Source organism: Microcaecilia unicolor, chromosome 11 (genome assembly GCF_901765095.1).
Source record: "Microcaecilia unicolor chromosome 11, aMicUni1.1, whole genome shotgun sequence".
Lineage (NCBI taxonomy): Eukaryota > Metazoa > Chordata > Amphibia > Gymnophiona > Siphonopidae > Microcaecilia > Microcaecilia unicolor.
In genome coordinates this window covers 200,531,700-201,108,415 of record NC_044041.1, presented here as the reverse complement: position 1 = coordinate 201,108,415, position 576,716 = coordinate 200,531,700, and the positions used below count along the sequence as shown (strand labels likewise).

General features: G+C 44.2%; 1 protein-coding gene across 1 annotated transcript; it reads right to left on the bottom strand.

The window, feature by feature from the left end:
- Positions 1-270,488: 270,488 nt before the first annotated feature.
- On the bottom strand, positions 270,489-563,298 carry GRIK3 (glutamate ionotropic receptor kainate type subunit 3). The gene is made up of 16 exons (XM_030220007.1): positions 563,184-563,298; positions 404,960-405,136; positions 401,070-401,327; positions 399,494-399,675; positions 392,808-392,861; positions 378,560-378,730; positions 373,449-373,592; positions 369,524-369,631; positions 353,914-354,027; positions 345,314-345,517; positions 308,413-308,636; positions 296,022-296,140; positions 286,591-286,808; positions 272,648-272,870; positions 272,189-272,439; positions 270,489-270,803 (listed from the first exon to the last, which is right to left on the bottom strand). The coding sequence occupies exons 1-16, from the start codon at positions 563,296-563,298 to the stop codon at positions 270,609-270,611; spliced, it is 2,757 nt and encodes a 918-aa protein (XP_030075867.1). The 3' UTR covers positions 270,489-270,608.
- Positions 563,299-576,716: the final 13,418 nt, after the last annotated feature.

Here is a 576,716-nt window from a genome sequence, read left to right as displayed (position 1 = left end):
GATGCTTGTTGTCTAAATGGAATTTACTTGTTACTATAAGATTATATACATTTAGGGGGAGATTCTATAGATGGTGCCCAAAGAATCGGCAGTGCAAGCCTAGAACAGAAAGCTGGGAGGCTGTTACTCTGACTTCTGATGCAGTGCAAGTCTAGAACAGAAAGCTGGGAGGCTGTTACTCTGACTTCTGATGCAGTGCAAGTCTAGAACGGGAAGCTGGGAGGCTGATTCTCTGCTTTTTGATGCAGTGCAAGCCTAGAACAGGAAGCTGGGAGGCTGATTCTCTGCCTTCTGATGCAGTGCAAGCCTAGAACAGGAAGCTGGGAGGCTGATTCTCTGCCTTCTGATGCAGTGCAAGCCTAGAACAGGTAATTAGGAGTCTGTTATTCTGACCTCTGATGCAGTACAAAGCAGGAAATTATGTCTGTTACTCTTCAAAGGCAGTTTAAATAAAATGAAAATCTTGATGCTGTGCATCTGTGACTTTTCTAATAAAGGTAAAGGAAATGCTGGTAGAACAGATGGAGAGTTAATAATGTAACATATAGAAGAGAAGAAGCAATGGAAAAAAAAAAAAAAGAAAAAAAGAAGGTAAATCAGGGGAAAGTGTAACTGAGAAGGAATGAGGGACTTCTCATTCTTGCACTTTATTAAAACACTATCCGATAATATTTTCTTTTATGCTACACTAATTTCTCTGAGGGCAGTTTTGAGAATGACCAAGTCAGCTAATGAGTGAGTTACCTGGCTAGATTAAAGAGTCTGACAATTGCCATGTGCCACAGTTACAGTACTATAGTCCAGGAAATCTACACTGCCCCCAGATTGATTGACTGCACTTTTTTGTCCTTTAGATTGTAAGCTCCTTTGAGCAGGGACTGTCCTTCTTTGTTAGATTGTACAGCGCTGCGTAACCCTAGTAGCGCTCTAGAAATGTTAAGTAGTAGTGGTAGTATTACATATAGCAGTGATTTAACCAGAGCTGAGATTGTGATGTCATAATTCCTCATTCCACCAATGCCTAAGAGCCAACCTCATCAGTGATGTCACAATGGCTCGACTGTCCTATACTTGGCCCACTTCCCCCCTTAGTGTGAAGAGTTTCAGTCTCTGGTATCCAGAGCTGAGATTGTGATGTCATAATGCCTCATTCCACCAATGCCTAAGAGCCAACCTCATCAGTGATGTCACAATGGCTTGATTGTCCTATATTTGTCTCACTCTTATCTATTAGATTGTAAGCTCCTTTGAGCAGGGACTGTACTTCTTTGTTAGATTGTACAGCGCTGCGTAACCCTGGTAGCGCTTTAGAAATGTTAAATAGTAGTAGTAGTATATTTTAGTAGCTCAAAAAGTTGGCATTATTGGAGGTGGAGAGTAAGCTAGGTGCATACATACATAGTAACATAGTAGATGACGGCAGAAAAAGACCTGCATGGTCCATCCAGTCTGCCCAAGACAAACTCATATGTGTATACCTTACCTTGAATTTGTACCTGTCCTTTTCAGGGCACAGACCATATAAGTCTGCCCAGCAGTATTTCCCGCCTCCCAACCACCAGTCCCGCCTCCCATCACCGGCTCTGGTACAGACCGTATAAGTCTGCCCTCCCCTATCCTCGCCTCCCAACCACCACCCCCTCTTCCCCCCACCTGCTCCGCCACCCAATTTCAGCTAAGCTTCTGAGGATCCCTTCCTTCTGCACAGGATTCCTCTATGCATATCCCACGCATGTTTGAACTCCGTTACCGTTTTCATCTCCACCACCTCCCGCGGGAGGGCATTCCAAGCGTCCACCACCCTCTCTCCGTGAAAAAATACTTCCTGACATCTTTCCTGAGTCTGCCCCCCTTCAATCTCATTTCATGTCCTCTCGTTCTACCGCCTTCCCATCTCCGGAAAAGATTCGTTTGCGGATTAATACCTTTCAAATATTTGAACGTCTGTATCATATCACCCCTGTTCCTCCTTTCCTCCAGGGTGTACATGTTCAGGTCAGCAAGCCTCTCTTCATACGTCTTGGAACGTAAATCCCATACCATCCTCGTAGCTTTTCTTTGCACCGCTTCCATTTTTTTAACATACGATTTCTGGATAAACACACCTGTAGTGCCTGGCATTGTGAAAGACTGGATTTTGCTCACACTTTTTTCAGTAGTAGCTCATGGTGAGGTACACTGGGTATTTCTCTGTCTCTGGAGAGCTCACTATCTGCTTTGTACCTGAGGCAATGAAGGGTTAAGGGACTTGCCCAAGATTGCAGGGGATTTGAACTGACCACCTCTGGATGTCAAACCTGATGCTCTAACCACTAGGCCACCCCTCCAGCATGTGTGTTACAAGATGAGCTTCCTTGAGCCGGTGCTGGAGAGAATGGACACACCTATAAGTTGCCTTCTCTGTCTTTGAAGGGACGATACACATCCCATAATTGACTATGAGAAATGCATTTCTTCTTTCTTCTATGACCGTTGGAAATGTACATAGTAATGGTTGCCCCTGATGCAGGCGTTAGCCGAAATGTGGCCGTATCGGGCTTTTTATACATCAAGCGAATATTCTCCACTCCAGTAAAGACATCTGTCCCCAGGTATATTAGAAGCTTTGGGGAATTTTCAGAGAGAAAATCCTTGAGTAATTTGTTTGAAAATTTGCTTAAGTAACACTGCTGCAAAAAGGACCTCTGATCAGTGGCGTTCCTAGCATGGATGACACCCGGGGCGGATCGCCGATGCGCCCCCCCCCCCGGGTGCAGCGCACCCCCTCCTGCAAAATGACACCTCCCCCGGGTGCACGCCTGTCGGCTCCAAGTTCGCTAACTTCACTCGTTCGCTGCAGCTCCCTCTGCCCCGGAACAGGAAGTGTTCCGGGGCAGAGGGAGCTGCAGCGAACGAGCAAAGTTAGCGAACTCGGAGCCGACAGGTGCGTGCCGTGGCACCCCCCAGCGGCGTGCACCCGGGGCGGACCACCCCCACCCCCTTGGTACGCCACTGCTGATTATAGGGCTACACCTTAAGTGGGAACAACCAATGAATCTTAAACCCAACGTTTTCCCACTAGAAATTTACTGGAACCAGTGGCGTGGCCAAGGGTGGGCCTGGCACACCTATGATGTAGCCGGCAGGGATCCCCAAGCCCCACCAGCTGAAAACTCCCAACAGCTGCCCCTCCTGCGTACCTTGTAAACAGCAGCAAGAAGCAACTGATACATACTGCTCGCACCGGCCCCACAGCCTTCTCTCTGATGTATTCCCATCTATGTGGAAACAGGAAGTTGCATCAGGGAAGGCTGTGGGGCCAACGTGAGCTGTGTGTATTAGTTGCTTCTCGCTGCCAGTGAGGGGGAGGGAGGATGTTTGAGTGACCATATGGCATGCAGGCGAGAGAGAGAGAGAGAGAGACCAAATCACTTGTGGGACAGGGCAGAGTTCTTCTGTCCACCGTTCTTGGGCCCAGGCCCACCCAAAATTGGGTGTCTGGCTACGCCCCTGACTGGAACCCTGAAAACCTCAGGGGTGATCCTTGAAGTATAGCTTCATGGAACTTCCTCTACTCATACTTACCTTAGGCAGAGTTGAAGTTCCATGAAGCTATACTTCAAATCAATATAAATTTAAGGAATTGATGAAGATACAATTCATAGTAACATAGTAGATGATGGCAGAAAAAGACCTGCACTGTCCATCCAGTCTGCCCAACAAGATAAACTCACATGTGCTACTTTTTGTGTATACCTTACCTTGATTTGTACCTGTCCTTTTCAGGGCACAGACCGTACAAGTCTGCCCAGCACTATCCCCGCCTCCCAACCACCAGCCCCGCCTCCCACCACCGGCTCTGGCACAGACCGTATAAGTCTGCCCAGCACCATCTCCGTCTCCCGCCACCGGCTTTGGCACCCAATCTCATCTAAGCTCCTCAGGATCCATTCCTTAGGAATTCATGGGGAAAGTTAAAATTTAAAATAGTAAAGGACTGTCTGTTAATTGGCATTTGAACCCTTTGACAACCAGTGACAAGGTGGATGCTATAAACCCTTGCATTTAAGTCATTTCTTTATGCAAGGAGCACGGCTGAGGTTTTCAGGGTTCCAGTAAATTCCTAGTGGGAAAACGTTGGGTTTAAGGCAAACAGGATCTCTACATAGCGCTCTTTGGCAGCTTTCTGAGAATTGTCCCTTTCAGTCTACTTACAAAGATAGGTTTTTTTTTTTTTTGCCTTTTCGTTTATAAAGTAATTTATAGTCAGTGAGCAAATTTCCCTGACTGATCAGACAGCTGTTAGCCAGATATGCTTTCCAAGCAGAAAAAGAGGGGCTGACATCCAATGAGAATGACAATCGAAGCCCCAGGATGCAATAAAAAAAAGAAAAAAAGCAAGAACAAGGAATCCACCGTGCAAGCAGAGAACAGTGACTGGCACCTTGAGCGAATCACGGTGTCACTAGTACATAAAACCGAAAATTACTTTTGGATGCGTTTGTCAGGCAGCAGATACAGATTGCATGATGTTCTTAAAATGTTGCCTTTTGAGTGCCCCCCCCCCCCCCCATTTATGCAAGTCCAGTGAGGTGCTGGAAATTAATTTCCAGTTTTCAATTGTAGCTTGCTCTGTCAAGTAAGTAAATTCAGTTCTGTGGCCAGAGTCAGACTGCGTCACCCACTGTCTGCTTTAAGGTGGGGATCTGATTTTTCCCTCTTTCTGTAAGGCTTTTCTATGTCCTATTCTTTTTGAAATTGAATGTTAGTGTTTCAGGGATGCTCTGCTAATTTAGAGGCCCTTCCACAAAGGCACACTGAAAAATGGCCTGCAGTAGTGTAGATGTGTGTTTTGGGCAAGGGCAGAATTATTTTTCAGCCAGGGGCGTAGCTAGGTGGGGCCACGGGGGCATAGGCCCCCGCAGATTTAGCCCTGGCCCCCCTGCTTTCACCCCCCCCCTCCTGCTGCCGCCATCAGGTACCTTTGCTGGCGGGGGTCCCCAACCCCCGCCAGCTGAAGTCCTCTTCAGCGCCGCTCTCCAGCGTAGGAACGTGCAGGACGTCAGGACTCACAGAAACAGAATCCAGATCAGCGAACGCACTGGACTCGGAAACCGGCGCTGAAGGGGGAGGGTTGGCGGTGGCGGGAGGGGGGTCAAAAGGGACAGGAGAGGGGCAGCGGCGCCGGGGGGAGTCAAAAGTGGCAGGGGGTGTTCGGCGGCGGCGCCGAGGGTGGGGGCTCACCTTGGGCTCTGGACCCACCTCCCGCTGAAGTCTGGCTACGCCCCTGTTTTCAGCGCACCTGTAAAAAAAATGCCTGTTTAAACATTTTTGCCGAAAATGGACGTGTGGCAAAATGAAAATTGCTGCGTGTCCATGTTGGGTCTGAGACCTCACCACCAGCCATTGATCTAGCGGTAAAGTCTCACGCGGTAACCGGGTGGAAATGACCTGTACACGTCAAATGCCTCTTGCTGCACGTTCAATCCGCACGCGCGAAAATATAAATTATTTTTCGGACATGCGTACGGGATGCATGCCAAAAATGAAATTGCCAGAAGAGCTTCATGGTAGCCTGGCGGTAACTCCATTTTTGCACGCATTGGGCATGCATAGGCGCTTAAGCGGCTTAGTAAAAACAACCCCTAAAAGAAAATGGGCTGCTGATGAATATACAGCATCTGATGCTTCTACACCAGAGCAAATACACTCTTATTCCAAAGATGCCTTTTAACTTCACTTCTAGATTTCACTTCTAGATGCTGGCAACAACAATTCATTCACTTAGGGACCCTTTTCCTAAGCCACGTAAGCGTAGGTTGCATGCCATTTATAGAATAGCACTTAGAGTTGATTTCCATGCCAAACTTTGGGTGTAAGGATTTCCACCAACCGAAATTAGGTGCAAATCCCCAATATTCAGTAATACTGTGCATAACTTTCACGAACGCTCCTGAGCTGCGCATGCCCCCATGGCCAAGCCCCCTTTTCAGTTGCATGCTAACAAATTTGCACAAGGATCTGTACTGCTATGGATTTACAGCCTGTTTCACTGACACAGACTACTCAATAATTACTGTGGATTCTTTTGGATTCGTATTAGGTAAATGAGACTTTTATTAGAGGTGCTAAAATCTACAATGATTAAGATATATACAATGGTTAAGACATATACAATGATTAGCTATATAACTAAAAAGAAACAATACCTATCTATAAACAATCATTACATCACTGGTCTTTACATCTAAGCAATGCTAAGACTTCCTAGACCAGGAAAAGAAGCAATAATACACTATATACAATCATCACTGGTCCTTACATCATCCAGGCTCTTATCATCAGCTGGGAGGGGGGGGGGGGCTGTTCACAGCGAAAGCCAGGAGTTTCTTTGACCAGGAAACATGGTTCTCTGCGCAGTTCGTACGTTACTCACAGATGAGCTCCCAATTTCACTGAAAGAGACTCCCCTTTTTATACGGCTTAGAACTCATGTTCAGAGCTAAGGAAAATTACAAGAATGTACATGAGGATGCAGTCACATGCTTCTGGCCCAAGTAAACAAACCACTGGCCAGGTGGCTCATCTCCTGAACACCGAGCATATCCTGTTTCCCTCCTGCACACCCTGAATTGGTCAGAGAAGTGCCTTATCTTCCACATTCCAACTTGTATTTACAAGGAAAGTTACTTTCGGTCAAAGACAGAAGATTTCAGAGTGTATTATCGGACAAAGCAGGGTTGAAAAGTAATCCTTTACTTTTTTTTTTTTTAATTAGATTTTTAAAAATACAGCAAAAACAGAAAAATAGTAGAACAGAATAAAGTACACAAAGCTGAGTCCAAGACCGTAGTCATTTCAAATGTTTTACTGAGAAACCAGCATATACTATATTCTCAGAATCCAAATTGCGAGATTAACAACTCATGAAGTAAAGTGTGAAATGATTTCTCCTCAAAAAAGCATTTCAATGATCTAAGCTGACGAAGCACAAAAAAACTTTTAATCTTTTTTTTTTACAACAGACGATACCTGTGCATCAAACGTGAATCAATTAAGACTCACAAATATTTAAATACAGCCATGGGAGTCATCATTTCCCCAAACAATTATAGTTTCAAAGACATGGGGGGGGGGGGGGGGGGTAGCCGCCCTGTCAATCAACAAGTCACTGTCTTTGCAACATTTAAATGGTTTGTGCCTCTTCAGTGTCAGCATCGATGTCTGCATATGAAAATCAATAAAACCATAATCCAGATCAGTGACTGCGATAACCTTTTCTCGCTTATGTGAGACCAGAGGGTCAGGATCAGACCGCAGTGATCAGTGGCTTTGAATTGGCTGACAGCCATAGGCTCAGTATTGGGGAGACAATTATCATAATTTGTTCTAATAACCGGGATTGTTGGAAGAGCTGGGATTTCTCGTAGTTTTATACGTATTTGAGATGATGAATTGATTGTAGAGTGCACGTTTTGTTTGAATTGTAAAATCATCTTCAGGCTAGTGGTGGAAGGTGGCATATCAGATTCAATAAATAAAATGATCTGAGGACAAGTGCTATTTGTGAAGTTTAATTCTTAGAAATATGAATGTTACTACCTGGTGCAAAGCATTTAAAACATCAAGGGCTGATGATTTGGGACAGTAGGCAGCTTCTTGTCTTGAAAAGTTCCTGGAGGAAAAGTCCACAAACTATTATTAGCTAGGAAGACTTGGGAAAGCCATTGCTTATCCCTGTAAAGAAACTATCTTCAACAAGCTTGTCAAAGCTCAACAGAATCGTGTTTCGCATCATGCGTCTGCAGTCAACGCCCCTGAAGACGCATGATGCGAAACACGATTGCGTTGGGCTTTGACAAGCTTTGTTGAAGATATTAGAAACTGAACATTGGAGAGGATTTAATTCCATCGTAGAAGAAGAGTTTGTGTAAATAAATAAACTATATTGGGGATTTGCACCTACCCAGAGCTGCTCCAAAGCCTCGTAACTCCTTCTGGTTGTGAGCCAGCAAACACAATTCGTGCCTTGGATAGCAATGCATGCTCACACTTCACCCTTCAGCAACATTTCGCATCACTAACAGTGTTGACTGTCCGAGATCTGTCTCTGTTGGGAGAGAGTCACAATGAGTCTATTGAAGAGTGACAAATGTACAACCTACATATTACAGACTTGAAGGCTGCGGCCTTGTTGGCTGTTGGTTTCACACGTTGTGAAACTTCCCTACAGCTAGAATGCATTAACCAACGTTTCAGGTAGGCCATCAATAACCCAGCACAGCTGCTGAGAGAAGAACTTGAATGTTTATAAATGGCATAGACCATTAACTTCAAATACTTCAGAGGCAGTTTGGGTAGAAAAGTCATCCGTTATTCCGACTGTCAGCGTTGCTGGATACAAATCTTAGGAATGCCAAAACATGATGCAAATAAACGAGAGTTTATAGGTCAAATGAACTTATCCGACCGCTTTTTATCGTGTAAATTCAACGTTCTGACATTTAAATTACTGTAGACACCAATGTGCTCACGGATTATATGGCCATTTGGAGTCTGAATACGTAGTAAAGGTAGAACTGAGTGATGGATTGACTTAATGAGGCCTAATACAACCTTTACAGGAGGGTTTATTATATTCTGTGTGACCTGAGTTTCAAGCGTAAAGGAGTCTCCTATGGATTGGGAACAGGGCATGTGGAGGCTTCAGCAGGCCTTAAATGATTTTTAATGTGTGATATGAAAAAGTGTATATTTTTTTAGGCCATAATTGGTGGCAGAGAGGATCAGGTCTCCTGGCATGCTGAGCCTTGTTGAGTTTCTGTCTCATATTAAAGATTCTTTAACATGTGTCAAAGCCTCAGGATAGATGTGTTAGAAACAGGGCTGCCATCAAGAGCTCAGAGGAAGGAAGGACAAAAATCAGACATTTTATCTTCTTTCCGGCTAGCTGCCAATAACCATAAAATGTATCTAGAGCATGTTATGGTTGTGGTGATGTCATCAAGGAACAAAGTGCAGGGCTTTGAGTCCTGAGAGGAGGGTAGGAGGGAGGGGGGTATTAGAGAGGGCGGGGATCGGGGGGGGGGGGGGGGTTAGCCACAAAGAGTAGTTATGCGGGTCCCGGCACTGAATAATGCCGACACCCACATAACCCTGAGCTCCTGCCCTGCGCCACCCTGACCTGCTCGCTTTGGGTCTGCGGGGATATTCACCGACACCTTTCCGGTGAAGTACCCCTGAATATCTCCAGTTTGGTGGAGGGAAGCGCCTTAAGTGGGGATCTTCCTGCCCAGTTAAATCGCTTTCACAATCAGCTGGAATATGCTTATGTTAGATGGATACGTTTAGAATACTAGTGTATAATAACATTATACATGCGTTACATGCATACATGTTTAAAATATCTACGACCATCTAAACTTCAGGAGATCATTAAACACCTACCTATTCAGAAAAGCATTCCCCACTGACCTAACCTACATGTCCAACTCTGCAACACCCCAAAACCATAGACTGTATTGGTCATTATATATTACTTCCTATCTTCGATCCCTAGGCACCTGAATATACTAACCTACTCGACCCCAATATCAAATTGTATTTGTTTCCATACCGGTCTTGACGATCGCCTTTACGGTATGATGTAAGCCACATTGAGCCTGCAAATAAGTGGGAAAATGTGGGATACAAATGCAACAAATAAATAAAAATAAAAACATTATATGTTACACGGATACACATTTAGAATACTAGGGTATAATACCATTATGTTTATGTTACATCAATACACATTTAGAGGGGCATTTTCGATATGCCCTCTAAGTCCAGCTTTTCCAGAGGCTTTTTAAATGTCAGTTTCTATTTCCATCGCCTCACCTTCCTCAGGGAGTAGTTCTCAAACCACATGGGCTTTTCTCCGACTTCATCTGGAGCATTTCGGGTCACGTGACATCCTTCAGCTTGAAGCTGGAACATATTCACTGCTGAAAATGACATCATTCCCATTACCAATGGTGCTGCTTAATTTAGGAAGGCTGAAAAGATGGTCTCATTCTGTGATAGGCGGGGGAGGGGGGGAGGATACGATAAATATCTTGCAATAAAATGAGACATCCGCTTCCATGGGCTGGGGAACTTGTTCTTTCTCCTTTTTTCCCCCCAGTTCTAGGTGTTATGAGTTTTAAAGACTTCCCCCTTCTCAGGAAGTTCCCTCCTCATTGGGGCGACCTCTGTTGGCTGCAAATTACTGGCTTTCTTGGGTTATCCTTATTCCAGAGAGTAATAGGAGGGTATTGAGCTTGAGGTGAAAGTGCCCTTACAAAACCTCTCCCCACCCCCCTCACTATCTCGGATCCTGGATTTGTCTTTCCCATTTTCAGGGCACAGACCATAGAAGTCTGCCCGGCACTGGCCTTGTTCTCCTGCTACTGAAGCTGAATTTGTCCAGGCCATAAACCAGGGCTGGCTTTGCTTCTTCCATCTAATCACTGCTAAGCTTCTTTGTTTCCATGTCTTTGTGTTTATCCCATGCATTTTTTAATAACGTTGCCGTTTTTATCTTCACCACCTACCACGGCAGAGCATTCCAGGTATTTACCACCTTCTCCGTGAAAAAGTACTTCCTGACATTATTCCTGAGTTGGCCCCCCTTCATCCTCAATTCATGTCCTCTGGTTCTACCACCTTCCCGTCTCTGGAAAAAGTTTGTTTGTAGCAGGGGCGTAGCCAGACTTCGGCGGGAGGGTGGTCCAGAGCCCAAGGTGAGGGGGCACATTTTAGCCCCCCAGGCACCGCTGACCCCTACCGCCATTGCCGACTTTGCCCCCCCCCCCCGCCATTGCCGACCCTCTCGACACCCCCTCCTGCCGCCAACCCGCCGTCGCCTACCTTTGCTGGCAGGGGGCCCTAACCCCCGCCAGCCGAGGTCCTCTTCTTCTCGCAAAAGGCTTCCTTCTGTTTCTGACGTCCTGCACGTTGTACATGCAGGACGTCAGAAACAGAAGGAAGCCTTTTGCGAGAAGAAGAGGACCCGCCAGCAAAGGCAGGCGACGGCGGGTTGGCGGCGGGGGGGGGGGTCGAGCGGGTCGTCGGCAGGGGGTCCAGGGCCAAATCTACGGGGGCTCAGGCCCCCCCTGGCCTCACATAGCTACGCCACTGGTTTGTAGATTAAAACCTTTCAAATATTTGAATGTCTGTATCATATAACCCCGTCTCTCCTTTAATTTGGGTAAAGTACAAAGTCATTTTGAGTCCAGTTTGGGTCTTATAAGGCATGGATTGGATGGTTTGGTTGGCTTGGGAAGGGTCTTTATGAAGAGATGTTTGTATTGTTTTTGGCCTATATTTACTATTTGGATTATATGGACTACTGGGATGGGAGAGTGGGGTTACGTAATGTGTGTGTGTGTGTGTGTGGGGGGGGGGGGTTAATTATAAATCACTTTGGGTTGATTAATAGAGATGACATATGTATACAAATTAGAATACAGCAAAAAATAAAAAATAAAGAAATAAATCAAATAACTGGCAAATGCACAAATTCTGCTTTCTACTTCTACTACTACTTAGCATTTCTATAGCGCTGCCAGGGTTACGCAGCGCTGTACAAGTTTAACATGGGGAAGGACCGTCCCTGCTCAAAAGAGCTTACAATCTAAAGGTTACAAACTATGTAGTCAGTGTAGGTATCATGAGTGGGGAAGGTGGTTAGGCGCCAAAAGAAAGGGAGAAGAGATGGGCTTTGAGTAAGGACTTGAAGATGGGCAGGGAGGGCACATGACGTATGGGCTCGGGAAGGCTGTTCCAGGCATATGGTGATAAGAGGCAGAAGGGGCGGAGTCTGGAGTTAGCGGTGGTGGAGAAGGGTACGGATAGGAGTGATTTGTCCTGAGAGCGGAGGTTACGGGTGGGAACATAGGGGGAGAGGAGGGTAGAGAGGTAATGGGGGGCTGCAGATTGAGTGCACTTGAAGGTCTGTAGGAGAAGCTTGAACTATATACGGTAGCGGATCGGGAGCCAGTGAAGCGACTTGAGGAGAGGGGTGATATGAGAGTATCGGTAGATAAGACGTGCGCCGGAATTTTAGACAGATTGAAGGGGGGATAGGTGACTAAGCGGGAGGCCAGCGAGGAGAAGGTTGCAATAGTCAAGACGAGAGGTAACGAGCGAGTGGACGAAGGTTCGGGTGGTCTGTTCGGAGAGGAATGGGCGAATTTTGCTAATATTATAGAGGAAGAAGCGACAGGACTTAGCTGTCTGCTGGATATGGGCAGAGAAGGAGAGGGAGGAGTCGAAGATGACTCCGAGATTGCGGGCTGAAGCGACGGGGAGGATGAGGGCGTTGTCAACAGAGACGGAAAGTGGGGGAAGAGGAGAAGAGGGTTTGGGTGGAAAGACAAGGAGCTCAGTCTTTGCCATGTTCAGTTTCAGATGTCGGTTGGACATCCAGGCAGCGATGTCTGAAAGGCAGGCCGAAACTTTGGCCTGGGTTTCGACCGTGATGTCGGGAGTGGAGAGATAAAGCTGGGTGTCATCAGCATAGAGATGGTACTGGAAACCATGTGATGAGATAGATAGATGTGATAGATGCGCCTTCCTGTGCCTTTCAGAATCTGTAGGACAAATACAGCAGAATCAACAAAGGGAAAACCCAGTGGGGTCTGTGACACTGTGCCGAGAAGGAAACCTTAGGATAGATTATTTTTAATTTTATTATGTTTTTGTGAGTGTACCTAGGATACATTACGTTTATGTACGCTTCATTGTAGATCGCCAAGGATTTTAGATATAAACCTGGAAAATAAATAAATTAACTGGCCGGATGATAGATGCGCTTTAGCTAATCAATCATCATATCCTGTGATTCTAAGAACTTCAGAGGCCTGAGCTGTCGACATTCCTCTCTATAACCACCGATTGGAAAGAATCGAACTGCACCTATGGCCTAGAAGAGTTTTGCCGTAGAAGGGGCAACGTGCTTATGAGAGAGGGCCCAGAAGACATGTTACGAGAGAGGACATACAAGCAAAGCTAAGAGCTAAGACAGCAACAGACACAAATCAATACCTAATCAAGGTTAATCAATTGTCTTATTTTCAGGCAGAGGGCGCAGGGTAAATTTTGAAGTTAGCATTTGACAGCTGTTTTCGGCTGCGACACGCTTGGAAAAACAACATTGGAATATTAACTACTGAGATCCACTATAGCACTGATTCGTTGAACATATGGCATTTAACTAATGCATTTTCACTCATTTCAACAAGTCTTGTGTTATTTTTGGGGTCACGTGACATCCTTCAGCATGAAGCTGGAACATATTCACTGCTGAAAATGACATCATTCCCATTACCAATGGTGCTGCTGAATTTAGGAAGGCTGAAAAGATGGTCTCATTCTGTGATAGGCGGGGGAGGGGGGGAGGATACGATAAATATCCTGCAATAAAATGAGACATCCAGAGAGACAAGGCGAGAAGTTCTGACTTTCTGTCAGTGAAGACAGCACCGTTCTGTCAACTACTTTCACTGACGTGGTGCATAAACTGGTACTTCGTAGAGATGTTGTTAATATCACTAGGGGAAAATAATGAGCGGAGTGGAAGGGGTAGATGTGAAGCGTCTGTTTACGCTTTCCAAAAATACTAGGACTAGGGGGCTTGTGATGAAGCTACAATGTAGTAACTTTAAAACAAATCAGAGAAACTTTTTCTTCACTCAACGTGTAATTAAACTCTGGAATTCGTTGCCAGAGAATGTGGTAAAGGCGGTTAGCTTAGCGGAGTTTAAAAAGGATTTGGACGGCTTCCTAAAGGAAAAGTCCATAGACCGTTATTAAATGGCCTTGGGGAAAATCCACTATTTCTGGGATAAGCAGTATAAAATGTTTTGTACTTTTTTGGGATCTTGCCAGGTATTTGTGACCTGGATTGGCCACTGTTGGAAACAGGATGCTGGGCTCGATGGACCTTTGGTCTTTCCCAGTATGGCAATACGTATGTACCTATGAGACTAGCTCCAGCCAAACTATTTCACATTTGTGACTCTCAGACCAGACTTGAATGTGTTCTCCAAAGGCTGCATTTACTACATTCTTGTTTCTCAAAATAATAGACTCTGTAATTATCTCACGCTTAATTGAACATCTTTCTAGCTCAGGACAAATTAAAAACTAATGACCTATTTAACAAGAATTCATTGCTTTAACATGTCAGATCAATGACTTATCATAACTCTTTAAACAGAAAAGAAGAAAGGTTAAAAGGTCCCAAGGGAAGGCTAAAGAAATAGGTTTAGAGGCTGCTACAGCTCCGATATCAACTTTGGCAGTCCAGTAACACCTACCACACATGACTTTCTATCTGATTTTTACATAAGTAGCAACATAAACCTTCCCTTCAAAAATAAATCTGATGGAATATTGCCACGTTGGTCTGACTGCAAATATTCTTGACCCTACAGTGCTAACAACAGGTTGTAATCAATGACAGAGCATGGTGATTTAACCAAATAAATCTGCATATATATTTATTTTATTTGTACCCCGCGCTTTTTCCCACTCATGGCAGGCTCAATGCAGCAGGCGATGGAGGGTTAAGTGACTTGCCCAGAGTCACAAGGAGCTGCCTGTGCCTGAAGTGGGAATTGAACTCAGTTCCCCAGGACCAAAGTCCACCACCCTAACCACTAGGCCACTCCTCCACTGTTGCTACTATTTGAGATTCTACATGGAATGTTGCTATTCCACTAGAAGTCGGCCCTTGCAGATCACCAATATGGCCGCGCAGGCTTCTGCTTCTGTGAGTCTGATGTCCTGCACGTACGTACAGGACGTCAGACTCACAGAAACAGAAGCCTGCGCAGCCTTCTACATGGAATGTTGCTAGTTGAATAGCAACATTCCATGTAGAATCTCCAATCGTAGCAACATTCCATGTAGAATCTCCAATAGTATCTATTTTATTTTTGTTACATTTGTACCCTGCGCTTTCCCACTCATGGCAGGTTCAATGCGGCTTACATGGGGCAATGGAGGGTTAAGTGACTTGCCCAGAGTCACAAGGAGCTGCCTGTGCCTGAAGTGGGAATCAAACTCAGTTCCTCAGGACCAAAGTCCACCACCCTAACCACTAGGCCACTCCTCCACTGTTGCTACTATTTGAGATTCTACATGGAATGTTGCTATTCCACTAGAAGTCGGCCCTTGCAGATCACCAATGTGGCCGCGCAGGCTTCTGCGAGTCTGACGTCCTGCACGTAGTGCAGGACGTCAGACTCACAGAAACAGAAGCCTGCGCAGCCTTCTACATGGAATGTTGCTAGTGGAATAGCAACATTCCATGTAGAATCTCCAGTAGTATCTATTTTATTTTTGTTACATTTGTACCCTGTGCTTTCCCACTCATGGCAGGCTCAATACGGCTTACATGGGGCAATGGAGGGTTAAGTGACTTGCCCAGAGTCACAAGGAGCTGCCTGTGCCTGAAGTGGGAATTGAACTCAGTTCCTCAGGACCAAAGTCCACCACCCTAACCACTAGGCCACTCCTCCACTATGTATGATACACTGCTACACTGTCAATAAAGGGACTGGATTCCATCAGGGGGTCCTGCAGATTTCTATCTGTAAATAATTGCATTCCTGGTACCGCAGGCTTTTGCTAAAATACCTTCTGGAAATTTTGGTGAATGTATTTTCCAGGGTGACAATGGGTCTGATCAGCTAAGGTCTTTCTTTCATTACATAAGTATTGCCACACTGGGACAGACCAAAGGTCCATCAAGCCCAGCATCCTGTGTCCAACGGTGGCCAATCCAGGTCACAAGTACCCGGCAGAAACCCAATTAGTAGCAACATTCCATGCTACCAATCTCAGGACAAGCAGTGGCTTCCCCATGTCTGTCTCAATAGAAGACTATGGACTTTTCCTCCAGGAACTTGTCCAAACCTTTTTAAAACCCAGATATGCTAACCGCTGTTACTACATCCTCCGGCAGTGAGTCCCAGATCTTAAATATTCATTGACAGAAAAAAAAATATTTCCTCCTATTTGATTTAGAATAATCACATGCATACTCCAGGTTCAAAGCAACGATTGCCAAACCACTTGCAGGGAGGCAACTGTTCCGTAAAGCTGGGGTGAGAAAGAAAAAAGCTTCACGATGCGTTGATTCATATCATGCAAAGAGGGGCCTGGCAGAACTAGTCTATGATCATTTAGGGCTCCTTTGACTAAACTGCACTAAAAATTGGCCTTAGTGTGCCCTAACGCTAAGGCCATTTTTAGTGCAGCCGGGAAATGGCCAATTTTTTCATTTTCCAAATTAATGGCCATGCACTAATGCTATCTGTAGTTTCTCGGTATCCAGGAAGCTCAAAAAAGACTAATTCATCAGTCTACATTTCAAAATCTGTTTCTTTAGTTTTTTTTATCCTTATATAATTTATTCAAATATGTTTTTAGTGACCTCAGTGATGTTCATCGCCAGCAAAACACAAGTCTTTTACGACGATGTAGGCAACATCAACGTCTTCATTGGTTCACTCAAAAGTATTACTCGACTTTTATAAAGGACTCTTAACGGATAAATTAACTTATCTTATTAGATCCTTTTTCAGTCGGACCCAGGGGTTCTATTGTCCGACATGCATGTTTCGCTCGAAAGCGAGCTGTCTCAAGGGCACTCCCCCTGAAATCCTTTTAGCGCCAGATCTGCAATATTACTTCTATTTACATTATTACGTTACAAGATTACATTAATGCATGGGCTTATCTCCTGCAGTCTAAATATCTGGGCCAGTAACATCTACTCTTATGCTCTTATCCAAATTGCGAAACCAGAATTGACTAATCCGGAGTCGGTGTAATGTCCGTAGTTCTCCAACAACATGTAGGACTATACCAGTGTCTACAAATCAGAATCATTTGTCGAAATGATTCTAATATCTTTCAGGTCTATTTCATGTCTACTTCTTGGAGAGGACAGAATAGGGCATAAGGTTACGTTGCTGAAAAGATTTGACTCCATAAAATGTCTTTTTATCTGGCTAAAAAAACTCGTTTGCTTTCACGCAAGCTTGTAGCAGTCTTTGACACCTTCTGAAGGGCCCTAATACAATCATCCTTGGTGCAATCAGTGCAGATGAGAGACGGAAATGTACAATTCCCAAGGGACATAACCTAATCAGCATAGGTAATGCAATCATCACTGACTTCACAGGAGTTTGGCATAAGAAAACACAGCCCAAAACCTCTTGCAGATGCAAAAGTTACTACTACTACTACTTAACATTTCTAAAGCGCTACTAGGGTTACGCAGCGCTGTACAATTTAACATAGAAGGACAGTCCCTGCTCAAAGGAGCTTACAATCTAATAGATAAGAGTGAGACAAATATAGGACAATCAAGCCATTGTGACATCACTGATGAGGTTGGCTCTTAGGCATTGGTGGAATGAGGCATTATGACATCACAATCTCAGCTCTGGTTAAATCACTGCTATATGTAATACTACTACTACTACTTAACATTTCTAGAGCGCTACTAGGGTTATGCAGCGCTGTACAATTTAACATAGAAGGACAGTCCCTGCTCAAAGAGCTTACAATCTAAAGGACACGTGAACAGTCAGTCTGATAGGGGCAGTCAAATTGGGGCAGTCTGGATTTCCTGAAAGAGTTAGGTGCCGAACGCGGCATTGAAGAGGTGGGCTTTAAGCAAAGACTTGAAGATGGGCAGGGGGGGGGCTTGGCGTAAGGGCTCGGGAAGGTTGTTCCAAGCATAGGGCGAGGCGAGGCAGAATGAGCGGAGCCTGGAGTTGGCGGTGGTGGAGAAGGGTAATGAGAGGAGGGATTTGTCCTGTGAACGGAGGTTTCGGGCGGGAACGTAAGGGGAGATGAGGGTAGAGAGGTAGTGAGGGGCAGCAGACTGAGTGCATTTGTAGGTAAGAAGGAGAAGCTTGAATTGAATGCGGTATCTGATCGGAAGCCAGTGAAGTGACCTGAGGAGAGGGGTGATATGAGTATATCGGTTCTGGTGGAATATGGGACGTGCAGCAGAGTTCTGAACAGATTGAAGGGGGGATAGGTGGCTAAGTAGGAGACCAGTTATCACACCTCCGTGGTACAGATACAGTGGTCACTTTGCTGAAACATATATAAAATGCAAGTTCTTAGAGCGCCCAGTGAACCAGATGGTTTCCTTTCGCTTTCCTTTCCTTTCTCATTGCAATGCATTTTGAAACTGGGTTCAAAACCAGCTCTTCTCGCATTTTATGATCGTTGGTGGGAGGGTCATTTTTACAATTATAAACTGGTCTGGAACCAATTTCCACTATTACTGAACAAAAGGTTAAAGAGAGGGTTGCATTAGTTGAGGGGAGGGGGCGACTCATTCTGGTTTGCTAAATTCACGGAAAGAATCAGGGCTTCAATGTACTCATCCTTCCAATTGCTTCACGGCAATCTCTAATAGGGGCTTTATTTTTGAATTGTGAGCAAACGAAATGCTCAATATTCAATGATTTGTACACTTATCTTTTTCTTTGGCTACGTTTGTACCTGGTCGTGTTTACATGCATGATTAAAGATTTGGGTCATTCAGAGAGAACATTGAAGGAATATTGAGCATCTGTCATCGGTACAGTAGAGCAGTGGAAAACAGTTTTCCCTTCTCATTCTCTCTCCTGCCCCCCCCCCCCAAAAAAAAATATCATTTTACCAATATGCATTATTCTATAGCTTAGTAATTTTTCTCTAGAGGCAAATTACACTGACATGGCTACTGATTCTTTGATTTTCTCCTCAGTCTTGTCAATTGTAGCTCGGTATAAAGTAAACAAGTCAGTGATTGAAGTTCAAACTATCTTAAGCCTGAATGAGGATGTAATATCATCTTCATAGGGAAGAAAACAATATGTTTCTGAAAGACTGAGATAACCAATAATACTGGAAGCAGATCTTTTTCTTCCTTATTCCCTAAATGCTATTCTCAGTGAAGGTCTTGGAGTGATAACATCTTAGCATCAACACAGTTGACCTTCCAAAATGAAACCAATGTGTTTTGTATCGTTTTTTCCTGGGAGTCTGTTGAATTAGCAAAGTTTTTGTGGGGAGGGAGGCTCACTGTTTTCTATACCAGACCCAGTGGCGTTCTTGGGGGGGGCAGTGGGGGCGGTCCACCCTGGGTGCACGATGCTGGGGGGGGGGGGGTGCCCCGCGCGCCTGTCCGTCGTTCCATGCTCCCTCTGCCCCAGAACAGGTTGTTCCGGGGCAGAGGGAGCATGGAACGAACGACGGACAGGCACGCACGGCGCACCCCCCCCCCCAGCGTCATGCACCCAGGTGGAGGGTTCCTTCGCGGGGCGGTGGGGGTGTCCTTTCGCCGGGGGGGGGGTCGCACTGCATCCGGGGGGGCGCTGCACCCGGAGGGCGGGGCGCATCAGCGATCCGCCCCGGGTGTCAGCCCCCCTAGGAACGCCACTGACCAGACCTCCAGCCAGCAGCAAGTTAGCTGTAAATGAGTGGTGTGGAACGGGTAGTTACAAAGACCAGGGGACACTCAATGAAATAACATGGAAATACTTTTAAAACAAATAGGAGGAACTATTTTTTCACTCAAAGAATAGTTAAGCTCTGGAACTTCGCTGAGAGTGAAACAACTAACAGTTCAAAGTCACAATAACCAGCACTGAAAATCCCACTTAAAGGTTTAGAATTCTTTCACATTCAAAAATAATAAACTGGAACTTCCACTTATCTAAGAATTATTTGCAGTCCTTCATCGATAAGTATGTGCAAAAAGCTGTTAACAGACGCCCCCGCATCACCATATCACTCAGCCAAAATGTCCATCTTCTTAAAAATATCCTCTGAATGTTATCATATGTGGACTCAAAAGCCACAAAGTTCGACAACTGAAAAGCCATAGAAGCTCAAAACCCAACGTGGTCCACCTTTCGCTAAAAGTGCGTCATCAGGAGTTGAGACTACAAAGTTACAGTCAAAGCAGTTTGCAAATTGAGTTAAGTCACTTGTCTAGAATCACCAGGAGCTACAGTGGGAATTGAACCTGGTTTCCCAAGTTCTCAAGCTATTGCACTAACCATTAGACTACTCCTCCACCTGAAAATCGGGACAATCTGCAACCCTCTAGGACTGAACTTGGACAACCTGGTTTACATGCTCTCGCAGGTGCTTATAAATTACCCTGGCATGTGCACAGTAGGAAGACACAGTGTCTAATTGTATGAGACACACATGTAAGCATTCCCAGGACGGAGAAGAATCCCAAGGGTTGGAGTGGAGGAGTGGCCTAGTGGTTAGGGTGGTGGACTTTGGTCCTGGGGAACTGAGGAACTGAATTCGATTCCCACTTCAGGCACAGGCAGCTCATTGTGACTCTGGGCAAGTCACTTAACCCTCCATTGCCCCATGTAAGCCGCATTGAGCCTGCCATGAGTGGGAAAGCGCAGGGTACAAATGTAACAAAAATAAAATAGATACTATTGGAGATTCTACATGGAATGTTGCTACTATTGGAGATTCTACATGGAATGTTGCTATTCCACTAGCAACATTCCATGTAGAAGGCTGCGCAGGCTTCTGTTTCTGTGAGTCTGACGTCCTGCACGTCAGACTCACAGAAGCAGAAGCCTGCGCGGCCACATTGGTGATCTGCAAGGGCCGACTTCTACATGGAATGTTGCTAGTGGAATAGCAACATTCCATGTAGAATGTCAAATAGTAGCAACAGTGGAGGAGTGGCCTAGTGGTTAGGGTGGTGGACTTTGGTCCTGGGGAACTGAGGAACTGAATTCGATTCCCACTTCAGGCACAGGCAGCTCCTTGTGACTCTGGGCAAGTCACTTAACCCTCCATTGCCCCATGTAAGCCGCATTGAGCCTGCCATGAGTGGGAAAGCACAGGGTACAAATGTAACAAAAATAAAATAGATACTATTGGAGATTCTACATGGAATGTTGCTACTATTGGAGATTCTACATGGAATGTTGCTATTCCACTTGTAGAAGGCTGCGCAGGCTTCTGTTTCTGTGAGTCTGACGTCCTACAGGTACGTGCAGGACGTCAGACTCACAGAAGCAGAAGCCTGCACGGCCACATTGGTGATCTGCAAGGGCCGACTTCTACATGGAATGTTGCTAGTGGAATAGCAACATTCCATGTAGAATCTCAAATAGTAGCTACAGTGGAGGAGTGGCCTAGTGGTTAGAGTAGTGGACTTTGGTCCTGAGGAACTGAGTTCAAATCTCACTTCGGGCACAGGCAGCTCCTTGTGATTCTGGGCAAGTCACTTAACCCTCCCATTGCCCCATGTAAGCCGCATTGAGCCTGCCATGAGTGGGAAAGCGCAGGGTACAAATGTAATAAAAATAATCAGTAAAACACTGCTCTATGCACTAAAATCACTTGTAAAATTGTTCCATTAATGGCCGATTCAGCGACTGCAGACAGCTATCAAATGCATCTTGCTGGTTTGTGTTTTGCTTCCTGATGAATAGAATTAAACAAGGATTAACTCCGTGGTTTGATTTCAGTGCTAAAGAACGATCAACACAACCGGTCAGTTAAAATAGGAAGAGCTTAGACCCAGGGCTGGAAGGAGTCTATCAGGAGCAGATTCTGTTTGTTTTAATATCAATTGAAGACATGAAAACGAGAATGATAACACGAAGACCAAAATAGATGAGAATGTAAGAGAAATAACGGAAACACTATTAGAAAAACATTGCAGTGTGTCTCAGCTAGGCTTATCATGCTCAGATAGATTCAAAATTGACTTTTCCTTCATTGCATACACTCAGCTGCACACGCTGTTAGAATTCTATTATTTCTCAGCTCGGCTCTTTCGTACGCAGAAAGGCGGCTGGATTAGAACAAGTTTGACATATGTGAATGGCAAAAAAAAACCCCCATTGTTGAGGCTCTTAACCCTTCTGCCGCATAGACATCTATTCGGTTCTTTATCACCACATCCGCCCTACTGATGAAACAACTCCAACGCATATATTGCAAATAAAATCACCGTTTGTCTGTTCTACAGACTGCAGATATAAATGGGATATGGGAAATAATCTCTTCACTCGAGGGGAGCCAATGTGATGTACTAATTCCTTTTAAAGAAATTAATCTAGTGCTTCGGTAAAATAAATCCAGGGCACAAGTAAGACTTACCTGCTTGCTAGATATTATTGGGGAGCAGCTGCCGATTACCAATTTATGCTAATTATCTGGACCTTAGTTGGCATCTTTTCAAGGACCTGGACACTGACTGAGTTATATTCATGTCTGTCAAGAGTAGACTCTACTGGCTTCACAATGCAACCATTTATTTTTACCTTGCGTCTCGGTAGATAACCAGTCTTTTTCAGTGGCATTAACTTGTTATCACCGCTAAAAATGCCCAGTTAACGTAAAAAATAAAGCCCAGCTTAGTGGCCAAAAAGACTGCATAAAAAGCAGGCCTATCTTTGCCTGCTAAGCCATGGCCGGTAAAAACTGAATATCAACTTAACCGGTGTTGAAAATCTCAGCTATTCAATGCCAGTCACTGGAAGCCTGGCATTGAATATCCGGGTTGAACGGCGGCAGCAGGCAGTCAAAGTGCTGTCTGCTGCCAGCTAAATATCGGGCATTAAGTTTATAGAATAGTAGAGTATCCTGCTTATTTTCAAAGGAGAAGGTGGGCCATCTTCCGACACAAATTAGGAGATGGCCGTCGTTCTCCTAAAATCAGCCAAATTGGTATAATCGAAAGCCAATTTTGGCCGGCTTCAACTGCTTTCCGTCACAGGGCTGTCCAAAGTTAAAGTGGGCGTGTCGGCAGGGTACTGAAGGCGGGACGGGGCGTGGTTACGAGATGGCCGGCTTCGGCTGATAATGGAAAAAAGAAGGCTGGCTCTGACGAGCACTTGGCCGGCTTTACTTGGTCCATTTATTTTTAGGACCAAGCCTCAAAAAAGTGCCCCGACTGATCAGATGACCACCGGAGGTAATCGGGGATCACCTCCCCTTACTCCCCCAGTGGTCACCAACCCTCTCCCACCCTAAAATAAAAATAAACATTTTTTGCCAGCCTCAAATGTCATACTATTCTTCTTTACCATGTATATATGCACATGGTGTATATATATACCATGATCTTATATGTTATGTTCCATGTATGATACCATGTATGTATGCACCTTAAAGTAATACCATATGCAGGGCTTTTTTTGAGGGGGTACTTGGGGGTACTGAGTACCGGCACCTTTTCCATTGCCTGCTAAAATTGACCCATGGTCCCCAAGTTTTAATGAAAGAGCTCATGCTCTACACAACAATTCTGCCTTGTCATAGATTCTGTGTCTGGTTGCAGGGGGCCTGGCTCTTGTGGGGTGGGTCCCTCAGTGATCACCCCACTCCTGAAGGGTGGCCTGGCATTTGAGTACCGGCACCTTTTTTGCTAGAAAAACTGCACTGACCATATGCAATTCTGTTACCCGGAAATGGCAACCGCCATTACGGCAAATGTAAGCCACATTGAGCCTGCAAATTGGTGGGAAAATGTGGGATACAAATGCATACAAATAAATAAATAAATAAAATACCCAGCTCCATCACAGCACTAAGCAGGTCCCTGGAGCAGTTTTTAGTGGGTACTGCAGTGTATTTCAGGCAAGCGGACCCAGGCCCATCCCCCCCTACCTGTTACACTTGAGGTGGTAAATGGGAGCCCTCCAAAATCCACCCGAAACCCACTGTACCCACATGTAGGTGCCCCCTGTTACCCTTTAAGGGCTATGGTAGTGTTGTACAGTTGTGGGTAGTGGGTTTGAGGGGCTCAGCACACAAGGTAAGGGAGCTCTGCACCTGGGATCAATTTGTGAAGTCCACTGCAGTGCCCCCTAGGGTGCCCAGTTGGTGTCCTGGCATGTGAGGGGGACCACTGCACTATAAATGCTGGCTCCTTCCACGACCAAATGGCTTGGATTTGGCCGGGTTTGAGATGGCCGCCATTAGTTTTCATTATTGGCAAAAACCAATGGCGGCCATCTCTAACGCCGGTGATCTCTAAGTGCGGCCGAAATGTTGAGATTTGGCTAGCCCCGATCGTATTATCGAAAAGAAAGATGGCCGGCCATCCTGTTTCAATAATACAGTCGGGTATGCCGCTATACGGGGCTGGCCTTAGAGATGACCGCCCATATAGATGGCCGGCCCTGTTCGATTATGCCCCTCTAAGTCATCTACACAAGTAACTTCAAATTAGTGCCAATTACTGCTTGTGGACACCAATTATTGGTACTTAATGCCGGTTCAGTGTCAATTAGCTAATTTAATTACATGCGTTAAGGGGGAGATTCTATATGGCGCCTAAAAATATCAGCACGGAAAAAAAGTGCCAACTAAGCATATTCTATAAGCAGCGTCAAGATGTAGGCATGGTATATAGAATATGCTTAGTTGATATTACAGCGCCTAAAGCCTACGCGCCTCCATTTACACCAATGAAAACATCCATAGAATGCTCACTTCACCGCCCATAACCGTGCCCCTTTTTGCCTGCGTACATTAGACTTTAGACACAGTGCAACATAGAGTACACTTAGGGAGTTGTGCATGTAAATTCTAATTATTGCCAATTAGTGTTCATTATTGCTTAAGCGCTGTTAACAATACTAATTGGCTTGTTAAGCCAATTAAGTTACGCACGTTGTTACAGAATACACTTAGATTTTAGTGTGGATCTCTAGGCGTGCTATATAGAATCCAGGGGTAAATGACCCTTGTATGCCCTACTGAACTCTTAGGGGTCCTTTTATTAAGACATGCTTGCGTTTTTAGTGCGTGCTAAAATTAGGCGCATGCTAAACACTAGAGATACCCATAGGAATACATTGGCATCTCTAGTGTTTAGCGCATGCCTATTTTTAGCGTATGTTAAAAATGCTAGCGCGTCTTAGTAAAAGGACCCCTCAATTTTTAGCACTCTTTATAGAATTTGGGGGACAGTGAACGCTCTCCTCAAAGAGTGCACGCTATAAGCACATTGTGCCTGCTCTTGATGACATTCGTTTGGAAAAAACATCCCTCCAGAATACTCTCACCTTTATCCCTTCGCAACCTCTTCAGTATTTCTCCGTTACAGCTGACTCTCTCCACAGAGATGCTACAAATCACTCGTTCATTAATGGGCTGAAACGTACTCTCTGAGTTAAAGAAACCACAACGTGGATGAGAACAAGACTCGGACAAGAAATGAAGGCAGGCAAAATTACCACGGCGCCAAGACATGGCAAATGATAAACGGGGAGAGTTAGAATCAAATCAGTCGAGGGTGGTAATGATGTGGGAATAAAAGCAAAGAGATATTAACACAATTGAGCAAACACGAATAAATCATGCATTGTACTGAAGTAAAGGGACTCTGTCGGCAATAGCTATTTACTCAATCAACTTTCCAGTGCTCAAGGCAAACCTCAGTTAGGCCTACAAGAATGATTTACATTTTTAAAAAATTTTTTATATAATTTGTTACAGAAAAACAGAGAAGGTACAAACTCAGGTAAAATTAAAAATGAAGAAGTGGCCTAAGCATCTAAGGAGATCTTAAAAATAAGTAAAGACAAAAAAAACAACAACAGTAAGAGCCTAGCACATCATAAATCTTGGGTGGAGGAGTGGCCTAGTGGTTAGAGCACCAGGCCTTGACATCCAGCAGTGCCGCATTCAAATCCCACTGCTGCTCCTTGTGATCTTGGGCAAGTCACTTAACCCTCTATTGCCTCAGGTACAAAATTAGATTGGGAGCCCTCCAGCGACAGGGAAATACCCAATACACTTGAATGTAACTCACCTTGAGCTACTACCGAAAAAGGTGAAAGCAAAATCTAAATAAATAAATATATGGAATGTTGCTGCTATTGAAGATTCTACATGGAATGTTGCCACTGTGTGAGATTCCGGAATGTTGCTACTTATTTGAGATTCTAGATGGCATGTTGCTAGTGGAGGAGTGGCCTTATTGGTTAGAGCACTGGTCTTGCAATCCAGAGGTGGCCAGTTCAAATCCCGCTGCTGCTCCTTGTGATCTTGGGCAAGTCACTTAACCCTCCATTGCCTCAGGTACAAAATTAGATTGGGAGCCCTCCTGGGACAGAGAAATATCCAGTGTACCTGAATGTAACTCACCTTGAGCTACTACCGAAAAAGATGAAAGCAAAATCTAAATAAATAAATATATGGAATGTTGCTACTATTGAAGATTCTACATGGAATGTTGCCACTTTGTGAGATTCTGGAATGTTGCTACTTATTTGAGATTCTAGATGGAATGTTGCTAGTGGAGGAGTGGCCTTATTGGTTAGAGCACTGGTCTTGCAATCCAGAGGTGGCCAGTTCAAATCCCACTGCTGGTCCTTGTGATCTTGGGCAAGTCACTTAAACCTCCATTGCCTCAGGTACAAACTTAGATTGTGAGCCCTCCTGGGACAAAGAATTATCCAGTGTGCCTGAATGTAACTCACCTTGAGATTCTACATGGAATGTTGCTACTATAGGAGATTCTACATGGAATGTTAATGTTGCTATTCCACTAGTAACATTCCATATAGAAGCCTGCCCTTGCAGATCAGCAATGCGGCTGCACAGGCTTCTGTTTCTGTGAGTCTGACGTCCTGTACGTGCAGGACGTCAGACTCACAGAAGCCTGTGCGGCCGCGTTGCTGATCTGCAAGGGCAGGCTTCTATATGGAATGTTACTAGTGGAGGAGTGACCTAGTGGTTAGTGCAGTGGAACATAGAATGTTGCTACTATTTGAGATTCTACACTGAATGTTGCTAGTGGAGGAGTGGCCTATTGGTTAGAGCACTGGTCTTGCAATCCAGAGGTGGCCAGTTCAAATCCCACTGCTGCTCCTTGTGAGCTTGGGCAAGTTACTTAACCCTCCATTGCCTCAGGTACAAACTTAGATTGTGAGCCCTCCCGGGACAGAGAACTATCCAGAGTACCTGAATGTAACTCACCTTGAGCTACTACCGAAAAAGGTGAAAACAAAATCTGTGTGCTCCTTTTACAAAGTGGCGGTAAGCCCAATGTGCTTGCTATACAGGAAGTACCACTGGGCTACCGCAGGAGCCTGGCAGTACTTCCCACCACTAGCACACAGTCGTTTCCGGTGCTACAAAAATGTATGTATTTTTGTAGAACGTAGATATATTAATCAGTTGTTTTTTAATTGATTTTAGTTCCCTTATTAATACGTGTGTTATTTTCTGTGCTTTTGTTTATGTTGATTTTTAAATTTAATTTGTAGACTCCTGAAGAAGGTGCTCCGGCACTGAAACATGGCTGTGTTGAGTCATTTTTTTGAATCTATCAGTAAAACATTTTCTCATACGTCTTCCTTTCTGTTTGGAAAGAGCCTACCTTCCCCACTTCTTTTCTACGTACTTTACTTTTTCCGTGGGGATCTACTGCACCTCCGCACTTGGTGTGGTCTCTCTCCTCCTTTATTTTTGTAGCGCCTGATTGTACCCGGTGGTAATCAGGCAGCGTCCTCACTGCCCGGTTACCGTCAGGTTAACACGGGAGCTCTTACCGGTAAAGGCCCCCCTTCCGAAATGGCCAAGAGGCAAGTGCTTCACTTGCCACATGGCCATTTCCTGCAGGAAGGCGAGACATCCCTCTTACCAGCTGTGGTAAAAGGAGGTCTTGGTGCGCTTGCAAAACACGCGGCGACGCCAGAAAGCGTCTCTAAATAAAGAACCCCCTAGATTAAACTATGATACCAACTAAATACTAATTCCACTGTAAATCTTCTTGAGGTCCAAGAAGGCTCTAAGTTGCACTGGAACACAGTAAACATACCTAATTGCTAAATAAACATTTTGCAGGGGTATTTTCCTAATTCCTTAGGGGCCCTTTTACCAAATTGTGGTAAAAGGGGCCCTGCAGTTGCATCAAATCCACGCACCAATGTCTTTTTTTACCACAGCAGGTTTAAAAAAAGAAAGAAAGAAAATGGCTGTACGGTATGTACAAATTGCCAGCCATGCAGCCATTTCCTGGGGGAAGTCTTACTGCCTCCTATTTAGGGATCCTGTGCCAACCCGGTGGTAAAAATTAAAAAAATATTTCTGGTTGTGCCATAAATGGTGTGTGGTGGTGGTGGGGGACACTACGGCTGGCTCTTATGATGGGCCAGTGGTAGTGTGAGATTGGCACACCCCAATGTCACTGTAGCTCTATCATGGCATTGTAAGAGGGCCCCTATGGGGCGATAGTAAATCAACCTTACCAGCAAGATCGGAGACTTATTGGGTAGATTTTGAGACCGTGTTAACAAGCCTCTGTAGGAGCCCACCAAATACTATCCAGGGCCATCACTGTGGGAGCTGATGAATTCAAAAGTCTCTCTCTTAGCACTTGATGCACTGGCCCTGTCCCCCTTAGATCCAGCTTCTGTCAGGAGCAGGAGAGAGACAGACCCCAGTGCTGGGCCCCTCTTAGAGAACGGGCCCGAGGGAACTTTTCCCCTTCCCCCTTTTTCGGTGGCCCTGGTGTCCCCCCATAGTTTTGTTTAGGGTTGTAATTGTCACTCTATACAGTTTACCACCAGTCATTCATCTTTTGTTTTAGGTGGAAAGAAATGGTTTATATCATAAGTATATTATAACGTCCTTATGATATCATAAGGAAGTTATAATGCCTTTGTATCGGTCCATGGTGCGACCACACCTCAAATGTTGTGTTCAATTGTGGTTGCCACGTCTCAAAAAAGATATAGTGGAATTAGAAAAGGTAGAGAGAAGGGCGACGAAAATGTTAAAGAGGATGAGACAACTTCCCTATGAGGAAAGACTGAAGCATCTAGGGCTCTTCAGCTTAGAGAAAAGACTACTGAGGGGAGATATGATGAGGTCTATGAAATAATGAGTGGAGTGAAACGGGTAGACGTGAATCGCTTGTTTACTCTTTCCAAAAATACTAGGACTAGGGGGCATGCGATGAAGCTACAAAGTAGTAAATTTAATATGAATCAGAGAAAATGTTTCTTCACTCACTGTATAATTAAACTCTGGAATTCGTTGCCAGAGAATGTGGTAAAGGCGGTTAGCTTAGTGGGGTTTAAAAAAGGTTTGGACAGCTTCCTAAAGGAAAAGTGTATATAGACCATTATTAAATTGACTTAGGGAAAATCCACTGCTATTTCTGGGATAAGCGGCATAAAATATATTGAACTTTTTGGGGATCTTGCTCGGTATTTGTGACCTGGATTGGCCACTGTTGTTAACAGGATGCTGGGCTTGATGGACCTTCAGTCTGTCCCAGTATGGCAACACTTATGTATTTATAATGTGCACATCATATCCGATTATGCTATTACTTTTCTTGTGAACTGCATAAGAACCCGAATTATAGCTACGCCATGCAAGGTTCCACGTTAGGAGTTACGGACCAAGAAAGGGATCTAGGTGTCGTCATCGATAATACACTGAACCCTTCTGCTCAGTGTGCTTCTGCGGCTCGGAAAGCGAATAGAATGTTGGGTATTATTAGGAAAGGTATGGAAAACAGGTGTGAGGATGTTATAATGCCGTTGTATCGCTCCATGGTGCGACCGCACCTTGAGTATTGTGTTCAATTCTGGTCGCCGCATCTCAAGAAAGATATAGTAGAATTGGAAAAGGTGCAGCGAAGGGCGACTAAAATGATAGCGGCGATGGGATGACTTCCCTATGAAGAAAGACTAAGGAGGCTAGGGCTATTCAGCTTGGAGAAGAGACGGCTGAGGGGAGACATGATAGAGGTATATAAAATAATGAGTGGAGTGGAACAGATGGATGTGAAGCGTCTGTTCACACTTTCCAAAAATACTAGGACTAGGGGGCATGCGATGAAACTACAGTGTAGTAAATTAAAAACATATCGGAGAAAAAATTTCTTCACCCAACGCGTAATTAAACTCTGGAATTCGTTGCCGGAGAACATGATAAAGGCGGTTAGCTTGGCAGAGTTTTAAAAGGGGTTAGACAGTTTCCTAAAGGACAAGTCCATAAACCACTACTAAATGGACTTGGCAAAAATCCACAATTCCAGGAATAACACGTATAGAATGTTTGTACGTTTGGGAAGCTTGCCAGGTGCCCTTGGCCTGGATTGGCTGCTGTCGTGGACAGGATGCTGGGCTCGATGGACCCTCGGTCTTTTCCCAGTGTGGCATTACTTATGTACTTATGTCCTCTACTTGGCTCACTTTTATTACATAGAGCAGTGATTTAACCTATTGTGATGTCATAGTGGCTCATTCCACCAATAAGAGCCAACCTCATTAGTGATGTCACAATGGCTTGATTGTATAGAATGTTTGTATGTTTGGGAAGCTTGCCAGGTGCCCTTGGCCTGGATTGGCCGCTGTCATGGACAGGATGCTGGGCTCGATGGACCCTTGGTCTTTTCCCAGTGTGGCATTACTTATGTACTTATGCACTTAAGTGAAACACTATTGAATCAGACACTATTATGCATAATTTTAAAACGCCGCCTTAAAACGAATCAGCTGCAACTGTCTTCTGAAAGATGAGTACAAGTTCACCACAAGGCGTCCAAATTAGTTACTCCACCACCCATCACACGGCCATATTCAAGCATCAGTGTCAGTTTCTTACCAGGGTGAAGGCCTCATGTTATTCCCTTTAGCCAAAAGAAGAAGGCTCAACCATTACTGTTAGGCAAAAAAAAAAAAAAAGCAGATTACTATCATATCATAGCAGATGCTGCAGATAAAAACCATTTGGCCCACCCAAAGGGTTAATAATTTATGATCTAATAAAGACACTTCAGCAAATTAGTTCTACCAAGTTAATAAGGTTTATGGAGCTGGCCGACTCGAAGTGTTTGAGGAAATGTGCAACTTTGACACGCTGCCTATGTCTGTCATTTCTGTTTTAATATTTACTCCTCTGATTTCATTTTGCCACGGTCTATTACGATTCATAGAATTGTGTTGGCAAATTTTATGCATCAAAATGCTTTGATTTATAGAGTTCTGGAGTTCGTCTCCTTCTGTATTGTCATAAACGTAGTTGTTGATGCTCATCTTATGACATTAATATGCCTCATTTAATTATGCACTTTTCCTGAGGCACTTTTTTCCACTGAAGCACAATTTGGATGTTCTGATGAGATTACAAATTGCCAGCTTTTGAAGTAGCTTGTTTTGCTTTTCTCCTGGTGCCGTAAATGTCAGCGTTTCTTTCATGATAACACGGCTATTTTCCTTGCTTGGATATGGATAGTTTGGGATTTCTCCTCTTTCACTGGTACCTTGGCCCTGGGAGCACCACCTAGTGTACGGGTACAATGTCTTACCGCCATCTGACGCATGTTTCCATTTCATACTGACAAACCTAGAAATACAATGAAATCTAGTTATTTAACATTAAACACTCTTTAAAATTCATTAATTGCCACAGTGAAGTTCAAAGCAATGTATATAAACACTATAAATTGATACAAAAATATACAATAAGTAATATATTATAAAAAAAAAATAATGCAATAATAATCCATATATAAACAATCATTATATATCAGTAAAATATAATAATACTCAAATCCGTATGTCCTAATAATCCATGTAGCAATCTTAATACATCAAAAAAATACAAGAAAAATGTCAGGCCTAAACGGATTATAAACATTTTAAAAGGTCCTTGTTGTTATAAGAAAGGCCTAAAAGCACTTATCAGTACTGTCCTAACCTTGACTAGAAGAATGTCCTTACAATGAAGGACTCGTGGAGGGGCATAATCGAACGGCACCGGCCATCTATTTGGGCAGCCATCTCTAAGGCCGGCGCCGTAAATAGGTGTCCCGAACCGTATTATCAAAACAAGATGGCCGCATCGGTTTTCGCCGATAATAGAAACCGATGCCGGCCATCTCAAACCCGGCCAAATCCAAGGCATTTGGTCGTGGGAGGGGCCAGCATTCGTAGTGCACTGGTCCCCCTCACATGCCAGGACACCAACCGGGCACCCTAGGGGGCACTGCAGTGGACTTCAAAAATTGCTCCCAGGTGCATAGCTCCCTTACCTTCGGTGCTGAGCTCCCCAAATCCCACCAAAAACCCACTCCTCACAACTGTACACCACTACCATAGACCTAAGGGGTGAAGGGGGCACCTACATGTGGGTACAGTGGGTTTTGGGGGGGGGGGGGTTGAAGGCTCAACACCTACCACCACAAGTGTAACAGGTAGGGGGGATGGACCTGGGTTCGCCTGGCTGAAGTGCACTGCACCCACTAAAACTGCTCCAGGGACCTGCATACTGCCGGGATGGACCTGAGTATGACATTTCAGGCTGGCAAAAAAAGTTTTTAAAGATATTTTTTGTTCAGGGTGGGAGGGGGTTAGTGACCACTGGGGGAGTCTGGTGATCATCTGGTCAGTTCGGGCTCCTTTTTGAAGCTTGGTTTTAAGAAAAAAACGGACCAAGTAAAGTCACCCAAGTGCTCCTCAGGGACGCCATTCTTTTTTCCATTATTGCTCGAGGATGCCCATCTGGCATACCCCAGTCCCACCTTCGCTACGCCTCCGACATGCCCTTGGGAACTTTGGTCATCCCCGCGATGGGAAGCAGTTGGGGACGCCCAAAATCGGCTTTTGACTATGCCGATTCTCCCGATCTGTGTCGAAAGATGGGCGCCCTTCTCTTTCGAAAATAAGCCCGATAGTATGCCAATTCAGAACTACCGCCCGGCTACCGTGTGACCCGGGTGGTAAGTTCATTTTCTACGCGTGCCGGAAAATATATTTTATTTTCTGGCGTGTGGTGCTAACTGGGTGGTAATCTGCATCGTTCGTGTGCTGATGATTACCGCCTGGTTAATGCGTGAGACCTTACCGCTAAATGAATGGGTGGCAGTAAGAGGTCTCAGGCCCAAAATGGGCATGCACCAATTTTCATTTTGCTGCACGCCCATTTTCGGCCCCCCAAAAAAGAGGCCATTTTTTTGCAGGTGCAGTGAAAAATGGACCTGTGTGCGCCCAATACACGCTTCTACACTAGAGCAGGCCACTTTTCGGCACACCTTAGTAAAAGGACCCCTGAATCTAGCCCTATGTGTGTATGGGCAGGTCCTGCATTCGACCTCCCTCGGTCCCAGCACTGCAGTTGGGAGGGAGAGACATTGCCCCCTATGTCTCCACCCATGTCTTCAGCTTAATAATTGTAACACTGTAAAGTAATTATTTCTTTAAATAAATATAGGTCGTTTCCCCTGTTTCTCTGCATAATATATCTCTAGAAATATGCAACTAATTAACTTTCTCCAGATAATATTCTAAATCATTTGTAAGGTATATTACCGAGTCTAAGACATGGTTATGTTTCACAGTACTGGTGCTTTTGAATGCTGATTAGATATAATACATAAAACATGCGTTCTATTTTCATTTTCACGCATGAAAGGTAAACAAGCATTTCTATGCTTCATGAGATCAGAACAGAGCCCAAGTACTACCAAGCAAGGCTTCGGCAGCTGTAGCGCCAGACAGAAGCTGGAAGATTTGCCAAAGTGCTATTTTCTTGTGCATCTATTAAACGGAGATTTTCAAAGCCTCCACGCTTCTAAAGGTACAATTAGTTGGCATCAAATGTGTCCCAGGTGTTCACAAATCCCTGCATCAATTGCTTTAATTGTGTTCCCTCGTTTCTGTGGGTTTATACGTTAGAGAGCAAGAATGAAGAGAAAAACAAAACTACATTATTGCTACATAGAAGTAAGACAAAGTACTACTACTTATCATTTCTATAGCGCTACTAGATGTACGCAGGGCTGTACACTTGAACATGAAGAGACAGTCCCTGCTCGACAGAGCTTACAATCTAATTAGGCCAGACAAACAGGACAAATAAGGGATAAGGACAAAGAGTAGCAAGATTCCGAAATCCCAAAGAGTAGCAAGATTCCGGAATCCCAAAGAGTAGCAAGCCTCCAGAATCCCAAAGACTACTACTAGTTATAATTTCTATAGCACTACTAGACGTATGCAGCGCTGTACACTTGAACATGAAGAAACAGTCCCTACTCGACAGAGCTTACAATCTAATTAGGACAAACAGGACAAACAAGAGATAAGGGAATATTAAAGTGAGGATGATAAAATAAGGGTTCTGAACAAGTGAATAAGGGTTAGGAGTTAAAAGTACCGGAAAGGGAGGTGTAGCTTTAGGTATCTTCCGATTTAACTAAAGATGAAGCAGGACTCATCACACTGTTGACCACATAATCTTTTCCTTCTCATCCGCAAATCTATTTGTTCTGTTCGTTTAGACCTGTCAGATCCAATGGGTCAATTATGTGCAACTGACGGTATTCTATAAGCTTAGCACATAAGTGCCTGAGACTCCCCTGACCTACCCATATAGGACTTAGGCGTTAAGTTTATGCCCCTCCCATGTTAACTCCCCCAGCACAGTTACATGCTATAGAACATAGGTGGTAAGTTTAAGCCCCTCCCATGTTAAGGCCCCCAGTGCAGTTAAACGCTATAGAACATAGGTGGTAAGTTTAAGCCCCCAGTGCAGTTAAACTCTATAGAACATAGGTGGTAGCGGTTAAGCCCCTCCCATGTTAATGCCCCCAGTGCAGTTAAATGCTACAGGTGGTAATTTTATGCCCCTCACATGTTGATGCCCTTTGCAGTTACGCCTCTCCCATGTTACACAATATAGGACTTAGGCGTTAAGTTTATGCCTCTCCCATGTTAATGCTCCCAGCGCAGTTACATGCTATAGAACTTAGGTGTTACGGGCCAGATTCTATATAAGGCACCTAAAACATCCATATGGTCAACATTTCCACCTAAGTGTATTCTATAAGTGGCACCTAGATTTAGGTGTGGTATATAGAATACGCTTAATTGATATCCCAGCGCCTAAAACTATGCGCCTCCATTTCCACCAATGAAAACATGGCATAAATCCCTGTGTGTACACTTACGTGCACTGGGACATATTCTATAACTAGTCACATAAATTTGGGAGCACCCCTTTCCCCGCCCATAGCCACTCCCCTTTTGAACTGCACGCATGAGAATTTAGGTTCAATACAGAATACGCTTAGCGAGTTATAAGTGTAAATTCTAATTATTGCTAATTTACTGATCATTAATGCTTGTTAAGTGCTGTTGAAAATGCTGATTAGCTGGTCAAACCAATTAAGTTATGTGCAATGTTATAGAATGCACCTGAATTTTGGCATGGATCTCGAGATGCGCTAGTTAGAATCTGAAAGTAAGTTTATACTATAGTTCCTAAGTGCAGTTTCATGCAGAACTGGAAATTGGTGGAAACTGATAGCACTTAAGGGTCTTTAGAAGGAGCTGAAGCCAATTACTGCTCACTTAAACTATTAAAGTAGGTGCTTTTCTCAATCTTGAGCACGCAAGTCTCCACGATAGTTGTAAAATTGTGCACCCGAGTTTATAGAATTAGAGTGTTAGTGGAATGAATATCTCCACTAACCCCCTAATTCTATCAAAGTTGCCAAAATTTGTGCACACAATTGAATTGAACAAGCTAATTAATGCCAATAATTGGCTTTTTAACATGCAATTAATGGCAGTAATTGCATTTAATTGGCATTTGCGCATGTAAATTTAGGTGTGGGGTCCACGCCTAAAATTTACGTATGATCGAAAGGGGCAGGAAAATGGGAGGGTCATGGGATTAACTGGAGGCGTTTTTAAAATTAACATGCGTTGTTTGTAGAATAACGTGGATGTGTACCTAATGTAGGCACATATATTTGCACCACATTTCAGCTGGCGTAAATGGCTGCTCCTAAAGTTAGGCGCGATTCCTGGGCGTAAGCGCTTTTCTATAAACCGTGCCTAACTTTAAGCGCGGCTTATAGAATAGCGCTTTTTTTCGGCACCGTATATACATAGAATGTAGCCCTAACTGAGTAAATCCCGGAACCACCCTCACTCTGCTTCTGGACCACCTGGCACTAACCTGAGAGTATTTGCAGTGCCACTGGAAATCTGGGGACAGCCCGCTCACCTCGATTTAACCAGAGAGGAGCCTTTCCAGCCTGGGTAAATCATTCTGAATATCTATCGCATGGTACGTATTTTATGCCTAATTTGTACAGGCAGCATATGCGATTTTGTTAAATAGCCTTCCTGAAAGCTCACACACAAAGTTACACCCACTGAGAAGCAGAAGCTGGTTTGTGTATCTGTGAAAAATCCATGCAAATGTGTGTGGTTTATAAATAAAATGAGCACATAAGGATCTGCTTCCACCCTGTTCCATGCATTCTCCACACCCAAGACAGAAGTAGACCCATCGGATCATTTTTCAGTGACTTTGAAAAGTTTTATGTTTGGAAAATAGTAGAAAAAGTCTATGTTCTGCGTTCACACAGAAACATAGTAGATGATGGCAGGTAAGACTGATAATGGCCCTTCTGTTCTGCTCAGTAAGTTTTTTTTAGGGTCATAGCTGCCACTCCATGGCTTATTTGATACGTGCCTATGAAAAGCACATATTAGTCTCAACTGGAAATAATGAAAATTGAAATAGAATGTGTTTTTATAGGGTTTATAAAGTCCTTTGCTTAACCAGGAAAACAATTGATTTTGATGCCAAGTTTAAATAAGGAACACGCAATCACCGAATTACAGAGAAAAGAAAGCAGAACCGAATGTGAAGGAAAAGCTTAACAGAAACTATTTTCCCATTTAAGTTCATTTGCTCCATTTCATGTGTTCCAGATGGTGTTCTAATAGCTATTCAGTAAAGCAAATCAGAGAGAGAAAAGCACAAAACATTAAATCCATTACTCTCCAGATACACAATTAGAGGTTTCTCTTTGCCAACCCCCCTTCCCCCAACCTGTATGTGGGCTTTGTTTCTGAAAACTTCTCGAGATTTGTGGCCAGAGGAAATAGCTGGCGGGCTGAAGTGGTGACCTCCATTTCCCCCAGAAACAACCTATTCCCCTATTGTCTTCAGGAGATGCCAACTATTGATCTTCTGCTTCCTCTCTGGCTCTCACTGTATCTTACCTTGTCATTTATTTATTTATTGCATTTGTATCCCACATTTTCCCACCTTTTTGCGGGCTCAGTGTGGCTTACAATACATTATGAATAATGGAAATACAATTTGTTACAATTCAGGTTATGGATTACATTGTGAAAGTTAAACGAGGCAAAATCAAGATCGTTAAGGAATAAATCAATTGAAAAGAACATTGAGACATTGGAAGGAGACAACAGGAAATTAAGGGGCGCTATGTGAAGCATATGGCATACATTTTTCTGTGAGTAGAGGTATGGGTGTGGTGAGATTAGGGGTTGAGAGTTCATAAGTGGATGTATTGATGTATTACTGAACAGTGAGTGTGAGCTTTATGTGTTTTGGTTCTTTCCGTAGGTTTTATCAAAAAGATGTGTCTTCAGTGATTTACGGAAGTTGGTTTGTTCGTAGATCGTTTTCAGGTTCCGCGGCAGTTTGTTCCAGAACTGCGTGCTCATGTAAGTAAAGATTGATGCGTGCAGCATCTTGTATTTCAGGCCCTTGCAGTTAGGGAAGTGGAGGTTGAGGAAAGTTCGAGATGATCTTTTAGCGTTTCTGGGTGGTAAGTCGATTAAGTCAGACATGTAGGCTGGGGCTTCGCCGTGAATGATTTTGTGGACTAATGTGCATACTTTGAAAGTGATGTGTTCCTTGAGTGGGAGCCAGTGTAACTTCTCTCGTAAGGGTTTTGCGCTTTCATATTTTGGTGTTCCGAAGATAAGTCTGGCTGCTGTATTCTGGGCATTTTTCTGCCCAAAAGAATTGCAAAATTAGGAAGACTTTGGCTATATCTGTGCAATTTATAGTAACACTAGTAAAAAAAAGCCCGTTTCTCACTGAAATGAAACGGGCGCTAGCAAGGTAATGACCTTCTGCCATTAATGTTTTTAAGGGCTCTCCACTTGCTTCCTCCTTTGATGTCTGTATCTTGGAGTTCATTTTCAGAGAGTGGAGAGAGAGATACACGTGGAGGGGCATAATCGAATGGCGCCGGCCATCTATATGGCTGGCGCCGCAAAGAGCGGTCCCGAACCGTATTATTGAAAAAGATGGCTGGCCATCTTTCGTTTTGATAATACGGTTGGAGCCGACCAAATGTCAGAGATGGCCGGGTTTGAGATAGCCGGCATCGGTTTTTGCCGATAATGGAAACCAATGCCAGCCAAGGCATTTCGTCGTGGGAATACGGTTGGGGCCGGCCAAATGTCAGAGATGGCTGGGTTTGAGATGGCCGGCATCGGTTTTCACCGGGCCATCTTTCATTTCGATAATACGGTTGGGGCCGGCCAAATGTCAGAGATGGCCGGGTTTGAGATGGCTGGCATCGGTTTTCGCCGATAATGGAAACCAAGGCCAGCCATCTCAAACCCGGCCAAATCGAAGGCATTTGGTCATGGTAGGGGTCAGCATTTTTAGTGCACTGTCCGTACCTCAGAGTTCAACTTTCTTGAAAGTGAGAGTCCTGTCTGGCGGTTTGTGTGCTTCCCACTACCGTGGTTCTCTGTTCTCTGGTCGTGGCGTTACTATGCAGCCTTCCCTTCCCTCCGAGAGCGGGGCAGTGAGAGCGAGTGTGATTGCCTGTGGTTGGTCCCTTCTCCTACTGACGTTGCGTTTGTTTCCCTGGCAACTATACAGAGTTCCCTCGAGGGCGGGGCGATTATGAACCCTACAAACACTACACGGCTTCACTGTCACACCGCCACGGAGTCAGCATCAGAACGTTGGAAGTGCGAATTATTATATTAGATAGTAAATGGCGGCAGATAAAGACCTGTACAGTCCATCTAGTCTGCCCAACAAGATAAACTCATTTTACATAGTATGTGATACTTTATACCCGAGTTTGATTTGTCCTGGTCATTCTCAGGGCACAGACCGTAGAAGTCTGCCCAGCACTCTTCTTGTAGTAAAAGTCCTGAAGCTAACGTCAAAGCCCCTTAAAATTTACACTCCAGCCCATCCCTATCCAGTCACAATCAGGGAATAGACCACAGAAGTCTGCCCAGCACTGGTTTAGCTTCCCAATTACCGACGTTGCCACCCAATCTCCACTAAGACTCCGTGGATCCATTCCTTCTAAACAGGATTCCTTTGAGTTTATCCCACTCATGTTTGAATTCCATAACCGTTTTCATCTCCACCACCTCCCGCAAGGCAACGTTCATTAGAAATGGTGGTAGAGGCCCCATCGAAAGTTTTCACAAAAAGATATTTGCTTTTGAAGCTGGTCTTGAAAGGATTTTTACTATTAGTTATAGAACTGGGGAAACTGTTTTGAAAGCTTTTGACCTTCTGTAAGTTTTGCAGACTTTTTTCATTCATGACACCCAGGAAGACAAATGTTGACTGGAATGGTGAACGAGACAACCACTTGGTCGCAGATGTGAGCTGTTAACAGCTTTGTTGCTCTCGGTGACACAATTTTATTTTCCGAAAGTAATTTATCAAGCATCTTTCAGAAGCCTCTAATAGCCCCGGGTCTACTGTATAAAAGCCCAGAGGTATAGCATAAGTTAATCTTTTTGTAAGTTTACAATTATCGTTCTTAAAATTAAAAGCCCTTTGAAAATGGAATTAGAAAACCCAAGAGTGTCTTCTCTGATCCTTGTAACCTGGTGCTAAAAGTGACTGGGAACGAAGAAGAATGGCCAAGAGATTATAAGAACATCTTTTTAATAACTATTGTCAGTGAAATATGTTTCCCCCAATATTTGAATAAAGTAGGTGACCCAAGAAATGTTCCTGTTGATGGTTATTCTTGCTTTTCACTCCATTTCACTCATTGCTTTTATGACTTGCTTGATTATTAAATGATCTTCAAGCATGGTAGAACAGTCTAATAATTATAGTACAGTTATCCATCCTTTGAGAGGGTCATTTTATAAGCATGTAGAACAGCTTTTTATGTGTTCCAGTAGACACTTACAAAACTACCCCAGCTTAATGTAAAATTAGGTGCCGGGGCTTGTTAGTACTTGTGTTTAGGTCATATAGCCTAGGTGTTTCCAGGGCAGCCTTTTCAGTTTTATAAAAGATAGGCAGAGTTGTGTGAAATAGAAAGGGACATTTGTGCAAGGTGTAAATGCCTGCGGCTCCTCTCCAGGGGGTAGGTTTATGAAGGTCCTGGGACCTATACGTTGTCATTAGGAAACAGGTGCAAAATCTACACTTCAGTGCCTTCCCTGTCTATCCATCCAGGTTTAACATAATTAGGGATATGAAGCATGAACAATTTCATTTCATATTGTTTCCTGTGTTGCTTATGGAGATTTTTTTATTTTGTTCAGTAATATTGTTAAGAGCACACACTTTTTGAGGTAGAACTCTTCGAACACATGTGTACTCTTCTGGAAGACGGTGCATTCTTTTGAAAGAGTGTCACAGCCCACAACATTGACAGATAGCCTCTAGAAGGCACAGCAGGGCCTAGTTCAGTCTTCTTTACCTGCTGTTAAAATTGTCTGTAGTACCTGAAGATTGGAGAGTGGTCAATGTAACGCCAATTTTTAAAAAGGCTTCCAGGTCCCTGCATCTGCGCCGCAGTATGGTTAAGTGATACCCCGGTCTAATATTTGTATTGGGCAAAACCTGAGGAAGCCTGTAAGAAGGCGAAACGATATGGGCCCCGTTGTTTATCTAACCAGAGGGGTTATTGCGTTACTTCAGTGAAAGCTAAGTGTTGCTTTGAAGTTTTTACTGTCGTTTATTCAGACTGCAATATTCAGCAAAAAGAATGAATGTTTTGATACAAACTATATAAATGATTTTTTGGGATATAAGCAAATTAATATGGGTATAAGTTAAGCCCTATGAATGAGATAGGACCGCAGACACTATAATCTCATGCAGATACTGGAGTCTTGCAGGTCAGACCTTGGTTAATCCTCGGTCTCTGAGGGTTATACCCAAAGACCTAAGAATTGTAAATTATTTTACCCTTTGGGTTTATATTCTGCTGTTCACCAGTATTGTGGATTACGAAAGCAAGGGGAACAGCTCATACTGTTCTGTTACATTTACTAAGTCTTGCCTTACCAATTTGCTTCATTTTTTTTGAAGGCGTGAATAAACGTGGATAAAGGTGAGTTGGTTGTATCTAGATTTTCAGAAAGCTTTTGACAAAAGTTCTTTATGACAAACTCCTGAGAAAATTAAAGAGTCCCTTGTATAGGATGGAATGTTCTGTTGTAGAAAAGGAATTGGTTATTGGGCAGGAAACAGAGGATAGGGTTAAATGGCCATTTTTCTCAATGGAGGAGGGTGAATAGTGGAGTGTCGCAGGGATCTGTATTGGGACCAGTGCTGTTTAACATTTTTATAAATGATATGCAAATCGGAATGACAAGGGAGGAGATTAAATTCCCAGATGACACAAAACTATTCAAAGTTGCTAAAACACAAGTGGACTGTGAAAAATTGCAGGAAGACCTTAGGAAATTGGAAGACTGGGTATCCAAATGGCAGATGAAATTTTAATGTGGACAAATGCACAGTGGTGCACATTGGGAAGAATAATCCAAATCATAGTTACCTGTTGCTAGGGTCCACCTTAGAAGTCAGCACCAAAGAAAAGGTTCTAGGTGTCATTGAAGACAATACACTGGAATGTTCTGCCCAGTGTGCATCAGTGGCCAAAAAAAAAAGCAAACAGGATACTAGGAATTATTAGGAAAGGGATAGTAAATAAGACCAAGAATACTATAATACCTCTGTATTGCTCCATTGTATGACCTCACCTTGAGTACTATGTTCAATTCTAGCTGCCGTATCTCGAAAAAGATATAGTGGAGTTAGAAAAGGTTCAAAGAAGAGCAACCAAAATGAGAAAGGGGATGGAACATCTCCCATATGAGGAAAGGCTAAAGAGGTTAGGGCTCTTCAGCTTTGAAAAGAGATTGCTGAGGGGAGATATGATTGAGGTCTACAAAAAAATCCTGAGTGGTGTAGAACGGGTAGAATTGAATCGATATTTTTACTCTTTCAAAAAGTACAAAGACTAGGGGACACTCAAAACAATTTACGCATCCAGCTTCTCCTACGTAAGCACACAACTATGGAATGGACTCCCAAAAGCTGTAAAAATAATCCATGACCATCTAAACTTCAGAAAATCACTAAAAACCAACCTCTTCAAAAAGGCTTATCCCACCGATCCAACGTAAATCCCCACATCCAGCAATACAGCACAACCAATGATCATGCTGGACAATACACAATCTTCACTCCCTCCGACCCTCATGATGCATGACACAGAACTACCTCACTCGACCACAACATAACCTTGTATATGTTATCAACTGACTGGCAAACGCCTTTACGGTATTATGTAAGCCACATTGAGCCTGCAAATAGGTGGGAAAATGTGGGGTACAAACAAATAAAAAAATAGACCCAACGTGGCCACGTTTTGCCAAAATGGCTGCATCAGGGGTTTGACATAACACTAAGGGCCCGTTTACTGAGCTGCGATAGAGGCGCTAACCATTAGCGATCGCTAACCGTGTAGGTGCCCACAATATTTCTATGGGTACCTACACAGCGCGTGCTAATTTTGCGCACATGCTAAAAATGCTATCACACCTTAGTAAACAGGGCCCTAACAAAATTAAACATACAGAGCAAAATGAATAAAACTCATACAAAACGAAAAAACTCACCATTATAAACACACCAGAATACACTCTTCCTGTCTCTGACAGCCTGAAAATTCTCGGAGTCACAATCGACCGAAACCTGACGCTAGAAAGCCAAGCGAAAATTACAACAAAGAAAGTGTTCCACTCAATGTGGAAACTCAAACGAGTAAAACCTTTCTTCCCGAGGGAAATATTCCAAAGCTTGGTACAATCAATGGTGCTAAGTCACCTAGAGGCTCATTTTCAAAGCACTTAGCCTCCCAAAGTTCCATAGAAACCTATGGAACTTAGCCTCCCAAAGTGCTTTGAAAATATGCCTCCTAGACTACTGCAATGCAATATATGCTGGATGCAAAGAACAAATTACTAAGAAACTCCAAACTGCCCAAAACGCAGCAGCCAGACTCATATTTGGAAAAACGAGATATGAAAGCGCCAAACCCCTACTTGAAAAACTACATGGGCTCCCAATCAAAGAACGAATTGCGTACAAAATCTGCACCCTGCTTCACAAAATCATTCACGGCGAGGCCCCGATCTACATGGCAGACCTCATAGACTTACCAACCAGAAACGCAACAAGATCATCACGCACATTTCTTAATCTACACTACCCAAGTTGCAAGGGACTAAAATATAAATCAACATATGCATCCAGCTTCTCCTACATAAGCACGCAACTATGGAACACACTACCAAACATCATGAAAACAATGCACGACCTAACAATCTCTCGGAAATGATTAAAAACCAATCTGTTCGAAAAGGCATACCATAACGACTCAACCTAAACACCAGAACCACATAACACAACGAAACTCATACAAGAACTGGACAATACTTAACCCTTCCTCCTTGACTACCCAATGTACTCTATCACTTATGATCCTTAATGCAATTACCACTCTGTATTTCTCATTCTGGAATTGGTGAACGCCATCACGGTATTATGTAAACCACATTGAGCCTGCAAATAGGTGGGAAAATGTGGGATACAAATGCAACAAATAAATAAATAAATAAAACAATGGCAACAAATAAATAAGCAATTTCATTCATATAAACATGCAAAAAAACCCAAACAAACAAAAATATAAAGACTTTAAGACTTACACCATAAATAAGTGCAATCAATACTCGATGACATATGGTCATAAAAATCAAATAATAAAATTAGTATGAAAACCAATTACTTGAACCAACGTGATAAAATCAAAGTGTGAAGTAGGTGTAGAGATATACCAAATATGAGTCACAAATACATGTGAGAACATAGTGTACATGTCTTGTGTTCATAGTAAAACATAATATGAGTGATGGAGTGAGACAAATAATTTCTGGATCTCATAGGGGTCCTTTTAGTAAGGCGTGCCAAAAAATGACCTGCGCTACTGTAGGTTCATAATTTGGACACGCGTGGATCCATTTTTCAGTGTGCCTTTTTTTTTTTTTTAGCTAAAAATGGACGTGCGGCAAAATAAAAATTGGCGTGCGTCCATTTTGGGTCTGAGACTTTATCGCCACCCATTGACTTAGCGGTAAGGTCTCATGTGTTAACTGGGTGGTAATCGTCAGCACATGCGCACTGCCGATCACTGCCCGGTTAGCGAAGCGTGCCAGAAAATAAAAAAAAATGTACAGTATGCATATCGGAAGCGCGTAAAAATGTGAATTATCACCCGGGGCACGCTGTAGCCAGGTGGTAGTTCTAATTTGACGCTCATTGTAAGTGCCTTAGTAAAAGGGCCCCTGATCAGGGCCATCACCCTACATGTCAAAAGGTTCTTGTAAATTTGTGCCTGGATATATACACACATAGAAATTAGGCATGCTGAAAAATAATAGCTACTTTTATTCAGACTGCTGTGAGAGAATCCTTTGTAAAGGTTTGGATGGCTTCCTAAAGGAAAAGTCCATAGACCGTTATTAAGTGGACTTGGGGAAAATCCACTACTTCTGGGATAAGCAGTATAAAATGTTTTGTACTTTTTTTGGGATCTTGCCAGGTATTTGTGATCTGGATTGGCCACTGTTGGAAACAGGATGCTGGGCTTGATGGACCTTTGGTCTGTCCCAGTATGGCAATAATTATGTACTTGGGATTCTGAGTGGAATCTTGCTACTCGTTGGGGTTCTACATGGAATGTTGCTACACTTTGAAATTCTGCGTGGAATCTTGTTATTCTTTAGAATTCTAGAATCTTGCTACTCTTTGGGGTTCTACATGGAATGTTGCTACTCTTTGGGTTTCTGCCAGGTATTTGTGACCTGGATTGGCCACTGTTGGAAACAGGATGCTGGGCTCGATGGACCTTTGGTCTGTCCCAGTATGGCAATAATTATGTACTTGGGATTCTGAATGGAATCTTGCTACTCGTTGGGGTTCTACATGGAATGTTGCTACACTTTGAAATTCTGCGTGGAATCATGTTATTCTTTAGAATTCTAGAATCTTGCTACTCTTTGGGGTTCTACATGGAATGTTGCTACACTTTGAAATTCTGCGTGGAATCCTGTTATTCTTTAGAATTCTAGAATCTTGCTACTCTTTGAGGTTCTACTTGGAATGTTGCTATTCTTTGTTTTTCTGCCAGGTATTTGTGATCTGGATTGGCCACTGTTGGAAACAGGATGCTGGGCTTGATGGACCTTTGGTCTTTCCCAGTATGGCAGTACTTATGTACATTGCAAATTTTGTACGTCCTTGTTTGGAAGTTGTTTTTTGTCCTAGATGCTGGACTGCGCCCATGTCAGTTGTGCCATTTACATGTATATGGTGGATTTTTGCAAACTTTTACTTCCAGGAGAAGCTTACTAGGAATCAACCAGCCTCCAGAAACCTCAAAGGGAGGTGGTGCTGAAGGCTTGACAAGCAAAAAAATGCTTTATATAAATTACCCCCATAGATCTTAAGCCCACTGGGGAGAGGGAAAGACCTGAATGTATCACCTCACGCTACCAATGAAAAGGTGTGAACTAAATCAAAATGCAAAATAAAACAAAAAATGTGAATCTGGAAGATTGTTGCAGGAGAAGAGTGAAGAATTCACAGCAAAGAGTAATCTGAAGGGAAATATCTGCGAATGTATTCTCTCAGGGTGTACTACTGAAGGGAAAACCGTAGACATACTGGTAGCGATGTCTCTTTTCTGCCAGGGCCCTTCGGGAACATTGTAAAGACGTAAAAGTGCCTAGCTCATTGGAAAAAAAAAACAAGTATTTCATGTGTGCACACTCTTGTAACCCATGATGCACCAGGGCAGGTCACCAGGAAGTGGTGTGGGTGCTGCGAAAGTACTCAAAGCTTGGCTTTTTTCTTTCCCACCCCACCAAAAGAAATAGAATCTATTGGTGATTTCCCAACCCCATCTTTAAAGAAAGGGGTTCCCTGGCAAAATGGAGATGGGGAAAGAGGGAGATGCAATGCATTTCTTGTCTCCCTGCTTGCAGCCATAAAAGCTGCAATTCTGAAGACGAGACAGCAATTTCCAACCTGTGATGTCCCTCCAGAGCCAGAGAAGAGAGAGGAATTTCATTGTAAAATATTCATAGACAGCTGTTGTATAGTGTTTATCTCAGTGTTATTTAAATGTTGCAACTCTTCTATAATTAAAGCATTTATGTTTCAGATGCTTAACAGGGTGTTTTTAATGCTTCTGTCTTGTAAATGGTGTTTATTTATGCCTCACCAATTAGGGAGGGGGGGGGGGGGGGGACAGAGCTGACTCTGTTTGGAGACATCGGCACCCACTGTGCACTTAGTGTGACCTCTAGTGGTAGTACCACGAGAATACCGTTGGGAGTGCAGGCGGCTGTCATGTGACCCCTGCACAACCAATGGTTTCTTAAGGTAAGCTCAGTGGGGGTCTATGGGGGGGAGGAGGTGAGGAGTCTTGGGGGCAGTGGCGTAGCTACGTGGGGCCCCCACAGATTTGGCCCTGGACACCCCTGCCGATGACCTTCTCGGCTCCCCCTCCCACCGCCAACCCACCGTCACCTACCTTTGCTGGCAGGGGACCCCAACCCCCGCCAGCCGAGGTCCTCTTCTTCCGGCACAAGGCTTTGTTCTGTTTCTGAGTCTGAGCCTTACAGATCAAAGTGCAGGACGTCGGACTCAGAAACAGAACGAAGCTTTGCGCTGGAAGAAGAGGACCTCGGCTGGCAGGGGTTGGGGGTCCCCCGCCAGCAAAGGTAGGCAACAGCAGCGGCGGGGAAGGGTTGGCGGCGGGAGGAGGTGTTGAGAGGGTCATTGGTGGGGGGGGGTCAAAGTTGGTGGTGGCGGCAGCGGGGGGAGTCGGCAATGGCGGGTGGGTCGGCGGCACCAGGGGGGGGCTAAAATGTGCCCCTCACCGCGGGCTCTGGATCCCCCCTCCTGCTGAAGTCTGGCTACGCCCCTGCTTGGGGGTCAACGGGGTGGTAGGTCTGAGGGGGTTGGAGATATCTTTGGAAGGGGAGTTGGCTATGTGGCTTGTTCTCAGCACGTCCTTTAAAAATGGTGCCTAGGAGCATCGAGCCATGTGTTGGTTGCCCAATGCACCCAGGGCAAAAAAACTAACACCAGTTTGGAGCTGGATTTATTTTTCCAGGAACAACTCAGTTTATGAATTTCAACAAAGCAGTACAATTCAATTTACATAACGATAGGTCTATTTTTCATGCATTTGCCTACTTTGCATCTCATTATAATGGGTCCCAGGAGGCAGCAGAAGGTATACAGCACATAGAATAGGATAAGTAGACCAATGACGTGATAAAGACTGCGTTAGGAGCCAATCAAAGCACCGATGTACTGACATCTGTGACCAATGCCAAGCAAAGAAAAGTGGAGCAAAATCAACCTCTCTCAGATGGTGTTCTCAACAAAGTCTTTATTCAAATCGATAAACAAAAACGACCAGACACGAGTCGTGTTTCGGCCCTACCAGCCTGCATCAGGGGTCTATAACAGATAAACAAATAAATAAATAAAAAATAAATACATAAATTCTTCCCGAGGGAAATATTTCGTAACCTGATACAGTCAATGGTATTAAGCCATGCAGACTACTGTAATGGAATCTATGCGGCACGCAAAGATCAAATCATAAAGAAACTTCAGACCACCCAAAACACAGCAGCCAGGCTTATATTTGGAAAAACGCGTTTTGACAGCGCCAAACCACTCCAAGAAAAACTACATTGGCTACCAATTAAAGAACGTATCACTTTCAAAATCTGCACAACTGTTCATAAAATTATTTACGGCGAGGCACCGGGATACATGACAGACCTTATCAACCTGCCAACCAGAAACACTACAAAATCTGCACGATCATATCAAAACCTCCACTACCCAAGCAGCAAAGGACTCAAATACAAATCCACCTATGCATCCAGTTTTTCCTACTTAAGTGCACAACTGTGGAACGCACTGCCAAAAGCAGTAAAAACTACGCTTGACTGCCTTAATTTCCGGAAAGTACTAAAGACAGAACTGTTCAGAAGAGCATACCCCACCGACCCAACATAAAATACCGGACACTTGCGACACAAGGTAACCAAAGACCGTAATGGACATTACCTGACTCTTCCTCCCCTCTCCCTCTCTAAGTTCCTTCAGTTGTACATACCTCACATGTACCTCATTTTACCACAATTCACTTTGTAGTAGAATCCAAACCATGTATTTGTTGAGACCGAAATCGGCTAACGCCGATAACAGCTATATGTAAACCACATTGAGATTGCAAAAAGGTGGGAAAATGTGGGATACAAATGCAACAAACAAATAAATAAATAAAAATATAATAACATTACCACAAAATATAAATCCAAAAAAATTATTAAAACAGAAAATGATAAAAACAATAATAAAATCATTCACGTGAAAAACCATACCTAGGAATTTTGTGAAACAGTATATTTTCCTAGACTCACAAAAACAGAAGCCTGCGCGGCCGCGTTGCTGATCTGCAAGGGCAGGCTTCTACATTACTACTACTTATCACTTCTATAGCGCTACAAGTCATACGCAGCGCTGTACACCATACATGAAAAGACAGTCCCTGCTCAAAGAGCTCACAATCTAAATAGGACAGGCAAACAGACAGAACAACTAAGAGGTAAGGGAATTAAAGAGGTGGGGATAAAAGGGTACAGGCAAGTGAGTAGTGGTTAGGAGTCAAAAGCAGTGGTAAAGAGGTGGGCTTTGTCTGGACCTGAAAACGGCCAAGGACGGGGCTAGACGCACAGGCTTGGGAAGTCTATTCCAGGCGTGAGGTGCAGCGAGATAAAAGGAACGGAGTCTGGAATTAGCAGTAGAGGAGAAGGAGACAGATAAGAGAGCTTTATCTACAGAACGGAGTACCCAAGGGGGGGGTATAGGGAGAGACAAGAGTGGAGAGGTACTGGGGATCGATAGAGTGAATGCACTAGTTAGTTAGTTAGTTAGTTAGTTAGTTAGTTAGTTAGTTAGATGCCGTGTTCTAAGTGGTAATATTCAGTAGAGATAACCGGCTATCTCACGCTGAATAGTAACATTTAGGAGTCATTTTACTAAGGTGCGCTAAAAAATGGCCTGCGGTAGTGTAGGCGCGTGTTTTGGCCGTGCGCAGAATCATTTTTCAGTGCACCTGAAAAAAATGCCTTTTTTTTTTGGCCGAAAATGGACGTGCGGCAAAATGAAAATTAGTGTGGCTATTAAAAACAATTTCCGCATGAGAACTTATCGCAACCCATTTTGCAAGGGTTTATGTCGTAATCCCGTGCTAACCAGTTAGTGCATGGTAATTGAGTTGCGCTCAGTAGTGCAGGAATACCCACTCTCCACCCCCTGACATGCCCCCTCAAAAAAAAAAAAAATTTAACATGCAGTTAGGGCACACTGATTTGTGTGTTACCAAAGGACCCTTGAGCGCATCCTGCACTATGCAAATTTAAGCTGTGTTAGGCTTAGTAAAAGGGACCCTTAGACAAGTATAATTGGCAAAAAGACGGCAGTAATGCATCCTCAAATCCAACCTTAGTGTTAAAATCCTGACAGCAGCGAGGCCACCAAACCTCATGTTATCAGCATTGTGTTGGCTGCAGTTGCCATAGCAGAGTCTGTCCAACCTCATTGAACAGCAAAGGAAGGTGTGACAGCTCTAGGGATTGTGAATGAACCTTTGTTTTTTTTGTTTTTTTTTTTTGGGGGGGGGGGGGCTGCAATCTCTGATTTAGCTGAACCTGACACACTTAGGATGAATAGGTGGCTGATTGTACCATACTGCATGCTAACTCTCGCCAGTCACTTTAGAACTGTATCAATTGTGTCAGTCTCTAAGCTTTCATCTGTAAGTTTTAGCAGGTTTTCGCTTCACACTTTTCTCTCCCTGTCCACTTGACATCAACGCCTTTGAAAGCTGTCAGAACAGAACGGTTATCCGTGGAGCTATTTATCAACATAACACGTCTGAACTGGTGGTACAGAATTACATGTACAGTTGAATGTAAAACAGAAATTTGATAGACAACAAATATCTTTAGGCATTAAGGTAGCCTGTACATGCCTTCTCTTCGCGTTTCTTGCTCCTGGAAGGAACTCAAGAATTTCCTAGTCTCTAAGAACCCTCCCCCCACTTTTACAAAGCTGCACAGCAATGCCGACACAACCTATTCACCTTTGCACACCCAACGGGCGTCAATTCAGGGTTACCACCCGGCTACCGCGTGGCTCGTGCGGTAATTTCATTTTTGACACGCGTCCGCCACTTTATTTTCTGGTGCGCAGTGAAAATTGAGCGGTAACTCTGACTTGACACGTGTAGACTATTACCGCACGGTTAACACAAGAGACCTTACCACTAAGTCAATGGCTGGCGGTAAGGTCTCAGACCCAAAATGGATGCGCGGCAATTTTTATTTTGCTGCATGTCCATTTTCGGCAAAAATGTAAAGAAGGCATTTTTTGCAGGCGCACTGAAAAATGGATTTGCGCTTGCCCAAAACCCATGCCTACACTACCGCAAGCCATTTTTCAGCACTCCTTCGTAAAAGGATCCCTAAGTATCTTGTTATGGAATGAAGAGGATAATGTCTGGGCAGAGTTAGAGTAGACCATGGGTTGTAATATCCAGGGCTTTTTTTTTGAGGGGGTACTTGGAGGTACTGACTACCGGCATCTTTTCCACTGTCTGCTAAAATTGACCCATGGAACCCAAGTTTTAATGATAGAGCTCAGGTTCTACACACCAGTTCTATCTTGTCATAGATTCTGTGACTGGTTGCAGGGGGCCTGGCTATGATGGGGTGGGTCCCTCAGTGATCACCCCACTCCTGAAGGGTGGCCTAGCATTTGAGTACCAGCACCTTTTCTGCTAGAAAAACCTGACAGTGGCCATGTTTCAGCAATAATGTCTGCATCAGGGGTCATACATACATTCACGAGGGCTAATAGGCAAATAAGATCTCAATGACAGCACAAGTGGTAAAATGAGAGTGAATCTCCAAGTATACAATGTGCTAGTTTCACAGGAATCCACACCAATTATAGATTAAAACACACCAAGGTGAGCACCAACATCTGTGTATATGTAACAATATCTTGACTTCAAAGTTTCACAGCAATTTGCACTGGTTGTAAATTAAATCACATTAGATTGGACACCGACATCTACAGTGGGGGAAATAAGTATTTGATCCCTTGCTGATTTTGTAAGTTTGCCCACTGACAAAGACATGAGCAGCCCATAATTGAAGGGTAGGTTATTGGTAACAGTGAGAGATAGCACATCACAAATTAAATCCGGAAAATCACATTGTGGAAAGTATATGAATTTATTTGCATTCTGCAGAGGGAAATAAGTATTTGATCCCCCACCAACCAGTAAGAGATCTGGCCCCTACAGACCAGGTAGATGCTCCAAATCAACTCGTTACCTGCATGACAGACAGCTGTCGGCAATGGTCACCTGTATGAAAGACACCTGTCCACAGACTCAGTGAATCAGTCAGACTCTAACCTCTACAAAATGGCCAAGAGCAAGGAGCTGTCTAAGGATGTCAGGGACAAGATCATACACCTGCACAAGGCTGGAATGGGCTACAAAACCATCAGTAAGACGCTGGGCGAGAAGGAGACAACTGTTGGTGCCATAGTAAGAAAATGGAAGAAGTACAAAATGACTGTCAATCGACAAAGATCTGGGGCTCCACGCAAAATCTCACCTCGTGGGGTATCCTTGATCATGAGGAAGGTTAGAAATCAGCCTACAACTACAAGGGGGGAACTTGTCAATGATCTCAAGGCAGCTGGGACCACTGTCACCACGAAAACCATTGGTAACACATTACGACATAATGGATTGCAATCCTGCAGTGCCCGCAAGGTCCCCCTGCTCCGGAAGGCACATGTGACGGCCCGTCTGAAGTTTGCCAGTGAACACCTGGATGATGCCGAGAGTGATTGGGAGAAGGTGCTGTGGTCAGATGAGACCAAAATTGAGCTCTTTGGCATGAACTCAACTCGCCGTGTTTGGAGGAAGAGAAATGCTGCCTATGACCCAAAGAACACCGTCCCCACTGTCAAGCATGGAGGTGGAAATGTTATGTTTTGGGGGTGTTTCTCTGCTAAGGGCACAGGACTACTTCACCGCATCAATGGGAGAATGGATGGGGCCATGTACCGTACAATTCTGAGTGACAACCTCCTTCCCTCCGCCAGGGCCTTAAAAATGGGTCGTGGCTGGGTCTTCCAGCACGACAATGACCCAAAACATACAGCCAAGGCAACAAAGGAGTGGCTCAGGAAGAAGCACATTAGGGTCATGGAGTGGCCTAGCCAGTCACCAGACCTTAATCCCATTGAAAACTTATGGAGGGAGCTGAAGCTGCGAGTTGCCAAGCGACAGCCCAGAACTCTTAATGATTTAGAGATGATCTGCAAAGAGGAGTGGACCAAAATTCCTCCTGACATGTGTGCAAACCTCATCATCAACTACAGAAGACGTCTGACCGCTGTGCTTGCCAACAAGGGTTTTGCCACCAAGTATTAGGTCTTGTTTGCCAGAGGGATTAAATACTTATTTCCCTCTGCAGAATGCAAATAAATTCATATACTTTCCACAATGTGATTTTCCGGATTTAATTTGTGATGTGCTATCTCTCACTGTTACCAATAACCTACCCTTCAATTATGGGCTGCTCATGTCTTTGTCAGTGGGCAAACTTACAAAATCAGCAAGGGATCAAATACTTATTTCCCCCACTGTATATGCATGTAACAAGTCTTGATGTTAAAGGCTGAGGTCAATACAAGCCAATGAGAAAACAAGGACCGTGACTTCCACATTGCATACTTGCAGGCTTATTCTCGAAAGAGAAGGGCGCCCATCTTTCGACACAAATCGGAAGATGGGCGTCCTTCTCCCAGGGTCGCCCAAATCGGCATAATTGAAAGCCGATTTTGGGCATCCTCAACTGCTTTCCGTCGTGGGAAGGACCAAAGTTCACGGGGGCATGTCGGAAGCGTAGCGAAGGCGGGACTGGGGCATGCTTAACACATGGGCGACCTTGGCCGATAATGGAAAAAAGAAGGGCGTCCCTGACGAGCACTTGGCCGACTTTACTTGGTCCATTTTTGCTTGCGACCAAGCCTCAAAAAGGTGCCCGAACTGATCAGATGACCACCGGAGGGAATTGGGGATGACCTCCCCTTACTTCCCCAGTGGTCACTAACCCCCTCCCACCCTAAAAAAAAATATATATATATTTTTTGCCAGCCTCAAATGTCATACCCAGCTCCCTGACAGCAGTATGCATATCCCTGGAGCAGTTTTAGTGGGTGCAGTGCACTTCAGGCAGGCGGACCCAGGCCCATCCCTCCTACCTGTTACACTTGTGCTGGTAAGTGTGAGCCCTTCAAAACCCACCACAAATCCACTGTACCCACATCTAGGTGCCCCCCTTCATCCCTAAGGGCTATGGTAGTGGTGTACATTTGTGGGGAGTGGGTTTGGGGGGGGGGTTGGGATGCTCAGCACCCAATGTAAGGGAGCTATGCAGCTGGGAGCAATTTCTGAAGTCCACTGCAGTGCCCCCTAGGGTGCCCGGTTGGTGTCCTGGCATGTGAGGGGGACCAGTGCACTATGAATGCTGGCTCCTCCCACGAACAAATGGCTTGGATTTGGTCGTTTCTGAGATGGGCGTCCTCGGTTTCCATTATCGCTGAAAACCGGGGACGACCATCTCTAAGGTCGATCTAAATGTTGAGATTTGGGTGTGCCCGACCTTATTATCGAAACCAAAGATGGCTGCCCATCTTGTTTCGATAATACGGGTTTCCTCGCCCCTTCGCGAGGACGCCCTCAGGAAAACTTGGGCGCCCCATTCGATTATGCCCCTCCACGTGATTCACTCTAATTTTACTACTTGTTCCGTCATTGAGATGTTATTTGCCTATTGGCTCGTGTATGTACGTATGACCCATGATGCAGGCATTATTGACGAAACATGGCTGCTATTGGGTCTTGTATTACCAATAATGCAGATGACACTGATTTGATCTCCACTTCTTCACTTTTTTTTTGTCTTTCTTGCTTATGGCAGTGATTTGTTCTCTTTTTATTTTCTTTATATCATCCATCTGCTGCCATTAAATACGAACTAAAAGATTTAATGTGTTTCCAGGAGAATACTTGCCTTTGTTCTTTTCTGAAGCTGCAAGTTTCTCTGCTTCTGGAATGTTCTAAGCTGGTTGGAACCAGTCAAAGACAGTTGGAGAAGATACGTTCTTCTACAAGCTGGCTACACTGACTCTTCTAGCTAGAAGACGCCCCATGAGAAAGTTCCTATCCTAGGAGGAAATGTCTTTAGGCTGCTTCTCTAAGACGATGGTTTTGCTGTCTAGAAGAAGAACATTAGCAATGTTCATAGTAAAGCTATGAATTGTATGCCAGAAGGATTATAATAACGGATAAGACTTATTAAAAACATGAAGTAGTTTGTCTCTTTGATGGCATCCTTCTAGCCAACGTCTGTGGTTGGCTCCTTCATCTGTGCGGTACATCTTTTCAGGCGTATTCCCACAGTCTCAACAACATTTTGTACTGACGGTCTATGGAGCTAGATGATAAGAAACCTCACAAAACTTTTTATTTCAAATCCTTTGTCATATCTTTAAGTTTTTGGAAGCAAAAAATACCTTGATCCTCTATGGAGCAACTTCTCTGTGAAGCACTGTGTTCATCGCTGGCACTGCAAGGGCAATGGACTTTTTCAGTATGCGGCACCTTCCCCCTGCTAAAGGTGAATCTATAACACTTTGGAACTTCTAAGATACTGGAGTCATCCATCTAATGTATTAATTTCTCCACAGGCCATCACTGAAAACATGACAATGCTCAAGAGAACGGATGGATAAATGCACAATATTGACTTTCTTAGTTCCTGGCACTGATTATTGATGAAGTTCCCAGAGTCCACTCATTTGTAATAAGCAGGGAAGTCACCAGTAATTTCTAGGTTGGATATAGAAATGTCCACATCAGTTTTCATTCTGTTCTTGTAAGGAACATTATTGATGCTGATCAAACGGTAATTCAATGAACATTTGTTGGAGATAAACCAAGGAGATATATGTTTTATTGGACCCAGATGGTTGTTACAATTGCCAAATGTTCCTTTTAGATTCGTGACATCTCCAAATTCAGCTTACCAGCACATCAAAGTTAATATAAATCATAACGTGGCCCTTAATTAGCTTCGCATTTTAATACATTTAATATAAATACCATCTGCCTTTTCATTTGAATTTTGATGATCTTTCTCTGGTTTTGAAACTTAGACTTAGTCTAAAGTGATTGCAGTGACACATTCACATCTGGGATCAGTTTTTCACCTTCGGTTGGTACTGCTTACGTTTATCAACAAATTGCTCAACACCCCGCTTCCCTTTTCACATAAAGACAAGCACAGTTTTCAGCACTGCGTATTATCAAGTAGCACTATAGAAATGATAAGTAGCAGTAGTAGTAGTCTTTGGGATTCCGGAATCTTGCTACTCTTCGGGATTCTGCACAGAATCTTGCCACTCTTTGTCCTTATCCCTTATTTGTCCTGTTTGTCTGTCCTGATTAGATTGTAAGCTCTGTGGAGCAGGGACTGTTTCTTCATGTTCGAGTGTACAGCACTGCGTACGTCTAGTAGTGCTATAGAAATTATGAGTAGTAGTAGTCTTTGGGATTCCGGAATCTTGCTACTCTTTGGGATTCTGCACAGAATTTTGCTACTCTTTGTCCTTATCCCTTATTTGTCCTGTTTGTCTTGATTAGATTGTAAGCTCTGTCGAGCAGGGACTGTCTCTTCATGTTCAAGTGTACAGTGCTGCATAGGTCTAGTAGCACTATAGAAATGATAAGTAGTAGTAGTAGTAGTCTTTGGGATTCCGGAATCTTGCTACTCTTTGGGATTCTAGAATCTTGCTACTCTTTGTCCTTATCCCTTATTTGTCCTGTTCTAATTAGATTGTAAGCTCTGTCGAGCAGGGACTGTCTCTTCATGTTCAAGTGTACAGTGCTGCGTACATCTAGCAGTGCTATAGAAATGATAAGTAGTAGTAGTAGTAAGTCAACAGGTGGTGTTAAGGTCTCGGGCCGAAAAAGGACATGCGCTGATTTTAATTTTGCCGCATGTCCATTTTCGGTCACAAACTTTTTCCAGGCATGCTGAAAAATTGACCTGCGCGAGTCCAATACACGCGCCTACACCAGCGCAGGCCACTTTTAGGTGTGCCTTAGTAAAAGGGCCCCTCAATTAGGGGAATGGCTGGTTAGCAGTCATTTCAGCAGCACCGTCCAGTTAAATCACTTTGGTGCCCTTTTACTAAGCCATGTAAGCATCTACGCACGCCCGATACATGCCCCAGATCACACCCTTCCTATCTCAGACAGCTTGAAAATCCTTGGCGTTACAATGGACCATAACAACACTAGAGAGCAGGGCCGCCGAGAGACTGGGCTGGGCCTGGCTGCCACCCCCCCCCCCCCAAGGTCGCCGTCACCGCTCCCCCCTCACTCCTCCCTCCGAGGTTGCGGCCGCCGCTTTCCCCTCCACTCACCTCCCTCCGTCCACCACCGGGCCGGGCCCCCTGCATTAAAATCACAGCGCCTCTCACCTCCGTGTGAAAGCGCTGCAGGCAGCAGGGCAGCAGATCGCCTCCCTTCGGCCCTCCTTCCCTCCTTGTGTCCCCGCCCTCGTCTGACGGGTAGGACTGTGGCGCTGGGCCCCCCTTGGAGGCCCGGGCCTGAGGAATTTTATCCCTCCTGCCCCCCCTCTCAGCAGCTATGCTACAGAGCCAAGTGGCATCGACAACAAAGAAAATTTTCTACTCAATGTGGAAACTCAAATGTGTGAAGCAATTCTTCCTGAGGGAATCATTTCGCAACCTGATACAATCAACGGTACTAAGCCACTTAGATTACTGCAATGGAATTTATGCGGGATGTAAAGAACAAACCTTAAAGAAACTTCAGACCGCGCAAAACACGGCAGTTAGGCTTATATTTGGTAAAACACGATTTGAAAGCGAAAAACTACACTGGCTCCCAATCAAAGAACGCATCGCCTTCAAGATCTGCACCCTAGTTCACAAAATCATCTACGGAGAAGCCCTGAGTTACATGAAAGACTTGATTGACTTACTAATTAGAAATGTATCCGAATCAACATGATCTTATCTAAATCTGCACTACCCAAGCTGCAAAGGACTTATGTTTAAATCTTATTTATTGGTTGACATGTACAATGAATATGTGTTTGTCAATAAAAGTACATTACAATGAATATCGTCCAGTGGTATACATTCAGCATAATAACTTACAAAATTGCTTTTATTTTTCTTCCCCCAAGATCCCCACCCTCCCTCCCTCCCTCCTTCTGGTATCCTGTAAGTTCTTCTCGGCCAAAATCATTGTGCATTGACATCAAAACCACATGTACAAAATGTTTAGCCCGTGCTACCTGTGTGGTTCTTTCTCTTCTTTCCAATAACTGATCAATCCCTCTCTCCACCCTTGTCTTTGTGCTCCCTGAAATTCAACAATAAGTAAGGCTTGGGTCTCTCACCTATTTCAAATAAAAGTGAAGCAGGCCACGACATCTTATCTGTCCAAGTTGTCCATATGTGTGACAAAGGCTGTACCATGGTTCTACTCATCAAGGAATTCTCCTTTTCTAGCAATCTCGTCTCCAGTTACCCTGCTTGGCGCAAGACAGGAGATGGGGCCGGGCAGAAATCAGAAAGTAAGCAACAAGCTTCTCGCTCTAGGCGGAAGGGTGGCCCACAGTGCTTCCCATTGTGCCTTAAACCTGATGCCCGCTGCACTGTCCAAATCTGTTACTCCACACCTATCAATTCTCATTTGTTTCACTAACTGTGAGCGCCACACCTGTAGCGGTGGCGCTTCTTCCGCTCTCCAAAATTGTAATATGGATGTTATCCCAAAGTATATTGCTATCTTTGCGAACGCCCTGAAGCCTTCTGGGGGGTCTGAAGTATAACTAAAGATATTAAATAGAATTTTAGGTTCCCATATAAGAGTACAGTGCCACATTTGTGCTATCCCCCCTATAATTTGTCTCCAGAACCGTCTAATATAGGGGCACCTCCAAAACATATGTCCAAGAGAGGCCGCACTCTGATTACATTTAGGGCATGCCCCTGTTGTGTCGAACCCCGCTTTTTGCGCCCGGTGAGGGGAGATATGGGTTCTAAGTAACCATCTATACAGCCGCTCCCTTTGTGGAATAGAGAGCCGCTGCCTATATATAGATTTCAAATATGAGCTATATGTTTCCTCAGTAAGTGTACACCCTAAGTCTTTTGACCATTCTTGCGCTAGTCGCCTAAAGTCTATCTCTTCTGTGGTATCTTTAAGTTGTTGGTGGTGGAATTTTAGAGGTACCTTGAGCTGTGCTCCCAGGGTAAACTCTTCCGAAAGAACCTCCACTACATCTTCCGTGAGGTCTGTCCACTCTAGGGAAGTTATATAGTGATACAGCTGGTAATATGCAAATTGATGTGTGGAAGGAATTCTGTATCGGGACTGGAGCTCCTGGTATGTGAGTATGTGTCCCTCTTCCGTAACAACATGCGCCAGGTATATGATCCCCTGTCTTGCCCACCTGCTAAATATACTGGCCTCCTGTCCTGGGGGGAAAGCTGGGTTATCACATATTGACATCCAGGGGGTTGTTCGGGGGGAGAAACGGTGACGCCTACACACCCACCTCCAAGTTTCCCTAAGGGATTTCAGTAATGGATGCCTCTGAAATGCTGCAGTAGGCAACGGTGTTCCAGAGTGGAGTAGGTGACTAAAGTGAGTTCCTTTAAACATAGAGGTCTCCACTGGGGTGACGGAGAAATCCGATGTCCCCCGATACCAATCATTTATGTGCCTCATTGAACTCGCCACAGCCAACAATTTTATATTTAAAAGTCCCATACCGCCCCCCTCTCTCGGGGTTGCTATCTGGTTATATGGTATTCTAGGTTTCTTCCCCTGCCACAAATATGTTTGTATTAAACGCTGCAATTGTTTTTCATCTTTATGTTTCAGGAAAAGGGGTAATTGCTGGAAAATATAAAGCCATCTGGGAGCTATCATCATATTGAATAATGCTATTCTACCCCAAACAGAGAGTGGCAGTTCTCTCCAAATCAACAGCTTGCTCTTAGTCATCTCCATCAATGGGGCAATGTTCTCTCTATACAAGGAGGTTCCTGTATTGGTAATATACACCCCCAAATACTTCATTTTTGTTACCTCCCATCTAAGAAGAGTTTCCCCCTCCCATTGCTGATCGGCTTCAGTGCCCATAGACATCGCGCAGGACTTAGAGAGATTAAGGCTAAACCCGGACAACTTCCCATATTCCTTTATCAGTGTCAGGGCTGCTTGGAGGGACTCCTTTGGCCTGGTCAGCACTAGAAGGACGTCATCTGCGTAAGCCAGTGCACGGGTCTCCTGTTCTCCCACGTGCACTCCTCTGATTCTGGGGTCATAATTTAAAAGACGTAACAATGGTTCTAGGGTGATATCGAACAGGAGTGGTGATAAGGGGCAGCCCTGTCTCGTTCCCCTACCTATCTGGAATCTTGACGAGAGCCCCCCGTTTGCTGTTATATGTGCTTCCATACCAGTGTATAAGGCCCCTATTGCCTGTTTTACCCCAGGAGGGATCCCAATCCACTCTAACACTTGAAATAGAAAGTCCCACCCTACCCTGTCAAAAGCCTTGGTAGCATCTAGACTTATCAAAACTCCGGGGATCTTCTCTGTTCGACATTTTGCCATTGCAAGCAAAACTCTCCTGATATGTAACACTGAGTGCCTATTGGGAAGAAATCCCACCTGTGCTGGCCCGATCACACTGGGTATACACTTGTTAAGTCGTGTGGCCAAGATCTTCGCTAGGAGTTTGATATCTACGTTAATTAATGATATAGGCCTGTAAGACTCTGGCTCTTCAGCAGCCTTTCCAGGTTTCAACAGTAATGATATGCAAGCAGTGTTTTCATGTAATGGGAACCTCCCTTCTTGGATTATCGCTTGGTGATATTCAAAAAGTGGCCGTATCAATTGGGGTTGCAGTATTTTATAAAATTCCCCGGAATATCCATCCATCCCTGGTGCCGAATATGACTTTAACCCTTTTATAGCTACAGATAGCTCTTTGGGCAGGATGGGAGCCCCTAAACATGCTATATCGGAATCTTCAAGTTTTGGCATTTGGGCTTTTCTAAGAAATTCTTTTATATGTGTTTCCCTTATTGCCTGCTCAGCGGTGTATAGTTGTGCAAAATGCTCCTGAAATATTTGAAGGATCTTATCTGGGCTATTGGTGAGGTTACCTCTCTTGTCTTTCAGAACCGATATAGTTCTTCCTCCCCCCCTTTTCCGGACCACCCGGGCCAACATGCTCCCCACTCTGTTTCCAAATCTATGGAACCTGTATTTCATGAAAGTCCTGTTTTTTACTGCTCTTTCATGTAACAGTGAATTTACGGCTGCCTGAATGGACTGATATGCTTCCCTGTTCACTGTGTTTTGCCTCTCCATGTATCGACGTCTGGCCTTCTGTAGTTGCCTATTCAGATGTAGAAGTCTTATTGCATTCTTTTTCCGTTTATTCGCTACATAGGCAATTAGATCCCCTCGGAGTACCGCCTTACCAGTACACCAGAACAGTTGTGGATTGGATTTATGTTCACTGTTAAATAACTCATATTCTTCCCACTTTTTAACCAGGTATTTTTGGAAAGATTTATCTTTTATTAAATGATTGGGGAATCTCCATTGCTTGTGCAATTGAAAATTTTTTGGTGCCCCTAATTCCAGCCAGACTGGGCTATGGTCAGAAATCAATATCTCTTCTATCTTTGCTTCTCGGACACACTGAAATAGAGCTGGTGAGATAAACATATAATCTAGTCGGCCCCATGTCCCATGCGCTCTAGACTGATGTGTGTATTCTCTTGAATCTGGGTGCAAATTTCGCCATGCATCTATCACAGAGAGAGAGTTACTGAATTCTTTCAATACTCGTGTCCCTTTCCTGCCCTCCACACCCTTGCGTCCCTCCCCCGAGTGATCAATTGTAGGGTCCATTAGCATATTCATGTCGCCTGCAACTATCAAGTGTTTATTTTCATATGGAAGCAGGCGCCTTACCAATTCAGGGAAGAAGGAACTCTCGGGTGGTGTGGGCGCATAGACATTTAACAAATATAATTCTCTCCCCTGTACCCACATTTTCACCAAGATAAATCTTCCATTGGGATCTTGTAAAACTGTCTCTACTGTGCAGGCGAGCTGCCGGTGAATGCAGATTGCCACTCCTCCCTTCCGCCCATCCGGTGACGCATAGATTACCTGGCCTACCCATCCCTGCTTGAGTTTTTCATGTTCTACATCTGTTAGTTTCGTTTCTTGCAAGCAAGCAATGTCTACATTGAGACGCTTTAAGTGTGCTAGGATCTTTTTCCTCTTAATAGGAGATGATATGCCCCCTACATTCCAGGTGACTAACTTACAATGTGTTATCTCTTAAGTATGCTAACTCTACAACAGCATGCCTTAAAATTCCAGCCCCTGGGTCCCAGCCCCTGCCCAGTAGCTGTATATATTGTATCTTCTTTTTAGTACCATTATTTTGACTTAGACATCTTGCCCATATTTTTTCCATTTGTGTGGCCTGTGAGAGAGTCCTGTTCTTTGTAATCCCCCAACCCTCCCTCCCTATGTGTTGTATCCCACTAATACCCCAGTTCCCCCCATCCTTTAACCTTCTCATATTGAGAATCCCTTCCCTCTATCTTAAGTTCTCTACTTCCTACGTTGTAAGCCCGCTATGTCTCTCGTCCCCTTCAACCCTTCCACCCCCCCATCTCAGCTAGGATTCCCCCCCCCCTGACGATATAATTGTACCTATCTTGCTATTTCAACTGAGGAACCTCCTAAACAGCCAACAATACAATTGTAATTTTTAACATAACAACTTTTTTGTCAAAGACAACTTAACTTGCATGATTGCATCTTCGTCATAGTGAGGAAGCTGCAAACAGAGCACCATCTTCTGCTCCTCTCTGCATTCTTATGGTTGTTGGATCATGGTGGTACTTCATTTGGTGCATTTAGTTCAGAATCTACAAACTGCTGAGCCTCTGTAACAGAGTGGAATGAGCGCCATCGATTTCCATGTTGGATCTTCAGAACAGCCGGGTAGATCAGCATGAATCTTGCTTTCCTGCTGACCAACGATGTGCAGAGAGGGTGGAACCGGCGTCTTTGTTCCTGCACCCCAGCAGAGAAATCTTGAAAAATTTTTATCGGGGCGTCTTCATATCTCAAAGTTTCTCTTTTCAGTCTAAAGCCCCTCATGATTTCCTCCTTGTGCAGAAAATTATGGATTTTAATTATCACCAGTCTGGGTCTTTGTTGCCCTTGTTGCCATCGACCGAGCCTATGGGCCCGTTCTATACATAGTTCTCCATAGCTGTCTGACAGGGCTAACTCTCTCTTAAGCCAGTTTTCCAACAGGTGCCCAAGTGATTTTTCAGGAATTGTTTCAGGCAGTCCAACAATTCGAAGGTTGCACCTCCTTGCTCTGTTCTCCATGTCCTCAATCTTGTCTTGCTGTGCTTTGAGTTGTTCCATCATGCGTGTGATATCTTGGACATTCTGCACTCTCATGTCTTCCGCCGTCGAAATTCTGTTTTCCGCCTCTCCCACTCTCCGCACCGTGTCGGCCATGGTGGCTTCCAGGCTGCTCATTTGTCGCTCCAACAAGTCAAATCTTGGATTCAGTGCTGCGCTGACCGCCATAGTAATCTGCGCTAGTTGTTTTTCAGAGAAATCTCCCAACTTTTCAAGTTTTCCTTCAGTCATCTTGTCCCCTGAAGGTGGAGGGGAATTTTTCCCTTTGTCGTATTTAATCCCACTTCTAGTTGTTCCGGTTGGTTTGGGTTTCAAATATTGCTCCATGCAGAATATGCTTCAATCTATCACTGATCCCTGCGCGCTTAATTTCGTGGAGGTAACTTTTTTATCCGGTGGTATTATAGTTATATGCACAGCCAAGCTTTAATGCTCTTATATAAATGATCATTTAAGATATGATGATTCATTGAGTTAGCTCCTCATGTTGTTTCTGTCCTCAGAACCAGTTCCATCTGGATATCTCCATTCAATTATTGCTCAAGTTGTGTCCGTTATTTGATTTGTCTGCAGTTCTCCTTGTTAGTGTATAATAATTGTGTCAACTCTGTTTAGTGGCTGCCATAAACCGGTTACCCTTGGTTATGTTGAATTGCTGCTGTTGTTTAATGCCGGTATGCTGATTTTCTATGGGCCGGCGTCGCCACTTCTTAACAGTCAAGGATTGTGGAACAAGCTTTTTATTGAATGCCCACGCTGCAGTAAGCTGTGCTAGTCATACTCTAAATTAAGGATGAATGTTCTTGTCCTTTTGCATTATTTTTTCCCCTGTGGGCTCTCGATGTTTCAATTGCCCGGTTCTGCATCTACTCGCCAGAGGGGGAGTGGGGGCAGGGAAATATAAGCGTTATCAGTTTCTCCCGCTCCCTTTACGCTGATGTGTTCCCAATCTCCCCGATACCTTGCTTCCTCGTTCTTACACTACTCGCTGATCTTCCGCGCAGGTGTTTCCAGACATTCTTTCAATCAGTACTCTGGTCGCCATTTTGTTTCGGACCGCGTGCTCCGCTCCCGGCGTTTTCCACGCTTTATGTAGTGCGTTGGGAGGTCTGCGGTGTTGTCCTCCAGTTCTGGGAGGTTTCGGACATCGCCAGAATGCTGTTTGGAGGGTCCAAAGATTGGGGGAACAAAGAGTCCTATAGCGGGTATTGCGGAGCTCCTCTAGACCGCGGCCATCTTGCTGCGCGGCTCCGCCGGAAGTCCTCGCTGCAAAGGACTTAAATACAAAACAACTTACGCATCTAGGTTTTCCTACATAAGCACACAACTGTGGAACGCATTACCAAAAGCCTTGAAAACGACGTACGACCACCTAAACTTCCGGAAATCACTAAAAACCAACCTGGTTAAAAAGGCATACCCTACCGATCCAACATAAATGCCTGATCTCTGCAACACAACCAAACTAAAGCACGTAATGGACATAACACAACTCTTCCGTTCTCCGATTCCCTAATGTGGCTGTGCCACATGAACTTGATCTTACCACAACATCCCCCTGTATTTGTTCACACCGGAGCCTGCAAAGGCCTCTCCGGTACTATGTAAGCCACATTGAGCCTACAAATAGGTGGGAAAATGTGGGATACAAATGTAACAAATAAAAAAATAAAAAAGTCATTTTTGGCGTGCATCCGACATGCGTGGCCGAAAAATTTATTTTTGGACGCGCGCAAAGTGGCGTTTGACGCGCATAGGCCATTACCGCCCAGTTACCGCGTGAGATTTTACCACTAGGTCAATGGCTGGCGGTAAGGTCGCAGACCCAAAATGGACCCGCGGCAATTTTGATTTTGCCGCATGTCTATTTTTGGCAAAAATTTTAAAAGGCCTTTTTTTTTTTTACAGGCGCGCTGAAAAATGGATCGGCGCCTGCACTACCGCAAGCCATTTTTCAGTGCACCTTAGTAAAAGGACCCCTTTGAATACTGAGCTGCCTATAAACTCCACAGCGCCCTCTTTGTGCCGTGTTGCTTAATGCAGTTGCTGCCAATCTTGTAGTTTTCACTTGTGTCAGGGCTTCTTCAGCACACAGACCCTTTCGTAAAATGATTTTCCTCAGACTTCTGCCATTAATTTCATTTGGTGACTGAATATCTGTGCATCTTTATTCCTTTGCAAGGAGGAAGCAAGCTTAAACTTGCCAATCATTTTATTGCGGTGTGGATCCCATCAGCAGCATGTGAGAGAATAGGGGAGAAAATTACTCATTTGTACAGCATCATTTTGTTCTTTCATGTCATTACAAGATGGAGAATGAAAAAGCCTTCATGATGAAGGTAAGCAAGCTCAATTCCTTTTTGCTAACTTCATATTTTTATTAGCAATTTTTCCAATATACATTGAATTAAGTAATATAAATGCAATAATAGAAATCATCACTAAAACATAAAAAAATAAAACCCACTTCATTTGGCCAGAGCTGACAAAGAACAAAAAAAACATACAAAAGAAAAAAATAGGTAAAGACAAGAGCATTACAACTCTTAGAATCCCTGATTCTTGCCCTGGAGAAATTTCTGAAGCTGCAGATTTGCAAACTGAGCAATCAATAGAAATCAAACAAAATAAAACATGGAAAAAAAAATAAGATGATACCTTTTTTTTATTGGACATAACTTAATACATTTCTTGATTAGCTTTCGAAGGTTACCCTTCTTCGTCAGATGGGAAATAAGCAAATGTGCTAGCTGACAGTGTATATAAGTGAAAACATTCAAGCATTACTATGACAGTAAAATAGATACTATTGGAGATTCTACATGGAATGTTGCTACTATTGGACATTCTACATGGAATGTTGCTATTCCACTAGCAACATTCCATGTAGAAGGCTGCGCAGGCTTCTGTTTCTGTGAGTCTGACGTCCTGCACGTACGTACGTGCAGGACGTCAGACTCACAGAAGCAGAAGCCTGCGCGGCCACATTGGTGATCTACAAGGGCTGACTTCTACATGGAATGTTGCTAGTGGAATAGCAACATTCCATGTAGAATCTATAGAAATCAAACAAAATAAAACATGGAAAAGAAAATAAGATGATACCTTTTTTATTGGACATAACTTAATACATTTCTTGATTAGCTTTCGAAGGTTGCCCTTCTTCGTCAGATGGGAAATAAGCAAATGTGCTAGCTGACAGTGTATATAAGTGAAAACATTCAAGCATTACTATGACAGTCTGACAGGGTGGGAGGATGGGGGTGGGTAGGAGGTATGCATGGGGACATCAAAGCATATCATTGATATTCTAACAGGATGGGTGTGGATAGGTGAGGGGTGGGGTGATCAACAGAGACATACAGCTTTATGGTTTATAATGGGCTAGGAACCCCAGGTCCTTGTTAAGTCCTTTCTGTTGGGTGTTAAAATATTCAATCATTCTGACTTCAAAGGTCTTACGTTCTTGTATGGTTTTAAAGTTACCTTTCAGGATTCTCACTGTGAAGTCACTGGTACAGTGTCCTGGTCCTGTAAAATGTTGACCAACAGGCGTGGGAACCCTGCTGGCACCAGTATTGTTCATATGATGTCTATGTAAATTGAATCTTGTCTTAAGCATCTGGCCTGTTTCTCCAATATAGCATCCTTCCTTACATTTACCACTAGGTAAATGTAACTGAGCAAGAAAGGTTACCTTCAAAAGCTAAGCAAAATATGTATTTAGTTAGGCCAATAAAAAGGTATCATCTTTTTTTTTTCTTTTCTATGTTTTGATTTGTTTCCATTTATTATCTTGAAGCTGCTGAGAATCCGAGAAAATATTTCCTTCAAATTCTATAAATGGCACCCAAGACACAAAAAAATAGTAAATATAATTTTTGATCCTCACGCTATTTTAGCAGGAGCTATGAAAACAAATTAAACTTAAAACTAAAACAGAGATGCTAAAGCTTTAATTCAAAGATATAGTCCAGATTGGAGAGGAACATATCCCTCCCTTTGCTCAAGTTTTCTACTTGCTTCCTAAAAATTTGCAAATAAAAGAAACTCAGCCTTTGGATGTTACAGCGCTATTAGAAACATCGGACATAGACTCAATTATCTCAGCTACTTTGGTAGCGACAGTAGCGCTGATGCCAGATAAGATTTGGATACTGAAAATGTGATAAACCATTTAAAGGATTAAAGATTTCAATCAACCCTGACGTCTCGAGGGAGACACAGGTTCGACGTAAAAGATTTCTTCAGAAAAAACAAGAAACGATTAACATGGGAGCAACTTTCTTCCTTAAATTCCCATGTAAGTGTTTAGTTACCTACCAGTCAGAGAAATTTGTTTTTTTTTGATCCCTCCCAGCTTGAGACATTTATTACATCGAGAAAGGCTGTCGAAGTTGAAGTTTCGGCAGTAATTAGCTCTTGATTTATTTTTGTAATAGGATCAAACGCACGATATGTTAAACTCTTCCTAAAGGATTGTTAAGTTTTCAACATTTGATATTTTGAACTCCAATTGTGGACTATTAACTGGCAAATAATTTAAATTTTGTGTTGTGATATTTTCTTTGAATTGATGTAAATTCTGATTTAGCCAGTTTTCTCATCAAGTTTAATGCTTGTAATAATTGTAAAAAAATAAATTAAATAAAACTAAAACTAAAACAACAACAACAAAAAAAAAAGTGTACTAGATCCAAGCCAAAAACAGGATCTTCGGTTTCTGCCGAAACCGAATTTGTGACTGAAAGTGGCTGCTCGGTTCTGGCAGAAACTGAAGCCGAAAACAAAAATAGTCTCCTCCAACAGCCCCCATTCCCTCCCACCTCATCAAAAAAGCCCCCTCCCGGACCCACCTTACAGCTGCAGTCCCCTCCTGGACCAATCCCTCCGGAGGCAGCCCCCCTCCTGGACCCCTCCCCCAATACCAGCGCCCTTCCTGAACTCATATCAAATATAGAACAACTGATCACAAAATAAAAAAAAAAAAGAAAAGAAATATGTAGATAGAATTAAACTGAAAGCACAACACCAGAGAAATAGAGAAACACTTCCCTTTGTACTGTGCAAAACATAAAGACAGCAGATGTGAGAGATGGTGTTAGGAGGGGTGCAACCTAGGTAATTGTCCTTTGCCCCTTCCAGATAGAGCCCCTAGCGTGCCTGAACCTGAGGAAAGGCTAAAGTGGCTAGAGCTCTTCAGCTTGGAGGAAAGACGGCTGAGGGGAGATATGATAGAGGTGTGTAAAATAATGAGTGGAGTGGAACGGGTAGACGTGAATCGCTTGTTTACCCTTTCCAAAAATACTAGGACTAGGGGGCACACAATGAAGCTACAAAGTTGTAAATTTAAAACAAATCGGAGAAAATATTTCTTCAGTCAACATGTAATTAAACTCTGGAATTCGTTGCCAGAGAATGTGGTAAAAGCAGTTAGCTTAGCGGGATCTAAAAAAAAGGTTTGAATAACTTCCTAAAAGAAAAGTCCATAAGCCATTATTAAGATGGACTTGGGGAAAATCCACTGCTTATTTCTAGGATAAGCGGCATAAAATGTAATGTATTGTTTTGGGATTTGCCAGGTACTTGTAACCTGGATTGGCCACTGTTGGAAACAAGATGCTGGGCTTGATGGACCTTTGGTCTGTCCCAGTATGGCAATACTTATGTACTTGGGGTTCTACATGGAATGTTGCTACACTTTGAAGTTCTGCATGGAATCTTGTTATTCTTTAGAATTCTAGAATCTTGCTACTCTTTGGGGTTCTACATGGAATGTTGCTACTCTTTGGGTTTCTGCCAGGTACTTGTGACCTGGATTGGCCACTGTTGGAAACAGGATGCTGGGCTTGATGGACCTTCGGTCTGTCCCAGTATGGCAATGCTTATGTTCTTATCCCCCTCAGCAGCAGCCCTCCTCCTGGGACTACCATAGTCATTGATGAGTAGTGGGCAAAGGAGTGTCCCCACTTATTCCTGGACATGGCTGACGCCATGTCAAATGGCTTTCAAGACTGCTGATGGAGGTTCCAGAAGCCAAATAAGATTGGAACTGGCATGGGCCAGGAGTTCATCCTCAGTTGCTCCTGACCATGCTGGTTCCAATCTCTAAATGGCTGTTGAGACTTACTATGCCAGTTTTGAGAGACTGCCGCCGGAAGTCCCAGAAACCATTTGGACCTGGAGCTGACCGTAAGCAGGATCAAGTGGGGACACTCGCACCCACTACTCACCAACAACAAGGTAGGTCAGGTGCACATAGTTCTGGGTCCAGCCAAAAAAAGCACCAAAATAAGGACAAACACGGATTTCAGGCCAGTTTCGGAACCAAAACTGAAATTCAGTCCGCCTCTAAAGTTTATCCATGCACACCATTTTTGCAAACCAAAGAACTGCACAGCTCACTTGATGAAATGCTTTGAGTTTCTCTCTGCTCCTATAGGAATACTAGATACAATGTATCAATAGAGTAAAGGCAAAGGATTCAGAGCTTCCAAAGTTAAATAAAGGACACAGTTTCAAAAGCCACTAAGCAAGCTGGAAAGTGTTTCTCCTTAATGTTTGATGCAGTTGTGTTAGGGACGTTTCTCCATTTGGTTCTCTGAGAACATTTTGCCAAAGCTTTCCTCGACGTTTGCTTCATTCATAATGTAAGGCCAAACGTTTGTGGCATGATTTCATTCACTCTCCTCCTTAAACCAACGAAGCATAATTTGGAGCTCACTGATGTGTATGAGGTGGCTGTAAGTGTCAGTGTTATGGGTCACACCCTCAGTAGAACAGGGCCATGAGAAAGACCATGAGGAACCAATTTAATGAAGAGAAAGAAAACTGATATGTCAGTAGTTATCACCTCAACTCTATGACTATATAAATATCTTTTGGAGACTATCAGGGGCATTTTCAAAAGAGAAGGGCGCCCATCTTCCGACACAAATTGGGAGATGGGCGTCCTTCTCTCAGGGTCGGCCAAATCGGCATAATCGAAAGCCGATTTTGGGCATCCTCAACTGCTCACCGTCGCGGGGACAACCAAAGTTCACGGGGGCATGTCGGCACCGTGGTGAAGGCGGGACTGGGGCGTGATTAAGAGATGGGCATCCTCAGCCGATATTGGAAAAAAGAAGGGCGTCCCTGACGAACATTTGGTCAACTTTACTTGGTCCATTTTTTTCACGACCAAGCCTCAAAAAGGTGCCCGAACTGACCAGATAACCACTGGAGGGAATTGGGGATGACCTCCCCTTACTCCCCCAGTGGTCACCAACCCCCTCCCACCCTAAAACATTTTTTTTAATTTTTTTTTGCCAGCCTCAAATGTCATACCCAGCTCCATAACAGCAGTATGCAGGTCCCTGGAGCAGTTTTAGTGGGTGCAGTGCACTTCAGGCAGGCGGACCCAGGCCCATCCCCCCCCACCTGTTCCACTTGTGGTGGTAAATGTGAGCCCTTCAAAACCCACCCGAAACCCATGTACCCACATGTAGGTGCCCCCCTTCACCCCTTAGGGCTATGATAGTGGTGTACAGTTGTGGTGAGTGGGTTTTGAGGGGGGGGGGTTGGGGTGCTCAGCACAAAAGGTAAGGGAGCTATGCACCTGGGAGCAATTTGTGAAGTCCACTGCAGTGCCCCCTAGGGTGCTCGGTTGGTGTCCTGGCATGTGAGGGGGACCAGTGCACTACGAATGCTGGCTCCCTTCCATGACCAAATGTCTTGGATTTGGTCGTTTTTGAGATGGGCGTCTTTGGTTTCCATTATTGTTGAAAATCGGGGATGACCATCTCAACATTTAGGTCGACGATCTCTAAGGTCGACCTAAATGTTGAGATTTGGGCGTCCCTGACTGTATTATCAAAATGAAAGATGGACGCCCATCTTGTTTCAATAAAACGGGTTTCCCCACCCCTTTGCCGGGACGTCCTTAGAGATGGGCGCCCTTAGAGATGGTCGTCCCCATTCGATTATGCCCCTTGATACATCAGGGAGCAGCCGTATGCTCTGTTAACAAACCTCTAACATTGACATCGTGGGTTAACAAATGATGTCACTGATAGATTATGATGACATTAGTCCAGCAAATCTAAGGAGACTCTAAGAAGACTTCTCAAGGGAAGAATCATTTGAAGTGTTAAGCTGTTATTGGAAGTCAGCACCAAGTCTAGGAAATATTTAAAATATGAAGCAATTCATTTCTCATCCTTCCACTGCCCAAATGTTATGGTTCATAGAGTCCGTGAACACTTACTATGCTTGTAATGTATTGTGTGAGCTGTGGAGGACGTTTTAGGCAATCAGGAGCATGATCTCAACCCAATGGACGTGTGGCAGAAGAGAACACCAGGCAATCGCTCACGTATTGAATTTCTGTCCAGACTGGCCCATTCCTAGTGGTATCACAACCATCCATATGGCTTCATCTGAAGCCCTGGAATGGATTAAAGATCTTGGGATTAAACCATAATTTACTGCTTTCTCCAGCCATACAAGAAGAGGGATAAAGAATTGAGTAAAATTACAATTTGTTGTCTGCTACCTTTAAAGGATCTCAGTCTGCTTCACTGATTAACGTTCCAGGAGTTTTGAAGGTTTTAACAAAACGCAATGCTCTAACTGTGGCACAAAGGGATAGTTTGTGGAGGGAGTTCATGCCTGGGGGGGAGGGGCATGCTTCTGATGGAGTGAGTCAGTGAGTGGATGGGAGAGTGATGAGTGGCAATGACCTGAGTGGGGGATTATGATTGGTGGGAAGGGGCACTATGAGTGATGGATGGAGGGTTATGATTGGTGTAGGGGTCTCATTAACTAAATCAATGGATGGGTATTATAACAGGGCAGAGTAAATGGGGGGGGGGAGGGGGGATTATGAGTTCCAGGAACATTGAGGGAATGCATACATGGATTTGGGGACTCAGAAAGTTGCAGTGGTGTACCAATACGATCTTTAATAGTGAAGTGCTGCAGGGTTGTGTTTCTGCCAGGTACTTTTGATCTGGATTGGCCACTGCTGGAAGCAGGATACTGGGCTGGATGGACCAATTGGTCTGACCCAGTTCGGCTATTCTTATGTCCTTATGTTATGCAGATTCTAAACCTTGTAAAATGCTCAGACCAGGCAAAAATGTATCGTGGTTCTTCGTTCTTGTGTGCATTCAAAACTCTGTTCCTGAGTGATTGGTGCAGTTCAGCCATATTGCATGTCTTAACTCTTGTCACTGGACTTTCTAATAAGCTCTCAGCGCAGTTCAATTTCCTGCTATCGGTTAAATCTGTGGTCTCTGCAATGCAATGCTAACAGTACAGAAGCACCTTTCATACTGAAAATGAGGAGACGGCTGTGCATCACATATGTTCAATTGTTTTCAAGATTGAGGTTTAGATCTGTGGGATGAAATCAACTTAACTCAGATACCGGAAATTAGCAACAATCACCCTTTACATGCTTAGCATTATAAAAAAACAAAAAAAAAAAACAAGCTTTTACAGCTCTTTGAAAACTTGCAAGTGTTACTTACATCCGTCTGTGAGCTCCAAGATCCTGCATAAGAATATAGGTGACAATATAGCATTTGAAAGTGACACCATTCCTTCAAAGCTCTGCTATGAGGCACAAAATCGCACATATTTCTAACAAATATAAAAACAACAGATAAGAAAGAAAATGCATATTTTTTTGGCCGGCCCATCCACAAGACAAGACTAGGCAATCGCCTAGGCCAGCAGCTTCTCAGGGGCAGCAAAGAGCAGCTGCAGTCAAGGCAGAACAATACATCCCGGCAGCCCCCCCGCCCCCCAAACTCAAAGAACCATCAATGTACATAAGTACATAAGTAATGCCACACTGGGAAATGACCAAGGTTCCATCGAGCCCAACATCCTGTCCCCAACAGCGGCCAATCCAGGCCAAGGGCACCTGGCGAGCTTCCCAAACATACAAACATTCTATACATGTTATTCCTGGAATTGTGGATTTTTCCCAAGTCCATTTAGTAGCAATTTATGGACTTGTCCTTTAGGAAACCGTCTAGCCCCTTTTTAAACTCTGCTAAGCTAACCGCCTTCACCACGTTCTCCGGCAACGAATTCCAGAGTTTAATTATGCTTTGGGTGAAGAAACATTTTCTCCGATTTGTTTTAAATTTACTACACTGTAGTTTCATCGCATGCCCCCTAGTCCTAGTATTTTTGGAAAGCGTGAACAGATGCAAATATTTCCCTGAGGGAAGGATGGACAATTTTCAAGTAGCCCATTTATCTGTGGGAAAATGACGTTTGCAAATTGTTCACATTATTTGTGTGTATGTGTGATATAGATATATATACATATTTATACATGCACAAGAACACAAGCGCAAATATACACATATAAACACGCATACCCCAACACAAGTATATACACACACATGTGAAAACAGACACAAACCCACATGAACACATGTGCACACTCACACATGCACACAATCGCACACACACATATCTACATCAACACATGTGCACACAGACACGCACACAAACACACACCAGCACAGTGACACACATACACACAATCCTACTTCTAAGCCTTTTTGCACATCACAATTTACACACTCGATTGCAAATGTTTTCAGGAAATGCCTCATAATGAAATACTGAAAGAAATTAGACATCGTTCTTAAATTCCCACATCTGGGAGTCAGAAGAATTAATAGGTTTTTTTCACCATTTAAAACATATCCCAGTGGCAACTTATCTTTTTTGCTTTCGGCCATTTACAAGCTTTTAACGAGAATTTGCTTTGATGGCAATCAACATGCAGTTGGAAATGAATCTTCACCAATTGTATTAAAGTCTGCTACACACAGATCTGTTGGTAATATCGGCTGCTTTTGGCTTACTGGATGATATATGTGCCTGAAAGATGCTGGTTTTACCTCCTAGAAAACTTCTGGACCATCAATTCTTGCATTACCTTCTTGCATGAGGAGGTAAATACCTAGGGCCTGATATTCAAAAGATTTATGTTCCTAACTTTGAGAGTTATGCTCATAAATTGGCCTGTTTGAAAATTCACTAGGGCTGACTGTGTAAACGATTACTCAAAATATTAGAAAACTCCTAAATTTTGGAGCATGAAAAGTGGGTGGCAATAGGGGTGGATTTAGGGCAGGGAAAAAAGGTTCTGAGCTTAGTACTGATTTTCAGAACTAGGATCATACATTAGGCTCTTAAATTTATGCACATGAATGGAAGTTTTAAATTTATAAGCATATGGGTTAACATTATGCTGTGGTGGTGACTGCCATTGATTAATTTCAACCCAGATATTCAGTGTCAGACAGTACCTGGAAGGTATAGGGTATGGTTGATATTAGAACATAAGAACATAAGAATAGCCATACTGGGGCAGACCGATGGTCCATGTAGCCCAGCATCCTATTTCTAACAGTGGCCAATCCAGGTCACAAGTACCTTACAGAATCCCAAAGAGTAGCAACATTCCGGAATCCCAAAGAGTAGCAACATTCTATGCTACCAATCCCAGGGACAGCAGTGGCCTTCCCCATTTCTAACACAATAGCAGACTGTGCACTTTTCCTGCAGGAGCTTGTTCAAGCCATTTTTAAACCGAGAAACACTAACTGCTGTTATCACATCCTCTGGTAACGAGTCCCAGAGCTAAACTATTCATCGACTGAAAAAAAATATTTCCTCCTATTTGTTTAAAAAGCATTACCACGTAGCTTCATTGAACGTCCCTCATTGTTAGTACTTTTTGAAAGATTAAACAATGGATTTACGTTTACCCATTGTACACCACTCAGGGTTTTGTAGACCTCCATCATTTCCCCCCCTCAGCCGTTTCTTTTCCAGTGCCATGTCTACGTAGTTAACTGGGCAAAGATAAGACTGGTCCTACTTGGCTGCTTAGCTGTGGGGTCAGTGGCATTGAATATTTCTAGTGCTCACATATACTACTACTACTTATCATTTCTATAGCGCTACTAGACGTACGCAACGCTGTACATTGAACATGTAAGAGACAGCCCCTGCTTGACAGAGCTTACAATCTAATCAGGACAGACAAACAGGATAAACAAGGGATAAGGACAAAGAGTAGAAAGATTCCGGAATCCCAAAGAGTAGCAAGATTCTAGAATCCCAGAGTACTACTACTACTACTTATTTCTATAGCGCTACTAAACATACGCAGCGCTGTACATTGAACATGTGAAAGACAGTCCCTGTTCTACAGAGTTTATAGTCTAATCAGGACAGACAAACAAGACAAATAAGGGATAAGGACAAAGAGTAATAAGATTACAAAATCCCAGAGAGTAGCAAGATTCCAGAATCTCAAAGAGTAGGGAGATTCCAGAATCCCAAAGAGTAGCAAGATCAGTGGCGTTCCTAGGGTGGCTGACATCCAGGGCAGATCGCCCCCCCCCACCCCCGGCGAAAGGACACCTCCCCTCAGCGAAAGGACACCCCCCCAGGTGCGTTTTTACCTGCTGGGGGGGGGGGGCCGCGCGCCTGTCAGCTTCGCAAGTTCCATGCTCCCTCTGCCCCGGAACAGGAAGTAACTTGTTCCGGGGCAGAGGGAGCACGGAACGAGTGGAGCCGACAGGCGCGCGGCACCCCCCCCCCCAGCGGCGTGCACCTGGGGTGGACCGCCCCCACCGCCCCCCTTTGGTATGCCACTGAGCAAGATTCCAGAATCTCAAAGAGTAGGAAGATTCCAGAATCCCAAAGACTACATCTTCTACTACTACTTATCTTTTCTATAGCGCTACTAGACGTTTTTTGAGGAGTGGTGTAACTATGGCATGTTTGAAGGCATCAGGAACAGTTGCAGTGGAAAGTGAAAGATTGAGGATATGTCAGATAGAACGGATGACAGTAGGAGAGAGAGTGCTAAGTAGATGGGTGGGAATAGGATCAGAGGAACAGGTAGCCAGTTTCGAGGAGGAAAGAAAACGTGCAGGTTTCCTCATCAATGATATCAGAAAAGGTGGCAGGGGTTGACAGAATGGACTGGGGGAAGGAGAGGTGGAGGTGAGTTGGTTGAGAACTCAAGGTTAATCTTCCAGCTCTGCCCAGAGTCCACCCCCCAGACTGTCCCAGTAGACTGCTAGCAGTAGAGTCTGGGCACAGCCCGAATGATGAATATTGAGTTCTTAGGCTTTTAAGTTTGACTGAAAATAGGGCACAGAAGTAGGAGCGTAAATATAGGAGCCAAGCTGTTTTGGAATATCAGTCTCCCAAAGTTCATTTAAGAAAAGCTACCAAGATTTGACTGACCCTGCAAGGAGTTATCTCCTCCAGCTTTATTAACTGTCTCAATGAGAACTTTCTCAAGAAATGAGTCCCAATCTAGAGCGGAGGCTGAGTCCTTCCTGCTTGATGGCAACCTGTCTGCTGGGCAGTCAATGGAGTATCTCCCACTGGCTCAGCAGCAGAAGTTTCCAAAGGAGCAGGGACTGTCTTTTAGGGGTCTGTGCAGAGCGCAGTGTCTGGAACATTTGGAATATACTATAAAAATGGCCATGATGGTGATGATGCTTTAAAACTGCAGTTCCTTCTTTTCACCACTAGTGGCAACACATTACACCATCACTGAGGGGTCCTTTTACTAAGGTGCGCTGAAAAATGGCCTGCGGTAGTGTAGATGTATGTTTTCGGCGCTCGCAGAATTATTTTTCAGTGTACCTACAAAAAATGCCTTTTTAAAATATTTGTCGAAAATCTACATGCAGCAAATGAAAATTGCCACGCAGCCATTTTGGGTCTGAGACCTTACCGCCAGCCATTGATCTAGTGGTAAAGTCTCATGCAAATACTGGGCGGTAATGACCTACGCATCACAAATGTCACTTGGAGCGCGTCCGATACGCACAGCAGAAAATACAAGTTATTTTTTGGCCGTGCGTATCGGATAAGTACATAAGTATTGCCGTACTGGGAAAGACCAAAGGTCCATCGAGCCCAGCATCCTGTTTCCAACAGTGGCCAATCCAGGTCACAAATACCCGGCAAGATCCCAAAAAAGTACAGAACATGTTATACTGCTTATCCCAGAAATAGTGGATTTTCCCCAGTCCATTTAATAACGGTCTATGGACTTTTCCTTTAGGAAGCCGTCCAAACCTTTTTAAAACTCCGCTAAGCTAACCGCTTTTACCACATTCTCTGGCAACAAATTCCAGAGTTTAATTACATGTTGAGTGAAGAAAAATGTTCTCTGATTCATTTTAAATTTACTACATTGTAGCTTCATCGCATGCCCCCTAGTCCTAGTATTTTTGGAAAGCGTGAACAGACGCTTCACATCTACCCGTTCAACTCCACTCATTATTTTATAGACCTCTATCATGTCTCCCCTCAGCCGTCTCTTCTCCAAGCTGAAGAGCCCTAGCCGCTTTAGCCTTTCCTCATAGGGAAGTCATCCCATCCCCTTTATCATTTTCGTCGCCCTTCTCTGCACCTTTTCTAATTCCACTATATCTTTTTTGAGATGCGGTGACCAGAATTGAACACAATATTCGAGGTGCGGTCGCACCATGGAGCGATACAAAGGCATTATAACATCCTCATTTTTGTTTTCCATTCCTTTCCTAATTATACCTAGGATGTGCGCCAAAAATGAAATTACCACAAGAGCCATGCGGTAGCTGTGCGATAGCTTCATTTTCGCACGCGTCGGGCGCACAGACATTTACGCAGCTTAGTAAAAGGACCCCTGAATGCACTGTTGGACATATTTAAGTCATACCTTTGTTTTGCGTTCCATCAATCTAGCCTCTTGATCTCACTTTTTTTTTTAAATTTACCCACTTTTCTGTGCCACTCAGAATACCTTGTAAAAGAGAATTCTAGCTACTAAATTGACTTATGACATCTATAACTAGTTCCCAAAACCGTTTCAGGACGCCTGGCTTTGCTGTAATTGCTTCCCCAATTTATATAAATTCCCTCATTGATCTAGGCTTAATAGCAAACATTATTTGCTAGTCAGCGTGTGACCTCAGACACTCCTTTTTCATTAATTACCTTCTCAGGCTTTATGCTTCTCTTTGCATTAAAGATGTCATACATTAGAGTTACTGACCGAACGTTTTAAATGTAAACATTTAAACACATAATACAGAGGTACATCTTTTTAAACACAGAGCTCGAACAACATCCTGTAGTGTCTTTGACTGAGTAGCCTAATGGTTAGACCAGCAGGCTGAGACCCCAAGGAGCCAGGGTTCAAAACCCACTGACATCGGCCGTGAAGAAGTCACTTAACTCTCCTATGCCTCAGGTACAAATTTAGGGATCCCTTTACTAAAATAAGAATAAATCAAACATAAGCAATAGACAATTACAGCAGTAAAAATATTCACATAACAATACAAAGTATGGCATGGTATACTACTTACAATGTCAACACAATACATAACAGCGTAGGGTACAAGGAAAGATGGAACATATTGCCAGAGCAAGTGGTAAAAGCAGTTAATGTAGCTGGGTTTAAAAAAGGTTTGGAGAAATTCCTGGAGGAAAAGTCTATAAACCGTTATTAAGGTAGACCTGGGGAAAGACGTAGCTTATCCTTGGGATTAAGTAGTAGGAAATCTTCCCCCTTTTTGGGACTCTACCAGGATCTTGTGACCTGGATTGGCCTCTGTTGGAAACAAGTTACTGGTCTGACCCAGTAGTGCAACTCTTGGGTTCTTTTGCATGTTAAATCAAGTTAGCGTACACTAAATGTTTTTAAGCTGCACTAGCAAAGGGAAAATGCACTAACCGTTGCACGGTCTTTACTACCCAATGCCTTGCCGCACTACTGCTACTTTGAAATCATTAGATGGAGTCACCCCATGGTCTCTTTACCGGTAGCACAGCTACTTTGGATTTCTGCACCCCCAAATGCGTGGTTCACTCCAAAATGCATGCCTTTTCACCCTTGACTTAAATTAAATTCTGATTGACTGTACAAAAACTCAGGGAACAATATAAGTACATAAGTACATAAGCACCGCCACACTGGGAAAAGACCAAGGGTCCATCAAACCCAGCATCCCGTCTCCGACAGTGGCCGATTCAGGCCTCAAGAACCTGGCAAAATCCCCAAAACAAAACAAAAATTTCAATTAATAACGTCCAATGGACTTTTCCTTCAAGGAATCTGTCCAAACCCCTTTTAAACTCAGCAAGGCCAACTGCTGTCACTACATTTCTCCGGCAATGAGTTCCAGAGTCTAACTACAGGCTGAGTAAAGAAAAACTTTCTCCTATTTGTTTTAAATCTACCATATTCTAGCTTCATCTTGTGTCCCCTGGTTTTGTTGTTGTTTGAAAGTGTAAACAAATACTTCACATCTGTCCGCTCTACTCCGCTCATTATCTTGTAGACGTCTATCATATCACCCCTCAGCTGCCTCTTCTCCAAGCTGAAGAGCCCTAACCTTATCAGTGGCGTTCCTAGGGGGGCTGACACCCGGGGTGGATCGCTGACGCGCCCTGCCCCCCAGGTGCAGCGCCCCCCCTGATGCAGCGTGACCCCCCCCGGTGAAAGGACACCCCCCCAGTGAAAGAACACCCCCCCTGGGTGCACGCCGCTGGGGGGGTGCCGCGCGCGCCTGTCCTTAGTTTGTTCCATGCTCCCTCTGCCCCGGAACAGGAACCTGTTCCGGGGCAGAGGGAGCATGGAACGAATGAAGGACAGGTGCGTGCGCGGCACCCCCCCCCCTAGCGGCGTGTACCCGGGGGGGACAGCACCCACTGCCCCCCCTAGGAACGCCACTGAACCTTATCATAAGCAGAGGGTGCCAGCAGTGCAACTGAAAGTAGCCAAATGCTCTCCTTAGAGTTCCTGTGTCAACTCCTTTCCATTAATCTGGAACTGTGACACTTTGCTGGTTTTATTGATTTCCCAGCAGGCCATTCATCAATGGTCTAGTCTCATTACGAGCCGCTGCAGGCAGTGCACCGAAATGAAAATGGGTGGGGGGGCGGGGGGGTTGGTTTATCTCTGGAATACAGCCGTGTCCGTAATCAGTGGTAGCTGATGAAGGAACAAAAGCTGAACTTTCTATGATGAACGGCAACTTCTTCAAAGAGAGCGTTCAAGGCACGACGCTTTCTGAAGTGGAGAGCAAGCCTCAGAGATAGAGATTGCGTGTTTTATTTTCATTGTTATTATTATGAGGGTTTTTTTTTTTCCAAATTTGGAACTCAGGAGTTTATTAATTTGAACATCCAGATATTAAAACGTAACAGGTCACAAGCAGTGAACAGCTCAACGAGGCATGATTATACTTACGATCTAATGTGATCTTTTGTGTTTCAAGGTCTACCAGCAGCTTTAAGGTTAATACCTGATCATAGACTTTTTGTAAAAATCTAAAATCTTACTTATTTTCTTTGTAAACTGTCTCATTGTAGGGTATTGTAATGCATAATTAGTGGAATTAGAAAAAGTATAGAGAAGGGCGATGAAAATGATAAAGGGGATGGGACGACTTCCCTATAGGAAAGGCTGAAATGGCTTGGGTTCTTCAGCTTGGAGAAAAGATGGCTTAGGGGAGGTATATAAAATACTGAGTGGAGTGGAACGGGTAGACGTGAATCGCTTGTTTACCCTTTCCAAAAATACTAGGACTATGGGGCACGCAATGAAGCCAGAAAGTAGTAAATTTAAAACGAATCAGAGAAAATATTTCTTCACTCAATGTGTAATTAAACTCTGGAATTCGTTGCCAGAGGGTGTGGCAAAAGCAGTTAGCTTAGCAGGGTTTAAAAAAAAGGTTTGGATAGCTTCCTAAAAGAACAGTCTATAAACCATTATTAAAACCATGGACTTAGGAAAATCCACTGCTTATTGCTGGGATAAGCAGCAAAAAGACGTATTGTACTGTTTTGGGTTTTTACCATGTACTTGTAACCTGATTGGTCACTGTTGGAAACAGGATACTGGGCTTGATGGACCTTTGCTCTGTCCCAGCATGGCAACACTTATGTACTTATAATGTGTACATCGTATCCGATGGTGATATTACTGTTGTCATGAACTGTTTTGAAGCTTTGTTAAAGCGGTATAGAAGACGCAGAAGAGAATAGAATAAGATTTCTCTTCCTTGTGTTTTCCCGTTATTACAGTCTGTGGTAAATTACCTGGCCTTTGTTGGGACTGATTGTATGATCTCCATTACTATGAAGACGTCAGTACATTGTAACTGTGTGTATCCATATTATCTAACTCATTCTCTATACCGCCATGATGGCATACTGCTGTCAGAGAGCTGGGTATGAAATTTCAGGCTGGCATAGAGGCTGGCAAAAAAAAAATTTCTTTTTTTTTTTTTTGGGTGGGAGGGGGTTAGTGACCACTTGATCTCTTGTTCTCGGTAACTGACAATAAGTTCTCATGATTGTACGCTCTTTGAGCAGGGCCTGTCCTTTTATGTTAAATTGTACAGCGCTGCGTAACCCTAGTAGCGCTTTAGAAATGTTAAGTAGTAGTAGTAGTAGTAGTATTACATATAGCAGTGATTTAACCAGAGCTGAGATTGTGATGTCATAATGCCTCATTCCACCAATGCCTAAGAGCCAACCTCATCAGTGATGTCACAATGGCTCGACTGTCCTATACTTGGCCCACTTCCCCCCTTAGTGTGAAGAGTTTCAGTCTCTGGTATCCAGAGCTGAGATTGTGATGTCATAATGCCTCATTCCACCAATGCCTAAGAGCCAACCTCATCAGTGATGTCACAATGGCTTGATTGTCCTATATTTGTCTCACTCTTATCTATTAGATTGTAAGCTCTTTGAGCAGGGACTGTCTCTCTTTGTTAAATTGTACAGCGCTGCGTAACCCTAGTAGCGCTCTAGAAATGTTAAGTAGTAAGTAGTATGAACAAGGTCCTCTGGTTATTAAAACTTTGGAGTCACCTTGCATTGTTTTTTGTTTTTTTTTTTGTTATCCTTCCAACCTGTCTTCATGTGACATATTCGAACCTCTTCCTTGCACCACTGTCTTAGTGAATTATAATCAGGCTTTAGAGTTAGTTTTCTGCCGGAGCTGTGAAATTATTCATGTGCAGAATTCACAAAATGTGAAGCTTGGCAGGTAAAGCAAAGTGGAACCAAACAAACGCTCCAGCTACTTGCCACTCTGTTTTAAATAACTTTAATTTGGTTAATTATATTCCACATTTACAGGGCTTGAGTAAACAAGGCAGACTGCAATATTTTTCTCTGTGTGCAAATTTCCAATTCCAGTAGGCACGTATATTAATAGAACTGCATTAAAAAAATAGAACATCAAAATCTGTCCGTGCTAAGCGTGCAGCTTGCTCAGGTGTAAGACTCGCTGGCTTTTGGAAACAGAACCTGAGGGTAGGGAGGTCAGGGGATCTGAGCTTTGTTCCAGTTTTGCCCTGGAATGTATCCTAACTGAACAGGTGCCAGCAGCAGAGGGGAGGGGGGGGGGGGTACACTGTTTTATTGTCCAACCTGGAACAGTTTTCACTTTGAAGCAGGATCATATATATCTGAGCTCCGAGGTTGGAAGGTGAATGAAGACAGACACAGTGGCGTTCCTAGGGGGGGCGGTGGGTGCGGTCCGCCCCGGGTGCACGCCGCTGGGGGGGGGGGGGGGGTGCCACGCTTGCCTGTCCTCCGTTGTTCCATGCTTCTTCTCTGCCCCGGAACAGGTTACTTCCTGTTCCGGGGCAGAGAAGAAGCATGGAACAACGGAGGACAGGCGCGCGCGGCACTCCCCCCAGCGGTGTGCACCCGGCGGGGGGTGGGGTTCCTTCGTGGGGGTGTCCTTTCGCCGGGGGGGGGGGCACTGCACCCGGGGGGCGGGGCGCATCGGCGATCTGCCCCAGGTGCCAGCCCCCCCCCCCAGGAACGCCACTGGACAGATGGACAGACCAACTGTGGCAAGCAGGATACTTATAGTAAGTGACGGCAGGTAAGGACCCGAATGGTCCATCCAGTCTGCCCAACAGCCACATTCATTCTCAATTCTAGATTAAATCAACAATGAACGTGGTATTATTTATTTGCTCATGGTCTTTCTTTGCTGTTTCTGGGACGTAGACCGTAGAAGTCTGCCCGGCTCTGTCCTCGTGTTCCAAATTACCGACATTTCCGTTGAAGCTCTCTCTAGCCCATCCTAAACTGGATTGCTATCTGCGGGACTCAGATCGTACAAGCCAGCCAAGCACCGATCTTAGTTGATACAGCTAGAGTTGGCATCTGAGCACCACTTGACATGCCAACACTTATGCAACCCTTTAAGTTTTGATGACCAAATCCATGAGCACAGTAGCAGGCAAGCAAAGTAGCTGGCCCCATCCACTCCTTGGCTGACCTCATCTTTTCTAATAGTTTTTTTTCCCTCCTTTCTCTCCACTGTCTCTCTGCTTGCTTCATTTGCCTCTTTGTTTCTCTTTAGTCATAACTTTCTCTTTCTCTTCTCCGTCAAACCTCCCTTTTGGTTGTGTTGTTCTTTAGGGTTTTCCTTTGAAGAGGTTTCCTGTAGGACAAACCTCCCCTGCACTGTTGCAAGAGCATTTTTTCACCCCCCCCCCCCCCACACTAATTCATCTTTTCTGAAGGCCACATCTGCAGCTGGTTGGGTCCAGGGGGAACCTGGTGCTCAGCCAAAAGAGAAAAATCACAGACTCCGTGCTTTTTAATCGTGTTGAATTTCAGAGCCAACTTTCTTGGTATTTGATATCCTCTAGGCTTCATGCAGCAGACTGATTGTCCCCCCCCCCCCCCCACACACACACACACACCTTTCCCTGTCCCTATTCTTTTCCTATGAGGAAATTAAAGTAATAAAATTCAAGACAAATCTTTGGGAGTCCTTGGAAACTCTTGGGGGGTCAATATGCAAAGCGACTTAAAATGAGCAGGAGAGACTCTTGCCTGTTTAAATCACTTGTGCCCACCCAGCTGCCAGCATTAAGCAGTACTTAACAGGACAGTATCACTCACTGGTCATGTCCCCAATGGGCATCATGAGTGGTACAGGAGGCGGAGACAACCGAAGTCCCTACGTATACCAGCAAGAGAGAGTCCGAGCAGTAGGGTAGATAGGCTTTTCCAGAAAACCAAGGTTCAACAAGGTGATCTTTATTGAAACAACTTAAAAGACTCTTTCGTACAGGAAGCAGAGCCAGGAATTATGCAGGTGCTGCTGGTAATAATCAGTGCTGGTACTTGAATATTGAACTGGGCATGTTTGACTGCGTAAAACACAATCCTAATTTTGCTTGGCTATCTATGTGGTTGCCAGAGCTGAATTTTGGCTAGCAGCTGCATAACTTCAGGGACCATCCAGCACAAGGTATGATGTCCTCCCCTCCTTCCCACTCCATCAGCAAGGCCCCACCCTCCCAACAAGTAAGCAACCCCCTCTACCCCCTGACAAGTAAGCAATCCCCTCCCCTGACAAGTAACCCTACCCTCCCAACAATTATCCCATTTCCTCCTGCTCCCTGACAAGTAAACACCCCCTTCCTCTCACTCCCAACAAGCAACCACTCCACCTCCCACACCCCCAGTCAGAATAAGCCCCTTCCGGGCCTGCTTGAATGCCATGGTGGTCTAGTGGGGTGATAGGGGCAGGTGCAAACGCCACTCGTTCCTACACCTAGCAGCTCCATGCTAATAACGACCATCGTGAAGCTATGCTAAACCAGCTACTTTTACTTTAGGAGAGGGAGCAAGCGATGTGGAGAAGATGTCAAGCTAAACTTATAAATACAAGATCTCTATGATAGATTTCAAATGCAAATGTTCTTATTAGAACATTATGCAAGACTTAATGTGAATTTTGAATACCTGAAATGTTACTGAGAGCCATCATTTGTCAAAGATGGAGAGAAGTCATCTGGTAACTCATCTTACCAAAGCAAGAACTCTATACCTTTCTTATATGGACTTCCATCTTGTTTTGATAATACGGGTTGCCCTGCCCCTTTACAGGGCCGTCCTTAGAGATGGGCGCCCCCGTTTGATTATCCCCCTCTCTGTCACCCACGAACCTTAATGCAATATAACACTGTATTTCTCATTCCGGAGATGGCGATCGCCATTACGGAACAATGTAAGCCACATTGAGCCTGCAAATAGGTGGGAAAATGTGGGATACAAATGCAACAAATAAATAAATATAACCAAACTACATTTCTGTTAGTAATCTTCTGCCAGTGTTTGTTCCTCCTTCACCTGTCATCGTGCACAAAGGAAATGCGTTGTGATTCTGGAGGTTTATGGGTGTGGTTTTTTTTTTGGGGGGGGGGGGGGGAGGCGTGTGACATGGGAAGAGAAATAAGCCTGATCTTCCTCAGTTAGGTTGGATCTTACAATATCTGAAACTAGAAACAACAACAACAGCAACAAAACATGCTTAGGTGGGTTAGTATGTTGGAAATACGGAGAGAATATATTCATAGAACATCATGCCTCGTGTTCGTAAATCGACTCGCCTCACTTTACCAGGTGCAGATTGTGAGAGAAGGGATTTGGAGGTTTGACACCCCTGATTTTGCTGCCTGATGGATTGCGAGGGATAAATAATCAATAATAATGCATAAAGAAAAACAAAATGTCACACCTGTCTTTTTTGTACAGAATTTACAGCCATGTGTACAGCAAGGATGATTATTTCCCTTCACCTAGATTCCTCTCTGCTTTGGGCAAGTCTCGAAAGAAGCAGGAAGCATTTAGCAGAGCAGGAAACTGACAAAATACATGGGTGGGGGTGGGGGTGGGGGTGAGGGGGAATCAAGTGAGACAAGGGGAGATGCTTAGTCACCAGCTGGAAAGGGGACAGGAGGGAGAGATGCTGAAAGTGGAGGAGTGGCCTAGTGGTTAGGGTGGTGGACTTTGGTCCTGGGGAACTGAGGAACTGAGTTCGATTCCTGGCACAGGCAGCTCCTTGTGACTCTGGGCAAGTCACTTAACTCTCCATTCCCTGCCGCATTGAGCCTGCCATGAGTGGGAAAGCGCGGGGTACAAATAAAAAAAACTATTTTTGTGGTTGTGGGGGTGGGAGGGGGAACAGATGGTAAATGCTGGACTATTTGTGAGGGGGGAGAAGGTATAATGCTGGACTATGAGTGGGAGGGGAAGAAGGTCAAATGCTGGACCATGGGGGTGATTGTGTCTGATGACCTTAAAGCTTCCAAACAGGTAGAAAAAGCGATGGTCAAAGCCAGAAGGATGCTTGGGTGCATAAAGAGAGGCATGACCAGCAGGAAAAAGGAGGTGATAGTGCCGTTGGATAAGTCTCTGGTGAGGCCTCATTTGGAGTACTGCGTGCAGTTCTGGAGACCGCACCTACGGAAAGATATAAACAGGATGGAGTCGGTCCAGAGGGCGGCCACGAAATTAGTAAGCGGTCTTGAATGCAAAAATTATAGGGACAGGCTTATGAACCTCAACATGTATACGCTGGAAGAGAGGAGGGAGAGAGGAGACATGATAGAAACGTTTAAATATCTCAAGGGCATTTATGTACAGGAAGAGAGCCTTTTTCAAATGAAGGAGAGCTCTGGAATGAGGGGGCATATGACAAAGTTAAGAGGGAATAGGCTTAGGAGTAACCTAAGGAAATATTATTTCACAGAAAGGGTGGTGGAAGCGTGGAATGGCCTCCCGGTGGAGGTGGTGGAGTCCAGGACTGTTCCAGAATTTAAAAAGGCATGGGATAAGCATGTGGGATCGCTTAGGAACAGGTAGAAGTGGGGGTTACAGAGGATGGGCAGACTGGAAGGGTTATATGGCCTTTATCTGCCGTCATGTTTCCATGTTTCTATGTGTGGAGGTGGGGGTGAAGGGGGAAAGAAGGTAAAATGCTGGACCACGTTTGGGGGTGGGAGGGGGGAAGAAGGTAAAATGCTGGAACATGTGTGGGGGTGGGGGGGGGAAGAAGGTAAAATGCAGGACCATGTGTGGGGGTGGGAGGGAGAGGGGGGAAGAAGGTAAAATGCTGGACCATGTGTGGGGGTGGGAGGGGGAGGGGGAAGAAGGTAAAATGCTGGACCATGTGTGGGGGTGGGAGGGGGGGAAGAAGGTAAAATGCTGGACCATGTGTGGGAGTGGGAGGGGGGGAAGAAGCTAAAATGCTGGACCATATGTGGGGGTGGGAGGGGGAGGGGGGAAGAAGGTAAAATGCTGGACCATGTGTAGGGCTGTGCCTTGACAATTTTAGCACCATGGATGAAAGGTTGAAAATCTCTGTGCTAACTCCTGCAGAGTTTCTCCTACATCCTGTTTCACCCAGGGATGTGCTGTCATTTTAAAACAGCTGGAAAACATCAACAACACAGTAAAATAATGAAATATGATATTTAAAAATGATTTAACTGGGCAGGAGAGGCTCATACAGGAGCAGAAGTCAACCAGAGGAATATCTACTCTGATGCTGTGATCTGGGGATGAACTGGAAGATGTTCACTGCCAGAGATACCAAGGCATGTTGGACCTCATATAACGCTGTCCTAACTATTCCCAGTTATCTATCCGGGTTCGGCATTGAATACTGGCCGTATCCGAATAACTTCCAGACACCATCAGTACCGGTACCTGGAAAGTGGCCGACACTGAATATCGGGGTCTAATTTAGCCGGTGACAGTCGGCGTTTAAGGAAACACGACCGCCGTTGGCTGAATCCTACTACTATTGTTTTTGTTGTTGCGGTTCTTTTAGCGCATGCAAAAGCGATGGTGCCCCCTACTGGCCAGATATGAACATTTTAAAACAGAAATAGCGCTCGCTAAGAATGAAGGAAAACAAATGAAGCAGAGGAAAGAATCAAAACAAAATAAACGAAGAAAACAAACAAGAGAAAATGAAATGAAAATATTTGCCATGTGCATCCCCAGTTTCTCCCTACGATTTTAAGTATATTAATGTCTGTGCCACATGATTCTACAATGAAAGATGTGTCCTAGTGAGGGAGGCAGTGCTATGTGTAATTACTTTACAAAGAAATCATTAATCATTCTCTCTATCTGTTGCACTACCTGAATATTAAAATGCAACGGTGCCGCTGTATTCTTTTGCAGTCAGTAATGGATTTAACAGTTTGGTCCTGAGTCATGTTATTTTCCTCATTAGCTGTGATGGACTGTGCACCTGTTCTCTGTAGCGACCATGTCAATGTTGCTATTGGAGTCTAGTGCTGGACAGGTATATATGAGAGGTGATCAGGGGGAGGAGGGTTTAAGCTTTAAGCCAGCATCAAACAGTTGAACTTTTAGACAGGACTTTGCTGCGTCAAGGGCGGGGAGCAGGGCGCTTCTACTCAGGAAGGCAGCTGCAAGCTGGCATGGGAAAGACCATTTCATAATCAGGTTCCTGAGGTTAGACATCCCTTTGCGGAATGTTAGCTGTGCACAGATCTCATGCCTCAGTTTAGGGAACCAGATTTACATCTGCGCGCAGCTAGCATTCCGCAAAGGGTGTTCTGTGCAGAATACTAATTTAGCGCCAATCTTCCTAACTTTGGGGGCTATTTACTGAATCCCCCCCCCCCCCAATAACTGCTACTTCATGCACCTATATACAGACAAAGGGTCTGTACAGAGAACAGGTGCACAGTCCATCACAGCTAATGAGGAAAATAACATGACTCAGGACCAAACTGTTAAATCCATTACTGACTGCAAAAGAATACAGCGGCCCTCTAGGGTGCCCGGTTGGTGTCCTGGCATGTGAGGGGGACCAGTGCACTACAAATGCTGGCTCCTCCCACGACCAAATGGCTTGGATTTGGTCGTTTCTTAGATGGGCGTCCTCGGTTTCCATTATTGCTGAAAACCGGGGACGACCATCTCTAAGGTCGACCTAAATGTTAAGATTTGGGCGTCCCCGACCGTATTATCGAAACGAAAGATGGACGCCCATCTTGTTTCGATAATATGGGGTTCCCCGCCCCTTCCCGAGGACGTCCTGCAAGGACGCCCTCAGGAAAACTTGGGCGCCCCATTCGATTATGCCCCTCCACATGTGGCAGGTTAATCAGGCACTGGTCTGAATATCAGCAGGTGCCCGGTTAACTTCAGGGTCAGTGGGCATCCCTAGAAATTCAATGCTAGGAGCCATCCATGTCCTGGGATTGAATGTCCGGGGTTAGTTTATCCCAAAGCTGGAAGCAACTTACCAGCCACTTACCACTGTGGGCTGAATAAAGACCCCCCAATATTCTGTTTGTTACATGCATAAGGGGAGTCATGCTCATGTCCCGCCTATGCTCCGTTCACATGTACACCCCCCACTATAGCAGTTAGGACACTGTTACACATACCCCCAATTCTACATTTGAGGGTGCAGCCCAGATCCATGTGTAAACTAATTAATGAGTTGTTAACAATAAGTGGTGTTAATTGGCCCTGATTTGGAATTACGCATGGATCTGGGCTGTACCCTATTCTATAAAATGTGTCATAGGAAGGGCATGGGCAGGTGGGGGATTCCAGGAATTTAGGCACGAGGTTATAGAATCGTGCTAATTTTACACCTAAGTTGGGTGCCGGGATTAGACCCAGCACATATCACACCTTTGCTTTTGAAATAAGAAAGCAATGTCTGAAAAAAACAAACAAACCAGACGCAGGGTTTCAGAGATATTAATCAAGCCTTTTTATAATGCTTCTCAGCCAATCAAAACGTTCCCTCTAGCAACTTTCCAATTGCTCTGGATTGCTGCAGCGTTCATTAAGAATGATTGCATTCTTCCAGCAAATGCTGAAATGGACCATGAAGAGTAGATACACAGGAAAACATTAAGCAGAGTAATGTGGCTGGCACTGATACCATTCACATATGTTCCTCGGTTACATGTATAATTTCAGGTTTATTTTGTCTTGATATACCGCTCATAAGAAGAACTTTTGCAGCGATTTACAATTACAATATTTACTTGAATATAATACTTGAAGGAGAAAAAATAAAGAAGCAGAAAGGAACTACATCACTAGACAGGACAGAAGAAGGGCGAGCGTTTCTGTGGAGCAGGCACGCCCACCCACCCACCACAGGGGTGTAGCTATGGGGGGCCTGGTCCCCGCAAATTACATCCGGGCCTCTGGTTTGGCTGGCAGGGGTCCCCAACCCCCACCAGCCGAAGCCTTCAGCGCGGTCTCTGGTGCAGCCGCATTTGCTGCCTACCCCCTGCTCTTCTTTCTTCTTGCTCCTCCTGTGCATGCTGACGCTCAGCAGTCTCCGGTGCAGCTGCGTTCGCAGCCTGCCCCCTGCTCTGGAGGAAGAAGAAAGAAGGGGGCTTGTGAGGGGGCGAGGCGAAGCGGTGCTTGGGAGGCGAAGTGGCGAGGCATGGCAGCGGGAGGGGAGGCACTCAAAATGTGCCCCCAACCTCGGGCTCTGGCCCACTCCCACCGTGAGGTTTGGCTACGCCCCTGGCCCACCATGCACTGGAGATCCATTTCAAGTTGAAATTCGCAGGGGGGTGTTAAGTTAGGAACAGAATCTGTAAATACAAATGTTTTAAGGCTGGATTTGCATTTCTCCAGGGAGAGTTCCTGATGCAAGTGTGATGGTAGAGAATTCCATAGGGAAGGGCCAACAATACTGTGAAAAGTTTAGATTTGAGAAAGTCATAATAGATATGTTGGAAGGAGGTAGTACAAGGCTATTCGATTGGAAGGATCGGAGGGTTCAAGATGACATGTAGGGGATTAAGAAGTGAAAGAGGTACAGAGGCGAGCCTGAGTGTAACTTACTCTATGCACAAGTGTCAACTTTAAAGGATATTCTCTAATTAGAAAACAAATGGGTATGAAAAACGAAACTTAAAGGGATGCATATATGCTCAGAAGTTTAGCCGAGATTGGGTGGCAGAGCTGGTGGGGGGAGGCAGGGCAAGACTTCTACGGTCTGTGCCCTGAAAATGGCAGATACAAATCAAGGTAAGGTATACACAAAAAGTAGCACATATGAGTTATATTGTTGGGCAGACTGGATGGACCGTGCAGGTCTTTTTCTGCTGTCATCTACTATGTTACTATGTATGTCAAGTGTTGCTTAGATGGCAACTCTGGCTGTAAAAACTAAGGCCGGTGATGGGCTGGTTTGTATGGTCTGAGCCCCGCATATAGTGATCCGGTTTAGGATGGGCTGGAGAGAGCTTCGACGGAAACCCAAGTAATTTGGAAGGTGAGCACGGTGCCAGGCAGACTTTTATGGTCTGTGCCCCGCAAATGACATGACAGATTCCGATAGGCTGGAGTGGGTTTTGACGACAACTTCAGTAACTGGAACATAAGGGCAGAGCCGGGAGGACTTCTACGGTCTATGTCCCAGATACACCAAAGAAAGACCACGATCAATTGTATAATCTCACGTTCATTGTTTTTAATCTTGAATTGATAATCAGCGAGACTGTTGGGCAGACTGGATGGACCATTCAGGTCTTTATCTGCTGTCACTCACTATGTGTATTTATTATTTATTTGGATTTATTAACTGCCTTTATGAACACATTTATCCTTATGGTAGATTCTGTGGACTATTCATAGCCAGTGTTCTTCATGTAGGAGAGGGTGGCATGATCGTATTTTCTTGATCCTGACATAATTTTATGCAGAGAATGAATAGAAGTTATTCAAAACTGGGTGGCAGGATATTTGGGGGGCCCAGGGGACAGCAATGTTCTATGTAGAACAGCAACCCAAACTAGCCGTACTGTAGTGTCTATATTGAAAATAGGGGGGGAAAGTCTCAACTGTTGCGGCAACACCTCAAAACAATCAGTTGCATGCAAAAAAAAGTCATCATCGACTAAAAAAACCCCCAACAATTTTTTAATATTTAAAATTTTTAAAATATTTTTGTTATTACTCTTTAGTCCGTCAATGCACTATTTGCTTTAAATAGCAATCTTTCATAGAGTGCACGAATACACTTATCTTGCAAGCTCCAGCTTGCATGTTGATTCCAACGGTCCCGTTTCGGTATTCTTCCTCAGGGCACCATACCGCAAGACGTTTACGGATCGCTAATGCGTCATGCTGGAGAATTCATCAACCACCGATGATGACTTTTTTTTTGCATGCAACTGATTGTTTTGAGGTGTTGCCGCAACAGTTGAGACTTCCCCCCCCCCCCCTATTTTCAATATAGACACTACAGTACTGCTAGTCTGGGTTGTTGAGACATCGATATTAGCAAGCAGTATTTTGTGATCTGTGTACTGTATTTTGACTATGTAGAACAGCAACAATCAACGGCTTTGTATGTAACTTCTAAGTATAGGTTAGACAGCAAAGCCATCAGGGCCTAATATGTGCAGCTTATTAAATGGACCCCCTGATTACCATGTGCCTGCTGGTTTATGCGAGACTTCCCCTCCTAAAATATATATATATTTAAAATCAGTAACGCACACAAAGAGGCAACGTACCGCAAAATGCTTTAGCGCATTTCTGTGGTAGCCTGCTTGTACGCACTAACCACGTGTTGTGATAAGTATGAGGCTGTCCTATCCGGGTTAGGCCACTAGAGGGCGCTAGTAGGAGAATAGATGGAGGTCACTAGGACTGGGGAGAGCCCTGGGATGTCCACAGGTGTAGGAGGTTATGGGCTGGGTCCTGTGTAGCTAATTAACCACTTTATACCCCACCTGAGTTGTGAAAGGAAGAGAAGCACGGTTGCCAGATTGGGCGGTTTTCCGCAACCCGCTGCGGGAAACTTTTGCCTGCGGTGGGTTGCAGTTTTTTGGGCTCGTTTTGTTTTTTCTGTGCGGGTTTTGGGGCGGTTTTTCGGCCGGCGGGGGGTGGGGCTAATGGCGTCAGAGTCGGGGTTTGCTGACGTATTGGGCGGGGTTTGCTGATGTATTAGGCGGGGCGGTGGGGGCGGGGCTGATGACGGCGGGAGCGGAGGTGATGACGGAAGGGGCGGGGGTGATGACGGAAGGGGCGGGGTTGATGGCGGGGGTGGGGTGATGACGGAAGGGACGGGTTGATGACGGAAGGGGTAGGGTGTGTGTGGTTTTTGGGCGGGTTTTTCACGGTTTTGTGTGGGAATTTTTTTTTTATCTGGCAACCCTGAAGAGAAGTGAGCTGGCAGCAGAAGAAGAGAGATCCCCCTGGAAGATACTGGCTAACCCTATGGACTTGTGGTGGACAGTGTGTCCAAAGGAGACAAGCAGGCTGAAAATCCTGGGGTAAGAAGTCCCTAAAGCATTAGTGTTGGACTGTGTGTCCCAAGTACTGGTAAAGAACTGTGTGTTCAAAAGGGAGGACTGTGTGTCCAAAGTACTGAGAGAAGCAGGCTGCAAAGCCTGGGGTTGGGAGTCCCCAAAGTATTGGTGTAGTACTGAGCCCCTGTATCTGTGTGGGGAGGCTCAGTGGGAAGACCTATGAAAGCATAAAGTATTAAGCTAGAAGAAGTGTGCCCAGGGGCTGGAATAAAGAGTTGCCTGAGAAATATGCCGTTGGTGAGACCTGTTTAATTTGCTTAGTGAGAACCAGGTCACCCTGAGCGAGAAGGGGTAGCACACTAATCTGCATATGATCTGCATATTGAGAACCAGGTCACCCTGAGTGAGAAGGGGGATATCACAGTGTTAAGGGCTTAACTTTACCCTTTAGTAGCAGAAAACCTACGGCAAACTTTCCAGTCCAACCCATGGTCAAATGATCCACTTTGCGAAAGTTCTTTGCACCTGTATATCTGGGAACGAACTCCTTCAGCTTGTGATTTGCCTCTGTCCTGCTATTTTATTTCCATCTGTTCTGTTTACTCAGTTCTGGCCTTAGGTCTGAGCGCCCGGTATTAACCCATCTGAGACTTTCTTCCTTTTTTTTTTTTTTTAAATTTTATTATTATTATGCATCCCATTGCAATGAAAACAAACCCTAAAGCTACAGTAAAGTTAATAGACTCATTAACACCCCATTGTGTCCCCCATTCATTAAGAATAAATCAAATTCCTTTCTTTTGCAGTACTATTTTTAATTGCTTCAATTAAGTCAGTTTCCTTTTCTCTACTGTTATTTTCTAACACTTCAACAGACAGTTTTATTTATTTTTACAGGGGGATTTTGCAGAGACTGATTTTTTTTATAGGTTGAAGGCTTTGATAGACCGTATTGTCCTTTTTTTTTTTTTGCCCCCAGTTCTTCCGTCTACTTGTTTCCTTTAAGAACAAGATCAAAGAGCGAAACCTGCTATTAAAACACTCATTAATAACGCAAAGATGTGACGGAGTTCGTGAGTTGACATCAAAGATTGCATTAGCACATAAGCACCGCCATACCGGGAAAACACCAAGGGTCCATCAAGCCCAGCATCCTGTCTCCGACAGCGGCCAATCCAGGCTTTAAGAACCCAGCAAACCACCCCCCCCAAAAAAAAAAAATTAATAATGTTCAAAGGACTTTTCCTTCAAGAATCTGTCCAAACCCCCCCTTAAACTCCGTAAGGCCAACTGCTGTCACTACATTCTCCGGCAACGAGTTCCAGAGTCCAACTACACGCTGAGTAAAGAAAGACTTTCTCCTGTTTGTTTTAAATCTACCATATTCTAGCTTCATCTTGTGTCCTTTGGTTCTATTATTGTTAAACAAGCGCTTCACATCTGTCCGCTCTACTCCGCTCATTATCTTGTAGACTTCTATCATATCACCCCTCAGCCGCCTTTTCTCCAAGCTGAAGAGCCCTAACCTTCTTAGCCTTTCCTCATAGGGAAGTCGTTCCATTCCTTATTATCATTTTCATCACCCTTCTCTGCACCTTCTCCAATTGCATTATATCTTTTTTTGAGATGCGCGACCAGAATTGGACACAATATTCGAGGTGCATTCGCACCATGGAATGATACAACGGTATTATAACATCCTCGTGTTTGTTTTCCATCCCTTTCCTAATAATACTCAACATTCTGTGCGCTTTCTTAGCCGCCGCAGCACACTGAGCAGAAGTTTTCAACGTCTTATCAACGATGACTCCCAGATCCCTTTCTAGGTCACGCGGAACCTTGCATGACATAGCTGTAATTCGGGTTCCTCTTATCCACATGGATCACTTTGCACTTGTCAATTTACATATTTAACAGAAAGCCATACACAAGACACAGGACTTCAGATTTGCATGCTGCATGTAGAAATATTCAGTCTGCATCTTTACAGTTACTTCCATGACATTACTTAAATTTTATTAATCTGCCTCTGAACTAGAGAAACAAGTCAAGGGATCAGGGGTGCGCATTGAAAATGTTATTTTTTTTCCTTTTTATTCCCACCTCTCCTGCCCGAGTCACTGGCAACCAGAGAAATTCCCAGACAAAAAAAAAAAAAATTAAACTAATTATAAGGGTAGAGCCCAGTTCCTGCCTGCGGTTTCAGCTCCCTACTGGGGTGACCAGATCTCTTTCGCCACCACTCTCTTTAGCAATTATAAACTGTCGCAGCTTATCTGGTTCAAAAAATACATAGTATACTGTATTTAAGGAAATTATACATCTACAGGCAAATTTCAATTTAAATGTACCCCCTAGAGCGAGAACCCGGGGCCTAAGTCCCAAAAATTCTCTTCTCCTTCTCTGAGTATTTTTACTGAGATCGGGAAAAATTTGTATTTTTGATCCAAAAAACTGGGCAGCCATATGTTTGAAGTAAAGTCTGAAGACATGGTTTCTATCAGTCTCGAAAACAAAGGTAGCAAGAAGGGTCGTACGCTCAGTTACAACTTCTAAAGATGATGTTTCTAAGAATTGTGTTACATTCATTTCCGGAGTCTCTATTTGAGCTACATTGGCTCCTGTAACATAGAAAGCCTTCACAATAGGAGGCATGGCTTCTTTCGGAATACCAAGTACTTCGAGGAAATATTTTTTCAGCATTTCTGTAGGTGATGTTAGGGGAGTCTTGGGAAAATTCAAAAATCTCAGGTTGTTACGCCTGAGTTGATTATCAAAAAATTCAATTTTCCTTCGAGTCAAATCTTTTTCAACAACCATATTAGCAACAGCTGTCTGTAAATTCTTTATTTCTTGCAAATTTGACTCACTTTTTACTTCTTGTTCCTGAGCCTTTGATTCCATCGTTCGACGAAAGTCCTTTAGGTCCTTAACTTCAGTATTGAAGGAATTTGTTAATTGTAGCAGTGACGAATTAATGGTCTGGATCACCTCCCAGAGGGCCTCCAAAGTTACCGCTGCGGGTTTACTCCCTACTCCGAGCTCCTTGAGCGGGGTCTCCTGGGTGAGAGAGGTCGAGGAATCAAAACCTCCTGCCCCCTCTTCTGTTGACACTCCTCCCGGAGTCGAAAAACCGATGGGGCCGCCGCTAACCTCAGCAAGGGTCGTCTGAAGTTCTCCCATCGCTCCTAGCTTCCCGCTCGGTCTCGGCGGCGCAGCTTGCAGGGGCGGACTCAAAGAAGTCGCCTCAACGCTAAGGTCCCCCTGTTGTCCTGGGGACCCAACCAAGGCAGGAACTTGGGCGCCCGGAGCACAAAGGCCAAATGACTCAAGAGTCGGCTGTCGGAGCGCTGGATTACCGCCGGGGCTCGCAGCGGCTTTTGCCCCGACTTTCCCCTCTCTCTTCACCATTATCATAGGTGAAAAAAAGGTAAGCGCTACTGAAGCAGAGACTGTCGTTCGGGAGCTTGTTTGACTCACACCCTCACATGGTCGCCATCTTGATCCCCCCATGGGGCTTTGGGTTGGGGGTCCTTGACATGGAGATCTGGGTAGGCGATATTTCCTTGGGGATCCAGAGTGCTTTGACTGGGGGGGGGGGGGGGGGGGGAGAGGGATGCACATGTGACCTTTTATTTGTTTACACTGGCCCCTTTAAGATGGCAGGAGCAGGTACAGGAATGGGAACAGAACCAGGCTCTTAAAAAAAAAAAACAGACCGAAGACGTCCAGTATTTGAAATATAATTTATTGAATGAAGACTCTACAAGGTACCCTGTTTCGGCACTCGAAGTGCCTTCTTCAGGAGTCCATGTAGATATAAAAAAATATACAAACATATTAGCACAATACAATAATTAAAATAAATAAAATAATAAAAGGTAAAAAATAAAATAAAATAATCAACTTCAACTTAGGCCATTAAAAGTATGTAAACAGTATAAAAGTTTACACAAAATTATAAAGAATCTCTGGGACGTTAAATACACTAAGTAATAGAGGGCGAACTAAAAAAAACACTGTAAAAAAAATGAACTGAAGAGTAAAAAGTAAGACGTCCTAAAATAGTGGTATAACTAACCTGGATACGTTGTCTTGGAAGGTTAGTGGAGAAAGCGCACAGGATAGAATCTCTTGTGAGTGGAGGTGAGAGCGGAGGGCTGAAGGGAAGAAAACGGGACAGTACGTCTTCGGTCTGCTTTTTATGAAGAGCCTGTTTCTGTTCCACTCCTGTACCTGCTCCTGAGATTTTTCGTGGACATCGTTGTTTCTTTTCCACTTTGATGGTTTTTGTCGCCCCTTTAAGATACCCCCAGGGGAGTAATTGTGGTACTGAGATACCTCAGGTAAGCGACTCCCAGATTACATTAAGCTGCGGTGAAATATCACATTTTAACCCCAGGGTGTGCAATATTTCTATACCACGAAAAGAAATGTCTTTCGGATTGCTTAAAAATGAATGTGTGCTCTGAATAAGTCACAACTAATGACATGCTAATTGAAGACTTGCCAAAGTATTGGGTTGCTGAGGTTGCTGCTGTCTGACACAATGTAATTCAGCCGGGACCTCTGCTGCATTTGCTTGTGGTTTGGTGACTGCCAGTTAATGCAAGTTAATGCAAAGTGTCACAGAACACTGTGTGGTGTTTGGTGTTAAATGATCCGTGCCACATATCCATTGCTATTACAGATCGTATCTTTTGTATTTTGCTATTCAATAAACGAGGCAGCTTACAGCAGCAGTCGGCAGACGGATTCCCCTATCTGGCATCTTTGAATTAAATCCTATATAGCAATAGTACATATAATAAGACATTTTTCTTTCTGTAATCCATAGTCTCAAGATAGTTTGAAATGAAAGCGGCCTTTTAAATATATGTATTTCCATAAAGCCATTTCTGCATGTAAAAAAGCTTCCATTGTGAACCTCTCCTGTTCCCCTAATCTTGGGATCCATCATTCTGGGGGAACGCTGTGCTGTGAAGACACCTGCAGGTGTCAAAGGAACAATTCTCTGGAATTCGTTGCCAGAGAATGTGGTAAAGGCGGTTAGCTTAGAGGGTTTAAAAAAGGTCTGGAAGGCTTCCTAGAGGAAAAGTCCATAGACCATTATTAAATTGACTTGGGGAAAATCCACTGCTTATTTCTGGGATAGGCAGCATAAAATGTTTTGTACTTTTTGGGGATCTTGCCAGGTATTTGCGACCTGGATTGGCTACTGTTGGAAACAGGATGCTGGGCTTGATGGCCCTTTGGTCTGTACCAGTATGGCAATACTTATGTACTTGGGATTCTGAATGGAATGTTGCTACTCTTTGGGGTTCTACATGGAATGTTGCTACACTTTGAAATTCTGCATGGAATCTTGTTATTCTTTAGAATTCTAGAATCTTGCTACTCTTTGGGGTTCTACATGGAATGTTGCTATTCTTTGTTTTTCTGCCAGGTACTTGTGACCTGGATTGGCTACTGTTGGAAACAGGATGCTGGGCTTGATGGCCCTTTGGTCTGTACCAGTATGGCAATACTTATGTACTTGGGATTCTGAATGGAATGTTGCTACTCTTTGGGGTTCTACATGGAATGTTGCTACTCTTTGGGGTTCTACATGGAATGTTGCTACACTTTGAAATTCTGCATGGAATCTTGTTATTCTTTAGAATTCTAGAATCTTGCTACTCTTTGGGGTTCTGCATGGAATGTTGCTATTCTTTGTTTTTCTGCCAGGTACTTGTGACCTGGATTGGCCACTGTTGGAAACAGGATGCTGGCTTGATGGACCTTTGTCTGTCCCAGTGTGGCAATACTTATGTACTTATGTACTTGGGATTCTGAATGGAATCTTGCTACTCTTTGGGGTTCTACTTGGAATCTTGCTACTCTTTGGGGTTCTACATGGAATGTTGCTACTCTTTGGGGTTCTACATGGAATGTTGCTATTCTTTGTTTTTCTGCCAGGTACTTGTGACCTGGATTGGCCACTGTTGGAAACAGGATGCTGGGCTTGAGGGACCTTTGGTCTGTCCCAGTGTGGCAATACTTATGTACTTATTTACTTGGGATCTGAATGGAATCTTGCTTCTCTTGGGGTTCTAAATGGAATGTTGCTATTCTTTGTTTTTTCTGCCAGGTGCTTGTGACCTGGATTGGCCACTGTTGGAAACAGGATGCTGGGCTCGATGGACCTTTGGTCTGTCCCAGTATGGCAATACTTATGTACTTGGGATTCCGAATGGAATCTTGCTACTCTTTGGGGTTCTACATGGAATGTTGCTATTCTTTGTTTTTCTGCCAGGTACTTGTGACCTGGATTGGCCACTGTTGGAAACAGGATGCTGGGCTTGAGGGACCTTTGGTCTGTCCCAGTGTGGCAATACTTATGTACTTATTACTTGGGATTCTGAATGGAATCTTGCTTCTCTTTGGGGTCTAAATGGAATGTTGCTATTCTTTGTTTTTCTGCCAGGTGCTTGTGACCTGGATTGGCCACTGTTGGAACAGGATGCTGGGCTTGATGGACCTTTGGTCTTTCCCAGCATGCAATACTTATGTACTTATGTAACAGCAACAAAAAAATGCATATACATGTTAAGGTTTCTTCAGATTAACACGAGAAACGATCATCAGTGTGGCTTGTTACAGAATACTCCAAGTTTTCAAACACGTCGAGAGATGTACTTGAAATGAAGCCTTAATTTACTTTCACAAGAAACATTTTCAAGGTCTTGGAAAGATTCACATTTCTAGGATCATGTTCTAATAATGTTTTATTCCAACATTAACAAGCTGCCACTTCAACATGAAACTTCGTTAATTGCAATTAGGTTTGCTTAAAGTGCTGTCTTTATCTTTTTGCACTAAACGGCAATTGGCATTAATACAGCTAAAGGACATTCTGAGACAAAACAGAAGAAAAATGTCATTTTTCTGAAACTTGGGTGTTCTGCTCATTTACTGAACTTGAATGGAACGTACCGTTCTGCCAGAAAGAGCATGGATGAAAATGGCTTTGAACTACTTCCTGAGAAAAGGGCAATTTTATAACAGGAAACCTGGTTTAGGAGGGCAATTAGGTGCCTATTTAGGTGTTATTTAAGTACAGAAATAATGCCACACTGGGAAAAGACCAAAGGTCCATCGAGCCAGCATCCTGCCCACGACAGCAGCCAATCCAGGCCAAGGGCATCTGGCAGCTTCCCAAACGTACAAACATTCTATACAATCAAGCCATTGTGACATCACTAATGAGGTTGGCTCTTATTGGTGGAATGAGCCACTATGACATCACAATAGGTTAAATCACTGCTCTATGTAATAAAAGTGAGCCAAGTAGAGGACATAGTACATAAGTAATGCCACACTGGGAAAGACCAAGGGTCCATCGAGCCCAGCATCCTGTCCATGACAGCGGCCAATCCAGGCCAAGGGCACCTGGCGAGCTTCCCAAACGTACAAACATCTATACAATCAAGCCCTTGTGACATCACTAATGAGGTTGGCTCTTATTGGTGGAATGAGCCACTATGACATCACAATAGGTTAAATCACTGCTCTATGTAATAAAAGTGAGCCAAGTAGAGGACATAAGTACATAAGTAATGCCACACTGGGAAAAGACCAAGGGTCCATCGAGCCCAGCATCCTGTCCACGACAGCGAGGCCAATCCAGGCCAAGGGCACCTGGCGAGCTTCCCAACGTACAAACATTCTATACATGTTATTCCTGGATTTTTCCCAAGTCCATTTAGTAGTGTAAGTGCTTTTATATTGGGTGTGTCTGTGACCACTGGCAGGGGCGAGTGGGCATTGCTTCTTATTCCACTTCCAATCAGTGGACCACCATGGCTTAAGGAGTGGAAGGGGTTTCTGCCACAGGAAGGTGGGGGTGTAAGAAGGAGGCCTGGCATGGGCGTAGGAGAGAACTGTTCAGAATTATTAGGTATGCTAAAGTCAATGAAAATTATCCTTCCCTAGACACAGTCAAGGAGTTTGTCCAATATTTGGGGTGCTCAACCACCCACAGCGCCCAAAGAGTTGGCTGCTATGGGCATGGGGGTGGAACGGGAAAGAGGCCTAGCTGTTGGGGGGGGGGGGGGGGGGGGGGGAGAATGACATGGGAAACAGGCCCAGAAATTTTTCATTTGTGTCATCTTCCATGACAACACAAGGGGCGGGAAAACCCTGAACAAAACAGGAACCCCTCCCAAATGACGTGAGAAAGGACATACATGGACCTTTTCTTCGCAGTCATTCCTACTGAAAATCTGCCTGCGTTTAAAGTGCAGCCGCTTACATCAGCCGTAGAGCTGCTTGAAATGTTCATCCTTACATCGCAATCTTTTGAGAATTACCCCCATGTCCAGAGACAGAAAGAATGGAAAGAAAAGGCAGCCAGTGAAGAGGAGGAGACTGTCAGGGAAAGGGCCCTGATGGGAGGATGTGAAAAAAGGTCAATAGGAGGCATACATTGAACAACAGTTTGGACTGATTTTGTGAGGGACTAATTCAATAATAGTTATTAGCCAAGAAAGCTTGGGAAATTGCCATCTTGTCATAAAAAACAACCATAAGTACATAAGTATTGCCATACTGGGAAAGACCAAAGGTCCATCGAGCCCAGCATCCTGTTTCCAACAGTGGCCAATCCAGGTCATCCAGTCACCACCATTTCAAGTTAAAGTTCATTAGACACCTCAGACGTTTAAACTCAGAAATGAATTTTTGTACCGTACCTACAAGCACTAATCTATCATCATTTAAATTACGTAACTCTCCATATCTAGGCCTTCCCAATTACATGTTTGATCCTTGCAGAATGCAGGTGTTTGTCCGATTCTTGGTTTATCATGGAATGATCACGTTACCCCTGTACTCAAGATCTTCATTGGCTTCCTGTACAAATTTAAGTTTTAAGTTTAATACACATGCCTCAAATAATGAAGCTCCACTTGCTACTGCTACTTCTCTAGGGGCCCCTTCTACCATGCTGCAGTAAAGGGGGGGGGGGGTCGAGGTGGTGTCGACGTGCATGTTTACAGTGGGTAAAAGGCATTTTGTTTTAAAGGGTCTCGACACCAAGGTTGATTGAAGTGACTTTATTGCCACCAATTATAAATGTGACCCGACACGGGACCGTGTTTCGACAGCTCTACCGTCTGCCTCAGGGGTCAAACACTTCTAGGAAGTATCTCAATGAATGGGTCCATCAATAAAACAGAATTGGATATAATATCATTGTAATATCGTTGTAATGCAGTCCATAAGATTATCTACGGTGAAGTCCCAGGTTACATGATTGACCTGATCAATCTCCCAATCAGAAATAGTACCAGCTCATCACGGTCTTACCTGAACCTCCACTACCCGAATTGCAAAGGAGTAAAATACAAGACTACCCATGCGTCCAACTTCTCTTACATAAGCATGCGTCTGTGGAACGCACTGCCACATATGGTGAAAACAACTTACGATCACCTAAAATTCAGAAAATTATTAAAGACTCACCTATTCGGAAAGGCATATCCGAATGACCCAACTTAGGTGACTCAACCCTGCAACACTTCACTATCAAAGATCATACTGGACAATAACAAACCCTTCTACCTCTAACCCAACTTGACTAAATCATCTTTCCCATCCCACTATAACATCTTTTGTACTTATCCCCTACCGGACTTGGCGAATGCCTTTATGGTATTATGTAAGCCACATTGAGCCTGCAAATATGTGGGAAAATGTGGGATACAAATGTAACAAATAAATAAATAAATAATTGCAATGGACGCTATGAAAAGCCCGCCAAAAGTAAAAAAGCAGACGGTAGAACCGTCGAAACACACTTATATTTGGTGCCAATAAAATCACTTCCATCAACCTTGGCTGTCGAGATTTTTTGGTCCACCCCTACTTCTTGGCCTTGTCTGTTGATATACGCGTAGGGGTTTTTTTTACCCTGACCTGTTGGCTACTGTTCTGACGTTTCATTTTAATGGACGTGTGGCAAGTTAACCACTTGCCACATGGCCATGTCCTGGGAAAGCGATCACCACCAGGGCTTCGGTATTAACCTGCTGGTAACCAGGCAGTGCACAGAGCTGCCCAATTACCACCAGGTAAACCCCCAGTGCAGAAAATAATTTTAAAAACCCAGTGCACCAAAAATAGGGCACAGAGCTGCAGTAGCCTGGGGGTAGTGCCTGATTGGCGTGTGCCAGTGCCATGGTAGCTATACCACGGCATTGTAAAAGGGTGCCTAAGAATCTACCGTCCAACCGGCTGCTTACACTCTGTTGATAAAACGCTACTTGACGTTCCCTCATTTAGAGAATCAGGTTGGATGTTACCGCTCTGTGAGTCTTTTACATTGACCTATGATGCGTTAGCTCAGGAAACAGCTTAAGGCTCTTTTGTCATAAACTTTAATGCGTTTGCTTATTGTTTTACTTCTGTTCTCAGTCTAAAAGTCGCTACCTCCTTTTCTCAAAACTGCTGCTGATGGAGAGTGAGTGAGTTTTGGAAAATTGCTCTTCCGATATTTTATGTATGTTTTATTTTATCCCACCTAATGGGAGGGTAGAGCAGGCTATCAATAAATAAATCAATAAATTGCCAACATTTACTGCCAGTTACATAAGAAGTGGCCTGCGATGCCAAATGAAAGGCTGACCCTAATCACCATCTTAACTTCTGGGACCTAACACCTCCATTAGGATCTACTGGCTGCGGCCTAGTGATCTGGGTTGACCACTGCTGTACATAGGAGACACTGGGCTGAACTTAGTGAACTTTGGCGGTTTGGCAGAGAATAAATCCCTCAATTAAAAAATAAACAAAAAAAACCTTATGCTCTTGTGTTAGAGGGAACGAACCAGGGCGTCTCATTTTCTAAACAGGACCTGGTAGGACTGTAAGATTTAACTGACTTGAGGTAATATTTGGCAGGAAACTAATTTGCCACTGCCTCGGAAGAAAAACAAAAATCCATGTAACGATGTCAGATTTGACATTTCAATCTTGTCCACAACAGACCAAAAGCAAAACAACTTCTGGAGCCTTTCTTTTAAAATCTTGAGTAGAGAGGTGTGGTAGCCGTGTTAGTCCACTTTTAAAGGTAATCAATAGAAATCAAACATGGAAAAGAAAATAAGATGATACCTTTTTTATTGGACATAACTTAATACATTTCTGTTCTGACTCACTCCTCACTGAGGGGTCCTTTTACTAAGGCACGCTGAAAAATGGCTTGCGGTAGTGTAGGCGCGGGTTTTGGGTGCGCGCCGGTCCATTTTTTAGCACACCTGCAAAAAAAAAAGGGCCTTCAAAAAACATTTTTTGACGAAAATGGACTTGCGGCAAAATCAAAATTGCCGCGCGTCCATTTTGGGTCTGAGACCTTACCGCCAGCCGCTGACCTAGCGGTAAAGACCTACGCGCCTCAAAATGCCACTTGGCGCGCATCCGTTACGTGTGCCCGAAAATAAAAAAAATATTTATCGGACGCGCGCCAAAAATGAAATTACCGCAAGAGCCATGCGATAGTCGGGCGGTAACTCCATTTTAGCGCGCGTTGGGCGTGCGTTGACGCTTACGCGGCTTTGTAAAAGGTCCCCTGAAATAGCAGATACTGGAACTTATGTGTGTGTGTTTCAAAATAGTTTACCATGTCAAGTGAAAGTGATTAATTTACAATATAGGCAGACCATGAGAGCTCTTTCCTGTGACTCTGTGAAAGGATTCTGACCTTATACTGTATCTTTGGCATGCTAGTCCATTATTATGCATTCATTTGACAGAATAAATGCTAGTTTACTGAATGCAGCCTTCAAAAGTAAAAAGAGGGGGAAAAAAAAGAGACAATTACAGTGAAGTAACAGTGCTATAGCTACTGACCTTAAGGTTTCATCCTACTGCGAGCATTTTATTTCTCTAAATTCTTGTATAGTGCAGAAGAAGGAACCTAGTGTTTTTCACTGGATTAAGTCAGACACACAGAGGAGGATGTTTACTAAAGCAGCTAGTGTGGATGGTCAGAGTGTGACCCCCACGCTAATGGCTACTGCACCTTAAAGCCAGTCAGCAGGGTAAAAATCCCACACTAGCTGCTTAGTCCTGGCTGACAGGATATTACTGATAGGATGGCTGCACAATGGCAGTTCAAGAGGTGTCAGGTCAGAACAACTGCCAATCTCCTCCCCCCAGGGGCAGTACCCCTAACAAGAGACCCCACAGACAGTAATCCCCCAAGAGACCCCTGGACAATAGCCCACAAACCCCAGGCAGTAACCCCTCAGGAGATCTCCCCTAGACAATAATCCCCCAAGAAACCCCTGGATAATAACCCCTAACCCCCTCAGAGATTAACCCGCCCAAGAGACCCCCAAGAGTAATCCCCCAAGAGACCCTCTGGATAACCCCAACCCCCCAGACAGTAACCCCCCAAGAGACCCCTGGACAACAACCCCCAACCCGCACCAGAGATAAACCCACCCAAGAGACCCCCGACAGTAATCCCCCAAGAGACCCTCTGGATAATAACCCCAACCCCCAGACAGTAACCCCCCCCCCCAAGAGACCCCTGGACAATAACCCCCAACCCCCCCAGAGATTAACCCATCCAAGAGACCCCCCCGACAGTAATCCTCCAAGAGACCCTCTGAATAATAACCACAACCCCCCCAGAAAGTAACCCCCAAGAGACTTCCCCCAGATAATAATCCCCCAAGAGACCCCTGGACAATAACCCCCAACTGCCCCCACTTATTAACCCACCCAAGAGACCCCCCCCAGACAGTAATCCCTCAAGAGACCCTCTGGATAATAACCCCAACCCCCCAGACAGTAACCCCCCCAAGAGACTTCCCCCAGATAATAATCCCCCAAGAGACCCCTGAACAATAAACCCCAACCCCCCCCCCCCCCCCCACAGATTAACCCACCCAAGAGACCCCCCCAGACAGTAATCCCCCAAGAAACCCTCTGGATAATAACCTCCAACACCCCAGACAGTAACCCCCCAAGAGACCTCCCCCTGACAATAATCCCCCAAGAGACCCCTGGACAACAACTCCCAACCCCCTAGACATTAACCCCCCCCCCAAGAGACCCCTGGACAACAACCCCCAACCCCCCAAAGATTAACCCATCCAAGAGACCCCCAGATAGTAATCCCTCAAGAAACCCCCTAGACATTAACCTCCAACACCCCAGACAGTAACCCCCCCCAAGTGACCTCCCCCACTTATTAACCCACCCAAGAGACCCCCCCAGACAGTAATCCCTCAAGAGACCCTCTGGATAATAACCCCAACCCCCCAGATAGTAACCCCCCCAAGAGACTTCCCCCAGATAATAATCCCCCAAGAGACCCCTGATAAATAACCCCCCCCCCACAGATTAACCCACCCAAGAGACCCCCCCAGACAGTAATCCCCCAAGAGACCCTCTGGATAATAACCTCAACCCCCCCCCCCAGACAGTAACCCCCCAAGAGACTTTCCCCAGATAGTAATCCCCCAAGAAAACCCCTAGACATTAACCTCCAACACCCCAGACAGTAACCCCCCCAAGAGACCTCCCCCTGACAGTAACCCCCCAAGAGACCCCTGGACAACAACCCCCAGCCCCCCAGAGATTAACCCATCCAAGAGACCCCCAGATAGTAACCCCCCAAGAAACCCCCTAGACATTAACCTACAGCACCCCAGACAGTAACCCCCCAAGAGACCCCTGGACAATAACCCCCAACCCCCCCACAGATTAATCCACCCAAGAGACCCCCCCTAGATAGTAATCCTCCAAGAGACCCTCTGGATAATAACCCCAACACCCCAGACAGTAACCCCCCAAGAGACTACTAAACAGTAACCCCAACTCCCCCAATAATACTCCCCTCAATAGACCCCTGAACAGTAACCCCCCCCCCCCCCAACAGATCCCCCAATCAAAGGCACTGTGGCTCAGTAATCCACAACCATCCCCCCCCCACAACTCCTTTATAGAATAGCACTGAGCCCGTTTCCTGAATGTAGCCCATAATCTATACGTACGTACAGAACAAATATGGGTGCCTATAAGGCGTATTTTCAAAGCACTTAGACTTTCAAAGCTCCATGGTAACCTATGGAACTTCGTAAGTCTAAGTACTTTGAAAATGAGCCCCTAAATCAATCATTTATATGTATATGTGGCCCCACTACTGGAATGCCCTCATCCTGCCCCTTTTGCTCTATGTGTAGAACTTTGTGGGCAATTCTACAGCTGGACACCCCATTCAAATGTCCTGAGGATGTGCAGTGAGAGCCTCTTCCATCATGGCTTCTGGGTGCCCAGATTTTGTTATAGAATACGAACCTAACCTGGAATTGGCACATAAAACATTTAGATGTCCACAGTAACATCAGCCATAGACCTGGCATTGCTGCGGGTTGAAAGTGGGGCAGAGATGCATACAATTTTGAGTATTCTAGAAGTCATGCGCATAAGTTGGAGCCCCGCCCATGTAGAGGATACCTTGCATTTATGTATTATGTAAATTAGCGCTGAGTCACCCTGACGGCAGTGTCGTATGTAAGATTCAATAAATGGTCCCTAAAAAATCAGCTCTGAAAAAAAACACCCACGTATTCTATAAGCCACGCCTAAAGTTCAGCCTGGTTTATAGAACATAAGAGTAGCCATACTGGGTCAGACAAATGGTCCATATAGCCCAGAATCCTGTTTTCCAAACAGTGGCCAAGCCAGGTCACAAGTACCTGGCTGGCAGAAACCCAAATTGTAACATTCCATGCTACCAATGGCGCCTATGTTTGGGAAGGAAAAGTAGGGATGCACGAAGAACCTACCAATCCAAGCAAAGAGTACTGGAGAGGCAGGCACTCTGTGCCGCAACACGGGTCTGTGTCTCATTTGCTTGCACGTTTACTAATATTCACCAAAAAAATATGTTCAGCACTACTATACGTCTCTTTGGTTGGATTGATAGGCTACTCGTGCATCCCAACTTTTTCCTGCTTGGATTTCACATGTAGGGTTATTTTTCCTTTTTTGCTGTACCTAACTAAGGGACCCTTTTATTAAGTGGTTGCAAGCCCACCACAGTCTTACCATGCGCCAATCTGGGGCTACCGCCGGCACCCGCGTTGGGCCACTGGTAGCTCCACTCCCAGCGCATGGCCTTTCCGGCATTAGCGGAAATGTTCAAAACATATTTCCGCAGAGGTTTACCCGGCGTAAATCGGGCAGTGCCGCGAGCTATTCAGTTACCACCAGGTTTAGTGTGGGAGTCCTTACCGCCATCTCAGTGGGTGGCGGTGCTTCCCCTCCCCCCCCCCAACATGGCCACATGGTAAGAGCAATCTTACAGAACAACAAAAAGAGAGTCCAAATCTCCCGCAAAAAAAATGCCAAACGCACAAAACAACAAAAAAAGCGGAAGAAACCCAAAAAGACCAGACTAAAACCACAGATGGCAAGAGCAGCAAAAAAGTTTTATTGGGACCCTAAACAGTCCGTGTTTCGGCCGAAAAGGCCTTCTTCAGGGGTCTTCAAATTGACGTATACAGATGTTCCTCCAAAATTCTCACGGAGTGAAAAGACATGACCTTAGTCCAAAGTTAATTCCTCATTATAGATATCCTGAACATCCTCACAGAGCTGCTCCCAAAGCAAACCTTAGTGCTGGTTCTCAGTTTTCCTGAAGCTTTTCAAGAGATGTTTGGACTAAGTTCATGTCTTTTCACTCCATGAGATGCAGTAAAAGGGGCCTCAATGCGTGGCAAAAACGGCCCCTGCCACTAGGGCAGGCCCTTTTTACTGTAGCTTAGTAAAAGGACCCCTTAGGCAGTGGCGCACCAAGGGGGGGGGGGCGGTCCGCCCTGGGTGGATTCTGCTGGGGGGGGGGGGGGGGGGAGGTGCTGCGTGCCTGTCGGCTCCGCTGGTTCCCTGCTCTCTCTGCCCCGGAACAGGTTACTTCGTGTTCCGGGTTAGAGGGAGCAGGGAGCCAGCGGAGCCAACAGGCGCACGGCTGCTCCTAGCAGCCAAGAAGCACCCGGGGGGGGGGGGGGTTGATGCGCTGGGGGGGTGTCATGCTCCACCCTGGGGGGACGGACGCTGCTGCTCCCGGGGGGGGGGGGCCTTAGGACCCATTTACCGAATCTAATCCTATATATATATATATATATAAGGCTGTTGAATACTGAAAAAAAGCAATTTCACATTTATCACCGTGCCAAACGTAAAACGGCTGTTTTAATATTGACCCCTTTGTTCCCAGAAAGCCGTTCCTGTCGTCATAAAGGGCTCAAGGTTTCTGTCTCTGAATAACTTTCCACAACCAAGATCTCCAGGAGACACACTTTTGTGGCAAACAGAATGAATGGTTACAGCTTCCCTCCCTCCTTCCCTCCCCCCCTCCCCCCCCCCCAGTAAAAATCTTTCAGGCTGAAATATTTTGTCTTTTGATCTCAGGGATTTTCAAAAGGAGATGACAGGTGAAGGGAAGGAAGTTGGCTGATGAATTCATATTGGAAGGATAGAGAAGAGATTTGGATGCAAAAGGCACAGAAAGAATTCTTCACATTTCTATGCCGTAAAACACGCAACTGTTTCACAAGTCTCTAAGCTTAACTGTCTTATGAGATTTTGCACCTTTTTCTGCCTTACTTAACACTTGAAGCTCACATTTTTAAGCTAATTTAATTTAAGCTTGCACATGTGGACAGGCATCTTTGATATGATGTCTAAGGTTAACTTTGGATGTTTTGCTCAAAACGTCCAAAATTCAATTGGGGGGTATAGCCATTTTCAAAACAGAAAAATGTCTATCTTTTTTCCCCGAAAATGGCTATATGCTAGATGTTTTTGTGCTCTATGCATTTATTTTTTTGGTCCATTTTTGAAATAAAAAAGTCCAAGTGAAAAACGCACAAAATCAAGTCATTGGGATGTAGGAGGAGCCAGAATTCTTAGTAGACTGGCCACACAGACATCCCAGGAGAGCAATGGGGCACCCTAGGGGACGCTGCGGTGGACTTCAGATAGGTACACATCTCACCGTTGCTCCCTTATCTTATCTGTTGGGGCCCCCCAAACCCACCCAAAACCTAATACCCCCAACTGTACACCAGTACAATAGCTCTTATGGGTGATGGGGGCACCTACATGAGGGGTACAGTGGGTTTCTGGTGAGTTTTAGAGGGCTCACAGTTTCCACTGGTTTGAATATCGGCCAGTGCTTAGTTAACTTCCCGACTGTCACACTAACTCGAATATTCAAGACCGGAGGCCAGACAAGTTCCAGCATTGAATATCCGGGATTATTTCAGGCCACGTAAGTATCACCATAATAGGGTAGACTGAAGGTTTTTCAAGCGTAGTATCCTGTTTCCAGAGCTGGCCAATCCAGGTCACAAGTACCTGGCAGGATCCCCAAAGAGTAAAACAGATTTTAAGCTATTTTTCCCCAGGAATAAGCTGTGGATTTTCCCCAACTCCATCTTAATAACGGCTTATGGACTTTTCAATTAGGAACTTGTCCAAACCTTTTTTAAACCGTGCTATGAGAACTGCTGGTCTAACGTGTGATCAATTTTAGGGGAAAGGGGACTTGATATATTGCCTTTCTGTGGTTGCAATCAAAGCTGTTTATGTATTATATACAGGTCCTTATTTTCTACCTGGGGCACAAGGGACTGCAGTGGTAATTGAACCCTGTTCCCCAGGTTCTCAGGCTGTTGACCTAAACATTAAGCTTCTCCTCCACTGTGACTCCACAAATGTATGTAATTCATACATGACATTTATAGAGAGAGGGAGGGAGAGAGGGAGGGAGGGCCTGGAAATCGGAAGGGAAGAAAGGGGGCCGTGAGACTTGGAGGGGACAGAGGGAGAGAGCGAGGGAGGGAGGGAGAGAGGGATAACCTGCTAGCGTCCGTTTCATTTCATACCGAAACGGGCCTTTTTTACTAGTATATATATATATATATTGCTTTTGCAATACTTGATAGGTATAACACAGGATTATTGCTGATTACTCAAACCCAAGTAGCTCTGAGTCATTTCATCTACAAATGGAATTGAGTTGTCCATCACACCGGGGTTTCAACCAGATGTTCTAGACAATAAAGCTTTTCCCTGTCAGCCGTTTGTAGCATTAATACTACTAATATATAGATAATATCACCCAGTGGCCAATAGTGTTCATGTTAGCTGCTCCTAGGAGATGAAAAGTCTGAACAAAACATGGCGGGACTTGAACCTTTGAACCTCAACTCTCTACAGATGTCACAGCTGTGTTGTGCGTCTTCATCAAACTCTTAGGCTGCCCCCCTTCCTCCCCCCCCCCCAAACTATTTTCAAATAAGCTTCTGAGCCTCCAGGGCATTATCATGTTTACACCCCTATCCATAAAAATGTTTCAACTAGTATTTGAATAATTGGCAACTGAGCTACAATAGCTGAACAGACGACAATTCACTGTTCTCCCAAGTAAGGCAGCTGTTTTCACGGAGTCCAACAGGGGCTTCCAAAATACAACTCCATAGGCTTTTAATGTGTGTAGCTCACCAGGCACTGGAAGCTATTTAAAAAAAAATGGAATCACGCAACTTAAGTGCCCGCAGTGTTTTCTCCAAAACAACAAACCCTCCCAGCACATGTGATTGCATAAGATCATTTAGGACCGGGAACTGCTTATAATAATACAATTTATTCCTTATAGCTTGAGGGCAAGCTAAGATCTAAATGAAGCATCCCTTCCATCAGAACCCTAAAGAAACAAGATAATAGCCTGGAAAGAAAACCATTTGTAATGTTACTATAATTCGCATGATTCATTAAACAGAAATGGAAAATGATAACATTTCTCTCTGCAAAATATCCTTATGGAATTACATACTGGGACCATTCAGTTGAACGATTTTATTGACTAAGCACCTTGTAGGGCTGATATGTGATCCCAAGACCATCTATATTTTTTGTTTAGCTGAAATTAGAGTGGTTTATTTTATTTTAATTTAGTTTTATGGTTGTGTCAATGGATTTCGGCTGTTGTCTATAAAGGTCCTCAGGTCTGGTGTAGCGATTCTCGGATACCACATGTCAGTGGTGGGGACACCAGACACTAAAAATCTGGGATTCTGTGGGGTGAGACAACCCCTGCTGCCTCTAATAATAATTGATCCTACTCGTGTAGGGCAAGTCTATAATTGATGCCTAACGATAGATGCCAATTGCACATGAAAGTTACACAAAGCTCTCTTGAGCAGGGACTGTCCTTCCCCATGTTTTAACTTGTACAGCGCTGCGTAACCCTTGTAGCGCTATAGAAATGCTAAGTAGTAGTACTAAAGTGTGTGATTGATGCCACTTAATTGGCAATTATGGTGGAAAACCCGTCATCGAAAAACTACACTGGCTCCCAATCAAAGAACGCATCGCCTTCAAAATCTGCACCCTGGTTCACAAAATCATCTATGGAGAAGCCCCGAGTTACATGAAAGACTTGATTGACTTACCAATTAGAAATACATCCGAATCAACATGATCTTATCTAAATCTGCACTACCCAAGCTGCAAAGGACTTAAATACAAAACAACTTACGCATTGAGTTTTTCCTACATAAGCACACAACTGTTGAACGCATTACCAAAAGCCTTGAAAACGACGTATGACCACCTAAACTTCTGGAAATCACTAAAAACCAACCTGTTTAAAAAGGCGTACCCTACCGACCCAACTTAAATGCCTAATCTCTGCAACACAACCAAACTAAAGCATGTAATCGACATAACACAACTCTTCCATTCTCCGATTCCCTAATGTGGCTGTGCCACATGAACTTGATCTTGCCACAACATCACCCTGTATTTGTTCACACCGGAGCCTACAAAGCCCTCTCCGGTACTATGTAAGCCACATTGAGCCTACAAATAGGTGGGGAAATGTGGGATACAAATGTAACAAATATCACTTTGTATTCATTCATACCATGTATTTGTTCAGACTGTAATCGGCTAACGCTGTGAACGGTTATATGTAAGCCACATTGAGCCTGCAAAAGGTGGGAAAATGTGGGATACAAATCTAACAAATATATGGAAACTTAAAAATCAGCGCCGTAAAACTACGCGGTTAGCGTGATTCTATAAACTACGCCAAATGTTAGGTGTAGTTTATATTATACTCTCATGCAGCGTTCTTGCACCTAAAATTTAGGCGCACCAGGGCCCCTTTTACAAAGAGGCAGTAAGCCCAACGCGGGCTTACCGTTTGCTAAAAAAGGACTGCTGCCGGGCTACTGCAGCAGCCCGGCGGTAGTTCCCACCCCCAGCAGGCCATCGTACTCGGCGGTAATTGGGCAGTGCCACGCACTGCCTGGTTACTGTTGGGTTAGCGCGGGAACCCTTCCCGCCACCTCAGGGCTCCCCCTCAAAATGCCATTTCCTGAAGAAAAGAAAGGCCTACATTTTACCCAGCAACGACCCCCTTTCGCCACAGCTTAGTAAAAAGGGGCCCCATTTGAGCCACCTAAAACCAGGTTTAAATACTTGCGCCTAAGTTAGGCGCAGATCAGGTGTATTCTATAATAGTGTGCATAGCTGTTTTTGAAATGCGCATAACCCATCCATTCCACGTCTATAGCCACACCCCCTTTTTGACTGAGCGTGTTAGAATTTACGCACACCGTGTTAGAGAATACGTCTAGAAAGTTGTCCAGGTAAATTCTAGTTCAAGTCAGCTAGTGTCGCTAATTGGTTGTTAAGTACCAATTATCAGCGCTGATTGGCTTGTTGATCAATTACGTTATGCACGCAATTTGGCCATGTGGGCCAAATTAGCACGCAAAACTTAAGGTGCCATATACAGAATTTGGGGGTTAGAGCATAAGTTCTAGGCGCTGTTCATGCGGCTTACATGGGGCAATGGAGGGTTAAGTGACTTGCCCAGAGTCACAAGGAGCTGCCTGTGCCGGGAATCGAACTCAGTGCCTCAGTTCCCCAGGACCAAAGTCCACCACCCTAACCACTAGGCCACTCCTCCACTGTTGCTACTATTTGAGATTCTACACGGAATGTTGCTATTCCACTAGCAACATTCCATGTAGAAGTCAGTCCTTGCAGATCACCAATGTGGCCGCGCAGCCTGTGCAGCCTTCTACATGGAATGTTGCTAGTGGAATAGCAACATTCCATGTAGAATCTCCAATAGTAGCAACATTCCATGTAGAATCTCCAACAGTAGCAAGTATCTATTTTATTTTTGTTACATTTGTAGCCTGCGCTTTCCCACTCATGGCAGGCTCAATGCGGCTTACATGGGGCAATGGAGGGTTAAGTGACATGCCCAGAGTCACAAGGAGCTGCCTGTGCCTGAAGTGGGAATCAAACTCAGTTCCTCAAGACCAAAGTCCACCACCCTAACCACTAGGCCACTCCTCCACTGTTGCTACTATTTGAGATTCTACATGGAATGTTGCTATTCCACTAGCAACATTCCATGTAGATGTCGGCCCTTGCAGATCACCAATGTGGCCGTGCAGGCTTCTGCTTCTGTGTGTCTGACGTCCTGCACGTACGTGCAGGACGTCAGACTCACAGAAACAGAAGCCTGCGCAGCCTTCTACATGGAATGTTGCTAATGGAATAGCAACATTCCATGTAGAATCTCCAATAGTAGCAACATTCCATGTAGAATCTCCAATAGTATCTATTTTATATTTGTTACATTTGTACCCTGCGCTTTCCCACTCATGGCAGGCTCAATGCGGCTTACATGGGGCAATGGAGGGTTAAGTGACTTGCCCAGAGTCACAAGGAGCTGCCTGTGCCGGGAACTGGACTCAGTTCCTCAGTTTCCCAGGACCAAAGTCCACCACCCTAACCACTAGGCCACTCCTCCACTCTCCGAGCGCGAATCAGTCTCCAATCACTAGACCACACCCTCTTCCTGACAATATAACCCAGTCTGCTTCTTTATTGGTTTCATTCTGCTACAATGCAAAAGACGATTTATTTCTCATCTTTCTTTCTCCTTCTTTCCTAAAATGCAGGCAGTTTTCTCTTTCACCTCGACCCCTGTTTGTAACCATCTGCCAAGCACAGTTAGCCTCTTGCATGAATGGTGGCATTGATGTAGGTTTTGATGTTAATGCAATCTGCATTGCATTTAAATCACCTTATTACAATAATTTTGCATCATAATCAGCACAGTCAAACAGTACTGCAAAAATGCGCATGGGGAAAGACTGCATTCCCGGTTAACATGAACGTGTTACCCAGGGCTTTTTTTGAGGGGGTACTTGGAGGTACTGAGTACCGGCACCTTTTCCATTGTCTTCTAAAATTGACCCATGGTCCCCTAGTTTTAATGAAAGAGCTCAGGCTCTACACACCAATTCTGCCTTGTCACAGATTCTGTGGACTGGTTGCAGGGGGCTTGCAATTGTGGGGTGGGTCCCTTAGTGATCACCCCACCCTGAAGGGTGGCCTGGCATTAGAGAACCGGCACCTTTTTTGCTAGAAAAAAATGCACTGGTGTTACTACTACTACTACTATTTAGCATTTCTATAGCGCTACAAGGCGTACGCAGCGCTGCACAAACATAGAAGAAAGACAGTCCCTGCTCAAAGAGCTTACAATCTAATAGACAAAAAAATAAAGTAAGCAAATCAAATCAATTAATGTGTACAGGAAGGAGGAGAGGAGGGTAGGTGGAGGCGAGTGGTTAAAAGTGGTTACGAGTCAAAAGCAATGTCAAAGAGGTGGGCTTTCAGTCTAGATTTAAAGGTGGCCAAGGATGGGGCAAGACGTAGGGGCTCAGGAAGTTTATTCCAGGCGTAGGGTGCAGCGAGACAGAAGGCGCGAAGTCTGGAGTTGGCAGTAGTGGAGAAGGGAACAGATAAGAAGGATTTATCCATGGAGCGGAGTGCACAGGAAGGGGTTTAGGGAAGGACGAGTGTGGAGAGATACTGGAGAGCAGCAGAGTGAGTACATTTATAGGTTAGTAGAAGAAGTTTGAACAGGTGTTACCCTAATGACACTTGAACATGCTTTGAGTTCAAAGGCTAAAGTTTAACCTGTTAATACCTGGTTTAGCATTAACCTTGTTCCGCCAATAGGCCCAGGGGTGTGCTGGTAAATTTTTAACAAGGGACTCTCTCTCTCTCTGGGCGTAGCCAGCCCTGCAATTTGGGGGGCCGGGGTGGATTGGGGGAGGCAACGCATGCCTCTCTCCCCCCCCCTCGTGCAAGCATGATAGGCATACTTTTGCTGGCAGAAAATAAATGGCTGCTACCAACTCCCCCCCGCTGCTTGTTTTTGGTTCTGAGCAACATACTGGGACTTCTCGCACAAGCAGGAGAAGGTCCCAGCCTGCTGCTCAGAGCTACAAACAAGGAGCGGGGAGCAGTGGCAGTTTATTTGCTTGGCTGGCAGGGCTCAGCATCCCCACCAGCAAAGTAAAAGAGAATTCAGGAGGGGGGCTGAGCCCACATTTTGGGAGCCAGTTGTTAAAGTAGCCATGGAGGGCCCTACTTTAACAACCGGCTCCCAAAATTCTTAAAAACTTAACAACCGGCTCTTGTGAGCCTGTGAGAGCCTGCTCCAGCACACCACTGGTTGGACGGCTTCCTGGAGGAAAAAGCCATAGAATGTTATTGAATGGATGAGGGAATAATACAGTATTTCTAGGATGGGCGGGACAAATTGCTTGTTCTTTTGGCCGCTGTCGGTGACAGGGTGCTGGGCTCGATGGACCCTTGGTCTGTCCCAGCATGGCGATGCTTATCAGATATTGGTGCAATGTAACCATGGGAGGGGGCCTACTTTAACAACCACCAGCTCCCAAAGTTCCTGCGAGCCTGCTCTTGCACACCACTGAATAGGCCCCACAAAATTATAAACTGGAAAAAATCAGGACCAAGGATTCAAAAAGTTAAGAACAATTTTTCTTATTCTTTTTGATATTTCCGTCCTGGCCTGATTAATATTTTGTGCAGGATAAGCTGCAGCCGAGCATGGCATGTGCTCCTCAGCTTGGCAAAGTGTCATTGTTCCATGGGTAAAGGCCAGCGATATGCCCCCTCCCTCCTGTTATTCAGCCTGGGGAGTCAACCAATGCAAAGCTGCTGACCACTGTGGGCAGATATTCAATGCCAGGCCTAATCTAGCCAGCTGCCATAAGAGATCCGTGTACTGGCCAATATTCAACTTAGGAGAAGCTTTCTCCTGCTTAGTGGACTAAAAATCACCATTAACCGGGTAACACGGTAACATAGTAGATGACAGCAGATAAAGACCTGTACGGTCCATCCAGTTTGCCCAACAAGATAAACTCATAAGCCCTGATGTTCAGACCGTGGGAGATAATTCCTAGTATCCTGTTTGCTTTTTTGGTCGCCACCACACACTGGGCAGAAGATATCAGTGTATTGTCTACAATCATACCTGGATATTTTTCTTGGGTGCTGATCCCTAAGGTGGACCCTAGCGTCAGGTAATTGTGACTTAGGTTATTCTTCTCAATGTGCATCACTTTGCAGCTATCCACATTAAATTTAATCTACCATTTGAATGCCCAGCCTTCCAGTTTCTTAAGGTCTTCCTGCGAATTTTTCACAGTCCGCATGTGTTTTAGCAATTTCAAATTCACAGATGGCACAAAACTATTCAATCTCCTCACTCGTCGTTCTGATTTCCAGATCATTTATAAATAGGTTAAATAGCACTGGTCCCAGTACAGATCCCTGCGGTACTCCACTATTCACCCTCCTCCATTGAGGAAAAATAGCCATTTAACCCCACCCTCTGTTTTCTGTCCAATAACCAATTCCTAATCTACAATAGAACCTTGCCTCCTATCTCATGACTCTTTAATATTCTCAGGAGTCTCTCACAAGGAACTTGTCAAAAGCTTTCTGAAAATCTAGATACACTACATCAACCGGCTCACCTTTATTAACTTGTTTATTCACGTCTTCAAAGAGATGAAGCAAATTGGTGAGGCAAGATTTCCCTTGGTTGAATCCATGCTGTCTCTGTCACATTACCTACATGTTCTGTAATTTTATTCTTTATAATAGTTTCCACTATTTTACCTGGCACTGACGTTACTACTACTACTAACGAACATTTCTAAAGCGCTACTAGGGTTACGCAGCGCTGTACAATTTAAACATAGAAGGACAGTCCCTGCTCAAAGAGCTTACAATCTAAAAGACAAGAGAACAATCTAAAGACAAGTGAACAATCTAGAGGACGAGTGAACAGTTAATCTGATAGGGTGGATAGATTGGGGCATTTTATATTTCTCGAGCGGTTAGGCGCCGAAGGCGGCATTGAAGACGTGAGGCTTACCAGTCTGTAATTTCCTGGATCACTACCTCCAGAAAGAACTCTATCTAAAGTTTTTAAATATATAAATAAATATATAGATAGATATAGCTCATCAGGACTGTAAACTTCATCCAGTACCAGAAGCTTATCATCGGTCTTTTTCTTTCTATAATTATCTATCTTGAATTTTAGTAATAATAGAACACTTATACTACTACTACTTAACATTTCTAGAGCGCTACTAGGGTTACGCAGCGCTGTACAGTTTAACAAAGAAGGAGATTACAATCTAATGGGCGAAATGTCAAGTAGGGGCAGTCCAGATTTCCTGAATAGAGGTATGATGGTTAGGTGCCGAAGGCGACATTGAAGAGGTGGGCTTTGAGCAAGGCTTTGAAGATGGGCAGGGAGGGGGCCTGGCGTATGGGCTCAGGGAGTTTATTCCAGGCATGGGGTGAGGCCAGGCAGAAAGGGCGGAGCCTGGAGTTGGCGGTGGTGGAGAAGGGTACTGACAGGAGGGATTTGTCTTGAGAACGGAGGTTACGGGTAGGAATGTAAGGGGAGATGAGGGTAGAGAGGTAGGGAGGGGCTGTAGATCGAGTGCATTTGTAGGTTAAAAGGAGAAGCTTGAACTGGATGAAGAATTTCTTCTCAAAAACATAGAGAATAAACTTCTGGCGTAGTGGTATGTTTCACCATCGGCTGCGTCAGGAAAGAAATTTCTGTGAAAACAATAACTTGCCATGAGCATTGCTTCCTCCAAAAACTTCATTTAACCAAACGTCCACAAAAAACCTTAAGATATACGTATGTAAAATCAGTACTCTTAGGCTCTTCATTGGACAGCATCACGTTTATAACAGTCAGCTATCCTATCATGACTGATGGTTTCTCATGATTGTCATCCAATCCAGCTCCTCATTTCAGGCTTCTTTTACAATGCCGCGTCTAGCGATTCCTGCATGATAAATGAGAGGAAGACGAGAGGGAACCACAAAAGTGGAGGAACACTCAATCCCTACGTGAGAAACAGTCAAGCAAAAGAAGGAGTAGGATGGGCTAGCTCTTTCCAAAAACCAAGGGAGACGATGTGCAGTTTTAAGTCTTTATTAAAGAGTCATCAAACGACTTGACACAGCTGCTGTGTTTTGACGCCTAAGCGCCCGCCTTAGGAGTCTTCGTGATGCCTCTAAGATATTGTACTAAAGAGTAAGGCTTTTATACAAAAAGACAAAGCTCGGAAAACAAATATCATAATCCCAATGTCGATAGCGATACTTCTAAAAGGCTGACGATTTGACTAAAACTTCAGCCTTTTAGAAGTATCGCTATTGACATTTGGATTACGATATTTGTTTTCCGAGCTTTGCCTTTTTGTACAAAAGCCTTATTTTAGTACAATATCTCAAAGGCATCACAAAGGCAAATAAGAAGAAGCCCATTCAATTCCTATGGACTTCCTCTCATTTGCTGTGCGGGAATTGCTAGAGTGGTTTGGTAAAAGAGGCCCTTGGGTATGATTGTATCCAGTTCAAATATCCATCATGGTTCCTTATAATTCTATATACGTTCAATTTTTTGAGCAAGAAATGTTAATGTCAAATTATTTTCACAGGAATTTCTTTCCTGATGTAGCTGATGGTGAAACCCAAGCGCTTTGTCAGAAGTTTATTCTCTGGATGTGCTGGGGTGGGGGAAGAAAGGTGAGAAAGTGTTGGAGGGATTGGGGGGGAAGTGTTGGAGGGGGGATTAGATTGTAAACTCTTTGAGCAGGGACTGTCTTTCTTCTATGTTTGTGCAGCGCTGCGTACGCCTTGTAGCGCTATAGAAATGCTAAATAATAGTAGTAGTAGTAGGATTGGGAGGTGGTACAACTGCAGCTCAAGTTTTTCATTTTTTAAAACTTTGGGCAGCGACTGTGCTACCATAGATTTTAGTTCCCTTAATGCTCGGTGACCCCTTCCCGAGGAAATCCTGTTCACGGGTTTTCTTATGCAGTTGTCCTTGCTGGGTGGATTTCTTTAGGACCTATTCATTGTCCCTTTGCCCGTTCAACTTGAATGCTTTTCCTTGTCTTCTGCGTGACTGGTCTATAAACAAGCTCCTGCCAGGGATTCAGCCCAAGGCTGTGAAGGATTTCAGCTGTCATCAACAGCTCCTTAACACAGATGATCTGCCATGATCAGACTCATTTAAGAGGTTGCTTTTGAGAGTAGTGATGTCATGAGCAAGTCAGTTGGTGTTGTGTCTACTCAAGGGAAGTTACCCTTCTCTCTTCTCCCCCCTCCCCCCAGCCTGCTGCTGGATGCTCCAGTTTTACCTGTCATTGCTGGGTCAGCAAATCCTTGCAAGCAATAGGACAACACACTGCAATGACAGATTTCATAGTTACGCTTGTTGACAGGCCCAGATGGCAACAAAAGGAGCAGAAACATTTCCTTGCCTGTTCTGGCTCATCCACTTCTTAGCTGCTGTTTGAAATCCATAAGCAGGACAGACAGAAGTGATAATTTGTTTAAAATAGTTCTTTGCAGAGGGACTTGTTCAAAGTGATTATTTTAATTGCTCACTTCTTTATGCTAATTTTATTGAAATATTCAATGTTTTAAAACGTTTGCAGGCCATTTGCACTCTGCAATTCTCCCTCTGGCTCTCCAGCCACATATATTTTTGCTTTTAATCTCCAGTGCCTCCAGCCAAGCTTTATAGTGGCTGAGGATTGTTGCCAGAGACAAGGACACCAGGGGTGGCAGAGGTGGACAGGGGACTCCCTTTCCAATGCAGGGGCGTAGCCAGACACCCGATTTTGGGTGGGCCTGGGCCTAAGATGGGTGGGCAGAAGAACCCCACCCAGTCCTATAGGTGATTTGGTCTCTCCTTCTCTCGCCTGCATGCCATATGGTCTCAAACATCCCCCTCTCCCGCATACCTTTTAAATAGCAGATTTTCACTGGCAGCGAGAAGCAACTAAGACACACTGGTCATGTTGGCCCTACAGCCTTCCCACTGCTGCAACTTCCTGTTTCCGCATAGGTGGGAATACATCAGAGGGAAGGCTATGGGCCCAGTGTGAGCAGTACGTATCAGTCACTGCTTGCTGCAGGTGAAGATCTGCTATTTACAAGGTATGAAGGGACAGTTGTTGGGAGTTTTCAGCTAGTGGGGCTTCGTAATCCCTGCCAACCACATCATAGATGTGCTGCTACTGGGTGGGCCTGAGTCCAAAGTGGGCGGGCCTAGGCCCACCTAGGCCTACCCTTGGCTACGCCACTGTCCAATAAGGCTGAGAGTATACTGCTAATGATGGTGTAGTGATATGGTGCACCAGCGCCCCCAGTGAGTGCCCATTTTAACCACCCCTTGAGTAGGGTCAGCCCAACCACTGGGCAGAACTAGGTTGTCACCTAGGGCAACAGCTTCTAGGAGGCAGCAAAGAGCAGCTCATAGTGTTTAGTAAGAGTGTGCCCTCTTTCCGAAATAGCACGTCCTCTTCGCAAAGTCAGCATTCAGAGCCGAGTTCTACCTCTGATGTTTTTTGATCTTGTGCAAGTCACTTCTTCTTTATAAGAACATGAGAATAGCCATACTGGTCATTCTGATGGTCCATCAAACCCAGTATCCTGTTTCCAACAGTGGCCAGTCCAGGTCACAAGCACCTGGCAAAATCCCAAATAGTAGCAAGATTCTGGAATCTCAAAGAGTAACAAGATTCCAGAATCCCAGAGAGTAACAAGATTCCAGAATCCCAGAGAATAACTAGATTCCAGAATCCCAAAGAGTAACAAGATTCCGGAATCCCAGAGAGTAACAAGATTCCAGAATCCCAGAGAGTAAAAGATTCCATTCTACTGATCCCAGGGACAGCAGTGGCTTTCCCCATTTCTATATCAATAGCAGACTAGGTAGTAAATTAGACTATAAACTCTCTGCAGCAGGGACCTGCCTACTGGACCTGATCTGTAATTCATCTTGCGTACGGGTTTCAAAAGATGAGTAATTAAATGCAAAGCAGAGGAATCAAACAGAGGTCATCCACGTAGCCCAGGAACTTTAGATTTAATATAAACCGTTGAACCTTTTGACATTAATTCTCCGAGATGACTTTCCCCTGGATATAAGGGGCTATGTTCAGATACCTGACCTAAAGATTAATAAACACTGCATTGTAAGGAAGGACGAAGACATGTTTCTAATTATGCTAATCTAAACAGAAAAGAAAAAATACCCTCTACATTCTTAGTTCCTAAGCAATGATAGTCTTCACACTCGACTGGAGGAAATGTAATACATTATACATGTTTTCATATCAGTGAAAATTTCTATTGGCAATGTGATAATACAGCCTGTTCTAGCACAGTGAACTATGTTCTACTTTTGATTTCCGAATTTCCCATTCAAAGGGCCTGCTGAACATTTCTATGAAATTCAAGAAGGTGGTCAAATGATGAATGACGACAATTTCTACTTAGATTTAACGATGGGCCAAGATTAGACAAACTGATTTTTTTCTCAATTGGTATCATTTTCATTAAAATAAGGGTAATTCATAAGGGAGGTGTTTCATCCCCTTTATCTTCTTGTGGTCCTTCTTGGAATCTTTTCTAGTTCCATTCTATCCTTTTTGAGATGGGCAGCCAGAACTCCACATATTACTCAAGATGCAGCTGCACCAGGGACCTATGTAAAGGTATTATGATATTCTCAGTCATGTTCTCCATTTCTTTCTCAATCATCCCTGTAATCACTAATTGATCCTCTTGGAGGTGAAAGATAAACATTGTGAAGCTCATAGGGAGTCCATAGTTGCCGTAAATACAAATACCCTGCCTCCAAGACTAGTGAAAGACAGAACATTATCCAGTTCCATTTCTTCACAGATAAGAACAGTTGATTTTCTAGAAAAGTTGCACATCTAAATGTCTGACTAGCTCACAAATTTGTGCACACAACGTACAGAATAAGTTTAGTTGCGTATGCAACTTAATAGAATAATTAGATTCTAATTGGCCTTAACAACCAATTATTGGCTATAATTGGTGTTAATTTGTGTAATTGGCAGTTGCAAGCATTACTGCCCTTCGTTGATATTCTATAAGACATATGCAACTGCAAAGGGGGGGGGGGGGGGGCGAGAACATGGGTGGGTCAGGATGTGTCAGGCAGTTACTTGTGTAGGTTCTAGAATACCAGTATTTACGTGCCTAACTGCCTACGGTTAGGTACGTAAATGCGGACTTAAAACTAATATTCTATAACGTTATAGAACCTGCACTTACCACACATTATCTTGACGTCTCACTTTCGGTGGTCTATTGAGAATTACCCCAAATATGCCAGACTCAGTACATGGCACTGGGGAATATCTGAACTAAACAGTATTTTACGAAGGGTGCTCTGGGCTGCGTGCTCTTTAGAGAATAGCGTTGCTACCAACTTTGGGCATGAGGTCATATGCCTGCTGAAACCTGGTGTAAAGCCTGGTGCATAAGTTGAGGGCACAACGCTGACATTCTGTAACACTGAGCCCAAATCCCCTTTTTGGGCTGCATACGAGACACTTGGGTGCACGGCGTTATAGGGTAGCATATAAGCAGATACACATGTAAGTCCAAATTAGTGCCAATTAATGTCAATAATTATTAATGGCTCGTTAATTAATTGATGAGTGCATCTTTTCACGGAGAGAGTGGTAGATACATGGAATGCACTCTCGTGGGAGGTGGTGGAGACGAAAATGATGAAGGAATTCAAAAATGCATGGGATAAATACAAAGGAATCATAAGTACATACGTATTTCCATACTGGGACAGACCGAAGGTCCATCGAGCCCAGCATCCTGTCTCCAACAGTGGCCAATCCAGGTCACAAGTACCTGGCAGAATCCCAAAGAGTAACAACATTCCATGTAGAACCGCAAAGTGTAGCAAGATTCTAGAATTCTAAAGAATAACAAGATTCCATGCAGAATCACAAAGAGTAGCAACATTCCATGTAGAACCCCAAAGAGTAGCAAGATTCCATTCAGAATCCCAAGTACATAAGTATTGCCACACTGGGACAGACCGAAGGTCCATCAAGCCCAGCATCCTGTTTCCAACAGTGGCCAATCCAGGTCACAAGTACTTGGCAGAACCCCAAAGAGTAACAACATTCCATGTAGAACCGCAAAGAGTAGCAAGATTCTAGAATTCTAAAGAATAACAAGATTCCATGCAGAATTTCAAAGTGTAGCAACATTCCATGTAGAACCCCAAAGGGTAGCAGAATTCTAGAATTCTAAAGAATAACAAGATTCCATGCAGAATCACAAAGAGTAGCAACATTCCATGTAGAACCCCAAAGAGTAGCAAGATTCCATTCAGAATCCCAAGTACATAAGTATTGCCACACTGGGACAGACCGAAGGTCCATCAAGCCCAGCATCCTGTTTCCAACAGTGGCCAATCCAGGTCACAAGTACCTGGCAAGATCACAAAACAGTTCAATCCTGTTTAGAAGGGATGGATCCAAAGAACCTTAGTGGAGATTAGGAAGCAACGCCGGTAATTGGGAAGCAAAGCCAGTACTGGGCAAACTTCTACGGTCTGTGCTCTGATCGAGATCGGACAGCTTCAGTTTCAGAAACTGGAAAACAAGGCCAGTGCTGGGCAGCCTGATCTTGGCTGAATAGATTTGGATGGGCTGGAGTGGAGCTTTTCAGGGGCTTTGACGTTAACTTCGGAAATTTTAGGACAGTGCTGGGCAGATTTCTACAGTCTGTGGCCTGAAAATGGCAAGGAGAAATCAAGACCAGATAATGAGTTTATCTTGTTGGGCAGACTGGCTGGACTGTGAAGGTCTTTATCTGCCATCATCTACTATATTAAATTTGGTGACCTATATAGAATCTTGTGGATACTATATACTACGTCAATGATTTTTTATTCTAATGTAAGCTGCTTTGCACTTAGTTGTATTGGAATGCAATATATAAATTTAATAAACACATTTAAAAAATAAATACATACAGTTTATGATACGATAGCACAGGAAGTATTAAGAATTAACAAGATAAAGACTGGCATTCTTTATAAAGAGCAATGGCAGCAAAGGCATGAAAACAAAATGCAAATAGCTCTCAGACTGGATCGGAGTGTTGGGATTCTGTTCACTTCCTGCCTTAGATACTGCAGAACTGATGGCCCCTCTTTAGTAAATATAGAGGCGCAAATATTCACACTGGGAAAGGAGCAAACCCACATGGAACATTTGTTAAAACAGCTGTTAGCTAAATCTGAAGTATGAACAGTTTTTGACAATGTTCCTCACGAGAGATGACAAAGTCCCTCATGAAAGGTTTCTGGGGAAATTAAAAAGTCATGGAATAGAAACCCGATGTCCTAATGTGGACCTGGGATCTGATTAGAAGATAGGAACAGCGAGAAATGTGGATCCCACCCCTAAATTTATGCGCATATGATCTAATTAAATTTAACTAGTGCCAGTAATTGCTTGTTTAAAAGCCAATTATTGATGCTAATTATTTTATTTATTAGGATTTATTTACCAGCTTTTTGAAGGAATTCACTCAAAGCGATGTACAGTAAGCATAAATCAAACATAAGCAATAGACAATTACAGCAGTAAAAATATTCAAATAACAATACAAAGTATGGCATAGGATACTAACAATGTCAACACAATACGTAAGAGAACATTTTAATAGACAGCATAGGGTATAAGCAAAGATGGAACTTATAGATAGGTAAGAGAGTAAGAGGAGTTAGAAAGTAAGGTGACTAATTTAAAGAAAGCTGCACATGAGGTCATAGAGATGGTTAAATATTATCTCAGCTAGAATAGGAGTGGATAAACATGTCCTGTTGCAGTCTGTGCAGCCCGTGTCACTCCTTGTTAGGGTTACCATATGTCCGGATTTACCCGGACATGTCCTCTTTTTGATGACACATCCGGGCAAACGGGCGGGTTTTGCCAATCTGCCCGTTTGTCCGGATTTCTGGACAAACGGGCAGATTGCTAGCCTCCCCTCCCCTTACTTACTACTGCCCTGGTGGTCTAGTGACCTCTTCCGCCTTCGGGGCAGGAAAGAGCCCCCTCTTTCCTGCCTGGAGCGCTGCCCTGCATGCATCCTTCCTGTTGGTGATCTCGGCGCCGATTCAAAATGGCCGCCGAGAATTGAAGTCTCGTGAGACTCCAGGCAGGAAAGTGGGGGCTCTTTCCTGCCCCAAAGAGGTCACTAGACCACCAGGGCAGTAGTAAGGTAAGGGGAGGGGGGTGACGGGGAGGGGGGTGACGGGGTGTGTGATAGGGGGAGGGGAAACTTGACAGGGGCGGGGCAAGGGTGTGAAAGGGGGCGGAGCATGTGTCCTCCTTTTGGGGGGACAAAATATGGTAACCCTGCTCCTTGTGTGTGTGAGTGAGACTAACAAGTTAGTTACTTCTTCCATTAAAGGCCTGGTTGAAGAACCAAGCTTTCACCTGCTTCCTGAAGTAGAGATAGTCTTGTGTTAAAAAGAGCCTCTCAGGGAGTGTATTCCAGAGTGTGGGAATTGATATTGAAAGTGATTTAATCACCTCTGTGGATTCAAAGCCAATGGGAATTGCAAGGCGAAACTCTTGCACTAAGTGGAAAAAATGCACTGGCGTATAGGGTGTAATAAGAGGAGACAAAGCAACATAGCAACATAGTAGATGACAGCAGATGAAGACCTGTAGAGTCCATCCAGTCTGCCCAACAAGATAAACTCATTACACATGGTATGTGATACTTCATATGTATACCTGGTCTTGATGTGTCCTTGCCATTTTCAGGGCTTAGACCGCAGAAGTCTGCCCAGCACTGTCCTTGTTCTCCAACTTCTGAAGCTGAATCTATCCAGCCAGGATCAGAGCACGGATTGTAAAGGTTTGTCCAGTACTAGCTTTGCTTCCTAATTACCGATGTGGCTTTCTAATCTCTGCTAAGCTTCTTTCAAATTGAGCCTTCAAAACAGGATTCCTTTGTGTTTACCCCATGCATTTTTGAATTCTGTTACCATTTTCATCTCCACCACCTCCCGCGGGAGGGAATTCCACATATCCACCACCCTCTCCGTGAAAAAGTACTTCCTGACAGTATTCCTGAGTCTGCCCCCTTTCAACCTCAATTCATGTCCTTTAGTCTCTGGAAAAGGCTTGTTTGCAGATTAATACCTTTCAAATATTTGAACATCTGTATGTATGGATGTTGGTTAAGAGTCTTAGGAGCCAATATTAATATCTTAAGCTGGATTCTAAAGGCAACAGGAAGCCAACAGCACTGGATCAGGAAAGGGGTAACATGATCACATTTCCTTGCATGGAACTGTAAGTAAATAGGAGTATTTTGAACAGTCTGTAAACCCTTAAGCCAGTGGCGTAGCCACAGGTGGGCCTGGGTGGGCCTCGGCCCACCCAGTTAGGGATCAGGCTCACCCAACAGTAGCACATGTTTAGCGGTAGCTGTTGGGGACCCCAAGCTCTGCCAGCTGAAGACTTGCCACTGATGGTAACAAAAACACTGCTCTCCATGATACTGCCACCCGCACATGCTCAGTTTTCAGCGCATGCCTGCTGCAGACTGCCAAGGTGGAGAGAAGCAGTTTCCCGCCAGCTGAGATATTATTTTGGTGTGTGTGTTTGGGTGGGGGAAGAACACTTGGTGCCCACCCACTTCTTGCCTGGGCCCACCCAAAATCTGCTGCCTTGCTACACCCCTGCCTTAAACTGATAGCTTGGAAGCCCCACATAAGTGGCATTTGAGGAATCAAGTCTGGTAATAATTAAAGCACGTACTAAGGTTAAATAAGCAGAATCATCTAGAAAAGACTGCAGGATACGAAGACGATGTAAGGTCATAAAACAAAGTCAAAACCGTACAAAACATTTCTTTACCTATTAACTTTCATAAAACTAATGCAGGCATGCTAAAATGTGAAACGTTAGGCCTTAGAGGCCTAGTTCGGTCCTTAGAGCTGAAAATCAGTGCTAGAATCTGAACTTTTCTTCCCTGCTCTTATGCCATCCACTTTTAGGCTCTTAGAGGTGGGTGTTTAGTGAAACCAGGAACAAAAATTTAGGAACTCAGCCCTAGTATATTTTCAAAAAGCACAGAGGCAAGGGGTGGAAGCAAAACCAAGTCCGAATGACCAGCCCAAACTTTTTCAGTGCTCTTACCTCCTGCTCGGGCTGGTCATTTGGACTTGATTTTGCTTCCACCTGCTATGCTTTCTTCTTCTCTGTGGAAGGTGTGGACTCCCCTCCCAATTCAAGAGCCTCATAAACCCTTTGAAAATTGACCCTTTGATCTTTAGTCTCCAATTCATGGTGTCCCAACCAAAGTTATATTTTCACCATACACCTAGAGATCATCACTTTCAATTTGCACACAACCATCCATCCAAATATTCAACCTCTCCAACCCTTCTGATCATTCAACTCCCAGCCATATATAAAGATTAATATCTCCTACATCAATTAAATGGTCATTCCCTATTTCTGAAAAATCTTTGACAATAGTGCTAAATAAATATTAGAAAGAAGCAAAAGGCAAGTTTCCCTATGGAGCATCATGTTCAGCTGAACAGAGCGTAGAACACGCGGGTGTAAATGTCTACGGAATCAACTTCAAATTATGTACATTTATCTTTCAAATCCTAAATGGCACAGCTCCAGACTATATGGTACCATTAATAAACTTACCTCAAAGAAACACTAAATACGAGGCAAGAAACTATCTCAGACTACACCCCCCAAATCGCAAAAAAAGTGATCTACAAAACTGTCCACGTTGCAGACTTCACTTACCCAGGAACCAAACGGTGGAACTCCTTACCACCCAAAAGTAAAAATATACAGGAACTAGCCGTTAAGCCCATAAAAACGGGCGAGATTTCCAGCAACCCTCCTCGCCGCCGCTCCCTCCCCCCTCCGTGCCGGGCCCCCTGCACTGCCCTGACAGCGCCTTTCACCTCCGTGTGAAAGCACTGCAGGCAGTAGCACATCGCTCTGCTGCTGCCTGCAGCGCTTCCACACAGAGGTGAGAGGCGCTGTCAGGTCAGTGCAGGGGGCCCGATGCGGAGAAGGGCAGGAGCGGCGGTGGGGATGGGGGGGGAGGGTGGATGTTGGTGCGCGCGATGTTCGTTTCCAGGCGGCAGCGTCCGACAGTGACTGCGGCTCCGTTTCCCTCTCTGTTCCGCCCTCTGACATCATCACGTCTTGACGCGAGGGCGGGACAGAGAGGGAAGTCTCTACTGCGCATTTGCAGGTGAGTCGGTCACTTGCCGTTTATATGTTTGATATACTAGATTCCGCAAAATCCTCAAACAAACTCTCCCAAAGAACGGCCATTGGTTATTACTCTATTTATCATTAACTTTCTCTTTGCTTCATGTACAATTTCTCATTCATAATAGATTTTCTAAATGTTATCCATAGCTATCCCAGTATGGTTATGATACTGTATTGTAAAATTGGATTCTTACAACAAATTACTTTCTTATGTATTATTCTTTGTTATGTATCCTATACTGTTTATTGTAAGCCACATTGAACTCAAACTTGTTTGGGATAATATGGAATATAAATGTCACAAATAAATATATACAGGTAGTTTTCTTGGGAACATTCCCAGCTTCCCCTATGAGAAGATGTTCAAAATCCATGGGTTGCAAATACTGTTAGATTTTGAGTGTCCATGTTGTTTTGAAAATTGCCCCTATAACGAACTGGAAGTCTTGTACTAGCTGGATTAGAAAAGAATTCTTTAATCCTAGTACTGCTTTAAATGCTTTTGTAAGAAGATCAAATTATGTTGCCAGAACTATTTGTGCTGCATTTAAGAAAGAAAAAAAAAAAAGCACACACAAAATGTAATCTACAGAAACATAAAAACCAAATAGCTGAAAATGTTCAGGTAGAAAATTCTTTGTACTTGCTGAGTTTGCAATTCACTCGTCCTCCCTCCGCCCCACCTCCGTTAAATGCTTCTGAATAAAATTACATTGCCTATTTCTAGGACTGTTGGTTTTAAGATTGCTATGAAAAAAGAAAAAACAATCACTTTAAATCACAGCTGGATCACATCCACTTTGTTTCCTCAACAGAAATGGCAACTGAAGTAAAGCAATGCACATTGCTCTCAAATGTTGGAAGTCTACAGTTGTCCGTCTGGCCTGCCCCGAAATAAAACCAACTCCTTCCTTCTAGGTTTTGCCTAGGCTCTGATCCAAACTAAGACTGTTGGACCTTAGCCATGCTTTTGGGCATTTTTGGGTTTTAAACCTCAGTTCTTGCTCTTGAAATTCACAAAAGGACCTTAGCGTAGTCACTAAGGGATTCTTTTGCCAAGCTGCATGAAAAAAAGGCTCTGTGCTATTTATTTTCTTTATTTAGATTTTGCTCACACCGTTTCCAGTAGTAGCTCATAAGTACATAAGTAATGCCATACTGGGAAAAGACCAAGGGTCCATCGAGCCCAGCATCCTGTCCACGACAGCGGCCAATCCAGGCCAAGGGCACCTGGCAAGCTTCCCAAACGTACAAACATTCTATACAATCAAGCCATTGTGACATCACTAATGAGGTTGGCTCTTATTGGTGGAATGAGCCACTATGACATCACAATAGGTTAAATCACTGCTCTATGTAATAAAAGTGAGCCAAGTAGAGGACATAAGTACATAAGTAATGCCACACTGGGAAAAGTCCAAGGGTCCATCGAGCCCAGCATCCTGTCCACCACAGCGGCCAATCCAGGCCAAGGGCACCTGGCGAGCTTCCCAAACGTACAAACATTCAAGGTGAGTTACATTCAGATACTCTGGATATTTCTCTGTCCCAGGAGGGCTCACAATCTAAGTTTGTACCTGAGGCAATGGAGGGGTTAAGTGACTTGCCCAAGATCACAAGGAGCAGCAGTGGGATTTGAACTGGCCACCTCTAGATTGCAAGACTGGTGCTCTAACCACTAGGCCACTCCTCCACGGCGGGGACTGTTTTTCCTGCACGCCGGGGCCCTTTTTACCACAGCGGGTAAAAAAGAACTCTTACTGCATGGCCTTGTGGCTGGGAGCCCATTGAGGTGGCGATAAGGGCTCCCGCGCCAACCCGGCAGTAATAGGGCAGTGCGTGGTGTTGCCAGTTTACCATCGGGTTATTGGTGCACAAGCCTTTTCTGGGTTTTTCTTTTTCCCCCAGAAATGGCATGCACTTGGGGCGGGGCTACCTCCGGCGGTCGCATTGGGCCGGCAGTAGTTCCGGAACAGTGAGCGGTAAGCCCACGTTGGGCTTACCGCCGCCCTGTAAAAGTGTCCCTAAATGTTAAGCTTCTTAGCATGTAGCGCACACTAAGCTTTAGCATAAGAGCCCCCAAATTTGGTAATATTTATGCTGTGGTACGTCAAAATACAGGATCCTAAAAGGCGCCGAAAACCTGGGTGCTAAGCTAGTATTTTATAATGACAGAGTTGCACAACAAACCTGTTACAGGATACTGGTGTAAGTCCGCAGATATGCACCAAATTTGAGGCGCAACAACCCTTCCATATCTCCAGCTGGCGTAAATGGTGGCGCCTGAAAGCAGCAGTTGGGTGCGTAAGTGTAACTATTCTATAAAGTGTGCCCAGGAATAGTCGGAATGCCCCTGACATGCCCAGGCCCCTCCCATGTTAACACCCCATTTGCACTAGCGCATGAAAGAAGTTAGGTGCGCTGTTTATGGAGTAGAGTGTAAGAGGGCGTTTTTCAGACTGCGGAAGTTAGCCCTGCTGTCTCCCGTGGTCACTGCTAAACCCGGATATTCAATGCCAGTGGCATTGAATAACCGGTTTATTTTCGGCTGGTTTATTTATTTATTTGTTAAATTTGTATCCCACATTTTCCCACCTATTTGCAGGCTCAATGTGGCTTACATAGTGCCGGAAAGGCGTTCGCCAACTCCGATGTGAACAAATACAAGGTGATGCTGTGGTGAAATAAGGTTCATGTAGAACAGACACACTCGGGAATCGTAGAGCGGAAGAGTTATGTTATGTCCATTACGTGCTTTGGTTTCATTGTGTTGCAGACTTCAGACATTTAAGTTGGATCGGTAGGGTAGGCCTTTTTAAACAGGTTGGTTTTTAGTGATTTCCGGAAGCTTAGGTGGTCATACGTTGTTTTCACGGCTTTTGGTAGTGCGTTCCACAGTTGTGTGCTTATTTAGGAAAAACTGGATGCATACATTGATTTATATTTAAGTCCTTTGCGGCTTGGGTAGTAGAGATTTAGATATGTTCGTGTTGATCCGGATGTGTTTCTGGTTGGTAGGTCTATGAGGCTTGTCATGTATCCCGGGGCTTCGCCAAAGATAATTTTATGAACCAGGGTGCAGATTTTGAAAGCGATACGTTCTTTGATTGGGAGCCAGTGCAGTTTTTCACGGAGGGGTTTTGCACTTTCAAATATGAGCCTGGCTGCCGTGTTTTGGGCGATCTGAAGTTTCTTTAAGGTTAAAAGAAAGTCCGGCTATGTTGACATTCAGTCTTATCCGGTTAGCTTTCTAACCTGCCAAAGATATTCCACGTATTCACGTGGCCAAATCTAGCCACTAAAGTGGGACTGAAAATTGGCAGCTAGCCGGTTATGTCGGCCAATATACTGTCTTCTGCTAGCCGGTGATATTCAGCATTAGATAGCCGGCTATCCCCAGCTGAATATCGCCGGATAGCCGGTTATGGGGCATTTAACCGGCCAAGTGCCGATCCTGGCTGGTTAAATGCTTTTGAATATCGGGAGAAGTCTTTTATGCACATGACTGCAACTTAGTACCAATTAGTATTGTTAATGCTAATTATTGGTCTCTAACACCAATTATATGCCAGTTTAGTGCCAATTAGTTTATGTTATGAGCATAATTGGCACACCTAACTTTGAGGACAATTTCTAGAATTTGGGGACAGTAGAAATGTGAGGAAGAATTGTTCGGAAATGTCCACGTAGCAGGACTGTTTCAGAGTACACGGCTTGCATGAACCCCAGAAGGGAGATGCCTGCTCAAGGAATCTGATTTTCCTGAGCTGATAGAAAATTGACAGAGGCAGGTGGCACCTTATAGGCTAATCAATCTCTTGAGTCTTGAGCTTTTCAGGACCAGAGATCTAGGGGGATGGGGTGTGGGAGCAGCCATGTTGGCAACCTGTGTTGGCTTCCTTTAAAAATATGAGGACGCTCCATGAAACTAACAACAAGCGGACTGAAAACGAAGCAGTGCAATCTGTTACTGGACGACCTGGTCAAACCAAAAGAAGTTCCTGGAGGAAAAGCACATGAAAATATTAGCCAAATTGACTGGGGAAAGTCATTGCTTATGCTTATCATGATCTACCTTTTTGGGATCTGCTGTCTACATGTGATCCAGTCTGGCCACTAGTGGACACAGGATCACATGTAGACTCAATGGACCGCGATTTCACTCAGCAAGACTCATCTTAGGCTCTTATGCGCCAAATGTTTTTGGATTCTCGTAGAGATAAACATGACAACCCCCAGTCATCACTAGAAACAAAACTTCTGAAGAAGAAACATTTGAAATTGCAGGACCGTACACCGCTTTTGGACACATCACACAATGGTCAAATTTTAATTCATCTTTGTGCCGTTAATCTGAAAGATTACGTTGATAATTCAGTCCGAAGGGCAGTATTTTTCACTGCATGAGTCTACTTCAATTGTCTTTGAAACATGTTCAGAGAGGATAATGAAGAACGACAAGATAACATGGTAGATGATGGCACAGAACAACTGAAATGACCCACCTAATGTGCCCATTAGATGATTAAGGCTGTAACTGCAGCTTAGTGCAGGCTACTCACCCAGGCAATATGGATGTGTCTGAGACTTTGTGGCTATAGGGGTTTCTGAGCAGCAGTTTGTGGCTTGGAGAGTAATTTTACCTTCAAAGAAATATCCAGGAATATACTAGATTCTGCAAAATCCTCAAGTCGTTCCTATTCAAACAAACCCTCACAAAGAACAACCATATCGCAAACAATTAATTATTACCTGAATTGGTTATTACTCTATATACCATTAACTTTCTCTTTGCTTCATGTACAATTTCTCATTCATAATAGATTTGCTAAATGTTAATATCCATAATTATCCCAGTATGTTTATGATACTGTATTGTAAAATTGGATTCTTACAACAAATTAATTACTTATGCATTATTCTTTGTTATGTATCCTATACTGTCTTGTGAAAGGTGGTATATAAATAAATCAATAAACACAGTGACAAAAAGACGTGCACTCGTACTTCACTTTAGTTTAGCTGTATTTTGGGCGGAGTTCGGATGGAGTGAGATCAGGCTCCAAATGAAGGCTCCCAAAACCATAGTAACATAGTAGATGACGGCAGAAAAAGACCTGCACGGTCCATCCAGTCTGCCCAACAAGATAAACTCATATGTGTATACCTGACCTTGATTTGTACCTGCCTTTTTCAGGGCACAGACCGTACAAGTCTGCCCAGCAGTATTTCCCGCCTCCCAACCACCAGTCCCGCCTCCCATCACCGGCTCTGGCACGGACCGTATAAGTCTGCCCAGCACTATTCCCCGCCTCCCAACCACCAGTCCCGCCTCCCACCACTGGATCTGGCACAGACCGTATAAGTCTGCCCACCACTATCTTCGCCTCCCAACCACCAACCCCTCTTCCCCCACCTGCTCCGCCACCCAATTTCGGCTAAGCTTCTGAGGATCCATTCCTGCTGCACAGGATTCCTTTATGAATCTGCAGCCTAAATTCGCCACTCAGTTTCAGCTGAAATCAACCCCCACTCCTCTCCTCCCATGACTAGACAGAGCCTTTCTTCCCCCTCCCCCCCCCCGGACTAGACAGAGGTCTCCTCCCAAACCCACTCATGAGTCCCTTCCCCGGGCCTACCCTTAACTCTGAAGTTCCAGTGGCAGCCATTCTGAGGGCGGAAGGAGTGACTGGGGATCGCTCCCGCCCCAGTTAGGCCACTAGATCACCAGGGTTTTAAGGTAGGCCCAAGAGGGGGAGGAAGCTCCTGTGTGGGGAGGGGGGGAGGTAAGGATGGCTCTTCCTGTTCAGGGAGGGAGAAATGGAGGGATGAATATGGATCCTCCAGGGAGAACGGGAGAGACACAGCCCGACATTTTGGTTTCAGCTGAAAATGTACTGTTATGTTTGGCGGAAACTGAAACGAGGTGGAATATGGATTTTGAGCCGGTTTCGCTGCTGAAACTGAAATAATTTGGTTGGCCTCTAGTTTTAAGCAGGTGTAAATATCTGTGACCTCATTTTAATTGTGATTTCTGCCAAATTTGTGCTGCCACTTTATTAACAGAAATAGATGCCTTATGTGGATTTATAAAACAGGCTTATCAATAGAAATAAAACAAAATAAACCCTGGAAAAGAAAATAAGATGATACCTTTTTTATTGGACATCACTTAATACATTTCTTGATTAGCTTTCAAAGGTTGCCCTTCTTCGTCAGATTGGAAATAAGCAAATGTTGGTGGATGACAGTATATATAAGTGAAACATCAAAGCATTTCCGTGACAGTCTAACAGGATGGGGGTGGATAGGTGAGAGACGGGAAGAGTCCGGTGGATGAGATATGCATGGAGACAGGAGGGTGACAAAGCAGTACAATTTTATGGTTTATAATGGGCTAGAAAACCCAGATCTTTGTTAAAACAAGCTAGAAATAGCTGCCTTTTTGTCCTCTCAGCTCTGGTGATCTCTTGGAAAATTATGCTTTCGGTGTGCTCAGGATAGGGCTCAACAGAATGGAAAATATACTTTCCAGTCCATTAAGCATAGCCTCTTGTCTGCAAACTTTGGAAGGGTGCAAAAACCTTACCTACAGAAGGAAATGTCAGCAGGACAGTGATAAGCATTCTTCCACTGGCTGGAATAGCCCTTACTTTGCAGGATGAGAAAACAAAAGCGCAGTCGGTCTATGACGATTTGTTGCGCGCTGGGACACGCAGAAGAGAGACCTAGGCCAGGTCACAGCGTTTTGCCTCATTAGGAACAGCTGTGCTGGATGGGTCAAGGGCTTCTTAAGCACCGATACATAAAAACAGCTGGTAATTCAGTCAAGTTAACCTTATTTCACAGACCTGCGACTAGGTCAATGAAGCAAATTAATTAGAAAGTGCTTCAAATGGTTGTAAAATAATGAATGAAAAGAATACAGCCGTTAAGTACGGAGTCGCAGACCCTGGTACTTACATTTCTTTGGTCTGCTTCTAATTAAGCCATATCCGCCAAGGGCTGGATTATACAATGCCACACTTTTTAATTAAGCAGCATCTTCGGTGGCGATGATGGATGGAGCTAATTCATCTAAATTCTAATTTCAAGCGAGATGTTTTCATTTCAAGTTAGACACCTAATTACTTGGCCTGAGCCCAGAGTATTTGTCGGGGTTTTTTTTTTTTTTTGAAAGAGATTGTTTTCCGCATTGCTTTTCGGTAAAATGCTAATACCATTGTAGAGCTGCAAACTTCTGTTATTCTATGGGAAAAAAAAAAAAAAAGAAAGAAAATCCATTGGCATATCCAGTAATTATTGGGCTGGTGCATCCAGCTTGTTGACACATCTGGAGCGCTTAAATTATTTGCACCTCGATTCATTTTTCAATTTGCAATTCATTTTCTCCCAATTTGAACACCACATACATATAAACTGAAGTCTGTTGTTTTAATACTGTTGAGAAAACTGTCTCCATATTAATCCAACTGTATATTCTAAAGTCTGCTGGGATTAAATGGGTTAAAGACCTTCTAAATTACCTACTCGTTCTTACTGATGAGCTGTGAATACTTCCCTGCATTTGTGTAGGGCATGTAATGCCTAGAGACAGGTGAGTGATGTAGATCAGATTACACTAGTTTCCAGGTTCAGACCAAGGATCCCTGATGCCATAAGTGAACCTGCCTCCTTCAAGGGTGGCTCAAAATCCTAATCTAAAATAATACCCAGACTCTTCACTAAGTACAAAAACTGAGATTGAGTCCACTAGGGAAAGGGGAAAGGGATTTGGACTTATATACCGCCTTTCTGTGGTTTTTCCAACTACATTCAAAGCGGTTTACATATATTCAGGTCCTTATTTGTACCTGGGACAATGGAGGGTTAAGTGACTTGCCCAGAGTCACAAGGAGCTGCAGTGGGAATCGAACCCAGTTCCCCGGGATCAGAGGCCGCTGCACTAACCACTAGGCTACTCCTCCACTCATTCCACCAATAAGAGCCAACCTCATCAGTGATGTCACAATGGTTTGATTGCCCGATACTTGGCTCACTTCTGATATTGTGATAAGGGAAAGGGAAATGATATACCGCCTTTCTGAGGTTTTTGCAACTACATTCAAAGCGGTTTACATATATTCAGGTACTTATTTTGTACCAGGGGCAATGGAGGGTTAAGTGACTTGCCCAGAGTCACAAGGAGCTGCAGTGGGAATCGAACCCAGTTCCCCGGGATCAGAGTCCGCTGCACTAACCACTAGGCGGTGCATCACCTTACCTTACTCTAGTGAACACCAGCATCTCATAAAGATAACATAAGAGCATAAGGATAGCCATACCGAATCAGACCAATGGTCCATCTAGCCCAGTATCCTGCTTCCAACAGTGGCCAATCCAGGTCACAAGTGCCTTGCAGAAACCCAATGAGTAGCAACATTCCAGAATCCCAAAGAGTAATTAGATCTCAGAATTCCAGAATAGTAGCAAGATTCTGGAATCCCAAAGAGTAGCAACATTCCATGCTACCCATCTCGGGGGCAAGCAGAAGGCATTAGATGAAGTTAAGAGGAAACAGGCTTAGGAAGAATCAAAAGAAAATAGTATTTATTTGTTGCATTTGTATCCCACCTATTTGCAGGCTCAATGTGGCTTACATTATGCCATAATGGCGATCGCCATTACCGGAATGAGAAATACAGAGTGGTATTGCATTAAAGTTCATAAGTGACAGAGTAATTTAAGCAGTCAGGTATAGAGAGTTCATTTCCGGAATGAGAAATAAAGTGGTACTGCGTTAAAGTTCATTTCACGGAAAGGCTGGTGGATGCGTGAAATGGCCTCCTGGTGGAGGTCGTGCAGATGGGAACTGTGTCAGAATTTAAGAAAGCGTGTGACAGGCATGTGGGATCCCTTAGAAAAGGAAACGTTTGTGCTTGCTGAGAAAGGGTAGATTGGATGGGCCATTTGGCTCTTATCTGCTGTCATGTTTCTATGTTAATTAGCATTAACATCAATTATAGCCAATAATTGTTAACATCAATTAGCTGCTAATTATTCAGATAAGTTATGATAATATGATGATGGGATGTCACAAATTAATCTAATGTTCCACATAGAATAAAGTGAAACATTATAACATTTCCTAAATAAGAAAACCTTCAACTGCCTACAACGTAGCTTGCAATTGTTTTCAGCTCTTACGCTTAAAGGTAAGGTGTTCCAAAATTTAGCTGCTTGAAAACCTAAAGATGATGTAAGAACAGATTTCTATTGAATATTTTGGACGGAAAGTCAAAGCTAGATGTTCAGTTGAACGGGTCATTCTGTTTTTAGACCCGTAACTCAGGGGCGTAGCCGGACAACAGATTTTGGGTGGGCCTAGACGAGAAGTGGGTGGGCAAACAAGTGTTCTCCCCTTCACCCACTACAAAAACAAAAATCTCAGCTGGCGGGGAAAACGCTTCTTTCTACCTTAGCAGTCTGCAGCAGGCACGCGCTGAAAACTGAGCATGCGCAGGTGCTGGTATCATGGAGAATAGCTTTTTCATTACCATCAGGGGGAAGTCTTCAGCTGGCGGAGCTTGGGATCCCCACCTGCTACCGCTAATACGTGTTCTACTGTTGAGTGGGCCTGATCCCTAATTGGGTGGGCCCCGGCCCACCCAGGCCCACCTGTGGCTACGCCACTGCCGTAACTGACACTTTTCTATAACCTGGGTGTTTTTCTTTGCCTGCTAAGCGTAAAATTGTGCCTGCAAGTTTATTGGGGGGGCTTGGGGGGGGGGGGAAGAGAAGCTCTGTCTAGTCGAGGGGGGAAGGGAGTGGATGCTGTTTGGGGCCAGACCAGTTGCAGTTTTCTACACCACAAAGCAGGTATAATTGTACCTGGGTAGTTTTGCCAGAGTCATTTTCAAAGTGAGCTTATTCACGTAAATTTGCTTTGGAACTTGGTATACAAAATTAATCCTTAGTTTTGTGATGCTACACACCTAAGACACGATGGAGGTGTCTTCTAGTCCAGCAGATAAAAGTTTGATAACACCTTCTTGCTTACAAGGTTCACAAATTTCCTCTCCAGCACAGCGTCTATCGTAGCCTTTTCCTGCACATGGCACCAGCAGAAAGCGTCTTTCCTGCGCATTTGCAAAGTCTGAGTCTGCTGTAAACCTTTGAGGGTCAGTATTCAAAGCTGTGGGTGGCATCATTGACATCAGTACATAAGTATTGCCACACTGGGACAGACCAAAAGTCCATCAAGCCCAGCATCCCGTTTCCAACAGTGACCAATCCAGGTCACAAATACCTGGCAAGATCCCAAAAAAGTTCTACACATTTTATGCTGCTTATCCCAGAAATAAGCAGTGGATTTTCCCCCAAGTCAATTTAATAATGGTCTATGGACTTTTCCTTTAGGAAGCCGTCCAAACCTTTTTTAAACCCCGCTAAGCTAACTGCCTTCACCACATTCTCTGGCAATGAATGACTACCTGGATAAGTAGTGCTCACTGGGCCCAGTCAGTGATGTTCAGTGAATTAGCCAGATAATGCCGCTGAATGTCATGTGTGATCGCCTCGACACTATCCGAGTGGCACAGCTGAGGCGGATAAAGCAAAAAAAAAAAAAAAGGAGGTAAAAACCCTCACGATACCGTGAGATAGAGAACCAAACAAAAGTGAGGAAAAAGACGCTTTATTGTATAAAAACGACCCGACACGTTGGTAACTGAATACACGTTATTTTAGAAGAGAGGAGGCTCTTTTGTGGCAACGCCATTTCAAATCAGTTGGTAACTGAACATATGCTATTCTAGAAGAGAGGAGATTGTTCAAGACCCCTGAGGTAGGCCTTAGGGCTGAAACATGGCCGTGTCGGGTCGTTTTTACTACTACTACTACTACTATTTAGCATTTCTATAGTGCTACAAGGCGTACGCAGCACTGCACAAACATAGAAGAAAGACAGTCCCTGCTCAAATACAATAAAGCGTCTTTTGGTATCCTAACTTGGTTTTTCCTTTTTTTTTTTTGGTTCTACAGCTGAGGCGGAGCCAGAAATAATCCATGTACCACTGATATTCAGTGCCGGATAACCATCTGGGCAAGTTAGGACAGCAAAATAACCTTCGGCAGCCACTGAATATCCAGTCCCAGGTATTGCCCGGCGCTTAATTTCTGGTTATAAACTACCCTCAAACAGCCAGTATTTTAACACATGCTGACCATGGTGAGTTAAATATACCCCTTGGGATTCCCAGGGACAGTGGAAGGGAGCATAACCAGGGATACAGGAGCTGTAGCCTGGAGTGCTGCAAGCAGGTCAGGTTTCAGGTTATCCATCATGAACATGCATGAGATAGATTTGCATACAATAGAGACAGTATCCATTACAGATCTCTGTCATACATATGCCATTAGGGATATCCGGATAACCTGGCCTGTCTGCAGCACTCCAGGCCTGAACTCCTGCATCCCTGGCATAGAGCATCTGAAGTACAAGCCAGAGAAATAATTCGGAAACAGCAGAAGGAGCAGCTGAAATCCCTCCCCCCCCCCCCAACCCCACACACACTTTCTGCCAAGTGAGTGGCATTTAATATGTTTCTCTGCATTGCACCATCTGCCCCACCCTAAGTGTGGCCCTGGGAAGAGTGTTGATACTGGCCGTGGGTTCAATCGCTCACAATAATCTTGAAAAAGGAGGGCACAATACTTGGGATTTTTTTCAGGTTTTACAATCATTCTAACCAAATTCATTAATCAATTTGTACTTGGCATTATTAACAAAAAAAAAAAATCACCCTTATTGTACCTGAATAGTGACAAATCATAACGTAGGATTAAGGCCTTGGAACGACAGATCAGCTGTTAATGTGGATTAATGCATCTTAACGATGTTTGCAAAGAGGTAATTAAGATCTGTAGCAAACCTCACTGCTTGTCACTCGGTGACGTGCTACTAATTCCTAATCAAGTGACTCCTGCCAGCTAGTTTTCAGCAAATTATTTAAGAAAGGGCTCACAGGAGCCCCCCTTTCAACAGGTCAACTGTTGTCAGGGGGCAATTCATGGTATGTAGGCCTTGGGTTGGATCCAGGATGATGCCCAGGGGACCTTATAAATACAACAAAAGTTCATTTCCCCTAAACCTTACAATCCAAGTGGGTATATGAGGCAATGGGATTTATCTAAAGTCTTGTCAGTAGGGCAAAGTGGGGTCTGAACCCTGGTTTCCCATTTCTCTAACCAGTGCCATTTCTTCATCAGTCATCAAAAAGCTGGATCATCCTGTACAGATGTTAGCACATCAGCACTGCCATACTGGGAAAAGACCAAGGGCCCATCAAGCCCAGCATCCTGTCTCCGACAGCGGCCAATCCAGGCTTATAGAACCCGGCAACTCCCCCTCCCCCCCAGAAATTTTTTTTTTTTTATAATGTTCAATGGACTTTTCCTTCAGGAATCTGTCCAAAACCCCCCTTAAACTCCGTAAGGCCAGCCGCTGCCACCACATTCTCCGGCAATGAGTTCCAGAGTCCAACTGAGTAAAGAAAAACTTTCTCCTGTTTGTTTTAAATCTACCATATTCTAGCTTCATCTTGTGTCCCCTGGTTCTATTATTGTTGCCTGCTTCAGTGCCTTCTGCCAGCTCCCTTGGGTCAGACCTTATACCAAGTGTCTTCATTTGGATGATAGGCTACGTAGGAATTTGTTAGCATTGTTTTACAGCTGAATTATTAACAGCTGGTACTGGCCATAATGTTTTGGTCTTCAGGGTCAGTCGTGTGACACACTTGGGCCTGCCACTGGCAGAGTGCCAAGAGCCAGCAATCAAGGTTTTCCTTATCTCAGAGGTGTCCTCGAATCTGCTGCCCATTCTCCTACCAGCAGCCATGTTGCGGTTTCAATTGCACAAGGCAGGCAAGCTCTGTGGGACTTCCAAGGGATCTGCCTGCCCAGCGTGATTCATGCCACCAGCCCAACCCCAACTGGAGAAATGTGGACAGCAGACTCCCACGTACCTTAGAAGAGACATTGACCAAAGCACCAAGTGGCTCCAGTCCCAACGCAATCTTTAATTGAAATCGCTGAATCATTTCATTTGCACCTCCTTAGCCCAAGCAGGTGAATAATCACAGCGCCCTTGTGCCAGCTCAGCTCTCCACACTCCCCTCTTAAAAGTAGATGCAGTTGTGTTCCCAAGCGTTGTAAGTGTGGAAACATGGCCTTTTTGTTCAACATCAAATGGATCATCAACCAGATAATCAGACAGCTGGACGCTTTAATTTCTAAATGTCAATTCCATTTTTAAGTCAACAGGCAGAAACCTCCAGAGAAATTAAGGAATCCAGATGTCTGATTGTTTGCTATGGAATCATAATAGGCTGTGTCCCCAGAGATCCCTGCAATGGGTTCTGGATGGCACCCCTGCACCCGGCTTTCCAACGCATTAACTTTTATAAACAGGGAGACAATTGGTGTCGACAAAAAGGACGAGCAAATTAAAGTGTAGAATAACTAAGCTGAAGTGTTAGGGAAAAAAAGTTTAGCAGATTAGAAACTGTTTTCCCAGGCTTGGATCTGCGACTTTCTAATATGTTCGAGCAGTCAGAATATTGCCGGCACTGTGTTCCATCAATGCAGTGTTGGCAAAGGTGAATACAGACAGCTCTGCCACTGTCTTACATAGTAACATAGTAACATAGTAACATAGTAGATGACGGCAGAAAAAGACCTGCACGGTCCATCTAGTCTGCCCATGATAAACTCATATGTGTATACCTTACCTTGATTTGTACCTGTCTTTTTCAGGGCACAGATTGTATAAGTCTGTCCAGCAGTATTTCCCGCCTCCCAACCACCAGTCCCGCCTCCCATCACCGGCTCCGGCACAGACCCCGTATAGGTCTGCCCTCCCCTATCCTAGCCTCTCTACCACCAACCCCCTCTTCCCCCCCCGCCACTCAATTTCAGCTAAGCTTCTGTGGATCCATTCCTTCTGCACAGGATTCCTTTATGCCTATCCCACGCATGTTTGAATTCCGTTACCGTTTTCATGTCCTCCACCTCCCGCGGGAGGGCATTCCAAGCGTTCACCACCCTCACCGTGAAGAAATACTTCCTGACATTTTTCTTGAGTCTGCCCCCCCTTCAATCTCATTTCATGTCCTCTCGTTCTACCGCCTTCCCATCTCCGGAAAAGATTCGTTTGCGGATTAATACCTTTCAAATATTTGAACGTCTGTATCATATCACCCCTGTTCCTCCTTTCCTCCAGAGTATACATGTTCAGGTCAGCAAGTCTCTCTTCATACGTCTTGTAACGCAATTCCCATACCATTCTCGTAGCTTTTCTTTGCACCGCTTCCATTTTTTTAACATCCTTCGCAAGATACGGCCTCCAAAACTGAACACAATACTCCAGGTGGGGCCTCACCAACGTCTTATACAGGGGCATTAAAACCTCCTTTCTTCTGCTGGTCACACCTCTCTCTATACAGCCTAGCAACCTTCTCGCTACGGCCACCGCCTTGTCGCACTGTTTCATCGCCTTCAGGTCCTCAGATACTATCAGATGTTTCTCTTATCTGGTTCGGTGCTGTGTACAGTTATAGAGTGTGATAGTGTACGAAATGTGAACAATGGGGAAGCTCTGTCACAAATTGATGTTATCTTACCAGCTTGATGCAATACTAGGAGGACACTTTACTAAAGCACGTTAAAAAGTTAGTGCGAGTTGTGTTAACTTCACTAATTCCTAACCCCCCCCCCCCCTCCCCTCTTTACATTGAGGTCTAAGGAAGCCATGTTATGTTAATTATAGGAGGAAGAAATTTTGTACCTATTTTCCTATTTGTAAGTATTATTACTTAATGGCTGTATTACACTTTGCAGTATTATAATATCTGTATAAGTATATAAAAATTTAATAAAAATTATAAATTACAAAAAAAAAAAAAGTTAGTGCGGGAATTAGCACACATACATGCTAAGAGTTGACGTAGCGGTTTGGCTCGTAAGCACATGCAGTTCATGCATAGCAAACGCAGAATGGGGTGAGGAATGGGCAGGGAGAAAATAATTTAAGTATGAAGCCCATCTTGATAGGGGGTGTTAGGTACATCTGCGTTTATGCACAATAACAGGGAAATTCTATAAATTGGCATGAAGATGTAGGTTGCCACGACGGAGCATGCTTAGTGACGATTCTATAATGGTTTCTGGGCACACTGAAGTAATTGGAAAACAGTAGTGCAAAGCTGCTATGGTGTGCTACAAGTTTGGATGACAGGGGCATTTTCGAAAGAGAAGGGCGCCCATCTTCCGACACAAATCGGGAGATGGGCGTCCTTCTCTCAGGGTCGCCCAAATCAGCATAATCGAAAACCGATTTTGGGCGCCCTCAACTGCAGTCCATCGCAGGGACGACCAAAGTTCACAGGGGTGTGTCGGAGGCGTAGCGAAGGCGGGACTGGGGCGTGCTTAAGAGATGGGCGTCCTCGGCCGATAATGGAAAAAAGAAGGGCGTCCCTGATGAGCATTTGGTCGACTTTACTTGGTCCATTTTTTAAATTATTTATTTATTTGTTACATTTGTACCCCACATTTTCCCACCTATTTGCAGGCTCAATGTGGCTTACACAGTACCGGAAAGGTAAACGCCAAGTCAGGTTGAAAACAAATACAAGGTTATGTTGTAGTCGAATAAGATAGGTGCGTTTCAGGCACCATGAAGGTTGAGGAGAGGGAAGATTGTAAATTGTCCAGCCTCAAAAAGGTGCCCAAACTGACCAGATGACCACCAGAGGGAATCGGGGATAACCTCCCCTTACTCCCCCAGTGGTCACCAACCCCCTCCCACCCTCAAAAAAAAATTTTTTTTAATTGTTTGCCTCTATGCCAGCCTCAAATGTCATACCCAGCTCTATGACAGCAGTATGCAGGTCCCTGGAGCAGTTTTAGTGGGTACTGCAGTGCACTTCAGGAAGGCAGACACAGGCCCATCCCCCTTACCTGTTACACTTGTGCTGGTAAATGTGAGCATTTCAAGACCCATCCGAAACCCACTGTACCCACATGTAGGTGCCCCCATTCACCCCTTAGGGCTATGGTAGTGGTGTACAGTTGTGGGGAGTGGGTTTGGGGAGGGTTTGGGGGGGGGGCTCAGCAATGAAGGTAAGGGAGCTATGCACCTGGGAGCAAATTTGTGAAGTCCACTGCAGTGCCCCCTAGGATGCCCGGTTGGTGTCCTGGCATGTGAGGGGGACCAATGCACTATGAATGCAGGCTCCTCCCACGACCAAATGCCTTGGATTTGGTCATTTTTGAGATGGGTGTCCTTGGTTTCCATTATCACTGAAAACCAGGGACGGCCATCTCTAAGGTGTCCCTGACTATTATTGAAATGAAAGATGGACGCCCATCTTGTTTCGATAATAGCGGTTTCTCCACCCCTTCACGGGGCCGTCCTGCGGGGACACCCTCAGGAAAACTTGGGCGCCCCATTCGATTATGCCCCTCCACTTATCGCATGTCTGTGGCTGGTGTAAGTTGGTATTATGTATGTGCAAAATGTAACGTGTGCAATTGATAGACTTCTGTAAATTAGATGTTTTGCTTGGTGTCACATATAGACGTCCGTTTCTCATATATTTCAGAACAGGATCTGCCAACGTACAGCATGAGAAATGGATGCTGGAGTGTTGGCTGACTGAAGCCGCTGTCGAAGCCCTTTCCAGCCCATCCTAAACTGGATTGCCATATATAGGACGTAGACCGTACAAGTCCGCCTGGCTTCGGCCGTAGTTCTTTCACAGCCGGAGTCGCCATCCAAGTGCCACTTGACAAATCCACACACATGCTGTCATTTAAGTTTTGTGTTTTTATTTATACCATCCATTTTCTAATTATTTATTTATTTGTTACATTTGTATCCCACATTTTCCCACCTTTAGTTTTGTGGTGTTGCAGAGGTTAGGCATTTATGTTGGATCAGTAGGGTATGCCTTTTTAAACTGGTGAGTTTTTAGTGTTCTCTGGAAGTGTAGGTGGTCATACATAGTTTTCAAGGCTTTTGGTTATCAATAGAAATCAAACAAAATAAAACATGGAAAAGAAAATAAGATGATACCTTTTTTATTGGACATAACTTAATACATTTCTTGATTAGCTTTCGAAGGTTGCCCTTCTTCCTCAGATCGGAAATAAGCAAATGAGGTAGCAGATAGTATATATAAGTGAAACATCCAAGCATTACTTTGACAGTCTGACAGGGTGGGAGGGTAGGGGTATGCATGGGTACATCAAAGCATTTCATTGAATGATTGAATATTTTGACACCCAACAGACAGGGCTTAACAAGGATCTGGGGTTTCTAGCCCATTATAAAGCATAAAATTGTATTTCTCTGTTTATCACCCTCCTCTCACCTACCCACACCCATCCTGTTAGAATATCAATGAAATGCTTTGATGTCCCCATGCATACCCCCACCCTCCCACTCTGTCAGACTGTCAAAGTAATGCTTGGATGTTTCACTTATATATACTATCTGCTACCACATTTGATTATTTCCGATCTGACAAAGAAGGGCAACCTTCGAAAGCTAATCAAGAAATGTATTAAGTTATGTCCAATAAAAAAGGTATCATCTTATTTTCTTTTCCATGTTTTATTTTGTTTGATTTCTATTGATAACCTTTAAGAGTGGACTAACACGGCTACCACACCTCTCTACTCAAGGCTTTTGGCAATGAGTTCCACAGTTGTGTGCTTATAGAGATCCTCGGTGTTCATCCCACACCTTTTTGAATTCCATCACCATTTTCGTCTCTACCACTTCCCTCGGGAGGTCATTCCAGGCATCAACCAACCCTCTCCGTGAAAAAGAATTTCCTGACATTAGTCTACCACCCCTCAGGTCATGTCCTCTAGTCTTACCGTTTCCCCATCTCTGGAAAAGCTTTGTTTGTAAATTAATGCCTTTCAAATATTTAAACTTCTGTATCATACCGACGTTTAAATATTTGAAAGGTATTAATATACAAACAAATCTTTTCCAGAGAAGTGGAACCTACCATCAAATAACTATGATTTGGATTATTCTTCCCAATATGCATCACTTTGCCTTTGTCCACATGAAATCTCACCTGCCATTTGGATGCCCAGTCTTCCAACTTCCTAAGGTCTTCCTGCAAATTTTCACAATGGATGGCACATCAGCACACAATCCCCATGAGGTTGTGTATGGGATGGACAGTCACTGTGTTGTAATAGAATCTCTGCTCTCCTTTCTGCAGTTCACACTGTAACTGGAGATGAGAATCTTGAAGAGCAGGTATTTGCTAGCGAGTGAAACAATTAGGGTTACAGATCAATAGTCAAAGAACCTAAATTATAGCAAACCGTGGCAATTAAAGTTGCAGAAGAATATTATCAATTATCAGTTTGTGAAGCTCATAGTTCCCTAAAAGCAGACACCAAGTTGACCTGAGAATTCAGGGTTCTTTCAGTCTTGTGTTCCTCATTCCAAGCATCAGTGTCTAAATCAAACAAACTATTGACCTGAAAGTATTGCTTAACTATGCAAAGGAAATACATCAATACAAGAAGGGCTTAGGGTCGCATGTTAACTTGCCAATTTGAAGGCAGGCTGGATTTAAAAGATGGAAAAGGTTAATGCGGGGGATACAGCTGGAGTTTAGAACCTTTAGGGAATGACGGCAAAGAATAAGGGAAATCGCTTATGACTAACGATGCCCTTTGAAAAAGGTTAAATCTGCTGGAAGCTGTACCACGTGGCTTTTCAGAACGAGTAAAGGGCCCGAAGGAAATCAGAGCTCAGCGAGATCTGCTGATGTGGGACAACAAAAGTTTTGCTAAATCCAGGGAGTGAGAATAACAGTGAAACCTGCATGGGGAGAGCTACATCATGCAAACTCATCAGTCCTGAATGAGACCCAGAAAGGAAACACTGGCCATGCTTTTAATGAAGAATGTTATTGTAAATGGACTCTGCCAATCCTTACTATGGAAGACTTTCTGTCTGAATATGCTACCAAACTGCTTCATCCACTTTTTTTTTTAACCTCCTGCTTAGACTACTGCAACCTACTCCTTGCAAGTCTCCCATGGAACCATCTTTCACCATTACATCCATCAAATGATGTTAGTTACCATATAGCTCATCTCCTTAAGTCATTTCGTTAGTTTCCCATTCTCTTCAATGTACAATTTAAACTTCTATTAGTCACCTGTAAGTGCCTTCATTCTGCTCCTTATTAGTAATCTCTCTCCCTACGCTCTTTCTTATGAACACCATTCATCTAGCTGTCGCTCTTAGTTGCATTTTTTTTCTCTGTTGTTAACTCCCATGTCTCTACTGCGCTGTTTGCCTGGAACAGGCCTTCTCAGTCTGTGCATCTCCTTGTCTGGCCATATTCAAATCCAGACTAAAACCTCACCTTTTCAAGGTTGCGTTCATATTGACCATGTCTTCTCCTCTATAATATATTCGCCTAGAATCCCTTGTTTGTCACGTATGATAGTCTTGACTAGAATGTAAGCTCTGGGCAGCAGGGACGGTCTCTATGAGTGTCTGTACAGTACTATGTACGCCCGTAGTGTAGTAGTAGTAAGAAAATCCCATTATTTCCAGTTTGATCCCTAGAGATGAGATGACTTGCCCAGTAGGAGTTGGAGGAGCTACAGACAGTCTGTGTAGCAAGGGGAATCTTTGACATGTTCCAGGGCTTCTCTTCCCTCCCCAAGTTTCAAAAAAAATCACTAGATATTCTTGATAAAAGCACTTACATCAACATTTCCCTTCGTTTTTGTTGCCTTATTATAGAAATTTTGATTGGATACAATTATTACCTAGGCCTCTCTCAACGATGCATTCTTCTCCAGAGTAACAAATGAACCTTTGCTCAGTTAGGTACATGAGAAGCTAATTGCAGCGTTTGTCAAGCTACCGTATTATCTTGGTCACTCAGCCTTGCACTGGAAGGCAAAACAAAAGAACATGTGACGTCGTCGCCAAGCCGGAATTTGTACATTTTTTTCAGCTTCATTTAATCGCACAGCTGCCCAAGCAGCTAAATGGTTGCAGTTAATGAACATGTGCCGAAGCTGATGGTTCCTGAATTAAATTGCTTGGTAGCAAGCAAAGCAAAACGAGGCAGGAAAACAAGCCGAATGCTTTTCAAGTGATAAATGATTGGCACGGATTATAGGGCCGTTAGACGTTCAAAAATGCAACACGCGCTTATTACCAGTAAGCAAACAAAAGGGGTTGAAGCGGCTGTCCAGTCATCGCATTGCACAGCATCTGTTTACGCTTTCCAAAAATACTAGGACAAGGGGGGCATGCGATGAGGCTGCAGTGTGGTAAATTTAAAACGAATCGGAGGAAATTTGTCTTCACTCGACGCGTAGTTAAACTCTGGAATTCGCTGCCGGAAAAGGTGGTTAAGGCGGTTGACTTAGCGGACTTCCAAAAAAGGGTTGGACGCAGGGGTGTGCTGGCAAATTTTTAACAACAGGCTCTTTCTCCGGACGTAGCCAGCTCTGCAGTTGGAAGGGCCAGGGGTGGCCTGGGGGGGGGGGGGGGGGGGAGCAACACTTGCCTCTCTCTCCTCCCTCCCTTCGTGCGGGCACGCTAGGTATACCTTTGCTGGCAGCCAATAAATGGACTGCCACCACTCCCAAGGTCTTGCTCTGAGCAGCATGCTGAAACTTCTCACACATGCTGGAGACGTCCCAGCCTGCTGCTCAGAGCTAGAAACAAGGATCGGGGAGCAGCAGCAGTCTATTTACTTGGCTGGCAGGGCTCAGCATCCCCGCCACCAAAATAAAAGAGAATTCAGCACTGGTTGGACGGCTTCCTGGAGGAAAAAGCCATAGAATGTTATTGAATGGACGAGGGAATAATACAGTATTTCTAGGATGGCAGGACAAATTGCTTGTTCTTTTGGCCGCTGTCGGTGACAGGGTGCTGGGCTCGATGGACCCTTGGTCTGTCCCAGCATGGCGATGCTTATCAGATATTGGTGCAAAAGATGGATGCAAATAGTACTACATTTTGTAAGTTCGATGGCTTCCATTCAGTCAAATGTCCCAATTCACTTTACAGGAGTAACCATGTTTTGTCTAAGGCTGAGTTCAAGGCTTGATGTGTCGACATAATTCTTTGTTCTGTGCCCAAGATTATAACCAAGAACCTCTAGGGGGAAATCGGGAGAATTTATCATTTTAAAATCTAACTGCGCTGTCCACACCAAAGTGCTGTTTCCGCAGTTTTCTTATTTGATTCTTTAGATTAAACTATAATATTATAAAACCATGAGAAAGAAAAAGGGATGTTTGCAACACAGTAACAGTAAAATCCAGTCTTTCAACCTCAACAGATTCGGTTCAAGGATAAAGAAGTTACTCTGCCATTCTGGATAATGGTACCAGCTGCACAGGAGAAACTGGAGACCGGGTCAACTCTACCCAATGAATATGCTTGGCCCTGTTTTTTGGCTGATGTTGATTTATAAAAATACACATAACCCTATAATAAGTCTCTACAAATGGTCTCATATTTCTCGCAGGCCATGTCTGATGTGGGATTTGCTCCGGCCCATTTCAGAGGCCCCTTTACTAAGGTGCGTAGGCGCCTATGCAAGTCCAACTGGCACTACCGGCTGGCTACTGCATGCCCCGGATGGTAATTCTATTTTTGACGCATACCCAAAACACATGGCACAAAATATTTTCTATTTTCTACCGTGTGGCGCTTACCTGGCAGTAATTGGCAGTTTACGCGTGCTGGCTGCTTACCGCCTGGTTAGCACATGAGACCTTACCGCTAAGTCAATGGGTGGCGGTGAGGTCTCAGTCTGAAAATGGATTTGCGCTGGTTTTAGTTTTGCCACATGTCCAATTTCCGGCACAAAAAAAAAATGCCCTTTTTCCAGGCGTGCGTCCAAAGCACGCACCTACACCAGCCCAGGCCACTTTTAGGTGTGCCTTAGTAAAAGGGCCCCTCAATCCCTTGTAAGGGGTCACCTTTAGAAGGGATTTGGGGAGAGATGAGATTCAGGTGGGAGGGAGGTAGGTAATCTGGGGAGGGGATTAATACGCTTGCAAAGAAGATCAAAAAGGATTGTACAGTGGTATAAAGCGTTCAAGAACCTCTGACCTGTGATAGTTAAGGTCCAAATCTCCAGCAAAGAGCCTTCTCCTGTGTAATCCTCTTTGCTGGAGTCAGCGCCCTTGGCGATCTTTCGCGTTACAGCGGAATCTATGCAAGTTATCTTGATTGTCCTTAAGGCATCTGCGCCTCAACATCTGTACGCCATTATATCTACGATTTGACCCCTGAGGCAGGTGCCTTGCTGGCGCCGAAACACGGCCCGTGTCGGGTCTTTGGCTAATAAAGTACTCCTGTTGTCCTAGTCTTGAAGACCCAGTGTTGCTTTTTTCTTTTGGTTTCTCTGACCGTATACTGTATTACCCTCTCTGTCTGTATTGTATTGCACAAGATTGACCTACATTGTGGAATAAAAGGAATTGTTCTGTTTTTGAAGGCTCTTGGTACGTTTTGTGCTTTTGACCTAACTTTGGCTGCCATTTACTGAATGTGATGCTACGTTTGGCTGGTTTAACGAGATGCTGAGCTGTGAGTAATGTTTTGTTGCATAAGAGCTGTCCTTTATTGTGTCGGTTGATCAAGAGATTCTTATAGCAGTGGTCCTTTTTTTTTTTCTTTCTTTCTTTATGTCTGCTTTAACTTTGGCAAACCAGAATTCCCACCCTTGTCATCACTTACTTAGGAGAATGTCTAAAAGTCTATGGAACAATCCATTGTTGTGGTGTAATATCAGTTTGGCTATATGATTGGCCAAGTAGAGTAGAATGCAGTTCAGTACAAATCAAACTCGGGTATACATATAAAGAATCACATACCATGTAAAATGAGTTTATCTTGTTGGGCAGATTGGATGGACCGTACAGGTCTTTATCTGCTGTCATTTACTATGTTACTGTGCTGAGTTCTGTGCACTGCTGGGGCTGTTTAAAAATGAAAAGCACAGCCTTATAGGGATAGTGCTGGGCAGACTTATACGGTCTGTGCCCTGAAGAGCACAGGTACAAATCAAAGTAGGGTATACACAAAAAGTAGCACATATGAGTTATCTTGTTGGGCAGACTGGATGGACCGTGCAGGTCTTTTTCTGCCGTCATCTACTATGTTACTATGTTACTATGTTACGTAACTGCACCCTGGAAATGAGAAGGCAGAGGGATATTATATCAACAAACTGAAAGACTTCTTTATAGGAGAAGCCTTTTGTTGCTGGTTTGACACTAACTTCCCCCCCCCCCCCCACCCCCCTATAAGGCAAATCTTTGTTCATCAATGTAAAACCCCCATCAAACAGCCCAATTATTGTTCTTCGTTGACGATGGAGGGATTTCTCTTCAGAAAACGAACGCATTAGAAAAGCTGAAAATGATCCAGGGATGCTGATTTGCTTCCCATAGGCAGCTGATAAATTGCCAATAGTGCAGGAAAGCCTCTTGCTGTTCAAGCTTAATGATCACTTGAGAAGTGGCGTCTGTATTTTGTGTGGTTCAAGGGGCACAGCTCGCGGTAGAAGAAGAAGAATTACAGGCAAGCACACATGAAAACAGCACAAAGGTTATATTTCACTTTCATGACAAGACCACGGGATCGTTGTTCAGGCTAAGATTGAGTTTACTGATGTGGCCTGCATCAGACCATAACCCACTACAGACCCAGCTTCATTATGGTCTAGTTCAGATATTTGACAGGTTGTGTTCATAGGTTCCAGTACAGATGGTGTTAACTAACCCAGGGCTTTAGAGGAGTAATTTTATAACAGTACACCTAGGTTAAGCGTGTATGCAATTCTGTAAAATACTGATGAAACTCCAGCAGCCCACCACCTAAATTCAAGGTGCGCATGTGAACATTTCATGAAATATCAGTGTAAATTTCAGCTTTGCTCACGTTCCACCCTTGAACATGCTTACTGTCACCATGCACACTTTTATTCCATGTATCTAAAACAATAGCCCATCCAGACCGCTACCCAACAATATGACAGCTATCCAGCAACAAGGAATGATTCGCAAAATGGAAAATAAACGAAGCAGATCGTTGAAAGACAAAATGTATTTTATTATATATATGTAAAATGTAAAAACAGCCCGACACTTGCCGTGTTTCGCCCAACAGGGCTGCTTCAGGGGGTGTACAGAAGATCACCTTGATTATATCTTGAAAAAAACAGCTCAATCAGAAATGCCAAAAATGAATATTGACATGAAGTCAATCCGATAGCCTCATATCTCTGAAAGCGGCCTGTGTCGGGCTGTTTTTACAAATATATATTTTATATATATATATAATAAAATACATTTTGTCTTTCAACGATCTGCTTCGTTTATTTTCCGTCTTGGAGTTTGCAGATCGTCTGCCTTTGTGATTCGCAAAATGAAATGTCGAAGAGTAGATCCAAAAGGATAAACACAACCAATGTCCTTCTGGATAGAAATCTCATCACTGTATCCGACAATGCTATGGGCACCATTTCAACGCCCTGCATCCTCCAAAACCCTAACTAATAAGGATTCAACATTATAATTTGATTTTAATTTGAATGGGTTTGAGTGTTAACATATCAATTGTCATCATGTTTCTACCAGCAATTGACAAGAGGCTTCGGCTTTAGTTGGCACGTATACTTTTTGCATGACACTCAAGCACTTACAGGTAACCGTCCTTTGAAGAAGGATATCCGTTTTTCAGGAAACATTTGAAAACACATTTATTTGCACAGATTTTTACTTTGAATGCATAGTCAGATGGTTGGTGTGGGACACCCAATGTCTTTGTTGTGCTAATTGTGTTTTTATGATGATTTTATAGTCTTTAACGTTTATGTATGTGACGATTGTATATAATTAGGTCTGCCTAGTTTTTCGGTGGATAAGAAATGGTATAAATAAATAAAGCATCCCCAGTAACCTTCGTACACCACTTTGTAAAGTTGTCTTTCATGAACAAAGTAATACAGGTGAGACTGAAAGTTGCCAGACTTGAGAAAGCCATTACACTCACTAGCAATGTCAGCACGTGAGTTGTTGCCCTTGGTAAGGGACATTCGTGCCCATGGTGACATAGACATACCGATGTCCTTCACAAGATTAAAAGCCTGTCTGTACGATGGCAAAGCAGCAAAAGATGCATGTGGTGAGGAGTGATTTATCTTGCTTCTCATGTGTCTCATAACTTATGGCATAACCCTTCCTTTCTAAACGTACTCTAAGGGAGGAAACTTCACGAGGCATTGAGAAAGAGAGATTTGTGCAGTCCTGGTAACACATTTCTCATAAAAGGTATCTCTGTCTACATTGTAACAGAGTAAGTGACGACAGATAAAGACCTCAACGGACCATCCAGTCTGCCCAACAGTCACATTCATTATCATTTCAAGATTAAATCAATATTGAACGTGATATTATATACTTGATCATGGTCTTTCTTTGGTGTCTCTGGGACATAGACTGTAGAAGTCCGCCTGGCTCTGTCCTTATGTTCCAGCTACTGGAGTTGCTGCCAAAGCTCACTCCAGCCTATCCGAATCCATCTTGTCATTTGCGGGACAGAAACTGTAAAAGTCTGCCCAGCACCATCCTCATGTTGCAAATTTCTGGAGTTTCCTTCGAAGTTCTTTCCAACCCATCATAAATCGGATTGCCATTTGCAGGACTCAGACTACTACTACTACTACTATTTAGCATTTCTATAGCGCTACAAGGCATACTCAGACCGTTTAAGGCAGCCCAGCACCAGCCTCAGTTTTTACAGCCAGAGTTGTCATCTAAGCATCACTTGACATGAAAAAAACACATATGCAACCCTTTAAGTTTTGATTTTTATAGCATTCATTTTCTAATTAGAGATCCCCTGCGTTAATCCCATGCCTTTTTGAATTCCGCCGCAGTTTCTTTTTCCATCACCTTCCTCGGGAGGACATTCCAGGCATCAACCACCCTCTATGTGAAACAGATAGAGATCCAGCATTTCTCAGAATTAAAAGGAAAAAGGTGTTGAGATTGAATACAATTTTTAAAAAGCCGCCTGCTTGCCATTGGTGGATCACCAACAAAGAGGTGAACAAAAAGGGTTCAGCTCTTTGGGTCTCCCTTCATGAGCCCTGTTGGATCTGGACATTTCTCTCTCTTGGTATTGGAAGGGGAACTGGGACTTGATTAACTGCCTTTCTGAGGTTCTTGCAACTACATTCAAAGCGGTTTACATATATTCAGGTACTTATTTTGTACCAGGGGCAATGGAGGGTTACGTGACTTGCCCAGAGTCACAAGGAGCTGCAGTGGGAAATCAAACTCAGTTCCCCAGGATCAGAGTCCGCTGCACTTACCACTAGGCTACTCCTCCACTCATTCCACCAATAAGAGCCAACCTCATCAGTGATGTCACAATGGCTTGATTGCCCTATACAGTTCCCCAGGATCAAAGTCCGCTGCACTGACCACTAGGCTACTCCTCCACTCAAGGTTGGTTTGGTTGGGTTTTGTTGTTCCAGCAGGAAATATTTGAAGTGTATCATTATTAATAGATTATTTTTATCCTTATTATTTGGTTACATTTCTTGGGGCAATTTCTTATCTATCCAGAAAGCTGATGGATACTTTTACTCACAGGCTTTGCAGTAGAAAGCATGAACTGCCTTTCCCTTTGAAAATTGCACCTGCTTTTTCAGGCGGCTAAATTATCCATACAAACTAACACCAGTTGTGTTTGTTACCCCCTCCAACTTCAGGAATGAATGAATCTGCAGAACATGAGAAGTGTGTGGGGTGTTTCACAATGCACATACTTTTCACTACATGGAGAGACAGCAATTTTCAAAAGTCATTTGCCCTCTGTAGGTGAAATTTAAAAAACAAAAAAACATTTCTACACGTACACACAGAAATCACTTTTCATAAAATTGCCTGAGGTATAAAAACATTCAAACTTCTGCAAAAACACCGTGAATATGCATTAGTTCATCCAACCTACTCAGACAGAGCATAGATGGAGTTGCGCTCCGCACTTCGTCAACGCATACCACCTTCATCCACTGAAGCCATTGCTCCGCCCTCGATCTTTGACGCCATTGCTCCGCCCTCGACGTCATCACGTTTGACGCGAGGGTGGGGCCCAGACACAGTGATTTCAGTGGCTTCACCACCACGAACCCTTCGAACCCGAAGGAAGTGCCCACAGGAAGTGACAGTGACGTCAGTGTCCTCAGAACGTTGAGGGTGAGTTTTATTATATAGGATATTTCTCTGCATACAAAGGGGCCAATATTGTGAGGGGACAGGCTTTTAACCAAATATTTAGTGTCACATAAGTACCTGAGCAGACTTCCACTGCACTATCTGGTTAGTGCCAGGATGGCCCAGGAGGCGGAGTCAGGGTGGAGCCGGGACTTCCTGTTAGTGGGTGATTTTCAGTCCACTCACCAGATACCTTCTTGGATAACGTTAAGACAACAAAAAGGTTGCTCTTTAAGGACTGACCTGCGTACTGGCTGGCAACGGCTGATAAACACAAGGATTGACTCGGGCTGCACGTACTGCAGCGGGACATGTTTAGGGTTACCATATTTTGTCCCCCAAAAAGGACACATGCCCTGCCCCCTTTCACGCCCTCGCTCCGCCCCCTGTCACATTTTCCCCTCCCCCCTGTCACACACCCCGTCACTCCCCCTCCCCGTACCTTACTACTGCCCTGGAGGTCTAGTGACCTCTTCGGGGCAGGAAAAAGCCCCCTCTATCCTGCCCGGAGCGCTGCCCTGCATGCATCCTTCCTGTTCGTGATCTCGGTGCTGATTCAAAATGGCTGCCGAGAGTTGAAGCTTCGCGAGGTCGCTTCAACTCTCGGCGGCCATTTTGAATCGGCACCGAGATCACGAACAGGAAGGATGCATGCAGGGCAGTGCTCCTGGCAGGAAAGAGGGAGCTCTTTCCTGCCCCGAAGGCGGAAGAGGTCACTAGACCACCAGGGCAGTAGTAAGCAAGGGGAGGGGAGGCTAGCAATCTGCCCGTTTGTCCGGATTTCTGGACAAACGGGCAGATTGGCAAAACCCGCCTGGTTGCCCGGACATGCTCTCAAAAAGAGGACATGTCCGGGTAAATCTGGACATATGGTAACCCTAAACATGTTTATCCACTCCTACCCTAGCTGAGATAATATTTAACCATCTCTCTGACCTCACGTGCAACTTTCTTCAAATCAATCACCTTACTTTCTAATTCTTCCTACTTTCTTACTCATCTATATGTTACAACTTTGCCTTACCCTTCACTACCACTTATAATGTTCTAGTACATATTGTGTTGTCATTGCAAGTAGTATACCATGCCATACTTTGTACTGTTGTCCGAATATTTTTACTGCTCTAATTGCCTCCTGCTCATGTTTGATCTATTCTTACTGTACACCGCCTTGAGTGAATTCCTTCAAAGAGGCGGTAAATAAATCTTAATAGATAAAATAAATAAACCAGATAAGCAATACCGGTGCTCGGATTAGACCCGACATTGAATATCCAGGTTATTTTTAAGCCTGCAGAATCAGCGCTGCCAGATTTGCACATCGCCACGGGCTCCATATCTCCTCCCAAATCAACTGGCAAATTTGTGTGCGCCTCGGAGCAGGTGTAAATGCACGAGGGCCTTTCCGTGGGGTGATTTTATAAAAGAGAGAGCAGAGCACATTCCCCTTCTCTCTCTATTTGCATTTATACAGACATTCTGCATCGCCAGTTGCAACATCAGGAAAATAATAACATTTCTCGGCCTCCGAACTTGCTGTCTGGAAGGCTCTTCTATTAAATTGCTGTGCTCCAGGCATATGTTCCCTTTTAAAACCGGTATAAAAACTTGTTCACATTCACTGGTATAAGTTAGGCAGCTTGTTATAAACGCAACCTCCAAGTGCTTGTCTTCTTTATACATGGAATTGTGAACCGCGGTCTTTGGATCTGTTCGTTTTTGACTGGAAAAGCAGTATATAGCCCATGTAAGCCGCATTGAGCCTGCCATGAGTGGGAAAGCGCAGGGTACAAATGTAACAGAAATAAAATAGATACTATTGGAGATTCTACATGGAATGTTGCTACTATTGGAGATTCTACATGGAATGTTGCTATTCCACTAGCAACATTCCATGTAGAAGGCTGCGCAGGCTTCTGTTTCTGTGAGTCTGACGTCCTGCACGTACATTGGTGATCTGCAAGGGCCGACTTCTACATGGAATGTTGCTAGTGGAATAGCAACATTCCATGTAGAATCTCAAATAGTAGCAACAGTGGAGGAGTGGCCTAGTGGTTAGGGTGGTGGACTTTGGTCCTGGGGAACTGAGGAACTGAGTTGGATTCCCACTTCAGGCACAGGCAGCTCCTTGTGACTCTGGGCAAGTCACTTAACCCTCCATTGCCCCATGTAAGCCGCATTGAGCCTGCCATGAGTGGGAAAGCGCAGGGGACAAATGTAACAAAAAAATAAGTATATAGTCTATTAGGTAGACAGATAAAAGATGAGGGTTTCAGGTTCTTTCAAGCATTGATTTGGAGAGAGCATCATTGTGTAATATTTATAAATAAATCAGCATCTCAAAAAGGGAGCATTTGCTCTTTTGTCACCTGGCAAGGTTTATACCTACCCTGCTGATCACTGCAAGGAAAGGGAACGTTTTCTCTGTTCCACCCCCTTGCAAGATTAATCACTCAGAAGGTCTTAGTTTGGGGTCAGACAAGCGTCCTTGAGGATTCACCAGTTCTGATCAATTGAGAGAGATCGATGTGACATACTACGTTGTGCATCGATTCAAAGGGAACAGGGTCTGTAAAGATCCAGGTGGCATGGACCCCCGGCTTGTAAGGCAGCTTAGAGAGGTGCATCCGAAAACACCAGGAGGGGTATTAATTTCAAGCCTAGGAATTTGATAGACTTGAGTCTTAACCTGGCACTAAATATTTGTCTCTGATATTTTATTTTCACACAGTCTGCTTATGTTTTTATTTATTTGCTTATCTCTCTATATAAAATGCACCTCCAACGTTCTAATGAAGCCTCAGTTACTCAACGTTCTAAAAGTGAAGGGGGTGAGATCGCTTTGTGTCTGCCCCGCCCACGCGTCAAATGTGATGACGTCGAGGGCGGAGCAATGACACTCAACCAATCGCATCGCTCCACCCTCAACGTCATCAAGTGTGACGCGAGGGACGAGCACACATCGAACACACACGTTGCTAGGGACTTTTGGAGGCTTCAAAACAAGTACGCAGCTTCTCCTCGCCACCCCCCCCCGAAGGTCGCCTATTCAATTCTCCACCCCCCCCCCCCCCACAGTTCGACGCTTCCACTCTCCAAACGCCCACGACCGAGGTCGCTGCTTCCCCCATCCCCCCCAAAGGTCGCCTCTTTCAAACACAACCCCCCCCCCGAGTTCGCAGCTTCCTCTCTCAAGCCCCCCCCCCCCCCGAGGTTGCCGTTTCACAAATCCACCCTCCCCTCTCAAAGATCGCCGCTAATCTTAACAACAACAACAACAAAAAAACGAAACACAGACAGCCTTCAGCCATTGGCTGTCTGCGCTGCAGCCACTCATCTCTCACTGGCCCTGGAGCACAGGAACACGAACTTCAAAACAACTTCCTGATACCTGCGCTCCTACGGAGACAGAAAGAGGAGAGAGGAGCAGCAGCACAGCACACAAATCAATGCATGAATGCTGCATGCACTGCCTGGGAGGCAGCACAGAAAAGAGGGAGGAGGGCTTGGGATGAAGAGGGGGGCTTGGGGGAGGGACAGCAGACTGGAATGTCTACGGTGAACACAGGGGGAGGAAGAGGAGCACAGAACGGGAAGGGGAATGCGCCACCATACACAGAAACACACACACTCTTTCAAACACACACACTCTCTCCCTCAATCACTCACACACAAAGTCTACATATATCAAACGCACACTCACATTCTTACACACACACTCATTCTCACACAGACAGCCTCACTCTGTCACACACACTCACACATTCACTCAGTCTCTCTCACACACACACTCTCACGATGAAAACCATGCTAGCGCCCGTTTCATTGGTCTCAGAAACGGGCCTTTTTTACTAGTTTATTGACAAATGGTTAATCTACATCTTCCTAGGTCACATCAGTTAGTTGCCCTTCAGCAAAAATCATCAGTTGTGTTCATTTTCTCTACTCACATATCAGGACAAAAGCTTTTTTCTTTAATAAAGTCTAAATGGCTTCCTGGTTTTTAAGACTGGGGGCAAGATGCATCAACCAAACGTAGAAAAATGTAAAACGTGAAAGTGCTTACCGAATTTGAAAAAAACGAAGAATGCACTATAAACACACCTCAGAAATGTTCAGTACGGTATTCGAAAGTCGGATGCATGAATACTTTCGGTGAAGTGTCAGTACGTAAAAAAAAGTGCCTATGGACGTCCTTTAAAGACGGCCTTCGCCCCCCCCCCCCACCCACCCGAGGTCGTCGCTGCTCCCAGCTCCCCCCTGTGTGTGTGTGTGGGGGGGAGGGGGTGGATATGGGGCAAGTCTCTGTTGCAGCTTGAGAATGCTGGGTTTAACTCTGTATTAACAGAGTAACGGTACAGAATTCTTCCAGAGAAATCCTTAGTGATGGGGAAGGTGATTGCTGTGGGCCAACAGGAAATTCATCATTATAATGGAACCCAAAGCCCCCCCCCCCCCCCAAGCAGTTTAGATGCTACTTTCAAATGATATTAAAACACACTTCAGCATATGGCTGATAGCCGGGTTTTATTTTCTGGATCTTCATTAATGGAGAGATTTACATAAGACCATTGTTTTTATCTGTCAACTTTCTTCTGACCCTGCTGTTCACAGTAGCTAAAGCTGTATGATACACACAAACTGTCTTCTCAACTCCACCAGCTGAGCTGGATTAAGAACATAGAGGGGAGTAAATGAGTTACAGAATAATACTCAAGGTATTGCTTCCTGAGGCAGACTAGCTTAACCCCCTGCAAAGTCAGTGCAAAAAGAAAAAAAAACAACCCCAAAACAAAAACAGTCCAGGTGCCTCTTGTCCTGTCTTGAGCTTTACAGAAAGGGGGGAGGGGGAGAAGAGACCCGGGCTGTGCTTGACAAAGGCTGGGAAGGAGAATAGAGCAGAAGAGGTGGGCAACTGAGGCCCAAGGGCCAAATGCGGCCAGCCACTGAATTTTATGTGGCCAGTGAGACCATGGGAAGTATACACAGAAAATGTCATTAACCAGAATTTTGCCGATTTTAAATGCTGTATTTTGCAAATATTTCCGAATAGCCACTCTAGCAGTTTGTTTCCATCGTTTTTAGTTATATTTTTTTTAACATAGTAGATGTCGGCAGATACAGACCTGTATGGTCCATCCAGTCTGCCCAACAAGATGAACTCATTACATATGGTGTGCACACCTGTTCTCGATTTATCCTTGCCATTTTTAAGGCACAGACCGTAGAAGCCTGCCCGGCCCTGGCCTTGTTCTAAAATGTCTGAAGTTGTTGTCAAAGACCCGGAAAAGCTCCACTCCGGCCCAACCAAATCTAATTCAGCCTCCATTAGGGCAGTGGTGTAGCGAGGGGGGCTGCCACCTGGGGCGGGACGGTTCGCCATTGCACCCCCCCCCCCGGGTGCAGCATGATGACATACCCCTCCCCCTCGGCACATCGACAGCCCCCCCCCGACCCAGTGCCCACCCTCCTCCGTCCAACCAGCTCCCCCTACCTTTAAAAAAATATCGGAATCCTCGCGCCTGCACGTAAAAGAAATGTGCAGCGTCTCATCGGGCCTTCCCTCGCTCTGTCTGTCCCGCCCTCCACTGACGCAACTTCCTATTTCTGCAAGGGCGGGACAGACAGAGCGAGAGAAGGCCCGATGAGATGCCGCACATTTCTTTTACGTGCAGGTGCGAGGATTCCGATATTTTTTTAAAGGTAGGGGGAGCTGGTTGGACGGAGGAGGGTGGGCACTGGGGGGGGGGGTGTCGATGCGCCGAGGGGGGGTGCTGGCAGGGAGCACCCCCCCCCGAGCTGACACCCGGGGCGAACCGCCTCTCCCGCCCCCCCCCCCTTGCTATGCCACTGCATCAGGGCACAGTCCGTACAAGTCAGCTCAGCGCTGGCTTTCCTACCTAATCTCCCCTAATCTTCCTTGGATCCGAGCTTTCTAAACAGGATCCTTTTACGTTTGTCCCACGCAATTTTGAATTCCGTTACCGTTTTCATCTCTACCTCTTCCCGTGGAAAGGCATTCCAGGTATCCGCCACCCTCTCGGTGAAACTTCCTGACATTATTCCTGAGTCTGCCCTCTTTCAACTTCAATTCATGCCCTCTAGCTCTACCATCTTCCCATCTCTGGCAAGGGTTTGTTTGCAAATTAATACCTTTCAAATAGTTGAACCCCTGTTTCTCCTTTCCTCCAGGGTATAGATGTTTAGGTCAGCAAATCTCCCCATGTTCGTCTAGCTACGTAAACCTGCTACCATTTTTGTCACTTTTCTCGGAACTGCTTTAAGTCTTTTTACATCCTTAGCAAGAAAAGGCCTCCAAAACTTAACACAGTACCCCAAGTGGGGCCTCACCAATGACTTGTACAGGGGCATCAACACCTCCTTTCTTCTGCCGGTTATACCCCTTTCTAAGCAGCCTAGCAGCCTTCTGTCCACAGCCACCACTTTGTAGCACTGTTTCCTCACCTTGAGATCTTCAGTCACTACCACCCCAAGGCCCCTCTCCTGAGTTGAGCTTACCGTTCTCTCCCCTCCTATCCAGTACATCTCTTTTGCGTTTCTGCACTTCTTGGTATTCATATTAAATTTTAACTGCCAGACCCTTGACCATTCTTCTAGCATTTGGAGATCCCTTCCCTTCAGGGTATCCACTCTATTGGCTATCTTCGTGTCATCCGCAAAAATGCAAACTTTTCCTTCTAACCCTTCAGCAATGTCTCGCACAAATAGATCAAACAGAATTGGCCCCAGCACAGACCCCCGAGGCACTTCACTACTCACCTTCCTTTCCTCAGAGCCCATTCCATTTACCACCACCCTCTGCTGCCTGTCGGTCAACCAGTTTCCACTCCAGTTCATCATTTTGGGTCCTAAGTTCAGCCTTCTCAGCTTATTCACGAGTCTTCAGTGAGGGACCATATCAACGGGTTTGCTGAAATCCAAGTAGATTACATCTATCACACGTCCTTCATCCAGCTCTTTGGTAACCCAGTCAAAGAAGTCAATCAGACTCATTTGGCGGGATTTTCCTTTGGTAAAGCCATCTTGCCTTGGATCTTGTAACCCGTTGTCTTCTAGAAAGTCAATTACGCCTCAAGACCTTTTTATTTGGAAAAGCTTACGCTCAAATCCCGCCTAGCGTCTCTAACTTCTGACCTGTCTCTGTCGCGGCGTCATATTGATCACCACAAGTCTTTCTCCTTTTCCCGTCTTTGCTTTTACCCTTTCTCTCTTACACTTCTAAGAAATTGATTGTTTGTTTGCTGACTTGATGTTTGTTTTTACAGACTGTTGTAAGCCACATTGAGCCTGCCCGTGGGTGGGAAATTGTGGGATATAAATGTTATAAATAAAATAATTCTTTCCTTTAGTAGCAATTTCATTATTTTTCCTACCACCACCGTGTGGCTCTCTCCAGCCTGTAGTTTTCCCATTTCTTCCCCGTCTCCACTTTTTTGGAGAGGGATCACATCAGCTTGTCTCCAATCCCACCGAACCTCTCCCATCTCTAAAATCTATTCAATAAATCCTTAAGAGATCCCACCAGGACTTCTCCGAGCTCCCTCAGTATCCTGGGATGTATCCCATCCGGCCCCATAGCATTGTCCACTTTCAGATTTTCAAGCCGGTTATAAACATTTTCTTCCGTGAACAGCGCAATATCCACTCCATTCCCAGATATACACTCGGCCGTGGTCTTTTCCAGGATTTTCTTCAGTGAACTCCGAAGAGAAGTATTTGTTTGGCACGTTCACTTTATCCACTGCCTCCGTTGCATGCAAATCTCTCTCATGAACTGGAAAAGGTGCAGCGAAGGGCGACTAAAATGATAGCGGGGATGGGACGACTTCCCTATGAAGAAAGACTAAGGAGGCTAGGGCTATACAGCTTGGAGAAGAGACGGCTGAGGGGAGACATGATAGAGGTATATAAAATAATGAGTGGAGTGGAACAGGTGGATGTGAAGCGTCTGTTCACGCTTTCCAAAAATACTAGGACTAGGGGGCATGCGATGAAACTACAGTGTAGTAAATTTAAAACAAATCGGAGAAAATTTTTCTTCACCCAACGTGTAATTAAACTCTGGAATTCGTTGCCGGAGAAAGTGGTGAAGGTGGTTAGCTTAGCAGAGTTTAAAAAGGGGTTGGACGGATTCCTAAAGGACAAGTCCATAAACCGCTACTAAACGGACTTGGAAAAATCCACAATTCCAGGAATAACATGTATAGAATGTTTGTACGTTTGGGAAGCTCGCCAGGTGCCCTTGGCCTGGATTGGCCGCTGTCATGGACAGGATGCTGGGCTCAATGGACCCTTGGTCTTTTCCCAGTATGGCATTACTTATGTACTTATGTACATTGTGGGTATCCTGAAAACCTGACTGGCTGGGGTGCCTCCAGGACCAGCTTTGGGAACCACTGGGTTAGAGCAAGGATCCTCAGCCCGGTCCTCAGTAGGCACCCAGCCAGTCAGGTTTTCAGGATACTCACAATAAATATGCATTAGAGAGATTGACATCGAATGGAGGTAAAGCATGCAAATTTCTCTCATGCATATTCATTGCGGATATCCTGATAACCAGACAGGCTGGGTGTGTCTCAAGGGCTGGATTGAGAACCGCTGGGTTTGAGTCATGTATTGGGTGCCAGGAAACTTGGATTCAGTTCATGCTTTTCCGTTAATGCTCCTATTGCATTGGAGATCTGGTGTAAGCTCCCTGAGGATGGAACTCTTAAAAACCGCATTGAGCTTGCTTTAAAGCACCCTGATTTAGGATTCCGTACAAACCTCAAAATAAATAATGGAACTCTGGATCTTTGTGGTTATAAAATAATTCAAGAAGGGGCACCCTGGCAGCCCTCCCTCCCCCTAGGTTGTTGAAGACTGAAAAGAATTCCTGTTATTCACAACTATCTGCATTACAGATGAACTCAGCACAACGTACCTACCTTGAAATTGCATTAATTAGAGTATGCATTGCTCAAGAGATGCTTAAAATATACTGATGTTGTGTGCAAATGAGATTCGGATCCTTGCATTGCATGGGGTAGATTTAATTATTATAAATTATAGAATGTTGTTGGAACAAGGCATCTCTCTGGCTCACTCTTTAACATGAGACAGGCTCACGGTGGGAGGAGGGAGGAGGGATTGAAGAGGTTGGGGAGAGGGGAGAGTAATCTCCAGGCTCCCTACTGGAGAAATACATTCAATTACCTTCAGTTCGCGTTACAAATATCGGAGACATCTGCTTTCACTTGAAGTCGATAGTGTAGAAGGATTTACAAAGACATAAAGGGAGTATTTTCATAACAAAGTGCCTAAAAAAATGTTCAAAATAGCTCCTATTTTAAGCATACTTTATTAAGGCAACATACTGAGGCCCTGTTTACTAAGGTGCGCTAACGATTTTTTTGTGCGCGCTAACGCTAGAGACACCCATATATTCCTACGGGTGTCTCTAGCATTAGCGCATGCTAAAAATGCTAGCGGGGCCCTGAGCTTGATATTCAGTGTGGTTTAAGTGGGCAGGAGAGGTTTCTGTAAAGCTGACAACTGGATCCACATTCGTAGGACAGGGTTGATCCAGGCCTTGGCTTACCCCGTTGCATGCAGGGACTTGAACTTCTGATTTCCCCATTGCATTCCACAAAAAAAAAAAAAGACTACAAATCCCAGCATGCACTGGTGTAAACCCAGGACTGGATCCAGTTGGCAGCCTGCCCACTTAAATCACGCTGACCGCCTATATTTAATCCACTTAATTGGACACTCTTTCAATTGCCGGGACACCTCGTTAACACAAAAACACACTCCCAGCAATATATATTCTTAATGGAAGAGCTTCAGTATGTCATTATGTAATCATAATTTTTATATGGACCCTCAGAAAATTTCTAAAAAAAAGGGGGGCCACACAAGGTGTGGAGGTGCACTTAATCCCCACGAAACGAACATAGTGTAAAAAGAGGAGGCGAGTGGGGGAAGATAGGCTCTTTCCAATCAATGGGGGAGAATGTGAAAGGGGGCCATAGGTAGTGAGAGAGTTAGGGAGTGAGTGAGCAGGCAAGTTGGACAAGCTGGTGGGGTGGAGCAAGCTAGTGCAGATGGACTGGATTGAGCAGGGGAAGCTGGATCAGGCTGACTGGAGCAAGCAGGATTGGGCGGGCTGGAACAGCAGGAGCAGAAGGAATGCATTGTAGATGGAAGGGATTGTGTGTCCTCCGTGATTGGTTTGTTTTGGAGTATTAACCATTCAAGCACTTGATATACTTTTGGAAGATTCCTGAAGAAGGTGCTACGGTGCCGAAACACGGCTGTGTGTGAGTCAACTTGTTATAATAAACATTACTTGATATTTAATTGTACGTCTCCCCCATTGATTGGAAAGAGCCTATCTTCCCCCACTCCTCTCCTCTTTTTACCCTCAGAAAATTTGGCATGATTAAAACATAACACGTCTTTAGAGCAGTGGCCGCTCACTCGTTATCACTCCAAGCATTTTATAGAAATATTTTTTTGCAATACTTTCAAATATAATCTTTTTAAAATTCTTTCATGATACTTAGCGTTCATGTTGTTAATAATAAGAACATTAATAGCAGCCATACTGGGTCAGACCAATAGTCCATCTAGCCCAGTATCCTGCTTCCAACAGTGGCCAATCCAGGTCTCAAGTACCTGGCAGAATCTCAATTAGTAGTAGCATTCCATGCTACCAACCCTAGGGCAAGCAGTGGCCACCCCCATGCCCATCTCAATAAAGGTCTTTGGACTTTTCCTCCAGGAACTTTTCCAAACCTTTTTTTAAACCCAGAAACGGTAACTGCTGATACCACATCCTCCGGCAGCGACTTCCAGACCTTCACTATTCATTCAGTGAAAAAATATTTCCTCCTATTTGTTTTAAAAGTATTTCCATGTAATTTTAACAAGTGACCTCTGGTCTTTGTACTTTTCGAAAGAGTGAAAAATTGATTCACTTTTATCCGTTGTACATCATTCAGCATTTCTTAGCATTTCACTACCCAAGATCCTTATGTAATACTAAATGTATATTCTCTTATATATTTCCACTATGTATTGTAAGCCACATTGAGCCTGCAAAGAGGTGGGAAAATGTGGGATACAAATGCAATAAATAAATAGACCTCAATCATATCCCCCCCCCCCCCCCAAGCCATCTCTTTTCCAAGCTGAAGAGTCCTAACCTCTTCAGCCTTTCCTCATATGGGAGGAGTTCCATCCCCTTTATCATTTGAATCACTCTTCTTTGAACCTTTTCTAATTCCACTATATCTTTTTTGAGATACGGCGACCAGAATTGAATGCAATACTCAAGATGAGGTCGCACCATGAAGCAATACAGAGGCATTATAATATTTTTGGTCTTATTTTGCATCACTTTCCTTACAATTCCTAGCATCTTGTTTGCTTTTTTGACTGCCATCGCACACTGGGGAGTAGATTTCTGCGTATTGTCTAGAATGACACCTAGGTCTTTTCTTGAGTGCTGACTCCTAAGGTGGACCCTAGAATGAGATAACTACAATTTGGATTGTTCTTCCCAATGTGCATCATTTTGCATTTGTGTACATTAAATTTCATCTGCTATTTCGATGCCCAGTTTTCAAGGAGTCCTTTTATCAAGCTGTGGTAAAAAGAGCCCTGCGCTAGCGGTGGGGGCAATTTTTACCGCACGCCAGGACCCTTTTAGAAACATAGAAACATGACGGCAGATAAATGTATTTATTTATTTATTTGTTGCGTTTGTATCCCACATTTTCCCACCTATTTGCAGACTCAATGTGGTTTACATAATACCGTAATGGCGTTCGCCAACTCAGGTAAAGAAACAAATACAAAGTGATGTTATGGTCGAATAAGGGTCATGTGATTACAGATACATTGGGGAATTGTAGAGAGGAAGAGTTATGTAGTGTCCATTACGAGCTTTGGCTTTGTTGTGTTGCAGGATTCAGGCTTTCAAGTTGGGTCGGTAGGGTATGCCCTTTTGAACAGGTTGGTTTTTAGTGATTTATGGAAGTTTAGGTGGTCGTACGTTGTTTTCACGGCTTTTGGTAATGCGTTCCACAGTTGTGTGCTTATGTAGGAGAAGCTGGATGCATAAGTTGATTTGTATTTGAGTCCTTTGCAGCTTGGGTAGTGGAGGTTAAGGTATGTTCGTGCTGATCCGCTTATATTTCTGGTTGGTAGGTCTATCCTCTGTAACCCCTAATTCTTCCTGTTCCTAAGTGATCCCACATGCTTATCCCATGCCTTTTTTAATTCTGGAACAGTCCTCGACTCCACCACCTCCACCGGGAGGCCATTCCACGCCTCCACCGCCCTTTCTGTGAAATAATACTTCCTTAGGTTACTCCTAAGCCTATTCCCTCTTAACTTTGTCGTAAGCCCCCTCATTCCAGAGCTCTCCTTCATTTGAAAAAGGCTCTCTTCCTGTACATAAATGCCCTTGAGATATTTAAACGTTTCTATCATGTCTCCTCTCTCCCTCCTCTCTTCCAGTGTCTACATGTTGAGGTTCATAAGCTTGTCCCTATAAATTTTGCATTCAAGACCACTTACTAATTTCATAGCCGCCCTCTGGACCGATTCCATCCTGTTTATATCTTTCCGTAGGTGCAGTTTCCAGAACTGCACGCACTACTCCAAATGAAGCCTCACCAGAGACTTATACAACGGCACTATCACCTCCTTTTTCCTGCTGGTCATGCCTCTCTTTATGCACCCAATCATCCTTCTGGCTTTGGCCGTCGCTTTTTCTACCTGTTTGAAAGCTTTAAGGTCGTCAGACACAATCACCCCCAGGTCCCACTCTTCCTTCATACACTGAAGCACTTCACCCCCTATACTGTACCATTCCCTCAAATTTTTGCGACCCAAGTGCATGACCCTGCATTTTTTGGGATTAAACCTTAGTTGCCAAATATCGGTCCATTCCTCCAGCTTTGCTTTTTACTGCAGTGGGTATAAAGCCCCCAGACAAACAAGGTCATGTGATAAGAGAACTCTTACCGCATGGCCATGCAGTGAGGAGCCCTTACCTCCACCCGATGCCCGATTACTGCCTGGTTACCGCCATGCAAATCATTTCTGGGGGTTTTCTTTTGCCCCAGAGATGGTGCACGCTTGGGGTGGAAGTACTGCTGGCAGCTGCATTGGGCCAGCGGTAGTCCCAATTTAGCGTTCGGTAAGCCACCGACGCCTTGTAAAAGACCCCCTCCCAGTTTCCTAAGGTCTTCCTGCAATTTTTCACAATCGCATGCGTTTTGCCAACTCTGAATAGTTTTATGTCATCTGCAAATTTAACCACATCACTCTTCGTTCCGTTTTTCAGATCATTCATGAATATAAACAGCACCGGTCCGAGTACAGATCCCTATGGCACTCCACTATTTACCCTTCTCCATTGAGAGAAATGGCCATTTAACCCTACCCTAATCCACAGAAGGTCATTGCCTGCTATCCCATGACTTTTTAATTTTCTCAAGAGTAGTGAATGGCAAAACTGCAGCAATTTGCTGTCTGTAAGAATGCTGCAGTTCTGATGTTCGGACCTGTACCCTGATGAAGAATGCCAAAAAAGATATAGTGGAATTAGAAAAGGTACAGAGAAGGGCGAAGAAAATGATAAAGAAGATGGGATGACTTCCCTATGAGGAAAGGCTGAAGCGGCTGGGGCTCTTCAGCTTGGAGAAAAGATGGCTAAAGGGAGACATGAAAGAGGTCTATAAAGTAATGAGTGGAGTGGAATGGGTAGACGTGAATCGTTTGTTTACTCTTTCCAAAAATACTAGAACTAGGTGGCATGCGATGAAGCTATAAAGTGGTACATTTAAAATGAATCATAGAAAATGTTTCTTCACTCAACGTGTAATTAAACTCTGGCATTCGTTGCCAGAGAATGTGGTAAAGGTGGTTAGCTTAGTGGGGTTTAAAAAAAGGTCTGGACGGCTTCCTAAAGAAAAAGTCCACCCAGGGCAGATTGCAGCGTCATCGTCCCCCCCCCCCCAGCCCAGCACATCACCTCACCCCCCCCCCCCCCCTTGCACTGCTCTTACCTCTCAGGGTGCTGGGAGAAGCCGAGAGGCTGTCGGCTCTGCTGGTATCCCCCTGCCCCGGAACAAGAAGTAACTCCCACCACCCCGCCCTCAGTACGCCACTGCACAGTACTCAAGATAAGGTCTCACCATGGAGCAATACAGAGGTATTATAATATTCTTGGTCTTATTTTTTTATTCCTTTCCTAATAATTTCTAACATTCCGTTTGCTTTTTTGGTCACTGCCACACACTGAGCAGGAGTAAAAGTATCTAGCTCCTGGAAAAGAAAAAAAAATCCTTTTCCCATCTCTCCTCTACCTGTTTTTAAATTGTCTTTTTCTTGTAAAGTGGAAGAGATATTGGGAAGAACACGACACCACTTCTTACACCAGGAGTTCATCAGTCAGATATAATCCTCCTAATGCTGGGCTTTTCCATTTGTTATTTGTGACAGATATTTCACCGGGCTCCTTTCTCCTCGGGCTTTGTTTTTTGAGAAGAGTGAAATTGCAAGCAAGTTCTCTCTCAGACTGAATATAAAAACGGTTACTTTATTGAGGGGCCCTTTTACAAAGCGCCAGTAGGGACTACAGCGCAAGTAGCGTACGCCAAAATCGACACTATTGCCCGGTTAGTCCGCCTACCCAGCGGTAATTTCGAAGTTGGTGCACCGTCTCCCACGGTAGGGGGGGGGGGGGGAGGAGGGTGTTTCTACTACTACTACTATTTAGCATTTCTATAGCGCTACAAGGCATACGCAGCGCTGCACAAACATAGAAGAAAGACAGTCCCTGCTCAAAGAGCTATGTAATAAAAGTGAGCCAAGTATAGGACAATCAAGCCATTGTGACATCACTGATGAGGTTGGCTCTTATTGGTGGCCTGAGGCATTATGACATCACAATATTAGCTCTGGTTACAAGAGACTACTACTACTACTATTTAGCATTTCTATAGCGCTACAAGGCGTACGCAGCGCTGCACAAACATAGAAGAAAGACAGTCCCTACTCAAAGAGCTTACAATCTAAAAGACAAAAAATAAATAAAGTAAGCAAATCAAATCAATTAATGTGAACGGGAAGGAAGAGAAGAGGGTAGGTGGAGGCGAGTGGTTACAAGTGGTTACGAGTCAAAAGCAATGTTAAAGAGGTGGGCTTTCAGTCTAGATTTAAAGGTGGCCAAGGATGGGGCAAGACGTAGGGGCTCAGGAAGTTTATTCCAGGCGTAGGGTGCAGCGAGACAGAAGGCGTGAAGTCTGGAGTTGGCAGTAGTGGAGAAGGGAACAGATAAGAAGGATTTATCCATGGAGCGGAGTGCACGGGAAGGGGTGTAGGGAAGGACGAGTGTGGAGAGATACTGGGGAGCAGCAGAGTGAGTACATTTATAGGTTAGTAGAAGAAGTTTGAACAGGATGCGAAAATGGATAGGGAGCCAGTGAAGGGTCTTGAGGAGAGGGGTAGTATGAGTAAAGCGACCCTGGCGGATGATGAGACGGGCAGCAGAGTTTTGAACCGACTGGAGAGGGGAGAGGTGACTGAGTGGGAGGCCAGCAAGAAGCAGATTGCAGTAGTCTAAACGAGAGGTGACAAGGGTGTGGATGAGGGTTTTGGTAGAGTGCTCGGAAAGAAAGGGGCGGATTTTACAGATGTTGTAAAGAAAGAAACGACAGGTCTTGGCGATCTGCTGGATATGAGCAGAGAAGGAGAGAGAAGAGTCAAAGATGACCCCAAGGTTTCGAGCTGAGGAGACAGGGAGAATGAGAGAGCCATCAACAGAAATAGAAAATGGGGGGAGCGGGGAGGTGGGTTTGGGGGGGAAAATGAGAAGCTCGGTTTTGGTCATATTTAATTTCAGGTGGCGTTGAGACATCCAGACAGCAATGTCAGACAAGCACGCTGAAACTTTGGTTTGGATGCAAGGTGAGATATCAGGGGTAGAAAGGTAGATTTGGGAGTCATCAGCATAGAGATGGTAGGAAAAGCCATGGGATAAGATTAATGAACCAAGGGAAGAAGTGTAGATAGAAAAGAGGAGGGGACCAAGAACAGAACCCTGAGGTACGCCGACAGGCAGAGGGATAGAAGTAGAAGAGGAGCCACCAGAGTGAACACTAAAGGTGCGGAGGGAGAGGTAGGAAGAGAACCAGGAAAGGACAGAGCCCTGGAATCCAAGTGAGGACAGGGTATCGAGAAGTATGCTGTGATCGACAGTGTCAAAAGCAGCGGAAAGATCAAGAAGAATGAGGATGGAATATTGACCTCTGGATTTAGCCAGTAATAGGTCATTGGAGACTTTAGTAAGCGCAGTTTCGGTTGAGTGGAGAGGGCGAAAACCAGATTGTAGTGGGTCAAGAATAGCATGTGAGGAGAGAAAATCAAGGCAGCGGCGGTGAACAGCACACTCAAGTAATTTGGAGAGAAAAGGAAGGAGGGAGATCGGTCGGTAATTAGAGGGACAAGTAGGGTCGAGTGAAGGCTTCTTAAGGAGAGGTGTGACCACAGCATGTTTAAAGGCAGCAGGGACAGTCACAGTGGAAAGTGAGAGGTTGAGAATATGACAGTAGCACATGAGCCCTTATTGCTAGGTCAACTGGTGGTGGAAAGAGCTGAGGCAGTAAATAGCCATGCACAACTTTTAATTCTGTACTTAATTAGACCAATCCCCAATATATATATGGATTTCTTTATTTTTCTTTGAATGTTGTTCACATCCTTATTCACAGTCCATGTTATTCTATTATATTACTGTATTCGTTTTTAGAATGCCTCAGTGATGTGTGTCGTCCACCACCCTTGCAGGCTTTATGTGGCGACCCATATGAACATCAACCTCTTCATCAGCCCTATTTTAGGCTACTTAAACAATACTTTATATTTTATAGACTCTTTGAACACTTATCTTATCTGTCGGACTCGGGGGTATCACTGTCCGACACGCATGTTTCGCTTGCAACGGCAAGCTGTCTCAAGGACCTACCCCTACGAAAGAAAAATAGTAAATCAAACTCTATCTCTCCTAGATGAACATCCTCACCTCACACCCAAAAGAGACATACTACCCTATTATTTTCATAACTGCTTACCCAGTAGTCTTCTTAGCGCCAGCTCCACCATAGTATTACTTAGTGAAGATGGCGGCGGCGTGTTTCAGAATTTTATTTCCACGCTTACTCAATGACGTCAATAGCCCCGCCCCCTCAGAGTCTCCTCGGCTTCCCTTTATTAAATCAAAGACCTCCAATCTAACTCTGCATTTAGGCCTTTAGGTGTAACTGTTCTAGCACACGGCCACTTAATTTCCCCCTTTGAAAAAGTCTTTTTTCCAGCCGCAGTAAAAAATGACCCAGCGTATGCCAAAAACACGCACCCACAATACCGCAGGCCACTGTTTACCGTGGCTTAGTAAAAGGACCCCTGAATGCACAAACTCAGCAGTATTCTCTTTGTAACAAACAGGCTGAGGCTGAACAATTCCACCGTTAAAAATCCCTATAACTAAAATCAATGAATTAAGGAAATAGGATTTTCTGCCTGAACAATATCAATATTCCTAAGAGCATCAGTCTTCCAGTTGCATTGACAGCCTTTTAAGTAGCAGTAGGGCACTGTGGCTCATCAGGAAGGGGGGGGCATGAAAAGAAATAAATCCATTAAAGCAGTAATCTTCACCCCCAGTCCTTCAGCGCTGCCAATGGGTAAGGTTTTCAGGATATCCCTAATGAATATGCATGACAGAAATTTGCATACAATGGGACTAGTAGGCATGCGAATCTCGAGATGAAAACGGTAATGGAATTCAAACATGCGTGGGATAAACACAAAGGAATCCTGTTTAGAAGGAATGGTTCCACGGAATCTTAGCGGAGATTGGGTGGTGACACCAGTACGAAACAAAACTGGAGCTGAGCAGACTTCTGCGGTTTATGCCCTGATCGTGACTGAATAGATAGGGATGGGCTGGAGTATGAATTTTAAGGGGCTTCGACGTTAGCTTCAGAACTTAGTACAAGAACAGTGCTGGGCAGACTTCTACGGTCTGTGCCCTGAGAAAGGCAAGGACAAATCAAACTTGGGTATACATATAAAGTATCACATATTATGTAAGTTAGTTTATCTTGTTGGGCAGACTGGATGGACCGTTACAGGTCTTTCTCTGCCGTCATCTACTATGTTACTCTTTGGTGTTCTACGTGGAATGTTGCTACTAATTGGGATTCCAGAATCTTGTAACTCTTTAGGATTCCAGAATCTTCAGAACTTTTAGTACAAGAGACTTCTACGGTCTGTGCCCTGAGAATGGCAAAGACAAATCAAACTCAGGTATAAAGTATCGCATACCATGTAAGTGAGCTTATCTTGTTGGGCAGACTGGATGGACCGTTACAGGTCTTTATCTGCCGTCATTTGCTATGTTACTATTAGGGATATGCTGAAAACTTGAACTGCCAGGGGGCCCTCAAAGACTGAGATTGAAATCCAAGGCGTCAAAGTGTAAATAAATTGGAAGGGACTGATATTTCTTTGTTCCTGGGTCATCTTTTTTTCATTTTTGGCAAAATTCAGAGAACGCATACACTCAAAAGCAATGGTTTGTTCGTTCACGATCTTAGAACCCATTTTAAAAAACCCTAGAAATATCAGAAAAGTGCACAGGGGTGTGATGAAAATTGACAGAATCCCTTACGGTCTTAATTGGATCCTGTGTCCAGCCAATAAACTGTGCCCAACTGTACATATTTGATAGAAGAACAAGGGATAAGTAGTCTAGTACAGTAGTAGATGGAATGGATGTGATGTATGGGGGATGGCTAAATGGGACCGGGGTTCTCAGCTTCCTGTACCCATCATTTCTCAGGCTCCCTCTTTCCCCTAACAGCTGTATATTATTTTAAAAAAACAGAGCAATGATGATACAGTTTAAACTGCCTGGCACATCACCTCGAAAAAGGCTTGTCTAAACTGTTTAAGTACTTAGAGGAGCAATTAATTAAAAAAATGGTTTCTGTCAGGCAATTAAAGGACAATGCAGATAATTACAGCTTTCTACGGAATATAAAATATAATGTTTTCTCCATATCTCGCTGGATGATAAAAAGATTAGATTTAATTGCCATACACCTTTGACCGATCATGAGGAACTCACTGTTCAGTGGCTCATGGACCAGTGTCGTGTACAGATAAATAATTCACTGTTTTGAGTCTAGTTGTCTGAGGCTCCAGCAGTTGAAGCTTTTCCATAGTAGTTGCGTGTTTAAACAGGTAGCTGAATTTTGGATGGTTGGGCCATGCCCAGTGGTGTGCTGGAGCAGGCTCTCACAGGCTCGCAAGAGCCGGTTGTTACGTTTTAAGAATTTTGGGAGCCGGTTGTTAAAGTAGGGCCCTCCATGGCTACTTTAACAACTGGCTCCCAAAATGTGGGCTTGGGCCCCCTGCTGAATTCTCTTTTACTTTACTGGTGGGGATGCTGAGCCCTGCCAGCCAAGTAAATAGACTACTGCTGCTCCCTGCTCCTTGTTTCCAGCTCTGAGCAGCAGGCTGGGACTTCTCCAGCATGTGAGAGAAGTTCCAGCATGCTGCTCAGAGCAAGACGTTGGGAGTGGTGGCAGTCCATTTATTGGCTACCAGCAAAGGTATGCCTAGCGTGCCCGCACGAAGGGAGGGAGAGAGGAGAGAGAGGCAAGTGTTGCTCCCCCACCCCACCCTGGCCACCTGTGGCTCTTCCAAATGCAGAGCTGGCCACCTCCAGAGAAAGAGCCTGTTGTTAAAAATTTACCAGCACACCCCTGGCCATGCCTGTGTAGTATTCATGTGTTCCGGTTCAGGATTTCTCTCTATGCTTTTCTGTGTAGGAACTGCATTTTTTTCCTGCACTGAAGGTCGGGGGAAACAGCATATTCCCTCCTCAGAAAAAGCTCTGGGAGGGAAAGCCCAAACTCAGTTTAGAGCTGCTGGTTCGTCACGCCAATGTGATGGAAAATAGATCAAGGGACCACAGTTGATAAAGATAATGAAATGGCTGAAAACCAATAAGCACATAAAGAGATTTTGAACAGAACTTATGGATTTAAGTGCAGCCCTAAAGCTGAATGTCTGCTGTAGTGAAACACAGATGCTGAAGGAAATCCGAGGATGGGAGAAGCAGGTGGATTTTTTAGGTGGACTAAAGGGAAAGGGAAATGGGACTTGATAACCGCCTTTGTGAGGTTTTTGCAACTACATTCAAAGCGGTTTACATATATTCAGGTACTTATTTTGTACCAGGGGCAATGGAGGGTTAAGTGACTTGCCCAGAGTCACAGGGAGCTGCAGTGGGAATAGAACTCAGTTCCCCAGGATCAAAGTCCACTGTACTAACCACTAGCCTACTCCTCTACTAGCAGCATTCCATGTAGAAGCCTGCCCTTGCAGATCACCAATGCGGCCGCGCAGGCTTCTGTTTCTGTAAGTCTGACGTCCTGCACGTACATGCAGGACGTCAGACTTACAGAAACAGAAGCCTGCGCGGTCACGTTGCTGATCTGCAAGGGCAGGCTTCTACATGGAATGTTGCTAGTGGAATAGCAACATTCCATGTAGAACCTCAAATAGAGAAAGGGAACTGGGACTTGATATACTGCCTTTCTGAGGTTTTTGCAACTATATTCAAAGCGGTTTACATATATTCTGGTACTTATTTTGTACCAGGGGCAATGGAGGGTTAAGTGACTTTCCCAGAGTCACAAGGAGCTGCAGTGGGAATTGAACCCAGTTCCCCAGGATCAGAGTCCACTGCACTAACCACTAGGCTACTCCTCCACTCATTCCACCAATAAGAGCCAACCTCATCAGTGATGTCACAATGGCTTGATTGCCCAATACAGTTCCCCAGGATCAAAGTCTGCAACACTAACCACTAGGCTACTCCTCCACTCATTCCACCAATAAGAGCCAACCTCATCAGTGATGTCACAATGGCTTGATTGCCTGATACACTTCTGATATTGTGATGGGGAAAGGGAAATGGGACTTGATAACCGCCTTTGTGAGGTTTTTGCAACTACATTCAAAGCGGTTTACATATATTCAGGTACTTATTTTGTACCAGGGGCAATGGAGGGTTAAGTGACTTGCCCAGAGTCACAGGGAGCTGCAGTGGGAATAGAACTCAGTTCCCCAGGATCAAAGTCCACTGTACTAACCACTAGCCTACTCCTCTACTAGCAGCATTCCATGTAGAAGCACTCCCTTGCAGATCACCAATGCGGCCGCGCAGGCTTCTGTTTCTGTAAGTCTGACGTCCTGCACGTACATGCAGGACGTCAGACTTACAGAAACAGAAGCCTGCGCGGTCACGTTGCTGATCTGCAAGGGCAGGCTTCTACATGGAATGTTGCTAGTGGAATAGCAACATTCCATGTAGAACCTCAAATAGAGAAAGGGAACTGGGACTTGATATACTGCCTTTCTGAGGTTTTTGCAACTATATTCAAAGCGGTTTACATATATTCTGGTACTTTTTTTGTACCAGGGGCAATGGAGGGTTAAGTGACTTTCCCAGAGTCACAAGGAGCTGCAGTGGGAATCGAACTCAGTTCCCCAGAATCAAAGTCCACTGCACTAACCACTAGGCGGCTTCTCCTCCACTAAAGGAATGGGAGCTGGCTGATTGGGTTTCAAATCCTGCTTGTGCATCTGATGCTCGGTGTGACAGTCTTCGAGTCACGATGGCCCCTTATTTTAGATGATTTACACAAGTAAATACTGGTATGCACATGTATATATCACAAGCACATGTAACACTCAATTTTAGAAATCTGGTTATTACAGATGTATAACTGCACTAGGTATGGATTGCAAGGGGTTGGGGTTTGGGATGGGCTTAGGAAGAACCAAAATCTACATGTTCACTCCCTGTTTCAGAAAAACAAGTCCCAATATATCGATGATAGAAGAGAAAGGACTAGTAGTCTCTGCAGTGAAAAAAGATCCAGAAAGAAACAAAAACTCAAGAGACCAGCTTGGGTATAAAGGGGGTTGATATTTAAGTCAATTTAAAAGGCCAGAAACAGCTCCCCACCATTTAAATTGTTTTGTCTGGGGCTAACTGTGCTTATTCTTCACCACTTAACTAGCCAGTGCATCTGTGGCAGGCAAAGGGGAAAAATCGATCCTCCTATGGTTGATCATGGGCAATCCACAGTTATTCAAAAATGGTCCCGACTGTCTTTGGCACCACTATCCCGAATAAAACGAATTCCAAGTGCACCTGTTATACATGATGGGATCCAGAAGGAGATGTTGTCTGGAATAATGCAAGTGTTGAAACAAGTTTTAGCAGAGAATCTGAGAACTGGATAAAACCTAACTCTCTCTACCTGACTACCAAGGTCTCCTCTACCACGAATGTACTTTAATACAATACCATCCTACCTCTTATTCCGAATATGAACTCCTTATACTTGACTGCCAATCTACTATGTTAATCAAGTTCCCTAATGTGATACCACTTGTATCTCTCACTCCGGAAATAGCGATCGCCATGACGGAACAATGTAAGCCACATTGAGCCTGCAAATCGGTGGGAAAATGTGGGCTACAAATGCAATAAATAAATAAACATTTCCAACATACCCTGGCAGAGACAGGGACAACACAACATCTTTGTAGTTGGAGGGCAAAACCCCCCCTAAATATCTGGCCCCACCCCTAAGGTCTCTAGTTGATGGTGCTTTTGGGCAAAATATTGGTAGGGTCATGGTCCCTATGGTCCACCCCATTCTGCTGCCTGTGGGCAGAGCAGGGGTGGACTGAGGGCAGTTTGGGCACCCAGGCACTGAAGGTGGTCTAGGTCCCCCACCTGCTGCCTGACACCCCCCTACCACTGTGCTGCTGCCTCCCTACCGCCGCAGCCAATGACCCCACTGCCCCGGTTCTACCTGAAGGGCCCTGGTGGTCTAGTGGTCTCTGCGGGGCTGGGAGCATGTTATTTCCTGCCTGCTACGCTGCCGCTATTCTCCCGCCTGCTGGCACTGCTATGTTTTCAAATGGTGGCCAAGACTTCCTGCAGCTGGTCTCAACAATCTCGTGAGACTTCCGTAGGGAGTCACCACCACCATTTTTTAAGCACGGCAGTGCCAGGCAGGGGGAATAGCGGCAGCACAATGGGCAGGAAAGAACATGTCGTCCCCTCCCCCACCGAAGCCACTAGATCACCGGTGGCGCGCCTTTAAAGGTAGGACCGGGGAGGGCTGCAGTGTGGGTCCCCTAGAGCCTCTGGGCCCTCGGGCACTGCCTGGTTACCTGGTCAGTCCGCCACCGGGGCAGAGGGGTGAGGTTCATACCTGTCATGGTCTGTGCAAAAGCAATCCATGTGGAGATGCTGTAAACAAGTCAAAAATTCAGAGGTTGCTTGGTTGTTGAAAGGTGGTATATCACATTTTAATAGAGAAATACTACGCACCATTCTTAATAAAAGCTTACATGTCCCCTTAGATTCCTGACAAGTTCTCACTGCTGTGGCAGGCCTGCTTAAACTCGGCTTATTTTTCTTTTCACTTTTTTGGGGGGAGGGTGGGGGGGAGGGGCATAGTAATTGAAAAGCATGCCTCAATTTATTTTGCAGTTCTAGCTAAGTATTTTTAAATTTGTTGGGTAAACAACTTAAATAAGGAGCCAGCTGTTCTACTCAAGAGGTAGAGATCTGTTTTCATTGGAACCAGACAGAAGGAAAATGAACAGAGCCATTGTTTTAATTTTTTTTGTTTAATTAGGATGACTACTGCTGCGATGCTCAACCTCCTCCCCCACCCAAAAAAAAAAAAAAAGAAAAGGTTTTACTCTCTTACCTGATTCCCCCCATCAGATCCTTTTTCAAACTAATTTCTATTCACAGAGCAAGAGTAATCCCCAGTGACTCGTCCCTCCGCCAGCGTGTTCGCGGTAATAGTCTCATCAGGCTATGGCCAGCGTCATTATTTATTTTGGCTGAACAAGAAAATGGCACCAGATAGAAATCTGTATGGTAAGAAGAGGGGGGGGGGGGGGGTTCATTTTATTTGTTTCTTGTATTTTGTGGCTAGTAAACTGGTGTTGGCGGGCGCCTGGAAACAACCAACTGTTCCGGGATTGAGACAAGTCTTGCAGAAATTGGACTACATACACTTAATGTCTAAGCTGACAGCACTCCGCACTGGCAATATCGCATCCTCTCACCGTATTCGGGAGCCTTTTGTACAATGGACATCTGGACCTGAACGCCACAACTTCCTTCAGTAAACGAGACATTCTAGCATTTATTTTCCATAGGGGGATATCGTTGGAAGGGGAGGAGGGGGCTAAGAGGAGATATGGCTTTGCATTGCGCTTGGGTCCTGTCAGTCGCCCGGGGTCTGGGTTTCGGATAGGGCCCAAAGTAGCGCCCTAGGGAAAGTTGTGGGAGGGGGGAGTGGGGTGGGGTTGGGGGGGGGGGGGTAAAAGATAAAAATAAGTTGGCGGCAGTTAGTTGGCTTGAGGACTTATATGTACTCTAAATTATGTTCATTTGGCTATCTTACAATTGTTGTATCAATCGTGTGTTGTCAATAATAATAATTTAAAAAAAAAGAAATATAAAAAAAGCACAAATATTAAAAAAAAAAAAACAAGAAAAACAAAATGAAAACAACATAATGATGAAAATATCTGTGCACAGCCCTAGGGAAGGAAGGAAGTGCTAAGCACTCTACTGAGATATAGGATGGCCTGTCCATTTGCAATGTCAACACATACCCCCATAGTGGAAACTCAAAAGAGTTAAACCTTTCTTTCCAAGACCCATCTTCTGTACCCTGGTACAGTCAATGGTTCTAAGTCACCTGGACTGCTGCAACGCACTATACGCTGGCTGCAAAAAACAGACTATCAAGAAACTTCAAACAGCCCAGAATACCGCAGCCAGACTCATATTCGGCAAAACAAAATGTGAAAGTGCGAAACCTCTACAAGAAAAACTCCACTGGCTCCCAATCAAAGAGCGTATCGCATTCAAGATCTGAACGATTGTTCATAAATCATCCATGGAGATGCCCTGAGCTACATGCTAGACCTCATGGACCTGCCTCCCAGAAATGCTAAAAGATCAGCCCGCAAATTCCTTAATCTGCACTTCCCCAACTGCAAAGAACTAAAATACAAGCTATCACACGCGACCAGCTTCTCCTACATGAGTACACAGCTATGGAATGCACTACCAACTGACTTGAAAACAATCAACGACATAACGAACTTCCGTAAATCTTTGAAAACCTATTTCTTCAACAAGGCCTACAATGAGAATCAATAGCTAATTATAACACTTCACCACTTCACCCTATTCCGATATTTATCTTCTGTAACTTTGCTTAGGCCTTTTTCTTCATCCAGAATCTTCTGTAACACCAATTGTATCTATCTCCTGGAATGGTGATGCCATAATTAGGTGCTTGTAAGCCACATTGAGCCTGCAAATAGGTGGAAAATGTGGGGTACAAATGCAATAAACAAACAACAAAAACAACATGGCCTTGTATGTCATTAAATGAAACCAGTCAGAAAAACATGACCAGGGGCATGAATTGAAGTTGAAATGGGGGCAGACTCAGGATTGTCAGGAAGTATTTTTTTTCACTGAGAGAGTGGTAGATGCCTGAATTGCCCTCCTGCAGGAGGTGGTGGAGATGAAAACGGTAACGAAATTCAAAAATGTGTGGGACAAACAACAAAGGAATCCTATTTCGAGGATGGGATCCAAAGGAGCTTAGGGGAGATTAGGTAGGAAAGCCAGTTCTGGGCTGACGTCTACAGTCTGTGCCCTGATGGAGGCTGAATTAGATTTGGATGGGCCGGAGTGGAGCGTTTCGAGGGCTTTGACAGAACTTCAGAAATTTTAGAACAGGCCAGTGCCGGGAAGACTTCTAAGGTCTATGCCCTAAATATGGCAAGGATAATCAAGAACAGATTACATATGATGTATCACATGCCATATTTAATGAGTTTATCTTGTTGGTCAGACTGGATGGACTGTAAGGTCTTTATCTGCCGTCAATTTACTATGGTTACTCTTTGGGGTTCTACATGGAATGTTGCTACTCTTTAGGATTCCAGAATCTTCAGAACTTTTAGTACAGGATAAATCAAGAACAGGTATACATATAAAGTATCACATACCATGTAAAATGAGTTTATCTTGTTGGGCAGACTGGATGGACCGTACAGGTCTTTATCTGCTGTCACTTACTACGTTACTATGTTAGAATTTATACTTTTTGTTTGCTGGAACAGTGTGCAGTATTTGCAAAGAGGACAACTCTTAAGGACACTGTCCCTGGAACAAACATGAAGACTTACCAAAAGAAAACAAACGATGCTGCAAATGAGAGAGGGGGGGGGGGGGGGTAGGGGGAGTGCCCAGCCCTGAGGTACTTCTTGTATTCTCAGCCACAAGAGGGCGCTGAAGCACTGGCCCTAGGCAGGGATATGGTGCAAGCATGGAAAATGCTATGGGGAAGGGTTTTTGGATTTATTTCATACCTTCTTCAGTTGTGGCTCAAAGACCAGTTACATTCAGGCGCCCAGGTATTTTCCTGCCCCTAATGTAATCTAAGGGTCCAACATTTAGTCAGCAGTGCAGGGGGTTAGCCATGGTGGGTCTGGGATAGAGTTACCATATTTGCGGAGACAAAAAAGAGGACACACACAAAAAAAATGGTTGCTACCTTTGCTAAAGAAATATTTAACCGTAGTCTTTAGTTAATGAACACAATCAAACAGTGACTTACTTACAGTACAGCAGTAGACAATCTACTTCAAAAACTTCAGGATCTGAGTTTGACCAAGTCTGAGCCCAAGCGTATTTACCAGAAGATCGAATATCCCTCAACAACTTGGCTGGCTTCTGAGATACCTGTGAAAGCCTTTGCATGACCTATGCTTAAAATTGTCCTGCACAAACCAAATTCCTTTGACAGATTCACCAGCAGGGGAGCAGAGAGGGATCTTTAGTACCCTACTACTACTACTACTTAACATTTCTAGAGCGCTACTAGGGTTACGCAGCGCTGTACAAATTAATAACTAAGGACGGGTCCCTGCTCAGAAGAGCTTACAATCTAAAGGACGAAATGTCAAGTTGGGGTAGCCTAGATTTCCTGAGTAGAGGTGTTGTGATTATTATTTTATTTATGTATTGCATTTGTATCCCACATTATCCCACCTCTTCGCAGGCTCAATGTGGCTTACAATTATTCATCTTGGGTACTGGAAATAGAAGTGAATATACGTTAGGTTTACAGAGGGTTTGTGTACATGGTGGTGACATGATGGTGTTAAAGCAAAGACATTATAAGACAGTACTAGAAGTTCAAAAGATTATACAGTTACACATGTTGATCTTTGTGATATATCTTGTCGAAGAGATAGGTTTTCAGTTGTTTACGGAAATTGGTCAGTTCATAGACCGTTTTCAAGTTACGTGGCAGCTCATAGGCCACAGATGGCTTCTTTCATTAAGTGCATAGGGGTCTTGGTCATAGCCACATAAAAGAAAAAGAGGCCATTTCCCTAAAAATCCTGGAGGACATATCTGAAGAAGTCCAGAAATAGGGATATATGGTAGCCCTAGTCTGGGAGGGCCTGGACCGTCCACTTTCAGTTTCAGGCTCACCTCAGCAGTGGTGGTTACCGTTTGTGAAGCTGGCAGGGATCCTTAAACCTCAGCCGCTGAAGACAGCATCAGCCTGAACCTTGAGCCATGAGGCCACCATGGCTGTCAGCCACAGATGCCAACACCCCACACATGCTCAGTTCATATGAAAGAACCGAGCATGTGCCAATGGCCGGATGTGCTACTCCTGACTGTTCTGAAGACCCACGGGTTAAGACTAATGCCATCAACTGCCAGGCTCAAGGATCCCTGCCAGCCAAGATATCCAATTTTTGAGCTTGGTGGTGGAGGGTAAGGGGTGAGCAGGAGTGGAGAGGAAATGTGTCGTGCCCATCCCAAAATGCCTTCTGGCTACACCATTGCAGTGGCACTTAGTGATTTTTAAAACTGCTTGGAACTGAATTTGACCCTGATAGTCAATGCCAAGGCACACCACTGAATAATTATACATTGTCTGAGTACCAGACCCTGAACAAGTTAGGAGTAGTACGTGTGAGGTTCTACTCACCCAAATGTTATTCGGGACACTGGCACTGAAGATTTGCAGTGCCTGGAAAACGTCAGAATCTGCTCTCTAGGGTCAGTCAAGAAGGAGCCCCTCCGGCTGGAATGAGGTTCTTCATACCCTAGCTGCCATTTGTCAGACTTCTGCTCCTCCTTTCCTTTCTTGATCCCATGTGACCTCAGGGTGAATCCCTGTCCTCAGGCTTTCTGGGATATGTAGTCCTTTCTTCTATTGAATGTTTCTTTCCTGTTTTTCCCTTTCTAGCCCTCCTCTTTTCCCCAGCACAATTTATATAGAGAGTATACAAAATAGAAGGCAGATTCCACTAGCAAAATGGTTTTATTCTTGCTAATTCCTCAGAAGTGGAAGGCTGTTCATCATAACCTATTGAATTCTGGAAACATTTACCTGTTTGGTTTCTGAGAATAAATCTTTTACCTAGCTGACATGCCCCTAAGTATTCTGTTTTTACTTACACATCCTATGTAGTAATGATACCATATTTCAATCTTTACAAAATAACATGTAAAAATGTATTAGTAAATTTAAACCCAGTCCCCAAATAATGGAACAAAATATTGCAACGTTTATAATATCATTTGCAAAACTGCTTTGGTAGAAAGGCAAGGAGTGGCCTAGTGGTTAGAGCACCAGTCTTGCAATCCAGAGGTAGCAGGTTCAAAATCCCACTGCCTACACCTTGTGATCTTGGGCAAGTCCCCAGAGTAACTGACTGTAACTCACCTTGAGCTACTAGAAAACTCTAAATAAAAGTAATAAAAACACACACAAGAAAGAATTTCAACATAAAATGCATCAAATTTGTAAAGCAACATATGACTAGGAAACTGACTTTTCCCATACAAAACAGGTTTATCCTTTTTGCAAGTCTTGAACAAAAGGAATTTGGAGGCACAATTTGTTACGCCTCATCGGGGGACCTCCAGAACCCTTGAGCGGTCAAATTGAGAAGCCTCAATGTGTAAGTCTTGCTCTTTCCCAACAATGTCTCAGTTTGCTTTAGTCACGATTTCACTGGTGCAGATGCAGAAAGCAAGCATAGAATTGGCTGCAGGGGTTCCGCAGGCTAAGCGCAGGTTGTACATGCTGAACAATGCAGAGAGAAATTGTGCACAGATGTTAGCTCATGCGGTACGACACAGGGTAAGCTGTATTTAAAATTCTGCTAATGAGCAAATCAGGTATTCCGTGCATGCAGAGTATGCTGCCCACTTTTGACACATGCACAAGGCGAGATTTTTCCGGTGAAGGTCTAGGGTAGCATCCGAAGGTTTTGGGGAGTGAGGATTTCTTGTCAATCTTTCACATTTAAGTACTGGTCTTGCCTTCTTTTTGCAAGCAGAAGGAAGCCCGTGCAAGTTTAAAGGCAGATGGTAAGTAACAAACATACCGTATGCGCATGTCTGATCAAAACTGAAGTGAAAGCACAAATTGCATCTCCAAACTTTTGTGCAAACAATTTGGGCAAGGCTCATATTTAGGTGCAGAACCAGCACCGATGTGTGCTGACATTTTATTTTTGCCTTGACATCGTGCACGAGAAAGCCGCAAAAACTTGTGCACGTGTGTCGGTATACTCCCCCCCCCCCCCCCACACACAAACACATTTGTCGCTGGTTTTTCCGCACATAACGTTTTCATGCAATTAGCTTCTCAAGTGCTGCAGTTTTAGGGTTACCATAAGTCTGGATTTACCCAAACATGTCCTGTAGTGGAGGAGTAGCCTAGCGGGTTAATGAAGCGGACTTTGATCCTGCGGACTGGGTTCAATTCCCACTGTGGCTCCTTGTGACTCTTGGGCAAGTCACTTAACCCTCCATTGCCTCAGGTACCAAAACTAAGAGTGTGTGGCCCTCTAGGGACAGAGAAAGTACCTGCACTTATGTGTACAGCGCTGCGTAAGTCTAGTAGCACTATAGAAATGACTAGTACTTTTTGAGGGCGGGTTTTTGCCAATCTGCCCATTTGTCCGGATTTCTGGACAAATGGGCAGACTGGTGGTGGGCCATCCTATAGGACAGCCCGCCATCCTGACCGTTTGTCCAGAAATCTGGACAAACGGGCAGATTGCTAGCCTCCCCTCCCCTTACTTACTACTGCCCTGGTGGTCTAGGACCTCTTCCGCCTTCGGGGCAGGAAAGAGGCCCCTCTTTCCTGGCCGGAGTGCTGCCCTGCATGCATACTTCTTGTTCGTGATCTCAGTGCCAATTCAAAATGGCTGCTGAAATTGAAGTGACCTCGCGAGACTTCAACTTCGGCGGCCATTTTGAATCAGCGCCTGAGATCACCAACAGGAAGGATGCATGCAGGGCAGTGCTCCGGGCAGGAAAAGGGGGCTCTTTCCTGCCCCGAAGAGGTCACAAGACCACCAGGGCAGTAGTAAAGTAAGGAGGGGAAGGGGAGTGACGGGGTGTGTGACAGGGGGGAGGGGAAAACGTGACAGGGGGCGGAGCCGAGGGCATCAAAGGGGGTGGAGCGAGGGCGTGAAAAGGGGGGGCAGGGGCATGTGTCCTCCTTTTTGGGGGACAAAATATGGTAACCCTATGCAGTTTTATACTCGTGGTAGAAGCCACACCCTGAGGACTTACCCGTGGCTCCACCGTAAGCCTTTCAGCATCGGTCCCCACTGTGCGTTAGCAGGTGACATTACTGTCGGTGCAGGTTCAGAGGTGGCCATTTTGATCTTCTGCAGTGGCGTAGCCACAGGTGGGGCTGGGTGGGCCAAGGGCCACCCAGTTAGGGCTCAGGCCCACCCAGCAGTAGCACACATTTAGCTTGGCCAGACTTCCCCCTGATGGTAACAAAAACACTTCTCTCCACAATAGTTTTCAGTGCATGCTTGCTCCAGACTGCCAAGGTGCAGAGAAACATTTTTCCACCAGCTGAGATACTTTTTTGGTGTGTGTGTGGTGGGGGGGGGGGGGGGGGGGGGGAGGAGGAGGCGAGATCACTTGGTGTCCACCCACTTCTTGCCTAGGCCTACCCAAAATCTGCTGTCTGGCTACGCCCCTGATCTTTAGCATGTTTTGTTGACAGAAAAGGAAAAAGCGTCACGTTCTCTGATGACAGCTGAGCTGGATATGAGTAAAATGTCAGCCGCCAAAAAAAAAGATGAACTCTGTCTAAGAATGAGGAGAGTGAGTGTCATGAAGTAATCATCAGGGAACAGCTAGTGATTAACCCATAAATCTGGAACACAGCACAGATGAGGGAAAAACTGGAGAGTACAAAGGAGATGGGTCTGTAGCTGAAGACAATACTTTGTGCTCGGTTGTCTGTTAAAAGTCATATGAGCGCATCATGGATGATTAAAAAAATCAAAACAGAAGAGCAGTGGCGTAGCAAGGTCGGCTGCCACCCAGGGCGGATCGCCGCTGCACACCCCCCCCCCCCCCCCCCGAGTGCAGCGGCGTCTGTCCCCCCAGGGTGCAGCATGACACCCCCCTGGCACAATGATATCCCCCTCCCGGGCGCATCAAGCCCCCCCCCCGGCGCAATGACACTCCCCTCCCCGGGTGCATTCTTGGTTGTTGGAGGGTGCAGAGAGCAGCCGCGCGCCTGTCGGCTCCACTGGCTCCCTGCCCCTGTGCCCTGGAACAGGAAGTAACCTGTTCCGGGGCAGAGGGAGCAGGGAACCAGTGGAGCCGACAGGCGCGCGGATGCTCTCTGCACCCTCCAGCAGCGTGCACCCGGGGCAGACCGCCCCCACCGCCCCGCCTTTGCTACGCCACTGCAGAAGAGTGAAAATACTCATAGCCCTCTCACTGCTCATCAGATAAAGATTATTTAAGGTCATTTTATCTTCCTCCCTTCCCGGTTATCCGATCCTTCTCTGCCATTTAGGGTTTTACTAGGCAGGTTTGCTTTTCTATTTTGTTTGAGGGGAGGAGGATGTCAGGATTTCTGTTTCATTGATTTTCTTTAAATTAGGATTCATTTCATCACATGGGTGTGGGCAGTGTTCTTCCAAAATGTCACCCATAATGTTTAAATATTTTGACTGGTATTTTAAAGAAAAGGAGGGTTGGAAAATCAGAATTGAGAGTTCCAGCTTGGAGGTCGAAAAGCCTGTTCCAAGATACCCGAACACACATTTAGCGCCCTTTTACTAAAGAGTTGGCGTATGCCAATGGTTTTGCCTTGCGCCAATCTGGAACCACTGCCAGGTCACGCCCCAGAGCGTGCCTGCCATTTCTAGCGCTACAAAAAAATATTTTCTATTTTTGTAGCGCTGGTGCTTACTCGAGCCCTTACCACCACCTCAATGGGTGGTGACAAGTGCCCCCTCCCCCTGAAATGGCCACGTGGCAAGTCTGCATGGCCATTTCCTTTTGAGAAAAAAAGACAGCCTTTTACCCGCTGTGGTAGAAGGGGGGGTCATCAGCATGTGTCAAAAGCACGCGCTGATGCTAGCGCATGCCGCCTTTTACAGCAGCTTAGTAAAAGGACCCCTTAACGCAGTGGTTACATGTGGGAGGAGAATCTGTTTTAGATGGGGGCGTAGTATCAACATGGGCTGCCGTTAAGATGTGTTATTTACTGGTAACCCGTTATTAGTAACTAGGCCTCATTGCTTAAATTGGGACCTGTGCTAAAATTGCACAACTTAGTGGTAAAATAACACATCTCAACATTAGCCGGCACTGGTAACTTCCCCCCTTAGCAGGGCCGCCGAGAGACTGGGCCGGGCCACCCCTGCCCGCCCTCGCCGCCCCGCCCCCCCCCCCCCCCCGAGGTCACCGCCACTGCCGCTCCCGCCTCCACCTCCCCAAAGTTGCCACCGCTCCCCCTGAGATTGCCGCAGCTACTGCTCCCCCTCCACATCCTCAGAGGCCGCCGCCACTCCCCCCTCCACCCCCCCCCAGAGGCCACCACCACCGCTCCCCCCTCCGTCCGCCACCGGGCCGGGTCCCCTGCATTGAAATCGCAGTCTCACCTCCCTGAAAGCAGCGCTGCAGGCAGCAGAACACCTCCCTTCGGCCCTCCTTGTGTCCTGCCCTCGCGGAAGTTATGTCAGACGAGGGCGGGACACAGGGAGAGAAAGAGGGCCGAAAGGAGGCGTTCTGCTGCCTGCTGGGCTGCTTTCACGGAGGTGAGACTGAGATTTCAATGCAGGGGGCAGACGGTCGACGACGGAGGGCAGGTGGGACTGCGGCACCGGGCCCCCCTTGGAGGCCCAGGCCCGGGGAATTTTGTCCCCTCTGCCCCCCTCTTGGCGGCTATGCCCCTTAGTGTGAAGAGTTTCAGTCTCTGGTAAATTTATCTTTATAGACATACAGACTGTGGCAGAATACGGTCAGCTATCTGTAGACGTAAGGCACAACCTTTGCCCCAACTCATCTGTACCTGGATAATGCCAGGGTGGTCTATATAGTGCATCTGAACATTCACAGATAAAGTGCTTCTCCTTATAATGGCTACCAGTGTATGGATATAGGCTTTTGAATGCTGGGGCCATGGTGTTTTCAGCTTATGGTCACCCTGATGTCAACAAGTGCAGAATAAAGACATGCCGTGCTCTCCATTCCATGTTCTCTGTGCAGTAACACAGCAGATACAAATATGATTTTAACCATCAATTGAAGTATAAATCACAGGGTAATCCTATATATGAACATTGCCACAGAATGACTATTACCAACACAGCATAAGAGAATATAACAGGCAAAAGTCATAAGTAAAGGGAGAACCCCCCCCCCCCCCCTCCCTCAGAAGAACAGAGTCATGCAAACTTCCTATGCTGCTTCTGTGCTTTCAATCACCGGGATAAGCTGTGAATAGTGTCAGAGTAGAGATGAAATATTAATTGGAACCTTTGACACCTTTAAGCGTAAAGTGGCTACAGCAGTTAATGGTTGGGATGTGCGGGGGGCTCAGAAGGGCACTGCCTTTTCACGGCAACAAAGATATCCTGGAAGCTTGAATGGCAGCTGTCAAAAGTGCAGCTGAAATCAGTCTATCTACTTAATTTGGCTCAAGAGATGTGAAATTCCTGGGTGACATTTACTGTGTCTCTGAAGGTGGGGGAGGTTACATTTTTCTGAGGCCACAGTTTTCTGAAGTGCCACAGAATATGCATTCAATTGCCTTCTCCCCCCTGAGAGAGCCGGGGCTGGCTCTCTTGATACCTGGGAGGGGAGCAGACACATCAAAAAGGTCATTGGCAGATACTGAGGAAAATGTGGCATTTCAGCAAAGAGATCTGACTGGGCTGGCAGAAGCTGTGGTCTTTAATATTAACTAATTGCTAACAGTCTCACATGAGTATTCGGTAAAACATACAACCAGCAGATGGGCAAGTGAGAACAGGCTTGGGCTGTGTTTCTGCTTTTCAGAACATGAAAGGAGACACTAGCATTGAATTTCAGCAACATTAAATTTTAATCGTCACAGATTAAGCAAGTGTGGAGAAAATGAAAATCTCCTTTATTGAGCAATGAAAGGAAAGAAAAAAAAGCAAAAACCATTGGATATTTTGAGATTTATTCAGAGAGGCTTTTTCCCATTTCTGTGCTGGTGGAGCAAAATGTTTATTGAATCATGAGTTCTGTTATGTGTATTGGATACATTTTATTTATTTATTTGTTACATTTGTATCCCATATTTTCCCAACTCTTTGTAGGCTCAATGTGACTTACATAGCTCCGGAGAGGTGGTTACAAACTTCGATGTTAACAGATACAAAGTGAATAGTTTGTTTATTTATTTATTGCATTTGTATCCCACATTTTCCCACCTCTTTGCAGGCTCAATGTGGGCTTACAATACTCATGAATAATGGAAATGTAAAAGAGAATATACATTAGTATAACAAACATAAGGATCTTGGGTACTATGATAGTGATGAAACATGATAGTAGAGTAACAAGCAAATGTCGTAAGACAATTCTGGATACATGTGTAGGGATTCACATTTGTTGATCTTTGTGGTATGCCTGTTAAAGAGATGAGTCTTCAGTAGTTTGTGGGAAGTTAGTTAATTCGTAGATCGTTTTCAAGCTGCGTGGCAGCTCGTTCCAGAATCGTGTGCTCAAGTAGGAAAAGGTTGACGCGTGCGTTAGTTTGTATTTTATGACCTTTACAGTTGGGGAAGTGAAGATGGAGCTAGCGTGGTTCACCCACACTAGAGACCCGCGTCGTTTGGAATGTTATTGTCGTTTTGTTTCTGTGGGGTATGCCTTTCTAAAAAGGTGAGTTTGAGGTTCCTTCGAAAGTTGATATGATTGATCATGGTTTTCAGTTCTTTTGGTAGTGCGTTGCACAGTTGCGTGCTTATGTAGGAAAAACTAGCTGCGTATGTTGATTTGTACGTCAGTCCTTTGCATCTCGGGAAGTGGAGGTTTAAGTATGTTCTTGCTGATTCGAATGAGTTTCTCCTAGGTAGGTCGATCAGGCCAATCATGTGCATGTCATCAAAACGCTTCTCCAGCCTTATCATGGTGAAGAGTTGACATTTATTCTGGAGAGCACGAGACGAGATGGTTTTTATTTGAGTAAACTGCTGTGATGTGTCGAAGTGAATGGCGGTATATAAGTTATAAATCTAGACTAAAGAGAGCACCAACCTGAGTTGAACACACCTGGTGAACTTTTCCTAGGGGTTAGAGAAGAAAATGGATTCAGCTTAATTTTGAATCGTTTGAAATATGTAATGTAGAGGTTTCACATTATTCATACGTTGAGTGGCGCTATCAGAGCATTTCGTTAAAGCACACACTCACTTTTATGCACCAATTATGCGTGTATTTCATAAGAATAGTGGTGCATATGTGCGTTTACTGTATGTGTGCACATGTGCACATATATGCAAAAATTCCATCTATACGCTGTAAACACACGCATAACTTGCATCATGCATATTTTGCAAGTAGGAGTCTGGGCAGAGCATTGATGGGTCTCGCTATTACATGTGTAAATTTCATCCTACTTCTGAAAGGGTTAATCCATGATATTCTCCAGGTTTAGGAGCTCCTACTATATCTTAACTTTCATGAGAACAAATGAGGACCCAGGCTTTGGGATGCTACTGAGAATCACAGAATTTATCTTGACATCCAGAGGTGGCAGATTCAGATCCCACTGCTGCCCCTTGTGATCTTGGGCAAGTCACTTAACCCTCCATTGCCTCAGGTACAAACTCAGGGAAACCACTGCTGTGCCATTTTCAGCGTTCCGCAAAATTTGTTTGTACTGTTTGGAGCGTGATGCTAACCCAGCGGTAAACGGACGTCACCATGCGCTGCCCAGTTACCGCAGGAGCCCTTACCGCCACCTCAGTGGGAGGCAGTAAGTGCTTCCCACTGCATGGCCATGCAGTCAGAGTTATTTTATCACATGGCCATTTTTTGGAGCATTTTACCCGCTGTGGTATAGAGGGCCCTGGAATGTGGGGAAAACAGCCCTCGCTGCTACCACAGGGCTCTTTCCCCCACAGCTTAGTAAAAGAAACCCTTACATAAGTACATAAGTATTGCCATACTGGGACAGACCAAAGGTCCATCGAGCCCAGCATCCTGTTTCCAACAGTGGTCAATCCAGGTCACAAATACCTGGCAAGATCCCCCCAAAAGTACAAAACATTTTATGCTGCTTATCCCAGAAATAACCAGTGGATTTCCCCCAAGTCCATTTTAATAATGGTCTATGGACTTTTCTTTTAGGAAGCCGTCCAAACCTTTTTTAAACTCTGCTAAGCTAACCGCCTTTACCACATTTTCTGGCAACGAATTCCAGAGTTGAATTACACATTGAGTGAAGAAATATTTTCTCCGATTCATTTTAAATTTAGATTGTGAGCTCTCTACGGACAGGGAAATACCCAGCGTACCTGAAGGTAACTCACCTTGACCGACTACTGAAAAAGTGTGAGCAAAATCCAAATGGATCTGTGTTCAAAATCAAGGTGGCTTACTATGCAACTTCAGCAACCATTTGCTTCCAAAGAACCTGGCGGTGCCGGAAGAGCAGCATAAAAGTTATCCAGAAATCATCTGTGAGATCTAAAGAAACCTTTTAATAGACTAAGATAGTAAATAGCAGCAGATAAAGACTAGCGTTGGTCCATTTAGTCTGCCCAGTCAGGTTACCGTAGTTGGTAGCATTAGGAGATCAGGGTAATTTTGTACAGACACCGAAAGTTAGGTATCAAGATGCAGTGCAATAAGGGACCCATTGACAGTGGCCCGTGCTAGTATGAGTGCATGAAATTGGTGTGCGCTTCGCCATTTTTTTACTGTGGTGGGTAAAAGGCCTTTTTTTTTTTAATGGGGGCAGTAAATGGCCATGTGCAAAAATTAAAAGTAGTGCCTGGCTATTTACTGCCATAGCCGCTGAAAGGGGGGACAGGAGGGACAAAATTCCCTGGACCCGGGCCCACCGCAATCCCACCCGCCCTCCGTTGTCGACCGTCTGCCCCCTGCATTGAAATCGCAGTCTCACTTCCGTGAAAGCAGTGCTGCAGGAAGCAGAATGCCTCCCTTCGGCCCTCCTTCCCTCCCTGTGTCCTGCTCTCGTCTGACGTAACTTCCGCCAGGGCGGGACACAGGGAGGGAAGGAGTGCCGAAGGGAGGAGTTCTGCTGCCTGCAGCGCTGCTTTCACGGAGTTGAGATTGCAAGTTCAATGCAGGGGGCCTGACCCGGTGGCGGATGGAGGGGGGGGGAGCAGTGGCAGTGGGCGACTCGGGGGGGTGGTGGAGGGGGGAGCAGCGGTGGCAACCTCAGGGGGGTGGAGGGTGGAGCAGTGGCGATCTCGGAGGGGGAGCAGTGGCGACCTCAGGGGGGGGGGGGGGGGAGCAGCGGCGCGACCTCGGGGGGGGGGGGGGGTGGAGGGGGTAGCAGTGGCTGTGGCGATTCTCGGGGGGAAGCAGTGGCTGTGGTAATCTCGGGGGGGAAGCAGTGGCGACCTCGGGGGGGTGGAGGGGGGAGCAGCGGCGGCGACCTCGGGGGGGGTGGAGGGGGGAGCAGTGGCTGTGGCGATCTCGGGGGGGAAGCAGTGGCGACCTCGGGGGGGTGGAGGGGGGAGCAGTGGCTGTGGCGATCTCGGAGGGGGAGCAGTGGTGACCTCGGGAGGGGGTGGCTGGGGGAACGGCGGCGGCAACCTCAGGGGGGAGGGGCGGCGAGTGCGGCAGGGGCCTTGCCCCGGGCCTGGCCCAGTCTCTCGGCGGCCCTGTTTACTGCCTGAGCCCTTCCTGCCTATGGCATCATTGACATTCAAATTTATATTTGAAAAGGGTTTGAGTTCAGCACTCTTCATGCTTTGAGGGTGAGAAAAGGCACAGAGAGAAGAAAGAAGTCTTTGAAGCTGAACATCCTCATCAGCAATTATCAATAAAGTAGCATCAAGGATCGCATAGTAGGGCGTGTAGAGAGGGACTTCAGGAAATGATTCAGACCCTCAGGAAACTCATGATAACAGAGTTACAAATGACGGATTCTGCTCTACAACAATCAAGCCAACTGAACAAGAGCAATGGAAAGAATTTCTTTCAGTAATTGTCATGATATGAAACCCTCTGTCACCTCAGAATCAGTGACGGTTTTCCACCACAGCGATTCCACAACTGGGTGAAGCCCAATTAAAAATTTAAACAGTTCAGTGATAATTAGCATTTCCTCTCCTTTTGCTTACAGGGAGACAGACATATTTTGCCAGCTTCAGATCACTTAAGGATACAGCACTTAGCAGGGTAGGTAATTTAAATGATGTTTAACCAGTTGGAGCCAAAGCCTTTTCCTCTCCAAGGGCAGAGCTGCACATTCCCTTACAATGTCACCACCCAGTGCATCCTGGGCAAGAGGAGATGACCCTTTTGCTTCTCTACCCTTTATTTTTTTTTATTTAGAATATGTCTTTTTTTCAGAATTTTGATCTGGAGAAGATACATTAAGGAGGTAATATTATTAATACTTGGACTAGATTCAGTAAATGACACCCAAAAACAGCACCAAAAAAAATCTACGCGGACCGCTGTTCTATAAAAGGTGATCAGAATTGGCGCTGTTTATCGAATAGTACTTAGGGCCAATTTCTGCCCCAAACTTGGGGTATGAGAAGTTACACCAACTGAAACCTGGATGTCTTTGACCTGCTCATGTCCCTCCCATGACCACACACCCTTTTGTGTTGCTTACTATAAGATTTGCACGTGGTATTTTATAAAATAGCGCTTTGCAAGATGCCAATTAATGCCAATAATTGATTGTTAGCATCCAATTATTAGCACTGATTGGCTCGTTCGCCAAGTTAGTTATACGCATCTCAGGGTAGCATGTCATTTTGCACACAGATATTTGAGTGCCATTTATACATTCTATATATCAAATCTCAATTTTCATGTGGAAATCAAAGCATATTCTATAAAGTACACTTTAATTTAGGTGTACATTATAGAATACGGCTCACTTTTATTACATTGATAACTTCCCCCCTTAGTGTGAAGAGTTTGTCTTCGGTAACCAGAGCCGATTTTCTGATGTCATAATGCCTCATTCCACCAATAAGAGCCAACCTCATCAGTGATGTCACAATGGCTTGATTGTCGGCTCATTTTTAATACATATAGCAATGAACTTCCCTCCTTAGTGTGAAGAGTTTCAGTCTTCGGTAACCAAAGCTGATATTGTGATGTCATAATGCCTCATTCCACCAATAAGAGCCAACCTCATCAGTGATGTCACAATGGCTTGATTGTCGGCTCATTTTTAATACATATAGCAATGAACTTCCCTCCTTAGTGTGAAGAGTTTCAGTCTTCGGTAACCAAAGCTGATATTGTGATGTCATAATGCCTCATTCCACCAATAAGAGCCAACCTCATCAGTGATGTCACCATGACTTCATTGTCCTATACTTGGCTCACTTTTAATACATATGATATAGCAATGAACTTCCCTCCTTAGTGTGAAGAGTTTCAGTCTCTGGTAACCAGAGCTGATATTATGATGTCATAATGCCTCAGTCTGAATTCTGTTACTTATTTTCAGACTCCAGAGCAGGGAGGGGCTGAACCCGGGGCACAGCCAAAGCAGTGACTCCTTAATCCAGCCCTTCCTCTGTTGCTTCCGCCCCTGGCCTGTCCATCCCCAGCATCACAACTCCACTTTTCTTTTGTCTACAAAGAAAGCCTTGCAGGGGTCTAGCAGTGTGGGTCATATAAGACTTTTCTTGAGTTTAGCCAGCTACATTACAGGCCTCAACCTTCAAACAGATTTTCAACCTGCAATGTTGAGACTGAACATTTGCATAAACATTGCCAGCTGTTTCCTCACTGAAAATTCACCTTTATATACTTAATCCCTGTGTCCTTTTAGGATTCCAGTTAAATGGAAATTTATTCTTACACACATATAATTAATCCTAATGTTCTTTTAGGATTCCGGTTACATGGAAAGGTGCCATTTCAGATGGCCATTCTGACTGCACAAAGATGACATCATCTGAAAGATGGGAGAGATTCCATATTAGCACTGAAATCATAATGAACTATCTCACCCACCCTCCCGAGGCTCATCCATCCACCCCATCCCCCTGCAGCTGTACTTTAAAATGACACAGCAGCAACACATCTGCAATTCCTAGATGTTTTATAATAAAAGAGTTACAAAAATGCAGTGAGCAGTTTCTTTTTACTTGCCATGCCCAGCTGTGTTTTTCTTGCACTAAAGGTTCACATAGTGACACCCTCAACAGCTGTGTTATTTATGTGCTGAAGGACTGGCAACCTGCACCTTCTGAATTTAAAAGTCCCAGCGGCCTTCTTAATATGCCAATAGCAGGTAAAGAGTTTAATCTTGCAGCAGCTCCTAGGCATTAGGACAGCAGGCTTCCCATCCCATCCCCTCCCCCTCCCACCTCCTCCCCTTCCTCCTACTCCCCCTCCCCTTCCCTCTCCTCCTCCCACTCCATCTCCTCTTCTCTCTCCTTCTCCCACCTCCTCCCCATCCCCTCCCCTTCCCTCTCCTCCTCCCCTCCCCTCCCCTCCTCCCCCTCCCCTTCCCCCTCCTCCTCCCCTCCCCCCAGGGCCCCCCCCTACAGCAGGCTCTGAGGTCCCATCCTAAGGTTGTGGTGTCTGCCAACAGAGCACTGACAGGAGTGGACTATTTGTGAAGTCAACCCCTGCAATACAGAGCAATCTCACATAAGGGGGTGCATTCATCCAAAAAAGGGGGGTCGGCTGACCGGTCCTTTCCTCCACAAGCCATGGGAAGTATTTTCCGCTGTCCACCCTGTCTTGCCCTTGCTCTACTTTGGTGACTGCCAGTTATGCTCTCGTTAAGGAATTCTTTCCCCTGCGCTTCCAGGAGTATCTGCTAATGTCTGTCTTTACAAGAATTTATATCAGATTAAACAATTTATTCATCTCATTATGTATTTCTCCAGCAATAATAAATGTGTGTACGGAATGCCCCCAGGGAGAAGTCGCAGGTCGCAATAATGCTGTATAGAAAAGTTCTTCATTACCACCAGCCGTGTTCAAAATAATAAGCCTCAGTGGGTAATTTAGAAAGGCAGTAGAGCAAAAAGGATTGGATATGCAGCATGGAGAACTTTACAGACCCCTCCCCCCCCCCCCCCCCCCCCCCTGCAAAGTTCAGACAGCTCCTTTCCCTCCTTCTAGTGCTTTTTTTTTTTTTTTAATATCTTTATTTATACATTTCACATATACAGTACCAAGAATACCTCTTGTACAATCAAGGAGAACTGTAAGAACATTGTTACACAAAGAAAAATCTCCATCAACATACTCTCCCGCCTCCCCTGTTAGTCCACAACTAAGGCCAGAGACCAAGCCACTATTCTGGGAAAAGTAAAACCAAAATTAACCCACTCACAAAAAGGCACTGAAGGGAGTCATGGAAGGCCATTATAACTGAGGTGGAGATGTAACCACCGCCCCAGGTGCCGGAGAAGAAGTCCCCCTGCCCCCCCGGGAATCCAGGAATGCTTTTAATTGAACCGGTTCAAAAAACACATATTTTACAGCATTCAACTTCACCACACATTTACAGGGATAATTGAGCCAAAAAAGGCCCCCCAACTGAAACACAGTGGGGCGCAACTTAAGAAAAGCTTGTCGCCTCCTCTGCGTTACCTTGGTCACATCAGGATACATCCGTACTTGTACATTCAAAAACTTTTCTTTCCGATATTTAAAGAATAACTTCAGAATCCTATCTCTATCTATCTGTGTAACAAAAGTCACTATGAGGGTAGCTCGCTCCCCTTGCCCCTCTTCCCCCTCCAACTCCCGAATAAAGTCCAAGGTGTCAAACCGCCCAGCAGACTCCTCGCTAGCAGCCCGCTCTCCTTGAACCCCTCTCTTAAAAGGCTGTAAGTAATAAATCTGCGAGATAGGCGGGCATGCCGGCTCAGACACCTTCAACACCTCAAAGAGGTATTTTTTAAAAGTCATTATCGGTGCAGTCAACTGTTGTTTAGGAAAATTGATCACTCGCAGAGTATTAGCCCTCTGCCGATTTTCAAGCGCCTCAATCTTCCTGTGCAACCATTTATTATCAGTAATCATAGTAGTCTGTACTGCCTGAACCGATTTAATAGCCAGATCATGGGCCTCCGCTCTTTCTCCCACAGTCTTTATTTGCAAGCCCAATTGAGTAACAGTCTCGGTTGGAAGCTGAGAGGCCTGTGACAACTTCTAGTGCTTTTTCAACACACCTTGCTCTGGTTCCTTGAGATCAGCCATGAGATAGGGAACCTGACTGTGCAACATCTGCCCTGGCGCGCTATGGAATTGCGGACGGGGGGAGGGGAAGTTTTCAGAAAGGTATCATGAAATGCACTCTTCCGAGAAACATTGCACATAAGCATCTGCTTTGTAAAACGGGGTAGGTTTACCTGGACTTCCAGGGGTTATCCTGATGGCCCTGGTTCTGATGAATAAATCTCCTCCATGACCTGCAGATCCAGCAATCTGAGGGAGCGGAATCTTTCCTCCTGGTTTTCTCCCCTTAAAAAGCTACCGGGCTGCAAATGCTGAATAGCAACCTTTTTATAGGGGAGAATCCAGCAGAGAGGCATAAGATTATATTCTTGTGTTTGTTTTAAAATCAGAGAACGGTGCAATTTTTTTTCTAGCAGAACACAAGTAAACAATAATAGTTATTTTATGGATTATGGTTCTAAATACTTCCAATAATTATTTAGTACATATCTTAAACTGAATTGTACATAAAAGATGTGGGTGGGCTTTCTGATAAGTGCTATTTAGCATGCAAAACAACACACAGTCGTGGAGTTATTTCCAAAGAAACACCGCATGTGGTCTACTTCGTTAACTCTTCCAGCACTGGAATGTTCCATTGCTATTTAGCAAATATTCTGAGAATGCAAAAATGCAAAAGCATGGTAAATACTTCTGCAAACTGCTTAGGAAATCATCTCTTAGAAATGCATTTTGATACTGCAACTGCTTCATAGCTATTAGATATCTCTTTTATCGCATCTGCAGTGGTGAGTTGGTTTTCTTATCTCGTGCCTTCGCCTTCTTATTAGAAAGCTTGCTGCATGGGGAGCGGATATTATACACTCTGTACAAGTGGCTGAAAAGCTACAGATCTTTGCTGGAATCCCCATTGATGCCTCCTGGAACAGTACTTAACAAGGATCTGGGTTTTCTAGCCCATTATAAACCATAAAGTTGTATTTCTCTGTTTATCACTCTCCTCTCACCTACCCACACCCATCCTGTTAGACTATCAATGAAATTAAATGCTTTGATGTACCCAGGCATACCTCCTACCCACCCCCACCTTGCTAGACTGTCATTGGAATGCTTCGATGCTTCACTTATATATACTATCACCTAACACATTTGCTTATTTCCGATCTGACAAAGGAGGGCAACCTTCAAAAGCTAATCAAGAAATGTATTAAGTTATGTGGAGGAGTGGCCTAGTGGTTAGGGTGGTGGACTTTGGTCCTGGGGAACTGGGTTTGATTCCCACTTCAGGCACAGGCAGCTCCTTGTGACTCTGGGCAAGTCACTTAACCCTCCATTGCCCCATGTAAGCCGCATTGAGCCTGGCATGAGTGGGAAAGTGCAGGGTACAAATGTAACAAAAATAAAATAGATACTATTGGAGATTCTACATGGAATGTTGTTACTATTGGAGATTCTACATGGAATGTTGCTACTATTGGACATTCTACATGGAATGTTCCTATTCCACTAGCAACATTCCATGTAGAAGCCTGCGCGGCCACATTGGTGATCTGCAAGGGCCGACTTCTACATGGAATGTTGCTAGTGAGACTCTGGGCAACTCACTTAACCCTCCATTGTCGCATTGAGCCTGCCATGAGTGGGAAAGCACGGGGTACAAATGTAATAAAAAAAAGGTATCATCTTATTTTCTTTTCCATGTTTTATTTTGTTTGACTTCTATTGAGAATCCTGGAACAGTGAAAGCCTTGTAGCTCACACTCAAGTCCTTGGGCGGTTGCAAAAAGGTGTGACAATTTACAAACTATCCAAGAGTGGTAGAAACATCGTATCGGAGTTGGAATCGCTGGAGTTCAATCCACACACAGACCAACCTCTATCTTTGTCAGAACAGTCCTTCGGAATGGAGGGATACAGAAAAAGGGCATCCACGCTCACCTGCTTTAGTTTGGTCACAGGCCTCTGCTGGTGGTGTTAGGTGTAGGGAGGGGCATCAGGGCCATAAGTACATAAGTATTGCCACACTGGGACAGGCCAAAGGTCCATCAAGTCCAGCCGTGGCCAATCCAGGTCACAAATACCTGGCAAGGTCCTGAAAAAAGTTCAATACATTTAGCAGTGGATTTTCCCCAAGTCAATTTAATAATGGTCTATGGACTTTTCTTTTAGGAAACCGTCCAGGCCTTTTTTAAACCCCGCTAAGCTAACCGCCTTTACCACATTCTCTGGCAACAATGATACCATCATCACCAGAAAGGCTGTAGGGAAAATGAAAGTGCCCCCCCCCTCCCCCGTCAGGTAGAATGTGAGACAGTTCCCTGATCTTTCACGTCAATTTTAAGGATTATATTTTGGTTGCAATAAATGTATAATTGGGTATTATCTGCTCCATTTTGATAAGAACATAACTGTCATAATGTAAATGTCTCATTATTTTCACTCCGCAAACTCTATTTAGATTAGCAGTGTGGCAATTTCTGCTCTTTGCACAGTTGTACTTAAATCAAACCTTTCTTCTTATTGCACGGTCAAGGGTGATGGTGTCCTGTGATCAAGAGAACAACATGGGTTGGTATTATGAAGGGGACGTCTCCTGAGCCCTGATGTATCACCTTTGTACCTAGCAGAAGAACCTATTACCATGGAAACTTGTCTAAGGATAGGACTTATGCAATGCCTGACATCCTGCTGGCTCTGTTGACCTCAGGTGAGCTTTCAGGTTGTTACAGCCTGCAGATACTGTTCCAGTAGCCAGTCCCTGAAGAAGACAGCAGTGGTACAGGCAGACCCAGGGGTGATGAGTGGGCAGAAAGAAGGAGGTGCCCCCCTGACCTTCAGATATCTATGGGGAAGGGGTAAAAATCGTGATCTGTCAGTGCTTTCTACAATCCATTCATCGTCCCGGGTCATAGAAAGGAATGTTTTCCTCCATCTCCGAGTCCTATAGAGCAGGGATTCTCAACCAAGTCCCATTGGGTTTTCAGGATATCCACAATGAATATGCATGACATAGATTGGCATGCACTTCCTCCTTGGTATGCAAACTTATCTCATACATATTCATTGTGGATATCCTGAAATCCTGATGGGACTTGATGTGCCCCGAAGACTTGGGGGTCCTTTTATTAAGATGTGGGGGAAAGGGCCCTGTGGTAGCAGCAGAGGCCATTTTTCCTGCATGCCAGAGCCCTTTTTACTGCAGCTGGTAACCCCCCCCCAAATGGCCACGTGATAACACTTACCGTGTGGCCATGTGGTGGCGAGCACTTACCACCACCCATTGAGGTTGTGGTAAGGGCTCCTGTGGCAACCCAGTGGTAACTGGGCAGTGCGTAGCATTGCCCGATTACTGCCTGGTTAGCGCTGCGCTAAGGAAAAATATTTCTCAGCGTTCCAGCCGGAACTGTCGCCAGCGGCCATGTTGGGCCAGCGGTACTTCCAGATTACCGCCACTTAGTAAAAGATCCCCTAGGTGAGAAGGTCTGCTATAGAGGTTCTGACCCAATAAACCCCCAGATTAAGGACAGGCTTTCTGTTTACAGTTACCCATTCATACGTTTTGAGGAAATAGTAATTACCCTGTGTATGGTTCAGACACTTCAAAGCTATTTAATACATGTCTTGAAGTTAATTGTAAATAATATTGAAGCAAAATGATGTGGGTGGGTGGGTATTATAATAAATGCACGGGATCCACAGTTCGCAGTTTGGATCAGCGCTTTTCCTCTTAAATCTGGGGCAGTTGAATGGAAAACTTTGGAGAGATATTTATTATATGGCCAAAATTATCCATTCAAGAAGGTGGGAACTGGGGTGGATTGGGAATGGTACCATTTAGGGTCCTTCTTCTAAGCTGCTGTAAACACTAATGCATGCTACTGCATCAAAAAGGGCTTATTGTGGGGTTACCTCAGATATGTTCAATTCTGGTCGCCGCATCTCAAGAAGGATATAGTAGAATTGGAAAAGGTGCAGCGAAGGGCGACTAAAATGATAGCGGGGATGGGACGACTTCCCTATGAAGAAAGACTAAGGAGGCTAGGGCTATACAGCTTGGAGAAGAGATGGCTGAGGGGAGACATGATAGAGGTATATAAAATAATGAGTGGAGTGGAACAGGTGGATGTGAAGCGTCTGTTCACGCTTTCCAAAAATACTAGGACTAGGGGGCATGCGATGAAACTACAGTGTAGTATATTTAAAACGAATCGGAGGAAATGTTTCTTCACCCAATGCATAATTAAACTCTGGAATTCGTTGCCGGAGAACGTGGTGAAGGCGGTTAGCTTGGCAGAGTTTAAAAGGGGGCTAGACGGTTTCCTAAAGGACAAGTCCATAAACCGCTACTAAATGGACTTGGGAAAAATCCACAATTCCAGGAATAACATGTATAGAACGTTTGTACGTTTGGGATCTTGCCAGGTGCCCTTGGCCTGGATTGGCCGCTGTCACGGACGGGATGCTGGGCTCGATTGACCCTTGGTCTTTTCCCAGTGTGGCATTACTTATGTACTTATGTACTTATCCCATAGTAACATTTGCATGTATGCACTACCTACACTCTAAAAAATGCCATTTATTTTTAGCACTGGGGGCGGGTCTGGGGCGGAGAGTGGGTGTGTCCAGTGCTAATTGGCCAGCACAGCTACATTGCTTTGCTAACCTGATTATCTTATGCTTAGGATGCTCAGGGGCCCTTTTAATAAGCTGCGTAAGTGTCTACGCACACCCAACACATGCCAAAATGGAGTTACCGCACTGCTACCGCGTGGCTCTTGTGGTAATTTCATTTTTGCCATGCATCCGATATGCGCAGCCAAAAATTTTTATTTTTTGATGCACGTATCGGATGCGTGCCAAGTGGCATTTGGCATGCGTTGGTCATTACTTCCCGGTTACCGTGTGAGAATTTACCTCTAGGTCAATGGCTGGCGGTAAGGTTGCAGACCCAAAATGGACGCGCGGCAATTTTGATTTTGCCGCACGTCTATTTTCAGCAGGTGCGCTGAAAAGTGGATTGGCGCGCACCCAGAACCCATGCCTACATTTGCACAAAGCATTTTTCAGCGCACCTTAGTAAAAGGACCCCTCAGTTACTATGCTTCACTCCTTTAATCACCTGCAAACAACCTTCCAATAACAGTTTAGTTCAAACTTCTTAGAATTCTCATTGAATGTCCTTCAGTGACAAAGCAGCAAGAAAACCTTTAACTTTAGAGGACATTCCAAGTCAAGTTTTCTAAAACAAATAGTAAGAATCTATCAGTGATTCTTTTGTAGAAGTTGATATGTTGTGGTTTTGAGTAGAGACATCAATATTTTTTTTTTGAAAGTGCCCCCATACAGAGAAGGCTGCCTCCCTTTAAAAAAAAAACAACAACCTGGATTTAGGGAGGTGGCCTAAAGATCCTTTCCAATGCCTCATGCTGAACCTCCAAAGTTTTCCTTAGGAAGAAAAGAATATCTCCCCCCCCCCCCCCCCCCAATGCAATTTACACTGAAAAGTCCTCAGGCCAGGCATGTAAATGGAGCCAGCATTCTGAAAGTAGCAGAGAGGATTTGCTTCTTGATTGAAAGACTCTGCATATTTCCCATGTATGTGAGACAAATCAGTCCTGCTTGGAAAATGAAAAAAAAAAAATATATATATATATATAAAATAAATTTCAATCTGTTACTGTTCAGTGTTGCTGGTCATGACCTGTTTTATTTATTTAGTCACTCATCATGAAACCAAGACGCCAAGCTATTTATGCTAATGAAAAGTAATAGGTGATAAATTTTGAATTACTCTTTCACAGGAACATACTAATTGGAGGATGCCGACTATTTACAAGGTTGTGTCTATGTAATACCATCTTTGAACCCAATTTTGCACTCTCCTGTCTTCCTCTGCCTTATAAATGTGTGTAAATCACTTTTCAAGGCATATATTTCACAACCAATTCTCCAATCCCCATAATTTGCTTTTCAGGCTTTTTTTTTTTAATTTTGGCTCCTTGATTCTGAAATCTGGCCCTCATCTCCTCTCCCCCTCCCCCAATTATGCTTCAGGATATCCACAAAGAATATTAGCCAGGAATGTCTGCAAGCATAGGTTGGTTGGTACTTTTTGTTCCCTGAGAAACCAGACCTATAACCAGTGTGGTTACTGGTAATGGTGCATTTCTTGCAAATGTGCAGCTCCGTCCAGCCCTTTAAGTTGTGCACTGAAATTTTTTTTTTATTTTCTTTCAAATCTCACTTTGTTTTCTTTTTCTTTCTTTTTTTGTTTTCATTTTTTTAAAAATTTTAAAACCTTTTACTGAGGGGCCCTTTTATAAAGCAGTGGTAGGGTATCACGCGTGTACCGCATGCCAAATCGACGCTACCGCCCAGTTAGCGTGCCAACCCAGCAGTAATTTTGAAGTTGGCACGTGCTGTTTCCCATGGTAGAAAATATTTTTCCATTTTCTACCACAGGGGTGTTCCCGGAAGTATTCGGCAGCATAGCCACATTGGTGAGTACTGCATGACTACTGTTAAGACGTTAAAAACTTCTGCTCAGTGTGCTGCGGCTGCTAAGAAAGCGCACAGAATGTTGGGTATTATGAAGAAAGGGAAGGAAAACAAACACAAGGATGTTATAATGCTGTTGTATCGCTCCTTGGTGCAACCGCACCTCGAATATTGTGTCCAATTCTGGTCGCCGCATCTCAAAAAAGATATAAAGGAATTGGAGAAGGTGCAGAGAACGGCGATGAAAATGATAAAGGGAATGGAATGACTTCCCTATGAGGAAAGGCTGAGAAGGTTAGGGCTCTTCAGCTTGGAGAAAAGGCGGCTGAGGGGTGATATGATAGAAGTCTACGAGATAATGAGCGGAGTAGAGCGGACAGATGTGAAGCGTTTGTTTACACTTTCAAACAATAATAGAACCAGGGGACACAAGATGAAGATAGAATATGGTAGATTTAAAACAAATAGGAGAAAGTTTTTCTTTACTCAGCGTGTAGTTGGACTCTGGAACTCGTTGCCGGAGAATGTAGTGACAGCAGCTGGCCTTATGGAGTTTAAAGGGAGTTTGGACAGATTCCTGAGGGAAAAGTCCATTGAATATTATTAAAAATTATTTTTTTAAAGGGTTTTGCCGGGTTCTTGGGGCCTGGATTGGCCGCTGTCAGAGACAGGATGCTGGGCTTGATGGACCCTTGGTCTTTTCCCAGTATGGCGGTGCTTATGTTCTTATGTACTGTGCATGAGCCCTTACCGCTAAGTCAATGGGTGGCGGGAAGGGCTCAGATAGTAAATAGCCATGCACGTCTTTTAAGTTTAGCACATGACCGTTTACTGCCCTCATTAAAGAAAACCTTTTTTCCCAGCCATGGTAAAAAAAAATGGACCAGCGCGCGCCAAAAACACATGCCTACATTACCGCAAGCCACTTTTTACTGCGCCTTAGTAAAAGGGCTCCTGAATGCAAAAAGAGAAAAAATTAGCAAAATGATTGTTTTTGAAGGGGGGGGGGATAGTTTAAATAAAAGAACAAATGTTGCTCTATGTTGTTTTCAAATGGCAGCTATTTTTCAATTCAAAAAACAGAGGAAACCAATACAGAAAACAAAAAACAGGGAAGATGACCAAAGAATAAAATAAAGAGGACGACACTTCAGTTAAAAATCAAATGAAACAATTTAATGAAATACAAAAAAATGTTCGTTGAGTAAGACTCGACACAGCTGTGTTTCGGCCTATCTGGCCTGCATCAGGAGGTCTTTTTGTCATCCGAAAGGTCACTTTTTTGATCTTTCCACTGTATGATGTGAAGGAGTGGCCTAGTGGTTAGGGTGGTGGACTTTGGTCCTGGGGAAATGAGGAACTGAGTTCGATTCCCACTGCAGGCACAGGCAGCTCCTTGTGACTCTGGCCAAGTCACTTAACCCTCCAGTGCCCCATGTAAGCCGCATTGAGCCTGCCATGAGTGGGAAAGTGCAGGGTACAAATGTAACAAAAATAAAATAGATACTATTAGAGATTCTACATGGAATGTTGCTACTATTGGAGATTCTACAAGGAATGTTGCTATTCCACTAGCAACATTCCATGTAGAAGGCTGCGCAGGCTTCTGTTTCTGTGAGTCTGACGTCCTGCACATACGTGCAGGACGTCAGACTCACAGAAGCAGAAGCCTGTGCGGCCACATTGGTGATCTGCAAGGGCCGACTTCGCTAGTGGAATAGCAACATTCCATGTAGAATCTCAAATAGTAGCAACAGTGGAGGAGTGGCCTAGTGGTTAGGGTGGTGGACTTTGGTCCTGAGGAACTGAGTTCGATTCCCACTTCAGGCACAGGCAGCTCCTTGTGACTCTGGGCAAGTCACCTAACCCTCCATTGCCTCAGGTACAAATAAGTACCTGTATACAATATGTAAGCTGCATTGAGCCTGCCATGAGTGGGAAAGCGCAGGGTACAAATGTAACAAAAATAAATGTTTCTTTGTCTTTTTGTAGTTATGCTGTAACGACGCTGAATAGCAACTTCTTGTAATTTCTCTTATACGGCGTCTACCCGTGAGTGTTAGCCTGGATTCGAGAAAGTAACGCAGCTGTGTCGAGTCTTACTCTCCGAACATTTTTTTGTATTTCATTAAATTGTTTCATTTGATTTTTAACTGAAGTGTCATCCTCTTTATTTTATTTTTTGGTCATCTTCACTGTTTTTTGTTTTCAAATGGCAGCGCCAGGCTTTTGCGCTATATACTGACCTTCAACGTTATGCTCTACGTTGGTCAGGAGAATGGCAAGAGATCTGCCTGAGCCCTATAATAAAATCATAAAAGATTACTGCTGCCACTCTTCTGGACTTTGCGCACAGCGTTTTCAGTAGTAGCTCAAGGTGAGTTACATTCAGGTGTAATAAGTATTTCCCCGTCTTCACAGGGCTCAATATTCATCCAGCTAAATAAGGCTCCAATATGAAATACTGGGTCATGTCCGTATATCAGCATTGAATATCGTCATCTGACTGGACTCGTGCAGGTCGCTGGGTCTTATGTAGGTCCTGCCAGTATTCAACTGGGACCAGTATAAGCGGAGTGTGGATATCTCCCCCTCCTACCTGTCCTACTACTACTTATCATTTCTATAGCGCTACTAGACGTACGCAGCGCTGAAGAAGAGACAGTCCCTGCTTGACAGAGCTTACAATCTAATCAGGACAGACAAACAGGACAAATAAGGGATAAGGACCAAGAGTAGCAAGATTCCGGAATCCCAAAGAATAGCAAGATTCTGTGCAGAATCCCAAAGAGTGGCAAGATTCCGGAATCCCAAAGAGTAGCAAGATTCCGGAATCCCAAAGACTACTACTATTTATCATTTCTATAGCACTACTAGACGTACGCAGCGCTGTACACTTGAACATGAAGAGACAGTCCCTGCTTGACAAGAGCTTACAATCTAATTAGGACAGACAAACAGGACAAACAAAGGAATATTAAAGTGAGGATGATAAAATAAGGGTTCTGAACAAGTGAATAAGGGTTAGGAGTTAAAAGCAGCATCAAAAAGGTGGGCTTTTAGTTTAGATTTGAAGACGGCCAGAGATGGAGCTTGACGTACCGGCTCAGGAAGTCTATTCCAGGCATATGGTGCAGCAAGATAAAAGGAACGGAGTCTGGAGTTAGCAGTGGAGGAGAAGGGTGCAGATAAGAGAGATTTACCCAGTGAATAACTGATCATCCCCAGCATAATCACAGACTCCCTTCCCCCAACACAGTATCTGATCCTTTCCCCTCCAGCACAATTGCAGACCCCTCCCCCCAATTAGAAAGGGTTTTAGTTAGTCCTTGGTGGCTCAGTGGAATGATGGGGCCAGGAGTGAACCCTACTCACTCCTGCCCTGAGTGACTCCATTGTGTACTCTCATCGTGCACATCCCAGCCTGGTTGTCAGGATTTTCACAATGAATAAGCATGAGATCTATTTGCATTCACTGCTTCATTTGCATTTATTGTGGAAATCCTGACAACCAAGCTGGGTTGCGGACCTCGAGGACTGGATTTGAGGAGCCTGCAAATAGACTGGACTAATTAAATCATTTGTGTGATAAACCAATAGAATGCTCTTTAATAGATGCAGGGGGCACGGGCTAGCAGTGGTCTCTCAGCCATAAATGAAATAAATAAAAGGAAATTGCAGGAAGAAGATAGCCGTGCTGATGGTATTTGGCGTTCTTGAAAGGGTACATAATCCAAACTGTGAATCAGAGCAATGGTGGAAAGACAGAGAATGTCAACTGGCAAGAAAACGGAGAAGAAGATATACGCACATAGACCACATTCCCCATGATTTCCATTATCTCTGTCAACATGTTGATAAACTGTTATCACTAAATTACTCTCAACCTAATACAGGCTCTAAATCAAGTTACTCTACTGTGGAATGCATTACTGTCCATCAAGCCACCTGCCCAACAAGAAAAGACAGCTATCTTCCTTACAGTACGGTCAGCCTCTGCTATCTGTTAGCTTCACTATAACTCCTTGTAATAGAATCGGAGTCACAAAACATGACAAAGGCTCGAAAAGACAACACAGACACAGATGCCGAGCTAAAATAACAGAGCATCATGTTGTTTGAGGACAGGCTACGGAAGACAGCTTGCAATCAAGCCTGGCTAGTAGACGTACGTACCAACATGTCATTCCCAACCTCTTGATCAATTAAGGCAACTCATTCAAAATATGACTTATCAAGGGTGGGGGGGGGGGGGGTTCTAGTCAGAGATGCTGAAGAAGCGTGTTCCATAGCTGAGGACCAGCTACATGAAGAAGTTTTTTTCTTAATAGCATCTGAACACACCTGGCTGTAGGGGAGGTACAGTGAGACGATTACGTTGTGATGAACGGAGAGGCTGAGAAGGAAGGTAAAGCATCAAGCATTGTGATAGATATGTGGGAACACCTGCAGTCTGAATTGTAAAGACCAGAAGTATTTTGTAAGTACAAGATGATATTGGAAACCAGTGTTCTACTTGGAAAAGAGGTGTAAGATGATCACATTTCGGGGAACCTTTAGCTATGCATAAAACTAAATTCTGTACCATCTGGAGACGGCATGTCTCTTATGCCCAAGATCCTAATATGACAGTTGCAATAGTCCATTCGAGATGTTATCGAAGAACGAATGAGAATCCTGAAAGCAGAAAAGGAGAGGAAGCAGAGGATTGGGTAAATCTCTTCCTAAATATACTGAATTCCTGAAGAAATTAGCAATCCTGCTGTGATCTTTCCTGCTCCCAGGTGGTTGCCTTGCTCTGGAACTGTGGGGGGTAATTTCATAACATGGCGTCTAAGTTAATAGAGCAGGAAGGTGCCTCTTTTATTGCCTCTGTCTTTTTATAATACACTAGCACAAATCCTGCAGAAACTGTGCCTGGATTGAAAGCACAGATATTATACCTGCTCGAGAACTGGTTTGCATGTATGCACAGATTTATGAAATACGTGTATAAATCGTGACTCCGCCCCTGCTGTCCAGACACATCCCCTGAGCACGCTTACTTACAAATACACATCGGTTTGCACAGTGCATGTTTTTAAGGGTGACCTAAGTATATAAGAGGCCTTTTAGTTGCACAAATCAGCATTTTAGGTGTGAAAAAGGTTTATGAAATTACCCTTTGAGTGGGTAGGAGCACAGTGCACTGAAAAGAGCTCATTCGCTTTCATTTTCCTCTCACCTCTCAGCACTGGCTGTCCTGCAGACCATGTAAAGAAATAATGGAAAATGTCTTTTTAAGCTGCTAAAGTACTTGTAACAAAGTAATGAGGTATAGTAACACGGTCTCAGTAATTTTCTCTCTTAATTGATCATTGCAACCTCTATGAAGTTCACACTGGTTTTTTGTGCATTTATTTCGGGTTCCTGACAACATAGGTAAAGGTAGAAAATCTCGGATAAACAACAAACTTTACTGATTAATATAATTGAGTAGTTGCCTTACCTACATATAAACTTTAAGGGCCTGATAGTGAAAGCGGCTGCTTATCGCTGCCAAATTACGCAGTTGGTTTTAAGACAACAAAAATTTTCAATGAGAAACTGTCAGTGTCATTTCTCTTTGAAAATTAGCAGTTGCAAAGTTTCATTAAAACTACTTGTGTATGTTGCATGCACACATGCACTTTGTGTGTCTGTGTGTGCACGCATACATATGTGCATGTGTATATGTGTCTGCATGTGTGTGTATATATGTGCACATGGTCATGTGTGTGCATATATAATGTGTGTATCTATATGTATGTGTATGTTTGCATGCACATGTATGTGTGTGTCTGTCTGTATGTGTGTATACATGTGTGCCTGCATGTGTGTATGTATGGGTATACATGTATGCATGGGCATGATATGATATGTATGTATATGCATGTTTATATATATGTGTGTGTCTATGTGTGCATTCACATATATGTGTGTGTTCACGTATATGTGTGTGTGTTGGTGCATGTGCACATGTGTGTGTATATATGTTTGCATGCACATGTATATGTGTGTGCCTGCATGTGTGTTTGCGTCTGTATATATGCATATGCGTTTATATGTATGTGTGTGTCTGCATGCGTGTTTGTGTCTGTATATATGCATATGCATTTACATGTATGTGTGTGTACATATATGTGTTTGCACATGTGTGACTTGAAGCTATTTCGTTTGAGAGCAGCCTCTTGCTAGTTTCTAGTGCTGGGGAAACATTGGGCAGCGCCTGCTGGTTGTTTGTTTAGTCCCTGATGCAGCCCTTTTAGGACAAAACATGGCCAAGTTGGGCAATTAAAGGAAATTGTTTGCTGTTTTGATGACTTTGAAATAAATATATATATTTTGCTCTTTTTTCTGTTGTTCTGGATCTTGCTGATCATTTGCCTGTTTGTTTTTTGGGACCATGCATGTTTGTGTATATATTTGTATGTTCATGAGTGTATATGTGTGTTTGGTTTGCATATGTGTATACATTTGTGTGTTCATGCATGTGTGTGTATGCATGTGTAGATTTGTATGTTCATGATATCTGCATGTGTGTAAATATTTGTGTGTCTGTGTGTATACATGTGTGTTCATATGTGTGTGTGTGCATGCATATGTATGTGCATGTGTGTGTCAGGGGGAGTGGAACCCATGTTTGTAAATCAATTCAAAGTGTGACGTTTTCTGTCCCCGACCCAAACACACCCCTGGGACCACCTCTTGCTAATGCATTATGAACCCAGTCTTCCTGTAAACATTATTTTAAGAGGGTAATTTTTGGTCAGGTCATTGTATCCAAGTGAGAAGTTTAGAAAAATTGAAACATAACATTTGATAATGACACATCCCAGCTGTCCTTTCTGGAGGTAACTTTAATAAAACTCTTTCTGTGAGTAAAACAGCCTTTTCTTTTCTAGAAATAGGGCTGGGCTATAACCCAGGAAAAGATTCTGTGCCAACAATGTCTTAGAGCCAGTGGAATCTTTCCTGGATGCAGAGGTGAGGCAGGTTTGGGGCTTCACCAGAAATACAATAAAAATGGAACATATGCGTTTAAAATTTGCCGGGACATTTATGCGAGGCCTCAGATCAGGTAGAATGGTCTGTGGCTAATTTTAGGAGGATAATTTTACAAACGGTACTTACGCGTTTAAGTTCCCTCATAAGACATGCGTAATTTTCACATACATTTCCTGCACAAAGCAGATGCCCTGTTTTAAAATTATTCTCCGTGAGGCAACAGCCACAGACCCCGAGCTCTTAACTGCATGTCTGACTGAGGTCCACACAGTCCACTTCAGCCCAGAATCCTACCACTCGAATTAATGAGAGCATTTATCATTGTGCTTTCGAACTCACCAGGCTGCATCTTGAAGACAGTCAATTACTAGACACAAGACTGTATATCCACGAGGATATCAGGAGCTCTGTGAATCCCCTGCTTCAGACTGAGGTAAAGTTAATGCCTGTTGCTATTTCCATATATGTAATGTATTCTGACGCTGATTCAACATGATGGACGGATTGTAAAGAAGACAACAGTCGCTCTAACTTTCAGACACTTTTGTGAAATCAGATTTGCATTAGCCATAGGTACATTAACGTGCACAGATGTTCTGGTACATATTCATTATTCTTACAGGGGATAAAACAGTCAGAGGGAAGGGGCCCGTCACGCTTACTAATTTGCTTTTATGACTGACCTATATAAGCTTTGGTCCCACAAACACGGACCCCCTGATCCTTCATAGGTCACCCACAGTTCGGTGTGAATTGCAGATCTGTGTAGGAACTAATTGACTGAAGAGCTGAAAACAATCAATTATTGGCATGAACAAGATCTAATTGGCAGTCATTAGTAGTTACGTGAATCTGCCCTATGCCCCAGTTCTATAACCTGCGTGTAACTTATCGTTTATTAGTTTAATGTACTGCCTGCCTTGCAAGCAAATCGAGGCAGTTTACAAATGAATAAAATTTATAAAAACCGAAAAGATTGCTATTTGCATATACGAAAGAGCAAACACACAGAACATGTGTCCCATTACTACAGAGATTTAGTCAGTCATCATTCAAATAGAGCATAGAGTCACATCGGGCAATCCATATCTTTCACGCAACTGCAAAGGGGGCGTAGCCAGGAGAGAGGTATCTGCAGGTCAGAGATGTTCCCAGGATTTTAAGTGTTCGGTTAGAGACAACCCGACACGGCCGTGTTTCGGCATCAAAGCCTGCATCAGGGGTCAAACAAATCAAGGCACCATTTTGAAACCACCCATCAACAGTGAAGTGTAGACAAAATGGTGCCTTGATTTGTTTGACCCCTGATGCAGGCTTTGATGCCGAAACACGGCCGTGTCGGGTCGTCATTTTATCAGTAATAAAGGTTTTTTGGATTTCCTCTTCAACTCGTCCTCACTTTTTGTGTCCACTGCTTTTGCTATATGTGAGGATTCTCCTCTCTGCTTTTTGTTTTCTTGTTTGAACCCCAAACAATAGCCAGATTCTAGAATCCTAAAGAGTAACAAGATTCCATGCAGAATCTCAAAGAGTAGTGACATTCCATGTAGAACCCAACCAATAGCAAGATTCTGGAATCCTAAAGACAAGGTTCCATGTACAATCTCAGAGTAGCAACATTCCATACTACAAATCCCAGGGCAAGCAGTTGCTTCCCATGTCTGTCTCAATAGCAGACTATGGACCTTTCTTCCAGGAATCTGCTCAAACCTCTTTTAAACCCAGATACGCTAACCGCTGTTACCACATCCTCCGACAAAGAGTTCCAGAGCTTAACTATTCATCGAGTAAAAATATTTCCTCCCTTTTCGTTTTAAAAGTATTTCCATGTAACTTCCTCGCGTGTCCCCCCTAGTCTTTGCACTTTGGGAGTGAGTAAAGAAATCAATTTGTGTTGTGTTCTTGTGTGTATCATTCCAGTACCTGACTTTCGGCAGCCTTTACTGAATTCTCCTGAGAACGGAAATCAGGTCATAGGGTGGTGTTTCTTTTCCATCCGTGATTCTAAGATCAGGCGTGAATTTGTTGTGTGCTTCAAAACTAGGACAGCAGGTCTCTTGTCTGTGTCCTCCAAGGAAGCATAAAATAACTGAAATATTGTCTGCAAGCGTCGTCTGCATTTCATGGTTTCTGGCACTCATGAATTGGCTCTCTCCATCATGCTCCACTCAATCAACCATTCAACCAGCGCCCCCTTGTACGCTAAAATTAGCTGCCATACCATTTTAAAGCACTCCGTCAGCTGACAAATTTCAGGCAAGGCATTAGTAATTAGGAACTCCGCTCTCATCAAGGAAAGTAATTAGCGAGAATGCATGCAGTTTACAAAAGCCAGTTCAATTAACGAGAATAACAAGCTTTTTACAGCAACAAAGGAAGGACTAAGTAGACCTCAGTGAGTAAATAAAGCTGTAATCAGTGTGATTAATTTAAAATCCCAGGAAGGGATGGATTAGATTGATGTTCTGAAAGTCTAATGCATCCCAGAGGACAGAAGAAGAAACCATTTTACTGATGAGGGAACCGGGTCTCATTAATTGTGAACAACTAGGAGAAATGTACAACTGACAAATGCTTTCCCCAGAAATAGATTGCCATTTACGTAAACGTGAGTTTATTTCGTTTCATTTTTTTAATGACCAGTAATAAACGGGACGAGTCTGCATTCTTAGTAGTATAAGTGAGCCCAGAGTTAGGCAGGTTCTTCACCTGTTTCAAACTGTGGAGTGAAGCTAAGGGGCATGGAAATGGTGCACCATTTGCAAGTAGAATTTTAAGAACTGATGTTGCACATGGGAGTCATAAACGTTCCTCGAAACAAGCCCCTTCGGGTCACCATTCAATGCCACCCCCTGGATAGGAGATAATCAAATGATGTCTACTATTTTTAAGTGGCTGTAATATCCGTACGGCACAGGGCAGCTTGCATACATTTGCATCTCGTTATTTTGCTCAGTTTTTGAAAGGTTAGCTCTAAAATCACATCTTCAGAACAACATACGAATGGAAAGTGATATAGGAGCTCATTTTCAAAGGCGGAAAATGTCCAAAAAGTGGCATACATCTGCATTTAAAACGTCCAAATTGGTATTCGTCCAAGTTGGTATTTTCAAAACCAATTTTTAGACCTTTTTCTGTGAAGTCCATCAGAACTGCATTCAAATCATAAGGGGGCGTGTCAGGGGGGTGTGTTAAGGGCAGGATCTGGGCATTTTTAACACTTGGACATTTTTGTTTTGAAAATGGACCAAAAAAACAAAATGTCCAAAGCACAAAACCTTGTGGAGGCGTGGCCTAGTGGTTAGGGTGGTGGACTTTGGTCCTGAGGAACTGCGTTCAATTCCCCGCACAGGCAGCTCCTTGTGACTCTGGGCAAGTCACTTAACCCTCCATTGCCTGCTATGAGTGGGAAAGTGCAGGGTACAAATGGTACAAATGTAACAAAAATAAAATAGATGCTATTGGAGATTCTACATGGAATGTTGCTGCTATTGGACATTCTACATGGAATGTTTCTATTCCACTAGCAACATTCCATGTAGAAGCCTGCGCGGCCACATTGGTGATCTGCAAGGGCCGACTTCCAATAGTAGCAACAGTGGAGGAGTGGCCTAGTGGTTAGGGTGGTGGACTTTGGTCCTGAGGAACTGCGTTCGATTCCCCGCACAGGCAGCTCCTTGTGACTCTGGGCAAGTCACTTAACCCTCCATTGCCTGCTATGAGTGGGAAAGTGCAGGGTACAAATGGTACAAATGTAACAAAAATAAAATAGATGCTATTGGAGATTCTACATGGAATGTTGCTGCTATTGGACATTCTACATGGAATGTTGCTACTATTGGACATTCTACATGGAATGTTGCTATTCCACTAGCAACATTCCATGTAGAAGGCTGCGCAGGCTTCTGTTTCTGTGAGTCTGACGTCCTGCACGTACGTGCAGGGCGTCAGACTCACAGAAGCAGAAACCTGCGCGGCCACATTGGTGATCTGCAAGGGCCGACTTCCAATAGTAGCAACAGTGGAGGAGTGGCCTAGTGGTTAGGGTGGTGGACTTTGGTCCTGGGGAACTGAGGAACTGAGTTCGATTCCCACTTCAGGCACAGGCAGCTCCTTGTGACTCTGGGCAAGTCACTTAACCCTCCATTGCCTGCTGCATTGAGCCTGCCATGAGTGGGAAAGCACGGGGTACAAATGTAACAAAAATAAAATAAATATTTTCGAAAACAAGAGAAAGACATTTTTCTTTCTTTGAAAATGAACTTCTTTCTTATTCAGATTTTGCATGTTTTTTTGCAAAACATCTAAAGTCAGACTTAGACGTCATATCGAAAATGCCCCTCATACTGTGTCAACCCAGAGATCCATCGAGCCTAATATCCTATTTCTGACAGTGGCCAATCCAGGTTACAAGTACCTGTTTAAGTGCTAGCATTCAAAGCTTAATTCCACCCCCCTGGAATGCCTACTTCAGTGGTTCCCAAACCTGGTCTTGGAGGCACCCCGGCCGGCCAGGGTTTCAGGATATCCACAATGAATATTCATGAGAGAGATTTGCATGCACTATCACCACTGCATACAAATTTCTCTCATAAATATTCATTGTGGGTATCCTGAAAACCTGACTGGCTGGGGTGCCTCCAGGACCAGGCTTGGGGAACACTGGCCTACTTTATACACAAACAAAATAGGATAACTCCCAGAATATACTTTTATTCATGTATATCGATGTCAGGCAGCCCCAGTTCTTGAGGATTATACACAGATCAGGTTTTCAGGAGACCTTAATGAATATGCATGAAACAGATTTGCAGGTCCACTACCTCCATTGTATGCCACCTCTCTCATGATATCTTGAAAACCTGGCCTGTTTGCAGCCCTCAAGGACTTGGAGTGCCCACACTGGTACATTTTCCACAACGGACTTTCCTTGAGTAAAACTGCACTTCACACTGGAGAAATACTTTCTAAAATTGCCCTCCAGACATTTGACGTTGTCTTAATACTCTTCCCTGTCATTAAGCAGACATGAAGAAGAGCCTGGCTAAACTGGGAGTTGACTGAGATGAGCCATTAATCTGTTTTATGAGCTGTTCCTAGGTTCTGGGACTTGCTTCACATTTGTATCATGCCCAAATGGTCATCAGTGCTCCATTTCTCCCACATCATCAAGTCTGTTTGGCAACACTCACTAGATAAACACTCGAATGTATGACTAAAGATTTCTGAATTTAAAAGCAAAAGAATGGTGACTCCAGCCCATAAGGGCCAGGGACCAGGAATAATTGTAAAGTGGTTAGCATTATCCTATATAATAAAACTCACCCTCAACGTTCTGAGGACACTGATGTCACTGTCAGTTCCTCTGGGCACTTCCTTCCGGTTCGAGGGGTTCGTGGTGGTGAAGCCACCGAAATCACTGTGTTGGGGCCCCGCCCTCGCGTCAAACGTGATGACGTCGAGGGCGGAGCAATGGCGTCAGTGGCTTCACAACCAACGACTCAGCACATTGAAGGTGGCGTTGGCGTGCGTTCACGAGGTCCGCAACAATAGCGGTCAGTGCCTTCACAACGCCGAAGGGATGAGCAGGGAGGGGGGGGGGGTTCGGGAGGAAAACCTTGCTAGCGCCCGTTTCATTTGCGCCTGAAACGGGCATGTTTTACTAGTAAACCATAAAATTCTACTGCTTTGTCACCCTCTTATCTCCATGCATATCTCCCTGTCCCTCATCCATCGGGCCCTCCCTGTCCCTCACCTAACCCACCCCCATCCTGTTAGACTGTCACTGAAATGCTTTGATGTTTCACTTATATATACTGTCATCTACCAACATTTGCTTATTTCCGATCTGAGGAAGAAGAGCGACCTTCGAAGGCTAATCAAGAAATGTATTAAGTTATGTCCAATAAAAAAGGTATCATCTTATTTTCTTTTCCATGTTTTATTTTGTTTGATTTCTATAGATTCTACATGGAATGTTGCTATTCCACTAGGAACATTCCATGTAGAAGTCGGCCCTTGTAGATCACCAATGTGGCCGCGCAGGCTTCTGCTTCTGTGAGTCTGTACGTGCAGGACGTCAGACTCACAGAAACAGAAGCCTGCGCAGGAATGTTGCTAGTGGAATAGCAACATTCCATGTAGAATGTCCAATAGTAGCAACATTCCATGTAGAATCTCCAATAGTAGCAACATTCCATGTAGAATCTCCAATAGTATCTATTTTACTGTCATAGTAATGCTTGAATGTTTTCACTTATATACACTGTCAGCTAGCACATTTGCTTATTTCCGATCTGAGGAAGAAGGGCAACCTTCGAAAGCTAATCAAGAAATGTATTAAGTTATGTCCAATAAAAAAGGTATCATCTGATTTTCTTTTCCGGGCTTTATTTTATTCTATTTCTATTGATCGCCTTTAAAAGTGGACTAAAACGGCTGCCACATCTCTCTACCCAGATCATAGGTTGAAATTAAATCCTGGAAAGTACTAGGGTGTTTTCTTTCCTCAAACGATGGAGTAAGTTCTCTCCACTCTCATCATGATAGCTGGATCTCAGCTTCGCATGACCACCTCTGCGAAGGGTTTAGTCCCACAACTTGATCCTCAGTTAACTTTAAAAATCAGATGTTTCAAACCTAGTGCAACATATATTTTTTTCAGACATCTATTTAACACACGTGTTCTTGTGCATGCTTTCATTATTAATCATTTAGACTATTGTAATTCTCTTCTTAAGGGTGTTAGATCTTCTGAAATTAGGAGACTGCAATTAGTGCAAAATATGGCTGTTAAACTTTACAAACTCTAAAATATTTGATCATGTAACACTTTTACTTTATCATAGAACCATAAGCACCGCTATACTGGGAAAAGACCAAGGGTCCATCAAGCCCAGCATCCCGTCTCCGACAGCGGCCAATCCAGACCTCAAGAACCCGACAATCCCCCCCCCATTTTTTAAAAATAATGTTCAATGGAATTTTCCTTCCGGAATCTGTCCAAACCCCCCTCAAACTCCGTAAGGCCAGCTGCTGTCACTACATTCTCCGGCAACGAGTTCCAGAGTCCAACGACATGCAGGAACACTAAAAGATCAGCACGCACATTGCTGAACCTCCACTACCCCAGCTGCAAAGGACTAAAATATAAATTAACACATGCATCCAGCTTCTCCTACATAAGCACGCAGCTATGGAATGCACTACCACTCGCCGTGAAAACAATGCGCGACTTAACTAACTTTCGGAGATCACTGAAGACCAACCTGTTCAATAAGGCATACCACAATGATCCATCCTAAATACCAGACAACGAAACGCAAACCAGAACTGGATAAAAGCTAACTCTCTATACTCGACTACCAAAGCCTGCTCTACCACGAATGAACTTTAACGCAATACCTCTTTATCTCTCATTCCGAATATGAACTCTTTACACTTGACTGCTTATCAACTCTGTCAATCATGAACTTTAATGTAATACCACTTGTATCTCTTACTCTGAAAACGGCGATCGCCATGACGGAATAATGTAAACCAGATTGAGCCTGCAAATAGGTGGGAAAATGTGGGATACAAATGCAACAAACAAACAAACAAACAAACAAACATAAATAAATAAGTAAGTAAATAAATATATAAGATCCTGCTGTTGGTCCACAAGGTTTATCACTCAAGTTTTCCACAATATTTATCTATATTATTGATTCCCTGTGTTCCCGTTAGAGCATTGTATTCCGTAGAACAGCATCGATTAGAGGTGACATCTTTTTATGTCGCCTCTCTGGAAACAATTAGGTCTCGGATTTTTAGAGTAACGGCTCCTACACTTTGGATTGTTCTTCCTCTTAATCTGAGATTGGAGCACTCCTTGGAGGTACTTAAAAAGAATTCAAAAACATTCCTTTTCCAGGATGTCTTTGGCCTAAGTTAATTATTTTAGGTTTTTATTTTTTTTTTGTTGTTCGCATTTCTGGCTTAGGAATGAGATAAGTGAGTAGTCATGGCTTGTTCTGCTAGTTTCCTATCAGTTGTTGCATTTCTGTGTAATTTGTATCATTTTAATGCATTAATTAATTAATACCGCAGGCAGACTCATATTTGTAAAAACTAAATATGAAAGTGCAAAACCCTTAAGAGAGAAACTTCACTGGCTCCCACTCAAGGAACGCATTGTGTTTAAGATCTGCACGATTGTACACAAAATCATTCACGCAGAAGCCCCAGTCTACATGCTCAACCTCGTGGACCTGCCTCCCAGAAACGCCAAAAGATCAGCCCGCAAATTTCTCAACCTGCACTTTCCCAGCTGTAAAGGACTGAAATACAAGCTGGCACACGCCACCACCTTCTCCTACATCAGCACGCAGTTATGGAATGCATTACCCACAGCCCTGAAAACCATTGACGAAATAACTAACTTTTGCAAATCTCTGAAGACACATCTCTTCAACAAAGCCTACAAAGAGAACCCATAACCTTACAAACTACCTCACCACTCAACTATTAATGTTCACCTTCTATACTATCCTGCCTACAACCTTCTTCTCTCTTCCCATACTTAATCTTTGTATATTACTAATCATATCTGATATCCTGTAATGACTATGACATGACATAACAAAACTCTGCAAGCCACATTGAGCCTGCAAATAGGTGGGAAAATGTGGGATACAAATGCAATAAATAAATAAATAAATATTTGCTTTCATGAATAGACATTATTGTAAACTGCTTTCAAATTCCACTAATTGGACAGTATATTAAATGATGACTAAACTAAAGAACAAACGGCACTAAAATACATCTGAAAATATCAAGCTGTATTAGGAAAGGAACAGTGCAATTAAAATGGCCATTTGTGTTCTCAAAATGTGAGCTCATTCCTCCTGAAGCGCAGCTTTTCCTGCACCTGGACAGAAAATGTGCTGGTTGGTTTCATGGTCTCAAGTTGCCTTTACTAGGTAAAGCTGATTGACCAATGTGCTAATTACCTGGACGATTCCCAAAACCCCCAAGCACTACTCCCAGCACTCGCATGCCCCCCCTATAACCCTTTCCTACCCTCTATATATTCCCTCAGATACAATGAATAGGTTTTTTTTTTTTTTTTTTTTTTTTTTTCCTTCTCCCCTTTAATTTAAACTTGCTGCCCACATTATACCTGACAGCTTCACACAGCACAAATACAGAAAGCGCTATCCTCACTGTCCCAAAGCCACAAACAGATAATGGGTAATAGCTTGCTGATACCACACCAATTTCAACACTGCTCCCTCTGCTTGCTGCAATCCAAATGGCGCTGTGTTTCCCTTCACAGCCCTTCTTCACCCCTCCTCCCTACCCGCCCCTTTTCCCATCACCCTTCAATCTCTTAATCTCCCTATCCCCTCCCACTCATCCCTCCCTCTCCTCCCCACCCCAGATTCTTCCTGAGCCTTCAGCCCGGTTGTAATCGGCTCCCCTTTAAGGGTGAGCCTTTCCATTTACCTGGACGATTTGAAATCTTAGGGGCCCTTTTTCAAAGGCTCTACTCACATACGGTATGCATTAAAATGAGACCACTGCCAGACTAGCATGCCCCCTGACGGTAATTTTGGATTTGGTGTGCTCCCATAAGACCGGAACAAATTATTTTGCTATTTCCTACTACGTGTGGCGTTTCAGGTGCTAATCGGCGGTTTGCTTGCGCTGATTGGTCACCGCATGTGTAGCGTCTGATCCCTTACTGCTAGATCAATGGGTGGCATTAAGGGCTCAGGCTGTAAATTGGTGAACGCTGGTTTCAATTTTACTGTAGGCCCTTATCCCGGCCTATTGAAAAAAAGCCCCTTTTCCCAGATGTGGTAAAAACTGGCCCGGCACATGGCAAAAACACACGCCCACACTACCGCAGGCCACGTTTTGCCATGGCTTAGTAAAAAGACCCCTTACAGGCAGATGATCAAAAGCAAATGCCGGTGCTAGAGGCAGTTAGCGCCATATTAGCACCGGTGTTTGCTACCGCCCCATGATCAGAGCCCTCGAGCGCGTGAAACAACATGCTTGAGAGCTCTTAGTGCAAGTAGCATGCAAATGCATGCTAATCAGCGCTTGACGCATTCATCCCCAATGATCAGCGTTCAGTGCGCCAAAGATTGGTTCGCTGGCCATGACAAACCCTACGCCAGCTCCGAGCTGGCATTAGGGTTTGCAGATCATTGGGGAGGAATGGTTAGCCCTCTCCAGCATGCATTTGCATGCTGACAGGCCCCCATTCCCCCCTACAGCAAACCTGCCAGTGAGGGCAGTTGAGGACACCCAAAATTTGGACGTTTCTGTGACGGGGCAGTTGAGGACGTCCAAATTTTGGACGTTTCGGCAATGGGCAGTTAAGGACGTCCAAAATTGGATGTTTCTATGAGATAGACGTCTTTCTCATAGAAATATCCAATTTTGGACGTCCTTAACTGCCCATTGCAGAAAAGTCCAAATTTTGGACGTCCTGAACTGCCCCGTCGCTATACCTCCAACACCCCCTTGAAGTTTGGCCGTCCCTGCAACAGGGCAGTTGAGGACGTCCATCTTCCGATTTAAAGATGGGCGTCCTTCTCTTTTCATTGGTCTCCAGCCCAGACCTGTCAAACAAGTGCGGGAGGATTGTGCTGAGCGCATGCTCAGGCACAATTCTTTCGCACTTCTACCCCATAATCAGAGATAATTGCGCTGCTTAAATTTGCATGCATTATCTCTGATCATAGGTCTAATAGCGCCCCGCGCTGTTCCAGCGCTATTTTAGAGCGCTGTTTGGAACAGCGCGGGGCTTTTGATCATCTGCCTGTTAGCGACATAAGTAAAAACTGCTAAATAGTGGTAGGAGCCAAATCATTATTATTCCCCCTCCCCCCCCCCCCCCCCGTTACTCAAACAAGGATTACATCCAAAGTTGTTCTCTTAATTTGCCAAGACAAGGTTGAAGATTTAATTAATTTATTAGAGAATGTTCTCTGATGCATTTTGAATGTTCAGCAGAGTTGAACATCAAATACTGGGTATTGCTATTTCCTCCCGCAATTACCTTTAATCACAGGGCTAGCACCTAGGTTTATCTGCAAGAAATAATTTCTATTAAAGTTTAATGGGTTTTGTAGGAAGGCTCTGATAGAAGCTTTGCTGTTAAGCAGTAGGGTGTCTGTCTGATTAAACTCCGACAGAGTGCAGAAGGTTTGGTCATTCTGAAATCCAGCAGACGGAACCGCTCTAATCACCGTCCATTTGTTTAATAAAGGGCCAGATTCTGTTCCTAAACCTATCGTGCCACTCTTCATGTAGCTCATAGTTTCTTTAGGTCAACAGAAGCTGGGAATAAATATACATAATCAAATATTCCAACGTCCTGTAGGAGAAACACTATGTATGAATGGGTAGACATCAAGGGCCCAATTTTCAAAGGATTGATGCCCTAACTTTGAGAGCTATGGTCATAAATTGGACCCCTTTGAAAATGTACTACAGCTGAGGGCATAACTTTATACTAAAAATGTCATTAAACTCCTAAATTTAGGAGCAGAAAAGTGGGCGGTCACAGGGGTGGATTTAGGGCAGATAAAAGAAGTTAGGAGCTGGGCACTGATTTTTAGCACTAGGCTCATGAATTAATTAGGCAATGTGAGGCCTAAATTTACAAGCAAAACTTTTAAGCTCCTAAATTAAGATGAATTTTCAGATGAGAAGTTAAGCTCTTAAGTATGGCTGAAAATAGGGCACAAATTTAGCAGCCTAATTTAGGAGCTCTGTTTTTTGGGGTTTCTTTTTAAATATTGGGCCTCTACTGTTTAACAAGGATGGCAAACATCTATGCTCATAATGGGTTTTAGTTTCCAAAAGCTAGTCAACCTTTATTTGTAGGTACTCTGTGTCTGATTTTGAACCACAGTATGCAAATTCCCTTGGATCTTATATAACACGTGGTAACATAGTAGATGATGGCAGAAAAAGACCTGCACGGTCCATCCAGTCTGCCCAACAACATAAACTCATATGTGCTACTTTTTGTGTATACCTTACCTTGATTTGTATCTCTCCTTTTCAGGGCACAGATCGTAGAAGTCTGCCCAGCACTAGTCCCACCTCCCAACCACAAGCCCCCCCCCCCCCCCCCCCCACTGGCTCTGCCACCCAATCTCGGCTAAGCTTCTGAGGATCCATTCCTTCTGAACAGGATTCCTTTATGTTTATCCCACGCATGTTTGAATTCCGTTACCGTTTTCATCTCCACCACCTCCCGCGGGAGGGCATTCCAAGTATCCACCACACTCTCTCCGTGCAGATGATAACATACCTCAAAAGGATTCAGATTGGACATTGAGAAAATCCAACCTGTCTGTGACCCCTGGAAACAGGAGTGAATTTCTCCTTCTGTGGAACATTAAAGAGCTATCGATTCAGACAGCAGAGAGGAGATCTAATACACGGGATATTCTCAGTGAAGATTCATGACACATGCCACTCCCAGGGCCACTGACAGACAGAGCCAGGCCCGGGGCAGGACCGCCACAGCCGTCCCCACCCCACCCCACCCACTCAGGCCACTGCCTCCTCCTGCTTCCCCCCACTTGGGCCTGTGCCGCTTCCTGCTCCCCACCCCCCCCAACTCAGGCAGCTGTCACCTCCTTACCTTCCTGCATCTTCTCCTCCCAGAATGTCAGCGGGATTGGAACGATGGCTTCCCTGCTTCGCAACCTGCATCACTAACCACTAAGTGGCGACATTCAGCCAGCAGTGGGCAGTGTTTGAATATGGATTTTCAATGTCTGTCAACCCCTATTCGGGCACCAGCGCTGAATCATCCAGGTACTTGATGGCCTGCGTGGACTTACCCAGGTCTTGTTGATATTCAGAGGCAGAATCCAGATAATTATCTGGTTAATTTGGGACAACCATTTTTTGCAATCCCAAGTTAACTGGATGGTTATCCAGTACCACTGGCGAATATTGGAAGTGCCAAGGTAACTCTCGTCTCCATTCTAATTCTGCCCCTGGAAAACTCCATCACTAACTGGACAGTATCACGGCAGCTAGACAGGATATTCAGTGAATATCCCGTGATAGCCCGATCAGTGCTAGTTAACCAGGTTGGAACGCCTCATACCCAGTTTAATTGGCACAAAATATCAACCCCATTGCTTTCAGAAACAGATAGTGGAGAGAAAAAAAGGATAAAGGCAAAGTATTTCAATTCTGCTTTTTTTTTTTAAGCCAGTCAGCCCCTCTAATTTAATGATTTCTTTCATCCAAATATATGAGTGAACATTGATGTGGAACCTTTGCATAAACTATAATGAGGTGCTTGAGGGCTCAGTAAAAAAAAGCCTATCCTCTCTCTAAATAAATGCTGAGCTCTAAGGAGTTGGAACACAGTACATATGACAAATTGCAGGAGGGGAGGCTGTTTCAACCCAACTCCTTCTCTGGAGCAAGCTGAGCCCGTGGTTCCATCAGACTGACATAAGTATTGCCATACTGGGAAAAACCAAAGGTCCATCAAGCCCAGCATCCTATTTCCAACAGTGGCCAGATCCCAAAAAAGTACAAAACATTTTATACTGCATATCCCAGAAATAGTGGATTTTCCCCAAGTCCATTTAATAATGGTCTATGGACTTTTCCTTTAGGAAGCCGTCCAAACCTTTTTTAAACTCCGCTAAGCTAACCGTCTTTACCACATTCTCTGGCAACAAATGCCAGAGTTTAATTACACGTTGAGTGAAGAAACATTTTCTCTGATTTGTTTTAAATTTACTACATTGTAGCTTCATCGCATGCACTCTAGTCCTAGTATTTTTGGAAAGCGTAAACAGACGCTTCACATCTACCCGTTCACTCATTATTTTATAGACCCCTACCATATCTCCCCTCAGCCGCCTTTTCTCCAGGCTGAAGAGCCCTAGCCGCTTTAGCCTTTCCTCATAGGGAAGTCGTCCTTTAACATTTTCGTCGCCCTTCTCTGCACCTTTTCTAATTCATGGCAACAAGAAAAATTACACCCGTGCTTTTTTACCACTCTGTGTGAGTCAGATCTACCGTCTCATTCTGCTTTTAAAACTTTTCACAACCTGCTCTGATCTGACCCCTGGGGAACAGCAAGAATAATAAGGGAGGTATTTATTCCACACTAGGAGGTCATGCTTGTATCCATATCAAGACTTATGAGTGGAAGTTTTATTCTTTGCATGTTGAGAACTTGCATAGAGGGGGAATTCTCTACAATGACGAATCACAGTAAGCAAAAGTAGAGACTAACCAAAGACGATTCACCACAGGAGACTTGGATCCAACAGTCTTTATTGTAAAAAAGGACCAGACATGGGCCGTGTTTCGACGCCTACAAGCGCCTACATCAGAGGTCAAACAAAATACTCCAGATGGTAACACGGAGATAAAGCTCTGCTGGTATGTTGAGCTGTCACCTTTCTAGACTGTTCCTTCAGTCGTTGCAAGTTTCTGTTCATTTGTTTTTAGCGTTACACGTCTAGAAAGGTGACAGCTCAACATACCAGCAGAGCTTTATCTCCGTGTTACCATCCGGAGTATTTTGTTTGACCCCTGATGTAGGCGCTTGTAGGCGTCGAAACACAGCCCATGTCGGGTCCTTTTTTACTAATAACAATAAAGACTGTTGGATCCAAGTCTCCTGTGGTGAATCGTCTTTGGTTAGGTTAGTCTCTGCTTTTGCTTACTGAGAACTTGCATAGATTCATTCTGCACCTCCTTTTCTGTTCTTGTTTTTTGTTTGTTTTCATTTGTCTGAAGTGTGAACCCGTAGGCCTTCTCTTCCTTCCTGGAAAGATGTGAGTCGAAGACCCAAAGAAGTGATTTAATCAGCTGGGAGCCATTTCTGGACGGTTAAATCACTTTGAATATCGACCCGGTTATGTTTTACGATTTATGGTATATTGAGATCATGATATACCACCTTTACTAGCACAGATTAAAGCAGTTTACAGTGTCAGACCAAATATAAATGAAGTTAGGAAAGGAACACAGTTCTTTGTGCAGGAAAGTACACTCACTCCGAACAAAACAAGAGGCAAGTCAAACCAGGAGAGAAAATCCAGCCAGCGCCTCTCGTATGACTGCTTCAATCCAAGAAAAGGTGAGTCTTATGGATTTAAATTTCAGAATGGACAAGAAGACAGTTGGAAGAGTGTTCCAGTTGGCTATAGCAATAGAAAAAAAAAAAGGCACAGTATCTGGTAGGTACCAGGTGAGCGTGGGATGGGAGCCCGAGAAGACCGGTGGGCAAGAGGCTCCACAAGAGACAATTAGTGAAGTGAAAAAGGTGGGGGCAATTTAGCACTCAGGGGCCCTTTTACCAAGGTGCGGAAGGGCTAATGCCAAATCGGTAATGCCGCTGGGTTAGCGTGTGCCCCCTGTGGTAATTCTGGCACATGACGAATTCTGTGGTAGAAAACAATTTTCTATTTTCTACCACGGGGGACTTTCCTGGTGGTAATCAGCAGTTGACGCATGCTGCATGGTTACCGCACATGTAGGGTGAGCCCTTACCGCTAGGTAAATGGGTGGAAGTAAGGGCTCAGGCAGTAAATAGGCACATGCTAGTTTTAATTTCAGCGCATGCCAATTTCCCAGCCCATTAAAAAAAAGACCTTTTTTCCCAGCCATGGCAAAAATGGCCCAGCATACGCCCAAACCACGCACCCACACTACCACAAGCCAGTTTTTACTGCGGCTTAATAAAAGGACCCCACAGTGGTTTGTAAGAGTTTGTAGAGAATGCGGTTATAGACCAAAAGCTAATAGGAACGGATATACAAGGGAGTAATATGATCATTCTTGTAAGTGTGGGGTAACACTTGAAGAGCAGAACCCCACACTACCAGAACCCTCATCCACACTCTTATCACCTCTCGCTTAGATTATTGCAACTTGCTTCTCATAGGTCTCCCACTTAGCCATCTCTCTCCTCTTCAATCTGTTCAAAATTCTGCTGCATGACTAATATTCCACCAGTGTCGTTATGCTGATAAGTACATAAGTAATGCCATTCTGGGAAAAGACCAAAGGCCCATCAAGCCCAGCATCCTGTCCCCGACAGCGGCCAATCCAGGTCAAGGGCACCTGCTCATATTAGTCCTCTCCTCAAGTCACTTCACTGGCTTCCTATCCGTTTCCGCATACAGTTCAAACTCCTCATATTGACCTATAAGTGCATTCACTCTGCAGCTCCTCAGTACCTCTCCACTCTCATCTCTCCCTCCCAGGGAACTCCGTTCACTGGGTAAATCTCTCTTATCTGCACCCTTCTGCTCCATTGCTAACTCCAGACTCCGTTCCTTTTATCTCGCTGCACCATATGCCTGGAATAGACTTCCTGAGCCAGTACGTCAAGCTCCATCTCTGGCCGTCTGCAAATCTAAGCTAAAAGCCCACCTTTTTGATGCTGCTTTTAACTCCTAACCCTTATTCGCTTGTTCAGAACCCTTATTTTATCATCCTCACTTTAATATTCCCGTATCTCTTGTTTGTCTGTCCTAATTAGATTGTAAGCTCTGTCGATCAGGGACTGTCTCTTCATGTTCAAGTGTACAGCGCTGTGTACGTCTAGTAGCGCTATAGAAATGGTAAGTAGTAGTAGTAGTGTTTGGGATTCTAGAATCTTGCTACTCTTTGTGATTCCGGAATCTTTCTACTCTTTGTGATTCCGGAATCTTGCTACTCTTTGGGATTCTGGAATCTTGCTACTCTTTGTCCTTATCCCTTATTTGTCCTGTTTGTCTGTCCTAATTAGATTTTAAGCTCTGTGGAGCAGGGACAGTCTCTTCATGTTCAAGTGTACAGCACTGCATATGTCTAGTAGCGCTGTAGAAATGATAAGTAATAGTAGTAGTGTTTGGGATTCCGGAATCTTGCTACTCTTTGGGATTCTGCACAGAATTTTGCTACTCTTTGGGATTTTGCATGGAATCTTGTCACACTTTGGGATTCTGGAATCTTGCTACTCTTTGTCCTTATCCCTTATTTGTCCTGTTTGTCTGTCCTAATTAGATTGTAAGCTCTGTGAAGTACAGACTGTCTCTTTGTGTTCAGTGTACAGCACTGCGTACGTCTAGTAGCGCTTTAGAAATTATAAGTAGTAGAAGTAAGTAGTAAGAGCAGTGATCTGTGCACAGAGGTGGGTTTAGAGACACAGAAAGTGTCATCAGATTCCTTGGTTCGAAGCACAAGCAGGAAGAATCATCTACAAAACATAAACAGGAACCATGAACCAATAATGTTCTTTATTGAAAGCACCAGAAATAAAGATTCGACACGGGCTCTGTTTCGGCAGCCACAGCAGCCTGCTTCAGGGGTCCTAATAAAACTCTTTAACAGCTAGAGCTGTTGGATATGATGTCTGGTGAAGCAATGCAAATCAATGTATCAACACTGTCCACAGCAGGTATTATCGATTAGAGCTTCCTGTGTTGTGTATGACAAAAACGAAAAGTAACCTTCAAACTTGTCTCTCAGGTTACCGCCGACAGCAGCAATGGGTTTTCAATAAAGATACATCTCCCACCTTTTCTAACTAAAATCTGGACAATAAGTATGTTCTCAATGAAATGAATTGACTATACACCGTATTTGGTCTTGAAGAAGCCAACCAGATGATCAATGTGGAATAATGAATTAGATGAGTAATATCTGGGGATAATCAGGTTAATACCATGTTTTCTTTTTTCTGTTTACTGTTTAATTGATCTCCTTGTCTTATTTCACTCTCCCTATTTTTCTTCACTTTGTGGTCTACGAAAGAGAAAGATTGTATATAATCCATATATCTAGTTGGGATTGTTTTCTTCTTATATTGTATTAATGTGCAGTCATCTCTGTATTACTGTTTGCAAGTGACCCTTGTAAAATGAAAAATTATAAATAAATGATTAAAAAAAAAAAAAAAAAAGATACATCTCCCTGATGGTCCTCATTGCATCATCCTCTACTTCTCCTTGGTTCATCTCCCATTTGAACCTGCCTCCTGTGCTGACACAAGTCTTACGTGATCTATGGATGTTCCCATCCTCCATAACTCTATACCCGTGCATACTGGAATGTTCCCATTGCTTTTAATCCTACTGCTTCTGCTGAACATTTGCTGCGGGTTCCCACCACTTTGTCTATGAAGAGATATTTTCTCATACAAATCTTCCTTGCTGTAGCTTCAGATGAGCCTCAGCCTTGTCCCCGAACTTTCCATTCTCTATAAAATGTGTCTTCTCATACTTTAATGAAGCCTGCTAGTGATATCTTCCCCCTCCGTCCGCCACCGGGCCGGGCCCCCTGCATTGAAATCGCAGTCTCACCTACACAAAACGTAATTCTTTATTTCCTAATTGTTCATACTAATTTTATCATGATTTGAAGTTTAATATTCCTGATTGTTCAAGCTAATTTATCACGAATGAATTTTAATCCAATACCTTTCATTCCTTATTATAAGATGAACTTTCCTTACCTGAATACCTAATCCGTTCTGTCTCCTCTACCTTAACTGTGTATTTCTCTTTTCCGGAACTGGTAATCACCATTACGGAACTATGTAAGCCACATTGAGCCTGCAAATAAGTGGGAAAATGTGGGATACAAATGTTACAAATTTGAATGTCTGCAGGGGCTGACTGACCATTCGGGCAACTGGGCAATGCCCGAGGGACCAGAAAGTCTCCCGTCACTGCACACCACAGCCCCCGAGCCTCAGTGAGCCCTCCGCGGTCCCACCTTGAAGAGCCCTGGTGATCTAGTAAACCTCTGGAGGGGCAGAAGAGAATCCCACTCTTTCCTGCCCACTGCCACTATTCTGTCTGGCACTGCTGTGTTTTAAAAATGGCTGCTGAGACTCCCTGCGGCAGTCTTGTGAGACTGTCGAGATCTGCGAGACTACCACGGGAAGTCTCGGCATCCATTTTGAAAACACAGCGGCACCAGGCAGAATAGCGATAGTGGGCAGGAAAGAGTGGGATTCTCTCCTGCCCCTCCAGAGGTCACTAGACCACCAGGGCTCTTCAAGGTGTGACTGGGGAGGGCCCACTGAGGCTCGAAGGACTGTGGTGTGCAGGAAGGGGGCGGCAGCTGCAGTGGTAGAAGGGGCTGTAGTGTGTGGGAGGTGGGCGGCTGCAGTGTAGGTGTGTGTGGTGGGGGCAGTGACGTGGCAGTGACAGTGAGGCCTAATGACCTTTACTGCTCTGGGGCCCAGATCACCGTCAGTCTGCCCCTGAATGTCCGTATCATGTTGCACTTTACCCTTGGGAGAGATAGGCCTAGCAATTTGGAAAAAGGATTGAACGTCCCTGTAAAAGAAACTAGGTTCCATGAGACGGCAAGAGCTGCAGCAATGAATTCAGCCCTCTTGCCCGCCAGGAGACCGTAACGTTTAGAACGAAAGACTGTGACTATTTTAAACTAGGACATCACATGAGTATTTACTGACTGACACATTAATGACAATTAACATGATCCCTGACTATCTAACCAATCAGAATTCTCCATTCCACCAGCACTGTTATACGTGGCAAATTTGGGTAATTTATACCCTGTGGAACTCTTTTGCTCTCTTTGCCATGTCCAATCTTTCATGCAATAAACTTAATGGACTTTTCCATCTTTGAACAGCTGAATTCTCTCCCAGCAGCTGCTCTGGGTTATTGATGATCTAATTAGGATGCCGCCTCAGGCATACCACCAGGCTTTTTTACATTTTTTTTTTTCCTTTTACATATTTCAAAGTGTGCACCAGGGCAGCATTTTAAGTCAGCCACCCTAAAATACAAACTTGGCAGCGCTTTGCTTGAAATTGGACCATGCTAACAGGTGCCTGTGAACAGGAAGCCAGAGAGCTAAAGGAAGTGACATCACTTGCAAAAACATTGACACGAAAAGAGGGTTACCTAGGAATCCTTGCCAGCTCTTGATTCTAAATCATTTTCTTGCCTTGCATTTTTTACAAGATCTGTATTTTTTCCACATTGTTTCTGAACTACTACTACTACTACTACTACTTAACATTTCTAAAGCGCTACTAGGGTTACACAGTGCTGTACAATTTAACATAGAGGGACAGTCCCTGCTCAAAGAGCTTACAATCTAAAAGACAAGTGAACAGTCAGTCCGATAGGGGCAGTCAAATTGGGGCAGTCTGGATTTCCTGAACGGTAAGAGTTAGGTGCCGAACGCAGCATTGAAGAGGTGGGCTTTAAGCAAAGACTTGAAGATGGGCAGGGAGGGGGCTTGGCGTAGGGGCTCAGGAAGGTTGTTCCAAGCAAAGGGTGAGGCGAGGCAGAATGAGCGGAGCCTGGAGTTGGCGGTGGTGGAGAAGGGTACTGAGAGGGGGGATTTGTCCTGTGAACGGAGGTTTCGGGCGGGAACGTAAGGGGAGATGAAGGTAGAGAGGTAGTGAGGGGCAGCAGACTGAGTGCATTTGTAGGTAAGAAGGAGAAGCTTGAACTGAATGCGGTATCTGATTGGAAGCCAGTGAAGTGACTTGAGGAGAGGGGAGATATGAGTATATCAGTTCTGGCGGAATATAAGACGTTGGGCAGAGCTGATTCCTATTATTACAGAGAAACAGATTGATGCAATAGAAGGTAGATTAGAAAGTGGAGTGGTAGCATCAGTCACCCACCCATGGGCTGCTGACAATTCATGAAGTGCAGACCCTCTGGCATACCTCTTGCATCAATGTCTCCCAGTCCATGTGCAGAAGCCAGCCACAGGTAATGAATAACAAATAGGTCACCACAGACCACAGGGTTGCAAAGTTTGGAAATCTGCATATGCATTACGATTATACTTCCACAGACCAGAGAACTAATGTCCCCCTCTCTTCTCCTGGAATTGTCCACATGACTTTTTTTTTTAACAGTCTGTTCAAAACGCCAACTTGCAGAACAGCAGTCACTGAACTTTGACACTGTGTAGGAATTCTAGCTAGGAAAGTGGATACTTTTTGAATGGTATTTAAAAAGTCTCTATTCTTTTACAAAAAGCTTGCCGAAATGAAACCCTTTGTAAACACGTGGAAGGTATCTTTATAAAAGACAGAGAGGGATCAAGAGTACACCAACCAAAACAAACCAAGAAAAGCACACAAGGGCCTTCAAGCAAAATATTCACCTACATGACTTTCACACATACAGGGGCATTTTCGAAATGGAAGGGCGCCCATCTTCCGACACAAATCGGGAGACGGGCGTCTTTCTCTCAGGGTCGCCCAAATCGGCATAATCGAAAGCCAATTTTGGGCGCCCTCAACTACAGTCCGACGCGGGGACGACCAAAGTTCACAGGGGCGTGTCGGCGGCGTAGTGAAGGCGGGACTGGGGCATGATTAAGAGATGGGCGTCCTCGGCCGATAATGGAAAAAAGAAGGGTGCCCCTGATGAGCATTTGGTCGACTTTACTTGGTCCATTTTTTTCATGACCAAGCCTCAAAAACGTGCCCAAACTGACCAGATGACCACCGGAGGGAATCAGGGATGACCTCCCCTTACTCCTCCAGTGGTCACCAATCCCCTCCCACCCGAAAAAAATATAAAAAATGTTTTTGCCAGCCTCTATGCCAGCCTCAAATGTCATACCCAGCTCCATGACAGCAGTATGCAGGTCCCTGGACCAGTTTTAGTGGGTGCAGTGCACTTCAGGCAGGTGGACCCAGGCCCATCCCCCCCTACCTGTTACACTTGTGGTGGTAAATGTGAGCCCTTCAAACCCCACCAGAAACCCACTGTACCCACATGTAGGTGCCCCCCTTCACCCCTTAGGGCTATGGTAGTGGTGTACAGTTGTGGGGAGTGGGCTTTTTTTAGGGGGTTGGGGTGCTCAGCACCAAAGGTAAGGGAGCTATGCACCTGGGAGCAATTTGTGAAGTCCACTGCAGTGCCCCCTAAGGTGCCCAGTTGGTGTCCTGGCATGTCAGGGGGACCAGTGCACTACAAATGCTGGCTTCTCCCACGACCAAATGCCTTGGATTTGGTCATTTTTGAGAAGGGCGTCCTCAGTTTCCATTATGGCTGAAAACCGGGGACGACTATCTCTAAGGACGACCTAAAGACGACCATCTCTAAGGTCGACCTAAATGTTGGGATTTGGGTGTCCCAGACCATATTATTGAAACGAAAGATGGACGCCCATCTTGTTTCGATAATACGGGTTTTCTCGCCCCTTCGCTGGGACATCCTTAGAGATGGGCGTCCCCGTTCGATTATGCCCCTCACAGTCAACCTGTTATAAAGTTTCCTTGGTTTGGCGGTACTTTACAACTGATGGCGTTCATCAAGCAGTTGCATTTTTAATACAGCTGCTGGTATTTTCTGCACTCGTGCAGATTATCTATATGAAGAGTTAACTTCTGCATTGTTTTAGTAAGGGTTTGTCTACAATCATTAAGGAAATTTGGACGTTTCTATTGACCCTTGACGCAAGTGGACTCTCGCTGAAATACTGCCCGTGTCAGGTCAGTTTTGAATTATCAACCTGACACGGGCAGCGTTTCAGCAAGAGTTCACCTGCGTCAAGTCTGGTTCCTAAAGTTAGGGGCGGGAACTGACACTAAACCTGATTCTATAAAGGGCACATGCTCTATAGAGAAACGTGCATAGCGCCAATTTTTTCTGGCAGTGAATTTGTAGTTACCAGACTGCGGACGTCTTGTGACGTGAACAGTATATTATCCAGCAGCATTCTGTTTGATGATACTGACAACATTAGCAGACTCCTGAGGCAGGCCGAGAGGGCTGAAACACCTCCGTGTCGAGTCTTTGTGTTGGACAATAAACTTCTAGACATTTGGAGCATTATCAGCATGTCTTTTTGAGTCACCTTCTCTGTTTTCTGTGTCTTGAAGTCTGCGAGGGCTTTGGTTCTTCTGTATGTGTGTATCAATGAATTTTGAGCACCATTCACCGAATCCAGTCCTAAATGTTTAAATAGTAATATCGTAACATAGTAGCATAGTAAATGACGGCAGATAAAAACCTGTACGGTCCATCCAGTCTGCCCAACAAGATAAACTCATTTTACATGGTATGCGGTACTTTATATGTATAGTCAGTTTGATTTGTCCTTGCTATTTTCAGGGCACAGACCGTAGATGTCTGACCAGCACTGTTTTGCTTCCCAATTACCAGTGTTGCCACCCAATCGCCGTTAAGATTCCGTGGATCCGTTCCTTCTATACAGGATTCCTTTGTGTTTATCCCACGCATGTTTGAATTCTGTTACCGTTTTCATCTCCACCACCTCCCGCGGGAGGGCATTCCACGTATCCGCCACCCTCTCCGTGAAAAAATACTTCCTGACATTACTCCTGAGTCTGCCTCCCTTCAACCTCAATTCATGTCCTCTAGTTCTACCGCCTTCCCGTCTCCGGAAAAGGTTTGTTTGCGGATTAATACCTTTCAAATATTTGAACGTCTGTATCATGTCACCCCTGTTTCTCCTTTCCTCCAAGGTATACATGTTCGGGTTGGCAAGTCTCTCGTACGGTTTGCAACGCAAATCCCATACCATTTTTGTAGCTTCTCTTTGCACTGCTTCCAGTCTTTTTACAATAGTTGTAACACCTGCTAGAAAACGGGCAAATACATAGCAAAAAGTCCTGCCAGTCACAGCTTAGAAACCAGTGGAAGTTTTCTGAATAAATCCACAAACAACCAGCAGCAGCCTCCGCGTTGGACTCCAGCTTCAGGACAGAACGGAAACAAGCTCACAAAGGTTCCAGGCTGGAGACCTGGTGTGACCCAACAGAAAATCACAGCTGATAGAAAGGCTTGTGCAGTCCACTGCTTTCATCAGAGAAACAATAACAGTAAAAAGATTCAAAGTGCATGAAAAACCTTAACAGAAACGGTAACCCCATCAGCAAGAGCAGAAAGTTGAATTTAAGCAAGATTTGTAGATTAGATTAGCCATGTCTAGGTTTATAGTTAAACTGGAACTCATGGGGAGCCTTTAATACCGCTCCAGATAGGACCTTGCAGCTATCAGCATATATTAGTGTGGCAGGAGAAGGGAAAAGGAAATGCATTTACTGTTCTTTATTTGCAATTGATAATCTTAAGTGGAAAAGTCTGATCATAAATTTTCCACAGAAGCTTCCTTTCCGACCACCATCTCACATTTCAAAGGGGAATGGCTTAATAAGTTGGTGCTATGGGAGGGAAGATGTTGCTGGAACACCAGTAAAAATGCAAAGCAGATCCCTTTTAAAAATGACAGATGTCTTTTAAGCACCTTAATTACGCATTTTATAGTACTTTCCGCCAACAGAATTACTTGCTTAGGATGGAAAATGCTGCTGCATGGCTGGAGCATTTGCAATAAAAAGACAGTATGTGCGAATACGTGAATCTAAGATACTGCGCTGTGGTTCCAACCCATCCCAAGTCCGATTCACGGAAATGGGTGATTTTTCAGATAGGATAAATAGTGTGACAGAATTATATTCCGGAGATGACACGAAATAAAAAAAGAATGGAATTAACCGTCAAGGAATCCGTTCATTATTGTTACATTAGCCCAAGGATTATAGCCCGACAGGGTGTTATTTTGAAAGTAGACTAAAGTTTTAGGGGGTGTTTTACTAAGGTGTGCTCACGTTTTTAGCATGCGCTAAATGTTAGAGATGCCCGTAGGAATACATTGGCGTCTCTAACGTTTAGCACGCGCTAAAAACATGAGCGCTAAAAACGTGACCCCCTAAGTCTCATTTCCAGGACCTATTTATGTAAGTACATAAGTATTGCCATACTGGGAAAGACCAAATGTCTATCAAGCCCAGCATCCTGTTTCCAGCAGTGGCCAATCCAGGTCACAAGATCCCCAAAATGTACAAAACATTTTATCCTGCTTCTCCCAGAAATAGTGGATTTTCCCCAAGTCCATTTAATAACGGTCTATGGACTTTTCCTTTAGGAAGCCGTCCAAACCTTTTTTAAACTCTGCTAAGCTAACCGTCTTTACCACATTCTCTGGCAACAAATTCCAGGGTTTAATTACTCGTTGAGTGAAGAAAACTTTTCTCCGATTCGTTTTAAATTTAGTACATTGTAGCTTCATCGCATGCCCCCTAGTCCTAGTATTTTTGGAAAGCGTAAATAGGACAAAGGGGCCCTTTTACTAAGCCGCGGTTGGGCCACCACATGGGTAGCATGCGCCAAATCAACCCTACCGCTGTGGTAGTGTGGGTGCCTGGCGGTAGATCCAAATTTGGCATGTGCATTTTTCAAAGGTGGAAAATAATTTTCAATTATTTACCGTGGGGGTGTTCCCGGTGGTAATCGGCAGCGTGGCCACATTGCCTCGCATTACCTGATTACTGCACGAGTAGCATGTGAGCCCTTACCGCCTTCTAAATAGGTGGCAGTAAATAGCCGCACGCTAATTAATTAATTTATTTGTTACATTTATATCCCACATTTTCCCACCTATTTGCAGGCTCAATAATAACATAGTAACATAGTAAATGACGGCACGTAAAGATCTGAACGGTCCATCCAGTCTGCCCAACAAGATAAACTCATTTACATGGTATGTGATACTTTATATGTATACCTGAGTTTGATTTGTCCCTGCCATTCTCAGGGCACAGACCGTAGAAGTCTCCCCAGCACTGTTCTTGTACTAAAAGTTCTGAAGCTAACGTCGAAGCCACTTAAAATTTACACTCAAGCCCATTCCTATCTATTCAGTCACAATCAGGGCGTAGACCGCAGAAGTCTGCCCAGCACCGGTTTCGCCACCCAATTTCCAGCGTCGCCACCCAATTTCCGCTAAGATTCCGTGGATCCATTCCTTCTATCGCTTTCAAAATCTGCACCATGGTCCACAAAATCATCTGCGGCGCAGCCCCGGGATACATGACAGACCTCATAGACCTACCAATAAGAAACACAGTCAGATCAACACGAACATACCTCAACCTCTACTACCCAAGCTGCAAAGGACTCAAATACAAATCAACCTACGCATCCAGCTTCTCCTACATAAGCACACAAATGTGGAACACATTACCAAAAGCCGTGAAAATCAACTATGGCCTCCTGAACTTCCGGAAAGCACTAAAAATCAACCTGTTCAAAAAGGCATGCCCATCCGACCCAACCTAAGTGCCCAAACCTCGCAACACAACGCAACTCTTCCCCTCTACGATTCCCCAATGTGCCTACAACACATGACCCTTATTCTACAACTCTCTGTATTTGTTTCACTACTGGAAATGGCGATTGCCTCTACGGTATTATGTAAGCCACATTGAGCCTGCAAATAGGTGGGAAAATGTGGGATACAAATGCAACAAATAAATAAATAAAATAAAAAATCCATTACATTTATTCTCCCAATGACTCCCTTAGTGATCCTATGTACTTGTCCCAAGCTTTCTTGAATTCAGATACAACTTTCTTCTTTCTCCATCACCTCCACTGGGAGACCATTCCACAAATTCGCCACCCTTTCTGTGAAGAAGTATTTCCTCAGGTTACTTCTATGACTGTCCTTCAACCTATGCCCCCTTGTTCCGCAGCTTCCGTTCAATTGAAAGAGACTGGCCTCCTCTGCATTTATGCCGCATAGGCATTTAAATTTTTCTACCATATCTTATCTCTCCCACTTTCCTTCTAAAGTATCCATATTGAGATCTTTAAATCTGTCCCCATATGCTTTATGATGAATACCACTGACCGTTTCAGTAGCCGCCCTCTGGACCGACTCCATCCTGTTCATATCTTTTTGAAGGTCTGGTCTCCAGACTTGTTCACAATATTCTAAATGTGGTCTCACCAGGGTCTGATACAGGGCAGATTTAGGGTGGGCCCGAGATCAAAGTGGTGGGCCAAAACTTTTATGTCTCCCCCTCCTGCTCTCCCTCCTGTACCCAATGTCATATTAAATCAGACTTCTTGTGAAATTCATTTCTCAGAAAAGAGAAAATACAGCTCATGAAATTCAAAAGCAACTTATGTGCTTGGCACTGACAGTGGACTCCGAGCACTTTTCTTAAAAAAAACAAAACAAAACAAAATCGCAGCCACTTAAAGGATAACTTTGCTAACGTTGATTTGGGGGTGTTCTGGGGACGAGGCTAAAATATTGAAAGAGTGCCCCTTTCCATTTAACATAGGATTTCCAGTCTGAATGCGCAAATGTCAGAAATGACTTTAAATGGTAACTTGTTTGTTTGAAATTAAGAAAGCACTTTCAAGACTCAGGGTTGAACATCCTTATAAAGTTATACGCATAAAAATATGCGTTCATTCTATTCAATTTGATATACTGGCAACAATCCAAACACATACAACAGTTCACATCATTAACCAAACATCATACAACATAATAAACTGACTATGCTCTCCCTTCCACACAAAAATCACAAACAATCTGAATATTGACCTGGTAAGTTCAATCTTATCAGACCTGATGCCTTGTGCCATTGCGCCTGGTGTTACAGGGTGAACTTCCTGCAAGATAATGATTTTCCTTTCTAGGATCAAAGACTGTGCCCAGGTTAACTATTCATTAGATGAGTAAGATTGGCAGCTCTGAGGTTCCGCATCTTCTCACTGGATGGTGACACTGTGAAAAGCAAGGTTAATCACTGCTTGACATGATATGATCCCGCCCACTCGCATGTTACACTGACAGTTTAATAAAATGACAAAATGATTGACATAAACATAAGCAACAGTCTGGTGACATTAAAACAGGAGGAAACCTCTGGGGGAAACTTGTCTGCATGATCCGCAGGCACTATATTTAATATAGAAACAGCATAGCCAAATGTAAACAAATATACAGTCATCACTAGAGGTTAACATAAGTACATAAGTATTGCCACACTGGGACAGATTAAAGGTCCATCAAGCCCAGCATCCTGTTTCCTGTTGGAATGTAATTGTATTTTACATGCATTGCCTGTCACCTATTATTTCTCTGTGATTACTCTGTGACCTCTGATGTGAATTACTTAGAGAGGTCACACAGCTATGCAACTTCCTGTGTGGGGGCAGATGCAGCACATGCAGCACATGGAGCACATGGAGCTCATGATCTCTCCTAACCTGAGAGGATCTATGGTGGTGTGAGCATCCATTACCATCTAAGCACATGGAAGGAGCTGATAATACAAATGTATAGTAATATGTATATATAAGCCTGTCTGATTATAATCTAACTGCAAACTGTGAGTAAACAGATGTTTTGTTACTTCAACTTTAAAGTGACTCAGCAGTGAATCATTCAGGGGTGAATGAGAGAGAGATGAAGAAAGAAATTAACATTTCTAAAGCTGAAGCTGTGTGTACTAAGATCTGCTAATTATTTACTACAAATAATCCAACAAAAGGGTTATGGGCTCAGGAATTGAAAAAGAAGAGAAATATTACCAGGCAGAAAAAAAGGCCACATTTTTCTCTTAAGTTTTAAAGGAAAGATTCAGTCTGTCTCTCTCTCTCCCCACACAGCAGACAGAAGGCTAAGAAAATGGCTGAGGGAAGAAATTCACCATTTTTCTATTCTCTCAAGGTGCCTAAATTAACTGAGTTTAATTATCAGCAGTGGGAACTAAGATTCATATGTCTCCTTCGAGCAAAAGGATTGAATATATGCTTAGACCAAGACAGAACAGCTGAAAATATGGCTGAATGGGACAATGCAAACTATTATGTGAAGTGCATGCTTTTGGAAGCTCTCTCAGAGAAACAAGCCATATTAGTGGAGGGAAAAGATACACCAAAGGACATTTTATATAAACTGAGAACTATGTATGCAACTACATATGCAAAGCAGCAACCAATTTGGTTGGCAGAGTTGAATGAAACCAAATTAAGGGATAAAAGTAAATGTAATGATCACATTATGCATCTTATGTCTTCATTTCAAAAGCTAGAACTTTCAGGAATTCCCATGTGTGATGCATTGAAAAGAGCATTTCTTTTTACCTCACTATCAAAGAAGTTTGATGTTTTTAGGTCTGTAAATGAGGCCATTGAAGGGCAATCTTTTGAACAGGCAACATCAAAACTAAGGCAGGAATGCATAATAAATGATTCTGAGGAGATGTGTTCTCAAAGTCAGTCAGAGAGAAATGAAACAAATTTCTTGGCAAAGAACAGAGGAAGGCGGAGCTATGGGAAAACTCCACCCAAGGGCAAGCTGATTTGCTATTCATGTGGAAAGGAGGGACATGTATCTAAATGGTGTAAGGAAACACAAAACACTCCCTCTAGCTCACCTAAGCAAATGGAACTAAAGAATTTTCAAACCAGGAAATGTATGAAGGACAAAGATAAACACAAGGGCTTTCTAATGGCAGAAAAATCTTTGACTATGGTAAATAATAATTCAAATGAAAGTACTTGGATTTTGGATTCAGGGAGTACATGCCATTTAACCAATTGTAAGGATTTCTTTCAGGAAATGTGTCCAGAAGAAGGTATTCTTAAAACTGCAAACGCAGGGACTGCTAAGATCCAAGCAAAAGGTATTGGATTCTTAAAATGCAAAGTGTCTAATGAAGTTAAAGAAATTCCTGTAAGTGATGTCTTGTATATTCCCCAAGCAGTTTGTAATATGCTTAGTGTATCTACATTAGATAAGAAGGGATTTGCGATTCATTTTGAAAACAGTAAGTGCACAATCTCTAAAAATGATGAAGTGTATGCTGAAGCTTTTATGCATAATGATGTTTATAAACTGAGCATTTCAGGTGAAGCCTCACATATGGCGCAAGTAAGGAAGAATGATGGTAAATGTAGTCTGGAAATCTGGCACCGCCGCCTGGGACATCGTGATTTTAAGGTGATCCAGGATCTTTACAGTAAGCAACTAGCCACAGGCATTCAGATAAGTGCAGATGCTGGTAATATGGAGAAATGCATAGACTGTGTTACTCAAAAAGGTGTAAGACCCTCATTTCCTGCATACACAGGAAATAGGAGTAATAAAGTACTGGACTTAATACACAGTGACTTATGTGGACCGTTTAATATCCCATCATTGGGAAATAACAGATTTGTGCTAATATTCTTGGATGATTTCTCTAGATATTGTGTGGCCTATTTGCTGAAAGAAAAAAGTCAAGTCACAGACATGCTGAAGAAATACGTAGCCATGGTGAGCAATAAATTTGAAAGAAAACCAAAGGTTCTTCAGACCGACAATGGTGGTGAGTTCACTTCGCAAAGCATGCGCACATTTCTAGAACAAGAAGGCATTCAACATATCACAACAGTAGCTTATACACCAGAGCAAAATTCTGTTGCAGAGAGAAAATTTAGGTCACTTGTGGAAATGACCAGATGTATGCTGTCAGATAGCAATCTCCCTAAAAGACTATGGGGGGAAGCCATTCTCACAGCAGTGTACCTACAAAACAGAATGCCAACTAAGGGCGCTGAGCGCACACCACATGAGACATGGCATGGTAGGAAGCCAAACCTGTCACACATAAGAACATTTGGAAGTACAGCATATGCTCATGAACCAAAGCAAAGAAGGCATAAGCTGGATTCCACAACAGAAAGGGGCATTTTAGTTGGCTATGCTCCAGGACACAAAGGATATAGAATTTTGAATCTGAAAACTGGCATTGTTGGCATAAGACATGTTACATATTTTGATGAAAACAAGAGGGTTGATAAAGGCTGGATTATCCCAGATGAGCCTTATCATCCAGAATATGAAACTAGAACCATAATAGACATGCCAGTGTATATAAATGCCATACCAAGGCAGATGTCTGAAAGCAACTCATCTGTATCTAACGAGGAACAGACAGAGGAAGCAGACACAGAAAGGATCATTGAAGAAGACAGTACAGTTGGAGAAGGGGAATCAATTGGAGAAGAACTCTCAGATTTAGAGGATGCGGAAAGGTCAGACCAACCTGTTGTCAGACGCTCATCCAGGGAAAACAAAGGTGTTCCACCCCCAAGACTGTCTTACCTAACAAAGTCAGCAGAAGCTCAAGAGCCCTTAACATGGGATGAGATTGAGAAAATGCCAGCAGAAGAAGCTGCTGAATGGCATAAAGCTGCACAAGAAGAAATTGATGCATTGGATAAAAATAATACTTGGATTCTTACAAAATTACCTCCTGGCAAGAAAGCTATAGGATGCAAATGGGTATTCAAGTTAAAAAGGAATGCACAAGGAAAAGTGGAAAGGTATAAAGCCAGATTAGTGGCAAAGGGATATCTTCAAAAATATGGAGAAGATTTTGATGAAGTGTTTGCACCTGTAGTGAAACACACGACAATTAGAACACTTCTGAGCATTGCAGTCTCAAAAGGCATGCAAGTCAACCACATTGATGTGAAAACAGCGTTTCTTCACGGAGATATAACTGAAGACTTGTACATGGAACAGCCAACAGGTTTCATAAATACAAAACAAAGACAGCTAGTGTGTAAATTAAACAAAGGTCTTTATGGATTAAAGCAAAGTGCAAAATGTTGGAATGACAAATTGCATGAAATATTGACAAATTTAGGATTTAAGCAAGGTGAAGCAGATAAATGTTTGTACACTAGGTGCAGAAATGGACAATATGCATACATTTTAGCTTTTGTTGATGATCTGCTCATTGCAAGCAAAAGTGAGCAAGAGTACAAGGACATTGTAAAGTGTTTAAACCTCAATGTTGAGATAAAAGAACTGGGTAATGTGTCATACTATCTTGGTATAGAAATTGAGAAACAAAATGATGGTTCTTATCTTCTAAGCCAGAAGCAGAAAATAAATGAGCTTATTGAAAGTTTAGGTATGCAAGATGCCCAAGTTGTAAGCACTCCCATGATCACTGATTTTCTGAAAGATGAAACAGTAAGAGAACCTTTACCAGATAACATCCAATATAGATCAGCCATAGGTAAGCTTTTATATCTAGCTACCACATACAGGGCTGATATAGCAAATGCAGTAGGAATTTTGAGCAGAAGGGTCAGCTCACCTACCAAATCAGATTGGACTGCAGTTAAAAGGATGGTAAGGTATTTAAAGGGTACCATTGATTGTAAATTAAAGATTTCAGCCAATAGTAATCCAAAACTAATATGTTACTGTGATTCAGATTGGGCAGGGGATCATTCTGATTATAAATCCACAAGTGGATATGTGTTTATGTATGGAAATGTACAAATTTCATGGGCCAGTCATAAACAAAGTATTGTGAGTTTGTCTTCTACAGAAGCTGAATACGTGGCCGTATCGGAAGCGTGCAGAGAACTGATGTGGATTGAAAAACTTTTGCTGGATTTTGGAATAGCTGAACAGAGACCAATCCAGATAATGGAAGATAATCAGAGCTGCATCCGACTGTCACAGAATGACAAGGTTCAGTCACGCACCAAGCACATCGCAACGAAATACCACAACGTGCGAGAGTTGGCGAAAGAAGGGGTCATCAGTCTACACTATTGTCACACCAGTGAGATGACAGCTGACATCATGACCAAACCGTTACCCAGAGAACATTTTGTGAATCTGCGTATAAAGCTTGGACTTTGTATGAATAAATAATTGCATGACAGTTATGCATGAGAAGGGGTTTGTTGGAATGTAATTGTATTTTACATGCATTGCCTGTCACCTATTATTTCTCTGTGATTACTCTGTGACCTCTGATGTGAATTACTTAGAGAGGTCACACAGCTATGCAACTTCCTGTGTGGGGGCAGATGCAGCACATGCAGCACATGGAGCACATGGAGCTCATGATCTCTCCTAACCTGAGAGGATCTATGGTGGTGTGAGCATCCATTACCATCTAAGCACATGGAAGGAGCTGATAATACAAATGTATAGTAATATGTATATATAAGCCTGTCTGATTATAATCTAACTGCAAACTGTGAGTAAACAGATGTTTTGTTACTTCAACTTTAAAGTGACTCAGCAGTGAATCATTCAGGGGTGAATGAGAGAGAGATGAAGAAAGAAATTAACATTTCTAAAGCTGAAGCTGTGTGTACTAAGATCTGCTAATTATTTACTACAAATAATCCAACATTTCCAACAGTGGTCAATCCAGGTCACAAATACCTGGCAAGATCCTGAAAAAGTTCAATACATTTTATGCTGCTTATCTCAGAAATAAGCAGTGGATTTTCCCCAAGTCATTTTAATAATGGTTTATGGACGTTTCCTTTAGGAAACTGTCCAAACCTTTTTTTTAAACCCCGGTAAGCTAACTTTACCACATTCTCTGGTAACAAATTCCAGAGTTTAATTACATGTTGAGTGAAGAAAATTTTTCTCTGATTTGTTTTAAATTTACTACTTTGTAGGTTGTCATTAAAGATCGCAAAACTGAGCCACAATCATGCACAGGGCATTATTGAAGGTGGCTCTTAACCTTATCCTGGAGAGACAGCTATTTGATCTGGTTTTCAAAAGTTCCACAGTGAACATTCTACCTAACCTATCCATTGTTTATTGTTCATTTGTATATTTAATATACCACAATTCAGAAACATGTTGAAGTGGGTTTCAACTTAAAATTTAATTAATGAAAGGGAAATGGGACTTGATATACTGCCTTTCTGAGGTTTTTGCAACTACATTCAAAGCGGTTTACATATATTCAGGTACTTATTTTGTACCAGGGGCAATGAAGGGTTAAGTGACTTGCCCAGAGTCACAAGGAGCTGCAGTGGGAATCAAACTCAGTTCCCCAGGATCAAAATCCACTGCACCAATAAGAGCCAACCTCATCAGTGTTGTCACAATGGCTTGATTGCCCGATAATTGGCTCACTTCTGATATTGTGATGTCATAAGGGAAAGGGAAATGATATACCGCCTTTCTGAGGTTTTTGCAACTACATTCAAAGCGGTTTACATATTATATACAGGTACTTATTTGTACCTGGGGCAATGGAGGGTTAAGTAACTTGCCCAGAGTCACAAGGAGCTGCAGTGGGTATTGCATCCAGTTCCCCAGGATCAAAGTCCACTGCACTAACCACTAGGCCACTCCTCCACTCCAAGACAAAGAAAATGGAAAGAGAAGCGAGTGCTGAATGTCCCAGAGACAACAAACTAGAGACAGCCTTTATCAAATGCCTTGCTAAAGAAATAAGGGGCCCTTTAACTAAGCTGGGTAAGCGTCTACGCACGCCAAAATGGAGTTTAGTGCCTGGCTACCACGTGGTTCTTGCGGTAATTTCATTTTTGGCGCGCGTCCGATACACACATCTGAAAAATTTATTTTCGGACGCGCGTATCAGACGCACGCCAATCTTGAAATCTGACTTAAATCTTGGCAAAGCCGTAATGTGCTAGTACTGCTAACGGGCATGTTTCTGTATGAAGGGGATTGTGATCGGGGACATAGGAGGTTGCGAATGGGGGTAGGTGGATGCTTCCATAGTACCAGTAAGCTCCGGCTGTGGCTTCTGGCTGGGGTTATTTCACCATCGTTTTACGGCCATAACGCGACTTGCGGTGTGCACCCAGTGTTCACCACAAGTCGCTTTATGGTTTTTACATATTAATGAGCTGCTTTACATGCATTTGCATGTTTTGCATCTCATCACTATGTAACCTGAGGAGACCTAAATATCATTGTATTTAGGGCAAGAAAAAGTGTGCTAGAATTTTATAAGTCATGTTAAGGGGCTAAGAACACAGGTAGTTTGATAATTTCTCCTCTTAGCTGGCTAGGAGCCTCTTCTTCCCAGTTAAATGATTTTGAATATAAGGTCTTATAAAATTACTTCTAAACTGGCCACATCCACTTATGCGGCCGCTTCTAAAATTGCCCTCATAATTTGCTAGAATTTTTCTGTTGTTCATACTGAAAATAACCCTAAAAACAAACAAAAAAAACACTTAGCAAACTATCAGGCTTATTTTCAAAAGTGATCGCTGGCGATCTTCTCACATAAATCGGGAGATGGCCGGCGATCTCTCAAAAGCGGCGAAATCGGTATAATCGAAAGCGGCTTTTTTGACACCATCGCCGCTTTCCCGTCGCCACGCTGGCAAAAGTTCAAGGGGGTGTGTCGGCGGCGTAGCGAAGGTGGGACATGGGCGGGCATGGGCATGGCTACCAGATGGCCGGCTTTCGCGGATAATAGAAAAAAAAAGCGGCGTTAAGCAGTATTTCACCGGGTTTACTTGGTCCTTTTATTTTCACGAGCAAGCCTCAAAAAGTTGCCCCAACTCACCAGATGACCACCAGAGGGAATGGGGGATGACCTCCCCGTACTCCCCCAGTGGTCACCAACCCCCTCCCACACTAAAAAAATAAAAATAAAAACCTTTTTTTACCAGCCTGTATGCCAGCCTCAAATGTCATACCCAGCTCCCTGACAGCAGTATGCAAGTCCCTGGAGCAGGTTTTAACGGGTGCAGTGGACTTCAGGCAGGCAGACCAAGGTCCATCCCCCCCTACCTATTACACTTGTGGTGCTAAGTGTTGAGCCCTCCAAACCCCCCCAAAACCCACTGTACCCACATGTAGGTGCCCCCCTTCATCCATAAGGGCTATGGTAATGGTGTAGAGTTGTGGGGAGTGGGTTTGGGGGGATTTGGGGGGCTCAGCACCCAAGGGAAGGGAGTTATGCACCTGGGAGCTATTAGTGTATTTTTTGAACATTTTTAGAAGTGCCCCCTAGGGTGCCCGGTTGCTGTCCTGGCATGTCAGGGGGACCAGTGCACTACAAATGCTGGCTCCTCCCACGACCAAATGCCTTGCATTTCGCTGGGTTTGAGATGGCCGGCAGTTTTTTCCATTATCGCTGAAAAACAAAACCAGCAAACTCTGACATTTGGCCGGGCTAAACCGTATTATCGAAAAAAAAAGATGGCTGGCCATCTTTTTTGATAATATGGTTCCGGCCAGCTGTTGCGCCGCCGGCGATCTATTTCGCCGGCGACGTTCGATTATGGCCCTCCACGTCAATTTCTGTTGGTTTCATTCTCTTCCTTCACTTTTTTACACTAATCTTGATATTTTTTGTCCCAAAATGTCTAATTTTACAAAAGAATTTGGGCTCTTCACCACACCTCTTGTCAATATGTTCTCCTCCTTCTTTCCTTCCTTGCTTCCTTCCTCTCAAGTTGCAGGAATGGCTTACATACCCTCCCCCCCCCCCCCCCCCCCACCACTGGTATCAGCAGGCCAGGCAGCCACACTCTCAGGAGGTCATGGCTTCTCTTTCACTCCAGCCAGTTTGCCACTTCTCATGTCAGGTGGTTTCAGGGGGAACTTTCATTGTACTTTTCCTCCCCCATCGCCATAGGTGATAGCAGTGGGGAGATATAAGCCCATGGCTTTCATTTCGATCTCAGTCCACACAGCTTATTTTGGGCTGGAAGGGTTGTTTTGAAAATTACATTAATACAGTCTCAGACTCTCAAAGGGTCAGGACATCTCAAGGCTGCGGATGATGGGGAGTGGGTGCTTGCTTTGGCTCGGGTGGGTAGGTGGGAACAGGGGACAGAGTGCTTAGGTTGAGTTGGATTGGGTTGGGGGAGCAAGTGCTTGGCAGGAACTTTTTCATTCATCGTCTTGGATGGGATGGCAAATGTGCATAGGCTAGGTCTCTACTGTATGAAAAATCCATTTCATACATATTCATTGTAGATATGAGAAAACCCAGACTTGTTGGTGTATTTTCAGGACATGGTGAAGAACCGTTGACTGATTGGATGAACTGGGAGCAACTGGTCCATGTAGAAACTTTGGAAGCTTCTCTTTCTCTCTCTGCTAAAGGTCACCAACTTCAACATTCACTTGGGTAATATTATTACTATGAAGGTTCTATCCAGAACACTGCCGGTTGTACCTGTGAGGAAATTGTGAGCTGAGGGGTCAAAAATTGATCCCCCTACCAGGGTTCTCCCATTCCTAATTTAATCTTTTATGAAGCTAATGAAGGGTTAATGGATTTTCATTTGTTATGTACAATCAAGTTTGATTTCTTTCCCCCTTCAACTGCCTTACAAGTTATAGATCAACAAGCTCTCCTTAATCAGCACAGCTTGGAATCAATCAGACATTCCATTCATCTCCTGCCTGGAGAAGGGTTTTCTCAGCATGAAATCCATTGCCCTCAATGGATACGCTGGGAACGGCTGGTACAAAAGGATTGATGAAAAAATCAATGAAGCTAATCGCGTAATGCAATGAATGAAGGCTCTTCTAATTGAATTACAGTAAACGGAATCAATACATGGACAAGTGTACATGTTAAATAAGGCAAAGAGGCTACTATAGCTACAGTGTGTTATCTGAAGTCCCACTGGGAAACCTTCAGCAGATGTCTAGCAAACCATGCATGAGAGGTAAGAGAAGAGCATTGGAGAAGTCTCTCATCTGGGTTTGAGTCCCTTGTCTACCTCAGTCCATTGGGTTTTCAGGTCATCCTTAATGAATACGGATGATAAGTTAGAGCAGCCCTTTGACAACAGTCTTCCATGGCCCTCAAACAGGCCTTTGTGCCCCTTTCAAGTAAAGTTTTCAGGATTTGGGAAAATCCATTGCTTATATCTAGGATAAGCAGCATAAAGTCTATTTTACTGTTCTGGGATCTTGCCAGGTACTTGTGATCTGAACTGGACACTGTTGAAAATAGGATACCGGGCTTGATGGACCTTCGGTCTGTCCCAGTATGGCAATGCTTATGTTCTTCTGTAAAATTAAAAAAAAAAATAATAATTTAAAAACATTGGTAAATCAATGGCTATTAAATTAGCTTGCTCGTTCCTGGCAGTTGATTGATTCCTTTGCAGTCTTCCTATGTGATCAGCATTGCCTTAAAACATCACAAGTTTGTTCCTATGTTTAATGCGCAGCCAGAGTTTGAGCCAAACATTTTTGGAAAGAAAGTGTGCGTTATAATCGAGACTTATCAGTAGGCATTGGTCTTCCTCATACCTTAGAGGGAACATTGTATGCAATTGCTATCCCCCTACCCCCTAATTTTATAAGCTTGGGCACACAATTTTACGAGTTTCATGTGCAAGTTACAGAATAGCGTCAGTTATTTTAATAATTAACTGCTCTTTAGCATTAACAAATGATTGGCTATAATTAGCACTGATTAGCACTTACGCATGTAACTGCCCTTAGCTGGGATTCTACAAATTGTGCACATAAATTTCTATATATGACGCCTTAAAAATCGGCAATGTAAAACCATGCGGTTAGCGCGATTCTATAAACTATACCTAAAGTTAGGCGTAATTTATAGGCTATAGTCACATGCCGTTCTTGCGCCTAAAATTTAGGCGCACCCATTTAGGCCACCTAAAACCAGGCTTAAATACCTGCGCCTAAGTTAGGCGCAGATCGGGTGTATTCCGTAATAGTGCGCATAGTTTTTTTGAAATGCCCATGACCCATCCGTTCTGTGCCCATGGGCACACACCCTTTTTGACTGTGTGCATTAGAATTTACATGCACAGCATTATAGAATATGCCTAGAAAGTTGTGCGCGTAAATTGTAATTAAAGCCAATTTGTGCCACTAATTGGTTGTTAAGTACCAATTATCAGAGCTGATTAGCTTGTTAGTCAATTAGGTTGTGCCTGCAATTTGGTCATGAAGCCTAATTAGCGCGCACAACTTAAGGCACCATATATAGAATTTGGGGGACAATCCATAGCGCACAACTTCAAGGGGGGGCATGGCAGGGGCGTAGCCAGACTACAGATTTTGAGTGGGCCTAGGCAAGAAGTGGGTGGGCACCAAGTGTTCTCCCCCCCAAAAAAAAAAAAATCTCAGCAGGTGGGAAAACGCTTCTTTCCACCTTTTCAGTCTGCAGCAGGCATGTGCAGAAAAGCAGAGCATGAGCAGGTGCTGGTATCATGGAGAGTACTGTTTTCGTTACCATCAAGGGGAAGTCTTCAGCTGGCTGAGCTTGGGATCCCCTACCAGCTACCACCAAATGTGTGCTACTGTTGGGTGGGCCTGAGCCCAAAGCTGGTGGACCCTGGCCCACCCAGGCCCACCTGTGGCTACGCCACTGGGGCATGGGTGGCTCAGAGATGTGCCTCAAACTTTGGTGCACTAGAATATTCACAGTTAGACATAAGCTTAAGACTAGCCTTTCAGCTAGCTTAAGTGCTCATTACTAAAGTTACTCTTTCTATGTATGCTCAACTTCTCTGCTTATTTATCTGTAATCTACACAAGTCCATATGATCAGACAGTCATAATAGGATCATCAGATCAACGTATCCACCTCTTAATTGGCTGATATATTTCTTCATGAGTCATAAGCATTTCCAAACTTCTTCTTAAGCATAATTCATTCTATTCCATATACAACAAACTTGTTCAAGAGGTAACACTTAGCTTTTTCAGCTATATTCCATAATATGCGATGGAGACTCAGTCTCCACCGCCATCAATTTGGAACTACCACCCAGCTACCATGAGCCCCGGGCGGTAATTCAATTTTTTATGCACGTCCAATAGGCGTGGCATAAAATATTTTTTATTTTCTTCTGTGTGGCGCTAACCGTGCAGTAACTGGCAGTGTACGTGCTCTGACGATTACCACCCAGTTAATGCGTGAGACCCTACCATTACGTCAATGGATGGCGGTAAGGTCTCAGGCGGTAAGGTCAATGGATGTGTGCCAATTTTTATTTTTTGTCGCATGTCCATTTTTGGCCCCCCCCAAAAGACCTTCTTTTGCAGGTGTGCTGAAAAATGGACCTGCGCGTGTCCAATACATGCGTCTATACCAGTGCAGGCCATTTTTCAGCGCAGCGTAGTAAAAGGACCCCATAGAATTCACACTTAGCACACGCTATCCCAGCGCCTAACTGTAGGTGGCCTGTACAGAATTACCCCCTATCAGACTGTAACCCATACACAAGTGGAGCCAAACCCAACTAATACATTCATTCGACATAATCAGGATTGAGTATTGCATATAAAGACTCCTTTATTCAGCATTATGTTGGTCTAAAATGACACTGTATTATGGAAAAGGAAAAATGATGATTTTAGAAAGGGAAATGTGTGTGATCCTTACCTTATATTCGGTTTGGAGATCATTGTGGGAGTCAAACAGTAATTAAATTTTCCCTCTGTAGCTCTTCGTAAACTGCATCTTGAAAAGGTGAGGGAAGCTCTGTACACTTAAGGAAGGGGATCTGCTCATCTATTTACCATCCTGGTTTGATGTCAGATGAGATTCGTAAGGCTTTAGGCTTGTGGTAGATGAAGCTACTCACATGACCTTTCTGTGGGTTACCACTTATGGGAGACTAAAGGGGACCCACATTTTACACTATTAGCTATATCTTTGACTCAACCAGGCTGTTCTTTAAGACACCATGACCACTGGCAATGGATTATTTGGTGAAGGCAGTTCGTCTTCCCTCCTGTCATTGAGATCTTGTAAACTGAGATCTTGATTGACTGTGTCTTTTTCTATTTTCTCCATTTTTTAAAAATTGGTTTTTTTTATATAGTACACTGTCTAGACTTGACCCCACATTAGGTGATATAGCAAATTATTTATAAACAATAAACAACAGAATTCATTTCTGGATTTGAAGAAGTGGAGGAGCGTGCGTAATCATATCCATGGTTAGGTTGATATCGATTGTATCTCAGAGTTGGAGGAGCATCTCCCTTACCGGATTGTCTTCAATTATTGCCATAAATACTATGTAAGCCACGAAAACCGCGAATGTAAGCTATCTACAGTTATTAAGACATCCTTTTACTAAGCCACGGAAGCTTCTACGTGCACCCAACGTCTTCCAAAATGGAGTTACCACCCGGCTACCATGTGGCTCTTGCGGTAATTTCATTTTTGGTGTGCATCCGATATGCGGGTCTGAAAAACAATTTTTATTTTCAGATGCATATATTGGACACGCACCAAGTGGCATTTGATGTGCCTAGGTCATTACTGCCCAGTTACCACGTGAGACTTTACCACTAGATCAATGGCTGGTGGCAGGGGTGCAGATACGTGGGGCCACAGGGGCATGGGCCCCCCAGATTTGGCCCTAGCCCCCGCCGACCCTTTCGACCCCCCTTCCCGCCACCAACCCTCCCCCGCCGCCGCCATCGGGTACGTTCAACGTGCAGGACGTCAGGATGACTCACACAGAAGAAACAGAATCCTAGGCTTCCACATCAACTGCAGCAACGCACCAGGCCTGGAGACTGGCTGAGGACTTTGGCCGGTAGAGGTTGGGGACTCCCGCCAGCACAGGTACCCGATGGTGGTGGCGGGGGACTCGGGGGAGGGTTGGTGGCGGGGGAAGGGGGGTCAAAATGGGAGGGGTGCCAGGGGTCAAAGGTGGTGAGGGGGTCTCGGGCTCTGGCCCCCCTCCTGCCGAAGTCTGACTACGCCCCTGGCTGGCGGTAAGGTTTCAGACCCAAAATGGACGCGTGGCAATTTTCATTTTGTCGAATGTACATTTTTGGCAAAAATTTTTAAAAAGGCATTTTTTTACAGGTGTGCTGAAAAATGACTCTGCGCTTGCCCAAAACACATGTCAACGCTACCGCAGGCCCTTTTTCAGCGCGCCTTTGTAAAAGGGTCCCTGAGTTCTGTTTTCAGGGCAATATTTCTGTTCCACCCAATATTCAGCCTGCAGTGGTCAATAGCTTTAAGCCCACTAGGCTGAACCTAACCTGGGTATTCAGTGCCAGGGCATGACCAGGCATCAGCATTGAATATCCAAGTCAGCCACTGTCCCAGAAATGGTTTCTTTCTTTCTTTGACATTTGTATCCCACACTTTCCCCAGCTTGTTTGGTTTCAATGTGGCTAACAATGGAATCAGAGGAGAGTATTCGGTAGGATTCAAGTAAACTAAACATCTGTTCTTCGATCAAGGCGGGAGAAGGAGAGGTACGAAACGAGAGATTCAGTGAAGGTAGTAGGACGCAAGTATGCACATAGATTAGTATATTTCAATAAACATTATTCCAACCATGATGCACTCAGACTGTGCCCACAGCAGTGTCTATATTAAATTTATGTGCTATCATTTATTTATTTATTTATTTATTGCATTTGTATCCCACATTTTCCCACCTTTTTGCGGGCTCAGTGTGGCTTACAATATATTATGAATAGTGGAAATACAATTTGTTAAAAAAATTCAGGTTATGGATTACATTAGGGAGAGTTGACGAAAAGAAATCAAAATCATAAGGAATCAATCAATTGGGAAGAACAATGGGACAGTAGGAGGAGAGAAACAGGAAATTAGAGGCATTATATGAAGCATGTGGTGTACATTTTTTCTGTGAGTAGAGGTGCGAGTGTGGTGAGATTAAGGGTTAAGGGTTCATAAGTGGATGTATTAATGTGTTTCTGAACAGTGAGTGTGAACTTTATGTGTTTTGGTTCTTTCTGTAAATTTTCTCAAAAAGATGGGTCTTCAATGCCTTGCGGAAGTTGGTTTGTTCATGGATCGTTTTCAGGTTCCGTGGCAATTTGTTCCAGTACTGCGTGCTCATGTAAGGAAAGGTCGTTGCGTGTAACATCTTGTATTTCAGGCCCTTACAGTTAGGGAAGTGGCGGTTAAGGAAAGTTCGGGATGATCTCTTAGCGTTTCTGAGTGGTAAGTCTATTAAATCAGACGTGTAGGCTGGGGCTTCTCCGTGAATGATTTTGTGGACTAATGTGCATACTTTGAAAGTAATGCGTTCTTTGACTAACCTAACCTAACATAGTAACGATAGTAACATAGTAGATGACGGCAGAAAAAGACCTGCACAGTGCATCCAGTGCCCAACAAGATAAACTCATGTGTGCTACTTTTTGTGTATACCTTACCTTGATTTGTATCTGCCATTTTCAGGGCACAGACCGTATAAGTCTGCCCAGCACTAGCCCCGCCTCCCACCACCGGCTCTGCCACCCAATCTCGGTTAAGCTTCTGACGCAGTCATAATAGCACATAAATTTAATATGGACACTGCTGTGGGCACAGTCTGGGTGCATCATGGTTGGTTCAGAAGGAATGGATCCTCAGAACTTCTGAGGATCCATTCCTTCTGAACCAACCATGATGCACCCAGACTGTGCCCACAGCAGTGTCCATATTAAATTTACGTTCCATCATGACTAACCTAATTTTATAAAATCCATTTCATATGCATGTATTGGCCACAATGTGCTAAAATAACTTGAAATAATTGCCCAATTAAGGTTTTGGTAAGGTAAAAAGCAAAACATATGCAGATGAACCCTGCTTCTAATGTAACACCCCTCACGAGCATCCCTGGATTTGGGGGGGGGGGGAGGGAGGAGCTGACCAGATAGGAATCCCCATGGCCTGTTTTGCCAGTCCTCTCTATAATGTGGCACCTGGGTGAATCCACCTAAAAGGCTATTAATAGGCAAGAAGAAAGGACACATGTAATTCAGTGGCAGCTCTTCATCCCTGCAGTCATTGGCTATTATGCAGTTCAGCAAACGAGACAGTTTCCTGCATCTCCCTCCCCTCATCCTCCCCCTTTCATGTCGGGCCATGAAAAATGGTGCTTTGTAAACTCCATCTTGGGATAATTGCTTGCTAGCCCTGCCAATCCAATTTCTTAAAATGTCAAAACATTTCTGCTAAGCCAGAAAATAGCTGCAGAAAAATCACACAGTTCGTAGGACGTGAGGGTTGTCTCAACAACACCTGGAGTCTCTGCATTAATCCCGCTTAGCTAATGCTCAGATACAATTTGCTCTCCTGTCTATAGGAATTCTTAGTGGGGGCACAGGGCGAGGCGTAGCCTTGGGAATTGAGCTGTTATAATCCAGGCGCAACCCCCTGCGGTTGGTTGTCACACTAGGTGCCATTTTAAAACAAAGCAAAACCTCACCCTGACAAAATAATGTGACATCATTTTCTATAAACATTCTTATTGCTCTGTGACATTGCAACTCTTCCTATTCTCCGATACCGTGATCATGAATTACCCACTGGATAGTGCAATTTTTCATAATTTTGTGTTTAGTGCTGTTCGTGGAAAATCCTGAAAGCATAGCATAGAGATGAACAAATTTCTGGAAGGCTAGAGCATCGTGTGTTCACACTGCAAATAGCCTAAATCATATCACATACTGCAGCGGGACATGTTTATCCACTCCTACCCTAGCTGCGATAATATTTAACCATCTCTCTGACCTCATGCGCACCTTTCTTTAAATTAGTCACCTTACTTTCTAACTCCTCTTACTCTCTTACCTATCTATATGTTCCATCTTTGCTTTACTCTTCACTGTCAATTAAAATGTTCTATTACGTATTGTGTTGACATTGTAAGTAGTCTACTATGCCATACTTTGTATCGTTAATTGAATATTTTTACTCCTGTAATTGCCTATTGCTCATGTTTGTTCAATTCTTATTGTACACCACTTTGAGTGAATTCCTTCAAAAAGGCAGTAAATATATCCTTAAAAAAATAAAAAAATAAAAAAATAAATTACATAAATATTGTTGTATGTATTTCCCTCTTGCTACAACAACAAAAACTCAGCAAGGTCTTTAGAGAAGAATTTGAGTCAAACATAATGAGCATGTTTAACTGGCTGTTCTTCAGATGGGGGGGGGGGGTGTATTTTACCTTAGATACCCCTGTAAATGCATCATTAGATACAATTCATTTAAATATGTATTCCTTGAGCCCCCACAGTTGACATCATCTGTTGCCTCCAAGCGGGTTGAGATAGCTCAAGCATAAGTCAATGTTTGTCCTTAGTTTAGGTATATATTCCTGAAACGTTGACGTTTTTCATTCTCCTTTGTTTGTAATCTTGGAATCCATTATAATGTGGACTTGAGTATTTTTAATGCGATATATAAAATGTTTCTTTATATTGTATAAAGTAGATAGATACTATTCCCGATCAAGCAGTGGCGTAGCCAAGGGTGGGCTCAGGTGGGCCCAGGCCCACCCAGTAGCAGCACACCTATGATTTGGCAGGCAGGGGTCGCCAAGCCCCACCAGTCGAAAACTCTCATACCTTGTAAATAGCAGATCTTTGCCTGCACCGAGAAGCGACTGATACATACTGTGCACTGGCCCCACAGCTGTCCCTCTGATGTATTCCCACCTATGCAGAAACAGGAACTTGCATCAGAGGGAAGACTATGGGGCCAACATGAGCAGTGTGTATTAGTTGCTGCTTGCTCTGGTGAAAATCTGCTATTTAAAAGGTATGCGGGGGATGGGGGATGTTTGAGAGACCATGAGGCATATTTTCAAAGCATTTTGGGAGGCTAAGTTCCATAGGTTTCTATGGAACTTTGGGAGGCTAAGTGCTTTGAAAATGAGCCTCCATATGGCATGCAGGCAAGAGAGGGAGAGACCAACTCACTGTGGGATAGGGCGGAGTTCTTCTGCCCACCCATCATGGGCCCAGGCCCACCCAAAATTGAGTGTCTGGCTACGCCCCTGCGATTAAGTGGTTAACTCTTGTGAATATAATGAGCGTGTTTGATTCGATTTGGGTGAAAGTCAAAGCAGGAGGATTTAAGCATGGTGTCAGTTTGCAAAATTTATACCTGAGACCAGAAGGATTCCCCTCTAGCCCCCCTTTCCCAGTTATCCTTGGAAAAAGAAAGCCTGAAGGAGATTCGGAGAGTCTCTATCAGGAGATAGGTGAGTGGTTTTGTCTGCGGCTGTTTCTCTTTCTTAAAATAGAAAAAAGGTTCATAAATTTGTTGCAGTTGTCCAGGTCTTGCCACGCCTGAGTAAGTAGAACCAACATTTCAGCCACCGTGCTGTGGCGTTCTTCAGGGTGTGCTGTGAGGTCTGCACTGCAGCTTGTCTTTATATATATATATATAGGGGTTCTGAAACCTGATTGGCTGAGGTTTGAGGTGGGTGGTGCCCTCAGGAAGGCAGGAAAGTTTGTTGGTCACAAATTTGAATTTTGGAGGGAAAGTTCATTGTTCACAAGTTTGAAATTTGATCAGTTTGACCAACTGAAGCCAAAAGCCAAAATTCAAATTCTGTGACCAATAGACTTTGCTGCTGAAATCTCAGCATGATGGCTGAAATGTTGGTTCCACTTAGACACGGCAAGACCCAGAAAGCCACAAAAAGCAGGATGGCAACCGTGGAAGCTTAAGAGAACAAGGTTCATAAAGACCCTTTTTTGGGGAGGGGGTTGTGAACAGATTTTAAAAGCCTAGGGTTGTGAATTTGTTAGTGTGCTTTTGGCTTGTTCATGTGCCTTTAAAGGTATAGAGACTTTTTTAGGGGTTCTGCATGCCAAAAAGTGGCCATCGGGAGATGGGTGTCCTTCTTGCAAGGTCGCCCAAATCGGCATAATCGAAACCCGATTTATTGCATCCTCAACTGCTTTCCGTCGCGGGGATCACCAAAGTTCATGGGGGCATGTCGGCAGGGTAGCAAAGGCGGGACTGGGGCGTGATTAGGAGATGGTCTTACTCAGCCGATAATAGAAAAAAGAAAGCCGGCCCTGACGAGCACTTGGCCGACTTTACTTGGTCCATTTTTTTCATGACCAAGCCTCAAAAAGGTGCCCCAACTGACCAGATGACCACCGGAGGGAATCGGGGATGACCTTCCCTTACTCCCCCAGTGGTCACTAACCCCCTTCCCACCATAAAAAAAACAAGTTTAAAAATACTTTTTTGCCAGCCTCAAATGCCATACTCAGGTCCATCGCAGCAGTATACAGGTCCCTGGAGCAGTTGTAGTGGATACAGTGTACTTCAGGCAGGCGGATCTGGGGGGGGGGGGGGGTCTCAGCACCCAAGGTAAGGGAGCTATGCACCTGGGAGCAATTTCTGAAGTCCACTGCAGTGCCCCCTAGGGTGCCCAGTTGGTATCCTGGCATGTGAGGGGGACCAGTGCACTACAAATGCTGGCTGCTCCCACAAGGGCTTGGATTTGGACATTTTTGAGATAGACGTCTTTGGTTTCCATTATCACTGAAAACCGAGGACGACCATCTCTAAGGTGTACCTAAATGTCAAGATTTGGGCGTCCCCAACCATATTATCGAAACAAAAGATGGTCGTCCATCTTGTTTCGATAATACGCATTGCCCCGCCCCTTCACCGGAACATCCTTAGAGATGGACGCCCTTAGAGATGGTTGTCCCCATTCGATTATGCCCCTCTTAGAGTTTAGCGCATCCTAATCATTAATGCACGCTAAAAATGCTAATGCACCCTTAGTGCTGCTTAGTAAACAGTGGCCTAATTTGGGGGAAAGAGGTAACCAACCTACTTTCCATTTTAACTCACCTTCGGCAGCATCTGAGTTTTGAAACAGAGAGGTGGTAAACGTCTTGTGAAAATCAGAAAAGAGGACAAATGTTTTCTAGAAATACTTTTTTTTATTTAAAACTTTAAAACCATAGTATCCCATACAGCAAACTGTGCACTTTGATATTTCACAGTGTGTTAAAAAGGAAATAAATCAGCAATTTGTGTTGTCTTTATTTACATCCGCCTGGTATGATCAGCGAGTAACACAGTTACTATGAAACCAAAACTGTTATAAAATGTTTACAAAAAACTATATTTATAGAAATTCTGCATGTCCACAAAGGGATAACCCTGATTGGCACAGAGACCAGGTTTCGAGAAATGTGTCAAGGTACATACATACCAAGGATACACTACCAAAACAATGCACACAATTGTAGATTGTCCAAAAGAACCCATGAGAGCCAAAAAAAAAAAAAATCATTCGATGGGTCCCAAAGCGAGAAGATCCTTGACAAAGTGAAAACATCTACGAACCATACGGTCAACCCATTCTTGTTTCTTTGCATTTGTGAATACAGTGAATTAAATAACGAAGGGCTCCAGTTGATGAGATATTGAAAATCCTGGATTTGGCTTGGATTCTGTTGTTTTTTTTCTTCTGTTTGTCAGCATTTGGGAATGCCAAAAATTCAATTTCCTACCCTTAGCTGCTGGAATAATAACAACGGGCAAGACACGATAACAATTAAAAAAAAAGTAAGAGATTAATATGTAGGCAACTCTACATAAGAAAGTAGCTAAAGACTTTACAGAACGCAAGAGTTTATGGACAAGGATTCTGGTGACGCAAAAATCCAAGATGCTGCTATATCAGTTTCCAAGTTTATTTACCATTTGAAATACTGCCAATCGGAAGGACCAGCAAGATGGTTTACAATACATAAGCATATATCATATGCACATTTGCTAATATTTTTTAAAACATTCTATCGTCCCTCTTTCTATTTTTGTTTCTCTTTTCCTTGCTGTCCGTGTTTCTGTTTTGGTCATTGCGAATGTACATAAGTACATAAGTAGTGCCATACTGGGAAAGACCAAAGGTCCATCTAGCCCAGTATTCTGTTTCCAGCAGTGGCCAATCCAGGTCACAAGTACCTGGCAGAAACCCAAATAGCAAGATTCATGCTACTGATCCCCCCATGTCCATCTCAATAACAGACTATGGACTTTTCCTCCAGGAACTCATCCAAACCTTTTTTTAAACCCAGATAGTACATAAGTACATAAGTAGTGCCATACTGGGAAAGACCAAAGGTCCATCTAGCCCAGCATCCTGTCACCGACAGTGGCCAATCCAGGTCAAGGGCACCTGGCACGCTCCCCAAACGTAAAAACATTCCAGACAAGTTATACCTAAAAATGCGGAATTTTTCCAAGTCCATTTAATAGCGGTCTATGGACTTGTCCTTTAGGAATCTATCTAACCCCTTTTTAAACTCCGTCAAGCTAACCGCCCGTACCACGTTCTCCGGCAACGAATTCCAGAGTCTAATTACACGTTGGGTGAAGAAAAATTTTCTCCGATTCGTTTTAAATTTACCACACTGTAGCTTCAACTCATGCCCTCTAGTCCTAGTATTTTTGGATAGCGTGAACAGTCGCTTCACATCCACCCGATGTGTTGTGTTGTGTTTTGTTGCTGCTGATCTAAAAGAAAACCACTTGAAGAAGGGATCTGAATATCTCCCTGGACGCAGCAGATTTTGGTGTTAAGTCTTTGTTTTAATCTCGGGGAACAAAAAGGAGGCAGGAATCTGCAGCGCTTGGATCAGCAGAAAGAAACAGCGGACCAGCAAACAAAGAAGCTTACAAAGGCTTTACGTGCACAACGGGAGATACTTTGTCCGATGTGGCCATGTTTCGCCTACACAAGGCTGCACCAGGGGCAATGACTAGAGGGGGATGAGCAAAACAACATGTCTCGTTAGAACTAGCAGGAACTGGCAAATAGTCACAAAATTCATCCGTCTCTAGCTTTGCCCCTGATGCAGCCTTGTGTAGGCGAAACATGGCCACATTGGACGCAGTATTTCCTATTGTGCAATAAAAACCTTTTCAAGCTGCTTCTCTGTCTTTCTTTTAATCTCATAAGAATTCTCATACTGGGTCAGACCAATGGTCCATCTAGCCCAGTATCCTGATTCGAACAGTGGCCAATCCAGGTCACAAGTACCTGGCAGAAACCCAATTAGTAGCAACATTCCATGTTACCAATCCCACTGTGGCTTCCCCATGCCTGTCTCAATAGCACACTATGGACTTTTCCTCCAGAAACTTGTCCAAACATTTTTTAAACCCAGATCCACTAACTGCTATTACCACATCCTTTGACAACGAGTTCCAGAGCTTAACTATTCGTTGAGTGAAAAAAAAATATTTCCCTCTATTTGATTTAAAAGTATTTCATGTAACTTCATTGAGTGTCCCCTAGTTTTTGTATTTTTTGAAAGAGTAAAAAGTTGATTCAGTTCTCGTTCTACACCAGTCAGGATTTCATAGATCTCAATCATGTCTCCCCTCAGCCATCTTCTTTCCGAGCTGTAGAGCCCTAACCTCTTTAGCCTTTCCTCATATAAGAGGAGATACATCCCTTTTATCATTTTGGTCGCTCTTCTTTGAACCTTTTCTAATTCTGCTATATATTTTTTGAGATGCGGAGACCAGAACTGAGCACAATATTCAAGGTGAGGTTGCACCATGGAGCAGTAGATGAATGTTTATGGGGTACAACTGCAGGGATGGCTGCTTGGACTCTGCATGTGGACAGTTTCTACCTATGTGCCCAGGATCACGTTCAGGCTGGCTTCAGAGGGATATGGGGCCTAGGATGAACCAACTGCTGCAGGGCCCTGGAAAAAGGACATATACAGTTCCACTCTCAAGCTTACCAGAAGTGATAGTGCTCAGGTTGGGATTACCTTGGTAGCATCAGACTCCCTAAATGTAGGGCTTGGAGTAGTCATCTCAATTCATCTCACCGTTAAGAATAGTCCTGATAGTGGGGTCCTTTTACTAAGCCATGTAGACGCCTACGCACGCCCAATGCACGCCAATTTGGAGTTACCATATGGCCCTTGCGGTAATTTTATTTTTGACGCGTGTAGCGCAAAATATTATTTTCTGTTGCGTGTAGCGGACTCATGTCAAGTGGCTTTCTACGCAGATAGGTCATTACTGCCCAGTTAACATGGGAGACCTTACCACTAAGTCACTGGCTGGCAGAAGGTCTCAGACCCAAAATGGATGCACATCAATTTTGATTTTGCCGTATGTCCATTTTTGGCAAAAAAAAAAAGGCATTTTTTTACAGGCGCGCTGAAAAATGGATCTGCGCGCACCCGAAACCTGCGCAAACACTAGTGCAGGCCATTCTTCAGTGCACCTTAAGAAAAAGGATCCCGTGAATGTGTGCTATCTAATTCCCAAGAGCATTCAGCTAAATCACATGTCCTCTTCATGGGAAGGGGCTAATGGAGGAGAGGAGGAAGGACGAAAGGAGAGACAAAAAGACTCAGCGGCCACGAGATTGAAAAATTCTTAAAACCCAGGGTACAATAAATCAATGAACCTGTTCTGATTGGCAGTTCTTGGGCACAGAGGGGGCCTTATTTATCTGCTCAGGCTTAATTGGAACAGCTCGGTCAACTTTTTCTGGTGGGTAAACATTCCTACATGTGGGCAAAACTTTCCAATCAGAAAGGTTTTATGCTGAGGCTCAGAAAAATCTGCCGAGATTTGCACAGAATTGAATTTCTCATGCATTCATAAACACCACATTACTGGTAGAGCAAAAAATCATCACCTCCTATAGCACAACCACAGAAAGCAGCAATATCTTCAGGTTTCTGAAATATCAAACCCTTGCGTGCACAACCTGATTGTACATTTATATCCACTGAGAACTGATGCTGGACTTTGACAGACATTGAGCCGCTCTTCCCCTCTTCTTCGGAAGTGCATGCATGGCTTTACCAAAGAATTATCAAAATGCAAACTGAAATTAGCATTTTGCAAAAATCAAAGCAGAGAAAACAAGCGGCATTTGAGAGAAACAATTTGAGGTGATAAAAGAGCAACATTTCCTAAGGTATATCTTAGAAATACAGAGATAACTGGTAAATTAGAAGACTTACAGCATCTTCTTTTAAGTTTGTCTCTAGGAGGGTCTTTTACTAAGGGACGCTCACGTTTTTGGCGTGCCCTAAAATTGTGGGCACGCTAAATGCATTCCTATGGGTGTCTCTAACGTTTAGGGCACCCTAAAAACGTGAGCACGCCTTAGTTAAAGACACCCTAGGTGTTCTTCCTCCCCCCCCCCCCCCCCCCCCCCCCCCCCGTGGTCTATCCCAGGTCCACAGACACACACTGAGAACCAGTGCAACAGGGCAAAACCAGGATTGGATCAGCTTCTCCCTAATTACTTGGAACTTGCCAGCAATCTTGACATGCAACCGTATCTTGAAGACGAACACGAAAAGTATCTTCCCATTTTGTGCATATTAAAATTAGGTCTGAATTTTGCACAAACATATCAGATAATTTACTTTCATGCCAAACATAACCTTAAATTTTATCAGGTTTTGCAATTACAAAACAGTAGGGGCAAGAAAAGAGAGTTGTTTTTAAAGACATATTTGGAAGCCAAATCCCCCAGGGCCAATTAGGCTCATAAAGCTTTGCGAGGGCTCAATGCTGATGAACACTTCTGAAGTTCTGTGAAGCACAGGAGGAATGTTTTCCAAGTTACTGAAAAAGTGCACAATGCAAGACAGAGGAACCACCAGGATGGAATCACTTGTGCAAAAAATATTTGTGACTCCCCTGTCTTAACACCTTCACTGGTAACCACCAACAGCGGGAAGAGGAAAATACATATCAGCTAATATTTAAAACCATTTAACCAGCCAGAAAGCCGCAGTTTGCCGGCTATCTTGTGATATTCAGTGGGAGATAGCCGGCTATCGCTTGCTGAATATTGCCGGTTAGCGGCTAGCTGATTATTTCACATGATATAACTAGCTATCCGCCAATATTCAGCACACCGCTGGCTAAGTTTGATGGACAAATTAGGCAGCCGAAATAATTGGCTTATCTTTGGCTGGTTTCAACTTAACTGGCCAGTGCTTAGCCGGTTAAATTTAAACCAGTCAACAAACACCCGAATATTCAGTGCTGGCCACCGGAAACGGCCCGGCATTGAATAGCCGAGCTGACCGCTGACCGTGGGAAGCAGCCTGGCTACGTCTTCCTGTCTGAATATCAGGGCCCGTAGATTTTAAATAGGACTTTATCATCACCCATTATTTAATTTCTCAATTATATTTTCCAAACCATAATCAACCCCTTAATGGGAGAAATAAGAGCGTTCAAAATAGTCAGAGGGATCCCTAAAAGCTACAGGGGACTCAACATCTCAACTTTGTGCCTTCAAACACATGGGGTAAAAATATTATATGCTTCTCAAAGGATAAGACTTATTTCTCACATTATGATTTGGGGTTGAAATGGAGTATTACAAATGAGAAATGAAATAATGAGTGAGAAAGATACTTAGGGGGCCCTTTTACTAAGCTGCGTGGGTGCCTACACGTGTTCGATGCGTGCCAATTTGGAACTACCATCCGAGTACCATGTGACTTGGGTGGTGATTCCATTTTTTTACATGTGTCCGCTACGCACGCCAGAAAATATTTTTTCTATTTTCCAACGCGCGGCACTAACCGGGTGGTAATCAGCAGTGTATGTGCGCTGACGATTAGCGCCTGGTTAACGCGGGAGAACTTGCCGCTGAGTCAATGGGTGGCAGTAAGGTCTCAGACCCGAAACAGACGCGTGCCAGTTTTCATTTTGCCGCACGTCCATTTTGCAGCCCCCCCCCCCAAAAAAAGAGGCCTTTTTTACAGGGGCGCTGAAAAATGGAATCTGTGTGCGTAGAAAACACGTGCCTAGGCTAGCGCAGGCCATTTTTCAGTACACCTTAGTAAAAGGACCCCTTAATATGTATTTTGGTGGAAACCCCATGGTAAAGGGTCATGGATTTCTGTGGTACAATCAAAGCGGTTTACATTTATTTATTTGTTGCATTTGTACCCCACATTTTCCCACCTATTTGCAGGCTCAATGTGGCTTACATAGTACCGTGAAGGCGTTCACCAACTCCGGTAGAGAAACAAATACATAGTGATGTTGTAGTCTAATAAGGTTCTTAGTTACAGAAACATCGGGAATCGTAGAGAAGAAGAGATATATAGTGTTCATTACGAGCTTGGGTTACGTTGTGTTGCAGGGTTTAGGTACTTAAGTTGGGTCGGTAGGGTATGCCTTTTCGAACAGGTGGGTCTTTAGTGATTTCCGGAAGTTAAGATGGTCGTACGTTGTTTTCACAGCTTTTGGTAATGCATTCCACAATCGTGTACTTATGACCCCTTACTGTCACCTATTTTGTACTAGTCAGGGCTCAGGTGCTAATTAGTGAGCACCCAGCAAAGCCCATGCACTAACAGGTTAGCACAGAAACGCCCCCTTGCTTAAAAATAAAAACTATTTTGTTGTGCATGGGTACCACACACACGTTTCAAGCTGTGGTGAGTATGCGTTAGAGCTTACCACACCTTAGTAACAGGGATCCCAAAAGAGTTGTGAGTGCAGGAATCACTTATGCATCCGTATCGACAAATTAAATCATGTACAATTGATTTGCACGTGCATTTCACACAGAAAACACAATATGTGAAAAATCACAATAAGAAAATTGCAAAAAAAAAAAAAAAAAAATTCACTTTAAATGAAGATCAACCAAACTTGATTTTGGCCAAAACATTTCTGCACTGGTGCACCGTGACACACCGTGAGCACGTGATGCAGATCTCACTTGTGCACGAGGTTCTGCTGTGAGAATATGAGGTTTCTGACACCAACAGAGAGGCATCGGTCAACGTGGCCGTGTTTTGGGTGGAAGGGAGCAACTCTTCTAACTTGCTGTTCAATCGGATCTAAGACTTCTGCCCACAATTGTGGATGGAAATTGCCCCCTTTCTTCACAAGACCTTCCCTATTGTACAGAGTAACCTGTCTCTCCCACCATACCAGTGGCGTACCAAGGGGGGGCGGTCCACCCCGGGTGCACGCCGCTGGGGGGGGGTGCCGCGCGCCTGTCAGCTCTTCGTTTTCATCCTCCCTCTGCCCCGGAACAGGTTACTTCCTGTTCCTGGACAGAGAGAGCATGGAAACGAAGAGCCGACAGGCGCATGGCACCCCCCCCCCAGCGGCGTGCACCCGGGGGGGTTCTTTCGCCGGGGGGTCGCGCTGCACCCGGGGGTTTATTTCGCATTGGGGGGGTCACGCTGTTCCGGGGGGGGGGGGGGGGTGCTGCACCTGGGGGGGCGGGGCGCATCGGCGATCTGCCCCGGGTGTCAGCGCCCCTAGGAACGCCACTGCACCATACTAAGAGGCCCTTTCATAAAGCTTCAGCAAAACGTGGCCTTAGCGCGCACTTACACGGGGTTTTCCATTTTCTGAATTAAAGGCCATGCGCTAAGGTTGCCATTAGAGCGCTGCCATTAACAGAAGTTAGCGTATGAGCTTTTACCGCCAAGTATTTTGTGGGCAGTCAGGGCTCACACGCTAATCAGTACACGGCAATGTGTCTGCGCTAACTGATTAGCGCGGAAACCCCCGCTCTCTGCCCGCAGTCATGCCCCCTCGGACACATGCGCACCTTACCGTGGGGCGCCTCATGGTACTCCATTTTAAGCTGTAGTAAACACGCTTTAGAACTTACTGCAACTTGGTAACCGGATTTTTAAGTGAAATTCCATTAAAAAATGCCATTACAGCTTTTTTCCTTGCCTACACAAATATTATGGCACAAAGAGGAAGTGACATAGTTGGCTGGAACCAGTGCAACCATCAAACAGGAAGGCTTATGTCTTCAGCTACCATCCTACGCAGCACTTCATTCGGATTGTTCAACTAATGAATTCTTGAAAAGGATTATTTAATTAATCACACAGTAGGGCGACGGTGAATTAACTCCCGAATGAACCTCTTAAACTCACTTGTGTAACATCCTTAATTACTAGTGTAATTTTGGACATGAGGGAAGAAAGGCTATAACCTTGTCACGATTGGGTTTTTATCTAGACGCAGTTTAGAAATACAGGCCTTTATTTAAAATGTCAGTTAAAGTCTGCTGCTTTAGAAGTTGGAATAACGGAATAATTGCATTGGTTTACGGGAGAGTGTAGGAATCAGAGCAGGTTACAGCTGACGTTGACACGTTTCTACTGGTAAACAACAGAGAGCAGTGGCATAGCTAGGGGGTGGTGCCAGGGGTGCGGCCGCTCCCCCAAATGGACTTCCGCCAATGTTGGCGCCTATTTTTTACTCAACATGTTGCATTTCCGCCATTGGAAGACCACTCTCACACCGCTCTCGCTTCCCCCCGTGCCTTCAACCTGGCTCCGCTTCTGACAAAGAGAGAAGGTTCGAATCAGAGCTGGATGTAAGGAGTGGCTACACTGTTCGATACTAACTGTGTGCCTCGAAAATTGAACGATGTGTTGGAAGGCGACATCATGGAGACTTCTCATATCCTGTTGGGAGAGTTGCAGCCTAGTTGCAGACATGGCTTCCTTTTTCACCTTTGAACATTTCAGACAGTTTTAGCTGTAATCTATGACTAGTCTGCAACACACCAGAAAGCAAATTTTAATACACAAAAGTTTCTTATTTAACTGGTTTATGACAGGGAAAAAGCATTCCTACTTGGAATCTACCTCTATAAAGCAGACAGGTCTTTGGTAATTCTTATTGAATTGGTCTGTGGCAGGATCCCACTGACAGAACTTTCACGAAATATCCAATGTTTGTTCTGGAAGGACAAATGAATGTTAAAAGTAGCCTGACATAGACATAAAAGCAACACGCACATTGCTTTTCCACCACCAACGTTGTTAGAATTGGTATCACTTACTTCTTGGAAATGCATATGTAACCTTCTGTCGGGGGCTGAAGTCTAGGGCCTGGCCTGATCTGTGCAGTTCTTGTAAAGGAAGGGCTAAATTGACCTTTATTCAGGCTAATGAGGGTTAACAGGCCTACAGCCCATGAATACCCTTCCCTTTTGACAATTCCAAAGGGGTTTGTGTATAAGATGACAGTTTCTCCTCCTCTAGTTGCTATGGGCCTGCAATTTCCTGGAACAGTTCATCATTCCAGCTCCCGTTAAAGATCATTTTGACCCTTCCCAGCCTGCTGTCTGATTCAGACAGATCTTGCCTTCTTGTTATGCCATTTTCATGTCTCACATGAGCCTTTTTATTGACAACAAGAAGCCAACACAGCACTGAGGTAAAAAGGTCATGGTAAACCGCTCAGCAGCAAGCAGCTCGGACAATCTGGTTTTACTTCAGACTTCGGATAAATGTGCTGTATATGAAAATTCAGAATCAATGCTCATAGTCATGGTGAAAGACTCAACACCTGTATTAACAAAATGTTTTGTTTTATTGCCATGCTCAAAGAAACCCTAGTCTTTGTTTAGGCAACTCAATATCCACTGAGGCCTAGGTCATCTCGGTTCTCTTTGTCTCCATATGTTCAACGTGTAAACAACAGACTCCAGGATTTAGCTTGCTTGGACTTCAAGTGGCCTCCTGTAAGTGCCTAAACCTTGATATTTGAAAAAATAAAATCTCAAACCAAACTAAAAAAAAAAAAATGTATCAGATTGTAGGTCCATGTGATAATTGTTATTCTCCAGATGATCAATGAGCGATATTGAAGGCCTTGCTCTTGAAATACAACCAAACCAGCTTCCCCTTTGTTGCACATTAGTAGGCATCCATCCTGTACTCAACCAGGTCTACGGAAACACAGGCGTTAATCCAGTGTTACAGGTCATATTGTCCTTCCCTGGTAGCCTCCTGTCATTAAAGGTGTGCATGTTAATTACTGCATCCGTTTTCACCATGACCGGGGCCTGGAGTTTGTGTTTGATCCGTCGCTGGCAGGTGAGCGATAAGCGCAGTTCGTCAGCCATAGTGCTACAGAAGGATCGCTAAAGGAAACAAGACATAAGAACGCCATTACTTGTAATATTCAACAACTGTTTCTCAACAAGTTGCATGTGGTCACCAGCAAAGGACAATATCATACACCCGACTGCTTGGAAACAAAACAGGAAATGTCGTTTATTAATTTTTAAACAAAACCAAAGATAAATACATTTTCTTTCTGTGCTTCGTTTTAGTATGTAAGGTGTGGCTCTTGCTCAACTAATCAATCCTCCCAAGCCATTCCCCAGCCACTGAACCCTGCAGCCTCTTAGCCTATTTGTGGGATCTTCACAGAGCATAAGCAATCTCCTGTCACTCTGCCAGCTGATGCACTAACCCAAAATGGAGATCTGTTTTGACTGCACTGAAAGCAGTGATCGTCCTCTGCTATGCTTCTTTCAATGTAGAAGAAAGGTTCTAGTATGAAGTGCCATACATGCAACCAGAAAAATAGCTGTGTGTGTGAGTGCACATTTGCATATATGTGTGTGTATGTATACATGTATGTTTGTGTGTGCATGTGTGTATATGTGCAAGTGTATATATGTATGTTTATGTGTGTGCATGTGTGTATGAACATGTGCATTCATGTGTGTGTGCATGTGCATTCATGTGTGTGTGCATGTACATGTTTGTGTATGTGTGTATATTGCATGCTTGTAAATGTGTATGTGTGTGTATATGTGTGTGTATGTGTATGTGCGCATATGTATTTGTGTGCATTTGTGTGCATACACATCTGCATGTGTTCATGTGTATGCATGTACATGTGTGTGCACATGTATTTGCATGTTTGTGTATGTGTGTGCACGTTGCATAAGTGTATATGTATGTATGCATGGGTATGCATGTGTGTGCACATGTACATGTGTATGTGCATGTAAGTATGTGTGTATACATGTGGTCATATGTGTGCATGTGCATTCATGTGTGTATGCATTTGTGTGCATGTACATACATGTGTGTGCATATTGCATGTGTGTATGTACATGTATGTGTTGTATATGCATGTGTGCATACACATGTGCATATATATATGTGTGCATAGGTATATGTTTATGTGTGTGCATGTGCATTGTGTGTATATGTATGTGCTCATATGTGTGCACACCACATGTGTACTTGTGTGTATGTGCATGTCTGTTTGTGTGTGCATATGTGTACATAATATGAACATGGAAGTGTGTGTATGCGTCCATGTGTGTGAATGTGTAGTCATGTGAGTGTGCATGTACATGTATGTGTGTGCACATTCATGTGTGCATGTTTGTGCATGTGTGTGCACATTGTATTTGTGTATATCTGTGTGTATATGTGTGTGCATATGTGTGTGTGGGTGTGTTTAGAGAAAGAGAGAAAGGATATCTTTTGAAATGATAACACTTGCCTGTTGACGCTCCGCTGTTTTCCGAAGCTTATACATAAATTCTCCAATGGCCACAACCACCGAAAGAACCAGACCTCCAGCTAACACGATGAAAATCCCTCCGACATTTTGGATCCCCAGAGCACTGGCCTCTTTGCTCTCTTCCTCAGGGCAGCCGCCCCCACGCCACCATTTTTCCTTCATGATGTGCAGCTTGTCCTCCTCCTGCAGCTGAAGAATAGCTAATGTGATCCTATCGCGATAGGGCGAGCCTGGAGGGTGAAGCGCAGTTAAGCAGATTTAGCCTATCATGCTCTAGTTCTACATCAGTCATGAAATAGCTTCACATTTTGCCACATCAAGTTGAGTGTGCAAAGTATGTCACAGACCTTCTAAAATAATTAATTTGGTTCCCTATGCGGCAATGATACGAAATGGCTTAGCTGCAAACTGTGTACAGACTGCGGTTTTGTCACTCACCCATAGGCGTTCCAATTCCGTAACCTTTAGAATCAATTAGCCCTCCAATCTGGGTCAGGTTGCAGTTCCGCTGTATAATATATTCAATAGTGGTCGACTCCATTAACAGAGCGTAATCAGCACTCAGGACTCGCTGTATCCCTTCCTCTTTGTTTTTAACAATTGCCAATGGTTTGCTGCTCATGAAAGCCCACATTTTTTCAAACGTGGAAATCTTGGATTTCTGAAACAGAAACAGGGACAAGGGAGACGTTAGAGAGTGATTTTGAGGCGTGTCAACCTCTGCCTACGAGCACTGAGCGTGGACCTAGAAGGGATCACAGGTAGCAAACGCAAGACCGGGCAAAGATCACGCTTGAATGACACAGTAAGGGCTGTAGGTAGGGATGTGAAGCCCAAACTTTTGTTTCATTTCCCAGGTCACTTACAGGAATTTTTCTTTTGATTCAGTTTTTTTTTTTTAAATGTGTTTTGGGGAAATATTGGGTCCTGATATTTAAAATGATTTCAACAGTCAGGATGGGCTCCTGGCTGTTTAAGTCACCTGTCCAGGGCTAACTGGGTATTTTCAGCAACACTTAACTGAAAATGCCCAGTTATCTTGCAATGTGAAACTAGATATTTTGGGGACGGTCTGGGGCACAGTCAAAACTTGACCGGTTAAGTGTCAAAATTCATCCAAGGTAACTGCATAACTAGGACCATATAAAACATGATTCTTCATCGACGGTTAAGCACTGAATATTGCTCTTAACTGCCTATGTATTTGCCGCTCCCGTATACTCAGAAATTCAAAGCTGGAGCTCAGGCATGGCCAGGCATTGAATGTCCAGAGATAACTCAGGTTGTGGTTAGCAAATTGCTGATCACTGCCGACTGAATATCGGGTCCATTGTTATGCCTGTGCACTTTTTCCCGATAACTGTGCACATATGCAAATAGTGTGCACATGTATGCAATATCAGGGCAGAGTTGCACATTCTCCACAAATTGCATGTCTTATTTCCCAGTAACACACACTATTCGCAAATGGTGCACTTGACCTTGATTTGTCCTTGCCATTTTCAGGGCACACACTGTAGAGGTCTGCCCGGTGCTGGCCTTGCTCCCCAATTACTGAAGTTGTCATCAAAGCCCCACTCCAGCCAATCCAAATCTGTCCAGTCACATTTGGGGCACAGACCACAGACGTCTGCCCGGCACTGGCCTTGTGCCACGCCCCTCACTTTCTCCTGGGCCTGGATTCCTCCAGTGGTGCTTGCTGCTTCATCTGGTGGGTGCGGGTGCGCGCTTTTCCTGTGGTGGCCTGCTGGCACACATCGGCTCTCTGCTGATGCCCTTGCCCGTGCTGCTTCCTCCCTCCATTCGGCACGTCGCTCGGCATGTCGCTCGGCTTGCCGACGGATGCGGGGAGGGCATTCTCTGCACACCAGTCTCTTTGCTCCACCCCCTGCTCCCTACGGATTGGCCGGGTGTCCTGGCTCTCTTCTTTAGCTACCTATGGGGCTCTCCCTTGCTCCCTCTCTGCTTTGTCTATTGGAGGTTCTCCTGGTATCCCTCAACCAATGGCAACTCGTCCTCTCAGCTGTTTCATGTTATGGACTGATTCCAGCACTATTTCTGGGGAAGCTTTCTCTGCCTCTGGGCTTCGGCTTCTACTCCGGTAGGTGATTGTTTGTGCTGCATTTATTTTCTGTCTCTTGCCTATTTGTTGCTGATCCTGCGTGTTCCCCGATTACTTTCTGCCTGCCGCCTGACTCTGACTACTGCTTGAACCCAGTTACTCTCTGCCTGACTCTGGATTATTCTCTGTCTGCTGCCCGCGGCCACCTCTGACCCCTGCCTGCATCCAGAAGTCGGCCGCCCGCACCTGGGGGCTCAACCCTCAGGGAACGGCAGTCACCACAGGTGAAACCTCGGGGTTGCTTGGCTGCCCAGCAGAGCGCAGGTGCGAGCCTTCGTCTCTGTGCTCCGCCCGGCACAAGGACTCACGAACGCGACACCTTGCCATCTGAGCACCACTAAGTAAGTTTGGTTCCAGTCTTACCATACAGGATAAATACAAAGGAGTCCTGTATGGAAGAGCTAGCGGTGATTAGATGGCTACACCAGCATTTAAGAAGCAAAGCCAGTCCTTGGCAGACTTCTACGTTCTGTGCCCCAATTGTGGCTGGAGAGATTTGGATGGGCTGGAGTGGGTTTCGATGACAACTTCAGTATCTGTAGAAAAAGGCCAGTGCCGGGCAAACTTCTATGGTTTGTGCCCTGAAAATGGCAAAGACAAATCAAGATCAAGTAGTATCACATCATACCTTGTTGGGCAGACTGGATGGAGTGAACAGGTCTTTATCTGCCATCATCTACTATGTTACTGTGGTCAGTGTGCACTCACTCTTATCGGAAGAATGTGCACTATTGTGACACTGGAAAGAAAACTCAAATTTTTCCTGTCATTTTGGGCGTAGCCACGGGTGGGCCTGGACGGGCCCAGGCCCAGCCACTTTTGCTCCAGGCCCACCCAGCCTCTTCTGCAACTTCCTGCATCCCACCTTTGTGGAAAACAGGAAGTTGCAGAGTAGGCAGGACGTGCCTGAGAAGAGGCTCTGACGACGCGCGCTGGCAGAAGGCTGGCTATGGGAATCGCCGTTGTTGGAGGGAGAACAGCGCTTCAGGTCAGTAAAAATGACCAGAACTGACCACATGCAGGGGGCTGTCATGGGGGGGGGGGGGGGAGCGGATGGAGAGAAAATGCGAGGCCTGTGCCCACCCAGTCCACATCCAGGCCCATCTAAAAATTAAACTCTGGCTACGCTACTGATGTAAAGTGAAGACACATCCTTAGTTGCAGGTCGAAATGCTGGGTCTTCAATAGAGAAAGTTCTTTCCTCTGGGTCAATAATGGAATACTAACCCCCCTACCCCCACCCCTGGACTGTCGAACCTCAGAAATATTATCCGAGCTGGCTTATATGGTAAATGCGGTACAGGCACTGAATATCTAGAACATTGGCGACTGCCGAAGGTTATCTGGCTCCAGTTGATAGTTGATAGTTTGCTGGGCAGACTTATACGGTCTGTGCCAGAGCCGGTGGTTGGGAAGCGGGGCTAGTGCTGGGCAGACTTACACAGTCTGTGCCCTGAAGAGCACAGGTACAAATCAAAGTAGGGTATACACAAAAGTAGCACACATGAGTTGTCTTGTTGGGCAGACTGGATGGATCGTGCAGGTCTTTTTCTGCCGTCATCTACTATGTTACTATGTTATTCAGATTTATCACCTGCTTTATCTGTCTTTAGGAAGAGATTTACTCAAGGAAATGAACAGCGGGTCTAGTTTGATGTAAAAGTCTTTCACTGCATTAACAGGCATGACAAATGTCAGCGTAAAACACAGTTAAAACTTGGAGGTAAGCAACTTAAATCCTAGTAATGGCAATAATATAACATAGTATCAGCACTAATATGAGATGTATCATAGAACAGCCAAGTAGAACGTTCGCGTAACAGAAATCTGCTACATTGTCTACGTAATGCGACTGAAACATTGTAAGATCTATCTGAATAATGAAAATCTTTACATGAAGACAGAATCCCATCCTTTCAATATGTAAGTAACCAGAGTGCTCGAAAGGTTGCACAGATACCTTTCCACTTTATTTCCATGATTAGCTGGATGCATGAAGTATCCATGACTTTGCCTCGGGCAGACCCATCTGCTCTCTTCCAGACTTCTGCATTTTACATCATTAATGCAAGAGTCTTCTGTGAGAGTCTGGTACTTGTAGGAGAAAATACATTTCTCCTGTTTTGAGTTGTGGGAGGTATTTTGTGCAGTATCCGAGTCCTGGATAGGAAGGGTCATAGGGGACAACGCTACAGAATCTATTCCTGACAGGGAAAATAAAAAGCCGCTTGCTTAAAAAATAAACTTCCCATGAATTTAAAGCTTGATAGGTGATTGCACTATAAATTTAAGAAAATGTATTGTAGACATGTATTTATTAACATACATTTGGTTCATCAGCATTAATAATTTTAGTGCAAGCAAAATCATCTTAATGCATATTAACCTATAAATTTAACACAAGTTCATTTGGTTACTGCACATTAAAATGTTCCAGTGCATGTTTTTATAATGTTTATTAAACTAAATAAACCTAAAATAAATAAATAATTATTTTCAATGCACATCCCTAAAATATCATCATAGAACCAACAGGAGATCAGTAAGATGATTAATTCATGGGGACATAATATCACAGGTTTGCATGTAATACGTGGCCAGAACATGTCACCTTGGATGCTACTGTGTTAGTACAGAAACACAGTAGATAAGGGCTACAAGGACCTGTAAGAAGCCTTTGTAAATAAATCTCTCGCTCGCGAGAGGATTGTGAAAAATTACAGAAGGACCTTACGAGACTGGGAGACTGGGCGGCTAAATAGCAGAGGACGTTCAATGTGAACAAGTGCAAGGTGATGCATGTGGGAAAAAAGAACCCGAATTATAGCTACATCATGCAAGGTTCCACATTAGGAGTTACAGACCAAGAAAGGGATCTGGGTGTCGTCATTGATAATACACTGAAACCTTCTGCTCAGTGTGCTGCTGTGGCCAGGAAAGCGAATAGAATGTTGGGTATTATTAGGAAAGGTATAGAAAAGAGGTGTGAGAATATTATAATGCCGTTATATCGCTCCATGGTATGTGTATAAAGTTAGGTTAGCGTATTCAGCAATCTCTGAATATCCACAAATACCTTATCTGTATATCTTCATGCAGGTCACTGGATGCTGAATATTTTTATTGCTAATGGAGGTCTAGAATTGGGAAATGATTTACTTTGTTTCTGGTTCCCTGGGTTGGAGGTGAAGGGTTGGGTTCACAACCATCGTTGTAACTATTCAGACCCAGATGCACAAAGGTCCCTGTAAAGAATTGCTCTGTATTTCTACCTCGGTAAAATTTACCAATTTGGAAATACAGAGGGATTCCCAAAGTGAATCATAAGCAAATGAGCTGCTCGCAAAAGCAGCAAGCAGCTGAATGGAAGGGAAGCCAGTTGGTCAACTGAGCATGCGCAGAACAGTCAATCGTTAAGTGCGGCTGCTCTGCACATGCTCCGAGCAGCGTTTGTATACGGCTTTCATACATTCCTGCTCTCTGTATCCATCTCCTGAATTGACATCACATACTTCCGGGTTCGTCACAAGCAGAAGTGACCAACTACACGAAGTTTCTCGGGTTCAGAATGTTGGAGGTGCATTCTATTAAATAGGATTGGTCAGTTCCTTGAAGCACAGCCAGAGCTCAGTGTCCTGCAAAGTAATGCTCAGACACCAGAGAGAGGGGGGGGGGGGGGCGTGACACCAGAGAGAGGGAGGGAGGGGGGGCCTGACACCAGAGAGTGGGAGGGAGGGAGGGGGGCCTGACACCAGAGAGGGGGGAGGTATCTCTGTCACACACACACACTCTCTCTCTCACACAGTCAATGTCTTTCTCTCTCTCACTCTCACACACTGTCTCTCACACACTCTATGTCTCACTCTGTATCACATTCACTCTCTATGTGTCACACAGTCACTCACACACTCTCTTGGCCTCATACACTCAGTCTCACAGAGAGTCTGTGTCTCACACACACCCACTCTCTCTTGCACACACTGTATCTGTGTGAAACTCACACTCTTTCTCTCACGCTGTGTCTCACATATGCACTTGCACACACTCTCATTCTCATACACACTCTCTCTCACAGACACATACTCGTACATTCACACTCTCTCTCACACACACAGTCACTCTCACATACTCTCTCTCAAACATACACACTCCGAGGAAAGCCTTGCTAGCGCCCGTTTCATTTGTGTCAGAAACGGGCCTTTTTTTACTAGTCCTGAATAAGTGCAATCAACGATGGCTTGGAAGTGAATATTCAAAAGGCAGAGTATCATATCTCCCCTCTAAGAGCTCACACTGAACTAAATCTCCAACCGTCCGTGGCAGGAAACGGTTCAGCTGTCATTTGGAGAATTCCTGCAGCTGAAGCCTACGGCCTGCCATGATCAAAATGACATTCAGTGTCCCTGATCGACAGCGCAACAGATGTATTGATGTGGGCAGACTGCCCGGCAACGCAGCACTGGAATGATGTTCCTTACAAAAAAAAAAAAAGTCAGTCAGCCCCAATGTGAACCTGTCAGGCCTAACAGCAGCTGTGAAATGAAATCTTATCTTACCTCACTATCTATCTTTATAGTGCGGCCAGTGGGTGAGAAGATTGAGAGGCTCTTCCTTCCAAAATGTGATCCTTCCTATTCTTGCTGGAGCCCTTGCTATAACCATACCCAGTGTTCATCCTGTATCTATACCCTTCTGGAACTCTGGAACTCTTTGCCGGAGGATGTGGTAACAGCGGTTACTGTATCTGGGTTTAAACAAAAAGGTTTGGACAAATTCCTGGGGGAAAACATTGAGGCAGACATGGGAAGCAACTGCTTGCCCTGGGATTTGTACCATGGAATGTTGCTGCTCTTTAGGGTTCCAGAATCTTGCTACTCTTTGATTCTTCATGGAATCTTGCTATTCGTAATGATTCCGGAATCTTGCTACTCTTTGGGGTTCTGGAATGTTGCCACGATTTGGGTTTCTTCCAGGTGACCTGGCTTGGCCACTGTTTGGAAAACAGGATACTGGGCAAGATGGACCACTGGTCTGACCCAGTATGACTACTCTTAGGTTCTTCTGAAACAACATCCACAAGGCCAATAATAATTTAGACTTACAGAGCATTCCACATTTTTACCGTCATAATCTGCTGTGCACTTAACAAACGGGCTGCAAGTGAAGGTTCAAGAAAGCTTTCAGAAGGCAAAATGGACCAGGATCAAATATTATTTCTCCATTACAGAACAGCTGCCTAAAAACTGTACCAGTAAATAATATCAAGACAGTCTTCTGACCAGACAAACCAGGTTCCCGACTTGGACAGGTGGATAACTGGGCAGGTAACAAAGTGAATGAAGTAACACAGTAGATGACGGCAGATAAAGAACTGTACAGTCCATCCAGCCTACCCAACAAGAGAAACTTGTAGCATAAGGTATGATGTGATACTACATATATATAGTTAATTTTGATCTGTCCTTGCCAATTTCAGGGCACAGACCGCATAGAAGTCTGCCCGACACTAGCCTCATTCTCCAACTATTGAAGCTGTCACTGAAGCCCCACTCCAGCCCATCCAAACCTTTCCAGCCATGATTGGGGCACAGGCTGTAGAAGTCTGACTGGCACTTACATAAGTACATAAGTATTGCCATACTGGGAAAGACCAAAGGTCCATCGAGCCCAGCATCCTGTTTCCAACAGTGGCCAATCCAGATCACAAATACCTGGCAAGATCCCAAAAAAGTACAAAACATTTTATACTGCTTACCCCAGAAATAGTGGATTTTTCCCCAAGTCCATTTAATAACGGTCTATGGACTTTTCCTTTAGGAAGCCGTCCAAACCTTTTTTAAACTCCGCTAAGCTAACTGCCTTTACCACATTCTCTGGCAACAAATTCCAGAGTTGAGTGAAGAAATTACACGTTGAGTGAAGAAACATTTTCTCCAATTCCTTTTAACTTTACTACATTGCAGCTTCATCGCATGCCCCCTAGTCCTAGTATTTTTTGAGATGCGGTAGCCATGATCAGGGCACAGACCGTAGAAGTCTGCCCAGGACTGGCTTTGTTTTCCAAATTACTGGTGTTGCCATCTCATCACTGCTAAGCTTGTTTGGTTCCATGCCTTATATACAGGATTCCTTTGTGTTTATCCGTTCTCATTTCCACCACCTCCTGCAGGAGGGCACTCCAAGGATCTACCAGCCCCCTCAGTGAAAAAGTACTTCCTGATGTTATTCCCGAGTCGGCCGCCCTTCAACCTCAATTCATGCCCTGTAGTTCTGCCACCTTCCGTCCTCTGGAAAGGGTTTGTTTGTATATGAATACCTTTTAAATATCTGAATGTCTGTATCATATTATCCCGTCTCTCCTTCCCTCCAGGACATACATCTTTGGGTCATCAAGTCTCTCCTCATACATCTTGTGATGCAAACCCCATATCATTTTTATCGCTTGTCTCTGAACCGCTTCAAGTCTTTTTATGTCCTTAGCAAGATGCAGCCTCCAAAGCTGAACACAATACTCCGAGCGGGGCCTGGCGTCCTTCTGGCCGTGGCCACCTCCTTGTCGCATTGCTTCATCGCCAGGCTGTACGCCGGTTAAAAAGAAGCTGCAAATGAGTTAATTTCCATACAGATTTCCTTCTTGTATTTTTCAAGTGAAGTTCATTTTTCAAAGCCTTGTTCCCAACTTTCTAATTAATCGTATCTTCTATGAAAAGCAAACATATAAAGCTTGTTGCCTTGTCAATGAATGCACATTTCCCCTAGTCTTTTGTACAACTTATTTAATTTACAGAAGCAAAGGAATGAAGTTTGGCTTTTCTCAGCTTGGGAGTTTAATTAAATAGCTTGCCATCACATCTAGCTTTGTAAGGCTAAAGCAATTCACATGCATAATTCAGCGTGTTAAAATATGGGGAACAGAAGCCAATAAAGCAAGTGAGCAGGTCTGGTTTGTGTGTTTTTTATCTTGAACATTTGTCTGCTTTTTTATTCCTTTGGCACTTGTCATGGGAAATGCCTTGTGTCAGATTTGAAATATTAATACAGGGGAAGGAATCAAAAAAAAAATAGGAATGTTCTGTCATTTCAAACGAGATAACATTTCCTATGTCATTTTGCACTGTTGAAAAACAAAACTGACACATGTGGAGGAGCAGAATTGTGCTTTGCTTTTCGTTTTAGCCTGCCCTATTTGTGTACAGCCTAGATCAAAACATTTTAGCGCACTGTTTGCAAATGAAACACACTCAAATATTTTAAATCTGAATTAAACAAACAAAAAGAATAAATACAATAAAAGATTGACGCACAGACTTCTAATGAAAAATTGTGAGGGCAGACAAAAGTATTCATTTTGATGGGCTGCAGAGCTTCCATATCGGTCTGGGGAAAAAGTGTTTTCCAAGTAGTGAGAGCTGTGAACATTAAAAAGCAGTTCTAGAACTGAACATGTCCAATTTGCATGTAAGTGCACAGAAAAGTGTCACCTAAGTGCACTATTTTATTAGGGCACAATCATAGGCGGTCGGTGGCCCAACTGTTTGGGGAGGCTAAAGGGGGCGGGGTTAGGGGGTGGGGCTTAAATCCATAATTGTCTGATAACACGCAGAAAAAATAAATAAATAAAAATAAAAGTCACAATTAATACCTTTTATTAAATTTAGATATTAGTTATGTATCATATGTCAAAGAATAAAGTGGTTGCTCAAACCATATACTAACCACAATCGCTCAACTGCAAAACACTATGCACAACTTTGTCCAAAAACACACTCAGAACCTTACTGTACCATAAATATTACACTGGGCAGAACCTAATACACCAATATACCACCCAAACAGACCATATCACAGACAGTCAACAATATGAAACAAAGGATCATATCATCACAATTCTCATGTAGAGCCACAAAACACCCTAATTCATGTTTAATGTGGGATAAAATGCCATAAATAAGTAAATAAATATAAACTTTTAATGTTGAGCACCTGATTCTCAAAGTGGACATATTCCAAACACTATAATGAAAATAAAATGATCTTTTCTACCTTTGTTGTTTCGTGACTTTTTCTGATCATGCTGGCCCAGTATCCGTTCTGCTGCTATCTGTCCTCAGTGCAGGTCAGGAAGTCATCCTCGTTAAATATCTCCCTGGCAACCCAGGACACCTCCAGCCAACCCCCCCTGCTTTCCCAGCAGTAAGGTAAACAAACCATAAACCAATTTCTACAACTGCTAGAGGGCTTTCACTGCAGCTCCTGCTGTGAGGATGGAGGTAAATCAACAATTTAATCCCCTCAGAGCAGCTGGACTCCACAGTTGATCCATTCTGCTGCAGCAGGGGGGAGGCTTAGCCTCTCCAAGCCTCTTATACCGGGGCGCGTATGGGCACAATTAAGTCCTGTCGCATGTAACTGCAAGGGGACACAAACCGTGAAGGTGATGCAATAAAGTGATGATGCTGTATGTGGTCTAGAAGGTTTATTGAACGACAATAATGACTCTATGGTCAACACAACAACTCAACATGGCCGTGTTTCGGCCCATCGGCCTGCCTCAGGAGTCTTCCTGTGTTGTATAGATGAGTAGATGGATGTCGCTTGCCGTGTATGTTTCAAGCTAAATCACTATGGAGATGCTTCAGCAACTGGTTCTGAATTCGAATAGTTGTGTTGACCGTAGAGTTGTTATTGTTGTTCAATAAACCTTCTAGACCATATACAGCATCATCGCTTTATTGAGTCACCTTTGCTGTTTCCTTTGTGGTATTTTCTTGGCAAGGGTTCTTGTTCTTCTGTACCCTTGTTGACTGCAAGGGGGCATACACACAGGCGGAGCATGGGCACAGCTGATACTTACAAACTCATAAGTACATAAGTACATAAGTAATGCCACACTGGGAAAAGACCAAGGGTCCATCGAGCCCAGCATCCTGTCCACGACAGCAGCCAATCCAGGCCAAGGGCACCTGGCAAGCTTCCCAAACGTACAAACATTCTATACATGTTATTCTTGGAATTGTGGATTTTTCCCAAGTCTATTTAGTAGTGGTTTATGGACTTGTCCTTTAGGAACTGTCTAACCCCTTTTTAAACTCTGTCAAGCTAACCGCCTTCACCACGTTCTCCGGCAACGAATTTCAGAGTTTAATTATGCGTTGGGTGAAGAAAAGATTTCTCCGTTTTGTTTTAAATTTACTACACTGAAGTTTCATCGCATGCCCCCTAGTCCTAGTATTTTTGGAAAGCGTGAACAGACGCTTCACATCCACCTGTTCCACTCCACTCATTATTTTATATACCTCTATCATGTCTCCCCTCAGCCGTCTCTTCTCCAAGCTGAAAAGCCTTAGCCTCCTCAGTCTTTCTTCATAGGGAAGTCGTCCCATCCCCGCTATCATTTTAGTCGCCCTTCGCAGCTTACCGAATACTTTGCATGCCTCACATAGCTGTGCCCGTTTACACCTGTCATTGACCTTGCGTACATGGGAGTCAGAGGCGTAGAGTAGGTGGGGTGCCAGGGGAGTGACCACTCCCTCAAATGGACTTCAGACAGCACCGGTGCCTATCTTTCAGGTGGTTCATGACACCTGCGCAGTGCACGCCCATGCCTCTCTCCTCCCTTGCGTCACAACCTTTCTGATGGGAATGCATACATTAGGTACACCAGGATGGCTTTATGCTAATATTCTATACAGAATCCAGGTGCCCAGAAGTCATTATAGAATTAGCACTGTCCACACAACACTGGAGAGCCGAGGCAGCCTTACTGTCTTCAAGTTATGTCTTTACAGTGCATTTTCATGCATAACGAAGAGTTTTGCATGCAGAAATGGGTATTTTGAAAACTACCCACATGCATACTTGGAAGGTGTGTGTGTGTGGAAAGGAGGGCATGCTGGGGAAGGAACTTATGAATTTTGAAAAGTATCCATGTAAGCTTTCCTGGAAAAAGCGGGGGCAGATCTGGGCAGGTATTTTTCCTTTTGAAGATTGATGTAAAATCTATGGGTAAAGAGCACCTGAAGATTTCACATATACACATCTTGAAAGCTGCCTTCTTAACGAAGGGGAAACATTTTCATTCAAAACTGTCAAGTGACCTTAAATTTTTGGCCTCTTTGAGTCATCTGCATACTCTGAAGTTAAGATTCATTTATAAATGTTTCATGCAAAATTTCTTCAAAGTCTACACCTTGGCCAGTTTGGGGGAAAAAAAGCAAATTTGCTCAAATTGAAGAGCAGCAGCTTAAGAAATTACAAGAAAAATATTAAAGCCACTCTGTGAAAAAGAAAAGAAAAGGCAGGAAGTTCAACTGCTGTAAAATAATCCAATCCATTGTTCAGAAATCTCATCAAATAGTTCAACTTAGTTTCAAAAATGATTGCGAGCTGAAAGAGACCTCAGACACTGAAGCAATAATTTTGAGGAGTGCATTAATTGACTTTGGGGTTCTCTTACTCAGTGAGGTTCCTAGGGGCGCTGACACCTGGGGCGGATCGCCAATGCGCCCCGCCCCCGGGTGCAGCACCCCCCCCGGAACAGCGTGACCCACCCGGCGAAAAAAAACCCCGGGTGCAGCGCGACCCCCGGCGAAAGAACTTCCCCGGGTGCACGCCGCTGGGGGGGGGGGGGAGGGTGCCGCGCACCTGTCGGCTCTTCGTTTCCATGCTCCCTCTGCCCCGGAACAGGAAGTAACCTGTTCCGGGGTAGAGGGAGCATTAAAACGAAGAGCCGACAGGCGCATGGCACCCCCCCAGAGGTGTGCACCCGGGGCGGACCGCCCCCACCGCCCCCCCCTTGGTATGCCACTGCTCTTACTAAAGCTCAGTGTATGTTAACATAAGCATGTGCTAATTCCCAATTGGCTCATAGGTATAAATTGGATGCGCAGTATTTAGTGCATGCCAATCTATTAGCACACGCTAAACTTTAGTAAAAGGACCCTTTTTTTTAACATATGCATTTCACTATTCCTCTTCGAGAAAAGTTGCACTGGCTCCCAATCAAAGAACGGATCGCCTTCAAAATCTGCACCTTAGTCCACAAAATCATATACAGCATAGTCCCAGGATACATCACAGACCTTATAGATCTGCCAAAAAGAAACGAAGTCAAATCATCAAGATGCTACCTAAACCTACACTACCCAAATTGCAAAGGACTGAAATACAAAACAACTTACGCATCCGGCTTCTCCTACTTAAGCGCAAAACTATGGAATGTCCTTCCAAAAGCTGTGAAAACAATCCACGACCACCTGAACTTCAGGAAATCACTAAAAACCAACCTCTTCAAAACGGCCTACCCCAACGACCCCACGTAAACCTCTTCACCCAGCAACACAGCAAGACTACATCCGTACTGGACAACACGCAATCTTCATCCCTTGCGACCCTCCACTTATAACTCATATGATCACTAGACAACCTTGTATCTGTTGTCAACCGACTGGGCAAACACCTTGATGGTACTATGTAAACCACACTGAGCCTGCAAATAGGTGGGAAAATGTGGGGTACAAATGCAATCAATCAATCAAACAAACAATCAATCAATCAATCAATAAATGAATGAATGAATGTATGTTTTGCTCATATGCCTGAAGACAAAAAGAAGAGTGAATGAAGTGCCTAAATCAATTGGGCTTTTATGATTTTCTTGTACTGAATGGTAATTATTACATAAGAACAGCCATACTGGGTCAGAGTAATGCCCAATCTCTTGTTTCCAACAGTGGCCAATCCAGGTTTGCCTGCCTCGAGTCCTGTGTGTGGAATGGCAAGCATTTCCAAAAAAAGGCTACCCTGGAGGATCTGGATGTCAGCTTTCTACCTAAAAGCCTGCATTTGGCTTCCAGAACCTCCCTCCCACATTTTCCTATGTCATTGGTACCCACATGTACCAAGACAGCTGGTTCTTCTCAGCACTATCTAAAACCCTACCTAGGTGATTCACGAGATTCACCACCTTTGCACCACACAGACAAGTGACCAGATGCTCCTCAAGTCACCAGCCACGCAACTATCTACATGCCGAACGATTGAATCACCAACTACAACAGCTGTCTTAACCCTTTCATCCCGGGCAGAAGTTCCTGGAGACACATCCTTCACAGGAGAGGTTATTGCATCCCCGGTGAGTAGGTCCTGGCTACAGGATTACGTCCTACTTCACCAGGGTCAGTCTAGTCGGCGCAATTTGCTTTCCCTTGCATTGCCAAAGGTCCAACGTGTAAAATGTCAAAACTCAAGCAGCTCTCACCTTGAAGAAGGTCATAGTGGCTCCATTTAATATAGTTCCATATTCTGTTTTTGTTTGCTTGGCGAGGTCGTCTGCTGAATCGATTGGAGATTCCATTCTCTCCACTGTTAGGAAGGCAGCGAGGTTGGCAGTGTATGAAGAAATAATGATAAGTGTGAAAAACCACCAGATTCCACCAATAATCCTGGTAGACAGGGCTTTGGGCATCAGTTCAGATCCTACAGGGGAAAAAAAAATGAGAAATGGCAATGAACAATGGTTTCTGTAGAATGGCAGTTTGACATGTACATGCTGCTTTTTGCACGTGACCATACTCGTAAAACAATGCTTCCTAAGCCATTACCCTCTACAACCCCGGGGTATGCGATTGCTCACTTAGACCTGGACAGACTGATGCAGTGTGTGATTCTGTAAGTCCGATGAAGGTCACAGGAAGGCAGAGTAGTTGCAGATTTGAATGTTCATGCTAGCCATTCTTTTAACCAGCATTCTCTCTAAAGCGGGCGGGAATCCTCCGCCTGCATTCTTATCATCATAGGTGGAGCTGCATTCTCACGGTTTCAATGGAGCAGCAGAGACAGGTTTTGTGGGACTCCTAAAGGTCCTTCCTGAGCCACCCCTGGTAATAAAAGCACAGGTGGTCCACACCGGCACATCTTAGATGGAAGACTGTACCTGACTGATCAGTAGAGCACGCCCAATCTCTTAGTACTACTACTACTACTACAAATCATTTCTATAGCGCTACCAGTCGTACGCAGCGCTTCACAATTGAACATGAAGAAAAGACAGTCCCTGCTCAAAAGAGCTTACAATCTAAATCAGGACAGACAGACAGGACCAATAAGGGACAAGGGTAGGACAGACAGATAGGACACATAGGAATGATTCTAAATGGAATGTTGCTACTATTGGAGATTCTGTTGCTACTATTAGAGATTCTACATGGAATGTTAATGTTGCTATTCCGCTAGCAGCATTCCATGTAGAAGCCTGCCCTTGCAGATCAGCAACGCGGCCGCGCAGGTTTCTGTTTCTGTGAGTCTGACGTCCTCACAGAAACAGAAGCCTACACGGCCGCGTTGCTGATCTGCAAGAGCAGGCTTCTACTACTACTATAAACCATTTCTATAGCGCTACCAGTCGTACGCAGCGCTTCACAATTGAACATGAAGAAAAGACAGTCCCTGCTCAAAAGAGCTTACAATCTAAATCAGGACAGACAGAGAGGACAAATAAGGGATAAGGGTAGGACAGACAGATAGGACACGTAGGGAAAAGGGACTACTGAAGAGAGGAAGACAAGATAAAGGTTACGAGCAGGTGACAAGTTAGGAATTAAAAGCAGCATCAAACAGGTCGGCCTTTAGCCCAGATTTGAAGGCGGCCAGGGTGAGAAGATTAGAAGGTATCTGATAATTCAATATGACCCTGGTATCTTGCTAGAGGGAAGCTTTGGAAGGAGGGCTCTGGTATTGATAAGGCATTGGGGATCCTGTTATTGTGTTCACGTTTTCTGAGTACAGATGGCTGACATAACATTTGTAAGTTTAAATGTTAAGAGGTCAAGTAGTCTTAATATTCCTATGAAATGACAACTGATGTATAGAGAGTTGCTCCGCTTGCAGGCATATATTGCCTTAGCTCAGGAAACGCATTTAAAGCCAGCACACAAGTCACTCTGTAAGCATAACAAATATCCCTATCAATATTTTGCTTCCAACAAAGATGGTGTTAAAACTAGAGGGGTTCTTATTGCCCTTAACGGGTCACGGTCTTGGGAGGTGGATAAAGTCATTAGAGATAAGGAGGGCCGATTTTTGTTGTTAATTATCTCTTTAGGTACCCAAAAATATACTTTATTGAATGTGTATGGGCCTAATGCCAACCATAGAGATTTTTTTTCATCAGCTAGATCAAATATTATTAAAATATAAGGTGGGCCACTTACTAATTGGGGGAAACTTTAATTTGACTCTTAACCCCCACTTAGATAATTCCACCACAAAGGTACCCATAGACCCTTTTAAAACTACTATTAATCAATTCAAACATGCGTGGGATAAACATAAAGGAATCCTGCTCAGAAGGAATGGATCCTAAGGAGCTTAGACGAGATTGGGTGGCAAAGCCGGTGGCGGGAGACGGAGATGGTGCTGGGCAGACTTATACGGTCTGTGCCAGAGCCGATGGTGGGAGGCGGGACTGGTGGTTTGGAGGCGGGGATAGTGCTGGGCAGACTTATACGGTCTGTGGCAGAACCGGTGGTGGGAGGCGGGGCTGGTGGTTGGGAGGCGGGGATAGTGCTGGGCAGACTTATACAGTCTGTGCCAGAGCCGGTGGTGGGAGGCGGGGCTGGTGGTTGGGAGGCGGGGATAGTGCTGGGCAGACTTATACAGTCTGTGCCCGGAAAAGGACAGGTACAAATCAAGGTAAGGTATACACAAAAAGTAGCACATGTGAGTTTATCTTGTTGGGCAGACTGGATGGACCGCGCAGGTCTTTTTCTGCCGTCATCTACTATGTTACTAGACATACGCAGCGCTGTACACATTATATGCAGGTACTTTTCCTGCCCCTAGAGGGCTCACAATCTAAGCGCCCCTTTTAAAAAAGCACGCTAATGTCGCCCATATATTCCTATGGGCGTCTCTAATGTTTAGCGGATGCTAATCACATTAGCACACCTTAGGGTTTTTTTTTTTTGTACCTGGGGCAATGAAGGGTTAAGTGACTGGCCCAAGGTCACAAGGAGCTGCAGTGGGCATTGAACCCAGATTGCCGGGATCAAAGCCCACTGCGCTAACCATGAGGCTACTCCTCTGAGCATCTTAGTTTCCATTTATGTTTCATCAGTATTTATCTGCCCAGCCGCCACCAAATTCCTCTAAGGTTAACATCATTACCAGAGGCAGACATTATAAATTGGTCAGAGACCAGGACTGTTAATAATTTACAGAAACATTTTAATGTTTCAGAAAATTTAATTAGCTGTAAGTTTAGCTGTCTGGTATTATTTCAACTTTGAGGGAAACACATTATTTTAAAATCTTAAACATATGGCCCAGTTCAGACTAGCAATTAAAGAATATAACACACCAGTTCACTTTGATCTGTGCAAGAGAAACAGTGCAGGTTATTAAGATACACTGAATTGTTGTCAGTCATCACATCTGAATTGAAATTTCATTCTCATGCATCCTGAGCCCCTGGGGATTTTGCTCTTTAGGACTCCAAACACACATTGAATGACAGTATCCCCAGAGCACCTTATCTTTCCAGTAATTGCTTCTGGGATTCTGTCTATTACTTTTGAAAAGTGCTAAGTTCCAGGGCCAGTGCTTTCATAGAAAGTGATCTTTGGATGGTGCATTTTCAGCCACTTACAGAAGTATTTTATAAGGAAAACTAGGCACCTGCTGTACTTTATCAAAAAATAGGCATGTTTTTGACACCTGGAGGCATATTTTCAAAGCACTTAGACTTACAACGTTCCATAGGTTACTATCCTGCTTATTTTCGAAGGAGAAGGGCACCCATCTTCCAACACAAATTGGGAGATGGGCTTCCTTCTCCTAAGCCCGCCCAAATCGGCATAATCGAAAGGCGATTTTGGGCGTCCTCAACTGCTTTCCGTCGCAGGGATGACCAAAGTTCAATGGGCCATGGTGGCAATGTACCGAAGGCGGGACGGGGGGGATTAAGAGATGGGCGTCCTTGGCCGATAATGGAAAAAAGAAGGACATCCCTGATGAACAATTGGCCGACTTTACTTGGTCCATTCGTTTTTACGACCAAGCATCAAAAAGGTGCCCGAACTGACCAGATGACCACCGGAGGGAATCGGGGATCACCTCCCCCGACTCCCCCAGTGGTCACTAACCCCCTTCCCACCCTCAAAAAAAACAACTTTAAAAACTTTTTTTGCCAGCCTCAAATGCCATACTCAGGTGCATCGCCAGCAGTATACAGGTACCTGGAGCAGTTGTAGTGGGTGCAGTGTACTTCATGTATGCGGACCCAGGCCCACCCCCCCTACCTGTTACACTTGTGGTGGTAAATGTGAGCCCTCCAAAACCCACCACAAACCCACTGTACCCACATCTAGATGCACCCCTTCATCCCTAAGGGCTATGGTAGTGGTGTACAGTTGTGGGGAGTGGATTTTGGGGGGGGAGGGGTTGGGGGGCTCAGCACACAAGGTGAGTTATGCACCTGGGAGCAATTTTTGAAGTCCACTGCAGTGCCCCCTAGGGTGCCTGGTTGGGGTCCTGGCATGTGAGGGGGACCAGTACACTAGAATGCTGGCTCCTTCCACAACCAAATGGCTTGTATTTGGTTGTTTTTCAGATAGCCGTCCTCGGTTTCCATTATCAGCGAAAACCGAGGTCGGCCATCTCAACATTTAGGTCGACCTAAATGTTGAGATTTGGGCATCCCTGACCGTATTATCGAAACGAAAGATGGATGCCCATCTTGTTTCGATAATACGGGATGCCCCGCCCCTTTGCCGGGACATCCTTAGAGATGGGCGCCCAGTTCGATTATGCCCCTCTATGTACCTTTGTAAGTCTAAGTGCTTTGAAAATGAGCCCCCTGGTTATAAAATTCCCACCATGTATATGAATTACACATGTACATGCCAACCGGTAAAAAGCAATTATAAATTATAACTCAAAACGGATAAGAAATCCATTTAATTTACTACATGAATTTTCAGTGGCGGCCCTGCTATGAAAAATTGACTAGAGAGATAGACACAGATGACTCTTATTTTAGAACAGTGATGTCCAAATTATGGCTCAGAACTCCAAATGGGGGTCTCATCCTCAACTGACGGGGTCCCAGAAACAGGGCTGTTCTTTCTCCCTCCGGTTGTCCTCTGTGACTGATGCCTAGTAGTGGTTCTGTGAGCCAGCGACATTTACAGACCTTGCCTCCCCTTCCTGTTAGACTGGAAACCCCTTCCTCTGAGCAATAACTTATAACAGCGGTCCCTGAGCTGAGGACCCTTCCTCTTCATAACTGGCATTAAGGGTATTGGGTCATTTATCTATTGAAACGAGGAGCAACACATCCTTATATCATCTAAAATACTGTAACACAGATAGGAGAGGGAACATCTTCAACCAACTCTCAAAGCCCCAAATCCTGAAATATTAAAAAGTTGCTCTCATAAGAGCAATATGGTTATGCTCATAAAGGCAGTACAAGCAATGCCATTTCTCCTAAATGCTTTTCCTCAGTTGTAATTAAAAAAACAACTTATTTAAGCTTCCGGTTGTTTAATAATTCAGAATTTCTAGCTCTGTGGAGATGGTTCTAAGTTTTTTCTTTCCTACCGGGATCGTTCATCTGATATGTTGTGTATATTCACATCAGGCATGTACAGTATTTCAGTGGTCAGTACCAGGGGCTTAGCCAGACTTCGGCGGGAGAGGGGTCCAGAGCCCGAGGTGAGGGGGCACATTTTAGCCCCCCCCTTACCACCACCGACCCCCACTGCCGCCGCCACCAACAACTTTGACCCCTCCCTGTCGACGACCCTCTCGACCCCCCCTTCCACCGCCAACCCTCCCCCGCTGTCGCCTATCTTTGCTGGCAGGGGACCCCAACCCCTGCCAGCTGAGGTCCTCTTCTTCCGGCGCAAGGCTTCGAACTGTTTCTGTGAGTCTGACGTTCTGCACATTGTACGTGCAGGACGTCAGACTCACAGAAACAGAACGAAGCTTTGCGCTGGAAGAAGAGGACCTCGGCTGATGGGGGTTGGGGTCCCCCGCCAGCAAAGGTAGCGGACGGCGGCAGGTGGGGGTTGGTGGCGGGAGGGGGGTCGAGAGGGTCATTGGCAGGGAGGTCCAGGGCTAAATCCACATAGCTACACCACTGGTCAGTACAATATGAATTGGCAATGATACAGCATACTTTCTAGAACGTTCTCTTGGGTCAAGGCTGTGCTAGGCGATAGCTGCATATCGTTAGTGAGATAAGCACCAATGTGCCCTAGGAAGCTATGTCCTAAAATACAGCACAGGCACTGGCAGTAATTCTAAGTCTGGCATGCGCCAAATCCCATAGTAGAAAATATTTTTCTATTTTCTACCACGGGGGGTGTTCCTGACAGTAATCGGCAGCATGGCCATGTTGGCACATACCTGCATGGTTACCGCGCGGGTAGTGCATGAGCCCTTACTGCTAAGTCAACGGCTGGTGGTAAGGGCACAGGCCGTAAGTAGGCGCTCACTAGTTTTAATTTTTGCATACGCCCACTTTCTGGACCAATAAAAATGGCCTTTTCCCCCAGACGCTTTAAAAAGTGGCTCAGCGCTTGTCCAAATGACGTGCCCACACTACCGCAGGCCACTTTTTACCATGGCTTTGTAAAAGGCCTCGTCAGTGTCAGATACAAGGTTGGAATTCCTGGGTAAACATTACGTTTGCCTGGAGAGGTGAGAGATTTATTCCAGGTTGAAGACTTTGGCAATGTCACCAAAATTACAGAAGAAACTCTCTTTGGTTTGGGGTTAATCTAATTCACTGATGTGGTGAATTCTATCTACATTGCCATGCGTCAATGTGTACAGATAAGGCACTCCATGGCAGTGGGTGGGGGTGGGGGGAAGGAGAGGGGATGAATAATAATAATAATGATTAACCAGGTTTTATATACCATCATGCGGAGGAGTAGCCTAGTGGTTAGTGCAGTGGACTTTGATCCTGGGGAACTGTATAGGGCAATCAAGCCATTGTGACATCACTGATGAGGTTGGCTCTTATTGGTGGAATGAGTGGAGGAGTAGCCTAGTGGTTAGTGCAGTGGACTTTGATCCTGGGGAACTGAGTTTGATTCCCACTGCAGCTCCTTCTGACTCTGGGCAAGTCACTTAACCCTCCATTGCCCCTGGTACAAAATAAGTACCTGAATATATGTAAACCGCTTTGAATGTAGTTGCAAAAACCTCAGAAAGGCGGTATATCAAGTCCCATTTCCCTTTCCCCTTCCCTTTCTGTGTGTAAATCGAAGCGTATTCTATAACAATGTGTGTAACTTAATTAGCTAACCAGTGCTGTTAATTGGATAAGGCTAATTGGATAAACAGCATTAATTAGCGTTAAGATTTACATGCATAACTCACTAAGCTTATTCTGTAACATGGTCATGTAAATTCTAAGTTGCGTTGTTGAAAAGGGGGTGTGGCCATGGGCAGGGCGCGGTCATTTCTAAAATCTATGCGTGTTGCTATAGAATTACACCCGCTCTGCGTCTATTTTAGTCATCAGGATTTATGGCAAATAAAACATGGCATAAATAGCTGTGACTAAATTTGGTTGCGTGGAGAGGTGTTCGGCATAATTCCATATACCGCACAGAAATTTAAGCCTATTCTATAAAATTTAGGCGTACTATAGTCAATACACCTAGGTGTATTTTTTTTCCCACGTGAAATTTTCAGGCACCATTTATAGAAGCTAGCCAATGGATCCTCAGAAGCTTAACCGAGATTGGGTGGCAGAGCCTGTGGTGGGAGGCGGGGCTGATGGTTGGGAGGCGGGGCTAGTGCTGGGCAAGACTTCTACAGTCTGTGCCCTGAAAATGGCAGATACAAATCAAGGTAAGGTAGACACAAAAAGTAGCACATACGAGTTTATCTTGTTGGGCAGACTGGATGGACCGTGCAGGTCTTTTTCTGCAGTCATCTATTATGTTATGTTATGTATGTTATGTTATTATAGCTAATGAAAGAGTTTACTGCACAATGCAAATGCATCATAATCTAAGATAGATTGTTATTGTATTTTTTTTCTTTCCAGAAACTAATTTTAGATTATGGCACCCTGCTTTCTAATAAGATTAGCTCCTCAAAGCCTCACCCAGTCCTGCTTTCCATTGCTATTTCCTGTTTCCACCAGTAGGACAATTTTGGACGATAAAATTCCACATGATTCTAATTTTTTGTTGTTGTTGTTGTTACATTTGTACCCCACGCTTTCCCACTCATGGCAGGCTCAATGCGGCTTACATGGGGCAATGGAGGGTTAAGTGACTTGCCCAGAGTCACAAGGAGCTGCCTGTGCCTGAAGTGGGAATCAAACTCAGTTCCCCAGGACCAAAGTCCACCACCCTAACCACTAGGCCACTCCTCCACTGTTGCTACTATTTGAGATTCTACATGGAATGTTGCTATTCCACTAGCAACATTCCATGTAGAAGTCGGCCCTTGCAGATCACCAATGTGGCCGCGCAGGCTTCTAAATGGAATGTTGCTAGTGGAATAGCAACATTCCATGTAGAATCTCCAATAGTATCAATAGGGGCAATGGAGGGTTAAGTGACTTGCCCAGAGTCACAAGGAGCTGCCTGTGCCTGAAGTGGGAATTGAACTCAGTTCCTCAGGACCAAAGTCCACCACCCTAACCACTAGGCCACTCCTCCACTCCATTATTTATTTATATTTATTTATTACATTTGTACCCCGCTCTTTCCCGCTCAACGCAGGCTCAATGCGGCGTACACAGTAGCAAGAGAATACAATCTGTAGTATCAGAATCAACAAAGGAGGTATGTGATAGGACAAATGAGCAAGGACTAAATGGGATAAAAGAGGTATGAGAGAAAGGATAGGGATAGGTAAGAAGGTGGAGCGATAAAGGAGAAGTCAATGATATCATGCTCTCACTCGGTTTTGACAATGATGATACTGTTGCATTGTGATTGTTTACAATAAAAAGATAACTTTGGGTACAGTATATCGGGTCAAACAGACCCAGCTGCATTTAGATATTGCACTTAAAATAACGAGAATTTTGTATTCGATAGGAAAACTTTGTAGAAATACTCGTTTCCTACATTGTATCTCCCTCCTTACAGTATATTCCATTTACAAGAAAACCTTTTTCAGTGTCCTGAGTTTTGTTTTCAGAACACTGCAATTACAGTGCAGAAAAGCCTTTTTTGTCAGGTCTAAGGGATGCGCCTGTAACAGCTGTCAATTGCTCTTGATGGTGCACTTATAACCCCCTTCTGCTATACAAGATGCACAGCATCCTACAACCCAGCCAACAAACAGTAGCCTTGCAGATGAAATAATGCTTCACAGCACTGGCGGATACCCTGAGCCGTTAACTGGCACAGTAGAGAGCTTTCAAAACACCTGCATCATAAGAAAATAAAAGTTCCTTTGTGTTGACAAGCACTTCTGTAATCGTTTTGAGACAAAAACTCCAATTTCAAGATCCAATGCACCCTCTTGACAGCAGTCAACGGCAGAGTTGCCCTCTCTGGTGCTCCACTGCCATGTGACAGCAACATTTTCTTCCTGTAATATTTGCTTCTCTGACAAGTGAGGTAACGCTTTATCTTGTTTCTGTCAAATGCAAACAAAGCTTTCGTTGGAAAGAGAGAGAGAGAGAGAGAGAGAGAAAGATGAAGGTACCTTGTTGCATGAGTGCTCCCACCGCAAACCAGAAGCTGTTCAAGAGGGTGAAGCTGTTTTCCACAATGTCGGATCCTGGGTTGCACGGGTGGGCATCGTACCACTCGTAAGGACTGAACCTGGTGTTGAAAACAAAACAAAAATGTAAAAGCAGCCCGGGATGGCATGGGATTAATTCTTTCATGTCTGATCTTTGCTCGATAAGCGTGCCTAAACTTCCTAGGCACCTCCGAAAACTCAGCAGGATAAATCAGATCCATACAGATAGAACAAGATAGAATTAGCCATTGACCGACACTACTGGTTGAAAGCAAGAGGGTTCAAGAGCTATCATCCACAGTGACCTGCTGTGTGCACCACATGTGCAAGTCCATGTGGAAAACATATTCCTACATGTAATACAGAGCCAACGTTCAACATTGTGAATCATCCTGGCTTTTCTTTCTTGCTTTTTCTAGCTCCTCACTTCATGGCCCCTCATCGTTTTAATGGTCATTCATGGTTTTAGCCAACAGTCACTCATCTGCCTCATCACCTCTCACAATCCCTAAGGTTTCAATCTGGGCTCTCAGTCCCTATTTGCCTTCTTGGCCAAGGATGACTAGAAGTTAGTGGTCTCCCTCACCAGGAAGGTCTTTAAAGACCACCAGTAGCGGTGGGGTTTTTAAAATAAGAATAAAACTTGTATGCTCAACTATCTATTGACTAGACGAGTAGGTTTTTAAAACATTACACCTTTGTTATAACAATCAATAAAACTTAAATTTAAAAAAAAAAAACAAAAAAACAAAAAACATTACCGATGAAACAGAACAAGAAGTATTATAAGGTTTTCCAGAGGAAGGCAATGATAATAAATTGCGTTTGCTCAGACCCTTCAGCCCAATGAGATCCCAAAGCTACCTTGGAAACGTTCAAGCAGACACCATTGGGATAGAAAGTCTGGCTAGTACGGTCTGTTGTTGGGCCTACAGTCTCAGTTTCTAATCTTCATTTTGTGATTTGTTCAACCACTGGGCACAAAGAAAGAACGAGGCTGGTTATAAGCGGGTAAAAAGCATGCACAATCTTTCCTAGTTGTGGGCTTCCACTGTGAAAATTACTCCAGAAAAAACAAGGTGCCTTAATATAATATTTATGCCTGTTCATTGGGACATTGCAACATAACAAAACCGAAGAACGTAGTGGACATAGCTCAACTCTTCCGCTGTACGATTCCCTAACGTGGCTGTGCCACATGAACTCTATCCTACCACAACATCACTTTGTATTTGTTCACACCGGAGCCTGCAAATGTCTCTCCGACACTATGTAAGCCACATTGAGCCTGCAAATAGGTGGGAAAATGTGGGATACAAATGTAACAAATAAATAAATAAAATACTAAAGGCCCTGTTACTAAAGCTTAGCACGAAATGCTAAGAAGCCCGTAGGTATAAAATGAGCTTCTTAGCATTTAGCGAGTGCTAATTCCGTTAGCAAAGACTAAGCTTTAGTAAAAGGGTTCCTCATTTTCTAGATGAAATTACATGCAGATTCTGCAATTTTCAAAGCATTTGTGTAAATGCAAACTCAAACCCCAACTCCACTTCAGGAATGTATCTGCTTGGTCTGGGTAAACTTACACGTAGAGGACAAAATTTTATATATGGCAACTAAAAAAATCGGCACTATACAATGGTCGGACTACAAAGGGCCTGCACCAGCTCCAGTTGATTCAGAATGCAGCAGTAGCAGCAAGACTCATAGAAGGTTGCAAGCGACGTGACCACCTCACACCATTTTTGCAAAAACTTCACTGGCTACCAGTACAATACAGGGCTAAATTTAAAACACTGTTTGTTCTTCAAGGCCCTTAAAGGAAATGGCCCAGAGTACTTGAAGACTAGGATGACCCTCTACATACCTCCAAGGACACTAAGGTCCTCCCAAGGGGTATCCATAACCACACCCTCTTCAAAAGAGATTAGTGATACCCACAAGCGTGTTTTTTCTGGAGTAGCCCCCACACTCTGGAATGCACTCCCCGAAAGGCTCCACTTAACCCAAGACTGCCTCTACTTCAGGAAGCAGGTGAAAGCTTGGCCTTTAATGGAAGACGTAACTAACTTGTTAGTCTCACAATTACACAAGGAATGGCACGGGCTGCACATACTGCAGCAGGACATGTTTATCCACTCCTACCGTAGCTGAGATAATATTAAGCATCTCTCTGACCTCATGTGCAACTTTCTTCAAATCAGTCACCTTACTTTCTAACTCTTCCAACTTTCTTACCCATCTGTATGTTACAACTTTGCCTTACCCTTCACTATCAGTTATAATGTTCTAGTACATATTGTGTTGTCATTGTAAATAGTATACCATGCTATACTTTGCATTGTTAGTTGAATATTTTTACTGCTGTAACTGCCTATTGCTCATGTTTGATCTATTCTTACTGTACACCGCCGTGAGTGAATTCCTTCAAAAAGGCGGTAAATAAAGCCAAATGAATAAATAAATAAATAATAAAAAAATCAGTGCCAACTTAGCATATTCTATAATCGGCACCTAGATTTAGGCGCTGATTATAGAATATACTTAGTTGAGTTGGGGGGGGGGGGGGGAGACATGTGCACTTCATATGAATACTTCTACCAGTGTCAAACTCCTCTGTAGAATCTCGAATATTGATATCAACAATTGACTGCAGATAATCCAACTTTTTAAGTTGAAAGACCAAAATTCCAAATCCAGAATCGGAATTAAGGTTAGGAGGAAAAGGTCTCAAAATGCCCAGGCCAGGGGCGTAGCCAGACCTTGCCGGGAGAGGGGCCAGAGCCCGAGGTGGGGGGGGCACTGTTTAGCCACCCCCCCCAGCCGCCACATTGGACCCCTCCTGCTGACGACCCACTTGAACCCCCCTCCCGCCACCAACCCTCCCTCGCCGTTGCTGCTAGCCCCACTGTTGCATCAGATACCTTATTTGCTGGCGGGGGTCCCCGAACCCCCGCCAGCCGAAGAAAGTCTTCTTCAGTGCTGGAGTAGCGCCTTCGTTCAACGAAGTTCCTGGTGTGATCAACTGTTTCTGACGCCTTACATCCTGCACCGTGCATGTAGCCCCGTGCAGGACATAAGGTGTCAGAAACAGTTGATCACACCAGGAACTTTGTTGAACGAAGGCGCTATTCTGGTGCTGAAGAAGACTCTCTTCGGCTGGCGGGGTTTGGGGACCCCCGCCAGCAAACAAGGTATGTGATGCGGCGGCAGGCGGCGATGGCGGGGGAGGGTTGGTGGCGGGAGGGGGGGTTCAAGGGGATCGTCGGCAGGGGGCCAGGGCCAAATCTATGGGGGCCCAGGCCCCACATTGCTACGACACTGGCCCAGGCACCAGCACAGGCACACTCTAGGCAGTTCATATGAATAGACAACCAGGACAGGGAAGACAAAGCATTGAGGCAGATAAATTACTGGTTAGACTGAGGGTAAAACATATTTACTTCTGAGTAAGTTACATGGAACTGGTCTCATTTACCAGTTATACAGCAAGTGAGTCCTAAAATGGCGTTCATGACTAGGTAGTCAGTCACCATAGCTGTTAAAGGCTTGGGAGAAGAGTCACGCTTATCACAAGTCTCCTGAAATAGAGGTGGTCTTGGGCTGGATGGACAATTTACAAGCACATAACACGCTGCAGTACCTGTGGAAAGGATTTCAGAATTTATCCTCAAACTGACCTTGCTCAAGGTTATTCCAACACAAAGGAAGGGCAATAGTTTTGAACTGCAGGCTTCTAGGAAACATCATCGCTGACAGCTCACTGTCAAAAAGCCAAGGCAACCCTGATCTGATTTTAAGGATACCTGTTATAAATATCCATGAAATATATTTGCATATATTTGGTTCATGGCTTAATTTGCATACCCTGGAAACAGTGAGCACTTTTTTCTTATTCTTTCAAAAGAAAGTATACTTTTTCCCATGATAATGCATCCATTCGAACTATTATGCCTGTGCAAACCAATCAGGGTACTGTTAAGACGTGTTATTTTACTGTTAATCCCAATTATTAGTAACTAGGTTTCATTGCGTAAAATGCACTCTTTCTGAAGGCATGCACCCTTTCAAAACAGCACACTGAACGACTTTGCTCTCATGGCAACGACATAGCCAAATAAAAATAAATAAAAGGAACATTCCCAGAAATGACATGGGAAAAGACCCGAAATGAAAATGTTCTTGTTTCTCATCCCTAGAATCATGGGGGTGGGTTGGGGGATGTTGGGCTGGTCAAACATCTACATGTGTATTCCCAATTTCATAAAGGGAATTCACATGTATGACCCAGTGAATCAATGTCAAGATTTACAGCTGCTCCTTTCCACCTGTAGGGGTCCTTTTACTAAGGTGCGCTGAAAAATGTCCTGCGGTAGTGTAGATGCGTGTTTTCGGTGCATGCAGAATAATTTTTCAGCGCACCTGCAAAAAAAATGCCTCTTTTTTTTTTGACAAAAATGGACGTGCGGCAAAAAACCTCTATCCACCCTTTAAGTTGAACCGGATGCCATAACAGTGAAGTGAGGAAGACTGTTTATTATTAGTTGCAATGTTATTTTGAGATGCTAATTGAAGTTTTGGTATCTAACAGCGTGATTTGCCACAGACCCTGAGGAAGATCCGAAACTCTGGCCATAGTCGGCCGCTGTGAGCGGATACACTGGGCATCGTGCTAAGATACATTTTGCTACATTTTTTGATTTAAGAAATGAATTAAAGGGCGGACGGAGGTTTTTTTTTTTTTAATTTAAATATATTTATTGACAACATCAATGGTAAACAACTCAACATGCTCTATTTACCCAACATACAAGCAATAAGATAACATGCTGAAACCATATAACGTGTATATGTCCCATCCCTCCCCCTACCATCCAACCCAATCCACCTCCCCCCCCCCCCCACTACTTCTAAACCCAATAACTCAGTATGCCTGGGTTGCCCACATTCTACAAAACTTGGAAATGTATCCAGGGACTAGGCTAAGAGTATAAGCCCGACCCCTCCCTCTCCCTACTCCTCATCCATAAACATGTACTTTTTCCCATCCATATCATCCTTAACATGCATTGACAAGCAAACTTCGTCCCCTTGGGCTAAGAATTTGAATATATGGCATCCATATCCCGAGGAATGTCTTCCTACGCTTAGGCGATGATTTCGAATCTCTAGCCTCCCAAGAAGCTAAAAGGTGCACCTGATTACGCCAAATGCCAGTAGGCGGGCGCCTCCGGAGAGGTCCAATATTGCAGTATACACTTTCGAGCCACCAGACTCAGCTTTCTACATAACAGAGTTGCAGGAGCGCTCAATGAAGCAAAAGCCCTTGGTTGGTCTAGCAAAAACTGTCCCTCTGTTCCCTGAACTTTATGCCCTAACCTGATCAGAAACCCTCGAACCCGCTGCCAAAACGCTCGCACCTGTGGGCACTGCCACAATGCATGAAAGAAGGTGCCTGGACCCCCCCCCCCCCACATTTAGAACAGGTAGAACTAACCTGCCCTAACATATGAGCCCGTTGTGCCGTGGACATGTATCCCCGAAGGACTATTCTGTACCCACACTCTCTCAACCGCTCATGGACGGAGGTTTTTTTTGCCAATGGTGAATAGTCAAGACTTTAACATGTAATATGCAGCTGAAAAATTAAAAAAAATAGTCATGTATATATCGAAGAGGACTTTAATATTGTTGTGTCCTCTCTAACTCATATAACTTATTACTTGATGTCATCATTTCTCTTGCTCTGAAGTCGCCAGCTGCATTCATGACATCATAATCATTTGGAACAATAGATTGTGATGTCATAGGCAAAGAGTTACAACTTTGATCAATCAATGGTGCACTAAGATAGATTTTTTTCCTTGGAGATACTTGAGGAAAAGCCCCTCTAACATACCTGTCCCACCGTGAGTAGGTGACATCGCTGCTTGAAATGATTCTTCTAAATGACCATCTTGTTATACTGTCACCGTCAGGGACCAGCGCTGTAAAGCTTAATTGTATGGGACTCGTGCAGCCTAAACCTCATCCAGGGCAGTGATGCTTTCCGAAAATGCTAATATTTGTAAACACAATTATTCACACCTTCTTTTTCTCATAGAGATTTAATTTTAAAAACCCCACATAATTGGCATAATAAATGCCTGTGGAGCGGACACGTTAATTAGTGCCATCTCTCTTTGTCGCCCCTAAAATCCCTTCACAATAGCTTCTCAACTATTCTTTCTTAGAACAAGTCCTCCAGTGTAATTAAACTATAAAACATTACAGGGAGCTCTATCATAGAAGCATGCGATTTGGGTGGAAATAAAAAAAAGCGTGGGGAACCAAGGGACCGACCTGCTCAAGGATTCTCTCCCCCCCCCCCCCCCCCCCCCCCCCCCCCCCCCGCAGCAGTGCAGCACAAAATGGGATTGCAGAGTATCGGCGTGCCTTATCGATTCACAACAAGGCCCACACATTTCTGAAAACAAAATCACTCCTTGCAATTCATTTTGCCTTTTGCCTGCCTTTTTAGAGAAGATCTGAACATTTTAAGATTTGGGTGCCCCATCTGGCTGCATCTAATTGGCGAGGGCAATGTTCACATTTCCTCAGATAAGTCTACTGCTGGACCAGCTCAGAAAGCATTTGGGATGAAAGAGTGGTTAGCTCATTTGGATGTATGGAAAAAAAACGGTTAATAAAAACAAACAGAAAATAAAAATAGAACAGAATACCTTTTTATTAGACATGTTTTGAGTAGCTTTGAGGAACTAACACCCCTGTTCTTCAGGTCAGAACTGTTTTTATAAATAATATAACCAGAAAGAGATTGGGAGTTTCACAGAATATCATCAAACATATAAACGGCGAGTGACCGAACTCACTCGCAAATGCGCAGTAAAGACCCTCTCTGTCCCGCCCCCGCGTCAATACGTGATGACGAGGGCGGGACAGAGAAGGTCTCTACTGCGCAAGGGGAGGGACGAAACCGCCGTCGCTACCACTTCCCCCCCCCCCCAAGGTCGCCGCCACCACTCCCCCTACCCGGAGTTGCCGCCGCCACCCACCCTCCACCCGGGCCGGGCTCTCGCTCCGCTATAGAAACAGCGTCAACGCAGCACACAGCTCAGCTGAGCTGCCGTCAGCCTTCCTTCCCTGCCTGTGGGCGAGGGCGGGACACAGGCAGAGAAGAAGGACGGCAGCTCATCTGAGCTGTGTGCTGCGTTCCCGCGCTGTTTCAACAGCGAAGCGAGGGCCCGGCCCGGGTGGAGGGGTGGCGGCGACTCCGGGGGAGGGGGCCGTAGCGGTGACCTCAGAGCGCCAGCGGCGAGGGGGCCTTGCAGCGGCAAGAAGGGGCCTTTCAAACCCCCCCTCCCCCGTCCTATACTAGCCCATTTTTTACGGGCTCAATGGCTAGTATCATATATTGATCAGACAAAGTAAACAGTAAAATGGAAGCGCCAATCTGTCCTCTTCAACCACACCGAGACAAGAGACATGACACATATCACCCCTGGCACCTAATGCTTACGCAGTCAAGAGCAGATAGATTCTCTCTTTTTCTGTCATTTTCAAACGTGAAAAATAATAAAGCAAAGTCTTCCTCTGTTGCTTAGTGAAACGAGAAAGACATACTATTGTTAATCCCCAAATAGAATAATAAATATTTTTTTTTTACTGCAGTGGTTATATCGATACTAGTAAAAAAAGCCCCGTTTCTGATGCAAATGAAACGGGGGGCTAGCAAGGTTTTCTTCTGTGTGCATGTGGGAGTGTGTGTGTCCCTGCCCTCTGCCCTCTCTCCCTTCCCCTGTGCTCTCTGTCCCCTCCCCCCTCGGAGTCGAGTCCTTCAGTGTTAAGTTTCCTGCTGTGCTGTGTTTGTGTTACAGAGATAGTGAGGGCTTCTGCCCTCTCTCCCTTCCCCCCTCTGAGTCCTTCACTGTTACAGAGAGAGCGATTTGATTTCCTGCTTTGCTGTGTTTTCCTTCACTGTTTGTGTTACAGAGAGAGCGAGGGCGGGGCAGACACTCATGGGGAAACCGGATATCTCTCCCCCTTCACACTTCCGGCTGGAGGCTTCATTTAGAACATTGGTGGTGCCTTTTATATATAGAGATATTGCATTCGAAAGTTTCCTTCAATAGCAATGTCCCAAACATTTTAAAAAGCAATCAAATGGGATTGAAAACTTATGAGTCATAATGAGCTGCGATGGTCAACTTCTTTCTAAGAAAGTCAGCTGCCTCAGATAAAAAAAAATTACAGATATCAAGGGGGTAAAGTTATCAATATGAGAGCTACCGTTAAGATGAGTTACTTTACCACTAAGGGGGAAAAGTTATCAAGACATGTTAATTTACTGTTCACCCCAATTATTAGTAACAGGGTCTCACTGCATAAAATTTGAGTTAATGACAAGGTTATTGTATGTTACCATCAAGATATTATTTTTTCACTAACTCATGCTATTTTAGCTCAGGTCCCGTTTTATGCAATGACACCTAGTCAGTGGCATACCAAGGGTGGGGCAGTGGGGGCGATATGCCCCGGGTGCACGCTGCAATGGGGTGCAGGGAGCAGCCGTGTGGCTGTTAGCTCTACCGGTTCCCTGCTCCCTCTGACGTTACTTCCTGTTCCAGGGCAGGGAACTGGTGGAGGCGACAGCCGCGTGACTTTTCCCTGCACCCCAGGAGGTGATGCACTGAGGGGGTTGGAGGTTATGAGTCGGGGGGGGGGGGGGAAGGTGGAGGTGATGTGCTGGGGAGTAAAGGTGATGCACCGGGGGAGTGATGAGCTGGGGGGTGTATCGCGGTGATCCACCCCTGGTGGCAGCCGGCATAGGAATGCTACTGGACCTAGTTACTAATAACTGGGAATAACGGTAAATAACACATCTTAACAGTAACCCATGATAACTCCCCCCTTGGAAAAAAATGTCTTTAGAGCTCCAAATCACTGCTATATGTAATAAAAGTGAGCCCAGTATAGGACAATCAAGCCATTGTGACATCACTGATGAGGTTGGCTCTTATTGGTGGAATGAGGCATTATGACATCACAATATCAGCTCTGGATACAAACTCTTCACACTAAAGGACCCATTTTATATAATAAAACCTAGTTACTAATAATTGGGGTTAAGAGTAAAATAACACATCTTAACCTGCACTAATAACTGTCTTACTTAGTGGTAAAATAACACACCTTAATGGTAGCACCAGGGGCGTAGCTACGTGGGGCCATGGGGGCCTGGGCCCACGTAGATTTGGCCCTGGACACCCCGGCCGACGACCCTCTCGACCCCCCCTCCCACCGCCGTCAACCCACCGTCAACCCCTACCCCTGCCAGCCGAGGTCCTCGTCTTCCTTCGTTCTGTTTCTGAGTCTGACGTCCTGCACGTACAACGTGCAGGACGTCAGACTCAGAAAGAATGAAGGAAGAAGGGGACCTCCACCAGCAAAGGTAGCAGACGACGACGGCGGGTTGACGGTGGGAGGGGGGTCGGCGGCGCCGGGGGGGGGGGGCTAAAACGTGCCCCCTCACCTCGGGCTCTGGACTCCCCTCCCGCCAAAGTCTGGCTATGCCCCTAGGTAGCACACATAGATTACTCCCCCCCACCCCCTAAATTTCAAAAATTTATCAGCCCATGAAGAAAAAAATAAACACAGAATGTTTTGAAATGCTTTTATTCAATTGGATGGGGACACAGAGTCAGTCAGGTCTGTGACAGTTTACCTTGGGTAGTTTTCCTTTTTTTGCATAAAGGATTTTAATTGTGGCCACCCTGTTAGTCCACTTGCACAGGGGATACCATTCTATTAGACTAAATTTAATTAATACATCTGTGACAAGCTTTCAAGAGTTATCCTCTCTTCATCAGGTCAGCGACTCCTGTAACAGTTTTCTCCATCTCTTGCATCTGATTTCCTAAAAAGCATTTCATGGAGTACTTAATGCTTAAAACATTATCTATCCCCTCCCTCCAGAAAAATCTATTGCAACGTAATTTGATATTTATTTACTCTCTGGAGGGGAAAGCTGTCTTGACAGAAGACATTTCAGTTTGTACCTCTTTATATGCCAGGAAGAGTTCCAATCTCTCTGCCCCCAGCCTTCTAAGGCTGCAAACAAACTTCAGCCCTTTGACACCCATATGGTAACACACACAATTAAAATGGAGAGTCTGCCCTGGGGCTTCAGAGTTTACAACTCTGGCACCTCAAAGAAGAGGATGGGAGCCAGCCACTTGCTTTGTTTTAAAGCATTTTACTGCCCCCGGGGGCAAATCCGATGGATTTAGCAGCATATTTATAAGTAATGAAGTCTGAATTAAGAAAACTGAAATAGAGAAAATTCATGCCTGGCTGTGTCATTAAAACACCCCAGAGATGGCTTCAAGTGGCACTGACCTACGATGATGGCTCCCTGCAGCCTCTGGTGGGTAGTTATGAACTCTCGCTCTTTGAATTAAGGCTTTACTATCTGTACTGGGAGTCCCTTTGGAGAACAGGCCAAAAAATAAAGGAACTTTGAGACATTACAACTGTCACGGCCATATATTTTCATGACCTGAAGATGCTATAAATACATATCTGTTTTGCTGCTGTATATATTTCTTTCTCTGTGTCTTCTCCAGGCTCTGTAAGGACAATTTTAATAAGACCTTAATTACACTGTGTAAAATTGAGGCCTGAGGGTTAACGTCTATGTATAGCTACTTCTGTGACTTACAGCTCTCAGGTGGGCATTTCACCTGCAAAAATACAGTCTCTGCCCACCCTTCATCATTTATTTATTTATTTTATTTGTTACATTTGTATCCCACATTTTCCCACCTATTTGCAGGCTCAATGTGGCTTACATAGTACCGTATCGGCGTTCGCCAATTCCGGTATGAACAAATACAAGGTGATATTGTGGTAGAATAAGGTTCATGTGTGATAGACACATTAGGGGATCTTAGAGAGGAAGAGTTTGGATATGTCCATTACGAGCTTTGGTTCCGTTGTTTTAGGGTGAAAGTTGATTACAATGCTTAGCCTGTGTTTTACTAGATGACATCATAAAATTTCCTCACATCATTTAGGGCTCCTTTTTACTAAGCTGCGGTAAAAGGGGACCTGCGCCAGCATTGGCGGCCATTTTTGGCAAGCGCTGAGGCCCTTTTTACCTCAGCATGTAAAAAGCCCCCCCCCCCCCCCAAAAGAAATGGACTTACCGCGTGGCCATTTTGGGGAGAGCACTTGCCACTACCCACTGAGGTGGTGGTAAGGGCTCCCACAATAACCTGACGCAGAATGGCCTTTACAGAATTCATGCGTAGCGTGGATCATCCCAGTGCCTACCATTGGGCGTCGTTTATTGAATTCCCCCCAAAAGGTGTATTTTGTGTGGACTTGAAACAAATCTGTGCAAATTAATGTTTATTTTTATTTATTTATTTGTTACATTTGTATCCCACATTTTCCCACCTGTTTGCAGGCTCAATGTGGCTTACTTAGTACCGTATCGGCGTTCGCCAATTCCGATATGAACAAATACAAGGTGATATTGTGGTACAAGAAGGTTCATATGTGACAGACACATTAGGGGATCTTAGAGAGGAAGAGTTAAGTTAAGAGTTAAGAGTTAAGTTAAGAGTTAAGTTGAGTTAAGAGTTAAGTTGTGCTTCAGCAACAGCAGTAATAACACTGGGGTTTAATTCAAGGATGTTTTAAGTGGGCAGGTGGAGGTATATTATCACCTCACTGTAGATCCTGAGGTACCTCTAGTCTATTTTCCAACTGGGATTTTCAGAATCTGAGCTGGTGATTGATCTGCAGGTTCCATATTACTGCTACCTATCTTGGTCCCTCGTTCATATCCCTCTGTCCTGCCACCCAACATAAAAACTCAGGGGTTATTTTACAAAGCTGCGGTAAAAGGGGGCCTGCACCAGTGTTGGCGTGCGTTTTCGATGCGTGCCAAGGCCCCCTTTTACTGCAGCAGGTAAAAGGCAGGATCCCCTTTTCTTAAAGAAATGACCATCTCAGGGAAGAGTACTTACCTCTACCCATTGAGGTGGTAGTAAGGGCTCCCGCACTGACCTAGCGCTAACCGGATTACTGCTGGGTACACACCGGCGCTGCTGCTCTGCACATACTTGACCGGCCGATTCTCCGACAGTTTTACGATGGAATAGAGAATTTAAGTGAGCTACAACGAGTAGCTCATTTGCATTCCCTTTCCTTGATGCATAGCCGTTCCCTACCGATTCGCTATGGAATTCGGTACGGAGCGGCTCTAACGATGACTTTAGTGTATCTTGGCCTGAGACAGATAGAGAGACAAGTTCATCTTCACTGGAGCAACAAGCAGCCTTACCTGGCAATGACGAATAACACACAACTGACCCCCAGGTAGGCGAGTAATATGTACATCCAGATGTCAGGGGACAGAGGGTTCAGGAAGGAAAAGACTCCCGGGTTGGTGCCATTTGGCTTTCTGTAGAGGATGCCGATGCCCAGGGTCATGAAGGGTTTGGAAAAATCTATGGCTTTCTCTCGAATGTGGGTGATGGTCAAGGGTGCAACAGCAAGATCAGCTTTCTGAATGAGACAAGAAAAGGCAAGAATGATATTAAAGACAATTTCAAAGAGAAACAGGATGGGTGACACACATACAGTTTGAGAAAAGTCAGTGTGTGTCCTACACTGTCATTTCTGGCTGGTTAAATCGCATTGGAATATTTAAAATCGCTTTCCATGGGATTCCATTCTGCCTAATTATTCAGTTAACAGACATGTAGCACATCAGGAAAATTTTGGAATTCAGAATTCAGTATTGGGTTGGTTTAAGTCTTTCAATTTTGACAAAGCGTTGTTATCGAGTACAGTGTGGTAATGATTTTTCCGATTGGTTTCCCGCAGGGGTCTGCTTTATCTGCTACACTCTTTAATATATATCTGGTTCCACTCTGCCCTGTGTTGTTCTGTTTAGGAGTAGAATTTTGAATACATGCAGATGATATTCAGTTTTATTTTCTGTTGAAAGGTACAGTAAATATTTCTTTAAACTTCTTGAGTCTCCAGATGATCAAGAGTTGGATGAGAGCAAATAGATTTCAGTTGAATCTTGTAAAGACACAAATTTTATTTTTGTCAGACAGGCCAGTGTCAGCCTCATTTCCCATCTTCTATCTGTTGATGTTGAAATTATAATTGTTTCAAAATGTCGAAGGTGTTATGCAGTCTGATTGTGGAGTCGAGGACTGTGTCAGAATTTAAAAAGGCAAGGGATAAGCACGTGGGATTGCTTAGGAAAAGGAAGAGTTAGGGGTTACAGAGGATGGGCCATTTGGCCTTTATCTGTCATCATGTTTCTATCTGCCTTATTTTCGAAAGAGAAAGATGCCCATATTTCGACCCAAATCGGGAGATGGGCGTCTTTCTCCCGTGGGCGCCCAAATCGGTATAATCGAAAAACGATTTTGGGCATCTTCAACTGCAATCTGTCGCGGAAACGGCCAAAGTTGATGGGGCGTGTCAGAGGTGTGGTGAAGGCGGGACTGGGGCGTGTTTATCAGCCGAGGAGAGATGGGCGTCCTCGGCCAATAATCGAAAAAAGAAAGGTGTTTTAGCGCGAATTTGGGTCACTTTTTTTGGACCCTTTTTTTTTCACGAACAAGTCCCAAAAAAGTGCCCTAAATGACCAGATGACCACTGGAGGGAATCAGGGATGATCACCCCTGACTCCCCCAGTGGTCACTAACCCCCTCCCACCCAAAAAAAACAACCTTTAAAAACTTTTTTTTCCAGCCTGTATGCCAGCCTCAAATGTCATACCCAGCTCCATCACAGCAGTATGCAGGTCCCTGGAGCAGTTGTTAGTGGGTACAGTGCACTTCAGGCAGGCGGACCCAGGCCCATGCCCCCCTACCTCTTACACTTGTGGTGGTAAATGGGAGCCCTCCAAACTGCCCCCAAAACCCAGTGTACCCACATCTAGGTGCCCCCCTTCAGCCATAATTGCTATGGTAATGGTGTAGAGTTGTGGGAAGTGGGTTTTGGGGGGCTCAGCACTCAAGGGAAGGGAGCTATGGACTTCAGAGGTAGTTAACTTTGTTTTTTTTAATTGTTACAAGTGCCCCCTAGAGTGCCCGGTTGGTGTCCTGGCATGTGAGGGGGACCAGTGCACTACGAATCCTGGCCCCTCCCACGACCCAATGCCTTGGATTTGTTCGTTTTTGAGCTGGGCGCCTGCGGTTTCCATTATCGCTGAAAAACGATACCGCCCAGCTCGAATCCGCACAAATCCGATGCATTTGGCTGGCACAAACCGTATTATCGGAAAAAAGATGGAAGCCCATTTTTTTCCAAAATACGGTTTGTCCCGCCCCTTCACGTACCCGTTCTCGGAGATAGACGCCCATGGAGATGGGCGTTCGCGTTTGATTATGCCCCTCCACGTATGACTGTTGGTGTCCGGAACGATTGACCCTCTAGTGCACTTGTTCTTCCCTATCGAACAACGGAGTTCTTTTTCGTACTTTCTTGTCTTTTTTTCGTTTGATGTAATGTAAACTGCTTTAATATATATATAGTTAGTTAGTTAGTTAGTTAGAACCAGTATATTAAATTAATTTAAACCTCATGTTACTAACATTATTCAAAAATATTTTTCCAGCTGAAGCTAATTAGACAGTTAAAAGATTTTTTTTTATCTTCTAAAAACATTTGAACAATATTACAAGCTTTGGTGTTATCAATTTTTGATTACTGTAATGCATTTAGGCCTTGTTCTGTCCTCCGACAGCCTCGCACTAGTTTATAACGTGATCCTAAAATGTGTGTAATGCCTTTACTGTTATTCTCAGTTCCAAGGACTATCATTGCTGCAGTTTCTCACTGGAAAAATACATGAGCAATGCACTGTGGGTAATGTAGTTCACAGGCAGTGCAACCACACTTGTTTGGCTATGTAAGAACTGTTACCACTGGTTGTGAGGCTGGTCACACCTTCCCTCTCTCTCCCTCTCTCTCTGCCAAGCTTGGCTCCTTTGTCTTCCTGTTCAGTCTTACTATCTGTCCTCAGAGGTCAGCCAGGTATGACCTTTCCCTCCTATCTCTAGGACTACCCCTTGCTATCCGATGGCAGGCTTTGTCCCCGTTGGTCTCTATCTGCTCCTCCCTGTGTGAAGCCCCACCACTTCTTTGTCCTTTCAGCCACACGGGGCTTCTTTCACCATTATAGCCAGGGACATGGAGCTAACACCATCTGGCTCCACACAGCTCTGTCCTGCTGAGCACGCCCTGTAAAGAACCTGGTTTTTACCCTGCGAATATCTTCTTCCAAATGAGATATCGCACATTCCAGTCACCCAGCTTTGGACTATTTCTACCTGTTCAACTACCTTCCCCTCCCCCTGTAATACAACTACCTGTCTTCAGATCTCCACCTCCCACAACCTCCAGATTAAGAAGTCTCTGTATCCTGAACATCTATCTGTGAGTAAATTATCTGTGATTTATTCAATAAAAGACTTCATAAAATAATAGAGACTTCAGGTGATTGCTGTGCCAGGGTTATACTCCATGATATTGGGGCTTCTAATTACCAAGCTCCAAGAGTCATGACAGGCCTTCCAAAAACCTAATAGCACGCTCAACAGAAAGCTCAAAATGCTGCGGCAAGGTTGTTTACTGGTCTTCCACGGTTGAATCATGTTACTCCAGCTTTGAAAGAGCTGCATTGGCTCCCGATACATTTTCAAGTCTAGTTTAAGGTGCTCTCATTGATTTATAAAACAATGAATAATGAAGCCCTGTTGGCATAAATCATAACCTGAGATCTTCTGAGAAATTATTGTTGGACGTTCCTACATTTAGACAGATTAGACTTGATATTTATTGTTCATAAATTGCTCAGGTTGAGGGAGCACGACTCTGGAACATATTACCGAATGAGCTGCAAAGCGTTAATTCAATGCTACAGTTTAGAAAACAGCTGAAAGCACAATTCTTCACTCAGGCGTGGTTTGCTTATTTAGGGCCCCTTTGACCAAAGGGGGCCTGCACTGGCATCGACGCGTGCTTTTGACGCTTGCCGAGGCCCCCTTTTACTGCGGGTAAAAGGTAGGTCTTTCTTTTTTTAAAAGAAATGGCGGCTGTGCGATAAGTGAAGCACTTGCCTTGCGGCCATTTCAGGGGGACCCCTTACCGCAACCCACTGAGGTGGTGGTAAGGGCTCCCAAGCTAACTTGGCGGTAACCGGATTACTACTGGATATGACGGTGCACTGGAGGTGTGAACTACCACCAGGGCCGCCGAGAGACTGGGCCGGGCCCGGGGCAAGGCCGCCCCCAGGGCCACCCCCCCCAAGGTTGCCGCCGCCGCTCCCCCCCTCTGTCTGCCATCGGGCTGGGCCCCTGCATTGAAATCACAGCGCCTCTCACCTCCGTGTGAAAGTGCTGCAGGCAGCAGATCGCCTCCCTTCGGGCCTCCTTCCCTCCTTGTGTCCTGCCCTTGCGGAAGTTACGTCAGACGAGGGCGGGACACAGGGAGGGAAGGAGGCCCGAAGGAAAGCGATCTGCTGCCCTGCTGCCTGCAGCGCTTTCACACGGAAGTGAGAGGTGCTGTGATTTCAATGCAGGGGGCCCGGCCCGGTGGCAGACGGTCGACGACGGAGGGTGGGTGGAACTGCGGCGCAGGGCCCCCCTTGGAGGCCCGGGCCCGGGGAATTTTGTCCCCCCTGCCTCCCCCCCCTCTCGCTGGCCCTGCCTACCACTGGGCTGCTGTGGTAGTCCGGCGGTCGATCCTTTTTAGCAAGCGGTAAGCCCGCTTTGAGCTTACTGCCGCTTCGTAAAAGGGAGCCGTACTGTTTTGCTGGCTGGTGTATTTTAAAAGTAACATAACAGACTCAATGGTTTTGTTTGTTTGGATTTTATGCATGCCTAGAGTTGTAAGTTAGTGCAGTTAATAAATGTTTTAATTAATTAAATAAATTAATGAACAGAAATAAAATGTCATCATTATATTATGGCTTGTTCTATCAGCTGAATAATAATTTAATATTCTTATCATTCTGTTATCAAGCGTAAACATTTTCATCCTTTCTCTGCTGCTTCCTCTATGTGATCAACAAATCTTCAGATCATTTTCTTGGCTAATGCTAAGTCGTATTGTTTGTGATACATGGATTGGCGGTCAAAAAAAGGCCAAATGTATTTCAAAATGAAAATTACTCTCTACTGCATGCAATTATATCTAATTATCTGTCATTGTATAATCAGTTGATTTCACAAACAGTTTGGATTCCACACTCTATAGTTGAGAAAAGACCCATGATGGTAGCTCCATTATCTTAATTTGCAAAATGACTATCACCCATAAGACCCGGTTGCTCCTTTTTTTTGGAACAGGGAGCATGGCACTCCGGGAGAAAGATTTCATACTGTTACCATGGCATTGTGCATAAAGTTCCTATGTCGAGCACACAGTTATATATTTCAGAGGGAACCCTGTGGAAATTTTGGAATTCTACAGCAGGGCACCAACAATTAAGCACTTCTATAAAGGAAAGGAGGCACGAGTCCTCCAACTGCATTGTTGCCACTAGGGGGCAGTGCTTCAGCATTATGTTTTCAATCTCTAGAGACAGGCAGGTTCCCTAAAGTCCCGCAGAACTTGCCTGTCCCTTGCTATTGAAAATGTGATAGTGAAACAGCATCGCCCACTTGCACCAGTAGTGTACCAAGGGCGGGGCGGTGGTCTGCCCCGGGTGCAGGCAGCAAGGGGGAGTGCTGTCGGTTCTGCCGGTCCCCTGCCCCCTCTAATGTTACTTCCTGTTCTGGGGCATGGGACCGGCAGATCCGACAGCCGTGCACTCCCTTGCTGGGAGGAAAGGTCAGGTGATGTGCTTCGGGGGAGGGGTGGCATGCCTTGGAGGGTGAGGCACCAGGGGGTGCAGTGGTGACCTACCCCAGGTGGCAAACAAGGTAGGAACGCCACTGACTGGCAGAACTATAGGTGGAGGGAACAGTGCTGTTTCACTATCGCATTTTCAATAGTGAGGGACAGACAAACTGCAGGACTCCAGGGAGCCTGCCTGACTCTAGAGATTGAAAACTGTATTTGAGCATCTATAGGTAACCAATGGAAGGGTGTATATCAGTTTTATGAGCAGACAATATCAAACGAGCTGCCATGTTCTGAAAAGGCTGCAACTTCTTTAGCAGACATTTTGGGCATCTTAAATACATTAATTTTGCAGTTACCTAACAGAAACCATAAACGGCTCTGCACCACCATCCTAAAAGCTGGAAAATTCAAATAATCTCTGATTTTTCTTAAGATATGCATGAACCCCACTCATGCTCTGACCCTGTGAACACCCTCTTGCAAATATGCACTATTCAATATACACAAAGGTGTACATAACAGAGCTTTGGAACATTAGCATGCGAATGCGGATGTACATACACGATCATATATGCTAATATTTTATGCATTTAAGCATGTAACGTGTGTGTGTGTGAATATTACTTCCTATGTTATAGAATTGCTCCCTTAAACTGGGTCAGAAGAGGTATTGTGGGACCAGTTTTCAAAAGGGTGTGACAGGGCAGCAGAGGATAAACAATTCTCATATGAGGAAAGGTTAAAAAGGTTAAGGCTCTCCAGCTTGGAGAGGAGATGGCTGGGGGGGGAGGGGGGGTGGATATGAGAGAGGTCTATAAAATCATGAGTGGAGTGGAAAGTCCATAAGCTGTTCTTAAAGTGGACCATGGAGGAAGACGCTGCCTATCCCTGGGGGTAATTAGGACGGAAACCATCTACCTTTGGGGTTCCTGGCCATGAACTTGTGACCTGGATTGGCCACTTTGAAACAGGACACGTCTTAAGTTCTTACTAGGCCCAAATGAGATGCATTTTCATATCAAGGAGCCAGTGACTATTTCAGGCTTTTGGCAACATTTTTTGATGGCTGATGAAATTATGCATTAGCATGGGATTGAAATGCATATCAATTTCTTAATGCTTTGCATGCTACGCTGAATCAGGAGAGGATGCCAAGTACCAAAGCTGGCATGTCACCAGTAGGCTCTAGCATGTCATGCATTCAAATTTCTGGTAAAATAGCAACCAAGAATGCTGCGGGGAAGAAGTAGAAAATGATCTGGAAAAATGAAAGACATACAGAGATTTTACTATGCCTTTGTATCGCTCCATGGTGCGACCGCACCTCGAATATTGTGTTCAATTCTGGTCGCCTCACCTCAAAAAAGATATAGTGGAATTAGAAAAGGTGCAGAGAAGGGCAACGAAAATGATCAAGGGGGTGGGACGACTTCCCTATGAGGAAAGGCTAGGGCTCTTCAGCTTGGAGAAAAGGTGGCTGAGGGGATTGTAAGCTCTTTGAGCAGGGACTGTCTCTCTATGTCAAATGTTCAGCGCTGCGTGCGTCTGGTAGCGCTATATAAATGCTATTAGTAGTAGTAGTAGGTCTATAAAATAATGAGTGAACGGGTAGATGTGAAGTGTCTGTTTACGCTTTCAAAAAATACTAGGACTAGGGGGCATGCGATGAAGCTACAATGTAGTAAATTTAAAACGAATCGGAGAAAAATTTTCTTCACTCAACGTTTAATTAAACTCTGGAATTCGTGGCCAGGGAATGTGGTAAAGGCGGTTAGCTTAGCAGAGTTTAAAAAAGGTTTGGACGGCTTCCTAAAGGAAAAGTCCACAGACCGTTATTAAATGGGCTTGGGGGAAACCCACTATTTCTGGGATAAGCAGTATAAAATGTTTTGTACATTTTTGGGATCTTGCCAGGTATTTGTGACCTGGATTGGCCACTGTTGGAAACAGGATGCTGGGCTTGATGGACCTTTGGTCTTTTCCAGTGTGACAATACTTATGTATATTCACAGAATTGCTATGGGCAAATGCTGGTTCAAATACTTTCCAATCAATGTTGGCAGACGGGGTTCCCCAAAAGACACTGCCATCATTTCCAGGTGTCCCATGTCTAATAATGGTCTAATACAAATGGAGCTATTTAATTTCTGTTGTCAACATTTCTCTCCCTTTAACTATTACCCAGCTTTGAAGCTACCAACTGCATCCATGACATTACAATCATTTGCACAGCACTGGATGGCAGTGCCACAGGCAAAGGGGTTACAAGTTCTCTTAGGCTGGCGTCATGATCGTTGTGGCTGTCCGAGTCTCGTTGAATCTGAATAAGTGGAACCGATGTTTCAGCCACCGTTCTATGCAGTGTGTATTTCCTAGTAAAAAAGGTGCCGGTACTCAAATGCTAGGCCACTCTTCAGGGGTGGGATAATCACTGAGGGACCCATCCCACAATAGCCAAGCCCCCTGCAACCGGTCACAGAATGTATGACAAGGCAGAATTGGTGTGTAGAGCCTCAGCTCTTTCATTAAAACTTGGGGTCCATGGGTCAATTTTAGCAGACAACGGAAAAGGTGCCGGTACTCAGTACCCCCAAGTACCCCCCCTCAAAAAAAGCCCTGGTTCTATGGCTTTCTTCAGGGTATGCTATGAGGTCTCCAACTTGTTTTATACACAGTGGGTTCTCAAACCTGAATGGCTGGGGTTTGAGGTGGGTGGTTTCCTCAGGCAGGCAGGAGATTTCAGATGGAAATCGAGGCATTACAAGAGATACAAGTTCAATCAATGGACACCAAAGGATTCTGAGAAGACCAAAATCCAGCAGTGGTGGGAACATTTCTGCTGGAAAAGTAACAGGGTGGAAGAACCACGCCAATGGGATGCAACCACAAGCTAGGCACCATGTTTTCCTTGAAGAAACTTTGACACCACCAATCAACCTTTAGGGTCCCAATCTATCTTCACTGGTCTCCTCACATTTCTGTGGCTACTTTTCATCTCTTACCATCCCAAAGACAGCTGACAACAAAACAACCCTCTGGTCTCACAGGTACAAAGTACAGCCATTAACAAAGCAACATTAATCTTTTTGTTTTAATTAGCATAATTCACAGTCTGGCTATTTAGCAGGCATTTGATGCTTTGATATTTAACAAAAGTAATTGCTTTGGAAACCTTAATACCAAACAGCAACTTCTATATCGCCAATGTGCAGTGTGCTCGTAGAATTCACCACATACAATCCAACAATCTTACACCAGATATCTGATAACACCACTGGGCTCCTATTTTATGCTCTGTGCTTCTGTAAAAGATTAAAGGTCATGGCTTAGCCTGGCTGTGTTCCTTGCCTTCATATCCCATCTTATTTTTCTGAAATGGTTTTGCTCACACTGGATGGTAAAGATTACTCTTCATGAGGTGATAGATACATTTTTATTTATTTTTTATTAACATTTGTACCCCGCGCTTTCCCACTCATAGCAGGTTCAATGCAGCTTACATATTACATACAGGTACTTATTTGTACCTGGGGCAATGGAGGGTTAAGTGACTTGCCCAGAGTCACAAGGAGCTGCCTGTGCCTGAAGTGGGAATCGAACTCAGTTCCTCAGTTCCCCAGGACCAAAGTCCACCACCCTAACCACTAGACCACTCCTCCACTGTTGCTACTATTTGAGATTCTACATGGAATGTTGCTATTCCACTAGCAACATTCCATGTAGAAGTCGGCCCTTGCAGATCACCAGTGTGGCCGCGCAGGCTTCTGCTTCTGTGAGTCTGACGTCCTGCACGTACGTGCAGGACGTCAGACTCACAGAAACAGAAGCCTGTGCAGCCTTCTACATGGAATGTTGCTAGTGGAATAGCAACATTCCATGTAGAATCTCCAATAGTAGCAACATTCCATGTAGAATCTCCAATAGTATCTATTTTATTTTTGTTACATTTGTACCCTGCGCTTTCCCACTCATGGCAGGCTCAATGTGGCTTACATGGGGCAATGGAGGGTTAAGTGACTTGCCCAGAGTCACAAGGAGCTGCCTGTGCCTGCAGTGGGAATTGAACCCAGTTCCCCAGGACCAAAGTCCACCACTCTAACCACTAGGCCACTCCTCCACTCAATTCATTCCATTACAAAATAACCAAGGTTAGTCAAAATTGTAGGTTTGGATTCATTGGGGGCCACTGCCTCGTGCTGCTTTATAGTGTTAGCACATGAAAAATTAACAAAGACCAGGAGAGAATGAATAAACCCAGTGTCCTCCATATCTGTGTAATCATCGCTGTTTCTGGCGTAGATGACTTGATGGGGGTTTTCTCCGTTCTGAGGGCAATCCCATGAAATTGCGCCAATAGACTTTTGCTTTCTCTGTCAGGTCAGCCTGTTGCTTTCATGCCCCTGACCTCCACAGTGGGTAACTGATCTCTTATACATAGCCTGGACCTTTCTGAAGGAGGAATTTCCACTCGTGTGCAAAATTTCCTCTCTCGCTGTTCCACTGGGACTCTGGTCTCCTTTTACAAAGCTACACTACCAATTAGCAGTGTTCTGAACGCGAAGAAGCCCGTTTTATTCCCATGGGATTCTTCGCATTCAGAGCAGACCCCAGCAATAGGACACGGGATCATGGAGGTCATACACAAGCATTCATTCTTGCCTCAAAACTTAGGCTACCCTGGCAGCAAGTGCAAAAGAAATCACACTGGTTCTTAACTCTAGGGCCGCCGAGAGAGGGGGGGGGGGGGGGCAGGTGGGCAAAATTCCCCAGGACCGAGCCTCCAAGGGGGGCCCAGCCCCGGAGGTCTCTCTCTTTCTCCTGAGTCCAGGGGCGTAGCCAGACAACAGATTTTGGGTGGGCCTAGATAAGAAGTGGGTGGGCACCAAATGTTCTCCCCCCACCACCACCAAAAAAATATCTCAGCTGGCAGGAAAATGCTTCTTTCCACCTTGGCAGTCTGCAGCAGGCATGCGCTGAAAACTGAGCATGCGCAGGTGCCGTTTTTGTGGAGAGTAGAATTTTGTTACGATCAGGGGAAAGTATTCAGCTGGCAGAGCTTGGGATCTCCACCAGCTACCGCTAAACATGTGCTACTGTTGGGTGGGCCTGAGCGCTAAGTGGGTGGGCCCTGGCCCACCCAGGCCCACCTGTGGCTACGCCACTGCTTCTGACAGGACCCAGGTGATAGCGTCCTAAACAGGAGCAGGAGAGCGAAAACTCCAGCGCCTGGCCACCTTGGAGGCTGGGAAGGACCTGGAGGAGCAGACACTGCAGGTCTTCCTCCAGCGTTGCTCTTCCCTCTGCCCATCGCTTGCTGAGTAGCTGCTTTTCCTCTCAGGCCGCACCTCCTCAGTTTTGAAACCGAGCGTGTGCTGAGAGAGAAAGCAGCCTCAGGGGCAGGCAATGGGCAGAGTGAAGAGTCAGAGCTGGAGGAAGACCTCTTCTGCCGGCGGGGCCTCAGGATCCCTAGCAGCCAAGGTTGCGGTGATCTAGAGGGGGGGGCAGCAGTGGCGGCAGCAGCGATCCTGAGGGGACGGCAGCGGCGATGATCATGGGGGGGGGGGGGTGGCGACCCTGCCCCGGGCCTGGCTCAGTCACTCAGCAGCCTTGCATAACTCTCCCCCCAAACTCACCCCTCCCCCCACACACACACATGGAAGTCAAGGCTTCAAATATCTGAAGAAAATCTTTGTCAGCCTACTTTGGACCTGGGAAATGTATAAGCAAACTGAGGACCACACGCTGTGCTACTCATGAGGACCTCGAGGAGATCTTTTCTTATTATTACTGCGCCTCACTTACAGGCGGTTTCAAGGCAGGTCACTGTAGACATTAAGAAGGAAGAAATAATATCGGAGCAGCATGAGGTCCCACATTCATTTTCCTTCCCTACAGTTTGTTTCCTGACCAAGCTAATAGCTTTGCCAGGCGGAGGCCAGGCTTCTTCAAGAGCTCCTGGATGCTTGGAGGGTCTCAGGATTGCTAAACACCTCAAGCTCCATTAAAGATGTAAATGAACCTCTACCTGAACGGCAACCCGATCTTTTTTTTTGTCTAATTGCAGAAAAAGAGTGGCTTTTAGTAGCCTGATTTCATTAGAATGCACAGTGGAAGCCCCATTACCGAGCCTCAACCTCACCGAAAGAGAAACAGGTTCAAAGTGCCCGAGGGCCTTGGTTTCATGGTACCTGTCTTTTCCTTCTCAGAGGAAGAGGAGTTGTTGCCAGAATGTTCTTTTACTGTAAAAATGCAAGAGCCTGACAGAGTGGCAGAACTCTGCTTTGATAACTGAAGGTGTTTATTATTAGTAACTAGTAAAAAAAGGCCCGTTTCGTTAAGAAATGAAACGGGTGCTAGCAAGGCTATAGAGACAGAGTGTGTATATGTATGTGTGTCTGTGTGTGTGTGACAGAGAGAAAGTGTGTGTGTGTGTCTCTATGTGAAAAAGAGTGTGCACAGGTAGGGTGAAAATGAAGAGATAGCAGTGAAATTTTACATAGGACAGCTGAACCGTTTGAGGCGTGTTTGTGTGTCTGTGTGAGAGAGTGTGTATATGTGTGTGGGTGCGTGTGTGTGAAAGTGAGTGTGAAAGGGTAAGGTCAAAATGAAGAGACAGCATTATAATTGTACATAGCACAGCACAAACATTTGAGGCAGTTTTTGCCTTATCTCCCCTGCCACCGTCTCCATACCCAACGATTCATTCCTTGTCTTCCATCCCCTCTGTGTCCCGTGTGTATGTGTGTGTGTGAGAGAGAGAGAGGTGCTAGCAGTCCCTGTGGTAGTGGCAGGTCAGTTGCTCATTATAGCCAGTTAAGAGTGAGAGTGTGTGTGTATGTGCTGGTTTTTTTCCTTCCCTCATATGCCCTCCGTGTCCGAGATCTATATGGTCCTTTTATCGTTGCTGTTAACGTCGCGTAGCAACTGTTGCTGCTGGTTTTCATTGTTCCGCGATGTGTCTTATGTCACGTTCTGTCGCTTAGTAACGGGTTCGCGATACGATTGGTTGTCATTGGTCCGCCCTCGACGTCATGACGTTTGACCCCAGGGGGGCGGGGCCAGCACTCATGGGCGAATTCCGGGTTTCACCACCATGCATTTAGAACGTTGGGACTTGTGGAGGCTTCAGAACGTTGGAGGTGCGTTTTATATAGAGAGATGTTTCTTGTTCACTTTCGTGGTCCATCACGTCTCCTTCCGATGTCTATGTGGATAATTTTTATAAGAAGATGCCTAGTTTTAGACAGAAGGGTTTTTGTTTTGAGGGGGTACTTGGGGGTACTGAGCACCGGCACCTTTTCCATTGTCTGCTAAAATCGACCCATGGTCCCAAGTTTCAACGAAAGAGCTCAGGCTCTACACACCAATTCTGCCTTGTCATAGATTCTGTGACTGGTTGCAGGGGGGCCTGGCTATTGTGGGGTGGGTCCCTCAGTGATCACCCCACCCCTTGAGGGGTTTTGTGGTTGCTGGACATTATCTTCAATATTTTATACAGAGCATGAAATTTGGGCATGATCCTGAGTTGAACGCACAAGTAAATTAGTTAGTTAGTTCATTTTGCTGCACGTCCATTTTCAGCAAAAACTTTTAAAATGCCGTTTTTACAGGTGCGCTGAAAAATGATTCTGTGCTCGCCCAAAACCCGCGCCTGCACTACCGCAGGCCATTTCTCAGTGCACCTTAGTAAAAGGACCCCTCAATCTCAGGTTGCAATGTGCTGGGAATAACCTGGCAACCTTATTCAAACTCTCTTTTCCTATAACTGATCTTTCCATGTAACATTTTAAAAACAATCCTTGATGCTCAGCTTACCAGCGGCAAATATATAGTCATAATTAACCCTCCTTCTCCTCCCACTACTTGTTTTTCTCCAAATGTAAGTTTAGACGGTCTGCCAGACACAAGCAGAATATATACCTTTAAGGGAAGGGAAATGGGACTTGATATATGGCCTTTCTGTGGTATTTTGCAACTACATTCAAAGCGGTTTACATATATTCAGGTACTTATTTTGTACCAGGGGCAATGGAGGGTTAAGTGACTTGCCCAGAGTCACAAGGAACTGCAGTGGGAATGGAACCCAGTTCCCCAGGATCAAAGTCCACTGCACTAACCACTAGGCTACTCCTCTACTAGCAACATTCCATGTAGAAGCCTGCCCTTGCAGATCAGCAATGCGGCCGCGCAGGCTTCTACATGGAATGTTGCTAGTGTGGAATAGCAACATTCCATGTAGAATCTCCAATAGTAGCAACAGAATCTCATTAGTAGCAACATTCCATGTAGAATCTCAACTAAGGAAAGGGAAATGGGACAATATTCCGCCTTTCTGTGGTTTTTGTACAGCGGTTTACATAGTATATACAGGTACTTACGTTCCCGCCCGAAACCTCCGCTCACAGGACAAATCCCTCCTCTCAGTACCCTTCTCTACCACCGCCAACTCCAGGCTCCGGCCATTCTGCCTCGCCTCACCCTATGCTTGGAATAAACTTCCTGAGCCCTTACGTCAAGCCCCCCCCTACCCATCTTCAAATCTTTGCTCAAAGCCCACCTCTTCAATGTTGCTTTCGGCACCTAACCTCTATACCTTTCAGGAAATCTAGACTGCCCCAATTTGATCACCCCTACTTGACTAACTGTACATTTGTCCTTTAGATTGTAAGCTCTTTGAGTAGGGACTGCCCTTCTACGTTGACTTGTACAGCGCTGCATAACCTTAGTAGTGCTTTAGAAATGTTAAATAGTAGTAGTAGTAGTAGTACGTATTTTGTACCAGGGGCAATGGAGGGTTAAGTGACTTGCCCAGAGTCACAAGGAGCTGCAGTGGGAATTGAACCCAGTTCCCCAGGATCAAAGTCCGCTGCACTAACCACTAGGCTACTCCTCTCTAGAAGACACACAAATCCTGCTATGGCAAAACCATTTTCAGCAGAAGGGAAGCAGACACTATGGGCTAACCGAGATGGAAAAAGATTGAGCTGGGCTTAGCTTAGTCTAATGCATCTACTGAAGCAAAACGGTATTTTGGTTCGATTTTCCCTGTACCTCTAACAAAGAAAGCATGCATTCTAAGGCGTTATGAATAGATAAGGTTATTTTACCTAATGATCAGCAGTAAATCACAGGATAAAATTTAGGCTATTTGCCATATGGAGGTGGCCATTTAAAGCTCCCCGGGGATGGATTCAAGCCTCTGAATTTCTAAGCCAACTGCAGAGCAATTCTGAGTAGTTGATCTGAAGTCAGCTGTAAAAGTCAATTTATTGTAAAGATGTTTGGCACTTGAAATATTTTCATGTACATTTGTTTGAAAAAAAAAAAAAAAAGAAAAAGGAAAATGTGCATGGTAAAATTTTAGCAAAATAAACCATTCGTTCAGATACTTGTGTGGTTGAGGTGCCTCTTTATAACAGAGATGTGCTGTCATTTTTAACAGGGAGAATCTCGAGAACATTTCCAGCTGAAATGACACAAAAGCAAGAAATATTTTGCATTATGCATTTTTGTGCATAACATGGAGCAAAAGAAGTTGAAAAGTGAAGACTTAGGGGGATCTTTTTCTAACCATTGGAACATGCAGCAGAGCCCATAGGAATAAAATGGTTTCTGTGTTAGATAAACGTGGGTTAATCCTTAATAAAAGACTCCCCTCGGTGTCTGCCAAAATGGCATTTTTCCCCTTCCTCCCTTTGAAAACTCTGTTCAGAGACTGGGTGTGACAAAACATGGTAAATTGTGAATCATTAGGGTGACGGGGCTGTATTAGGTGTGTGTGTATGTATATAGGTATGTGAGTGAGCGTGTGTGTGTGTTTGTGTATGATAAAAGAGATGGGATGACTTCCCTATAAGGAAAGAATAAAATGGATAGGGCTCTTCAGCTTGAAGAAAAGATGGTTGAGGGGAGATATGTACCTTATCTACCATAATATCACCTTGTATTCATTCATACTATGTATTTGTTCAGACCGGAATCGGCTAACACCGCCAACGGTAATACGTAAGCCACATTGAGCCTGCAAAAGGTGGGAAAATGTGGGATGCAAATGCAACAAATAATAATAATAATAATAATAATATGATAGAGGTCTATAAAATAATGAGTGGAATGGAATGGGTAGACGTGAATCGCTTGTTTACTCTTTACAAAAATACTAGGACTAGGGGGCACGCGAAGAAGCTACAAATTAACACTTTTTTGAAAGAAATCGGAGAAAATATTTTTTCACTCAACATGCAATTAAACTCTGGAATTCGTTGTCAGAGAATATAGTAAAAGCAGTTAGTATAGCGGGGTTTTAAAAAAGGTTTAGATAGCTTCCTAAAAGAAAAGTCCATAAGCCATTATTAAAATGGACTTGGGGAAAATCCACTGCTTATTTCTGGGATAAGCAGCATTAAATGTTTTGTACTTTTTGAGGATCTTGCCAGGTATTTGTGACCTGGATTGGCCACTGTTGGAAACAGGATGCTGGGCTTGATTGACCTTTGGTCTGTCCCACTTAAGGGGTCCTTTTACTAAGGTGCGCTGAAAAATGGCTTCCGGTAGTGCAGGCGTGGGTTTTGGCCGCGTGCCAATCCATTTTTCAGTGCACCTATGAAAAAAGCCCTTTTTAAAACATTTTTGCAGAAAATGGACGTGCGGCAAAATTAAAATTGCTATGCGTCCATTTTGGGTCTGAGACCTTACCGCTAGCCATTGACCTAGCAGTAAAGTCTCAGGCGGTAACCGGGCGGTAATGACCTACGCGCGCCAAATGCCACTTGGCAAGCGTAGGTGACGCATGCCAGGAAAATAAAAAATATTTTACGGGTGCACGTAGTGGACACACGCCAAAAATAAAATTACCGCAAGGGCCACGTGGTAACTCCATTTTGGTATGCATTGGATGCACGTAGACTCTTACGCAGATTAGTAAAAGGGCCCCTCATATTCTTATGTGTCTTTGGGTGTGTATGTCTAAATGTGTGTGTGTGTGTTGGTATTTGTGTGTATGCATCTTTGCACATATGTTTAGGTGTCTGTTGCGTGTGTCTGTCTGTCTGTGCCAGGGGTGTGCTGGTAAATTTTTAACAACAGGCTCTTTCTCCGGACATAGCCAGCTCTGCAGCTGGAAGGGCCAGGGGTGGCCGGGGGGTGGTGTGGGGGAGCAACACTTGCGTCTCTCTCCTCCCTCCCTTCGTGTGGGCACGCTAGGCATACCTTTGCTGGCAGCCAATAAATGGACTGCCACCACTCCCAACGTCTTGATCTGAGCAGCATGCTGGAACTTCTCACACATGCTTGAGAAGTCCCAGCCTGCTGCCCAGAGCAGGAAACAAGGAGCAGGGAGCAGCAGCAGTCTATTTACTTGGCTGGCAGGGCTCAGCATCCCCACCAGCAAAGTAAAAGAGAATTCAGCAGGGGGCCCAAGCCCACATTTTGGGAGCCAGTTGTTAAAGTAGCCATGGAGGGCCCTACTTTAACAACCGGCTCCCAAAATTCTTAAAAACTTAACAACCGGCTCTTGCGAGCCTGTGAGAGCCTGCTCCAGCACACCACTGGTCTGTGCCTATACATACAGACAGAGGATGCCTCCCCCTCAAAAATTGTCAACAAAAGGAAAAACAGGACAAAGTGAAATATTTTATAAAACACACACCCTTAGTTTTTACTACTGAATTTTTGGGTCACACCAGAAGGGAAATGGGACTCCGTTCTGTAAATGGTTTCCAAATTTTGGTGCCAATGCAAATTAGCATTAAACTGCATGTTTTGTCTCCAAAATACACGATTTCCATTCCCTACTGATACCAGTGGAAGAGACAGAAAAGCCTTTTGCCTAAACTACTTTAGTACCTGGCAACAAGGTTGCTAACATTGGCCAGCTGAGGATGGAAAACACAATAGTGAAACACAGAGAAGCTTATGCACTGTGCCAGTATTAATTTCACCTGCGAATTACGATCACAGAACTCAGCTTGCGATTCCCGTTTCTCAGTTAAAATGCTTATGGCGCTCACTCAACTATTCAAGTCTTCCAAATTTTAATTTGTCTATTTTTTGTCCTTGACTTAAAGCTTTTTTTCCCCCCACATACAAACTCCTTTTCACATGTCATCAATTGAGCAAGGATTTTTTTTCCATTTGATTTAAAATGTTTATTTATTTAAAGCATTAGCATAATGCTAAGTCACAAAAGTAACAGTATATATATATATATATATATATATATATATATATATATGTATATATATATATATATATATAACATAGAGAATTAAATACAACAAGCATCATAACAGAACAATTTCAAGGAATGACACGGAAGGCTTACACAAGCAAATACGCTTTCAGCCGCCATCGGAACAACATCAGATCCTCGGTCATCCAAATCTCTTCAGGCAGTGAATTCCAAATGCAGAAACAGTTAAAGAAAAAGTCCAAGACCATACCCTCCATCTCACCCAACTTTTTCACGATACGTGGAAACTTAAACGTGTAAAACACTACTTCCCAAGAGATGTATTTGCCACCATGATCCAAACCATTGTCCTCACCCATGAGGAGTACTGCAACGGCATCAACGCAGGGTGCAAAGACCAAATCTTAAAGAAGTTACAAACGGCACAAAACACAGCAGGACTCATACTAGGAAAAAAAAAATGATACGAAAGTGCTAAATCCACTTCTCCAAAAACTACACCAGCTACCAATCAAAGCACGTATATCTTCAGCCTTGCACCAGCTACATGACTGACCTAATAGACCAACCAATCCTCAACGCAACTAACTCAGCGAGATCTTGCCTTACCCTCCACTTCCTTAGGTGCAAAGACCTCAAATACAAATCAGCATACGTCTGCACCAAACTCTGGAATACATTACCAAAAGACCTAAAATTCATGGACAGCTACCTGTTCTTTCGAAAACATCTGAAAGCCCATTTATTCAGAAAATTCCTTCCTGTTGAACTAACCTAACCACGCAGGTCTCCGGAAAACACTACATGAATATGATAATGGACAGAAATGACCTAGGCCTTTGATACTCCGAACACTCAATGTGTTTACTTGTGGCAAATATAAAACACTATAATTTGTCCGATACAAGACAACTGTAAACCTCACTGTTCTATACAAACTGTAAACCAACTTATACTGAACTCCTGTAGGCCACATTGAACCAACCTACAGGCGGGAAAATGTGGGATACAAATGCAGAAGTAAGTAAATAAATAAATCTCCCCTCACACACACACACACACACACACACACTGATGGCAATACTTATGTATGCTGTGAACATTGGAGGATTGGCTGAGAAAACCTATATATTAGGACTAGAGGCAAAAGACAGCTGAAAGACAAACCCTATTCATTTAAACAAAACAAAATAGCAACAATAACTTAAAAGGAATCCAAAATTCAAGAGGAAACCAATGGAGCTCTTCTAGAAATGGAGAAATGTGATCAAACCTCAATTTATTTACCACAACAACCATATTCTGAACTGCCTGTAGCACCACCACAGCAGACCTGGGCAGATAAGTACATATAAGTACATAAGTAATGCCACACTGGGAAAAGACCAAGGGTCCATCGAGCCCAACATCCTGTCCACGACAGCGGCCAATCCAGGCCAAGGGCACCTGGCAAGATCCCAAACGTACAAACATTCTATACATGTTATTCCTGGAATTGTGGATTTTTTCCCAAGTCCATTTAGTAGCGGTTTATGGACTTGTCCTGTAGGAAACCGTCTAACCCCCTTTTAAACTCTGCCAAGCTAACCGCCTTCATCACGTTCATAAATTATACTGCAATAATCATAACAAGGAAATATCAGTCAAATACCATTCTAATATCGTCCAGTTCTAAAAATGGACATAAGCTACCCACAGAGTCTTCCTAAACTGGTGACACACAAACTACCATCCAAAGTTATCCCTAGGATGTTAATTTCAGTACACGCAAGCACTTCAATGCCCACTAACTGAATTGTAGCAGGGGTCTCATAATCTGCATCATGACAGATGACTAATGCCACCATTTTCTGTATATTTAGAGACAGACCAAACCTAGAAACTACAACCCCCCCCCCCTCCAAAAAAAAAAAAAACAAAAACAAAAATAAACAACACAGTAAAAGACACTGGAAAACCACCATGCATCTGAATTCAAGGAAGCAAAGGAAAAGCACATAGGTTCTAAGAGAGAGGAGGAATAGCAGATAGAAACATAGAAACATGACGGCAGATAAAGGCCATATGACCCATCCAGTCTGCCCATCCTCTGTAACCCCTAACTCTTCCTTTTCCTAAGCGATTCCACATGCTTATCCCATGCCTTTTAAAATTCTGGAACAGTCCTCGACTCCACCACCTCCACCGGGAGGCCATTCCACACTTCCACCACACTTTCTGTGAAATAATATTTTCTTAGATTACTCCTAAGCCTATTCCCTCTTAACTTCATCATACGCCCCCTCGTTCCAGAACTTTCCTTCAGTGGAAAACGGCTCTCTTCCTGTATATTAATGTCCTTGAGATATTTAAACGTCTCCTCTCTCCCTCCTCTCTTCCATCGTATACATGTTGAGGTTCATAAGCCTGTCCCTATAATTTTTGCGTTCAAGACCGCTCACTAATTTTGTAGCCGCCCTCTGGACCGACTCCATCTTGTTTATATCTTTCCATAGGTGCGGTCTCTCCAGAACTGCACGCAGTACTCCAAATGGGGCCTCACTAGAGACTTATACAACGGCACTATCACCTCCTTTTTCCTGCTGGTTGTCAAGACTCTCAAGACTTGTTACTGTAAAGTCTTGATATCTTGGAGTATAACCTTGGCACACCAGCACACACCTGACGTCTCTATTATTTTTCTGAAGTTTCTCTATTGAATAAATCACAGATAATTTACTCACAGTCAGATGTTCAGAAGTATTGCTCCAGGGCACAGAGACTCCGTAATTCTGAGAGCTGTAGCAGTGGTTGGAGGTAGAAGTCTGAAGAGAAGCAGCTTTATTGCAGAGGTGAGAAATAGCTGAACAGATAGAAGTATCTCAGAGCTGGGTGACTGGAGTGTGCGATATCTCATTAGAGAGGAGATATTTTCAAGGTAAAAAACCAAGTTCGTTCCAGGGAGTTTGAAGCAGGACAGTGCTGCCTGAAGCAAGATGGAGAATGCCTGATGGCGAGAGGGGCAGGGAGGTCAAGAAGGCTCACACAGGCCCAGGGAGGAGGAGGTAAAGACCATTGGGGACAGAGCCTGCCATCGGGTAGCAAGGGGTGGTCCTAGGGGGCAGCCTTCAATTGGAGGGAAAGGTCATACCTGGCTGACCTCTCAGGACAGAGATAGTAAGAATGACCAGGAAATGATAGCAGGTAGACAAAGGAGCCAAGCTTGGCTGAGAAAGAGAGGAGGTCTGGGCTGCAGCACAAACCAATGATAACAGTCCTGGTACAGACAAGCAAGTGTGGCTGCATTGCCTGTGAGCTACATTACACAAAATGCATTGCTCACGTATCTTTGCAGAGAGAACTGCAGCAATGAAAATTTTTAGAAGTGAGAATAACAGTAAAAGCATTAAACACATTTCTGGATCACATTATGAACTAGTGCGAGGCTGTCAGAGGACAGAACACTGGTCATGCCTCTCTTTATGCACCCAAGCATCCTTCTGGCTTCGACCGTCACTTTTTCTATCTGTTTGGAAGCTTTAAGGTCATCAGACACAATCACCCCCAAATCCCGCTCTTCCTTCGTACACTGAAGCACTTTACCCCCTATGGGCAGTCTGGACAGATCATGTGGGGGATAATTCTCTATAGATTGTATAAATTTAGGCAGCAGGAAGATGTGTGTGAAGCCTGAATTCTATAATGGCATTTGTATGTACAACTGTCATTATAGAATATTTTATTTATTTATTTAACACATTTATACCCCACATTTTCCCATTAGTTGTAGGCTCAATGTGGCTTACACAGTAACATCGGTAGGCTACAGTTCAGTATAATATCATTAAACAATGTCATAGCAAAAAAAAAAAATAATCGTAAACGTATCATCTAAGACAGCAAAGATAAGAAAAGATGATGGGAAAACATTAGGGTCATAAATTTTGCTGAACAGATAAGAGAGAAACTAAGTAACGTCTGGATGGCACGCCTTCTTGAACAGGGTGGTCTTCAATCCTTTCCTGAAGTTTAGATGATTCTGAGTTGATTCTAAGAGTTTAGGCAGTGCATTCCATAGCTGAGTTCCTACGAAGGAGAAGCTTGATGCGTAAGTAGGTTTGTATTTGAGGCCATTGCAATCTGGATAATGTAAAATTAAATAGGATCGGGAAAGACTGGAACTATTTCTGGGTGGTAGATCAATTAGGTTTAACATGTATCCAGGAACATTTTTCTTTACAAATGCCTTTATTGTCAAAAGCTGAAAATGCACGAGCTCAGAACACCATGGAGAGTGAACAAACAGACAAAGCTCTACAACCTAATCAAGCATGCACCCCAGTTCCCCCCCCCCCCATTATCGCATTTTGGGTAGATGCAGCGACGAAAGGGAGAACCCCAAAAACCCACTCCCTTCCACCCCACCCCACAAAGCAAAACCCACAGAACTTAATGAATTTCTAACACAGGTTACACATTAATCAAGGAACAATCATCATTCAAGGGAGCCCACACCTTCCGGAATTCCGGAATGCAGCCTCGCCTGACAGCTGCAACTTCTTCGCCCTTGCGCACAAGGCAAACTCCAGTCCACCAGGCATTCAAGGACAAAACAGAGCTGTCCTTCCACTCAGACAGAATATACTGTATGGCCAATCCCATTAGCACATCAAACAGTTGGGTTCCACCCCTTGGCAACAAGCATGGTAAAGCTGCTGACCTCAAGAAGTAAGCTAGTCCTGGAGGTGGAGTATATCCTGGAACCTTGCCCACATCAAATCCCCAAAACTCATTATATTACTACACCCATACATGTGGTAAAAAGTGCCCACCTCGTTCTGCAAGACCAACACAAATAAGACCCAGTATCGTGGTCTTTCTCTCACCTGCTCCAGTCTGCCGGGACTGGTTACTGATAGGAGCAGCAGGGAGACAGACCCCAGGGCCCAGTGCTGGGCCACCCCTCAGAGGCCAGGTCTAGGGAATTTTGCCTCCCCTTCCCCTCTCTCGGCGGCCCTGGTAGCTACCATGGATCAAGCCTAGCCACCCAATGATAGGGGCTGCCTTTTGCCTTCTCCTCTCCATCCCGCCTGTCACCTCACTCTCTGTTTTCCTGACAACTCTCTTCCCCCCCTCCCCCCACCACCAGGTGTCTGGCACATGACCTGGTATCAGCCTATGGTGTCTCTCCCCCCCCCCCTTCCCGCAGCTAAGTCATCCAGAGTCCTGGCAGCTGACCGGCTTAAGCAACAGTCTAAACTTGTCTGCCTGTAACCAGCTCCAATGGAGCCTTTCCACTGCTGTCTTGTCTTCTGTCATGTCACTTCTTGTGGGTGGAAGCAGCATAAGAAAGCCCCTAGCAGGGCCGGATTCAGGCAGAAGGGTTTACACTGCTGCCTCTGCCAGTCAGCTGCTGAGGATCCGGAGGAGTGGGGGGGGGGGGAGGCTACAGGGTGATGTGGGGGATGGCAGCAGAGAAACACTAGACCCAAGGAGGGAGGGAAGGAGAGATGTGGGACCCAGAAAGGGGTGGGGGAAAAAGAAAGAAGTGCTGGACTTATGGGGGGGGGGGGAGGGAGAGCAAAAAACAAATCCTGGACCTGCATGAGGATAGGGGGTGGAATGGGGAGGGAGAGCTAGGGGAGAAGAGATGCTGGACTCATGAGAGAGATAGGGGAGAAGAGATGCTGGACTCATGGGAAATGGAGGGAAGACAGAGAAACAGAGACCAGGACCAAAAAGGGGAGGGTGAGAGATGCTGGCCCTAGGGTGATGAGGGGCATGGAAGGAGCAAAGGGACAGGGAACACAGAGGGGCAATGCTGGACAGGGGTGGGGGGAAGGATAAGGACATGGAGGGGAGATGCTGGATAGGATAGATAAGGGATGCTGAGAGAAGGTGGATGGTGGACAAACAGAAGAAATGTCAGAAATGACAAAATGACAGAAGACCCTGAAATGAATTAAGAAAAAACAAGAAAAGAGACATAAGGACAAGAGCAATACTCAGACAACAAAGGTGGACAAATGAATTTCTTTCTGAATATATTAATTGGAATATCTCAGCATTGGGAAATGTGCATTTCTGATACCTCTTGTATTTCAGTTTCTATTACTATGACAGGTTTTCTATATAGGTGTAGAATGTGTTTGTTTTTGCAAGGTTTGTTTACTGGAGCTCTGAAGGAGTTTACCTTGCCCCCTCCCATCCTGCCGCCCCACCCTCCCACCCACCAGCATCCCCACTACCTTAGGAGAAAGATAGTATTATAGGGAGCCCATCTTAACTTTTCCGCTCGGGGGGCACATTCAGTCCTAGCTACACCGCTGACCCTCAGGCTGTCCAGAAAGCCCCGGCCAGCATCACTTATCTGGAAAAGAGTTTTTTTTTAATATCAGACTAACAAAATGCAATGCACACAGACATTCAGTACAATCTCATAAGCTTTTTCTCCTCTATTGAACTAAAACTGAATACAGGGGAAGGGGACAAACTTCTCAGATATTTTATGCCTGAAGTTTATGTCTATTATATATTACTGCGTTCTAGTGTTAAGGGGGACTCAGAACTGCATTGTGATACAATTGTGCAGAGTATTTGTTAAAATACTCAAATTCCAGGCATGCATTTTGGCTCCCATCCCACTAATTAGAGAAAAAGAAAGCGAGAGAAAGAGAGAGCAAGGAACAGCTGTATTTAATTTTCATCGAATCTCTATAATTCTTTGTCTAAACCCAAGTGTTCCTGTACAATTATTAACTTTTTAAATGTAATGCTTCTGTATTGCCCTGATTTTACTAGGTTTCTCATATTTTAAGTGCTCTCATGCAAAAAACCCAGGCTGCATTCCAAAGCGTAGCTTCTGCTCCCTGGTCTGGTGGGGGCTGTGAATGGTGCAGAAGCAATCTTCACAGCCCCAGGGTTGAGGGGGGCGGAGTGGGGGGGGGGGGGGAAGAGAAAGACTTCCAGGCATTTTAGTCCCTTTCTGCCTTTCAAATTAATACTATTATGATAGGGTGTCACCAGCAAAGCAGTCCACCGGGAAGCAGGCCAAAGGTCAAGGTCACATCTTGTGCATTCATAAACACGTCCAAGATCACTAATGGAGCCTCATGACCATCGAGCGAGTAATACGTATTTGCTATGATTCCACAACTGGGCATGTGCAATCTGTTTCCACATACAGTTCAAACTCCTCTTATTGACTTACAAGTGCTTTCACTCTGCAGCTCCTCAGTACCTCTCCACTCTCATCTCTCCCTACATTCCTCCCCGGGAACTCCGTTCACTGGGTAAATCTCTCTTATCTGCAACCTTCTCCTCCACCGCTAACGCCAGACTGCGTTCCTTTTATCTTGCTTCACCATATGCCTGGAATAGACTCCCTGAGCTGGCACGTCAAGCTTCATCTCTGGCCGTCTTCAAATCTAGGCTAAAAAGCCCACCTTTTTAATGCTGCTACTCCTAACCCTTATTCACTTGTTCATTACCCATATTTTATCATCTCACCTTAGTAATTCCCTTATCTCTTATCTGTCCTAATTAGATTGTAAGCTCTGTGGAGCAGGGACTGTCTCTTCATGTTCAAGTGTACAGCACTGCGTATGTCTAGTAGCGTGATAGACATGATAAGTAATAGTAGTAGTCTTTGGGATTCCGGAATCTTGCTACTCTTCAGGATTCTGCACAGAATTTTGCTACTCTTTGGGATTCTAGAATCTTGCTACTCTTTGTCCTTATCCCTTATTTGTCCTGTTTGTCTGTCCTAATTAGATTGTAAGCTCTGTTGAGCAAGGACTGTTTCTTCATGTTCACGTGTACAGCGCTATAGAAATGATAAGTAGTAGTAGGTGCTCATTATGGGGCCCTTTTGCTAAACTGTAGTTAAAAGGGCCCTGCACTAGCGGAGGGGGCTGTTTTTGCCGCACGCTGTAGCCCTTTTTAATGCATTGGGTAAAAAAAAGGCTGAAAATAGCCATGGCCATGTGGTAGGATTGCTCTTACCGCATGGACATGACGCCCCCACCCACTGAGGTGGTGGTAAGGGCTCCTGCCAGAGGAGTAGTTAGGTGGGTCACCAGGTGAGCGGTCACTCCCCCAAACAGACTTCCACTGGTGCTGGCATCTGTTTTTCATGTGATCTGTCCGGTTTAAAATACACGCCAGAGCCATCGGCAGTCCGCTACCTGCTCCCCCGTGCCCTCTACCCGGCTACGCTTCTGTTTCCTGTGCTAACCCAGCAATAACTGGATAGCACGATGGTAACTTCCGTGCCTTAATTTCCCTAGCCGGTGAAATGGCGTGTGCTAGCTAGCTTTGCGCCCTGTTATCTGTATAGCGCCCTGCTAAAAACGCTGGATGTCACCAGCAGCTACTATACATTAACACAATTGATTAAACAGCCCCTGTAACAAATAAGTGGAGTGGAGGAGTGGCCTAGTGGTTAGAGTGGTGGACTTTGGTCCTGGGGAACTGAGGAACTGAGTTGGATTCCCACTTCAGGCACAGGCAGCTCCTTGTGACTCTGGGCAAGTCACTTAACCCTCCATTGCCCCACGTAAACTGCATTGAGCCTGCCATGAGTGGGAAAGCGCAGGGTACAAATGTAACAACAACATGGAATGTTGCTACTATTGGAGATTCTAGATGGAACGTTAATGTTGCTATTCCACTAGCAACATTCCATGTAGAAGCCTGCCCTTGCAGATCAGCAACGCGGCCGCGCAGGCTTCTGTTTCTGTGAGTCTGACGTCCTGCACGTACATGCAGGACGTCAGACTCACAGAAACAGAAGCCTGCGCGGCCACATTTATTTTATTGCATTTGTATCCCACATTTTCCCACCTATTTGCGGGCTCAGTGTGGCTTACAATACGTTGTGAAAGTAGAAATACAATTGGTCATAATATGATTATGGGTGCGTTGTGAAGAGTTGTGTGAAGATAAGGTCAAAGTCAAAATATCATCTAAGAATAAAGCAATGGAATGTGACAATGGGGAAATGATAGGGCGATGGGACAATAACAAAAGGACTTTAGGGTGTAACAGTTTTGTCTGTGAGTGTGGTTTTGAGTGTGGTGATAGTATGGGGAAGAGAATTCAGAAGAGAGTGAATTGGTGTTTTTCTATAGTGTGTGAGAAGTCATTTGTTTTGGTCCTTGCAGTAGATGTTCTCAAAGAGATGAGTCTTCAATAGTTTGCGGAAGTCGGTTAGTTCGTAGGTCGTCTTCAGGCTGCGTGGTAGTGTGTTCCAGAACTGCGTGCTCATATGGGAGAAGGTTGATGCATGCAGTGCTTTGTATTTTATGCCTTTGCACTTAGGGAAGTGGAGGTTGAGGAAGGTTCGGGATGATATTTTGGCGTTTCTAGGTGGCAGGTCTATTAAGTCAGACATGTATGTAGGGGCTTCACATTGAGTGGCCTAGTGGTTAGAGTGGTGGACTTTGGTCCTGGGGAACTGGGTTCGATTCCCACTGAAGGCACAGGCAGGTCCTTGTGACTCTGGGCAAGTCACTTAACCCTACATTGCCCCATGTAAACTGCATTGAGCCTGCCATGAGTGGGAAAGCGCAGGGTACAAATGTAACAACAACATGGAATGTTACTACTATTGGAGATTCTAGATGGAATGTTAATGTTGCTATTCCACTAGCAACATTCCATGTAGAAGCCTGCCCTTGCAGATCAGCAACGCGGCCGCGCAGGCTTCTGTTTCTGTGAGTCTGACGTCCTCCAGACTCACAGAAACAGAAGCCTGCGCGGCCACATTGAGTGGCCTAGTGGTTAGAGTGGTGGACTTTGGTCCTGGGGAACTGGGGTCAATTCCCACTGCAGGCACAGGCAGCTCCTTGTGACTCTGGGCAAGTCACTTAACCCTCCATTGCCCCAGGTACAAATAAGTACCTGTATACAATATGTAAGCTGCATTGAACCTGCTATGAGTGGGAAAAGCACGGGGTACAAATGTAACTAAAATAAATAAGCAACTGCTTAGAAGCTGAATTTCCCAGTATTGCACTTCCCAGTAATGGCTTCTCTTAAATGGCTGAGGTAGCGACAACATTATTCCAGCTCTTTCATTCCCTGGTTACAGCAGTGCAGGGCAAAATAAATCACACTTACACACTTGTATAACACAGATAAACTACATTCAAATGGCTTTATTAATCAAGAGTGTAGGGCAAATCGAAAGCATTAATATACAACTTTTGCAATACGTTATTTTTCTGCCATTTTGCCCTTCCGGACCAGTGACCCAACTAACCCCAAGCCATGAAGGAAACTGAATCAGCCCTGAATTATAAACTCCTGGCTCTAGCAGTTCAGGGCTCTGTTGCTATGGTTTGCTACCCATAACGAGAGATTAAATGTGCCAAAACCAACTCAAGATTCACCTCGAGATCAGATTTGGAAAATGCAAGTTATTAAACCTAAAATCCCCTCGATGTCTCCAAGTTAGCTCATAGCTTGACCCCTATCTAAGAATGGTCAAGTAGGCAAACCTTTAAAAAGCCAGGGTAAAAAGGGGGAAGAGTCGCTGGGAAAAGACAGTGAAGGGGAATTTGCATGCAACAGCAGGGACCAGTGAAGGAAAGGCGAGAGACTGAGAGCCAGGTGTACCTGTTTCTTGAAAACTAGGGATGGGCTGTCATTTGCAATGACAGAAAATGTCAAGTAACATATCCGTGTCATTAATAAATGAAAATGAGCGGAATAAAAGCATGACATTTTGTGCTTTATTCACTTGCCAATAATAGTATGCACTGTTTGCAAATAGTGCACTCTTGGAAAATAGTGCACACTCTCCTGAAAAAGTGCACATCCTTTCCTGATACTGTGCACAAGTGAAAACCATCTGCACATGCATGAACCATCAGGAAAGAGTGCAAGCTATTTGCAAATAGTGCACTCTTTGAAAATAGTGCACACTCTCCTGAAAAAGTGCACATCCTTTCCTGATACTGTGCACAAGTGAAAACCATCTGCACATGCATGAACCATCAGGAAAGAGTGCAAGCTATTTGCAAATAGTGCACTCTTTGAAAATAGTGCACACTCTCCTGAAAAAGTGCACATCCTTTCCTGATACTGTGCACAAGTGAAAACCATCTGCACATGCATGAACCATCAGGAAAGAGTGCAAGCTATTTGCAAATAGTGCACTCTTTGAAAATAGTGCACACTCTCCTGAAAAAGTGCACATCCTTTCCTGATACTGTGCACAAGTGAAAACCATCTGCACATGCATGAACCATCAGGAAAGAGTGCAAGCTATTTGCAAATAGTGCACTCTTTGAAAATAGTGCACACTCTCCTGAAAAAGTGCACATCCTTTCCTGATACTGTGCACAAGTGAAAACCATCTGCACATGCATGAACCATCAGGAAAGAGTGCAAGCTATTTGCACATAGTGCACACTCGGAAAATACTATGCCCTCTTTGCAAAGAGTGTACACTCTTAATGGCATTGCTCCTGAACTGAAAATGAAGTCTAACCAAGACAAAACAAAATGAGCAATGCTACAGATGACATGGGAAAGAAAACAAAATGAAAATCTGGGGGCTGTCCATCCCTACTAAAAATACCTCTCCCCCCCCACCCCCATATTCAATAGACGGTGGCGAGTTGTTTGCTGACTGCTGCATGTGTTATTCACAGATATTCAACGTCTGGCTCTGTCTGGGCTTCGGCATTGAATATCCATTTGATATTATAGCTACCTGCTTTGAACTGCAAGGTGTAAAAGGGATATAAGACCAGATGAGCTGGCTAAGTAAATATTCAGCTCCTCGCTGCATAAGTCAAACTACCTAAAGATAGGACTGATATTTATTCAGCCTGATTTAAGCGGTTTATTTATGTGGTGAGGGGGCTGAATATTAGCACTGAACCCAACTCCACCCCTGCTACGCCCATGAATTAGCGGCTTTTGAATTTGGCATGGCGTTAACCAGTCATTTTTAGCAGAGATAACCAGAGTTAAGTGCCGCAGAAAATGACCAGGTAGCTGCGAATAAACTGGTTGGTGGTTATTTCTAGCCGGTTAAATTGTTTTGAACATTGGCTGGGAGATTTCCCATTGAACAAGCACAACCACCATCCAGAAATGGTTATGTACAAGAGTTTTCAAGACCACATATATACGATATATGCTAGCAATGGCAAAGAATTCAGCTTTAACTAGGACCAAGATGGTTACAGACCTGTGCTGTTTCTAAACATGAAAGTTTGTCTTGTGTGCTTCACCAGACAGGACTGTTCAGCCAGTACACATCGTGCCTCGTTTCCATAATACCCTGGGAGGTCCAGTAGCAATGCGAACTAATTGCCACTTTAACGAGCTTTGTCACAAAACCTCTATAGCAGTTCATGTTTAAAAGAGTTAGACAGAAGCCATTGTCTTTACAGGCAACAAGGGGCCCTTGCCCGTGTTAATTCACGTTTTATGCCAGCAGCGCACTCACAAGTTATTTTGAGACCAATTTACAGTTCACGCATGTCACCAGTAGACAGAAGGGCTGATCTAAGGCCACTATCAGTTTCTCTAGTTCATTTTCACCTTGCGTCATGCCACTTTGGGGCTGGGCAGTCCGATTACGTTTGGCGTCAGCACAGTGTTCTATAGGCATGAAACCAATAATTGGGTCCAGCATAGTAACTGCATGTACGTGCAGGACGTCAGACTCACAGAAACAGAAGCCTGCGCGGCCGCATTGGTGATCTGCAAGGGCAGGCTTCTACATGGAACATTGCTAGTGGAGGAGTAGCCTAGTGGTTAGTGCAGCGGACTCTGATCCTGGGGAACTGGGTTCAATTCCCACTGCAGCTCCTTGTGACTCTGGGCAAGTCACTTAACCCTCCATTGCCCCTGGTACAAAATAAGTACCTGAATATATGTAAACCGCTTTGAATGTAGTTGCAAAAACCTCAGAAAGGCGGTATATCAAGTCCCATTTCCCTTTCCCCCTTTCCCTTATGACATCACAATATCAGAAGTGAGCCAAGTATCAGGCAATCAAGCCATTGTGACATCACTGATGAGGTTGGCTCTTATTGGTGGAATGAGTGGAGGAGTAGCCTAGTGGTTAGTGCAGTGGACTTTGATCCTGGGGAACTGGGTTCAATTCCCACTGCAGCTCCTTGTGACTCTGGGCAAGTCACTTAACCCTCCATTGCCCCTGGTACAAAATAAGTACCTGAATATATGTAAACCGCTTTGAATGTAGTTGCAAAAACCTCAGAAAGGTGGTATATCAAGTCCCATTTCCCTTTTCTCCCTCATGGCTCAGCCCCCTTGCTACAAAAACCTGAGGCTAGTTGCTAGTGCCGACCAATGCGGCTCTATTTAAAAAAAAAAAAATTGTTTCTTACAGAAATGGCTGTTCCTGCAGGACCTACCTGTCTTTACATGGTGTCTTTATACATATTTTACAAAATCCTCAGGGAACTGTGCACGTCCCAGCAGCGTGGAAGCCTTGATGAATGCTGCTGCTCAGGAGTTTCAAATCTGTGCTAAATTTATTCCCCATTGCTATTTGATTGGCTATGAAATCAGAATGAAAGAAAAAAAGTAACTAATTCAGCATACTTGTTTTCATTTCCCCCACTTGCCTGGTAATCAGATAACACAATTGTTTCCGAATGTAAGAGCGTTAATTTTTCTAACCTTTACCGAACTTCCTGTGGTGTATACGGTTGATTATTAATCATTGTTAGGCATTCCCTCCCTTGCACTCTCTGATCACCGTATAGAAAAAAAGCCCCTTCATATGAAGACAAATAACTAGGGCCTGGATCTTTTTTGGGAGCTGTGATCGAATGAGACTTTCAAATTAAGGACAACACGAAACGGGGAAAGCAGCTGCAGATGATGAGTGACAGGAAAATATAGTGGGGGAGAAAGGAAAAAAAATGGAAAGTTTTACAGCTATTATCAGACATCAAGGAATGGTGATTGGACTCCACTGTATTTAATATCCACAGGCAAGTCATGGGAATTGCAGGCCTTCGGTATTTTTTTTGAAGGGCACACGGTATTTATAAGCAACCATCAAAGCATTTCCAATGACCTTCTGGAGAATGGGGAGGTGGGTAACGCTGGGTCTCAGCGTCTCAGGTTTCTGTCACAGTGGTTTTGTAGAAAGGGCCATTGCACAGGAAGCCTTATTCATGTTTATTACTAGACTTTATATACCTCCCTTTGTCATAACATCAGGGCGGTTTAAAAATTACGAATCATAATAGAAAACAAAACCAGCCCGAAGAATGAAAACAAAAATAAAACAGAACTTGGCCTTGCTGAGTTTAAAGGGGGTCTGGACAGATTCCTGAAGGAAAAGTCCATTGATCGTTATTAAATTTGGGGTTTTTTGCCAGGTTCTTGAGGCCTGGATTGGCCGCTGTCGGAGACGGAGTGCAGGGCTTGATGGACCTTTGGTCTGTTCCCAGTGTGGCAGTGCTTATGTACTTACGTAATTTTCTCCCCATGTTCTGCATCTGCAGGAAAAGTTTTTATTGGAACCTGGCTACCCTGGACCTCAGCACACAAGCACGCTGCCTTGAGAGTGACCAAATCCTCTTACTTTGGGAAAACATGGGGTCTCCTGGAACAAAGTAGTGTCAACTCGCATGGATGATGAAATGTGAGCACTGAAAATGGAAAATCAACCAGGAAAAAGTAGAGGCTGATCAAAGGACGATTCCACCACTGGAGATGTTATGGAGAAATACTTTATTGATGCAAATGTTAAAGGGACCCGACATGGTCCGTGTTATGGTGAATTGCCTACATCAGGGGTCACATGGATAATTTTATTGCATTTCAGCAGGTGTCGAGAGTCTGTAATGCAGTCAGGCTGATCGGAAGTCACACGCAAGTAGGGTTGTCATATGTCCGGATTTACCTGGACATGTCCTCTTTTTGAGGGCATGTCCAGGCAACCGGGCGGGTTTTGCCAATCTGCCCGTTTGTCTGGATTTCTGGACAAACGGGCAGATTGCTAGCCTCCCCTCCCCTTACTTACTACTGCCCTGGTGGTCTAGTGACTTCTTCCGCCTTCGGGGCAGGAAAGAGCCCCCTCTTTCCTGCCTGGAGCGCTGCCCTGCATGCTTCCTTCCTGTTGCTGATCCTCGGTGCCGATTCAAAATGGTCGCCAAGAGTTGAAGTGACCTCGTGAGACTTCAACACTAGACCACCAGGGCAGTAGTAAGGTAAGGGGAGGGGGTAATGGAGAGGGGGGGCAACGGGGTATGTGATAGGGGGGAGGGGAAAATGTGACAGGGGCAGAGCGATGGTGTGAAAGGGGGTGGTGTGGGTGTGAAAGGGGACAGGGTGGGGTGTGTGGTGGGGCTGGACATGTGTCCTCCTTTTGGGGGACAAAATATGGTAACCCTACACGCAAGTAAACCGCCACTGGTAGGCTCTGTGGGGTCTGCTGTGTGACTTCTGATCAGCCCAACTGCATTACAGACTCCTGTCTTGACACCCGCTGAAATGCGATGAATTATCCATGTGACCCCTGATGTAGGCGATACACTGAAACACGGATCGTGTCGGGTCCCTTAACATTTGCATCAATAAAGCATTTCTCCATTACATCTCCAGTGGTGGAATCATCCTTTGATCAGCCTCTACGTTTTCCTGGTTGGTCTTTCTGATGTAGAGATTTCGTCCTGTTTGTGTTCTGACCACTGAAAATGAAAGCCATCACTCCTCAGTATTGTCAACCTGCTATTCAACGTATGTCCAACTGGACCATGCTGAGAAAAGAACATGAAATTTAACGGCATGATCCCAACCACTGTTGTCATATGATTGTGTTGTGAAAAAGAGCTGGCTGTCCATAAATGTGCTGATTCAAACTCGCTGGGTCATGGTGACTGGAATGTAACAGGGGAAACGATGGTGTTTAAAAGGTGACAATGCCTGGATTCCTACAAAGATTTGAAGTGCTGGGAGATTCCTAGCTAGAATGACATGGACTCAAGTCAAGCGTTATGCTTGCAGGCTTTACCAATTATCTTCCAGCTGGGCTCCTTACAAACAGCCCTCTGAAAGCTTACCGCAAGACAACTGTTCAGCAGTTAAAAGATACCAGTGCACAGCATATTAAAATCAATGGTAATGAGGCTATTAGCTATTCTACCCTGATGCCCAGAGCTGCACATAAGACTTCAAGAGGAGCCCAATGCAGGGACTTGAATGCCAGGTCTGAGGAGGGTTAGTTCGTTCTTCTGCAGTAGCATCTGTGAGGATTTAATGCACATTTATTCTGTTTGCTGTAAGCATAATAGTACCCATAACTTATTTTGTGGTCTCCATGAAGAGACCAGGTAAAAAAAAAAAAAAAAAAAAGACAGAATGTGCACAGATCTCAGCAGAAAAGACCTGTTTTTGCACAAGTGCTGGAATGTTATTCTATGAATAAATATTGGCATTATTTTATGCACAGAAAGTTTTGTGATCTTAATATTCGGGTACAGAGTAACATTCCAACACATGTGTAGATGTTTGCCAAACACTTTTTGTATTTATTGATCAGACATGCCCATTGTACTAGCAGTCCTTAGTGCAGAAAGGAAAAGGGAAATGGGACTTGATCTACCATATTTCTGAGGTTCTTGCAACTACATTCAAAGCGGTTTACATATATTCAGTTACTTATTTTGTACCAGGGGCAATGGAGAGTTAAGTGACTTGCCCGGAGTCACAAGGAGCTGCAGTGGGAACTGAACTCAGTTCCCCAGCATCAAAGTCCGCTGCACTAACCACTAGGCTACTCCTGCACTAGCAACATTCCATGTAGAAGCCTGCCCTTGCAGATCAGCAATGCGGCCACACAGGCTTCTGTTTCTGTGAGTCTGATGTCCAGCACGTACGTGCAGGACGTCAGACTCACAGAAACAGAAGCCTGCGCGGCTGCATTGCTGATCTGCAAGGGCAGGCTTCTACATGGAATGTGCTAGTGGAATAGCAACATTCCATGTAGAATCTCCAATAGTAGCAACATTCCATGTAGAATCTACAAATAGTTTTCAATATTCCATGTAGAATCTCAAATAGGGAAAGGGAACTGGGACTTGATATACCGCCTTTCTGAGGTTTTTGCAACTACATTCAAAGCGGTTTACATATATTCAGGTACTTATTTTGTACCAGGGGCAATGGAGGGTTAAGTGACTTGGCCAGAGTCACAAGGAGCTGCAGTGGGAATCGAACTCAGTTCCCCAGGATCAAAGTCCATTGCACTAACCACTAGGCTACTCCTCCACTCATTCCACCAATAAGAGCCAACCTCATCAGTGATGTCACAATGGCTTGACTGCCCGATTCTTGGCTCACTTCTGATATTGTGATGTCATAAGGGAAAGGGGGAAAGGGAACTGGGACTTGATATACTGCCTTTCTGAGGTTTCTGCAACTACATTCAAAGCGGTTTACATATATTCAGGTACTTATTTTGTACCAGGGGCAATGGAGGGTTAAGTGACTTGCCCAGAGTCACAAGGAGCTGCAGTGCACATTGAACGCAGCCACTGCGCTAACCACTAGGCTACTCCTCCACTCCAACAGAATCTTGTGCATGTGCATCTGGTGTGCTCTCCCTGTGAGCATCAAATTTGCATATAATTAGCTTACTGTGGAGGACTAGCATAGCGGTTAGTGCAGTGGACTTTAAGCCATTGTGACATCACTGATGAGGTTGGCTCTTATTGGTGGAATGAGTGGAGGAGTAGCCTAGTGGTTAGTGCAATGGACTTTAAGCCATTGTGACATCACTGATGAGGTTGGCTCTTATTGGTAGAATGAGTGGAGGAGTAGCCTAGTGGTTAGTGCAGTGGACTTTGATCCTGGGGAACTGAGTTCGATTCCCACTGCAGCTCCTTGTGAATCTGGGCAAGTCAGGTAACCCTCCATTGCCCCAGGTACAAATAAGCACCTGTATATACTATGCAAGCTGTTTTGCATGTAGTTGCAAAAACCACAGAAAGTGCCTTTCCCTTCCCTACTGCATCAGCAAGCAAAAATTAGGTGTTAATATTTGCATTAGAAGCCATCAGTGTAAGGCTCAACCCAATATTTGGGACACAACTAGCCAATCAGGATTTCAGGATCATTTAAAGTACAATGGTTTCATTTAGTCTTACAGTTGCAAGCTGCAATATCATGTTTAAAAACAATTGTACAGTTCTGATAGCACCCACTTAGAATGCACCTGGTCCAGACGGTTTTCCACTTAAGCTTCCAGCTCATGAAACCATGGCAGCTAGAAGTTAAAAGTCTCTTCTTTTCAATACTTTTTCTTGTGTAAAGACACGATTGTTTGGATTTGAAAAAAAATGGAAATGTAGACTGTTCAGCCCATAGTACAAGATAAGAAGAGTCTTTTTTAAGATTAAGGGGTCCACTCTGACTCAGGAAAAGTGACTAGCGGGTGCCACAAGGGTCTGTGTCACCAAGCAGGGAAAGAGTACCTGTTTGCAGCTGACACAAAAAATTTGCAACAGAGCAGACACGCCAGTGGGTGTAGATAAGAGAAAAGTTGACTTTAAGAAAAAAAAATTGGAAGAATGGTCAAGGGTTTGGCAACTGTACTTTGATCCAAAAATATATATTTGGGTGCTGTAATCCCGGGGCCAAATACCATTTTGAAGGGAAAGACCTGGCAGTCAGCAAACTGGAAAGAGACCTGGGAGTCATCCTCAATGCGGGGACTACCAATGCCTTTCTCCAGACCAAGCACACTACAGCTGTTTTCACAGTTTGAATCACTTGAGGGTTCATAGTCTGTGATACTGCCAACCTCACTCAGTTCAAACAAGGACACAGTTGAAACACACCGAGTGCGGAGGAAAGTGTCAGCAGTCCTTCATGTGCCATACAGGGAATATCATCTTCTCTGTTGACCTCAAGGCGGCCAGAAAGGGGTTAAAACTCAGCTGGCTAGCATACAGTTAAATTTATCCTGATAAGCTAATTGGATAAATTTATCCAGATATTCAATGGACTTAATTGTATAAGTTTGATCACTGAATATAAGGGGATAAATGTATCCAGCTAAACATGTCAAGTAAGACCTATGACAACACAATCAGGAGGTACAAAATTAAGGGGACCCAGCAGATGCTCCATTAAATATAGCAGGCAACAATATCTGACACAGCATCAGCAGAGTTTGAAAATAACCGTGACTTACATGGTCAATGAGCTCTCTAACCATGCCATTCCATTGTCCCTTCTCATCCTGAGAGCCGTATTTCCCATCTTCCACCAGTCGTATTTCATAACTAAATCCAAGGATGCGTTCCAGTTCCTTCAGGAGATCAATGCAATAACCTTCAAAGCGGTCACTACCAGAAAGAGGCTTGTCAGACTTCCGAAGCATGACGTAGGGTTCTTCCTGGAAATGCAAAGAACCATGAGGGTTGGGTTCTCAATTGCTCCTCAAGAAAAATCTGATTAAAAAGTCAACACTGTATAAGAAGGAGGCCAGAATCTGAAACAAAAATTGCCATAGAATAAGAATTTATAACCGTAATAATGATTTCTACAAGCTATTCCTCTGGAATATTGCCGGAATCCCAATAGGAAAATTTCCAATAAAATGGCCAACTTGGCAACGCAGACATATTTGGTATTTGGGCCAACTTTTGAAAAACAATAAATAAATACATTTAAAATATTCCATGCCTTACCTATTGGAATTTGGTCTTCCAGACTCACATTTTTATGCATGATATCAACTTAAGTGAGGGTTGTCCAACGTATGATTGTACAAGAGGGGATATCCACATAATCAGTAGTATATTAAATGAGTTAGGCTCAGTCTGTGTTAGTTTGGTGTTTGGTGTCTTTCACTAGGTGATAATTAAGGAGGAAAAGAGTTTTTCAATTCATTAGTTTTCCTCATGTATAAGGAATTTTTACGTTTGATGTTTTTTTCTCTTTTTCTCCTTAGCGGAACCAGTGATAGTAATGGACTCCTGATAGGGATGGTTTCAATACATTTATATTTTCCCTATGTGGAGCTTGGAGGTTCCAATTTGAGTAATTGATCACTATAGATTTCTGAGTTGGAATCTTCATTATATCACTGGGAGACACCCGCAAACTAATTTTTCCGTTTTCAAACTTCCTAGATGGGTGGAATGTTTATTCATTCAGTTTGATTTTCCCTGTTTTGTGATAAGAGTGTTATCAACTTAGACAAGCAATTCATCAAAACCACATTAATATTTCCAATTTAACTAAAGTCTGGACTTTAGAATCAACAGTCTATAGAATACTAGCATCTTCTAAAGTGGCTTCATTGTTTTTGCAACTTATATAGCGCGGGGTACAAATGTAATAAATAAATAAATAATCAAATGTCCTGTATTGGTGTTCAGGAGATATGGGAATATGAACTGGGAGAATCACTGCCTGAACTACAATGGCCACAATTTTGGCTGAAAGCTCCTCGTCCTTCCTTATCAGTGTCCTTGACACAATCTTCATATTTTCTGTATCATCGCTCACTCAGGACACTAATTAAATCCCATAACATCAGTAAAGCATCTACAGACCCATGTTGGTCTTGCTCGAAACAGAAAGGAACCTTTTTTGCATGTGCTCTATGAATGCGCTAATATTCCATGTCTTCTGGACTGATATTTGGAAGAAAATAACTTCTATACCTAACATCAATGTTGATATTTCTTTCAAATTAGTGAGATGGAAATCATTTGTTCTAGCAATATCATTACCTGATAACGATGGCCATCTTTTTGACTTTCTTGTCTCTGTAGCGTTAAAATTAATTAGCAATCGCTGGAAAGATAATTCCTCTCTTACTGTAACAATCTGATGGAATTCAATTAGCCTTTTTAGAAAATATGAACATGTACTTGAACTAAAATATCCATTTCAAAGTAATTTTCTGAAAAAAATGGAAGAAACTAGATGACTTTGTATTATCGACTTTATAGCAATTTAAGGTAGAAAGCATAAGTACTTTGTCATTTCTCATCTTATTTCTTATTGTTATGTTGAAGTACATGTTCAGTTGGAAGCGGTGAGCCTTCTTTTTCGTTGGCAGTGATGTTATCCCCAGATGTTCAATGTTGGGCAGAATTGAATATGAAGGTTTATGCAGCCAGATGTGGTTAAGAAAGATATTCAGCACTTAGTGACCTTTTACCAAGCTGCAGCAAAAGAGGGTTTGCGCTGGCGTTGATGTGTGTTTTTCATGCGCGCCGAGGCCCCCTCTTACCTCTGCGGGTAAAAGGGAAGTCTCTCTTTCCTGCAGGAAATGGCCGCTCGGCAAGTAAATCACTTGCCGTGCGGCCATTTTTTGGGGGGGAGCCCTTACCCGCCACCCATTGAGGTGGCAGTAAGGGCTCCCATGCTAACCGGGCAGATTACCGCCGGGTACACTCTGGTGCTACAAAAATAATTATATTTTTGTAGCGCCGGATATGATGGCGCGCTAGGGGTGGGAAGTACCACTAGGCTGCTGCGGTAGCCCAGCGGTACTTCATGTTTAGCGAGCGGTAAGCCTATATTGGGCTTACCACCGCTTAGTAAAAGGGGCCATTGACCAGCTAACTGACACTGCATTAAGGAAGGACTGACTTTTATAAGGTCCGAAATGGCCACTTAACTTACGCGGTTAATTGCTGAATATTGGCACTTAACCGCATTAGGGGTCCTTTTACTAAGCTGCGGTAAAAAGGTGGCCAGTGCTAGCATCAGCGCATGTTTTTGACGTGCGCTGAGGACCCCTATTACCGCAGCAGGTAAAAGCCTGTCTTTTTCTGAAGAAAAAAATGATGGCCGTGCAGTAAGTGAAACACTTACCGCGCAGTCATTTTGGGGGCAGCCCTTACGCCACCTATTGAGATGGCAGTAAAGGCTGTCGCACTAACCCGGCAGTAACCGATTACCATCAGTTAAGTTCCAGTGCTAGAAAAATAGGACATATATTTTCAGCACTGGAAATGGCATGCTAGGGGTGGGAACGACCGCCGGGCTCCTGTGGTAGGTTCCAGATTGGCATGGCGTAAGCTTACCACCACTTAGTAAAAGGAACCCTTCCCACAAAACAGCCGCCTTTCACTTTAGAAGTATGTAGTGATACGTAGCGGCACTAACCAGTTCATAGTTGGTGAATATCAGTTTCTAGCCTCGCACAAATGAGTTTATCTTGTTGGGCAGACTGGATGGACCGTAAGGTCTTTATCTGCCGTCATTTACTATGTTACTCTTCGGGGTTCTACATGGAATGTTGCTACTAATTAGGATTCCAGAATCTTCAGAACTTTTAGTACAAGAACAGTGCTGGGCAGACTTCTACGGTCTATGCCCTGATCGTGACTGAATAGATATGGATGGACTTGAGTGTAAATTTTAAGGGGCTTTGACGTTAGCTTCAGAACTTTTAGTGCAAGAAGAGTGCTGGACAGACTTCTACGGTCTGTGCCCTGAAAATGGCAAGTACAAATCAAACTCGGGTATAAAGTATCACATACCATGTAAAATGAGTTTATCTTGTTGGGCAGACTGGATGGACCGTAAGGTCTTTATCTGCCGTCATTTACTATGTTACTCTTCGGGGTTCTACATGGAATGTTGCTACTAATTGGGATTCCAGAATCTTCAGAACTTTTAGTACAAGAACAGTGCTGGCCAGACTTCTACGGTCTGTGCCCCGAGAATGGCAAGGACAAATCAAACTCAGATATACATATAAAGTAACACATACCATGTAAAATGAGTTTATCTTGTTGGGCAGACTGGATGGACCATACAGGTCTTTATCTGCCGTCATTTACTATGTTACTATATTACAAGCCATTTAACTGGACAGAATACATTTCTGGCCGATATTGACCCTGCCATGTTTTGTTCTGTTTTATTGTTCATTAACAGCATCAATAAAAACATTTGAACTTGGGTATGACGCTGCAATTACTCTGCTCTAACTGGATAAAACACTGTTAATACAATACCATTTACCACCTCCTAAATAGGTCCTGCGTTAACTATCTGCAGATGCCAAGCGCTAATGGAATCATTAACACACAACCTGCAATAATAGTGGAGACGCCCCCAAAAGATGCAGGCATAAAATTTGCAGTTCAAACGTGGTAAAACCCTGCATTGTGCCGCAGTAAATGCAAATTGTTAGTAAAATTAAAAAGGATTTATAGTTCACAATTGTTTTTCATACCTCCCCCCTACTAGATGGGACCCTTCTGCCAGGGGAAAAATTCCAAGCAACCAACTTTATTGAAAAATTAACAGTTTTATTAAGGCAGAAGTCTGATGCTGGAAAACATCTGAAAATTTACGGGTAATGAAATAAATGTATTGGCTATTTAGGATATCAAAGCGTTATTAATTTCCAACAAGCGGCACAGACGCAGTGCGAACACATTTGAAAGCTGAAGCACAGCACATTAAAACGTTTCCAGCCTCGCCAATGCATCTTGAGGTCTGAAACATTTCCTAAGGGGAAATTCCGAGCTCTGCGAGCTACTTATTCACTGACTATTTCACAATTTATTGCTCAAAATGGCCAGACAACCAATTCACAGTTTGCTAATCAATTTCTCAGCCAAGGTGCCCTCAATTCCACAGCTTCACGGCTCTGCCAGAGCTTTTCTGAGCAGTGGGATAAAGAAAACTTGGTCGCAGACAAGTCATGTCAGTATTAGCGAAAAAACAAAAAAACAAAAACCAGCAACAGCAGAAGGAGAAAATAATAGCCATTCCTTTCAAGTAATCTCTCCGGCTTATCATTTGCACGACTATAAAAACCTAACCCAGGGGCACCAGTTACTCATGAAATGATAGTCACATTTTAATTTTCTCACTGTTAAATGACTCCTTCAAGCTCCAGAGCTGACATAGGGACCAAATGATTCCAAGTAAGTAAAGGAATGGAGTGACCTGGTTTGGTAGCTGAAAACTTAAAGGCCAGGAAGCAGGGGCGTATCTGAAAGTCGGCGGTAGCGGGGGCCGAAGCCAGAGTGAGGGGGCACATTATAACCCCCCCCCGCCGCCGCCGCCATTTCCGACCTCCCCCCCCTGCCGCCGTGGGTACCTTTGCTGGTGGGGGACCCCAACCCCCACCAGCCGAGGTCCGCTTCCTCCTGCCGCTGCGAGGTTTTTTAAGTTCTTCATCGGGATTCGTCCTCCGTCACTCTGTGCCGCTGTTCAAAGAAGCTGCTAGCTGAATGCAGTTTCGGACTGAGTCTGACGTCGCTGCTGCACGTTGTACGTGCAGGACGTCAGACTCATGTACAACGTGCAGCAGCGACGTCAGACTCAGTCCGAAACTGCATTCAGCTAGCAGCTTCTTTGAACAGCAGCACAGAGTGACGGAGGACGAATCCCGATGAAGAACTTAAAAAACCTCGCAGCGGCAGGAGGAAGCGGACCTCGGCTGGTGGGGGTTGGGGTCCCCCACCAGCAAAGGTACCCACGGCGGCAGTAGGGGGGTCCAGGGCGAAATCTGCGGGGGCCCAGGCCCCTGTGGCCCCACGCAGATACGCCTCTGCCAGGAAGGTAACTTAAAAAAAAGCCTATTTCCCTCACCCACAAATGGCTCAGTGGCTTCTGAGCAAACTACTTAACTTCCTTTGGCATGATGAAGCCTTCAGGGACAATTCATGAATTAGGGGCAACAGAACACCTTTTTGTTTGGGAGAGTAAAAAAAGGAGGAAGCTCTGTCCCTGTCCCCCACCCCCATCCCTCTGGAGCCCTTTTACTAAGCCGCGTAAGTGTCTACGTGCACCCAACACGCGCCAAAATGGTAACCGGGCAGTAATGACCTACGCACGCCAGATGCCACTTGGCACGCATCCAATACACGCATCTGAAAATGAAATATACCGCTGCTGCATGGCTCTTGCGGTATATTTCATTTTTGGCGCGCATCCGATACGAGTGTCTGAAAAATAATTTTAATTTTCAGATGCACGTATTGGATGCGTGCCAAGTGGCATTTGACGTGCATAGGTCATTACCGCCCGGTTACCATGTGAGACTTTACCGCCAAAACATGGGCCTATACTACCGCAGGCCATTTTTCAGCGCATCTTAGTAAAAGGACCCCTCTGTTTGCTAATGCTGTGTGGGGTTAAAAATTTGGTAGGCTCATGGCCCCCTGTGGCTCACCCCATTCTGTAGTCTTAGACAGGGCCGCCGAGAAGCAAGGCCGCCCCGCCTCCGCCCCCTGCTGCTGCCGCCCCCCATTGCTCCCCCTGCTGCTGCCACCCCCTGTCACTCCCCCCGCCGCTGCTGCCCCCCCGTTGCACCCCCGCCGCTGCAGTCCCCGGTCTCACCTGCCTGCCTCCACGGCTCCGGGCCCCCTGCATTCAAAGCGGCAGTCGCAGATTGCCTCTCTTGAGTCGCAGATTGCCTCTCTTCTGGCCTTTCCTCCCTTTGTCCCGCCCTTATCTGATGTAACTTCCGGTTTCTGTGAGAGCGGGACACAGGGAGGGAAGGCCCGAAGGGAGGCGATCTGTGACTGCCACTTCGAATGCAGGGGGCCCGGAGCCGAGGGAGCAAGCAGGTGAGACCGGGAACTGCAGCGCCGGTGGCCTGACCCCGGCGCCGGGCCCCCCTTGGAGGTCTGGGCCCGGGGAATTTTGCCCCCCCCTCTCGGCAGCCCTGGTTTAAGAAATGAACATTTGTGTAATATGGACTGTGTGGACAGCTGTAAAGAAATCCAATAACACACACCAAGAAATTCCCAATGCCAGGACAGAATCAAATTAAAAACAAACAACCAAGAAAACAAAATTAATGGTTTAACACAAACCTGGCAGTGTTACTATGCTGATTCAACATTCGACTCTCCTTTCTGCTCTACTGAACAAAGTGTTTCCTAGTGTGCTGGAGCTAGATCTGGAACGCCTGCAGCAGGTCTGGCTCTGATCCCTTAGCCAGATGATTGCCAAGCGAAAATTTGGACAATACCAACCTGCATCATCTTCTAGCTCAAACGATGCCAGATGTGTCGGGTCAAATCCACCCTACCTCCACCAAAAAAATCAACACGCACCACAGCTGTGCCAGAAAACGTGCCAGGGAACCAAAGAAGGGGGAAAAAAACCCCATCCATGAGTGGAATCAACGAGGAGAAAACAAAAGTGGAGCACACAATCCACTGGTGGAACCAGAAAGGACTGTAAATAATAAGTGCAAGATGACCCGACACAGCTGTGTTTCGGTACAAGCAGTGCCTGCATCAGGGGTCAGATAGACACTGGCTGAGTAATTGTGAGAGGGAACCGTGGTTGAGAATCCCTCAGTTCACAGAAGGACATCACGGTTTACTAAGCCGCGTTATGGACGCGTTAGCGTTTTTAATGCTCGTTAGCCATGTACGCGTGTTGTGTACGCGCCTACAATATCCCTATAAGTGCCTACACAGTTAGTGCGTGTGCTGATTGTAGGCACGTTAAAAATGTTAACACGCCTTAGTAAACAGGGATGTTAGTCTGCTGTTATGTGATGTCATATGCTGACTGTTTTCCCCGCTTTGTGTTACAGAGTCCAGCTGATTGTTCACGGTTTCCCTGCCTCGATAGTAGCGGCAGTCAAGATCTTCATTAAAATTGCAGAAGTCACGTCTTCAAAGATGCCTGGAATAAACTTCCTGAGCTGGTACGCCAAGCCTCATCTCTGGCCATCTTCAAATCTAGGCTAAAAACCCACCTCTTCGATGCTGCTTTTAACACCTAAACCTTCAACTGTCCCCTATCCCTGATATGTCCTGTCTGTCCTAATCCTTATCCCTTACTTGTCCTGTCTGTCATAATTAGATTGTAAGCTCTATTGAGCAGGGACTGTCTCTCCATGTTCAAGTGTGAAGCGCTGCGTACGTCCGGTAGCGCTATAGAAATGATAAGTAGTAGTAGTAGCACTTTCTGTCCCATAGGTGTCTTTCTACTGGGCTTCTGTGGGCTCTGCTGTGACTGTGGATGCAACAAATATCCCTCATGTTTCAACCCCACCCTCTTTTCTTTTCGAATTGTGCTTATACCCTCTTTCCCTTTGTACCATGTCCAGTCTTTGTAAACTTATGTTTTTTGATTAATCTTTGTTTAATTAAGATTGTAAGCCGGTTCCTCCCATAGGTGGGATAGAAAGTTGTAAATACACTTGAAACTTGATATCAGCTTTATCCGTTTTAGAAAATACAAATCAAAAATGCTGCATCTAAGACACAGAATATCAACCAGTGTCTATTTGACCCCCGTCAGAGGCACTGCTTGTGCTGAAACACAGCTGTGTCAGGTCATCTTGCAGATATGATGATATGATGCTGGTAATAAAGTCTTCTCTTGTTCCACCAGTGGATTGTTTTCACCTTGTTGATTCCACCCATGGAGTGTTTTTTCCCCTTCTTTGGTTCTCTGGCATGATTTCTGGCACATCTGTGGATTTGACCCGACACATCTGGCATCACTTGAGCTAGAAGATGAATTGTTCTCCAAATTTTAATTTGGCAATCATCTGGCTAAGGGATCAGAGTCAGACCTATAGGGCTACAGACTGAATACTATCCTGGAGGGTAGTAGAGTATTACTAGATTTGATATCCCTAATAAATTATTTAAAAGGAGCGGAGAATGTGAAGGTAACAGAGGACAGAAGGATAAAGCTAGTCCATAATGCCTGCAAAACTAGATTGGGCAGCCAGGAATGAATTAATCTGGTCATAATGAACCCTTTGGAATTCATCTATTTCTTATTAGTCCAGATGTATGCCATTAAAACGACAAAGGGAAGAGCCAACCATACCAGAACAGTGGTGACAATCAAAGACCTGTTCATTAAAGAGTCGCTGACATTGGGACCTCTTGCTTTTGAGACTTCTGTAATGTTCAGTCCATCAGAAGGGTTCCATGTTCCAACCTGAAATGGAAGAAGAGTCACAAGACTTTCAATTTCCATAGTATTCATGTACCACTACAAGACTGTTTACACTTGAGAACACAAGTCATGCCAAAGGTTCAACAGGCCTAGCATCATGCCTCTGTGTTCTGAAACAGCAATATAAAAGTTTATGTCAGCCATTTTAGAAATTTCATAGTGAGCCAAACATTTAGGTACCCATCCAGCTTATTTTTGAAGGAGATCACTGGTCATCTTCCGACACAAATCGGGAGATAGCCGGCCATCTCCTGAAGCTGGCGAAATCGGTATAATGGAAAGCCGATTTTGGCCGGCTCCAACTGCTTTCCGTTGCGGAGCTGGCCAAAGTTAAAGGGGGCATTTCGGAAAGGGTATGGGAGGCGGGACGGGGGCATTGTTAAGACATGGCCGGCTTAAGCTGACAATGGAAGAAAGAAGTACCAAACGTAATTCTGGGTATTCTCAAAGAAACGGTTTCAAATTATAAAATTAATAAATATAACAGAAACCTTCAAAATTAATTTAAACATAAATTATAACTCTCATTATTCATGTATAATATTTTTCTGGAATAAAATCCAATGATTCATTGGATTTTATTCCAGAAAAATATTATACATGAATAATGAGAGTTATAATTTATGTTTAAATTAATTTTGAAGGTTTCTGTTATATTTATTAATGGAAGAAAGAAGGCCAGCTCTGAGGAGCATTTCGCCGGCTTCACTTGGTCCATTTTTTTTTTAGGACCAAGTCTCAAAAAAGTGCCCCAATTGATCAGATGACCACCGGAGGGAATCGGGGACCACCTCCCTTTACTCCCCCAGTGCTCACCAACCCCCTCCCACCCAAAAAAACCCAACAACTTTTTTGCCAGCCTCTATGCCAGCCTGAAATGTCATACCCAGCTCCCTGACAGCAGTATGCAAGTCCCTGGAACAGTATTTAGTGGGTGCAGTGCACTTGAGGCAGGTGGACCCAGGCCCATCCCCCCCCTTCCTGTTACACTTCTGATGGTAAATGGGAGCCCTCCAAATCCCCCCCAAAACCTACTGTACCCATATGTAGGTACCCCCCTTCACTCATAAGGACTATGGTAATTGTGGGGAGTGGGTTTTGGGGGGGGGGACTTGGGGGGCTCAGCATCCAAGGTAAGGGAACTATGCACCTGGGAGCTATTTTTATTTATTTTTTAAATTTTTAAAAGTGCCCCCTAGGGTGCCCGGTTGGTGTCCTGGCATGTCAGGGGGACCAGTGCACTAGGAATGCTGACCCCTCCCACGACCACGGGCATCTGAAACCCGGCCATCTCTGACATTTGGCTGGCCCCAGCCGTATTATCGAAACAAAAGATGGCCGGCCATCTTTTTCGATAATACGGTTCGGGACCGCCTTTTGCGGCGCCGACCATATAGATGGCCGCCGCCGTTCGATTATGCCCTTCCATGTTGACCAGTTAATATTTTAGACGTTTATGTTCGAAAAAGGATGCTTCTGCCACATGAAACTGGTGCAAAAATGTCAATTTCTCCGTGTATTTTACAACACGCTCTTGGGGACCCTTTTACGAAAGGCTCAACATAGGTGCCATCAGTAGTTCCACCCCCAGTGCGCACCGTTTCTGGTGCTAGTGGAAATATTTTAAAAATATTTCCACAGGGGGTTACCAGGTGGTAATCGGGCAGCGTCGTGTGCTGCCAGTTACTGCCGGAGCCCTTACCGTCACATCAATAGGTGATGGTAAGTGCTCCCTCTGAAATGGCTACACAGCAAGCGTGAACTTACGGCATTGGCCATTTCTTTTTTTTCATTTTTTCTACCTGCTGCGGGAAAAGGGGCCCTGGCGTGCAGCAAAAACGTTCACTGACGCTAGCGCAGGGCCCCTTTTACCGCAACTTAGTAAAACTGTCTCTTTGTTGGCAGATCCTCTTCTAAAGTATTATTATTACATGACATTTATATCCCACACATACCGTCCAAGTTCAGTATGGCTTACATAGTTAAGAATAACTGGTCAGACCCCAGGAATAATACAAATCATTAAAGATGCAGCAAATTATATACTAAAGGAGGAACAGGGGTGATATGATACAGACGTTCAAATATTTGAAAGGTATTAATCCGCAAACGAATCTTTTCCGGAGATGGGAAGGCGGTAGAACGAGAGGACATGAAATGAGATTGAAGGGGGGCAGACTCAGGAAAGATGTCAGGAAGTATTTTTTCACGGAGAGGGTGGTGGACGCTTGGAATGCCCTCCCGTGGGAGGTGGTGGAGATGAAAACGGTAACAGAGTTCAAACATGCGTGGGATAGGCATAAAGGAATCCTGTGCAGAAGGAATGGATCCACAGAAGCTTAGCTGAAATTGGGTGGCAGGGGGAAGAGGGGTTGGTGGTTGAGAGGCTAGGATAGGGGAGGGCAGGCTTATACGGGGTCTGTGCCAGAGCCGGTGATGGGAGGCGGGACTGGTGGTTGGGAGGCGGGAAATACTGCTGGACAGACTTATACGGTCTGTGCCCTGAAAAAGACAGGTACAAATCAAGGTAAGGTAGACACATATGAGTTTATCGTGGGCAGACTGGATGGACCGTGCAGGTCTTTTTCTGCCGTCATCTACTATGTTACTATCCAGCTTATAATTGACAAAGAAAAACGCCTATATTGCGACCCAAATCGGGAGATAGACGTTTATCTCACAAAAACGAATAAAGCGGTATAATCGAAAGACGAATTTGGACGTTTTCAACTGCACTCCGTCGCGGATGCGGACAAAGTTGATGGGGGCGTGTCGAAGGCGTGGTGAAGGCGGAACTGGGGCGTGGTTATCGGGCGATCAGAGATGGGCACCTTTCACCGATAATGGAAGAAAAATATGCGTTTTTAGCGAGAATTTAGGGCACTTTTCCTGGACCCTGTTTTTTCACGAATAAGGCCCCAAAAAGTGCCCTAAATGACCAGATTACCACCAGAGGGAATCGGGGATGACCTCCTCTGACTCCCCCAGTGGTCACTAACCCCCTCCCACCACAAAACATGATGTTTCACAACTTTTTATTTTCACCCTCAAATGTCATACCCACCTCCCTGGCAGCAGTATGCAGGTCCCTGGAGCAGTTGTTAGGGGGTGCAGTGGACTTCAGGCAGGTGGACCCAGGCCCATCCCCCCTACCTGTTACAATTGTGCTGCTTAATGCTTAGTCGTCCAACCCCCCCAAACCCACTGTACCCACATGTAGGTGCCCCCCTTCACCCCTTAGGGCTATGGTAATAGTGTAGACTTGTGGGCAGTGGATTTTGAGGGGGATTTGGGGGGCTCAACACACAAGGGAAGGGTGCTATGCACCTGGGAGCTCTTTTACCTTTTTTTTGTTTTTGTAAAAGTGCCCCCTAGGGTGCCCGGTTGGTGTCCTGGCATGTGAGGGGGACCAGTGCACTACGAATCCTGGCCCCTCCCACGAACAAATGCCTTGGATTTATTCGTTTTTGAGCTGGGCGCTTTCATTTTCCATTATCGCTGAAAAACAAAAACGTCCAGCTCACAAATTGTCGAATAAAACATGGACGTCTATTTTTTTTCTAAAATACGGTTCGGTCCGCCCCTTCACGGACCCGTTCTCGGAGATAAACGCCCATGGAGATAGACGTTTTTGTTCAATTATGCCCCTCTATGTAAATTAATGATTTACATCCCCCCAAATTTTCCTAAACAAGAAGGTCTTCAGTAATTTACGAAATATGACGTGCGCTATTTTGATCTCTCAATACTAGCAGAGCTTGAGACATCCCAACCTGGAAGTCTCAGTTCTAATTAGTTCATTCTTTCTAAAATCCACTTAAGATTCCAGTGTGCTCCAGGCTGCTGAAATTCTGTTTTCCATCAAAATATATCAAATTCAAAACAAGCTTTCGACTTTGACCTAAGTCGTCAGTTAGTCAATGCTTTCACAGCTAACTTCAACGAGATTATAGCACAAAATTTTGACACTTTATTATGTTTTTATAATATTCAGCAACTTTGCTTCTCAAGGTATAGGGATTCTCATATTCAACCTTTATCTGTCAATCCTAAGCTGTTGCATTTGCGTTACACTTTTTACCGCTGTAATTATATATTGCTTAAGTCCTGCTTATTCTTGCTGTACACCAACTTGGGCGAATTTCTTCAAAAAGGTGGTACATAAATCCTAATCAATCAATAAATGGCATCATTTCCTGCAGCTTTTGTCTATCAGCGCTTTGATGAAACTTCCTACAATGATAACAGTTGCCTCGTAATTTAGGTCAGAGCTCCAGACCCAGTTTCAGACAACTTCGGAGTTCAGACGTATGAATATTTCATCAACAAAACTGAGAGCATGATAGTGAAAAGGTGAATAAGCTCTCCCGGGTAATGCCATTTTAATCCTTAGAACATCCGTACTTTTTTTATTGACACTCAACAAATAGAAGTTTGTAAGAGCAACGCTGAACACATTTTCAGATTCAATCACATTCGGGCATATCATTACCCCAGATTAGCTGCCGGCAGAAGCTCGAGGCTTGAGCAGGTTAAAGTCTTCGTTGACAAAACAAACAGACTGAAACAAAATTGGGCTACAAATCTCTTGTGTTGACTAAAGATTAAAAAGGAATGAGAACATCCTCTCTGAGTATGCAAAGGATTTATCAGCTTCCTGTGGGCTTACGGTGGATAATATTACAGTGTAAGGGTTCAACAGTGATGTGTGTACACGAGTATCATCTTATGAGGAGATTAAGGACAGTAGAACGATGCCATCTTTGTAACCAGCAGCTTGGCATTGCATTAGTAAAATATTATGTATTAACAAGAACTGGAGAGGAGGAAGGAATGGTGCTTCGAAACAGACCAGAGACACTAGACGTCAACCAATAATCTTTACTGGAGGATGAAATGGATCAATATTCAAAAGTACTTATATCTTTAGCCAATGAAAATTCTTACAAAATGCCATGCCACTATTCGGAGAGTGCCCTGGCAGAGCTAGGGCTGGGTGTAGGCATTGCGCTGTCATAAACTAAACCACTTAGCTATATGAATAGAGGCTGAATATCGTCACCGACTGCCAACTGTAGCCAGTGTTAAACCCAGAAATTCAATGCCGAGCCACGTCTGGGCTCTGGCATTGAATTTCCAGGTTTCAAAAGTTGGCTAACACACGGGGTCCTGTTTTCTAAGCCTCATTTTTCTGCCGTCATCTACTATGTTACTATTATAGGAGTGTTGGTGTTTTTAATGCACGTTAAGCATGTACACGCAATAACAGTGTACATGCATACAATACCCTTATAGGCACCTATACAGTTAACGCACGCACTAACTGTAGGCATGTTAAAAATGCTAACGCATCTTAACAGGGCCCCATAGCCTGTTAAGCGCGATATTCAGTACTTAACCGACTATGTGTTACCACATAAAGATAGGACTGACTTTTACGTGGTCTTAAGTATGTGGTTAATCTGGCCAGTTAAGGGAGTTTTTTTACAAAAGCATCAATAAGCTCAATGTGGGCTTACCGAACGCTAAATCAGGACTACCGCGGGCCCAATGTAGCCGCCGGTGGTAGTTCTGACCCGAGTTTATGCCATTTCTGGGGTTAACCCCCCCCCCCTCTCAGAAATGACTTGTGCATAGTAACCCAATGGTAATCGGGCATTGCCACATTCTGCCCAGTTACCGCCGGGTTAGGGCTCTCTTGCTGCGTGGCCATGTTTGTCTGGGGGCTTTTTACCCGCTGTGGTAAAAAGGGCCCTGGCGCATGGGAAAAACATCCTCTATGGTTAACATGGGGCCCTTTTTCCCGCAGCTAGGTAAAAGGACTCCGGCGCATTTGCTGACCTGTTTCTGTGAGTCCTGACATCCTGCGTGCACACATGCAGAACATCAGGAGTCAGGACTCACAGACAGCGAACACGCCGGAGACCAGCGCTGAAGAAGACTTCGGCTGGCGGGGGTTGGGTACCTGGCGGTGGCGGGGGAGGGTTGGCGGAGGCGGCAGGAGGGGGCGTCAAAATTAGAGGGGGCCGGGTCAAAAGTAGAGGGGGCCAGGGCTAAATCTGTGGGGGCCCATGCCCCCGTGGCCCCACCTAGCTACACCCCTGGGTTGAGGTGTTTCAAAGCAAGGTCACCAAAAGGGTTAATGGTCTCAACTAGAAGCCATGTACAAAGAAACTGGAATAGTTATAGGTGTACACTCTAGAAGAGAGAAGAGAAAGGGAAGATATGATACAGACTTTCATTTATCTACCAGGCTTAAATAAAGCACTAGAAGGAAGCCTTTTCTGCAGAATGAAAAGTTCAAGGAGGGGGAGTGATTTTATGAAGCTGAAGGGAGGGAGGCTCAAAAGGAAAGTGGGAAATTATCTTTCACTTTGGAGAGTCATGGGATCGGAGGTAGGGTATTAATATGGATTAAGAGCTGGTTGAAAGATAGGAAGCAGAGAGTAGGATTGAATGGTCAGTATTCTCAATGGAGAAGGGTGGTTAGTGGGGTCCCGCAGGGGTCTATGCTGGGACCGCTGCTTTTAACATATTTATAAATGATCTAGAGATGGGAGTAACTAGTGAGGTAATTAAATTCACAGATGACACAAAGTTATTCAGGGTCGTCAAGTCGCGGGAGGAGTGTGAAAGATTACAGGAGGACCTCGAGAGACTGGGGGATTGGGCGTCCAAGTGGCAGATGAAGTTCAGTGTTGACAAGTGCAAAGTGATGCATGTGGGTAAGAGGAACCCGAATTACAGCTATGTCATGCAACGTTCCGCGTTAGGAGTCACAGACCTAGAAAGGGATCTGGGAGGCATCGTTGATAAGACGTTGAAAACTTCTGCTCAGTGTGCTGCGGCGGCTAAGAAAGCGCACAGAATGTTGGGTATTATTAAGAAAGGGAAGGAAAACAAACACAAGGATGTTATAATGCCGTTGCATTGCTCCTTGGTGCGACCGCACCTCGAATATTGTGTCCAATTCTGTCGCCGCATCTCAAAAAAGATATAAAGGAATTGGAGAAGGTGCACAGAAGGGCAACGAAAATGATAAAAGGGATAGAACGACTTCCCTATGAGGAAAGGCTGAGAAGGTTAGGGCTCTTCAGCTTGGAGAAAAGGCGGCTGAGGGGTGATATGATAGAAGTCTACAAGATAATGAGCGGAGTAGAGCGGACAGATGTGAAGCGCTTGTTTAACAATAATAGAACCAAAGGACACAAGATGAAGCTAGAATATGGTAGATCTAAAACAAATAGGAGAAAGTTTTTCTTTACTCAGCGTGTAGTTGGACTCTGGAACTCGTTGCCGGAGAATGTAGTGACAGCAGTTGGCCTTACGGAGTTTAAGGGGGGTTTGGACAGATTCCTGAAGGAAAAGTCCATTGAACATTATTAAAAAATTATTATTATTATTTTTTTTTTTTGGGGGGGGGGGGGGTTGCCGGGTTCTTGAAGCCTGCATTGGCCGCTGTCGGAGACAGGATGCTGGGCTTGATGGACCCTTGGTCTTTTCCCAGTATGGCGGTGCTTATGAGTGCTGGACACCTCGTCAGACTTCCTGTGAAGATTGTAGGTATAAAATAGTGTCAGAATTTAAAATACACATGGGACAGATATAAAGGGTCCTTAGTCGTGAAGGAACGGAGATGACCACAATCAAGTAAGACCTGTGACAACCAAGATAGGCTGAGTAGGTCAAGCAGTCATTTGCTGCCACCTGCTAAGTTTCTCGATTTAATCATGACAAATGTACTTTTAAATAAAGATGTAGTTTTAAACATTTGATACTTTTTCTGAAGCCAGAGCATTTTCACTTTGGAGTGCGTGTTAGTACTCTGTAAGCAAGGTCAGTACATATTTAGCTTTGCGTCAGTCAATGTATTAAGAGGGCAGTTGGCAACAGTGTGATCCTAACAGTAAGTAGTTTAGCTCTCATCACTGTGTCAGCCTAGATTACGAGCAGAGTGACACAGAGACAGAATGGAGTCTTCTGGTCTGCACGGGTCCAATTTTTTCATAGCATGACTGGAAAACTGCAAGCAGCAATCTGTCTGTGATCTGTAATCACGGTTTAGAGAATTTATAGTTGAAATACCAAGAAAAGGAAAGTTTTTGCTGTGTTGGAAACCCCTATCACCCCTTCCCCCGCCCCCCCCCCCCACACACACACTCTTCACGTCATTTTCACAGGGATCTGATAGGCAATGAAAGCCTTCTTAATTTCTGTTGTTTGAAAACCGTGAAGCCAGTGCATATCACCAGTAAAAGCCTGGGAAGTAGAACAGGGATTCTCAATAAGAGACTTGCACGGGAACAGGGTTCGCGGAAATCCCGCGGAACCTGTGGGGTTCCCACAGGGACGGAAGCAGTTCTGCAGGGTTCCCGTGGGGATGGAAGCCGTTCCTGTGAGGTTCCCATGGAAGTGTGCGCCGCAATTGTGCCAGCCTCTCACTTACCAAAATACATGTGCACACCAGGGTGCTCCAAGTTCCAACTTCTGTTCCTCCCTTGCCTGCAGTGCTGTGGCTCGAACCCAGAGAGAAACTGAGAGAGCCGACTGGAATGTACCATTAAATTCTTGCGGGGATAGGTGGGGACAGGCTAAATTCTTGCGGGGACGGGTGGGTCAGGCGGAGACAGGCAAGATTTCTGTCCCCATACAATTCTCTATTGTCAATCTACTGGTGGTAAATAGCAGTTGGCGCGTGCTGCTTGCTTACCGCATGGGTAGCACGTGAGACCTTACTGCTATCTGGATTACTGCAACTCACTGTACGCAGGCTGCAAAGAGCAAATCCTGAGGAAACTTCAAACAGCCCAGAATACAGCAGCCAGACTTATCTTCGGACTACCAAAATATGAAAGTGCAAAACCCTTGCGAAAGAAGCTACACTGGCTCCCACTCAAGGAACGCGTCACTTTTAAAGTATGCACATTAGTCCACAAAATCATTCACGGCGAAGCCCCAGCCTACATGTCTGAATTAATAGACTTACCACCCAAAAACGCTAAAAGATCATCCCGAACTTTCCTCAACCTCCACTTCCCTAACTGCAAGGGCCTGAAATACAAGACCTTTTCTTACATGAGCACGCAGTACTGGAACAAACTGCCGTGGAACCTGAAAACGATCTATGAACAAACCAACTTCCGCAAGTCATTGAAGACACATCTTTTGGAGAAAATTTACGGAAAGAACCAAAACACATAAAGCTCACACTCACTGTTCAGTAATACATTAATACATCCATTTATGAACTCTCAACCCTTAATCTCACCACACTCATACCTCTACTCACAGAATAATGTACACCACATACTTCATATAGCCTCTAATTTCCTGTTCTCTCCTTCCACTGTCTCATTGTTCTTCTCAATTGATTGAATCCTTAATGATTTTGATTTCATCTCATCAACTCTTCACAATGTAATCGATAACCTGAATTGTAACAAATTGTATTTCCACTATTCATAATGTATTGTAAGCCACACTGAGCCCGCAAAAAGGTGGGAAAATGTGAGATACAAATGCAATAAATAAATAAATAAATAAATAGGTCAATGGGTGGCAGTAAGGTCTCAGGCCAAAAATGGACACGCGCTGGTTTCAATTTTAGCACACTTCCATTTTTCGGCCCCATCTCCTAGATGTGGTAAACAATGGCCCAGCGTGTGCCCAAAAGACTCGCTCGCACTACCGCAGGCCACATTTTACTGCAGCTTAGTAAAATGGACCTCTATATGCCGAAACTCACAGTGTAGCATCATCTACATAACTCAGCAGGGACCAAAAAGCAAGGCCATGTGAGACAAATACAGAAGCTCACTGGTAGGGCCAGTCCTTTTCTCACCAGAGACCTGTGGGGGGAGATAATATTTCTTTCCACTGTCCACTAGTAGAGGAGTGTGGTAGCCGTATTAGTCCACTCTTAAGGTTATCAATAGAAATCAAACAAAATAAAACAAGGAAAAGAAAATAAGATGATACCTTTTTTTATTGGACATAACTTAATACATTTCTTGATTAGCTTTCGAAGGTTGCCCTTCTTCCTCAGATCGGAAATAAGCAAATGTGCTAGCTGACAGTGTATATAAGTGAAAACATTCAAGCATTACTATGACAGTCTGACAGGGTGGGAGGATGGGGTGGGTCGGAGGTATGCATGGGGACATCAAAGCATATCATTGATATTCTAACAGGATGGGTGTGGATAGGTGAGGGGTGGGGTGATCAACAGAGACATACAGCTTTATGGTTATAATGGGCTAGGAATCCCAGATCCTTGTTAAGTCCTTTCTGTTGGGTGTTAAAATATTCAATCATTCTGACTTCAAAGGTCTTACGTTCTTGTATGGTTTTAAAGTTACCTTTCATCTCCTTGGTTATCAATAGAAATCAAACAAAAGAAAACATGGAAAAGAAAATAAGATGATACCTTTTTTTATTGGACATAACTTAATACATTTCTTGATTAGCTTTCAAAGGTTGCCCTTCTTCCTCAGATCGGAAATAAGCAAATGTGCTAGCTGACAGTGTATATAAGTGAAAACATTCAAGCATTACTATGACAGTCTGACAGGGTTGGGAGGATGGGGGTGGGTAGGAGGTATGCATGGGGACATCAAAGCATATCATTGATATTCTAACAGGATGGGTGTGGATAGGTGAGGGGAGGGTGATCAACAGAGATGCTATATTGGAGAAACAGGCCAGATGCTTAAGACAAGATTCAATTTACATAGACATCACATGAACAATACTGGTGCCAGTAGGGCTCCCACCCCTGTTGGTCAGCATTTTACAGGACCAGGACACTGTACCAGTGACTTCACAGTGAGAATCCTGAAAGGTAACTTTAAAACCATACAAGAACGTAAGACCTTTGAAGTCAGAATGATTGAATATTTTAACACCCAACAGAAAGGACTTAACAAGGATCTGGGGTTCCTAGCCCATTATAAACCATAAAGCTGTATTCTCTGTTGATCACCCCACCCCTCACCTATCCACACCCATCCTGTTAGAATATCAATGATATACTTTGATGTCCCCATGCATACCTCCTATCCACCCCCATCCTCCCACCCTGTCAGACTGTCATAGTAATGCTTGAATGTTTTCATTTATATACACTGTCAGCTAGCACATTTGCTTATTTCCGATCTGACGAAGAAGGGCAACCTTCGAAAGCTAATCAAGAAATGTATTAAGTTATGTCCAATAAAAAAAGGTATCATCTTATTTTCTTTTCCATGTTTTATTTTGTTTGATTTCTATAGATTCTACATGGAATGTTGCTATTCCACTAGCAACATTCCATGTAGAAGTCGGCCCTTGTAGATCACCAATGTGGCCGCGCAGGCTTCTGCTTCTGTGAGTCTGACGTCCTGCACGTACGTGCAGGACGTCAGCCTCACAGAAACAGAAGCCTGCGCAGGAATGTTGCTAGTGGAATAGCAACATTCCATGTAGAATGTCCAATAGTAGCAACATTCTATGTAGAATCTCCAATAGTATCTATTTTACTGTCATAGTAATGCTTGGATGTTTTCACTTATATACACTGTCAGCTAGCACATTTGCTTATTTCCCATCTGAGGAAGAAGGGCGACCTTCGAAAGCTAATCAAGAAATGTATTAAGTTATGTCCAATAAAAAAGGTATCATCTTATTTTCTTTTCCAGGTTTTATTTTGTTTGATTTCTATTGATAACCACTGTCCACTAATAATGCTTCTATTTATAACACCTATGCATATTGTGAACCTTCCCAAATCTTTTCTTATACTGACTGGCTACCTTAAGTCACCATCAGAACTGGGTCAACTGGGTGACCACACTTCTCTATGGGCTGGAGATAGCTCTGATGTGTTTCAATGTTTCAAGTGGTGGCCAGTGGAAATTTGTCCATACTTCCGTAATGCATTAGGGGTGTTCACAAGATCTGAAGGACATTTTTGAAGTTTAAAATCAAATATTGATATCTTACTCCCATGGGGAGGTTTTCAGAACCTTCAGTGGATCTTAATTTGAATCAAGTTGGGCAGGAAAGGGAATTTTATCCTTTATTCTACCATTCCTGGAAAACAACAAGGCAAATGATCCGCAAAATCCAACGTGGAAAACAAACCAGCAGATCAGTATAGTATCTAAAAAGACTTTATTGAAGATACCGTATATGAAACAAATGCCTGACACAGGCCGTGTTTCGCCCAATAATAGGGCTGCATCAGGGGATATATATATATTTGTTGTTCATTATAGCCCCTTCAATCAAGTCTTTTTAGATACTATACTGATCTGCTGGTTTGTTCTACCATTCCAGCACATATCCTCAGAAATATTTGCTTACTTATGTATTCAAATTTCATTCTCCACCAATCACAGTGTCCTTAGCAGATCACAGTTACAACATTGACTGTTGATTTAGTTAAAATGTACTTGGTACCAATTTTAACCTGTACCACATACCACTCCTTCCCAATCCGAAGATTAATTCCTTTAACTTCAAGCCACCTTTTAAATGCAGAGAATATTGTTGTTGTTGTTGTTGGGTTGTTTTTTTTTTGCTTATTATTGTGGTGTGTTTTTTCTTATGTTTAACTTGAGATGTACTATACTCTCAAAAAGTGATAACTTATAGCCATTACCTTTTATACTTTTTAAATTGAAAATTCAATCAAATTCTTTAATCATGGGGAAGCCTCCCTGAAAAGAAACGATTACATTTTTGTGACTATTTAAAAGGTTAACCCCAAGTCTAATTTCAAGTGGTAATGGATTCCAGAGCCAGAACCCTGCAACTGGACAGGCACGACCTTGACTACTTGCTCTGACTATCGCTTGTAAAGAAGGCACCTCCAACAAGACTTGATTTTGTGAATGAAGAACTCTGTTAGAACAATAACAGGTCAATGGAGATGACATGAGCACGATATTAAAGCTTAAATTTTGCCACCAGAGTCCAATGCAAGGCAATTAAAGAAGGAGAGATATATTCTCAAGATTTGACGCCAGTTAGAAGGTGAGGAGCCAGGTGGGTCAACAGTAATGTTCTATGTTTAATTTCTTTTATTGGTGTTCAGTACAGACATACACAAGAGCTCACAACATAGCAACAGACAGCAATAAGAAGCAAAACCAGAGCTCAGCCTAACAAGTAACAAGGTTAACGCTCAGTTATGATAAGAGACAAAGAGAAGAGGGAAGGGGAGCTGGGGGATATACAACAACGTTTGCACACGAGGTACACCAAATTTGTACATATCACTGCAGAGCACTAAAAGGAGATGCAAATGGTAGCCATTTTTCTCTATAAGAAGCAAAGCAGGAAGATTTCTTAGCAAGATGTAATTCGTATTTATACATTTGAAGCAGCAGGTTCCACCATTCCTGGTAGGTAACTTGTTGCAAAGCCTTCCAAAGGGAGAAGATTGCCTTCAACGCTAAGGATACCATGGTGTTAACCAGAGCCCCTTCACTAGGAGTCAGCAAACTGTGGAAGCATTGGTCTCTGGGTATCACAAATTTATAAGAGATTATGCCAGGGAGATGAAAGTAGTAGTAGATGACGGCAGAAAAAGACCTGCACGGTCCACCCAGTCTGCCCAACAAGATAAACTCACATGTGCCATTTTTTGTGTATACCTTACCTTGATTTGTACCTGTCTTTTTCAGGGCACAGACTGTATAAGTCTGCCCAGCACTATCCCCGCCTCCCAACCACCAGCCCCGCCTCCCACCACCGGCTCTGGCACAGACCGTATAAGTCTGCCCAGCACTATCCCCGCCTCCCAACCACCGGCTCTGGCACAGACCGTATAAGTCTGCCCAGCACTATCCCCGCCTCCCAACCACCAGCCCCTCCTCCCACCACCAGCTCTGGCACAGACCGTATAAGTCTGCCCAGCACTATCTCCGCCTCCCACCACCGGCTAAGCTTCTGGGGATCCCTTCCTTCTGAGCAGGATTCCTTTATGTTTATCCCACGCATGTTTGAATTCCGTTACCGTTTTCCTCTCCACCACCTCCCACGGGAGGGATGTCTACCAGTTGCCTCAGGTTCACCACATTAGAACAAGATGCTTTAATACAGTATGGAAGCCATCCAGTGGCAAATAAGATTTTAACTTGCATAGCAACCACATTTTGAAAAGGTTCCTTTGATCACACACCAGATGATCAATAATAAAAAAAAAAAGTTAGAACCAAGCAATACACCCAATTAATGAACTTCTTGACAAATTATTTATTTATTTTATTTTTGTTACATTTGTACCCCGCGCTTTCCCACTCATGGCAGGCTCAATGCGGCTTTACATGGGGCAATGGAGGGTTAAGTGACTTGCCCAGAGTCACAAGGAGCTGCCTGTGCCTGAAGTGGGAATCGAACTCAGTTCCTCAGGACCAAAGTCCACCACCCTAACCACTAGGCCACTCCTCCTACTATTTGAGATTCTACATGGAATGTTGCTATTCCACTAGCAACATTCCATGTAGAAGTCGGCCCTTGCAGATCACCAATGTGGCCGCGCAGGCTTCTGCTTCTGTGAGTCTGACAGGACGTCAGACTCACAGAAACAGAAGCCTGCGCAGGAATGTTGCTAGTGGAATAGCAACATTCCATGTAGAATCTCCAATAGTATCTATTTTATTTTTGTTACATTTTTACTCTGCGCTTTCCCACTCATGGCAGGCTCAATGCGGCTTACATGGGGCAATGGACTTGCCCAGAGTCACAAGGAGCTGCCTGTGCCTGAAGTGGGAATCGAACCCAGTTCCTCAGTTCCCCAGGACCAAAGTTCACCACCCCTAACCACTAGGCTACTCCTCCACTAGCAACATTCCATGTAGAAGCCTGCCCTTGCAGATCAGCAATGCGGCCGCGCAGGCTTCTGTTTCTGTGAGTCTGATGTGCAGGACGTCAGACTCACAGAAGCAGAAGCCTGCGTGGCTGATCTGCAAGGGCAGGCTTCTACATGGAATGTTGCTAGTGGAATAGCAACATTAACATTCCATGTAGAATCTCCAATAGTAGCAACATTCCATGTTGTTGTTACATTTGTACCCCGCACTTTCCCACTCATGGCAGGCTCAATGCGGCTTACATATTATAAACAGGTAGTTATTTGTACCTGGGGCAATGGAGGGTTAAGTGACTTGTCCAGAGTCACAAGGAGCTGCCTGTGCCTGAAGTGGGAATCGAACTCAGTTCCTCAGTTCCCCAGGACCTAACCACTAGGCCACTCCTCCACTCCATTAGGAAACAGCATTCCAGTTTCATCCAACGCAATGACTATGCTTATAACTGAACAGTTGAACGTGATATGATTTAGAACATTCTTTAATACATATTAAGCAAAGTCACTGCGCCTATAGGGATCAATGACTACCGGTTTTTCATAAACATAATTAGTTACGATTTTAAAATAATGAACCAACAGCCACTGTTTTATTAAGGCAGATAGCAGAAGACAGTACTTGCCAACCTTTTCTATTCCGTCCTCCTTCAGGCTAATGAGATCCAAATCAAAATCGGTTCTTAATCCACTTGTTTTGTTGAAAACAATGCGTCCTGTTAGTCCATCCCATTGGGCCTGCGGGAAGTACAGAACACGAAGGCAATTATTATGCATCATAAATCATAGTTCTGTACAACTGTACAAAGCTTCATTTTAATTACTTCTCTGGCTGATGCTTTTTCCCAGAGGACTGTGGTTATTAATTAATCACCCCGTCGTAGCTCATACTGCAGAACAAGGTGGCATCTTCCATAAATTCTGGGTTAGTCTTCGCCCTGAGTTGGTGTTTGCCCTTTTTTTTCCCCCTGTAAAGTCTCATTCTGAGGCTTGTCTGAACATGCAGGCCAAAGAGACCACTCATTCTTGTGTCCATCAACAGCAAGAACTCATTCTTGTGTCCATCAACAGCAAGAATTCCTGTTGCCTGAGATTTTAATTCTTTTTTTGGGGGAGGGGAGGGTGGATCTGGGGTTCTTAGATCTTTTTTTTTTTTTACAGGCAACATGGATGGAATATGGTATAAAATCCTCTGTAGCACTTATTTCATAATTTTCTCAAATTTTAGAATAGATTTCCTAGTCAGGAAATCTAGACTGCCCCAACTTGACATTTCGTCCTTTAGATTGTAAGCTCCTTTGAGCAGGGACTGTCCTTCTTTGTTAAACTGTACAGCGCTGCGTATCCCTAGTAGCGCTCTAGAAATGTTAAGTAGTAGTAGTAGGTAGAACAATTTCACCGACAACATGTCTAAGAGGTAGAGATTGCATCATTATTACAAACCCCAAGACATTCATGGCCGATTGTTGAAGGTGCAACAGGACTGTTGGCTGCATGACCAGGGGGCTTTCAGTTGGGGTCAGAAGAGTGGCTTGGACTTTAATCCCAGTGGGGTGTATGACTAAGGAGACCTACAGGAAGAGGTAGACTAGGAGAGAACCAGCAAAGAGTTTAAAGGCGCTGAGCAGGCACAAGCTCAGTCTTCGTTCTCTGCCCACCATCGGCACGTCAGACCATCTCACTCACATCAGAAGATAAAGGTACTGCTTTCAGGCAGCCGTGGTCCAGATTGTGAAAAGGATTCAAGAGGGTCATAGGTGTGGTTGGGACTTCAAATCATGGAAACTGAGGGTTCAGCCAGGTCTGCATGTGGTTACATTCTTTTTACTAAACTATTATCAGTAAAATTCCAATAAAAGTTGTCAAGTTCATTTCTGATGCTGTAGGGCTTAGGCATTCCACTTATGCATCCTTATAGAAGGGTTGGGCACTTTGGGGCAATTCTTTCAGGTGCTTCAATGCTGCAAAGTAGGTGCTAATTCTATAATGGCAGCTGGGCACCCAGATTACATTATAGAATACTAGGAAAAAAGGTCCGTTTCTGACACAAATGAAACAGGTGCTAGCAAGCTTTTTCTTGGAGTGCGTGTGTTTTACAGAGTATGTGTGATAGAGAGAGAGTGAATGTGTGTGTGTGTGACAGAAAGAGTGAGACTGGGTGCGAGAATGTGTGTGTGTGTATGAGAATGAGACTGTGTGCCAGGGGCCACCCCTCCCTCCCTTCTTCCCAGGGGGGCCCCTGGCACACACTCTCATTCTCACACACCCCCCCCGCCCCCCTCCCTCCCAGTTCCAGGGTTTTTCCCCTCCCTCCCCCTCCCAGTTGCAGGGTCGGCCCTCTCCCCCTCCCTCCCAGTTTCAGGGTCACCCCCCTCCCTCCAAGTTCCAGGATCCGCCCCCCCTCCAAATTTCAGGGTCCGCCCCTCTCCCTCCCTCCCACCCACCCTCCCAGTTCCAGTCGTTGCCCCCCCTCTCCAGCTACCCTGCGATGTTTAACTGCAAAATTAGGGAGCTGTGTATAGTGTAATAAAACGCACCTGCAACGTTGTGAAGCTGACTCCGTGGCTTCACTGAAGTGAAGGGTTCGTAAGGTTTCGTCAGATTTGTCAGTCTGTCACCATCTCTCTCGGCCCCGCCCTCGCACCTCTGATAGGTCCACCGCCCTCGACATCATCACGTTTTGACGCGAGGGCGGGGCCGAGAGAGATGGTGACAGACTGACGAATCTGACGAACCTTACGAACCCTTCACTTCAGTGAAGCCACGGAGTCAGCTTCACAACGTTGCAGGTGCTTTTTATTATAGTAGAGACTAGAGTAACCCAGTATCGGCCTTTTTCCTGCTGGTCATCCCTCTTTATATGCACCCAAGCATCCTTCTGGCTTTGACCATCGCTCACATAAGGCTTATGCTGCCGCTCCTGTACCATTTTAATGGTCTGCTTTGGAGCTGTTTCTTACTCTATTGACGTTCTTACAAAGGTAAAACAGACTGACAAAACATCAGAGCTTTGAAATGTCACCCACTCAGTGGGGCTAACCCATATCATTCAGTAGTGGAAGAAACCAGCCCCAGTTCTGCATTCTGTTTACTGCTTAGCTCTTTAATGCTGAAACATGGTCATTTATGATCAACAAACCAAACAGATGGGATCTAGTGAGAAGGCAAACAGTGTGAAAGTCTCAGTTATATACACTGACTTATTTCACTCCATGAATACTGCAATGTGCATTAGCAAAACCGCATTCTCCTGCTGCTGGAAATTCAAAGTGTTATGAGACCGAAGGGACTGGCAGAGAGAAGAGATCAGATAACTGTGCTATTTACCTCTGAGATTCATCCCCGCTCTGTTATAGAATGAGCCAGTGATTAGAGCCTCAGGGCAGGTCTGTCTGCTGGCAAGAGCCAAGATTTAATCAGACTGCCTCTAGATACTGGTCACTTTGACTAGTGATTATTATTCTACAAGGCCAGTTTGCTAATATGTCCCAGCTGAAATTTGGTTTTAATTTTAGAAAATCAATAGAAATAAAACAAAATAAAGCATGGAAAAGAAAATAAGTTGATTATTATTATTTATTGCATTTGTATCCCACATTTTCCCACCTATTTGCAGGCTCAATGTGGCTTACAGAGTTGTGTTATGACAGAGTCATTCCAGGATATCAGATACAATTAGTAATGTACAAAGATTAAGTAAGGGAGGAGAGAAGGAAGGTGTTAGGCAGGATAGTTTGGAAGGTGTGTTTTTTTATTAGCTTTCAAAGGTGGCCCTTCTTTGTCAGATCGGAAATAAGCAAATGTTTCGACACCCACCAGGCAGGACTTAACAAAGATCTGGGTTTTCTATCCCATTATAAACCATAAAATTGTACTGCTTTGTCCCCCTCTTATCTCCATGCATATCTCCCTGTCCCTCATCCTCCTGTCTCTCACCTAACCCACCCTCATCCTGTTAGACTGTCACTGAAATGCTTTGATGTTTCACTTATATATACTGTCATCTACCAACATTTGCTTATTTCCAATCTGACGAAGAAGGGCAACCTTCGAAAGCTAATGTAATAAAAAAAGGTATCATCTTATTTTCTTTTCCATGTTTTATTTTATTTCTATTGATTACCTTTAAAAGTGGACTAACACGGCTGCCACATCTCTCTACTCAATTTTAGAAAAGAAAGAAGCATATATTTTTTTTTACCTGCCCCTAAACGAAATTCTCTCTGACCTGTTTCAAAACAGCAAGATTTTGACCCCTAGAGGCCACTGTTGCTTTATCATTTCTATGGTACAATGCAAATTACATTTTCATCTCAATTAGCCCAATTTAAGAAGCAAATTTTGAAAAAATTAAAACTGTACCCATTTTATTAGCTACACCGCAACAAGTAAAATTATTCACGTTATCCATGCAGCACTTAGAGAGTTACAGAGATGTCTGGAACAGGCTCGGGACTGTGCATTTCTTCATGTCAAGCACCAAACACCAGCTTAAACCCTGAAATAAAGAAATAAAATAGCCACCAACACGCTTGGGCTGCAAATCATGCTTTACCTCTTTTATGAAATTCATGAAGCGATTACCGAACCTCCAGGCTTTATGTCGATGGCACTGCAGGGAGTTGACAGTCATTTGAGGAGCCCTCTGGTAGCAAACTGACACGATATGAACAGCATCAAACGTCAGAGCCGCGTCTGTCTAAAATAAAGGGGGGGGACAAGCACTGGAGTTGAGAGGAGCATGGACAAGAGGTGGAGAAACGTAATAAACCATTCTGATTTGCAGGAGTTTTTCAAGGACCTTTGAAAAGGGCGAGCGCAAGGGTTTGAGGGTGCCCTAGACCAACATTCAGCTTTACACCCCCTCAATTAACGTTTAGGTTGTGTGTATGTGTTTTGCCCACCCTTCCTACAGTGACTGCCAGAATCGATTGTTTCGCTTTGACCGCGGCTGCCTTTCTCTGTCCCCCTTCCCAAAATCTGCTGTCCTAGGCAACTGCATAGTTTTGCCTAATTGTTGGGCCAGCCCTGCATTGGAAAAGCCTGGAACAAAGGTCTTCATGTGAAGAGACTGAGTATATATAATCTTCTAAATAGAAACTGTAGGTACAGTTTTAAATCTCCATTAGGACAGAGTCTCTGGGTTCTTTTATCCAGGGAGTTTGCACAAAACCTTGAGAGAAATTATCTGCATATTTTCACTTAAGATTTTGATGTCTATAACCAATAGATCCGCTACTGTATACAGTTCAAGCTTCTCCTATTGACCTTCAAGTGCACTCAATCTGCAGCCCCCCCATTACCTCTCTACCCTCCTCTCCCCCTATGTTCCCACCCGTAACCTCCACTCTCAGGACAAATCACTCCTATCTGTACCCTTCTCCACCACCGCTAACTCCAGACTCCGCCCCTTCTGCCTTGCATCACCTTATGCCTGGAACAGACTTCCCGAGCCCTTACGCCATGCGCCCTCCCTGCCCATTTTCAAGTCCTTACTCAAAGCCCATCTCTTCTCCCTTGCTTTTGGCGCCTAACCACCTTCCCCATTCATGATACCTACACTGACTACATAGTTTGTTACCTTTAGATTGTAAGCTCTCTTGAGCAGGGACTGTCCTTCCCCATGTTTAAACTTGTACAGCGCTGCGTAACCCTGGTAGCGCTATAGAAATGCTAAGTAGTAGAAGTAGTAATAAAGACAGTAGATGCCAGAGAGAGGGGACAAAGGTGGAGGGGGTGGGACAGGGGTCACAAAGATTAGAAAGGCAGAAGAAGACTAGTTTGCCATGTTGGTACCTTTCTGAAGCAACCCATATGCATGACCCTACAGTGAACATCTACAGGCTCCTCTTTGACTTGGGTATTTGGTGCCCTCAAGATCTGGCACCCTGAGCAGTTTGTGTATTGTCTATGGCTAAACCGGACCCTGCTTTCACTTTGACATTTCCTGCAAGAACAAAGCACTTATGAACTTTTGTACCTGCGTTTTTTTTTTGGGGGGGGGGGGGGAAGCTCTTTATTTCATGAAAAATAGCGTGGGAAGTTGAAAATGCAACCTAAGGGTGTTACTTTGGAAGCAGCACTTACACATGTAATTAGCTACCTGCGCAAATGGTGATTTTCAAAAGCCACTATTTGAACTTAGAGATCTACATCATATACTGATTTCAAGGGGGTGTTGTTTTGAACGGGGATAGGATGTGCATTTGGTGGGCCAAAATGAAAGACATGAATTCCCCATTTTACAAGAGGGAACAAGTGTTGGCTAAAAGCTTGGCATGTGGCAAGCAAAAGTGCCAGCTTGAAGGAGCAGGTACAACGCTGACAGCACCACCTTCCCCACCAACACCTCTTGACATAGCATTGTAGTCCCTCTCCCCCCCCCCCCCAAAAAAAAACCCTCTCTGAAATAGCATTGAAGTACCCAACACCCACCCAACATTGCATCTACTCCCAACACTGCAGAAAAAGTCCTTATTTTGCCACTTAACCCCTAATGGTCATTCCACAAGACTGCCACTAGGAGTTAAAGCCACCATTTTTAACCCAGGGCAGAAGAGACCTGGAGCACTTGGGCATCATTTTTGATTCATCTAGACCACCAGGGCCCACATAAAGAATTGGGAACGTTGGAGGTAGGGAATGATGTGATGATGTTGGGGGTGGCAGGGGTGTGTAAGGAGACCCAGGGATAGGTGTAAATGTCTATAATATGCAAATATGCATATTGATTAGCATATTTACAATCAATGCATGCAGACTGTGTTCCTGGCAATACCTGCAGTAAAAGTTCATATGTTCATGCCATGGCGCGTACTTTTACGCCTGCTGCAATATGTAATCCGCCACATATGCAATAAAATGACGTTATTAAATTGCCCCACATCAGGTACATTCACACATTAAGCAAGTATCAATTTGTGTGAGAAAAGTTGTACACTACCGGGGATTAATCTAGGAGCCTTTTTTATACAGACACATCAGTTCCTAGGTTGTCTTAATAAATAGGCCAACAATTGGTGGATTTCTGTCATAAAATGGCTCCCATTGAGGGAGATCAGTTTTCAGACAGACAGTCACTGTATTTGGATAAAGTATTTTGCAAACTTCCCTTGCATTGTTCAACCTGAATATGCATTAGAGGCAATAGAGTGGAGGAGTAGCCTAGTGGTTAGTGGAGCGGACTTTGATCCTGAGGAACTGGGTTCAATTCCCACTGCAGCTCCTTGTGACTCTGAGCAAGTCACTTAACTCTCAATGGCCCCAGGTACAAATAAGGACCTGTATATAATGTAAACCGCTTTGAATGTAGTTGGAAAAACCACAGAAAGGCAGTGTATTAAGTCCCATTCCCTCCCCCCCCCCACCCCACCTTCCCCTTATGAAACCAAGTGACAATGCTCTGCTTTGGTTACTGAGGTTGTCCTAATGAAGGAAAAGGTATATTCTTGCCCCCCCCACCCCCCACCCGTAACCTCCAAAGGAGCAGGTGGATGGAACAGGGCATTCTTGAACGTGTTTGGGCTATGAGGAACCCGCTTCCGCCTTTGAGCTTCTTGTCATAGCTCTCCTGGTTATGGCTCCTCATTGCTCAAGAAAGCCTACACTCGTTGGTGCTTGATTGAGAAGGGCTTATGACGGCAATTCTATAAATTGGCATCTCAGTCCAGGTGCCCCAATGCCATGCATTTAGTACCAGATCTAGAATACACAGTAACGCAGTAAATGACGACAGCTAAATACCTGCATGCCCCAGTCACCCATGCTTAAACACTGATTGTCAAATCTTCACCATGCGAACCATATAGGCAGCTAAACACGATGAGAGTCTTGGTTATAACATATATCATCCCTAAGTATTCCTGACCCTATTCAGCTTATCCGTTAAGACGTCTTCTCCTCCCCCCTGACCTGCAGAGCTCAGCACCAAGGTTCATTATAGAATAATAGTGGGTGTCAGCATTGGTGCACCCATGTGTAGGTGTTGCCCTCTTGTGCCATGTCAACCAGCAGGCATAAGTTGGTTGCGCCAAGTGACATACGCAGTTTAGAGAATTCTATGAACTATGTGGGTACCTGGGAGACACCCTCCATGGCCTGCCCATGCTCTACCTACATGTACTCCCCCTCACAGTTAGGTACTATGGGGCCGATATTCAGACTGTCTGATTTAGCCTAGACCATTCCCGCGATCAGTGCTAAACCTGGATACTCAACGCTAGGCCAGTTCTAGTGACCAGAATATCTATTTTAGTTTTGGCCAGTTTGAACATAACCGACTAAGTCGATATTCAGACTTAGCCGGTTATGTTCAAACCGGCCAAAGATATCCCATGTAATCACGCGGCTAAATATAGCCGCTAAAGTGGGACTGAAATTGGCAGATAGCTGGTTATATCGCTTGATATAACCATTAAGCTGCTAACTGGCAAAGATAGCCAGCTATCCCCTGAATATTGTTGGATAGCCGGTTATGAGACATTTAACCAGCCAGGTGCCCAATCCTGGCTGGTTAAATCCTTTTGAATATCGGGGGGAGAGGGGGAGTATGGCACTTATGCACTACCTTATAGAGTGGCACCTAATGCACACAGCTGCCTGTCAATTAATGGTGCCTTTGACCAGGGGCGTAGCCAGACCTTGCTGGGAGGGGGGCACATTTTAGCCTGCCTCCCCCAGCCGCCGACCCTCCCCCCCCCGCACCTTCGACCCCTGCCGCCACCAGGTACCTTTACTGGCGGGGGTCCCCAACCCCCGCCAGCCTTATTCAGCGCCGATCTCCGGCGCGTTCACTGTTCTGTGCTGTGAGTCCTGACTGACGTCATGCAGGACGTCAGTCAGGACACACAGCACAGATTAGTGAACGTGCTGGAGACCTGCGCTGAATAAAACTAAGGCGCAAAGGTACAGGGGGCCAGGGCTAAATCTGTGGGGGCCCATGCCCCCACCTAGCTACGCCCCTGCCTTTGACATGCCTAAGTGGCACCTACCTCGGCCCCAGTGCATACAATTGCCCCTCTATGTATCCATCCATTCCACTTCTCTCTGGGTGGCCAGTCACTGCAAAAATCCTTCTTCCCACTTGGCACGTAAGTTGTATCTAGCAATCTCAAAGGGAGGGACTTAAACCAGGAAACGGCGTGACCATGGCTGGAACACAGAAGGTTTCCTAAGGCATCAGCAGAGATACCAAACAGTGAACCGCGTAGAGAATGAGTCAGATGATCAAACTCAAAATTCACAGGCCAAGCCTATGGCATTGATACTACGGTTGAGCACATGGGGAAAATGGTTGGTTCATTTGGCCTTTTCCCCTGATTTTTGAATCATTTGTTGGCTCATATCACACATTTTAATAAAAATGACTCCCGCCTCGGACTGCCCCGGCGCTAACCAGACCAATGCCTCAGCAGTCACACCGGATTTTCAGAGGTGCTGAATATCTGTGGATGGCCTGTTCATCATGGTTTAAGCTGGCAGGAACCTCTCTTACCCACTTAAACCAACTGAACGTCGACTCCTTAGAGAAGCCATAGATTAGTCTACTAATTCCTGCCTACACCCATGTAATTCTGGCTTAAATAAGAAACATCACTTTGAAACAAATCCTACTCAGGTTGTCCACTCGATTTAACCACGAGGATGGTCACAAAATAATTCTCGCACCGTCATAACTCCACTCAGAAGACCATCGGGCCTGGGCACTATTTGTAGCCGCTCCATAGACCACTTTTCAACAATGGCAGCCACGTAGGGATTCTCCATGTTCAGGATACGAAACCCAGTTAGGTTCACTCCAGAGTAGCGATAGGGCTCCAGATCTAATGCATAAAGGTCCTTAAAAAGAAGGAAAGACCACTTTAAGCATTTTGCAACATTTTTCTTCTGTTCATTTCCCACCTCTCTTATTTAATTTTCAGGCAGAGAAATATCTGCAGTGCAACAGGGGCGTAGCCAGACACCCAGTTTTGGGTGGGCCTGGGCCCAAGATGGGTGGGCAGAAGAACTCCGCCTTGTCCCATAAGTGATATGGTCTCGCCCTCTCTCGCCTGCACGCCATATGGTCTCTCAAACATCCCCCCTCCCCCGCATACCTTTTAAATAGCAGATTTTCACTGGCAGCGAGCAGCAACTAATACACACTGCTCGTGTTGGCCCCACAGTCTTCCCTCTGATGCAACTTCCTGTTTCCGCATAGGCGGGAATACATCAGAGGGAAGGCTGGTATGCAGGAGGGACAGTTGTTGGGAGTTTTCGGCTGGTGGGGTTTGGGGATGGATCCCTGCCAGTCACATCAAAGGTGTGCTGCTACTGGGTGGGCCTGGGCCCGTCCCGGGCCACCCTTGGCTACGCCACTGCAGTGCAATCTAAGCAAAGTCAGAACCACACAACTCCAGTGCCTGGTCTAGTCCAACTCCATTAATTTATATGGGGTCCAATATTCAATAGAGTCTTTGCTTCTAAGTTTAACAGATATGGGTTGGATTCTATCATGCTAAAAAATGGGCACCAGAAAAGATCGATGCAGGGCAATAAATTGGTCTCTTTGAAAATTTACTAGGGCTGAGTGTCTAAATTTATACTGAGAATGTCACTAAGGGTTAGATTCTATATATGGCACCTGAAAATTCCATGCTGACCCCCCACCCCCTGCCCAAGCATATTCTCTAAAGTACGCCTATATTTTATAGAATAGGCTTCAATTTCTGCACCACATGTAGAATACACTGAATGCCTCTCCGCGTGACCTAATTTAGCCACGGCTAATTATGCTATGTTTTACTTGGCATAAACCCCGATGCCTAAATTAGACGCAGATTGGGTGTATTCTATAACAACACACATAGATTTTAGAAATGCCTACGCCCCACCCATGGCCACAACTCTTTTCAACTATGCAACTTAGAATGTAAGCGCACCACATTGTAGGATACGCTTAGTGAATCGTGCGTGCAAATCTTGATTAATGCCAATTGATGCTGATCATTTATTTATTTATTTTATTTTGTTACATTTGTACCCTGCGCTTTCCCACTCATGGCAGGCTCAATGCGGCTTACATGGGGCAATGGAGGGTTAAGTGACTTGCCCAGAGTCACAAGGAGCTGCCTGTGCCTGAAGTGGGAATCGAACTCAGTTCCTCAGTTCCCCAGGACCAAAGTCCACCACCCTAACCACTAGGCCACTCTTCCACTGTTGCTACTATTTGAGATTCTACATGGAATGTTGCTATTCCACTAGCAACATTCCATGTAGAAGTCGGCCCTTGCAGATCACCAATGTGGCCACGCAGGCTTCTGCTTCTGTGGTACGTGCAGGACGTCAGACTCACAGAAACAGAAGCCTGCGCAGCCTTCTCGTGCAGGACGTCAGACTCACAGAAACAGAAGCCTGCGCAGCCTTCTACATGGAATGTTGCTAGTGGAATAGCAACATTCCATGTAGAATCTCCAATAGTAGCAACATTCCATGTAGAATCTCCAATAGTATCTATTTTATTTTTGTTACATTTGTACCCTGCGCTTTCCCACTCATGGCAGGCTCAATGCGGCTTACATGGGGCAATGGAGGGTTAAGTGACTTGCCCAGAGTCACAAGGAGCTGCCTGTGCCTGAAGTGGGAATCAAACCCAGTTCCCCAGGACCAAAGTCCACCACCCTAACCACTAGGCCACTCCTCCACTGTTGCTACTATTTGAGATTCTACATGGAATGTTGCTATTCCACTAGCAACATTCCATGTAGAAGTCGGCCCTTGCAGATCACCAATGTGGCCGCGCAGGCTTCTGCCTCTGTGAGTCTGACGTCCTGCACGTATGTGCAGGACGTCAGACTCACAGAAACAGAAGCCTGCGCAGCCTTCTCGTGCAGGACGTCAGACTCACAGAAACAGAAGCCTGCGCAGCCTTCTACATGGAATGTTGCTAGTGGAATAGCAACATTCCATGTAGAATCTCCAATAGTAGCAACATTCCATGTAGAATCTCCAATAGTATCTATTTTATTTTTGTTACATTTGTACCCCGCGCTTTCCCACTCATGGCAGGCTCAATGCGGCTTACATGGGGCAATGGAGGGTTAAGTGACTTGCCCAGAGTCACAAGGAGCTGCCTGTGCCTGAAGTGGGAATCGAACTCAGTTCCTCAGTTCCCCAGGACCAAAGTCCACCACCCTAACCACTAGGCCACTCCTCCATCATTTCTTGTTAACATCCAATTGACGGCGCTGATTGGCCGGTTAACCAATCAACCTATGCACAATGTTATAGAACACACTTCAATTTCTTCACGGAAATTAAGGTGTTCATGCAATAAATATGAAAACAAAAATCTCTTGATCTAAATGAGAACCCTGGAAAATGTAGGTAAGATATTTTAGACGCTGGTTTCCTCAGTAAATTATTCCATAGCAAATAATTAAAACTGTGCTTATGACTGTGTGAATGAATGTGGGCGGGTGAGTGGGAGGTGGGGCTTCCATTTGGTATTGGCAATTTCCCCAAAATGTGACTTATTTTAAGGACAATTTGCTCAACTTCCAGCATCTTGTGTTCAATATGTACAAGATGTGAATTACATTGCATTATTTATTCGTTTTCATTCAATTTCTAGCTTGCCTTTTTATTTATGTATTTAACACATTTATATCCCACATTTTCCCACTTAGTTACAGGCTCAATGTGGCTTACACAGCACAGTACCCCTGTAATAATACAATAATACAAATATACCCCTGTATTATCTCTATGATTCTTTGTCATCGCTTTGATACATTGTTTCCATCCCTGTATTATCTCTGGGATACTTTGTAACATGCTATGTAAGCTGCATTGAGCGGGAAAGAGCGGGGTATAAATGCCACAAATAAATAAATAAATGCATAGTACAGTAGTAAGCATGTAAGAAACAAGTATAAAGCAACAAACAAATAAAGAAAATGATACAACAACATTAAGAGGGGAAAATAAATAAGCTGAGGTAAAATATGGCATTGTTTACCACATGGTTCTGCAGATTAGTGACTCCCACCGTAAAGGAATAATACAACTTATCAACCTCACAAGCTGTGATATTTTAGTCTACTGGGAGTATCGGGCCCAGTGGCGTAGCTATGGGGAGCTCTGGGGTCCTCAGTTTGGCTGGCAGGGGTCCCCGACCCCAACCCCCAGCAGCTGAAGCATTTATCTGCCCCGCGCTGGTCTCGCACTTGCCTCCTCACCTGTTTCCAGTCACGCCGCGCATGCTCTTGTTTTAATGAAACTGAGCATGCTCACACATGCTCAGTTTCATTAAAGTGAGCGTGCAGTGCATGGCGTGCTGAAAACAGGAGAGGAGGCAAGTGCAAGACCAGCGCGGGACAGATAAACGCTTCAGCTGGTGGGGGGTTGGGGACCCCCACCAGCAAAGGTATCTTGTGTTGGTGGCGGCAGCGGCGGCAGGAGGGTCAGCAGGGGAGGGGAGGCTGGCTAAAATGTGCCCCCCACTTTGGGCTCTGGATCCACCTCCTGCAGAGGTGTAGGTGGATGCTCCTGGGGAGCTTCTCTTAAGAGTCATGCACAATCTGATGGAACCTTCAGCATGATCTCCCCCCTCCTGTTCCAAAGATATATCAGTATAGATGCCTTCCCCCTACCCCCCCCCCCCCCCCGAAGGCCAACCTGGACTCCTCTCAACCCACTGTAGGTCCTTCTGGGCCTAACTGAAGTAATTACTAGTGGGCTAGGTGTCTAGATGCCCATGACATCTAGTGGTACAACCCCTAGTGATCAAATTGCCATATAAGTACCATCCTCCCGATATTCAAAACGATTTAACCGGTAGGCAATGACTACTGACTGGTTAAATCACAGATAACCGGCTATCCATGAATATTGAGGAGGAAATAACCGGTTATCTCTGATGAATATTCATGGCTAGTGTGTAACCACGAGTCAGCTTTCTTGGGGGCAGGTCAAAGTTAAGCCTCGATATTCAATGCTGACCAGGCAAGATTAACATATAGATAGGACCGTATAAATAGCTGTCCTATCTTTACGCAATAGCCAATGCTTGGTTAGTGCTATGTCATGCAAGGTTCCGCTTTAGGAGTTACGGACCAAGAAAGGGATTTGGGAGTCATCGTGGATAGGACATTGAAATCTTCAGCTCTAAGTGCCGCAGCGGCTAAGAAGGCAAACAGAATGTTGAGTATTATTAGAAAAGGGATGGAAACCAAGCATGAGGATGTTATAATGCCGTTATATCGCTCCATGGTGCGACCGCACCTGCAGTATTGTGTTCAGTTCTGGTCGCCTCATCTCAAAAAAGATATAAAGGAATTGGAGGTGCAGAGAAGGGTGACAAAAGGGATAAAAGGGATGGGACAACTACCCTATGAGGAGAGGTTAAGACGGCTAGGACTCTTTAGCCTGGAGAGAAGGAGGCTGAGAGGTGATATGATAGAGGTTTACAAATAATGAGTGGGGTAGAGCGGACAGATGTGAAGCGTTGTTTACACTTTCTAACAATAATAGAACCAGGGGACCACAAGATGAAATTAAATGTGGTAGGTTTAAAACAAATCGGGGAAAGTTTTCTTTAATCAGCGCGTAGTTAGACTCTGGAACTCATTGCCGGAGAAGGTAGTGATGGCAGCTGGCCTTGTTGAGTTTAAAGGGGGGTCTGGACAGATTCCTGAAGGAAAAGTCCATTGATCATTATTAAATTTTGGGTTTTTGCCAAGTTCTTGGGGCCTGGATTGGCTGCTGTCGGAGACAGAGTGCTGGGCTTGATGGACCTTTGGTCTTCTCCCAGCATGGCAGCGCTTATGTACTTAGTGTTGTATATCAGATTAACCGGGCATGCGCTAGCTGGCCAGTGAGAACCTGAATATTCAATGTCGCTTGCCAGAAATGGCCCAGCATTGAATATCCAGAGTTAGCACTGGCAACGGGCAAACCACTGTGCTGCCCACCACCGGCTGACTATCGGGCCCCATAAGATTACCACTAGGGGTTGTGGGTTTTATTTTGAACCTGGCGCTGGCAGTTGCAGAAGCTACTGGGGGAGTCACTTTTGCACCTGGACCTCTGGCTAAGCAAAGATTATTGGTCAAAGAGGGGGGTTGAAAGCTGGGTTTGACCCCTTAAACATTGGTGTGTCTTTAGCAGACATCTTCAGGGGGGTTTGCTTGGGGGTGGGTGAGGGTCCCAGACCAATTGCCATTTTTGTCATGTTGGCCCCTTTAAGATGGCACTTGGGAGCATCAAGCTACTTGTCGGCAGCCCAATACTTCGATGTGAGAATAATAACATCAGCATTAAATTGGCATTATTTTTCCTAGAACAACACAGCTTGTGGAGTTTAATACAAGCTGAGCTATTCGATTTACAAAGCAGTGAGGATTTCTGCATGCATTTGCATGCTTTGAATCTCATTATGAGGTAGCCCGCAGTACCCTTAATCTAACATGTTGTGCAGTAAAGTAAAGCACAATTTGAACGTATAATGTGCACTGAGAGGTAAAAATTGTGCATTATTCCCTTCAAACATGTTTATAACTAGCCCTCTAAAATACAAGCATACACGTGGAAATGACCAAGACCAATTACAATTATTGGCCACCAATGGAAGAACGTATCACCTTCAAAATCTGCACGACTGTTCATAAAATTATTTACGGTGAGGCACCTGGATACATGACAGACCTCATCGACCTGCCAACCAGAAACACCACAAAATCTGCACGATTGTACCTAAACCTCCACTACCCAAGCAACAAAGGACTCAAATACAAATCCACCTACGTGTCCAGCTTTTCCTGCTTAAGCGCACAACTATGGAACGCACTGCCAAAAGCAGTAAAAACTATGCCAGACCACCTGAAATTCTGAAACAGACCTGTTCAAAAGAGCATACCCCACCGACCCAACATAAAAATACATGGACACCTGAGACACGAAGTAACCAAAGAACGTAATGGACATGACCTGACTCCTCTTCCCTCCCTCCCTAAATTCCCCCTCCCCCAATTGTACCTACCATACATGTACCTTATCTACCATAATATCACCTTGTATTTGTTCAGACCGGAATCGGCTAACGCCGTTAACGGTAATATGTAAGCCATATTGAGCCTGCAAAAAGGTGTGAAAATGTGGGATACAAATTCAACAAATAAATTAAATTAAATAATACGGCTCAGTAAAACAGCAAATATCCAATGGAATAAATCATTAATAACATTCTAATGACTACAATTGAAAAGCAAAAAGCCTTATTAAAATAAAAAAAAAAACAGCAGAGGTCATTTTATTCACGGCTCATCTTCCAGCCCATATTTGTCCACTTAGAACTTTTATTTCAGTGGCGCTTTCGCCAAACTGTATTTTACGGATGAATACAAGGGACCAGCCTCTTCCTACCAGAACATCAATATGCCTGAAATAATGACCTATTTCTCTCTGTGCAGCCAAATGAATTATGCAGCAGTTTGCTAAGCTTTTGGCTCTCTCTGTGCCAGGAGGCATCGCTCTCTCTCTCCATGTTATCAGTGGCCTTGTACAAGTGGAGGCTGAATTCGTAATGTTAATTTGCAGATTGCTATCAGACAAGAGATAAAAGCCGTTATGATATTAAGGTCAAGATACTCAGTCTGCAAATGAAGAAAAGTGACCTTTGTGCTGTTAAAGAAGAGAGAAATCATGTACCCTTCGCTGGGCTGGCAGCTGACCAAAATGCCTCTTGTTGGCAGTCAGTCTGCATGGGAGTTTCTTTTAGTTACATAGACTGCTCTATCTTAATGCACCTCTTGGCTCCCACTATCCCAGTATATATATTGTCACACTAAGCACAAAACAAGTCTAAATTAGTTGGCAGATTCTAGATCCCCAGGTAGATTTTCTAGGTGTTTTTTTTTTTTTAATCCTGTTAGGTATTATTAGGAAAGGAATGGAAAACAAAAATGAGGAAGTTATAATGCCTTTGTATCGCTCCATGGCGCGACCGCACCTTGAATATTGTGTTCAATTCTGGTTGCCGCATCTCAAAAAAGATATAGAGGAATTAGAAAAGGTGCAGAGAAGGGCGACGAAAATGATACAAGGGATGGGACGACTTCCCTATGGGGAAAGGCTAAAGCGGCTAGGGCTCTTCGGCTTCGAGAAAAGGCGGCTGAGGGAAGATATGATAAGAGGTCTATAAAATAATGAGTGGAGTTGAAAGGGTAGACATGAAGCGTCTAGGACTAGGGGGCATGCGATGAAGCTACAAAGTAGTAAATTTAAAACAAATCGGAGAAAATGTTTCTTCACTCAACGTGTAATTGAACTCTGGAATTTGTTGCCAGAGAATGTGGTAAAGGCGGTTAGCTTAGCGGAGTTTAAAAAAGGTTTGGATAGCTTCCTAAAGGAAAAGTCCTTACACCGTTATTAAGTGGACTTGGAGAAAATCCAGTATTTCTGGGATAAGCAGTATAAAATGTTTTGTACTTTTTTGGGATCTTGCCAGATATTTGTGATCTGGATTGGCCACTGTTGGAAACAGGATGCTGGGCTCGATGGACCTTTGGTCTTTCCTAGAATGCAATACTTATGTAAGAATTGCTGAATATCAGTGGCAGAGCCAGCCAAGACAATTTAACCTGGCAGGAGCCTCAGCCTTCGTCCACCCAGACTCACTCCATACGTAATGCCCACCTGCAAACTTTGCAGTACCCGAGATGTGTGTACTTAAAGAATAAAGACACTATTCCAGCATCTACATCTACTTAGCAGTTGTCAGCAATGCCAAAAAGAAAAAAGAAACCCTTATCTAAATCTTTAACACATATTTAAAATTTTTGTTGTGGATCCCCTCAGAAGCTTGGCTAGCTGAATGCATATAACCTTTCAATTGCATACACTGCCTTTTCACCATTTGATCCAATTTTTTTTAAAGATATGTATAATAGGCTACTTAGCTTTCAAAATGTCAATCTCAGCTAGTCAAGCTTCTGAGGATGTGCAACAAAATTTTTAAAATGTTGTTAAAGTTTCTGTAAGGTTTTTCTTGGGCATTGGTCACAAATACAAACAATCATACGCCGATACTTTTGCGTATAAAAGCACACAGATCTGGAACGCATTACCCTGGCCCTGAAAAATATGGACAATCTAACCAGCTTTCACAAATCTTTGAAGACACATCTCTCTTCAACAAAGCCTACGAAAGACATCCTTAATAAATCACTCCTCAAATCACTCAGGTGCATCAAAAACGCCTCATTATCCTTTCTGCTACCCCATATCCATTCCTTTCCATCTTTCTACGCCTACCTCCCAACGCTCATTTCCTTCGGAATCTAATTCCTTCTATGTTTAACTTACTTTCCGTTAACCCCATTAGTTTTGTGTTTACCACAAACTGTGTATTCTTCTTGCGACTTTGTAATTATTTATATTGTTGCTATGTAAGCCGCATTGAGCCTGCCTTGAGTGGGAAAGCACAGGGTACAAATGTAACAAAAATAAAATAGATACTATTGGAGATTCTACATGGAATGTTGCTACTATTGGAGATTCTACATGGAATGTTGCTATTCCACTAGCAACATAACATTCCATGTAGAAGCCTGCGCAGCCACATTGGTGATCTGCAAGGGCCGACCTCTACATGGAAGAATAGCAACATTCCATGTAGAATCTCAAATAGTAGCAACAGTGGAGGAGTGGCCTAGTGGTTAGGGTGGTGGACTTTGGTCCTGGGGAACTTGAGGAACTGAGAGTTCGATTCCCACTTCAGGCACAGGCAGCTCCTTGTGACTCTGGGCAAGTCACTTAACCCTCCATTGCCCCATGTAAGCCGCATTGAGCCTGCCATGAGTGGGAAAGCGCAGGGTACAAATGTAACAAAAATAAAATAGCTACTATTGGAGATTCTACATGGAATGTTGCTACTATTGGAGATTCTACATGGAATGTTGCTATTCCACTAGCAACATTCCATGTAGAAGGCTGCGCAGTCTTCTGTTTCTGTGAGTCTGACGTCCTGCACGTACGTGCAGGACGTCAGACTCACAGAAGCAGAAGCCTGCGCGGCCACATTGGTGATCTGCAAGGGCCGACTTCTACATGGAATGTTGCTAGTGGAATAGCAACATTCCATGTAGAATCTCAAACAGTAGCAACAGTGGAGGAGTGGCCTAGTGGTTAGGGTGGTGGACTTTGGTCCTGGGGAACTGAGGAACTGAGTTTGATTCCCACTTCAGGCACAGGCAGCTCCTTGTGACTCTGGGCAAGTCACTTAACCCTCCATTGCCCCATGTAAGCCGCATTGAGCCTGCCATGAGTGGGAAAGCGCAGGGTACAAATGTAACAAAAATAAAATAGCTACTATTGGAGATTCTACATGGAATGTTGCTACTACTGGAGATTCTACATGGAATGTTGCTATTCCACTAGCAACATTCCATGTAGAAGGCTGCGCAGGCTTCTGTTTCTGTGTGTCAATGAACTTCTCTAAACCTTGAACCCCTCTTGCCCAATACACACATTTTGCAAGCAAGGCTGTTTTAATTTGAGTCCGAGACACAAGCTAGGCCAGCAACCCTTCCCCCCCCCCCCCCCCCCCCCCCCGGATTACATAGCCAAGGAGCATACTGTAACTACAAAACTTGACATGATGCCCGACCAGTTTTAGAAGTTTCTGGCTAAATGAATCGCATGCAGATCGAAATTCCCTTAAATTACCCTGCAGTTAAAACCTGTCTCTCAGACATGCCAGTTCTCCACTGCAAAAAACAACTCCTATAATCCCAGCTTCAAAACACAAGATCAGTGTCAGTTTCAGACTCCGTATTTAAAAAAAAAAGTAAAAAGTTTCTCATTCAGTTGAACTGTATTCAGCCCTGCTGTTTGGCAAAAAGTTGATGCATTTCATGCCAAATGTTGACACAATGTATCAGCTATTGACTGGGGACCTTTTAGAAACATTCAATGCAACACAACAGACTAATTCATTAGCACCCCATGAGTTTGCTAATGTACCAACCAGAAGTACATGTGATACAAGCTAGGAAAACATAGCCTCCAGGAGTGACAGATTAAAATACCTTTCCCATGGTATAACTGTTACTCTAAGAAAGTGGCATTAATGGTGGTTGCTTATCTATTAAATTATTATAATTCTCTCTTTCAGCTCCAGGCTTCCCTGTACATGAAATACACTGTATTCTCAGCAGAAGCTGATTAAAGCGGGTAATCTGGGGAGTGCTTAAAGCTGCCCAGAATAGATAATAACAGCAGCAGTAATTAAAATGTCATGTGGATTTGAAAAATAGGAATCACAATATTTTCAAACTTTCACGCTGCTGCGGAATCTTCCTAATGAGTAAGAGGTACATGGTTTTTAATGCCATGCGTAACTCAACAATGCTTGTCCAAGAGTGACTAATAATAGCAACAGTAATCACCAGGAAATGCATCCTCTACCCGGCGGATTTAATGAAAACAGAAGTTAACTCCGGGACGAGTTATGGAAGTTAATTTCAAGATGAGTAATTTGAATGCGAGAAAAACAAAACAAGCCAATACATTTCCGGTCTCTTTGTATTAAAAGCAGTAATTCTCCACAGCTGAGTGGGAAGGATGAGAACACTGGGGAACACTCAGCTGCAGATATACGGCAAACATGGATTTAATTGGAGGGCTAAAAGTGAAAAGATGTATCTCATTGAGAGGCTGTGGAACATTATTGCCCGCTGACGTGAAGGTTGGGGACACCGATTCTACAGAACTTTTCTATCCACCAAGGGAACAAATATTTTTCTTCTTTCAAATAAAGTTATTGGGTGACATGCTAGGTCTCTCAGGGATCTTTTTACTGAAAAATGGCCTGCAGTAGTGTAGGCGCGGGTCTTGGGCGCGCGCGCAGATCCATTTTTCAGCACACCTGTAAAAAAATGCCTTTTGAAAATGTTTGCCGAAAATGGACGTGCGGCAAAGTAAAAATTGGCGCATGTCCATTTTGGGTCCGAGACCTTACCGCCGGCCATTGACTTAGTGGTAAGGTCTCAGGCATTGACCGGGTGGTAATGACCTATGAGCATCACATGCCACCTGACGCACATAGCTGACACGCGTCAGAAAATTTATTTTCGGACGCGCGTAGCGGATGCGCGCCAAAATGAAATCACTGCATGAGCCACGCGGTAGCCAAGTGGTAATTCCAAATTGGCACACACATGGCTTAGTAAAAATGCCCCTCAGGTAGGTGACGGGCAGTTCTATAATCTTGGCACAAGCATTTCGGTGCCTCTTGTGTAAATGAAAGTCTACAATACTAGCACCTATGCCCACAAGTGTATACTTCCTTGTGAAAGTGTCAGCAAAGCACTTAAGTCTATTCTGTACTGATGCATCTAATTTGCATAGGAGCAGATTCAGTAAATGGTGGCCAAAGTTAAGCGCCGGGATGATGCGCAAAAAAAGCCCGCTTAAGCGCTATTCTAAAAGCTGTGCCTAAAATTAAGTGCAGTTTATAGTACAGTGCTTAAGTGCAGGGGTCATCGACTTGCACAAATGAAAATGTGGTGCAAATGCCCCTGCCTCATAATTGCGCATGTAACTCGAATCCACCCTCATGCATCGCCCCGAAACACACAAGACCCTCCCCATTTCTATGCCCCCTTTTCTGGGAAGTGCATTTAAAATTCAGGCGTGGATCAAAGGCCACTCTCTATATATGGCACCTAGAAAATCCCATGCGGAAAACATTTCGCCTAAGCAAATTCTATAAGCGGCGACTAGATTTAGGCACAGTATATAGAATATGCTTAGTTGATAATCCAATGCCTAAATATATGCGCCTCCATTTACACCAACGATAGCATGGCGCAAATTCCAGTGTGTACATTTAGGCGCTGAGGGCCATACGCTATAACAACGTATGTAAATTTTGGAATGCCAACAAAACTGCCATTTTTCCACCCATAAACGCCCCCCTTTTTGCCTGCACACATTAAAATTTAGGCTTAGTGCATTACAAAATATGCTTAGGGAGTTGTGCACGTAAATTCTAATTATTGCCAATTAGTGCTCTGATTGACTTGTTAAGTCAATTAAATTGAGCATGCTGCTACAGAATACGCTTGGATTTTGGTGCAGATCTCTAGACTTGCTATATAGAATCCATGGGCAAGTGTCGAAATTTACATGCATACAAATTGATTTCAATTAGCACCAATAATTGCTTGTTAAAAAGTCAATTATTGGCACTAATTGCATTGTTATTCAATTAAATTGTGTGCACAACTTTTGGCGACTTAAAGAATTAGGGGGTAAGCGCATGGAACTGCCTTTAAGCACTAAAACCCCATCTGTTCAAGCAAGCCTACCCAAATGACCCAAACTAATCCTACGTTCCCTTCTACCCAACACATATCCAGAAGACAACGACAATGACCCAGACTACATCTGCCACCAAATTTCCCTATACTTTTTCCGTGTCCCATCCCCCTCCCGCCCCCTCTACCCCTCCGCCATTGCTCCATTGCTCATCTACCCCCCTCTCCTACTCCCTTCACCCTTCCCCATCTCTACCTACCTATCTCTTTTATTATTCTGCTATAATTAACTTATATTTTCTCTATCAATACTCTGTAATCCATATTATTATGTAAGCTGCATTGAACCTGCTTTAAGTGGGAAAGCGCTGGGTACAAATGTAATAATAAACAAATAAGTATTTACTCCTGTCAAAACCTGGTGTAAACGCTGAACCTAATTACTGTCAGTTAGGTGAGGAAATGGAAATATTCTATAAATCTGTGTCTAAATTCTGCCGCCCATGCACCTCCCTTGGTCATGCCCCCTTTGGAATTGCACATGAAATATCTGCGAACCACACCCAAAATTGCTCATCTAACTTTGGGCAACCTACTTGGGGGGTAGTGTATAACTGCTTCCACATTTACATGACTGAACTTACACCAGGTCCAAGGCTGCTGTAAATTTAGGCACTCAAATGTGATGTTACCCAGGTCTTTCCCTCCCCCACCCCCTACAGGTTGATTTCTGAGACTTTGGCCTTTACCACTGCCTGCAGCTGGCTTCAGCAGGAATACCCATTTTGTTCAATTATGTCTCTATGAGAATCATATTTTTCCTTCCTTATCATATAACCCCCACTTAAGATAGTGTTTATATATATTTTGAAACTGCTAATATATAAGAACGTAAGCACAGCCATACTGAGACAGAGTGAAAGGTCCATCAAGCCCAGTATCCCCATTTCCAACCGTGGCCAATCCAAGTCACAAGTACCTGGCAAGATCCCAAAACACTAAAACAGATTTTATGCTGCTAATCATAGAAATAAGCAGTGGATTTTCCCAAGTTCATGTTAATAATGGCTTAGGAACTTTATTTTTAGGAAATTATCCACACCTTCTTTAAACCCTGCTAAGATTCGCTGGCAATGAATTCCAGAGTTTAATTACACGTTGAGTGAAGAAATATTTTCTCTGATTTGTTTTAGGTTTACTACTTAGTTGCTTCATTGCGTGCCTCAATGTTTATTTTAGCTATAATTACACTTAATTTGTTGTTTTGACAATAAGCGTAACACACTTTACTTTCTGTGGTTCCCTAGTCTTTTGCTTGTTTTTTGTTTATGCTCCTTTCGCCCTCTTTTTGAGATTGTAATCCACTTAGACCTATTAATGACTTTAGGGTGTATCAAATAAAGTTGTTCATGAGGATGAGGATGAGGATGAATCAAATGAGAGGGGATGCAGGTGACAGAGACGCATCCGCCTTTTCCCATTTTCCTTATCTTTTCTACTTCATATTCTGTGTGTAACAATAATCGCTTTACTTCTGTTTTCTTTAGAAGCACAACTCCCATTAGAGTAAACGGAAAAAGCTGAGAGTAGGAAATGAAAGATCCGATGTCACCTACCAGAGTGGTGAAAATGAAGTGATAGTATTCAGTCATCATCCCCATTGCCATGGCCTTGAAACGGAGAGAAAATAAAGAACAATCAGAATCCACGACAAAGCCAAAAAAATAAATTAATAAATAACCCATAAGCAACAGCAGCAGGAAGGAAAATATATTCCAGTTTGGAGCAACGTGTACTGTAAAGCCATGGGATATGCAAATAAGCCAAGCTGATTATTCCTGGGGACAGAGGCCCAGATGCACAAAACCTAACGAGCCCACAACTTGCGTTTTAAACTGGTTCCAGCCAGTTTGAAACGCAAGTAGTGCACCCCGGGCATGCACTAAGGGCATTTTCCCTGCCACGGTAGCAGGCAACGAAAACGGAATGCAAATGATTGAAAAGCTATTATAATGAGATGCACTACCGTTTTTCCGATTCCCTTACCGTAGGAACCCTAACGAGATGTCTGACCTCTTGTTAGGGCTCCTGTGAGGGAATCGGAAAGGAAAAGGGCCCCCAAAAAAGAAAAAAAAAAAGCAGGGAGCGCAGGTGAGGGGCGTCCTTTAAGGACGTATTCTCCCTGCGCTTCTGAGAGACGTCTTTTTTTTTTTTTTTTTTTGCAGTTTTTTGTTCTGCCGGCGCTCGTGTTTTTTTTCCCCCTTCTTGAGAGTCTTCGCCGTGCCACTTACCCCTCCAACAGCGAAAGTTTTCTATTTTCCTGGTTGCCGGAGAATCGGGACGTCCCTTTAGATTAGGCTCCTCTTCCTGGTCTCTTCAGCCAATCAGAGCGCGTTTCGCTGACAACAGCCAGCTAAGCCCGCTTTGATTGGCTGAAGAGACCAGGAAGAGGAGCCTAATCTAAAGGGACGTCCCGATTCTCCGACTCAGGTACCGAAGGACTAGAGAATGCAAGTGAGCTACAACGAGTAGCTCATTTGCATTCCCTATCGTTGATGCATTCCCGTTCCCTACCGATTTGCTATGGAATCGGTAGGGAACGGGAATTACCAATGTCTTTCATGCATCTGGGCCAGAGTCTTAATCATCTTTATCTGTAATCTATTCTGGGGTCAACACTGGTGCCTATACCAGCTTCAGTACAGATCACTGTTGGCTTCCTGGATCTGGTTTTCCTGTGTTCCTCCTAATAGTCCTTAAACTGCATCCAGCAGATTGCAAAAATGCCCGGATACTGTTCACTTTCTGCTCACTAATTTCACATACTGGAAAACTCTAGACCAACCTTCATGCTAAGTCCTAAGTAGAGAGGTGTGGTAGCCATGTTAGTCCACATTTAAAGGTAATCAATAGAAATAAAACAAATTAAAACATGGAAAAGAAAATAAGATGATACCTTTTTTTTATTGGACATAACTTTACATTATGTCCAATAAAAAAGGTATCATCTTATTTTCTTTTCCATGTTTTATTTCTATTGATTACTGCTAAATCCTACAAACAAATAGTCCTGATTATCTTGGGATCAATTTTTAGCATGAATGTGTTCATTTAAGTTGCAGGTTAAATGGGGCTTTGCATGTGGCAAGCAACATGTTAGAAGAAGGGGTTACTGTATGAGGACCAAGGGGGTCAGACTCAGGAGTGATCTCAGGAAGTGCTTCCTGATATAACACAGAGAGAAAGTGAGAGAGAGAGAGAGAGAGAGAGAGAGAGAGAGAAAGTGAGATAGAATGACAGTGACACACAGGAGAGAGGGAGAAAGTGCAAGAAAGAGAAAGTGAGAGTGTATGTGTGACAGACAGGAGAGAGAGAGAGAGAGAGAGAGAGAGAATGTGAGAGTGTGTGTGTGACAGACAGGAGAGAGAGAAAGTGAGAGTATGTGTGTGACAGACAAGAGACAGAGAGAGAAAGTGTGTGTGTGACAGACAGGAGAGAGAGAGAGAGAGAGAGAAAGTGAGAGTGTGTGTGTGACAGACAAGAGACAGAGAGAGAAAGTGTGTGTGTGACAGACAGGAGAGAGAGAGAGAGAGAGAAAGTGAGAGTGTGTGTGTGACAGACAAGAGACAGAGAGAGAAAGTGTGTGTGTGACAGACAGGAGAGAGAGAGAGAAAGTGACAGTGTGTGTGTGACAGACAAGAGACAGAGAGAGAAAGTGTGTGTGTGACAGACAGGAGAGAGAGAGAGAGAGAGAGAAAGTGAGAGTGTGTGTGTGACAGACAGGAGAGAGAGAAAGTGAGAGTATGTGTGTGACAGACAAGAGACAGAGAGAGAAAGTGTGTGTGTCACAGACAGGAGAGAGAGAGAGAGAGAGAGAGAGAGAGAGAGAAAGTGAGAGTGTGTGTGTGACAGACAAGAGACAGAGAGAGAAAGTGTGTGTGTCACAGACAGGAGAGAGAGAGAGAGAGAGAGAGAGAGAGAGAAAGTGAGAGTGTGTGTGTGACAGACAGGAGAGAGAGAAAGTGAGAGTATGTGTGTGACAGACAAGAGACAGAGAGAGAAAGTGTGTGTGTGACAGACAGGAGAGAGAGAGAGAGAGAGAGAGAAAGTGAGAGTGTGTGTGTGACAGACAAGAGACAGAGAGAGAGAGAGAGAGAGAAAGTGAGAGTGTGTGTGTGACAGACAAGAGACAGAGAGAGAAAGTGTGTGTGTGACAGACAGGAGAGAGAGAGAGAGAGAGAAAGTGACAGTGTGTGTGTGACAGACAAGAGACAGAGAGAGAAAGTGTGTGTGTGACAGACAGGAGAGAGAGAGAGAGAGAAAGTGAGAGTGTGTGTGTGACAGACAGGAGAGAGAGAAAGTGAGAGTATGTGTGTGACAGACAAGAGACAGAGAGAGAAAGTGTGTGTGTGTGTGTGACAGACAAGAGACAGAGAGAGAAAGTGTGTGTGTGACAGACAGGAGAGAGAGAGAGAGAGAAAGTGAGAGTGTGTGTGTGACAGACAAGAGACAGAGAGAGAAAGTGTGTGTGTGACAGACAGGAGAGAGAGAGAGAGAGAGAGAAAGTGAGAGTGTGTGTGTGACAGACAAGAGACAGAGAGAGAAAGTGTGTGTGTGACAGACAGGAGAGAGAGAGAGAGAGAAAGTGAGACAGAGCAGAAAGACACATGGACAGCTTCCTAGAATGCATGGTGGATAGAAAAACTGCTACTAGGGAAAGGGAAGGGAAAGGGAAATAATCACTTCTATAGTGCTACTAGATGTATGTAGCACTGTATACATTATGGGTGAGATTATATATAGGGCACCTAAAAAAATCAGTACTGAAATCAGTGTCAACTAAGCATATTCTATAATCAATACCTAGATTTAGGTGCCGATTATAGAATACACTTAGGTCATATTTCAGCACCTAAATCTACGTGCATCCATTTATACCAATCAAAATGTAGCGTGGAGATACAGTGGGGGAAATAAGTATTTGATCCCTTGCTGATTTTGTAAGTTTGCCCACTGACAAAGACATGAGCAGCCCATAATTGAAGGGTAGGTTATTGGTAACAGTGAGAGATAGCACATCACAAATTAAATCCGGAAAATCACATTGTGGAAAGTATATGAATTTATTTGCATTCTGCAGAGGGAAATAAGTATTTGATCCCTCTGGCAAACAAGACCTAATACTTGGTGGCAAAACCCTTGTTGGCAAGCACAGCGGTCAGACGTCTTCTGTAGTTGATGATGAGGTTTGCACACATGTCAGGAGGAATTTTGGTCCACTCCTCTTTGCAGATCATCTCTAAATCATTAAGAGTTCTGGGCTGTCGCTTGGCAACTCGCAGCTTCAGCTCCCTCCATAAGTTTTCAATGGGATTAAGGTCTGGTGACTGGCTAGGCCACTCCATGACCCTAATGTGCTTCTTCCTGAGCCACTCCTTTGTTGCCTTGGCTGTATGTTTTGGGTCATTGTCGTGCTGGAAGACCCAGCCACGACCCATTTTTAAGGCCCTGGCGGAGGGAAGGAGGTTGTCACTCAGAATTGTACGGTACATGGCCCCATCCATTCTCCCATTGATGCGGTGAAGTAGACCTGTGCCCTTAGCAGAGAAACACCCCCAAAACATAACATTTCCACCTCCATGCTTGACAGTGGGGACGGTGTTCTTTGGGTCATAGGCAGCATTTCTCTTCCTCCAAACACGGCGAGTTGAGTTCATGCCAAAGAGCTCAATTTTTGTCTCATCTGACCACAGCACCTTCTCCCAATCACTCTCGGCATCATCCAGGTGTTCACTGGCAAACTTCAGACGGGCCGTCACATGTGCCTTCCGGAGCAGGGGGACCTTGCGGGCACTGCAGGATTGCAATCCGTTATGTCGTAATGTGTTACCAATGGTTTTCGTGGTGACAGTGGTCCCAGCTGCCTTGAGATCATTGACAAGTTCCCCCCTTGTAGTTGTAGGCTGATTTCTAACCTTCCTCATGATCAAGGATACCCCACGAGGTGAGATTTTGCATGGAGCCCCAGATCTTTGTCGATTGACAGTCATTTTGTACTTCTTCCATTTTCTTACTATGGCACCAACAGTTGTCTCCTTCTCGCCCAGCGTCTTACTGATGGTTTTGTAGCCCATTCCAGCCTTGTGCAGGTGTATGATCTTGTCCCTGACATCCTTAGACAGCTCCTTGCTCTTGGCCATTTTGTAGAGGTTAGAGTCTGACTGATTCACTGAGTTTGTGAACAGGTGTCTTTCATACAGGTGACCATTGCCGACAGCTGTCTGTCATGCAGGTAACGAGTTGATTTGGAGCATCTACCTGGTCTGTAGGGGCCAGATCTCTTACTGGTTGGTGGGGGATCAAATACTTATTTCCCTCTGCAGAATGCAAATAAATTCATATACTTTCCACAATGTGATTTTCCGGATTTAATTTGTGATGTGCTATCTCTCACTGTTACCAATAACCTACCCTTCAATTATGGGCTGCTCATGTCTTTGTCAGTGGGCAAACTTACAAAATCAGCAAGGGATCAAATACTTATTTCCCCCACTGTATATATATATAAATGTGGCGTAAACCTCACTGCATAGATTTAAGTGCACTGAGCCATATTCTATAAGTGGGTAAATAAATTTCAGAACACCCATGAAGTGCCCGTACCACACCCCTTTTTGCCTGCGTGCGTTAGAAGGTCAGCGCACATCATTACAGAATACGCTTAGCGAGTTGTGCGCCTAAATTCTAATCAGTGCCAATTAGTGCTCATTATCGCTTGTTAAGTGCTGTTATCAGTGCTCATTAGCTTATTAAGCCAATCGAGCTGCGTGCGTCGTTACAGAATCCGTGATGATTCCTGCTTGGATCTCTAGAAACGCTATATAGAAGCCAGGGATATATACAGGAACTTTCTCTGTTCCTAAAGGGCAACCAATCTAAGTTTTTGTACCTGGGGCAATAGAGGGTCTTTTTACAAAGCTGCGGCGAAAGGGGGCCTGCGCTGGTGTCGGCGCATGATTTTGATGTGCACCGAGGCCCCCTTTTACCAGAGTGGGTAAATGGCAGGTTAAAAAAAAAATAATAAATGGATGTGTGGCAAGTGAAGCAGTTGCCACGGGCCCATTGAGGTGGCTGTAAGGGCTCCTGCGCTACCCCGGCGGGCACTGCCCGATTACCATTGGCGCTACAAAAATAAAAGCTACTTTGTAGCAAGTGGAAGTGGCCCCTAAGTGACTTGCTCAGGATCACAAGGAGTTGCAGTGGGAATTGAACCCAGGTTTGTCAGGATCAAAGCCTGCTGCACTGGCCAATTAGGTCACTTCTCCCTATGTTACTGCACCACTTATATAGATAATTAAAGCCTTACTATACCTCAGCGCAGAAGGAGCTGGGTTGAATCGTGAAGTAAGAAGCTGTCTCGTCATAGATTGATAAGGGCTGGTGCCATTATTCATAAACCATTGCAGACACAATAGAAATATGAAGACGCTTTAGAGGCTTTCGTGGTCTCAGCTAATGGTCCACAGTTCGAACTAGGATGGACTGCTCTGAGATGTATTTGTTTCATTTTTTATTCAATAACCTCTTTAATAATAGTTGACAAAGGGGTCTGAAAAACTGTGTAACTATACAATACATAGAGAACTGTGTGGTGTCTGGGCTGAGAGAGGGCTTCTGCCACCTTCTGGAGCGACAGGGGGGGTAGGAAGAGAACAAAAATGAACTACAGACCATTGTAGGTTCTAACCTACAGATTAAAGGGGTGGGGGTGAGGGGACAAACTGTATTATTGTCCCTGGGAGCATTGGCCTGATCCTGGGGGGCACTTTACAGTGCCTCAATGTGCCTCAATGACCTCTTACAGAATAACGTGCAGTGGAAAAAGTATGAACCGTTAGTTAATGCATGTATTTTGCCAGAGGCCATGTTCACGTATGGAGTTTGTATGGAGCACACGGATACACATATATATTAGACAATTCTATCATTTACATGTATACGTGTTAACATCAATGTGTGGGCGTTAACATGCTCCCGACCTATAACTGGTGTAATTGTGCCAAGTCCGGTCCTGGAGTACCTCGTGCCGGTTGAGTTTTCAGGATATCCACAATGAATATGCATGAAAGAGATTTGCATATAACGGAGACATCGTATGCAAATCAAGTTCATGCATATTCACTGTGGATATCCTGAAAACCTGACTGGCAAGGGGTACTACTCCAAGATCAGACTTGGGAAACACTGATTTAACGCACCCGCATGCAAATAATGCCCCCCCCCCCCCCCACCCAGAACTCACTTGTTTAAGGATCTGAGCTGCCATTATGTGGCTACAGTCAAATATGATACGAAACTCCTTGCCGCGCTTCATTTCCTTCAACAAGGGCCTGGCGTCGTCGCTATCTAAAGGAAGCTGACGAATCTTCAGCCGAATGTTGTAGCGAGAGGGAGCCATGATGAGTTCCTGCAGCCGGATGAGGCCTTGAGGGAGGTCATGTCAGGAAGATAAAAGCACAGTTATGATCTGCAGGGAAGGTTTCTGCTTCAGTAAATCATGTAGACGTGGCAGCAGGGACTGTCGAGGATGAGAGCAGCCCACAGGCCCATTGGGTCCAACCTTCTTCTGATAGTCTTTCTGAATGAGCAGTTAAACATCCTATTAGCCTCCTACTACCAAAGCACACTGGGTTACAAATGCTCTGGAACAGTACATGGAAAAATGCTTGCCACCAGGGCTAACACAGGCGTTTTTTAAATACATTTGTTAAGTAACAGCAGGGCTTTTTTTGAGGGGGCAGTGGCGTACCAAGGGGGGGGCGGTGGGAGCAGTCCGCCCCGGGTGCACGCCGCTGGGGGGGGGGGGGGGTGCCGCGCGCCTGTTGGCTCCGAGTCCGCTCGTTCCCTCCCTGCTGCTTCCTCTGCGTGGAACAGGTTACTTCCTGTTCCGGGGCAGAGGGAGTAGCAGGGAACGAGTGGACTCGGAGCCGAAAGGCGCGCGACACCCCCCCCCCCCAAGCAGGTAAAAATGCACCCGGGAGAGGTCGCGCTGCACCCAGGGGGGGGGGGGCGCATCGGCGATCCGCCCCGGGTGTCAGCCAGCCTAGGAACGCCACTGTGAGGGGGTACTGAGTACCGGCACCTTTTCCATTGTCTGCTAAAATTGATCCATGGAGCCCAAGTTTTAATGAAAGAGCTCAGGCTCTACACCCCAATTCTGCCTTGTCATAGATTCTGTGTCTGGTTGCAGGGGGCCTGGCTATTGTGGGGTGGGTTCCTCAGTGATCACCTCACCCCTGAAGGGTGGCCTAGCATTTCAGTACCAGGTACTTTTTTTGCTAGTAAAAATGCACTGAGTAACAGGATAGGCAAGGTGTAGTCTTTTTAAGAGTACAGGAAATGACTAAATGTCCCCTTTGTGGGCTCTGTGAGTCCTCCTCTCCAACCTGGACAGTGGGATATGGGTTTCTCCCAGAATGTACAATTCAGCATGAGAAAGAGGGCATATTCCAGGAGACTCAAGCTCAGATAGCAGAATCGGAGAGGCTTCTTGTAAAGCATTAATAGGAAAGACACAAGCTAAGGAGATGTCATGACTATGATTAACCTCCAAGTTGCATTTTCTAATTAAGTAAAGCCTTCATCAAAGTCATTATTCTAATTAAAATACATTGCTGTTTAAACTGAGTGGTCTTTATCGGTGAGATACTTGACAGGGTTGGTCAAAAATTGCATCGGGAAGAACCCAATCTAAAATCTAGGATCCCCCACCCCCTCCCTTGCATTTAAGCTGCACCATGAAGTCTCCGCTAGTTGCGGTCACCAATACATTGCATGCAATGCTAGATGTTCACTTTATGATCAAACTCTCCATTTACCCGTGCTGTCATCATAAACCACGGTGGCTGACCTCCACTTTAAGAACTGCACAAGATCCAGAATGGCGTGGCTGAGAGAGGCGTAGTCTGGGTAAAGATTGACGTAGAATGTGTCCCGGTTGTCCAAAGCATGGTGTTTCCATCGGACCTGAATGTGTGGCACCTCCAGTGCATTGCAGATAGACTGGACAGCATTAGACGAGGAGCTATGAGAAGGTCCAAAGATGGCCACCACTCCCAGCGTGAGCTGATCACAGGCTAGAACACAAAGGAACCAACCATCAAATGACATAGGAAGCCATGTTTTGGGGCAGTATTATACAACATATGACCCCTAGCGGTAGTTGCACCATTTGAAAGATGACAGAAACAATTGGGCATCACTCCTGCTTGAAGAGCCCCTGGATAACCCCTCCGGACTCCCTCAGACCCCCACCCTGGAACATCAAAGACCACTTAAGGTAGCCACTATGGAGGGTGGAGGCAGGCCTTGTAGAGGACCTTATATGGGGGGTTGTCAGGGAGACCCAGAGCTGCAGGCAGGAGCATCAGGCCATGGCTTTGCATGGCCCGACGTTCTGGGATCATGGAAATAGCACCACTTGCATCAATGCATTATTCCCTTGGCCCAGGATTCAGCAACGTGTAGCACCGGGATCCTGCAGGTTGCTGAGGGCATCAAGGTGTTGTAAAGGGCAAAGATAACTATAACTTGATGAATTCCCCCATTAACTTGTAAAAAAAAATCACTCTTTAGCGTTACAACATAGTAACATAGTAACATAGTAGATGACGGCAGAAAAAGACCTGCACGGTCCATCCAGTCTGCCCAACAAGACAAACATATGTGTATACCTTACCGTGATTTGTACCTGCCTTATTTAGGGCAGGTACACTACTTGTGTACCTGCCCTAAATAAGGGAGGGAGGGGGGAATGCACTACCTGTAAAAAAAAAAAAAAAAAATTCAGCACTCCCAATCATTTTCAAAAGTTGACTATCCTGCTTATAATCGAAATAGAAAAACGCCTATATTGTGACCCAAATCGGGAGATAGACGTTTATCTCACAAAAACGAATAAAGCGGTATAATCGAAAGCCGAATTTGGATATTTTCAACTGCACTCCGTCGCGGATGCGGACAAAGTTGATGGGGGCGTGTTGAAGGCGTGGTGAAGGCGGAACTGGGGCGTGGTTATCGGCCGATCAGAGATGGGCGCCTTTCGCCGATAATGGAAAAAAAAAATATGCGTTTTTAGCGAGAATTTAGGGCACTTTTCCTGGACCCTGTTTTTCCATGAATATGGCCCCAAAAAGTGCCCTAAATGACCAGATGACCACTGGAGGGAATCGGGGATGACCTCCCCTGACTGCCACAGTGGTCACAAACCCCCTCCCACCACAAAATATGCTGTTTCACAACTTTTTATTTTTACCCTCAAATGTCATACCCACCTCCCTGGCAGCAGTATGCAGGTCCCTGGAGCAGTTATTAGGGAGTGCAGTGGACTTCAGGCAGGTGGACCCAGGCCCATCCCCCCCCCACCTGTTACACTTCTACTGGTAAATGGGAGCCCTCCAAACCGCCCCCCAAACCCACTGTACCCGCATGTAGGTGCCCCCCTTCACCCCTTAGGGCTATAGTAATGGTGTAGACTTGTGGGCAGTGGGTTTTGAGGGGGATTTGGGGGGCTCAGCACCCAAGGGAAGGGTGCTATGCACCTGGGAGCTGTTTTACCTACTTCAGAGGTAGTTAACTTTTTTTAAAATTGTTACAAGTGCCCCCTAGGGTGGCCGGTTGGTGTCCTGGCATGTGAGGGGGACCAGTGCACTACGAATCCTGGCCCCTCCCACGAATAAATGTCTTGGAGTTATTCGTTTTTGAGCTGGGCGCTTTCGGTTTCCATTATCGCTGAAAAACAAAAACGCCCAGCTCAAAAAAAGATAAACGTCCATGTTTTTCGAAAATACGGTTCGGTCCGCCCCTTCACGGACCCGTTCTTGGAGATAAACGCCCATGGAGATAGACGTTTCCGTTCGATTATGCCCCTTCACGGGTGTCACGGCATTTGCCGCCAGCAGATTTCTACCACAAGCTAAACACTACTAAAAGTGTTCCAGCAATTTCTACTTCTCTAGGAAGGCTGCTTAGCCACCCTGCCCCTGACCACCCTGGGGTCTCTGTCCAACTCTTCCATGCTTCTACCTTCAGCTGATAAATGAGTACTTGACTTACCTGGGGGTAAAGATGAGGGGTGAGACAATAGCAACACCCTCCCCCCATAGTCTGCCAAGAAAATGTCATCAAGTGGCAGCCACCTTAAGTCATTTACAACGTGTTACTGATGTACAGGGAACTACCTCTACCTTTGGAAAGGAATAAACCATAAAAGAGAAACACTTTTTTCCAGTGACAGAAACTGTAAGGACAAGGAAGCCAGGATACCAGAAGGAAATGTCTCCCTCCTCATTTACAATGTATTAAAATGTGATATACCACCTAGTCTATGTGAATTCAGGCGGTTTACAAGAAAATAAAATAAAATATTAGGAAAAGAACGCCATAATCTTTAAATAGGATAGACCTAACACACACATTTCAAGAAGTAAAATAATAATAATAATAAAAAAAACAATAATATTAATGTAACTCTGTATCTCCAGGTGTACTAGGAACCCTTCCACTCCTCCTCAAACTGCAGATCGAATGACAATTTAAAAACAAAATAGGCCTTTAATAACATTTTACATTTTTTAAAAACCATTTGCTTGGCCATTGCAGTGACAGTTCTCATTGTTCCAGGACCTTAACAAAAACATTTCGGGGTTTTTTTTTACCAAGCTGCAGTAGCGTTTTTAGCTCATGGTAGAAATCGGCTGGTAAACATCGAGATGTCCATTTTATCCATATGGGCATAGGCGCCGACTCGTACTGTGGATGCTTGAGCACCCCAATATTTCACCCACCGGAAGTTCTTTCACCCACTGGAAGTTCGTTCCCTCCCTCCCTCCTGCGAGTTCCAGGCCCCCTCCCTCTGAATTTTAAAAGTCATCTATTTTATCTTGTCGGGGGTTAGGGCGGCAGCAGCGGTAAAAAGCATGCAGGTTCGGCTTGGTGCTTAGTTCAGTTTTCCCTTCTCTCTCTCTCAGCTCTGGTCCTGCCCTCATTTCCTGTTTCTGCAAGGGTGGGGCCAGAGCTGAGAGAGAGAGAAGGGAAAACTGAACTAAGCACCGAGCCGAACCTGCATGCTTTTTACCGCTGCTGCCGCCCTAACCCCGACAAGATAAAATAGATGACTTTTAAAATTCAGAGGGAAGGGGCCTGGAACTCGAAGGGAGGGAGGGAGAGGGGACCCTGGAACTGGGAGGGAGGAGGACCCTGGAACTTCAGAGGGAGGGAGGGAGGGGGGACCCTGGAACTCGGAGGGACTGGAACTGGGAGGGTGGGAGGGGGGCCTGGAACTCAGAGGGAGGTGGAGGGGGGACGAGGGAGGGGGATGGGGACAGGGGGGAGGGGGAGAGGGAAGGGGATGAAGGGGAGGGGGGAATACACCACCTGTAAAAATACAAAAAATATTCAGCACCCCCAATCATTTTGAAAAGTTGGCTATGGGTGTCACGGCGTTTGCCGCCAGCTGATTTCTACCACAAGCTAAAAATGTTGCGGAGCCTTAGTAAAAGACTCCGTTAAAGAGCAATTCTATAAGCAGGCGCCTAGAGATATGCAGAAACGAAGAACAGTGGGAAGCAGACAATGGCTCTTCCAGTCATTGGACCACCTAAACTGAGACGCCAATTTATAGAACTAATTTATAGAACTAATTTACACTAATGACTACAAGCATTTTGAAGGGACTTGTGGCCTCACTTGCACTATACTCAAGACTCACCTTTTCTGTTTGCTTCAAAACTATCATAGAGGTTAATCCTCTGGATGTCGTATGTTAGTGTTGTATTGGGCAGCAACGTCCTGTTCCTATTGATAACGTTGGCAGCGAATCGAAAGGCGTGCTCCTCGGCGCTCACAAGCTGTCCGCTCGGCCCTTCCAGAAACTCGAAGATTCCTCCTACAAGAATCAGAGAAAAAGAGGAAGTAAAAAAAAAAACCCCAAAAAACTAAAACCTGCCTGTAAGGGGGAGATCATCCAGTCTTGGAAATCCAGGAAGCCAAACTGGTCAAGAGTTTCCGAAAATGGGGATGTTGGTGGCTATGGAATTCTTCTTTATCTAGATCTGATTGTGCGGCGTAGCCCAGGGTGGTTTACAATAACAGATAATAATCCTAAAGAAGTCGATATTCAGTACTACTTACCTGTGAAGGAGCAGCTAATTATCAGAGAGTGAAAATATAAATATAACCTCCAATCTTATGCATCTTTATTTAATATTATTTAATGTATAGACTTATATTCTGCCTAGTCAGTGAACTAGTACAAAGCAGATTATAATCAAAACTTACAATACAAAAACAGAAAAAACATATTGAGCAATTCTATAACTTGGTGCGTCAACGTAGGCATGTGATGCTATATCCTATAACGACATCTGTGTGCCAAGATGCCTTTATAGAATACTAACGTTAAATCAGAGCACCTACATTTCAGTCAGGTCAAAGGCAGGTGTACATGGGTTGCACCTAACTGTGTCACACAGCAAGTGTAACTTGTAATCTATAAGTTATAGATATGCCTTTGCCCCTCCCATGATCTACCCAGGTGAATGCCCCCCCCTGCAGGTATCCGCTAAGAACTTACACACTACCTTATAGAGTAGAGTGTAATGCAATTACTTGTCTCAGCACATAATTCCCAATTATAGAATTCCTCCTTATATGGAAAGGATGCACCCTGGTGATAGACTCGTGAAACTACTGCCATTTTGAAGGATGGCATCAACTCAGGCAACAGTGAAGGGGGCATTAGAGGTGGACCATTGCTGTCTGGAATCACTGGAAAAACATTGAACAATCCTTAGGTAAATCCAAGGAGGGGAGTTTGTGGGGAGGGTTTGGATCAGGGGCGAGGTTTGCATGTCAGAGCTGGGGTTTCATTGGGGGGGGGGGGGAACAAGTGTGGCTAGATATGTTGGGAGGGGGTCAGACATGTTGAGCGGGATCAGACTTCAGGGGGTGGGATTTGTAAAAAGTTGGGAATATCAGGGAGGTGCACTACTGCGGGACTGGCCCCTGTGCACTATTTGCATAGGGCACACTATTGGAGCGGAGGAGTAGCCTAGTGGTTAGTGCAGTGGACTTTGATCCTGGGGAACTGGGTTCAATTCCCACTGCAGCTCCTTGTGACTCTGGGCAAGTCACTTAACCCTCCATTGCCCCTGGTACAAAATAAGTACCTGAATATATGTAAACCGCTTTGAATGTAGTTGCAAAAACCTCAGAAAGGCGGTATATCAAGTCCCAGTTCCCTTTCCCTATTTGAGATTCTACATGGAATGTTGCTACTATTTGAGATTCTACATGAAATGTTGCTATTCCACTAGCAACATTCCATGTAGAAGCCTGCCCTTGTAGATCAGCAACGCGGCCACGCAGGCTTCTGTTTCTGTGAGTCTGACGTCCTGCCGATTAAGCAGATTCTATAATCAGTGCCGAGATTTAGGTGCCAATTATAGAATATGTTTTGTTGATATTTCAGTGTCTAAATCTAAGCGCATCCGTTTACACCAACAAAAACATGGCGTAAATCTTGGCGCATAGATTTAGGTGCACTGGGCCCAGTCTATTAGATTGTAAGCTCTTTGAGCAGGGACTGTCTTTCTTCTATGTTTGTGCAGTGCTGCATATGCCTTGTAACGCTATAGAAATGCTAAATAGTAGTAGTAGTAATATTCTATAACTAGGCACCTAAATTTTGGAACGCCCACAAAATGCCCATTTCCCTGCCCATAGCCATGTCCTTTTTTACCTACGCACATTAGAAGTTTGGCACACATCGTTACAGAATACACTTAGCGAGCTGTGCACCTAAATTCTAATCAGAACCAATTAGTGCTCATTATTGCTTGTTAAATGCTGTTATCGGATGTTCGTTACCTTGTTAAGTTTGTTAAATTGCACGCATTGTTATAGAATCTGCGCCGATTTCTACACCGATCTTTAGGCGCATTATATAGAATCAGGGGTGTAGCCAGACTTCGGCGGGGGGGGGGTCCAGAGCCTGAGGTGAGGGGGCACATTTTAGTCCCCCCCTGGCGCTGCCGACCACCCCCCGCCATTGCCAACCCCTCCTGCCGCCACCACCAACTTTGACCCACCCCCCTCGACGACCCTCTCGACCCCCCTCCCGCTGCCAACCCTCCCCCACCGCCGCCGTTGCCTACCTTTGCTGGTAGGGGACCCCAACCCCTGCCAGCCGAGGTCCTCTTCTTCCTTTGTTCTGTTTCTGAGTCTGACGTCCTGCACACCATGCAACGTGCAGGACGTCAGACTCAGAAACAAAACGAAGGAAGAAGAGGACCTTGGCTGGCAGGGGTTGGGGTTCCCCCACCAGCAAAGGTAGGCGATGGCGGGTTGTCGGCAGGGGGGTCCAGGGCCAAATCTACGGGGGCCCAGGCCCCGTGGCCCCACGTAGCTACGCCAGTGTATAGAATCCAGGAGATGGTGTGCCCTCTTTGCAGAGATGGCACTGTGACAAAGTACATAGGAAGTTACCAGTTCCCCTTAGCAATATTTCCTCACAGAGCTGACTAAAAAAGGCTGGGCCCTCAAATGCTTAGCAGGGAAGGTGTGATGCATTTGGCATTTAAAACCATAGAAAGAGAGAGACAAGCTAGGGAGGCCCAGAGAAGGGAGGAATTACCGTCCAGCATATGGAGCTACCACATATGTGTAAGATACCAGAAGATTCACCGAGGTAGGAAAATGGCTCTTGTACAAACACTGGAAAACTCTGAGCTTTAATGGCTCAGCAGAAGCACTGCCTTTCTTTGATTGTTACTGCTGAGTTTTAGCTCTTTCCCTGTGCACACTGTGAAATCTCAGTGACCTGACAGAATCAGACCTTTGCTTTTGTTTGCTGGAGAACTATTGAGTTAATAGCCTGTGGAAAAAAACAAAACAGATTGCTGAATATTTCCCTTTTGATTATGCAATGAAATAAACTTGTGTTCGCTTTTTATCCGTCTTCTGGCTGTGTTTTGTGAAGGCCTTTGCCTGCTGCCACTGCCATGCTGTCACAGACGCACTAACTGAAAAAAAGTGCAGACTATTATCAGCAAATAAAAAACCCACAAGTTTTCATGTTTTTCTGCTCGTTTTCATTTAAAGACATGCGAGACATCATTAACGTTTCCTGTGTCATTGGAAATGACAGCCCGTCCCTAGCAGAAAGCCCGATCCAGGACTCAAACCCAGGCCCACTGATCCACCAGCCTAGCCCTACCTTATCTCTAAATAAACTTAAGATACCTTTTCCCTGCAGTCCCTCTACAGCCTCAAATTTTGGACACGACATGTCTCTGCACCAGTCTCCCTTACCAAGGAATATGAAGTCTTAGATTTATCTTTGAATAAGTCACAGAATGACAGCTGTTATGTAAGATACCCTTAGAAGAGGTGGTAGAGTCGCTGTGATCAGGACTAAAGCGCATTGCCAGAAGTATGCGTGTCTGTAGAAGAAAGGCGGGAGAGGGGAGATATGAGAGACATCTAAATACCTACGTGGCATAAAAGCCCAGGAGACGAGTCTCTTTCAATTGAAAGGAAGCTCTGGAACAAGGGGGCAAAGGATGAACGTGAAAGGGGACAGACTCAGAAGTAACCTGAGGAAATATTTCCCCACGGAAAGGGCGGCAAATTCGCGGAACAGCCACCCTGTGGAAGTGGTGGAGATGAAAACAGTATCTGAAGTTAAGAGAGCTTGGGATCTCTAAGACAGTGATAGGGAGAGTAGATGGCATGGGTGGGCAGACTGGATAGGCCATATGGAGGCATATTTTCAAAGCACTTAGCCTTCCAAAGTTCCATAGGTTTCTATGGAACTTTGGAAGGCTAAGTGCTTTGAAAATATGCCTCATGGTCTTTAGCTGCCTTCATTTTCCTCTGTTTCTATGTATGTGTATGTGAATGACTACGTGTGCATGGGTGTGCGTGTGTGCCTGCGTGTGTGGAGAAGGAATGGGGTGGGTAGGATGAAGGGGCTAGATGGGTCTGCCTAAGATCCACGGTATGGAAGACATCATTTTAAAATATAGTTTATTTATTTATTTGCTGCATTTGTACCCCACATTTTCCCACCTATTTGCAGGCTCAATGTGGCTGACATTATATTGCAAAAGGTATAATGATAAACAGAGTAAGAGGTTTGGTCTAATTTAACATATTACTGTGTAAGGAATTAGGTAGATAGGTCAGTAGAATTATTTACATAACACAAAATAAAACAGGTAAGATATAATGACCAATAGTGATAATGTGATTAACATAATCAAATTAGAAGGGATCAGTATTAGTTGGTTTAGATGTAGAATGGAATCAAGTCATAAAGGAAGATTTTTATTGTCTCTTCGAACAGGTGCGTCTTCAATAACTTCCGGAAGGTTGTCAAGTCATGCGTTCTTTTTATAGCATTCGGTAGTTTATTCCAAGATTTTGTACAGGGGTATGTGACGGTAGATGCGTGTAGTGATTTCTATTTCAGTCCTCTACAATTGGGGTAGTGGAGGTTTAAGAAGGTTACGTGATGAACCTTTGATGTTTCGTGCAGGTAAGTCAATTAGGTCTGACATGTATGATGGAGCTTCTCCATGGATGATTTTATGGGTTAAGGTGCAAACCTTGAACGCAATTCGATCTTTTAGTGGAAGCCAATGTAATTTAACAGTGTATTGACACTCCGGTAAATGAACCAAAGAGAAAATTTCAAATTCACTGATATCTAGACCTGCCAAAGCTGAAATGCATCTTTTAGCTACCCTGGCAGAACTGTGTGATCTCAGCAGTGGAACTGCAGTGGATGACATGCACACACATGTACACATGCAAAACCACACACATGCACATACATGGAATCACAAACACATAGGTATACACACAAATACACACATGCAAGAATGCATGCACATAAGCAAACACATACACACACAAATGTAAAACACACAAACACATACACAAAACACATACATATATGCAAATACATATACACATACATACACACAGACAAACACACATGTACAACACCAGTAAAAATGGTCTACCTAATCAGTTAAAATGGCCCCCACTACCCGTACTGTTTCCCGCATGTTCGTACCTCAATACAGTCCTGAAAACCTGTAATTCCTGCAGTACAATTGCAAGGTTGCTAATAGCAATACAAACTTTAATCCCATATATGAGATACAGGAAAAAGTCCTGTACTAACCAAGAACAAACGTTAGCCTCAGTTTATGAGACAGTATAAAGAACAGTGGTGTTCCTGGGGGGGGGGGGGCAGTGGGTGAGGTCCGCCCCGGGTGCACGCCGCTGGGGGGGGGGGGGGTGCCGCGCGCCTGTCTGCTCCACTCGTTCCGTGCTCCCTCTGTTCTGGGGCAGAGGGAGCATGGAATGAGCAAAGCCGACAGGCGCGCGGCACCCCCCCAGCAGGTAAAAATGCACCCGGGGGGGTGTCGTTTCGCCGCGGGAGGTGTCATTTCACCGGGGGGGGGGGGGGGGGGCTCGTGTCAGCCACCCTAGGAACGCCACTGATAAAGAAAAACAGTAAGAAAGATCCTGTAACAGAAAGGCACAAATACCATTGCATATAAAAACATCAAACATATAAACGGCGAGTGACCGTACTCACTCGCAAATGCGCAGTAGAGAGTTCGCTTTCTGCCCCGCCCCAATACGTGATGATGGGGGCGGGACAGAGAGGGAAGTCTCTACTGGCATGCTGCAGACGTCGGAACTGCTCCCCCTCCCCCCTCCCCCGGAGTCGCCGCCACCCCTCCATCTGGCCCGAGCACTGTGAACTTACATCACCACGCAGCAGCAGGCACATCAGCAAAGCTGCCGTCGGGCTTCCTTCTCTGCCTTTGTCCCGCCCTCGCCGACGTTACGTCACACGAGGGCGGGACACAGGCAGAGAAGGAAGCCCGCCCCGACGGCAGCTTTACTGATGTGCCTGCTGCTGCGTGCTGATGTAAGTTTACAGTGCTGCTCGGGCCGTTTTCACGGGCTCAACGGCTAGTAAGAATATAAGAATAGCCATACTGAGTCAGACCAATGGTCCATTTAGCCCAGTATCCTGTTTCCAGCAGTGGCCAATCCAAGTCACAAGTATCAGCAGAACAACAAAAAGAGTTACAGGATTCCAGAATCCCAAACAATAGCAACATTCCATGGTACCAACCTCAGAGATCATTTGTAGCTTTCCCTATGTCTATCCTAATTGTAGATATGTTTTTTTTTTCTCTGGGAACTTGTCCAAACTTTTTATAAAAGCCAGATATGTGAACTGCTGTTACCATATCCTCTGGTAATAAGTTCCAGAGCTTAACTATTCGTTGAGTGAAAAAATATTTCCTCCTATTAATTTCAAAAGTATTACCATGTAACTTCATTGAGTGTTTTGTACTTTGTACTTTTTGAAAGAGTAAAAAAAAAAAAATCGATTAACGTTTATCTGTACAAAAAATGAGTCCTCTCTGCACACTGCCAGCCAAAGATTTTCTCATTCATATTTTTGTAAGTATCCGTAAAATTATCTGTTTAAACTGCAGACATCCAATCTAAATGTTCTTCTTAAAACAGATATTTAGATACAGTTCATGCTCTAGGTTCAATGTAATAGGATTCCTACAATGCCTCACTGATCTTTTCTTCCACATGTTTCTGTATTTGACATTGTTGCTCAGAAATAAAAATTATTCCACCTGTAAATCCCTTTTGCATAGCTCTCATAAAACAGCACAGACAAGCCTCTCCCTGGAAGGATTAAAGTTGTGCCTATTTTTATAAATCTGTAAATTCACACCACCGCTTCAATCGTTCTCATGCATTAGAAGAGAGACTAAGATCCCACAAGTGCAGACACTATGGAAGGCTGACTCGTAAAATAATTATAGACCATTATATAAAGGATAATATTCATTTACAGTAATGTCCTTAATATGAGAGTCCTTTAATATATTACCATAATCCATCGTATGAGACGTAATGGAAGTCTATTCTACTCCATCTTTCTTCTCCAGATCGTCAAGCTAGATGAATTTGGGAATAATTATTTTTCATGCTTATTTATTGTTCATTTTATCAAGATAGTAACTTAGTAACATAGCAGATGACGGCAGAAAAAGACCTGCACGGTCCATCCAGTCTGCCCAACAAGATGAACTCATATGTGCTACTTTTTGTGTATACCTTACCTTGATTTGTACCTGTCCTTTTCAGGGCACAGACCGTATAAGTCTGCCCAGTACTATCCCCGCCTCCCAACCACCAGCCCCGCCTCCCACCACCGGCTCTGGCACAGACCGTATAAGTCTGCCCAGCACTATCCCCGCCTCCCAACCACCAGTCCCGCCTCCCACTGTGTAATTTTGTGGCTAATGGAGGGGGGGGAGGCGGAATTGATAGATTTCCTATTACTGGTTCTGGATTTGTTGGTATGATTGGTGAGGGGTTTACTCATCTCTAATCAGATATATCTCTAATGCCAAGATGACTTGGAACTGACACATGTGGCTGGCAGGGTAAGGACGTTCTCAATAAGGGTCGAACCAATTCTTTATCAGAGGGTGTTTCGTTCTGCTTCATGTGGTATGTTTGAAGAGAATGAGGGGTGGGTCACGAACCTTCTGTGCAGTGCACTAAAGTAGATGATTAAGCTTTTTAGATAAAGAAAAGGTGCTCCACCCAAAAAATTTGGTTTTCTTAACCAAAATGCAAGACTGTTGCTGTTTGCACTGTTTCTATGTTTTCTTTTCATGTATAGCCATCATGACTACATTAAATGTTACAGGCAAGGGGTTTTTCCTGATGACCAAGTGACTCCCCAGGGAGAAACATGGCTCCAATTTTCTACTTTCTGGATGATGTAGAAAATTATCTATAATAGTCTCTGGAGAAAGGACACAGGAGTCCTTTGATAAAGGTGCGCTGAAAAATGGCTTGCGGTAGTGTAGGCGTGGGTTTTGGGCACGCGCCGATCCATTTTTCAGCGCACCGGTAAAAAAGGCCTCTTTTTCTTTTCAACGAAAATGGACTTGTGGACTTTTCCACAGGCTTGCTGAAAAATGGATCGGCACGCGCCAAAAACCCACGCCTACAGCACCGGAAGACATTTTTCAGCACATCCTAGTAAAAGGACCCTTCAATTTGTAGGTTAGCACAGATTAAATCACTTTTGCATGGACTAATTTTTATTATTATTATTTGTTACATTTGTATCCCACATTTTCCCACCTTTTGCAGGCTCAATGTGGTTTACATATAACCGTTAATGGCATTAGCCGATTACGGTTTGAACAAATACATAGTACGAATGAATACAATGTGATATTGAGGTATAATGAGGTATATGTATGGTAGGAAACAGTTGGGGGGAACTTAGAGAGGGAAAGGGGGAAGAAAAGTCAGGTAATGTCCGTTGCAAGTCTTTGGTTATGTTGTGTCGCAAGTGACCGGTATTTTTATGTTGGGTCGGTGGGGTATGCTCTTCTGAACAGATCTGTCTTTAGTGCTTTCCGAAAATTTAGGTGGTCGAACGTAGTTTTTACTGCTTTTGGCAATGCGTTCCATAGTTGTGTGCTTAAGTAGGAAAAGCTGGTTGCATAGGTGGATTTGTATTTGAGTCCTTTGCTGCTTGGATAGTGGAGGTTTAGATATGATCGTGCAGATTTTGTGGTGTTTCTGGTTGGCAGGTCGATGAGGTCTGTCATGTATCCTGGTGCCTCGCCGTAAATAATTTTATGAACAGTCGTGCAGATTTTGAAGGTGATACGTTCTTTGATTGGTAGCCAGTGCAATTTTTGTCGGAGTGGTTTTCCAAATATAAGCCTGGCTGCTGTGTTTTGGGCGGTCTGAAGTTTCTTTATGATTTGATCCTTGCATCCCGCATAGATTCCATTACAGTAATCTGTGTGGCTTAATACCATGGACTGTACCAGGTTACAAAATATTTTCCTCGGGAAGAATGCTTTTACGCATTTGAGTTTCCACATTGAGAAAAACCTTTTCTTTATGGTGGATTTCGCTTGGGTCTCTAGTGATAAGTTATGGTTGATTGTTACTCCGAGAATTTTCAGACTGTCTGAGACAGGTAGGGTATATCCTGGGGTGTTAATGTTTGTGGGTGGGTTTGTATGTATTGTATTGGGATGAGATGATGAGACTGTGTGTTTTTTCTGTATTGAGTTTTAGTTGGAATGCCTTTGCCCATGAGTTCATGATGTTTAAGCATAGTTTGATTTCGTTGGTGATTTCCGCCAGATCATGTTTGTATGGGATGTATAATGTAACGCCATCAGCGTAGATAAATGGGTTGAGGCCTTGGGTGGATAGGGTCTTGGCTAGTTGAGTCATCATGAGGTTGAAAAGGATCGGTGGTAGTGGTGATCCCTTGCGGTACTCCGCAGCCTGTCTTCCACGGTGACGATATGTTTGTTTTTGATTGTTCTTGTGGGTAGAAAGCCCTTAATCCAATTCAGAGTGCCACCAATGATTCCAAAGTGTTCTAGGAGTCTTAGCAGTATGCTATGGTCAACCATGTCGAATGCACTTGACATGTCAAATTGGAGGAGGAGAATGCTCTTGCCTACTGCTATTTCCTGCTTGAATTTTAAGCCATGCTAACCACCAAAAATGAGTAACCAATGCAAAGCCCCAGAGGCCACACTTAATAGCCCAGTCCTCTGCCCCCTCATCTCCTTCTTGCAGGCACAAGAAAGAGCACCGAAGATCCTGCCCTTGAAATTGCCAGAGATCAAAATCCAGCCCTAGTTACCTCAAGATGGCTCCTTATGCTGATTAAGCGTTGGGAGGCTTCAACCTCAGTAATATGAGACTTCAGACAGCTGCTGAGACATAATGGGGGTTTCTAAATACACACCATGGGCAATGGCCCGACAACTAGAATTTATTAAATGGGAAGAAGTAAAACCAATATGCACAGATGGTACATATCATTACCATGGCTCCTGGCAAAAAGTTAAAGCTGATGCAGGATGAAATTGGTCCTGATTTGCTAGCATGCTGGAGATGTATATAAAAGATGTGGTGGTGGTGGGGGGGGGGGACCTCCCTAGGGGTGTGTGATTATTCTAAAGTGACACGAAAGCACCAACCGCATTGGAAAAGACACAAAGAATTGACAATATTTTATTTTGAGCCATTTGCCTATTTTTAATGTGCATTGTAAAATGAAACACAGAGAGCCCCCTTTTACAAAGGCACGGTGGTAAGCCCAATGCGGGCTTAGCGCTCGCTAAAAAGGAAGTACTGCCAGGCTACCGCTGCAGCCCGGCGATAGTTCCCATCCCCGGGACACCATCATATCGGGCACTACAAAAATATTTTTGTTTCTGTAGCTCTGGTGTGTACCCGGTAATAATCGAGCATTGCCACACGTTGCCCGGTTACTGCCGGGTTAGCAAGGGAGCCCTTACCGCCGCCTCGGTGGGTGTCAGTAAGGGATCTTCCCCAAAATGGTCATGCTCAAGCAGGGGCGTAGACAGACTTCGGCAGGAGGGGGGTCCAGAGCCCGAGGTGAGGGGGGCACATTTTAGCCCCCCCAGCGCCGCCGACTCCCCCTCCCCCGCCATTGCCAACACCCACCCCATCGCCGCTGCCACCACCAACTTTGCCCCCCTCCTGCTGACGACCCTCTCGACCCCCCCCCCTCCCGTGCAGGACGTCAGAAACAGAAGGAAGCCTTTTGCAGGAAGAAGAGGACCTTGGCAAAGGCAGGGGGCCAACGGAGGGAGGGGGGTCAAGAGGGTCATCGGCAGGGGGATCCAGGGCCAAATCTACAGGAGCCCAGGCCCCCCCTGGCCCCACGTAGCTAAGCCACTGGCTCAAGTGCTTCACTTGCTGCACGATCATTTCCTGAAAAAAAGAAAGACCTACCTTTTACCCGCTGCTGTAATAGGGGGTCTTGGTGTCATGCAGGCCCCCCTTTTGCTGCAGCTTGGTAAAAGGGGACCTGACAGAAATGGGGAAATGATAGGGATATTGGGTCTGACATTGAAACTGCCTGGTTAAGTCACGCTGACTTGATGATCCCTAGATTTCCAGCTGCACTTAATTTGATTGTGCCACTGAAAATCCGGGGATATCGCCATGGCATCATACAGTTAGTGCTGGGCTGGTCTGGGGCAAATTTAGGATTTACCTGCTTAGCAATGGTTTTTACTCCATTAACAGGTAAGTGCCTGGATAGTAAAAGGACTGTACTTTTCTAGATACCAGTCTGGATATCAGAGAGCATCCCAAAAGTAGATCTATTTTCCATAGTTCATTTTCACAGACAAACAATGGCTTTCTCAAGTCTACCAGGCTAATTTTTTTTATGGACTTTTCCTCCTGCAACTTGTCCAGTCCTCTTTCGAATCCTACTTTATTGGTCGCCTTGACAACATCATCCGGCAACAGACTTCACAGCTTAATTTTGTGCCACTAAAAAAAAACAGTTTCTACAATTTGTTTTAAGTAGAGGAGTATGGTAGCCATTTTAGTCCACTCTTAAGGTTATCAATAGAAATCAAACAAAATAAAACATGGAAAAAAAAATAAGATGATACCTTTTTTATTGGACATAACTTAATACATTTCTTGATTAGCTTTCGAAGGTTGCCCTTCTTCGTCAGATCGGATATACACTGTCAGCTAGCACATTTGCTTATTTCCAATCTGAGGAAGAAGGGCAACCTTCGAAAGCTAATCAAGAAATGTATTAAGTTATGTCCAATAAAAAAGGGATCATCTTATTTTTTTTTCCATGTTTTATTTTGTTTGATTTCTATAGATTCTACATGGAATGTTGCTATTCCACTAGCAACATTCCATGTAGAAGTCGGCCCTTGTAGATCACCAATGTGGCCGCGCAGGCTTCTGCTTCTGTGAGTCTGACGTCCTGCACGTACGTGCAGGCCGTCAGACTCACAGAAACAGAAGCCTGCGCAGGAATGTTGCTAGTGGAATAGCAACATTCCATGTAGAATGTCCAATAGTAGCAACATTCTATGTAGAATCTCCAATAGTATCTATTTTACTGTCATAGTAATGCTTGAATGTTTTCACTTATATACACTGTCAGCTAGCACATTTGCTTATTTCCGATCTGACGAAGAAGGGCAACCTTCGAAAGCTAATCAAGAAATGTATTAAGTTATGTCCAATAAAAAAGGTATCATCTTATTTTCTTTTCCATGTTTTATTTTGTTTGATTTCTATAGATTCTACATGGAATGTTGCTATTCCACTAGCAACATTCCATGTAGAAGTCGGCCCTTGTAGATCACCAATGTGGCCGCGCAGGCTTCTGCTTCTGTGAGTCTGACGTCCTGCACGTACGTGCAGGACGTCAGACTCACAGAAACAGAAGCCTGCGCAGGAATGTTGCTAGTGGAATAGCAACATTCCATGTAGAATGTCCAATAGTAGCAACATTCTATGTAGAATCTCCAATAGTATCTATTTTACTGTCATAGTAATGCTTGAATGTTTTCACTTATATACACTGTCAGCTAGCACATTTGCTTATTTCCGATCTGAGGAAGAAGGGCAACCTTCGAAAGCTAATCAAGAAATGTATTAAGTTATGTCCAATAAAAAAGACACAATTTGTTTTCAATCCGCTGGCCATTGGATTCCTGGGATATCCTCTTGTTTTTTCTGTTGTACCTCCATCTATCTGAAACATTACGCTATGACAACACAAGACACATTTTTCCACACATACCCCTAGATCTCCTGCTTATCCTCACCCTTTGTCCTTAGAGCAAGGGAACTGTCTAATTTCTTTGCCTCACCTCATTTCTGTTTTCTGCTTCCTGTCTCAGCCCTGGTTCTCCTGTTGCACAACCAAACATGATCATTAATTAGAAAGCTCTAATGAAAACAGCAGAATAGCTGATTAATCCATAATCTAAATCTTGATTGCATATTACAGTGGGGACATTAAGTCCTGTTAATTGCTGAAGCTTTTCCCATTTATAGGATAAGTAATGTTTCAGCCTTTCGGGACCCAGAAACATGCGTAGAATCGGAGGTCATACGAGAACCGAGCTAGTTTAAATTTGATGGGAATTCTCAGACTTTCCTTAGATGCACTGGAGAAGGGAGATGGAATGTATTTTATCACCTGAAAGAAAAAGAGTTGTATGTGCAGTTGATACGAAACAGAGAAGATAAGAAGTGAAGTTTAATGCACTTCTTATAAATCACCAATAATATATCAAATTTTAATTTTTACAGCGATGTCGTAAAATATCAAACAGTTTGACATTGAAGATCTTACAGCAGCATACTGAAATATATAAACCAGCTCATGTCATGCAAACATTGCAAATACTCAACACTAGATTTGTTTCTTTACCGGAGATGGCGAACGCCATTACAGTACCATGTAAGCCACATTGAGCCTGCAAATAGGTGGGAAAATGTGGGATACAAATGTAACAAATAAATAAATAAAATTTAGACAATCCTGTTTTCTAGCCATATAAATTTGCTTTTTGTAAAAACAAACAAACACACCAACAATAATTTTTTTTGTTACATTTGTACCCTGCGCTTTCCCACTCATGCGGCTTACATCAGGTAATGGAGGGTTAAGTGACTTGGCCAGAGTCACAAGGAGCTGCCTGTAGGGTTAAGTGACTTGGCCAGAGTCACAAGGAGCTGCCTGTGCCGGGAATCAAACTCAGTTCCTCAGTTCCCCAGGACCAAGGTCCACCACCCTAACCACTAGGCCACTCCTCCACTGTTGCTACTATTTGAGATTCTACATGAAATGTTGCTACTATTGGAGATTCTACATGGAATGTTGCTATTCCACTAGCAACATTCCATGTAGAAGTCAGCCCTTGCAGATCACCAATGTGGCCGCACAGGCTTCTACATGGAATGTTGCTAGTGGAATAGCAACATTCCATGTAGAATCTCCAATAGTATCTATTTTATTTTTGTTACTTTTGTACCCTGCGCTTTCCCACTCATGGCAGGCTCAATGCGGCTTACATGGGGCAATGGAGGGTTAAGTGACTTGCCCAGAGTCACAAGGAGCTGCCTGTGCCTGAAGTGGGAATCGAACTCAGTTCCTCAGTTCCCCAGGACCAAAGTCCACCACCCTAACCACTAGGTCACTCCTCCACTGTTGCTACTATTTGAGATTCTACATGGAATGTTGCAACATTCCATGTAGAAGTCGGCCCTTGCAGATCACCAATGTGGCCGCGCAGGCTTCTACATGAAATGTTGCTAGTGGAATAGCAACATTCCATGTAGAATCTCCAATAGTATCTATTTTATTTTTGTTACATTTGTACCCTGCGCTTTCCCACTCATGGCAGGCTCAATGCGGCTTACATGGGGCAATGGAGGGTTAAGTGACTTGCCCAGAGTCACAAGGAGCTGCCTGTACCTGAAGTGAAAATCGAACTCAGTTCCTCAGGACCAAAGTCCACCACCCTAACCACTAGGCCACTCCTCCACTGTTGCTACTATTTGAGATTCTACATGGAATGTTGCTATTCCACTAGCAACATTCCATGTAGAAGTCAGCCCTTGCAGATCACCAATGTGGCCGCGCAGTCTTCTGCTTCTGTGAGTCTGACGTCCTGCACGTACGTGCAGGACGTCAGACTCACAGAAGCAGAAGCCTGCGCAGCCTTCTAAATGGAATGTTGCTAGTGGAATAGCAACATTCCATGTAGAATCTCCAATAGTAGCAACATTCCATGTAGAATCTCCAATAGTATCTATTTTATTTTTGTTACATTTGTACCCTGCGCTTTCCCACTCATGGCAGGCTCAATGCGGCTTACATGGGGCAATGGAGGGTTAAGTGACTTGCCCAGAGTCACAAGGAGCTGCCTGTGCCTGAAGTGGGAATCGAACTCTTAGTTCCTCAGTTCCCCAGGACCAAAGTCCACCACCCTAACCACTAGGCCACTCCTCCACCCTAACCACTAGGCCACTCCTCCACGTCTGTTCATTTCCTTTTGTTAGAAATGAAGCAAAAATGAACCCCTTCAAATTTCATTTTTTTCTCTTACATTAAAACCTTACCCCCCAGGATTTCCCCTCTGCCCCTCCCCCCACTGAACTCCACTTACAACATCCCTGGGAAGGGGGGAGGGGGGGTGACCATAATCACAATAGACAGGCAAAATCCCTAACTGCTCCTACCATGCTGGGCTCTGTTTTCAAACTGGCCCGGACCAGCCCGTTTTCTTATGGTCCAACTCAGCCGCTGGTGGTAATTCCCGTCCCGAGCACGTGCAATTTCCAGGGGAAAATGACAACCTTTGGAAATGGCTTGCACGGCGGTAAACCTGGCGGTAATCGGGCACGGCCAATGTGTGGCGGTAAGGGCTCCCTGTTGCATAGCTATTTAGTAAGAGCTCTCTTACCGCCTGGGGTTTTTTTTCCCACTGCGGTAAAAAGTGCCCTAGCGTGTGGGAAAAACAGCTCCCGCCGCCAGCGCACATTTCTTGGCAATCTTGGCACAAACATTTTTCTCTAGATCTATGGCTGACATAAGTGGTCACACCCACAGTAAATTAAACATTTGTATTTGGGCTGCTACATTACTATTCTATAAAACATACAGTGGAGGAAATGCATGCAAATTTATCATGCATATTCACATGGATATCCTGAAAACCTGGCTGGGTGTGTCCCAAGAACTGGGTTGAGCTATAGAGGAAAGTAGATGCCTACTTGACTTTATAGAATAGGCTTAAGATAGGCATCTTGTAGGAGCTTACCAATAGGTACATATTCATTCATACCATGTATTTGTTCAGACCGTAATTGGCAACACCGTTGATGGTTATATGCAAGCCACATTGAGCCTGCAAAAGGTGGGAAAATGTGGGATACAAATGTAACAAATAATAATAATATTGCCCATTCATTGTGGGTATCCCAAGAACTACACTGGTTGGATACTACTACTACTACTATTTAACATTTCTAAAGCGCTACTAGGGTTACGCAGTGCTGTACAATTCAACATAGAAGGCCAGTCCCTGCTCAAAGAGCTTACAATCTAAAGGACAAATGTACAGTTAGTCAAGTAGGGGTCATCAAATTGGGGCAGTCTAGATTTCCTGAAAGGTATAAAGGTTAGGTGCCGAAAGCAACATTGAAGAGGTGGGCTTTGAGTAAGGATTTGAAGATGGGTAAGGAGGGGGCTTGGCGTAAGGGCTCAGGAAGTTTATTCCAAGCATAGGGTGAGGTGAGGCAGAATGGGCGGAGCCTGGTTGGATAGTCCTCAGGGAGTGGGTTCAGAATTACTACGGTGAGCTGAGCAGATAATTTCAGGTGAAAGGGATGGGATGAAAGATTAAGAAACCATAGGTACAATAGAGATAAAGCAGGGATTAGCATAGTGCTTGCTCGTGACATGGAGTTTGCTGGCCACCCGATATGGTAACACCTTTCCTGAGCTTCAGCTGTAGAGTTCTAGAAAATGAAGACAAGACGCAAGTATCCATGCTATAAAACTGTAATCCCTCTGATCACCTAGAAGATCATAGAGGGGGCTAGGGGTCATCCTGACACTCAATAAAGCATAGTCACATTGCCCCATTAGTACATAAGCACATAAGTATTGCCACACTGTGACAGACCAAAGGTCCATCAAGCCCAGTATCCTGTTTCCAATAGTGGCCAATCCAGGTCACAAATACCTGGCAAGATGCCTGAAAAGCTCAAAACATTTTATGATGCTTATCCCAGAAATAAGCAGTGGATTTTTCCAAGTCAATTTAATAATGGTCTATGGACTTTTCCTATAGGAAGCCGTCCAGAACCTTTTTAAACCTCGTTAAGCTAACCACCTTTACCACATGCTCTGTCAACGAATTCCAGAGTTTAATTGCACGTTGAGTGAAGAAACATTTTCTATGATTCGTATTAAATGTACTACTTTGTAGCTTCATCGCATGCCCCCTAGTCCTAGTATTTTTGAACAGAGTAAACAAACGATTCATGCCTACCCGTTCCACTCCACTGATTATTTTATAGACCTCTATCATATCTCCCCTCAGCTGCATTTTCCTCATAGGGAAGTTGTCCCATCCCCTTTATCATTTTCATATCCCTAATTCCACTATATCTTTTTTGGGATGCGGCGACCGGAATTGAACACAATATTCGAGGCGCAGTCTTATCACCTGCTGAAGAGCTGCTGTTAGTTGCTGGATTTCCGGATGTGGAGGTGTTTCAAACTGATAAATTCATGGCTTGTTTTGATTCCTAGAATCAATTTCATACGTATCCCTATCATTTTTCTGTTGACCAACATGCCCCTCTTGATGCAGAAGTCAGATTAAGATCCACTATGATTTAACTGCAAGAATCAAGCCTCACAATCGGGTTTATCAGGATTCAGAGCTACAAAACAAAATGCCATGCAAAAAGTTAATAAAGTCTTTCATCACTATGCACACTATGTAATTAAATGCCCATCTGAGACAGGAAACAAGCTGACTCTGCTGTAGAAAGAGGTTTCCATGTGTCTTCTTAATGCCCTACGAGACTCAACTTCATTAACAGCACTAAGCTTTGCTACTAAAAAGGCTTTTCCCACCTCTCTCCTTTCTAGACAGATCATTTCTCTTTCATCCCTTCCCTTCTTCACCACCTGTGGTTTTCCTCACCTATCACAGACGGATTGTGGGGAGTGAGAAAACCCCTGTCATTGCTGTTTCTTCTTATCTTGGAAAATACATTTTGAAACTCATCCTCCACCAGCCGAGACACCTTTGCCCTGGCACACGATCCTTTCATAACTATTTATCACAGCTTAAGGGATATTTGTTTCAGTCGGCGTTCCCATGATTTTCTGCCTGTTTTCGGAACGTGTATTTTAGAATTGTGTGGGGCAGGAGCGTAGCCAGATGGACAATTTTGGGTGGGCCTGAGCCCAAGGTGGGTGGGCATAGAATTCACCCCCCATAACCCCCCCCTCTGGTTTGCTCCTCTCTCCACCCTTCCCTGCCCACAAACCCCAAATATTAAATACTTGAGCTGGTGGGGATCCCCGAACCCTGCTAGCTGAAGATTTTCTCCTCCTTCTCGAGGAGCCAGCACTCTTCCAAACGGCAGCCGGTAGCACTTGCCTCAAACTGATGCTGATGTCAGCAGGCCGTACATGCTCAGTGCTTTTGTATTTGCAAAAACTGAGCATGAGCAGAAGGACCGGTCAAAGCGTCAGCTCAAGGCAAGTGCTGTTAGCTGACATTTGGAAGAACGAGGGCTGCCCAAGGAGAAAAAAAATCTTCAGCTGGCAAGGTTTGAGGATCCCCACCAGCCACAGCAAGAAAGTCACAATTTTGGGTGGGCCTGAGTCCAAAGTGGGTCTAATAGCGCCCCCCCCCCCCCCCCCGCTGTTCCTGCGCTATTTTAGAGCGCTGTTTGGAACAGCGCGGGGCTTTTGATCATCTGCCTGTGGGTTTGGTCGGGCTCTAATTTATGCATGTAAATATGCACTTCATCCAGGCTCCGCCCAGACTCCATCCATGCACATGCTCTCTAGTAAAGTACATGCCATCAAAATACGCTGTGCACTTTTCTACTAGTTGGTATTCAGAAAAGGTCACTTTGCATGCATGTAAAGGACTAGAATACCACCACATAAAACTAGGCAGTTCCTAACAGAATTACCCCCCCCCCCCCCCCCCCCATGGCTTAGTCACTAGAGCACAATGATCCATTCTATGCTAAGACCGGTCACGTTAACGTTGATTTAGATTGACACATACAGGTTAGAGAATTGCAGCAAATTAAAACATGCTATTAATCCATATTAAAAATTAACATGAGCTGTATAAATTTAGCTTAGTAAATAGAGTTAGTGATTTTGAAAAAATATATATATATAAGCAATCACTGTAAATTATAATCACAGAGAGGAGAGTAACAAGGACAGTTCCAGGCTTCTGCTTCTGAGTTTTATCTCCGCTCAGGTTTAACATTTCTTGCCTGGTGGCAAGATAGAACATTTTTTTTTCTTCTTAAAGATTTGATGCAAAGAGAAGGATCAGTACATACGATGGACAAAGCCAGGACTGTTGCATAGAACTGGGCAGCATTTTTACCTAGCAACAGCGATATCCTGACTCATTCCTTGCTCCGGGGTGTCCTGCTAATAATCCCAAAGAGATGTGGCTGGACATCTGTCAGATCTTTCTCCTTTTTGCTATTCAACAACTGCTACAGATTTTAGCTTATTCCTCCATTTAATTAGTTATGGAATGGGGAATATTCTCTCCCAATCTTGCCATCAGTAGCAGCAAAATGAACGACGCTTTCTTAAACAGCACTGCCAATGAGAACACAAGTTTGCTAGAATCCACAGACAAATATTCTCAGCCTTTGCATGCGGACCCTTAAAATGTCACAGCTCTTGCATGCTTTTCTACAATACGGAAATAAAATCCATAACATGAGATGTTAATAGCGGGAAACCAGTTGTTATGCCTTGTGTCTGCTTTTTGGGTTTAAGCATAAATCAATAGGCAGGTTAAACACTTTCCCCCCACCCACCCCCATTTTTAAACTAAATAATCCCCAGAGAAATGCACATTTGTGATGGCGCTCCCTGCCTCCAGTGAATTGCAATTAATTTTACATTTTTAAAACCCTGACTGGAGCAAGGCTAATGCAAGAAACATAGACAGCAGAGTTGAACATAGAACAGCTAAGCTTAGTACTAGAAAGGATAGCAGAAGTCCTTCTGGATCTGCAAATCAGTTTGGGCGAGATCAGTTCTCTTTTGTCCTGATCAGCCATTGAACATAACCTCAGGCAGTGAGAATGGTAATGAGCCTTTGTTAAGGCCCTCCCCCAGCAGGTACAGTGAATTCACTCTTCTGCTAATTAGTCGGTACATCCTGGGGCCTGTGAGAGACTACTCAGCAATAATGTCAATTATAAGGGTATCTCAAAGCAGCTTATAAACAGAAAAGTCCTAATGGGAAATACTGACTCTTTACATATCCTCAGTGCGTTTTTTCTAGCAAAAAAGGCGCCAGTACTCAAATGCTAGGGGTGGGGTGATCACTGAGGGACTCACCCCACAATGGCCAGGCTCCCTGCAACCAGTCACAGAATCTATGACAAGGCAGAATTGGTGTGTAGAGCCTGAGCTCTTTCATTAAACCTTGGGGGTCCGTGGGTCAATTTTAGCAGACAATGGAAAAGGTGCCGGTACTCAGTACCCCCAAGTACCCCCTCAAGAAAAGCCCTGCTTTTTCACATGTAGCAGTGATTTTGATTTCTACAGGCATTTCTTTTTTTCTTTCATTTAGGGGGCTTATCAACATGAGCTATTGTTAAGACATGTTATTTTACTGTTAACCCCTGTAATTAGCTTGATTGTTCTATACTTGGCTCACTTTTGATAATGTGATGTCATAATGCCTCATTCCACCAATGGCTAACAGCCAACCTCATCAGTGATGTCACAATGGCCTGATCACCTACACGTGGGTCCCTTTTATCCAGTGCGTTCTAGCAAAAAAGGCGCCAGTACTCAAATGCTAGGGGTGGGGTGATCACTGAGGGACTCACCCCACAATGGCCAGGCTCCCTGCAACCAGTCACAGAATCTATGACAAGGCAGAATTGGTGTGTAGAGCCTGAGCTCTTTAATTAAAACTTAGGGGTCCATGGGTAAATTTTAGCAAACAATGGAAAAGGTGCTGGTACTCAGTACCCCCAAGTACCCCCTCAGAAAAAAAAGCCCTGCATTTCCTTATCCCAACTGCCCATAGGCCCTTATTTGTAGCTGCACAGGTGCACCTCCCAGCCCTTTCCTGGTTTAAAAATTAAAAAATAAAACAAGGAAAATCTCCACTCCTACTCACAAGCCTCTTCCCATTGTTCCAGCTTCCACAGCACATTACCCTCACCTGTAACAGGCAGACTTCACCTACCACAGCCACCTGAGCTGTGCAATTAAGGCAAACAGAAAGAGAACTTGGCATGGTCTTATCTTCAGAGGATCCTTGTTCAATGAACTCCATTTCATCTGGATCCATCTGTCTCTCTGCATTTATTTCCATGTCCTGTTGAAGTTCTGTCTCTGTTTCCAGGGCACATCTCACCCCTGAGGGGCTCTAGGGAATAATACAACTTCACCAGAACTGCAGCCTCGCCTCCCTCCCAGTGGTTTTTTTTGGGGGGGGAGCAGGGGGAGGGGGTTGCTGAATTATTCCCACCATGTGACTCTCTTGGTTCTCAAGCTTGCCCTTCTTCCTCCCAATCTAAAGGAATCTCTTTCAAGACATCTAGGGATCTGGTCGCAATTACCCCAAATCTGATCATTCCTTTTGACAGGTGCAAGGATTGTCTCCCAATCACTTTATGATAGGGGCCTCTCAACTCAGTCCTCAGGACACACCTAGCCAGAAAGGTTTTCAGGATGCCCACTATGTTTATGCATGAGGTAGATCTGCATGCCCTACCTTCATTGTATGCAAATATGTGTATTCATCGTGGGTATCCTGAAAATGTGGCTGGCTAGATGTGCCTCAAGGACTGGGCTGACAACCTCTGCTCTATGGTTTACTTCCACAGTGTATCCCAAGTTGGTCCTGGAGTACCCCCTTGCCAGTCAGGATTCCAGGATATGCACAATGAATATGCGTGAGATTGATTTGCATACACTGCCTCCATTGTCTGCAAATCTCTTTCATGCATATTCATTGTGGCTATCCTGAAAACCTGAGGTTAGAGAGAAGGGCCAGGCACCTCACAAAGAAGGCAAGAACAAACACAGTGAGGAGGTGCAGTTTGCTTTCAAACGTCAAGTAGACTACATTCCAACCAGCATAGCACAACTCGAGCACAAGACCTGACACGACCGTGTTTCGGCGATAGTAATGCCTGCACCAGGGGTCGTGAAACTCTCAAAATGGATAGCTGGGAATGTAAGGCCTAACTCACCGATCATAGGTACCCAGACTGCGTTGTAACACTTTGGTCCGGTACTGCGATTTCACAGATCTCTATCGTCAAAGCTTGACGTCACTAACCCCCTCCCACCCCCAAAATATGTGATTTAAAACATTACTTCTCAGCCTCTATGCCAGACTCTTATACTTAGGTCCATTAGAACAGCATGCAGGTCCCTCGAGTAGTCTAGTAGTGGGTGCAGTGCACTGCAGACAGGTGGACCCAGGCCCATATCTCCCCCTACCAGTTACACTTATGGAGGAAACTGTGAGCGTGCCGGACATGAGGGGAAGAGAGCAGGGCAGGCAATGCGGCGGCGTCGGTCACCAGCGTGGGACAAAGGCTTCAGCTGGCGGGGGTTGGGGACTCCCGCCAGTCAAGATACGTACAGCAGCAGCAGTGGGTGGGGAGAGGATCGGCGGCGAGGCAATGGAGGGGGGTGGGGCAGTGGACCAAAATGTGCCCCCCCCACCTTGGTCTCTGGCCCCCTCCCACCTCGAGGTCTGTCTACGCCCTTGCTATGTGCGCAATGTTTTGGAACACCTCTGACATGCCCCTCCCGTGACCACACCCCCTTTTAAGTTACACACTATGGGAATTAGTCATGCTACCTTATGGAATAGAATGTAGGTAGATTCACGCACAAATTCTAATGGGTGCCAATTAACTTCAATCATTAGTTGTCAGCACCCAATTATTGATTGTTCTGGATTTATGGGTTGATTCATCTTTCTATTAGGAAGCACAAGTAATTCATTTGTATAAAAGTAAAGCAACTGAGGACTGTCCACGGTTATTTTAATGAGCCACAATATGTGGTCTTGGGTCAAGCTTTGGTCTTGTCCTATCTTGATTATGCCAATTCTCTTTCTTTTGGAATCTCGCAGAAAAAAAGATCGCAATAGTGGCAAAACACTGCAGTAAGGTTAATTTTCAAGAATTCAAGACATGTGCATGTGACCTCGCTGTTAACTGAAATTCACTGGCTTCCAGTAAAAGCTTGCATAATATATAAACTTGCATGTTTGACATTTAAGTTTCCGTATGATTTAGCTCCAGCAAGCTTTTCAGAATTGATTCAGATTTCTTTGGGCAGAAGTAACTCTAGGTTACGGTCTAATTTGACATTGATCTTTCCATCCTTCAAGGGAATGAGATATAAAGGATTATTGGAATCAGCTTGTTCTTATAAAACTGTAGAAGTATGGAATGGTCGTCCTCTTTCAGTTAGATTTATTTATTTATTGCATTTGTATCTCACATTTTCCCACCGTATGGCAGGTTCAATGTGGCTTACATATTGCTAAAAAGGCGGTTACAAAATTTAGATTTGTAGAAGTCTAGCATATAATACAGAAGTACAATAAACGCTTAGGTTGATATATTAGCATATTGTCAGCAGGGGCGTAGCTACGTAGGGCCACGGGGGCTTGGGCCCCCGTAGATTTGGCCCTGGACCCCCCCCTGCTGACAACCCTCTCAACCCCCCTCTCCCACCGCCAACCTGCCGTCGCCTACCTTTGCTGGCGGGGGAACCCAACCCCCGCCAGCCGAGGTCCTCGTCTTCCTTTGTTCTGTTTCTGAGTCTGACGTCCTGCACATACAACGTGCAGGACGTCGGACTCAGAAACAGAACGAAGGAAGAAGAGGACCTCGGCTGGTGGGGGTTGGGGTCCCCTGCCAGCAAAGGTAGGCGACGGCGGGGGAGGGTTGGCGGCGGGAGGGGGGTCGAGAGGGTCATCGGCAGGGGGGGTCAGTTGGTGGTGGTGGTGGCAGCGGCGGGGGGGGGGGGGTCGGCAATGGCAGGGGGGATGTCAGAAATGGCTGGAGGGGTCAGCGGCACTGGGGGGGGGCAGGGCTAAATTGTACCCCCTCACCTCGGGCTCTGGACCCCCTCTCCTGCCGAAGTCTGGCTACGCTCCTGATTGTGAAAAAGGTTAATATTATTGTTTTCCATTTCTGAATGGTGGTGTGGGATTAGGCAGATCCAGGGGGGAAAAGACTTCTTGAAAAGATGTGTTTTCAGGTATTTTTCTGAATTGTAGGTAATTTTTATGTGAGTTTCAGGTCTCTGGGTAGTGAGTTCCAAAGTTGTGTGCCTGTAAAGGAGAGGCTGGCGGCATGTGAAGATTTGTAATTTATACCTTTGCAATTGGGGTAGTGAAGGGTTAGGTAGGCTCATGCTGTTCTCATCACCAACAAGAAAATGATAGTCAACCAACAAGCAAATTATTTGACAAGCTTCTTAAGACTTCCAGAAAATTTTAAATTGAAAGATTTGTAATTTTCACTTTTAGATTTATTTTTTAAGAGGTAATTCTGTGTGTAGTAGCTCATATCTTTTGTAAACCATTCTGGACCCTATTTGGGGATATTATGGTATATACAACCCAGTTTAGAATAGATTATTCGGACTTAACTGGCCAAGTGCTGACTCCGCCCCCAGAACGCTTCTAAACTAGCTGGTTTTCACTAAGGCAATAACTGCTAATTTTCAGTGGTGATAACTGGTTAAAGGCTGTCTACGCCCCCAAAGCGCCACTAAGGCGATAACCGGTTAAGTGCCACTGAAAATTAGCAGATAGCCCCAAAAAAGCAATTTAACTAATCAGTGGCCATTTCTGGCTGGTTGAATTGCTTTGAACATTGGCCCGGTTTCTTTGTATTCAAAACGATGTTAAATCTTGTTACCTTCACAGGCTTGAAACACTTAAGAAATAAAATCTCTTGGAATTATTTTCCTGCAGCCCTGTCCCTGACAGGGACCACACTTTCAGTGTGCACTACATTTTGTCTTCAAGGTTAACCAAAGCCAGGACAGTGGCGTTCCTGGCCTGGATGGCACCCAGGGCGGAGCGCCGATGCGGGGCCCCCCCCCCGGGTGCAGCGCACCCCCCCCGCTAGATGACACGCCCCCCTCCGGCGAAATGACACCCCCCCGGGTGCACGCCACTGGGGGGGGTGCTGCGGCGTGCGCCTGCTCCTCCGAGTTCGCTAAATTTCGTTTGTTCACTGCAGCTCCCTCTGCCCCGGAACAGGAAGTAACCTGTTCCGGGGCAGAGGGAGCTGCAGCGAACGAACGAAGTTTAGCGAACTCGGAGGAGCAGGCGTGCGCTGCGGCACCCCCCAGCGGCGTGCACCCGGGGCGGACTGCCCCCACCGCCCCCCCTTTGGTACGCCACTGAGCCAGGAAATGGCTGTGGCCTGGCTTCCAGGATTAGGATTTCACCAAATTCCAATGTAAAACTTGGCCTAGCTTAATTCTGCTGCTCATAGATATATAGTGAAGTCATCTACTGGAGGGCTGCTCTTGCCTTTCCTGGGCCTCCCTGTGCTCAAGAGTTTTTATTTGGCTGTCTGAACTACATCCTCCTTTCTCTACCTTGACTGAGCCGTGTCCTTTCTGCTCTGTACTTCTGGATTTAAGGTAACCCTGTGAGAGTATGTTGTTATGGAGAACCGGTAACTTCCTATATACTCTGTCACAAGAGGGAAAAGGCATGTTACCCGTGGGACTCTCTGTAGGCAGAGAATGGAAAAAAAAAAAAAGCCCTTTTTAATATGATCCTTATAATGAAACCAAACAAACAAAAAAAGCAGACACTGGGCCTTCAGAATTGAGAAAAATGTAGTCCTTTAATATGACAAAGACCCGACACGGGCCGAGTTTCAGCATACAACCGCCTGCATCAGGGGTCAATAGAGTCCTATAGGTCAGCTTGCGGACTATTGCACAAGGGGTGAGTAAGACAATCAGGGTAGATTTCCCGTTGTGTTAACAGCTCGTCTGTCATCGAAAGGACGCCTTCGGTAATGAAAACTGCCTTATAATGAAACAGCATAGTTTGAAAACGTGGGCAAATTGGATTACTAAGGCGAGCTGTTTATGTTTATTTAAGAATTTGATACACCGCTTTAGCTAATAAAAGGTCTCCCCTTGAATAAGCGTTTTCATTTTTATTCACCTATATTACATATCATCACAGACCTCCTTCTGGGTCCTTTCTTTAGTGTGTCCAGAGGGATTCTAATAAATATCTAATGATGCTTCTGAAACATGCCTGAGGGGTACCTGCATGGATGCCATGTTCCATCAACGAAAATGCTTCCTCATAGATTTCTACAGTGTCCCATAGAAACTGGAAGCTTTGTAAAAACAACTGGTAAATTTACATGGGTGCCGATGGTTTCTTCTTTGCTTTACACAAAGCGGCTCACAGGCTACACACGGATAATTGAAGCTTACAGGTAAGGGACACGTCTGTCACTGTACATGTATGTTATGTGAAGGATAACTTTGCATAAGTCATCTAACACTGAAAGCAAATGCCTAGGCCTGTGCAATCAAAAGATGCAAGCGTTTTAGAAGAGGCTCAGCCAACACAGAGTCTACTCGTATATACATAGCATCACCAGAGAAGCACTTACATTGGTGACATGCAAAATAATGAGAAGCCAAAGGAACATGTTAAAAACATTACTAGGAGACCAGTACATACAACTAGCATGACTTACCCAGATAAGAAGTCATTTTGCTACTTACATAGGTAAGTAATGCCATGCACATAATATATACAGGTGTCTGATTTTGTAAAGTTGATTAAAGAGCCATCCTTCAAAACTCAGACTTATTGTAAATCATGGTTATTAAAATTCCTCTTAGAGACTTTCTTTCTAAGCCCAGGGCCTAATGAGAGGGGCTTTACATGACTTGAAACTGCTAAAAATGCCTGGTACTTGCTACCTGGATTGGCCATGGTTGGGCACAGGATACTGAGCTACATGGACCCTTCATCTCACCCATTACAGTAACTCTTATGTTCTTGTGCCACTGGGGGACTCTTCCAACTTTTCCAGGATATACATGCAAAGGGAAAGGGAATGAGACTGCCTTTCTGTGGTTATAATCAAAGCAATTTACATACTATATACAGGTACTTACTTTGTACCTGGGACAATGGAGGGTTAGGTGACTTGCCCAGAGTCACAGGGAGCTGCAGCGGGAGTTGAACCCAGTTCCACGGGATCAAAGTCTGCTGCACCAGAGTCACAAGGAGCTGCAGTGGGAATCAAACCCAGTTCACCAGGACCAAAGTCCGCTGCACTAACCACTAGGCTACTGCTCCACTAGCAACATTCTATGTAGAATCCTGCCCTTGCAGATCAGCAATGCGGCCACGCAGGCTTCTGTTTCTGTGAGTCAGACGTACTGCACATACGTCACCATCACAGCGCTAAGCGTAGTTTTTTATGGCATCTAATTTATGGCCATTAAACGCTGCAAGCTTGTAGCTCAGTGTAACCACTTGCAGTAGCTTTGTCCTATGTGTAATATATTCGTATCAGCCTTCGTTTTTTTCCACTTTTGTTTATGTGGTCCATAAGATAAGGCTCCTGATGAATACACGTATGCTGAAACGCGGCTGTGTCGAGCCTTTCGACAATTGACTTACATCACTTTTGAAGCAACGAAGACCTGATTTGCTGGATTAGCTTTGGTTTTCTCTTTTTTGCATCCACACCCCTGACTGTTGGTTTTACACGCAATCGTGAGGTTTTGGAGTTTCTTCTTTGTTTGCACCTTGTGATCTAATTTATGGGACCAACTTATAGAACTGACACTATCCACCAGATATTTAAAACCATATAACCGGCCAGGAATGGCTCCTTCCTGGTTAAATGGCATTTAACCAGCTGTACAGCAATATTCAGCGGGAGATCACCGGCTCTCACCCACTAAATATTGCCGGTTAGCACTTAGCGGATAACCAGTTATATCGCGCCATATAACTGGCTATCTGCTAATATTCAGCACCTAGTCGGCTAAGTTTGGTGGCCAAATTAGGCCGCCAAAATAGCAGGCCTATCTGGCCAGTTTCAACTTAACCGGCCAGCACTGAACATTGGCTTGGCCGGTTAAGTTGAAACTGGCCAAAAATAAACTGGATGTTCTATACTGGTCACCGTAAATGACCTGGCATTCAATATCCAAGCTCAGTGTCGACCACGAAGAAGCAGCCTGGCTATGTCCCATGGTCTTAATATTGGCCCCCATATCTCTAATGCCGGCCCCAACCGTATTGTCGAAAAGAAAGATGGCCAGCCATTTTGTTTCGATAATACAGTCGGGTATGCCGCTTTCTGGGGCCGGCTTTAGAGATGGCCGCCCATATAGATGGCCGGCCCCGTTCGATTATGCCCCTCCACGGCATTTCTCATGTTCCATGAAAAAAGTTGCTTTTATAGTGTACCCTGGTGCAGGGTTTCAGTACCAAATATTTTAAAACAATTTTTTCCTATTGTTAAACCTAGTATAGAGTACTCTAGACAACATTCTTGTGTCTTTTAGACTAATCAAAAACACTTGTTCCTTTTAGTCATAGCCTAGGGGACACTCAATGAATTTATATGGAAATACTTTTAAAACAAATAGGAGGAAATATTTTTTCACTCAACTGCAACTCTTTGCCGGAGGATGTAGTAACAGCAGTTAGTGTATCTGGGTTTAAAAAAGGTTTGGACAAATTCCTGGAGGAAAAGTCCTTAGTCTGTCTATTGAGACAGACACGGGTAAGGCACTGCTTGCCCTGGGATTGGTTACATGGATAATTGCTCATAATTGGGTTTCTGCCAGGTACTTGTGACCTGGATTGGCCACTGTTGGAAACAGGATACTGGGCTTGATGGGCTTTTGGTCTGTCCCAGTGTGGCAGTACTTATGTATTTGGGATTCTGAATGGAATCTTGCTACTCTTTGGGGTTCTACATGGAATGTTGCTATTCTTTGTTTTTCCGCCAGGTACTTGTGACCTGGATTGGCCACTGTTGGAAACAGGATGCTGGGCTCGATGGACCTTTGGTCTGTCCCAGTATGGCAATACTTATGTACTTGGTATTCTATATGGAATGTTGCTACACTTTGAAATTCTGCATGGAATCTTGTCATTCTTTAGAATTCTAGAATCTTGCTGCTCTTTGGGGTTCTACATGGAATGTTGCTACACTTTGAAATTCTGCATGGATTCTCGTCATTCTTTAGAATTCTAGAATCTTGCTGCTCTTTGGGGTTCTACATGGGATGTTGCTACTCTTTGGGTTTCTGCCAGGTACTTGTGACTTGGATTGGCCACTGCTGGAAACAGGATACTGGGCTAGATGGACCATTGGTCTGACCCAGTATGGCTATTTTTATGTTCTTATGTTCTTATATTCTTTGAAGATCCACAAAACCAAAGTGACAGCATGCTTTATTAAATCTTAGCGGTGCTGCCATGTTTATGTAAAAGTAGTGTCTTTTCTAAAATTGCTGCTTAAAGCCATATATTGATTTACACAGTATACATAAGTTTTATTACATATGCAAATGGTAAATAATTCTTCTAGAATCTCCTCCACATTCAGCTTGTTAGCACATCATAAATTTAGTACATGCTAAGCTAATTTATATGTGTGTTGATGTATGTGAGGTTGATTAGCATTCATTAAAAAGTTCTAGCAAGTGTTAAAAGTCTTATCAAGATGAGCGTATGAAGTAAACTTGAAATTTACTGCATGCAGAGATTTCAAGATGCCGTTCCTTTGCTTGAGGAAAACTGGATTTTCAGTAGCTGACGACACTTTACAGTGGACTGTGCCCTGGCTACTGAATCATTCAGCTGCCCCATCTCAAATAGCCCACAGCGCTTAAATCACTTTGTGCTGGGATGAGGTGGAAGGGGACAGAAGAGAGGTGAGCTAGCAAAAAAGCATTTACTGTGCACAGCACACAGCGCATTCCTCTGGAGCTGCAGAAGTAATTACCCAGAATGACCTTTTTCAGCAAAATTTGGTTTAGAACCAGACAATTAAAACTCAGTTTAATTAGCACGGAGCTGATATAAGAGAGTACGAATTCATCCACGACTTCATTACAGGTGCACATAATCAAACCATTTTTGTGTGAAACGTTTCTTAACAATTCGATACTGTATTACATGCATGCTTTATTCCATTACATATACTAAAGGGGTTAGGGTCTTAATTATCAACGTGGGCTATTGTTAAGATGTGTTATTTTGTCTTTAGATTGTCTGTTTTAGCACAGGTCCTATTTTATGCAATCAGACCTAATTACTAATAACTGAGGTTAATTGTAAAATAACATGTGTTAACACTAGGCCATGTTGATAACTTCACCCCTTAATTAAAGAAAAAAAATGTCTCTAGAAATGGAAATTACTGCTATATGTAATAAAAGTGAGCCAAGTATAGGACAATTAAGCCATTGTGACATCACTGATGAGCTTGGCTCTTATTGGTGGAATGAGGCATTGTGACATCACAAAATCAGCTCTGATTACCAGAGATTGAAACTCTTCACACTAAGGAGGAAAATTATCAACATGGGCTTCCATTAAGACGTTTTATTTTACCACTAATTCATGCTATTTTATACAAAGACCTAGTTGCTAATAAAAACCTTTCTTCCCAAGGGAAATATTCCGCAGCTTGGTACAATCAATGGTGCTAAGCCACCTAGACTACTGCAATGCCATCTATGCCGGATGCAAAGAACAAATCATTAAGAAACTCCAAACTGCCCAAAACACAGCAGCTAGACTCATATTTGGAAAAACAAAATACGACAGCGCCAAACCCCTACCCTGGCTTCCACTAAAAGAACAAATTGCGTTCAAAGTTTGCACCCTGGTCCACAAAATCATTTACGGACATGTTACAACATGGACTCTTCCCCAAGGACAAAGAAAATATACTACTTATCCCTATACCCAAAGTCTTAAAGAAAAAAACAAATGACATAACCAACTACCGCCCGGTAGCATCCATCCCTCTGGCAGTCAAACTAATGGAAAGTATGGTAACCAAACAACTTACCGACTACTTAAACAAATTCTCAATACTACATGAATCACAGTCAGGATTTCGATCCAACCACAGCACCGAAACAGTACTAATCACTCTCCTAACCAAATTCAAACAAACAATTGCAACCGGCAATAGTGTACTTCTCCTACAATTTGACATGTCCAGCGCGTTCGACATGGTTAACCACCAAATACTATTGAACATCCTAGAGTACTTCAGGATTGGAGGAAACGTACTTCTATGGATCAATGGCTTCCTAACTGCAAGAACATATCAAGTGATATCAAATTCAAATACATCACCACCATGGAAACCTGAATGCGGAGTACCCCAAGGATCACCGCTCTTACCAACCCTTTTTAACTTAATGATGACACCTTTAGCCAAATCGCTATTTCTATAGTTGATTGTCTAACTTATTCTAGAATTCACTTTATCATTTAGGAACTTCAATGCAATACCACTGTGTATTCTAATTTACCATTTATGCACCTTAATGCAATACAGCTTGTATTTCTCTATCCAGAAATGGCGATCGCCATTACGGCATAATGTAAGCCACACTGAGCCTGCAAATTGGTGGGAAAATGTGGGATACAAATGCAACAAATAATAATAACTGGGGCTAAAAGTAAAATAAAACATCTTAAAGATAACCCACATTAATAACTTCTCCCTATAATTCAAGAAAAAAAGAGATGTGTCTAGAAATCAAAATCACTCCTATATGTAATAAAAGTGGGCTAAGACAATCAAGCCATTGTGACATCACTGATGAGGTTGGCTCTTATTGGTGGAATGAGGCATTATGACATCACATTATCACAAGTGAGCCAAGTATAGAACAGTCAAGCTATTGTGACATCACTGATGAGGTTGGCTCTTATTGGTGGAATGAGGCATTATGACATCACAATATCAGCTCTGATTACTGGAGATTGAAACTTTTCACACTGAGAGGGAAATTATCAACGTGAGCTACTGTTAAGATGTGTTATTTTACCACGAACTGATGCTATTTTAGCACAGGTCCCATTTTATGCAATGAGACCTAGTTACTAACAAATAGGGTTAACAGTAACACATCTTAAGAGTAGCCTATAATTGATAGCTTCCTTCCTTATTTACTAAACTGTGTTAGGTGTTTAATGCAACTTTCAGGATTTGCTGTTAAGGCGTAGCACAAAAACAGTTAATCTACTGCATTAAAAGCCCATCATTTAATGCGGTGTTAATCACCTAGGGTGGGTTTTTCATGCTGAGGACTGGGATAGAGTGAGGAAGGAGTGGAGAATGCACCTTGCAGTTAACACAGGTGCTGTTGATATGCATTAATGGCTAGTGTGACAGATAATGCAGAACAGTTTACATAAGTACATAAGAACATAAGTAATGCCACACTGGGAAAAGACCAAGGGTCCATCGAGCCCAGCATCCTGTCCACGACAGCGGCCAATCCAGGCCAAGGGCACCTGGCAAGCTTCCCAAACGTACAAACATTCTATACATGTTATTCCTGGAATTGTGGATTTTTCCCAAGTCCGTTTAGTAGAGGTTTATGGACTTGTCCTTTAGGAAACCGTCTAACCCCTTTTTAAACTCTGCCAAGCTAACCGCCTTCACCACGTTCTCCGGCAACGAATTCCAGAGTTTAATTATGCGTTGGATGAAGACATTTTTTCTCCGATTTGTTTTAAATTTACTACTCTGTAGTTTCATCGCATGCCCCCTAGTCCTAGTAATTTTGGAAAGCGTGAACAGACGCTTCACATCCACCTGTTCCACTCCACTCATTATTTTATATACCTCTATCATGTCTCCCCTCAGCCGTCTCTTCTCCAAGCTGAAAAGCCCTAGCCTCCTTAGTCTTTCTTCATAGGGAAGTCGTCCCATCCCCGCTATCATTTTAGTCGCCCTTCGCTGCACCTTTTCCAGTTCCACTATATCTTTCTTGAGATGCGGCGACCAGAATTGAACACAATACTCAAGGTGCGGTCGCACCATGGAGCGATATAACGGCATTATAACATCCTCACACCTGTTTTCCATACCTTTCCTAATAATACCCAGAAGTGTAGGTCACTGCTTTCTGCATTAGTCGCCATTTTGCTAAGTACAGTAGAAACGTTTGTTTAGCATTCGTGGCATGGCCGCCTTTCCCCAAGTGCCAGGAATGGCTCACACAATTACCATGGAGGTTTTGCAGCAACCCCAGGGTACCTTTTGCAGTTAATGCATGTTAAACGCAAAACCTTAACAAGGCTTAGCAAATGGGAGCCTAAGCAGGATCTTATCTGGTTACCCCAGCTCATTGTGGGTAAAATAATTGAGAACTGTAGTTTGTGAATGGCAAGGCTAAAATACGGACTATTATTTTTCTTTTCTCTCTCTTTTTTCTTATCTTCTGAACTTGTGTTTTCGCAAGGAACCCATTGATCCTTCCTGATCCCAGTGTGATTGCACTCAGGCTATAAAGGCAATCAGGTCTGGAAAGAAAGAACCTCCAAGGGACTGAATGTGCAGAGAGTTGCATGCATGCCCTGTGCATTCCTCTTGACTCAAGCTTGTGCATCATCTCTTCCCCCAAAACACTGCCATATACAGGGCTGAGCTCCTTTTTGGCCAGAATCTGCTAAACTGAAGCAATGTGTCTGTCATCATCTGACTACTGACCAAACTATTGTCCTCAGGGAATAAAGTGTAAGTGGGGAAGACAGTTAAAAGGGGGATCGGCGGACAGAGAAAATGGCAATGTCATACCCCAGCGTAATAGCCTGGATATGACTCTGTGCAGCACTTTGCTTTTGAATGGACTAACATTATGATATTTTTAAAGGAAGAGAAAAATGTACTCCAATTAAGAGCCGAAAAGAGCAGATTTTTAAATCAAAATCTTGGGTCCATAGCTTTAATAAGTTTAGTTGTATAATATTGTGCATTTCGATTTCGTACCTGTGTTTGTTTCATTTAATAGGGTGTATTCCAGAAACCAAGCAAGGCCTTCCCACAGCAATATTGTATAAAAATATTTCAGGAACTCACATTTTGTGGCTGCCATTTTGTCTAGTAATGGGCAGGGGGGGAAGCAGAGTTCTGTGGCCGCCATTGTGCTAAATAATGGTGGGGGGAGGAAGGTTTTCATCATGGTTTACGTGGGCAGGAGAGGCTCATTTAAACCACACCGAGTCAGCCGGCCACCGATGTTCAGTGGTAATTAACCGGGCATGGCTGCTGATATCGACTGTCATCACCATGGCACTGTTTGGGCAGTGCTGCGGTAGCCTCAGGACAGAACTGGGATGGTCCCAGAAGCGATGCTGGCCCCAGCAATGTTCGTACCGGTAAGCACATAGCTAACCAGGCTAGTAGAACCACATATCATGCAGCCCTAACTCTCGCCATTTGGACGGCCACTGCTTTTTAATGCTTTTTGTCATGTTGAGGATATTACAAGGATTTTACAGCTAAAACTTCAACAACAACCTCGTTGTTAAGCATTTCTGACATAAGAGATTCACCAAACCCCTGAAGCAGGCCTTTTCTGCCGAAACACGGCCGTGTCGAGTCGGCTGTTTTACCAATAAAAACTACTTGACATCCTCCTTGGATCTATCTCACTGTCTTGTTTGTTGCTCACGTTCACTCGAGCTTTGCGCCTCCTTTTCACTTGTCTTATTTTATTGTGAACCATCTAGAGCTAGACTATATATAAGATTTATGTATTGCATTGTATTGTAATTACAGCTTGGAGAAAAGGCGGCCGAGGGGAGAAATGATAGAGGTCTATAAGATAATGAGTGGAATGGAACGGGTCGATGTGGAGCGTCTGTTTAGGCTTTCCAAAAAATACTAGGACAAGGGGGCATGCGATGAAGCTGCAGTGTGCTAAATTTAAAACGAATCGGAGGAAATGTTTCTTCACCCGACGCATAGTTAAACTCTGGAATTCGCTGCCGGAAAAGGTGGTTAAGGCGATTAACTTAGCGGACTTCAAAAAAGGGTTGGACGGCTTCCTGGAGGAAAAAGCCATAGAATGTTATTGAATGGACGAAGGAATAATACAGTATTTCTAGGATGGGCGGGACAAATCGCTTGTTCTTTTGGCCGCCGTCGGTGACAGGGTGCTGGGCTCGATGGACCCCTGGTCTGTCCCAGCATGGCGATGCTTAGGTACTTATGTAACCTCCAAAACGATTCTAATTCACAAAGGGTCCCCTTTACAGAGCGGCGGTAAGCCCAATGTGGGCTTACTGCTCGCTCTTTTGGGACTACCGCTGGCGGTAGGTCCTCTCTGACATTTCCAGGGGAAAAAGAAAACCCCTGGAAATGGCGTGAGCGGTGATAACCCGGCGGTAATCAGGCATTGCCACTCGCTACCCAGTTACCACTAGGTTTGTGTGGGAGCCCCTTTCGCCAGCTCAATGGGTGGCAGTAAGGGCTCCCCGTCGCATGGCCATGTGGTAAGGGTTCTCTTACCACATGGCCCATGTGTGCCTGGGGTCTTTTTAGCCACTGCGGTAAAAAGGGCCCTGGTGCACGGGAGAAATGGCCCCCACAGTCAGCGCAGGGCCCTTTTCCCCGCAGCTTGATAAAAGGTCCCCCAGAGTGACTTTAACATGGGCATCTCTACTGTCCTTCTACTTCCAAAATGTATATTTTATTTCAGTTTATTGACACTAAACGTAGAAAATCTTCCTTGATTTGTAAGGCTCTAGGTATGTCATGTTTCTGGAGACGAAGCAGCAATTTAAAGGATGAGCAGCAAAGTTCCGACAGAAAGGATGCTATTAATATTTCTGGTTAAATTAACTGATTAACTGCAGCTAGGGGGAAACATATGGATCAGCATTTTATACTGAATAAATGAGAAATTAATGGAATGTGGTCAAATTGTTTTCAGGAAATACAGGTAAGGATGATTAAAAAAAAAAGATATTTAAATGGTAATCTAATCAAAGCTCCGCTCTGACTGGGAAAGTACTAGAAACTGTAACTGGAAAAAGTCCCTTAGAAAAGAATTGCTGTATCCTCAGGGCTTAATCAACACGTAAGGAAGGGCAACAGCTATACAAACGAGCAGTAAAAATGCAATTATTTCCCACAATTCAGAACTTCGGACGATACTTTATCATCTGCACTGGCTGGCACAGGGAGAGATGAGAAAGAGTCTTTTTTTTGTTTATTAATGGTACCATCTGAGTAGAAAAGCAGTAGAATAATATTATGCTTTTTGCTGCACATTTCCAGTTCTAATAAATCCACAGAAAAATGCAGCTTTGTGACGCCATTGAAGTGTGCTCTCTGGCTTCTGGAGAACTAAGAATAGGAATGCGATGAGTCAGAATGTTCTACTGTTCACCTTGTCAGGAGGTCACCATTACAGAGTCCTGCTATGTTCCAGGCAGCAATGTTTGCAGGACCCAAGCTGTCTTGATACCCTACGTTGACCTCTGAAAGGCAACAATTTATTTTTAGAAGAAACGAGAGTTTTATAAATCTTGTAATTTATTGGTTTGATTGGTTCCTTGGGAAGGGTTAGGTGCTGGAAACTGTGATATCATATTCCTCAATAAAATTCCAAGACTATAATCAACTGTGCGATCCATTACCAATGGCAATTCCTTTTCCCCACCATCCCAGAAATATACAGCATTCTTTCACACAATTCTATTCAATTAAAAATGATTAGTAACGAAGCTATTAAACAATATGTAGCAATGTGTATAGGGTTAAAATAGAACTACTACTTATGAAGTCTATTACTGATTCGAGTTTCTAATTGCTTTCACGAACTAACCAAAAGATAGTTCAAGGCAATGTATTAGTGAGCATCTTCTTAATTTTCATTCCAGACTGAGCGATTACAATTTTTATTCGAAGCAGGCAAAATCTAAATTTCTTAAAGAGCGCATTAAAAAAGCTCAGAATCCCTCAAGACAGTTCTCTATTTTTCATAATATAACCTCTTCACCTAAGGACTCTACCTTGACTTTGAATATTTCTCTAACGCCTTCAGCTGAGGACTTCTCACATTATTTTTTTCACTGAAGTCCAACTCTTAGCGAATCTTTTCCATCTACACATGTCTCATTAGCACCACCATCTTCTCCTGTTCCATCTCCATCACTATCCTTCTCTTCTGCCCTTTCTCCTTCTTTCAGGCCCTCCTCATGGTCTTCCTTTCAGTTGCAGATATTACTAAAACACATCCAACAAATTGTGCTCTTGATCCATTCTCATCAAATTGGCTGACAGTCCAAGAGCTTGATCTTCTTCCTAAGATTCCTAGTATAATTAATTCTAGTCTTTCAAATGGTCAGGTTCCCTCCTCATAGAAATCAGCCATTGTGCATCCCATCCTCAAGAAACCATCCTTAGGTCCACAAATACCAGCCCACTACCACCCCATATCCAATCTCTTTTTTCTTTTGAAAGTTTTTACCCAGTTGTCCTCTTTTATTGATAAAACTTTTACGCTCCATCCTAGACAGTCTGGATTTAGGAACTTTCACAGCACCGAGACAACCATAACAGCAGTTCTTAGTGAAATACATTCCAATTTAGATAAACACATGATTGTTCTTGCCGTTTCGCTCAACCTAACCTCAGTGTTTGACTGAGTCGACCACAAGCTTACTACTATCTCAGTTGTCCTCTCTAGGTATCCCTGGAACAGTGCTGTTCTGGTATACTTCCATTCTTAATAATCGCACCTTTCACGTTTCATTTGCATCATCGACTGCTTCTCCACGAACATTGTCCTGTGGTGTCCCCCAAGGGTCTGTACTGTCCCCTCTCCTTTTTCATGTATTCTTAAGTCCCCTTGCTTCTATGACCAAATGTTCAGGTATATCTTGTTATTTTTACGCTGACAACATCCTTCTTCTTTTTCTTGTTAATCCATTCGACATAGTTCTTCACCCACTTCAAGATTGTCTGTCCATGATTTCAAACTGGTTAAGCAATCATAAGCTTGTCCCAAACAAGGAAAAAACTGTTAGTTGTTGGTTTAGTGTGGGTCTGACCATTCCTGACTCTCCTCTTGCACTAATTGGTATCCAATCACCCCCCCTCTCCTTATAAATTCATTTTGTTATCTTGGAGTCATTTTAGACTCCAATCTTACTTTTATTCCACATATTATGAGTCTCTGTAAGTCCAGCTTTTTTATTCTTCGTCAATTGCGTTCTGTTCGCAGATTTTTTGATCAGGCCTCTTTCTATCCTCTTGTTTTGTCGCTACTCATTTTTTGTCTTGATTATTGCAATATCATTTATATGATAGAGGTCTATAAAATGATGAGTGAAGTTGAACGGGTAGATGACTTGGATTGGCCACTATTGGAAACAGGATGCTGGGCTTGATGGACCTTTGGTCTTTCCCAGTATGACAATACTTATAAGGACAACCAAATTTCAGGATTTGGGCATCCCCGGCTGTATTATCGAAACAAAAGATGGACGTCCATCTTGTTTCAAAAATACGGGTTTCCTCGCCCCTGGATGGGGACATTTTGCTAGGATGTCCAAATCGCAACTTGGACGTCCCTTTCGAAAATGCCCCTCTACATAACTTTGTTAATCTAAGTGCTTTAAAAATACACCTCCATGTATCTTTATAAAATTGCTCAAGGAAAGCTGCAGAAATTGTGCCTAAAATTAAGCTGTGAATGCGTACACCCTCTTGGAAGCAGGTGTAATGTTCACAAGTATGCATGAAGGTATGTAGTCAGCGGGCATGGCGTTCTCTTTTTGGGCTTTCCAGCCTAGCGCCTCCATTTGAGATTTCCAAGAGCTCTAATTCAGAATCTCCTGAAGACGCTAGTTTCCGCAAAACATGGAACCATGTAGAGATTCTGTAAGATGAATTTAATAGGAGTTGTAGATAAGAAAGAAAATTGAAAGACATTTTTGAGAGATATCAGCTTCTACAAGCAGACTTTGCATTATTGATTCATTTGGATTTTGCTCACACCTTTCCAGTAGTAACTCAAGGTGAGTTACTTTCAGGTACACTGGGTATTTCCTGAGGCAATGGAGGGGTAAGTGGCTTGTCCAAGATCACAAGGAGCAGCAGTGGGATGTGAACTGGCCACCTCTGGATATCGAGCCTAGTGCTCTAACTGCTCAGTTACTCTACCACTCCACTGATGCAGTAGCATCCTGTATTGAATTGTAAAACGTCAAACAGAATATCCTATCATCGTTTCGAAAGCTAAGTACATTGGATTATAAGACATGATATGACATGCAGAACAATATTATGTTTTGAATATTATTTTGCTGGGACTGAAATTTGATATTCTTTGAAAAACTTATTTCACATAAGCTGTTGGGAGCAGCTAAGTGCAATGATTAGACAGTGACAGCTCCTCCACTTGTTGGCTTAGCATCACAAATTCTGAACACTTTTAATATTTTAATGTATATATATATATATATATATATATATATATATATATATATATATATATTTGATTTAAAATTAGTCTGTATGTTGTGGAATTTGGATTTAAAATTAAGAGACTACATTAGATTTGATTTCCATTGTGGAAAATACTATTCTATAAAATAGATACGAAAATCTTGATTTCGTCTATGCTACACCCCAAAATCCCCCCCCCCCCCCACAGACACTCCCACACCAGAGCTGCATGAAAGTGCAGACAGGGGTCCTTAAGGTGCGTTAACAGAGTTAGAGCACACTAATGATTAGTGCATGCTACGTCCATGAGCGAACCTTAGTAAACTGACCCCCCCCCCCCTCAGTCTGGTTACTGTGTATGCTTTTATGCAGGTGGTGGGGATGAAGTAGGGTTTGAGGGGTCCTTTTACTAAGCTGCGCAAGCATCCACGCATGTCCAATGCAATGCCAAAATGGAGTTACCGCCCGGCTACCGTGTGGCTTTTGCGGTAATTTCATTTTTGGTGCGCATCCAATATGCGTGTGCAAAATATCGTTTTTATTTTCAGATGCACATATGAGATGTGAGCCAAGTGGCATTTGATGCACATAGGTCATTACCTTACTGCGTGAGTCTTTACCGCTGGGTCAACGGCTGGCGGTAAGGTCTCAGATCCAAAATAGACGTGTGGCAATTTTCATTTTGCCGCACATCCATTTTCAGCAAAAACATTTTTTTTAAAAAGGCCTTTTTTTACAGGCGCGCTGAAAAATGGATCAGCGTGCGCACAAAATCCGCACCTACACTACTGCAAGCCATTTTTCAGCGTGCCTTTGTAAAAAGACCCCTGAATTCATGAGCACACCTGAATGTTCAAAAGTGGCATGAGGTTTACCCCAGAAGAAGTATCTGCACCAGTCAGCAACTGCAAATGTATGGATTTTATAGGATTTTATAATTACAACACACATCAAGTTAAGACAAGACCAAATATCATCTACACCAAAATCCAAAATAATGAAAATCTACAAAGCAAAATATAAAAACACCTCATAAATCATCACAAATCCTTTAGCGGTGATGCAAGTCCAAAAAAAACCAAAGGCAACGTCTTTCCAGAGATCGAAATACAAAGAAGCACAAAGGGAGGAATCCTTAAAGGCAGTTAAAACTCTTGGAGCCAGTAAAAAAACATAGATTCTAGATCAAGCCCTGAACTACTAACTGGCTTTTTGTTACTTAAGAAAGCAGCTAACTGTGAGGGCTCAAAGAAAACATTTTACAGAATGAGACTTCGCTATACATCTACAAGGAAATTTCAAAAAGAAAAGTGCCCCTATCTGGAGCGCACAAAGCCTGACAAAAGAAATCATTTTCTGTTGAGTCCTATGGCCCTTGCCTCATGGGGAAACATCCTAATCTTATGATTTATAAATAGCTTACCCTGATTTTTAAAGACAGGGAACTCCATTTTGCACAGAATGTAGAGATCGGAATTGAGATGTCAAAGTGGGGATGTGCTCAATTCCCAGTGGTCGTTTAGAGAAGGGTCTGCTGATGTGAAACCTGATCTGAAATACCTCTAGCGACACACAGGTATTTGCTGGCACATGAAGTGGGAGCAGCCATTTTACAAAGGTACATGTTGAAATAATAAACAGCACAGTCTCTTCAGCTTGGAGAAAAGGTGGCTGAGGGGAGATATGATAGAGGTCTATGAGTGGAATGGAACGGGTCGATGTACAGCGTCTGTTTACGCTTTCCAAAAATACTAGGACAAGGGGGCATGCGATGAAGCAGCAGTGTGGTAAATTTAAAACAAATCGGAGGAAATCTTGCTTCACTCGACGCGTAGTTAAACTCTGGAATTCGCTGCCGGAAAAGGTGGTTAAGGCGGTTAACGTAGCGGACTTCAAAAAAGGGTTGGACGGCTTCCTGGAGGAGAGAGCCATAGAATGTTATTGAATGGACGAGGGAATAATACAGTATTTCTAGGATGGGCGGGGCAAATTGCTTGTTCTTTTGGCCACTGTCGGTGACAGGGTGCTGGGCTCGATGGACCCTTGGTCTGTCCCAGCATGTCGATGCTTATGTACTTATGTGGTGGCCTTTACATGTGGCGGTTGCAATTTCAAAACTCCCACGTCCATGCATAGTTGCCCCATCTGACAAATCTACATATATAAGTGCTGCAGATTAAGTAGTGAGGTCATATTTTTAACTTGGTTTCATTTTGGAGGTTGACACTGTCAATCCCTTGTGTAAAGTCCTGGCAAAAACTTGCACTTTTCATAAAGCTATTTGTGCCTTTCACGAGGTATAAATCCTGACGTGGAAATGTTCTTCTTTACACATTTATTTTATTTATTTATTTTTATTTGTTACATTTGTATCCCACATTTTCCCACCTATTTGCAGGCTCAATGTGGCTTACATAGTGCCACAGAGGCATTTGCAGACATTTGCTAATGACACAAAGTTCAATCGCAAGAGAATTGTGAAAAATTACAAAAGACCCTTAAGAGACTGGGCATCCAAATGGCAGATGACATTTAATGGAAGCAAGTGCAAAGTGATGAATGTAGGGAAGAGGAACCCAAATAATAGCTATGTGATGTAAGGTTCCACATTATTCCCAAGCCACACCCAAACCTCAGCCCCTTGATTGCTTTACATGGTTTGGATATCCGTGTAATGTCCAGATATACAGCTATTTATACACGGTTCAAAAGTAGTGCCCATGAAGTCATAATAAAGTAACCATCACATGAGCGGGTACCATCCAACCCAATACAGCATCTGCAGATGATAAGATTTAGGAGACCCATGGAGGAGCTTGTCCAGCAGAAGCGTCTCTCCATTCAGGCTTCTTAAAAAGGGACAGAGTAAATCTTTGAGAGTGGCAGAATCTTTTCCTTAGTTAACTGGGGAACATCAATTAAAAAAAAACTCCAACTTCTGATTTTTAGCAATATTGAGCAAAGAAGTCTGAAGCTACCGCTTAACTTCTCCCCAATTGTTTTTATGACGCTGTAGCTTACGTTGAATGGAATGGTTCCGCGGAACCTTAGCGGAAATTGGGTGGTGATGCCGGTAATTGGGAAACAAGATGGGAGCTGGGCAGACTTCTATGGTCTATGCCCTGATTGTGACTGAATAGATAGGGATGGGCTGGAGTGTAAATTTTAAGGGGCTTCGACGTTAGCTCCAGAACTTAGTACAAGAAGAGTGATGGGCAGACTTCTACGGTCTATGCCCTGAGAATGGCAAGGACAAATCAAACTCGGGTATAAAGTATCACATACCATGTAAACTGAGTTTATCTTGTTGGTCTGACTGGATGGACCATACAGGTCTTTATCTGCCGTCATTTACTATGTTACTATGTTGATCTTCTAGAGAATTTTCAGTCAGTGCCTTCATTTGTCCTTGAAGAGCTTTACACCACTCAGATACTGCAGTCAAATAATTTTAAAGTTAAAATCAGCAAGGCATGGCAACACAAAATCAGTGAATTCAGGCGAGCCCACCTTCCTATCTCATTGTGTTGACTAAGATGCTGTAGCTGAAACATTTGCCCCAAGGAATGTTGAAACTGCAGCTCAATCAGATATCCATCACCTTGCTATTCCTCTCCCTCTATTGGGTTATACCACTCTCCTGTGGTTCCTGCTAGCTCCCCATCCACCTCATTTGTGAAGTTGTAATATCCTAATTTCTAGGCACATGTGGAGGGGGGTGGGGGGAAAGAGAACAATCTGCTGGGAGATGCAACCCAAGCTGAGTTGGCACATCTCACTTCCTGGGCTTAAAGACGTTTTCGGCACTTAAGTGACTCCCAATCCACCTTCCTCTGGAGATAGTTTGAAAGCCACCACTTCAGGTATGCTGCTATGCTTCTGGATACACCATGAGCCTCTCCATAGGGCCAGGCAAAGGGGGGAACCTGAACTTGGAGGGGAAGGTTTGGGGCTTCCTTTGGTGCTCCATCATAACAGGAGGGAGAGCACTTGGCCCATTCAAATCTACTTGAACCCATCTTGGATCTTTCTTCTCCTTGGATAAATGAAAACCCTGCAAAGTTTGCAAAACCCAGAGGAACTGTGTACTTTTTACCAGTGTAGTCAGTTAAAGAGTTCCCTGCCTATGCACCAGAAATTCAACAATCTGGTTGCTCCATTTTTCATGTCTTTCAAAACACAGACACATCTGACTTGAACAGGCAGGTTACAAAGCTTTCTCTGACCAATGTAAGTCAGTTATTATATCCTGGGACCCCATGCACAATCGCTACAGAGTAAACAGAAGATATTAGGAAAGGGAAAAAAACGTACTAATTGGGCTAGAAAGGGCCGTGGATGCATGGAATGGAGTCTCAAAAACGGTTCCCAAAGTCAAGGAAGTTTGGGTTAATCACAAGAATTCTTTCTATTGAAGATTGTAAGGAAAAACAAGAGATCAACTGGGAAGCATAGCAAGATGTAAACTGGATAGGCAAGATGGGTCTCACAGTGGTGTGGCCGAGGAGTGGTCTAATGGTTAGTGCAGTGGGCTTTGATCCTGGCAACCTGGATTCAATTCGCAGTGCAGCTCCTTATGACCTTGGACAAGTTACTTAACCCTCCATTGCCCCAGGTACAAAATTTTATGACCTTGGACAAGTTACTTAACCCTCCATTGCCCCAGGTACAAAAACTTCGATTATGAGCCTTCTAGGGACAAAGTACCTGCCTATAATGTGTACAGCACTGCCCTCTAGGGACAGAGAAAGTACCTGCGTACATCTAGTAGTGCTATAAAAATGATTAGTAGTAACAGTCCTTATCTACCCACACATAGTCCCTGTTTTGGTGCTCTAGCAAGGGAAAGATTCCTTGTTCAACAGCCTGCTAATGTTTTGCACAAAGAGAGTGCCGATTTCCAATATCCTCACTCCTTCTGAGTGGTTTCTTTCCCTCTTCTGCAGATTTGATTGGTATTTAATAGCCCACATACCTGGAAATCCAAGCGAGGCCCACACTTCTTAAAAACGAGTCAACTGCATCCATTTCAAAGGCAAAGTTCAGTCTAGTTGTGCTTGGCTGATTCTCCTCAAGGGGCATTTTTATTTTTTATTTTTTTTAAAATTTCTTTTGTGAACACAGAAGGAAAATAGAAGTAAGAGGCCGTTTTATTTCTTGTTTTAAGCATTCGCTCTATGGCAGCTTGAATGCGTGCAACAGGATCAAAGACCTTTAATGGGTTTATAGAAGGCCTTGTTGTGCACACATGAAATCTGGGAGGCTGAATGATTAATCAGCTCCTTCGCTGCCTCAGTGGAGTGGCAGGTGAAAGCTATAATTAAAGATTTAATAAGCCGAGTTGGAATAGGTGAAGTGACACTTCTGAGGAAAGGCCGTTACGGGGATCTTTTTGTTGTAGTTGTTATAGTAATGGAGGAGCAGAAATTATATTAATTATAAGCGATGACAAACCCTACAGATGTTTTCTTCTCCGTGTTGAGACTTAAGTAGGTAAGAGGGAAAAAAATGTATCCCCCATAAGTAGGTGATCCCTTTAATCATTGGAAAACTGATTTCCAGGAAGAGACCCCGTAGTAACACAATTTTCCTTGCTATCAATTTCAGTTTCCGAGGACTATGGACCTGCCAGTCTGATTGAAGGTTGCTCCATCGTGAGCATATACATGATGTATTCCTGCACCCTTGCTCTAGAAGTCAGGTTATCACGTGCAAATGTTCTCATGCATATTAACTGAGGATCCCCTGAAATCCAGGGCAAGAAAGGGTGTTCTGGAAGACGTGATTAAAAACATTTTTATCTCTTCTTTATATATTCCATTTCATTTATTAGAATTTTTAAACCTTCCAGCATTACATGAGTAGGCGATGTTCCATCAAACATACGTAATGTCAAATATAAAGCAAATGACAAAACTGTTATATTTCCAAGTATTCATATTGATAAATCAGACATATAATAGACTTAAACTTCTTTTACCAAGCATTAACAGTTACAGGTATATTATGTAGAGATGCTTTCAATATGCAGAACAATTAGTCAAACCTGGAAAAGACTGATGCTGTCATCACTTGTGAAAAACTTTATTGAGAAGTAACACTTTTAGGGGTCCTTTTACTAAAGTGGGCTGAAAAATGGCTGGCGGTAATGTAGGCACGGGGTTTGGGCACACACCGATCCATTTGTCAGCGCGCCTGTAAAAGAAAGCCCTTTTTTAATTTTTGCCGAAAATGGACGTGCGGCAAAATAGAAATTGCCGCACGTCCATTTTGGGTCTGCGACCTTACCACTACTACTACTTAACATTTCTAAAGCGCTACTATGGTTACGCAGCGCTGTACAGTTTAACAGCCATTGACCTAGCATAAAGTCTCGCATGGTAACTGGGCGGTAATGACCTATGTGCACCAAATGCCACTTGGCGTGCTTCCGATATGCGCGGTAAAAAATAAAAATTATTTTTCTGCCTCGCACATTGGATGCATGCCAAAAATGAAATGACCACAAGAGCCACATGGTAGCCGGGTGGTAACTCCATTTTGGCGCACGTTGGGCGCACGTAGAGCCTTACGCAGCTTAGTAAAAGGGCCGTCCATACAGGATGTTCCTGATGAGTGCCTTTGCCCCCTCCCGTTCGATTTTTGTTTTGCTTTTTTTTTTTTAAACAGGAAGGGAGGGGGGCCGGGGCTGCTAAAATTTGGAGTTTTCATGCAGGGGGAAGCGGGGAGCAGCGGGGGTGGGGGGCAAGGCCGTCCATACAGGACGCTCCTGACGAGTGCCTTTGCCCCCTCCCGATCCTTTTTTGATGTATGTTTTTAGTTTTGTATTAATGCAGGGGGAAGCGGGGAGCCACGTGTTTGTGTTTTTGTTGTTGTTTTGACGTTTGTGGCATGCGCAGAGCAGCCAGCATAACGCTTGGCTGCTCTGCGCATGCTTTAGGGGCCGATTACCGATGGGGATTACGAATCTTTGATACATTGTACTTTTCAATACCGCACCGAACATGTGCGACTTGTTTTTTTTGGTGCATTCTTCGTTTTTTCACATTCATTAAGGGCTTTAACGTTTTAGATTTTTTTACCTTTGGTTGATGCATCTTGCCCTAAGGATAAACAGGTTACTTGGAGTCCTCAGGGCTTGCCTGTCCCTCACTATTGGAAATGTGATAGTGAAACATCACTCCCTACTGGCAGGACTATAGATTGAGGCCTAGAGGGAACAATGGTCAGAGCAGAGAATAGTCTAGGATGCAAAATTAAAGAAGCAACTTCCCAGATGGGTGGCTGCTCTAGCTGTGAAATGATAAATTCCTTTTCACACTCTGGCCACATTGAATTAGTCACAGGCACTTACTGTGTGCAAATGATCTTTGAGAAAGGGACATTGGCAAGAAAGAGACCATGATTTTAAAGCAAAAACTAATCTACAATCTTTGCCTCTCACAGACACTTAAAACATAAAAAAATTCATCATGGATTTTGATCTTGGAATCAGAAAGATTTTTGGAACTCAAACCACATTAATTTGCAAAATAGAATCCAGGACTTTATTTTCAGGCCTATCAACAGAAATCAAACAAAATAAAACATGAAAAAGAAAATAAGATGATACCTTTTTTATTGGACATAATACATTTCTTGATTAGCTTTCGAAGGTTGCCCTTCTTCGTCAGATCGGAAATAAGCAAATGTGGTAGCAGATAGTATATATAAGTGAAACATCCAAGCGTTACTTTGACAGTCTGACAGGGTGGGAGGGTGGGGGTGGGTAGGAGGTATGCATGGCCTATAAATGATTCCATATAACTTTGCTCCTATTTCTGAGAGAACGGTTCGTAATGACCTTTGCTACATCTCTCCCCATGACGTACCGACTTACATTCTCCAACTCTTATTGAAATGTCGAAATTTCAAATCCTCCCTGACTGCTATTGCTCATCCTTACCTCCACGCTAAATTACATTTCAATCAAGATCGCTACCATCCTCAGTCAAATGAATATAATTTCAATCTCATTAGAGGGTAGATTATATTTTACTTCCATTGGAAAGACCCGGGCATACATAAGAAAACTGCCATCGTTTTCCAATAGCTGATTTTGTTTGACAGTATCCGTCATTGCAATACCTGCTCAGCTGAGAGGCCTGCCATGAAAAATAATCAGCCCTTCCAAGCCAACGCTGTAGCCCAACAGTACTGTCTTAAATCATTACCTCTTTGCTTGTTCACACACTGCACAATTGGCGGTGACACAAGATCAGCATGCATCAAGATATGAATCAATGTTCCGACCTCCCCCCCCCCCTTCCAGATTTAGACTGCTTTCACTGAAACTTACCGCTCTTTCCCAGTTTCCATGGTGAGGCCTCTCTACTACAAAGAGACCCATGTTGAGTGCCAGACACTGAGCCTGGCATGTTTCATAGATTACACTGCTGGCAAACACTTTGCACCAACCGCGAAAGGAAAGATCCGTTTCTCCTCCAAAAGTTAATGGATCAAAGATCTCTTGAAAAAGACCATGGATTGGATGTGTGTCATTTTTGTCTTGCTTGGAAGAATCTGGAACTGTTTCTTGACTCTTTCTCTGCTACACTGTGTTGGGATGCAAGAGTTCCAGTAAATTTAAAAACAGAGATAGACCACTTCACCGAGCCCTATCTTCTTGTCCCTGTGGCAATATGAAGAAAACTAGATAATAGAATTTCAGGCTGTTTCCTTCTTCTTTACAATAGATAGATAGATAGATAGATTTTCCACTAATTTCCTGCACATTGGACACACAACTTAGTACAGCAGAGACATGAAAAAGATCCAGGGAGGACTCATTTTTCTGAAGACATTTTCAGGAGTTCTCATTCATTTTTTGGAGTCCACTACTTTAGTAAATCCACAGATTTCATCCATTGTTCTTATTGTATTTTTGATAATTCCTTTTTTTAAATTAATAGTTTATCAAATTACAAACCTGACAATTGCAGGAAAAAGGATACAGAGGGTGGAGGAGTGACCTAGTGGTTAGGGTGGTGGACTTTGGTCCTGAGGAACTGAGTTTGATTCCCACTTCAGGCACAGGCAGCTCCTTGTGACTCTGGGCAAGTCACTTAACCCTCCATTGCCCCATGTAAGCTGCATTGAGCCTGCCATGAGTGGGAAAGCACAGGGTACAAATGTAACAAAAATAAAATAGATACTATTGGAGATTCTACATGGAATGTTGCTACTATTGGAGATTCTACATGGAATGTTGCTATTCCACCTGCAACATTCCATGTAGAAGGCTGCGCAGGCTTCTGTTTCTGTGAGTCTGACGTCCTGCACGTATGTGCAGGACGTCAGACTCACAGAAGCAGAAGCCTGCACGGCCACATTGGTGATCTGCAAGGGCCAACTTCTACATGGAATGTTGCTAGTGGAATAGCAACATTCCATGTAGAATCTCAAATAGTAGCAACAGTGGAGGAGTGGCCTAGTGGTTAGGGTGGTGGACTTTGGTCCTGGGGAACTGGGCTCGATTCCCACTGCAGGCACAGGCAGCTCCTTGTGACTCTGGGCAAGTCACTTAACCCTCCATTGCCCCAGGTACAAATAAGTACCTGTATATGTAAGCCGCATTGAGCCTGCCATGGGTACAAATGTAACAAAAAAAAAACAGATTAAAAATAATAAAGAAAATTGTCACATCCCATAAGTCCATCACTGGAAGAGGCTATAAAAATCAAACGGTAAAAAACAAAACAAAACAAAGAATGCATAATAGGATAATTCCTAATAAAAACAACTGCATTACATCTCATTTTCCAAATAATTTCCATAAACTGGAGCTACATATACTAATCTAAACTGAAAATGCACACAATCAAGATGATTGCACATCCCTTTGTCTACTCTCCAAAAAAATCTCTTAATTGATATGACTGAAAAACTGTCCTAGTATCTACATGAATATCAACTGAAGGTATTAAAGTCAAACCTAAATGTTCCTTATCAGTTTCTTCCTGAATGAATCACCTCCTGTGTTCAACTCAACTCTCAATAACCAAATTGGTAAAAGACCCAGATGGCAGAACATATGACTATTTGGACATTACTTTTCCCCGAGTCTACAAGCTTAACCATGGGGCCTATCATTAATGTAACACCAGAGCCAGGCTCATTTCACTTATTTAAAACTAGTAAAAAAGGCCCGTTTCTGACACAAATGAAACGGGCGCTAGCAAGGTTTTCCTCGGAGTGTGTATGTTTGAGAGAGTGTATGTGAGAGTGACTGTGTGTGAGAGAGAGAGTGAATGTGCGAGTGTGTGTGTGTGTGTGAGAAAGTCTGGGTGCGAGTGTGTCTGTGAGAGAGAGAGTGTGTGTGAGAATGAGAGTGTGTGCAAGTGTGTATGTGAGAAACAGTGTGAGAGCGAGAGAGTGTGTGTTTCACACAGATATAGTGTGTGCGAGAGAGAGAGAGAGTGTATGTGTGAGAGACACAGACTCTCTGTGAGACTGAGTGTATGAGACCAAGAGAGTGTGTGAGTGACTGTGTGACACATAGAGAGTGAATATGATACAGTGTGAGACACAGAGTGTGTGAGAGACAGTGTGTGAGAGTGAGAGAGAAAGAAAGACATTGTGTGTGTGAGAGAGAGAGAGAGAGAGAGAGAGAGAGAGAGAGAGAGAGAGAGTGTGTGTGTGTGTGACAGAGATACCTCCCCCCCTCTGGTGTCAGGTCCCCCCTCCCTCCCTCCCTCCCTCTCTCTGGTGTCAGCCCCCCCCCCCCTCTCTCTCTGGTGTCTGAGCGTATATGTGCAGGACGCTGAGCTCTGGCTGTGCTTCAAAGAACTGACCAATCCTGTTTAATAGAATGCACCTCCAACATTCTGAAGCCGAGAAACCTCGTGTGGTTGGTCACTTCTGCTTGTGACGAACCCGGAAGTATGTGATGTCAATTCAGGAGATTGATACAGAGAGCAGGAATGCCTCAGCCATGCAGTCAGCTTCAGAATGTTGGAAGTGCATTTTATTATATGGGATTCCAGGCCTCCACGATTCTCCATGGGGCTCCAAAGGGGCTTACAATAGGCATGCCCCTTTGGTCTTGTCCCTTTGGCTGTACGCCTGTGGCTGCATGCTGGCACCCCTCTAGCTCTTTAAAAGGGGAGGACTGTCAATGACGACATCAGTGCAGCTGTGCACTGGGATCCAGCAACCAATATTATTCCCAGAAAATCTCACCTCAATTCAGTGTAGACTAGATTCTACTTTCCTCTTCAATTGTGTGCTGGCACCCCAATTGATCTTAGAGGAAAAGGTCTTTGAATGATTATATCAGTGTAGCTATGCTTGGAGTCCCAGTAACTTATGTTGTTCCCAGTAGGGTTCACCTCCGTTCAGCACAGGCTGGATTCTACCAATTTCATCCATATTGTTGTCACCCATTTCAAATGTATCCATTAGAGGTAGGCTCTAATTTTTATTTTAACTTAAATTCAATTTAATGATAGTGAAGAAGCAAACACACTATCTCTCTTATTAAAGAAATAAAAAACATTCAGTAGCAATTTGGCAAGGTGAGAAGGTGCTTAGCTTGGCAGAGTTTAAAAAGGGTTTGGACAGTTTCCTAAAGGACAAGTCCATAGACCGCTACTAAATGGAAAAATCCACAATTTCAGGAATAACATGTGTAGAATGTTTGTACGTTTGGGAAGCTTGCCAGGTGCCCTTGACCTGGATTGGCCGCCGTCGGGGACAGGATGCTGGGCTCGATGGGCCTTTGGTCTTTTCCCAGTATGGCATTGCTTATGTACTTACCGGTCTATTGCTAAGTTTAAAAGGCAGGGCTTAAAGCCCATTCTCTGAACAAGTGTTTGGTGACGGGTGACATCCTTGTGCTGATTTGGGTGGACTTTGGCAGGTGCCTCAGGTTTTTTTTTCCTTTCTATTCTTTATTTTGTTGATCCCTTTTTAATCTTTTATTTTTTTTTTCTTTGAAAGTTTACATTTTAAATTGCTCTGAAATTTATTACTAAAGGCTGACATAAACATGTATAAACATAAACTCTTTGTAGGCATTGGTTTCTGAATCCATCAGCTAACTGGGAAGCCACAGCTTGAATCCTGATACAACAACAACATCTGTTACACCAGTCATGAAATCTACCCTGTGTCACAGTCAGATAAATAATGCAGTGTGCCCAGAATAACACATATTTCATATCTATAGTATAACCTGGGGCATGTATACTTGAAAAATAATCATTCTATTTACTGTGTCAATGATAGGAGAATGTTTATCTCCACAACAGAACTAGCAATTCATTCTCTTTTCCCATTTTAAAAACCTACCCGAAGGTATTCAAGTATATCTCATAAATCTTTATTAATACGTGGAGGGGCATAATCGAACGAAAACGTCTATCTCCATGGGCGTTTATCTCCGAGAACGGGTCCGTGAAGGGGCGGACCGAACCGTAGTTTCGGAAAAAATAGATGTCCATGTTTTATTCGACAATTTGTGAGCTGGGCGTTTTTGTTTTTCAGCGATAATGGAAAATGAAAGCGCCCGGCTCAAAAACGAATAAATCCAAGGCATTTGTTCGTGGGAGGGGCCAGGAGTCGTAGTGCACTGGTCCCCCTCACATGCCAGGACACCAACCGGGCACCCTAGGGGGCACTTTTACAAAAACAAAAAAAAAAAAAGGTAAAAGAGCTCCCAGGTGCATAGCACCCTTCCCTTGGGTGTTGAGCCCCCCAAATCCCCCTCAAAACCCACCGCCCACAAGTCTACACCATTACTATAGCCCTAAGGGGTGAAGGGGGGCACCTACATGTGGGTACAGTGGGTTTGGGGGGCGGTGTGGAGGGCTCCCATTTACCAGCACAAGTGTAACAGGTGGGGGGGGGATGGGCCTGGGTCTACCTGCCTGACGTCCACAGCATCCCCTAACAACTGCTCCAGGGACCTGCATACTGCTGCCAGGGAGGTGGGTATGACATTTGAGGGTGAACATAAAAAGTTGTGAAACGGCATATGTTTGTGGTGGGAGGGGGTTTGTGACCACTGGGGGAGTCAGGGGAGGTCATCCCCGATTCCTTCTGGTGGTAATCTGGTCATTTAGGGCACTTTTTGGGGCCTTATCCGTGGAAAAACAGGGTCCAGGAAAAGTGCCCTAAATTCTCGCTAAAAACGCATATTTTTTTTCCATTATCGGCGAAAGGCGCCCATCTCTGATCGGCAGATAACCACGCCCCAGTTCCGCCTTCACCACGCCTTCGACACGCCCCCATCAACGTTGTCCGCATCCGCGACGGAATGCAGTTGAAAACGTCCAAATTCGGCTTTTGATTATACCGCTTTATTCGTTTTTGGGAGATAAACGTCTATCTCCCGATTTGGGTCACAATATAGGCGTTTTTCTTTTTCGATTATAAGCAGGATAGTGTAACAAACCTATTACCAAATTAAAAGCTTCTTTTTTTTTCTCTCTTTGAGCCGTAAAGACAACAGATAAAACAAACTTTTGAAAAAGAACCACAAAAAAAAAATTCCATTCATCTGGCTCATACGATCCGCTGTGATATCAGACGATAGTGGAAGACTTGCAAAGTCATGAGCTTTGTAAATGCATGGAAATGCGTGATGACATCACCGAACAGCTCAAAATTGCCTCTGCTTGCATTGTGCTCAAATATCTTTGGTTTGTCCAAAGATTGAGAACTGCCTCTGGGTGTAAGAAAATTGTTAAATTGAGCTGAAAACCTTTGGGGGTCCTTTTACGAAGGTGCGCTGAAAAATGGCTTGCGGTAGTGTAGGCGCAGGTTTTGGGCGCGCGCCAATCCATTTTTCAGCGCGCCTGTAAAAAAGCTCTTTTTAAAAATTTTTTTGCCGAAAATGAAAGTACGGCAAAATCAAAATTGCTCCGCATCTATTTTGAGTCTGAGACCTTACTGCCAGCCATTGACCGAGTGGTAAAGTCTCACGCGGTAACCAGGCAGTAATGACCTACCTATGCCAGCAGAAAAAAGGTAACAATTGAACCACTTTTTACTCAAGTAAACACATGCAAAAATAGTTATTACCTTTTGAATATTGCAAACCCAATGTTTGTAACTCACAAATGTATTAGAAGGTCTATAGTCAAAAGATTTATGAAGGCTAATCAAGAAATGTATTAAGTTATGTCCAATAAAAAAGGTATCATCTTATTTTCTTTTCCATGTTTTATTTTGTTTGATTTCTATAGATTCTACATGGAATGTTGCTATTCCACTAGCAACATTCCATGTAGAAGTCGGCCCTTGTAGATCACCAATGTGGCCGCGCAGGCTTCTGCTTCTGTGAGTCTGACGTCCTGCACGTACGTGCAGGACGTCAGACTCACAGAAACAGAAGCCTGCGCAGGAATGTTGCTAGTGGAATAGCAACATTCCATGTAGAATGTCCAATAGTAGCAACATTCTATGTAGAATCTCCAATAGTATCTATTTTACTGTCATAGTAATGCTTGAATGTTTTCACTTATATACACTGTCAGCTAGCACATTTGCTTATTTCCGATCTGAGGAAGAAGGGCAACCTTCGAAAGCTAATCAAGAAATGTATTAAGTTATATCAAGAAATGTATTAAGTTATGTCCAATAAAAAAGGTATCATCTTATTTTCTTTTCCATGTTTTATTTTGTTTGATTTCTATTGATAACCTTTAAGAGTGGACTAGCACGGCTACCACACCTCTCTACTGAAGGCAAATTTGGGGGTCCATTTATTATTATTTGTTGCATTTGTACCCCACATTTTCCCACCTATTTGCAGGCTCAATGTGGCTCACATAGTACCATCAAAGGCGTTTGGCCAGTCGGTGGATAACAAATACAAAGTTGTATAGTGATCGTATGAGGTATAAGTGGAGGGTTGGAATGGATAAAGATCACGTGATGTCCTGTTCGATCATAGTCATGCTGTGTTGGTAGGTGAAGAGGGTTACGTGGGGTCGTTGGGGTAGGCCTTTTTGAAGAGGTTGGTTTTTATTGATTTCCTGAAGTTCAAGTGGTCGTGGATTGTTTTCACAGCTTTTGGGAGCCCATTCCATAGTTGTGCGCTTATGTAGGAGAAGCCGGCTGCGTAAGTTGTTTTGTATTTCAGTCCTTTGCAATTTGGGTAGTGTAGGTTTAGGTAGGATCTTGACGATCTTTGTTGCTTATTGGTAAGTCTATAAGGTCCGTCATGTATCCTGGGACTACGCCGTACATGATTTTGTGGACTAAGGTGCAGATTTTGAAGATGATCCGTTCTTTGATTGGGAGCCAATGCAACTTTTCTCAGAGGGGTTTGGCACTTTCAAAGCGCATTTTGCTGAATATCAGCCTGGCTGCTGTATTTTGGGCGGTCTGGAGTTTTTTTTATGAGTTGTTCTTTGCAGCCCGTGTAGATTCCGTTGCAATAATCTGCATGGCTTAGGACCATTGATTGTATTAGGTATCAAAAAGTTGCTCTTGGGAAGAAAAGTTTTGATCGTTTGAGCTTCCACATTGAATAGAACATTTTCTTTGTTACAGAGTTTACTTGGCTCTCGAGGGTAAGGTTGTGATCGAGTGTGACACCGAGTATTTTCAAACAATCCGAGGTAGGGAGCTAACGTTTTTAACACGCACTAAATGTTAGAGATGCCCATAGAAATATATATGTGTCTTTAGCGTTTAGTGCATGCATATTTTTAGCATGTGCTAACATATTAAGCGCGCCTTTGTAAAAGAAATGCTAGGGTTAACGCGTGAGACCTTACCGCTAAGTCAATGGGTGGCGGTAAGGTCTCGGGCCCAAGACGGAAGCACGCTAATTTTTATTTTTGCCGCAGGTCCATTTTCAGCCACAAAAGGCCTTTTTTGCAGGTGCGCTGAAAAATGGACCTGCACGTGTCCAATACACACACCTACACCAACGCAGGCCATTTTTCAGCTCATCTTAGTAAAAGGGCCCCCCCCCCCCCCCCAAGGTTTGTACCTGTACAAATCAGGTCTTTCAAAAATATTTCCCCTTTGTCCGGATAAATTGTCTGCAGAAAATTTAGTGCAGCCAAAGTTACCTGAGCAAGGTTAACATTACTGCTCACTGCCTTGCTGTTAGAGCAAGCTTCAAGGTTCTGTTCTATCACAGCATCGCACCCTTCTGCTGTGCAATGCTGCTCCAAAAGATTTATTCCATGTGCATGTGAGAGAAATGACACAGAGAGATTCCTTTTCAGGATTTCAACCAAGCCTGACACGTGACTACAAGATGTGGGAGCCAACAAGCACCCGAAACATCTATTGCACTCGGTAAGGTCCAACACTGTGGCTCCTTTATAAGGAACATCCTTTTCTCTCACTTCCATCACGCTCATAAATAAACTTGGTTTATCTTCAGCACTGCTGCACATTGCCACAGATAACTTACAAGTTTATTGTATAGCTTTTCGTCTTTCGTGTTAAATCTACTATATCGAAATTGCTGAAAAACAGCGTGAGGTCAAGGAATAAACCAAACGCGTGCACATGGCCCATGAAACTTATAGCTTCATCACTAAAACTGCTTCAGAGCACCAGGAAAAATCGATTTCCTTCACGCTTTCCACTCCATCAAAAACTCAAGGCAGGGCATGGTACACCGCCCTCTGTTCTCTCATTAGGGACTCACTGGTCCCTAAAGTGATTCACAGCACTTAATGCATACCAGACACCATTTTCCTGTGCGCCTAATGTGGTGAAACACGGTATGGGTGTACATGGAAAAATTAATTTTATGTCAACTCATTTTGAGATCACTTGATCACTTATTAACAGCATGCCATTAATATGCAACAGATAATAGGGATGTGTTTTCATTTGAAACAACATGGAAAATGTCAACATGTCATTTCATGTCGTCTTTAGTCTGAAATTACAGAAAAAAGCAACCATTTTTTTCTTTGTTATCAATTATGTGCACTATTTCACCATAGGATGCACCATTTCACAGTAGTGAGCACTAATTTCAAAATTGTGCTCATTATTGCAAAATAGCGCACACTATTGATAATGTAGCCATGAAAAAAATAATACAAATATAACAAACAAAATGAAAATCCCATAAACGACATGGAAAACTAAAGAAAATGAAAATGATTGCCCTGTACATCCCTAGCTGGTAATGCATGATAATGGTATTAACACATGTTGCTTATAAGTGACCTGCTTTGTTTTTTTTATGCTCATATTTTTGGTTGCATTTCTTTCTTTGTTTTTTTTTATTTGTACCCCGTGCTTTCCCACTCATGGCAGGCTCAATGCGCCTTACGTACTTATTTGTACCTGGGGTAATGGAGGGTTAAGTGACTTGCCCAGAGTCACATGGAGCTGCCTGTGCCTGAAGTGGGAATCAAACTCAGTTCCTCGGGACCAAAGTCCACCACCCTAACCACTAGGCCACTCCTCCACTGTTGCTACTATTTGAGATTCTACATGGAATGTTGCAGATCACCAATGTGGTCGCGCAGGCTTCTGCTTCTGTGAGTCTGACGTCCTGTACGTACGTGCAGGACGTCAGACTCACAGAAACAGAAGCCTGCGCAGCCTTCTACATGGAATGTTGCTAGTGGAATAGCAACATTCCATGTAGAATCTCCAATAGTAGCAACATTCCATGTAGAATCTCCAATAGTATCTATTTTATTTTTGTTACATTTGTACCCCACGCTTTCCCACTCATGGCAGGCTCAATGCGGCTTACATGGGGCAATGGAGGGTTAAGTGACTTGCCCAGAGTCACATGGAGCTGCCTGTGCCTGAAGTGGGAATCGAGCCCAGTTCCCCGGGACCAAAGTCCACCACCCTAACCACTAGGCCACTCCTCCACCCCTTTTAGCATGTTGTTATACTGTTACAACATGACATGTCTTATAATATGCATTCTTCAGTGAATTTAATGAATAGCATGCACTGAAATGACATAAACAACAAACGATATTTCCTTAGACTTTTTTTCCTGCCATTTTGGAAGAAAACAACCCCCCCCCCCCCCCCCAAATAGCACATTGGCATAATATAGATTACATAGTAACATAGTAGATGACGGCAGAAAAAGACCTGCACGGTCCATCTGGTCTGTCCACGATAAACTCATATGTGTATACCTTACCTTGATTTGTACCTGTCTTTTTCAGGGCACAGATCGTATAAGTCTGTCCAGCAGTATTTCCTTCCTCCCAACCACCAGTCCCGCCTCCCATCACCGGCTCCGGCACAGACCCCGTATAGGTCTGCCCTCCCCTATCCTAGCTTCTCAACCACCAACCCCTCTTCCCCCCGCCACCCAATTTCCGCTAAGCTTCTGTGGATCCATTCCTTCTGCACAGGATTCCTTTATGCCTATCCCACGCATGTTTGAATTCCGTTACCGTTTTCATCTCCACCACCTCCCGCGGGAGGGCATTCCAAGCGTTCACCACCCTCTCCGTGAAGAAATACTTTCTGACATCTTTCCTGAGTCTGCCCCCCTTCAATCTCATTTCATGTCCTCTCGTTCTACTGCCTTCCCATCTCCGGAAAAGATTCGTTTGCGGATTAATACCTTTCAAATATTTGAACGTCTGTATCACATCGCCCCTGTTTCTCCTTTCCTCCAGGGTATACATGTTCAGGTCAGCAAGTCTCTCCTCATACGTCTTGGAATGCAAATCCCATACCATCCTCGTAGCTTTTCTTTGCACCGCTTCCATTTTTTTAACATCCTTCGCAAGGTACGGCCTCCAAAACTGAACACAATACTCCAGGTGGGGCCTCCAGGTGCAGTAACCTTTGTTCTACTCTTGACTCTCACCTCTCATTTCAAGAACAGATTCCCAATATACTGAAAAAACATATATAGTAACATAGTAACATAGTAGATGACGGCAGAAAAAGACCTGCACGGTCCATCCAGTCTGCCCAACAAGATAACTCATATTTGCTACTTTTTGTGTATACCCTACTTTGATTTGTACCTGTGCTCTTCAGGGCACAGACTGTACAAGTCTGCCCAGCACTATCCCTGCCTCCCAACCAAAAGTCCCGCTTCCCACCACCGCCTCTGGCACAGACCGTATAAGTCTGCCCAGCACTATCCTCACCTCCCAACCACCGGCTCTGGCACAGACCTTACAAGTCTGCCCAGCACTATCCCTGCCTCCCAACCACCAGTCCCGCTTCCCACCACCGGCTCTGGCACAGACCGTATAAGTCTGCCCAGCCCTATCCTCACCTCCCAACCCCAGCCCCTCCTCCCAACCACCGGCTCTGGCACAGACCGTATAAGTCTGTCCAGCACTATCCCCGCCTCCCAACCACCAGTACCACTTCCCACCACCGCCTCTGGCACAGACCGTATAAGTCTGCCCAGCCCTATCCTCACCTCTCAACCCCAGCCCCTCCTCCCAACCACCGGCTCTGGCACAGACCGTACAAGTCTGTCCAGCACTATCCCTGCCTCCCAACCACCAGTCCCGCTTCCCACCACCGGCTCTGGCACAGACCGTATAAGTCTGCCCAGCCCTATCCCCGCCTCCCAACCACCAGCCCCGCTTCCCTATGCCAAATAAGATATCTAAATAGCGTTCTTAATTTTCCATCCCTACATACCCAAAATGATGCTCTTCTTTCTTTCCAGACTGGATTATCGCAATTCTGTTTACGCAGGTCTATCGTTCTCATAGCTCCAAAGGCTTTGAACATTCCAAAACGCCACAACTAGACTATTTTTTGGGGCACCTAGGTTTGATCATGTTAAACCTCTACTGATCTGATTTCATTGGCTGCCCATCTCATTTTGCACTTTTTCAAAATTCTTTGTCTTACACGTAAAAGCTTACTACCTAGGCCTTTCATCATATTTGTCACTTCACTGGCTCCCTGTCCGCTTCCGCATTCAGTTTAAACTTCTCGTACTGACCTTTAAAAGTGCATCCACTCTGCAGCCCCCCCATTACCTCTCCACTCTCATCGCTCCCTACATTCCTCCCCGTGAACTCCGCTCACTGGACAAATCTCTCTTGTCGTCCCCCCTTCTCCTCCACTGCTAACTCCAGGCTTCGTTCCTTTTATCTCGCGGCACCTTATGCCTGGAATAAACTTCCTGAGCCTGTACGTCTTGCTCCATCTCTACCTATTTTCAAATCTATGCTGAAAACCCAACTTTTCACCACTGTTTTTGACTCCTAGCCACTACTCAATTGCCCTCCCCCTTGTCCCTTCCTTCCTTCTCACCTTTACTTCCCTCACATGTAACTGTCTGGTCTGTCTGTATTATTTAGATTGTAAGCTCTTTTCAGCAGGGACTGTCTCTCTTTATGTCAGGTGTTCAGCGCTGCGTGTGTCTGGTAGCGCTATACAAATGCTAATAATAATAATATTTGTCATCACTTAATCATGTCCTACACACCTACACCTTGCTTAAGATCATTGGACTCATATTAACTGCTTCTCCTTAATCCATAACAACCTCAATATAAATCTACTCAACAATAAGCCTTTTTTTTCGAGCTCCGAGGCTGTGGAATGACTCCCCCCCCCCCCCCCATCCATAGTGAACCATTGTACAAGAAATGTAAAACCCTTATGAAAACACATTTCTTTGCTATTGTCTACAGCGAACCAGCAGGGGATTAGGCACCCAGTAGGTTGCTGGACTTTCAGTATACACAGGGCTTTTTTTGAGGGGGTACTGAGTACTGGCACCTTTTCCAGTGTCTGCTAAAATTGACCCATGGTCCCCAAGTTTTAATGAAAGAGCTTAGGCTCTACACGCCAATTCTGCCTTGTCATAGATTTTGTGACTGACTGCAAGGAGCCTGGCTATTGTGGGGTGGGTCTCTCAGTGATCACCCCACCCCTGAAGGATGGCCTGGCATTTGAGTACCGGCACCTTTTTTGCTAGACAAAATGCACTGAGTATGCATCAAATGTTTCTCCTTAAGTTGTCTATGGGTCTCCTCTTTAACCATTGCAGTCCCTTTCTATTTTCTAATTAATTTTATCATGTACACCACTGTGATCTGCTCATCGGCCCAGGTGGTATATCAAGGTTTTAAATAACGATAAACATACATAAACACACTGTGAAAGGTATCACTAGACCCATATACGGATCATACCTCATGACTGGTACCAGAAAGTTTTGAGGTCATTGTGGCAAGACAAGAAAAAGTACTGGCACTTCAGGGCACTTCAAGATGCTGCTTATCAAATCATCTCGTTAAGGTGGACTGAACTCCAGTCGCTGTTGTAGAAGGAGCTGGGACTCCTTTTCATTCTCTTTGTAATCGTGACCTATAGCATTTGAGTTTTGACTGATGTTTCAAAGCTCACACACTGCATAAACCATCGATTTGCTGCCTTGTCATAAAAGTTCATGAATTTATACTGAATAAAAACCAATTTACCTGCTCACTCTCTCTTTCATTGTCTTGGCATACAAACATATATTTATTCAGGGGTCTCCTGCATCTTTACTCACTGGCTAAGTTAAAAAGTCTCATTTGGAACATGAAGTGTGAGTGACAAGTAATCTTGAATACAATTGAGCCGCATTGTGCAAAGGGAGACTATGGATCTTTTTATTAAATTTCTATACTTTAACCTTCGGGGTAAAATCTGCCTTAATAAAGTACAATATTAATATTATTTCTACACCTACTCACTATTTACTCATATACACATTTTTTTATATAAAACTTTTATTTAATTATATTCAGAGGATATACCCAACCTACACATGTACCATATACCACAAAGCAACCCCAGTATTCCTTCACAACTAGACCCGCATTCGCTCACAATCACCATCATACAAGTCATCCATAAACTATTTTTACAAGACATATGTCTCAATACATCAGTACTCAATGTACCATATAATCTCAACACATGAACATATAATGAACCACTTGTGTGTCAAAGTCCAACTCCTTCCGAGTTTCCTTATGAGCGCTTTGACAACCAATGATAGATCAATTGACAAACGCCAAGTCCATCGTTAAATCCCTTTCTCTGCCAAATTAACGTCTCTTCCAGATGTCTTCAAGATTGTGGCGAGGGGCTAGAGATAAGCTGCTGGGAAACTCGGAAGGAGTTGGACTTTGACACACAAGTGGTTCATTATATGTTCATGTGCAAAAACCTCAGAAAGGCAGTATATCAAGTCCCATTTCCCTTTCCCCCTCCCCTTTCTCTTATGATGTCACAATATGAGAAGTGAGCCAAGTATCGGGCAATCAAGCCATTGTGACATCACTGATGAGGTTGGCTCTTATTGGTGGAATGAGTGGAGGAGTAGCCTAGTGGTTAGTGCAGTGGACTTTGATCCTGGGGAACTGAGTTCGATTCCCACTGTAGCTCCTTGTGACTCTGGGCAAGTCACTTAACCCTCCATTGTCCCTGGTACAAAATAAGTACCTGAATATATGTAAACCGCTTTGAATGTAGTTGCAAAAACCTCAGAAAGGCGGTATATCAAGTCCCATTTCCCTTTCCCTTTTAGTGGGAGCCAATGTAGTTTTTTTCTTAGGGGTTTGGCGCTTTCATATTTCGTTTTTCCAAACATGAGTCTGGCTGCGGTGTTTTGTTCAGTTTGGAGTTTCTTAATGATTTGTTCTTTAAAAAAACAGTGAGGACTGCCACTGGCTAAATATTGATCAGTTTAAGAACACTGGGGGCGATATACGAAGGGATGTCTACAGGTAAATATGTTTATCAACAGAAAAAAAGCCCTTTGTGCATTCTCTCTCTCTGTTTGGAAAAAAGGTGGTGCTGGGGGCAGAAATGAGGTGACCAGGTGGAAATTTCAGTTTGGAACCCCCCACCCGGAAAATATATGCACAAATGTTCCTGCAGCACTGGCCCTTGGGTGAATTTTTAAAGGGAAACGAGGAATTTCCATTTCAAAGGTGCTTTCAGCACTGCGGCTTCAACTGCAAAACAACCCCCCTCCCCAAGATTGTGTGTTAATTATGGACATAAAATCTAGGAGATTTCATTCTCCTCTCACGTAAGACCAGAAAAAAATTAATGCAATTTTTCATAATTAGCTACAACAATAAAATCATACAGAGGTTAATACTCATTATCTACACTTGGCTGGTGACAGCAGAGTAAGTCATATCATCTTTCCCACTGCAGCATGATCAAGACGCTACACGTGGAACACGCAGCAGGCCTGCCACCGCTCCTTGCTCAACAGAATGTGCTGCTCACTCATGCAGCTGCCTCGGCAGCCATTAAGCAAAATGGCCCATAATTACCCTGATCGCCACCAGACGGACACTCGCTGCCATTAGCACATAGCCTGAATGAAAGGGCCCAGGTTCGCTTCTCTAATTGAAAGGTTGAAGTGGAACACATTTCCACGGCATGGCACACTCTTAAACTGGCTTGAGTGACTTGAAGAATGGAAAGAAGAAGAATTAGGCAGCAGACTGTTGATTTTCTTGTGTCGTTCAGTGTTCAGGTCCTGAATCAAAGAACTCAACTCAAGCTTCTTGTGCTAATTAGAGGGTGAGAGAGGACATGTTTATGGGCTTTGTCTATATCTACTGAACCCTAGTAACATCCCCCCCCCCCCCCCCCCCGCATTTCAGGCTGCTGTGGTAAGCATTTTTTAAAATGCCGATCGTTGCCAGCTAACTTATCCCAGAGTCTGGGCACTGACACTGAATATTGGGGATTTTTTTTTTTTTTGCGTGACCCGGCCTGGATAAGTTTTAAACATTTTTTCTTATTTCTTTTTTTAAAAATTTTATTTACTAAAGCCCTAAAGCCCCTCATCAATGTTTCCTTCTTTCCCTCCCCCCTGCCAGCCCTTATCATGAGCCCCCACAGCCATGCAGGCAGGCCTTCCCTCTGGGCCTATCCCTGGTGGTCCAGCAGGCTCATTGGGGGCAGGAACGCAGCCCCCTTGCGGCACCAGTCTAAAACGGCTGTCACGACCTCTCATGGCAGCTCGCAGTACTTTGTGTAGTATCTTGAGCTGCTGCGAGAGGTCACAGCAGCCATTTTAGACTGGCGTCGCAAGGGGGCTGCATTCCTGCCCCCAATGAGCCCGCTGGACCACTAGGGATACAAATAAGCCTGGAGGGAGGGCCTGCCTAAATGGCTGGGGAGGGCAGGGGGTCTCAACTAGCTCCTCACCCCCCTGGACCCCAGGCTGTGGTGTACCACAAAGAGCCCCATTGTCCCCAACACTACTCAATATCATGATAGCACCACTTGGCAGCAAACTTGAAGAGTTAGCACTGAAATCACACATCTACGCAGATGAGGTGACAATATACATACTCTCCTTGGGCCACCTAACTGACATCACAGACAGACAGAACCAGGATTAGCCTAAACACAATGGAGACCTGGGTTGCCACCTTGAGGCTAAAGCTAAACAGAGAAAAAAACCCAAAGTTGTATCTAGCACCTTCTGTCCTATCCCAAACCATACGTTTATAATTGACCAAACAAGTTTCCCATTAGAAAACAATCTTAAAGTCCCATGAGTCACTCTAGACCAACAGCTGACACTTGACGACCATATTACCTTAGTTGCAAAAAAAAAAAAAAAATCATTCAGAATGCTATGGAAGCTGAGAAGAATCAGAAACATCTTCGCAATCACAACCTCTCGTCTTACAGTTCAAACTCTGATATTAACCCAACTGGATTATTGTTAACAGTTTATACTCAGGTTGCAAAGATCCGAGCCTGAAAAAAACTACAAACTGTCCAACACACAGTTGCCTGATTGATCTTCAGGTCTCCCCACTATCAAAAAGCCTCTCCACTACTGCAGTCACCCCATTGGCTCCCCATAAAGGCTAGAATATGCTTTAAGATACTACTACTACTACTTATCATTTCTAAAGCGCTACTTCAGGCAGGTGGTCCCAGGCCCATCCCCCCCTACCTGTTACACTTGTGGTGGTAAATGTGAGCCCTCCAAACCCACCTGAAACCCACTGTACCCACATGTAGATGCCCCCCCCCCCTTCATTCCTTAGGGTATGGTAGTGGTGTAGAGTTGTGGGGAGTGGGTTTTGGGAGGATTTGGGAGCTAAGCACCTGGGAGCAATTTTTGAAGTCCACTGCAGTGCCCCCTAGAGTGCCCGGTTGGTGTCCTGGCATGTGAGAGGGGACCAGTGCACTACAAATGCTGGCTCCTCCCACGACCAAATACCTTGGATTTGGCCGGGTTTGAGATCACCGGCATTAGTTTCTATTATCGCCGGAAACCAATGCCGGCCATCTCTAAAGCCAGCCCAAATGCTGAGATTTGGCCGGTTCTGACCGTATTATTGAAATGAAAGATAGCCGGCCATCTTATTTCGATAATATGGTCAAGGCGCCGCTTTATGGGGCCAGCCATACAGATGTCCAGCGCCATTCGATTATGCCCCTCTATGCATGCCCAACATGTGCCAGAATGGAGCTACCTCCCGATTGCTGTGTGGCTCTTGCAGTAATTTCAATTTTGCGCACATCTGATACACACGTCTGAAAAATATTTTATATTTTCGGGCACGCATAACAGATGCGCGTCAAGTGGCATTTGGCACGAGTAGGTCACTACCACCCAGTTACCATCTGAGTCTTTACTGCTAGGTCAATGGCTGGCAGTAAGGTCTGAGACCCAAAATGGACGCACAGCAATTTTTACTTTGCCGCACGTCCGTTTTCAGCAAAAATTTTTAAAAGGCCTTTTTTACAGGCATGCTAAAAAATGGATCTGCACGCCCAAAACCCATGCCTACACTACCGCAAGCCATTTTTCAGCTCACTTTTGTAAAAGCACCCCTAAAGAATTAAAATATGCCAATAATCACATAAAAAAAGTGTTAGCTATAGAATTTGGTGCTTTTGTAGTTTACAATGCGATAAAAGGTTTTAAATATTGCTAATAACATTTCATTCAAATGGTAATGAAGCAGTTTAAGGACATGATTTGTGAATGCTATTAATTCTTAATGTGGATATAGGGACGATAATGTTCCTTAACTCTCCAACATTACTTGATTTAGACCACACTTTTAAATCATAATGAACTACAATTCTAGACCTTATTTTGAAGGCATGTCACTGTGTCTTATAAACCACATAGATAGCCATTTTCAACGCAATTCATAGGGGTAAATGGTGAATTAAATGCATACGTTTTCCATCGGGAAATTTTGTGGGGCTTTGCTGCATTTTGGAGGAGGCATTCTCAGGGGCAAGTGTTGGGCAGGGGTAAGAAAATCATGCAGATAAATTCTAATGTCAAATCCATACTTTGTTGTTCCATTAAATTTCTGCCTGTGCAAATCAGTCCATGAGTATTTTTTTTTTTTGTACTGACGACAATTTTGTTTTACAATAAACTTGGCAATTGTCATTCTTTGACTCCAAGATTTCTGTTTTTGCTTGTTCGTTGGTCCTCGGCTACTTTGATCTTTATCTGTTGACATATTTTAAGTCACGTTATAAACTTCAAGACTAACTCCACTAGACATGCAGAACAAGCAAAGAAGAAAGGATCTTGCCTCAAGGGCATTATAAATGAGAAGCCTGCACTCAATGAAATTTTCAACTCAACCAGGCAACTACGAGACACATCAAGTTATCCATCAGAAACGAGATGGCTTTCAATCTCAGCAGAAATGTACAATAAAGTCCAATGTCAGATTTTATCAAGTGAAAGACATTGTAGTCCGTCCAGATTTGTAGCTTTGTCGATAATATTATCAATCAGAAGGCCGCTTTCCCTTCTCTGACTTGCTTAAGATTCCACTTGGAAAGAGGTGTCAGATCTAGTGTCATGCCTTCTACCAGTCTACATTTTTATTCTAACAAAGCCATCAGAGTAGAAAATAAAATGTAGGGTTGAGTTCAACATAAAATCACTGCAGTACTCGACCACAACCATAACCTTTCCAACTAAGTTATTGCTGACATTTTCATAATAGCTTTTTCCCTGTATCAGCACCTGCTGTCTCCTTAATTCACTCCATACCCCCAAGTTGAGTGGGGACTTTTCTATCTAACACTTTACTCGCCACAAGTTAAATCATGTCTGTTCAACTGTACAGAAGTCTGCTGCCAGAACTATTAAATTATCTGAACAAATTAACCCACTGCAAGTGCTTTCAGACAACTAGCCTGAGAAATTTCGTATTTTGTCCTTGTCCAGTAAATTTAACACTCAACAAGTCTGTGACCAATCCCCAATGTGAACTTTCCGTTCTTAAACATGAATTTATAGTATGCATCAAAAAGGTCCTAATTTCCATATGAAATTTATGTAAAGGTAGAATGTATCTATTTCAAAGAAGAAAACAGGTTTTCCATTTGACAATCCTAAGAAACGAACTGTTGGATTGTGTTGCATTCATCCTGTAGCTATCTGTTTTAGTATTCCACCAACATCATGTAGGTGGCTGTCTCTTGTAAGTATATTATTAGTTGTAAAGACAAATCTATATTTTCCGTCACTTATAGAGCGCATCATTTTCAAGGAGACTTTCAAAAAGTATAGTCAATAGTGGATTTAACATATTGTTCTACAATGGACTAATTGATTCTGCCAAAATCTAATGAACATTGCCAGCATGTTGAAGACTTGGCCAGCATGTTGAAGACTTGGCAATCGGGCTCAGATATCTGATTTAGTTTGCGTCAGGGCATTATAAGAGCTCCTTCTATTACCTTGTAGGATCAATGTTTATTTACTCTGCATTTCACCTAGGGTTGTAGATAGTGTTGGCTATAAATATTTTCAATAAATAAGCAAATAAATCCCATAGGTAGAAGGAGACTGCAATGCATCCATGAACTTTCTCAACCCACTCTGTACCATTATAAAAATACATGATGTAATGCAGCATAACTGTAAAAACGGAAAAGGCTGGCGAGGAAAGATTGCAAACAATTCAACTTTGCAATGGATAGGACTGAAGTGGAAGGCACTTAAACATAATGCCTTCCTCCTAGTGATGAGTTTCAATGGAAAAAGGAATATTCATTTACCAAAAGAAGGAGCAGAAGGTGCAGGAAATGCAAATCAGCCTCAAACAGAGTTGGTAATTATAGGTACTTCACTGTCCTCCAAGCACAGATTATGAAACAAAGAGGCCACTCGGAAATGGAGAGATTTTGTGAGAGGGCTCGGCAAATTAATGGTACTGGGCAGGATTGCCTGCCCCACAGGTGTGATGACACATGAGACCAAATAGAGCAGTGTGTTTATGGAAGAGGACAGCTATGGTTTGCCAAGAGAAAAAGAATACGCGGATGACTTGAAAACCTAAACAGTACCAAGTTGCATGAATGTCAACTAAGCACCAAAATAAAACAAGACTGGAATGACGTGAAAGATTTCCCTTAATTGCGATGGGTTCATCATGAGAATGTTTGTGATGAGCATCTTGCCGACCAATCCTCCTCCATCTGTCTAACTCAAGTCTTCTCAGACATTAACCCCTAATTCTATAAAACTGGGTACCTAACTTTACGCTTTGCAATTTATAGAATAAGGTCAGTTGCATACATGACTGCATTTAATAACTGGCTGTTAATTGGAGTCAACAGGCAATTATCGGCCTAAATTGGTGGTAATTGGCACCAATTAGCAGTGGTGCATGCAACTGCTCTTAGTCGCTATTCTAGAAGTTGTGTACACAAATTCTATTGTGGATGTGGGAGGGGCATGTCTAGGGGTTATCCACACAGATTATACAATACTAAGGGTTATGCACCTAACTGTGCGAACACTTACACCAGACGTTGACATGGCATATGGGCTCACACCTAAAGTTAGATGCAAAACTGCGGACTTACACTAGTATTTTATAATTATAACAATAGATCCATGCAGAACATCAGACTCACAGAAACAGAAGCCTGCGCAACCGCGTTGCTGATCTGCAAGGGCAGGCTTCTACATGGAATGTTGCTACTGAAATAGCAACATTAGCATTCCATGTAGAATCTCAAATAGTAGCAACATTCCATGTAGAATCTTGAATATTTATTTAGATTTTGCTCACACTGTTTTCAGTAGTAGCTCAAGGTGAGTTACATTCAGGTACTCTGGATATTTCTCTGTCCTAGGAGGGCTCACAATCTAAGTTTGTACTTGAGGCAATGGAGGGTTAAGTGACTTGCCCAAGATCACAAGGAGCAGCAGTGGGATTTGAACCGGCCACCTCTGGATTGCAAGACCAGTGCTCTAACCACTAGGCCACTCCTGTCCTTGCATTAGTTACACCAAAACACGGCTCTAATTTGGATTTGAGCACTGGTCTGGCTGCATGCAATTCTGTAAAGATATGTGCCCAAATCCTCTCCTCTCACACACCATGCAAAAGGGAGCATGGCCGTGGAGGGGCATGGAGGGGAGGGTTAGGGGCATTCACAAAAGGTGTGCATAGTGTTACAGAATTGCAAGGATCCACACCCAACTCGTGAGCCAGGTTTCAGTTGGTGTAAGTCCTCACACCCAAAGATAGGCGTGCAAATCCCCATGAGGTGCTAATTCTGTAAAAGGGTGCTCATTTAGGGCCTCTTTTACAAAGCAGTGGTAAGCCCAACGTGGGCAAACCGCTCGCTAAAAAGGAAGTACCGCCAGGCTACCGTATCGGCCCAGCAGTGGTTCCCACCCCCCAGTGTGCCGTCATGCAAGGTTCCACGTTAGGAGTTATGGACCAAGAAAGGGATCTGGGTGTCGTCGTCGATAACACACTGAAACCTTCTGCTCAGTGTGCTGCTGCGGTTAGGAAAGCGAATAGAATGTTGGGTATTATTAGGAAAGGTATGGAAAACAGGTGTGAGGATGTTATAATGCCGTTGTATCGCTCCATGGTGCGACCGCACCTTGAGTATTGTGTTCAATTCTGGTCGCCGCATCTCAAGAAAGATATAGTAGAATTGGAAAAGGTGCAGCGAAGGGCGACTAAAATGATAGCGGGGATGGGACGACTTCCCTATGAAGAAAGACTAAGGAGGCTAGGGCTATTCAGCTTGGAGAAGAGACGGCTGAGGGGAGACATGATAGAGGTATATAAAATAATGAGTGGAGTGGAACAGGTGGATGTGAAGCGTCTGTTCACACTTTCCAAAAATACTAGGACTAGGGGGCATGCGATTAAACTACAGTGTAGTAAATTTAAAACAAATCGGAGAAAATGTTTCTTCACCCAACGTGTAATTAAACTCTGGAATTCATTGCCGGAAAATGTGGTGAAGGCGGTTAGCTTAGCAGAGTTTAAAAAGGGGTTGGACGGTTTGCTAAAGGACAAGTCCATAAACCGCTACTAAACGGACTTCGAAAAATCCAAAATCCCAGGAATAACATGTATAGAATGTTTGTACGTTTGGGAAGCTTGCCAGGTGCCCTTGGCCTGGATTGGCCGCTGTCGTGGATAAGATGCTGGGCTCGATGGACCCTTGGTCTTTTTCCAGTATGGCATTACTTATGTACTTATGTACTTATGTGTGTACCCAGCGGTGATTGGGCAGTGCTGTGCGCTGCCTGGTTACTGCTAGGTTAGTGAGGGAGCCCTTACCACCACCTCAATGGTGGTGGTAAGTTCTCCCTCCGAAATGACCACGCAGCAAGTGCTTCACTTGCCACAGGGTCATTTCCTGAAAAAAAAAAAGACCTACCTTTTACCTGCTGTGGTAAAAGGGGGCTTCAGTGTGTATCAAAAGCACAGACCGACACCTACGCTGGCTCCCTTTGGCCACAGCTTAGTAAAAGGGGCCCTTACTGAATCCGGCCCATTGTGCTTTCCCAGCTGCAGAGAGTCCAATTCACTTAATCCATTCTTCAGCACTGAGTACTGGGCCTAAAGCCAGTGCCTGCTGGGAGGCTCCCTCATTAGCACCTAGAGTCCTCCTTGAGTGTGTCAGAAAATAAGATTCTGAGATATGATATGGATTTTTTTTTTCTTCCTTTGGTAATAATCTTCCTTGCCATTCATCAGTCTAATGAAAATTAGAACAATTGCCTTGTTCACTGTTTCAGGCGGACTCCCCGCTTCACGCCAGGAGATTGCAGCAGACTGATTGCTGCGAAATAGTCTTTAGGAGAGATCTTGGGATTTGCACAAAAGAAATGGGTCACATGCCTGAATAGCTGTGTGTTCACTCTACATACTCTGAGGGGGGCCACTGGAAAAAAAAAACACTTAACCTCTTTCTTTGGTATTCTAGTCAAAAAACAACAAGGTTAATCCGTCCTAAAACCAAGCCCAGATTTGGGATTCCTATAGCTGGGGACCCCATTAAAAAAGAGCTTTGGAAACCCTGGTGACTCGGATGGGATGGGAAAAGGCAGAGTTGCTATGTAGCCGGAGAAAATTGTGAACATTTTTACACCAAAAGTGTGACGGACAAAAGGAAAAGCCTTGTGAACAACTGCTACATTCAGTGGGATTGGCTGAAAATACATCTTGGAATGTATTTTGTTTACATTTGAGACACATTATAAAGAGACTAGTAAAAAAAAGGCCCGTTTCTGGAGCCAATGAAACGGGCGCTAGCAAGGCTTTCCTGTGGCCCCCCCCCCCCCACCGAACGCACCTTGGTTGTTAGTGAGGGCATTGCGCCGCCGTGGCCGCCGTCGATGTGTGACTGTGGCCCCCCACCCAACGCACCTTTGTCGTCAGTGGGTGGCCCATTACGGCGCCCTGGCCGTCGTCGATGTGAGTGAATTGCTCCGCCTCCGCCCTCAACGTCATAACGTTTGACGAGAGGGGCGGGGCCCCGAGACTGTGATTTTGTTGGCTTCAGAGCTTCGAACTTACGAACCTTGGCTTCAGTGACATCATCAGACAATAGAACGCTGAGGGTGAGTTTTATATATATAGATGGCTCCCACCTTATGAAGTAAAATCCCAACTTCAGAAGTTAGAGGACAAGGCCAGCGCCGGGCAGACTTCTACAGCCTATACCCTGACAATGGCAATGATAAAATCAAGACCAGATATACATATGAAGTATCACATACCATATGTAGTGAGTTTATCTTTTGGGGCAGACTGGATGGACCGTACAGGTCTTTATCTGCCGTCATCTACTATGTTTCTATGTTACTGTGTGCTATGGGATGTAGGTGCCCAATGTTATAACAGAGCATGCAGTCAGATACACGTGCAAATTCTAATTGGTGCCGATTAACACCAATAATGGTTGGTAGCACCCAATAGTTGATGGTTAAGAGCTCATTAGCCAATTAATTTGCAAATGCATCTCAGGAGCACGCCCAAATATGGGCAGCGTATATAGAATCTGGGGGTTATGGATTACTATAAGGTCTGTGCATATGTCCATATTTAGGCACAAGCACTCTGGCATAAGTGTTTCTGCTCAAAATATAGATACCTACTTTCCTAGGTTCACTTGCGTCCTATAAAGGATTTTCTTTGGTAGAATAATGAATGAAGGCAATGCATTTGTATACGGCCTTCCTGTGGTACAACCAAAGAAGTTTACACATTGTTTATAGGTATTTTCCTCTGTCCCTGGTGGGCTTACAATCTAAATACAGTAATATCTCGGTTTTCGTTGACTTCGGTTATCGTCGGTTTCGGTTTTCGTCGATTTTTTCCGTGAAAAATTTGTCTCGGATTTCGTCGGCGTGCCCACGCGACCTCGCCGCTAATTTTGCGAAAACAAAGGGCGACCCACGCGTTCTCCTGCTCAGTGTGGCGTTGTTTCTCGTTGTGTGTGAGCATCACCCCGCGCGTCTAGCCAAACAATTCCATTGCTTTCCAGTGTTGATTCATATGGAAATAATTGCCTCAGTTTTCGTCGGTTTCGGATTTCGCCGATTGTTTTCAGATGGATTATCGACAAAAGCCGAGGTATCACTGTATGTGTGTTGTTATAGAATTGTCCTTATAATGATGATGTATATGTTAAAAATACCACAAAGGCACCAGAAGCCTTCAGAAAAAGGGACACGGTTCTTTATTAGTGACTTGTCAATATGGACCCGACACGGGCCGTGTTTCGGCGCACAGCGCCTGCACCAGGGGTCTCTGGTGTATTCAAAGACAGAAGCTTCTCTCCTACTGAGTAGGAGGATAGCAATCCGTACAATTCAAGATGAGTGAACTCGATGCGTTAGGGAAATCCAGTCCCTTCGCCCCTTATTCAGAGAGCAAAATGTGTATGCTTGTTTTTCAAATTTTACATGCATCGATTTCTGAAATGAATTTAAAAAAAAGTCCAAAAATCATAAAGAGGGGCATAATCGAACGCGAACGCCCATTTGTAAAAACGTCCATCTCCGAGAACGGGTCCGTGAAGGGGCGGGCCGAACTGTATTTTCGAAAAAAATGGACGTCCATCTTTTTTTTCGAAAATACATTGGATTAGGGCGTTTTTTGAGCTGGGCGTTTTTGTTTTTTAGCGATAATCGAAACCGAAGCGTCCCAGCTCAAAAACGACCAAATCCAAGGCATTTGGTCGTGGGAGGGGCCAGCATTCGTAGTGCACTGGTCCCCCTGAGATGCCTCTATGCCAGCCTCAAATATCATACCTAGCTCCATGACAGCAGTATGCAGGTCCCCAGAGCAATTTTACTTTAGTTGGTGCTGCGCGGGACCCATGCAGAGAGGAAAAATCGGAAGAAAAAAAAAACAAGCAAGCAAGTGCAGTCAGGGACGTCCAAATTAAAAGATAGTAAAAGGGGGAATTGAACCAGCAACCTTCTGATTATAAGCTCAGTGCTGTAGCCAGTGCACCACATTATTCAGGTGCTTAGATGTCCTTCCCTTTCCATTAAGTCTCTCCAAGTTTCTGTCAGCCAATCACAGCTCATTTAGCTGACACCTGTGTCAGCTAAACAGCGGTGATTGGCTGACAGAAACTTGGAGGGACTTAATGGAACGGTAAGGATGTCTAATCAGTGGTGCACTGGCTAGAGCACTGAGCTTGTAATCAGAAGGTTGCTGGTTCAATTCCCCCTTTTACTATCCTGGTAATTTAGACGTCCCTGACTGCACTTGCTTGTTTTTTTTTTTTTTTCTTCCGATTTTACCTCTCTGCATGGGTCCCGCACAGCACTAACTAAACTAAAATTACTTCGGGGACCTGCATACTGCTGTCATGGAGCTGGGGATGACATTTGAGGCTGGCTTACAAGTTGGAAAAAAAGTGTTTATCATTCATTTTTTTTTGGTGGGAGGGGGTTAGTGACCACTGGGGGAGTCAGGGGAGGTAATCCCCGGTTCCCTCCGGTGGTCATCTGGTCATTTAGGCACTTTTTTGGGACCTGTTCGTGAAAAAAACGGGTCCAACACTAAATTCTCTCTGAAAACGCCTTTCTTTTTTCCATTATTGGCCGAGCACGCACATCTCTGCTCAGCCGATAACCACGCCTCAGTCCCGCCTTCACCACGCCTCCGACACGCCCCCGTCAACTTTATGCGTTCCCGCGACAGAGTGCAGTTGGAAACGCCCAAAATCGGCTTTTGATTATACCGATTTGGGCACCCACAAGAGAAAGACGTCCATCTCCCGATTTAGGTCGGAATTTGGGCGTTTTTCTCTTTCGAAAATAAGCCTCAAAGTCTCCAAAATGATCCTAAAATGAATCAAAAATGTCTTCCCTGCACATCCATATAATCTCAATGCATTCCAGCATGCATAATTTCAATCTGCCACAGATGACTGAGAATTGCAAGCACCAGAGTAGACAGATATGGATATGGGAGATCAGAAGTTTATTTATTTATTACATTTCTATCCCACATTTTCCCACCTATTGGTAGGTTCAGTGTGGCTTACATAGAACAGTGGGGGCGGTTACAATGGAGAGGGTTGCAAGGTAACAAGTGGGTTAACAATTATCGGGAGGGGTTCAAGTTCGATAGATATAGCAAAAGGTTCAGAGAGGACTCTTGTAGAAGTAATTGGTTAGGCAACGGCCTTAGGAGATTCAGTTCATCATCAGATAATATTAAGTGAATGCAACGATACTATACTAGGGTTATCCATGTTCCTTTCTTGATAATCTTGTAAGAAGGCCACACTGCTAGTGTCCTGTTAACAAAATACCCCTGTGACCACTGACCACAAGCCTGCAATAGAAAATGATCTCCACAGGCGGCTGAGGGGAGATAAGATAGAGGTCTATAAAATAATAAGTGGAGTTGAACAGGTAGATGTGAAGCATCTGTTCATGTTTTCCAAAAATACTAGGACTAGGGGGCATGCGATGAAGCTACAATGTAGTAAATTTAAAACGAAACGGAGAAAATGTTTCTTCACTCAACGTGTAATTAAACTCTGGAATTCGTTGCCAGAGAATGTGGTAAAGGCGGTTAGCCTAGCGGAGTTTAAAAAAGGTTTGGACGGCTTCCTAAAGGAAAAGTCCATAGACCGTTATTAAATGGACTTGGGAAAAATCCACTATTTCTGGGGTAAGCAGTATAAAATGTTTTGTACATTTTTTTTGGGATCTTGCCAGGTATTTGTGGCCTGGATTGGCCACTGTTGGAAACAGGATGCTGGGCTTGATGGACCTTTGGTCTGTCCCAGTATGGCGATACTTATGTACTTATCTTAAATAAGGCAAAAGAAAGAAGCAAAAAAAAAAATAATGGTGCAACTTTTTTCACCCTCTTTCCCCCTACACAGGAAATGCAAAATCTTTGGCTGTGCTAATGAAATTTGGCTAATATTTTAGTGGATGTGTTCTACATATTATGGAAAGTCTAGGCTTACAGTGTAAACAGTGAGTGGTCTATAGAAAAAGGAGCCTCGGGAAGTGTTAGTCAGGTATAATTAGAGCAGGCAGATCACTCTCAGAATGCAAAAAGGATACTCACATTGTCTCTATTCTTGGCAAATGTTCTCTGGGGAAACCAGCTCAAGCATCATTAAAAAGAAGCAAAGCGATATTGATTCATCGGTGCCAGATATTCACAAGAGAGAAAGAGGAGGCTGATGGTTAAATCACTGGGCAGTGATTCAGGATTCAAACTCTGCGGGGGCACAAGTTAAAGCCCCCCCCTCATTTGCAGACTCCCAGTGCAAACTTGGGTCATAAGTACATAAGTAATGCCACACTGGGAAAAGACCAAGGGTCCATCGAGCCCAGCATCCTGTCCACGACAGCAGCCAATCCAGGCCAAGGGCACCTGGCAAGCTTCCCAAACGTACAAACATTCTATACATGTTATTCCTGGAAATGTGGATTTTTCCCAAGTCCATTTAGTAGTGGTTTATGGACTTGTCCTTTAGGAAACCGTCTAACCCCTTTTTAAACTCTGCCAAGCTAACTGCCTCCACCACGTTCTCCGGCAAAGAATTCCAGAGTTTAATTACGCGTTGGGTAAAGAAATATTTTCTCCGATTTGTTTTAAATTTACTACACTGTAGTTTCATCACATGTCCCCTAGTCCTAGTATTTTTGGAAAGCGTGAACAGACGCTTCACATCCACCTGTTCCACTCCACTCATTATTTTATATACCTCTATCATGTCACCACTCAGCCATCTCTTCTCCAAACCATTTGAAGCTGCTTGGGTCACCCTGGTTTTCTCATTCAACAGACACAATTTGTAGGCTGTCTCCCTATCATAGGAAGAGTTGTTTTAGGTAGGTCTAAGCTGGTAACTAGAATGGGATAAACCTACCACTTGGAGGAATTCCATTCAGGAGTCACAACTCACAAAGTTTTGAAATTCCAGCCGAAAAAATGTGTAAATCTATTTATTGGAAATTTATGTATTTATTTGCTGCATTTGTATCCCACATTTCCTCACCTATTTGCAGGCTCAATGTGGCTTACATTATGTCGCAATGGCGATTATCACTAACGGAATAAGAAGTTCAGCTTATTGTTACAATTAATATGCGAAGAATATCAGGTAAATTAGGTAAGTGAATAAATAATACATAACATGTAGTGAGATCAGTATAGGATATAATATTCAATAATGATAATGCGATTGGAGTAATTAAATTAAAAGAGATCAATATTGGTTGATTCTGGTGTGGCTTAGGAGTCAAGTCATTATGGAGGATTCTTTTTTGTAAGCCTCTTTGAACAAATTCGTCTTCGGCAACTTCCGGAAGGTTGTCAAGTCATGCGTTGTTTTTATGGTGTTCGGTAGTTCATTCCATAATTGCGTGTAGAGGTAGGAGAAGTTAGATGCATGCATTGATTTGTATTTAAGTCCTCTGCAATTGGGGTAGTGGAGGTTTTTGTATTTCTTGCTGGTACGTCTATTGGATCTGACCTATATGATGGGGCTTCTCCATGGATGAAATGGTAGAGTGACTGCTATTTTACTCTATTTAGATGTTTTAAGAAGAGGTAGGCAAATAAGTGTAGGTATAACCTTTTGAATGGGAGAAGTGTACAATTTTAGCTATCTGTAGATACCCTTCAGGCTCTGCATTGAGCTGGGAAAATGTCTGGGTCTGGGAGGGTTCTAATTTGTGATGTAAGAGAGAAAGAGAGGTTTTGCTGAGCCACAGGGGGAATGGTAGTTGTATATAAAGAGGATTAAAAAAGTCCTCTGGGTATTGGTGACCTGGGGAGCAGTGGGAAGCAGGTGTTGGTGATCTGGGGAGCACCTGAAAAGGAATGGAGCTTGATATACCACCTTTCTGTGGTTTTTTGCAACTATATTCAAAGTAGGTTTACATATTCTATACAGGTACTTATTTATACATGGGACAATGGAAGGTTAAGTGACTTGCCCAGAGTCACAAGAAGTTGCAGTGGAAATTGAATGCAGTTCCCCGGGTTCAAAGTCTGCTGCAATAACCACTAGGCTACTTCTCCACTAGCAACATTCCATGTAGAATCTCAAATAGGGAAAGGGAAATGGGACTCAATATACTGTCTTTCTTACATTCAACGCGGTTTACATATTATATACAGCCCTCTGTGCTTAAGATTGTGTGGTGCTGGGTTGTTTTCGAGTAGTTAATGTGTTACCCCCACCATTAAAGATTACGACTGAATAAATGCATGCATTCTCTCTTCTATCTCATGCATATGCAGTGTGCATAACCAGAAAACCATATTGCTTGCATTTGTCATGAAGGTTGGATCTGGAAGCCCTGCTCTAGACAGAATCCCATTCCAGGATACTGTTCTATCGTATCCCTTTTTGAAAGGGAGGATCTGTTTGTGCAGGAGCGACAGAATCCGGGAGCTGCTAGAAGAAAAGTCATGATCACAGAAGATCTGTCCGTTTGCATTATCTTCCAGCCTGAAAATCCCCCTCACGTGCCTAAGCTGGAGATGACGGGTAGTCCTGAGAAGAAGTTCTCAGAAGAACCTGCTCAAATCCAGAAAAGGTGACCCTTTACATAACATAGTAGCACAGTAAATGACAGCAGATAAAGACCTGTACAGTCCATCTAGTCTGCCCAACAAGCAGGGGCGTAGCCAGACAACAGATTTTGGGTGGGCCTAGGAAAGAATTGGGTGGGCACCAAGTGTTCTACCCCCCCCCCCCCCCAAAAAAAAAAAAAAATTATCTCAGCTGGTGGGAAAACACTTCTTTCCACCTTGGCAGCAGGCATGCACTGAAAACTGAGCGTGCGCAGGTGCCGGTATCATGGAGAGTAGCATTTTCGTTACCATCAGGGGAAAATCTTCAGCTGGCGGAGCTTGGGATTCCCACCAGTTACCACTAAGCATGTGCTACTGTTGGGTGGGCCTGAGCCATAAATGGGTGGGCCCTGGCCCACCCAAGCCCACCTGTGGCTACGCCACTGCCAACAAGATAAACACATTTTACATGGTATGTGATACTTTATACCCGAGTTTGATTTGTCCTTGTCTTTCTCAGGGCACAGACCGTAGAAGTCTGCCCAGCACTGTTCTTGTACTAAGTTCTGAAGGTTCTGGAATCCTAAAGAGTTACAAGATTCTGGAATCCCAATTAGTAGCAACATTCCATGTAGAACCCCAAAGAGTAACATAGTAAATGACGGCAGATAAAGTCCTGTATGGTCCATCCAGTCTATCCACCAAGATAAACTCATTTTACATGGTATGTGATACTTTGTATTTATACCCAAGTTTGATTTGTCCTTGCCTTTATCAGGGCACAGACCGTAGAAGTCTGCCCAGGACTGTTCTTTACAGTGTTGTTAGAGAGAGATATAATTTGTCACTCTTTCTAGTTTACTCCATATCACAGGATTAGTTAACAAAAACATTATAAGAACATAAACGTTGCCATACTGGGTCAGACCAAAGGTCCATCAAGCCCAGCTTCCTGTTTCCAGCAGTGGCCAATCCAGGTTCCAAGTAAAACAGATTTTTTTTTGCTACTTATTCGATAAATAAGGTCATACTTTCATTTCAGCGATGCTCATAAATGAAGTAACACTTACAAGCTCATTTCTAGGTCAGAAGTCAGACTGAGAAAGAATGGGTACAACATCAGGAATGGCCTTTTAGATTGTTAGGGACCATCCTAAGGCCAATTTCTTGCAGTATGGGAATCATTTTCAAAGCCGTTTACACTCATAAACAATAGATTATGTCAGAAAGGGCATATTATAAGATTGCCCAGACTTTAAATGAGTAAAAGCACTGCCATTCCACTCAAATCTTTACTCTCTGTGAGCAGAGGCATTTTGGGGTGAGAAGTTTGGGTACTGTTTGGACTAACAAAGTTTTGGATTTTGAAAAATGTGCATGTAAATTAAAAGAGAAAATGTTTTGCATATTAGAGTGCAAATGTAAGGGTATTTTCAGTGGGAGAATGTGCAAAACATACATGAATTCTCCCTTTGAAAATTGGTGTAACTTATGTGTATACTGCTGGCATTAGTTAGGCAGGGTTATAAAACCACCATGAGTAATGGTCAAAAAATGTCATTGTCTGGAACCAGATTCAGCAAAGAATTCACATGTGCTCAGACATGGAAAACATTTTTTTTTTATTTAAATATATTTATTGACAACATCAATGGTAAACAACTCAACATGCTCTATTTACCCAACATACAAGCAATAAGATAACATGCTGAAACCATGTAACATGTATATGTCCCTTCCCTCCACCCACACTACTTCTAAACCCAATAACTCAGCATGCCTGGGTTGCCCACATTCTACAAAACTTGGAAATGTATCCAGGGACTAGGCTAAGAGTACAAGCCCGACCCCTCCCTCTCCCTACTCCTCATCCATAAACATGTACTTTTTCCCATCCATACCATCCTTAACACGCATTGATAAGCAAACTTCATCCCCTTGGGCTAAGAATTTGAATATATGGCATCCATATCCCGAGGAATGTCTTCCTACGCTTAGGCGAGGATTTCGAATCTCTAGCCTCCCAAGAAGCTAAAAGGTGCACCTGATTACGCCAATGCCAGTAGGCGGGCGCCTCCAGAGAGGTCCAATATTTGGAAAACATTTTTTTTGTAATTTAATTTGCATATCAATGAAGTGCGGGGCATGTTCTTTTGTTCTGTGTACATGGCAGTGAAATGCGATCATAGCTCAGGGACATGCACAGAGGCTGATGTATGTATTAAACAGATGACCTTGTGTACAACAAGGAAAGCCCAAAGTTTGTGGCTTTGCCATCACTCTGGTTGTAAACTGCCCAGGGACACAGTACCATGTTGCAGTTATTGCTTGGAAATCCAGCTTCTGTATCACACACATGGAACAAGAAATGTCTGTGCCAGGAAGAAGCTTATAATCTGTTCTTCATGGATGTGGCTTCTCAACAGGTACAAAAACGTAATTTGTTTCACCTTCCAGGCTCTCATCAGCTTGTGTAAGTGTTGAGAACAGTAGGGTGTTTGTTGATTACCTTCAAGGTGCTCTGATACCCTGTGAAAGGCTCTGATGCCGGTACAGAATGAGAAGCCAAACTGTGAAGGACATTTTGCAGATAATTCCTTCATAACTGAGTTGTGAAGTGCAAGGATATGGGGGTAAGAGACCCATGAAATCTGCTGTAATTTATTGTACAGGTATAACTTGAAATGTAAGGTACTGTGACAAGCAGCTAACACCTAGACATGGTGTAAAAAAAATGTGGATCTCCTATTTTGTGGTGCACCAGCTGAAGGAAAGAAAAAGGAGATTCAGAAAGATGAGTGATATCAGTCTGTGGTCATAGGTCTACGTTGCTGTCAGGGCTGCAATTTGAGGATGTTTTCTTAGGCAAGAGAATTTCCTTTCAGATTGAAGAGCTGAGGGAATGGAAGCCTGATGTGTGAGTTGTAGCTTTTGGTTGGTCTGGTTTGTTTTTTCAAGGTCACCTCTACAACTGCCAGCTCCACAAACCACAAATAGCAGGTGGATGTTGCAGGAAAGCAGATTTTACTGTATGGTCTGGTTATGTGAGGCATTTGGCAAACCCAGAGATACTTTACACTCATCCCAGGAATGTGATAAACATCTAGGTTAATTGCATGTAGAGATTTTACTACCCCGCTCCTTTAGGTGGGGAAAACAGAATAATTAGTTCATGCAGACAACGGGGTAAAATTGGGGCTGGTTATAAAACATACAGCGTGCTGGCTAGCCATCTGGTTTCTAAATAGAACAAAAACCATTTAGTAATGAATTTTATTAATGATCCTGCTTAAAACTGAATAAACAGTGATTCCACTCAGAAATAGTTTTTTTCTTCAAAAGTAGGAAGACACAATGTTCCTGTTATAAATGTGCAATCCAGTAGCTCTCAGGGATGTTAGAAGGGGGGAGAGGGACAGGTCATCCATCAAAATCATATACTATGAAATTCTGTCATTGCATGTTGTTAACAAAGAAAAAGTAGCCAAAAAAATGTGACACATTCATGTACTGATAATAGTGCACCATCTTTCAAAAGAGTATTTGCAAAGGGTTTGCAATACGTGTACAGAAACCGTCATGCATGCAAACGCTCTTGAGAAAGGGTATGTGCTCCCCCTATGACCTGGTACATGATGTGGGCAAGGAGAAAGAGAAGAGGGGTCCAGGTTGGGGAGAAGAGAGGAGGAATGCCAGGCAGGGGAGGGACAGAGAGAACGAGGAATGTTGTGCTAGATATATCAAGAACTATGGGAAGAGACAGTGGCTACCAAGTTAAGTTTTCACACAGGACGCAGTTAGCCTAGAATAGAGGGTGACCAAAACTGAAGCTGTGGATGAAATTTGCAGCTTTGTTTCGGTTGAAACCAAAGCTGAAACCAAAACGGAACGCCCTGCCCCCCAAATAGAGGTGACCCCTCTCCCAAACTACTCCCCCAATCCATAGGCTAGTGGTTAGGGTGGTGGACTTTGGTCCTGGGGAACTGAGGAACTGAGTTCGATTCCTGGCACAGGCAGCTCCTTGTGACTCTGGGCAAGTCACTTAACCCTCCATTGCCCCAGGTAAGCTGCATTGAGCCTGCCATGAGTGGGAAAGCACAGGGTACAAATGTAACAAAAATAAAATAGATACTATTGGAGATTCTACATGGAATGTTGCTACTATTGGAGATTCTACATAGAATGTTGCTATTCCACTAGCAACATTCCATGTAGAAGGCTGCGCAGGCTTCTGTTTCTGTGAGTCTGACGTCCTGCACGTATGTGCAGGACGTCAGACTCACAGAAGCAGAAGCCTGCGTGGCCACATTGGTGATCTGCAAGGGTCGACTTCTACATGGAATGTTGCTAGTGGAATAGCAACTTTCCATGTAGAATCTTAAATAGTAGCAACAGTGGAGGAGTGGCCTAGTGGTTAGTGTGGTGGACTTTGGTCCTGGGGAACTGAGTTCAATTCCCACTGCAGGCACAGGCAGCTCCTTGTGACTCTGGGCAAGTCACTTAACCCTCCATTGCCCCATGTAAGCTGCATTGAGCCTGCCATGAGCGGGAAAGCGCAGGGTACAAATGTAACAAAAAAAAAAAAAATTAGTGGTGGTCTAGTGGCAGATTCAGGGCAAGAGTGATCCCCGTTGCTCTCAGGGGCGTAGCCAGAAAACAGATTGTGGGTGGGCCTAGGCAAGAACTAGGTGGGCACCAAGTGTTCTCCCCCACCACCAAAAAAAAAAATCTCAGCTGGCAGGAAAATGTTTCTTTCCACCATGTGCAGGTACCGGTATCATGGAGAGTAGTGTTTTCGTTACCATCAGGGGGAAGCCTTCAGCTGACGGAGCTTGGGATCCCCACCAGCTACCACTAAATATGTGCTACTGTTGGGTGGGCCTGAGCCCTAAGTGGGTGGGTCCTGGCCCACCCAGGCCCACCTGTGGCTACGCCACTGGCTCCTGTCCATGCCATCTTAACTGTCAAAATGGCTGTTGTAACCTCCAGTGGAAGTCTCATGAGACTGCCCATAGAGACCGAGACAGCCATTTTGAGATTGAAGCTGGCGTGGGCAGGAGCGGCTGTGGATCCCTCTTGCCCCGACTTTGCCACTAGACCACCCCTGATTGTAAGGTAGACCCATGGCCAGGGGTCCTATGGGTGGAGGGAGTATTGGATATCTCTGTTTAGGGAAGGAGAGAAGAGGGGAGGCTGCTTTTGTTCAACGGGGAGGGGGAGGAGGAGGAGTAAGTAGAGCCTGCATCTGATTGGTGGGGGAAAGTACTAAGAATACACCGCAAAAAGTTTCAGTTTTAGCTGAAAATGCATTTTCATTTTTGGACAAAAACCAAAACAAGGTTGAATTCCAATTTCAGAACATCTTTGGCATCAAACCCAAAACCAAAACTGAAATTCAATCAGCCTCTAACCAAGTGCTGGGCTTTGGAACACATCTGTCTTATGAGATAAGTTTTTACAATGCTCCACTGTTGAATTTCTTCCCTGGATCTCTGCTTTAGAGAATGGATTTAAATATAAGTTTAGTAAGAAATCAGAGGCACAATTAATCACATAAGTGGAAAAAAAAAACACCCAATGCCAATAAAATAAAATATTGAAGAATGGAATAATGAGAAAGATATTTATTTAAAGATTATACTAACAGAAGTTATTCATGGAAAAAAATAGCATATGAGGAATTAAATACAAATGTAAATATTAAATATGGTTAACTTTGCTATTTATTTCCAAACCTAAAATGTTCAGGTTACAAGGAGTGGGAGACTGTACTGAGCGTAAACCTATTCTTAGTCCTCTGTTTGTTATGTAATTTTTATTCTAAAATGAATATCAATGATATGCTTTGATGTCCCCATGCATACCTCCGACCCACCCCCATCCTCCCACCCTGTCAGACTGTCATAGTAATGCTTGAATGTTTTCACTTATATACACTGTCAGCTAGCACATTTGCTTATTTCCGATCTGAGGAAGAAGGACAACCTTCGAAAGCTAATCAAGAAATGTATTAAGTTATGTCCAATAAAAAAGGTATCATCTTATTTTCTTTTCCATGTTTTATTTTGTTTGATTTCTATAGATTCTACATGGAATGTTGCTATTCCACTAGCAACATTCCATGTAGCAGTCGGCCCTTGTAGATCACCAATGTGGCCGCGCAGGCTTCTGCTTCTGTGAGTCTGACGTCCTGCACATACGTGCAGGACGTCAGACTCACAGAAACAGAAGCCTGCGCAGGAATGTTGCTAGTGGAATAGCAACATTTCATGTAGAATGTCCAATAGTAGCAACATTCTATGTAGAATCTCCAATAGTATCTATTTTACTGTCATAGTAATGCTTGAATGTTTTCACTTATATACACTGTCAGCTAGCACATTTGCTTATTTCCGATCTGACGAAGAAGGGCAACCTTCGAAAGCTAATCAAGAAATGTATTAAGTTATGTCCAATAAAAAAGGTATCATCTTATTTTCTTTTCCATGTTTTATTTTGTTTGATTTCTATAGATTCTACATGGAATGTTGCTATTCCACTAGCAACATTCCATGTAGAAGTCGGCCCTTGTAGATCACCAGTGTGGCCGCGCAGGCTTCTGCTTCTGTGAGTCTGACATCCTGCACGTACGTGCAGGACGTCAGACTCACAGAAACAGAAGCCTGCGCAGCCTTCTACATGGAATGTTGCTAGTGGAATAGCAACATTCCATGTAGAATCTCCAATAGTAGCAACAGAATCTCAAATAGTAGCAACATTCCATGTAGAATCTCCAATAGTATCTATTTTACTGTCATAGTAATGCTTGAATGTTTTCACTTATATACACTGTCAGCTAGCACATTTGCTTATTTCCGATCTGAGGAAGAAGGGCAACCTTCGAAAGCTAATCAAGAAATGTATTAAGTTATGTCCAATAAAAAAGGTTTCATCTTATTTTCTTTTCCATGTTTTATTTTGTTTGATTTCTATTGATAACCTTAAGAGTGGACTAACACGGCTACCACACTCCTCTATTCTCAAACCATAATCCAGTAAATACTACAGAATGGATTAGCAGTGCAGGCCTCCCGCTGCTGGGTTTATTCCTTTAACAAATGGGTTTTCTGATGGTCATGTTGGGTTTTGTTAGAAAAAAGTAAAAAAAAAAATAATCTAAAGATATTAAAAGTGGCAGAGGTGTTAAGACCTCTTTAACCTGGTACAAATGAACTATGAAATATTGAATCGAAGCTGTTGGGAGATTGAAAGCAATGCAAACAATTATGAAATGTTTTCAGTCCTGGACCTTTGGTCCAAGTCCTTCGCAGAGAGCAGCGTCACACCTTCATGCCAACTGCTGCAAAGTGAACTGATTGGAAATTTTCTGTTTCACTGGAAGACCTTGATATGAGGCTGGGCACAGGAGGGCTTGAGCAGCTCTGCCGCAGCCCAGAGGCAGACAACTAACCCGATAAACGTGAAACCCGGCAGTGACACACTCGTTCTGATTAAGTGAATGATTGTATATTAGCTCTCACAGACTGCTGTGAATCTGGACACTAGTCACTGGCGCTTGCTTTGCAGAGATATGTGCTCCAGGTAATGAATTCTGGCAGGAAGCGCCGAAGGCTTTTTTCCACCAGGCAGAGAGAATGTAGGGCTCATTCTGTTTCGTTCTTTTCTCTCTTTTTTTAATTTTCCAATTTAGCTGCTGCAGGGACTAAAGTTGGGCCTGTATCTATCCAAACCATCCATCGGCGTGATTCCTTCCTGGAACAAATAATTCGCCAGGTCACTTTGTGGGTAATATTGTAAAGCAGCGCCTGCGTAACGCAAGTATTATAAGTACATAACTTTTGCCACATTGGGACGGACCAAAGGTCCATCAAGCCCAGCATCCTGTTTCCAACAGTGGCCAATCCAGGTCACAAATACCTGGCAAGATCCCAGAAAAGCTCAATACATTTTATGCTACTTAATCCCAGAAATAAGCAGTGGATTTTCCCCAAGTCAATTTAATAATGGTCTATGGACTTTTCCTTTAGGAAGCCTTCCGGACCCTTTTTAAACCCCGCTAAGCGAACCGTCTTTACCACATTCTCTGGCAAACAATTCCAGAGTTTAATTACACACTGAGTGAAGAAAACTTTTCTCCCGTTCATATTAAATTTACTACTTTGTAGCTTTCTCCGATTCTTATTAAATTTACTAAGCTTATTTTACATCTATTTTATAAAGTCAACTGTGCACCTACTTGATTTTATAACATAGATTTGTGTGTGTGTGTGTATGTGGGGGGGGGGGGGGGGGTCATGATTAGACATGAAAAAACACACATATGTGTAGGCCCCAGCACTTCCACCACCGCAGTGGGTAAAAGGGGTAGGTCTTTCTTTTCAGCAGGCCATTTCGGGGGGAGCCCTTAGCACCACCCATTGAAGTCAGAAATGAGAAATAAGAGAACCGGCATTTGGGCACCAGCTTTTGGCACCCAAAATTAGGTATGAAATGTGCGCTAAGCTGGTATTATAGAAAGGACGCAATACGCAGAGCTGTCTTTACAGAATACCAGTTTAGTGCAGATCAATTCCAGCCCTATATTCTTACCATCAAGCAGGCTACCTTGGGGGGGGGGGGGGGAGGGTTAGTATGAATTTATTACATAGGCCTCCAAGACTTTCATATTGGAAAAGCGAAATATGAAAGCGCCAAACCCCTCAGAGAAAAATTACATTGGCTCCCACTAAAAGATCGAATTACATTCAAAATCTGCACCTTAGTTCATACAGAGGGGCATAATCGAACGAAAACGTCTATCTCCATGGGCGTTTATCTCCGAGAACGGGTCCATGAAGGGGCGGACCGAACCGTATTTTCGAAAAAAATAGATGTCCATGTTTTATTCGACAATGTGTGAGCTGGGCGTTTTTGTTTTTCAGCGATAATGGAAAATGAAAGCGCCCAGCTCAAAAACGAATAACTCCAAGGCATTTGTTCGTGGGAGGGGCCAGGATTCATAGTGCACTGGTCCCCCTCACATGCCAGGACACCAACCGGGCACCCTAGGGGGCACTTTTACAAAAACAAAAGAAAAAGGTAAAAGAGCTCCCAGGTGCATAGCACCCTTCCCTTGTGTGTTGAGCCCCCCAAATCCCCCTCAAAACCCACTGCCCACAAGTCTACACCATTACTATAGCCCTAAGGGGTGAAGGGGGGAACCTACATGTGGGTACAGTGGGTTTGGGGGGGTTGGACGACTAAGCATTAAGCAACACAATTGTAACAGGTGGGGGGGGGATGGGCCTGGGTCCATCTGCCTGAAGTCCACTGCACCCCCTAACAACTGCTCCAGGGACCTGCATACTGCTGCCAGGGAGGTGGGTATGACATTTGAGGGTGAAAATAAAAAGTTGTGAAATATCATTTTTTGTGGTGGGAGGGGGTTAGTGACCACTGGGGGAGTCAGGGGAGGTCATCCCCGATTCCCTCCAGTGGTCATCTGGTCATTTAGGGCACTTTTTGGGGCCTTATTCGTGGAAAAACAGGGTCCAGGAAAAGTGCCCTAACTTCTCGCTAAAAGCACATATTTATTTTCCATTATCGGCGAAAGGCGCCCATCTCTGATCGGCAGATAACCACGCCCCAGTTCCGCCTTCACCACGCCTTCGACACGCCCCCATCAACTTTGTCCGCATCCGCGACGGAGTGCAGTTGAAAACGTCCAAATTCGGCTTTCGATTATACCGCTTTATTCGTTTTTGTGAGATAAATGTCCATCTCCCGATTTAGGTCGGAACTTGGGCGTTTTTCTCGTTCGATTATAAGCAGGACAGTCATTCATGGAGAGGCCCCATCATATATGTCAGACCTAAAAGACTTACCAGCAAGAAATACAAAAGGTTCTTCACGCACTTTCTTAAACCTCCACTACCCCAACTGCAGAGGACTTAAATATAAATCAATACATGCATCTAGCTTCTCCTACATCTGCACGCATTTATGGAACGCACTACCGAATGCCATAAAAACAACGCATGATCTGACAACCTTCCGGAAGCTACTGAAGACTAACCTGTTCAAAGAGACTTATAAAAAGAATCCTCCATAAAGACTTGACTCCTAAACTACACCAGAACTAACCAATATTGAACTCTTTTAATTTGGTTACTTTAATCACGTTATTATTATTGAACGTTATACCTTGGCCTGGATCTCATATACCTGATATGAATTATTTAACATAGTAACATAGTAGATGACGGCAGAAAAAGACCTGCACGGTCCATCCAGTCTGCCCAACAAGACAAACTCATATGTGTACACCTTACCTTGATTTGTACCTGCCTTTTTCAGGGCACAGACCATACAAGTCTGCCCAGCAGTATTTCCCACCTCCCAACCACTAGTCCCGCCTCCCAACACCGGCTCTGGACAGACCGTATAAGTCTGCCCTCCGCTATCCTCGCCTCCCAACCACCAACCCCTCTCTTTCACCCACCTGCTCCGCCACCCAATTTCGGCTAAGCTCCTGAGGATCCCTTCCTTCTGCACAGGATTCCTTTATGCATATCCCACGCATGTTTGAATTCCGTTACCGTTTTCATCTCCACCACCTCCCGCGGGAGGGCATTCCAAGCATCCACCACCCTATTTATTTACTTCTAATTTACCTGATATTTTTATGTACCTTAATTGTAACAATACTCTGAACTTCTCATTCCGTTAATGGTGATCACCATTGCGGCATAATGTAAGCTACATTGAGCCTGCAAATAGGTGGGAAAATGTGGGATACAAATGCAGCAAATAAAGAAATCAATATTGCTTTGGCTGAAACGGTGCAGTAATCCACGTAATTAGTCTTGGTAATAATATAGGGCATCTGCCCTACACAATATTCTTGTAAAGAGATGAATCCAAAAATCAAACCTTTCCTTTTCTGTTTGCTGCTTTCTGTGTATTTGCCAAATTATTGTCCTCTGCAGTACTGCCGGTTTCTTCCTGTGAAGGAAATTGACCCCTATGTTGGAGTGTTCCAGTGAATGATTGGAGAAAATGACTCCCATGGCATTCCATGCCAGTGACGGGAAGTTGGTGGGAGAGGGGAAATGGCTCCATAGCGGTACATTCCGTTAAAGGAGTCGTCATGGCAGTGAGCATCAGTGCTGGAAATTGAATCCCATGGTAAATCATACCAGCAAATGGGGGGAGGGGAAAGCATTCCAATAAACGATTCTGGACCAATTGGCTCCCATTGCCAGAGGATGTGGTTAAAGCAGTTAATGTAGCTCAATATTTAAAAATGTTTGGAAAAGTTCCTGGTGAAAAAGAAAATCAATAGACCATTGTGAAGGCAGAGCTGGGGAAAACCACCTGGGGGTTGGTAGCATAGGATCTATCTGTTACGTTCTTATGACCTGGATTGGCCACCTATGAAGAAAGACTAAGGAGGCTAGGGCTTTTCAGCTTGGACAAGAGACGGCTGAGGGGAGACATGATAGAGGTATATAAAATAATGAGTGGAGTGGAACAGGTGGATGTGAAGCGTCTGTTCATGCTTTCCAAAAATACTAGGACTAGGGGGCATGCGATGAAACTACAGTGTAGTAAATTTAAAACAAATCGGAGAAAACTTTTCTTCACCCAACGCATAATTAAACTCTGGAATTCGTTGCGGGAGAACGTGGTGGAGGCGGTTAACTTAGCAGAGTTTAAAAAGGGGTTGGGCGGTTTCCTAAATGACAAGTCCATAGACAGCCACTAAATGGACTTGGGAAAAATCCACAATTTCGGGAATAACTTGTATAAAATGTTAGTATGTTTGGGTAGCTTGCCAGGTGCCCTTGACCTGGATTGGCCGCTGTCGGGGACAGGATGCTGGGCTCGATGGCCCTTTGGTCTTTTCCTAGTATGGCATTACTTATGTACTTTTGTACCATTGGAAACAAGATACTGGGTTTGATGGATCTTTGGTTTGATCCTGTATGGCTGCCCTAAATTTATCCAGTTAGCTATCCTGTTTCTGTTCTGAATGTCACCGCTAATCAAATAACCTTAGGCTCTGCCAAGCTCCACCCACAGATCGTCCTGGCACTGTCTATATAGGCGGAGATTCTACATATGGCGCCTAAAAAGAAAAACGCACAAAACATTTCTGCCTAAATGTATTCTATAAGCAGCACCTAGATTTAGGCGTGGTATATAGAATACGCTTAGCTGATATCCCAGCGCCTTAAAATATGTGCGTCCATTTATGCCAACAAAAACATGGCGTAAATCCCGGCATATAGATTTAGGTGCACTGGGTCATATTCTATAACAATGAGCGTAAATTTTGGAATGCCCATGAAACATCCATTTCCCTGACCATAACTGCGCCCCATTTTGCTTGCACACATTAAAATTTAGGCACTCTACATTACAGAATATGCATAGCGATTTGTGTGTGTAAATTCTAATTACAGCCAATTAGTGCTCATTACGCCTTGTTAAGTGAAGTTAATGCTGATTAGCTTGTTAAGCCAATTAAGTTACACACATTGTTATAGAATACACTTGGATTTTGGCACGGAATGCTGGGTACAGAAAAGGTGCCTAAAAAAAATCGACGCTGAAAAACCATGCTCTTAGTATCCTATATAATAATTTGCACCTCCAACGTTCCACGTCTGGCTGCCTGGGGTCATAACATCTCCTGACATCAGCCAGCCTCCAGCGTTCCATTCCCCCTCACTGTCCCGCCCTCACGTCAAGACGTAATGACGTCAGATGGCGGAACAGTGAGAGGGAAGGGAACGCTGGAGGCGAGCTGACATCAGGAGGGATATTACGAGCGGAAGCCAGCGCCAGCCAGCCAGAGAACGTTCAGGTACAAATCGAGGGGAGGAGAGAATCGAGGGACATGGAGGGGAGGGCAGGGGAGAGAGAGAAAAAAAAAAACTTACATGACAGCCTTCCTAGGGCCCGTTTCATTGTTGAGGAAACGGGCATGGTTCCACTAGTGATTCTATAAACTATGCCTAAAGTTAGGTTCAGATGCCGCCCTTGCGACTAAAATTTAAGTGGACCCATTTCGGCCACCTAAATATCTGCACCTAAGTTAGAAGCAGATCTGGTATACAGAGCACACAGTTTTTTGAAATGCCCACAACCCGCTCAGTCCATGCCCATGGCCACACCCCCTTTTTGGCTCCACACATTAGAATTTAGGTGCACCACACTGTAGAATATGCCTAGAAAGTTGTGCATGTAAATTCTAATTAAAGCCAATTAGTATTGCTAATTGGTTAAGTACCAATTATCAGCCCTGATTGGCTTGTCAATCAATTAAGTCATGCATGCAATGTGGCCATGGTTATTCGCTGGCTAATGCTTCCATGCCCGCTCTCCACCCACTCCGCAATCCCCTCCGAGAAAAATTCTGAAAAATGCATGGTTTAACACATTGTAGCATGCAAACGTACTCACAACCTCAATGCAGTTGTCTGCTAACTGTACATTATGAGGCTCTTTTACTCAAGCTAAATGCTGCAGGTCCCATTTTCTACCGATGGGTCATGTGACATTTAGTGCATGCTGAGGTTTAGTAGAAGGGGTCTCTATGTGCTTAATGCCCTTTAGTAACAGGCTCCTAAATCACTCTGGGTTCCTTTCACTAAGATGTGCTGAAAAATGGCCTACGCTAGTGTAGGCACCAGTGGCGAAGCTACGTGGGGCCATGGGGGCCTGGGCCCCTGTAGATTTGTCCCTGGACCCCCCCCCCCTGCCGATGACCCTCTCGACCCCCCCTCCCGCCGCCAATCCCTCGCCGCCGTCGCTGTTAGCTATCTTTGCTGGCCGGGGACTTCAACCCCCGCCAGCCGAGGTCCTCTTCTTCCGGCGCAAGGCTTCATTCTGTTTCTGTGAGTCTGACGTCCTGCACATCAGACTCACAGAAACAGAATGAAGCCTTGCAGATCAGCCAGCGAGGTCCTCTTCTTCCGGCACAAGGCTTTGTTCTGTTTCTGTGAGTCTGAAACTCACAGAAACAGAATGAAGCCTTGCACAGGAAGAAGTGGACCTCGGCTGGCAGGGGGTTGGGTCCCCTGCCAGCAAAGGTAGGCGACAGCGGCGGTGGGGGAGGGTTGGTGGCGGGAGGGGGGTCGGCAATGGCAGGGGGGGCCTAAAATGTGCCCCCACCTCAAGATCTGAACCCCCCCCTCCCGCTGACATGGTAGACATGGGTTTTGGGTGCGCGCGGACTCATTTTTCAGTGCGCCTGTAAAAAAACGCCTTTTTAAAAATTTTTTGCCGAAAATGGACGTGCGGCAAAATCAAAATTAGTGCATGTCTATTTGGGGTCTGAGACCTTACCGCCAGCCATTGACTTAGCAGTAAGGTCTCACACATTAGCGGGACAGTAATAACCTAAGAGCGTAGAAAACCACTTGACGCATGTCCGCTATGCGTGACAGAAAAATAAAAACAAACATTTTTCAGACGCGTGCACCAAAAATGAAATAACCGCAAGGGCCACATGGTAGCCAGGCGGTATCTCCATTTTGGCGTGCTTTGGTCACGCGTAGATACCTACAAGGCTTAGTAAAAGGGCCCCCTAAAAATTGGTAGCAATATATGTGTCCAGAGAGTGCCCCTGTTGACCAGGATAATGGTTATTTTTTTTATTATGATTTTCTCCTATTTATGACATAAACTTAAGTGTTTTACCATTTACCACAATCAATCATGGAAGAGTTCTTCAAATTATTTATTACCATTTTAAGAACAACAACTAGTAAAAGAAGGTAAGAGAGAGAGAGGTATCTGGTGTTAGGAGTCCTATATAATAATTCTCACCTCCAACAGGATGTGCCTGGGACCGTGCCTGCCGGAAGTGGTCTGCTAGGCAGGCAAGCACTGACCTCAGTGACCTCAGTGACAGACAATTTGGCAAAGCAAAACAATCTGAGTGCTGGCCATTAGGACACAGGGTTGATAGGAGAGTTTTAAAAGACTGAAGTCCAACAGGATGTGCCTGGGACCGTGCCTGCCAGAAGTGGTCTGCTAGGCAGGCACGCACTGACCTCAGTGACCTCAGTGACAGACAATTTGGCAAAGCAAAACAATCTGAGTGCTGGCCATTAGGACACAGGGTTGATAGGAGAGTTTTAAAAGACTGAAGGAAGCGAAAGTGTTAAATGGGGGGAGGGGGGGGGGAGTTCTGAAGGACTGAAAGACATGAACATTTGGGAAAGGAAAACAATCTGAGTGTTGGCCATTAGGACACAGGGTAGATAGGAGAGTTTTAAAAGACTGAAGGAAACGAAAGTGTTCGGGGGGGGGGGGGGGCAAGTTCTGAATGAATGAAAGAAATGAAAATTTACAAGAGGAACACAATCTGAATGCTGGGCATTTGTACACAGGGTAGATAGGACACTTTTTTTTAAAAATGAAGGACGTGAAAGTATTACATCTTGGGGGAGGGGTGAGGAGGAAAGCGGTGGGGTATCCGGATACTGGGCGTTAGGGCCACTGGGGTACATAGACTTTTGAAAGCCTTAAGGAACCCAATGTGTGGGAAGGAGGAGGAAAAGGAGGGGAGGGAACAGGGTGAGGGGCATTAGGAACAGGGGAGGGAGCCCTGTCACACACTCTCATTCTCACACACACACTGTCACACAGACAGTCTCACTCTGTCACATACACCCGCACGTTCACTCTGGCTCTCTCTCTCTCAAGCATACACACTCCCAAGAAAAACCTTGCTAGTGCCCGTTTCATTCGTTCCAGAAACGGGCCTTTTTTTACTAGTTAAGTAATAAAGATTAAAGATTCCAGATTACGATCTTAACAGACAAGGTATCCTGTAGATGGAAAATCTCAACTATTGTCTCCACTGAAAACAGCTCTTAAATGGTGAAAAGGTTCATCTAGAGGGGAGGAGAGGCCAAGCAGATGGAGGGCAAGAAACGTGTTACTGAAAACCAATTTCAAATGCTAGACTGCAAGAGAAACACAGTTATCAAGAATAAAATCTACAAGGATTCATTGTCATCGTGACACAGTGCGGGGCCAGGTTTGACCTAAAAGTGTTTGTTTTTATTGTGCAGAACAGAAGAAAATGTGGAGAATTAAAAAACAAAACAAAGGAGAAAGCAGTATGTCAGCCATATCTCATCTGCAATTTATTGCAGGTACCCAGGCTCTCTGTTTATGTCAGGGTTGTGAAACAGACTTTGCAAAATGCCAGAGCAAGAACAGAAAGAAGGGGAGTACAGAGGTAAATGATGCCAGTTGTAAGACACACAGGAGAATGCCCCTGAGGCTTTTGTTCTACCATGTCTGGGTCATTTGGTTCAGAAAGCAGGCTATAAATAAAACCGTGATCACTATTGCTTGGGCAAAGTTCCACAGACAATAAGGGCTCCTGGGAAAGCAAAGGGTATTCGCCAGGTCTGCTGTGATGTAAGACCTGGTCCAAAGACTCTGTGGAATCTTCATCATAGAACATATTGGGATGGACTTGGGTGGCAGAGCCGGTGGCGGGAGGCGGGGATAGTGCTGGGCAGACTCATACGGTCTGTGCCAGAGCTGGTGGTGGGAGGCGGGGCTGGTGGTTGGAAGGTGGGGATAGTGCTGGGCAGACTTATACGGTCTGTGCCCTGAAGAGGACAGGTACAAATCAAAGTAGGGTGTACACAAAAAGTAGCACATATGAGTTTATCTTGTTGGGCAGACTGGATGGACCATGCAGGTCTTTTTCTGCTGTCATTTACTATGTTACTATGTTACTATGACTTAAAAGATCTCAATACGTGCACTTTGGAAGAAAAGCAGGAGAGGGGAAGACATGATAGAGATATTTAAATACCTCGGTACCGATCCCTGTGGCATGCCTTCCTCCATTGAGATAATTGGCCATTTAACCCTACTCACTGTTTTCTATCTTTGAAACATTTCCCGATCCATAGGAGAACATTGTCTGCTAACCCATGGCTTTCAATTTCCTCAGGCGTATCTCGTGAGGGACTTTGTCAAAAGCTTTCTGAAAATCTAGATACAGTCCGCCCAATATCCTAAAAAAAAAATTGAAAGCTAAAATGGCACTTAGGCATCTATCCGGCAATATTCAGTGGCGATGTAACTGGCTGTCTGCCGATTTTTAAAGGTAGACCGGAAACGTTTGGCAGCCATATTTGGCCACCACCAACTAGTAGAATAACTTTGGCTGGTCTGACTTTTTAACCAGCCAGCGCTGAATATCAGCTTGGCCTGTTGAAGTCGGTCCACCCAAAGTTAAACAGAATATTAAATGTCGGTCACCGGAAAATGGCCTGACATTGAATATCTGGGTTTACAGCGGACCGTGGGAGACAGCCCAGCTATCGGGTGGCTACATCAACTGGCTCACCTTTATTCACGGCTTCACAAAAATGGTGAGGCAAGACTTCTCTTGGCTAAATCTATTTGGACTCTGTCCCATTAAACTAGAATTATCAGTATGTGTCCAGTAATGTTGTTCTTTGTAATAGCTTCTTCCATTCATCGGTTTCTCCTAGGTCACTGCTGGAAGCCTTTTGAAAAATTTTCATTTTGTTGGCCACCCTCCAACAGTATTATGATAACCCGTTGTGGCTGGGATTTCTTTTTTTTCTGATGGCCCACTTATGTCAATGTATTCATGATGCCACTATAGATACATTTCAGGATAGGTGCTTTTGAGTTTTTATTGATATTTTCTGAATTTTCAAGGGGTGATTGGTTTGAGCGAAGCCTATTTTGACATGGCAAAATAATAGGGGATATCAAACATATAAACGGCAAGTGACCGACTCACCTGCAAATGCGCAGTAGAGACTTCCCTCTCTGTCCCGTCCTCGCGTCAAGACGTGATGACTTCAGAGGGCGGAACAGAGAGGGAAATGGAGTCGGAGTCACTGTCGGACGCTGCCGCCTGGAAACGAACATCGCGCGCACCAACCTCCACCCTCCTCCCCATCCCCGCCGTCGTGATCTGCTGCTGCCTGCAGCGCTTTCATACGGAGGTGAGAGGCGCTGTCAGGTCAGTGCAGGGGGCCTGGCACGGAGGGGGGAGGGAGCAGCGGCGAGGAGGGTAGCTGAAAATCTCGCCCGTTTTTACGGGCTTAACAGCTAGTATATATATATATAATAGAAGGTACCTAAAACATTAACAACAAACAGTACTCCTGTTCTATATAAATTACAAAATCTTTATTAGTGAAAACAAACCAGTGCATTAAAAGAATTACCAAACAGTATCCCTGCAACTCACTTGCACTGCCATCCACACCAGACTTATACCCTGATCACATATGTAAATCCCACAAAGAACATTGAACACAAACCCTAAATTGCAGTTTCTTCAGTCACTGTTCTTATCCCTGTGATAAAAAAAAAAAAAACCCACAGAGAAACACTGGGAATTGCAAAGTCACACAAATCTTCTGTGATCCTCCTGCACACAGTCAAACCTTTAAATTAAAGGCAGCCAAAGAATGCTTCAGGTAAGTGGGAGGCTTCCAGGGATAGGTAAACTAAACACACATAGTTGGTATGTGATCAGGGTATAAGTCTGGTGTGGATGGCAGTGCGAGTGAGTTGCAGGGATACTATTTGGTAATTCTTTTAATGCACTGGTTTGTTTTCACTAATAAAGATTTTGTAATTTATATAGAACAGGAGTACTGTTTGTTGTTAAAGCATAAGTAATATGGTCCCTAGCATATGACAGATTCTTCTGTATGATAATCACCTTCTCACCATTCCAACTTCAATTAGCCAGTAGTGGCATTTGCAGGAAGATTTGTTTGGAAAGTGTCTTTACATTTTAAACAGAGAATAAATATTAGTTCTAAGGCTTAAGCCTCAATCCATTTTCATGTCTGGTTTACCTCCTATTAGACTCTAGTGCCTGCTGGAGAGCACCTTCCATAACTTTGGTGCAAAATTGTAGGTAAATTCACTAATGAAAGGAAAGAGCCAGCTGTATACTGATACACCACCAGTGAGGAAAATCAAAACTTCAGTTTAGATAGGAGAGGAGTAGCAGCCTTGTAGTTAGGGCACAAAGCTAACCATCAGAGAAGCCAAAGTTCAAATCCCATTACCCTTAAACCTCCATTGCCTCAGGTATTAGCTTTTGGGAAGGGGGGGTTATCAATATTGGCTTTAGTTAAGATGTGTTATTTTACTGTTAACTCCAGTTATCAGTCTTATTGCACAAGGTCAGGAGTGGCCTAGTGGTTAGTGTGGTGGACTTTGGTCCTGGGGAACTGGGTTCGATTCCCACTGCAGGCACAGGCAGCTCCTTGTGACTCTGGGCAAGTCACTTAACCCTCCATTGCCCCAGGTACAAATAAGTACCTGTATGTAAGCCGCATTGAACCTGCTATAAGTGGGAAAGCACGGGGTACAAATGCAATAACAATAAAAAATTAGCATGAATTAGTGGTAAAATAAAACATCTTAATGGAAGCCCATGTTGATAATTTTCCTCCTTACTGTGACGAGTTTCAGTCTCTGGTAACCAAAGCTGATATTGTGATGTCATAATGCCTCATTCCATTAATAAGAGCCAACCTCATCATGATGTCACAATAGCTTGACTGTTCTATACTTGGCTCACTTGTGATAATGTGATGTCATAATGCCTCATTCCACCAATAAGAGCCAACCTCATCAGTGATGTCAGAATGTCTTGATTGTCCTATACTTGGCGCACTTTTATTACATATAGCAATGAACTTCCCTCCTTAGTGTGAAGAGTTTCAGTCTCTGGTAACCAGAGCAGATATTGTGATGTCATAATGCCTAAGTCCACCAATGCCTAAGAGCCAACCTCATCAGTGATGTCAGAATGTCTTGATTGCCCTATACTTGGCTCACTTTTATTACATAATAGCAATGAGCTTCCCTCCTTAGTGTGAAGAGTTTCAGTCTCTGGTAACCAGAGCAGATATTGTGATGTCATAATGCCTAAGTCCACCAATGCCTAAGAGCCAACCTCATCAGTGATGTCACAATGGCTTGATTGTCCTATACTTGGCTCACTTTTATTACATATAGCAGTGACTGTGATTTTTTTTTTTTTTAAAGTTTTATTGATTGTTATAACAAAGGTAAACAACGTATCATACTCATAACATCGTACAGACATACATGTTTACATATACAACATGTAAAGTTCCCTCCCCCCCCCCCACACCCCCTCCAACCCCTCCTCCCTCCTAGTACTTAGTCTTGGGAACCTACTTACTGCTAACTGAGTGGTTACAAGTAAATACATCAGAACCATGTCATACCATCCTCAATGAGCATTAATAAGCAAGCTTCTACCCCTTGGGCTGAGCACCTGAAGATAAGACATCCATATCTGAAGAAATTGTTTCCTACGTTTAGGCGATAATTTTGAATCTCTAGCCTCCCAAGAAGCTAATTGGTGCACCTGATTGCGCCAATGCCAGTAGGCAGGTGCTTCCGATGAGGTCCAATATTGCATTATACACTTTCGAGCCACCAAACACAACTTTCTACATAACAGAGTTGCTGGAGCACACAAAGGGGAAAAAGCTCTTGGTCGATCAAGCAAAAACTGGCCCTCCGTTCCCTGTATTTTATATCCTAGTCTGATCAGAAACCCTCGTATCCGCTGCCAAAATGCACGCACTTTTGGGCATTGCCACAATGCATGGTAGAAGGAGCCTGGAACCCCCCCACATTTGGAACAGGCAGTACTAACCAAACCCAACACGTGAGCCCGCTGCGCTGTGGTCATATAACCCCGAAGGACTATCCTGTACCCACATTCTCTTAATCTTTCATTCTTTACTAACCGCCTTAATCCTAGTAAAGTAGCCTCCACATTCCATGATGTCAAGGAGTATCCCAGATCTTGCTCCCATTTATGCTTGAGGCCCTCATACCTTCTCTGTGGTATGCGCCGAACCAGAGCCCCATACAAATCAGAAACCAAATGCCTATCAGTGACTGTGATTTATAGAGACAGTTCTTTTCCTTTTAATTAAGGGGGGAAGTTATCAACATGGGCTACCATTAAAATGTGTTATTAGTAACTAGTTCTCATTACATAAAATGGAACTTGTGCTAAAATAGCACAAGTTACTAGTAAAATAACATGTCTTAATGGTAGCCCATGTTGAAAAATAGCCCCTTAGATCATGAACCCGCCGGGAAATGAGACATACCTGAATGCAATTTGTCTTGAAACCAATTAAATGTCGTAAGCAAAATCCTATGTAAATAAATAGTGATGAACTGCAAAGCTTTTGTTTAAGGTATAAAGAATGAGCAGTGGAATTTTCATCACAGACTTTAGCACAAATTGCTTCAAACAGTGACATATGGCTCATGGACATGTTGCTATCATCTCAACATTATAATTTCATTACAGGAGCAACTGTAAATACCCGCAGTGAAAATATTCAAATAGAAGGAAAAGCTAGGACAACATCTAAAGTCAATGAGGCTTTAAACAGGCTACCATAATCTTGATTAAATGTTCAGCATATTTAATTGACACACAAAAATATCACATCATAAATTTGATTGCTAGCACGGATGCCACTGTAAAAGCCATTGAAATGGTCACGGTGCCCAGGAAGTTCCTTAAAAACAGATGCACAGACATCAAGGCGTTTCTCAAAAGCAACAAGAATTGAAAGTGGGCCAGTGAGGAATGATGTACAGTGGGGAAAAATAACCCCAGCTATGGGGTAATTTGATAAGGGACTTCAGTATATAAAGCTGCATCTTAGTGCTGGAGTGGGAAATGGAACTGAGGAGCTGGGGGAGGGGCAGGGGGCAGCTGGATTAGACAGTTCTCTGCTCTGCTCCAGGCTCACCTCCTCCCTGCAGGCTGCCTGGAAGAGAGGAGCTGGAGCAGAACACCCCTGTTGCTCTGGAGTTGGAAAAGATGTAGTGGAACTGCATTCCAGGCAGTTCCCCCTGAAATTAAGCCCTATTTACACATGTAAATTAGCATACACAAATAAGTACAATTACAGAAGGTGGAAGCCTATGCATACAGATATTTAAAGGCGTGGGCTCTGAGTATGATTTGAGCAGTCCTTATTATACCTATTTTCTACATTTTGCAATGCAAATACGCATTGCACTACGGAAAATTTCCATGTGGCCGTTTAGATCTGAATTGAGTCATGCAAAACTCTTGTTAACTGCTCATTTGGACCTAAGGTTTGGAGGGGTGCCTGAGGAGACTAACACTTACCTCTCAGGAGTTTAAGATGCCCTCAAAATGCAAAAAGGTTGAGTTTGGAGCTTGGCTCCTTAATTTGCATCAAATGTACCGTTTTATAAAAGTCACCACTGACGTGATTTTATGACAGGATGAGAAGTCCAAAAACACACCTATTGTCTGCTTTATTTATTTAGATTTTGCTCACACCTTTTTCAGTAGTTGCTCAAGGTGAGTTACATTCAGGTACTCTGGATATTTCTCTGTCCCAGGAGGGCCTGAGGCAATGGAGGGTTAAGTGACTTGCCCAAGATCACAAGGAGCAGCAGTGGGATTTGAACTGGCCACCTCTAGATTGCAAGACCAGTGCTCTAACCACTAGGCCACTCCTCCACTCAATAAATCAAAGTTATGGGGTTTCTTACAAAGCGGCGGTAATCCCAATGCAAGCTTATCGCTCGCTAAAACGAAAGTACAGCCGGGCTTTTCCCTAGACATTGGCCTCTCCACACAACAGTTGATCATTCAAAGAGGCTGTCCTATCATTAACTGTGGAGCTAACCAGGCACCGGTGTGAATATTGGCTGGTGCCTAGTTAACTTCCAGGTAGTGGCATTGAATTTCCAGATCCCCCCCCCCCACGGTCCTATTCTCCTCCTTTCTTCCTCTCCATGAAGACAGCTGAAGCTCTGGTCCCGATAGGGAGGGGGATCAGAACCGGGGCTTGAGCTCTCTGTGAGGGAAAGGGATTGGAGGAGCAGAGGGCTCCTACATTTTCTTAAGTGGGTCCAGGCCGATATTCAGCTGGGACCCAGCAAATATATATCTATATATTTTAGTTCATTTCATTTTCCTTTTATTTTATGTGTTGTTTTTAAAAATCGGAAACCACCCTGATCTGCGAGACAGTTCAGCGGTATATTAAGTTTCAATAAACTGTAAACTATATCCAGAATTAGCCCCAGATACTCAATGCTGGGGCCCAGTCATGACCTGGGATTGAATATCCAGGCTAATTCTGCCCCATACTGACTGCCGTGGGCTGAATATTGACCGGTATCTATACACAGTGCAAGCTATGGGCTTTCCACGTGCCTTATGAGATAGGGGCCACATTTTTTAAAGCTTTTTGTGTGTTTTTTTTTTTTTTTTTTTTTTTAATAAATTTTATTGATAACTCAAAGTAAGCACATACAATAATGCCAACTTACAAACAGTAGAATACTATGCTTTAACCATACAGCTTATAAACTACCCATACCCCCCATCACTCCCCTCCCCTTCCCCTCCCCTCCATCCCACCCCTGTACCACTCAAATTCCAAAAACTCCGTATAAATTCAAAGAAATACAACAGTACCAATAATCCAGAACTGTTTAGCAGGTTACAGATTATGTGGTGATCACTGTACTCTATGGAAAGCAGAGAGGATCAACATGCATTAATAAGTAAACTCCGACCCCTTGGACTTAAAATCTGAAGATAAGGCATCCAGATCTGAAGAAATTGTTTTCTACGTTTAGGCGACATCTTGGAATCTCTAGCCTCCCAAGATGCTAAAAGGTGCACCTGATTACGCCAATGCCAGTAAGCGGGCGCTTCCGAAGAGGTCCAATATTGCATTATACACTTTCGAGCTACCAAACTCAGCTTTCTGCATAACAGAGCTGCAGGAGTACTCAAAGAGGCAAAAGCCCGTGGATGGTCTAGCAAAAACTGTCCCTCCGTGCCCTCAATTTTATTCCCAAGTTTAATCAAAAACCCCCGGATTCGCTGCCAAAATGCTCGCACCCCTGGACACTGCCATAACGCGTGGTAGAAGGAACTATGACCCCCCCCACACTTAGAACAAGCAGCATCAACCGACTCTGACACATGAGCCAACTGCGCTTTAGACATGTAACCCCGAAGAACTATTCTATACCCGCATTCTCTCAACCGTTCATCCGTTACTAATAGGCGAATGCCCTTTAAAGTAGCCTCCACATTCCATGAAGTCAAAGAGGACCCCAGATCCTGTTCCCACTTATGCTTAAGACCCTCATATGTTCTCCGAGGTCTACACTTAACCAGTGCCCCAAACAAATCAGAGACCGAATGTCTAGCAGTTTTTATCCCTTCAAAAAAACCTCGAACCCGGTCCCCCAATCGACCCCTCAAAGAAGCCTGATGCAAGGACTTCATATAGTGCGTGACCTGCGTATAAGCAAACCTATTACCCCAGGCTACTCCCACCTTGTCTTGAATAGCCTCAAATGGCAACAACTCCCCATTATTCTGCAACAAATGTTCTAAACGCGCAACTCCCTGCTGCCCCCAGGCACCAAAATTCGGATTGTCCATCCCTGCCTGAAACGCTATATTTCCTACTATCGGTAATAAGTCCGTGATATACGGATGTCCCCCCAGTCGTCGCACCCACCACTGCCATACCTCACGAAGCGGCTGTAACAAGATGCTGTTTTTAAATCTAGCGGGAACCCTACTCCGAGGCAGATGAAGAAGCGCCATCACATCATATGGAACAAAAAAGGCCTTTTCTAAATTTGTGGGTGTGTAAAAATGAGTCGAATCAATCCAGTCCCCCAGATGACGCAATAAACACGCCTGATTATATAAGAACAAATCTGGGAAACCTATGCCACCCTGCTTCCAACTCCCAACTAACAATTCCTGACTGAATTTTGGCTTTTTCCCGGCCCAACAAAAACGACTAAAAAGTCGCGTTATCCGTTTCAGATCTTTCTGCAACAAACGGACTGGCAAAGTTTGCAGAACATACAGCCACCGGGGAAACAACGTCATCTTTATTAAATTTATACGCCCCATTAATGACAAAGGGAGATGCATCCAAGCATCTAACTTAACCTTAGTGTCATCAAACAGAACCTTTAAATTTATTTGATAGAGTACAGAGGTATCCATGGCAAGCCGAACCCCCAAATATTTGAAAGATTCATCAGCCCACCGCAGCGGGAACTCAGGTCCCCAATCCCGCTGGTTCACTTCTGGGGAGGCCAAAACTTCAGACTTGTCCAAATTTAACCGAAAGCCAGCATAATCCCCATATTCTCGAAACGTCTCCAACAATGCCTCTAGCGATTCCCTTGGGTTCGTGAGATGCACCAAAAGATCATCTGCAAAAGCAGCAACCTTGAACGTTTGAGACCCCACATGTACACCCTTAACCATGGGATTCTCCATAATATCTCTTATGAGGGGATCCAATGTCAAAACAAAAAGAAGTGGCGATAAAGGGCACCCCTGCCTAGTGCCCCGCCGGATGGGAAAATTTCCGATTCAAGCCCGTTCACCAATAATGTTGCACTGGGATTAGCATACAGTACACGGACCGCATCAACAAACCACCCAGAGAATCCATAACATTCTAAAGTATCAAAAAGGAATTCCCAGTGAACCTTATCAAAAGCTTTTTCCACATCAAAGCTAATCAGCAATGATGCCAAGTGTCCCTGCGAGCTATATTCTAAAGAGGCCAAGATCGCTCGTAAATTTTTGCTCACAGCCCTTCCTCTTACAAACCCCACCTGACTGTCATGTAACAGTCGAGGCAGCAAGCACCCCAACCTATTTGCTAAAATTTTTGCCAATAACTTTGTATCATAATTCAGTAAAGAGATAGGACGATACGACGTCGGTTCTAAAGGGTCTCTCCCAGGCTTAAGCAACACTATGATCTGTGCTCTGTTCAAACATGAAGGCATCACCTGATTCCCTATTATATGATTCAAAAACCTAGTCAAGGCAGGCACAATTCCATCCCCCAACAAGTTGTAGAATTCCACTCGAAGTCCATCGGGACCCGGGGCCTTCAACAACGGGCTGCGAGATATGACCAAGTTAACCTCATCTTCAGTAATTAACCTATTAAGGCTACCCAACTCCTTTTTTGTGAGTTTCGGCAGTTTAAGATTGTCTAAATATAACTGATTGGGCAGTCCCTCATCATTCGGAGGGGCATACAAAGCCTTGTAAAAAGCTCGAAAGGAATCACAAATAGCCTTATCAGACGTATGGAGACCACCCCCCTCCCTCCTAAGGGTCAGAATAGTTCTATTCCCTCCCCGCGGTTTAATTAAACGCGCCATCAACTTACCCATTTTATTCCCGTACTTATAAAGCGAATAACGATAGTAGGCCTGAGATTTATGTGCCCTCCTCTGCAATAACTCATTTAGCGCCGATTGGAGCTCTAACACTCGCTGTTTATGGCTCTCCACATGAGTCTCCCCAAACCGTTTGCGCGCTTGACAAAGTAACTTACTCAATCTTAATATCTCTCTATCTCGTGCCGACCGTACAAAATGCGCGTGGCTGATAATTTCACCTCTAAGCACCGCTTTCGCCGCCTCCCAAAACAAAACCGGATCATCACGGTGCTCCTGATTACATTCAGTATACGTTTTCCAACTGTCTTGTAGACGACCCTGTAATATTGGATCATGACTGAACTGTAAAGGAAATTGCCATCTAGATCCTTGATGAACCGCACCCCCCGGAACCCACTCCACCTCGACCCACGCATGATCTGACACTGCATACGGTCCAATGGTTGCCCCACTCACCCCACCAAACAGCTGACGAGACACCAAAACATAATCTATTCGCGATTGGGTGGAGTGGGCACGCGAAAGGTGAGTATAATCTCTCTCTCCCGGATGTAAAACCCGCCAAACGTCGATGAGATCCATCAACTGGCACAACTGCAAAAGTCCCCTGTTATTATAATAGGGGGACGAAGCCCCCGCAGCTGACCTATCCAAGGAGGGATCCCAAGCCGCGTTGAAATCGCCCCCCACCACTATGGCAGTGTGCGGCTGTTTCAGCAGAAAAGTTATCAGGGTATGAAAAAACCCTCGATCGTATTTGTTAGGGGCATACACATGACAGATTAACAGCTTTTGCCTCCCAACCAGCGCCTCCAGAATGACATAACGCCCTGCGGCATCAACCAAGAGTGGGGTAATTGATGATGCTATACCTTTTCTGAACAGCACCGCCACTCCACCCTTTTTCCCCTGTGCATTTGCCGCTATGCAATTCTCAACCCACCAAATACTGAGTTTGGCATGCTCAACCTGATTCAGGTGAGTCTCCTGAAGAAGTGCAATATCAGACCTCTGCCTCTGCAGATGCTGCAAAATCTTGGATCGTTTAATCGGCGAATTTACTCCGCCGACGTTCCATGAAATAATGCGTACTATAACAAAAAATGAAGGAATACGATCATTTCCACGAAGAAAAAAATATATATATTGGCAGCCGAAGGGAACAGCCCAGCCCCTGCCCCCTCCAGCCTTTTCACCCAACTCACTGTCCTGCCGCTCCAAGCCCACCCCCAGGCTCCCGCCCACACAAGATCAGAAGAGTGGTACCCAGTGCTGCCAGCCCTGAAGCATACCCACCCAAGAGCTAGACTCCCGTGTACTGCTATACACCCTCCCTCCCCTCCAACCCACAACCCCCCTCCCCCCATCCCACCCCCCCCACCCCACACCCACTTTCCCCCAATGCCAAGGCCCACCAAACGGGACCATCACTTCCTACGCCCCTCCCACTTCCCTCCATATAATAAACAAGAAAACATACATCCCCAGGGGTTAGCTGAACAGGTAAGTGCTGAACAATGCCCCCCACTAGGGGCAGTGCGCAGCACCAACTCCCCCCCAAAAAACCCTTTTATGCCAGTGCATTAAACAGCTGAAACAGGAACTCAGCAACCCAACAGAACAATCTTCCTCCACCCGCCTGCATGTCCAACAGTGCCAATACTAAAAAGGAATCAAACAAATGCAGGTCAGCCCGAGCCACAAGCACTTCGCCCTCCCACACTCCAGATACAGTATACAGCGTGGACCAAGAGCAACTCAGTAGGCACCCGAGGCTGCTGCTTCCAGCTGCTGTAGAAATTCCTTAGCTGCTCCCGCCGTCTCGTACACTCTGGTGGTACCATTATGTGACACTCGCAGTTTGGCAGGATATAGCAGTGCAAACTTAATATTCCTGCGAAACAATGCTGAACAGACTTCTGAAAACTGACGCCGCTTTGCTGCCACCCCTGCTGAATAATCCTGAAAACACCGCACTGGAATGCCTTCATATGCCAGTGGTTTCCCGGATCTGAGCAGCTGCAGTATCTCCTGCTTCTGAGTGTAGTTAAGAAAACGAGCTATGATCACTCTTGGCTTAGATGTTCCATTCAGTTTCAAACCCAGACGGTGGGCCCGCTCTAACTGCAATGGCCCTGAGGATTCTGGGAGTCGTAGTTCACTTGCAAGCCAACGGGTCAAAAAGGCCTCCAAACCCCGCTCCGGCACACTTTCCGGCAAGCCCACCACACGCATGTTGTTTCTTCTGGACCTGTTTTCCAGGTCCTCAAGTTTTCCCTCCAACGCCTGCAGCTTCTTCTGATCCTGAGCTTGTGAAGACTCTACCACGGTCACTCTATCCTCCACTTCACTCACCCGCGACTGGAACCCCGTGCAATCGCGGGAGAGATCAAGAAGCTGAGCTTGCACCTGTTCCAGCTGAACTTGTATCGGAGAAAGCCGCCGTTCCAGCAGCTCCTCCATCACGGAGGACATTTCTGCCGTTAATTCCGCGATCCACGCGGAAGGAACCGACGCACCAGGGCTTGTGGGCGGCGCCATCTTATCTTCCCCGCCCTTACAGCGAAGCTTACTTTTGTACGCGCCCGGAGACGCCATAAAGCCGTCGGAAGAGTCAAAACCGTCGCGCCAACTATTACGGGCTTTCTACCAGCTGTGAGTACCAAAAATAATCGGGGGGTGCGTGAATTTTCGTTGCGGAGGGAATAGGGAGTCAGAGAGACCGTTAGCCCCGACTTCTCTCCAACATGACCGCTTTTTGTGTGTTTTAAACTTGGTTTACATGCCGAAGATGGCTTTTATACACCTGAATGAATGCAAACATGAATACAAGATTGTGTCCGCTCTCACACGATCATCTTCTAGGTTTTCCTGGGGCATTGTCGAGTGGAGCAGGGGTAGAGTTGCAACATAAGCTTTAAGGGGGGGCAGACTCAGGAGTAATGTCAGGAAGTATTTTTTCACAGAAAGGGTGGTGGATACATGGAATGCCCTCCCGCGGGAGGTGGTGGAGATAAAAACAGTAATGGAATTCAAACATGCCTGGGATAAACACAAAAGAATCCTGTTTAGAAGGAATAGATCCGTGGAATCTTAGCAGAGATTACGTGGCGACGCCGGTAATTGGGAAGCAAATCCGATGCTGGGCAGACCTCTACGGTCTATGCCCTGATCATGACTGAATAGATAGGGATGGGCTAGAGTGTAAATTTTAAGGGGCTTTGACATTACCTACAAGAAGAGTGCTGGACAGACCTCTACGGTCTGTATCTTGAGAACAACAAGGATGAATCAAACTGGGGTATGCATATAAAGTATCATATACCTTGTAAAATGAGTTTATCTTGTTGAGCAGACTGGATGGACCATTCAGGTCTTTAACTGCCATCATTTACTATGTTACTATGTTGTGTTTTCTAAAATATAGGGTATATATGTAGAATACATGGAGCATAGAACTAGGGTGGTACATAGGCCCATTTATGAAGGTACATAGGGGCCTGTTGCCTTTATATAATAGGCTTAAATCGAACATCTTCTTGGATCCATCACATAGATGTCCTGTTACAAAATCAGGCCTGTAGAGAATGCACATCTTAGTTTCTACATAAGCACAGGACCCTTGTGAGCTGTAGCCTGCATGACTCACCCGCTGGCACCCCTGCTCTGCCCTGCTTCCCTGCCGCCAACGAGAGGAGATCATGGGCTAGAAACAATTTTTGCTCCTCTCCATATTCCCGCCCTGTGCGGCCCTTGGTAGGATGCTGTTTAAGTGTTTTCTTTTTGAGAACAAAGCCCTTAATTTTTTACTCTTCAGTGCGTTTTCCTTAATCACCCGGAGCCTGTGGGTAGCTAACAAATGAAAAAAGAATCTCCCATTGTGGATTCTAAGAGAAGGGATTTTAATAGCGACAATAAATGTCCTCAGCGTGTTCTACTAATGGAAGATGGTAAGCAGGATACCAAAGACAAGGCAACAAATTGGAAAAGTGTGAAGCCTCTGGAGGTCGGCTCTTCTCACAAAGCGAAGCTTTTCTGGCTGTAACTGCCGATGAAATACATAACAGAAAATCTATCGCGGACAGATGGGACTGAAAAATGAATCTCAGGCTGACGTGATGGATACAGGCTCTGAATGAAAGGGGTCTGGGGTGAATCTTCTCATTATGATTACTTCCCAGCCTCCAGAGTTAGCCGGAATTACTTTCTGAAAATCTATTGATTCTGCCCAGCTATTAAATTGCTTTGCACTGAATAGAGTTTCTAGAAATTATCCTGCACCCTGTCAATTAATATCATGATTTGTTTGGGAGAGGTTATTCATACATTTCTAAGTGAGTAAAGTAATAATTACATACAGTCAAGTAGCCACTGCTTTCTTTCTCTTATTTTCTCATGAAAGGTGATTCCTTCGTCTCACGCCAATCAGTCTCGGAGACCCAGGCTCGAAATTGGGTGCTGAAGCCACACACAGATGAGCCCCATAAAGCAAGAAAAAAAAAAACTAGGCTTTGAAGCAAAATTTTATTTAAATTTTGTGCGCAGGAAGTGGAAGGAAGAATGATCCTGACACATGCACACAAAGGTTTCTTCATAATGAAATAAAAAGGATTACTTACTATCTAATAAAATCTCTTCGTATAGTCAATGACCACTTACCCTTCAGGAAGCTGCTAATAACTTACCTCTTCAAGCAAGCCTATACAAATAACTTGACTTAAATTAGGAGTCCATCCATGCTACCGGAATCAGACTATAAGACAGAACATGAAATATGTTTCCCTACCTAATCCTTTCTGAATTCATCCCTCTTCCAACCCTCATTATGCATTCTTCCTTAATTAACAACACACTATTCCAATATTCACCCTCTCCACTCCCTACCTCTCCACCCTCCTCCCTTACCCATCTTACTTACCCTCATCCAAGTGTCCACCTCTTTATACACTATATTATAGCTGTTATCCATTCTATGTTATCTTGTTTTATGCTATATTATGTAAGCCGCATTGAACCTGCTAATAAGTGGGAAAGCGAGGGACTGTCCTTCCCCATGTTAAATTTGTAAAGCGCTGCGTAACCCTGGCAGCGCTATAGAAATGCTAAGTAGTAGTAGTAGTAGTAGTGGTATAAAGTGTTACAAATAAAATAATAATAAATAAATAAATAATATTTCGCAAATTTCTCAAGGCAATTCCTTTTCAACCAATGTTTGCATTGTTAGACAATGAACTAGTCAGCGAATGTTCTGATATCTTTATTTATTTGCTCATTTCAAAATCCTTCATACTTTGGGCCTCTTTTACAAAGCTGCGGCAACAGGGGGGGGGGGGTCGACGCTGGTATGCGCACATGTTTTACACGTGCGCCGAGGCTCCTTTTTACCGCAGCTGGTAAAAGGGAAGTTTTGCCTTCCTGCAGGAAATGGCCGTGCGGCAAGTAAAGCACTCGCTGCGTGGCCATTTCCCCACGTTAACCTAGCGGTAACCGGGCAGCCCACGGCACTGCCCGATTACCGCCGGGTACGCTCCGGTGCTACAAAAAGAAATAAATATTTATAGCGGCGGAAATGACGACATACTCGTGTTTTTAGGTTGTTTTGTTTGGCGTAAACAATTTCCTGATGCTGCTCTCTGGAATTCGTTGCCAGAGAATGTGGTAAAGGCGGTTAGCTTAGCAGAGTTTAAAAAAGGTTTGGACGGCTTCCTAAAGGAAAAGTCCATAGACCGTTATTAAATGGACTTGGGGAAAATCCACTATTTCTGGGATAAGCAGTATAAAATGTTTTGTACATTTTTGGGATCTTGCCGGGTATTTGTGACCTGGATCGGCCACTGTTGGAAACAGGATGCTGGGCTCGATGGACCTTTGGTCTTTCCCAGTATGGCAATACTTATGTACTTATGTACTCTTGCCCCCCTCTTATTACTAGTGGACTGGGTTGAAGGGGTAATTAGGTTTTTCTTATCTTTATTCGTATTTCATCTTTCCTGTTTGATACCTCTTTTTGTTTCTGTATGAAGACGTATTGTCTTGGAATAATATGCATAGAAGCGTAAATAAATAAAAATACATTATTAGCACATGGAATTGTTTGCAAGGCTCAGGCACAGAAGAAGCATTCATGTGTGTTTTTACTTTCAGCTTTGCTCTGCGCATGTTTGTTCCTTCCCATCTTTCTTTAAGACACGCGGGATCCTCCTTCCGCTTGTTAAGAAGACAAAACCCAGCAGTTCAATGTGGAAAAACTGGCAAGAAATCCTCTCCTCAGAAACTTCTACGTTGCCCCTGATCTGGTCTTAAATTTTCAGCATTACAAGCCACCATTTTCTTCTCTGCATTGTGGAGGAATACTTACTAACTCCATTAACATCCGTTTTAATACATTTCAATACAATTTGTGTCCACCTTTACTGCGCCCTCTGAGCATGTGGAGCAGAATAAAGTGTGTACAAGCAACAAACCTGGCGTTAACCACAGGTTAATGCTGGTGGTAGCTTTGAGCATCTGCCCCTCAGAGCTCACAAGTCAAGTATTTGCATCTGCACTGGGTACTATGGAATAATTGAGGTATAGGAGAAAGGGGGAAAGGGACTTGATATACTGCATTTCTGTGTTTTTTGCAACTACATTCAAAGCAGTTTAATTATGCTTTTTTTCCTTTTTGAATTCATCCCTCTCCGAACCATTATTATACATTCTTTCTCATTCACAATACTTTACCCAACTTACACCCTCTTCCGTTCCCTACCTCCCTTATCCTATCTTAGTCCACCTCTTTTTATACTATATTTAAATATTTTATCCATTCTGTGCTATCTTGTAAATTTTGTTTTATTGTAAGCCGCATTGAGCCTGCTAACAAGTGGGAAAGCGCGGGTTATAAATGTTACAATACAATACAATTTACATGCTATATACAGGTACTTAATTGTACCTGGGGCAATGGAGGGTTAAGTGACTTGCCCAGAGTCACAAGGAGCTACAAGCAGCTGCAGTGGGAATTGAACCCAGTTCCCCAGATTCAGAGTCCACTGCACTAACCACTAGGCTACTCCTCCACTACCAACATTCCATGTAGAAGCCTGCCCTTGCAGATCACCAATGCGGCCACGCAGGCTTCTGTTTCTGTGAGTCTGACGTCCGACTCACAGAAACAGAAGCCTGCGTGGCCGTGTTGCTGATCTGCAGGGGTAGGCTTCTACATGGAATGTTGCTAGTGGAATAGCAACATTAACATTCCATGTAGAATCTCCTATAGTAGCAACATTCCATGTAGAATCTCAAATAGGGAAAGGGGAACTGGGACTTGATATACCGCCTTTCTGAGGTTTTTTGCAACTACGTTCAAAGCGGTTTACATATATTCAGGTACTTATTTTGTACCAGGGGCAATGGAGGGTTAAGTGACTTGCCCAGAGTCACAAGGAGCTGCAGTGGGAATGAAACGCAGTTCCCCAAGGATCAATGTCTGCTTAACTGGCCACTAGGCTACTAGGCTACTCCTCCACTCTAAAGAAGGCCTAATAAACCTCTATTTGGAGTTCCAAGAGCAGAAAGTGAAGAATTGTCAGCTAATAGTTTAACAAGAGAATTATTCAGATGAAGTATTCAAAAGTATCAGTGTTAAAACATGTGCTAGACCGGATGACCTCCTTCCAAAGCTTCAAAGAAATCTACAGGTCACATGTTGTGTATATCCAGAGAATGCCTGCTGGGAGGCATTTAGCACTGTGTCCAGCAATTAAGCATTGCAGGCTATTTCAACTACAGAAATCATGATTGTTGTTAGGTTTTCAAAATAGCTATTTTCAACTGTTTAGCTTTCAAAATACTGGGCTCAGAGGGTCTTTGACAAAGCGGCAGTAAGCCCAACGCTAATCCAGAACTACCGCCTGCCCAACACTGCCGCCGGTGGTAGTTCCAGCTGAAGCAAACACCATTTCTGGCGCTCTAGAACTTTATTTTCTGTAGCGTGGCGCTAACCCGGTAGAAATCGGGCAACCCCGCATGCTGTCCAGTTGCCACCGGGTTACTGCGAAATATTAGATAGTTGGTCATCCTTTTTGTCTCACTATGAAGGGGCTATTATAGTGGTATACAGTAGGTTTTTGGTGGATTTGGGAGGGCTCACCATACAATATAAGGGGGTAATGGTGAGATGTGTACCTGGGACCTTTTTTGTGGTCTACTACAGCGCCCCCTAGGGTGCCCCACTGCTCTGCTGGAATGTCTGTGTGGCCAGTGTACTAAGCATGGAGTGGAGGAGTGGCCTAGCGACTAGAGCACCAGTCTTGACATCCAGAGGTGGCCGGCTCTAATCCCACCACTGCTCCTTGTGATCTTGGGCAAAGTCACTTAACCCTCCATTGCCTCTAGATTGTGAGCCCTCCAGGGACAGAGAAATATCCGGATCACCTTGAGCTACTACAGGAAAGGTGAGAGCAAATCCGAATAAAGAATGCTGGTCCCCCCATACATCCCAATGCCATGTTTTTCCCTTGAATGGGTTTTTTTTTTTTTTTTAATGGTCCTAAAAGACAGATGCACCAAGCACAAAAACATCTAGCAAATGGCCATTTTCGAAACAAAAAGATAGATGTTTTTCTGGTTCAAAGATCAGTATATTCCGCCACTTGATGTTTGGACGTTGTCAGCAAAAATTCCAAAATCGGATTTAGACGTCATATCGAAAAAGCCCCTCGCTGTCACCTGGAGAACTCCCGACACCCTCAGAATCCTCCTCTGCAAGACTAACTCTGAACTGCTACACTGACGCAAGAAACAGAGAGATCGAAAAGCAGTATGAAAGGACTGTAACCTTCAACATAAAAATAGATGAAAGCAAAAATGCTGATGGTAGATGAACCCTTAATGCCACATATTCTTATCAGAAGATTGTATCTGTAATGCATCTTATATTCTCTTAGAAGTATAAGGTCAGAAATAATGAATCGGAATCCAAAGTACAAACACAACTGTAAGGAATCTAGCTTAGCCAATGTTTCAACCTTCACCTAGTCTAGAAAAAAAGGTCTCTGTTTATATCAGTTCAAATGACAGCAATTAACATTAGCTAGTATGGCACAGAGTTACATAAATAAGATGCATGGAGATAATCGGTAATTATAAGACACCTGTTATTGTCATGTCAAAGTGAAAAAGAACGAACGAGGAACATCAGTAACATCCAACATTCAGGGCTGGGAGAGGTAGAGCATCAGACCACCTCTCAACATGATATTTAGGGATGTGCATCCAGAAAATCTTCTACGTCAATTCCCATGCCATTTCTAGAAACATTTGTTTTGATCATTTTTGGAAGCAAGGTCATGTAGAGGGGCATTATTTTCGAAACAAGATGGAAGTCCATCTTTCATTTCAAAAATATCGTCAGGGACGTCCAAATCCTTAAATTTGGACGTCCCTAGACATGGACGTTACTGATTTTCGGGGATTTTCGAAACCAAAGACGTCCATGTCAAAAACGTCCTAATGCAAGCCATTTGGGAATGGGAGGAGTCAGCATTTGTAGTGTACTGGTCCCCCTCACATGCCAGGACACCAACCTGGCACCCTAGGAGGCACTGCAGTGGACTTCATAAATTGTTTCCAGGTACACAGCTCCCTTACCTTATGTGTTGAGCCCCCCAAGCCCCCCCCCCAAAACCCACTGCCCACAACTGTACACCACTACCATAGCCCTTATGGGTAAAGGGGGCACCTAGATGTGGGTACAGAGGGTTTATGGTGGGCTTTGGAGGGCTCACTGTTTCCTCCACAAATGTAACAGGTGGTGGGGGGGGGGGGGGGTATGGGCCTAGGTCCGCCTGTCTGAAGTGCACTGCAATACCCACTAAAACTGCTCCTGGGACCTTCATGCACTGTCATGGACCTGAGTATGACATCTGAGGCTGGCATGGAGGCTGACACAACATATTTTTAAGGATGTTTTTTGAGGGTGGGAGGAGGTTAGTGACCACTGGGGGAGTAACAGGAGGTCATCCCCAATTCTCTCTGGTGGTCATATAGTCATTTCGGGCACCTTTTTGTGCCTTAGTCGTAATAAAAACACGTTTGGGTGAAAACATCCACGTGTTCATTGGGGACTTCCTTGTTTTTTTCAATTATGGGTCAAGGACGTCCAAATGTTAGGCACGCCCAAGTCCTGGCTTCGCTACGCCTCCGACACACCCCCTTGAACTTTGGCCATCTTTGCGACGGAGTGCAGTTGGAGACGTCCTAAATCGGGTTTCGATTATACCGATTTGGACGTCCCTGGGAGAAGGACGTCCATCTTCCGATTTATGTTGAAAGATGGACATCCTTCTCTTTCTAAAATAAGCCCAACAGTGAGCACTCTTTTCCCAATAGTATATGTATGTGTCCACCATTCGTACATGCATGATGATTTGCAAAAAGGTGCACTATTGGTTAAAAAGTGAACACTCTTCTGGAAATAGTGCACTCTTGTTCCGAATAAGGCACACTTTTTTGAAAAAGAGTGCATCAGCAAATTAAAAAAAACATGAATGTTCATGCACTTTCTGCATGTTTTGGGGTTTTAATGCATGAACAAGATAGGATACATCATTGCTAATGACAGCCTATCCTTAATTATATCTGCTGCCATACAAGCAGGATTTGGGGGTCCTTTTACTAAGGTGCACTGAAAAATGGCCTGCGGTAGTGTAGGCACGTGTTTTGAGCGCGCACAGTATCATTTTTCAGCGCATCTGCAAAAAATGCCTTTTTAAAATTTTTGCCGAGAATGGATGTGCAGCAAAATCAGAATTGCCATGCGTCCATTTTCGGTCTGAGACCTGACCGCCAGCCATCGACCTATCCTTAAAGTCTCACGTGGTAACTGGGCGGTAATGACCTACACGCTTCAAATGTCACTTGGCGCATGTCCAATACGCATGTCCGAAAATAAAAATTATTTTTCGGCCGCGCGTATTGGCCAAGCGCCAAAAATGAAATTACCGCAAGAGCCACACAGTAGCCAGGCAGTAACTCCATTTTGGTGCACGTCGGGCACACATAGATGCTTATGCAGCTTAGTAAAAGGGTGTCAGTGAGAAAAAGATAAAACTTTCCATTTTGGTTCTGAGAGCTATTTAGGTTAAGAACATAAGGATAACCACACTGGAACAGACCAATGGTCCATCTAGCCCAGTATCCTGCTTCCAACAGTGGCCAATCCAGGTCACAAGTACCTGGCAGAATCTCAATTAGTAGCAGCATTCCATGCTACCAATCTCAGGGATAGCAGTGGTTCCCCCCCACCCCCCATCTCAATAGCAGACTGGACTTTTCCTCCAGGAACTTGCCAAAACCTTTTTTTAAACCCAGATATACTAACCACACCACCATAACTACATCCTCTGGCACTGAGCTATTTGTTGACTATAAAAATATTCCCGGTGGTCATGAGTAATTGATTAAAGTTACACACATTAGACATTGTATTTTATGGCTTATTGACTTCATTATTTGGGAGCATTCTGTTTGTACTGGAATCAATTTCCTAGGGACTAAAATCCTCACACAGTACCAGCTAATAACAGAACCATCAACAAATCTCAACGTAAATCTTTTGAGTTTGCTGAGGCTTCTTTTTAAGGCCATCACCTGAAGAAGCTTGGGACAAGATTTGAACTACAATGTCTTCCATGTTTGTCTAAATTTAAAAGACTTGTGTTTACCATTATTTAGTTGCATGGGTGATAAATGCTTCGTAATCTTAAGCAAGATAGAACAAATTTGTTTTCCAAGCTTAAGTGCACACAATCTGTTATTATGTTGAATGGAAGACTTTTGAGGTTTGGTGCTTTTCAGCATTGTGCACAAAAGCCAAGTGTTTCAAAAAATAACTCATTAATCAGCCTTTCTAGCATGCTCTAAAAACATTTCAGGCTGTGAGGTCTCCTTTGTAACAGAAGAAACCACCTGAAGAGTTTCTTTTCTGGGTTTCTAAGGCTTTTTTTGTCACTGTTGTTATGTGAATTTTGTTGGCTGTTTTAAGAATAGCAGACAACACATCAATAGCCTTTGTCAGTCCACATTTGTAGATGTGACATCATTTTGAGTACTGAATTAATAGAGGCTCAGAGAAAAACAAAATAATTTTGCAAAATGTCATCATGGTCCTGCCTTGAAAACTTTAATCATGGGAAAGGTAATATAATGCATGGAAAATTAAATGTGAGAGAATGTTCTGGCCTTTTGCATTAGACAGAAAAAATGATAGTAACATAGTAGATGAGAATTTGGTCCACTTTATTTGGTCCCTTTTTTTTCAGGTCCAAGTCCAAAAAAAGTGCCCAAACTGACCAGATGACCACCGGAGGGAATCTGGGATCACCTCCCCTGACTTCCCCAGTGGTCACTAACCCCTCCCACCCTCAAAAAACAACTTTAAAAACTTTTTTTGCCAGCCTCTATGCCAGCCTTAAATGTCATACTCAGGTCCATTGCAGCAGTATACAGATCCCTGGAGCAGTTTTAGTGGGTGCAGTGGAAGTCAGGCAGGCAGACCCAGGCCCATCCCCCTCCCTACCTGTTACACTTGTGGTGGAAATGGGAGCCCTTCAAAACCCACCCGAAACCCACTGTACCCACATGTAGGTGCCCCCCTTCACCCCTTAGGGCTATGGTAGTGGTGTATAGTTGTGGGGAGTGGGTTTTGGGGGGGGGGGTTGGGGGGCTCAGCACCCAAGGTAAGGGAGGTATGCATCTGGGAGCAATTTTTGAAGTCCACTGCAGTGCCCCCTAGGGTGCCCAGTTGGTGTCCCAGCATGTGAGGGGGGGACCAGTGCACTACAAATGCTGGCCCCTCCCATGACCAAATGCCTTGGATTTGACCGGGTTTGAGATAGCTGGCCTCAGTTTCTATTATGGGCGAAAACCGAGGCTGGCCATCTCAAACCCGGCCATCTCTGACATTTGGGTGGCCCCAACCGTATTATCGAAATGAAGGATGGCCAGCCATCTCGTTTTGAAAATATGGTCGGCCCCGCCCCTTTATGGTGCCGTCCTCGGAGATGGGCGCCCTTAGAGATGGGTATCCCCAATCAAAAATGCCCCTCTATGGCTACAGTATAGAGCAATGGATGTGCATGTGCAACAGGACAATTTTCAGACAGTAAGTTTACATGTTTAATCAGTATTTATTTGTAAAAATGACTTTGAAAACTCTTAAAAGTACAGTCCAAGTAGATGTATGGACTTGTAACAGGATCAGCTGCTTTTATGGGGATTGGAGACCTGCACAATTCAGTTTCCCATAGTAATGTAGTATAAAGTCCAACATGGACCCTGCAGGCTAATTCCTCTATGTATTTGTTTAGGGTAATACACACCAAATCAGTTACATGGTTAGGAATAAGATAGATAGATAGATAGATAGATAGATAGATAGATAGATAGATAGATAGATAGATAGATAGATAGATAGATCTGTAGTGTGATTGCCAATTAGCCCATTAGAATATGTGCAAACAGCTGTCATTAAATATATAGTCTAGATAGATACATACATATAGATATAAAGTATAGATAGATTTAGATATATTATTTATAATCTGCCCTAATCTAGAGATTCCAGATTATTTGCTCCACTATCATCTCTCTGAAGCTTGGTGGTCATGTGGCCATCATGCACGTCTCATATCCACTAGCCAAATTAGTTCTATGCATGGCAGTGAAATATTTTCATGCCTGTCAGTATTCAATAATGCTAAACTGCTTGCAAATGTGCGTGAAGATAAGATCGCAGTCCGGCGTTGGGTTTTTCAAACTTGAGAACTATTATTGACTGCAGTTGTGATAGAAGAAAAAAAGCTTTAGGGGTTTTATGAATGGTTGGAGCTGGGAAGGGATCCAACTAGGTAATTCCTGAGAGATACCATATTGTTCCATTTTCCCTGGTATTTTTGTCACAGCCCTCAAGTGGATCCCATAAGAAAAATTCAGAGTTACTGTGGTCTGCGACTTATGAAAGAAAATGAAAAAAAAGGACATAGGTATTGTTGAGTATAATTTTTCTGCCATTCAGAATCACATATTCTAGCCTGAAATCTTACACTTATTTATTTATTGGGATTTATTAACTGCCTTGATGAAGAGATTCACCCAAGGCCTGTACGGCAGCTACAGTATAACATAAAACTTACGATTTTGTTAACAGCATAACAATAGTAAAATCACCAAGAATAAATATAAAAACAATACTGTGAAGTAAACTTGAAAACAGTATATTGAAATCTAATAATAGAATTACCGTGAAATGGTATCAAAAATATACATATTTAACACCCTGCAGTTTCCTGTGGTATTAATGCGTTCACAATCAAATTACAGATACTCTGTTGGGTACTGGTGGCTCCATATTACGAGGAGGGTTGAATGCCAGACAGCTGCGTTTCCTGGTATTTAAAAAGAATCTGCTATAATATTTTGTAATATATTATCATAATAATTGGGAGGCATTTGCAAATGAACAGCTAACTGACTGATAGATTTCTTACAGAATCTGTGAAGGTTACGTGGAGGGTGAAAACATTTCACTGTGTCAATGAACGCTCTTTAATGTTTCTGGAAGTGCTATTTAAATTGTGCCGTGGTATGACATTTGCATAACAAAGGCTTAATGCTCTCCTTGGTGCTGAAATAGGAGCCGCACTGCCTCACCGTTCCTTAATCGCTTGAACCGAACAGGAGAGGGGGCAGGAAGCCCTCCTGTAGGCGACAGCTGAAGTGTCGAGTGCTTCATTTGAAACTGGCATCTCGCTTGCTGTACAACATTTCAGTGTCTCTGTTCTGCACATTTTTAACAGATTTTGTCACTGTGATTACAAGTCTATCAGAAGAAGGAGCCAAATAATATTTGGTAAGTTCCCTAACAGCGTTTAGCCATGGATTCAAAATGAATTAGAACAGAAACGTGCTTGTAAAACTTGCTTCTCGTCCAGCTTTCCAAAATGTCTACAATGAATGGACATTTTGGACAGTTGGACAGTGTGGCAAAGGTTAGAGAAACTGCAGAAGGGAGAAACACAGGGTTAGTAGGGGGGGGGGGGGGGGGGGGGTGGATGGTACCTGTTTTATCTGTGTGTCCATTGTAAGATAGGATATTAGGTAAACACCAGGGGTTTTGCCTCTAAATTCACATCTAGTTCCCAGCCCAGTTTTTGACTGACCAACAAACTTTCTGCCTTGGTGGTTTGGAGGGTGGGGCAGTTGTGAAGGGATATATTTTGGGGGAGTGGGGCAGTTTTGGGCTTTAGAAGAGTAGGAAATTCCACCTTCTGAACTGTCTTGCTCTGCTCTCTACTACATTTCACTTTATGCTGCAAAAGCAGGAACATTTTCCCCCGTTACAGTGCATTGGACAATATACTGGAAGTCTCATTTATCTAAAACTCCTGTTCTGATGTGGCCCATTTTCAAACTCAGTGTGTCTCTGTCTCCCCCACCCCGACCCCCACACACACATGCCAAGTTTCATCTCATTCTTTTAAGTTTTCTATACTACATAAGCTAGAACTCCTTCTCCTACAGAAAAGCATTTGATTTGATTTTTTATTTTTAATATTTATAACCCACCTTTGTCCATTGCAGTGGTGTACAAAGGGTGGGGCAGCGGGGGCGGTCCACCCTGGGTGCATGCTGCAGAAGGGTGCAGGGAGCAGCCATGCAGCTGTCAGCTCCAATGGTTCCCTGCTCCCTCTGATGTTACTGCTTGTTCCAGGGCAGCAATGTGCCGGGGGGGGGGGGGGGATTGGAAGTGATGCACCAGGGGGGGAGGAGGTGATGTGCTGGGGGGCAGAGGAGGAGGAGGAGGAGGTGATGCACCAGTAGGAATGTGCAGCTATAATCCTCCTCAGGTGACAGCTGGCCTAGAAATACCACTGGTCCATTCGGTCTTTTTGGGGGGAGAGGGCTCATATCTCTGGAGCCCCCAGTCTGATTTGGCCTATTTTTGAACACTATGGGCCCAATATTCAGACTGCAGGAGTTAGCCGGGCTAACTCCTGCGGTCATTGCTGAGCCCGGATATTCAATGTCGGGCTGTTTCCGGTGACTGACATTGAATATCTGGTTTAATTTGGGCCAGTTCAAACATAACCAGCCAAGCCGATATTCAGCGCTGGCCGGTTAAGTTTGAACTAGCCAAAGATAGGCCTGGTATTCACTGCTAAACATAAGCTGAAAATCAGCAGATAGCTGGTTATGTTAGCTGATATAACCAGCTCTCTGCTAGCAGCTAACCGTGAAATTTTCAGTGAGTCATGTCCGGCCATGTCCAACTGAAAATTCGGAGACAGCTGGTTACGGTGCATTTAACCGGCCAGGTACTGATCCTGGCCAGTTGAATGCTTTTGCATATCAGGGGGATTGTGTCTTTTAACTGGGTTTTCCCTCAGGCAAAATTTCATCCTGTTCTGTTGAATTTTCCAAAAGTTGTGTTTTGCCCCCAGACAGACAGACAGACAGACAGACAGACACTCTTGACTCCTTTTGTATAATTCTTTCCAAATTCCATTGAGTTGGACAGAATAACTAAACACTCTTTCTTTCTCTTTTCAAACTTCTAAAGAGGTGCACACAGAATTAATCAACCTTCCTCCTTCTTTTAAGGCACAATTTGTCTTGCTCACCCACCCACCAGCAGAGACAGCTTCTGTCACCAGCTCTCTCTCACGCCCTTCCATTGCAACCCTAGGGTTTTCCAGTGTTGAACATATGGGACTAAATTCTATACATCACGCCTAAAAAATCTGCACCAAAATGAAATACGCCTAAGCGTATTCTATAAAATTCTCCTTAATTTAGGCATACTTTATAGAAGTAGCCTAAATTTCCATGTGGTTTATAGAATATGTTGAGTGCCCATCCGCACAACTAAATTTAATTGCGGGCACTTACGCCAAGTAAAACTTAGTATAAAAACCCAACATCTAAATTAGGCATGGACCAGGTGCATTCTATAACAATGTGCATAGAATTTAGACATGCCCAGGACCCACCCATTCCATGCCCATGGCCACACCCCCTTTTCAACTATGCAGTTTAGAATTTATGCGCATCACGTTATGGAATATCCTTAGACAGTGCTATGTGTAAATTCTAATTAATGCCAATTAGTGCCAATAATTGCTTGTTAATTGGCAATTATCAGTGGTAATGGGGTTGTTAGCTAATTAAGTTGTGCACGCAAATACAGACTATGACTATATTTGTGCGTGCAACTTATGTCGTGCTCTGTAGAATCAGGGGGATGATGTAACCCCATTTATAGCCCTAGTAAAATCTTCCATGGGTTACAGAACCTCCAGGAACTGGAGAAGGAGCAGGTTGGCGCATGTCACATGGCCCATCTCTGACCAGAAGGACAAACTGGATGTTAAAACATTGCAATCGCTCCCTTCCCTTTTCTTCCACCCTTGTAACTCCTTTCCTCTCTCTGTCCAAAAACGTAGTCTGACCCTTAATGATAGAAGACCTTTTCAACAGTGCTGCACCCTCTGGCATTTCTACCTAGTGCCTCTTGACCTCATCAGCAATTTCCCTCTCTTGAAATACTTATTCCAAGACTCTCCTCTCTCACTTACTAAGGTACAACAGGGTTTAGCCCTACAAGCCAGAATTTTGAAACGCACTGAAAAAGAAAAATGCTCCAGATAAAAATGACCTTATATTGCATATTCTAAGCATGACAATCCCTGACCATCTGTTCCCACAGCAAAGTATTAAGAAGAAAGAAAGAAAATAATAATAATAATAATCCACCCTAACTTTGTTTACACATAAGCCTGCCTTTCTGCTTTTGTCCTTTTTCCTGGGCAAAGCATCAGTCTGTATCCAGGCAATTCAAAAGTCTTATGCCATCAGCCGTCCAGGCATAATTGCAGGCAATTTGCCCAGCCTCTCATCCAGTCTTCACATTTGTGCTTCATCTCTCTTCACAGTCCTTGTGCTGCACGCCCCTTTCCCAGAACCGGAAAAGCCTCCTGAGTGTACACCTCTTCTTATCCTCTTACTTAATTTTGACGGCAAATGAAAAAAAAAAAATGCAAAACCGAAATCAAATGGAGAAAAAAAGAGAAATTGTGCTATCTTTTTCTTTCTGCAGTATATATGAAGCCTGAATTGCAGTTTTCCCTTTAAAAAAAAAAAAATCTATTTACTGCAGCCTCCCCAAATCTCTCCCCAGGCTGAATAACAAATCAATATTTATTGTCTGTGTACAAAATAAGGAAAGTATGAAGTCCCTCTTGTATAGCAAAACTCATATCACCCTTGGAATTCAGATGTTTTTACAAGTGTAAGCTGCCTTGTAGAAGTGTATTTTCTGTGGCACACTGGCCTACAGCCATTTAACACTTTAATTCGCACATTTATTTGGTTTTGGCATTTAGAACTCACCTTTCCAAATTTAAGGTGAGTTACATACAGGTATAATAGGAACATCCCTGCCCCGGGGGATTTGCAATCTAACAGGTTAATATTCAGAAGCAACTTTTCGGGAGAAAATTTATTTATTTATCAAATTTATATCCTGCATTATCAAGCTTATCTAAGTGGGTTAGAAAACATACATAAATCATAAAAACAAACAAAATACACAAACTCATCATAAAATATATAATCTTTATTTCCTGCAAAATAACATTGTACATTTGTTTACTCAGGGTCCCTTTTACCAAGCTGCGGCAGAAAAGGGGTCAGCGCTGGCATCAATATGTGTTTTTCGACGTGCACCAAGACCCCCCTTTTACCGCAGTGGGTAAAAGGCTAGATCTTTCTTTTTGGCAGGAAATGGCTGTGCGGCAAATAAAGCACTTGCCACGCAGCCATTTCGGGAAGGGGGAGCCCTTACCATCACCCATTGAGATGGCGGTAAGGGCTGCCGCGCTAACCCGGCAGTGCCTGATTACCATAGTGAATGAGAACCTATATGGAGACAGACCTTGAGACAGCTTTTGGCGAAACGTGAATTCATGTTGGTTTTGATGCGTCTCCTAGTAGGATTTTACCTGTACTTCAAAAATGAAAAATTTAAGAAGAAACAAAGATAAGTACTCTGTCTAAATACTTTTGAGAAGAAAATAATCTACTATAATAAAACTCACCCTCAACGTTCTGAAGACAACGTTCTGAAGTCACTCAGTCACTCCCTGAAGGGTTCATGGATTCATGGTGGTGAAGCCACAACACTGACCATGTCTCTCTGCCCCGCCCTCGCATGACGGACCAATCAGAAAAAACACCCTCAACATTCTGAAACACAAAGGACCATCACAACACCGTTCCCAGGCAACACTAGGCAACGTAAGACGGACCAATCAGAGGAAACTACGTGACAATAAGGGAGGAGCATTCCCCAGCAGAATGGCTCATTATCTGAGCAGCACGGAGAGCACAGAACCACCGCTGGAACGAGAGAAGAATATTCCTGCTGTGGGTAGGTGCAAAAATAGACCAGGGGAGGGGGGGGGGAGAAATTTTTAAATGCCTAATGCCAGTACTGAAGAGTGCCAGAGGGCCTATAGCACAGACTATATTTGGGATCGCTTGACATGGAGTCAGAGGAGCCGGAAAACAATGTGCCCGTCACCATCTGGGACGTGGGCAAACAGGACAAGCTGCGGCCCAGCTGGAAGGATTACCCGTGACCCAGCCAGCAGCAAACAGCGACCAAGGACAGCACAGCACATCCCCCAACCCCCAAGCAAAAAACAAAACAAAAAAAAAGACACACATCAACAACCTGCACACACACTGCACCCTCACACACACACACACACAAAATAACTCTGTGACACATACACACACACACAAAAAAAGCCACATGCTAGCGCCCGTTTCATTGGTTTCGGAAACGGGCCTTTTTTACTAGTAAAAATATATAGCTAAAAGATCGTTGAAGATTACACGCTCACCCCATGTGTATGCTTGGCTCCAATAACACAGTCTAATAGTTGAATCCAGGGGCGTAGCCAGACTTTGGCGGGAGGGGGGTCCAGAGCCCGAGGTGAGGGGGCACATTTTAGCCCCCCTTGGTGCTGCTGACCCCCCTCTGCCATTGCCAACTTTGCTCTCCTCCTGCCGCCGACCCCCCTCCCTCCGCCAACTCACCGTCGCCTACTTTTGCTGGTGGGGGACCCCAACCCCCACCACCCGAGGTCCTCTTCTTCTTGCAAAAGGCTTCCTTCTGTTTTCTTTTGCGAGAAAAAGAGGACCTCGGCTGGTGGGGGTTGGGGTCCCCCGCCAGCAAAGGCAGGCGAAGGTGATGGCGGGTTGGCGGCAGGAGGGAGGTCGGGCGGGTCATCGGCAGGGGGGGTCCAGGGCCAAATCTATGGGGGCCCAGGCCCCCCAGGCCCCATGTATCTATGCCACTGGTTAAATCATGCGCATCTGATAGATCCAACAGCACTTCTATAACTGACATTTAAAGTGAATTTGTGAGAAATATATATAGGATCTGGACTTGTTGCTATCCTATTGTGCATGCAATCTTGTTTATCAGTTGTATTAAGCTCTGGGTGGAACAAAAATGATCAACACATATTCAGAAATAAAATAATTTGATTCCTTCATTTCAGCTGGCCCTGTTTTGTTCCTTAACAGTCTCGAGTATTTAACCCTTTACTGAACAGATTATTCTCCATGGTCTGGAATGTTTTCAAAGGATTTCCATTATAAATTGCATTCAGAGGACTTCTTATCAACAATGAAAATGTGAAAAAGAAAAGTTAACGCAAAAATCACTTGCTCCCCTGTGGTTTCTCATGCATGCAATTTTTTTTCCCCCAATAGAAATGCAAAAAGCATTTGCTTAGGTAATCATAATAAATAATCCTTGGGTAGAAAATGGTTGAAGATTCTCAAGTCCGCTCCCTCGCTGGTAGTGATGATTGCCAAAGCCCGCTAGACTATGTTTCAAAATGCAGCTGTCATAACAATTTACAAATTACATCCCTGTTGGCAAACACATTCATTATTCACATGAAAATGGCTTTCTCCTACCAGCGCTCACAAGGCTCAAAAAGATGTTTATTCAAAATGACCTTACTAAAGCCGTGGAAAGGAAAGGAGGCTCGGCAACTGCTAAATATTAATCACAGCAAAAGAGAAGTGTGGGGGGTGGGAGGAGGGGAAGCTGTAACTTAAATGAAGGCGCACTAAACTAATAACAATGTATGATAGTCTTGAATAGGCTTGTATTACCACTGGGACGCCTTCTTCAATGATTACAGAGAGACCAACAATTCATAGACGTCATTACAGCCAACAGTACAGCAACTGCTTTAGTTCAGTTGAGTTGAGGTGAAGTGGGGGGGGGGAGGGGGAGAAGAGATTTCCTTATGAGATATCTGGCCTACGCACCTCAGATTCAGTGGTGATGCTATGGACGTATGAACGAATGGGTGTTGGAAAAGGTAGCAATGAATCCAGAGCAGTGCATATCACAGTAGAAATGCACCATTCTTGGCACTGAAATGGATGCGTTCAACATTGATGTGTGTCCAGATGCCCCCCCCCCCCCCCCACACTAATAATGCTTGTGTTTGGTGTTTATCCACATTGCATTTTTAGAACAGGCCAGAAATCCAAGAGAATCCTAATGAGATTGTTTTGGGTTGCCACCTATATTTATTCGGAGGCACCTGTAGGCGGGCGTCCTTGAAATTAGGCTGGATTAGATCTGTAGTCAACCCCTAGTGGTAGTCCTGTGGCACTGCTACTCTGGCTGAGATAATATTTAACCATCTCTCTGACCTCATGTGCAACTTTCTTTAAATCAATCACCTTAGTTTCTAACTCCTCTTACTCTCTTACCTATCTATATGTTCCATCTTTGCTCTACCCTTCACTATCAATTAAAATGTTCTATTACGTATTGTGTTGACATTGTAAGTAGTCTACTATGCCATACTTTGCATTCTTATTTGAATATTTTTTTTTCTGCTGCAATTGTCTATTGCTCATGTTTGATCTATTCTTTCTGTACACCACCCTGAGTGAATTCCTTCAAAAAGGTGGTAAATAAATCCTAATAAATAAATAAATATTATTTGGTTTTCTGTTAAGTGCAGAAATGATAGAATAGCGACTAGGGCGGATACACAAGCAAATCTAAACTGCTGCCAATTAACTCCAATTAATCCCTAGCACCTAATTGACTAATTTGTCTGCACATGCATCTGGGATCCAAATCAATTTTGGGCGTCCAACATTGGGTGGCCTATATTGAATCAACGGGTCAGCCCTAGTAAATTTTCAGATAGGCCAATTTAGGAGCCGGACTCTCCAAGTTAGAAGCATAAATGCTGTGAATATCAGGCCCAGGGTTTTTTTTTTTATCCACAGCTGCCATAGCTTGTCATCCGTCTTCGCATTTAATCTCACAACCAACTCAAATCTCAGGTCTGAAACCACTGCGATGGAAATATTGCATGAAAAAAAAAAAACAATTTTCTTTTAGCAGGTTGTCACAATAAGTAATTCAGAAAGTAGATCAGATCCACATGTGTTTGTCTGTTAGTATAGAACTGACTGCTTAAAGGATGCAGGATTCCCGGGGCGCCTGGCACATCAACCACAGAAAACCTCTGGCAAATCAGTTCCTTTGAATGGAATCCAACAGTAGTTTTTCACCCGGTTGCCTCTTGTTAACAGGGGTCTCTCTCTCTCTCTCTGTCAATTTTTATTTAAGAAATTTGTATTCTGCATGATTAATGCTCTGCAGATAACATAATAAAATCAAACCTTAAAGCAACAACATACAGAATCATACATAAAAATAAATCAATTAAACATTTATAAAAGAATCTACTTTTTTTTGTATTTTTGTTACATTTGTACCCTGCGCTTTCCCACTCATGGCAGGCTCAAAGCTGCTTACATGGGGCAATGAAGGGTTAAGTGACTTGCCCAGAGTCACAAGGAGCTGCCTGTGCCTGAAGTGGGAATCAAACTCAGTTCCTCAGTTCCCCAGGACCAAAGTCCACCACCCTAACCACTAGGCCACTCCTCCAGTGTTTGAGAGTCTACATGGAATGTTGCTATTCCACTAGCAACATTCCATGCAGAAGTCGGCCCTTGCAGATCACCAATGTGGCCGCGCAGGCTTCTGCTTCTGTGAGTCTGACGTCTCACAGAAACAGAAGCCTGCGCAGCCTTCTACATGGAATGTTGCTAGTGGAATAGCAACATTCCATGTAGAATCTCCAATAGTATCTATTTTATTTTTGTTACATTTGTACCCTGCGCTTTCCCACTCATGGCAGGCTCAATGCGGCTTACATGGGGCAATGGAGGGTTAAGTGACTTGGCCAGAGTCACAAGGAGCTGCCTGTGCCTGAAGTGGGAATCGAACTCAGCTCCTCAGTTCCCCAGGACCAGAGTCCACCACCCTAACTACTAGACCACTCCTCCACCAGTGTTGTTTTCGGGGGGGCAATTTCACCATGTGAGTTACTTTTGCTCTGGTGGCTCCATATTACGAGGAGGGTTAAATGCCAGACAGCTGCCACTGGGCAGAAACCCAAATAGTCCAAAGTATATTAAAAAAGGGGGAGGAAGGATACTTCTCAGAGATAGTCCCAAGGTAAATATAGGAATATTACCAATGTGACAATGGAAAAATCATTCTAAAAATTGAAAAGAGAGCACACAATCAATGTTCCCTCTAAGCAGAGCACATGGGCAATTGTTCATACATTTTAGGAATGTCGCTCACAGATTTTACATGGTTCCTCACATTTTTCTTTTTGCGCTATATATAGAAATACATTTCTAATACTGGAGTTCAAAAGTTGCTGATTTTCAAAAAACATGTTGCTCACACACAAAAAAGTTTGCACACACCAGGCCACTCCTTAGAAGAAACATTGCACACAACCCTCAATACGACAAGAATTAGAAAACGTGCAGAGAAGGGCGACGAAAATGATAAAGGGGATGGGACGACTTCTCTTTGAGGAAAGGCTAAAGCGGCTAGGGCTCTTCAGCTTGGAGAAAAGGCGGCTGAGGGGAGATAGGATAGAGGTCTATAAAATAATGAGTGGAGTTGAATGGGTAGATGTGAAGCATCTGTTCACGCTTTCCAAAAATACTAGGAGGATTAGGGGGCATACGATGAAGCTACAATGCAGTAAATTTAAAACAAATCAGAGAAAATTTTACTTCACTCAATATGCAATTAAACTCTGGAATTTGTTGCCAGAGAATGTGGTAAAGGCAGTTAGCTTAGCGGAGTTTTAAAAAGGTTTGGACGGCTTCCTAAAGGAAAAGTCCATAGACCGTTATTAAATGGACTTGGGGAAAATCCACTATTTCTGGGATAAGCAGTATAAAATATTTTGTACATTTTTTGGATCTTGCCGGGTATTCGTGACCTGGATTGGCCACTGTTGGAAACAGGATGCTGGGCTCGACGGACCTTTGGTCTTTCCCAGTATGGCAATACTTATGTACTTATGTAAGAAGGCAGGAGGCTTTGGCATCAGGCAGCCCACAAGGCAAGCTATCGGAGCTCTTATAGGACTTCCAGCTATTTCAAGTCCAAGCTCTTAACTGCAGTCCTCATTCATTTGCCTCAGCTCTCCCCCTCTAAGAATTTTTAAAGAAACAGAAAAGTGCAACTTATGATAATGAACACATGAATCCAGAACTGTGGTTTCAAAACATACACTCAAGTAGTGGCAAGATTCCCCGCTACCAATCCCAGGGCAAGCAGTAGCTTCCCCATATCTGTCTCAATAGCAGACTATGGACTTTTCCTCTAGGAACCTGTCCAAACCTTTTTTTAAACCCAGATATGCTAACCTCTGTTACCACATCCTCCAGCAGAGAGTTCCTGAACTTAACTATTCATTGAGTGAAAAAAATATTTCCTCCTATTTGTCTTAAAAGTATTTCCATTTAACTTCCTTGAGTGTACCCCTAGTCTTTGCATATTTGGAAGTAGTAAAAAAAATCGATTCACTTCTACTCGTTCTACACTACTCGGGATTTTGTAGACCTGAATCATATCTCCCCTCTGCCGTCTCATTTTCCAAGTGAGGTTGGGAGATACATCCCCATGGTACCTGCTTAGGGGTTAAGCTAATTGCCATCAGCATCATTATTATTTTAATCATTGTTTATATGCGTATTATGTAAAGCAGTGCTACCCATGACAAGACTTCTCAAAGCACCAGATATATATTAAAAGGAATATTCATTTCTTTATGATCTTATGCAAAATCTTGCTTTTGCTATACCTCCTTGTTTGCATCCTTTCCCATCTGTACCACTGACAGCAATTCAGCCTGCTGCATGCAATGTCATACAGAACAACGTAATACGAATGACACTTGCGGCAGAATAGCTAGCCAGCCGTATATCATTTCTCTCGCATTTATTTGGCCTCTTTCGTAGCTTTATTTGGTCAACCTTGGCAACCTGAGCTCATTGTTAAGGCTGAAAAGATTCAGTGATTTTGCTTCTACCTCTGACAGCCACTCAGTAAGGGTTTTACCCACTCCTGGTAGTAATTTTGCAGAGCAGTTTCAACGTGTAAAGCTTGTTTACACATGGAAAAGGGCTCTTATTCAGTTCAGCAGGCGTAAACATTGCCTTGAAAGTTTGCTCTTAGTGGATAGAAACATAACAACGTGACCTCAGATAAGGGCCAACTAGCCTATCCAGTCTGCCCTTCCACAGTAACCACTAACTCCTCCTGTCCCACGCGTCCTTAAATTCTGACCCAGTCTTCGTCTTCACAACCTCCACTGGGGGGGCCCATTCCACGCATCCACCACCCTTTCCGTGAAGGAGGATTTTCTTCGATTCCTCCTAAGCCTATCTGCTGTCCTGTTTCTATGTTTCTATGACTTGCGTGGACCACACACGGGCATTACAGATGGGCGTTGTTTGTGACAAAATGTTATTGATCAATAATAGTTTGACATCCTTCTTAAAGAGTGCACCCTATCGGGGCAATTCAAGAAATAGCATCTATAGTCAGGTGCTAATTCCGTGCCCAGCTTCCATCATGGAAACATCTTGTAACAGTACAAGAAAAGAGGGGTCTGCTCCTTCCACAATCACTCAAGCAGAAAACAACACAGAGTGGAGGAAAAAACCAAATCCAAGTGACCAGCCAAACACAGTGGTGAGAGTTCCAAACAAAGTTTATTGGAACCCAACACGGTCCGTGTTTCGGCAAAAAGCCTTCCTCAGGGGTCTAAAAACACAAATATTTAAAATCAATAATGCAAAGACAATAATAAAAACACAGAAATAATAACATTTCCAAACACATAAATATACTATGGTTTGACTGTCATCATCACATAGAAATTTGGATATGTATAATTGAAACCACACACAGTTAAATTCAAAAGAAAATAAGTAGAAATATCAATAATAATGATAATCAATAAATAGAAATATCAATAATAACCACATAAAACACATTTAAGAGTATACAAAAAAAATATATAAAAATGCATATAAAAATACATATGAAAAAAATATATACATAAATCACACACAATAAAAGTCCGTAAGTTGTAATATCATAAATGATGTGTTGATGATATAATAATGATATTTTCTAAAATTGATCAGAAAATATTTTAAAGAATATTTTAAGAAAAACGATGAGGAGGTATAAAACGAACATATGCACACATATGAAATGTAGTGCAACATTATTATCAGGTTATAATGATCAGGTTTAATGATGATAGTATACTATATATTTTTTTTTATATGCATTTTAATATTTTCTTTTGAATTTAACTGTGTGTGGTTTCAATTATACATATCCAAATTTCTATGTGATGATGACAGTCAAACCATAGTATATTTATGTGTTTGGAATGTTATTATTTCTGTGTTTTTATTACTGTCTTTGCCTTCAACATGTTGTAACAGACAGAAAGCCCCCGAAACAGGGCTGAAACGGCGCGGAAATACACTTATGCAACCAGTTGTAGGATAGCACCTATCCATGAGGAACTGCAAAGGGGGCGTTGCCATGGGAGGAGCATGGGTGGGTCAGGGGCATTCCGTAAAATTGCACGCAGAGTTATAGAATACTGAGGATGTGAGCCCAAATTGTGTGCCAGGATTCACATCTGGTTTCAGTTAGTGTAAAGTGCTCACGCCAAAAGTTGAGCGTGGGATTCAGCAACCAATTCTATTCTATAAAAACTCATCCATCCCAGAGCGCTCATTATTGGTGCCACTTATTGAATCCAGTTCTACGTGTAAAGAACGCACACTATTTCCCTAGCTATAATTTTGAACGTCCGTTTTCTCGCTTTCTGCCAGATTCTATATAGCATGCCTAGAGATCTGCGATGAAATCCAGGCATATTCTAAAACAATGCATGTAACTTATTGGCTTAACAAGCTAATCAGCATTGATAACAGCACTTAACAAGCAATAATGAGCACTAATTGGCCAAAATTAGAATTTATGCGCACAACTCACTAAGCGAATTCTGCAATGAACTGCACCTAACTTTTAATGTGCATATTTCAAAAGGGGTGTGGTTATGGACGGGGAAATGGGCGTTCCATGGGTGTTCCCAAATTTACGCATATAGTTATAGAATATGGCCCAGGGTGTGTAAATTTACCGTATTTTTCGGACTATAAGACCCACTTTTTTCCCCAAAAATTTGGGAGGAAAATGGGGGGTGCGTCTTATAGTCCGAAGGTAGATTTGGCTGGCTGGCTGGCTGGCCACCCGCCCTCCGAGTTCGGGATCGCCCTCCCCCCGGCCCTGTCACCACTTCTCCCTACTCACGTCACGCGATCTTCCCTGGTGGTCTAGTGACGTCGGGGCAGGAAAGAGCCCCCTCTTTCCTGCCCAGCGCGCTGCTCTCCATCCTCCTGTATGCAGCCTGACGGTCTTGGCGAAATTCAAAATGGCCACCAAGAATTGAAGTCTCGGCGGCCATTTTGAATCTCGCCGAGACCGTCAGGCTGCATACAGGAGGATGGAGAGCAGCGCGCTGGGCAGGAAAGAGGGGGCTCTTTCCTGCCCCGACGTCACTAGACCACCAGGGAAGATCGCGTGACGTGAGTAGGGAGAAGTGGTGACAGGGCCGGGGGGAGGGCGATCCCGAACTCGGAGGGAGGGATTCGGACAAGACGCACCGGAACACCTAGGTTTTAGAGGAGGGAAAAAGGAAATGTTTTTTTTCCTATTTCCCTCCTCTAAAACCTAGGTGCGTCTTATGGTCTGGTGCGTCTTATAGTCCGAAAAATACAGTACATGCAGGGATTTACGCCACATTTTCATTGGTGTAAATGGGATATCGTCTAAGCGTATTCTATATACTGCGCCTAAATCTAGGTGTCGCTTATAGAATACACTTAGATGGAAATGTTTACTGTGTGCATTTTTAACCTGCCTGCACAAATATAGACCATCTTCGGAGCAGGTGTAAAATCATGGGTTTGAATTTGCCTGCTACTGAGGCTGGTTCTGAGATGCCTACTTTATAAACACAAGTAGGCACCTTTTCTGGGGACTTTTCACATAAAATTGCCCCATCCGTGTCAATAGGGGAACAGTACATTTATATACTGAACCTGCAGGTAAGATAAGGTCTTATATGTGCTTTCTGCGTTGTTTCAATAACAAATTCCTAATTAGACTAGGCAAATCCCAAAACATATTGATTGGGTAAAATCATCATACACCAGATAATATGGAAGTGTCATTAAGGAACTGGAAACATGTGGCAGCCCCAGCTGGCAAGGTAAAATTACAGCCCCATTCATATACCTTTCAACTGTCAGATCCTTGGCAAAGGGAAGAGATTTAATTAAGTTGGTGTTTGTGCCAAAACAGGCCTGATGATATGCAGATTGGATTGGTTAATAGCTGGATGGTTGCCTTAGAGCATAACTGGTATTTCTGTAATTACAGGAATGTAGACGGTCATCCTGCAACATTGGAGAAGTCTTTGCAAAGCAGCATGTGGGGTGTTCTTTATCTGGGAATTAAATACTACAAATACTTTGCCGAGAGAATATTAATTCTCAGATGGCAAATGTGTTAAGAAAACATTTCTAAAAGACGGAGCCAGCAAGATGGTTCTATGTTGGAGGATAGGAAAGTGCATGGGAAAAAAATTCAGTTCAATTCTGAGTCATTTCTTCCTGATTTTCATACATTTGTTTGGATCCCTTCACATATTTGTTAGAATGATTAATGTTTGCTAATTGACTTAAGTCCTTATTTTAGAAGTATTCCCACCTGTAACCTACTATTTATGCAGGGGGATCCATACCATGCAGAGATTTCAAGGGGACATAGTTAGGGTGTGGCAGGGAAGGCTTTGAGTAGGTCTAAAACATCAACATCTATTCCCCCATCTTAGAAGGGGGGGGCACACATTGCTATAAAAAAAATTGCAACCGTTGGCATTTATACTCGCCCCAAGGCACGCATAATTGCTAGCTTGTAGGGGCAGGGCAAAGACCGATGCTCCCACCTCCCTCCAGTGTTGTGCTCTGAACATATAGAACCCTTCTTTGATGGTGACCCCTCCAAAACATAAAGATGCCTCTGGGGGTGCGCCCAGAGATCAACACCCTTACCCCAGAGTCCAAGACTCCCCCCCTCCAACTCAAACCTAGCCCCATCTATTATCAGTGGTCCCTGGTGGTGTAGTGGGAGCATGAGTTATCTCCAGTCACTTCTGCTCCTGTGGTTCTGGGTTCAAAATAGTATCTGTGACCCCTAATGATAGCCTTGTGGTACTACTGCTAGGCGGTCAAAGTTCAGGAAGTGGTGGAATTTGTTGCCAAAGGCATAAAACATAAATGAGTTTTAAAAGGACTGAAAGAAATCCCTTGAACAGAAGTCTATAAATAATTGTTAGTCAAGTAGAGTTTGCAATGATATTGCTCGTTCCCGGGAAGGAATTGCAAGAAATGGATGAATGCTTTGGAATCTGCCAGGTTACCTGGACTGGCCACTCTCAGAGACAAAATGCTGTTCTTGATGGACGCATAGTTTGACCCTGCATAGCATGGCATTTTCCCTATTGGAGGATGCTTCATCCTCTAATGCTGAGGAAGTACATGGGCCCCTTAAGTCCACCAATGCCGATGAATGAGAAAGTACAGCTGTGTGGTAACTGTACGAAACATAAGCTGTGATCCTATGAGATCTAGCAGGAGTTCTATCTAGCAGCATGCAAGGTTTAGAGACCATGTTTTATGCTGATGTTGTAACCATGTTGAGAACACAGGGGAAGGATGTGAAGGAGGGGGCAAGGGAGCCACACGATTCTGACAGTTTTGCCTAATGTTCAAGATGCAAAATCGAAGTATCATCCACTCAATTGCCATCAAGAACACTACAATATATATATATATTTTTTAATCCTGGACTCCTGGTAATTCCTCGGCAGAATCTTTTTTGACAGGAAAAGATTTGTATCTTCCCATTTAGGTACACCCACTGTTTATTACTGCTGGGGCAAATTTTTAATGAAGGCCTTCTGAGACTAGATCGTCAATAATATTATAGACTTCTATCCTCGGGTAAGTTTGGGCTGCAGTCTATGTAATAGTTACTTGAAAAAACCCCACTTAATTTTGTTTTGTACATTTTTGGGATCTTGTTGGGTATTTGTGACCTGGATTGGCCACTGTTGGAAACAGGATGCTGGGCTTGATGGAACTTTGGTCTGTCTCGGTGTGGCAATACTTATGTACTTGGGATTCTGAATGGAATCTTCCTACTCTTTGGGGTTCTACTTGGAATGTTGCTACACTTTGAAATTCTGCATGGAATCTTGTTATTCTTTAGAATTCTAGAATCCTGCTACTCTTTGGGGTTCTACATGGAATGTTGCTATTCTTTGTTTTTCTGCCAGGTACTTGTGACCTGGATTGGCCACTGTTGGAAACAGGATGCTGGGTTCGATGGACCTTTGGTCTTTCCCAGTATGGCAATACTTATGTATTTATGTACTTAATTTATCTGTCTGGAGCTTAAAATCTTCCCACCGACTTACACCTTAAACCCAGCCATGTCCCCAGGAATGCACACATTTTCTAAAGCTTGGATCTAGCATGCTAAGTCTGGCCAGACATTTTTGCAAATGTTCGCCACCGAGTATAAACAGACCGGTAAACCACAGGTCATAATCTGAGCTCAACCAGGGACAATCATGGGGTGAGGGTTCAGGAGGGCCTTTAGACCTACATCTCAAATTTAGATGCCTGTTAATTAGCACATCTGCACACAAAAAAAAGCTAAAAATGCATTTATGAAATAAAAAAATAATACAATTATAGGCTAGATGTACTAAGGAACATTATCATGTTAGCACGCACTAACCCATTAACTCACAATGGGCCAAATTTTACAAATGGTAGCCAAACACTATTCTATAAACGCTGCTCCAAGTTTATAGAATAGCCCATAGTGCCAATATCTGTGTCCAACTTTGGGCTCGAAGATTTACACCAACTGAAATCTGGTACAGATCCTTGTGTGTAAATTAGGTCCAGATCTCTGAAATTCTATAATACTGTGCCCATGTTTACTTGTTGAGGCTTGGTCGTGAAAAAAAATGGACCAAGTAAAATCGACCAAATGCTCGTCAGGGATGCCCTTCTTTTTTCCATTATCAGCCAAGGACGCCCATCTCTTAAGCACGCCCCAGTCCTGCCTTCGCTACGCCTCCGACACCCCCCCCGGGAACTTTGGTCATCCCCGCGACGGACTGCAGTTGAGGACGCCCAAAATTGGCCTTCGATTATGCCGATTTGGGCGACCCTGAGAGAAGGACGCCCATCTCCCGATTTGTGTTGCAAGATAGGCACCCTTCTCTTTCGAAAATTCCCCTGATAGACTTTTATTTGTGCAAATAGCAATCTCCTTGCATCGCCCGATACTGGCTGTGTTTTGCCCAAAAAAAGGGCTTCCTCAGGGGCTTAACTGTGGATTTTACTGGGAAACAAGTATATAGAACGTCAGCAAGGAGTTGCCAACATCCATGTTGAGAAAACCCCCCAGCAAAAACGCTATTTGAGAAGTGTAGTCCTTGTAACTGGTAGAGTGGCGTATACAAACTCCTCTCATGATCGTGGACATTGACAACTGCTTTTTGACGTTCTATATACTCGTTTGCCGGTAAAATCCACAGTATAGCCCCTGAGGCAGCCTTTTTTTGGGCGAAACACGGCCAGTGTCGGGCGATGCAAGGAGATAGTTATTTGCACAGATAAAAGTCTATGTATACCTATTACTGATCTGCTTTTATCATTTTCATCTTGGAGTTTGCAGATCGATTGCCTTTCTGTTTTTTGGGAGCCCTTTAAATATGTATTCATTTAGCTATTCTTGTGAAAAGGCGTCACCTGCAAACTTACAGTACTACATCCATCCACACTATAACATGCCCAAGGTTATGAAATCATGGAGTATATGGTTGGGGTTGGTTAAATGTTACTAACCTAAGGGGCTGTTTTACAAAGGTGCGTTAGGCTGTGCGTGCGTGCAGCATGCACCCTAGTGAGACTACCACCAGGCTACCCCGCTACCCTGGTGGTAATTTCAGAGTTCCTGTGCACCCATAATAGCTGGATGATGGATTTATTTCCTCCCACACACAGCCTTTCCAGCGGTAATGGGCAGTTCACACGTGCCAACCGGTGACCCGCATGTGTAGCGCGTGAGCCCTTACTGCTAGATCAACGAGTGACGTTAAGGGCTCAGGCCGGTTTTAGACGCGCACCGGTTTCAGTTTTACCACATGCCTTTTTCCCGTCCCATTATAAAAGCTCTTTTTTGCAGACAGGGTAAAAAACTGGCTTGGCGCGCACCCAAAACACGCACCTACAATACCACAGGCTACTTTTTACCGCAGCTTAAACTGATTTTACAAATAGATGAAAAAAATTGCAGTGCCATTTATGGTTCATTTTTTTTTTTTTTTTTGCTTCTTAATCTAAAAATCAGGAGGGCGACAATAGAAATTCCATTCAGCCTGATGGAATATTCCAACCCACCAGGCAAAACACAGGCTGCAAGTTCCAAGCTTGATTGATTGCCTGGCACAGATGAATCACTTGAAAGTACTAGGTAGATAAAGGAATTGATTGTTCAATAAATCATTCAAGATCCCAGTGCTTCAAAAAGATCAAATATTATAAAGTGGTCTCTGGCTAGAGTAGGATAAGCTCGAGTCCATCACTGGAGGTCTACAGACAAAATGAAATCCAGGGCTTAAAACTGTCCCTTACATAAAGCATTATTCAATTTCATCAAGCTTTGTGGTTACAGGAAAGGGGAGTCAGCTCCAGAGGATGGACAGCAGAAATGTGGAGTGCCTTACTGTATTTACCCCTTCCCATGGACCCTTTTATTCCTAAAATGACCATAGATAGGTTCTGCCTACACTCTTTGCCCCCTCCACACTGGGGATCTACTCCGACGAAAACATGGGTAGACATATAAAGTATCACATACCATGTAAAATGAGTTTATCTTGTTGGCCAGACCTGATAGACCATACAGGTCTTTCTCTGCCGTCATCTACTATGTTACTCTTTGGGGTTCTACATGGAATGTTGCTACTAATTGGGATTCTGGAATCTTGTAACTCTTTAGGATTCCAGAATCTTCAGAACTTTTAGTACAAGAACAGAGCTGGGCAGACTTCTACGGTCTGTGCCCTGAGAATGACAAGGACAAATCAAACTCGAGTATACATATGACATATCACATACCATGTAAAATGGTATCTTGTTGGGCAGACTGGATGGACCGTAAGGTCTTTATCTGCCGTCATTTACTATGTTAATGCTGGAGATGACTGCAGATTTTCACACACACATTTAAGCTGACTATACTTACTTCCAGAGAAGCCAACCTACTACTACTACTACTACTATTTAGCATTTCTATAGCGCTACAAGCGTACGCAGCACTGCACAAACATAGAAGAAAGACAGTCCCTGCTCAAAGAGCTTACAATCTAATAGACAAAAAATAAAGTAAGCAAATCAATTAATGTGTACAGGAAGGAGGAGAGGAGGGTAGGTGGTGGCGAGTGGTTACGAGTCAAAAGCAATGTTAAAGAGATGGGCTAAGGGGGTCTTTTACAATGCAGAAATAAGCCCAATGAGGGCTTACAGCATGCTAAATCTGACCTATTGCCAGTCCAACATGGCACTCTAGACATTTTTTTTCTAGCGTGGTGGAACCCGGCGGTAATTGGGCATCACTGTGCCCTGCTCGGTTACCACTGGGTTACTCTGGGAACCCTTACCTCCACAAGTTAAATAGCACAAATAATTGGCTTTTTAACAAGCAATTTTTGGCACTAATTAAATTGAATTGAACATGTGTAAATTTAAGTGTGGGGTCTGTGCCTAAAATTTACACATGATTTGAAAAAGGGGGCATTGAAATGTGAGGGTTATGGGCAGAACAAACACATTCCTAAAATGAACATTTCGGTTGGTACAAATGGCCGTACCTAAAGCTAGGCGCAATTCCTTGGCACAAGCGTCATTTTATAATCTGTGCCTAACTTTAAGTGCAGCTTATAGAATATGTGTTTTTAGTGCTGATTTTTTTAATGCCATATATACAATATAGTCTTATGTACAAAATGGTGCACTCTTATTAAAAAGTGTGCACTATAGACAAAGAGGGTGCATTATTATTAAACAGTGTGCACTTTGTGCAAAGAGACCATACTCATTAAAAGGTGTGCACTAGATGCAAGGAGGGTGCACTCTTATTAAGAAGTGTGCACTATGTGCAAAGAGAGCACATTCATTAAAAAGTGTGCACTAGATGCAAGGACGGTGCATTCTTATTCAAAAGTGTGCACTATGTGCAGAGAGAGCACATTCATTAAAAAGTGTGCACTAGATGCAAGGAGGGTGCACTTTTATTAAAAAGTGTGCACTATGTGGAAAGAGAGCACATTCATTAAAAAGTGTGCACTAGATGCAAGGAGGGTGCATTTTTTTTTCAAAAGTGTGCACTATGTGCAGAGAGAGCACATTCATTAAAAAGTATGCACTAGATGCAAGGAGGGTGCACTTTTATTAAAAAGTGTGCACTATGTGGAAAGAGAGCACATTCATTAAAAAGTGTGCACTAGATGCAAGGAGGGTGCATTCTTATTCAAAAGTGTGCACTATGTGCAGAGAGAGCACATTCATTAAAAAGTGTGCACTATGTGGAAAGAGATCACATTCATTAAAAAGTGTGCACTAGATGCAAGGAGGGTGCATTCCTTTCTGATAGTGTGCACATGTGTGATGGTTCTTCCATGCACTTTTGAGAAAAATGTGCACTCTGTAAACTTTCTAAAGGGAATTCACCCTGTTTACGTATAGTGCACACTTTCTAATAAGAGTGAATTCTCTTTGCCTATAGTGCACATTGTTTAATAAGAAATTTGAAATGCATTATTTCTAACCCACCCTTGTCCAGGGTGAGTACCAGAGAAACATACATAATACTAAAACCAAAAGCATACAAAAAATACAAAATTTAAATACTGTTCATAGTGTCAGCAAGGAGTCCAATACCCAAGTCACAGTTGTTCTCAGACACTTTTTAAGAAGAGTGTGCCCCCTTTGTACATCCCCCCAAATCCTATATATGGAGCCTTAAGTTGTGTGCACTAATTTGGCCAAATTGCTCGAACATAATTGATTAACAAACTAATCATTCCCGATAATTGGTACTTAACAACCAATTGGTGGCTCTAATTGGCTTTAATTAGAATTTACATGCACAACTTTCTCGACATATTCTACAACACGGCGCTTGTAAATTCTAATGCACACAGTCAAAAACAGGGCATGGCCGTGGGCATGGAATGGGCAGGTCATGGGCATTTCAAAAAACTATGCGCACTATCATAGAATACACCAGTTCTGTGCCTAACTTAGGTGCAGGTATTTAGGCCTAAATTTTAGGTGCAAGAATGGCATGTGAGCGTATTCTATAAAATACACCTAACTTTTTTTTTACGCCAATTTTTAAGACGCCATATATAGAATTTCCCCCATAAGTACATAAGTATTGCCATATTGGGAAACACCAAAGGTCCATCAAGCCCAGCATCCTGTCTCCAACAGTGGCCAATCGAATAGCAACATTCCATGTGGAACCCTAAAGAGTAGCAATATTCTAGAATTCTAAAGAATACCAAGATTCCATGCAGAATTTCAAAGTGTAGCAACATTCCATGTAGAACCCCAAAGAGTAGCAAGATTCCATTCAGAATCATAAGTATGTAAGTATTGCCGTACTGGGACAGGCCAAAGGTCCATCAAGCCCAGCATCCTGTTTCCAACAGTGGCCAATCCAGATCATAAATACCTGGCAAGATCCCCAAAAAGTTCAAAATCTTTTATGCTGCTTATCCCAGAAATAGCGGATTTTCCCCAAGTCCATTTAATAACGGTCTATGGACTTTTCCTTTAGGAAGCCATCCAAACCTTTTTTAAACTCCGCTAAGCCTTTACCACATTCTCTGGCAACAAATTCCAGAGTTTAATTACACGTTGAGTGAAGAAAATGTTTCTCTGATTCGTTTTAAATTTACTACATTGTAGCTTCATCGCATGCCCCCTAGTCCTAGTATTTTTGGAAAGCATGAACAGACGCTTCACATCTACCCGTTCAACTGCACTCATTATGTTATAGACCTCTATCATAGTGCACATTTTTTAATGAGTGCACTCTCTTTGCACATAATGTTCACTTTTTAATAAGAGTGCACCCTTTTGCCTGTAATATATGCACACTCCTAACAATATTCATTCCAGAACAACAACAAAAACTGGGGGGGGAAATGTATCTGGCTCCCATCCCTAAACCTAGGCTGTGTGGTAAAAAAAGTCAAGTGACATCAGACGGGGGCTGCCTGCGAAGTACCTTTCCTGCTTGTTCTACAATTCATTGTATTCCTGATGCTCCTCTAAATACAGCATTTCTGACTACAAATTAGAAAAGGTTCCAATGCCCATGAAACAGCTGGCTTCCAGCTGTTCTGAAGCCCCTCCTTACTGCAGATCTGGGAAGGGGAGAGGGGGAGGGGAGGAAATAGAGGACCACGTTTCTGCTCTGCTGCATATTTTTTCAAATTTAGCATTCTCGTTTGCCTAAAAAACAAACTGCCAAGGGCTGTTCGGTACCACTCCGCTCGGTTAGTCTCTGACACGGTCTCGACTCGTTTTGAAAATAATCCATCTTCAATGAACTGCTGCCTCACTAACATGTTCTAACTCATTGTCCTTTCTTCACCAATAAAACTGCCTCTCGTTCCTCTTAGACTTAAATTCACATGCAATCTACTTCTGTATATCCTGCAGGATTTGTTGGCACACATCGGATTAGATTCTAGATATGGCTTCTAAAAAAATCAACAAAGTGGAGAAACCAGATCCGCTATGTGGGTAAAAATAAAAGAACAGCAAAAAAAAGTAGCGAGATCAACACGACACTTCCAAGACACCGTGGAGGCGAGTCATAAAAATGCTTTATTAAAAGAAAGTTAAAAAGACTCGACAAGGAGCCGTGTTTCAGCGAAAAACGCCTGCTTCAGGAGTCTGTTTGTTGTGTAAGCCAATGAATGGTGGAAATGAAAACGGTAACGGAATTCAAACATGCGTGGGATAAACATAAAGGAATCCTGTTCAGAAGGAATGGATCCTAAGGAGCTTAGCCGAGATTGGGTGGCAGAGCCGGTGGCGGGAGGCGGGGATAGTGCTGGGCAGACTTATACGGTCTGTGCCAGAGCCGGTGGTGGGAGGCGGGGCTGGTGGTTAGAAGGCGGGGATAGTGCTGGGCAGACTTATAAAGTCTGTGCTGGGGCTGGTGGTTGGGAGGCGGGGAAAATGCTGGGGCAGACTTATACGGTCTGTGCCAGAGCCGGTGGTGGGAGGCGGGGCTGGTGGTTGGGAGGCGGGGATAGTGCTGGGCAGATTTATACGATCTTTGCCAGAGCAGGGAGGCGGGGATAGTGCTGGGCAGACTTATACGGTCTGAGCCAGAGCCGGTGGCGGGAGGCGGGGCTGGTGGTTGGGAGGCAGGGATAGTGCTGGGCAGACTTATACGGTCTGTGCCAGAGCCGGTGGTTGGGAGGCGGGGATAGTGCTGGGCAGACTTATACGGTCTGTGCCAGAACCGGTGGTGGGAGGCGGGGCTGGTGGTTAGAAGGCGGGGATAGTGCTGGGCAGACTTATACGGTCTGTGCTGGGGCTGGTGGTTGGGAGGCGGGGAAAATGCTGGGCAGACTTATACGGTCTGTGCCAGAGCCGGTGGTGGGAGGCGGGGCTGGTGGTTTGGAGGTGGGGATAGTGCTGGGCAGACTTATACGGTCTGTGCCAGAGCCGGTGGTGGGAGGCGGGGCTGGTGGTTGGGAGGCGGGGATAGTGCTGGGCAGACTTATACGGTCTGTGCCAGAGCCGGTGGTGGGCAGCGGGACTGGTGGTTAGGAGGCAGGGATAGTGCTGGACAGACTTGTACGGTCTGTGCCAGAGCCAGTGGTTGGGAGGAGGGGCTGGTGGTTGGGAGGCGGGGATAGTGCTGGGCAGACTTATACAGTCTGTGCCCTGAAGAGCACAGGTACAAATCAAAGTAGGGTATACACAAAAAGTAACACATATGAGTTTATCTTGTTGGGCAGACTAGATGGACCATGCAGGTCTTTTTCTGCCGTCATCTACTATGTTACTATGTTACCGTAAGCGAGGCAGGCCAAATCAAGCCTTTAAAAAGGCTAATGACAGGTAAATGCGCCAAGCATAAGCTTAGAAAGACAAATAAAACTGGTAGAGAAGTCAACCACAGTGATGCTAAGCAAAATTCAGCACCGAGAATTCCCACTAAATTGTAAGTACTATACAATCAGAAACTAAAATATATATATTTGCTCTAATTGTTAGATCTTAGTTCTGCACTTAAAACATTAGTATTATTTAGTTATTAACAAACAGCCTCATAAGCCCAGGGTACCATTTTAATTTAGGACACCAACTGTATGGCTATCATCATTGGCTCCACCCCCGGCCAAAAAAACTACAGAAAAAAACTCTCAGACTAAAAAATCTAAGAGAAAAGTCTGTAGTCAAAAAAGGCCTACAGGGATGACAGTTGGTCTCCTAAATTTAAATGTGCCTGATGCACAATCCCAAATAAAAAAGCAAAGTCATGTCACTGAATGTGAGGATAATCTACTGGATTCTCTACAACGCGCCTAGAGATCCGCGCTGAAATCCAGGCGTATTCTATAACAACACACGTAACTTAATTGGCTTAACAAGCCAACCAGCGTATTTAACAGCACCTAACAAGCAATAATGAGCACTAATTGGCAATAATTAGAATTTACACGCATAACTCGCTAAGATTCTGCAACGAACTGCGCCTAAAGTCTAAAGCACACAGTTCAAAAGGGGCATGGCTATGGGAGGGAAAATGGGCATTTCACGGGCATTCCAAAATTTACGCATGTTTTTATAGAATATGGCCCAGTGCATGTAAACCTATACGCAAGTATTTACGCCATGTGTTCACTGGCGTAAATGAATGCACATAGTTTTAAGCGCTGAGATAGCAACTAAGCGTATTATCTATACTGTGCCTAAATCTAGGTGTTACTTATAGAATACGCTTAGGTGGAATTATTTACCATGTGGATTTTTTTAGGCGCAATATATAGAATCTGGCCCTATATAGACTTACCAATAAGAAACAAAGTCAGATCGTCAAGATCCTACCTAAACCTACACTACCCAAATTGCAAAGGACTGAAATACAAAACAACTTACGCAGTCGGCTTCTCCTACATAAGCGCACAACTATGGAATGACCTACCAAAAGCTGTGAAAACAATCCACGACCACTTGAACTTCAGGAAATCACTAAAAACCAACCTCTTCAAAAAGGCCTACCCCAACGACCCCACGTAACCCTCTTCACCTACCAACACAGTATGATCGAACAGGACAACATGCAACCTTCATCCATTCCGACCCTCCACTTATACCTCATACGATCACTATACAACTTTGTATTTGTTAACCACCGACTGGGCAAACGCCTTTGACGGTACTATGTAAGCCACATTGAGCCTGCAAATAGGTGGGAAAATGTGGGGTACAAATGCAACAAAAAAATAAATATATGCTCTGAAAAATTACAATCAAGAGCAATACATTTCTCAAATTATTTTCTAATATATAAACTTCATTTCATTGCGATATCATTTTCCTACTAACACCATAAGCTGACCAGTACTTGCACTTGAAAACAGTCACTGCAGGGTCCTTTCTCCTAGAATCTAGCTTCTGCACGCCACGAGTTTGATTAAAATGCCTGCATCTTTATCATACCTAACAGAGCCTGGAAATTCTTGGAATCACTCAAATAGTATCCAAGCCAGAATATATATACTAGTTTAAATAATGAACGACCATATTTTATCTCCAAGTAGAATAACCTCCACACACATGGACCTCAGCTAATGAAAACAAACTAAAAGCCACAATGCTTTTACAATAACTGACTGCACCACTTTTGGAGTGACAGCTGATGTCATATCTCCACAGAGAGGCTAATTCCTAAGGAGCTTATCATCACAAATATACAGATTTAAATTCCTGCTACATTTTTGTATCAAAAACATTTATTTGGAACACTCTATTTACCATATAAACTACTAGGCAAGATCATAACTGCATTACATGCAATCACATTACACACACACACAGAATTCAGAGTGTTCCCCCTACCCCTGTCTATCTTACAATACCTGTTGGTCTAGTGGTATAGTCAGGGCAGGAGTCATCCTCAGTCACTCTTGCCATGTCAACTCTACTCTCAAAATGGCTGCTGTGACCTCTTGTGGCAGTCTTGCAAAATTGCCACTAGAGGTCATGGCAGCCATTTTGAGAGTAGAGCTGGGGATCACTCCTGCCCTGATTATATCCCTAGACCACCAGGAATCGTAAGCTAGGCCCAAGGGAGGCATCAACAGGTGGGCAGGCTGGGGGGAGAGTCTACTCCTGTTCAGAGGGGAGGGGGAGGGAGGGAGGGAGAAAAGACAGGACAAAGCACAAATTTTTGGCTTCCACTAAAACACACACAGTCAGTTCTGGCCAAAACTGAAACCATGGCTATAGACTTTCATTCAAAACCGAAACTGAACTGAAAAGGGATTTGGGGCCAATTTCAGCGCCGTAACCGAAACCAAAACTGAAATTCGGTCGGCCTCTATTATGCACCATTGGATGTATCCAGTAGATCTATAAAGTTCAGTCTTTTTACTCTCCTTTCAAAAGAGAAATCTCAAGTGGCCCCAGTTTAAAGCAGAACGTAACTGTCATATATTTTTCCAATTAATAAAATTCAGACGGACATAAATTAGTCCCTTTTATTAGAACAGAAGGGAAACATGTTAAACCCCTTATGTAACAGATTCAACTTCACTTGCAGAAATATCTGATTAAAAACAGCTAAGGAGAAATTCAATCTAACTACCATAGAGCAAGCAGTAACATGTCAAAATGTGCTCTGAAATATCATAAATTGATATTTAGGGAACAAAAAAGGGAGCCTTTACCCAGCAGGTCAGGTACTTAGCACATGACAGTGAGTGAGGGTAAGTGCCAGAGTCACGCCAGTCACCTGTCCTTATCTCCATGTGCTGACGATTTCAAAATGATACCCATGTCATCAAACATGAAAGGGGGAGGGCTAGGCAAAGTTGTACTTATTACGTGTTTTGATCAGCTTTCCGTGTGCCGTGGGTGTGAAAGAATCATGGTAGAAAGGAATAATACAGTCACTTCTCCAGCAAGAGGAAATCACTGGGGGAATTCAGTAAGCTACTGGTGATAGCAAAAGCTGTAAATAGCTTCCCAGTGCCGCATCAGCTTTTAATCTGTTTGCAAGCAGAGAAAGCTGTCCAGGTTCCCAGTGCTTTTCTCCATTTCTCTGATACCCAATGCCCTAAATAGATATTGATGTATATTTACATACATAGATAAATGCTGAAACTCTGCAAACTGCTACACTTAGGATCCTTTCCTGTTCAACTTCTCGGGACCTTGCTCTGCATTTAACGCAAAAAAGGTGCGCCTGTAGGAGCATATCTAAAGCAATTAAATGCCAAGAAAGTGCACAGGAAGTGAAGGGCAAGACCAGGAAGCAGAGTATCCGTGGCAAACTCTGCTTCTGGTGAGGAGTTGGTTGGTTTGGCTGCCTATAACCTGGTGACAACAGGAACCCAGAACATATACAGTATTGCTTCAGATGCTCATCATCATAGTACTATTAAACATTTATATATGAAGGAGGGGAACCATTGTCCCTCTAACCTGAGTGGGAGTCCTTCGACTGCATAGCTACCAGTAGGGGATGATGCTTCAATTATTGTTTTTTCAATGGCTAGAGACAGACAGATGCCAAGGAGGTTTAATTTACAGGAGACGGCATCATGTGGACAAGGCTGAAGCCATAGCTGCCATCTTGATACACTCAAACCAAAGCAAACTATCGGTCCATGCCAAGCCATGCATAGGCAGTCCTTATTTCTAACAAGCGTTTGTTATTGTTTTGGGTGACTCAATATGGTGGCAAGCTCCACCTACTGGCTTGAGGTCAGATAATGGGCCAAGCATTCTCCCTCCTTCCCCTGTCAATTAAACCTCCTTGGCAGGTTCCCTGGAGTCCTGCAGAGTCTGCCTGTCCCTCACTATTGAAAATGTGACAGTGAAACAGCACCACCCACTGGCAGGACTGTGGTGGAGGACTCCCGCTCATCTTAGAGGGGACTTTGGATTTATCTCATGCCTTTTTCATTAGTAACTTAGGGCAAGTTGTATTCAAGCACAGAAGGCATGTTCCCTCACCCCAAAGGGCTCACAAAGTAAGTTTGTATGTGTGACTGAATGGCTAAACAGGAGACAATCATTACTCCACAGAGCTTACGATCAAGTCAGCATACACAGACAGACAAGTCAAGGCACATTTGGATTAAAATAAGTAAAGCTGAGAACAGACAGATAAGGTATTCAAGCTGGAAACCCCCATATTTTAATGACACAGCTCCTGACAGGAACAAGAGACAAGATACAGTGCAGATATGATTTCCCCAATTACAGTTCAGTAAAACCCAGACAATTTAAAAAGAAAAAAAAAGCCACAGCAGGTGAGAAGCCAGGATACCCCCTAAGGAAGGGATGAAACTAGAACAGACATTTGAAAGTAGAAATCATTTCTCTCCTCTCAGCTCCGAACTAGTGTGAAGGTAGTTTTTACCCCGCTGAACGTGACACGTTCAGTGCAAGAAGATGCACCAGGTAACAACACAGGAGGACGCGCGTCAGATGGAATTGGCTCAATTCATTCGTATTTTCTGTCTCTGCTTGCATCCCCCAGGGGCTCCCGGGGTACCAGGCAGATCTGAATACAGAAGCAAACTGCAGCAGTGGCTGCTGTATGAGAAACCAGAGGAGTAGCATATCTCAGCGGTTAAGAGGAAGGAATGGGATGGGGAGATGGAAGGACCAGCTGAACAGAGATGCAGATCAGACAGAGAAACAAAAAAAAAAAAAATCTTTTTTCTTTTCTTTTGCCAAGCAGGGCTGGCCTTCTGGTGTTCCGTATTACTGGAGGGTACTGTGAGAACCCGCTGGGCAACGCTACTGCCGGGCATCGTTTGATGCAGTATTTTGAACTGTTAGGGAGACACCAGTTAGCCTAATGCGTAGAATAATGGAAAAGGAATCAAACCATTAGGTTCAACTCCTGCTTTAGCCACTGATAATATGCTGTGACCATGGGCAAATCACTTTATCTCCTATTGCCTCTGCTAGTCATTTAAACTGTAAGCTCTCTGGGGGGTGGACTCATTCAGCATGTATGCAATTTGTTATAAAGCACCTTGGGTTATGACTATTATAATTAGTGTTACCATATGGCTCCAGAAAAAGGTTTTGATTCCATTGAAAGCAATGGAAGTAAAATCCAGACTGGCTCCATCTGTCCTTTATTCTGGAGCCATATTGTAACCCTAATTATAATAAACACAATCGGAATGGCTTACCCAAACAACCCGACTTAATTCTCGAACCTAATCCACACCACTAACACTACCCAAACTCCAATCCTCTCCCCCACATCTCTTCCTATTGTCCTACTCTCTATAACTGGGTTATCTCCGTGATACTTTGTGCCGTATTTTGTATTATCTCTGTGAAACTTTGTACCCTACCTTGTAAGCCGCACTGAACCTGCTATCGAGCGGGACAGAGCGGGGTATAAATGCTATAAATTAAAAACATAAATTACTGTCCAGTCTGGTGAATGCATCCACTCAGAAACAAAATAAGTTTCAAACCCAAGTACACCCTAACCGGAGGTGTCGCTTAGAGAGCTGCACGGGAACGGGGATGGCAGGAATCCCACAGAACCTGCGGGATTCCCACAGGTACGGAAAAAGTTGCTGTGGGATTTCTGTGGAAGTAGAGTCAAAAATCTCTGGTGACTCCAAAATGAGGCTTGGAATGCACAGAGAGGCAGTTGGAGCCCCAAACTGAGGCTTGGAACACTCATTGGTTGAATAGTGAATACCACCCACCCACCCCCCAAAGAAAACCCGCAGGAGGGTGTAGGGGTTGGGAGGAAACAGAGGGCTGCGAGCAAGTGAATAATAGTGTTGACTCCTGGGGGTATGGGTGGTGATGTAGGAGACTAATTGTGGGGATGGAATGGATCTTAGCAGGTAAGGGTTAGATTCCATTGGGGGTGAGTGAGATTCTGTCTCCTTGAAACGTCTGAGAGAATGCATTTCATGACATCATCAAGTCCCAAATTTATGACAGTGAATGAAAACAGAGGTTTAACGCTCATGTAAGACAGCTGTAAGACATGTAAAGCATGTCTAAGTGCCACACAATGTCTTGAACTTGAGAGTATATCTGAAGAAATAAACAATGGAAGATATGAGCAAACCTTTGCAATAAAGCCCAGTGCAAGCCCAACCCTTTAGGAACTTCAGACAGCTGTGATCTCTTTTGAAAAAGACTAAGAAAAACAACCTGTTTTTGTCCTTCAGCTCTCCCAACCTCAGAAGTCTTTCCTGCCTGACATCCAAAGAGAAAACAGCTGGGGGTGATCTCAAAAGCTCACAGACTCCCACAATGTTTGTATTTGGCTTCTTTTTGAAGTATCACAATTCCTAAAATCGGTGTTTCTCAACCCTCTCCTGAAGGCACACCTAGCCTTTGGGGTTTTTAGGACCACCCCTGTGAACGTGCATGAGAGAGATTTACATACAATGGGTGTCCAATATATGCAATTTTCTCCCATGATAATAATAATCCACCTACAAGCCTATGGAAGCTGTGTGCAAAAATCTTGAGACACCCAGTAGCTAGGAATGTCTTAAGGGGGTTAATAAATATTGCTGTAAAGAGCAGCATTTTTGCAGGAATTATATGTCTAAAGGTAAGTTTTCAGCCAGTGCTGAGCCGGACACAGGATGGACAAGTGTTTTCCTTCTGGTCATCTTATCAACCCCTTTTCAAAAGCCCAACCCGAGCTCCGACGTTCAAGGGGGCCAAGAGGCCAGGACAATTGACAGGGGGGACCTCTGAGCTACTTCATTGCAGGTCAGACGAGGGAACTGAGAACGACAGGACGGACACCTTTTGTCTATAGAGCTTTTCCTCTACATACACTATGTAGAATTTGAATATATTTGTAGGGGGGGGGGGGGGGGGAGGGCAACTTTATTAAAAGTGTTCCTAGTCCGGGATTGGCTCTCCATGATTCTGCAAATTCACAAATGATGTCCCCATGCATACTTCCTACCCACCCCCCTCCTCCCACCCTGTCAGACTGTCATAGTAATGCTTGAATGTTTTCACTTATATACACTGTCAGCTAGCACATTTGCTTATTTCCGATCTGAGGAAGAAGGGCAACCTTCGAAAGCTGATCAAGAAATGTATTAAGTTATGTCCAATAAAAAAGGTATCATCTTATTTTCTTTTCCATGTTTTATTTTGTTTGATTTCTATTGATAACCTTAAGAGTGGACTAACAGGGCCACCACACTCCTCTACTGCAAATTCACAGAAATAAAGGTTAACAAATCAACTCAAAAAAACCCTTTCATTGGGTCAGACATTACCCCCCAAATTATAAACGAATCATTATAAAAACCCATTAAAATTGGTGTGGTTTTCAGTACACAAGAGTAGGACTGGGAGTTGAAAGTGTAATTGGGGATAAAATAAACCAAAAAGCAACCGTAAGGATGAAAACTGCCCCAGTGACTCTGGGGAGGGGATTCACCTGGATCCCCGATAACTCTCCATCTCTGGAAAAGCCTCCGACCCCCGTTGTCCGGGGTATATAAGCCTTGACTGGGGGCAGGCGAAGAGCTGCAGCTCACTGAAAGGAAAAGAAATGTTGTCGGCAGAAAAGCGGAACGGATGTCAGCTATAAAGGAAAACCCTGCCCTCTGCCGTCCCCATACAGCAGACACCGAACTTAAACGGTAGCAGTTCCGCCTATAGACTCATCCGTCATCCAGTCAAATCGGTTTCAGGACTGCTGGACCCAACACTGAGACGAATTACATTAACCAATGAGCAGATGTCAACTCATCAATTCTCCTTTTTCCACATTTTGGGTTCCCTGGGACATTGCAAGTCCATTTGCTGGTAACTACTTAAGCTCTATTTTAAATATTATATACTATATGATAGAATGCATTACAGACAGGGTATATCTTAGTTTCTTGTGATCTGGACTTTTAGAGAATGGTCCCTGTTATCTAAAACCTCCAGTGGTTAACCGGAGGGCAAGAGAGGGGAAAGGAAAATAAAATGCAAAGGAAAGGAAAACCGTGCAACCTAAAAAAAAAATCACAACATCAAAACTGCACTTCATCTCCTGTTCCGATTTTAGTACATCACCGTAAAATAATTTTGCGGGTCTAAATTAGTGGCCCAAGCGAGTGAACGGAAATCTAGAAATTGGACAATCACAGGTGCATCTTGAAATCATTGAAAAAAAACAAACAATGTTCAGAAATGCAAAGTTTTCAAATGTCGGGGGGGGGGGCGGGGGGTGGAAACTGAGCATTACAACATGCAGTGATTATAATGACTGGCCCTATTGAAATTAAAATGTGCGTATTACTTTAGAGCAGGAAAATTTAAGCAAATAAGGTGAGGGGTAGATGAGGGGATGGAACTCAGTTCTAGGAACCTGGAATGGATTCTTCTTGCTCAAATGTTTATATGCAAAGCTGCCAAACAAGAATTCACTTCTGATTGACTCAACTAAATACACCACCCCTAGTCTTTACTTTTTTTTTTTTTTAATGTACATGTTGGGTAATCATTAGGGGCTGAGTGGCTTGACCTGTGCGACCACAGGCAGGTCTGCCTTTAAACCTCCTTTTAGGACCCCCGCATAGGCCAGCCAGGTGTGGAGTTAGCCAAAAGGTGGGAGCAGCAGGAATGGGCTCCCAGGAAACAGAGTCCATCACCTAGCAGGCGATTAAAAGGAGCAGATGTTGCTGGACACATCTGTAGCCAGATGTTGACTATTTATTTATTAGGATTTATCTACCGCCTTTTTGAAGGAATTCGCTCAAGGAGGTGTACAGCAAGAAGAAGTCGAACATAAGCAATAGACAATTACAGCAGTGAAAATATTCAAATAACACTACAAAGTATGGCATTGTATACTACTTACAATGTCAACACAACTTGTAATGAAACATTTAAATAGACAGTGTAGGGTATAACCAAAGATGGAGCATATAGATAGGTAAGATAGAGTTACAGGAGTAAGAAACTAAGGGACTAGATAAAGAGATTTGCAAATGAGGTCCGATCTGACGAAGAAGGGCAACCTTCGAAAGCTAATCAAGAAATGTATTAAGTTATGCCCAATAAAAAAGGTATCATCTTATTTTCTTTTCCAGGTTTTATTTTGTTTGATTTCTATTGATAACCTTAAGAGTGGACTAACACGGCTACCACACTCCTCTACCAAATGAGGTCAGAAAGGTGCTTGAACATGATCTTGGCTAGGGTAGGAGTGGATAAACATGTCCTGCTAAAATAGGAGTCATTTACTTCTTCGGTCGAAGGCCTGATTGAAGAGCCAAGATGTCCGTTATGGCCCCAGAGGTCAGCTTAGGCTTTGGTCTGGTTCTCTGGGCTCCTTTCTCTGGTTGGTGCCGGATCTACTCCTTGGGGGCAGTTGGTTTTGTAACATAGTAATACAACATACAAGTGAGGCTTGGCAAAAGCTATTTTATCTAGAAATAGTCTTACGGCACTTAAGGCAGAAGGGATCATACAGCAGGGCTTCTGTGTGTCTCGGGGGGGGGGGGGGGGGTCTGCCTGTCTCTCTGATTCTGTGTGTGTATTTGTCAGTGAATGAGAGAGTCTGTCCTGTCATGGCTGAGGAGGAGGAGGAGGGTGTGTGTGGAATGGCTGCAGATAGGAGGGTGTGTGTGTGTGTGTGTGTGTGTGTGTGTGTTTTGCAAGAAATTCTAACATCCTGGATCTTGTAGGTCTTATCTCTTGCCGTTTACTCTGCTACTACATACGCTACATCATGGAAGAGGAAACCAGGTACATGGCGAAGGCTCCAAGAAAACCTTATTCCTTCAGACTGGTCTTATTCGAGTCAACACTAGTTCCCGATGGCATAAAGCGACTGTCTACATCAATCCACTTCCAGAAGAGGGAGAGATGGAGGCACGGATTGATCTTCACTCAGCTTCTATCTGGCCCTAGATCCTGGATGGCTCATCACATGAGTGGGCAACCAGAGAAATTTCTCATTGCCTGCAACGGTCAGATGATCCCTGTCTGCTTTGGACCTCTATCAGTGCATACAATTGAATTGTGGGCTACGCAGCGCTTTCCAGTGGGTAAACTGAAGTACATCCTTTCTCTTTCCCCAAATCTACCACTTCCTGTTCTACAGCAAGTCAGTTAACCTCCTCCGGTTCAGATGGCCGATTCTTGGAACCAGGAATATTTTGACACGTCTTCTATGGCATTGCGCTATAAACGATACATAATCAAACTGAACTTTGGGAAGAGTTTCTACAGAGGAAGAACAGAGAATGCTGTAGGGAAAAAATGCTGAAAGAAACAGTTCTTGTCAAGTCCCTACAAATCCAGGAAATTATATTGCTATTAAAAGGAAAATGCAATAAAGGGTACCGGAATGATGAGTGCTGAGTACTGGAATCGCAGATTCGCATGGAACTGATGTTACAGAATCACTAGTGTAAATTCACATCTGTGCCAGTTCAAAGGCTGGTGTAAGTGGTCGTACTTAACGCCAGGTACATAAGTGATAGTATTCTAGAACCTGGGTGCCTAACTGCCTGATATGGCCCAGACCTACCCAGGCCCTCCTGGGTCCACATCCTCTTTCAAGTTCCGTACTCTGGAATTTAAGCATGTAATTTATTTATTTATTTGCTGCATTTGTATCCCACATTTTCCCACCTATTTGCAGGCTCAATGTGGCTTACATTATATTACAACAACACTCACATTAATGGAATAAGAATTTCAGAATATTGACACAATATTTATACAATAGCAACCAAGAGCAGGTATGAACATAACTGTAAATCTGCACCAGTTATAGCCAATATTATCCCAAATTAACACCAAAATGCAAAAAAAAAAAAAAGGGAATTTCAGCAAAAATATGATGTACTAAAATAAAATCTCTCAATGCAAAGAATTGATAGCAGTAAATCATATTTTATTAGGATTTATTTACCGCCTTTTTAAAAGAATTCACTCAAGGCGGTGTACAATAAGAATAGATCAAACATGAGCAATAGACAATTACAGCAGTAAAAATATTCAAGTAACAATACAAAGTACGGCATAGTCTACTACTTGCATACAACATGGCTTCAGAAACAGTGGGCAGAGTCCCCCCCCCCCCCCCCCCAATGCACCAATCACAGGGCGGTCCAGGCCTAAAGCCTTCTCATCCTCCAAGGTCTCAAAGGATGGGAGCTTAAGATAAGAAAATAAGCGTGCTCAACTAGTATCTTATCCTCAGACCCTTCACTGGCTCCCTATCCATTTTCGCATCCTGTTCAAACTTCTTCTACTAACCTATAAATGTACTCACTCTGCTGCTCCCCAGTATCTCTCCACACTCGTCCTTCCCTACACCCCTTCCCGTGCACTCCACTCCCTGGATAAATCATTCTTATCTGTTCCCTTCTCCACTACTGCCAACTCCAGACTTCGCACCTTCTGTCTCGCTGCACCCTACGCCTGGAATAAACTTCCTGAGCCCCTATGTCTTGCCCCATCCTTGGCCACCTTTAAATCTATACTGAAAGGCCACCTCTTTAACATTGCTTTTGACTCATAACCACTTATCCACTTGCCTCCACCTACCCTCCTCTCCTCTTTCCTGTACACATTAATTGATTTGATTATTTTTGTCTATTAGATTGTAAGCTCTTTGAGCAGGGACTGTCTTTCTTCTATGTTTGTGCAGTGCTGCGTACGCCTTGTAGCGCTATAGAAATGCTAAATAGTAGTAGTAGTAGTAGTAGTAGAATTGCAATTAAGAAACTCTGAATAATAGACCCTCCCCTGTGGGATTTTGTACACTCTAACATACAGCTGCCTAGTGTGGTTTAGGAACATTCCCCGGCACCAAACAACCTTGGAGATATTACCTACATAATGTGTGAAGCATCCTAAAAGAGAAGGTTTCCCCTAGAGCAGGGGTCCTCATCCCGATCCTGGGGACACGCCTAACCAGACAGGTTTTCAGGATACCCATAATGAATATGCATGAGACAGATTTGCACGGAATGCAGGTAGGGCATGCAAATTTATCTCATGCATATTCATTGTGGGTATCCTGAAAACTTGAATGCTTAGGTGTGTCCCAAGAACTGGGAATGAGAACCCCTAACCCTGGAAGCACAGTGAGACAAATCTATTTCTTCATAGTGTCTAAATGTATCTTATCATACAAAATACTGTCATGGTATTAATGCGTGCCAAATCTTATCAACCACATGTTCTAGGGATGTGATTAAGCCAGTGTTATACATATTGGAGCCTGGATATGAAAGTCACGTTCAGAATAAGGTTGAGAATGTGTCTGTTATTCTATGGTATTGATGTAATTTTTGTGGAGGAGGGGTGGAAAAAAATATTAGTAGGTTGTCTCATACTTACATAATCTTCCAAAAGGGACAAAATGAAGTCGTTATCTATAAAGGACTGGAATCTATAAATTGAGCCAGAAAAGCTTAACGCTATTCTTAAAGATAGGCGCTTGTTTCTAGAATAGTGCTGGGAAACGTGAGTGCATTTAGGTGCGACCATTTGCACCAATGAAAACCTGGTGTAAATTTCTGTATGCAAAATATTTATATTTTTATTTGTACTTGTATCCCACAATTATCCAAAAACCCAGTTTTGTTTCAATGTGGCTTACATTTAACAGTTGTTAGAGATTAAATTGATTCAATTACATTTACAAGGTTGTATGATGCTGTGTTTTTACAGTGGTTGGCAAGATAACTATTAAAGGCTACTTCTGCGAATTAGGCGCCGATCCCCCTAATTCTAATACAAGAAGCATCAATCGCAGGAATGTCTCAGACCCGCTCAAGCTCCTCCCATGGCCACGCCCCTTTGGGGATCCGCCCACTAGAATTTGTGCCTCTTTATAGAATGGTTACTGCCCAACTCAAAGCACCAGATGCAGAATCTGGGAAGAAAATCTGAACAATGGACAGTCCTTTATGAAAGGGACATTTCTGTCAAAGGTACATATGGGTCAGACCTATTAAAGGACTTTCCCCATTTTATGTCTAAGCAAAACATTCTCGGATCAGCCCCAGGAGTGTACAGAACAAGCTGGCAATTAAAATAAATTACCAAAACCACTGGAAATACATCAACCCAAAAGATTTTTTTTCTCCAAAAAATCCAGAGAATGAAGACTTAGCAGAGCAGTTTTTTTTTTTTTTTTTTAAAGATGAAGAGTGGGGGGCAGCTATGGTCTGGGAAACAATTGTGCACCTGATACAACTCACCTTGTACTTAGAGCAACAAACTAAAACCCCAGATAAACCAGGTTCAAATCCCCCCCCCCCCCCCTTGTGATCCTGGGCAAGTCACTTAACTCTCCACTGTTCCATTACCAGCCCTCTTGCAACAGGAAAACACCCAACTCCCCTTCCAGCTGTCAGCCAAATCCCATCCCATTTCTGGTAGCCAGTAATTTAAAACTAAAAGCCAAATCCTGCTAACCCCAGGGCTGCCACTTATGAAAACAGGCAAATAACATTGTCTTGAGTTGAAGGACATGCAGAGACACAGAGCAGGTCAACCAGACCTCACCTCTCAAAGAAGGGAAGTTATTAACACGGGTTATTTTACTGTTAAAAAGGGATTATTGCATGAGATGGGACCCGTGTTAAAATAACATGAGTCAGTGGTAAAATAACACTTGTTAATAGTAGCCCAGGTTGAGAGATCCCCCCCCCCCCCCCCCAACACCAATCACACTGGAAAGATTTTGAGGGTGGGGGTTTTCCGATTTTTCTGCAAGATTGTTGACTTTGGTCTCAGCTTTTTTAAAAAAACATCTATCTATCAATCATGATTATGGCGTCTCTTATTTTTTTACAAATCTTCTCAGTTTTTTCCACCTTCCTATTATCAACCGCCAGTCTCTTTGCAGAAAGAGAACCCGCTCATAATATAATAAGCTATTTAGACTATATTTAGTAGCAATTCAGGCCATTAGCAAAAGACATTTGCCAGTCTCTAGAACTCATGATCAAAAGCACCATCGTTGGAAAATACGATTCACAAAGAGCCAATAATAGTTTTGAGTTGGTTTTTTTTGTTCTGGGTTGTTTGTTTTTAGCAAAATGCAAAATAGATCGTTACTATTAGAAAGTGCCCGAGTACAACTTCAAGCTTTGTAATTTAAAAGCAATTACGGACGGGGGAGGGGGTTTTGTCTGTGTGTTGGGGTGGAAGTGGGGGGGGGGGGGGTTCTATCTGTATGCTATATGGCACTTACATGAGATACAGAATATTATTCACATGCTAATGAGCCAAACCTCTTTCTCCGACAGTCCAAACACCGTGACCAAGACAAAGCAAGCAAAGACAGAGAAAATGACCTCTTTCTCTATCCGCAACCCCTTTAAAAGCAGGGTAAATAACTTTAGCAAAAACACTTTAAAGAGAAACGTGAGTTAGAACGGGACAGTTGCGCGTATAGAACGTTGCAGGTGATTTGCACGCGTGTGAATACGCGTAGGTGCTTCAGACGGGGGTTCACTTCTGGAGAAGCAGCTGAGAGATGAAGCACACTTCAAGAAATGAGTGAAACCAGCGCAACAGGGCACACCGCTCATGGCAAGGATTCAACCGGAATGACTGGCTGACCTTTGCTTCCAGGGAGGGGGTGGAGAGAAGCTGTTTCAACAACCAAGTCGCTGCCAAAATGTCCATCTTATTCCGTGGTGGGGGGGGGGGGGGTCCTCCAAACCTAGCATCACCAGCATCTCTGAATACTAGAAGTAGCCTGAGCAGCTGCTCGCTCTTCCCCTCCCCCCCAATGCCTAGAGTAGGGTGGGGGGCTTTGCATGCCTGTACTGCCCCGGTGCGACTGGCATCTCTCCACTATCCCCCCGACTCTCATCTGACTTTCTCCCAGCCCGTACGTGGGAATTTGACGGCTTTGCCCCGGGTTCCAAGGATGCAATTCACAATCCAGAACCCAGCAAGAAACCTCAACGCCACCTTGATTTATTTGCAAAAAACACAAAAAGGCAGAAGTGGAAGTAGCCAAGGTCCCAGCCCTGAAAACTGCTTCCAAGATAGGCAGGCGACACCAAAACAAGCCATCCCCTCCCCCCCCCTTTCCCCTTATAACCTTCTCTCCCCTCCACACCCAAAGCCAACTGCAGAGGCAAGGAAAGAAAAATGAAGGCGAGACGTTACCTATCCGGATGACATGAGGCATCCCGTGGGAGTTCTGCAGCCAAAAGACGCAAATCAGAAGTCCGGCCAAGTATTCCAAAACCATACTCCGAAAAGGCAGCCAGAAATTGGGCATTGTTAGGGGGCAAAAAAACCTTCGAGGCTCCCTCTGGAAGGGGGCGAGGGGGGGGGGGTTGCTTAAGACCCCAAGGGCAACCAGAGGAAGGAATTCTCCTGCAGACACTCGAGTTTGAAACAAGAAAGGTTGCCCAGCACTGCCAGATTCACATGCTGCATCTTAATGGTGCCCGCCTTCAGCTGAAGCTGTTAAGTCAGAGAAGTACTCAAAATAAAGGACGACATACATTGCAATAATCTCTCTCCCCCTTCCCTAGGTCCTCTGGTCCAAAAACCGGTTCTTCACCTGCAGAGGCTGGTACTGGTACCGGCAAGCAGCCTGCCAGAGTCTGTTCCTCCCTCCTCTTCACTGATGCTCTGGTCTGGCTCCCCCAAAGCCCAGGCGTGGATTCTGCTCACGAGAGATCAGGAGGTGGCTGGAATTTGAGGAAAGAGAAGAAAGAAGGGTGGCAAGGAAGCATTTATGGAGCTCAGAAGCGTAAGTGAATTCGTGGAAGGGAAAAAGTAGTGCCCTGGCATGAGAGAGAGAGAGAACAAAAGGGGCAGCCTTGGTCCGGGCTGGCACAGCTCGGTGCCCTGCGCCTATCGCTCGCCTGAAGTTGGAAAAATCATTGTTGTGCTCAGGGACGTTCGTGCCACTATTTTGGTCGGTGGTAGAAGAATGGATTGAGATGTCTCAAAAGTAAATCCCCCCCCCCCCCCCTCACACACACACACACATTCTATTCCACCCACCCTCGTTCACTAGAGCGTCTGTTAACCCATTTTTTTTTCCCCTGCCAGTGCTGGGTCCTTTTATGTTCCTGAAAATCAACTGTTTAAGGTCATCATTATGTTTATGTAAATTGCCAGTGCCAGGAACATTTTAGAACTTGCTTCCATTGCTCATTGCAGCTGGAGTGGAAAGTGGGACATTTTTTTCTCCCCCTCTGGCTGGACCAGAACCGATGTTATTATTATTATTATTATTACTTAATTGAACATTGCCTCGGAGACCAGTGTCCATCTGGGAAATGTTCAATGTCCAGAACTCCATTTCATATGTAAGTAGTGCTGTCTGGCTGGAAAGGCTTGACGCCCAGGCTTTTGGTGTAATGGGAAAGAGGGTGGTGAGAAATGACAGATACTGCTGAAAAATTAAAAACATTTTTTTAAGTAGCAATTACACGACAAATCTAAGGCATAGAGCTGCCCAGCACAGTTAACCATTTCAAGTAAACTCAACTCTCGCTGCATCAAAATGGCCACAAATTATTATTATTATTTTTTTCTGTGCCCTTTAGCATCTGAGAAATCTGATCCCAGCTACAGATAACCGGAACTGCTTCACATGCCATACTGGCAGCAGGGCCAGTGGGGGTTAACTAGAGCCCTATTGCTGCAAAGGATGGTATTTGCCCAGAAGTAACCTGCACAGATCCAAACAAACAAAGTGTTTATTGCTCTCCTTTTCCAATCCAAGATCCAACCTCCACATAAAGCTCATAATTTTTATAAATAAAAGCATTTAGGGGGTAGTTACTAATATGTGATAATGGAAAAACACATGATTTTACATGATGCAAGGTTCCAGCTTTGTGCTGCAAGGTTCCGCGTTAGGACTCGCTGACCAGGAAAGGGATCTAGGTGTCATCGTTGACAATGCGTTGAAACCGTCTACTCAGTGTGCAGCGGCGGCGAAGAAAGCAAATAGAATGTTAGGCATTATTAGGAAAAGAATGGAAAACAAAAATGAGGATGTTATAATGCCTTTGTATCGCTCCATGGTGCGACCGCACCTCGAATACTGTGTGCAGTTCTGGTCACCGCTTCTCAAAAAAGATATAGTGGAATTAGAAAAGGTACAGAGAAGGGCGATGAAAATGATAAATGGAATGGGATGACTTCACTATGAGGAAAGGCTAAAGCGGCTAGGGCTCTTCAGCTTGGAGAAAAGGCGGCTGAGGGGAGATGTGATAGAGGTCTATAAAATAATGAGTGGAGTGGAATGGGTAGACACGAATCGCTTGTTTACTCTTTCCAAAAATGCTAGGACTAGGAGGCACGCAATGAAGCTACTAAGTAGTAAATTTAAAATAAATCAGAGAAAATATTTCTTTACTAAACGTGCAATTAAACTCTGGATTTTGTTGCCAGAGAATGTGGTAAAAGCAGTTAGCTTAGCAAGGTTTTAAAAAAGTTTAGATAATTTCATAAAAGAAAAGTCCATAAGCCGTTATTAAAATGGACTTGGGAAAATCCACTGCTTATTTCTAGGATAAGCAGCATAAAATGTATTGTACTGTTTGGGGATCTTGCCAGGTACTTGTGACCTGGATTGACCACTGTTGGAAACAGGATGCTGGGCTTGATGGACCTTTGGTCTGTCCCAGTATGGCAATACTTATATACTTATGTATTTGGGATTCTGAATGGAATCTTGCTACTCTTTGGGGTTCTACTTGGAATGTTGTTACACTTTGAAATTCTGCATGGAATCTTGTTATTCTTTAGAATTCTAGAATCTTGTTACTCTTTGGGGTTCTACATGGAATCTTGTTATTCTTTAGAATTCTAGAATCTTGCTACTCTTTGGGGTTCTGCATGGAATGTTGCTATTCTTTGTTTTTCTGCCAGGTACTTGTGGCCTGGATTGGCCACTGTTGGAAACAGGATGCTGGGCTTGATGGACCTTTGGTCTGTCCCAGTTTGGCAATACTTATATACTTATGTATTTGGGATTCTGAATGGAATCTTGCTACTCTTTGGGGTTCTACTTGGAATGTTGTTACACTTTGAAATTCTGCATGGAATCTTGTTACTCTTTAGAATTCTAGAATCTTGTTACTCTTTGGGGTTCTACATGGAATCTTGTTATTCTTTAGAATTCTAGAATTATGTTATTCTTTGGGGTTCTACATGGAATCTTGTTATTCTTTAGAATTCTAGAATCATGTTATTCTTTGGGGTTCTACATGGAATGTTGCTACTCTTTGTTTTTCTGCCAGGTACTCGTGGCCTGGATTGGCCACTGTTGGAAACAGGATGCTGGGCTTGATGGACCTCCGGTCTATCCCACTATGGCAACACTTACGTTCTTATGTTCTCGACCGTTAGTGCACATTCAATGATAAAATGATGTCTTAACGCATCTTAGTCGCAGTGCATAATAATGAGGTGCAAATTATGCAAGCTGAATAATGCAACGAGTTGGATTCCTCATGCTGAATTAGTTGTGAAAAAATAATGTGTGCTCACAGCTGACACATACTCCCAGGTGCACTTTTAAAGGAGCTCCCCAAAGTTGCAAAGTGCTTCCCCTCTTCCCACAGGCCCTTATGGGGTGGTCTTCACCCTTAATAGTAATTTTGTAAGACTATCGTTACATAGTAACGTGATAACATAGTAGATGACGGCAGAAAAAGACCCGCACGGTCCATCCAGTCTGCCCAACAAGATAAACTCATATGTGCTACTTTTTGTGTATACCTGACCTTGATTTGTACCTGCTATTTTCAGGGCACAGACTGTAGAAGTCTGCCCAGCACTAGCCCCGCCTCCCAACCACCAGCCCCGCCTCCCACCACCGGCTCTGCCACCCAATCTCAGCTAAGCTTCTGAGGATCCATTCCCTCGGAACAGGATTCCTTTATGTTTATTCCACGCATGTTTGAATTCCGTTACCGTTTTCCTCTCCACCACTTCCCGTGGGAGAGCATTCCAAGCATCCACCACTCTCTCCATGAAAAAATACTTCCTGACATTTTTCTTGAGCTCAGCAGCACCATTTTGAACCCAGCAGCAGCAGGGACAGAAACAACTGGGGATCGCGCCAGCCCTGCGAGCTGTAGACCGCCAAGGATAGAAAAATGTGGGCCCAGAGAGGCCTACAAGGGGTGGTCTCGGCAAGAAGCTCTATGAGGGGCTTCTTGCGGAGAGGGGGACTCTCTGCGGAGGAGGAGGCCCTTGGGGGAAAGAGGAGGGGGAATCACACGAGCTGTGGGGAGATGCAACACTTTTAAGAAAGCTTCCTGAGAGCCGAATAACACAGCTAGTGCGGTTGATTGCAAACTGTGTAATTAATTTACCGTAAGAGTCTCTAACACCCAGGTTAAGGATATCGATGGTAAACAATGCTATCTTTCCCCACAGGTTATTAAGTTCCCCCCGTTAAACTGTAGCCATTACCAGAAAGAAAAGGAAGAATGATAACACCTTACTATAACAGGTAGGAGAATTTTATTGGGGTATCACGGCTACCACATCACTTTACTTTAGGATAGCAAAAACGGGGGATTTTAAAAGCAGAGTTTTCTTTATAAATAAATAGATAAAAACTACATTTCTAGTAGACCGTGGATTAGAGTTATCATGCTGAGCAGCTGTGTGAGGCAACACGGAGCAGTAACCATGACTGTTCCTGCAACTTTAATGGCCTCCCTGACAAAGACAGAGCACTGGAAATATAGCAGATAACTAGGCCTGCTTTGTCAACTTGCTGAGACCAGGCTGGTGTGAATTTATTTTTCTCATTTAAATAATTTGGGTCTCTTCCATCATTCCCAATAGCTTTGCATTCGCTGGCTGTCTTGTAAATGCATTGCCTTGAACATCTGAGGGACAAGTCTTTAATTTTCTTACAAACGCCCTATTAGTCTATTTCTCTTTATCCTTTTAATTCCCATGTCTTTTTTTATTTCCTGCCTATCAGGCACAGAAACTAAACCACTGTACTGAAGGCGTTGTTAATCTTTGGACTATCTCTCCTATTAATACAGAACTGGCTCCATTAACCCAAATTTATAGTTGAAAACCCTTAACAGAGAAATAAAAGATCTTTATCATCAAAAAATACAGGCAAAAAGGCTTACAATCGCTACATTATGCAGTCTATAATGCCAAAGTTGGCAAAAGACAGCCCATCTGTGACCAGAAAAATAAAGGGATCCAGTTCGGAGTTCTTGATATAAACAGTGCATTTAATAATGAAATGGGAGTCTTGACATAGCGATCCTTCCAGTGTGAGGCAGGCTGGCTCGCACTGGAATTTTGCAGAATTTAGATTTTTTTTTCCCTAGCTATTCAATTAATATTCATGAACATTTGCATGTACTGGTGCTCTTGCAGACCTCCAGCAGCACAGTGAACCATCCTTCAGTATTAGAAAGTGTCCTTCAGGTGAGTTTCTGTGACCCAGCTCTGGTCAGACTTGGCTTCCATCCTGATGCACTGTGGCATCTGTAGTGTCTGTCGTTCCTTCTATTTAGAAACCAGTAGCACAAGGATCGAGATGGATCTAAACAGGAGAATGTCAAAACGCCAGGACTGATGTGAAGTTTCTCTCCAAGAAGTGAGACCGAGAGGCTCATTTTCAAAAGAAAAAACAAAAACGTCCAAAAAGCACCATTTGGATGGATTTCTTCTCAAAAAATGTCCAAATTGCTGCTTTCGAAACCTGTTTTGCAGACCTCACGAGGGGGTGTGTCGTGGGTGTTTAGAAGGTAGGCTTAGGGCATGCCTAACACTGGAACTACTACTACTACTACTACTATTTAGCATTTCTATAGCGCTACAAGGCATACGCAGCGCTGCACAAACATAGAAGAAAGACAGTCCCTGCTCAAAGAGCTTACAATCTAATAGACAAAAAATAAATAAAGTAAGCAAATCAAATCAATTAATGTGAACGGGAAGGAAGAGAGGAGGGTAGGTGGAGGCGAGTGGTTACAAGTCAAAGGCAATGTTAAAGAGGTGGGCTTTCAGTCTAGATTTAAAGGTGGCCAAGGATGGGGCAAGACGTAGGGGCTCAGGAAGTTTATTCCAGGCGTAGGGTGCAGCGAGACAGAAGGCGTGAAGTCTGGAGTTGGCAGTAGTGGAGAAGGGAACAGATAAGAAGGATTTATCCATGGAGCGGAGTGCACGGGAAGGGGTGTAGGGAAGGACTAGTGTGGAGAGATACTGGGGAGCAGCAGAGTGAGTACATTTATAGGTTAGTAGAAGAAGTTTGAACAGGATGCGAAAACAGATAGGGAGCCAGTGAAGGGTCTTGAGGAGAGGGGTAGTATGAGTAAAGCGACCCTGGCGGAAGATGAGACGGGCAGCAGAGTTTTGAACCGACTGGAGAGGGGAGAGGTGACTAAGTGGGAGGCCAGCAAGAAGCAGATTGCAGTAGTCTAAACGAGAGGTGACAAGGGTCTGGATGAGGGTTTTGGTAGAGTGCTCAGAAAGAAAGGGGCGGATTTTACTGATGTTGTAAAGAAAGAAACGACAGGTCTAAATGACCACTGGGATTCAGGGATTACCCCTCCCCCTTACTCCCCAAGTGGTCACTGACTTCCTCCACCTCCAAAAAACGTGAATTAAAATAGTACTCACCAGCCTGTATGACACCCTCAGATGTTATATAGCCAGGTCCATTACAGCAGCATTCAGGTCCCTGGAGCAGTCTAGTGCAGGGGCTTAGCTAGACTTCGGGGGGAGGGGGGTCCAGAGCCCGAGGTGAGGGGGCACATTTTAGCCTCCCCTCCCCCCCGGTGCCACCGCCCCCCCCCCCCCCCCATTGCCACCCCCCCCCCCCCCGGCACCGCCACCACCAACAACTTTGACCCCCCCCTGCCGACGACCCTCTCATCCCCCCTCCCACCGCCAACCCTCCCCCGCCATCGCCTAACTTTGCTGGCAGGGGACCCCAACCCCCGCCAGCCGAGGTCTTCTTCTTCCTTCGTTCTGTTTCTGAGTCTGACGTCCTGCACGATGTAATGTGGCTTACATTATGCCGCAATGACAATCGTCATTAACGGTGTGAGAAGAGCAAAGTATTGATACAATTAAGGTACATTAGATATCAAGATTGCATGCTTAGTGTTTAAATGTTTTCATGGACAGAACTCTGAATCGGTGGGAAGGATTCATCAGTTTACTAGGAACAGAAATCACCTTAGGAGCAGAACAAAGTTATCTTTCAATTGTCTCTCAGTTAAAGGATTAGTTTCCAAGGTATGTTGGGAACGGCCATTTGGTTTTCAGGCAAGTAGGATCTGGAATAGTATCCCAACTGAAATATGTACTTTGGCTTCCTATACTCGTTTTTGCAAGACATATTTCTTTACTAGACAGGTATCCTGATTAATAATAATAATATAATGCTTCAGTATTTTTAATGTTATTGTTTTAATCACTCGGGAAGCTTCTTGCTTCTTTACTCTGCTTTGCAACATTTGGTTTAAAGGTGGACTACAAATCCCCAAATTAGAACAGAATTGGTGCAAATGCTCACACCCAGTGGTATATCCACAGGTGGGCCTGGGTCCACCCAATCTCAGTTTATACCCACCCAATGGTGGCACACGTCATTAATGTAACTGGTGGGGATCCCCATGTCCCACCAGCTGAAGTATCCTCTCTAGAGCCCCCCCCCCCCGAGCTATCTTCCAGCTACCGACAGCCCCCTCCCCACATTCTCAGTTCAACTTGCACCCCTTGTGCATGCATGCAAGGAGGTATGTTGGTTGGAGCATGTATGGGGGGGGGGGGGTGGAATCTGCCAGCGTCAGTGGCTGGAAATGTGCCACCAGCTACTGCGAGGTTGAGACAGATTGGGGGTCTCCGGAGAGGACTCTTCAGCTGGCAAGGATTGGGGGGGGGGGACTAGGGGATGGAGAGGAAATACACGGGTAGGTCCATCCAGTCTACCCTCAGGCCCACCCATAAAATGAGGTCTGGTTATGCTACTGCTCACACCTAGATTCAGAAGGTGGATGAGTAACTTATACAATTCTATGAGTCACACCCACATTTTGCCCAGACTCCACCCATGTGATGCCCGCTGCTACAATACACGCCATCAAAGATATGTCTACATTATGGAGTAGCCTGTAACAGGATTTTTGGCATCTACATGTATATATGACACATGCATGTATGCTGGTTTTCTAGTCATTTATGTACGTATTGGCCACTCAAGGTCGGGGGACTGTCTCAAGGACACCCATTAATGGAGGACTGTGCGACCCCCCTCTCCCAAGCCAGATGTTGCCAGGGGGAGGGGGCCTGGGTGGAGCAAATTCTAGAGAGGCAATAGCAGCTGAGGTTTACATTTGAATTCGAAAACCTCTCCCCCCTAGTTGGTAGGCTGGTGTTAGGGGGTGGAGAAAGGCAGCTTCCTTTTAAGCCTTCCCCTCCAAGGAGCAGGACTGCTTCCTGCTCCTTGGCCATGGCTTTCCCACCCTTCTACCCCCTTTTTGTTATTTCTGGTTTACTCCGTGGTGCTAATTGTATTTGCTTTTCTTTCTCAGTTGTTGTAGTTGGCAGTAACCCAATCTAATTGTGGCATAATCTTAATTTGGGGTCTTTTGACTTGGTGACAGGGTATGGAGGTCCAGGAATGCTCTCGGAGCTGAACATGGTGAGGTCTGGGTGAGCTTTTCTTGGATTTCTTTGGATGTTAGCTACGCAGGTGTTCAGGGTGGGGTTCATTTTTTATGACAGGTACTTTAAAATGTTAAATGTATTTTACTTCCGTTGGGATGTGGAAACTTTTTTTATTTGGTTATCTAAATTTGCAATAAACGAAGCTGTGACCTTTTATTACCATATTCATGCTCTTTCTTGGTGATTACATTTATCTTTGCTAAATATTGTTGGTTTTAAGTTATTTGGGGAGAGAGGGGTGTGTTTGAGTGGAATCTTTATTGGCAGTGGGAAGGGATCAGTCATCCGTGCCTTCTTGGTAGAATTATTCCCTCTGTGTCAAATGCATTCAAATGTATGTTTTCCATCTAGGTCCCCTGAAAAGCTTGCTGAAATGTTTTTTTGGGGAGAAATGCCCTAGTTAAGAAGTAGTCCCCTTTACAGCAGCCCTCTAGCAGCAAAAGATTACCCATGCCGGAAGATGGATGTCCAAGAATAAAGAGGCATTTCATATAAAAACCAGGGCAAATATATTGTAGGTGAGCCCTGCAATCACATCTAGAAAAACAAAATAGCCAAAACAACCATATTTAAACTTGGTCTAAGAGGTTTGATCTCACTGCTGATTAACCATCAGAACATAACATACAAACCTAAGAGTAGCCATACTGGGTCAGACCAATGGTCCATCTAGCCCAGTATCCTATTTTCCAAACAGTGGCCAAGCCAGGTCACAAGTACCTGGCAGAAACCCAAATCGTGGCAACATTCCAGATAGAACTTCAAAGAATAGCAAGATTATGGAATCCTAAAGAGTGACAAGATTCCATACATAATCTCAAAGAGTAGCAACATTCCATACTACAAATCCCAGGGCAAGCAGCTGCTTCCAATGTCTGCCTCAATAGCAGATTATGGACTTTTCATCCAGGAATTTGTCCAAACCTTTTTTAAACCCAGATACACTAACCGCTGTGACCACATCCTCCGGCAAAGAGTTCCAGAGCTTGAATATTCGTTGAGTGAAAAAACATTGCCTCCTATTTGTTTTAAAAGTATTTCCATGTAACTTCCTCCAGTGTCTCCTCCTAGTCTTTGTACTTTTGGAACGAGTAAAAAATCGATTCACTTCTACTCATTCTACACCGCTCAGGATTTTGTAGACCTCAATCATATCTCCCCTCATCCGTCTCTTTTCCAAGCTGAAGAGCCCTAACCTCTTTAGCCTTTCCTCATACGAGAGGAGTTTCATCCCCTTTATGATTTTGGTCGCTCTTCTTTGAACCTTTTCTAATTCTGCTATATTTTTTTTGAGATACGGCGACCAGAACTGAACGCAGTACTCAAGGTGCGGATGCACCATGGCGCGATAAAAAATGCATTACAATATTAGAAGTCTTCCATATGCTTCATAATTTTTAAAATTGTAAAAAAAACATTTAGCAAACAGGATTAGGAAGCCTATTCATGGAATATAAATATACAAGGGATGATGCAACCAGCGTTTGTTAAACACTGGCTACCAGTGGCCAAACTGTGCCTCATTATTCAGTGATGGGATGTATCTGGATATTGGCACCACATCGGATCGCAAAGCAGAAGCCAGGAGTTACCTGGGTACCACCAATATTCAATGATGGTACCCAGATAGCCTTTTTGCAGCCCTAGTGGCTTAGTGGTTAGGGTGGTGGACTTTGGTCCTGGGGAACTGAGGAACTGAGTTCAATTCCCACTTCAGGCACAGGCAGCTCCTTGTGACTCTGGGCAAGTCACTTAACCCTCCATTGCCCCATGTAAGCCGCATTGAGCCTGTCATGAGTGGGAAAGCGCAGGGTACAAATGTAACAAAAATAAAATAGATACTATTGGAGATTCTACATGGAATGTCCTACATGGAATGTTGCTACTATTGGAGATTCTACATGGAATGTTGTGGTTCTAAATGGAATGTTGCTATTCCACTAGCAACATTCCATGTAGAAGGCTGCGCAGGCTTCTGTTTCTGTGAGTCTGACGTCCTGCACGTATGTGCAGGACGTCAGACTCACAGAAGCAGAAGCCTGCGCGGCCACATTGGTGATCTGCAAGGGCCGACCTCTACATGGAATGTTGCTAGTAGTTCCATGTAGAATCTCAAATAGTAGCAACAGTGGAGGAATGGCCTAGTGGTTAGGGTGGTGGACTTTGGTCCTGAGGAACTGAGTTCGATTCCCACTTCTGGCACAGGCAGCTCCTTGTGACTCTGGGCAAGTCACTTAACCCTCCATTGCCCCATGTAAGCCGCATTGAGCCTGCCATGAGTGGGAAAGCGAAATGTAACAAAAATTAAATAGATACTATTGGAGATTCTACATGGAATGTTGCTATTCCACTAGCAACATTCCATGTAGAAGCCTGCGCGGCCACATTGGTTATCTGCAAGGGCCGACTTCTACAAGTCACTTTACCCTCCATTGCCCCATGTAAGCCGCATTGAGCCTGCCATGAGTGGGAAAGCGTGGGGTACAAATGTAACAAAAAAAAAAAAAATTAACTAGATAGTTGTCTGCTCAGCACCGATGCCTGGGTAATTCCCAACTCCGCCCAGCCTCTTCCCCCAGATCACCCTGACATTAACCGAATAGTGTCGCAGCAGTCTGCTTGTATTTTCAGTACCACACTGTCTGGTTATGTTCCATGAAACATGTGGGCGTGACCCAATTAACGCTATTTAACCGTGTAGGAGCCCCTTCAGTACAATTAAGAAGCATTGATATTGGGGCCTACAATATTTATGGTTGTACCAGGCAAACCATAGCCACAACCTGTGTGACTGACAGGGGTCCCAGAGCTCCAATCACTGAGATCTATGCTCTCATATCTCCCCAAAATAGTAAATATATTCTTGGTACTTGGCACACCGAGATTGTTAGTTCTTGGGTGCCCTCTACTGAAATATCCCTACTTATCATCTTTGTTTGACTGTCAGCATTTTGATTGCCAAGTTCCAACTTTTTTTTTTTTTTTTTACCTGGAGAAAGAATTTTGAGTATCCTGTCTCCCAAGGACAAATTTAATTGCTAGCGTTCTTTTCTGGTTTGCCCGGCATTCTCAGTCCGTAAGACTAGCAAGGGTAGTGGTACAGATGTTTAACAGACATATTAGAGAAGCTTTGCATGCAGCTGACATTGGGAATCAGGACATCTGAGAGAGAGAGAGAGACCGTTTCAGACATCACAGTCAATCCTGTCTAGTGAAGTGTGAGATGGGACTCTGTGGTGGCGGAGGATTCTCTCGCTGCTGTCATTGTTCCAAGGATCTGTAGAAGACTTTCTTAAAGGATTCCTAAAACATTTCTAGCTGAAACAGACTGGATGTTACATGTAATAGATGCTTTTGAAATACTTAAAGGGAGAGAACCTCTGGAAAGAGCGTGAGAAAGGGTGGTGGACACCTGGAAACAGCCTTCCAGCAGACATTCTGTGTATTGTGTTATTTGCTAGAGATCATTTTGTACAACGCACCCTGTTCTATATAATGTGTGATAAGGGTATTAGTGCATGCAGACTGTTATTAACCAGCTTGATTTCGAAGGAGAAGGGCGGCCATCTTCCGACACAAATCGGGAGATGGGCTGCCTTCTCCTAAGGGCGCCCAAATCGGCATAATCGAAAGCCGATTTTGGGCGTCCTCAACTGCTTTCCGTCGCAGGGACGGCCAAAGTTCAAGGGGGCGTGTCGGCAGTGTACCGAAGGCGGGACGGGGGCATGGTTAAGAGATGGCCGTCCTCGGCCGATAATGGAAAAAAGAAGGGCGGCCATGACGAGCATTTGGCCGACTTTACTCGGTCCCTTTTTGTTTACGACCAAGCCTTGAAAAGGTGCCCGAACTGACCAGATGACCACTGTAGGGAATCAAGGATCACCTCTCCTTACTCCCCCAGTGGTCACCAACCCCCTCCCACCCCCCCCCCCCCCACCCCCAAAAAATTAAAAAAAACATTTTTTTGGCAGCCTCTATGCCAGCCTCAAATGTCATACCCAGCTCCATCACAGCACTATGCAGGTCCCTGGAGCAGTTTTTGGTCTTTCCCAGTATGGCAATACGTATGTACTTATGCAACCCCCTCCCTCACACACACACTAATGAAATCATTTGAGACAGGGACTGCAAAGTCCTATGGGATGCATTTCATGATGCATAGTTGAAAAATGCTTACAGATTTCTCATTGTGAGTTCCACTCCTGAGTTTAGCCGATTCTGTAAACATGGTTTGTACCTCTTAAGCTGGCCTCTTTCTCGTCTTCCTACTTTCCAACCAAAATGAACAGTTATTGCATGAGAAACAGAAGCCCCGAGACCGTAATCCTTACATAGGGATCAATGTATCAGCATTCCAGTTCAAGATTTCATAAATGCAAAGTAAACCTCAGCTTTCTGACAGGCTGACAGTACAGGCAAGAATCATTTGAAAGTCAAACGAAGCCAGCATCCATCTCATTTAAACATCACAGCAAGCTGGCCCTCACTAGATCAATTCATTTACTATTCTTTCACCGTAAATTGTGTTTGCACCGATCTGTCAAAATACCTATTATACCTAAATGGGACTCGCCTTGAGCTAGGTATGAGCCAAATCCAAATAAAGAAATAAAATTAATTTAAGAGAGGAGGTATGTGGGAATCAGGAAACACAGGTACCCTTAATCCCGATGCACTATGCAGCACTGTTGTATCACCATGGAGCACACATCATATGAGGGAAGCAGGAATCTGCAGTTAACACCCACAGAGACAAAAATGGAAGGCTAGTGGTATTGCACACAGCCATTGTGTGTCATGTGTCAGATAATCAGGGGTGTACACACCACAGCAGGACACAACTTGGAAAATTGCAGGGTGTCGTATACTTTGAAAAGGGCAACTGGGAGTGAAATGAACAAGCGCGGCCAGCTCAAAATTATTATCCTTATAAAAAAAAAAGGCCACATTTCTAGCTGTTGACAAATGGCACAGTTCACTTTATCACTTGCATCCAACCTCCCTCTG

Coding starts and splice junctions, on each gene's coding strand:
- GRIK3 (XM_030220007.1), bottom strand. CDS start 563,298: ATGCCCAATTTCTGGCTGCCTTTTCGGAGTATGGTTTTGGAATACTTG. Junction 272,871..286,590: donor CCACTATGACCTTCTTCAAG/GTGAGAGCTGCT, acceptor TTTCTGTTTCAG/AAATCCAAGATTTCCACGTT. Junction 272,440..272,647: donor CGGAATTGGAACGCCTATGG/GTGAGTGACAAA, acceptor TTCACCCTCCAG/GCTCGCCCTATCGCGATAGG.